The 576,716-nt window shown below is 36.9% G+C and overlaps 2 protein-coding genes and 1 pseudogene across 13 annotated transcripts in view; 1 reads left to right on the top strand and 2 right to left on the bottom strand.

Moving 5' to 3' along the window:
• The first annotated feature begins 130,566 nt into the window (after positions 1-130,566).
• MAPK10 (mitogen-activated protein kinase 10) lies at positions 130,567-481,321 on the top strand. 6 transcript variants are annotated; one of them, XM_073805431.1, is made up of 14 exons: positions 130,567-130,787; positions 133,771-133,885; positions 313,335-313,406; positions 338,452-338,621; positions 391,026-391,155; positions 395,265-395,323; positions 396,168-396,306; positions 397,004-397,169; positions 409,510-409,581; positions 430,502-430,684; positions 436,506-436,630; positions 466,548-466,611; positions 468,314-468,391; positions 480,429-481,321. In XM_073805431.1, exons 3-14 carry the CDS (start codon positions 313,341-313,343, stop codon positions 480,569-480,571), a joined length of 1,395 nt encoding a protein of 464 aa, XP_073661532.1. In that variant the 5' UTR covers positions 130,567-130,787; positions 133,771-133,885; positions 313,335-313,340; the 3' UTR covers positions 480,572-481,321. The 6 variants fall into 6 exon arrangements, with proteins under 6 accessions (XP_073661532.1, XP_073661531.1, XP_073661533.1 ...); XM_073805430.1 differs by lacking the exon at positions 409,510-409,581 and adding an exon at positions 399,628-399,699; XM_073805432.1 differs by lacking the exon at positions 409,510-409,581 and adding an exon at positions 399,628-399,699 and having other exon boundaries at positions 480,424-481,321.
• On the bottom strand, positions 183,101-183,799 carry LOC117312429 (protein FAM204A pseudogene; annotated as a pseudogene).
• A 14,933-nt stretch (positions 481,322-496,254) lies between the features above and the next one.
• ARHGAP24 (Rho GTPase activating protein 24) overlaps positions 496,255-576,716 on the bottom strand; it is a 775,519-nt gene continuing 695,057 nt past the window's right edge. For all 7 annotated transcript variants that reach the window (XM_073805426.1, XM_073805427.1, XM_073805428.1 and 4 more), the window contains 7 exons: positions 565,143-565,265; positions 546,915-547,122; positions 519,092-519,224; positions 518,402-518,475; positions 514,572-514,693; positions 501,605-502,679; positions 496,255-496,779 (listed from right to left, as the gene is read on the bottom strand). In XM_073805426.1, the coding sequence (XP_073661527.1) occupies positions 496,536-496,779; positions 501,605-502,679; positions 514,572-514,693; positions 518,402-518,475; positions 519,092-519,224; positions 546,915-547,122; positions 565,143-565,265 (1,979 nt within the window). In that variant the 3' untranslated portion in view covers positions 496,255-496,535. The remainder of the gene's footprint in view (positions 496,780-501,604; positions 502,680-514,571; positions 514,694-518,401; positions 518,476-519,091; positions 519,225-546,914; positions 547,123-565,142; positions 565,266-576,716) is intronic.

The raw sequence follows: 576,716 nt of genomic DNA, 5'->3' as shown, positions 1-576,716 counted from the left end.
GCGTGCAACAACGAAGACCCAAGGCAACCAAAAAAAAAAAAAAAAAGGTGGTTGAAATGATGTTGTGGTGCTTCTGTGCTTAGGCAACAGGATGCCATGAGTTTTTGTTCTTATCTTCTTGAAACTCCTTTACTTCCATGTGAAGAAGGCTTCTTGAGAATGAGAGACCAGGTAGAGAGAGGCCCTATAGCCCATACCAATCACCAGATATAGGAGGAAGGCCATGCTAGCCCAACCAGCCCAGTTGCTATAGACCAAATTTTGTGTCCCTCCTGCCCAATTCATATGTTAAATCCCAATACCCAATATAGTATAATGGTATTTGGAGGTGGGTCTTTAGGAGGTGATTAGGTTGTGAGGTTGGAACCTTAATGAATGGGATTGGTGCCCTGGTTCCAAAGAGATCCCTTGTCTCTTCTGCTGTGTGAGGACACAGAAGACAGCCCATCCATGAATCAGGAAGAAAGTTCTCACCAGATACCATATCTGCAGGTGTCCTGATCTTGGACTTCCAGACTCCAGAACTGTGAGAAATGTATGTTGTTCAAGTCACCCAGCCTATGATGTTTTGTTATAGCAGCTCAAATAAATTAAGACTCCAGTCAAACCTGTTTATTCCTGTAGCTGTAGAGTAATTCCATGTGAGACCAGTGAAGAATCACCCAGCTGAACCCAGCACAAACTGTTGATCCACAGAAACATAAACAAAAAAAAGGTGTGTGTTATTTTAAGCTACTCTGATTTGGAATAGTTTATGACACAGGTTAGATAAATGATAGATTTGTCATGAGTGTTCAATAAATGGACAGAAACCCTCGCCTCTTGAGGGAAGGGTAAATTTAATTTTGAAGTACAATTTCAAAGGTAATCCTTTTAAAGTACTGAGATTTATTTCTTAGGATTAGGTGGACAACATTTTAGAAAGTTATTTGGCTTATTATTGTTCTCTCTTTGTGTTTATCTCATTTCCAGATCACTATACATATATACCCAAAACAAAACTATTTAAGACAAAATTGAGTTTGTTGAAAGTTTGTAAATCAGGCGGAATCTTTGCCCTTGATTAATGAGGGTCCCTTACATAGAACTACATGTTGGATAAGTGAGACACAAATATCATAGCTAGTACTTGGGGGTAGGTCTGTATTGTACAGTGCAAAGGACCTGTGGATGAGCAATTTTAAAATTTCTCTTTATGAGAAAGAATAAGATAGATAATTTCTTTCTTTGAGCCTGATAGGGGATTATGACTCTAATTTGTCATAATGGAGCAAACTAAATTTTGCAAGTGCATATTGTTTTTTCAAAAGGTTTGCAGAGTATGAGTAATAGTTAACACTTATTGAACATTTAATGTGTCAGGCATGTTCTAAGCATTTTTAAAAGGATTTTATAATTACACCTCAGTTTCCTTCTCTGTAACAAAGGGTCAATAGTAGTAGATATGGGTGAGGAAGCTGAGGTGCAGTGACTTGGTTTGGGCTCCCTAGGAGCAGAACCTAAGGTGGGGATTCTTATGCAAGTGATTTATTATGGGAACACTCTCAGGAGAAAGGGGGTGATGGAATCAGGATAGGAGAAGGGAAAAAAGCTAAGCCAGAATATGCTCTCAGCTGAAGTCTAGCTTCAACCTGATCCTATGGGGAGTTCTAGAGTTATTAGTTGCACCAAAAGGTTAGTCCTACCTTGAGGAAAGGAGTCCAGCCTTTTGTATTCCTATATTAGGCAGTTATTAGCTGTGGATTGGCTGCAGCTGGGGTTTCTGGAGTACCTAACATCCTGTGGGGGAGGAGCTCCTGTTGCTAAAGGGCAATTCTCATGGGAAAGGGGCAAATGTGAGCCAGTAAGAGCAATTACAACAGCTGAGGGCTGGGGGCACCAATGGAGTAAAGGGATCTGGGTGGGCATCAACAGTGTCTGATACAGTCCTCTCCTTGCAGTGATGAAATCCACTTGCTTCTCACATTAAGCTCACTCTGTGCAAGTGTTGCTTCCCCGGGATTCTGGTTGGTCACAATTTCTGGAAAACCTAAGAGGAGAATTAGTAGGAAAAACGACAGCCCCTGTTGCTACAGTAGATCCTGAGATCATAACTTTCACTCATTATCTTCTGCTTTTACCTTCCATCCATCTTCTCTCCCTGCTGGTTAGCACTTCTCCAGTTCTAATAACCTGCGTGCTAGAGTGATCAAGACTCTCAGTCCTGGAAAGTCTAGGCCCCTGATTACCACATCTTTATCAGACCAAAGTTCCTGAATTTACCCATTTAGAGTTGAAACTGGCACAGGAATACTAAGAGATATCAATTATGATTGGTATCTGAGTATCAATCATAATTCTACTGCCCCCACTATGTAGCAATAGTCCTTTATCCTCCTGATGTTATTATCTCTGCCAGTATATTAACTTCCTTTTGCTAGTCTACTAGAACAAGGCATACAAAGTGACCAGACAGCCACTATAGCTTTAAGTTCAGTGGGACTCAATGTACCCCCTGGTGGGAGTGAGTACTTACTGAGAGTCAGGATATCTAGACCCACGGGTCCGAAAGATTCAAGGATAGGAAGCAAAAATTCCTCAAGTGTGTTACTGGAATGATCATGAGCAGGAAAACTCCTACTTCTACTCCTTTGTTCCCATATATTCTACCTTTTGGAGACAGAGCACCAAATAAAGGGTATTGGTTTAATGAGTATATTACATCCTAAAGGATAGTGTTCTGTCCTCACAGGGTGTCATCTCCAAACTGGCCCTTAGCTGTATCTTCAAGAAGCCATTTCACGGTTCTATCAGCTCAGCAGCTTTGGATGGTGAGGTGTGTGTTAGACCAGTGGATTTTATTATCATGGGCTTACTACTAAACCTCCTTTGCTAAAAATTGTGTCCCTTGATCTGTTATCAAACAACGTTATGAGGGATCTCAACCTATATTGGGAATATTTGTCAATCTTGATCAAAATAAATCATTGCGCTTTTATCAATGTCACATCAATAGGCTTGTTGGTGTCTGTGAGGGATGGTTCTGTATTGGAGGCTTCGATTTGTCTCTGCTGCTAACATACTGCACAGTCCACAGTGATAGCAGCTAGATCAGCTTTGGTTAGAGGGAGGCTCTGATCAACAGCTAAGCAATTTGCCTCACACAGACTATGTGTATTCTTACACTGGTCACTCCTCTCTCCATGCAAAACGGATGGCCAGATGTACTGCCTAGAGCTCTACCTACTGGGGGTGTTTCCTCTCACTGCTGTCTTTTAGAATCAACTTGAGTAGCACTGTAAGTTAGCAACTGTCTCTTATCAGCTTTCACCAACATACTGAGCTGACCCATCTGTGAATTAAGTTTAGTTTTTGTTCTTCACTAGCTGGTCACGGGGAAAACTACCCCCACTCAAGCCCCAGTTAGGTCCTAGGTGTGAGCTGAGGGAGAGACCTTGGAACAACAGTGGTGAATGACATGGGGATCTGGGCCACATGTTTGTGCAGCTTTCTTGTGCCCTCGGAACCTGATAGATACATCACTTCCATTTTATAAGTATTTTCAGAATTGGTTCTCTGGAAGCAGACTCTAGGAAAAATTTGGGGTGCAAGATGTTTTTAAAGAATCTGCATTTGGGACTTCCCTGGTGGTCTAGTGGCTAAGATTCTGCGCTCCCAGTGCAGGGGGCCTGGGTTTGATCCCTGGTCAGGGAACTAGATCTCACACGCCGCAACTAAGAGTTCACGTGCTGCAACTAAAAGATCCCTCACACTGCTACTAAAGGTCTCACGAGCTGCAGTGAAGATCCTGCATGCCACAACTAAGACCCGGCACAGCCAAATAAATAAATAGTTAAAAAAAAAAAAAAAGAATTGTGTTTGTGAAACGAAGTGGAAGGAAGCAAGACTGGGCAGAGGAGGAAGTCAGACTTCCACCCTGTCCACCAAGGCCTGGGCTGACCTGGTTGGGAGCTCTGCAGCAAATGGTGTCTGTTGGGGTATCCTGCAACAGGCTGCAAGAGCCAGGCCTTGGCTCCCTTGTCTCTCTCAGTCACTAGGTGTGGGCACTGGGAATGGTATAACCTTGGGTTGAGTGTCTCTCTGCTGCTGAGGCAGACCCTGAAGGAGCAGACAGTTGGAAGTTGTCTGTACTTCCTACTGTTGGTTGGCAAGTCTTCCTTTGAGGGGCTCCATATCTATCCCAGCCAGCCTAACCTAATGACCCAGTGGGATAGGTCTGACCGTATCCAGCTCATCATCTGCAGTTATGACTTCATGTCCCATGATCAGATGCTCAGACTCCACCAGAGCTCAGGAACATGCCAGAAATTGTTTGTAAATAGTGCCTAATTCTATGCTACAGACAATATACTCTTACCCTAGAAGCCCAAGGCTCTGTGCTGCAATTCCCCTATGGGGGGCTTGCCACAAATTCTGCTTGGTGTCTTTCTTTACCAAAGATACCTCTACTGCCACAAGATTTGCTAGGTTATCTGGCCCAAACTGAAGAATGGCTTATACCACAGCTTGGACCTTCAATAAAAACCTTTTTATTTTTTAATCTGGGATCAACTCTAATCTAGCAGTCTCTCTTATCACCCAATAAATGGGTTGGTGCTATATTCCAAACAAAATATGCTACATTAAAATTCTAAATTGGCCTACCTCGTGTTGTGATTCTTCTTTCTACTAAGATATACAAGGTGAATAACTTGCTCTTTAATTTGAAGAGGATGGTTGAGCATGACCCAGATCAGTGAGGCCCTTGAATCTTTGTAAGGTTTATCTCCTACCCTCTGGAGCACATTAATTTCACTATGGCACTCAGAATACTAGCTACTTCTTCTTAATCAGGTCTGATTTACATGATATCATCAATATAGTGAATTAATGTGATGCTCTATAGAATGTCCAGATGGTCCAAGTGCCTTCATTATAACAGGGAGCAGGAGGTTTATAGCGCTACATCAAGACCATGAATTAATGTTTTTGTCTGTCCATGTGAATGAAAACCATGAGACAGATTTGGTCAGAACTCCGTTTATTATCTCATTTCCATAATGACACCAAGTATCAGCATCAACTCAGACCCTGTGTACCACAGCCCTCAGAAGATCTGGGTATCCTCTTTTTCCAGTGTATCATGAACTGAGTGAATTGCTATGGTCCCCTGGGGGAAAGATTGGGGAATTACTACATACATTTTCCATGGTCTTTTACAGTCCTCCCTAATGTAATCCCAGCCGCTACTTAAGTGAGTGGGTTCTGGGTCTGAGAATGCCTCAGGTCTGGAGATTGGGCAAAGGATCATGACTTTCCTGTTGGAGGTCTGACTTCAGCCTTCTGTTCATCCAGTTATGATCTCCTTGACTATATAAATTAAGGATTATCCTAATTGGCTGTCCATTTGTTTCCCCCTAGGAACCCTATGTTTTATTTCCTATCTCCATTGATCCCTGTGGGTCAAGCCATTCTGTCCTTGCATCTGAGGGTTAAGTGCCACCCTCAGACATTAGCTCTTCTGGGATCCTATCATCTCACTGCAAGAGTGAGTGCAGTTCTGTAGCAGCACCTCCTGTTATCAGCTGTAGCTCTTGGAAGACGACCAGTTCCCAGTAAGCTTCCTAAGAGAGTTTGCTCTCTGAGGACTCAGCCAGCCTGCAACACTGGGTTAAGGCAAATTAAATGTAATTTCTTTACTGAAGGGTTTTTAAATGTCTTTTATGTGAGAGTGGAATGTGAATTTCCACGAACAGTATATAACATTTTGAGTAAAAACCCTGTTTAGCAATTTTGTCATGCGACACTTCTTAAACTCCCAAACTGACATTCAATGTTACTGATGTTACTCAATGTTCCTAATATTATAGATGAAAAAAATCTCAAAATATTATTTTAACTTTTAATTCTCTAATTATGAGGATGTTTTCATATCATTTTTATAATACTTGTATTTTCTTTTTTATAAACTGTCCGTTGTTCATTTTAAAAATTGAGTTGTTAGTCTTTTATTGATTTGTAGAAGTTCTGTATATGTGGTGGGAATTAGTTTTTTGCTTAATATGATAGAAAATATTTTTTCTTTATTATTACTTGACATTTGAAGTTAAGAGTTTACTTTTTTCTTTTCTCTCTCTTTCCTTTCGCCTCTCCTCTCACACTCCCTCCTTTTATTCCTCCTTTCTTTCTTTATTTCCTATCATCTTTTCTATCCTAAGCCACTGCAATAACCTTCTAACAATAATAGCCTAGCTTTCGTTCCTGTCCCTGTCAGTTTTTTCTTCATACAACAGCCAGAATGATTTTTTTTTAAAAAGCACACTTGTGAATATTTCACACCTACTACTTCAAATACGTCAGCGGTTTCTCATTGCTCTTAAAATAGGGTACTAAGCTGGTTACAAGTATTCTCTAATCTGGGCCCTCACCTACTCCTGTAGCCCCATCTCTAGCCACTTCCTTTCTTTTCCTCTAGCGTGTCAGGCCTCGTTCCCCTCAGAGCCTTCATACTGTCAGCTGCCCCTCTTCATGTCCCTGCAACTTTGCATGGATAATTTCTTGTTCTTCAGACCTTAGCTTAAATGGCATTTCTGTAGGAACAATTTTTCTACCCCTCAGATTAGGTCTCTATCATAAGCCCTTGTGGCATCCAGTAATAACCTTTGTAGTCCCTGACCCAACTACACAGTATATACAATTAACCATTTGTTTAGTTAACTTTTTGTATCTCCTGCTAGAGTCTTATCTCTGTGCTGTCAGGAATTCTCTCTCTCTCCCCCTCGTCCTCTTTTTGTATTCCCAACGCTTAACAAAGAGCCTGGCACAGAGTACATGCTCAGTAAATAACTATTTAAAAATTATTGAAGGCAAGAATGATTGAGGTTTGAGAATTAGGCAGTAGGGAAAATGATGAAGATTTTAGTACTGTGCTGATAAAGTTATAGTTTATGCTATGGAAAATGAAGAGTCATTGAAACATTTAATAACAGATCAGTTTTATGTTTGTTCTGTTCTTCCCTCTCTTCTTACAGAATGTTAACTTTTCAATCAATAATTATTTCTTGGGTTTTTTTTTTTAATATGACCAGGAATCTGCATGGGTAGATAGTAGGACATCTGTAATTCCTTAATTAAAATGGAATGTATTTTTTCTCCATTGGTTTAGGGAATGGATTTTAAAGTTATTGCAATATCTATATATATTTGACTTTTAAATTTTATTTTATTTTAAGCAAGTAATTTTTAAAAGAGACTTGTTATTTCTTCTCAATGCTCTCCCAACCAAAAAAAAAAAAAAAAAAAATTGCAGTGTTCCAAGCCATATAACAATGTTTTATGAAGCAGGTCAACATCACTGTACTAAGGAATCACTGATTTACGTGGTAATAGCATGTTCAATGCTACTTTTGTGAAAGAAGGAAAATACCTATGTGAGTGTCAGGTCATAAAGAAAAAAGGTCTATTTGTTGTCTTATATTTTTAAATCCAGAAATTATTAGATAATGATCTAATAATACACATGACAATAATAATAAGCAGAAAATATATGTCTGTGCTTTTTACAGAATGGCTCAGTAATTTCTGTTTTAATATTAGTACTTTCATTTATGTAATGCTTTTCATGTTCAAATTACTTATCCAAAATTAAGTAATTAATCCTAATACTAAACCATGCAAGGCAGATAAGAATTATCTTCATTTTACAGATTAAGTCAAATGTACCGTATTCCAAGTGATTACTGTTTTAAAATCTCCAATACCAAATGGTCTGTGTTCCTCTGGAAGCATGTGGAAATCCAAATTTACATAGCAATTATGTGTTCAATTGTGCTGAGGAAGCAAGTGGCAGGCCCAGATAATCTTCCAAAAAAAAAAAAAAAAGAATACTGGTAATATACAAAACAGAGGAAAGCAGTTTTTCTTTCTTGTTGAATGATAATATTATTATTCACATATAGTGTTTTTCTCCTCAGAAGTTCTCTAAAGCTAAAAAAAAAACAAAACCACAAAATGATGTTCAATGTACAGAATCAATGCAATAAGTTGGTTGAACTTGCATCTTGACAAATGAAAAAGAAGCCACAGTCTCTTTGGAGATAACAATAATGCACAGCCATTTCCTTATCATTTGGTACATACATAGTAGTATTGGGCTGCATTCTGGCTACTATTAATATACCTTCTTCATGAAGACATTTTTTGTGAGGAGAATTTGTGTTAAAAAATAAATTATAAAATATTGTTAGGAAGTAACTCCTTAGCCCTACCTTGTGGAAGGACTCATAAATATGCCATCTCTATTTTTGAAAAATCACAGCACTTTTTTCTCTTTTTTCATGGCAGAGAGACAAGTCATAATTGTTACTGAAAAAGTGAGAAAAGTTTATCTATCGATCTATCTATTATCTCCTCAATACTGTGTTCCACTGTGTTCAGAAGAAAAGCCATCCCCATTCAAAAATAAAAAAAGGAGGGTGCCTGGTTGATGGTATTTTAGTTCAGTGAGAACAGTTCCTTCTACACTGTCTGATACTGTGCAAAAGTGCCAGAAATACCACTATTTATAGATTCAGGAACTTCTTTTTCTGATAATATGGTGTACCAGATATCTGGAGTAACTCTTCTTGTAAAGAACATCTATAAGTCCAGTATAAAATTTTTTAAAATTAATGATTAGATGATCCATTAGGAAAATAAGGGAAATTATTGGAGAAATGACAAGAAGGCATGAGTCAGAAGGCAAGAGAGAGTCAGAGACACTTTAATGAGCTATGAAAGGGCTATGGGAGACCAATCTTGGGACTTATGCAAAGTGAAAGATTGGGCCATAAAGCTAGATCTGCCATATCCTCAGTGGATAGACCAGAAAAATTTCTGTCTCCTGGCGGGTATGTAGGGATTCTTGCCTATCTCTTCAATGGCTCTTGGAAAAGCAGGAGAAAACATGTCTCCTGAGAAGTCTCCGTGAGGCCTGCCCTAACATAGGTTTTTTTTTTTTGTTTTTTTTTTTTTTGTTTTTTTTTTTTTGCGGGGGCTGCCCAAATCCATATTATTGAGGATTTGAAGAAACTTTGGCTGAAAACTTAAGTGCTCTCAGGCTTTGGGTATTCCTACGCCCTAAGCAAAATCAAAGGCAAATCTCTCTGGAGGAATTCATTGTAAACTCAAGCTTCAGTGCTGTCCTTCAGATAAAATTCCTATGCATATAAGCAGGCAATAAAAATCATAAAATGTACGTGGAACCATGAGCAAAGACCAGTAAAAATATCAAGCTACAGAATCAGACCAGCAAAGACTGGGTATTGGAAGTTATCAGATACTAAATGCAAGTATGGATATTTAATATTTTTAAAGAAGATGCAGGATACTATCATAAATACCATAGAAAACAATAGTCTACCAAAACTAACCATTTAGATTTAGAAAAAAAACAAGAAGGGCTTCTGGAAATGAAGTATATATAAAAGTTTGTGTGAAACCCAAAAGACTGTTTACACAGCAGATTTGATGTGATAAGGAAAGGAATAATGAAGTGTAACATGTCTTGAAGAATAGACCTGTAAAGTTAGAAACTATGAAAAAGAGGTACATGATATGTAAGATAGAGTAAGATGGCATAATATATATCTAATTGGAGTACCAGAGAGAGACTAGAGAAAATGAGGAAGAGACAATATTTTAAAGAGATAATAGAGAGGATTATACAAAATGTTGAAGGGTTTGAAACTCAAATTCTAGAATGAACCCCTAGAAGAATCTTTAAAGATGAATCCACACTGAGATCTATCCTACTGCAAATGTAGAACCTCAAAGACAAGTGAAGATCTTAAAAGCTGAATGATAATTACTTACAGTTAATTTCTACACAGCAACAATAGGAGCCAGAAGACATTGTAATACAACTTTTAAGGAGCTGAGATAAAATTCTTATTAATCTAGAATTCTATGCCATGTAAAACTCTCTCAATAACAATTGTATACTAAATGCTCATTAGAGGAAATTCTAGAAGATTTACTTCAAGAAGAAGCAAAATAATTTCAGAAGGAAGAGCTGAGAAGAAAACGTGAGCAAAGAAACGGTAAACATGTACATAAATTTAAATAACCATTGAGCATGTTAGACATCAAGAACGATACCTAATTTGTGGCGTAAAAAAGAAGAAGGTAAGTTAAAATACTGGAAAGCAGTAGCTTTCAAGATGAAAAGGTATAGCTTGAGTTAAAGTGTTCATAGTCCTTATAATAATTGAGAGGAAGGGAAGAGTGTTATATCATCTGATATTAAGATAAACATCCATTTTATATTTTAGGGTAATCACTAAAATAACGAATTAGAGTATAAAATTTTCAACATATTCAAGGGAGAAATATAAAATGAAAGCTATATTTATGTGAATTAGTTCAACTTATTTAAGCTGTCAATATATGCTAGAGAACTTTGTGCAATCTGTTTTTCACATATTAAGGCAAAATATTTTAACCCTCTTTCTTTTCTCCTTTTTCTCTCTCCTTTTCTTTTTTCTCTCCTTAATTATTCCTTGGATATCTTATATGTAATAGGACTTAGGTAGGTGCTGTGGATTCAGAGATAAATAAGACAAAGCCTTTGTTTTTAGCAGTTCAAAGACCACCTACTCTCTGAAGGAAGGAATATCCTGATGAAACAAAGAAGTAATTTTGATCCATGGGAATATGAGTGTAGCTACAAGGAGGGCAACTATGAGAAACAAGAGATCAGGAGGGTACAAGACCCTGAGCTACCAACACAACTCTGAGTTGCAGAGTTACGAGGGTGACATAGACAGTGTTTATTGACTTGGAAACCACATTTGATCATTTAATGTAACTTTAATATTTTCCTTGACAAAAGTGATCAAGTTGAAAAAATGAAAAAAACTAGGTACCAACTTTCTGCAGATTTTTCCCCTCCTTAGCCTTTTTAGGATACTTATTATGTGCCAAGTACTTTATATACATTGAACTATTTCATGCTCTCAAATGATATATGAAATAGGTACTATTACTATCTCTATTTCCAAGATGGGGAAATCCAGGCTGAACTGAGCAAAGTGACTTGCACAAGAACTGATTCTAGAACCTAGATTGTAAGTGAACAGAAAGGGATCCATGCTCAAACAAGTTTGGGATATACAGGTTTAAGAAAGCTAAGCATGCAACTTTCCTGATACGTTTTTCAGATACTTTATGTGTCCCTAAAGGGGAGCTGTAGTATGCAACATTTCCCAGACTTGTGGAGCTGGTATGTTTGACCAGCACAATCTGTGGGATGCAATACAAATGCAAATTTATTTTTGTCTCCCACTATCTCTCTACAATTTTTTCAGTGGGGAATGTGATTCCCTAGCTCCTGGATGAAAACTGGACAGAGCTAGATTTTCTGGTTACTCAGTAGTAAAGTAATTTATTTACTTTAAGTTGGAAACAGCACCTTAGGTCAGTTATTAAAATCTTTTTCCCTCCCCTAGCTCGGGCTAGCTGTGGGGAAGTATCTCTCTCTCTCTCTCTCTCTCTCTCTAGCTACCTGCTTTTACAAGATCTTCAGTTGGAGTAGGAGGAGGGAAGGAGGGAAGGAAAGGGGGACTGAAAATTCTTAATTTACCTTGCCATAGCATGGCTTTATGCTTTCTAGGTTTGGCAGAGGTCTGATGCTGGGTCTTTCTCCCCTGAGTGATTTGGAAGTTTCCTTGCATCTTTTCTGACACAGGCAGTGAGGCTCTATTTTTCCTGTTTCAGTTTCCCTCTCAGCCTTGGTTTTCTGCTGATCTGCTTTATATATACTCACTCTGTTGAGCCCTATGACTCTTCCAGCTGGTCCTCCTGCCAAGTTTAATTGGCTGCAGGCCACTTTTTTTTTCAGGTGGCCCACTTCCGAGATTCATCTATACCTTGGAGTGTATCAACATATCTCTTGGCCTGACAAGCTCAAGGTCTTGAGGCCAAGCCAAGGTAGCCACTTTTCCCTCTTTCCTGCCACAGCAGCCAAGCATAGTTTCATGCTTATTGGCTCTTCAAGTGGGAATCACCCTCCAGTTCACTTTGTGTGCCCAACTGCAGTAGTTACATGCACTCTGACTAGTACTATTAAAACCCCTTTCATAGATATGAAATGAAGGACAAGCATCTCTCCATCCTTCTCAGTTCTCTTTGGTGATGATGCTACCCCATCATCTGGGGTAGCAGATGGGGCTGGACTGGGACTGGACTTACAGTACTCTTAAGATCTCTCTAAATAAATCCCTCCCACAAATCTTCTTTATTCTATTTCATTGAATCTAAGAGACTATCTCTATTAATTATCTATTGCTGCATAACAAATTATTCCCCAAATTAGCAGACATTTATTAATATACACAGTGTCTAAGGGTCAGGAAACCTGGAGCAACATAAGGTGGTTCTCATTCAGGGTCTGTCATGAGGTGGTGGTCAAGGTGTCAGCCATGCAGCGGTTACTTTCTTTTTACCTGATACTTTCACCAGGGCTGGAAGATCTGCTTCCAAGATGGCTTACTCATTAGGTTGTTGGCAAGAGGCTTCAGCTCCTTGCTGGCTGTTAACAAAAGGTCTCAGTTCCTTGCCATGTGAACTCTCCAAGGCAGTGTTCATGACATAGCAGCGGACTTCCTCAAAGTGCAAAGTGACTGATGAGAGGAGATACCAAGACAAAAGCAGCAGTGTCTTTTATAACTTAATCTTGGAAATGACATACTATCACTTCTACCGTATTCTATTGGTTACATCGATCGCCCTGGTACGGTGTTGGAGGTGTCTACCTGAGGTTGTGAATGCCAGGAGGTAGGGGTCACTGGGAGCCATTTTGGATGCTGGCTACCATACTATCTATTGTAAATGTCCCATTTATTTTATGCACCACTAGGAAAGAAAAAAAAAAAAAAACGTTGAGGATTATGATTGAAGTCAAGTGTAAGACATATCTAATTTCAGAAATGTTGAAAGGTAAAAGAAATGAGTCCTAGAATTGATGACCTGCAGAAAAATCTCCTTTGTGGGTAAGAATATTTTGAAATCACAAAATTGATTCCTGATTATTTTCATTGAAACTGCATCCTGGTCCATCCATCCTCCATCTTTTTTCTTGGACCATTCTCATGCACTAATTTTCTGCTGAATGCTTTTTGGTAATGTTGTTCTAGTTTGAGAACTAATTGGTTCTCTCTGCTTGTTTCTGTGGTTTAAATTCCTTTATTAGTAAATATTAACAGAATGCCAACATTGAGCAGAATATCATGCAGATTACAGTAGGACATAGTCTTTAAGTGACTTTGTAATCTCATTTCATAGAGAGGATAAGTTACAGCAAACATAATGAAAATATCTGCTTAACTGGATGGTAGAGCAAATTTTTTGTTTTAAATAAACAATTTGAAAAATTAGTTCAAATATTTAAAATGCATCTATTTTTGTTTGTTTTTTTTCGGTACATGAGCCTCCCACTGCTGTGCCCCCCACGCCACACACACACACTGCTGCGGAGCACAGGCTCCGGACGCGCAGGCTCAGCGGCCATGGCTCACGGGCCCAGCTGCTCCGCGGCACGCGGGATCCTCCCGGACCGGGGCACGAACCCACGTCCCCTGCATCGGCAGGCAGACTCCCAACCACTGCGCCACCAGGGAAGCCCTGAACTATACAATTTTTAATGCAGCTTTTAAAAAATGTTTACTTAGGTGAATTCAGGTTAATAATCGTTGCCATTTTAGTATCATCCACCAATATAATTTGGTTCTTAAAACTACAACAGAGTTCAAACACATTTACATTGGATATTTATAACTGTTTTTCAAATTTTAGGATGATTTTCAGGGGAGGGCATGTATATACTTGAAAGCATGCACTCTGAAATCAGGCAAAGCTAGGTTGAATATATATTCCAATATAGATTCCCAACTATAGTGATATAATTGGGCTCGCGTTAACATCTTTGAGCTTCAGCTACCTTTTCTGCATAAGGATGATGTTACCCACTCTATTAAGAAGTAGTGAGGATTAAATAAAACAGTGTATGTAAAGCTTTTGCCTATTGCCTGGCACATAGTGACCTCCAACAAATGGTAATTATTCTTGTTATTTACCATGAGACAGTGTCAAATTTGATGTGTTCTGGCTTTGTGTCTGTCTAATGTTTTAAGAGCATTTAAAGAGAAAGTCAGAATTTGGGTGTTGGGCAAAGTTCATACTGTCCCTGCACTTTTATTTTGAAAAAGACTTAAAAATCCAGTCTATAGTGGTTGACCAATTATTCTGAATACGAAGTCCTTTAATCATAATAAAAATAAACATTTAAAGACAAGGGAGGGGACTTCCCCGGTGGCGCAGTGGTTAAGAATCCGCCTGCCGATGCAGGGGACATGGGTTCGAGCCCCGGTCTGGGAAGATCCCACATGCCACTGAGCAACTGGACCCGTGAGCCATGGCTGCTGAGCCTGTGCTCCGCAACGGGAGAGGCCACAACAGTGAGAGGCCCGTGTACTGCAAAAAAAAAAAAAAAAAAAAAAAAAAAAAGAGTAGCCCCCACTCACTGCAACTAGACAGAGCCCACGTGCAGCAACAAAGACCCAACACAGCCAAAAATAAAATAATATAAATAAATTTAAAAAAAAAATAAAGAAAAGGGAGGGAATTCCCTGGCTGTCCAATGGTGACCATCCAGTGGTTAAGACTCCATGCTTCCACTGCAGGGGGTGTGGGTTTGATCCGTGGTTCGGGAACTAAGATCCCACATGCAGCGTGGCCAAAATAAATAAAAAATAAAAAAAAAGAAGAGAATGTAAGTATATTGCATTTAGAGAAAAGGGAAACTTTAGGATTATATTTGATAAATAGTATAGAAGGCAAACTTGACAGTAATATACCATAAATAAGAATAACTAAAATTGATTTATTCTTTTAGATTAAACCACAAGAGACTAAAATACTGAAAAGGAAAGATATACAAAGACTTTTTGAAAGAAATATTTGAAATGCAGGAATTTTTAGCATGGCTTAGTTTAGACTGAGTCTAGGAAAAAATCTTTATTTGTGACATATATTTAGCATATAGCTCTCTGTGACATTGCTGTGGAAGAAATGAGTTCAAGAAGAGAAGGGAAGCCATAGGTTAGGCAGGGTGCTTAAGTCATAAAACTGGGTCGTTTGCAGAAAGATCTTAGAAACACTGAAATCTCCAACAGACAAAAGAGACATATTTTTAGTAGTTTAGTGAAAACACTAAAGTGTAAATTTCTTTTTATTTGGAAAATAGAAAAATACTTGGAGTCATTTTGTGTGTATATATATATATATATATATATATATATATATATATATATAAGCTTTTAAAAATGAGCTAAACTAACACATATCGCTTCCAGTAGAGACACATTTCAATATTAGAAGTGATGTTGGAACTGATAGTCATTTTATTTTAAGATTACTACTTGTATTATCTACTGTTAACACAACAAGCAATGTTTTAGGAAATTAAACTCTATTAGGAAAAAAAGGGATTCTATCAGTCCTTCTTATTGGCCTCTTTGCGGTTTTCAGTGCCTCTAAGTGTTGATTCTTCCTTTTCTTGGCTTTCACTACCTAAATGCTTCTTGTCTTTGTCAATCCTGTGTCTTCTTGCTGGTTATGCTTCTTCCTCCTTGCCCTGAATGTGGGCTTAGTCCTTGACACTTTGCCATTTCCTCACAAGAGTCTTTCCTCAGGAGGCTCACTGAGATGCTCCTCAATCTTCTACCCTGGCTGTGACACGTTTCCCTGAGATTTATTTCTTCCCCTCAGTCTGCCAGCTGGACATATTTCTTATGGCCAGTTATGCTGAGTCACTGAAGTCAGCTTTAGTTTTTCTCTCTCCATTTCTCCAAATCAAATTAGTCACAATTTCTTTTTTCGGATTCATCTTCTCTGGATTCAGGCAGGTTTTTTAAACAGAAGGATAAGATGGACTGGTGCAGGTAGGTAGCTTCCAGTGGTGAGACCCAAAGTGAGAGCAGGCAGCCAACCTGACGAGGACTCCTTCACAAAGATGCTAGATAGAGTGTGAGGCTCTAAAGTAGAGACAAAGCAGTGGAAACAGGGGACGTAAGACCTGAAGAAATGGTTCTAAAGTGGAGGGTGGGAAGTGAAGTTTGGTGGAATTCCACAAGCTGTCAGAATATCACCATAGGTAATTTTAAAATTTTTAATTAGTTAATTAATTTATTTTTGGGCACATTGGGTCTTTGTTGCTGTGCGCGGGCTTTCTCTAGTTGCGGTGAGGGAGGGCTACTCTTCATTGCGGTGCATGTGTTTCTCCTTGTGGGTGGCTTCTCTCATTGTGGAGCACGGGCTCTAGGCATGTGGGCTTCAGGCTTCAGTAGTTGTGGCACAAGGTCTTAGTTACTCCGCAACATGTGGCATCTTCCCGGACCAGGGCTTGAACCCGTGTCCCCTGCATTGGCAGGTGAATTCTTAACCACTGGACCACCAGGGAAGTCCCACCATAGGTATTTTTATAAGGCATCTTCAGCCTCATAAAGGGAAAGTAGTCTTAGATGCACTTCCTTTATATGAAATTACAACAGTCTCCTAATTTGTTTGTGGATCTCTCAAGTCTTCACCTTTTCAATACATCTTGTATACTACATTTAGGTTACTTTCCTTAAAATGATCTCTTTACCCATGCCTCTCCCCTGTGCAAAATTTTGTTGACTCTCTTTTCCCCATGGGATAGAATGCTTTGCCTGGCAATGGAAGTCTCCCGCACTTTTACCCACTTCTTATATGGGTCTGCCTTCCAGGAAAACCAGGCTACTTAATACTTATACTCCACAACAGGTGAAGCCCCACACCATTCTCACTCTCCCTGTATGATTCTCTTCACACAAAATAACATCTGCAATTTTTTTCTTGAATAGAAGCCTCCAGATTTTCCTTTTTTAAACTAGAGGCACAAACACTTGTATTATTGAATAAGTGTTAAACCAGAATGTGATGTGAATCACAAGCAATATGCTAAGACATTGCAAAACAGAAAAAAAAATTTCTCCTTTCTATGTAGCCAAGCAAATATAACCCATTACATACAAGTTATCAAGATAAACGATGACTAGTCCTCAAGGGGACTTGATAGTACCAATTGTCACACATAGTTCATCCTAACTTCACCTGGTAATTAGGGTGACTATCTGTTAGCTTATGGGTTCCATCCAGAGGAATAACAAACTCCTCATATCTTTATGACAGGAGTGAGTGTTGCAAATTGGAACAAGATGCCCACTGAGGTTAGACTCCTACTGGCCCGTGGGAACTGTTAGGGGGAGGAGCTATTTCCTTGATGTGTACATTTGAAAAAGATGGCTTCCAGGTACTTGAGAAATACATTCCTGGGTCATAAAACTGGAAAAAAAAAAAGACAAAAAAGAAGAAAAAAAAAAGGTCAGCTGAATAAAGGCCTAGCTAGTCTTTAGTGAGATACATTTTATTTTTTTTATATTTTATTTTTTAACACTTTTATTGGAGTATAACTAGTATAACTGCTTGACAATGTTGTGTTGGTTTCTGCTGTATAACAAAATGAATCAGCTATACGTATACATATATCCCCATATCCCCTCTCTCTTGTGCCTCTCTCCCACCCTCCCTATCCCACCCCTCTAGGTGGACACAAAGCACCGAGCTGATCTCCCTGTGCTATGCGGCTGCTTCCCACTAGCTATCTATTTTACATTTGGTAGTGTATATATGTCCATGCCACTCTCTCACTTCGTCCCAACTTACCCTCCCCCCTCCCCGTGTCCTCAAGTCCATTCTCTATGTCTGCATCTTTATTCTTGTCCTCCCCCTAGGTTCATAAGTACCTTTTATTTTTTTTTAGATTCCATATGTATGTGTTAGCATATGGTATTTGTTTTTCTCTTTCTGACTTCACTCTGTGTGACAGACTCTAGGTCCATTCACCTCACTACAAATAACTCAATGTCATTTCTTTTCATGGCTGAGTAATATTCTATTGTATATATGTGTCACATCTTCTTTATCCATTCATCTGTCCATGGATACTTAGGTTGCTTCCATGTCCTGACTATTGTAAGTAGTGCTGCAATGAACATTGTGGTATATGTCTGTTTTTGAATTATGGTTTTCTCAGGGTATATGCCGAGTAGTGGGATTGCTGGTTCCTATGGTAGTTCTATTTTTAGTTTTTTAAGGAACTTCCATACTGTTCTCCATAGTGGTTGTATCAATTTACATTCCCACCAACAGTGCAAGAGGGTTCCCTTTTCTCCACACCCTCTCCAGCATTTATTGTTTGTAGGTTTTTTAATGATGGCCATTCTGACTGGTATGAGGTAATACCTCATTGTAGTTTTGATTTGCATTTCTCTAATGATTAGTGATGTTGAGCATTCTTTCATATGTTTGTTGGCAATCTGTATATCTTCTTTGGAGAAATGTCTATTTAGGTCTTCCACCCATTTTTGGATTGGGTTGTTATTATTATTATTATTATTATTATTTTGATATTGACCTGCATGAGCTGCTTGTATATTTTGGAGATGAATCCTTTGTCAGTTGCTTCATTTGCAAATATTTTCTCCCATTCTGAGGGTTGTAATTTCATCTTGTTTATGGTTTGCTTTGCTGTTCAAAAGCTTTTAAATTTCATTAGGTCCCATTTCTTTATTTTTGATTTTATTTCCATTTCTCTACGAGGTGGGTCAAAAAGGAACTTGCTGTCATTTATGTCACAGAGTGTTCTGCCTATGTTTTCCTCTAAGAGTTTTATAGTGTCTGGCCTTCCATTTGGATCTTTAATCCATTTTGTGTTTATTTTTCTGTATGGTGTTAGGAAGTGATCTAATTTCATTCTTTTACATGTAGCTGTCCAGTTTTCCCAGCACCACTTATTGAAGAGGCTGTCTTTTCTCCATTGTATATTCTTGCCTCCTTTAGCAAAGATAAGGTGACCATATGTGCTTGGGTTTATCTCTGGACTTTCTATCCTGTTCCATTGATCTATCTTTCTGTTTTTGTGTCAGTACCATACTGTCTTGATTACTGTAGCTTTGTAGTATAGTCTGAAGCCAGGGAACCTGATTCCTCCAGCTCCGTTTTTCTCTCTCAAGATTGCTTTGGTTCTTCAGGGTCTTTTCTGTTTCCATACAAATTGTGAAATTTTTTGTTCCAGTTCTGTGAAAAATGCCATATGTAGTTTGATAGGGATTGCATTGAATCTGTAGATTGCTTTGGATAGTATAGTCATTTTCACAGTGTTCATTCTTCCAATCCAAGAACATGGTATATCTCTCCATCTGTCTGTATCATCTTTAATTTCTTTCATCAGTGTCATAGTTTTCGGCATACAGATCTTTTGTCTCCTTAGGTAGTTTTTTTCCTAGGTATTTTATTCTTTTTTGTTGCAAGGGTAAATGGGAGTGTTTCCTTAATTTCTCTTTCAGATTTTTCATCATCAGTGTATAGGAATGCAAGAGATTTCTGTGCATTAATGTTGTATCCTGCAACTTTACCAAATTCATTGATTAACTCTAGTAGTTTTCTGGTAGCATCTTTAGGATTCTCTATGTATAGTATCAAGTCATCTGCAAACAGTGACAGTTTACTTCTTTTCTGATTTGGATTCCTTTTATTTCTTTTTCTTCTCTGATTACCATGGCTAAAACTTCCAAAACTATGTTGAATAATATTGGTGAGAGTGGACAACCTTGTCTTGTTCCTGATCTTAGTGGAAATGCTTTCAGTTTTTCACCATTGAGGACGATGTTGGCTGTGGGTTTGTCATATATGGCCTTTATTATGTTGAGGAAAGTTCCGTCTATGCCTACTTTCTGGAGGGTTTTTATCATAAATGGCTCTTAAATTTTGTTGAAAGCTTTCTCTGCATCTATTGAGATGACCATATGGTTTTTCTCCTTCAATTTGTTAATATGGTGTATCACATTGATTGATTTGCGTATATTGAAGAATCCTTGCATTCCTGGTTTAAACCCCACTTGATCATGGTGTATGATCCTTTTAATATGCTGTTGGATTCTGTTTGCTAGTATTTTGTTGAGGATATTTGCATCTATGTTCATTAGTGATATTGACCTGTAGTTTTGTTTTTTTGTGACATCTTTATCTGGTTTTAGTATCAGGGTGATGGTGGCCTTGTAGAATGAGTTTGGGAGTGTTCCTCCCTCTGCTATATTTTGGAAGAGTTTGAGAAGGATACGTGTTAACTCTTCTCTAAATGTTTGATAGAATTCACCTGTGAAGCCATCTGGTCCTGGACTTTTGTTTGTTGGAAGATTTTTAATCACAGTTTCAATTTTAGTGCCTGTGATTGTCTGTTCATATTTTCTATTTCTTCCAGGTTCAATCTTGGAAAGTTGTGCTTTTCTAAGAATTTGTCCATTTCTACCAGGTTGTCCATTTTATTGGCATATAGTTACTTATATTAATCTCTCATGATCCTTTGAATTTCTGTAGTGTCAGTTGTTACTTCTCCTTTTTCATTTCTAATTCTGTTAGTTTGAGCCTTCTTCCTTTTATTCTTGATGAGTCTGGCTAGTGGTTTATCAATTTTGTTATCTTCTCAAAGAACCAGCTTTTAGTTCTACTGATCTTTGCTATTTTTTCCTTCATTTCTTTTTCATTTCTTTTTCTTTTTCATTTCTTTTTGATCTCATCTTTATGATTTCTTTCCTTCTGCTAACTTTGGGTTTATTGTTTTTTTTTGTTTGTTTGTTTGTTTTTTTTTTTTTTTTGTGGTACGCGGGCCTCTCACTGTTGTGGCCTCTCCCGTTGCGGAGCACAGGCTCCGGACATGCAGGCCCAGCAGCCATGGCTCACGGGCCCAGCCGCTCCGCGGCATGTGGGATCCTCCCGGACTGGGGCACGAACCCGTGTCCCTTGCATTGGCAGGCGGACTCCCAACCACTGCGCCCCCAGGGAAGCCCAGGGTTTATTGTTTTTGTTCTTCTTTCTCTAATTGCTTTAGGTGTAAGGTTAGGTTGTTTATTTGAGATTTTTCTTGTTTCTTGAGGTAGGATTGTATTGCTATAAACGTCCTTCTTAGAATGGGTTTTGCTGCATCCCATAGGTTTTGGGTTGTCATGTTTTCATTGTCATTTTTTTTCTAGGTATTTTTTGATTTCCTCTTTGATTTCTTCAGTGATCTCTTGGTTATTTAGTAGTGTATTGTTTAACTCCATGTGTTTGTATTTTTTACAGTTTTTTTTTTCCTGTAATTGATATCTAGTCTCATAGTATTGTGGTCAGAAATACACTTGATATGATTTCAATTTTCTTAAATTTACCGAGGCTTGATTTGTGACCCGAGATATGATCTATCCTAGAGAATGTTCCATGAGCACATAAGAAGAAAGTTTATTGTGTTGTTTTTGAAAGGAATGTCCTATAAATATCAATTAAGTCCATCCTGTTTAATGTGCCATTTAAAGCTTGTGTTTCCATATTTATTTTCATTTTGGATGATCTGTCCATTGGTGAAAGTGGTGTGTTAATGTCCCCTACTATGATTGTGTCACTGTTGATTTCCCCTTTTATGGTTGTTAGCATTTGCATTATATATTGTAGTGCTCCTATGTTTGTTGCATAAATTTTTCCAACTGTTATTTCTTCTTCTTGGATTGATCCCTTGATCATTATGTAGTGTCCTTCTTTGTCTCTTGTATAGTCTTTATTTTAAAGTCTATTTTGTCTGTTATGAGAATTGCTACTCCAGCTTTCTTTTGATTTCCATTTGCACAGAATATCTTCTTCCAACCTTTCACTTTCAGTCTGTGTGTGTTCCTAGGTCTGAAGTGGGTCTCTTGCAGGCAGCATATATATGGGCCTTGTTTTTGTACCCATTCAGCAAGTAGTATGTCTTTTGGTTGGAGCATTTAATCCATTTACGTTTAAGGTAATTATTGATATGTATGTTCCTATTACCATTTTCTTAACTGTTTTGGAATTGTTTTTTAGGTCTTTTCCTTCTCTTGTGTTTCCTGCCTAGAGAAGTTCCTTTAGCATTTGTTGTAAAGCTGGATTCGTGGTGCTGAATTCTCTTAAGTTTTGCTTGTCGGTAAAGATTTAAATTTCTCTGTTGAATCTGAGTGAGATCCTTGCTGGGTTGAGTAATCTTGCTGGTAGGTTTTTCCCTTTCATCACTTTAAATATGTCCTGCCAGTTACTCCTGGCTTGTAGAGTTTCTGCTGAAAAATCAGCTGTTAACCTTATGGGGATTCCCTTGTATGTTATTTGTTGTTTTTCCCTTGCTGCTTTTAATATTTTTTCTTTGTATTTAATTTTTGATAGTTTGATTAATATGTGTCTTGGCGTGTTTCTCCTTGGATTTATCCTGTATGGGACTCTCTGTGCTTCCTGGACTTGATTGTCTATTTCCTTTCCCACGTTAGGGAAGTTTTCAACTATAATCTCTTCAAATATTTTCTCAGACCCTTCCTTTTTCTCTTCTTATATTTTGGGCCCTATAATTTGAATGTTGGTGCATTTAACATTTTCCTAGAGGTCTCTGAGACTGTCCTCACTTCTTTTCAATCTTTTTTTCTTTATTCTGCTCTGTTGCAGTTATTTCCACTACTTTATCTTCCAGGTCACTTATCCATTCTTCTGCCTCAGTTATTCTGCTTGATTCTTTCTAGAGAATTTTAAATTTCGTTTATTGTGTTGTTCATCATTGTTTGTTTGCTCTTTAGTTCTTCTAGGTCCTTGTTAAACGTTTCTTGTATTTCCTCCATTCTATTTCCAAGATTTTGGATCATCTTTACTATCGTTATTCTGAATTCTTTTCTGGGTAGACTGGTTATTTCCTCTTCATTTGTTTGGTCTGATGGGTTTTTTACCTTATTCCTTCATCTGCCGTGTGTTTTTCTGTCCTCTCATTTTGCTTGACTTACTGTGTTTGGGGGGGGTCTCCTTTTTTCAGGCTGCAGGTTCGTAGTTCCCATTGTTTTTGGTGTATACCCTTAGTGGGTGACGTTGTTTCAGTGGGTTGTGTAGGCTTCCTGGTGGAGGGGACTAGTGCCTGTGTTCTGGTGGATAAGCCTGGATTTTGTCTTTCTGGTGGGCAGGACCACGTCCAGTGGTGTGTTTTGGGTGTCTGTGACCTTATTATGATTTTAGGCAGCCTTTCTGTTTATGGGTGGGGTTTTGTTCCTGTCTTGCTAATTGTTTGGCATGGAGTGTCCAGCACTGGAGCTTGCTGGCCATTGGGTGGAGCTGGGTCTCAGTGTTGAGACGGAGATCTCTGGGAGAGCTCTTGCTGATTGATATTATGTGGGGGTGGGAGGTTTTTGGTGGACCAATGTCCTGGACTTGGCTCCCCCACCTTGGAGACTCAGGCCTGATACCCTGCCAGAGCACCAAGACTCTGTCTGCCACATGGCTCAGATGAAAAGGAAGTAAAAAAAGGAAGAAAAGAAATTTAAAAATATAGAAAAAAAAGTAATAAAAAAATAGAGAGCAACCAAACCAATAAACAAATCCCCCAATCATAACAAGCACTAAAAACTAAACTAAGATAAACATAAAAATCAGATACAAATCAGTCGCAGACAGCAAACCCCAAGTCTACAGTTGCTCGCCAAATCCACTACCTCAATTTTGGGATGATTTGTTGTCTCTTCAGGTATTCCACAGATGCAGAACTCATCAAGTTGATTGTGAGGAATTAATCCAGTGCTCCTGAGGCTGCACGGAGAAATTTCCCTTTCTCTTCTTTGTTCCCACAACTCCTGGGTTTTAGCTTCGGTTTAGGCCCCACCTGCGCATGTAGGTTGCCCTCAGGAATCTGTTCCCTGCCCAGACAGGAGGAGGTTAAAGCAGCGGCTGATAAGGCCTCTCTTGCTCTCTTAGGCCGGCTAGAGGGAGGGGTATGGTAGTCATAACTGGAATGCGGGGCAAGCCTGTGGTGGCAGAGACTTGCGTGACATTGCAACAGCCTGAGTTGCAGCATGTGTTCTCCCAGGGAAGTTGTCCCTGGATCTTGGGACCCTGGAAGTGTCATGCTGCACAGGCTCTCGGTGGGGTGTGTGGGTAGTGACCTGTGCTTGCACACAGGATTCTTGGTGACAGTGGCAGCAGTGTTAGCATTTCATGCCCATCTCTGGGGTCCGAGCAGATAACTGCAGCTCGTGCCCATCTCTGGAGCTTGTTTAGGTGGTGCTCTGAATACCCTCTCCTCACGCACCCTGAAACCATGGTCTCTTGCCTCTTCAGCAGGTCCAGACATTTTTCCTGACTCTCTCCTGGCTAGTTGTTGGGCACTAGCCCCCTTCAGGCTGCCTTCATGCAGCCAACCCCAGTCCTTTCCCTGGGGTCTGACCTCTGAAGCCAAAGCCTCAGTTCCCAGCCCCCACTCGCCCCGGTGGGTGAGCAGACAAGCCTCTCAAGCTGGTGAGTGTTGGTCAGCACTGATCCTCTGTGTGGGAATCTCTCCGCTTTGCCCACTGCTCCCCTGTTGCTGCACTCTCCTCCGTGACTCCGAAGCTTGCCCCCTCGCCACCCCCCATCTCCCCCAGTGAAGGGGCTTCCTAGTGTGTGGAAACTTTTCCTCCTTCACAGCTGCCTCCCCGAGGTGCAGATCCCATCCCTATTCTTTTGTCTGTGTTTTTTCTTTTGCCCTACCCAGGTATGTGGGGGTTTTCATGCCTTTTGGGAAGTCTGAGGTCCTCTGCCAGCGCTCAGTAGGTGTTCTGTAGGGGATCATGAGAATCTACTCATGTAGATTCTTTTTTAAAAATAAATTTGTTTATTTATTTATTTATTTTTGGCTGAGTTGGGTCTTTGTTGCTGACCATGGCTTTTTCTAGTTGTGGTGAGTAGGGGCTACTCTTCGTTGTGGTGAGTGGGCTTCTCATTGTGGTGGCTTCTCCTGTTGTGGAGCATGGGCTCTAGGCATGCGGGCTCAGTAATTGTGTCTTGAGGGATCTACAGTGCAGGCTCAGTAGTTGTGGCACACGGGCTTAGATGCTCTGCGGCATGTGGGATCTTCCTGGACCAGGGCTTGAACTCGTGTCCCCTGCATTGGCAGGCAGATTCTTAACCACTGCGCCACCACGGAAGCCCTGTACATGTATTTTTGATGTATTTGTGGGGAGGAAGGTGATCTCCACGTCTTACTCCTCCACCATCTTGAAGGTTCCTCTCTAGTGGGATACATTTTAAAGAGATGAGAAAGCATTTAGAGGTCTTCTAAGGCATATATTCTGATAAAACAGAGGGAGAGATCTGTTTCCTCATTTTCAACAGGGAGAATGAAGCCTCTTTTTAAGAAATTTGTATTCGACTCACCTGGAAACTCACTGTGTGACTGAGTTTTCATAGCACACAGCCATACAGCCTAAAAACATATTTCAGGGTGCCTGATGATGACACTCCAGCAAGGGGACACACACATGTGTACACCTGGGGAACCTTGTGTGACATGTGTGTGATACTGACACATTTCAGCACAGCCTGGGGACACCTCACATACACCCTGGGAACCTAGTGTGACAGGTGTGGGATGCTGTCATTATGTCAGATGTGACAGATGTGAGGACTTCAGATTTTCTAGGCAATGTTACAAACTATCTACACCTTCTGTAACCTACCACCTAACTGCCTTAAATGTTAGCAGTGACATCCACTACCCCTAAAAGAGCCACTGCCAACATTTGTTGATTTTTATTATATGCTAAATATTTTATATAGATTAATTGGTTTAATTCTTATTTAATCCTTGTTTATTATTACTTACTAACATTTTATTAATAGGGGGTAAGTAACATATCCAAGCTAATCCCACTAGCAAAACCAATGTCTTCTTGTCCTCACTCTTTCCTTTTATGCCTCAATTCCTTTATCATCTAAATTTTGTGGTTGATTTGTTGTTGATTGCAGGCACATGTATGTTCTGTGTACCTACCTGGATATTTTCCTCATCATATAGCAAGGCCCTTGCCTAAAATTCTTTGTATCCTCAGAGCCTAAAGATAGTGTCATATGATAGTGTCAAAGATGTTTAGTCATTATTCATTGCTGTTTATGTTGGTGCTCCAGAATGAAAAAACAATCAAAGCTTGGCTATTTAAATTATTTTGTTCCACCTGAATTTTTTTAATAGAAAGATCTATATGATAATAATGAAGAAAATTCTTAGAACACAACTATCCCAGAATGCTTTTCTCTTTACAATTGCTTCTGTAGGTAATATACATTTTACCCTAAGCTATTTTGATTTCATTGTGATACTAATGAATATGTAAGTACTAAAAGGGGAAATATATACCATATTTATTTTAGATCTATTTATTTCTGAAGCGAGGGTCCAGGAAAAGAGTTGATATCTGCCTGTGGAAAAGAATGAAGCTAACAAGAAAATAAACTTTAGTTTCAACCTTCACAAAGTACATTAGCAAATAACAACAAAGGCTGGGGAGAGAATTTAAAAAAAGTCATTACAAAAAGTCTCTTATGCTTTCCTTAATGTGTTTCTCTTCCTAATATAATTCCTGTTTGCTAATATTTTCCAATTTTCATTATCTTAACAGGCTGTTCTCATTTTTATAACACTTCCAGTTGTTTCATATAACCTGCTGTGTGTCGTATACCCTTAAAAACTTCTCACCTTTTTGTTTATATGCCTGCGAGTCTCTTTTGAATTTACTTTAGTGAGTGTTAAAAAAAATCCTACCTTAAAGTACACTAAAGATAACTATGTCCTTATTAGTTTACCAAGAGTGCCAATGAAATTAATATATGTAATGTTTAAAAATGTGTAATATTTACTTTGCAAAAGAGAAATAAGCTATTCTGATTTTCTATTCTATTCTCTTAGGTACACTAGGAAACAGATAGGTAGTCATTATTTTCAATATTTAGGCCCTTGATTAGTATAATGGAGTGAAGGGACAAGAAAGGTATCACTACCCTAAAGCAAATAAAAAATTAGCTAATAATGTATATAAGGTACTTGGCATATAATATAATTCAACAGATGGTGACAGTGATTGTAGTAGCTGTTGTGAGTGTCCTTAATAATGGCTATGGCAGCTAAGTGGTTGGCAGAATTGAATATATCGTCAGGTAAAGATAGAAGTATTTAGAAGAGTCTCTTTCCCACATACGCCTTCAAATTTAACATTAGAGTGTTATTCCCATATGTTAGACATTGCCTTCTGTTTTCATCTTCTTTAAAAATGCAAGGACTCTTGGGGTGTAGTACACTCAGTATAGTACCTTGTCAACCAAAACATAAGGTAGGAGGCTGCAAATAAGAAAAGAGTTTATTTGGGGTCTTAAGAATTGCAATTTGAGAGGCACAGATTCAGGTAACCTTGAGAGTGTTCAGGGGAAGAAAAAGAGTCAGGGGTTCATAAACACAAAAAGCCACACGGTTGTTAAAAGTTGCCTGGCGAGAACTGTGGTTGACTCTGATGCGAGTAAGAACATATTTGTCCTTAAGAAATCATGAGTTGTTTTAGGGTAGGGTCTGATAAGTGGATAGACTATCATGAGTTATTTTAGGGTCTGATAAGTATCTTGAGTTTCTGGCAGATGTTCTGGATGCCTTTGTTAAGACAGTAAGTGATCAAAGGTCAGATTCCATCCAGGGTGAGATGTGCATAAGCCACACTTCCTCAGTGTCCTCCCCGCTCCATCTTCCAGAGCCCTCTTAGCAATGCCGACTCTGTTTTGATTTTTCTTTCACACCTAACACTTCATTCATTCAGTTATAATTCATAAAACATCTGTATGTTGCAGGTCACTTTGCTGGCAAGAGCAATATATCAATTCCTGAGAACATGACAGTTAAGGCTCTTACCTTTGATGGTTGACATTCTAATGTCAGAGCCAGATGACCAATAAATACACAACATATATACTCAAAATAGTTAACTGATGGGACGAAGCTATAAGGGACCTAGGCAAGGTGCTGGGATAGATAATTCAGTGGAGCTGGGTGTGGGGAGGACTACTTTAGGCAGGAAAGTTCCTCTCTGAGGAGTTGGGAAGTCATGTGAAAGCTTGAAGTTGGCCATAGAGGAGAGAGTGAGGCTGGAGCACAGTGAGCACGGGGTTGGAGACAGGGGCAAAGCTGATCCCGTGGGGCTTTGTAGGTCATGGTAAGGACTTCAGGCTTTATTCTAAGAGTAATGGGAGGCCACTGACAAGATTTTGTCAGAGGACTGGCACAATATCATTTGTTTTTGAAAGCTCCCTCTAGCTGTGGTGTAGGGAATATTTGCAGCTAGTTAGCGGTGGGCTGAGGTCTGTCCCCAGGCCTTCTACTCCAGCACTGAGGCCCTTCCTTCCTGAGCTGTACTCCACTTCCTTGCCTTGGTGTTTTGTATTCCCTTTGCCTGGAGCAGCCTCCTTCTTCCCTGAACCACCCATTCTCCAGCTGGCAAATTCCCATTTGCTTTTTAATTTTTATTATTTTTAATTTTTTAGGCCATGTCGCATGGCATGTAGGATCTTAGTTCCCCGACCAGGGATCAAACCTGTGCCCCCTGCATTGCAAGTGCAGATTCTTAATCACTGGACCACCAGGGAAGTCCGTGCTTTTTAAAATGTAAGCTCAAATGCAACCTCCTCTATGAATAGGATGACCATACAATTATCATCCTCATGAGACTTTTTGAGGGGCACTATTAAAAATGATCCTAGGAAAACATGAGTAAAATAAACTGTCCCAACCAAACAGGAATGTATGGCCATCTCTGCTCCCTTGTTGGTTTTACCTGCATCTTCATGACATTCTATAGTATTATTCTTCCTCTTGGATGCAGTATACCCAATGGTTAAGGCCACGGGCCCTGAAGTCAGGCCACCAGAATTCACATCTCAGCTTGTCCTCTACTCATGTTGAACTGTGTGACTTTGGTCGAGTCACACAAACTCTCTAGGCTTCTGTGTCTTCATCTGTTTAATGCAAGTAATGATGGTGTTTCCTTAATGACTATTTTATTGCGAAGAAAAAAATTAAGTACTATATGCCGAATACTTAGCACAGAACCTGGCACATACTTAAGATTCATTAAATATTAACTATTATTGTCTTTTTCAAATAGAACTACAATTATGTTCATAGTTCTCTCTCCCCTAATAGACTCTGAACCCTTTAGGGTGGAGACCATGTATTATTTATTCACCTTTGTATTCTTAATTTACAGCCCAGTGCCTAGGGTACAAAGAATTTTTAAAAAATGACTAAAAATGCAGAAAAGATGAAAGGTGACTTAGAGATTTAAAAAAGTTTCCCCACTCCACTTTTTACATATGAAAGGAGAAAGTTTTAAGTGTATTTCTTGAGTCACAGAGAGAGAGAATCAGAATCTAGTTCTCTTGGTTATCTGGCTATTTATGCAAAGGTGTCCAATTTGATCATGGTGAGAATAAATAGATATCTATATACTATTAGGTGAATATTGAAGTAATTAGAAGAATCTGTTTCTCAAAATCTGAAACAAGTGCAAACCTTTATTCAGTTACTACTTAGGAGCACTAATATTTTTAGATAAAATTAAATAGCAACTTTTTTTTTTTTTGGCTTAGCGCTCTTTTGCTTATAAACTTACAATCATACAAAGAGCTAAAAATTAAAATAAAACTTAATATCCCCAGAATTGTTCAAAATATAATGAAGGTTAGAATAGGCCAAGATAAAAAAGTCAGAGAGGCTTATCTTGTTACACATTTTTCTTTAAACTTGAGCAATTTAAAATATTTTCAAGAGAATTAATAATTTATTGCTCTTAAACATAAGAAAACAAATGTAATTAGAGTCACAGTACTGCCTAATCCAGAACAAAATGAATCAGTTGCTCAATACTATTATTAGTCAGTGTACCAAGAAGCAAAAAAGGGCAATAGAACTTGGTGAAATGACCCAGAAGTTGGGAAATCCTATTGCATATTTAAATTAAACAGATGCACACACATGCATGCACACGTGTACACGCTAGTTTACTTCATCCAAAAGTAGACTTTGTATACTTAAAAACTGGATTTTGGGCTTGCCTGGTGGCACAGTGGTTGAGAGTCCGCCTGCCGATGAAGGGGACGCGGGTTCATGCCCCGATCCGGGAAGATCCCACATGCCGCGGAGCGGCTAGGCCTGTGAGCCATGGCCGCTGAGCCTGCGCATCTGGAGCCTGTGCTCTGCAATGGGAGAGGCCACAACAGTGAGGGCCCGCATACCCCAAAAACAAAAAACAAACAAAAAAAACTGGATTTTTTTTTGGCAGTTATCTTAATTAAGTTTTTCATGAGTCCTTTAGGGAACCATCACTCCCTGGATTTGTGGATTAATGATGGGGCCATCAGCAGAAGTGCTTGTAGTTAATATAAAAGTTTTAACAACAGGAGAACTAGTTCCTCAATAATCAAAAACAAATGTTTAGTTTTACATTTGGCTCATTTCTGAGTAAGCTGTTATTTTATATTGTGTTCCAACACATAGAAAAATGGAATTAGAGTTGGCCTTACAAGCAGGTGAAACAGGTGACAGCACTGCACAGATATTTGTTGCCCTACCTGACTCATTCCCTCTCAAGTGAACTGCAGTCCCTTGCCAAACATTTATGGTAAATTTATTGTAATTCCCTTTATGACCCATATCCCTTGGTAGACTCTCACCTCCTTAGGAGAAGGAACCAGGTCTTATTCGTTGTTTAACCCAGTGGTTGGTGCAGAACTGGGCACATATTTGCTGGCATTCAGAAAATCTGTGATGGAAAGAGTGAGGGAGTGAAATTCCATTGAGAGCATCATGTTGTTAGGAGCTACAGGAGCTACAGTGATGACTAAGATACAGTAAGAACTTCTTCCTTGGGTCCTTACATCTTTATTTTCAAGACTTTCTGTAAAAATTCAATGCTAATTTCTTATCATGGATATTAGTTTGATGCCACTGAGCAAGACAGATTTCTAAGATGCGGTACAAGAGGAAATAAACCAGAAAATGGAACACAAGCGATTCAAAGTTTTATGGGTTATTCTCAAATTTCAATGAGTATTCTCTTATGAAATATTATTTAATTTTCATTAAAAAATTACTCATCAAAATCAATGAATTTGAAATTCAAACAGGTATATTAAAAAAATACTAAGTGATTATTAAAGCAGTTCAGTTTTACTACTTAATGGCTACATAAATTTTATGGAAATGAATTGGTTTAAAATGTGGTCTCCAATCTGATGGTACAGTTTATTTGATTTGAGTCCTATGGAGTACTTAGATAAGATCATGTTGTATGATAAATTGGTATATATGTAATTTTTGTGTTCATTAATGTATATGCTATAGAGATCAGTTATTAAATATGTATGCATACTAGTATTTTTCATATTGTATTTAATTTGCAGAATTGATGTTTCAATTATTTTACCTCTGTCAAAGGGAGAAGGAGAGCAAAATCAGTAAAACTGATAAAAACACATAGATATTACGATGAAGAATAATTTTTCATTTAGAGAAAGACACATTTTATAGTCAGGGCTATTCTTCAAAGCCAGTAAAAAAGATATGTTTTTAAATTTGTGAAAACTTCTTAGATGTAGATCCATGCAGATATTCTGCCATTGCTGTTTTGTGATAAATAGGATTAAATGATCTAGCCTTAGAAAAGATTGTTAAACGAAAGGAGTATTTTATACTAAAATGTTTTGAGTAGTCTGCGTTTGCTAATTTAATTTATAATTTATTAAGTCTTCTTGATGAATTTCAAGTTACTGCTTTAATGCATTTCACAACAAATGATTTTGCCATAAGTCTATAATAATCTGTTATTTTAATTATAATCTCTAACTGATGTGTGAAAGTAGAACATTTGCTATGACTGGATAAAAGTACACAGTTTTTTAAAATGTAGGGTTTGAAGTGAAAACACATTTTAGATGGTGATTTAGAAATGGCAAACACCACCCACTGATAAAACAACTCCAGATTAAAAAAAATAACTCATTTTTTCTTAGCTAAACACTCTCAATTTGCTGTTAAATCAAGTTATTCAACAAGTATTTATTGACTACTGTGTGCCTTTAATGTTCATACTATTAATCATAATCTCCAATAACATTTATTGAGTGTGTACTGTGTGTAGACTACTGTACTAAAGGGAGCTAGTAGTTTGAAATGATTAATAGTTTGTTTATTTGCCGTAAAGCCAGGCTCTGCTCTGTGTTGTTTGGGGCTTGATGGTTCACTGAGGGAAGCTGTAGTATGTTCAGAGAAAAAGGTTGCTTCAAGGTCATCTGAAGCAAGGAAATAGCTTTGGAATGAAGAAAAATTTCTACATTTTAAGCCAAATTTTGGGGAAGATATCTTATGCATTTTTCTCTAGAATTCTTCATTCTACCTCACATATGCCTACTGTGTACCATATATACATATGCAATGTATTATATGAGTAAAAAAATCAATAAAACATAGCATCCACATACAAAATGCATTTATTACTTATCTTCCATTGGGATAATTCATACCTTACAGTATGAATGGTTTTACCATTTCTTCAGGAAAGTTAGAACTTTGTAGGATAAGACCCAAACAAGGAAAGTCTTGAAAGGAGAGAAGTGGATTTGGGAAAGATGGGAGAGTAGAGATTGTCTGGATGGGGCAGCAGGAACAGCCTTGGGCATGCTGGAAATCCAGGAAGATCTCACAGGGATAGGAGGCTCTCAAGGAGGATCTCCAGATTAATTAAAACAATCTCAGAAATCATCTGTAAGTGGATATTAAACATAATACCTTAAACCATCCTTATTCAACTCCATCAAAATTCAGTTTCTGTCATTAAGTGACTCATGCTGAAATAACTAGACCTGGGACTATAGCTTTAAACATATTGTTCAAGGATAATTTTGAATTACAAGCAGAAAAGCTGAAGAAGAGATACATTTAGGAAATGGTTTATTTAAGAATTTAAGAATCTGGGACTTCCCTGGTGGCACAGTGGTTAAGAATTCGCCTGTCAGTGCAGGGGGCATGGGTTCGAGCCCTGGTCGAGAAGATCCCACATGTCGCAGAGCAACTAAGCCCTATGTGCCATAACTACTGAGCCCATGTGCCACAGTTACTGAAGCTCGTGCTCCACAACAAGAGAATCCACCTCAATGAGAAGCCCACGCACCGCAACAAAGAGTAGCCCCTGCTTGCCGCAACTAGAGAAAGCCAGTGTGCAGCAACCAAGATGCAACACAGCCAAAAATAAATAAAGAAAAAGAAAAAAGAATTTAAGAACCTAAGTTTAAAAAACTGAATCTACACACAGAAACTTCCATGGAGAATCAAAACAACTTTTTTGGGATAATTAAATGCAAATAAACGGCAATATTAAAAAACTTCCACTACAATTCCTTAGTTAGTCAAATGATCAACATCAAAGAGTTTTCTTTTTTCAGGAGAATATGATTTTTTTAAAAATAAAAGCTGTAGGATTTGAAAATTCTACTTTTAAAAATAATGCAGATAGCACACATTTGTCATACAAAATTAACAGATATAAATGTACAGAAAAGAAGAAAAAATTAAAAAGAAGCTTTAATAATTCTTTAAGTGCTGGGAAGCCATTGTTAATATTTTGATGTGTTTATGTACTTATTTCTATGTGTGCATATAGACATAAGTAGACGATGCAGGTTTTCCTTCAGTCAGAGAAATGAAGAGGAGAGAAGTGGTTGGGCAATGTAGAGGTGGACAGTTTAGCCCACATATAACCCACCCATAAGAGCAATTCCACTAGAAGGTTCTTAAGAGAGAGATCCTTAATACAGTGGGGGGAAAAAAGCAACGACTCCACCCTTGGTTTCAACCTTCCATTCTTCCCATGGTTCCAGGGCTGGATATTTCTAGCTGTCAGATATTTGTTTCTTCAGAAGAATGTGACTGATGGTGGATTAATATAGGGGACACCCTCTGGATCATGGTTTTATGCTGCTGGACCCTCATATTTGTTGCATGTGTTGGAAAATGAGGAATCTGAAAAAGGAAGATGTGCATGGAATAGCTTCTTGTTGTGGACCAGTTTACCTCTTGTAAAAGTTGCCCAACTCAGCCTTTAACATCAAAAGCAGGGGCTTAATCTGCCCTGGCTAATTTCCCAAGGAATTTTGGGACAGATGATGAGGGATGTAGAAAGTATCCTTCCACCCTTTTCCACATGGTCTCTGTTTATGAATTAATAAAAATGACAGGAACAAACATTCATGAGCCTTTCCATGTTCTAGGCACTATACTCATTAACTCACTTTGTTCTCACAAGAGACGATGAGGGTGGCTGTATTTGTTTGTTAGGGTTGCTGTAACAAAATACCACAGATCAAGTGACTTGAAAAACAGAAATTTATTTCTCACACTTTTGGAACCAAGATCAAGGTGTCAGCAGGGCTGGTTTCTCCTGAGACCTCTCTCCTTGACTCGGAGATGGCCGGCTTCTCACTGTGTTCCCACATGACCTTTTATCTGAATGTTCATCCCCTGGGATTGCTTCTTCTTCTTCTCTTTTTAAAATTGAAGTATAGCTGACTTACAAAGTTATATTAGTCTCAGGTGTACAAAATAGCGATTCAATATTTTTATAGATTATACTTCATTTAAAGTTATTACAAAATAATGGATACTGTACTGTACAATTTATCTATGTTACTTATCTATTTTATACATAGTAGTTTGTATCTCTTAATCTCATAATCCTATCTTGCCTCTCCCCATTTCCCTCTCCCCACTGGTGACCATAAATTTGTTCTCTATATCTGTGACTCTGTTTCTGTTTTATTATATACATTCATTTGTTTTATTTTTAGATTCCACATATAAGAGATAACAGAGTATTTGTCTTTCTCTGTCTGACTTATATCACTAAGCATAGTACCCTCTAGGTCCATCCATGTTCACGCAAATGGCAGAATTTCATTCTTTTTTATGATTGAGTAATATTCCATTGTATATATACCATATCTTCTTTATCCGTTCATCTGTTGATGGACACTTAGGTTGCTTCTACATCTTGGCTATTGTAAATAATGCTGCTATGAACGTTGGGGTGCATGTATCTTTTTTTTTAATTAAAAAATTTTTTATTTACTTCTTGGCTGCATGCGGGGATCTTAGTTCCCTGACCAGGGTTCAAATCCGTGCCCTCTGCAGTGGAAGCATGGGACCTTAACCACTGGACCACTAGGGAATTCCCAACAAACATTTATTATTTCAGTTTTTTTTTTAACATCTTTATTGGGGTATAATTGCTTTACAATGGTGTGTTAGTTTCTGCTTTATAACAAAGTGAATCAGTTATACATATACATATGTTCCCATATCTCTTCCCTCTTGCATCTCCCTCCCTCCCACCCTCCCAATCCCACCCTCCAGGTGGTCACAAAGCACCGAGCTGATCTCCCTGTGCCATGCGGCTGCTTCCCACTAGCTATCTACCTTACGTTTGTTAGTGTATATATGTCCATGACTCTCTCTCACCCTGTCACAGCTCACCCTTCCCCCTCCCCATATCCTCAAGTCCATTCTCCAGTAGATCTGTGTCTTTATTCCTGTCTTACCCCTAGGTTCTTCATGACATTTTTTTTCTTAAATTCCATATATATGTGTTACCATACTGCATTTGTCTTTCTCTTTCTGACTTACTTCACTCTGTATGACAGACTCTACGTCCATCCACCTCATTACAAATATCTCAATTTCATTTCTTTTTATGGCTGAGTAATATTCCATTGTATATATTTGCCACATCTTCTTTATCCATTCATCCGATGATGGACACTTAGGCTGTTTCCATCTCCTGGCTATTGTAAATAGAGCTGCAATGAACATTTTGGTACATGACTCTTTTTGAATTTTGGTTTTCTCAGGGTATATGCCCAGTAGTAGGATTGCTGGGTCATATGATAGTTCTATTTGTAGTTTTTTAAGGAACCTCCATACTGTTCTCCATAGTGGCTGAACCAATTCACATTCCCACCAGCAGTGCAAGAGTATTCCCTTTTCTCCACACCCTCTCCAGCATTTATTGTTTCTAGATTTTTTGATGATGGCCATTCTGACTGGTGTGAGATGATATCTCATTGTAGTTTTTTTTTTTTTTTTTGTGGTACATGGGCCTCTCACTGTTGTGGCCTCTCCCATTGCTGAGCACAGGCTCCGGACGCGCAGGCTCAGCGGCCATGGCTCATGGGCCCAGCCGCTCCGCGGCATGTGGGATCTTCCCGGACCGGGGCACGAACCTGAGTCCCCTGCATCGGCAGGTGGACTCTCAATCACTGCGCCACCAGGGAAGCCCTCATTGTAGTTTTGATTTGCATTTCTCTAATGATTAATGATGTTGAGCATTCTTTCATGTGTTTGTTGGCAGTCTGTATATCTTCTTTGGAGAAATGTCTATTTAGGTCTTCTACCCATTTTTGGATTGGGTTGTTTGTTTTTTTGTTATTGAGCTGCATGAGCTGCTTGTAAATTTTGGAGATTAATCCTTTGTCAGTTGCTTCATTTGCAAATATTTTCTCCCATTCTGAGGGTTGTCTTTTGGTCTTGTTTATGGTTTCCTTTGCTGTGCAAAAGCTTTGAAGTTTCATTAGGTCCCATTTGTTTATTTTTGTTTTTATTTACATTTCTCTAGGAGGTGGGTCAGAAAGGATCTTGCTGTGATTTACGTCATAGAGTATTCTGCCTATGTATTCCTCTAAGAGTTTGATAGTTTCTGGCCTTACATTTAGGTCTTTAATCCATTTTGAGCTTATTTTTGTGTATGGTGTTAGGGAGTGATCTAATCTCATACTTTTACATGTATCTGTCCAGATTTCCCAGCACCACTTATTGAAGAGGCTGTCCTTCGTCCACTGTACATTCCTACCACCTTTATCAAAGATAAGGTGTCCATATGTGCGTGGGTTTATCTCTGGGCTTTCTATCCTGTTCCATTGATCTATCTTTCTGCTTTTGTGCCAGTTCCGTACTGTCTTGATTACTGTAGCTTTTAGTATAGTCCGAAGTCAGGGAGCCCGATTCCGCCAGCTCCGTTTTTCGTTCTCAAAATTGCTTTGGCTATTCGGGGTCTTTTGTGTTTCCATACAAATTGTGAAATTTTTTGTTCTAGTTCTGTGAAAAATGCCAGTGGTAGTTTTATAGGGATTGCATTGAATCTATAGATTGCTTTGGGTAGTAGAGTCATTTTCACAATGTTGATTCTTCCAATCCAAGAACATGGTATATGTCTCCATCTATTTGTATCATCTTTAATTTCTTTCATCAGTGTCTTATAATTTTCTGCATACAGGTCTTTTGTCTCCTTAGGTAGGTTTATTCCTAGATATTTTATTCTTTTTGTTGCAATGGTAAATTGGAGTGTTTTCTTGATTTCACTTTCATATTTTTCATCATTAGTATATAGGAATGCCAGAGATTTCTGTGCATTAACTTTGTATCCTGCTACTTTAGCAAATTCATTGATTAGCTCTAGTAGTTTTCTGGTAGCATATTTAGGATTCTCTATGTATAGTATCAAGTCATCTGCAAACAGTGACAGCTTTACTTCTTCTTTTCTGATTTGGATTCCTTTTATTTCCTTTTCTTCTCTGATTCCTGTGGCTAAAACTTCTGAAACTATGGTGAATAATATTGGTGAGAGTGGGCAACTTTGTCTTCTTCCTGATCTTAGTGGAAATGCTTTCAGTTTTTCACCATTGAGGATGATGTTGGCTGTGGGCTTGTCATATATGGCCTTTATTATGTTGAGGAAAGTTCCCTCTATGCCTACTTTCTGCAGGGTTTTTATCATAAATGGGTGTTGAATTTTGTCAAAAGCTTTCTCTGCATCTATTGAGATGATCATCTGGTTTTTCTCCTTCAATTTGTTAATATGGTGTATCACGTTGATTGATTTGTGTATATTGAAGAATCCTTGCATTCCTGGAATAAACCCCACTTGATCATGGTGTATGATCCTTTTAATGTGCTGTTGGATTCTGTTTGCTAGTATTTTGTTGAGGATTTTTGCATCTATGTTCATCAGTGATATTGGCCTGTAGTTTTCTTTCTTTGTGACATCCTTGTCTGGTTTTGGTATCAAGGTGATGGTGGCCTCGTAGAAGGAATTTGGGAGTGTTCCTCCCTCTGCTATATTTTGGAAGAGTTTGAGAAGGATAGGCATTAGCTCTTCTCTAAATGTTTGATAGAATTTGCCTGTGAAGCCATCTGGTCCTGGGCTTTTGTTTGTTGGAAGATTTTTTAATCACAGTTTCAATTTCAGTGCTTGTGATTGGTCTGCTCAGATTTTCTATTTCTTCCTGGTTCAGTCTCAGAAGGTTGTGCATTTCTAAGAATTTGTCCATTTCTTCCAGATTGTCCATTTTATTGGCATAGAGTTGCTTGTAGTAATCTCTCATGATCTTTTGTATTTCTGCAGTGTCAGTTGTTACTTCTCCTTTTTCATTTCTAATTCTATTGATTTGAGTCTTCTCCCTTTTTTTCTTGATGGGTCTGGCTAATGGTTTATCTATTTTGTTTATCTTCTCAAAGAACCAGCTTTTAGTTTTATTGATCTTTGCTATTGTTTCCTTCATTTCTTTTTCATTTATTTCTGATCTGATTTTTATGATTTCTTTCCTTCTGCTAGCTTTGCGGTTTTTTTGTTCTTCTTTCTCTAATTGCTTGAGGTGCAAGGTTAGGTTGTTTATTTGAGATGTTTCCTGCTTCTTAAGGTGGGCTTGTATTACTATAAACTTCCCCCTTAGAACTGCTTTTGCTGCATCCCATGGTTTTGGGTCGTTGTGTCTCCATTGTCATTTGTTTCTAGGTATTTTTTGATTTCCTCTTTGATTTCTTCAGTGATCACTTCATTATTAAGTAGTGTATTGTTTAGCCTCCATGTGTTTGTATTTTTTACAGATCTTTTCCTGTAATTGATATCTAGTCTCATGGCATTGTGGTCAGAAAAGATACTTGATAGAATTTCAATTTTCTTAAATTTACCAAGGCTTGATTTGTGACCCAAGATATGATCTATCCTGGAGAACGTTCCATGAGCACTTGAGGAAAATGTGTATTCTGTTGTTTTTGGATGGAATGTCCTATAAATATCAATTAAGTCCATCTTGTTTAATGTATCATTTAAAGCTTGTGTTTCCTTATTTATTTTCATTTTGGATGATCTGTCCATGGGTGAAAGTGGGGTGTTAAAGTCCCCTACTATGAATGTGTTACTGTCCATTTCCCCTTTTATGGCTGTTAGTATTTGCCTTATGTATTGAGATACTTCTATGTTGGGTGCATAAATATTTACAATTGTTATATCTTCTTCTTGGATCGATCCCTTGATCATTATGTAATGTCCTTCTTTGTCTCTTCTAATAGTCTTTATTTTAAAGTATATTTTGTCTGATATGAGAATTGCTACTTCAGCTTTCTTTTGGTTTCCATTTGCATAGAATATCTTTTTCCATCCCCTTACTTTCAGTCTGTATGTGTCTCTAGGTCTGAAGTGGGTCTCTTGTAGACAGCATATGTAAGGGGCCTGTTTTTGTATCCATTCAGCCAATCTGTGTCTTTTGGTTTGAGCATTTATTCCATTTACATTTAAGGTAATTATCAATATGTATGTTCCTATTCCCATTTTCTAAATTGTGTTGGGTTCATTATTTTAGGTCTTTTCCTTCTCTTGTGTGTCTTGTCTAGAGAAGTTCGTTTAGCATTTGTTGTAAAGCTGGTTTGGTGGTGCTGTACTCTCTCAGTTTTTGCTTGTCTGTAAAGATTTTAATTTCTCCAGGAAATCTGAATGAGATCCTTGCTGAGTAGGGTAATCTTCGTTGCAGGTTTTTCTCCTTCATCACTTTCACTATGTCCTGCCACTCCCTTCTGGCTTGCAGGGGTTCTGCTGAGAGATCAGCTGTTAACCTTATGGGGATTCCCTTGTGTGTTATTTGTTGTTTTTCCCTTGCTGCTTTTAATATGCTTTCTTTGTATTTAATTTTTGATAGTTTGATTAATATGTGTCTTGGTGTATTTCTTCTTGGATTTATCCTGTATGGGACTCTCTGTGCTTCCTGGACTTGATTAACTATTTCCTTTCCCATATTAGGGAAGTTTTCAACTATAATCTCTTCAAATATTTTCTCAGTCCCTTTCTTTTTCTCTTCTTCTTCTGGAACCCCTATAATTCGAATGTTGGTGCGTTTAATGTTGTCCCAGAGGTCTCTGAGACTGTCCTCAGTTCTTTTCATTCTTTTTTCTTTATTCTGCTCTGCAGTAGTGATTTCCACTATTTTATATTCCAGGTCACTTATCCATTCTTCTGCCTCAGTTATTCTGCTATTGATCCCATCTAGAGTAGTTTTAATTTCATTTATTGTGCTGTTCATCATTGCTTTTTCATCTTTATTTCTTCTAGGTCCTTGTTAAATGTTTCTTGCATTTTGTCCATTCTATTTCCAAGATTTTGGATCATCCTTACTGTCATTATTCTGAATCCTTTTTCAGGTAGACTGCCTATTTCCTCTTCATTTGTTAGGTCTGGTGCATTTTTATCTTGCTCCTTTATCTGCTGTGTGTTTTTCTGTCTTCTCATTTTGCTTATCTTACTGTGTTTGGGGTCTCCTTTTTGCAGGCTGCAGGTTCATAGTTCCTGTTGTTTTTGATGTCTGTCTCCAGTGGCTTAGGTTGGTTCAGTGTGTTGTGTAGGCTTCCTGGTGGAGGGGACTAGTGCCTGTGTTGTGGTGGATGAGGCTGGATCTTGTCTCTCTAGTGGGCAGGTCCACATCTTGTGGTGTGTTTTGGGATGTCTGTGGCCTTATTATGGTTTTAGGCAGTCTCTCTGCTAATGGGTGGGGTTGTGTTCCTGTTTTGCTAGTTGTTTGGCATAGGTTGTCCAACACTGTAGCTTGCTGGTCATTGAGTGTAGCTGGGTGCTGGTGTTAAGATGGAGGTCTCTGGGAGATTTTCGCCGTTTGATATTATGTGGAGCTAGGAGGTCTCTTGTTGACCAGTGTCCTGAAATTGGCTCTCCCACCTCAGAGGCAGAGCCCTGACTCCTGGCTGGAGCACCAAGAACCTTTCATCCACACGTCTCAGAATAAAAGGGAGAAAAAGTAGAAAGAATTAGTAGAAGTATGAAGAAAGAAAGAAAGAAAGAAATGAGGGAAGGATGGAAGGAAGGAAGGAAGGAAGAAAGAAAGAAAGAAAGAAAGAAAGCAGAGAAGAAGGAAAGAAGGCAAGAAGGAAAGAAAGGAGGGAGGGAGGAAGGAAGGAAGGAAGGAGGGAAGGAAGGAAAAAAGACAGAAAGAAAGAAGGTACAGTAATATAAAATAAAGTATAATAAAGTTATTGAATTAAAAAATACTTAGAAAAAAAAAGGGACGGATAGAAACTTAGGACAAATGTTGGAAGCAAAGCTATACAGACAAAGTCTTACACAGAAGCATACACATACACCCTCACAAAAAGAGGTAAAGGGGAAAAAAATCATAAATCTTGCTCTGAGTCCATCTCCTCAATTTGGGATGATTCGTTGTCTAAAGGAGGGAAGCAAGGAAAGAAAGAAAGAAAGAAAGAAGGAAAGAAAGAAAGAAAGAAAGAAAGAAAGAAAGAAAGAAAGAAAGGTATAATAAAGTTATTAAAATTAATTTTTAAGAAAAAAAATTAAAAAAAAGACAATGGACCGATAGAACCCTAGGACAAATGGTGGAAGTAAAGCTATACAGACAAGATCTCAAACAGAAGCATACACATACACATTCACAAAAAGAGGAAAAGGGGAAAAAAATCATAGACCTTTCTCTCTTAGTCCACCTTCTCAATTTGGGATGTTTCGTTGTCTATTCATGTATTCCACAGTTGCAGGTACATCAAGTTGATTGTGGAGCTTTAATCCGCTGTTTCTGACGCTGCTGGGAGAGATTTCCCTTTCTCTTCTTTGTTCTCACAGCTCACAGGGGCTCAGCTTTGGATTTGGCCCTGCCTCTGCGTGTAGGTCGCTGGAGGGCGTCTGTTTTTTGCTCAGACAGGACGGGGTTAAAGGAGCCGCTGATTCGGGGGCTCTGGCGCACTCAGGCCGGGGGGAGGAAGGGGCACGGCGTGTGGGGCGGGCCTGCGGCGGCAGAGGCCGGCATGATGTTGCACCAGCCTGAGGCCCACCGTATGTTCTCCCGGGGAAGTTGTCCCTGGATCCCGGGAACCTGGCAGTGGCGGGCTGCACAGGCTCCCCGGAAGAGGGGTGTGGATAGTGACCTGTGCTTGCACACAGGTCCCTTGGTGGCGGCAGAAGCAGCCTTAGCGTCTCCCGCCCGTCCCTGGGGTCCGCGCTTTTAGCCGCGGCTCGCACCCGTCTCTGGGGTTTGCGCCTTTAGCCGCGGATCGCGCCCATCTCTGGAGTTCCTTTAAGCAGCGCTCTTAAACCCCTCTCCTCGCGCACCAGGAAACAAAGAGGGAAGAAAAAATCTCTTGCCTCTTCGGCAGGTGCAGACTTTTCCCCGGACTCCCTCCCGGCTAGCCGTGGTGCACTAACCCCTTCAGGCTATGTTCAAGCCGCCAACCCCAGTCCTCTACCTGCACTCCGACCGAAACCCGAGCCTCAGCTCGCAGCCCCGCCCGCCCCGGCGGGTGAGCAGACAAGCCTCTCGGGTTGGTGAGTGCCGGTTGGCACCGATCCTCTGTGCGGGAATCTCCCCGCTTTGCCCTCCACATCCCTGTTGCTGTGCTCTCCTCCGCGGCTGCGAAGCTCCCCGCTCCGCCTCCCGCAGTCTCCGCCCGCGAAGGGGCTTCCTAGTGTGTAGAAACTTTTCCTCTTTCACAGCTCCCTCCCACTGGTGCAGGTGCCGTCCCTATTCTTTTGTCTCTGTTTTTTCTTTTTTTCTTTTGCCCTACCCAGGTACGTGGGGAGTTTCTTGCCTTTTGGGAGGTCTGAGGTCTTCTGCCAGCATTCAGTAGGTGTTCTGTAGGAGTTGTTCCATGTGTAGCTGTATTTCTGGTGTATCTGTGGGGAGGAAGGTGATCTCCGCATCTTACTTTTCCGCCATCTTCCCAGCACCCCCTGCATGTATCTTTTTGAATTAGTGTTTTCATTTTCTTCGGATGTATATACCCAGTTGTGGAATTTCTGGATCATATGGTAGTTTTATTTTCAGTTTTAGCCTATTTTTACTGTTTTCCATAGTGGCCACATCAATTTACAATCACACCAACAGTGTTCTAGTGTTCCCTTTTCTCCATGTCCTTGACAACATTTGTTATTTGTAAACTTTTTGATGATAGCCATTTTGACAGGTGTGAGGTGATATCTCATTGTGGTTTTAATATACATTTCTCTGATGGTTAGCGATGGTTAGCATTTTTTCATGTGCCTATTGGCCATTTGTATATCTTTGGAAAAACTTCTATTCAGGTTGTCTGCCTATTTTAAAATTAGGTTGTTTGTTTTTTGATGTTGAGTTGTTTATATATTTTGGATATTATATCAGCCATATCATTTGCAAATATTTTCTCCCATTCAGTGGGTTTTCTTTTTGTTTTGTTGATGGTTTCCTTTGCTTTGCAAAAGCTTTTAAGTTTAATTAGGTCCCATTTGTTTACTTTTGCTTTTGTTTCTTTTGCCTTAGAAGACAGATCCAAAAAAATATTGTACAATTTATGTCAAAGAGCATTCTGCCTATGCTCTCTTCTCAGATTTTACATTTAGGTCTTTAATCCGTTTTGAATTTATTTTTATATATTGTGTGAGGGAATGTTCTAATCTCATTCTTTTACATGTAGCTGTCCAGTTTTCCCAGCACTGCTTATTGAAGAGACTCTTTTTTCCATTGTATATTCTTGCCTCCTTTGTCACAAGTGCATGGTTTTGTTTCTGGGCTCTCTATTCTGTTCCATCGATCTATGTGTTTGTTTTTATGCCAGTGCCATGCTGTTTTGATTACTATAGCTTTGTAGTATAGTCTGAAGTCAGGAGGGTGATACCTCCAACTTCGTTCTTTTTTCTCAAGATTGCTTTGGCAGTTTGGGGTCTTTTGTGGTTCCATATAAATTTTAGGGTTATTTGTTTTAGTTTTGTGAAAAATGTTGAGGGTATTTTGATAGGGATTACATTAAATCTGTAGATTATTTTGCATAGTGTGGACATTTTAACAATATTAATTCTTCCAGTCCAAGAGCATGGTATACCTTTCCATTTCTTTGTATCATTTTCAAATACCTTCAACAGTGTGTTATATTTTTCAGCATATAGGTCTTTCATCTACTATTTTCTTGCTTTCTCTTTCTGATAGTTCATTGTTAATGTAGAGAAAAACAACAGATTTCTGTATATTAATCTTGCATCCTGCAATTTTACTGATTTTATTTATTAGTTCTAATAGATTTTTGGTAGAGATTTTAAGGTTTTCTGTATATAGTATTATCATGTCATCTGCAAATAGTGACAGTTTTACTTCTTCCCTTCCAATTTGGGTGCCTTTTATTTCTTTTTCTTGTCAGATTGCCAGAACTTCCAATACTAGGTTAAATAGAAGTGGCAAGAATGGGCATTCTTGTCTTGCTCCTGATTTTAGAGGAAAGGCTTTCAGCTTTTCACTGTTGTGTGTGATGTTGGTTGTGGGTTTGTCATAAATGGCCTTTATTATGTTGAAATATGTTCCTTCTATACCAAGTTTGATCCATCATAAAAGGATGTTGAATTTTGTCAAATGCTTTTTTATGCTTCTATTGGGTTATCATGTAATTTTTATTCTTCCTTTTGTTGATGTGGTGTATTACACTGACTGATTTGTAAATATTGAACCATTCTTGCATCTCTGAGATAAATACCACTTGATCAGGGTGAATGATCCTTTTTTTAAAAAAATTCATCCTTTTTTATATACTATTGAATTTGACTTGCAAATATTTTGTTGATGATTTTTGCATCTATGTTCATCAGACTGCATGTACTTTTCTTTTTTTTCTGCAGTATCTTTGCTGGTTTTGGTATCTGGGTAATGGTGGCCTCATAGAATGAATTTGGGAGTGTTCCATCCTCTTCAGTTTTTTAAGAATAGCTTAAGAAGGATAGGTATTAGCTCTGTTTTATATGTTGTGTAGAAGTCCCCTATGATGCTATCTGGTCCTGGACTTTTGTTTGCTCGGAGTTTTTTTTTAAATTACTAATTCAATTTGATTACTAATGATCTCTTTGTTCAGTCTGTCCGTTTTCTCCTGATTCAGTCTTGGAAGGTTGTATATTTCTAGAAATTTGTCCATTTCTTCTAAGTTGTCCAATTTGTTGGCATGTAACTGTTCACAGTATTCTCTTATGATTTTTTTGTATCTCTGTGATATCAGTTGTTATTTCTCCTCTTCCATTTCTTATTTTGTTTATTTGGCTCCTTTCTCTTTTCTTCTTGTTGAGCTTGGCAAAAGGTTTATCATTTTTGTTTATCTTTTCAAAAAACCAGCTCTTGGATTTATTGATCTTGTCTATTTTATGTCTCTATTTATTTCCTCTCTGATCTTTAGTATTTCCTTCATTCTGCTGAATTTAGGTTTTGTTTGTTCTTTTTCTAATTCCTTTAGACAGTAGGTTAGGTGGCATGTTTGAGATTTCCCTTTTTTTTTTTGCGGAAGGCCTGTAATAGATTTTGGAAAGTTATGTTTCTGTTTTCATTTGTCTCAAAGTATTTTATGATTTTCTCTTTTATTTATTCATTGACATATTGTTTTTTTAGCAGCATGTTATTTAGTTTCCATGTGTTTGTGCTTTTACCATTTTTCTTCCTGTAATTGATTCCTGGTTTCTTACTGTTGTGGTGGGAAAAAAGGCTTAATATAATTTCTATCCTCTTAAATTTGTTGAGATTTGTTTTGTGACCTAGTATGTGATCTATCCTGGAGAATGTTCCACGTGCACTTGAAAAGAATGTGTATTCTGCTGTTTTTGGGTGGAATGTCCTGCAGATATCTATTAAGTCCAACTAGTCTCTTTTATCATTTAAGGCCAGTGCTTTCTTATTGATTTTCTGTCTGGATGGTCTGTCCATTGATGTAAGTGGGATGTTAAAATCCCCTACTATTATTGTATTATTGTCAGCTTCTCTCTTTATACCTATTAATGTTTGCTTTATATATTTCATTGCTCCTGTATTAAGTGCATATATGTTAATAAGTGCAATATCCTCTTTTTGTATTGTTCCTTATGAATCTCTTCTTCTTATAAGGACACCAGTCCTATTGGATGAGGTTGCCACCTGTATGACCTCATTTAACCTTAATTACTTCTTTAAAGACACTGTCTTCAAGTACAGTCACATTGGGGTTATGGCTTCAACCTATGATTTTTTTTGGGGGGGGTCACAATTCAGTCCCCAATAGTGATAATATTGTTCCCATTTTATAGAAAAGAAAATTTTATAGATTTTCATTTACCAGGTTCAACTAGCTGGGTAATGATGAAATTCAATCCACCTTTGTGTGATCTGGAGTGCGTATTTTTGACCACTATGTGAAACTGCCATGAGATGCAATTTAGGTACATTTTCCTCTGTGTAGTTCCATTCTACACTCTACATAATTTAAGATTCTGGCACTAGGCTTTCAGTTTTAGTTTTCAAGGTTGTTTTAAATTTTATCTCTCTTTTCTGTCTCCTGAGCATTTTCACGAGAAGATGAGAGAAATTGCATTAGTGACTAGTAAATGATTTGGAGCCATTTGGACTAGCTAACTCCTGATCTCAACTATATTTTGTATGGTTAGAAATAATTGACTCTGGAATGGTATCAAATCTATAGCTTTTGTTATCAGATTATAGTTAGGTATATTCTATCCCAAATAAAATACCTGCTTATTAACTGTTTCCTATTGATTATAGATAGAAAGATTAAGAAAACAAGGCATCAGAGATTCAGTTGTCAGAAAGGGTAGAAGGTTTCAGATTTGGGCACTAGTTTGGAGGTGGACAAGCAACAGTGACTCGTCCTGGGTCTTAAGAGGTTGGGGTTAAGGTAGTGAAATTTCCACTGTTTAATATCAAGTTTTCTAGAGTTCATAGAAGGTCTAAGGCATTAGGTAACATACATATGGTTCTAATTGTTGAAAGACAAAGGATGCAGAAAATGGAATCTATTAAGTGTTCTGTTAAAATCAGTTGGGAAATGTTAGCTTGCATCAAAGGAAAAAAACAGCACAGACTGGCCAAAATAATAGGAAACATTAAAAATTGAGAAACTAAGCAGTAATAACGGACTTCAAGTAAAGTTTGATCAGGACAGTTGTAATGCAGTTATTTTGTTTCTATTCTCCTTTGTGTATCTGCTTCTTCCTCAGGTTGCTTCTTTCATGATAGTAAAGCAGCAACAACAATTCCAGTTATTGTACCTGTACATCACATACTTCCGAGAAATAGAGATTATCTGTATACCAGAATTTTCAGCATAAGATCTGAGATTTTCTCTGATTGTATTAGCCTGGATCACATGCTTGTGAATGAGGCAATAATAGTGCTCAGAGTGTGGAATGCAATGATTAGCTTACACTAGATTTTGTACTCCATTCATGGGGCTGAAGGTAAATCCAGCTTTTCTAGAACTACATGGATGTAACATCATGGATGAGGGGTAGAATGGTTGTTAGGATGATAACCAAATGTCTATTATATTCACAAACATTCTTTTTAGTGGACCCAAACCAAAATGTAAAAACGAAAGGGATTCCTTTAGAATAAATTACGTTTACCATCATTTATTTATTCATTTATTCACAATTTTCAAAAAAATTATTTGAGTGCCTATTATGTACTGGAACCTGGCTGGGATTCAGAGATTAAAGAGCTCCCCCATCTAATGAGGGGTGGCAGACAAATAACAAGACAATATTAATTCAATATGGTAAGAGTAATTAAAAGTAAAATGGAAATGGGGCTGGAAGAAGTTGCTGCCACAGGCAGCTGACATTAGAAAGACCAGGTTATTATTTGTCAGGAGATGAAAGAGAAAGGAGACACTGGAATTCCTGTAACGACCAGGCATGTGGCTGACAGGGCCTTGGTGCTCTGGCCAGGTGTCAGGCCTGAGCCTCTGAGGTAGGAGAGCCGAGTTCAGGACATTGGAACACTAGAGACCTCCCAGCCCCATGTAATATCAATCAGTGAAAGCTCTCCCAGAGATCTCTGTCTCAACACCAAGGCCCAGTTCCACTCAATGACCAGAAAGCTCCAGTGCTGGACACCCCATGCCAAACAACTAGCAAGACAGGAACACAACCCCAGCCATAAGCAGAGGGGCTGCCTAAAATCATAATAAGTTCACAGACACTGCAAAACACACCACTGGACGTGGTCCTGCCCACCAGAAAGACAAGATCCAGCCACATCCACAAGAACACAGGCACCAGTCCCCTCCACCAGGAAGCCTACACAACCCACTGAACAAACCTTGCCCACTGGGGGCAGACTCCAAAAACAATGGGAACTGCGGACCTGCAGCCTGTGAAAAGGAGACCCCAAACACAGTAAGTTAAGCAAAATGAGAAGACAGAGAAATACACAACAGATGAAAGAGCAAGGTAAAAACCCACCAGACCAAACAAATGAAGAGGAAATAGGCAGTCTACATGAAAAAGAATTCAGAGTAACGATAGTAAAGATGATACAAAATCTTGGAAATAGAATGGAGGAAATACAAGAAACGTTTAACAAGGACCTAGAAGAACTAAAGAGCAAACAATGATGAACAACACAATAAATAAAATTTTAAATTCTCTAGAAGGAATCAATAGCAGAATAACTGAGGCAGAAGAAAGGATAAGTGACCTGGAAGATAAAATAGTGCAAATACCTGCCACAGAGCAGAATAAAGAAAAAAAGAATAAAAAGAATTGAGGACAGTCTCAGAGATCTCTGGGACAACATTAAATGCACCACATTCGAATTATAGGGGTCCCATAAGAAGAAGAGAAAAGGAAAAGGACTGAGAGAATATTTGAAAAGATTACAGTTGAATACTTCCCTAATATGGGAAAGGAAATAGTCAAGTTGAGGAAGTGCAGAGTTCCATGCAGGATAAATCCAGGGAGAAACACACCAAGACACATATTAATCAAACTATCAAAAATTAAATACAAAGAAAAAATATTAAAAGTAGCAAGGGAAAAGCAACAAATAATATAAAAGGGAAATACCACAAGGTTAACAGATGATCTTTCAGCAGAAACTCTACAATCCAGAAGGGAGGTGGCAGGACATATTTAAAGTGATGAAAGGGAAAAACCTACAACCAAGATTACCCAGCAAAGATCGCATTCAGATTCGACGGAGAAATTAAAAACTTTACAGACAAGCAAAAGCTAAGAGAATTCCGCACCACCAAGCCAGCTTTACAACAAATGCTAAAGGAACTTCTCTAGGCAGAAAACACAAGAGAAGAAAAAGACCTACAAAAAGAAACCCAAAACAATTAAGAGAATGGTAATAGGAACATATGTACCAATAATTACCTTAAATGTAAATGGATTAAATGCTCAAACCAAAAGACATAGATTGGCTGAATGGATACAAAAACAAGACCCACATATATGCTGTCAACAAGAGACCCACTTCAGACCTAGGGACACATACAGACTGAAAGTGAGGGAATGGAAAAAGATATTCTATGCAAATGGAAATCAAAAGAAAGCTGGAGTAGCCATTCTTATATCAGACAAAATAGAGTTTAAAATAAAGACTATTACAAGAGATAAAGAAGGACAGTACATAATGATCAAGGGATCAATTCAAGAAGAAGATATAACAATTGTAAATATTTATGCACCCAACATAGGAGCACCTCAATACATAAGGCAAATGCTAACAGCCGTAAGAGGGGAAATTTACAGTAACACAATAGTAGTAGGGGACTTTAACATCCTTCTATCACCAATAGAGAGATCAACCAAAATGAAAATAAATAAGGAAACACAAGATTTAAATGACACATTAAACAAGATGGACTTAATTGAAATTTATAGGACATTCCAACCAAAAACATCAGAATACACTTTCTTCTCAAACACTCATGGAACATTCTCCAGGATAGATCATATCTTGGGTCACAAATCAAACCTTGGTAAATTTAAGAAAATTGAAATTGTATCAAGTATTTTTTCTGACTACAATGCTATGAGACTAGATATCAATTACAGGAAAAAAAAACTGTAAAAGATACAAACACATAGAGGCTAAACAATACACTACTAAATAACCTAGAGATCACTGAAGAAATCAAAGAGAAAATCAAAAACTACCTAGAAACAAATGACAATGAAACACGACCACCCATAACCTATGGGATGCAGCAAAAGCAGTTCTAAGAGGGAAGTTTATAGCAATAATACAATCCTACCTCAAGAAACAAGAAAAATCTCAAAAAAAACCCTTAAACTTACACCTAAAGCAATTAGAGAAAGAAGAACAAAAAAACCCCAAGGTTAGCAGAAGGAAAGAAATCATAAAAACTCAGATCAGAAATAAATGAAAAAGAAATGAAGGAAAAGATAGCAAAGATCCATAAAGTAAAAGTTGTTCTTTCAGACGATAAACAAAATTGATAAACCATTAGCCAGACTCATCAAGAAAAAAAGGGAGAAGTCTCAAATCAGTAGAATTAGAAATGAAAAAGGAGAAGTAAAAACTGACCATGCAGAAATACAAAAGATCATGAGATATTACTACAAGCAACTATATGCCAATAAAATGGACATCCTGGAAGAAATGGACAAATTCTTAGAAAAGCACAACCTTCTGAGACTGAACCAGGAAGAAATACAAAATATAAACAGACCAATCACAAGCACTGAATTGAAACTGTGATAAAAATCTTCCAACAAAAAAATGCCGGGACCAGATGGCTTCACAGGCAAATTCTATCAAATATTTAGAGAAGAGCCAACACCTATCCTTCTCAAACTCTCCAAAAACATAGCAGAGGGAGGAACAGCCCCAAACTCATTCTACGAGGCCACCATCACCCTGATACCAAAACCAGATACAGATGTCACAAAAAAAGAAAACTACAGGCCAATAACACTGATGAATATAGATACAATAGTCTTCAACAAAATACTAGCAAACAGAATCCAATAGCACATTAAAAGGATCATACACCATGATCAAGTGGAGTTTATCCCAGGAATGCAAGGATTCTTCAATATATGCAAATCAATCAATGTGATACACCATATTAATAAACTGAAGGATAAAAACCATATGGTCATCTCAATAGATGCAGAAAAACCTTTCTACAAAATTCAACACCCACTTTTGATAAAAACTCTCCAGAAAGTAGGCATAAAGGGAACATACCGCAACATAATAAAGGCCATATATGACCAGCCAACATCGTTCTCAATGGTAAAAACTGAAACCATTTCCACTAAGATCAGGAAGAAGACAAGGTTCCCCACTCTCACTACTACTATTCAACATAGTTTTGGAAGTTTTAGCCACAGCAATCAGAGAAGAAAAGGAAGTAAAATGAATCCAAATCAGAAAAGAAGAAGTAAAGCTGTCACTGTTTGCTGATGACATGATACTCTACATAGAGAATCCTAAATATGCTACCAGAAAACTACTAAAGCTAATCAATGTGTTTGCTATAGTAGCAGGAAACAAAATTAATGTACAGAAATCTCTTGCATTCCTATACACTAATGATGGAAGGCCTGAAAGAGAAATTAAGGAACACTCCCATTTACCATTGCAACAAAAAGAATAAAATATGTAAGAACAAACCTAGCTAAGGTGACAAAAGACATGTATGCAGAAGACTATAAGACACTGATGAAAGAAATTAAAGATGATACAAACTGTTGGAGAGATATGTCATGTTCTTGGATTGGAAGAATCAACATTGTGGAAATGACTATAGTACCCAATGCAATCTGCAGTTCAATGCAATACCTATCAAACTACCAATGGCAATTTTCACAGAACTAGAACAAAAAAATTTCATAATTTGTATGGAAATACAAAAGACCCCGAATAGGAAAAGCAATCTTGAGAAAGAAAAATGGAGCTGGAGGTATAAGGCTCCTGGACTTCACGCTCTTCTACAAAGCTATATTAATCAAGACAGTATGGTACTGGCACAAAAACAGAAATATAGATCAATGGAACAGGACAGAAAGCCCAGAGAGAAACCCATGCTCATATGGTCATCTTATCTTTTATAAAGGAGGAAAGAGTACACAGGTGCTAGGACAACCGGGCAGCTACATGTAAAAATGAAATTAGAACACTCCCTAACACCATACACAAAAATAAACTCAAAATGGATTAAAGACCTAAGTGTAAGTCTAGACACAATAAAACTCTTAGAGGAAAACATAGGCAGAACACTGTATGACATCAATCACAGCAAGTTCCTTTTTGACCCACCTGCTAAAGAAATGGAAACAAAACCAAAAATAAACAAATAGAACCTAATGAAACTTAAAAGCTTTTGCACAGCAAAGCAAACCATAAACAAGATGAAAAGACAACCCTCAGAATGGGAGAAAATATTTGCAAATGAAGCAACTGACAAAGGATTAATCTCCAAAATATACAAGTAGCTCATGCAGCTCAATAGCAAAAAAACAAACACCACAATCCAAAAATGGGCAGAAGACCTAAATAGACATTCTTCCAAAGAAGATATACAGATTGCTAACAAACACATGAAAGGATGCTCAACACCACTAATCATTAGAGAATTATAAATCAAAACTACAATGAGGTATCACCTCACATCTGTCAGAATGGCCATCATCAAAATATCTACAGTCATTAAATTCTGGAGAGGGTGTGGAGAAAAGGGAACCCTCTTGCACTGTTGGTGGGAATGTAAATTGATACAGCCACTATGGAGAGCAGTATGGAAGCTCCTTAAAAAACTAAAAATAGAACTACCATACGACCCAGCAATCACACTACTGAGCATATATCGTGACGAAACCATATTTCAAAAAGAGTCATGTACCACAATGTTCATTGCAGCTCTATTTACAATAGCCAGGACATGGAAGCAACCTAAGTGTCCATCGACAGATGAATGGATAAAGAAGATGTGGCACATATGTACAATGGAATGTTACTCGGCCATTAAAAGAAACAAAATTGAGTATTTGTAATGAGGTGGATGGACTTGGAATCTGTCATACAAAGTGAAGTAACCAGAAGGAAAAAACAAATACCATAACCTAACACATATATATGGAATCTAAAAAGAAAAAAAAAAGGTTCTGAAAAACATAGAGGCAGTTCAGGAATAAAGACGCAGATGTAGAGAATGGACTTGAGGACACGGGGCAGGGGAAGGGTAAGCTGGGACGAAGTGAGAGAGTGGCTTTGACATATATACACAACCAAATGTAAAATAGATATCTAGTGGAAGCAGCCACGTAGCACAGGGAGATTAGCTTGGTGCTTTGTGACCACCTAGGGGGGTGGGATAGGGAGGGTGGGAGGGAGACACAAAAGGGAGGGGATATGGGGATATATGTATATGTATAGCTGATTCACTTTGTTATACAGCAGAAACTAACACAACAATGTAAAGCAATTATTCTCCAATAAAGATGTTTAAAAAAAAAGGAAAATGGAATGGTTAGCATCATGGACTCTGCTGCCGTACTGACTGGGCTCCAGTCATTGCTTTTTACTCAGTAGATGATATTTGTAGACAAAATCTATGAACCTATCCATTCCGCATGCATCTTTTCTCCTTCTATGACTATAGGGAGGTCTACCTCCTCCCACAAAAAAGCAAAACCCTCCATATGTAGTCTTGATCACATTTTCCTGCCCATCTTTTCAGGAATATTTACTTTATAAACCTTAGTTTCCTTTCAACAAAGTAGGGAGAATAGTGCTACTTTTCTTATAAGGGATGTCCTAAGTATTAAATATAATAATGTATGTAAAGGGTTTAAAATAACTCCAGCCAAATAAGAAATGCTAAACAAATATTAACTATAACTATTTATGGTAGAACTCTGTTCAGTGTTCTATGGAAGTACAGAGATCTGGACTCTAAGCCAGTCCTTTATTCATCCTTTAGCTGAATGATTCACATAAATATTTGAAGGTTTATCTCATACTTACCTCCTATTCTGGATTGGAGTAAGTTATCCCCCTGGTTCGCCGCAGTAGTTCCCTGGGAATAACACCATTGTACAGAGTACTTATCACAGAGGGTTGTATCTTCCTGTTTAATTCTCTGTTTTTCTGAGTTTTTTGTAAGCTAGTGGTTCTCAGACTTTAGCTTGCAGGAGAATGACTGAATTTAATCTCAGAGTTTCAGGGATAAAGCCTGAGAGCTTGTATTTTTTTACAAATTGCAGGTAAAGGTGAGGTTGCTGGTCCAGAGACCACATTTTGAGAGTTGCTACTATAAGCTTCTGCAGGCCTTCTCCAACCAGGCTTAGCACAGTGAAAGGCCAAGGGGCTCTACTTGCTTCTTTGTCGGCAGCAAAATCATTTTGCATATATAGTTCTCCCCTTCACTTTTATTCTTCTGAAAGGTCTAGTACTCATATGCTCTCTTGCTCCTCTTAAAGGATAGTCTTATATTAATGACTTGCACCTTTATGAAATTATATAAGGCAGTGCTGCCAGAGAGAAAACCCATCTCCTAAAATGCTCTCTAGCTTAAAAAAAAAAAAAAAGACAAACATTTAAGTATCTTTTGGTTTCTTAATTTGCCTAAATTCTTTCCAGCCATAGGCACTGATTATTTTGCTTAGGTGATTGCAGGTTTGTTTTTTTCACCTCACTATTTCTTCTATTTTGTCAGTTAAAAGGTATTATATAGATATGAGTTACTGAGGTGTTTGGAAGAAGACGAAGAAGATGATTATGATGAATGCTAACATTTGTCCTTCCAGGTACTGGGCTAAGGACCATTAACTTGTTCAATTCTCACAACACGTATATGAATAGAGATTCTATTATTTGCTTGTTACTGATGAGGAAACCAACACTTGCCTAAAGTCACATGGCTGGTAACCCAGAAATCTACCAAGGATTTTATTACTAGGACTAAGTAAATGAGCATGATTAGATCTGTAAATAAAATCATATGTCCACATATTCTGTGGTTCTAAAAGTTGTTAGGAGGGTAAATACCTATAATATATTATAAAAATTATCTTTAATTTGCTGAAATAATTGTGTATTGGTTTCCTATATTGAATATTGGGGACAATTATATGTGTGCTGTGTCAGTATGCAAATTTTCCTTTTGTTCCTTTAAGGCTTTGAATTTTCAAAGTCAAATTATGTTGGCACCTCTTTGGACTAAAGTCCAATATTCAGTTAAAAGAATAAGATGTAAATATTAATGTTCAAAAGAACATAGCCAATTTTTGCCTTTAAGTGTTATTTGAAGTGTATAGCCAATTGTTACGTCAGTCTATCATTATATATATTGAACAGTCAGTTCTTTTAACACCATATAATAGCCCACGGCTATATAAAACTATATGAAATATGAGAAATGGTCTTATCTATCATGATTATTGAACTCATAATTGGTTAGGCCACACTCAGACACCAGGAACACCAGCCAGATTGATTCAGATTGATTCAGATTGGTTCACCAGCTGGATTGACTCAGAGGAGAACAATCCAGTCAGAATGTTGTGCTCAGCGTTTGGACACCATGGTAGCAGGTAATAAAAGACTGAGTACAGCTGCTACTAGTGCAAACATTTATTGAGTGCCAGGCACTTTTTAAAGTTCTAAGCACTTTGAAATATTAAACCATTCAATTGTCATACAAATTATGCCTGTTATCACCCCCATTTTACAAATGAAGAAACTGAATCTCAAAAATGTTAAATAATTTGTTTATGGCCACACAGTAACTGGTGACACTGGCAATTGACTCCAGATAGGTTGGCTTCAGAATAAGCATGTGGAAGGTTCATAATGAAATAGTGTGTAGCTGGTATATCATGCAGTGAATCCTAAAGTCAGTAAGGTGTGAGGAAAATAAAGAAATCCTGATGAGCCTTGGGGAACATAGGTTTTTAGTTAACTGTTGAAGTTCAGAAGCAGGCTCCAATTTTGGGGAGAATTGGTAAGGCTAAGCCAAAGCCCCAGATTCAGGTTTCCTAAGATTTCTAATTCTCCATCTTCTTTAGGTAAGTGCTATGGTAGGGAGTGACACTGCTGATTTTTCCAGTATTTATTCCAGAATTTATTTATATAGTGACATTAAGACCCATAATATGGAGTGTGGTTCTCTCTAAGAGGGAATATATTAAAAGTTTTTCCTGAAAGTAGTATCCAGTTCTTCATTGCTCTGAGAAAATTCCTGATTTCAAATTATATCAGGGAGTTAGCTGAAGAAATTTAGAAACTTACTAAGACAAAATGGCAACAGATGAGACAAGATTAGGGCCAGAAAAACATGTAGGGGGAATTCCCTGGTGGTCCAGTGGTTAGGACTCTGCACTTTCACTGCTGGAGCCCGGGTTTGATACCTGCTCGGGGAATTAAGATCCCACAAGGCTAGTGGCGTGGCCAAAAATAAAACAAACAAAAAAACCATGTAAGCGTTCAGGATTCATGGCCATCCTTGCATATAAAGCACTTTGTGCAAATTAGAAAAAGTTACTCCTTCTTCCCAGAGGTAGCCTGATGAGTACACTATAGGAGGGATTCACTCCACCTGCTCCACTGGCGGGGGCCCCAGGCCCATGGGGTCCTTTAATTAACTTTGCATTGAAAACTGTTTCTTTGTGGGGCTTCCCTGATGGCGCAGTGGTTGAGAGTCTGCCTGCTGATGCAGGGGACATGGGTTCGTGCCCCAGTCTGGGAAGATCCCACATGCCATGGAGCGGCTGGGCCCGTGAGCCATGGCTGCTGAGCCTGCGCGTCCAGAGCCTGTGCTCCGCAATGGGAGAGACCACAACAGTGAGAGGCCCGCATACCGGAAAAAAAAAAATTGTTTCTTTGTATAGATTTAATGTAGTCCCTATAAAATTAAAAATTTTAATGCATTTTCCACAGAAATACCAAAAAAAAATTCTAAAATTTGTATGGAGTCACAAAAGACCCAAAATAACCAAAGCAATCCTGAGAAAGAAATAGCTGGAGATATCATACTTACTGATTTGAAACTATACTACAAAAGTAATCAAAAAAGTATGGTACTGGCATAAAAATAGACACACAGACCAATGAAACAGAATCAAGAGCCCAGAAATAAACCCCTGAATATAGGTCAACTAATATTTGACAAACGAGCCAAGAATATTCAATAGGGAAAGGATAGTGTCTTCAATAAAAGGTGCTGAGAAAACTGAAACTGGATAATCACATGCAGAAGAATGAAACTGGACCCCTATCTTACACTACTCACAACAATGAACTCAAAGTGTTTAAAGACTTAAATATGAGACCTGAAACTGTAAAACTCCTGGAAGAAAACCTAGGGAAAAACCTCCTTGACATTGGTCTTGGTAATGATTTTTTTTTTATATGACACGAAAAACACAGTAACAAAAGCAAAAATCAACAAACATAGCTATATCAAACTAAAAACCTTCTGCCCAGCAAATGAAACAATCAACAAAATGAAAAGGTAATCCATGAAATGGGAGAAAATATTTTCAAGTCACATATCTGATATGGGATTAATATGAAAATATATAAGGAACTCATACAACTCAATAGCAAAACCATGAACAATCCTATTAAAAAATGGGCAGAGCAGATGACATGATACTATACATAGACAATCCTAAAGATGCTACCAGAAAACTACTAGAGCTAATCAATGAATTTGCTAAAGTAGCAGGATACAAAATTAATGCACAGAAATCTCTGGCATTCCTATATACTAATGATGAAAAATCTGAAAGTGAAATCAAGAAAACACTCCCATTTACCATTGCAACAAAAAGAATAAAATATCTAGGAATAAACCTACCTAAGGAGACAAAAGACCTGTATGCAGAAAATTATAAGACACTGATGAAAGAAATTAAAGATGATACAAATAGATGGAGACATATACCATGTTCTTGGATGGGAAGAATCAACATTGTGAAAATGACTCTACTACCCAAAGCAATCAATAGATTCAATGCAATCCCTATCAAACTACCACTGGCATTTTTCACAGAACTAGAACAAAAAATTTCACAATTTGTATGGAAACACAAAAGACCCCGAATAGCCAAAGCAATCTTGAGAACGAAAAACGGAGCTGGAGGAATCAGGCTCCCTGACTTCAGACTATACTACAAAGCTACAGTAATCAAGACAGTATGATACTGGCACAAAAACAGAAAGATAGCTCAATGGAACAGGATAGAAAGCCCAGAGATAAACCCACGCACATATGGACACCTTATCTTTAATAAAGGTGGTAGGAATGTACAGTGGAGAAAGGACAGCCTCTTCAATAAGTGGGGCTGGGAAAACTGGACAGATACATGTAAAAGTATGAGATTAGATCACTCCCTAACACCATACACAAAAATAAGCTCAAAATGGATTAAAGACCTAAATGTAAGGCCAGAAACTGTCAAACTCTTAGAGGAAAAAATAGGCAGAACACTCTATGACATAAATCACAGCAAGATCCTTTCTGACCCACCTCATAGAGTAATGGAAATAAAAACAAAAATAAACAAATGGGACCTAATGAAACTTCAAAGCTTTTGTACAGCAAAGGAAACCATAAACAAGACCAAAAGACAACCCTCAGAATGGGAGAAAATATTTGCAAATGAAGCAACTGACAAAGGATTAATCTCCAAAATTTACAAGCAGCTCATGCAGCTCAATACCAAAAATCAAACAACCCAATCCAAAAATGGGCAGAAGACCTAAATAGACATTTCTCCAAAGAAGATATACAGAGTGCCAACAAACACATGAAAGAATGCTCAACATCATTAATCATTAGAGAAATGCAAATCAAAACTACAATGAGATATCATCTCACACCAATCAGAATGGCCATCATCAAAAAATCTAGAAACAATAAATGCTGGAGAGGGTGTGGAGAAAAGGGAATACTCTTGCACTGCTGGTGGGAATGTGAATTGGGTCAGCCACTATGGAGAACAGTATGGAGGTTCCTTAAAAATCTACAAATAGAACTACCATATGACCCAGCAATCCCACTACTGGGCATATACCCTGAGAAAACCATAATTCAAAAAGAGTCATGTACCAAAATGTTCATTGCAGCTCTATTTACAATAGCCTGGAGATGGAAACAACCTAAGTGCCCATTATTAGATGAATGGATAAAGAAGATGTGGCACATATATACAATGGAGTATTACTCAGCCATAAAAAGAAATGAAATTGAGCTATTTGTAATGAGGTGGATAGACCTAGAGTCTGTCATACAGAGTGAAGTAAGTCAGAAAGTAAAAGACAAATACTGTATGATAACACATATATATGGAATTTAAGAAGAAAAAAAAATGTCATGAAGAACCTAGGGGTAAGACAGGAATAAAGACACAGACCTACTGGAGAACGGACTTGAGGATATGGGGAGGGGGAAAGGTGAGCTGTGACAGGGCGAGAGAGAGTCATGGACATAAACACACTAACAAACGTAAGGTAGATAGCTAGTGGGAAGCAGCCGCATGGCACAGGGAGATCAGCTCGGTGCTTTGTGACCGCCTGGAGGGCTGGGATAGGGAGGGTGGGAGTGACCGCCTGGAGGGCTGGGATAGAGAGGGTGGGAGGGAGGGAGACGCAAGAGGGAAGAGATATGGGAACATATGTATATGTATAACTGATTCACTTTGTTATAAAGCAGAAACTAACACACCATTGTAAAGCAATTATACCCCAATAAAGATGTTAAAAAAAAAATGGGCAGAGGAATGGAATAGATAGTTTTCCAAAGAAGACATGAATGAGTAATAGGCACATGAAAAGGATTTCAACATCACTAATCATCAGGGAAATTCAGGTCAAAAACACAATGAGAGATCACCTGACACCTGTTAGAATGACTATTATCTAGAGAAAACAAATGTTGATGAGGGTGTGGAGAAAAGGGATCCTTTGTGTACTGTTAGTGGGAATGTAAATTTGTGCAGCCACTATGGAAAACAGTATGGAGATTCCTTAAGAAATTAAAAATACAACTACCATATGACCCAGAAATCCCACTTCTGGCCATGTTTTCAAAGGGATTAAAATCAGGATTTTGTAGAGATATCTGTCCTCCCATGTTAATTGCAGCATTTTTCACAATAGCCAAGATATGACAACAACCTAAGTGTCTGTCAATGGATGAATGGATAAAGAAAATGTGATATATATATATATATATATATATATATATATATATAGAATAAATACTATTTAGCCACGAGAAAGAAAGAAATCCTGCCATTTGTGACAACTTGGATAAAACTTGAGGGCATTATGCTAAGTGAAATAAGTCAGACAGACAGAGACAAATACTGTACATAGCACTTATATGTGGAATTTAAAAAAGCTGAACTAAGCAAAATAAAGAGAAGAGTGGTGATTATCAGGGGCTAGGGCTGGGCAAAATGGAGAGAGATTGGTTAAAGGGTACAAACTTCCAGTTATAAGATGAATAATTTCTGGGGATCTAATGTATAACATTGTGATTATAGCTAATAATACTGAATTATATACTTGAAAGTTGCTACGAGTGTAGATCTTACATGTTCTCACCACAAAAAAGAAATGGTAGGTATGTGATGGGATGGAGATGCTAGCTAATGCTATGGTGGTAATCATTTATAATATATAAATGTATCAAACCCACACATTGTGCACCTTCAACTTACACAATTTTATGTCAATTATATCTCAATAAGGCTGGAAAAAAACAAAGTGCAAAAGAGCAAAAAAAATGTTTCCTTCTCATCAACTTTTCCCAGTAAGAGAAGTCTGAGTATTTCCAGCCTAATCAGGAACAAAAGAAAAGAAAAGAAAAGACATTAAACTGCCTACCTCTCTTCAGGCTCAAATTTCCACAGTATTTCTTCTGCTTCTCATGGTTTTCCTGGCCTTTTGGCAGTAGGGGGAAGAAAAGGAAAACTCCTTTTTCATGATATAGTTAGCTCATCCCCTGGCACTGTTTCCTAAATTTCTGCAAGTTCATCCATCATGGGGTATCTGTTAGATCCTTGCTTCTGCACCTAAAGGAGCCCCTTATTAACCAGGTCTAATTGATAGATGACAATGCATGGTTGGATTAGATCTTCAAAAATGACTTAATATGGAGACTATAATTTTATAATCTCCCAAATCAGCAAATATGACAACTACACGTGTTCTCATTGGGACAATAATAGCTACCTTCCATTAAATTCTGTAGGTCACATACTATGCAGTGCTTTATAAGAAAACAACAACAAATGAGCATCGAATAAAATGTGCTAGGATTATGCCAAATTCCTGAATAGGATTTTCTTATTTAATTCACATAAACCATTCTAGGAAGTAGGTAATATCACTATCTCTGTTTTCTTGTTCAAGATCATAAGGTTAGCAATCTATTCATGGGGATTTGAACTCAGCCTGTCTCCAGAGCAGGAACCCTTAACCACTGTAGTACTCTTACTGTCTGGATACTAAGAGAGAATTTGAAAGCAGGACTTTCAACATCTGGCATATATTTTGTAGCTTCAAGATTCCTTCCAATGCTGTGAAATAAGATTTCTATGGATTTGCCCTTCTCTGCTTACAGATTATCTTCCTTTGAAATGTTTTTGCTCCTTTTATTTTTAAATGGGGCTTAAAATGGCAGGATCAAACTGCCATAACTCAACTTTAAAACTGAATTTAAAGGGATCATAATAAAAGTTTTAAGCAGTGATAAAATGCTTTCTCCCTGATAAATAACAATAAGAAAGCATCACACCCAATGGATAATATGGCAACAGTAGGCATTGATGAATGCATTAACATAAAAAGAGTCAATGAATCAAGAATCAAGAGTAATGGAAGTCTGGAGTTCAAGGAAGCAGTCCTAGAATCTGTGCACTCAGGTTTAGGGTGCAATTTTCACAGGGACAGTTAATTACAAGAGGAGATTTGAGAGCATTCATTGATTTCATAGCTTTCCTGCCTTAAATGTTGCACTGATCTCTCCCATATCCATCAGATAGTATAGTTATTAAGTACACCCTGTGTGAAGATCATTTCACAAGAACAGAACAGGATAATGTTCAGGCTCTGGACTTAGATTCCTAAACCTTGGCTGGGAACTCAGGGGAGTTATAAAAGAAATAGCTACTGTGTGCTCCACTTTGGGGATTTAACAATAGAAGATTATACCTGAGAGTTACAAGTTTGGACCTGATATCATGACAACATGATTATTACCTTGGCTTTTGTTATTATACATGTCATAGAGACTCTTTTTACCTTGCAAAGGTAAACAGACACAATTAAAGGTATTGGCATGGGAGAAGGTTGCATCCAAAAAGTTAGACAAATGCTGTAAGTCTCATAACCAATTGAGCCATATAGCCCAGAGCCAAGAATCCATATAAAGCCATCAATATTCCTTATTTCTGAATTATAAGAAAAAAATTAACTTAGTTTCTGCCATTCTTTTTTTTTTTTTTTTTTTCAGTACGCGGGCCTCTCACTGTCGTGGCCTCTCCCGTTGCGGAGCACAGGTGCACAGGCTCCAGACGCACAGGCTCAGCGGCCATGGCTCATGGGCCCAGCCGCTCCGCGGCAGGTGGGATCTTCCCGGATCGGGACGCGAACCCGTGTCCCCTGCATCGGCAGGCGGACTCTCAACCACTGTGCCACCAGGGAAGCCCAGTTTCTGCCATTCTTCCTCTAATTCAATGTTTTTCACTTGACACCATATTTAACTGCTTCCTTAGCCTTAGTTGTATCATCTGTGCCATAGATCTCACTGTAGGTGTCAGCCATAAGTATGTGCCTCACAGACCTCTAACCATGGGAGTGTAATTGACCAAGTGCCTTGGCCACTCACTTTGAAATCCACTGAGCCCAGGCCATGCTTTCCATGATTGCTTGTAGTCAATGACTAACTGTGGCAGGGATACTAAAGCAAGCCTGTTCCTGGGAGACTGGCCAGCTTTGGGCTTGAGGTCTCCCCAGCAGTCTTGCCAAACCTTCTAAACTGCACTGCCATCTACAATGGCATCCAACTTTCCTCCCTTTCTTTTTCAATCAGGGTCAGACTTACATCACAGACAAATGACTAACTTTTTCCAGCTCCCTCCCAGTTTTCTCCCACACAGGAGTTTATCTTAATGAAATCCTTGAACTTTTAAATCCCATCTTGGCATCTACTTTTCAGAAAATCTGGGTTAACATACTGCAGTTTATAGAGAATTTTCCCTTTCACAATCTCCAGCTTTTTGCTCATAGGTTTGGAAGTTGATTTTTAAAATATCCTGGCCAGTGAGTTTGTTTATATTTTCTGTACTGATTGGACATATTTTAGTACAGCATTATAGGATGATCAAGTAGGTTTCCCTTGCTCTGTGAATTTGCCTGAATTAAAATTGTGAATTAGAGAGACAATGATGATAACTCATAAGATGCTATGTTTGGGGGTGCAGATGGCTTTAGACATGGTTGGATCAAGGGACTCAAACTTTGTGGTCAGAACACCATCTCTATCTCGCTCAATTCTGCTTTCCTTTGCATTGGTTTGATTTTATTCTAAGGTATACTCTCCCTATAAAGTGAGAAAAATGTCCTCTTAGCAGCTCTAGACTTGGATCATCTCACTGTGGACAATTTCAGTGAAATGAGAATACCAGTTTCCCTATGCTTCATCAAATCTCAGGTATGACTTTATTCCAGTTTGGGTCATGTGCCCATCTGGACCTAATGACTATGGCCAGGGACACGGTATGCTTTTTAGCCAGATCTGAGTCATGTGTCCCCTTCTGGAGCTGGGCAGTGAGGGAGGAGGAGGAATAGTTTTCCAAAAGACTCCAAAACCGTAGCAGATACCCGATATCGAGTTTACAGACCTAATGCAAATTTCAGTGCTGCTCTCTTTGGCAATACAGTAAGCCATAATATTTGTAAAATGACCCTTAAATACTGTTATAAATAATCTATTTTGAGTTTTACAACATCTTGTATTACCTTTATTTTAAAAATGTGAAAATTATAATTTAGAGATTAAAGGATTTGTTCAGGGTCTTACTGGTTTATATGATTATTTATACTTCTTTTTTTTTTTTTTTTTTTTTTTTTTGCGGTACGCGGGCCTCTCACTGTTGTGGCCTCTCCCGTTGCGGAGCACAGGCTCCGGATGCGCAGGCTCAGCGGCCATGGCTCACGGGCCCAGCCACTCCATGGCATGTGGGATTTTCCTGGACCGGGACACGAACCCATGTCCCCTGCATCGGCAGGCGGACTCTCAACCACTGCGCCACCAGGGAAGCCCTATACTCCATTTTTAAGACATATAGTTTTAAATTTAAAAAAATTTTAAAAATATAAATGAGTAAAATTAAAAAGTGAGGCAAAAAATTGTTATACTAGAAGGTATAGAGTACAACATGGTGAATGTAATCCTCTAGGTAATGAATTTGAGTCACACACTTAGGTGTTAGCTTCCAGGTAGCCAAAGTGAAAGGAGGAATATGATTAATAAGACTAAAACATATCAACTCCTAATGGGAGTAAAGCTTTTCTAGCTAATAAATATAAAAGACATTTATCATGTGGCACTTTATATAGGATGCTCTAGTGGGTAACAATTTCACAAGCACCTCTCTAGCTATTGCAATTTTTAATGCTGTTTCTTATCTTGCCTTTCAATGGAAGCCAACGATCTAGTGCCAAAGTGCAAATCAGTAAAAGCTATTGTTAAAGGATAGGATAATGCATACTTACATACCACATTGTATATTACAGACATAAAGGATGTACAAAACATGCATTGCATTCTGCTCTAATGTATAGGAGGCTAATGTTCACTTTCTTTGTTCACTTCAGTATTTCGTATTCATCTTTTTTTTTTTAAACATCTTTATTGGAGTATAATTGCTTTACAATGGTATGTTAGTTTCAGCTTCACAACAAAATGAATCAGTTATATATATACATATGTTCCCATATCTCTTCCCGCTTGCGTCTCCCTCCCTCCCACCCTCCCTATCCCACCCCTCCAGGCGGTCACAGAGCACCGAGCTGATCTCCCTGTGCTATGCGGCTGCTTCCCACTAGTTATCTACCTTACGTTTGGTAGTGTATATATGTCCATGCCTCTTTCTCACTTTGTCACCGTTTACCCTTCCCCCTCCCCATAGCCTCAAGTCCATTCTCTAGTAAGTCTGTGTCTTTATTCCTGTTTCACCCCTAGGTTTTTCATGACATTTTTATTTCTTAAATTCCATATATATGTGTTAGCATACGGTATTTGTCTCTCTCTTTCTGACTTACTTCACTCTGTATGACAGACTCTAGGTCTATCCACCTCATTACAAATAGCTCAATTTCGTTTCTTTTTATGGCTGAGTAATATTCCATTGTATATATGTGCCACATCTTCTTTATCCATTCATCCGATGATGGACACTTAGGTTGTTTCCATCTCTGGGCTATTGTAAATAGAGCTGCAATGAACATTTTGGTACATGACTCTTTTTGAATTATGGTTTTCTCAGGGTATATGCCCAGTAGTGGGATTGCTGGGTCATATGGTAGTTCTATTTGTAGCTTTTTAAGGAACCTCCATACTGTTCTCCACAGTGGCTGTATCAATTTACATTCCCACCAACAGTGTAAGAGGGTTCACTTTTCTCCACACCCTCTCCAGCATTTATTGTTTCTAGATTTTTTGATGATGGCCATTCTGACTGGTGTGAGATGGGCCTAATGAAACTTAAAAGCTTTTGCGCAGCAAAGGAAACCATAAAGAAGACCAAAAGACAACCCTCAGAATGGGAGAAAATATTTGTAAATGAAGCAGCTGACAAAGGATTAATCTCCAAAATTTATAAGCAGCTCATGCAGCTTAATAACAAAAAAACAAACAACCCAATCCAAAAATGGGCAGAAGACCTAAATAGACATTTCTCCAAAGAAGATATACAGAGTGCCAACAAACACATGAAAGAATGCTCAACATCACTAATCATTAGAGAAATGCAAATCAAAACTACAATGAGATATCATCTCACGTATTCATCTTTGACTTGAACTTTAGTGCCTTTCCTGCAGTATATCACTTTAAATATATTTTTAATCCTGTTAAAGAAATAGAGGCAAATCAAATAAAAATTCCGTTAATAAAGCATGAAGCCAGATATACTAAGTCCATTAATTTATAATTCTGTAAATTATAACTTATTAACTCTGAGGGAATTGACCTAGTGACCCACATTTGATTTTGTAATCTATGTTCACTATCCATGTATATGTAAGCACATAATCAAATCTTCTTATATTTACTGGATCTGACAAAACTCTTTAAAAAATAAAGTAATAATGGCTAATTCTAACTTATGGAGGAATTATTTTATAAGTACATTTACGGTGAAGCCTCTGAACTTTTTGCCTCTAAAATGTCATTGAATTAGAAGTAAATGGCTTCCAAAGAAACTGTAAGGGAACAAATCTCACCGCTAAACTCTTCTTTCAGAGAGTAGCATCTGTTACATGTTGAGTAACATCTTATACAATTAGAAAGCTTATTGTAATTTTTTTCATGAAAAATGTGAATTGATTCAACCAAATTTATTAAAGAAATTAAGTCAACTGTTAACAATATCCTGGTACATTAATATGGGCTTTGGCACTAAAAGGTATTTCCTGTTGTGCTGTCATATCTTTGTGGTAACTTGCTATTCCCAGTAAGTTAAGTCTCTCTACTACTTGAAAGAAAGAAAGAAAGGAAGAAAGAAAAAAAGAAAGGAAGGAAGGAAGGAGAGAAAGAGAAAGAAAGAGGGAGGGAGGGAGGGAGGAAATCACTAATATCCCTTGCTTGTTTTCCCTATGCATTTACTGTAGTAATGTTCTCAGGACTTGAAAGGTGTCTGTTCCCTCTTAATATGACATTTTGTCATAAGCAACTGTGCTAAACATTGATGTGGGAAAGAAATACATTAGTAGAAGGGCAATATAAATAACACTCAATAAGTAAGAGAAAAAAATCAGTAAATAATGTCAGAGAAGAGGTGAGCTTTTGTCAGAAACTTATCTAACCCTATGGCACATCATTAAAATGTCTAACACAGTGGCAAAATAATGATAGTTCAGCAGGAACTTTGTACATGATGTGATGGTAAGATGTGAAAAATATATATCTGTATAAGAGTGTATTATTTATATATTATGTATTAGCAGTATATGCCACAAAAGAATTCTTTAGCTGCATCAAGTTTTTCAGTGGTATAGTTTCTGATGTTTATTTACATCTCATCTAAGTGATTTTTTGGGTAGAATCTATAACATTTATAAGTACTATGGACCTTTTAAAATAAATATCTTTTTAATTTATTATCAAGTGTTCATTGTTTTCTAATATTGCTAAGCAGAATTAATTGTTTTCCTTCTCTGTATCCTCACTGCACTAGGTTCATACCGCTCGGACAGCATTTGTTAAAATATATTATAACTAAGGAACCACCTCAGACTGTGAGAACATTAAGGACAGAGACTGTCTTGCTCATTTTACACTCCCAGCACCTATTAGAGCACCTAATACATATTAGGTGCTCAGTATTGGATTTGTTGAATGACTGAATTGGTAAAGCCATATTAGGTGCAGGTTGAAGCTGCAAGTGATTCTTGCCCTCAGACTACTCATAATATAAAAGTGGAGATTGTATATTACTTATTAATAATAAGGGACATTAATATTGGGAGAAAAACTCTGTGCTCAGTAAGAATCTTGACTTACATTTGAATTCATCTTTAAGAGAGGAAGAACTGTGCAGTGACTGGGAGCATGGATTCTACAGACATTATTTGAGTTCAGTCTCAGCTCTACTATTTGCTAACAGCCTGATTGTTGGCAAGTGAATTAACTTTCTGAGCTTCAGTCTCCTCATCTTAAAGGGAGGTGTTGATAATAATACTACCCACCGCACAGAGTTGTTATGAATTTAAATGAGTTAGTCCTCCTAGAGTGGAAAACAGCATCTGGCATATAATAAATAGTCATAGTTAGCCACAAGATCTTCGGGCTTTTTAAAAAAGGCTTCACAAGTAATATACTATGGGCATTTTTCTTTCAAATTGAATTTCAGTGTTTCTTCATTACTTGAAGAGCACAGTTTTTGTTGATTTACTTGTCTATCTATCTAACTACTATCTATCTGTCTGTCTGTCTATCTATCTACCTACCTACCTACCTACCTACCATCTATCTCTCCGGAACTGAATTGAAGACTAGTGTTAGGGGTGATGCTAATTGGGGATATGGAAAAGAGTGGAAAGTAGATAATTGTTTATGCCCACTTCTTGAAAAACAATCATTTTCTCTACATGGTGGTTAATTGAAACAGGAAAAGTCTGAAAATATATTTATTTTGGCATAGCAGATTCAGAGCTTATGTAACTATATGTGAAATCCATTTGGAAAACTGAAGTCACAGATTATTTCCATCTTTTCTTCCCTTATCTTTAGCTATCAGAATAAATTTAAACAGATTGCAACTGAATGCAAGGGATAAGTGTCAAATGAATGGCCATTGATAATACAGATCTCTAAGAAAAGAAATGAGAGTATTACACAGGGAGGGTGATTGTAGGTGTAGCTGATCCACGGGGCAAAGAAGTTATCTCATACCTGGGAGTCCAGGAGAGAAAGACAACCACTCCTGGAAATTCTTAATGTCTTGAGAAGGGGTGAAGATGCCAAAGACCCTACTCTCTTCTAAAATGTTTGGAGATCTTTAAAATAGGAAAGTTAACCATCTGTCTTGAGTAATGATTTATTCACTTTCCCTGAAAACATAGATGATGTAGTTGGCTTTCTATAGCTTGGAAAATCTACATGAAGTATACAGTTGTAATGTAGCCTAGTCTTCTATTTTTTTTTAAACATCTTTATTGGAGTATAATTACTTTACAATGGTGTGTTAGTTTCTGTTATATAACAAAGTGAATCAGCTATACATATACATACATCCTCATATCTCCTCCCTCTTGTAACTCCCTCCCACCCTCCTTATCCCACCACTCTAGCTAGTCACGAAGCACCGAGCTAATCTCCCTGTGCTATGTGGCTGATTCCCACTAGCTATTTTACATTTGGTAGTGTATATATGTCCATGCCACTCTCTTACTTCGTCCCAGCTTACCCTTCCCCCTCCCTGTGTCCTCAAGTCCATTCTCTACATCTGCATCTTTATTCCTGTCCTGCTCCTAGGTTCTTCATAACCTTTTTTTTTTCTTAGATTCCACATATATGTGTTAGCATACAGTATTTGTTTTTCTCTTTCTGACTTACTTCACTCTGTATGACAGACTCTAGGTCCATCCACCTCACTACAAATGACTCAATCTTGTTTCTTTTTATGGCTGAGTAATATTCCATTGTATATATGTACCACAACTTCTTTATCTATTCATCTGTCAATGGACACTTGGGTTGCTTCCATGTCCTGGCTATTGTAAATAGAGCTGCAACGAATATTGTGGTACATGACTCTTTTCAAATTATGGTTTTCTCAGGGTATATGCCCAGTAGTGGGATTGTTGGATTGTATGGTAGTTCTATTTTTAGTTTTTTAAGGAACCTCCATACTGTCCTCCCTAGTGGCTGTATCAACTTACATTCCCAACAACAGTGCAATAGGGTTCCCTTTCCTCCACACTCTCCAGAATTTATTATTTGTAGATTTTTTGATGATGGTCATTCTGACTGGTGTGAGGTAATACCTCATTGTACTATTGATTTGCATTTCTCTAATGATTAGTGATGTTGAGCATTCTTTCATGTGTTTGTTGGCTGTCTGTATATCTTCTTTGGAGAAATGTCTATTTAGGTCTTCTGCCCATTTTTGGATTGGGTTGTTCGTTTTTCTGACATTGAGCTGCATGAGCTGCTTGTAAATTTTGGAGATTAATCCTTTGTCAGTTGCTTCATTTGCAAATACTTTCTCCCATTCTGAGGGTTGTCTTTTGGTGTTGTTTATGGTTTCCTTTGCTGTGCAAAAACTTTTAAGTTTCATTAGATCCCATTTGTTTATTTTTTAAATTTCCATTTCTCTAGGAGGTGGGTCAAAAAGGATCTTGCTGTGATTTATGTCATAGAGTGTTCTGCCTATGTTTTCCCCTAAGAATTTTATAGTGTCTGGCCTTACATTTAGGTCTTTAATCCATTTTGAGTTTATTTTTGTGTATGGGGTTAAGAAGTGTTCTAATTTCATTCTTTTACATGTAGCTGTCCAGTTTTTCCAGCACCACTTATTGAAGAGGCTGTCTTTTCTCCATTGTATATTCTTGCCTCCTTTATCAAGAATAAGGTGACCATATGTGCGTGGGTTTCTCTCTGGGCTTTCTATCCTGTTCCATTGATCTATATTTCTGTTTTTGTGGCAGTACCATACTGCCTTGATTACTGTAGTTTTGTAGTATAGTCTGAAGTCAGAGAGCGTGATTCCACCAGCTCTGCTTTTCTTTCTCAACATTGTTTTGGCTCTTTGGGGTCTTTTGTATTTCCATACAAATTGTGAAATTTTTGGTTCTAATTCTGTGAAAAATGCCATTGGTAGTTTGATAGGGATTGCATTGAACTGCAGATTGCTTTGGGTACTATAATCATTTTCACAATGTTAATTTTTCCAATCCAAGAGCATGGTATGTCTCTCCATCTGTTTGTGTCATCTTTAATTTCTTTCATCAGTATCTTATAGTTTTCTGCATACAGGTCTTTTTTCTCCCTCTGTAGGTTTGTTCCTAGGTATTTTATTCTTTTTGTTGCAATGGTAAATGGGAGTGTTTCCATAATTTCTCTTTCAGATTTTTCATCATTAGTGTATAGGAATGCAAGAGATTTCTGTGCATTAATTTTGTTTCCTGCTACTTTATCAAAATCATTGATCAGCTCTAGTAGTTTTCTGGTAGTGTCTTTAGGAATCTCTATGTATAGTAGCATGTCATCAGCAAACAGTGACACCTTTACTTCTTCTTTTCCTATTTGGAATCTTTATATTTCTTTTCTTCTCTTATTGCTGTGGCTAAAACTTCCAAAACCATGTTAAATAATAGCGGTGAGGGTGGGCAAACTTGTCTTGTTCCTGATCTTAGTGGAAATGGTTTCAGTTTTTCACCATTAAGAAAGATGTTGGCTGTGGGTTTGTCATGTATGGCCTTTATTATGTTGAGGTAAGTTCCCTCTATGCCTACCTTCTGGAGGGTTTTATCATAAATGGGTGTTGAATTTTGTCAAAACCTTTTCTGCATCTACTGAGATGATCATATGGTTTTTATTCCTTAATTTGTTAATATGGTGTATCACATTGATTAATTTGCATATATTGAAGAACGCTTGCATCCCTGGCATAAATCCCACTTGATCATGGTGAATGATCCTTTTAATTTGCCATTGGATTCTGTTTTCTAGTATTTTGTTGAGGGTTTTTGCATCTGTATTCATCAGTGATATTGGTCTGTAATTTTCTTTTTTTGGATTATCTTTGTCTGGTTCTGGTATCAAGGTGATTGATGATAGCCTTGAAGAATGAGTTTGGGAGTGTTCCTTCCTCTGCAATTTTTTGGAAGAGTTTGAGAAGGATGGGTGTTAGCTCTTCTCTAAATGTTTGATATAATTCACCTGTGAAGCCATCTGGCCCTGGGTTTTTGTTTGTTGGAAGGTTTTTAATCACATTCTTAATTTTTGTGCTTGTGATTCGTCTGTTCATATTTTCTAGTTCTTCCTGGTTCAGTGTTGGAAGGTTATACCTTTCTAAGAATTTGTCCATTTCTTCCAGGTTGTCCATTTTAATGTCATAGGGTTGCTTGTAGTAGTCTCTTATGATGCTCTGTATTTTTGCAGTGTCCGTTATAACTTCTCCTTTTTCATTTCTAACGTTATAGATTTGAGTCCTCTCTCTCTTTTTCTTGATGAGTCTGGCTAATGGTTTATCAATTTTGCTTATCTTCTCAAAGAACCAGCTTTTAGTCTTATTAATCTTTGCTATTGTTTTCCTTGTTTCTATTTCATTTATTTCTGCTCTGATCTTTATGATTTCTTTCCTTCTACTACCTTTGGGTTTTTTTTGTTTTTCTTTCTCTGCTTCCCTTAGGTGTAAGGTTATATTGTTTATTTGAGATTTTTCTTGTTTCTTTAGGTTGGATTGTGTTGCTATAAACTTCCCTCTTAGAACTGCTTTTGCTGCATCCCATAGGTTTTGGGTCATTGTGTTTTCATTGTCATTTGTTTCTATGTATTTTTTGATTTCCTCTTTGATTTCTTTGGTGATCTCTTGGTTATTAAGAAGCATATTGTTTAGCCTCCATGTATTTGTATTTTTTACAGATTTTTTCCTGTAATTGATATCTAGTCTCATAACATTGTGGTCAGAAAAGATACTTGATATGATCTTAATTTTCTTAAATTTACCAAGGTTTGATTTGTGACCCAAGATATGATCTGTCCTGGAGATTGTTCCATGAGCACTTGAGATGAAAATGTGTTCTGTCATATAGGTTGGAATGTCCATTAAGCTCATCTTGTTTAATGTGTCATTTAAATCTTGTGTTTCCTTACTTATTTTCATTTTAGATGGTCTGTCCTTTGGTGAAAGTGGGGTGTTAAAGTCCCCTACTATGAATGTGTTACTGTCGATTTCCCCTTTTCTGGTTGTTAGCATTTGCCTTATGTATTGAGGTGCTCCTGTGTTGGGTGCATAAATATTTACAATTGTTATATAATTCTTCTTGGAATGATTCCTTGTTCATTATGTAGTGTCCTTCCTTGTCTCCTGTAATAGGCTTTATTTTAAAGTCTATTTTGTCTGATATGAGAATTGCTACTTCAGCTTTCTTTTGGTTTCCATTTGCATGGAATATCTTTTTCCATCCCCTCAGTTTCAGTCTGTATGTGTCTCTAGGTCTGAAGTGGGTCTCTTGCAGACAGCATATATATGGGTCTTCTTTTTGTATCCATTCAGCCATACTATGTCTTTTGGTTTGAGCATTTAATCCATTTACATTTAAGGTAGTTATCGAAATGTATCTTCCTATTACCATTTTCTTAATTGTTTTGGGTTTGTTATTGTAGGTCTTTTCCTTCTCTTGTGTTTCCTGCCTAGAGAAGTTCCTTTGTTGTAGAGCTGGTTTGGTGGTGCTGAATTGTCTTAGATTTTGCTTGTCTGTAAAGGTTTTAATTTCTCTGCCGAATCTAAATGAGATCCTTGCTAGGTAGAGTAATCTTGGTGTAGGTTCCCCCCTTTCATCACTTTAAATATGTCCTGCCACTCACTTCTGGCTTGCAGAGTTTCTGTTGAAAGATCAGCTGTTAACCTTATGGGGATTCCTTTGTATGTTATTTGCTGTTTTTCCCTTGCTGCTTTTAATATTTTTTCTTTGTATTTAATTTTTGATAGTTTGATTAATATGTGTCTTGGCATGTTTCTCCTTGGATTTATCCTGTATGGGACTCTCTGTGCTTCCTGGACTTGATTAACTATTTCCTTTCCCATGTTATGGAAGTTTTCAACTATAATCTCTTCAAATATTTTCTCAGTCCCTTTCTTTTACTCTTCTTCTTATGGGACCCCTATAATTCGAATGTTGGTGCATTTAATGTTGTCCCAGAGGTCTCTGAGACTGTCCTCAATTCTTTTCATTCTTTTTTTTTCTTTATTCTGCTCTGTGGCAGTTATTTCCACTATTTTATCTTCTAGGTCACTTATCCATTCTTCTGCCTCAGTTATTCTGCTATTGATTCCTTCTAGAGAATTTAGAATTTCATTTATTGTGTTGTTCATCATTGTTTGTTTGCTCTTTAGTTCTTCTAGGTCCTTGTTAAAAGTTTCTTGTATTTCCTCCATTCTATTTCCAAGATTTTGGATCATCTTTAGCATCATTACTCTGAATTCTTTTACAGGTACACTGCCTATTTCCTCTTCATTTGTTTGGTCTGATGGGTGTTTACCTTGCTCCTTCACCTGCGGTGTGTTTTTCTGTCTTCTCATTTTGCTTAACTTACTGTGTTTGGGGTCTCCTTTTCGCAGGCTGCAGGTTTGTAGTTCCCGTTGTTTGTTTGTTTGTTTTGCAGTATGTGGGCCTCTCACTGTTGTGGCCTCTCCCGTTGCAGAGCACAGGCTCCGGACACACAGGCTTAGCGGCCATGGCTCATGAGCCCAGCAGCTCCGTGGCATGTGGGATCTTCCCGGACTGCAGCATGAACCCATGTCCCCTGCATCAGCAGGTGGACTCTCAACCACTGCACCACCAGGGAAGCCCAGTTCCCATTGTTTTTGATGTGTGCCCCCAGTGGCTAAGGTTTGTTCAGTTGGTTGTGTAGGCTTCCGGGTGGAGGAGACTGGTGCCTCTGTTGTGGTGGATGAGGCTGGATCTCATCTTTCTGGTGGACAGGACTGCATTTGGTGGTGTGTTTTGGGGTGTCTGTGATCTTATTATGATTTTAGGCTGCCTGTCTGCTACTGGGTGGTGTTGCGTTCCTGTCTTGCTAGTGGTTTGGCATAGGGTGTCCAGCACTGTAGCTTGGCGGTTGCTGAGTGGAGCTGAGTCTTAGCCTTGAGGTGGAGGTCTCTGGGACAGCTTTTGCTGTTTAATATTACATGGAGCTGGGAGGTCTCTGGTGGACCAATGTCCTGAAGTCGACTTTACCACCTCAGAGGTTCAGGTCTTACACCTGGCTGGAGCACCAAGACCCTGTCAGCTACACGGCTCAGAAGAAAATGGAGAAAAAAAGAAAGAAAGAAGGAAAAAAGCTAGTAAAATATAGTTATTAAAATAAAAAATGGAAAATAATTATTAAAAATAAAAAAGTAAAATGGAAGAAGAGAGCAACCAAACCAAAAAACAAATCCACAAGTGCTAAAAGCTATACTAAAAAAAAAAAAAAAAAAAAAAAAGGACAGACAGAACCCAGGAGAAATGGTAAAAGCAAAGCTATACAGGCAAAATCACACTAAGAAGCATACGCATACATCCTCACAAAAAGAGAAAAAGAAAAAATATATATATATCGTTGCCCCCAAAGTCCACTGCCTCAATTTGGGATGATTCGTTGCCTATTCAGGTATTCCAGAGATGCAGGGTACATCAAGTTGACTGTGGAGATTTAATCCGCTGCTCCTGAGGCAGGGGAGAGACAGATTTTCCTTTCTCTTTGCACAGCTCCTGGGGTTCAGCTTTGGATTTGGCCCTGCCTCTGCGTGTAGGTCACGTGAGGGCATCTGTTCTTCACTCAGACAGGACGGCGTTAAAGTAGCAGCTGATTAGGGGACTCTGGCTCACTCAGGCCGGGGGGAGGGAGGGGTACGGAATGTGGGGCGAGCCTGCAGTGGCAGAAGCCAGCATGACGTTGCAACATCCTGAGGCGCGATGTGTGTTCTCTAGGGGAAGTTGTCCCTGGATCACGGAACCCTGGCAGTGGCGGGCTGCACAGGCTTCCGGGAGGGGAAGTGTGGATAGTGACCTGTGCTCGCATACAGGCTTCTTGGTGGCGGTAGCAGCAGCCTTAACGTTTCATGCCCATCTCTGGTGTCCGCACTGATAGCCGCGGCTCACACCTGTCTCTGGAGCTCGTTTAGGCGGTGCTCTGAATCCCCTCTCCTCGCGCACCCTGAAACAATGGTCTCTTGCCTCTTTGGCAGGTCCAGACTTTTCCCCAGACTCCCTCCCGGCCAGCCGTGGTGAACTAGCCCCCTTCAGGCTGTGTTCACGCCGCCAGTCTTCTTCCTTTGCTCCGACCGAAGCCCGAGCCTCAGCTCCTAGCCCCGCCCGCCCCGGCGGGTGAGCAGACAAGCCTCCTGGGCTGGTGAGTGCTGGTCGGCACTGATCCTCCATGCGGGAATCTCTCTGCTTTGCCCTCCACACCCCTGTTGCTGCGCTCTCCTCCGCGGCTTCGAAGCTCCCCCGCTCTGACACCTGCAGTCTCCGCCCACGAAGGGGCTTCCTAGTGTGTGGAAACCTTTCCTCCTTCACAGGTCCCTCCCACTGGTGCAGGTCCCGTCCCTATTCTTTTGTCTGTTTTTTCTTTTTTCTTTTGCCCTACCCAGGTACGTGGGGAGTTTCTTGCCTTTTGGGAAGTCTGAGGTCTTCTGCCACCGTTCAGTAGATGTTCTGTAGGAGTTGTTCCACACGTAGATGTATTTGTGGGGAGGAAGGCAATCTGCACGTCTCACTCCTCCGCCATTTTGAAGGTCTCCAAGTCTAGCCTTTTTTCCCCTTCTCTTTTCCTTTGTGATTAGTCTGGTGTCACTTGCTCAAAGGGTGCCTCAAGCAGAGGCCTCTCACCTGGCACTTCAGACAGAGTTCCCGTGGCCAGGGGCTGTGCCTGACATCTCAGCTCGGTGGGCCACGTGCAGACCGTGCACTATGTATCTATCTACCTATCTATCATCTATCATCTAAATGTCTATCACAATACTTAAAGGAGGAATTTATAAAAGTGACAACAAAAGATTTCATTTAGAATGACTAAATCCACATTACAGACGGAGAACCACACACAGTTAAGTTAGGCCAACCAGAGTGGGCATCCTAATTTATAATTCCTTCTTGCTGAGGAATTATTAGAAACTCTTTAGGTGTGTTTATTGGAAGTGTCTCTTTCTCGATCTATTCCAGAGCATCTTCTTTTTCTATTTGTGTGCTCATTTCATCTTTTTCTTCTCTTACATAGTTTATGCTCTAGACCAGCACTGTCCAATACAAGTATAATATGAGCCACATCTGTAATTTTAAATTTTCTTGAAGCCATGTTAAAAAATAAAGAGGTAAAATTACTTTTAATAGTATAATTTATTTAACTCAGTATATCCAAAATATTTTAATTTCAGTATGTAATCAATATAAAAATTACTGTTGAGATCCTTGATATTTTGGGGCACTAGGTCTTTAAAATACAATGCATATTGTACACTTACATAGTTAATCACAATTTGGTCTAACCACATTTCAGCCTACCGTATTGGGATGAGGAGCTCCAGGCCTTCCATGTTGGAAGGATTGCTTACTTAGGTTTGCCCTAAAAATGCTTGCAATGTAGAGATATAAAGAATATAATGCATACAGTGAAACATTAACTCCACTCTGAGGCAACTTCATCTCTCTCCAGCTATACCTCCTCCAACCTCTACAACTACCATTTTCTGGGGGTTTAATGTCTAACCATCTTCTTCTTCATCTTGTATTCTTTTGTTCCTCCTCCTGGCATTTTTGATATTAACACTTCTTACTTCTTGGTTGCTACATGAGAGTAGGCTCTTAGAAAATGTTGACACATGTGAGCTAATAATTACATTATTCAAAATGGCTAACTAAAAAATGGAAATGATAAGGAGAAATCATCTGCTTTATAGCTAGAGATTAATTTTGGTTAATTGTCCAAATATAAGATAGTTGAATTTTAAATGCTTTGGATATTAACAAAAAGATATGGATTTAGACTTTGGCTGTAATATTGAGTGCTTCTTTTTTGGTATGATTATAAAATGAAGGTAACAGCCCTTGTTTTTAGCTTGTATAGAATGCTTAGTGTTGCAATAATGTAGTGGATTTTTACTGACTCATTATTGTGAATGGGTGCACTTTGAGCTGTTTTCCAGAAGTTGTGGAAGATTTACATGCCATTTCATTTTGGAGAGCAGAGTTTCCCCACAGATCACACAACAGTGGACACAGATGTGTGGAGATATTAATCCCATCAGCCACTAGAGCAGCTGGGTTGTGCCTGAGGTAGCCCAGAGCCTTTGGCTTCATCTCAGTTTGGAGCAACCTCATCCATTATCCCAGAGTACTATGTAAATATTGTTTTCTATGTGAGCCAAGATTTGGTAAAGTTTGGGAAGCTCTGTCATAGTAGATCCAAATTTCACTTCCCTTTTTAAAATACATGAGATTCTACTCAAGGTAGAAAATGTGTTAGAATGTCAAAAAATTATAGTATTTTCCCCCAATATCCCTTTCCATAGGTAATTGTGTTTCCTGAGTTTGCAAGTTTCCAAGTAAAGTTTGTTTTATCTTGTGATTCTCCTTAAACCTACTAAGCTTGTTTTCCCAACTTGTAAAAATCATACACTGTTAATAATTACAAATCTTTTAAAATATTATTTGAGATAAAAAACATTTTAAATGTAAAAAAATCAGTCAAAACAAAGGGTAAATAGTTATTTATTTTCAAAATATACATGTTTTCCAATTTTGATATATTCCTTTGGGATATATCCTCTCTAAAAAAATAAATCACTAAAAAATATTTTAGTTTTGAAATATTGATAAAGCAAGTAGAACAAATGGCATATTATTATTTGCTCAAAGAGAAATACTCCAAATATCATCAATTCCTACTTCTTCTTAGTTATCTGATGTTCTCATTTTTCACTCACATGTTTTTAAGTGTTATGCTCTTAATGTTGAAATAATAGAGTGGATCTTTAATACTCTTAAAGAGGTCCTTCACCTATGTGACTTAGTGAGACCTAAAGAGGGTAAAAAGACATTTAAGGTCACATAGAGAGTTACTATGGAACTTAGAGTCATGTTTCTATTGTTGTCTTTGGTGTCATGGAGCACCTTCAAATTTGTTTTCATTTTCCATCATTCTGCTTAAAGTCTTTGAGTATGACCAGACCCACAGATTTAATGATAGTGTCTCACAGAGATTAAATAAAGGATGCTCCTATTAGCATCACAACATAGATAGGTTCTTTTTAAAGAAACTAAAAATATTTCTTGATTCCTTCAGAAAAAAGTTTTTACTTAATGGAACAAAAGCTATAATGGCAGTATTTAAAATACTCAGCTTGTTAATGTTTGCCTGGTAGTAGTTCTATTAGAAACATTACTTTCTTTATTTTTGATCATAAAAATTATTTAGTTATAATCATGAATATTTTTCTCAATTACAAAAATTGTAGCACTGTTAAAGTCAATTTACATAATAATACAATTTCTTGATTCTCTAATTTACCTCTTTTTCTTATTTGCAAAGGTTAGTAAATTATTCCTTTAAGAAAAGAAGCAAATTTGATGTAAAAGAGGAACCTATAAGAAATGAACTTAGATGGCCAAAAATTTGAGTTGAATTTATTGAAGTAAATAACCATAGGCTTATTGGGTAAACATTTCGAATTATCTTGTTAAATGATCTTAACTTTCCAGTCAAAGTTGTTCTTGAAGGGGAAAAAGTTTCTTTTATTTTTTTCTCTTGATGAAAGATCAAAATACATTTTTCTCACTACATTTGAATTTGATTTCTACTTAAAGAATTTGAATACATATGGGTAATCCTCACTAAACCTGGCGTGTGTGCTGTCTTGAAGTCAGCCTCTGCAAGAACTCACGGTCAAAGACATAAGTCTAACTCCAAAAGCCTTGAACAATGGACTACAGAAACTTAGGTTATATTTTCTTTGTATAGGAATCTTATATGTAGCCTATCATACAGCATAACTTCCTAAAAGTTCTCTTTATACCTCCCTCCATGTCCCCAATTTTCAGACTCATGTTAGCTGAAAACTGGGTTTGCTTCTTGGTGGGTGTTGAGCCAAATGATACAACCAAGTCAAAGAGCAGGAGAAGGAAGGATTTTATTACTTGCAACAAGAAAGGAGAACATGAGCGATATTTCCCAAAGCAATGTCTCTCCGAAAAACAAAATTAGGGAAGTTTTAAGCTAAGGGTGCCTTCATATTCATGAAGGGGCTTGTGCAAAGGAGAATTCAGCATAGAATTGGGGCAAAATTCATCACAGGTTGACAAAGCCCAGGTCCTAGTTGATTGGAATGACGAGGACCAGTAAGGGTCAGCATTATCAATTTTCTGGCTCCAGGTAGTTTGGTGGTTGAGTGCTTAAGAGGGTTTGAATCCTGCAAAACAGCTCAAGTATGTGCATTAGACTAATCTTGACCTTTGAAACAGTTAAGACTCGAAGACTTAACTGATTTTCTGTCTCCGATATGGTTATTTCCCTAGTCTGGTAATAACTGTTCTTACATTCTATTGTTCTCTTAAAATCATTAATTACTGAGACTGCCCACTCTAAAATATCACCAATGTGACCAAGAGATGGACTGTGCTGCTTGGCTCAGCCCACGGCTGTTTTGTTCCCGGACCCCGGAAGTAGAGTTAGTTTTAGTTGAAGCAAATTGGGCTGAGAATGTGAAAGGGATGGTTGCCCTGGAAGGAAATGACTATGAATACATTCAGGGTATTCAAAAGACAACGGTCCATGCCACAGCTCTTATTGCTTTCCCCTGGAGGACCCAATCTCCCCTCCCCATGTTAATAAACAGTGCCATCTATCTTGTTCCATATGAATTTTAAGTTTCATCCAGTCCGATTTCACATCCAATTCAGGAATTTCTTCTATATCCCTAAGAAATTCAAACCTTCATTTGAGGATCACCAAAGAGAGAGTTCATTGCCTAGAGAGTTGGCCTGATTCTCTAAGCTATAGAATTGGGCCTCTGCTCATTTTCTACTCCATACTTGGCTTGATGTGGAGTTACAAAAAAAAGTTGTGAATGCTTAGAGTATTCTTCAATCATAATATACTTGAAAAACTTGCATGTAGACATATGCATGGTATTACTAAAGGTTGAACTACTCTGGCTAATATAACCAGAAGATAAAAATCTAAATTGTTTCCATTTGCTCTTATTTGAAAGGATAACTATTCAAGCAGAGCTTTTTATTATAATCAGAGTGGTGATCTATGATAATATTTATAGAGCCTTGCATTCTGATGACATGCAAGTTTGAGAAATTTAAATATAATTTTATGTACTAAAATTGTGCTTCAGGATGAAGCCACTAAATATACAAATAGTCATGAATGTAAATTATACATGTCTAGTTTCATCTTCCTCAATTTCATATCTGATTTGTATATAGGCTTTCATGTCTGAGAATGAAGCCAAAAGTGGAAAAAAGGGGTCTTTCCTAAACAATATTGTAATAGTTTCAAAAAGGTTGCACTGGTAACGCAAATAGATAAAGTAATGAAACTTCTCAGATAGCAATTGTGTGGCACATGCTCTGAGAGTCAGTGTCTCAAAGAGTCACAGTGACAGAGATTGGTAACTTGATTTTCTGGCCCTACGTGTTTTGGAAGGCACTAAATGTTGGACTGCTTGGGAGGAGTTAGAAGGGCCTTAACACACATACAGCACCTGCTATTCATGTACATCAAACAATGCTGAGTTGCCAGTGCTTTTGGATAACAAAGCTAAAGTAGTACAATCACTAGTTCCAGATGGAACTAAGAGATTAAATGATTTCCCTAGGGTTATACTGAAGTCAGAGTTGGAATTAGAGGACTAGGCCCAGGGGTAACTCTGCAAGAAGCACTGTTTTAACCCTTGCCTTCATACTGCAGGAAATTTATGTAAGGGCAGAGATTAGGTTTTATCTGTTCACCCATAATGAAGCTTCTTGAAAAATAGCTCACAGTAGCTGATTGTCAGAGAGAGGAAGCCTGTTAAGAGACATATATCTACTTGCCTTATAATGTGCTGCTAAGGTTATGCTGCAATATATATTTCTGTTTCTATTTCAAGTCAAACCATTCATCCCTTGAACTTGGTTTTTCTGAATTGCATAAAACAGGTACACAAAGGGGTATGTTTTTTCTCTTCTAACAGTGAGTACCGCTCTTTATAAATATGCTTTCAGCTTTAAGCACCTGTCTAGGCATTTCATCTACATGATGAAAGCTAATATTGGAAATCGGGCCAAGAAAAATATTAATATCTGAAAATCAATAGCACAGACATTATTAACTCAGATAGTTAGCATTTTTGGTCACATTAGATTGTAGAGGAATGTTATAAAAGAATCATTTTATATATATATTTTAAAGTTGCTTTTTCTCATCAACCTAATGAGCACCCTCTATCCTTTGGAAACCAAGTGTTTAAACAAAGTTTAAGTAAGATGTCAGGTATAAGCTAAGTGAGAGGAAAATTATCTTGATTTAGCTGAAAACTGGTGGTAGCATTTAGTCACAGTTAACTATGTAAAGTTGTTCTCTGGGTCAAGACGTTTTCTTCCTTTACTCTCCTCAAAGGATTTTATACTTCCTTTTTCTCACATCAGGATGTAAGAGATGTAACATTTAAGTTTTGTTCTAGGCTTCATGAGACAACAGATTAGTGATTTTTTTTTTTTTTTTCGGTACGCGGGCCTCTCACTGTTGTGACCTCTCCCATTGCAGAGCACAGGCTCGGGACGCGCAGGCTCAGCGGCCATGGTTCACGGGCCTAACCGCTCCGCGGCATGTGGAATCTTCCCGGACCGGGGCAGGAACCCGTGTCCCCTGCATCGGCAGGCGGACTCTCAACCACTGTGCCACCAGGGAAGCCCAGATTAGTGATTTTTAATGGAAGAAGATATGCCACCCTTCCCCAGGAGAAGTTATGGAGGTTTTGGATTTTTTTGTCTTTGTTGGTTGTTACAATGATTGGGGGTCCAATTGGCCTTTAATTCTCTGGGAAGAAGAGGGCTAGGTGTTTGGCAGTGTGGGAGACAGCCCTACACCATGAAGAATTGTCCCATATTCTGTGAGACTTTCCAATTTCTCACAAGGGACAAACGTTTATATTTTGTCATAATTTTCATATATACTGAATTTTCTAGGAATGCAATTACTGTGTAAGCAGAGGAAAGATTTTATACAATCTTCTTATGTTTTCAGAGTTCCTAAGAGTTGGTAAGGAATTCAAAATATGTTACTGAAGGCCATGTCACGTGTGGAATTCGAATTGTTAAAACGGATCATTCTGCATTTATAGCTGTTGAACCCATGTTGAAAGAACATTTCTCATCTATCCAACTCTGAATATATTTATTTATCCCGTATTTTAAAATGACAAATACAGGAAGAAATGTTGACAATATTCAATTGAACATTGCCTTTCCTTAAATCTGAGTTTATTCATTAAAGTGAGGGCAAACATTTGGCTTCTTCCTTTTCTTTTCTAGTGGAGCCATGCCTGAACATTTAAATACTGAAATGTGTATTATTTTAGTATTTGTATACATAAAAGATTATTTCTTTTTTATTTCACAGTTGATACATTGTATTGATTCTTTGAAATTATATATGTAGGTAGGTTGTGTTATTTATAAATTTTACTCCATGGTAATAAAGGAGGGAGATAAAAAGATTTGTTATTAAAAGTGTGTATTGGGTTGGATAGGATTGAAAACTTCTGCAATAGATCTGCCTATCAAAGTGATAAGCCAAAATATGCAGAATTTTCAAAGAAAAAAAGATTTGCAATACTTTTTGACAACTTTATTGTTGCAAGTATTTGAAAGGAATCAGAATGTGGAGAGAGGAGAGCAAATTTATTTTAAAAAAAGATGTCTTTGAAGAGAACTATAGCCTTTAGGTCCCCACTCCCCAATCCCTTTCCCTGGGTGACTTGGGTAGGACACTACCTCCACTTTGGGTCCAGGGTAGGAAGCTTCCATGAGACCACTTATAGTGCTTGAAACATGTTCCCTACAGTTGGAGACATGTATCCTTCCTTAGGTCTGAGAACATTTGAGGAATTGGAGACTGGCAGCAGGACAGAAGTGCCTGTGTTTTGATTGACTTGCATTCTCATGGTTGGTGAGGTTAATGGATACATGCACAGATATGGGCACACAGGGAGAGAGAGCCAACATAGCATCATTTCATGTCCTACCTCAGCCTAGAGGATCACCAAGGAGGACATCAGGATTCCAGCAGGTGAGGGTCTGTGTGGAGTGGATCGTGAATGGTGTCTAAGGGCTAGGGGGAGGGTGGGGAATTGTGAGCCAAAAGCAATGGATTTGTCCCTGTCAAAGAAGCTCCATGTAGCCCACAACTGTGCCCAAGAGAGAGAGTCAGCCTTAAAGAACTGGCAAGCCCAGGGTTTGGGCCGCCAATCAGCAGGTAATGTCCTAACTCCTGTATTTATCTCCCTCCTCTATTCTAATGTGGGGCTTGAGAGTGAGGAAGGAAGGAAGTGGGCACAGAGGACAGAAGCCAACCCATACTTCTTCCCTTAGATAGTCAACCACAGGCCTGTGCTGGGGGAGGATGAAGAGAACTGTCTTTTTGGAGTGAAGACTCAAGCATGGATGATTATACCGGGTTGGACCTTCTAATTCTGAATCGAGATTTTCTTTACTGAAAAGTACTATACTGACCATTGATTATGTAGGAGTGAGTCAATAAGCAATGAGAGCTAATTGAGATGTAGATTTCACCTAGGTGCAAAGAAGAAACTTCTCCCACTGAACACATTTTAAGGGGAGTCTCAGGGCACAAATGCTTGGTAACTTGCCACAAGTTGTGTAATAAGTTAGGTAAAATCATGCTTGAGACGCAAGAGGGAAGAGATATGGGAACATATGTATATGTATAACTGATTCACTTTGTTATAAGGCAGAAACTAACACACCATTGTAAAGAAATTATACTCCAATAAAGATGTTAAAAAAATATATACATAAAAATATCATGCTTGAGGTATAGTTCTTCCCTTTACCCTTATTCTTCTGAAAGGGCTCATACGTGCTGTCTCTATCTCCTCTCAGATGATGTCCTTGTATTTGTCATTTACACTGTACTTGTGTGAAACTGTGTCAGCTTTTTTGTGTTTCCAGTCTCTGTAACTATAGAAGAAAAAACCTGCCTCATGTTAAAGGATTTTTAGTCTCCTTTTCAGAAAGTAGAAGAGCTGTTTGAAAATGGACTTATTCCATCAATATACAAGCAAGGCTTTAATGATGAATTCTACTGCAAAGAAATAACACCCTGCTGTGTGTCCCCTCTACTCTCAATGCTCTGCCACATCACTACTTCACTTCTGATACCAGACGTGTGGGTTTTCCACACATCAAGCAATTCTGCGACACTAGCTGGGTGTTCTACAATTTAAGTCAACCTGACACTTTCTGGAGATAGCATCAGATCCCACAGGGTAAGGGCTCAGTCCCACAACACTGCCCCCCATTCCCCCCAAACACATTTTGGACATCACTCCAAATACAGGTTGTTACCCCTGCTTCCAACCCACTAACTATAAGTTGGAGGTTCCCATGACCCCTTTCTGGGTTCGATTGATTTGTTAAAGCAGCTCATGGAACTCAGGAAGATAGTTTACTTACTAGATTACTATTTATTATAAAATGATATAATTAAGGAACAGCCAGATGGAAGAGATGGATAGAGCAAGGTGTGGGGGAAGGAACACGGAGCCTGCACGCCCTCCCTGGGCGCACCACTCTCCCTGAACCTCCACATATTCATCAGTCTGGAAGCTCTCAGAGCTCTGTTATTATTATCATTATTTTTTAAATGGAGGCTTCATTACTTAGGTGTGGTTGATTAAATCATTAGCCATTGATGATTTAGCTCTACCTCCAACCCCTCTCCCCTCGTAGGAGGTTGGGGAGCTTGGGGATGGGGCTGAAAGTTCCATCGCTCAAATCAAGGTTGTTTCCCCTGGCAACTTTCCACAGGAAGAACTTGTTTACTTGGTTAAGCCTAGGAAATCTAGGCTTATATTTTCAGAGTGCTTTCTTGTCTCTTCTTATAATACTTTCAATATTTCTTGTTTGTTTCACTGTTGTTCCATATCTCTTAGAACCTTAAATGCTTCTATGCAACCACTGTCTTCTTAGACGATTAAAAGATAAAACAAAAAGAAATCACGCTGATTCACCCTCAAACTGAAAACCACATCTCTATCAACAAAATGTTGTCTTTACGGTTCATGAACAACAGTGATGAAGATCTGGACAATTCTTGACGGTTTCTTCTGCAGCTTTGGCTGAGGGAGGACTGAAAGGGAGGTATAAAAATTATAGTTCCCATGCTTCTAGCAAAAGACTAGCTCTTTTTTTAGACATGGTAACAAGTAACCACCAGAACTGGTTTTAAACCTGTTTAATCAATCAATGACAACTCACCTGGGTGAATATACTTCTATGGACCAACCAACCAGTGACAGCTCCTTACTTCTGAAAGTCAGCCAGACTCACTCCAATGAACATGCTTTTGAAGATCAAACTATCAGCAACAGTGTAACCCAAGTAGCCATGCTTCCACAATTGTCAACCCACTTCCACTGCTGTAAATTTGCAAGTCTGTGAACTCCACGCTTTCTGAAAATCTGTGCAGTATCAGCAGTCTATTCTGCTTGGGGAGCTTGTATGAAGGCAGCATAGCTCTCCTTAAGCAATAAATTTAGCTTTGAGGTTTTGTTTCAGATTCTTCATAGTGGTATCATCCTTTGTCTCTCACTATCATATCACCGGAATCTCATCTGCCACTGAGATGCAGAATAGCATAACAGTTATGAACCTGAATTTGAGGCTGATTCTGCTGCATTCTGGCTGTGTGATCTTGAGCAATTTGCCCTGATTTTTTCATTTGTAAAATCAGGAGAATTAATAGCATCTACCTGACAGTGTTAAATTAAATATGAGTCACTTTAAGTGCTTTATAAACATTAGCTAGTGGGCTTCCCTGGTGGCACAGTGGTTGAGTCCGCCTGCCGATGCAGGTGACACGGGTTCATGCCCTGGTCCGGGAAGATCCCACATGCCGCGGAGCGGCTGGACCCGTGAGCTATGGCCGCTGAGCCTGTGTGTCCGGAGCCTGTGCTCCACAGCGGGAGAGGCCACAACAGTGAGAGGCCTGCATACCGCAAAAACAAACAAACAAACACAAAACATTCGCTAATGTTACTATTTCTTGCTTTTAGAAATACCTAGCATAAGTTCAAAGTTAAAAGGAAGTAAAGGGTTTCACTATACCTTTACAATTCAAAGCTTTGCTTGTACTTTTCCAACATTAATATTTTAAAAGTATGACCTTAATACTTCTAAAACTTGGAGGAATTGTGCTTGTGTGTGTGTGTATGCTATATGTGTACATACAGACATACATATGTCTCTGTCAATTTTGAAACTATTCTCATTGTTTGAAGAATAGCCCATCTTCAGACTGCATTCATAGGAGAACAAATATCTATTTAATATAGTGCATACTAACAACAATGTAGTATTATTAATAAATAGTTGGATGTTTGTTGCTAAGGGCTAGCATATTGAGTTCTATATTTTAATTTTTGCACTAAGAATATTACATATATTTTATCATTTAAGAAAAATATATTACGTGTCTACTTTGTGCCAGACAGTGTTCTTGGGGCTAGAAGTAAAATGGTGAGCCATTGTACTGAATACACTTCATTCATCTATGTTTCCTTTTGAAAACAGAAATGTCATGGGTATAATTTGTATTATTTATTACTATTTATCTGTGTTTATGTTTGTACTTACATTAAGGCTACATAATGAAAAATCATTTGAATGTTTTGTTACATTGATTTTGTTGCCATCATTTGATTGACTTATTAAACAATAACATTGGAAATGCAAAGAAAACTAGGCAAGTTTTTGTGACATCAAGTCAGTGGTCAGGATTTCCGTGGGGCAGTAAGTCACCAACACTATGTTTCTTTTTTTTTTAAGTTTTTAATTTAATTTACTTTTTTTTGTACAACAGGTTCTTATTAGTTATGCATTTTATACATATTAGTGTATATATGTCAATCCCAATCTCCCGATTCATCACACCACCACCATCCCCCTACTACTTTCCCCCTTGGTGTCCATACATTTGTTCTCTACATCTGTGTCTCTATTTCTGCCCTGCAAACCAGTTCATCTATACCATTTTTCTAGGTTCCACATATATGCATTAAAATACAATATTTGTTTTTCTCTTTCTGACTTACTTCACTCTGTATGACAATCTCAACATCCATCCACGTCTCTACAAATGACCCAGTTTCTTTCCTTTTCATGGCTGAGTAATATTCCATTGTATATATGTACCACACTTCTTTATCCATTCGTCTGTCGATGGGCATTTGGGTGGCTTACATGACCTGGCTATTGTAACTAGTGCTGCAATGAACATTGGGGTGCATGTGTCTTTTTGAATTATGGTATATGCCCAGTCGTGGGATTGCTGGGTCATATGGTAATTTTATTTTTAGTTTTTTAAGGAACCTCCATACTGTTCTCCAAAGTGGCCGTATCAATTTACATTCCCACCAACAGTGCAAGAGGGTTCCTTTTTCTCCACACCCTCTCCAGCATTTGTTGCTTGTAGATTTTCTGATGATGACCATTCTAACTGGTTGAGGTGATACCTCATTGTAGTTTTGATTTACATTTCTCTAATGATTAGTGATGTTGAGCAGTTTTTCATGTGCTTCTTAGCCATCTGTATGTCTTCTTTGGAGAAATGTCTATTTAGATCTTCTGCCTATTTTTGGATTGGGTTGTTTGTTTTTTTAATATTGAGCTGCATGAACTGTTTATCTATTTTTGTGATTAATTCTTTGTTGATTCGTTTGCAAATATTTTCTTCCATTCTGAGGGTTGTCTTTTCATCTTGTTTATGGTTTCCTTGCTGTGCAAAAACTTTTAAGTTTCATTAGGTCCCATTTGTTTATTTTTGTTTTTATTTCCATTACTCTAGGAGGTGTATCAAAAAAGATCCTGCTGTGATTTATGTCAAAGAGTGTTCTTCCTATGTTTTCCTCTAAGAGTTTTATAGTGTCCGGTCTTACATTTAGGTCTCTAATCCATTTTGAGTTTATTTATGTGTATGGTGTTACGGAGTCTTCTAATTTCATTCTTTTACATGTAGTTGTCCATTTTTTCCAGCACCACTTATTGCCTTTTCTCCATTGAATACCCTTGCCTCCTTTGTCATAGATTAGTTGACCATAGGTGTGTGGGCTTATCTCTGGGCTTTCTATCCTGTTCCATTGATCTATATTTCTGTTTTTGTGTCAGTACCATATTGTCCTGATTACTGTAGCTTTGTAGTATAGTCTGAAATCAGGGAGTCTGATTCCTCCAGCTCCATTTTTCTCCCTCAAGACCACTTTAGCTATTCGGGGTCTTTTGTGTCTCCATATAAATTTTAAGATTTTTTGTTCTACTTCTGTAAAAAATGCCATTGGTAATTTGATAGGGATGGCATTGAATCTGCAGATTGCTTTGGGTAGTATAGTCATTTTCACAATATTGATTCTTCCATTCCAACACCATGGTATATCTCTCCATCTGTTGGTATCATCTTTAATTTCTTTCATCAGTGTCTTATGGTTTCTGCATAGAGGTCTTTTGTCTCCTTAGGTAGGTTTATTCCTAGGTATTTTATTTTTTTGTTACAATGGTAAATGGGAGTGTTTCCTTAATTTCTTTTTCAGATTTTTCATCATTAGTGTATAGGAATGCAAGAGATTTCCGTGCATTCATTTTGTCTCCTGCAACTTTAGCAAATTCATTGATTAGCTCTAGTAGTTTTCTGGTGGCATCTTTAGGCTTCTCTATGTATAGTATCATGTCATCTACCGACAGTGACTTCTTTTACTTCTTCTTTTCCAATTTGTATTCCTTTTTTCTTCTCTGATTGCCATGGCTAGGACTTCCAAAGCTATGTTCAAAAATAGTGGTGGGAGTGAACATCCTTGTCTTGTTCCTGATCTTAGAAGAAATGCTTTCAGTTTTCACCATTGAGAATGATGTTTGCTGTGTGTTTGTTATATATGGCCTTTATTATGTTGAGGTAGGTTCCCTCTATGCTCACTTTCTGGAAAGTTTTTATCATAAATGGGTGTTGAATTTTGTCAAAAGTTTTTCTGCATCTATTGAGATGATCATATGGTTTTTATTCTTCAATATGTTAATATGGTGTATCACATTCATTGATTTGCGTATATTGAAGAATCCGTGCATCCCTGAGATAAACACCACTTGATCATGGTGTATGATCCTTTTAATGTGCTGTTGGATTCTGTTTGCTAGTATTTGGTTGAGGATTTTTGCATCTATATTCATCAGTGATATTGGTCTGTAATTTTCTTTTTTTGTAGTATCTTTGGTTTTGGTATCAGGGTGATGGTGGCCTCATAGAATGAGTTTGGGATTGTCCCTTCATCTGCAATTTTTTGGAAGAGTTTGAGAAGGATAGGTGTTAGCTCTTCTCTTAATGTTTGGTAGAATTCACCTGTGAATCCATCTGGTCCTGGACTTTTGTTTATTGGAAGTTTTTTTTTTTTCAGTACACAGGCCTCTCACTGTTGTGGCCTCTCCCGTTGTGGAGCACAGGCTCCGGACGCCCAGGCTCAGCAGTCATGGCTCATTGGCCCAGCCGCTCCGTGGCATGTGGGATCTTCCTGGACCAGGGCATGAACCCGTGTCCCCTGCATCGGCAGGCGGACTCTCAACCACTGCGCCACCAGGGAAGCCCTATTGGAAGATTTTTAATCACAGTTTCAATTTCATTATTTGTGTTTGCTCTGTTTATATTTTCTGTTTCTTCCTGGTTCAGTCTTGGAAGGTTATACCTTTTAAAAATTTGTCCATTTCTTCCAGGCTGACCATTTTATTGGCATATAGTTGCTTGTTGTAGTCTCTTAGGATGCTTTGTATTTCTGTGGTGTCTGTTGTAACTTCTCATTTTTCATTTCTAATTTTATTTATTTATTTTTTCTATTACATTTTTTTTTTTTTTTTTTTGTGGTACGCAGGCCTCTCACTGTTGTGGCCTCTCCCGTTGCAGAGCACAGGCTCCAGATGCACAGGCTCAGTGGCCATGGCTCATGGGCCTAGCCACTCCGTGGCATGTGGGATCTTCCTGGACCGGGGCACGACCCCATGTCCCCTGCATTGGCAGGTGGACTGTCAACCACTGCACCACCAGGGAAGCCCCATTTCTAATTTTATGATTTGAGTCCTCTCCCTCTTTTTCTTGATGAGTCTGGCTAATGGTTTATCAATTTTGTTTATTTGCTCAAAGAACCAGGTTTTAGTTTTATTGATCTTTGCTATTGTTTTCTTTGTTTCTATTTCATTTATTTCTGCTCTGAACTTTATTATTTCTTTCCTTCAACTAACTTTGGGTTTTGTTTGTTCTTCTTCCTCTAGTTCCTTTAGGTGTAATGTTAGATTATTTAATTGAGATTTTTCCTTTTTCTTGAGGTAGGCTTGTATTGCTATAAACTTCCCTCTTAGAACTGCTTTTGCTGCATCTCATAGGTTTTAGATCATCGTGTTTTCATTGTAATTTGTCTCTAGGTAATTTTTGATTTCCTCTTTGATTTCTTCAGTGATCTCTTAGTTATTTAGTAACGTATTGTTTAACCTCCATGTGTTCATGTTTTTTACATTTTTTTCCTGTAATTGATTTCTAATCTCATAGCATTGTGTTCTGAAAAGATGCTTGATATGACTTCAATTTTCTTAAATTTACTGAGGCTTGATTTGTGACCCAAGATGTGATCTATCCTGGAGAATTTTCCATGCACACTTGAGAAAAAAGCATAATCTGCTGTTTTTGGATGGAATGTCCTATAAATATCAATTAAATGTATCTGGTCTATTGAGTCATTTAAAGCTTGCATTTCCTTATTAATTTTCTGTTTGGATGATCTGTCCATTGATGTAAGTGAGGTGTTAAAGTCTCCCACTCTTATTGTGTCACTGTTGATTTCCTCTTTTATAGCTGTTAGCAGTTGCCTTATGTATGGAGGTGCTCCTATGTTGGGTGCATATATATTTATAATTGTTATCTCTTCTTCTTGGATTGATCCCTTGATCATTATGTAGTGTCCTTCCTTGTCTCTTGTAACATTATTTTAAAGTCTATTTTATCTGATATGAGTATAGCTACTCCAGCTTTCTTTTGATTTCCATTTGCATGGAATATCTTTTTCCATCCCCTCACTTTCAGTCTGTATGTTTCCCTAGGTCTGAAGTGGGTCTCTTGTAGACAGCGTATATATGGGTCTTGTTTTTGTATCCATTCAGCAAGCCTGTGTTTTTTGGTTGGAGCATTTAATCTATTCACGTTTAAGGGAATTATCGCTATGTATGTTCCTATGACCATTTTCTTAATTGTTTTCAGTTTGTTTTTGTAGGTTCTTTTCTTCTCTTGTGTTTCCCACTTAGAGAAGTTCCTTTTGCATTTGTTGTAGAGGTGGTTTGGTGGTGTTGAATTCTCTTAGCTTTTGCTTGTCTGTAAAGCTTTTGATTTCTCCATCGAATCTGAATGAGATCCTTGTCGGGTAATCTTGGTTGTAGGTTCTTCCCTTTGTTCACTTTAATTATATCATGCCACTCCCTTCTGGCTTGTAGAGTTTCTGCTGAGAAATCAGCTGTTAACCTTATGGGAGTTCCCTTGTATGTTATTTGACATTTTTCCTTTGCTGCTTTCAATAATCTTTCTTTGTCTTTAATTTTTGTCAATTTGATTACTGTGCATCTCAACATGTTTCTCCTTGGGTTTATGCTGTATGGGACTCACTGTGCTTCCTGGAATTGGGTGGCTATTTCCTTTTCCATGTTAGGGAAGTTTTTGACTATAATCTCTTCAAATATTTTCTCTGGTCCTTTCTCTCTCTCTTTTCCTTCTGGGACCCCTATAATGTGAATGTTGTTGTATTTAATGCTGTCCCAGAGATCTCTTAGACTGTCTTCATTTCTTTTTATTCTTTTTTCTTTATTTTGTTCTGCAGCCGTGAATTCCACCATTCTGTCTTCCAGGTCTCTTATCCGTTCTTCTTCCTCAGTTATTCTGCTATTGATTCCTTCTAGTGTATTTTTCATTTCAGTTATTGTATTGTTCATCTCTGTTTGTTTGTTCTTTAATTCTTCTAGGTCTTTGTTAAACATTTCTTGCACCTTCTCGATCTTTGCCTCCATTCTTTTTCCGAGGTCCTGGATCATCTTCACTATCATTATTCTGAATTCTTTTTCTGGAAGGTTGCCTATCTCCACTTCATTTAGTTATTTTTCTCGGGTTTTATCTTGTTCCTTCATCTGGTACATCGCCTTTGCCTTTTCATCTTGTCTATATTTCTGCGAATGTGGTTTTTGTTCCACAGGCTGCAGGATTGTAGTTCTTCTTGCTTCTGCTCTCTGCCCTCTGCTGGATGAGTCTATCTAAGAGGCTTGTCCAGACACTATGTTTATTGCTCTTTTAATCCAAATTCCCATAAAGACCAATAAATAAAAGTTACCTCATCTATCATTTGGCAGATAACTGAATTGACTCTGTCATAATCTGCTTGATTCTTCTTGTGTTCACTTTTTTATTTGTAGTATTTGATGTTAATATTTGTTAGTTATTAATTTTAGAGTTATATGGAAAACTGATACTGATACACATTTTTATATCCTTGGTCGGAGTTATAATATGTATACACATTAACAGACAAAAATAAGTAGTGTACAGTGCCATATGGTAGCTGTGGCATGTTTTATATAAATCATGTGTGTATTCTACAAACACATTTCTTTTCTGAACTACTTGAGGTAAATTACAAGTTACAGTATACATTATGGCTCTTTAAATAGTGTGAGTTTTCTAACATGATTACAGTATAGTTATCAGTGTCACAAATTTACATTGGTAACCTACCATTTGTTTAATAGTTTTATTATTTTTTAATTTTAAACTTTTTTGCATATTTGTATGTGTGTATATTAAAAATAATTTTTAAAGAAAAGACTTTCTCACTATGTTAAGTAACTGCCTTAAACATTAGTTATACTCAAGTAGTACATTGTATGTCATATAGATAAGAACCAGCTAGATCTACTTAAAAACTAAACAACTGATATTAGGAGAATCTAAAAAATAACTTAGAAAAACACTAAGTGGAGAAGAAAGTCAGTTCAGTCTAGTCTTTTCATGTCAACATGAACTATGTAGCTGCCTTTTTTCTTTTCTTTCACCATATTCTCCTCATATAAAATAATAGCTTCCAAACAAGGTGACCAAGGCTTTTTCTTTACTTTCATTGAACAATGTGCAGAGATTGACTAGAACACTGTGGCAGAGGCAGTGTCAGCTGTCTGGAGATAAGTGCTCAGAGCCTTGCTCCGGTCCAAACCTGAACCTCCAGAACAAATATCAGGAAAGGCTTTTTAATAAGTTAAGATTCTGGGTGAATTGATTAAATTAGATATTGTGAGATTTGGTAAAGGCTTGCACCTAAGTAGATGTTCATTGTGAAATGAAGTCCTAATTTATTGTTTTGAGTTTAATACGTGGTTGTTTTAAGGAGTGTATTTTGGTAATGATATGCCAAAGCAGAAAATTATTGGCAAAATTAAGTTGAATCAGGCTGGAAATGATCTTTTCTTGTTCAAGTAAAATTCAGTTTAGTTCTTTGTTTAAGCTTGAGAGACATCTTCCCTGTCTCAGACCATTACTGCTACCCTCCCAAAAATCAGCCAAACAAGTACAACTGAACCAACTCCTTCCTTGTCCCTCCCTACCTCAGCTCCAGTCATAGAATTTATAATAAATAAAATACACTTCAGCTATATGCAAGTCTGATCAGACTATTTCTCCAGAACTTGTCCTCTCCATAAGCCTTTATTCTTATCCATTCTCTTCCACATCCCTGGTTTTTATCCTATTGGCCTCATGCCTAGATTTTTTATTTCTATAACTCCTTTTAACTGAATAGTCTTTTTAGACAGCCCACTTTTTCCATCTATTGAAGTCCTGAGTCAAGCGATGTTCCATATCCAAACCAGTCTCCTAGCCTAATAGGATCTCCTAGGAGATATGTCAGTTGCTATCTCCCTGTACCCCAATAGGGTATCCTAGCCTAACCTAGATCTCAGGGCTTCAGACCATTCTGTTATCTTATCTGAAAAGTGGGCTTTCAATAGCCGATACTTAAGCCTTCAAGTTTCAACCTGTAGTATACTAATTCTTCCTGTTGACAGAGAACTTAAATTGCAGAATCAACCTTTTTTGGTAATTTCTACAGTCAAATATTTGTCAATCAACAAATATTTGCTAAGCAACTACAGTAAATCAGATATTGTGCTATGTGTAGGGATTCAAGAGGACCAGTAAATAAGAGCTTTTTCCTCCCTGTCTGGATTATGAATAATTTAAGAAAAAAAATACCAAGGCAGATGGAAGCAAAGTATCACCTCTGTTGCTCATAGAACAAGATTGAGGATGTAGATTCGTGAGAGAACCAAGTGGGCTGATGAACTGAATCTCAGATTTAGAAATACCTACCCACATGGTCCCTGCAGTGCTAGACCAGGATAGACCTTTCCTGCACAGGGACTTAGGTCCTAGAGGTGAAGTGAAAAACATCCTCTTGCAGACAGGCAGCTCCCAAGAGACAGAACAGTGCAACTGAGAATGCCCAATTGTTCTTCCCAATTTTTCATTTCTCTTACATGAGGAGTGTGTAAAGGGACAAAGAGATGCTGTAATTATGTTTGGGGAAATATATTCCATGTCAACCAGGAATGGGGTAATGGAATTCCCTTCTGACTGAATGCAGAAGTCTTTTTGATGGGCACAGTGGTGCACAGACATGGTCCCTCCCCTCAGGGGGTTTATAATCCAGCAGGGGAAGGCAGATATTAAACATTGCAATTACAAATGATAAAGTGGGATGCAATTCTTTTGTGCATTGTACTTTCAGGGGGCAGAACTTGAGTGATGAATAGCAGATTTTTTTGTTTTTTTTCGGTGCGCAGGCCTCTCACTGCTGTGGCCCCTCCCGCTGCGGAGCATAGGCTCTGGACGCGCAGGCCCAGCGGCCATGGCTCACGGGCCCAGCCGCTCCGCGGTATGTGGGATCTTCCCGGACCGGGGCACGAACCCGCGTCCCCTGCATCGGCAGGCAGACTCTCAACCACTGCGCCACCAGGGAAGCCCGAATTGCAGATTTTAAAACTATTTTTTCTTTACCAATCCTTTTGTCTCTCTTCACCTGGTTAAGGCTGGATAAATGCTATGACCCTAAGGCTTTCTTTTTGTGTGCTTTCGTCTAAATATCCTGTTTCTACCCATAGTCTTTCCTTACATTAGACATAATATAATTGATTGTCTCATTTTACTAAGTTATAACCACTTTTCAGTCTGACATCGTGGAGATTACACCCTGGTAATGCTCATGGAGTGTTGGGTGTTCCAAACTTTTCAGTTTCATATTTACAATCTCTTAACTTACTCCTCTTGGGAGCTCATAATATTTATTGTGTGTGGATTTTTACAAGTGTAAATCTCAGATTTGTTTTTGTTATTTTAAAATTTGTGAGCAACAATTCATGGAAACCAAATTGATTTTCAGAAATAACTATCCTCTATCAGTTCATATTAAGATATATGATTAATTCGTAAAGGACCAATGATTATATAGTTCACCCTATAAAGAAAAGGCAAAGCATATAGGAAGTGTTATCAAAGTAGTGAGATCAAGGAAATAACACTGCTGAAGTCAAACACAGAATTTTTTGTTTTGTTTTGAAATTTCACTAACTGTGAGGACATCCTTTGGAAAGCTTGTGCCATTTCTAATGCTGACTCTTGCTTCATTAGATTTTAAAATGGTAGATAAACAACGGTTGTTAGAATGGTAAAAATAATCAACAGTGATTGGTAGATTAAAATGGTTGAATAATAAATAGGAATTTGCCAATTGTTTCCACAGTAGCTAATCAGCAGCTTGGCGATATTTCTATTCATTAATTATAGAAATGTTTATGTTACATTGAAACATTGTTTACCTAAAATTTAGAAAGATAAGTTGTAAATGAAAAGTGATTGAAAATCAAAGTATGAACAATTTTGTTTTTATGTACGTTAAAATTCCAAATAAATCCTGCCATGCTAATGCTATGCCAAGAACATTACATGTATAAGAAAACAATTCAGATGGAATTATTTAGAAATCTGTTTTTCCTTCTCTTTAGCTTAGGTGGAAGGTGTTAAAATTTTAGTGTTTTCTTTTAGTACATGACTTTTAAGTGTGCATGACAATTTCTTGCTCTACTAAAACTTTGCAAGATGAGCTGTCAGCATTTTTATGAAACATTCGTAAATAAAAAGTACGCATTTATTGTTATCCCGTGCATCCATTCCTACAATCAGCAAATCTGCTGTCTCCACATTCAAAATATATCTGAATCCAACCACTTCTCTTCTTATCTGCCCCTGTTATCCTCATCCAACTCACTGTCATCTCTTGTCTCAACTAATAACAACCTAATTTGTTTCTTTGTCTCTGCTTTTGCATCTACACTGTGGTCTCCATATACTTCCTGCTGCCAGAGTGGTCCGTAGGTGTGAACCAGGGCCTGCAACATCCTGGCTCCAGTTCTCCATGGCTTCGCATTACACACAATTCAAAGTCCCTACCACGTCTCCTGGCTACCCCTCTTCCTGGCTACCCCTCTGGCCTCATTTCCTACTGTTCTCCCTTTCCTTCCCGGCCTCCTTGCTGTTTTTTGAATATACCAAGCTCTGTCCAATCTTAGGATTCTTGCACTTGTTATTCTTTCCGCCTTGAATATGTGAAGTTCTCTTCTTAAAGGCCTGTCCGTTCTGTTCCTGCAATTATAATGTCGCCTTTATGTAGCAGGAACTCCTTGCTATTTCCCAGCTCCTGGTATATAGCACCTGGCACATAGGAGGCACTCAATAGAAATTGCTAAATGAATAAACAGGCTGATGACAAAATCAAAGGTAACATTCTATATTTTAAAGATGGCCCAGATAAAAGACAGTAATGGTGATGTGTCAGGAGAGCTTTCATGTTTCTCCAATGCTTGTAATATTTAAGTGTACTGTAGAAACTAGTGAGCACTAAATAGTCCATGAAACTTTGGGATACAATGATGAAAGAAATGATGCCTTTTTAGATTGTTGAAAAATGAGAGCGAAGAGATGTGAAGATTAAAAATTAATCAAAGAAGATAAACAAGGCCATTTAAGTCTTTACAACTGTTATACACTTTTGTCATATATATTTGCTCTTTTGCCTTTCAACTATGGGTAAACTACATTATGTCATCTCTATTTATGATTGTCTAAGTTTTCTTTTTTTATTATTTATATTTTTGGTACTTCACCTAATTCTTTGTAATGACATTTAAAGTTTTTGCAAAGTAAATTTCCTGCATCTTCTTCCTGTATTAAATCTGTGTTCAAAGGATAAAATATAACTGAAGAAAGGAATACTTTTAATTTTATTCTCTATTGAAAGCAAGCAAAATTTAATGGTTTTGATGTCATATCTAGGTGTTGTAGTTTATTTATTTGTGGTTAATATTTCATCTGGAATTGACATAGAAGTACAGTGTTTATTTTATCTTACTGGATCACACTTAGGTCATATTCTTCATGAAATTAATAACTGTTGCCTTTCCAACATTAAGATGCTCCATGGAAAAATATAAAAATAGAAACCAGGAAGTAAGTTGAGTTTATAAATCATTTAGCTACCTGCCCAGCTTATGCTGAGTGGAAAAGGAGGGCTTGAAGGGTTAATAAAAGAATAGGTGGTTAGGTTCTACCCTTGCCTGGGGAAAGCTTGCTCAGACAGCAGGGAGTTCCTGACAGCCATTGTTGCCTAGGTCACACAGCACAGAGGCACCATTGGAAGGCTAATGGATTTGCCACTTGCTGGCTGCTTGGCCTAGGGTAAATACTCAGTACCTCTTAAGGGAGCAGTTTATTGGAAGAAGCTTGCATTCTTCCAGTCTTGTACCCAAAGGGAAGGAAAATAAAAGAACAGGCCTTTGTGGAAAGGAAGCCTGTTGTATGTCTGAGACTACATTTATTTTATTTAAGTCAGTATATGAGTATCTTCTAAGTACTTAAAAATTCTTAACTGAATATAATTCTATAACAATTTTATGAAATATGTAGTATCATTGTCCTTATTTTACTGATGAGAAAACTAAAGCACAGAGACATTAAGCAGTTTGCTCAAGGTCACACAGCAAGTAAGAAGTATAAGATTCAGGGATTTGAACCCAGGCAATCTGTCTCTGGATTCATGCCCTTAACACTACTCTCTGTTGCTTCCCACACTGACCTAAGAGTGTGGTTCTTGGACATTAGAGAGCAGCAGAATCACCATGACAGGAATTAGATTGGTCATAGTCTCAGATGAAATGTATGCCTGTCTTGGTAATGATAATCCATTTGTACTGCTGTAGTTACTGCTTATTTTTATTTTAGTATTTTGAATGATATTATTTATTTATATATTTACTTACTTTTTGCCTTTTTAAACATTTATTTTTGTCATAAAATACACATAACATAAAATGCACTATTTAAACCATTTAAAGTTCAATAGTGTTAAGTATATTTACAATTCTGTGCAATCAATCTCCAGAACTTTTTCATCTTGCAAAACTGAAACTCTATACCCATTAAACAACTCCCTTCCTCTAGGCCCTTGCAACCACCATTGTACTTTATGTCTCTATGAATGTGATTAATTTAGGTACCTCACATAAATGGAATCATATAGAATTTGCCCTTTTGTGACTGGCTTATTTCACTTAGCATAATGTCCTCAGGGTTCATCCATATTGTAACATGTGTCAGAATTTTCCTCCCTTGTAAGGCTGAATAATATTCATTCTATGTATATGCATAGGTACAACATTTTGTTGATCCATTAATTTGTTCCTTCCATCTTTTGGCTATTGTGAATAATTCTGCTATAATTGTGGGTATACAAGTAATCTTATTTATTTTAAACGCTATTTTAATTTTATTAACTAGATTAGTATGCCCAATAATTACTTTTTATTTCTACCTTTTAAATTTTTCTCTGTTTAAAATTTTTCCATAGTTCAAATTACATTTGTTACAGAAACTTCTGCATTTTTTTGGTGAATTCTTTTATTACTATTAGTGTGCCTGGTTTGCCTGTTTCATTTGTTTAACTTAGTTTCATATATAAAATAAGGAAGTTCTACCAGATAAGAGATTTTCATAATATTTTTCATGAATATGAGGTAAGGGTTGTGCGAATATTTGAGTCAGATTTTATTTCTTGACTGTATTTTAAATATATTTTGTTTGTTTAACAACAAGAACACTCAAATGTGATCCAAAACAAACTTTACATAACAAAAATCACCAGCACATTAACATATGCTGTCAAGTTAGCACACTCATTCAAAATTCAGTTATTCATCATATGTTTATTGATCTCCAACTTTATACTGCCACTGTGCTAGGTGGTAGTTGAATTAGCAGTCATGGTCCATATCCTTAAAAGGTTTTCAGTCCATAGGTGAGGCAGATATTAAAAATAAACAGACACATAAAATCCATAATTGCAAACTGTGATAAGTTCTGAGAGTAAAAAACAGGGAATAGTTAGAATAATGAGTGAGAGCTTTATTTAGCAAGTGGTGGGGCTGGCTAGGAAAGGGCTTTCTGAGTAGGTGCTGTGTAAGCCTGGAGTGAAGAATGAGTGGGGGGGTCAATGGCAGGTCAGGTCGATGTAGAGCAAAGAGTTGTGCTGAATATCTTTTGTTTGCCCCTCCAGATCTACTCTCCTCCTTTCTCTACCTTTCACTTTGCTCTGGGAGGCTGACCTGAATGGACTACAACAGGTAGTTGAACTTCAGTGGTTCTCAACTGGGGAGTAATTTTGATCCCCAGGGGACATGTGACAGTGTCTGGAGATATTTTCAGTTCTCACAGTATCTAATGGAATGCCACTAAAGACCCTACAATGCACAAGACAGCCTTGCCTCACCACACAGAATTACTGGCCTGAAATGATGTCAATAGTGCCACGGTAGAGAAACCCGGTGGAGGGAGGAAAGCAATGTCAGGGATTTTATCCCTCTGGCTCTTTACCTGTAGAGTTACCTTCAGGTGGCTGTATCTCTTGCCTGAAGGTGCCTGCTCCTTATGAAATGCAGACTCTGCTTGATTCTCTTCTTATCACTGAGTCTAGGAGTGCTAAGCACTATCCCCTGTGATTCCTCTATACCTACATCTTTGTAAATAATCCCTTTGTAAGTAAATACACTTCGAATTATCCTTTTCAAATGTGCCATCTATTTCCTGTTGGAACCCCAAGACTATTCCCGATAGAAGAGATAACCTGTGTGAGGACTTCATGAGACAGAGCCATGGGAGAGAGATTCTTCTGTTAGAGATGCTGCATGAGGCAGAAAGGAGGGACACAAATACACGGGCTTTTCCTTTTATTCCACCACCCAGTCTCCTGTAGTGTCTCCCATTGGCTGAACCCAATCAGAAGACAGCTAACACGTGTGTTTGGGAAATGCAGACTACAGGAGTCACTGAAGGACAAGGAATGGATCCAAGGGCAAATACAAATAGGCTTGCACAGAGACAGTATCCCTAGAACAAGAACATTAGGTTACTGCTATGGCCCATGAGGAGCCTGATGGTGGCCTGGATTGGGGTGATGAACTAGATTGATGGAGTAGAGACAGAGAGAAGGGAATACAACTTCACCCACTATCTTTGGACATGCTCAGGGAACACAAACTTAAATGCTATAGGACCCAGGTGGGGATTGAGTGTGTGTGTGTGTGTGTGTGTGTGTTTGTGTGTAAGCCCACCTGGAAAGAGCAAACCATCTAAAGTAGTCATAGGTAGGAATATGACCCCAGTATTTGCAGATCCTCAGAGATTTCAAAAGAAACCAAAAATCCAGATTTTTAAGTAAAATCTTTCAATTTTTAGACAATGGCAATTCATTAAAAAACACATGCTATGAACTAAACTGGACTCTGGAGTCTAGAATGATGAGTTTACAACCTCCAACCTACATAAGCTAATTGTAAAAGAGATATAGGATAAAGTTTCTAGCTCTGCTTTGATCTCTATTCTCTATTTCTATTTTTTTTTAAACTCAGGATCTATGAGTCAGTTCCATCAAAGAAATGTATTTTCCAACAAAAAAAATTATAGAACCAAATTTCATGCTGATATTGACAGGTCTGCCACTGTCTTTCCATAGGTCAGGACTGAAAATATTTGGTTCATCAAAAAAGCCACGTTGTGCTTATTGATCACTGTTACTATAAACAAATGGTACAAATTTAAATCTGCATAATGTAGTTATAATGAATTAAACATTGCTTTACAGATTTTATACAGTGAGCTCTGTGTGAGATTTTTCTGAGGAAAAGAAAAAAGGGTTTCATTAAAAAAATTGAAAACAAGTAGACTAGATAAATGCACTAAGGTTTGTGATTGGAAAACTGATAAGCAAAAGGCCTGAAGCTCAGGACTAAAATAGAAAAATCAATCTGTCAGTGGCAGTCCTTAAGTATGATTGGCCTGTTCTCTTTGTTAATACTGGGGCTAATGCATAGTTTAGAGCTAAATTACTCCAAGCAAAGTCAACATATAGGACATATAAACACTAATATGTATAAAATGGATAACTAATAAGAACCTGCTGTATAAAAAAATAAATAAAATAAAATTCAAAAAACAACAACAAAAGAAGTCAACAAATAATTGTGACATGCTGTCTCCAGAGATGTGTTGATGCCAGGGAAATCAGACCTACATAGAGGAGTGGGAAATATAAAATTGGAGACTCTAAGCCAACATGTAATAGAACTTGACCAAACCACACTTTAATAGAAAAATTAAAAGAAATCAAACAACAACAACCCAAAAGCTCCCATCCCTAACCAATCAAATTGTTTTCATGTTTTGGGGTTCCTTTTTAGCTGTTATTGCAAAATGTTTTTTACAATATGGTAATGCTGGTAGCAGAGTTGTGATACATGTTGTTAGATTTAGTTTTCATCCCTTTCAGACTTTAAAGTAGTAATGTGTCCATTAGGCTGGGTCTTAGGAAAATACTTTGGGCCCTAGGATAAACTCTCAATTCCTTAAATAAGCTATCTGTCTCCTGCTTTTCCACCGAACCTCAATTCTCACCATGCAAACATTGCGCTTTTGTGCCCCTGAGTTCTTGTGCTCCAACAGTACTTAAGTACTTTCTGTTGTCTGATACCACCAGCCTGTACCATGCTACCCTGGGCATGTTTATGTTGCCTTTTTTTTTAAACATCTTTATTGGAGTATAATTGCTTTACAATGGTGTGTTAGTTTCCACTTTATAACAAAGTGAATCAGCTACACATATACATATATCCCCATATACCCTCGCCTTTGAGTCTGCCTTCTACCCTCCCTATCCCACCCCTCTGGTTGGTCACAAAGCACTGAGCTGATCTCCCAGTGTGATGCAGCTGTTTCCCACTAGCTATCTATTTTACATTTGGTAGTGTATATATGTCAATGCTACTCTCTCACTTCGTCCCAGCTTACCCTTCCCCCGCCCCGTGTCCGCAAGTCCATTCTCTATGTCTGTGTCTTTATTCCTGTCCTGCCCCTAGGTTCATCAGAACCATTTTTTTTTCTTTCTTAGATTCCATATATATGTGTTAGCATATGGTATTTGATTTTCTCTTTCTGAATTACTTCACACTGTATGACAGACTCTAGGTCCATCCACCTCACTACAAATAACTCAATTTCGTTTTTTTTATGGCTGAGTAATATTCCATTGTATACATGTGCCACATCTTCTTTATCCATTCATCTGTTGATGGACGCTTAGGTTGCTTCCATGTCCTGGCTATTGTAAATAGAGCTGCAATGAACATTGCAGTACATGACTCTTTTTAAATTATGGTTTTCTCAAGGTATATACCCAGTAGTAGGATTGCTGGGTCATATGGTAGTTCTAGTTTTAGATTTTTAAGGAACCTCCATACTGTTCTCCATAGTGGCTGTATCAATTTACATTCCCACCAACAGCGAAAGAGGGTTCCCTTTTCTCCACACCCTTTCCAGCATTTATTGTTTGTGGATTTTTTGATGATGGCCATTCTGACTGGTGTGAGGTGATACCTCATTGTAGTTCTGAGTTGCATTTCTCTAATGATTAGCGATGTTGAGCATCCTTTCACGTGTCTGCTGGCAATCTGTATATCTTCTTCGGAGAAATGTCTGTTTAGGCCTTCTGTCCATTTTTGGATTGGGCTGTTTGTTTTTTTGATATTGAGGTGCATGAGCTGCTTGTATATTTTGGAGATTAATCCTTTGTCAGTTGCTTCATTTGCAAATATTTTCTCCCATTTTGAGGGTTGCCTTTTGTCTTGTTTATGGTCTCCTTTGCTGTGCAAAAGCTTTAAAGTTTCATTAGGTCCCATTTGTTTATTTTTGTTTTTATTTCCATTACTCTAGGAGGTGTGTCAAAAAGGATCTTGCTGTGATTTATGTCATAGAGTGTTCTGCCTATGTTTTCCTCTAAGAATTTGATAGTTTCTGGCCTTACATTTAGGTCTTTAATCCATTTTGAGTTTATTTTTGTGTATGGTGCTAGGAAGTGTTCTAATTTCAGTCTTTCACATGTAGCTGCCCAGTTTTGCAGCACCAATTATTGAAGAGGCTGTCTTTTCTCCATTGTGTATTCTTGCCTCTTTTATCAAAAATAAGGTGATCATATGTGCGTGGGTTTCTCTCTGGGTTTTCTATCCTGTTCCATTGATCTATCTTTCTGTGTTTGTGCCAGTACCATACTGTCTTGATTACTGTAGCTTTGTAGTATAATCTGAAGTCAGGGAGCCTGATTCCTCCAGCTCCATTTTTCTTTCTCAAGATTGCTTTGGCTATTTGGGGTCTTTTCTGTTACCATACAAATTGTGAAATTTTTGATTCTAGTTCTGTGAAAAATGCCATTGGTAGCTTGATTGGGGTGCATTGAATCTGTAGCTTGCTTTGGGTAGTATAGTCATTTTCACAATGTTGATTCTTCCAATACAAGAACATGGAATATCTCTCTATCTGTTTGTATCATCTTTAATTTCTTTCATCAGTGTCATAGTTTTCTGCGTACAGGTCTTTTGTCTCCTTAGGTTAGTTTATTCCTAGGTATTTTATCCTTTTTGTTGCAGTGGTAAATGGGAGTGTTTCCTTAATTTCCTTAATTTCATCGTTAGTGTATAGGAATGCAAGAGATTTCTGTGTAGTAGTTTTGTATCCTGCTAATTTACCTACTTCATTGATTAACTCTAGTAGTTTTCTGGTAGCATCTTTAGAATTCTCTATGTATAGTATCATGTCATCTGCAAACACTGACAATTTTACTTCTTTTCTGATTTGGATTTTTTTTTTTTTTTTTTTTTTTTGCGGTACACGGGCCTCTCACTGTTGTGGCCTCTCCCGTTGCGGAGCACAGGCTCTGGATGTGCAGGCGCAGCAGCCATGGCTCACGGGCCTAGCCGCTCTGCGGCATGTGGGATCTTCCTGGACCGGGGCACGAACCCGTGTCCCCTGCATCAGCAAGCGGACTCTCAACCACTGCGCCACCAGGGAAGCCCCTGGTTTGGATTCCTTTTATTTCCTTTTCTTCTCTGATTGCTGTGGCTAAAACTTCCAAAACTATGTTGAATACTAGTGGTGAGAGTGTTCATCCTTGTCTTGTTCCTGATTTTAGAGAAAATGGTTTCAGTTTTTCACCACTGAGAATGATGTTGGCTGTGGGTTTGTCATATGTGGCCTTTATTATGTTGATGTAGCTTCCCTCTATGCCTACTTTATGTAGAGTATTTTTTCATAAATAGGTGTTGAATTTTGTCAAAAGCTTTTTCTGCATCTATTGAGGTGATCATATGTTTTTTTTTAAATATCTTTTTTGGAGTATAATTGCTTTACAATGGTGTGTTAGTTTCTGCTTTATAACAAAGTGAATCACTTATACATGTACGTATGTCCCCATATCTCTTCCTTCTTGCAATCATACGGTTTTTATCCTTCAGTTTGTTAATATGGCATATCACATTGATTGATTTGCAAATATTGAAGAATCCTTGCATTCCTGGGATAAACCCCATTTGATCATGGTGTATGATCCTTTTAATATGCTGTTGGATTCTGTTTGCTAGTATTTTGTTGAGGATTTTTGCATCTATGTTCATCAGTGAAGTTGGCCTGTAGTTTTCTTTTTTTGTGACATCTTTGTCCAGTTTTGGTATCAGGGTGGTGGTGGCTTTGTAGAATGAGTTTGGGAGTGTTCCTCCCTCTGCTATATTTTGTAGGAGTTGAGAAGGATAGTGTTAGCTCTTCTCTAAATGTTTGATAGAATTTGACTGTGAAGCCATCTGGTCTGGGCTTTTGTTTGTTGGAAGATTTTTAATCACATTATCAATTTCTGTGCTTGTGATTGGCCTGTTTACAATTTCTGTTTCTTCCTGGTTCAGTTTTGGAACGTTGTCCTTTTCTAAGAATTTGTCCATTTCTTTCAGGTTGTCCATTTTATTGGCATATAGTTGCTTGTAGTAATTACTCATGATCCTTTGTATTTCTGTGGGGTCAGTTGTTACTTCTTCTTTCTCATTTCTAATTCTGTTGGTTTAAGTCTTCTCCCTTTTTTTCTTGATGAGTCTGGCTAGTGGCTTATCAATTTTGTTTATCTTCTCAAAGAACCAGCTTTTAGTTTTCTTGATCTTTACTATTGTTTGCTTCATTTTTTTTCATTTATTTGTGATCTGATCTTTATGATTTCTTTCCTTCTGCTAACTTTGGCATTTTTTTGTTCTTCTCTTTTAGGTGTAAGTTTAGGTTGTTTAGTTGAGATTTTTCTTGTTTCTTGTGGTAGTATTTTATTTGCTATAAACTTCTCTCTTAGAACTGCTTTTGCTGCATCCCAAAGGTTTTGTGTTGCTGTGTTTTCACTGTCATTTGTTTCTAGGTATTTTTTGATTTCCTCTTTGATTTCTGCAGTGATCTCTTGGTTATTTAGCAGTGTACTGTTTAGCCTCCATGTGTTTGTAGTTTGTACAGATTTTTTCCTGTAATTGATATCTAGTCTCAGAGTGTTGTTGTTGGAAAAGATACTTGATACGATTTCAGTTTTCTTAAATTTACCAAGGCTTGATTTGTAACTCACGATATGATTTATCCTGGAGAATGTTCCATGAGCACTTGAGCAGAAAGTGTATTCTGTTGTTTTTGAATGGAATGTCCTATAAATATCAATTAAGTCCATCTTGTTTAATGTATCATTTAAATCTTGTGTTTCCTTATTTATTTTCATTTTGGATGATCTGTGCATTGGTGAAAGTGGTTGTTAAAGTCCTATACTATGAATGTGTTACTGTTGATTTCCCCTATTATGGCTGTTAGCATTTGCCTTATGTGTTGAGTTGCTCCTGTGTTTGGTGCATAAACATTTACAATTGTTATATCTTTGTCTTGGGTTGATCCTTTGATCATTATGTACTGTCCTTCTTTGTCTCTTCTAATAGTCTTTATTATAAAGCCTATTTTGTCTGATATGAGAATAGCTACTCCAGTTTTCTTTTGATTTCCATTTACATGGACTATCTTTTTCCATCCCCTCACTTTCAGTCTGTATGTGTTCCTAGGTCTGAAGTGGGTCTCTTGTAGACAGCATATATATAGTTCTTGTTTTTGTATCCATTCAGCTAGTCTATGTCTTTTGGTTGTAGAATTTAATCCATTTATGTTTAAGGTAATTATTGGTATGTATGTTCCTATTACCATTTTCTTAATTTCTTTGGATTTGTTTTTGTAGGTGTTTTCCTTCTCTTGTATTTCCTGCCTAGAGAAGTTCCTCTAGCATTTGTTGTAAAGCTGGCTTGGTGGTGCTGAATTGTCTTAGCTTTTGGTTGTCTGTAAAGGTTTTAATTTCTCTGTCAAATTTGAATGAGATATATGCTGGGTAGAGTAATCTTGGTTGTAAATTTTTCCCTTTCATCACTTTAAATATGTCCTGCCACCTCCCTTCTCCTTTTAGAGTTTCTGCTGAAAGCTCAGCTGTTTACCTTTCTGGGATTCCCTTGTATGTTATTTGTTGCTTTTCCCTTGCTGCTTTTAAAATTTCTTCTTTGTATTTAATTTTTGATAGTTTGATTAATATGTGTCTTGACATGGTCCTCCTTGGATTTATCCTGTATGGGACTCTCTGCACTTCCTTGACTTGACTGACTACTTCCTTTCCCACGTTAGGGAAGTTTTCAAATATAATCTCTTCAAATATTTTCTCAGTCCCTTTCTTTTTCTCTTCTTATGAGACCCCTATATTTCAAATGTTGTGCATTTAATGTTGTCCCAGAGGTCTCTGAGACTGTCCTCAATTCTTTTCATTCTTTTTTCTTTATTCTGCTCTGTGGTAGTTATTTCCACTATTTTATCTTCCAGGTCACTTGTCTGTTCTTCTGCCTCAGTTATTCTGCTATTGATTCCTTCTAGAGAATTTTAAATTCCCTTTATTTTGTTGTTCATCATTGTTTGTTTGCTCTTTAGTTCTTCTAGGTCCTTTTAAAACGTTTCTTGTATTATCTCCATTCTATTTCCAAGATTTTGGATCATCTTCACTATCATTACTCTGAATTCTTTCAGGTTGACTGCCTATTTCCTCCTCATTAGTTTGGTCTGGTGGATTTTTACCTTGCTCCTTCATCTGCTGCATATTTCTCTGTCCTCTCATTTTGCTTAACTTACTGTGTTTGGGGTCTCATTTTCATAGGCTGTATGTTCATAGTTCCTGTTATTTTTGGTGTCTGTCCCCGTTTCAGTGAGTTGTGTAGGCTTCCTGGTGAAGGGAACTGGTGCCTGTGTTCTGGTGGGTGGGGCTGGATCTTGTCTTTCTGGTGGTTAGGGCTGCATCAGTGGTGTGTTTTGGGGTGTCTGTGGACTTATTATGAGTTTAGGCAGCCTCTCTGCTAATGGGTGGGTTTGTGTTCCTGTCTTGCTAGTTGTTTGTCATGGGGTGTCCAGCCATGGAGCTTGCTGGCCATTGGGTGGAGCTCAGTTTTAGTGTTGAGAAAGAAGTCTCTGCGAGAGCTCTCGCTGATTGATATTACATGGTTCCAGGAGGACTCTGGTGGTCCTATGTCCTGAACTCGGCTCTCCCACTTCAGTGGCTCAGGACTGACATCATGCCAGCACACCAAGACCCTGTCAGCCATACAGCTCAGAAGAAAAGGCAGAGAAAAGAAAGAAAAAACAATAATTAAAAAAAATAATTAAAATAAAAAAATAAGAAAGTAATAAAAAAAAGAAAAAGAAGAGAGCAACCAAACCAATAAACGAATTCATCAATGATAACAAGCGCTAAAATCTATAGTAAGATAAACATAAAAATCAGAAATAAGTCAGTTGCAGGCAGCAAACCCCAAGTCTACAGTTGCTCCCAAAGTCCACTGCCTCAATTTTGGGTTGATTTGTTATGTGTTCAGGTATTCCACAGATGCAGGGTACCTCAAGTTGATTGTGGAGATTTAATCCACTCTTCCTGAGGCAGCACGAAGAAATTTCCCTTTCTCTTCTTTGTTCGCACAGCTCCTGGGGTTCAGCTTTGGTTTTGGCCCCTCCTCTGTGTGTAGGTTACCCTCAGGCTTCCAGGTACATGGGGATTTTCTGGGCTTTTGGGAAGTCTGAGGTCTTCTGCCAGTGTTCAGTAGGTGTTCTGTAGGAGTTGTTCCACATGTAGATGTATTTTTGATGTTTTTTGATGTATTTGTGGGGAGGAAGGTGATCTCCACATCTTACTCTTCTGCCATCTTGAAGGTCTACTTCTGTTGCCTCTTTTTTATGGAAAGTTCTTTTAAGCCTACATTTACTTGTTACTTACTCTATGAAGACTTTCTTACCTGTAAGGTAGAACTGACTGTTTTCTCCTTTTAATTCATGGAATATGGTTACATTCTTCTCATGCTTAAAAGCTTCTTGAGGGCTGGGTCCATGACAGATTTATATGTATCTCTCTTGTGCCTATTCCAGTCCCTGGTACAAAAGAAGTGCCAAATAGATGTTTAGTGACTGAATGGTATCTGCTTTTTGTAACATTTTCAAGGATGTCAGAGCAAATGTGTAAGATTGTTGCACTCAGCAATTCACCAAATATTTACCTAGTGTACCTACTATGTGTCAGGCATTGTTCTGGATGCTGAGGCTATACCAGTAAACAAAACATTGTCCACATCCTCATACATTTTAGAGAGGAAGACAGAAAATGAACACATAAACATTTACTATATCAGGAAGGGGTAACTGCTGTAGAGAAAAACACAGCCACCAGATAAAGGATAGAGGTGATGTGGGTGGCTATTTTAGAGAGGCTTGCCAAAAAGTCCTCCTAGAAGCCCTTCCCATGAGTTCTGAATGAATTGAGGTACAGATAACGCACACATTAAGGAAGAGAGTTTTAGAGAGGAGCAACAAGTGCGAAAGCCATGAGGAGGAAGCATTCTTGACTTTTTTGAAAAACAGCAAAGAGGCCAGTGCTGGCTGGAGGGAGAAAGGAGCTAAGGAGAGAAGGGCAGAGAATAAAGTCAGTGAGGCATCCAGTAGTCAGAGCCTGATAGGCCACTATAAAGAATTTGCATTTTATTCTCAGTGTGGTGGAAGCAATTGTGTGTTTTGCCTGGGGAAGAGACATGGTATAATTGATCACTGTGGTTGCTCCGGGGAGAATAGACTATGGGAGCAGGAAGAGAAGCTGGAAGATTGTTTAGTTTTGCTAGGGCTGCTGTAGCAAAACACCACAAATTGAGTGGTTTAAGCAATAGAAATTTATTGTCTCATGGTTTTGGAGCTAGAAGTCCAAAATCAAGGTGCTGGCAGGACTGGTTCCTTCTGAGGTTGTGAGGAAAGAGTCTATTCCAGGCCTCTCTCCTTGGCTTGTAGATAGCCATATTTTCCCAGAGCCATTTCACATCATCTTCCTTCTAAAACTGAGCAGAACCCTGAGCACGCCCCCCACCCCAAGTACAAAGACCCTTCCATGTCTCTTGCTTCTTGTTTACAGAAAAGCTGTAGTCTCCCAGGCCTCCGTGAGTCACAAAAAAGCAGGCTCAAGCAGCTAATGATTAGGACAATAATGTCTGATGTATATTCCTGAGTTGTTTTATAGATACTGTAACTGCCACCAGAGGGAGAAAGCTAACTGCATGATGAACAGACTGCAGCCATGACATAAACTGCTCCTTCTTGAGCAATACTCAGTCTATGGCTGGCATAGTTCCAGAAACTGACCTTAAGAGAATGGGATTAACACTATTGCTTAGAGTAATCTATGTCTTTGTGGGCATCAAAATAATTGTAGCTTGTTCTGCCTATATATGTAAATGGGCAAGTACAACTGTCAGCAAAGAGATGCTACAGACACAAGTTGATATCTTCAACTCTGAGAATACAGCGCCCTATGTTAGCATGAAGAAGTTACAGAAGACGGACCTTTGCCCATGATCCCAAAGAAATGGAATGATGTTCTGACAAGTGGGGATTTATGAGCAGCATTTGGCAGGAAGAAAATCTTTGCAGGAAAGAGTTCTCTGCAGGAGGCACCCTTTTGTCTTGTCACTAACCTTAAACCAGTCACCCCCAAGCTCTATACATCTCCGGCCTTAGCACACCTTTCAAATCTTGTAATCACACAATACCTTGCCTAACTTTTCAGTTCTTTCTGTAGATCAATGAAGTAGAAATGAAGAATAAGTAATTAACAGATGACCAGATCTCTTCCCTTCAGTAATCTCATGAACAAACTGTGTGACCAACCTGTGAATAACACCTAGAGGAAGATCACAAGAAGTCGAGGAGCCTGCACACAGTGGCAGATGGTGATGGCTCTGGCCCCCCATCTCAGTGATGAACTGAGATGACTTCCCTTCTTCTCTTTAAAACTTTCATTGCCAAGCAGAATATTCGGAGGTGATTTTGGGGGACACTGAGTCCACCATCTCCCCAGATTGCCGGCATTCTGATTAAAAGCACCTTTCCTTTTTACCAACATTTGTCTCTCTATGGAATATTGACTTGTTGAGTGGACCTGATTTGGTAACATGTCAATGCATGTCTTTCTGTGTACAAATTTCTCCTTTTTGTAAGGACACCTTGTTCTTAATGGATTAAGGGCCCACACTGTATTGGATTTGAAGGTCATTCTACTCCTGTATGACCTCATCTTAACTAATTACATCTGCAAATCATTTGGACTCTATTTCCAAATAACATCACATTCTAAGGTACTGAGAGGTTAGGACTTCAACATATCTTTTTTTTTTTTTTTTTTTTTTTTTTTTTTTTTTTTTTACGGTGCGCAGGTGTCTCACTGCTGTGGCCTCTCCCGTTGCGGAGCACAGGCTCCAGACACGCAGGCTTAACGGCCATGGCTCATGGGCCCAGCCGCTCCGCGGCATGTGAGATCTTCCCGGACCGGGGCATGAACCCACGTCCCCTGCATTGGCAGGCAGACTCTCAACCACTGCGCCACCAGGGAAGCCCTTCAACATATCTTTTTGAGGGGACACAATTCAATCCATGACAGAAACTGCGAAACACTTGCTCCTTATATTGTTCATACTTGATTGTCTTATTGATTCACTGATTCATTATTTTTCATTCCTTTAACAAAGGTACATTAAGTGTTTTCCAGGAACTTTTGGTATGGTGGATATAGCCATAAGTAGACAGAAAACATTCCTGCCCTTATGAAACGTACACTCTGAGATAAACACTCCTTCCTCCTCCCAGTAAGATTTTAGATCATCTAGCCTTTCAGTCTCTGTTCCTCTTTAACCAAGGTCTGAAACTCAATTGCAAACTCCTGACAGCAGAAGCTCATTAGGAGGCTCTGTTGGTGGCTGTAGTTGATCACCATGCTCATTGCTATAGGTCAGCTTCTCTGCAGGATGTAGTGGAGTAATAGAGCTCTCCTGGAAGCTGTTGCAGCTATGAACATCTGTCTTCAGAGATCTGTGCAAGAGTTGCCTTAAATCAAGGAGAACATGGATGGCCTTCACTATCACAGTGCTAGTGCTAACCTGATGGGAAGACAGTTCTTAGGAAGTGGAGAAGCTTCATCAAAGTCCTCCTCAATCTCTTAAAGATAGCTACCTCACAGGGAATGACTGGCTGCTGTAGAATTTTTGATGAGTCCAAGGTCTTTAGTTATCCATGACATGCTGGACATTCAGCCTTGGAAATGGGTGCCTGCTTATAAAGCCATCATGTTTCTCATTGCCTTTGATGGGCTACTCTGGAGCAGAAACCCCCGGCAAGGGTCAGGAGGAATCTAAGAGAAGGATTTCCCACAGGATGTTTGTCTCTTGTGGTTGCAAGCTGTAGAATGGAGTGATCTTCACTCTAGTGGTTCAATTATGTTGAACTTAAATGATTTTCTCTGTTTTCAAAAGACATGGCAGAATGTGATCCTCTGCAAAATACTTGTTCGAGAGATTCTGAATTAGCCTTGGGTTAGTGAATGGTTGGGTCTTAGAATATCAAATGCTAGGAACTTTAGGCAACTATCTTAAAAAGGATATGATTGATTATTTATGTCCTTACATAAGTATGATTTCTTCCTATTTCTTTTTTACCAAGCACTATATTAGCTGTTGTGGATGATGGGATGTCTGAGACAAGCTCTCAGTCTAGTTGAGGATGTAATCTTAACAGCCAACTTACACATGTGCTTTAGACAAAAATTTTGAACTGTCATAGTTCCTTTCTCATGAAGTCTGAATATGGTGAATTGGAATCCTCATATTTTAGGAAACTTTTTGTTGGGTTTTACAAGTGTTTACTTAGCTTTAGACCTCAATTTCATGATGCCTCCATTTCCAAGTGGAAAAATCAGGATACTCTTATGTTATTCACTTAGATAAAATAATGTCTTATTTAGGGGTGCTATGTGTGTGTTTTTTGATATTATGGAATATATTTTGACCAGATTTTGAGTTGGGAGTAAAAAAGATAAATATATTCCATAATACTATCTGACTAGACCCAAAGATAAGTCTTGAGACTATCTAAGGAGGAAAAAAAGGGAATAATTCCCTTTATTTTGGAATCTTTTCCTTTATTTTAAATGATTACTGGAGTTCGAGTTGGCAAATCTCAATTCTTTCTACCAAATGAGTGTGATTAGTTTCATTAGTAGAATGGGATAATGCCCAGAATAGAATAAGTGTGAAAGGCCATAGCACAATGCTTGGCACACTGAAGATATTACTTTGTGTTAAACTGTTGTGAGTCTGAGGCAATTAATTTGTACTTCTATCCACTGTGTTAGATTGACAATAAGTTCACAGAAGTCATTACAGAAAATTGTGAGAGGTTCACACAGAAGGTAAGGGGATACTTAACACGATGGATTGAGAAAGTATTTTCTACTGGACTGTTACATTTCTTGCAAATTGAATCTAGTTTCCTCTGAATTTTTATATGTTTTGTAACTCAGGCTTCATTTGTGATTCATCTCTCCCAAATTCATCACTAGAAGCTGTTGCAGTCTCTTGGTGTTATTTGTGACAATGAGTCACCTGGCCCATTTCTGTGTTTAAAGTATTCCTATTTGTGTTACATATATCTTTAGTCAGTAGTCTCTTCATTACTATAAGCTAGTTCCTTCTCTACATTCCTAGGAGTTTCCCACAAATTATATTACTGACTATGGTATGTGTGTGTGTTGTGTTGTATGTGTGTGTATGTGTGTTTTGTGTATGTGTGTGTGCATGTTGTATGTGTGTGCATACACGTGTGTATGTTGTATGTGTTGTGTGTATGTTGTGTATATGCATGTATGTGTTGTGTGTATATGTGTGTTGTGTGTATGTGTGTGTGTGCATGCATGTGTGTATGTGTTGTGTGTATGTGTGTGTAAAGGAAAACTTACTTCTATTTTTCTCTACTCATACTCATAACACTTTATGAGTCACTGGTGTAACTCTGTGACCCTGACCAGTGTGGCACTGGTGTCACTTCTGATAACGTGTGGATTTTTCCCTCAGACAAGCAATTCTCTGACACCAGCCTGCAATTCAGTTTGATTCTGACACTAACTGGAGTTAGTGCAGAGCCCACTGATTAGGGCTAAGTCCCACAAGACTTCCCTCCACTTCAGCTACCAATCACAAGTAGTAGGTCCCCAGGTTACCCACAACGTCTGTCCAACTTGGCTACAAATCAGAGGTTTCCAAGAACCTCTCCTTGTATTCAGTCATTTGCTAGAACAACTCACAGAATTCAAGGGAAACATTTATGTTTATCAGTAAGTGGAAGCTCTCTGAATTCCATACTTCTGGGATTTTTTATGGAGCTTCATCACATAGGCATGACTGATCATTAGCTTAATATCCAGCTCCTCTCCCCTTCCTGGGGTATGGGGGGATGGTGCTGAAAGTTCCAAACTTCTAATTATGGCTCAATCTTTCTGGTGACCAGCCCACATCCCCAAACTATCCAGGAGCTCACTAAGAGTTTCCTCATTAGAACAAAAGATGCTCTCTCCTAATACCCAGGAATTACAAGGACTTTAGGAGCCCTGTGTCAGGAACCAGGTTCAAAGACCAAATATTAGAACAAAAGATGCTCCCAGTGTTCTGATCACTTAGGAAATTATAAGAATTTTAGAAACTCATGCCAGGAACAGGGTGGGAGATGGGGGAGAGGCAGAGAACAATATATATATTTTCTGTTATTTCAGTGTGCATTTCTAAGGCTTCCCTGATCACCCCAGCTAAAAACTCTCCTTTTTCCAAACTTATATTGGTTTATTCCCACTGCTCTAATGATTTAGCAATTAAAAAACCTTGCTGTATGATTATTCAAATCCATGCCTGGTAAAACACTGACCTCCTTGAAAGAGCAGAAGCAATATCTGAACAAGTTTTGTCTTTACCATGTATAGTAGATGTTCAGTGACTGTTTACTGATTGAATGAATACTTGTTTGTCTTTGTGTATACATGCATTCATAACACCATGGCATTTCATTTCTATAAATGACGTCTTCAATCAAAGTATACAGCTGTGTTTGAGAGACTTCTGCCAGTATGTTTTCTACACTGTATATAGGAAATGGGTTTTCAGTTTAGGAACTGTAGCTATTTGAAGAGATTGAAATTTTGTCTCTTAGATTCGCACTGCGCCTAAAATCTTTGCTGAAAAAAGAGCAGTCATGTTCCTTACAGAGGAACACCAGGTGTTCTATTAGCTGCTGCTGTTTCTCAGTAGTTCACAGTCATATCATATTTTTAAAAAGCTGTGTTACACTGTTACACTACATCCTTGAAAGGCTTCTTCTGCCTTCCTTCTTGGGGATTTCTCTGCTTCTGCTCACAGGTTGTATTGCCCTGAGTGCCAGTTTTCCATATGTACCACACAAGGCAACAATAACAAAAGGACATGATTAGTGCTCCCATTTTGAATGTGTAGTATCCTCATTGGAGGATACTACTTTTATAATTTAAGCTCACTAGCATTTTCCCCCTTAATTTCTCAATGTAGGAACTTCAGTCAGATATGCATGTATTTAAATTCTGGTGCATCTAGTTATTAGCTGTGTGATCCTGGACAAATTGACTTAAACTCTAAGTCTTAGTTTTCTTATCTATAATGTAGGGGTAATAATCCTACCTACCTGATGGGACAGTAGTGAGGACTGTGGTCATGTAGCACGGGCCCAAGCACACAGTGGATGATCAATAAATATTAGTGAAATATTGATCAAGAAATGCTGTGAGTTTGGAGCTGATGTCTGTAAATCTAGCCTAGTGCCTGGGACAGAGTGTGTTCTCAAAAGATAGTAGCTAGTATTACAGTAAAGATGTTTGTGATGATATTGGTGATAACAGTGATAAAAATGATAGCAACTATGACTTTATCATTGTCAAGTAATATTTATTAAATGACTCAAAAAAGCCAGAACTGACTTCAGCCATGTATCCTGTTCTCTCTGCCTTACATTTTCATTTATAATATAAATGTGTGGTTTGCATCTTTTGCCCCATAGACAATCTGGTTGAAGATTTTCCATTTCTCCTGCTACTTTCCTGCTCCCTTCAACTAGGGAAGTATTATCTCTTTACTCTCATCCAAACATGATATGTTTTCCCTCACTTTTAAATTCATTCTCCTTAAATCTGCAACTGTCCAAATTCTATTCAGTGCTCAAGAATCATCTTAAGGCTCTCTCTTCCATTATGTTACAGAACTATAATTATCATGTAATCTAGACCCAATATTTTACAGTTGAAGAAACTGAAATCTAGAGAACACCTGCCTGCCCAACATCTTCTGGGTTGTCAGTCATAGTGGAACTAGAACTTAGATCTCCATTTTTATTGGACCGTGCTTCTTCTCAACATATACAGGATTTAAGGTCCATGTTTTCAGCATGGATGCCCATGTTGAGGTCTTCCCTCTCTGTGCTAGAGACTTCATTTTTTTATCCTATGCTTAAGGACTTATTAGAGATTTTTTTCTCTAGTGGGCCAGTCTTGACTCTGCAATAAGATCATGAGCTTCTTTTTAATGTCACCATGTCTTGGCCTTCTTTTTCAAATCTCCAGCACAGTGTTTTGTACTTATACGCTACTCAGTGATTTGCTAACTGAATTGATTTTAATTAAATTGTAAGAATGTCACGCAATTCCAACAGCTGTACTATTTTTTTTTTTTTTTTTGCTTAGTTTTCTTGATCTGGTTCTCTATTTCTTTATATATTTGAAAGAGTATATCTCTGAATATCTGCTGACCAAGTAGCTGAATTTTCTCCAGGAAATTTTCAGGGAGGCTTGCTGATGTCCTGAATACTTTCTCAAGTGTAGACTGGCAGGTTGGCTCAAATTCCTTCAAGTTTATTATTAGTTCCATAGTGCTGCTTCAACACTGCAGAGTAGCATACGATCAATTGCACCTCCTCATGTGTATCTACTTTAAGAACATTATCAAGCAATAGAAGATGAATGCTTCTGGGGCACTGCACAATGTTCATAGCTTACAAAGTCATAACAGGAAATTTAAATTTAAGTGTGTGTTACATCTTTCTTACTGCAGATGGATTCAGTTGAATATTGATTGACTGTCATGTGCCAAGTGTTGTGCCAGGCACTGTCATATATGTCATTTAATTTGATTCTCACAAAAATTCTGTGAAGCCAAAGTTATTACACCCATTATGTCGATGTTTAAATTAAGAAAGGGAGAGGCGGGCTTCCCTGGTGGCGCAGCGGTTGGGAGTCCATCTGCTGATGCAGGGGACACGGGTTCGTGCTCTGGTACGGGAGGATCCCACATGCCACGGAGTGGCTGGGCCCGTGAGCCCTGGCCGCTGAGCCTGCGGGTCCGGAGCCTGTGCTCTGCAACGGGAGAGACCACAGCACTGACAGGCCCGCGTACCACAAAATAAATAAATAAATAAAGCAGATTTAAAAAAAAAAAAAAAGAAATGGAGAGGCTATGTGGTCTGTACAAGTCACACAGACAGGAAACAGGATAGCTATTTGAACAATAGATTTAAACAGAATCTGTTGCTGAGTCCAATACTCTTTCCACTATCCAGTATTCCAAATAAGCTTTAAAAGTATTTATACTTTGTTTTATAATTTTAAAAATTTCCTGTACATACACAAGACTTTCATTGAATGTATACTATCATCATTGCTATATCTTTGTAAATTAAGATAATTTTATTTTTTTTTTTTTTTTTTTTTTTCTCATTTAAATGCATGGCCTTTATTTTATTTTATTTTTTTTTAACATCTTTATTGGGGTATAATTACTTTACAATGGTGTGTTAGTTTCTGCTTTATAACAAAGTGAATCAGCTATACATATACATATGTTCCCATATCTCTTCCCTCCTGCGTCTCCCCCCCCCCCACCCTCCCCATCCCACCCCTCCAGGCTGTCACAGAGCACCGAGCCAATATCCCTGTGCCATGCGGCTGCTTCCCACTAGCTATCTACCTTACTACGTTTGTTAGTGTGTATATGTCCATGACTCTCTCTCGCCCCGTCACAGCTCACCCTTCCCCCTCCCCATAACCTCAAGTCCGTTCTCTAGGAGGTCTGCGTCTTTATTCCTGCCTTACCCCTAGGTTCTTCATGACATTTTTTTTTTCTTAAATTCCATATATATGTGTTAGCATACTGTATTTGTCTTTTTCTTTCTGACTTACTTCACTGTGTATGACAGACTCTAGGTCTATCCACCTCATTACAAATAGCTCAATTTCGTTTCTTTTTATGGCTGAGTAATATTCCATTGTGTATATGTGCCACATCTTCTTTATCCATTCATCCGATGATGGGCACTTAGGTTGTTTCCATCTCCGGGCTATTGTAAATAGAGCTGCGATGAACATTTTGGTACATGACTCTTTTTGAATTTCGGTTTTCTCAGGGTATATGCCCAGTAGTGGGATTGCTGGGTCATATGGTAGTTCTATTTGTAGTTTTTTAAGGAACCTCCATACTGTTCTCCATAGTGGCTGAACCAATTCACATTCCCACCAGCAGTGCAAGAGGGTTCCCTTTTCTCCACACCCTCTCCAGCATTTATTGTTTCTAGATTTATTGATGATGGCCATTCTGACTGGTGTGAGATGATATCTCATTGTAGTTTTGATTTGCATTTCTCTAATGATTAATGATGTTGAGCATTCTTTCATGTGTTTGTTGGCAGTCTGTATATCTTCTTTGGAGAAATGTCTATTTAGGTCTTCTGCCCATTTTTGGATTGGGTTGTTTGTTTTTTTGTTGTTGAGCTGCATGAGCTGCTTGTAAATTTTGGAGATTAATCCTTTGTCAGTTGCTTCATTTGCAAATATTTTCTCCCATTCTGAGGGTTGTCTTTTGGTCTTGTTTATGGTTTCCTTTGCTGTGCAAAAGCTTTGAAGTTTCATTAGGTCCCATTTGTTTATTTTTGTTTTTATTTCCATTACTCTAGGGGGTGGGTCAGAAAGAATCTTGCTGTGATTTATGTCATAGAGTGTTCTGCCTATTTTTTCCTCTAATAGTTTGATAGTTTCTGGCCTTATATTTAGGTCTTTAATCCATTTTGAGCTTATTTTTGTGTATGGTGTTAGGGAGTGTTCTAATTTCATTCTTTTACATGTACCTGTCCAGTTTTCCCAGCACCATTTATTGAAGAGGCTGTCCTTTTTCCACTGTACATTCCTGCCACCTTTATCAAAGATAAGGTGTCCATATGTGCATGGGTTTATCTCTGGGCTTTCTATCCTGTTCCATTGATCTATCTTTCTGTTTTTGTGCCAGTACCATACTGTCTTGATAACTGTAGCTTTGTAGTATAGTCTGAAGTCAGGGAGCCTGATTCCTCCAGTTCCTTTTTTTGTTCTCAAGATTGCTTTGGCTATTCGGGGTCTTTTGTGTTTCCATACAAATTGTGAAATTTTTTGTTCTAGTTCTGTGAAAAATGCCAGTGGTAGTTTGATAGGGATTGCATTGAATCTATAGATTGCTTTGGGTAGTAGAGTCATTTTCACAATGTTGATTCTTCCAATCCAAGAACATGGTATATGTCTCCATCTATTTGTATCATCTTTAATTTCTTTCATCAGTGTCTTATAGTTTTCTTCATACAGGTCTTTTGTCTCCTTAGATAGGTTTATTCCTAGATATTTTATTCTTTTTGTTGCAATGGTAAATGGGAGTGTTTTCTTGATTTCACTTTCAGATTTTTCATCATTAGTATATAGGAATGCCAGAGATTTCTGTGCATTAATTTTGTATCCTGCTACTTTACCAAATTCATTGATTAGCTCTAGTAGTTTTCTGGTAGCATCTTTAGGATTCTCTATGTAGAGTATCATGTCATCTGCAAACAGTGACAGCTTTACTTCTTCTTTTCCGATTTGGATTCCTTTTATTTCCTTCTCTTCTCTGATTGCTGTGGCTAAAACTTCCAAAACTATGTTGAATAAGAGGGGTGAGAGTGGGCACCCTTGTCTTGTTCCTGATCTTAGTGGAAATGCTTTCAGTTTTTCACCATTGAGGATGATGTTTGCTGTGGGCTTGTCGTATATGGCCTTTATTATGTTGAGGAAAGTTCCCTCTATGCCTACTTTCTGCAGGGTTTTTATCATAAATGGGTGTTGAATTTTGTCAAAAGCTTTCTCTGCATCTATTGAGATGATCATATGGTTTTTCTCCTTCAGTTTGTTAATATGGTTTATCACATTGATAGATTTGCGTATATTGAAGAATCCTTGCATTCCTGGAACAAACCCCACCTGATCATGGTGTATGATCCTTTTAATGTGCTGTTGGATTCTGTTTGCTAGTATTTTGTTGAGGATTTTTGCATCTATGTTAAGATAATTTTCAAAATTGGATTCCTATTTCCCTGTCTCCCTCTTGAGTATAACATTCCAATAAAGGTTAAATGGCATGGTTAGTATACACAGAAGTTTTTGGTTAATAATTTGAAAGTCTTGCAGACGTAAGCTGTATATACAAGTTAATGCTGATGATTTTTTGGTTTAAAAATATAAGACCAAATATATCAAATCCTGTATTATATTATTAACTCTGATTACCGTTCTTTTGATTGTTAAGATACTATCACTATGCACTACTATTATGTAGCCTATTGTTCTATTGCACAGACCCAGAATTCACTAACTAATTTGGTGATTAAAAAAATCTTCTCACATCAGTGTTTAAAAATAGGCTCTCTAATATTCGGAAATTTCATTTAGTGGTGAAGAGGATCTATATCTATAAAAAGGATATTATTAACCTTTTATCTTAAATTTAATTACAAAAATTTGGGCTTGTATTTTGTCTCTTGGTCTGCCTCAGTGGCTGTTTACCTTCTGAGCACTGTGGTGGCAAGTCAGAGTCAGTGGAGAACAGCCCTTTTAGAAATCCTGCCATGTACAACAACACAGATGGACCTTGAGGGCATTATGCTAAGTGAAGTAAGCCAGGCAGAGAAAGACAAATACTGCATGATATCACCTATATGTGGAGCTTGAAAAAAATTGAACTTATAGAAACAGTGTAGAAAAGTGGTTTCCAGGGGCCGGGGGTGGGTGGAGAAAATAGGGAGAGGTTGGTCAAAGGATACGTACTTTCAGTAATAAGATGAGTAAGTTCTGAGGACCTAATGTATAACATGCTGACTGTAGTGTATAACACTGTATTGTATAGTTGAAATTTGCTGAGAGTAGATCTTAAATGTTCTCACTAAAAAAAAAAAAAAAGGTAAATATGGTATGTGAGCTGATGGATAGTTTTAATTCAATGGGGAGAATCCTTTCACAATGTATGCATACATCAAGTCATCACGTTGTACACCTTAAATATCTTATAATTTTATTTGTCAACTATACCTCAATAAAGCTGAAAAAAAAGAATAGTCCTTTTAATGAAGATACGAATTGCTGCAAAGTTGTAAGAAGTTGAATTTCTAGGCCAGATTCAAATATGATCTATGGTATCTCCATGCTTCTGTCATGCCTCTGGGCACTGCAGCAAAGCCAAGGATAAGGAAAATTGAAATTGTTGCAGATGTACATGGATTGAAGTGTGGATAAACCTGAGGATGTATGGCAAGAATAACTGTTTATCTCACACACCAGCTTCTGCTGGGATCTAAGAAAAGGCAATTTTCTATTAGCATGATTGTTCAAAAGACAAATACTCTAATTAGATTTTTTTTTTTTTTTTTTTTTGCGGTACACGGGCCTCTCACTGTTGTGGCCTCTCCCGTTGCGGAGCACAGGCTCTGGACGCACAGGCTCAGCGGCCATGGCTCACGGGCGCAGCCGCTCCAGGGCATGTGGGATGTTCCCAGACTGGGACACAAACCCACATCCCCTGCATCGGCAGGCGGACTCTCAACCACTGCGCCACCAGGGAAGGGAAACCCTCTAATTAGATTTTTTAAACTGTTGCTACCTGAGGAAGTTTAAGATACTTTGATATTATTTTTAAATAGAATTCCATCCCCCCATAATCATTGTAAACTAAATCCAGACTTTCAAAAAAGTCTACCAGGCTACTGAAAAGCTACCGTTTTCCAAGCAGCAGATATTCTGCATTTATAATCAAAGTATGTTTAACCAAAAAGGGATATAATTTAGCTAGTTATGGGTGTTGCCAGTGAAAAAAAATCAATGCTTTTATAAGCTTAATAAAAGTAATAAAAGTTGGTTCAAAATACGTTTTCTGCCACTGAATTCTAACAATAGTGCTCTGTCCACTAGGAAAAACTTTCAGTGGACCAATTTTATCTACTTTCTTTTGATGTGAACACAGTTGTTTCCCGAATGTAAAATTGACTCCTAAGCAAGAAGAAAATTATAAGTGAGTGCAACATGACATTATACATTTGTCAAAACCTGTAGAACTGTGCAAGACAGTGAACCCCAATATAAACTATGGGTTTTGTTAATGATAATGTATTAATATTGGTTCATCAATTGTAACAAATTTACCACACTGATGCAAGATGTTAATAATAGGGGAAACTGTGGGGAGGGAAGCTGGGTATATGGGAATTCTCTGTTCAATCTTCTTGTATACCTAAAACTACTCTAAAAAAATAAAGTCTGTTAATTAAAAAGGAAAGGGAGTGCAGAAGTAGATTCCTTCTCTTTCTGTGACATTGAAAGGCCACAAAATTTATTCTTTTTAAAACCATTAGATTTAATTTAATTTTATTTTTTATTGAGTATAACTTACAACATTACATTAATTTTGGGTGTACAACAATGATTTGACACTTGAATATATTGTGAAATGATCACAATAAATGCAGCAAGCATCTGTCACCATACATAGTTACAGAATTTTTTTTCTTGTGATGATCACTTTTAAGATTTACTCTCTCAGCAACTCTCAAATATGCAATATGGTATTATTAACTATAGTTTCTAGGCAGTATATTACATCCCCCATGACTTATTTATTTTATAACTAGAAGCTTGTATGTTTTGATCTCCTTCACCCATTTCACCCATCCCCCCTGCCTTTGGCAACCACCAATCTAGTCTCTGTTATCTATGAGCTTTTTTATTTGCTTGTTTTAGATTCCACATATAAGTGAGATCATATGTATTTTCTCTGTCTAACTCATTTCACTTAGCATAATGCCTTCAAGGTCCATCCGTGTTGTCACAAATGGCAAGATTTCATTCTTTTTATGGCTGAATAATATTCCACTGTGTATATATATATCATGCCTTCTTTATCCATTCACATATCAGTGGACACTTAGGTTGCTTCCATATCTTGGCTATCATAAATAATGCTGCAACGAACATGGGAATGCATATATCTTTTCAAGTTAGTGTTTTTGTTTTCTTCAATTAAATACCCAGAAATGAAATCAGATTATATGAGGAACCATTGATATTTTAAGTTCACTACACTGAAGATTATTATGACCATGGTAAACTGTTAGTTATGTGTTTCTTATCCAAGTAGAATGATACAAGATATTAATTAAAAATTGCATTGTGGAAGTTATTTTGAGATATAAATTTTGATTTAATTTTAAGAAATTTAAATAGTTTTTTTTAACCTCAAGGTTTCTCAGTGCTTTTAATTTAGTAATGTGCAATATGACTTTCCAAAAGGGAGATACTGTTTCTGAAAGTTTTAAATTGTGGAATTGTTTTGCAAAGGACAAGTGTTTCCCAGGTGGAAACATCATGAAAGATACATGGCTGACTTTCTGAGAGAAGACATTATTATATATGTTGAAATGATAGTGAATCTGAGTCAATACTGACTCTCTGAATTCCCCTCAAATTCATTCACTCCTCAGTTCATTTATAATTTTGCTTGTGTTTATCAAATCATTTGCATCCTCTTACCAGCATCCTAATTTATAACCTAAATATCTAATTGTTAAAAGAGTAGCTAGGTGACACTCCTCTTCAGCAGCGTCACTGTTATAATGAACTCTTTGACTTCTTTTGTAAATTTATTTGCAGGTGGAACCTTTAACTCTCATCTGAGGGTTCAAGTCCATTCTAGGCTCTGGGCTAGGGTGGTCAGCCTTCCTGGTTTGCCTGAGACTGAGGGGTTTCCTGGGATGTGGGACTTGCTAAAACCTGGGAAGTCCTTGGCAAATGAAGACTAGTTGGTCTCTCTACTCTGGGTCCGATTTTGATAAGAGACCTTAGTACTGTAGTTGGTTTTAATGCTAGCCCCCCATGAAAGAACTTGAGACTTAGATTCAGAAATTGAATTCTTACTTGGCAGTCCAATCTCACTGACTTGATTCTTTTATGCTCCCTTATTCCCGAGTCCTTTGCCATTTACTGTTTGTAAAGCCAGGTCTTCAGCACCTTCATTTCCTTCAGTCTTGAGTCCTGCCATTGAATTATAGTCCTTACAGAGGAACCTGGGAATCTAGTTCTTGCCAGGCTTCTCTGAAAAAATCTCTTTTTTAATGTCTGAATTCTCATTTCTTGTTTGTTAGGTAAACCTCCATCAATTGTCTGCCTCACTTCAGTGGGGTTGCTGTATCTCTTAAGATCCTGGTGACCCTGAGTCTAGCCCTTCCTATTGCTGGGTCTGCTTGGGTTTGAAAAATCAAGACTCAAGGTATAGGACCAGATTTGCAAGTTTAGAAACTCTAACTTATTGTTCACTCAGCAATTTCTTCTTGGGAATTGACTTAATTTTTTAAAAACAGCTATTTAATTTATACAGAGTGAATACACTGGTCTTAAGAGCTAGACTTTGAAGAGTTTTGACAAATGCTTACATTTATGTAATAACTCACACCTCTGTCAAGATGTCAAACATTTTCATCACTATAGAATTTCCCTCAACTGTGTGGCTCCCCCAGACAATCATAGTTCTGATTTCTATCACCATAGAATAGTTCTGTTCTAGAACTTTATATAAATGGATTTATATAGTAAATACTCTCTTTTGTCTCATTTTCTTCACATAGCTTGTTTTTGAGATTCATGTATGTTGTTGCATATTTCCATAGTTCATTCTGAAAATGTAATATCCTCTCATTGAGGACTTTAAATGGTTTTATCCAGTAAGGAGTAGGATCTATTTAGGTGTCATTTTTTTTTTAACTAACATATTAAATGATCTAATTTTAGGAAATTATTTTTTCTGTGGTGTATAAAATAGATTTAAAAGAACATTTTAATCATCTAAATATTACTGAAATGAGTAGGCTGAGAATTAAAGCCCTAAATAGTAAAATACACCCCAGTACAATGTTGGCATCTATCACTCTGTCACTTGTGCCTTCAAGAATTAACACCTAATAGAAGAAAAGTAAATGGTTTTAGCCTATTCATAGTTGTCATTCTTTTTTCATTGCTGAATAGTATTCTATTATATGAATATACCATAGTTTGCTTATCCAGTCTTCTGTTGCTATATTTTGAGTTGTTTCCAGTTTTTACCAATTATCAATAAAGCTGGCATAAACATTGATGTATAACTTTTTTTTTGGTGGACAAATGTTTCTATTCTCTTAGGTGACTATCTTGTTGTCATACTGTAGGTGTATGTTTACCATTAAAAATCATCAAACCATTTCCCAAAGTAGTTTTACCATTTTATGCTCCCACTAGTAATGTAGGAGAGTTCTGGTTTCTCCGTATCCTACTCAATACTTAGTGTTGTTAGTCTTTCCAATTTTAGCCATTTTTTGTGGGTGTGAAATGGCATTTACTGCAGTTTTAATTTGCATTTCCCTGATGACCAATTCCATTGAATACTTTTTAATGTACTTATTGACCATTTATATATCTTCCTTTGTCAAGTCCTGCTCAAGACTTTTGCCCATTAAACAAAATTGTTTTTATCATTGAGTTGTAGGATATTTTTATATAATCTAGAGTTTGTGAATATCAAGAATATTTTCAGATATGTTTATCAAGAGTATTTCCTTCTAGTCCGTGGCTGTCTATTCATTTTCTTAATGGTTACCTTGGAAGCTTTTAATTTTGATCAAGTCTATTTTTTTTTCTATTACAGTGAGTGCTTTCTGTGTCCTAAGAAATCTTTGCCTACTCCAAGAACAGAAAGCTATTTTTTCTTCTAAAAGATACATTTTATTCTAATAGCTTTATAGATTTTGGCTTTCATGTTTCAGTGAAAATTTATCTTGAATTAATTTTTGTGTTTGCAACATGAGGAGTTGAAGTTAATTTTTTCCTCACTGATATCCAGTTATTGGGAATTGACTTCTGATATCAAAACTTAGAATAAAGTAAATTAAAAGCTGGAATGCCAATTACATTGTGCTATATAAAGTTATTTGGCTAATCAATACATATTTTTGCTTGAGACATAGTCTTGTAGGTAGGCCCATTGCCAAGACTAAAAGTTAATACTCACCTGCTTCTTGTTGAACTTGAAATTAGAACAAAGCAACCTCCAAAAACTTATCCACTGGATGAAAAAGAAAACTCATGCAAGACTTTTTTTTCTAGATTCCCTCCTGAATGAAATTATGGCAGCAGCAACAACACAAAACCTGATGTGGTGCTGCATGGTTTTATGATGTGTTTCAGTGTCTACAATCACTGCTTGGTTTATATTTTTTGCATGTTGTATCCTTTCTGTTAACATGTGGTAGAAGCTCCTTATTCATGTAAGTATGCTAGTTCAAAAACACAGTGTAGAGTGGTATAAAACTCAGTCTTACTTGGTTGCAATTGACAGACAACCTACCGCAAAGTTGTTTAAGCAAAAAAGGAATTTGATTCAATTATGTAACTTGAGAAGCCCAAGGGTTGAGGCTGGTTAGGCCATATATGTATTGAAAATTTCCCTTAAGTAGAAAAATATTTTTAAACAGTTAAAAAATTTTGGTAATTAAAAAAGAATAGTGGAAGTAGTCCACTGTTCTGAGCTCTCATTCTAGAAAACTAATATTTATAGATTAACATTCTATATTTAAGAACCTATGACATATATATATATATATATATATATATATATATATATATTTTTTTTTTTTTTTTTTTTTGTGGTATGCGGGCCTCTTACTGTTGTGGCCTCTCCCGTTGCAGAGCACAGGCTCCGGACGCGCAGGCTCAGTGGCCATGGCTCATGGGCCCAGCCGCTCCGTGGCATGTGGGATCTTCCCGGACCGGGACGTGAATTCGTGTCCCCTGCATCGGCAGGCGGACTCTCAACCACTGCGCCACCAGGGAAGCCCTATGACATCTATATTTAAACATCTATATTTAACATTTAGCAAACTATATGGAGACTTAAAAATATACTCTAACAGTCAAAGACAGGACAGATTACTTAAATAAAATTGAGATATCTGTCCCAAATAGTACTCTAGCAATTTGCATCCATTCCCTAAAGAATTATCCCAATTTTAAAAAAACGAACCCTCATTTGTTAACTCAAATTATTGGTATTTTCTTTCCACATTCAAATTACAATCTAAGAATCAGTTTGCTGAGTTTGGTTTAGTGGGTATTTATTCAGGATTTTTATGAAAGATAAGGAAACAGAGAAGAGGAATTGTGCCGTTCAAATGACCTCTGCAGTCCAGGTGGGACCCAAATGCTTACTTCGCTTCTGAGGTTATTACATTCTTGTTTGCTTTGACATTTAGAGATACTCCATATCTCTCTTTGTGCTGTTTGCAAAAAGCTGAGCTAGTTGAAAAGCACAGATTGACTATATTTCCAATGGTGTTTTGGTCTGCAAGCATTTGTTTCTCAGCCCTGCTGTGTGCTGAGCCAGGGCTGCATGGAGTGGGGTTGTTTCTCCCGGTTGTGCAGCTCCCGGGTGTGCAGACTGGCTGCCTGATGTCGTAGCTGCTAATAATAGCTGCCAACGAACCCTGTCCCTTTCCACTTTACCTGGTCCTCTTTTCATTGGAAAACACTAGCTGTAGCCGCACATAGACTTTTTCCTCTTTTCCTTTCTCCCTCTTACCCCTCCCTAGACCTCTCTGGGCTTTGACGTCACGTGTGCTCCTTTTGGTTGCCATAGCAACCCCATTCCCCAAGCCCTCTGTCTGTCTCCTCTGGTAGGTTCCACAATGGTACAGGCAGCATCACGCTGCACAATGGTTTCCAGACAGTGAAAGAGGGTGATTCAGCAAGCCACTCTTCTTCTTCTTCTTCTTCTTCTCCTTTTTTTAAAACCTCCCCTTCTCTTTTTATTTTTATGGGGGTGGTTGGTGCTTGTTATATGCTTACCTTTTTCCTTTCCTTTTTCATTTTTACACTATTCCTTTTTTCTCCTCAACCCTCAATTCCTAGTGGCTTGAGTGACTTTAGGATTGGCTTTTCTTGGAAATCACCTGTCCATCATTAATTTTAAACAATTTCCCCACCTCCAAAGAATCTATTCCTTATTACAGTTTGGAATGTGGTTAATGAAAAACAAGTAGGGAGGATTTCTGGGGCAAACACTGCTGGATCAGGATCGTAGTTCTCAAGCACGGAATGGTAGGTGGCTCTTTGCTCATTCTGGGTTCTAACCTGTTTTATTTGGAGGGTGGGGGTGATGTCTATTGATTGTTTCTGGTGGGGTGGGAGAGTGAGCATGGAAGAGGGAGGCAGAGATGGGGTGGATAGGAGGTTAATGAAGTGAACTACCTCTGAGGCAAGAAGCCACCAGCCTTTCCTTCTCTGCGGAGCATCTCTCCCCAGACTTGGGCATGTTGAAACCTTTCTGTTTGGAGTGAGGTTTGGCAGAGGGTGGGAGGGAGCATTTTTATTGTGACCAGGGATTTTTAGACTAATGCAGAGCTACAGAAGGGAAGAGAAAACCAGAGAGACAGAGAGAGAGAGAGAAAGAGAGAGAGAGAGAGAGAATGAGAAACAGCTGTACTTGTTAGAAGTGCTGACCTCAGTCCCAGATCTAAGAAATGCCATGGGTTCCGTAACACATTAAAAAATCACATCTTTAAGATATGTAGAGTTTAAGTTATTCAAGTTTACTTCCTGAGAGATGTAGCTTAAATAAGTATTTTGGGGCATATTTACATATTTTAGTTCAGGAGTGGTATTTTTAGTTGGAAAACTAATGGCATTACTCTTGCAGAGACGCTCTAGGCTAAATTTGGGCTGGGAAGAGGAACACAGAATGGGGGTCAGGTTAGAGATAAAACATTGGCACTGCAGTTGCATAGGTAAGGGGTCCCTTTAAGAAAGTGATCTAGTCACAGCAGGCAGCATTTGTTTTTTTTTTTTTTCTTCATGGCATGGTTCCCAGGTACTCTGTACTAGGATACTGTGTCCCCTAGAAATGTCAGAGCTCATTTGGGAGAAAAAGATATATCATCAAAAATGAGCATGGCAATGTATTTAGCAGAATTTATGTATTTGTGCCTGCAGCAAAATAAATGTGATTTATTGGAAAATCTTCAAGTAAATCAAGACTAGAGCTATTTAAAGAAAATTACATATATATATTTCTTTTTTCCCTCTCCCTTTAAGTCTAGAGACTGAGTCTCTGTTTTTACCCCCTTAAAGGCATAATTTCCTAGGGTCCTGTAATTTAACCACAGAAAAAGAATGGCTTATCCCATGGCAGTTGGCTCTGAAGCAATCACAAGGTTGTTTACATGGACTGTCTTTGCTGCAGAGCCTGACAGTGTCTTTACAGCAGCCCTGCCTGCTTTGGTGTGTTGACAATAACTTTTATGAACAAACTGGATAGAGTCAGACTAAGTCCTATGGGACAGGCCACAGTTCAGACTGAAGGAAATTGGGTCTAAGTGCACCAGGCATTGCCAACCCAATATCCAATTTCTCCCTCTGTCCCTAGTCTGCTAGTTGTCAGACCCTGAAAGACCTCACAGAATGCTGATCCATGTATTAAAATGGTTGCAGGAAAGGCCTGCATTTCTCTCAGAGAGGCTTCTGTAAATTTTCTGCCTTGGGTGAATTTTTGTGTTATAAATATAGACAGTGATGCTCATGCCCATGAATGAGCTCGCAAGCTTCCGACTCCACTTTGGAGCCATTGGATTATTGGGGCCGGACAGTTTGGATGTAGCAGTTTTGCTGTCTCTGGTATGTATTTCCTCTACCTTGATCTCACTCTTAAAATTGATATAAAGTCCTAGATTATCTTATTTTATCACAGAAAGCAAACTGGATTTTCTCTCCTTCACAACAGCACTGGAAAATCCAATGACAAAGGTGGTATGACCTTAGGTATTAAAGAGGCTTCATGCTTCCTCATTTGTACATCACTCTCTCTTGTTATTGCAAGGAATCTTTAATTTGACAATCTCCTGGTGTTATAAAATCTTCACAGTTTTGGTAAAAAGATTCTTGATGATGGGCAGTAAGAAATGATATGCAGAGTGGGAAAAATCAGCTGCTTCCGGCTTCCTGCTTGCCTGCCCCAGAACAGCATCTGCTGTGGGGAGGAGTGTGTTTGCCACGCTGGAAGCTGGGGCTCATGAACAGATCCCAGAGGGACCAAGTGTGTTTTTGCTGTCATTGTCTGGTACGTCTGCAGCTATTAGTATTTAATGGTTTCAGAATACACGGTCAATAATTTTCAAGGTTAAAATGAACTGAGAATTGATGGCGGATGCCATAAAATATATGTAGATTTTAAAATTACAGGAAAATTCATAGGATTTCCCTTGTTAGTGTATCCTATAGGAATATCATGAGCAAAAGGAATCTGCCTAATTTAAGTAATGTGAAAAAGCCTCCCATATTTAAAGGGAAAGCCTCCCATATTTAAAGGGAAAGCCTCCCATATTTAAAGGTTTTTTTGTGCATGTGTGTGTGACTTTATGTAAATGAATCTTAGTGGAAAAGTCTTTTAATACTGATGATGGATAAAGACGAATTGGGTTTTTCTTGTTAAACATGAGGGCAGATGCTCTCCCTTCCTGCTCTACTTCTGGCTGCAGGTCACATTTGTAACTATAAGACTTTACATGGAATTGGTGTGTTCAAATTGAATGATTGCCTAGGTGCTAATGAGAATAATGGACTCCTTCAATTAGAATAAGAAGTAACAAATTGACATTTTAAATTCTTTCTCTGTTGCCCCTACTATTTCCTCTTGCTATCTCTTTTAAGCTTTTGGTTGGACACTGCAACACTTATGCAAAAAAGAGGCACAAATTGTCCAGGAATGACAAGAAAGGAGTACAATGCTGTATTTGTTGTAGGCTGAGTGCTTCCTTCCTACCATACCACGCTTGCATCTCTTACACCTTCTTCTGAGGACCAAGGATTCGTGGAAAAAGTTGGGCCTATAGACTACTGGGGGAGATGCTTATTGATAAAGAACAAAATCCATTTTTTTTTAGCATATTAGAGATATTTGTTGCATTACATAAGTCTGAGATGAGACACTGCTGCTGATTCAGATAAAAGATCTTGCTGCATATTGATTGAAAGAGAAATTGTAATTTAGAATTGGAGCTTGGATTTTCAGAAATTTACCTATCTGTACATATTCTCATAACCAAGTTATGAGAAAATCTCTATGTTTCAGGTTCTGTTTCTCCCCCCTCTGTTTAATGGAAGAGAACTCCATTTCTAATTGTGAATCTTGGTAGAAACTCTAAATGGAGACTTCAGGTGATATTGAAAATCCTTAAATTGAAAGAAACATTTTTAGTTTGAAAAGTGGACTGCAAGTTTATGATTATTTTTGATAAAGGATTTTCTAGTTGAATTGACATTTTAGATTCATAACAAGCCACTATGGCCTTTCTCACTGATCTTATCCCTGGTGACTATGAGATGTAAAACCCATAGGCTTATAGAACTAATGCTCCTAGGAATGGAAATTAAAGTTTTGAATGGAAAAAGAAAGGACTGAAGTTTCCTTAGAAATGTTTTTAACCCATAGTTACTCCAAAACCCCATATGCACCATAATAAACAGGATTTTTTCTACATTTTGTGTGTGTGTGTGTAATTGCTTATTCCTGGGCTTCCTGTATTCACTACTAAATTATAATCTCTGTCAGGGACTGACTGTGTCCGCCTGGTGCATAGTAGGGGCACAATCAATATTCCTTGAATGAATGTCTCCCATGCACATAGTTCTCTAAATACTATGGGTGAAAGAGTTTGGGAAACTGTAACACAGTTTCTGCCATTTGGGAGCTTATAGTCATTTAGGGTGATGAGGTTAAATAACAAAGTGGTATATGATCAAGTGTCCATACTCAATACATATAATAGGAATTCAGAGGAGAAAGACATTTACCTCCTCTGAAATGGTGGTAGGCCACACTGGGATTGTTGCGGAGAGGGCAGGAAGATGTGGTGTGGGAGGATTTCCAGCAGCAGCAATCGTAAACACTTGGCCTGGAAAGGGACTCTTATTTGGGGCAGAGAGGACGTTTATTTGGGGCATGGTGACCATACTTTTCCAAACTAGAAATCAAAAGCTGTGGGTTGATAATGGGTAGAACATTGGAAACTGGAACAGTCTTGGAGAATCGGTCCGGTATAATGTCGAAAAGTAACAGTAACAGACCGAAGTTACAAACTACTTTTGTAACTAGATCAGATTATGGAAAAACATACATAACAGGTCTCTTTCTAGCTTCAGACCAACTTCAGTGTAGTTTTATTTTACTTCACATACTTCAGAGATTTCCAAACTTCTCCTCCTTTAGCCATAACTCTGTAACCCACTGTTCCAAATGAACCCATTGTTTTTAAATGAGAAGCAGACTGTGCAAACATGTAACAGGGAGCTGTCTCAGTTGAAGCTGAATAGGGTGCCTCCTATCACAAAACCAATCCATATCAACCAAGGTAACAATTACTAATTGGGCTTATATTCAGATTGTAAAATTCTAACTATTCTGGTGTTGGTAACAACCAAGTTCTTGTGTTTGTGATAAATTTGAACAGAGTCAACTACCTTGAGATGTTTTATTCCCTCCCCCTGTGTCCCATCACCCATCACCCATTGTCTTTGGCAGTCTTTTGATTTTCTAAATGCAGGTGAAATTCTTATTGAAATGTTAAAATCAAACTTGGCTGTGTTTTTGCTTTGATTTTAGGCTAGCTTGAGAAACACCAACAGCAGGACCATCTCAGATCTTTGTTATGGCAACTCAGGCAAGAAGCTGTTGAATTAGACCCATTTCCTGTAGATGAGAAACCATACAAGCAGTGGTGAGTTGCAAATTTAAAAATGTTCCTTAGCAGGAAACATGTGATCTATATCACCAATTTAAATAGTGCATGTGATTTACTGTATAGATCGGAAAGAAATACTGCTCCAAATAATGTCAACTAAAGAAGTGAAAGTCAACAGGACAGAAAGCTTAACTGATGGTGTGGTGCTATTAATACCACATGTAGGAGCTACAGGTCTTTAGGTGCATAAGTGCATCGTATAACACCATGATGCTACCACTCTGGATGATACCAGCCTAAGTAAGGTGACTACAATGAATAATTTCATGAGGCTGCATAACAGTTGGGTAACAGTATTTTTCAGTGGCTTTTATTATTTGCAGCATAATTCTATATTTTACTGATTCATCCTCTCTAGGAGAAGAATTGGTTCTGAGCTAAATTATAATGCTTAATTCCTTTTAGGAATATATATATGTATATATAGGGTATATGTAATATATATTAACATAACATTTAGATCTTTAGACATAAGGGAAGAGAAATCAACATCACAGTTTTATAAAGCTCAATTTGTGGACATTTTAGCCTACAAATTCTTTGCTTAATAAAAACAGTATTAAAAATAGATCCAGTTGCTTTGCTAGTTGGAATAATTTTAAAATCTTCTTATTTTATAAAATATCAGCACACACAGGCAGAGTATATTTTTTAATCAAATACTTGATGATAGTCACCAATGTCAATAATAAATAGATTCCAGCAGAGATGAACTAGTTATAATCCGTCAAACAACATCTTTGAGAAATAAGAGTATGACAGTGGTGCTTGTAAGATTCCAAAAGAAGCTGTTTTGAACTAGTGATCAATATCTCTCTTTCATTTGTTTAGTGGCTTATATAACTCTAAGTATATAGGCTGCCCTATGAATCAATGCATAGCGCATAACTGCAGAGCACTGATGAAATTAACCTTATATGAAATTAACCCTATACTTTCTTCACATCATGATTCTCATTACAGTCTGCTTATAATTATATTGAGAAAGCAGATATAATAGTCATCACTATGCTGTGCGTAATCAATATGTATTAGATGTGTTTGTTATGACTGAGAATCATATGTAATTACCAGTAATCAACAATTTCAATTTAAAAGAAGGGTGATTTTTTATGGCTGAACTTAATATTTTGAGTTATGTGTGCATCCCAGTGATGTAGAAAACATATATTGCCCCATCTTAAACATATATTCATTAAGCAAACATTTATTGAGAATCCATGGTGTAGATATCATCCTTAGCTCTTGGGACAGCTGAAAAAGACAGTACCTGCCTTAAAGGAGCTATGTTTAAAGAATGTGGCACTTATGATAAAGTATGCCATTAGAAAAGGGAGTTATTTCTAAAGAGTGTGGTACTTATCCACTGCTATTAAATGGGTAGGCATTGGGTGATAAAGGAAGTGCAGCAGAGGAGAGTCTAAGACAGATCGGATGGGGATTTGTTAAGGAAGGCTTCCCAGGGGGAGTGATATTTTAGCTGAATGTTAAGGGCAATAAGAGGTTAGCTAGAAGAAGGGGAGCAGTGAGAACATTTTTCATGGGCCCAGCAACTTGAGAGAGTCTGGGTGTTTGGGGGCACTAGATGCTATTTACTATGCTGGGGCATAAATGAGGGTGGTAGAGATAAAGCTGAAGAGGGGTACAGGAGATATATCATGAAGGATCTTTTAAACAGAGCTAAGGAGTTTGTATTTTATTCCAAAATGAAGAAGCTTTGAAAGATTTTAAATAGAATGACATGATGAAATTTATTTTTTAGTAAATATCATGTACCTAGAAGAGTGTATAAAACAAATGCAGTTTAAGGAATAATTATAAAGCAAACCTCACATAACCACCATTCATATTAAGGAGCAGACTCCCAGAAAGCCCTTTGTGCTCCTTTAAGATCACATGCTTTTCCTTTCCCGCTAGAGGTAACCATTACCCTGCCTTTTGTCACGCTTATTCTCTTACTTTTCTTTGTAGGTTTTCAATCTTGTAATCATAGTAGTATATAGTGATATATTCTTAATCACCTGATTTTGTGAAACACTGTAAGATTCTTCCATGTTGATGTATGTAGTTTATTCATGTAACTTATGTAGTATTTTACTCTATGAATATATCCAAATTTACTTAGCCATTATTATGATAGACATTTGGATTATTTCTATATTACTTATGTGTGTGTGTGTGTGTGTGTGTGTGTGTATATATATATATATATATATATATATATATATAAAATAACCTGAGTTATTTATGTACTAAGTAAATGTTAAATAAATACATTTACATATAATAATATTAAATATACATATGATACTTTTTATGCACATATATTATTGCTCTAGTATACATGTATAAGAGCTTCTCTAGTATACACATCAAGGAAAGGAACTCCTGAGTTTGGGGGTATGTGCACATTCAGTTTTTCTAAATAATGCCAAATGTTTTCCTCAATTGGTTGCCTCAATTTATATTTCCATCAGCAATATATAAGAAGCTCTATATACTCACCAATACTTGGTTTTTAAGTTCTTAAAATTTGCTGATCAGGTGGGTACCTAATTGTACTCATGGAAGTATTAATTTGCATTGTGCTGACTACTAATAGAAAGCACATCTTTTCATTTTTTATTGGCTATTTGATCTTCCTCTTTTGTAAAGTGCCTGCTCAAGCCTTTATGAGACTTGTCTTTCAAAATAATAACTAGCATTTATTGAGTTCTTACTGTGTATTAAGCACTGTGCTAAGCACTTTACAAACATTTAATCTTCATATCAACCTTATGATTCATAGATAAGGAAACTCAGGTTTAGAGAGGTTAAATAGCTTGCTAACAATCACACAACTATGAAACAGTGTATTTAGCATTTAAGCCCAGGTCTTTCTGACTCCAGAGTTCTTCAATTTCTTGGATAGTGTCTGGAAAGAGATTAGATTAGAGCCAGAGAGAACTTGTAAGGTGCTATTGCAGGAATTCAGCTAAAAAATAATAAGGGCACAAACCAAAGAATCATCAGTAGGACATAAGTACAAAGCAGCTAGACTCAGTAATGAACGTCATGGGTGAAGAAGGGGGAGGATTTTAGAAGTCTCAAGTTTTAAGACCTTTTGGCTAGGTAGATTCAATATTAGTCATACAATGTATATTTATATTCCAGGTGTTGTGGTAGTTTTAAGAATATGTTTTATGATTCCATGATTCAATGAGAGATGAAGTTAATTCACAGTATTATAAAGTTTAGGGTTTAAAGAGACCACAGTGTTTTTTGGGGTCAACTCTTTACTGTTTTAAAATGTGGAACTTGGTGTGAAAAGAGGTTAAGTGTCTTGTTCAAGATCATATGTTACTGTTAGGTTAAGAATAGACACTAAGCTGGCAACGAATGCAAAGAAATAGCAACTTGCTTGATTTTTTACATTAATAAGTTAAAATAAAATCAACCTACTTTATCTCTTAAACATTTCTCACATCAGTTTCCTTTGAAATAAATCTGTTGCTACAGCCAAAATTAGGCCTCATTATCATTGTTAGCAGGTTTACTTAAAGTAGTCTAGCATATTATCTTCTTGCTCATGATTCTACCAGCTCTTATTTGCAGTTGTTACCATGTGACTGCCCTGCTTACTTTGATATGCTCTACGGCCTATGTAATAAATTCCCTTCTACTTAAAATATACCATACTCCCATCCACCTCCAGTTTAGGAATTGATGATTTCTCGAATTGCCTGGGGACACCAGTGTGCTTCAGTCTTATCATGCACTCAAGTGTTTCTTACCTCTGTGATTTACTTCATACTACCTATTCCGCCTGTACTCACCCCACCCCTCCTTTACTTAGTCATTATTCATCGTTTAAGACCTTTGCGATTCAAAGAGTGATCTGGGGACCAGCAGCACGGACATTATCTGGGAACTTGATTAGAACTGCAGCATCTCAAGTCCCACCTACATCTACTGACTCAGAATCTTTCAAACAAGATTCTCAAGTGATTTAGTGTTTGGAGGTGCTGCTTAGACTCACTTTAGACTTCATCAGATGTTATCTCCTTCCAGAAACTTTTCCTGACTCCTTCCATTAGGCATTCCTTCCTGGTGTTCCCACCGTAGCCTATGCATGTCTACCTCACTGCATTACCAGTGTGTTTTATTAACTGTTTATGTGTCTGTCTCTCCACCTTAGCCTGTGAGTAATTTGAGCCAAATCTAATTGTCTTTGACTTTTCCATGCCTAGCACAGTGCCTGATACTTGGTAGTACTGCATGAATATGTGTTGAATGGTTGACAAAAGAAAGAAGAAAGAGCGAGATATATCTATCTATCTAGATAGATAGATAGACAGACAGATAGATAGATAGAAACAGAGGCAGGAAAACAAAAATTACAAGGAGAAAAAACATAGCCAAAGGGACTTTGTAGAGAAATAACTAGACTACAAAATAATGCACCAAATATTGTACCTCTGGATATAATCTGGAAAGCAGCCTGACAGCCTGACGGAGAGTCTACAATTTTTTTAAATAGATCGGGTGATAAATGTGAATATTGTTGCCAAATCCCTCAGAAGCAAGAATTACCTTAATTTCTTAATTTTACCAAAATTTCTTAATTTTGTTATTGTTGTTGAGTAAATTTTGCCAAAATTTGTTTTACTTTTCTAAACAAAATGTCTTACTGTCCTTTTAACTCGTCACAGACTGTTCGGAATATTTTGTGAAAGAAGATAGAGGATGCAGGTTTATTTTGAAGTGGTACTGGAGACAGAAGTTACAGACTTGTGAGTGGAGAGTAGGCACTTTATATAAAGGAAATTTCTGAATATTAGGATTGTTTTTCAGTCTGTGCTTTTTGAAAAGTAGCAAACTTTCCAGCACTGCAAATATTTAACTGTCTTCATGGTTGACCAAATGTACTACTTTATGTGGGAGATTGAACAAAGTGACCTCTGGGGTTTAAGGTCCTTATGAATTATGAGTCTATATATGTTCAGAGAGGTGTGGAAAGAATGAGAGTTATAATAAAGATTATAATAGTGGATAACATTTATTGAGTGATTATTTTGTGCCACACACTGTTCAAGGCACTTTCCATGCACTGATTCATTTAATCTTCATAGAAATCCCACTGAGCATTTCTATTTTACAAATCATGAAACTGAAACATAGGAGGCTTAGTAACTTGCCCTAGGTCATGCAGCTAGTGGTGGTAGCCCGAGGGAATCCAACTCTGGAGCACTTCCTTTTTTATTCCTATGTCGTATCCTTTTCAGAATTAAAGGTAAAAGTTGGACCTAAATGGAGCCTTAAACATTGATATGGTTTCCAGTTAAGGGTAAGAACAGGGATTCCAAGAAATGATAGCAGCATAATCAAAGTAAAAAGTGATAGAAGTGAGCATAACAGGTTTGTGGAACCAAATATCTTATACATGGGATGAATAAGAGAATATTCAGAAATACGTCATTATAGTGCTGCTTTGTCTTGCTTCTCCATGGCTGCAAGTTACCAAGGTGGGAAACTAAATCCTTAGGGCTATTTAACTTTAGTAAGACCAACGTAAGTAGACCTTTTAAAGGCCACTGATTGGTGGTACCTCAAGCTATATCTCTTAGGAAGATAGATTTGAGAGGTCCCAAGAATTTGATGTCAGATCAGGAAAATCATACTGTTTTCCTGGAACTTAGCTGAAGAATGAGTCAGCATAAATTTTAGGATATTTCAGATTCTTCATAAAGAATTCTCCATATTCTGATAAATAGTATCAGAGGAACTACTATTAAAATAAAAGTATGAGATATTAATGAAGATGTGGTTAACATAAGAAACCTTCTCATATTAGGGCTTACTGGAAAATTTAGTCTACAATTTAACAGTATTCATTACATGTATTATTTATGGTGTAGATGCCAGAATTTATATATGCCAGATACTTCAAAGTTTTCTTTCTAGTTGTACTTTTGGAAGCTCTAGTTGGTTTTTTGGTGCTTTTAATCCTTGAGGCCCACTTTCAAATGCCTTTAAACTTGAGAATGGATAACCTTGACAGTATTGTTTTTAGAAAGTCATTTATAAATCTTAAGAATCCACATAATTCTGCTTTGGAATTTAGTTTATTAAGATTTAAAGATATTACACTCCCCCCTTCCCCTTCCCCCCGCAAAAGATTGAATAAATTGTATCAGGCAAAAACTATGTGAAATAGTGGGTAGGAAACACTTAATTTAAGCTGTTTTTCAGTTTTTATGAGTTTCAGCCAAATGTATCATGTCATGTGTCTGTTGACTATGCTCTTGCCCATCAGTGTTCAGGTCAGCAATGTGGAACATCACAGGCAATCAAATCTCATATGCTGACCTTCTTTTCTAGTCTTGGTCCTAAGTATAGATATCTGACGCTGTGTCGTGTTTTAAGGAGACAAAATGCTCTCTGGTTCTCAACTTTCTCTGTTTCTGAACCAGATATGATGTGTGAAATTTCCACTTACTCCTTTGGTTGAAGACTGTTCCTATTAAAGTGGAAATGTTATGGGAATTCCCTATTGGTCCAGTGGTTAGGACTTGGCGCTTTCACTGCTGGGTCCCGGGTTCAATACCTGGTCAGGGAACTAAGATCCTGAAAGCCATGCAACGGCAAAAAAAAAAAAAAAAAGAAAAAAAAAAAGAAATATTATGAGGTAAAGTGGTTGGCTAGCTAACCTGATAAACTAACTTGAGTTAAGGTGTGAATTGGTGTTGATGGATTTTGAATCTAGATAACATCCACACTTGGATAAATGTTTTAATGCATTAACATAGGAGACTAAGGAAATGGAATATATAGGAAAGGTTTTTACATGGGGAAGGAATCAAGAGTGGTCTGAAAGAGAGTGCTTTCTTAGGGGTTTAGCAGATTATTTAAAATTTTCATTATATTGTTTCTGGAAAAGGAAGAGAACTTGATATTAGAGTCTCATTGCAGCTTTGTCATGAATTAATATTCCTTTGGGCAAGTCTTAACCTAGCTGAATTTCAACTGTGTATGAGGGAGTTGTGATAGATGATGTTTAAATTTCTTTTTAACTGTACAAATTATATGAATTAAATTGTATAGATTGAATTAAAGCATGGAATAATACCCAAAAAGCCAGGCCAAGTGGAGTACCTTGGTGAGGGCAGCCTTGATCAGTGAAGGAACTTCATAGGGATGAAAAGCTGTTTCATGGACAGCTAAAAGGAAAGAATAGGCCAGATGGCGGCTTAGAAGGATCTTGAACACAGGCTTGCCTATGCCCAATTTTTGCTTTGACCCTCCCCCTTTTATTATCTTTGCCTTAATTCTACCTATTCTCACTCTAAATCTAGAGATAATATATTTTAGTTATAGGAAGTAACTTCTAATTATTGAGACTTTATTATCCATAAGGAAGACAATTTATGCATAAGCAACCAAATTGACTGCATCTATTTCCCTAATTTGTATCTTTCTTTATCCTAAAATTATCCTCTGATAGTGAAGGACTAGTGTGCATAAAGGTTTGTTTATTGATTTATTTATGAGAGGATTCTTTAAAAATTTGTCTTTAAAATCATGGTTTCTAAGCTGTATTGGGATTTACCAACACATCAGATGAAACTATTGGTGTCTTAATCACCTTAGATATTATATCAATACAACACATTTACATGAAGGTTAATAGATATTTTCAGTGGGCAAATTACTGTGGTAGAATCTTTGAAGAATGAAAAAGACACAATTCTTCCCTTTTTCCCTCCCTCCCTCCCTCCTTTTTTCCTTCCTTTTTCCCTTCCTCTCTCCCTGCCATGCTCTCTCCTTCCTTTCCCTCCTTCCTTCTTTCCTTTCTCCCTCAGTTATTTACTGGCTTCCACCTAGCACTGCAGCATCAGAGATAAATTCATCTCATACATAGGATAGATAGTTGCTTTAACAGAGGTGAGTTCAGGGAACAGTGCAGTTACAAACGATTCACCTATCGCCCAGACATTCTCAACTGGGGTTCCACAGAAAGACATGTGTCCCAGTGCAGCAATTCTCAGACTTTGTGGTCTCATGATTCCTTTACACACTTGACAATTATTATATCCTTTGGTATTTACCATGTCAGAAATTAAGATATCAATTTGAAATATTTAGGTAATTAAGAATTAACAGCAGTAAACTGTTACATATGTTAAATAAAATATCTAGAATGTATCTTTTAATGAAAACTGCTTTTTACTAACCAAAAATAATTTAGTGACAAGCATGGTATTACATTTTTGCAAATCTGTTTAATGACTGGTTTAATAGAAGACAGCTGAATTCTCTTATCTACTTATGCCTTCAATCTGCTGTTATATCACACATCACGCAGCCTCTGGAGGATTCTACTGTACATATGAGAGAAAATGAGAGTGAAAATGGCAAACTGTGTCGTAATATTATTTGGAGTTAGTTTTGAGCTCAGGAGCACCTCTGAAAAAGTCTTGGGGACCTTCAGGTTATCTGTGTACAATGCTTGGAGAACCACTTCTAAAAAGCATTTACTCTATGTAATGAATTAACATCTCTTTTATGATATAGAATGGTAACATTCCTGGAAAAACAGAGAAATAGTGTGTTTGGTCATTCAGAGGAGGAACTCTAGATGAGAGAGTCTATAAGATTATAACCTCTGTGTAGGCAGAGATCTGTTTCTCTTTTTTACCTACTAGCTGTCACAGGGCCTGACACACTGTTGACTCTCTGTGAATGTCAGGGATAGAACATTCTAATAAGACAGATGTACTTTCATAAGTCACAATAGCCCTAGGTAGAATATGGGGAGTGCAATGGATAAAGGTTAAATGGGTATTGTGGACTTTGAGGGAGCAGCCATTTTCAACTGAGGTATTAGAAGGAATTCATGGAGGAGATAGCATCAGAGTGGAATTGTGAAGATAATTTTAGTAGTCAGTGTTGGATTCGGAAAGGTTACTTCTAGAAGAGGGAACAGAGTGAGAAAAGAGAAGAGTGAGCTTTGGGGTTCAGAAAGTTAGGCTTGTGTGACCTAGGCACAGAGGAGATGGCATTCAGGGAAATCACTGGGAAAAAGATTGGGGCCTGATTAAGGGAGGCTGTGAAATTCCTTCTATGAAGGAATGTGGGTCTGTTTCCATAGACAATGAAGAGCTACTGCTGTTTTCTGAGCAGGCTGAAGAAAATGAATCTGGGAGCAATATTGAGACTGGTTTGGGGAGGAGAGAGGATGGATGCAGCCTGATCTATTAGAGTGAGGGAGGCAATGAGAATACATCTTGAAGAAGAGGTAGTAAGAATCGATGCGGAAGGCTCCAGTAGATAGAGAAGGCCCCCACTTTCACGTAATTCAGAGTAAGAAGTTGTAAAAGAGATAGCGCTTCAGTCAGTAAGGAAGGGGAATGCTTGGTTCCTTATGATTTCATTGTAGACCCAGCCACAGTATTACTAAGCAATTATACAAAGGTCCTTGGACTTTGGTTTCTCCATATGTAAAATGTAGAAATGGATTGCTTGCCTATTTGTGTCACAAGAGTCCGTGTAAGGATTAATGAGCTTTTTGACAGAAAGGTACTCTATTAATCTAAGCCATCAATAATAAAAATGAGAATGTTTGCCGGGTGCTTTTGCTCCTATGTGGAAGGCTGCTATGCAAATATGAACTACTGCCTGTAACTATTGTCATTGTTAATAATAGTAAAGTCATTACCATGAAATGCCTACACAGCAAACTTATTCTCTGTCAATTCCAAAGTGAGATGATGAAGCCAGGAATGGAAGTCCATTCTATTTTGTTCATTATGAATCTTGCTCACTGTAAACTATTTTAAGAGTATTTGTTTTTAAGAGTATTTGTATTTCATTGTATCTCATTATTTCCATCACTCTATTCTGGTCAGGTTTCTCATTGCTATCAGAGGCCTCCTTATCCTGACTTTTCTCTATGCAGCTAGAGGTGGTACAACATTTGATGTGTCTGGTACTTGCATCTGTGTTCTTATTAATTGTGGCTACTTCCATTAATTTAACACTTAGCTGTATAGCATGGTGCTCAAGCATGTACACTCCAAAGTTAAACCATCTGGATTTAAACCCCAATTCTATTAGCTTGTAGGAGATCCTGGGTGAGTCACATGATCTCTTAAGCTTCAGTTTCCTTATCTGTAAAATGGTACTAATAAAAATGCTGATGTCATAAGGTTATTGTAAGGGTAATGCATGTAAAACACATAGCATAAAGTGCACAGTAACTACCAGGTTTTGTTTTGATTTGGGTCAAATTTATTACCATTATTGTCAACATGTTTTCTTTCCTAATCAGGTTCCTGTTCCATACTTTGTTAATTCATTATTTGTTTACTGAGTTAATCTGTGACCACATGATTTATCATCAACCTTTTCTTTACCTAGAATAACATTCTTGAAGAATCCCCAAAATCTTCATTTTTTTCATTGCTATATATATATATATATATATATATATATATATATATATATTCCTACTGGGTTTTCTCTTGCCTAGCAAATCAGGTATTTAATTGTGCTGTGAATATAAGGGATCTAATAACTTGTTCTAACCATCCAACTGGTATTATTTCCCATGGCACATTGTTATTTTCCCACACAATCTTCCTATAAAGAAAATTTTCTGGCCATCTTCTTTCTTGATTCTTGTATTTTATTCAATCTGTTCCCAAGATCTGTAACAGTATGTTTCTGGCCTTGCTATCCATCATGTCTTTCCGGACTTCTAAAGGCACCTTCCCATATGAGCTCAGATCCATTGGGACCCATTTGAAACATACACCAAGCCCTTGGTACATAGTGTTGAGGCTCAGTGAGTGGTTTGGGCTACAACGAAACCTGTACCCTGCTCACCAAACCAAAGTTTATTTTTATAATTTGCATAAATACTTGGACTACCGTGGTCCTGCTCAGTACCCAATCAGTTGTTATCCATTACTATTGATATGTGATGCTTATAAAGTCCTGTGAGTTTGGCCCCGTATATCATTGGCAGATTCTCCTCTTGTCACAGCTGCATGGACTGAATATTCATCCACTGTCTCGCTCTACGTTGCCTCTAACTTCTATGAGACAGGAAGCACATGAAGGTAATGGTCTTGCTTCCTATGAAAAGTTGATCCTTATTTGCTAATAGTGAATCTATTCAAATTGTAGAGGACAGAATGAAAATGACTACTGAAAATAGCTGCTGTTAGAGGTGGGAAGATGATTGAGTAGTAAGGCAAATCAGAATAAATTAGCATTTAATCAGTTCCTTCTTTTGTAATTCCAGTGTTGAATATCTGTCTTAATCATTCTGACTCAGAAATTGTTTAGATGGATATACTAGGAGGGAGTTTCCTTTTTGAAAATTGTGATGCTCAACCTGATACTGGGTCACTGAGATTTAAATTTAGCACCTCAGCTTTACCCACCTTTCAGTATGAGGTACACTTACTTTAGCCATCTGCTAATTGTGTGATCTTGGCCTGGTTTCTTGGTTTTCTCATTTGCATTTATAGGAACAATAAATGCATCTGTCTCGTAAGGTAGTTTTGAGAATTTCACTTAATTTTCACAAGAGATGTAAAATATAAGAGATCTTAAGTTATTAGAACAATGCCTGGCACAGAGCAAAACTTCAATACCTACTAGCAAGTATTATTACCCATCTGAAATAGCATGGTGGTGCAGAGCTTGATTTTGGAATCAGACTGGGCTTGAGTCCTAACTCTATCGCTTGCTGCCTGCGTAATTTTGGACTCCTCTATAACCTCTCTGAGTTCGTGTTTCATTTATAATTGGGACAGTGTGTATCTACTTCACAGAGTTTATGTGAGGAATAAATGGAAGTCACAGAGTGTAATTTTCATTGAATATTAGATATTATTTTTGTAATCCTTATGACACATGCATTATATAGTAATTATAATAGTAAATGCTCACAGAACACTTACTCTTAGTCAGGCAATATCCCAAGTACGTTACATGTATTATCTCATTTATTCTTCACAATACCTTACAGTGAGGTAGGTACTAATACTATGCTCCTTTTGCAGATGAGTAAATTGTGGCACAGAAAGGTTAAGCAACATGTTCAAGATTCCAGAGTTAGTGAGTGGTGGAGCAGAATCTGAACACTATGCATTACACTTTATTGCCTCTTTACTTATGACAATAAAGAAACAAGTTGACTACAGTGTCTGGAGAGTGAAATTAGACCGTTAGGCTAATGATTGAGGCTCTCACTGTGTCCTACCCTCTTTCAAACCCTAAATCTATTCATATGGTCAGATAAACCTAGTGAAAATGAAGATTAATAAGGAGCACTAAGGAAGAAGAGAAGGTAAGGCAGTTCGTAAAAGGGGGACCTGAAGTCTCTGTGGTTGAGTAAGGAAGGGAAGCCTCCAGGCCTTCTTGCCGCAGGTAAGCTCTTCCTGTCCTGGGGTGAGGTGAGAGGGCAGGTTCACACAAAGACTTCTTGTCTTGTTTAGCTCCAGCTTCTCCCCTTTTCCTGCTTCTGCCCTAGTCACTGCACAACTGTCTGAAGCCCCAGGCAATCACATGTATTTACTATTTATTTATAATTAAAATAAGTGTTATTTTATTGTGCTGTAGCCTCTATGTCCCTGGCAATAGTTGAGATGACTTTGTCCTGTATTGCAGCCCTGCTCTTACACTCTGTATAACAGAATAGTGCCTGACTGCAGAGTATGGGGCCAAGGGGCTTTGGCTTTCAAGTCATACAGATCAGATCCAAATTCCCAATCTGACACTGGGCAGTTACTTAACAATTTTAAGACTTCCGTTCCTTATATATGAAATGGTTATGTTTTACATATCCCATAGTTTTTGAGAGAATTGAATGTGAAACATTTTAATATGGCTTTTGGCTAGAGCAGGGAATTACATTTTGTTATTGTTACTATAACACTAAAACTTTGAAAAATATTGGTTTGCTTTGGTTCATTACCAAGCAGTTTCATATTGAAATAACTAAAGAAACTCAGTTGTTATCATGACATATGTCTGGGGTACTTTCAATAAAATAAAATAATTTCATTTTCATCCTCATTAGCATGTATACTCTGGAGTGACCCCTACTAGGTCTGGGAAAAGCAAGCTGTGGAAAGGGTATAGGGCTGGGAAGTGCAAGAAAAAAAATGGGTCTGTAAAATAGTACTCTGCTGTTTATTTATGTAAGTGAGATGATGTATGTGGAAGTGCTTTGCAGATTCTCAAATTCTTTGCAAATATAAGATTAAAGAATAATTTCCATAGGAATTCTAACAAGAGGAGAAGTGTGGAATTAGCCAAGGAAGGTAGAGAGAAGAGGAGATCTTGCATTATATGTTAAGGAAAGTATGATAGGATTGAAGGAAACTGGAATTTGAGCAACTGGACTCTTAGAAAAAGGCAAATATGTAGATATTGGGAAAGCACATATGATAAGGATAAAATAACCAGTCTGATAGTATTTGAATATTTTGGCAAATTAATGGGGGCTGGAGTGTCAGGTAGAGAATTCTAAATGATATTCGGTCAACCTCAAACCATTCCCAGCATCAGTGCTTGGTCGCACATACTGATTCACATGGTGATCCAGGGAAGTAGAGGACAACTTTTTCTTTCATTATACATGGAGTGGCAATTGCAGATATATTGGGAGCTCTGCTCCAGCTCTTGATCGATGTGCTGATGTAATGACTCTTCTTGGGTTGCAAGCTTGCTGAATTATACAATCATGTTTGGTGCAGATGTCCACCATCTTACGGACCCAGAATGCTTATCACTTTTCATTTCCCCATTCTCTCTCGGGTGTGAGGCAGTTTCTTTTTCATGACTCTCGAACACAAAGGGACTTACAACCCACCTTGTTCTGTACATCCACTCATGCAAGCGTAGACAGAGACCTTGAGAAGTGCCTGAAGTATCTATCTGAAGTGACTCAGGTATGACTTGCCTTTCTTGGGTGATCAAAATGATTATCAACCTCTATTACAAGTGCAGAAAACTGTTTCTAAATTTAATCTATGGAAAGACTTCTTGCTACATTAAACTTAACATATAGAGGTAAAGGTAATCTGGATGCACTGTAAGTTACCATATGATTTCAAGGATAGAATTAATTACATTTGTTCATTCAACAAATATTTATTGAACACTACTACTATGTGCCTGTTCTAGCTGTGGGGATACAATTATGAATGCAGTGGACTAAAAAAATCATTTCTGACTTCATGAGCTTAAGTTATGGTTGAAGGAGACGGACAATAAACCAAAAGAACAAGTAAAATGTGTTGTATATTAGATTGTGGAAATGGTCAAGGAGAATATTAAGGCAGGAAAATGGATTGAAGAGTGTGTTGGAGGGTTACGGTTTTGGATAGGGTGACCAGGGAAGGGCTTCCTGGAGTGTTATTGAACAAAGACTTCTTTTGATATGTCTTCATGAGCATGTGTTTCCCCTCTCTGCATGATTCTATGTTTGTCCCTTTCAAAGCCCTATACTTGATAAAGTGGAAGCACTTCCTGGATAAGTTCTCTAAGTCTTATCTTCCTGGATTATACCCTCTATTCAAGGGTCTGTGGGTGGCCCTAATTGCTTGATAGAACCTCCAAACAAGTTGCTAAGAATCACTTATAGGAGAAAGTAGTGTTGGCAAGTTTAAGTTAAAACATTCAATTCTGCTTAAGACCAGGTCTCAAACAGCTAAGACCAAGTTCTAGAGTTAGTCACAGTGGTTTAGCTTTCCCAAAATACACATATCACTAATATAAAAGAAAACAATTTAAAGCTTTTAAAGTTATCTCTCTTCCATGAAACTGATTCTGCCCTTACTTAGAAATTATCTGACATTAATTTATAGAAGTAATTTCATATTCTAGTTGTTTTCTAAAGGTTATTGTATGGCATTTCTTTGTTTGTTCATTTATTATTTGATCTTACACTGATTTCAACATGAGTTATGCTTGTCTTTTTATGTTGGAAAATCTTTTGTTTCTAGTTTGATTTCTTCTGACCAATTTACAACTCAGAGGTCATCTCTGACGTTATACAAGTTGTGTAATGTATTATCCATTGCAGAGAGATAGAGATATAGACAGAGATAGAGAAGAAAAAGAGGAAGGAGGAGAGAGTAAGAGAAAAACAGAGCAAGAAGATAAAAAGCAAAATGATTTTAAAAAAAAAACAACTTCTTTTTAGCCTGTCATTTCTATCTGTCGGAACATTATCTGGTTGTTGCTTGTTACCTTATACTCTAAGGCAGGATCATTATGGGCAGGTGTAAATTTTAAAAATCATTTTCACATAGTGTTTATATACCAATGTCTTTAACATGTTTGATACAAATGACATTTATCTTTAGCTTCTAAGAGTTTTGTGATCTTTTATTTATTTTTTTATAAATTTATTTATTTATTTATTTTTGGCTGTGTTGGGTCTTTGTTGCTACGCATGGGCTCTCTCTAGTTGCGGCAAGTGGGGGCTGCTCTTCGTTGCAGTGCACGGGCTTCTCATGGCGGTGGCTTCTCTTGTTGCGGGGCACAGGCTCTAGGTGCGTGGGCTTCAGTAGTTGTGGCACGTGGGCTCAGTAGTGGTGGCTCACCCGCTCTAGTGTGCAGGCTCAGTAGTTGTGGCGCACGGGCTTAGTTGCTCTGCGGCATGTGGGATCTTCCTGGACCAGGGCTAGAACTCGTGTCCCCTGCATTGGCAGGCGGATTCTTAACCACTGTGCCACCAGGGAAGTCCTGTGATCTTTTAATTTGAATAGACTTCTATGCCTAGCACAGTCTAACACATACACCAAATTGTTAATATTTGTTGACCAAATCAAAGCATATATCAGGGGTATCCCAGGCATTTTATGAGTTACCTTTCACTGCCTCAAAGCTATTGAGATGACATTGGAGGTGCAGGGTTGATGTGCGGAGATGGGCATTGACAGTAAAGTCCTGTAGAGAATCTTAGCAGGTGAGTGCAGGTAGAAAATTAGGCTATCTTCCTTCCTCTTCCCTCCTACATCTTCCTGTTAGTATTGATGATATCAATCTTATCATCATATATGTGTATAAATACATATATATATATATATTTGAATGTCTATTATTCTAGGCATTGAGCTCACAAAATGTCACGTCCTTGTAAGATCATAGTCTGGTGAGGGACATTGTTCCCTTCATAGCATGTATCACATTTTGTAACTATATAATTCATTTGTATGTTTACTTTAAACAGTTAAATAAATATGAGAACTATTCCTGTGGGAAGGGCTCCAGTATTTTCAGTGCGCATATTACCAGGATACTGAGTGTAGTTTAGGTCAGAGAAAGTCTCCTTGAGTAAAGTTGGTTGGGTAGGAATTATCCAGACAAAGGAAAGATGTTGGTGGAATGGGAGAAAGTCTCAGGCTGAGGAAACAGCACCTGTGAGAGTCCAGAGGTGACCAAGATTTGAAGAGCTGCACATTGTGCAAGAGAGAGAATAACAAATGAGGCTTAAGAAATATGCAGGGTCCAGATTCCATCATGACGGGCCTTGCATGCCATGTTCATTATGACGTAGGAGGGTTGTAAGCAAAGCGTTGGAGGCATGATAAGATCTGAGTGTTAGAAGAAGGCTGCCTCGGCTGTATGGAAAATGTTTAGAGAAGGAGAGGGCCAATGGTAAAGAGACAAGGAGGCTGTTGCAGTGGTCCAGAGAGACATAGTAGTGGCCTGGACTTGCTGCTGCAGAGGTAGAAGAGAAGAGGCTGATTGCATTCAAGGGATATTTAAAAGGGAGATAGAATCTGTAGGACTTGTTTGCATTTGGAAGATGAGGGAATGACAGAGTCAGACATGATTCCTGGTTTCTGGCTTGAATGGTTATGTAGGTGGTGGTTGCAGTTTTAGAGAAAGGGAGCACTGGAGGAGGAACAGGCTTGGGAGAAAGATGAATTTGGCTGTGGACGTGTTGGATTTGAGATATCCAGTAGGCAGTTGCATACGTATATTTAAAGTTTAGGAAATAGGTATGGGTTGGAGATTATGTTTAGGCTTCATCAGCAAGTAGAAGGACCCTGTAGCTGGTGGAGGGGCGGGTGGGGGAGAGAGAATCTAGGAACAAACCCTGATAAACACAAACAAAGAAGGAGAAACCCAAGAAGTAGGAGGGAAATTATAATAAAAAACAATAAAAGCTAAAATGTGTATGACAATGACAATGACTATGGCCAGGCACTATTTTATATGCTTTTACATATATTAAATCAATTTAATCATTTAGAAAGTTTGGTGGTACTGTTATCTCTGATTTTACAGATGAAAAATATGTGAGTCCAAAAGAGGTTAAATGACTTAAAGACTGTCAGACAGCCTGTACATGTAGAGCTGATTTAAATGTGGGCGTTCTGGCTTCAGAGTTTGTGGACTCTTTCTCTATGGTCTTCTGAAAGTCATGAGGTTGTGCTATACAGAAACTCTGGAAAGAGAGGGAGTCTAGAGCCGTGTCACTTCCTAGAGGCCAAGGAACATCAGGGCTGAAAGTTGCCATTAGGTTTAATGACATTTACCACTAACAAGAACTTGTTTGCTGTTGTGGTGGCTCAAGAAGACAGATCACAGGAGGCTGAGGATCTACTGAGAGATGAGGAAATAAAGACAGCATGTATGGATGGTGTTGTCTAGCAGTTTGACAGAGAAGGTGAGGAGAGAGGAGTTGGGAAATTCTAGATGACAGACTTGGGATAGGAAAAATGTCATGGAAACGACTTGATGTGGGGGTAGAGCAGAGAGGATTTTTTTTTTTTTGGCTGAGTTGGGTCTTCATTGCTGTGCGGGCTTTCTCTAGTTGCTGCGAGCGGGGGCTACTCTTTTTTGCAGTGTGCAGGCCTCTCATTGTGGTGGCTTCTCTTGTTGCGGAGCATGGGCTCTAGGCACACAGTCTTCAGCAATTGCGGCACGTGGGCTGAGTAGTTGTGGCTCGCGGGCTCTAGAGTGCAGGCTCTGTAGTTGTGGCGCACGGGCTTAGTTGTTCTGCGGCATTTGGGATCTTCCCAGACCAGGGATCAAACCCATGTCCCCTGCATTGGCAGACAGATTCTTAACCACTGTGCCACCAGGGAAGTCCCAGAGAGGGGTTCCGTATGACAGGAATAAATCTGAGAAACATTGCTTTTTCTAGAAAAGAAGGCAGGTATGGCCTAAAATAATCATAAGACAATCCTTGATTATAAATTAGAGTTTGTTGTTTTTAAAAAATCTTTACAGCTGTACAGTAATTAGTTGATTGCCATTACCCATCAGTCAGCAGCATTAAATTTGGATGCAGAACCTATGGCCAGAAACCTACTGATTTGTGATTTCTCTCTTGAGAACCTTGGGAACAAATACATTATAAATTTTACCCAGACATAAATAGAGTGCTCTCACCTAGGACAAGTGACAATTATATTTTAGTGCATTTCACTCCATTTGCTCACTTCCTTCCATTTATTACAGATGGCAAGAATTGCCTTGGGGAAGTTTCCCTAAAAATTGCTTTTCCTTATAGCTTCAAATCAGGTTTAATTTTGACCCTAGGCTTTTGTCTTAGAAGGTCGGTTGGACCGTCATCCCTGCTATAACCTCCAGATTATTAAGAACCTCTTGCAAAAGATTTTGTGAAAGTTACAGGATGAACTGGCCTATTTCTCTGTGGGAAGGTAAGGCACAGGGAAATGTCACAAATGCCAAAATGGTACAATGATGCATCAAACCACAGTCAGTGCCTTCATAACAAAGGCGGACTGGAACATGTTCTTTAATATTCTATGGAATTTGACAGGTGGCATTCTGTCCTTTTTCCATGATAGAGAGCTAAATTAATAAGAATATATATATATTTTTTGTTTGTTTGTTTTTTACTGAATCCCTAAGATGTATTAATTCCACAAGTTTTTTGTTTTCCCTATCTTAAATCCACAGCATAAGTCTGATGACTTTGTGAAACTTTAGAATAATTTAAAAAACCAAAAACTTCCTGATGGGGGAGAATGATTTATAAAATGATGAACTTAAGTGTAAAGTTGTATTTAATGTAAAGTTTTATTTAAAATAAAGTTTATTTAAAGTTTTATTAAATTTATTTAAATGTAAAATGTATTCAAGTGTGCTTTTATTATTTTAACACCTTTATTTTGTTGTATTAGTTTGTAATTTTTTAAACATCCATAGTACATTTGCACATTATTTGAAGAAAAATGTAGTGTGCCATAAAGAGCTTTGCTACATGGGCTTAATATACCTTTTTAGGAAAAAATTATCAGTTAGTAAGGTTATCAGTTAGTCATTTTCAAGTCCCCATTTGGGGCTAAAATGGGTCCCAAAGGAAAAGGAAAGTAAGATTAATGACAGAAAGACATAGTTAGCCATTAAGTGAATTTCAGTTACAAACCCTATAAAAACATAGGCAAAACCAGTTAAAGAATCATTTTTCTTTAGTAGTACGTTTTTTTTTTTTCTTCCAAACAGGCCTTGTAGATAATTATACTTGCTGAATCATTTGTCATATTGTGCATTTCCTCACATTAACTATAAAACATATTTCATGCGGTCCATTTCATGATTGATTTGTTGCTCTTAATAAAAAGTGCTTGAGCCTTCCCCTGTTAAAAGGCTTCAGTGACTATTTGCTTGAGGAAATTCTCAGCATATAGTCTTTGTTGAATGAAAAACAGGCAATGAAGCCAGCTGAGAACATTTTTCTTTTCAGTTCAGTGAAATCATGAGTGAAGGAACACCTGTGCTCTCAGGGTGTGCCTCTTAGTATTCTTTTCTGAGAGTCAGAAACAGAGATGGCTTTTTTTTTTTTTTTTTCCTGTTTGGCTTGTTCTGATGAGACTCTACTCTTGAGTTTACAGGCTGATATAAGGATGTGGAGGGGACTCTGTAATCACATTCAAACTTGAACATGGCTATACATCATGTTTGAGAAATTTCCTATATTCAGAGGAAGTCATGGAGTCTGCATTGTGTTCTGTGTCTTGCCTGTGTGCCATTAAGTGAGAGGATGGATGTTCCTTCCCTGCTTCTGTTGCTGTCTGCCTTGCATGGAATTATTTACACCTTTGGAAAGCCCATTTTTCCGACTCGTGCTTTGGTGAGAGCTTGAGAAAGGCTATAGAATGATTGTAAGAACTTTCCTGGTGGATTAAGTCAACCTTGAGAGAGGAAGGCATTGTTCCTACTGTCTTCACACCTCACTTTTTAGCTTCCCTGTAAAGATTAGTCATTAGCTCAGGTGTTTAAATATATAGTGGCCTGCACTCTCTGAGTTTATAGATTTATTGTAGGTCATTCACAACATTGATAAACTGCTTGTCAATATTTATGTTTTCTCATTGGTAATTTTTTTCAAACTTTTTTTATTCAACAAACATTTATTGAGTATCTAGACATTGTGCTATAATTCTAGGATGAAAATGAATATTATACAATTTCTACACATGATCTATTGGTACCCAGAGGGAACAGTGACAAGTATATTTAATATATTTAATTAGCTTAATATTTTGACAAAAATTCAGAATCCTAACCCATCATTATGACTATGTCCAGTTAACATATAGAAATGGAAGCAACCCCCTTAGTAGTGATCCCTATAGCTTAGTTTCTACCAGAGCTTCCCTCAGGTGTGGAAGAGCAGATAGGGAAACGTAATGACAAAGATGAAGTTTATCTTGAAAGCCTGATGCTTGCATCTGTTTTTGATTCACTCATGGGTACTTACAAATCCCATTAGGTTGATGAGTTAAGCTGGCAGGTACCTGAGGTTCTCATGAACTTTTATTTGAACACAAAGAAACTGAAAATAAGTGCCATATTATTATTGTATCAATTCCCATAGAAAGATACTGATTATTCTGAACAACACAATACACATTTATGTGAATTCTCATACATGTAGATACTCATTTTAAGGGATAAGGACACCTATGTACACATACTCACACACAGCAGGGTACACATATGTTCCTCTGTGTTCTCTCTGGTGACCCCTCATAACTGAACTTTCCTGAGTTAGGGATGTAAAATTCTACTAAATTAAAAGTCTAGAAAATAGTTGCATCTGTCAGTCCTAATCCAAGTAAGCTTTGTTTTAACCCCTTCATTGCTTATGAGATTTATCACTTTGGGCATAGCTGCATTTGAAAACAATAGAAGGCATTCTTAAAATATGTTTTCCCCAAAATGTTCATCCTTCCTCCCTCCCTTCCCCTTCCTTCCTTCCTTCCTTCCTTCCTTTCTTCATTCATTCATTTTGGGAAGGTAGAAATGAGGTGACCTCTAGTAAAAACTAGAGAATAAAATTATTCAGCAAAACTAGGGGAAGAAAAGGCAAATTCGTGACTGAGGATCTTTGCATAGGGGTATGGCAGGAGGCGCAGTGGAGAACAAGGTGATAAGAAGAGGTGTGGAGGGGAGGAGAAGTCACACTGTTGTGAGCCCCAAACGGGGATCTCTTTTTGCTGACCTTGTCCTTGACCATGGCAACAGGTTGTGGATAGTAAAATGCATCTTCCTCTTTATTACACAGTGCTGGTTTCCTACTTAAATAAAACTGTAATATAACAACGCAGTTTAGTGTCTAGATTAATTGTGTTCTTAAAATCTCTGTAATAGGAATAATGTGAAAAAGGGTGGAACTAAGAGATCAGTGAATTATGTATAAACTTATATACATATAAGTTATATGTAAAAACTTATATACATTTATCCAGCTGATTAAGATATGTTTAAATATGTTTATATTTGTGGAGAGTGTTTGATTACAAATAGAGTTTATAACATTTAATAAACTCTAAATAAATATTGAGATTTTAGGAAAAATAGTATTTAAAAATACAGTATTATGCTACTTAATGAAGCATTACGTAGAACGTTGAGATCATGTTGTCCTTCAAAGGACTGTATTCAATGCAAGAGTGAAACTTGTAAATGTTTAAACATTTGCAAAAGAAAGTAGTGCTATAAGTAATTCAGGGAAAAGTGTCAAACATTATAAGGTAGAATTCCTTAAGGTTTTATTGGTTAAAGAAGCATGTTGGCCCTGACTGAAGAAAAAAAATTCATGTTTTTTAAACCTCAGGGTGAGATAATTTTTTAAACCCTGGGGTAAGATAATCTGTGGTAGAAGTCAAAAACAAAAATCAAGGTATTGTGCATTTGGTAAACTTCTTTTGGAATACCCAAGGTTTCCAAGATTTGTAAAATTTAATAAAGTATTTGACTTTAAACTGCATGGATTACATACCATGTGAAATAGAAAGAGGATGAGTCCTTGTATATTACATCTACTCCACTACACAGTTATGAAAAGGTTCTTAAAAGAGCTTTAAGAATGCTGAAAGTAATATAACAAGGAACAAGGTGGTTGAATACTTACACAGTGTAGGTTTTAAATCAAGTAAGTGTATATATTTCCTGTGCTACTAGGCATATTTATATAATTGTTATCATGAACAGTTTACTCCATATTTCATTAGCTATTTTATCTCCATACTGAATGTGGTCTACTTTTAGTTCTGTTATTTCTTATTGCTTAATTTCTTTTCCAATGGTGAAAAGAGCTATAGACTTGTACTTGGTAGATTTGCAGCTATTTCATCTTAAAAGTCTCATGTAAACTGACTCCAGATGACTCCAGAGGTGTACTACTCTAAAAGGAGTTTAGGCTGTTATCCAATGGGCCTCCTTTTTCAACACTTAGGGGGAGTTGCCAGAGGAAGGGAGAAGCTATGCCACGCCACCTCACCATTAAATCTCCTCTCAAGTGCTACTGCCCAGCTCAGCCCTTACCACTTCTTGGCCAAACCACGGCAGTTACCTCCCTCCTGGTCTCTGCCTCAGCTCTCTCCACACTTGAGTGCATCAGCCACGATGATGTCAGAATGAACTTTTGAAAATAGCCTGGACATACCTCCTCCCTGCTGACATGTATCCACCGGTTCTCAAAGTCCAACTTTCTTACCGCAGTAACCAAGTCTCTTTACATTCTTGCCAGCCTCATTTCCTGGCCTTTGTGAATCTGAGACTCTGGTTTTTCCCTGAACATGCCATGTCCTTTCATGCATTTCCTTCTGACAGGAGTATTCTGTGCCTGCTAATTTCAGGCTCTGACTGGGTAAGTCATTTATTTTGCAGTGTCTCTGACTCTGTGAAGGCCTTTCCAGGCATTTTCACACCCAGCAAAAATAATGCTCCCTTTTCTTGTTCCTCATACCTCTTTTGACTGAGACGTCCTCAAAGATAGGGTTATTTTCTTCTTACCAGTCCTCTGCCACGCTGTATGAACATGCTAGGTGCTCAATTAATATTGGTTGACAAACGAATAAATTCTTCTTAGAGTTTTTGCTTTATAAGTTCTTCATGTATTCTTTTCTCTGTGATAATTTACCCATTTGATACTGGTTAAGTATGTATTAGTAATCTAAATCAAATTATTGTTTAAACTAAGGAAACAAGGTGAAATGAATTAAGGTGTAGCATTCTACAATAAATTATTTTTTACTTAAAAGCTTCTTTACATTGCAACCATAATAAAAATAACAGTGTTCTAATTTTATTTTTTGCAACTTTCAAATAAGCATTACAATATTATTGACAGTAGTTATTATGCTATATGTTATATCCCCTTATCTATTCTATAACTGGAAATTTGTATCTCTTGACGTCCTTCACCCATTGCGCACCCTACCCCCACCCCACACCCCTCTTCCTGCTAGCAACCACCATTCTGTTCTCTGTATCTGTGAATTTTGTTTTCTACATTCCATACATAGGTGAGATCATATGGTATTTTTCTCTCTTTGACTTATTTCACTTAGCATAGTTCCCCAAGATCTAGCCATGTTATTGCAAATGGCAAGATTTCTTTCTCTTTTATGGCTAGTAGTATTCCATTGTGTGTATATGTATGTATGTGTTTGATGTGTGTGTGTATCACATCTTTATTTATTCATCCATCCATAGACACTTAGGTTGATTTCATACCTTGGCTGTTGTAAATAATGCTGCAATGAACATAAGGGTGTGTATATCTTTTCAAATTAGTGTTTCCACTTTCTTCAGATTAATATCCAGAAGTGGAATTGCTGGATCATATGGTAGTTCTCATTTTAATTTTCTGAGGAACCACCATACTATTTTCCATAGTGGCTGCACCAATTTACATTCTCACCAACAGTGAACAAGGGTTCCTTTTTCTCCACATGCTTGCCAAAACTTACCTTTCTGATGATAGCCATTCCAACAAGTGTGAGGTGATATCTCATTATGGTTTTCATCTGCATTTCCCTGATGATTAGCTATGTTGAGCATCTTTTCATGTGCCTGTTGACCATCTGTATATTTTCTTTGGAAAAATGTCTTTCAGATCCTCTGCCAATTTTTATTTATTTATTTATTTATTATTTTTTTTATTTTTTTCTGTATGCGGGCCTCTGACTGTTGTGGCCTCTCCCGTTGCGGAGCACAGGCTCCAGACGCGCAGGCTCAGTGGCCATGGCTCACGAGCCCAGCCGCTCCGTGGCATGTGAGATCTTCCTGGACCGGGGCACAAACCCGTGTCCCCTGCATCGGCAGGCGGACTCTCAACCGCTGCACCACCAGGGAAGCCCCTCTGCCAATTTTTAAATCAGATTGCTTGTGTTTTTTTGCTATTGAGTTGTATGGGTTCTTCATATATTTTGGATATTAACCTCTTATCTGTTATATGATTTGCCAATATATTTTCCCATTCAGTAGGTTGCCTTTTCATTTTGTTGATGGTTTCCTTTGCAATGCAGAAGCTTTTTAGCTTGATGAAGTCCCACTTGTTTATTTTTGCTTTTTTTGCCTTTGCTTTTGGAGTCAGATCCAAAAAATTATCACCAAGACTAATGTCAAAGAGCTTACAACCGATGTTTTCTCCTAGGAAACATGGTTTTAGTTTTTAATCCATTTCGAGTTAATTTTTGTGTATGGTGTAAGATAGTAGTCTAGTTTCATTCTTTTGCATGTGACTGTCCCGTTTTCCCAATATCATTTATTAAAGAGATTGTCCTTTCCCCATTTTATATTCTTGCCTCTTTTGTCACAAATTACTTGACCACTTATGCATGGGTTTATTTCTGGGCTCTCTCTTCTGTTCCATTGATCTATGTGGCTGTTTTAATGGCAACACTATACTGTTTTGATTACTATAGCTTTGTAATATAGCTTGAAATCAGAGAGTGTGATGCCTCCTGCTTTGTTCTTCTTTCTCAAGATTGCTTTGGCTATTTGAGGTCTTTTGTGGTTCCATACAATTTTAAGAATTCTTGTTCCAATTCTGTGAAAAATGCCACTGGAATTTTGATAGAGATTGCATTGAATATGTAGATTGCTTTGGGTAATATGAGCCTTTCAACAACATTAATTCTTCCAATCCATGAGCACAGAGTATCTTTAAATTTGTTTGTGTCTTCTTCAATTTCTTTCACCAGTGTCTTATAATTTCCCATGTACAGGTCTTTCACAACCTTGGTTAAATTTTTTCTTGAGTATTTTTTTAATGCAATTGTAAATGGGATTGTTTTCTTAATTTCTCTATCTGGTAGTTTTCTGGTAGTGTACAGAAACACAGAAGATTTTTGTACATCGATTTTATATCCTGCAACTTTACTAAATTAGTTTATTAGTTCTAAGAGTTTTTTGGTGGAGTCTAGAGTTTTCTATATATTAAATCATGTTGTCTGCAAATAGTGACAGATTTACTTCTTCCTTTCCAATTTGGGTGCCTTTTATTTCTCTTTTTTGTCTAATTGCTATGGCTGGGACTTCCAATACTATGCTGAATAAAAGTGGCAAGTGTGGGCATCCTTGCCTTGTTCCTGATCTTAGAGAAAAGATTTCAGCTTTTCACTGTTGAGTATGATGTTATCTGTGGCCTTGCCATATATGGTCTTTATTACGTTGAGGTATGTTCTTTCTATACCTACTTTGTTGACAGTTTTCATCATGAATGGATATTGAATTTTTTCAAATGCTTTTCCTGCATCTATTGAGAGGTTCATATGATTTTTATCCTTCATTTTTTTTTTTTTCTTTTTTTTGCGGTACGCAGGCCTCTCACTGTTGTGGCCTCTCCCGTTGCGGAGCACAGGCTCCAGACGCGCAGGCTCAGCAGTCATGGCTCACGGGCCCAGCCGCTCCATGGCATGTGGGATCTTCCCATACCGGGGCACGAACCCGTGTCCCCTGCATCGGCAGGCGGACTCTCAACCACTGCGCCACCAGGGAAGCCCTATCCTTCATTTTTAATATGGCATATCATGTAGATTGATATGCATATGTCGAACCATTTTGTGGTGTCTTTGTCTGGTTTTGGTGTCAGCATAATGCTGGCCTCGTAAAATAAGTTTGAATACATTTATTCCTCTATAATTTTGTTTGGAAATGTTTGAGAAGTGTAGGTATTAAGTCTTCTTTAAATATTTGGTGAAGCTGTCTAGAAATGGGCTTTTGCTAGTTGGGAGGTTTTTGATTAATGATTCAATATTTTTTCTAGTGATTGGTTTATTCAGATTTTCTATTTCTTCATGATTCAGTCTTTGGAAGATTGTATGTTTTTAGGAATTTATCCATTTCTTCTAGGTTGTCCAATTTGTTGATGTGTAATTGTTCATAGTAGTCTCTTATTATCCTTTGTATTTCTGTGGTATCTGTTGTGATCTCTTTAATTTCTGATTTTATTTATTTGAGACCTATGTCTTTTTTTTCTTGATAAGTCTAGCTAAAGGTTTGTCAATTTTTAAAAAATCTTTTCAAAGAACTATTAGTTTCGTTGATCTTTTCTATTGTCTTTTAGTCTCTAGTTAATTTATTTCCATTCTGATCTTTGTCATTTCCTTCCTTCTACTAACTTTGGTCTTTGTTCTTTTTTTTCTAGTCCCTTTATGTGAAAAGTTACATTGTTTGAGTTTTTTCTTATTTCTTGAGGTAGACCTGTATCTATGTGACCTTTTCTCTTAGAACTGCTTTCACTACATCCTATAGATTTTGGTAAGTTGTACTTCCATGTTCATTTGCCTCAATATATATTTTGATTTCTCCTTTGATTTCTTTGTTGACCCATTGGTTGTTTAGTAACATGTTGCTTAATCTTCAAAAAATTGTGATATTTTTCTGTTTTCTTCTTGTAGTTTATTTCAATTCATACCATTGTGGTTGGAAAAGATGCTTGCTATGATTTTAGTCTTTTAAAATTTATTGATACTGGGCTTCCTTGGTGGCACAGTTGTTGGGAGTCCGCCTGCCGATGCGGGGGACACAGGTTCGTGCCCCTGTCTGGGAGGATCCCACATGCCGTGGAGGGGCTGGGCCCATGAGCCATGGCTGCTGAGCCTGCGCGTCTGGAGCCTGTGCTCTGCAACGGGAGAGGCCATAACAGTGAGAGGCCCACGTACCACAAAAAAAAAAAAAAATTATTGATACTTGTTTTGTGGCCTAACATATGCTCTATCCTAGAGAATGCCCCATGTGCACTTGAGAAGAATGTGTATTCTGCTGCTTTTGTGTGGAATGTTTTATACATATATGAAGTCTACCTATTCTAACATGTCATTTAATGCCAAAGTTTCCTTATTGATTTTCTCTGTAGATAATCTATCCATTGATATAGTTGGGGTATTAAAATCACCTACTTTTATTGTAGTGCTATCAATTTCTCTCTTTTATGTCTGTTAATATTTGCTATATATATTTAGGTGCTTCTATATTGGGTACACAAATATTTACAAATGTTATATCCTTTTGTTAGATTGACCGCTTTATCATTACATAATGCCCTTCTTTGTTGGTTATTATAGTCTTTGTTTTAATATATATTTTGTTTGATATAGGTATAGCTATACCTATACCTATATCAGTATACCCTAGCTTTTTATGGTTTCCTTTTGTGTGCAATATTTTTTTCCATCCCTTCACTTTCAGTCTGTCTTGTTCTTATGTCTGCGTCTGAAGTGAGTCTTGTACGCAGCAAAGATGGGTCTTGTTTTTTGTTTTTAGTTTTAATCCATTCAGCCAGTCTATGTCTTTGGATTGGAGGATTTAGTCAATGCACATTTAAAGTAATTATTGATAGGCAACAGTTACTGCCATTTTGTTAATTGTTTTCTTGCTGTTTTGTAGTTCCTCTCTGTTCCTTTCTTCCACTCTTGCTCTCTTTCCTTGTCATTTGATGACTTTTATAGTGTTATTAGAGTCCTTTCTTATTATCTTTTGTATATCTACTATAGGTGTTGGCTTTGTGTTTACCACGAGGCTTACATATAAGTCTATTTTAAGTTGATAGCAACTTAAGTATAAACTCATTCTAAAACTTTGTAGTTTTACTCCTCGCTCACCTTTTATGTTTTTGAAGTCACATTTTACCTCTTTTTATTTTCTGTATCACTTAACTGATTATTTTAGTTATAGTTATTTTTAGTATTTTTTTTCTGTTAACCTTCATATTAGCTTTATAAGTGATTAATTCATTACCTTTACTATATATATTTACCTTTACCAATGAGATTTATACTTTCATGTGCTTTCTTGTTACCAATTAATTAATGCTCTTTCTTTTCAGTTTAAAGAAGTCCCTTTAACATTTCTTGTAAAGCTGGTTTAGCGGTGACAAACTCCTTTAGCTTCTGCTTGTCTGGAAAACACTTTATCTTTCTTTCAATTCTGAATGATAACCTTGCTAGATAGAATATTTTTGGTTAGAATTTTTTTCTGTTCAGTGCTTTGAAAATATTGTGCCACTCCCTTTTGGCCTGCAAAGGTTCTGCTGAAAAATCTGCTGATAGTCTTATGGGGCTTCCCTTGAAGGGAACAAGTTATTTTTCTCTTGCGGCTTTTAAGATTCTCTCTTTATCTTTAACTTTTGACATTTTAATTGTAATGTGTCTTTGTGTGAATCTTTTTGGATTCATCTTATTTAGACATTTCTAGGTTTCCTGGAATTGGATGTTTGTTTTGTTCCCCAGGTTAAAGAAGTTTTCAGCCATTATTTCTTCAAATAAGTTTTCTGCACCCTTCTCTTTCTTTTCACTTTCTGGAACCCCTATAATGCAAATGTTATTCTTCTTGATATTGTTCCATATGTCCCTTAAGCTATCTCCATTTTTTAAAACTCTTTTTTTCTTTTTTCTCCTCTGTTTGGGTGAGTTCCACTGCTCTGTCTTCTAGATCGTTAATCCTTTCTTCTGCTTCATCTAGTATAATCTACTGTTGAACCCCTCTAGTGTATTTCTCAGTTCAGTTAGAGTATTCTTCAGCTCTGTGACTTCTGTTTGGTACTTACTTATATTTTCTATTTCCCTATTGAATTTCTCACTATGTTCATCTATTCTCCTGATTTCAGTGAGCACCTTTATGACTATTACTCTGAACTCTCTTTATCAGGTAAATTACTTACCTCTGATTCATTAAGGTTGTTTTCCCTAAGGTTTTTTTTTCTTTATTTGGAATATATTCCTCTGTTTCTTTATTTTGCTTGACTTTCTGTGTTTGTTTCTATGTGTTAGGTGAAAGAGCTGCCTCTCCCAGTCTTGACAGAGTGGCTGTGTATAGGAGATGAACCTTATATTTCAACCTTGCACTAGCTCTTGGTTGTCTCTAGAAATTTTGTGATTGTCTAGCAGCCTGATTTATTCTTGAGAGGTCTCAGCTTTTGAGAGTGGTGTGCCAAGACCTGTCAGTATTCCAAAGGTAGGGATCACAGCACCTAGTTTCAGGCTGTTTGGAAGCCTGACTCTCAGGCAGCTGCTTTTAAAGTGTGCAAATATATACAGTCCCATGGGATCATGGTTGTAAACCCTGTTGCCTCCAGACCAGATGATCTGGAGGTAACCCCTGGGCAACAGTTGCAGAACTTTGGATTTCAGATGAGTATATCAACTCCTTTCTGAGAGGTACTGGCGAGTTCTAGTGAAGCTGAGGGAGAGGACAAATATGGTATTCTCTGGCCTACATTCCCTGAGAGCCCTTCTGTACCCTCTACATGTGTGGCATACCTGAAGTCTGCCCTGTAAGCTGAAGCTCCAAGACAAGTAGATAGACTTTTTTCACAGAAAGACTGGGGGTGTGTTTCAGTCTGCTGTTTGTGTAGTGCCCTGGGAGTGGTAGCCTGCCAAGAACTGTCTCTCCAATTATTACAGTCCCGTGGGACCCAGAAGCAGAAGCTCCCCAGTCACCAGGGTCAGATGATCAAGGAGCCTCCCCTATGTGGACTGTGTGTGCCTACCAGCTTTAGCAAGGCATCAGGAGAGCACAGGACCAGGACACACCTCCAGGATGTTGTGGGGCGATGGGAGAGTACAGGGCCAGGGAGTGACCACTGGTTCTTGCCAGGCCATGGGAAGGTACAGGGCTGAGATATACCTGCCAGCAATATCAACATAGAGGGAGAGTGCAAAAATGGTCTGTTCAAGTGCCTCTGTCCCTGGAGAAGGTCCCAGCAGGCCCCCAGGCCTCTGGCAGACATAAAGATCAGCAAATAAATCTCCTTCACATATAGTCTACATGCTTTTCAAACTTCTGCTTCTGCACGGGTCCCTGGAGTGAGTGAGTCTATGTGTAAGCCCTTTAAGAGAAGCAGCTCAGTTCCCTCCATCCCTTTGGGTCTACTGGACATGAGCCTCGTTGGTCTTCAAAGCCAGAGGTTTTGAGGGCTTGTCTCTCTGTTGCAGGTCTCCAGGATTAGCGTTCTTGATGTGGAGCACAAACCCCTTGCTCTTCAGAGAGAACTCTGGATTTGTGAGATCCCTTCCGATCCTGAGTCACTGTGCTGGAGGTGGGGTTTTTGGTGAGAGACCATGTCTCTACCTCCCCTACTCATCTCAGTGTGGCCCTTTTACTAATTGTGAAGAAACTGTTCAGTTATTTTTCATGTCTTTTTCAGAGGAAAGTTTTCCATATGTAGCTGTAAGTTCGATGTGTCCGTGAGCAGTTAAGTTCAGGATCTTCCTATGTCAACAGATTGAACCTCCCCCCAAATTTTATTTAAAAATTCGGATACAGTCAAATCTTTTTAAAATCTATTTGAATTCCTAGATCTAAGCACATGCATTTTTAAAAATAATAAACACTCATAAGCAATTAGGGCTGTGTCTTGACAAAATTTAAGAAGTTTCTAACACCACACTCATATCTAAGATTGTTTAGTAGTACTATTTGTTGATAATGTTAATTCAGTAAATGAAATGTGAAAGGCAGCATAGTGTAGTGGTTAAGCAAACTGATTTTAGAGCCAAACTGTCAAAATATTGGCTCCACTAATTACTACTTGAATAACTTTGAGAAGTTACTGTACCTCAATTTCTTTTTATTTTAAATGGAACAATCGTGGTAACCTTCCTTATAAGATGGTTTTATGAGTTATTTCATTTAAAAGTGCCTAAGCTTCCAGTACAGTCCATAGGTATTAGTGGTTATCATTGTTAATATTCCTAAATTACATCACCACCTGCTCTTCCTCTGTGCTCTGTGAAACCCCACTTATTTGATTATTGGTGTAGGGTGTATTTAGGAGTATTTTCCAGTTCAAATTGCAGCATTAGTTGGAAGCTCACAGGTACAGAAGGATGAATTAAAAGGACAATGAAGGGAAAGCTGGAAATTAGAAACAAAGTCGAACTCCTCATTTCCTTTGTGTAAAAGTCCTTGTCCAAAACAATATGCAATTTAGAAGACAATATGCACAACACAGAGAGTGCAATGGCTAAAGTATGAGAGCTTATGCAGGCTATAAACTAAAAAAGAATTTTAAAAAGCACAGTTTTTGCTATGAAGAGCAAATTTTATAGAGACAACAGTGTGTGTGTGTGTGTGTGTGTGTGTGTGTGTGTGTGTGTGAATAAAGATATGTGTTTTACAGGGTGCTCAGATTTACAAGTAGGTGGAAGAAATTCATAGATGAGAATTCCTGAAAAAGGGGAGTGACTAAGAAATGGGGGGAAAACAGGCTCATTAATGACACTCTTTATGATAGAATTTTTGCAGTCGATTTTATGGATAATGTGAGTTTCTTATGTTTATGGAGATAGAATATGTCCTTCTATCCATAACAATTTATTTGGTTATTACATGCACAAAATGAACAGAAGATAATTCCTCAGAGGAAGAAGGAGGGATAAACCCAAATAAATGGCAATCTTAATATTTTTCCAGCTCTAATTATACCTCTGCCTAAACATCATCTTCTTCAGTGAGCACCTCTTTTTAGTAACTATCAGAAGTTGAGTCCAAATATTAAATATTATGAAGGCAATATGGTGTAAGGAACCTGAAAACAAACTGCTGCTTGTGTTCAAATCTTGATTCTGCCTTTTACAAGTTTTGTGATTTGGGTATTGTTTGACCACATTAAACCTCCATTTCCTCTATGAAATGGAGATAATAATAGTACATAAGAGGTAGAGTTGTTGTATGGCCTGAGATAATGAATGTATCGTTCTAGTATCTGGCATACAATAAGTGATCAATAAATATTGGTTATTATCTCTATATCTTGTCAGTTCTGCCATTAAATTATGTCCTCTAATGCATAATATGGCCCTTCTCTTAGGCTCAGATGTTGATATTGCTTCTCCAAAGCCTTTGCCATGAACTTTCCAATCAAACAGAGAAGCTGTACAACATTTTCAATTTTACTGTTTAGAATTGGTTGATAACAGATGAAGTAATAGTTCAGTCCTGCAATCTAGTTACTTCAAAGAAATACCCCTGTAACATCACTTGAATTTCTTAGAAAGGAGATCATTTCTCTTAAGATAGGTATTATTTTCATGCAGATGTTTTTCAGTATATATTGTCTTTGGTGGTTTGACTCTCTTGATTATCCCCAAATCAACTTACATGTTCTATACATAATAAATAATATAGTACTATTGAATGTAATAGTAAAATAATTTTTGATAATTCTATTGTATAGAATCTTCTGACCAGGCTCTGATGCCACAGAGACATGACAGGAAACTTTGATGTCATTAGTAGAATTCCTTTCTATTAAGATTATCTTCTCCCCCGAATTTTCAGTTTTTGTTTAGTCTGTTATAGGAGAGATTATGATTGTAAAATCTGATAGATCTGGTTTAGACTTTGATTCTGACACTTGCTTATTGTATAATCTTGGACAAATTAGTTTTCCAAGGTACTCAGGATGATTTGATGAGGTTTATATGTGATTACATACATAAAACACTTAGTTTAATGTCTGGCACAGAGTTGTCAAACACTATTTCTAATTTATTTCGGACTTGTGCCTTGTCTGGCCTGCCCTGAATTTCTAATAAAAATGAAATGTGAGACCACATCGAGAGATTCAGAGATTACACAGATTTGCTCCTGAGGGACCATTAAGAAGAGAGCAGAGAGAAAGTTTACCTTTCATTACGAGCATTTCCTTTCCAACATGTGTGTGGTGAATTTCTGGTATATCTCCTGCTATAATAAATGTTATTTTTCAAAATGAACTGATTTTTTCTCTGAAATCTGAAAAGTAATACCTCCCTCATTCCTGACCTGAATATTTCAAATTTTGAATGACTTTGGTGAGCATCTAAACCATAATTATTGACCTCAGGAAAGAGAACGGGGCTTCTCTGGGTCCAAGGGCAGGTCCGTAAATAAGGTGCTGTGGTAGCATAGAGGGTAATTCTTGTCTGATACGAGCCTTCTGTAACAAGCAACAAACCTCTGCTAGAGCTGCTGATATCTCAGAACAAGGTAGTCAGTCACGAAGTGTGGACTTGAGTTCTGCCATAGGAGGGCCTCCCAGTTACTGACTCTTCTTCCCCTTTAAGCTCTACAAGGAGGTCACACTTAAGTAGAAGGCTCTTAGACTTCTGTATAGGCATTATTCAGGTTTAATTTATGTTAGAATTCATAACTTCACATGTTTTTTGGCCCTGCCTTGTTCTCTGAGTTCCATAAATAGAAGCTCTGCAGAATGTGTGGTAGCTGTCCAGATTATGTTCTAAAATCTTTCGCATATAAGGGATGTATTCTCCTGAGAAGTGAGAAACTGATGCAGAAAGGAAATTTCAAGGACAACCAAATGCAAATTTTTCTGCTATTTTTCTGATCAGTAAACAAAATTGTCAGAAACTGTTCCCTAAATAGTTTCTCATGACACAAAAAATGCTATAGTGCTGTTTAAATATGTGCATTAATTCGGGACTATATTTTAGTTATTATAGATCAAGACAGATAATTTTATGGAATTATGAACAGTTGATTTACAGTGGCATTTAAAATTTATCTGATAATTCTTTACAGAGCTTCATTTGAAAAGGAGATATATTACAAATTAGACAGTACATACTTGTCTTAGAATTACAGAATAAGTTTACAATTAGGATGTTTAGTAAATAAACCCATATAGGTTCTTTATTATCCCAAACTCTATGGCACTGAGTTCTTATTCTTTCTGGCAATAAATGTAGATATTCTATTTGATTTGGTACTAGACCATTTGGGAACTTGGAAGGGAAATAAACATTAGTCCAGAAAATGTGAATCAATTTAAATCACTGTGGGTTCTCATTAAAGTCTTGAAATATAATAGACTGTGGAGGAATTACATTTCAACAAACAAGGTATAGAGGATCTTACCTGTTTGGTCTCATTATTTCTGAACTATGGATTGATAGATACATTTTCAAATTAAAGACTATATTAATTGGAATATCATAAGATGTCTAGTTTGACACTCGCATGAAAACCACAGATTGGACAGGTTAACTGACTTGTTCAAGGTCATACAGCCACTTGGTAACAGAGCTAGACTCCATGCCTCTTCTAACCACTGTTGTTCTTTAGATTTTGCTACTGAAAATTTAGACTTGACTACTGAAAAATTACTTTCAAGAATTTTCTTGAAAGAGACAAATTTCCAAAAACTCTGAGTCTGCAGCAGAGATTGAAAAGGACTTGGGTGTAAGTAGTATATTTCAGAGATCATTGCAGAGGGCAGGAGTGAGGGAGAGGGAGAGGGGAATGGGAGAAGAAGTCTCTACTGTGGGCAGTAGGGACTCAATTAGGTCAAGACTTCCTGAGAGGCAAACATTAGGTATCCCAGGTTATCTCCTTAAGGACTTGAGACAAAAGCACTTGGGAGCAGTGGCTGCAGTCCCCTATTGGTTGAAGGTTGCCCCTGGGGGCAATAACCCCTCCAGCATTTCAGGCTGTGCTTCCTTGGGGATGCTAAGCAGTCTTTATTGGAATTGGAGAAGGCTTGGCCCATAAAGTATTATAGAAAGAGGTATGGTACCTGCTGGAGTTAGGATACTGCCAAAGTAAGTCAAGTCTGAGCTTATTTGGAACTGTTCACTGCAGCTGTGATGAAAAATCAGAGATGAGTGGAGGGAGAGGTACAGGGCACAAGCAGGGCCTCCTACATCTGCGTCCAGGTTTCTCATAGTAGTGTGTCATTGCATTGCTTCGCATCTTTCCCATGGGATGATTCAGGACCGTCTATCCTTTAGTCAAGAGTATTTATTCTGTTATTTTGCATGAATTTCCTAAAATGGAGGACTCATCTATGTGTGAGGAATGCATTGTCTCTGAAACCCTAAAACTGTTTTTCAATATCTTCTCTGTATAATTCCCATTCTTTTCTTTTTCATTTCTGCCCCTTTCCCTGCTTCTCCCTTTTACCCTTTTCAGCTAATTTGCCATGGCTACTTCCCACTTACCTCCACCCCCAATGCCCCATAGCTTACACTTACTTTCGTCTGCCTCTCTGTTTCATTGTTCTCTCCCAGGTCTATCTCACCTGCCTTCCTCTAACAATACATTTCCCATTTTCTAACCGAAGATTTTCTTGCCTTCAATACATCAATTGAAGTGATGTTATGAAATACATCTAGTATGCTATTCTTTTGAAACTTTGAACGAAAGACTGAGTGTTGACGGTCTCTTCCTCTATTTAACTTCTGAAACACTCTCTAATGCACATGTTCAATAAATGTAGACATTCCCTCTTTCCACTTAGAATTGGAAGGAACTTTAGAGGTAATCTAGGCTGTCCCATTTCACTTTTCAAGTGAAGAAGTGATATATAGAGAGGGTAAGCAACCTGCTCAGGTCCTACAACTAAAAATGACAGAGCTGTGGGATCCCAACACTCAGGGATCTTGTCTGTCTATCAGAGGGCAAGCCTAATGTTAGTTGTTAATTAATGTGAATATTGCAAATTGCAAGCTTCTGATGGTTGGGGGATAGATCTGTTTACTTGATTTATGTAATGCTTAACAATGGGCACAGTAATAGATAACTTAATAACTACAGTTGGAGATCAAGGAAGCCCCTCAAGTAATGCAAGGAAATGAGAGAGGAGGCCATTGTATCATTGATTCCTCCTCCCCATTTATTCTGCCTGATTATTTAGCTTCTTATGGATTATTGAAGCATTAAAATCTACTGATAATTTGAGATACATGAGGCAAGACAGCTTAAAATCAGCCAAATTTTTATAATTATGCATTTTCTCTGATTTTTCAGTTGTAATATTAGTGGTGTCTCCATATACCCAGCATTAAATATAATCTTTGAAAACAATGTAAGGAATATGTACATTCATTTGATTTATTTTAGAATCTTATTTATTCTGTAGTGATTACTGATATTTCAGAATCTTCATAAAATCAATCCTGAATAGATTAGATGCTGTATTAGGTTGAATAGTGTCACCTTGGAATCTGTGGATGTAACTTTGTTAGCGTCTTTGCAGATGTAATTGAATTAAGATGAGGTCATCCTGGTTTTGGGTGGGGCTTAAATCCATTATAATTGGTGTCCTTTAAAGAAGAGGGCGATTTGGACACAGAGAACAGACACACAGGAGAGCAGGCCATGGAAAGACAGAGGCAGAGGTTGGAATGATGCATCTGTAAGGCAAGGAAAGCTAAGGATTGCTGGCAACCATTGGAAGCTAGAAGAGGCAAGGACGGATCCTTCCTTAGTGCCTTCAGAGACAGCATGTTCTGGCCCCAACTTGATTTCTGACGTGTAGCCTCCAGTACTCTGATAGAATACATTTCTCTTGTTTTAAGCCGAGCTTGTGGTACTTCATAGCTCCTCTGGGCATTTGAACTTGCAGCCCCTGAACCAAATGATATCTGCCTGCTCCTCCTGCTTTCTAAGTGAATGGCTATTTTCTTGACTGTGATGGAAATCACATCACCTAATAATTTTTTTGTGCCTGTGTGTGAGAGAGGGAGATGGAGACAGACAGAAACAGAGAGGAAGACACACACAGATTGTATCTTACTGAATTTACTGTGAGATTTCACGGAAAAAGATAATTCTTATGTAGACATGTACATATTGACCATATGATAAATTCAGATTTATATTTATATGTCAACTTTCTTTCTATCTGTCCTTGATAAAAAGTTGGTTTTAAGGTATTTGGTTAAGTTTAATTTGAAATAGACAAAAATATATAAATGCCAGGTTTCACCTGACTGCAATTTTTTTTTTAGATTTAAATGTTATTCTTGGTGCATGTGGTAGTCAAGCCATCTATTTATGTGTGTATTGCTAAGGGTCAGCTATGCCAATGTGCTTCCTCTTGTAAGCTCCCTGTTTTTCTTTGTTGGACAGTGTGGTGTTGGTTTTATATGATTTGTGTTGCTACCTAAAGCCTCAGTGTAAAGTCAACTTTAGATAAGGAGAAGCACCAGTCTTTGGTTACAGAAGTGTTTCTTTTTCTTTTTTTCCCCTAGTTTTATTGAGATACAGAAGCACTTCTTAAGAAGATATCACTCCAGCAATGGAGTCTTTTTAAGGAAAATTTATAAACAAATCTCATTTAAGAATAGGTGCAGACAGAAATTAACACAACATTGTAAATCAACTATACTTCAATAAAAAAAAGAAAAGAATAGATGTAGAGATTTACCTGCACAGAAGTCTTAAGTGTGCAATTTTTATTGCTTTGGGGAAGAAACTGATATTTAATTTTGTTTTTCTGTATATACCAGAAGTTATTAAAATTGTTTTTTCAAAAGTCTAGGTGAAGAAATTTTTTTTTAAAGATTTTTTGGATGCGGACCACTTTTTTTTAAAGTCTTTATTGAATTTGTTACAATATTGCTTCTGTTTTATGTTTTGGTTGTTTGGCTGCAAGGCATGTGGGATCTTAGTTCCCTGACCAGTGATCGAACCTGCACCCCCTGCATTGGAAGGCAAAGTTTTAACCACTGGACCACTAGGGAAGTCCCTAGGTGAAGAAATTTTAATGCAAATATGCATTTGAGGCTGAGTGATCTCTGTACACTTAATTTTGCTTGTTCGATATATCTGTCTCAGCATCGAAAATGTATAACTTTACCAAAGTTAGACACTTCCACTTACTTACCTTAGAAAGCAACTTTATACATACATATAAGTAAAATTAACAGGCAGAAACTTTTCTAGTACAACATTCTTGGAAGGTAATTTGACAGTGCAGTATTTAGCAAGGGAACAGCAAAATGTTTACACTGTTGGGTTTAGAAATTCCACTTCTAGAATGTGTGTGTGTAATCAAAAATTATATAAGGATATTTATTCAGTGTAATTTATAACAGCAAAAGTTATGAGCAGCCTATCTAGGAAGTAAAGAGCCTCAGTGTGTCTACTGTTATGTGTGTGGCAGAAACTCTAAACTATATGGTCTCTCTGCAAAGGGGGAGAATAGAAGTTGGCATCATTAGTCACAGTCTTTTAAAGTCTCATTTTCTCTTGGCAAGTTAAAAAAGTTTTTCTTAGGGGCAATGTTGGGGATGGAGGTCCTCAAACTCCATGCAGGAGTTATCTCAAGGGTGTCCCATAATGTAAGGTCAGTGTCATTTAAAAAATGTGTGCAGCCATGATCATAGAAAAGATAGAGATTCACCTGGGATTATCTACAAAAGCTAATGAAAATTAAGAGCCTAAGATTTCCATTTTATAACTTTTTTCTGTGTAATATTATTTTATCCTTAAGCTTCATTATTAATGTTTAGCCATTTTTTTTGTTGTTAACACATTTATACTATTCAGGGAATATAAATGTGTTATTTTTATTATGTTCTCAGAGATGTTGTTTTTGAGGACAAATATGTGCAATGCTCACAATTGTGTGTGTGTGTGTGTGTGTGTGTGTGTGTGTGTGTGTAACTTAAAACTATATCATCTAAACTATATGATATAGCACTTGGGAATTTGGCTTCCTCCTACTTTGTATCTCTGAGCCTGCTCCTGACTTGGGCTCTCACAAGAAACCTACATAACAACCCATCTTAAAAGTAATGTGACCTGTGCCACAGTAGGAGGTATGGAGTAAATAATTCACGGCTGCTTTCATGAAAAGCATTCCATAGCAGGAAAGGAATAAAGAATCTTCCTTGAGAAGAAAAACCACTAAATCACACAGTGAGAAATTAGGAAAAAAAATAACAACGGAGAGTAAGCCATCATAAATAGTGCCTCAAGGAAGTGAACGATATTTTAAAAACAGGACTCAAGCTTAGAAAGGCGAAAACATTTCAATGAATTTTCAGCTTGCCAGCAATTTTAGAATCAACTTCTCCTTTGACATTCTATTGGTATCATATTTATGTTGCTTGTAAGGAAATTACTAATAGAGGAGCCAAACTATACATTTTTATCAGAAACCTTCACACTTTATCAAGTCTCTTAGCCATATATTACTTGGTATATAAAGGGAGACCCTTTTTTTTTTTTTTTTTTTTTGCGGTATGCGGGCGTCTCACTGTTGTGGCCTCTCCCGTTGCGGAGCACAGGCCCTGGACGCGCAGGCTCAGCGGCCATGGATCACGGGCCCAGCCGCTCCGCGGCATGTGGGAACTTCCCGGACCGGGGCACGAACCCGCGTCCCCTGCATCAGCAGGGGGACTCTCAGCCACTGCGCCACCAAGGGAGCCCCTAGATTTTCTTTAATAAATACAGTACTATAGTATCTGTGTTTGAATCCATAGATGCAGAACCGTGGGTATGGAGGGCCGACTGTGAAGTTATAAGTGGATTTTCCCCACTGTGTGGAGGGTGACCGACTCTAACCCTGTGTTGTTCAAGGGTCAACTATATTTTAAATTGTGATATTAGGCATGAAAATTGATTTCATTTACTTGATTGTTTAAAAGTAATGAGTATTAGTAGAGACTCCTGTTTGTCTTAAAAAGAAATGACAGTGTCAGTTTTGATTTTAATTTTTATTGAAATGTGAAATAATCAACAATGAAATCATGTATCTGTTCTCCTGCTTTACCATCATGTTTCAGAATTACCTTTTCTTTGATTCTTAATCATTTTAATTTTAGTATATGAGTAACTATCATTTAGTTACTGAAAATGATTTTTATATTCTTACATAATGGAAACATAATCTTTCTCAAGGGAGTAATCTTAAAAACAATCCAGTGACAGTTGCTTGAGTTCTAGAATCTACATGGCTTTTTCCTAGGGTAACATTTATGGATGGAAATAGGGAGAGAAATGGAGACATTTTTAAAGGTTAGAAAACAAACAGGAAAAAAATAAATATTGTATTAAGAAGAAATACTCCAAAACAAGCCATATATGTAGGAATTGCAGATTTGAATAAATTCAGAATTAGGAGTGAGGAAACAGAAAACATCTTTTAGCTTGATACTTTAAGGATCAAAATCCTTCAATGGCTTCCCACTGTTTTGGGGCAAAGTCTAAACTCTTTAGCATAGCATATGAGATCCTCCACAATTTGACCCTTAGCCCACAATTCCAGTGTAATCTTAACCTCTTTCCACGACCGCATTGACGTCTTTATCCTCCCAATGCCTCATCTTCAGTCATATCCAAGTACTTACTTTTCTATATCTCTTTGTTTTTAACATATTTACCCCCAAATTTGGAATGCCTCCACTGTCAGAAAAAATTGTAAAAGACTTGGAAATGGGCTTACTGGATTTTATCTAGAGGATCCTCTGGAGATTTTTGATTCTATAAGGGTGTGCAGGGTTGATTGATTTTTCTATTGACTAGACTATTTTACACTTCTTTAGTGGTAGAAGTTAAGTGTAGAAAACTGATAGCAGTGCAAATGATTCTTGTTCATAGCAATACAAACAATTCCTGTTCATGGCAATGAAAATGAATTTTATCTAGCAGAGGATATAAATCTCTGTAAGTCAAAAAATATTTGACACGTGCTCATTTTATATATGAACGAGAGTAATGTTTTTAACTTTTTGAAAAGTATATTTTAGTATCTGCCTCTTCAACTACCATGTATAAACTCCTATTTATTCTTTAAAATATGATGAAAATACCACCTTCTCAGTGAGACCTTTTCTATTTTTGGTAGCAAAATTAGCTTTTTTGCCTCATAATGCTCCCATTGCACTTTTAATCTATTACTTCTACTGTAGCTCTTAGCAAATTGTAGCAGATGTATCTATATTTCTGCTTTTCCCACTAGACTAGCTCTTCAAAAGCAGAAAACATGTTTTATTCGTCTTTGTATCATCTACTCTTTTGCCAAGCATATACAACATGATATACAGACATTTGCTTGGTAAATGTTTATTGATGAAAGTAGAAATCACAGAAGAGGGTGATGGGCATGTTTTAGCATTTGGTGATGAGGGGGAGTAGGCTTCTCACAGAAAAACCCCAGAATAACTCTTATACTTGTAGACTTTATGGGAAAATATAATTTAGCATGAAATTGAAAAATAGTTGAAAGAAGACACTTAATGAAGCCAGAATGACCTAGAAGAGATACGGATTAAGAGAGCTGAGACTTAGAGGCTTGCATTACGGCTTTTTCCCTGAATTGCTGTAGTCAGGACATTTTTCTTCTGTCATACTTTATATATCTGTAAACTAGGGATAATAATTATTGTAATTATCAAGAGAGAGGAATTCCCATAAGGGGATGTTTGAGTTAAAAGTGGGCAGGAGGCCCATCCACCTCACTACAAATAACTCAGCTCGGTGCTTTGTGACCACCTAGAGGGGTGGGATAGGGAGGGTGAGAGGGAGACACAAGAGGGAGGAGATATGGGGATATATGTATACATATAGCTGATTCATTTGTTATAAAGCAGAAACTAACATACCATTGTTTACCATGTAAAGCAATTATACTCCAATAAAGATGTTAAAAAAAAAAAGTGGGCAGGAGACAGTGTTACTTAGCTCATTTGGCTATAAGTGAGAATGAGAGATTTAAAATAAATACAGCTTTTTTACAATTTGAAATATACAACTATGGCTTGAATAAAATTAAAAAGTGACTTGACTCCTTATCCTGAATTTGGAAAAGTCGTTAGGATTATCCTCACATCTTTACCATTTAAATTTTTATTTTATTTGTGTATTTTTAGGAACTAGTTTTTGGCAAAATAAGCAACCATTAGAATGAAGAGATAGACTTTTTTTTGTCAGATATTCTGCACAATTAAATTTAATTTTGTTTGGAAACCTTAAGTTTCAGATTTTCTTATGAATGTTTGGGTATTTCCTCTGAAGCAAAGAGTGATTTCTAGTATTTACTTCATAAATAGGTCACTTACAAATGGTAGACTTAAAAATCAGCAGTAAATTCTGAATTTACATCCTGGTAGGTGAGAGAACCCAAACTATTTACTAACACAGCTCACTGCTGTTTCCATGGCAACAGAGGCCAGTTACTGTCAGCCTGGTCTCTTTGACGGTTGACTTCCACAGTGAACTCTGTGTGATGCTGCCAAATGCCTGGCTTCTGTGCTTCCTGTTCCAAGCAGTTGCTTCTTATTCTGAATACCAATGACTAGTCTATAAAGGCTGTGTCGTTCAATTCCCCTGAAGACGGGCCTGGGAGTCATATATGGAAAAGCAGTGAGCTTTTTGCCTGTAATGAATTAAAAACTATATGTAATTGGATTGTATTTTCCCTAACTAGCTATGCCAGTAATTTATTAATAATGTTACCTTGCTATTATTAGGCAGCTGGGCCTAAATAAGAAATGACAGCACATCGGTCATCAACTGTGTCAAATGCATTTTCAGGAAGGCTCACTGACTGGCTAGCCAGCATCGTCATGTAAATCCAAGTGATCGTGCACATGGTTGCCAGCAGAAAAATACATTTGCAACTGAAGTGCTTTTTAGCTATTTAAAATGTTCATATATTGATTGCTCTGAAATGGAGAAAAAGCAGCTGCCTGAAATGCCAGTGAAATGGCTGAGAAATTTAAAATGAGAGGAGAAAAAAAAATAAGAGCATTTGAATAGAGAAACAAGCTAAGCAGTTTTTGCTCTTTAGTAATGAAGAGTACTATGATTTTGAAGTTTTAGTTATGTGGTGGTTATCAGTGTAGAGAACTGGGATCCTCTCTGACTGGGTCACACCCTATACCAGGAATTTGAAGACCAGATTTGTTGTAATTATATTTCTCTCTAGAGCGTAAGTTCCTTGAGGGTAGACTGTTTTCATGACTGCATTCCTGATAGCCAGCACAGGGCCTGACACACACTGAGTGCTCAATAAATATTTAATGAATTAAATGAAACTCAGTGAATCGCCTGCAAGAAGTTTTTGGTATTTAGGCCCATCAAGTTTCCTGGAAGAAGCTATTAGACTCTTCCTTTCATTAAAGAGCATATAGCTGACTACCATGACCCTCACTGCTAGGTATCTGCTGTGGAGCTTCTACAGGCAGGTACTTATGGTAGGAGACGCCACTCAAAGGCAGCTATTACCATCAGCATTTTTTCCCCAGCTAGTGGATACAATTAATCATAGCTTTTGGTGGCATCATTTGCCATTTCTGACTCTTTGATTGGCCATTCCCTCTACATTGTCACAGTCAAAGCTCCCAAGGGTTGTTTTATGTAGGCACTTGCGATGATGCTCTTCTTCTTGTGCCAGATTCTGTCCCTGGAGACTATTTTGTCTGCCTCATTTCCCCTAGCTGCCCCCCCCCCCCACTGCCCTTTGTACATTTGGCAATATCTGCAGTCATTTTTGATTGTCACAAGCTGGCAGGGGGGTGGGGTGGGATGGGGAGTGCTCCCAGCATTTAGTAAGTGAAGGCCAAGGATACTGCTAAACATCCTACAATGCACAGGATAGTCCTCACGACAAAGACCTTTTTGGCACAAAACGTCAACAGTGCCAAGGTTGAGGAAACCTGCTCTGGGGCTTCACGCTCTTTCACGGAACTTCTTCAGAACCTTTCTGAATTACACTCTATGCCTTCCTCATTTCCACTCTCCTCCCCTGCTTTTTTCCCCTTAGGTTTGGCTTATTTTCTTACACTTTTAAAATTTGCTATCTTTACCTCAAGATGTTGCCACAGAGAGAGAGCCTGTCACTCGAGACTCTCACTTGTTTCTACCAGAGTCTGAACTCAGATACATAGTTATCTTGCCAGTAGCCTCAAATTCCAGAGGGTCGAAAGGCAAATATGCAAAATGAGTGCCAGGAATAATCAATCCTAAATATCCCATTGCTTTTAAGAGAGACATAAAAAAAACCTGTACAAATATACCACATGGAGTTTTGAAGCTGCTCTATAAATAATAAATATTTTGTATTGTTCTAAATCTTTTCTCATTGTAGAGAAATTTTAAATTGGGTATTTGTGTATTACATCAAATTCTGGAAAGTGAATGTGGTTCAGTAATCTCAATAATATCATTCTTAGGATGGGTATTTTTTGTCTTTGAAAACTCCAGATTGATCTGAATAATATTATAGGTATTTTTTAAAAAAGAACTGAACATTTTTATTCATGGATATGGGGCTCAAATTTTGGTTCTAACATGGAAAACTTAGATTATTGCACAGCAAACTTTAAGAAGGGAGTATTGATTGTCACTTGTTTAGTGATTTCAGTGACATTTGAAAGGAGGGAGGGAAACATTTCATCTTAAAATTCTTTACATATATTAACTAATTAAGCCTCATAACCTTCTTATAATAAGAAATGTATAGTATCTCTTTTGAAAGATTTGAACAGTGTTTACCATATAATATCCCAGTTTAGCAAATTCATGAACAGTGATTAAGGGTAGTGTTTCTGCTCTCAAATACTATAATTAAATCCTCTTCCCAGGTCCTTTCTTTGTAAGTAGTATAACAGTAATTTTTAGTTTTTGCCTTTAACCAGCTAGTCTTGATAGTTTAAGAGAAAGGAAATCTGGATAATAAATTTACAAAGTACTTAGATAAATTAATATTATACTACCATATCTATATGCTGCCAAAATCAAGTCTGTAATCTCTTTTCCTTTCAGTTTTTATTTAAAATACTTTTAAAAATTCCCTTTCATGAATATTCACATATTTAAAGTTGCAAAATGAGTAAGGTATTATTATTACTACTTTTATTCTGAAAAACTAATTTACTTATTTTAGGCTAGTTCCTATTTATTGCACTAACAAATTGCTTCAAATTGTAGACACATAACAAGGAGGTCATATCTCACAAGTAATCAAATAATTGGTAGGCCCTTCAGGTTTCTTTTTTTATAAGTAGAAATTTAGAGGTTACATTAGCACTGACTGTTAATATTGGCTTGATGGGGGGTGGAGGAAAGATGAAAATGTCTTTCTAGTTTTCCTATCCTCATTTCTCCAAATTTCTCATCTTTCCTACCTCTTCTCTCCATAACGAAAAACAAAGAACTAAATCAAAACCACTCTGCCCATCATCTGTCTTAAGTTTTTGGAAGTTGAGTACAAAGGAAGAAGAAAACAAAAACAGAAGGGAAGGTGATGGGGAGTAAAAGTATATTTGGGTGAGTCACTGAGAGTTCAGGAACCAATATCCAGTTGGCTGTCTGAATTAAATTTGACCGTGCACTAATGGCCAGAAATAAGGCTTGTCAGTAACCATAATTAGGTTACAATAGGCAACCAATGTTTACTAAGCATCTACCATGTGCTTGGCACTGAAATGCAGTGGAATACAGTTGCTACCCTCATGGAGCTCCCAGGGCAGGGGACAGTGGAGCAGTTCTTAGTTCAAGCACTTGGGTATTTAGTGTCTTCAAGGAGTGAAGGCATCATCGGGGAAGGGCTTCAGGTATTTACTTAGCACTCCAATCTTCCTCGTGGCTAGAGGAGGGTCTCAGTGGTGGTTAATGTGACAGCGGCTCGATTTATTTAAAAATTATAGAAAATTCATGGGACTTCCCTGGTGGTGCATTGGTTAAGACTCCACATTTCCACTGCAGGAGGTGTGGTTTCAATCCCTGGTCCGGGAACTGAGATCCCGCATGCCGTGCAGTACAGCCAAAAAAAAAAAAAAAAAAAAAAAAAAATTATAGAAAATTCAGACCTATTTATTCTATCATTGAGTTTTATTCTTATATTTTAAAAAGTTTGCTTAGTGTATGTATGACAAGATTTTGGGAGGAATTCAATAATGTTAATATTGATACAGCTCCTGCTCTAGAAATGTCCACAAACTCTTGGGGAACACAAACAAGAAAACAGAACATAATAACTGAGTGTGATGAATATTGTTATGGATAATCTAGAGTGCTGTGGAGGGGATCAGCAAAAACTTAGAGAGGAATTGACATCCAGGCTGAGTCTTACGAACAACATGGAGTTAAGCAAGTCCAGTGAGATTATGGGACTAGCATTCTTGGCAGATGGAACAGCTCAAACAAAGGCTTTGTACAAAAGAGAACAAACATAGTGAATCACTAGTGGTCCAAGTGACTACGGGTGGAGGTGAGGAGATGTCAGCCATGAGTCTGGAGAGATAAGAAGGAGCCAGGTCATGAAGGATGTTCTATGTCATTTTAGGGAACTTAGAATTTATCCAGACAAAAAGAGGGAGCCATTGCAAAGTGTATCAGAGGAAGGGGTCATTATAAGATTTATATTTTATACCTATCATGCTGGCTGCGTATTCCTGCAATGTAGGGAAAGGAATAGAGGCAAGATTAGAGATAGGAAAGATGGCTAAGACAATGATAACATTGGATAATGACTATGAAACTAATTACAGGGACAATATTCTCATCAGTAAATTCTCATCAGTAAACATTTTTTTAAATAAAATTATTTAAATATGTACACACATAAAACACTATATAACGTCTCTGTGTTTATAGTTTTTATATAATTATAAAGCCAACAGATTTACAAATTAAATACCAATCAAATTAAAATAATAAAGTTCAAATGAACATTAAATTAACGTGGTAGGTGGTGTGGTTCTGCTGAAAATAAATCCCTGGTATTAAGTTTTAGGGTAGAAAGGGTTTTTAAATTTTTGTTTCACTTGTTTACTTGATTCTTTGCGTATGATGCACCATCATTTGAGTCATCAATATAGTTACTGGTTTCTTTTTTCTCTTTTAGAAACAAATTAGTTTCAAATGACAGTCTCTTTTTTTGATAACGCCCAAATGTAATTGTGTATCACATAGTATAATATTAAAAAATTAAAAATATTATTTAATAAAATATTATTCTTTACTGCATGTTGTTACTGTTAACCAGCTACTGCATACAAATATGGCATCTGTGCAAAAACCTTAGCTTATGACAAGTATATGGTGATGATCCAGCCCAGGTTTTTTTGTTTTCAACATTTGCTATATTGCTGTATATGATGCGATGCCTCAAGTATTTGCACCCTCCCTTCCTTTTTTGTTTCTGAACTACTGTGAAACTTGGGTTGGTACTGCAAACAGTGATGTCATTTAGTCTTTCGTTGACTTGGTTAATGATTTATATATCAGTTCAACTTTCCCATTAGCTCAGGATAATTAAAGAAAGTATTTTAACACCTACTTTTTTATGGCATAAAATAAAAGTCTCAACTTATTAAATAACACAGAAAACTAAGCCTTATTCTATAAATATCTTTTTCATTTACAAAGTATGTTCATGATGTAGAAGTTCTATCTTTATAACTGGTAAAAAATTCAATATGGATGTAATGATATCTGATTGTTTTTGTATGATTTTGGAAACAAGCCTATCTCATTCATTCAAGAAATACTTACTGAGAGCCCACCCTGTGCCAGCAACTAAGGATACAAGTTGTATAAGAGAGACAAAGCAGCTAATTGAAGCCAAAGATGCTTATAACGCTTTAAAAATTAAATACCATACTTCAGTCAGTGGTTCTTAAAGTGTGGTACCTGGACCAGCAGCACTGGTATCACCTAGGAGTTTGTTAGAAATGCAAATGCTCAGGTCTCAACTCAAGCCTATGAATCAGAACCTCTGAGAGTGGGGCCCACCTTCAGTCTGTTTTACAAGCCCTCTGGGGGATTACCACTGCTTTGGCAGGTTGAGATTGATCTCTTCCAACACCAAGGATATAAGAAGACAATTTTTCTAGAGGCAGAGGTCCTAGGAATAGAATTTACAAAAAAGTGTTCTAAGGAATAATCAGAATTGCACATTCAGGGTCATCAAATGACTAAGATATAAGAAGTTCTTGTTATTGAAGAAGAAATGATAGTAGGAATTATTAAAAATTCTAACTTTAATGAGAATTTGACTGTGCTTTTCTTCTTTGAGTGGATTAGGTCCCTTGTCTTATCCAAGCCTTTGGCATGAGATTCCTTGTGCCATTAAATAGCTTATAGGCAAAGAAAATTATGTTTGCATTCCAGTTCTATGCTCACCAGTCAGTACTGCTCTTTAATTTTTCTCGTTTAAAAAAAAAATCTCATCTATTAGGGAAATTCCTACGTGGTTCTGTTCGGTTCCATTTTATCAGAAGCGTGAAGCTTTTCTTCATGTCCTACCTCACAAAAAGGGTCCATTTCTCCGTTTAGGGCAAAGTGTTCAGTGTAGGGCCACCCAGGGTTGGCTCCTTTTAGCTTCTTGGTGTTCCTTCAGATAGTCCTGTTCTTCCCTCCTACTTCTGAGGCCTCAGCCCTTCCTTCTTTTTTAGTTAGTCACTACTGAACTTTCTTCTCTGCTTCCCACAAATATGGCCTTAACTAATCTTTAGGAGCAGGAAGAAAAAAAGTGTGCATTGCAACCGAATTTTCTGTTTTGCATTTCCGTTAATACTTTTTTTTTTTGATAATCAACTTCCAAATTTTATGCTTATCTTTTTCTATTTCCATCAGTTTCCCGACATAGTTAACATGAACAGGAAAATCTTTTCAGTAAATTAAGCAACTGAAGACTCAAGTGAAATCTCAAAGGTCTTGAAGAACTCTGGCAAGTCACATATATCCCATGTTGCTTTTGGTTTCTCACCTCTTCTTTGCTTCAAACCCCCAGGCAAGTTTCTTCTTTTTTTCAGCAGCCCATGAATTTTCAGCATCCTTTTTGGCTTTTACAAAGTTGTGGCAGGCAATCACTTTGGCAATTTTTGCACCAAGCTCTCGAGTAGCTACCTGATTGCTGAGTTCCTCAGCCTTCTCAATGTTCCACTCTTCCACAGCCTGGTCTATGCTCTTTTCAAGGCCCGACTTTGCAATTTTTTTCCTTTTAACAGGGGAGTCAAACCTATCGCTGACTCCAAAATACTGAGTAAGCTCCTTCCACTGGGTTTCACTTGAGGACTGTTCACTTTGAGATTCTTCATTCTTCAATTTACCTTTTCTGGAGCGTTTTCTTTTTTTCTTTCTGGATCTTGAAGTTGAGGTTTTCTGTTCAGAATGTTTTGTATGCAGTTCTTGAAATTTATTCCACATATTTAAGGGAATTCCAGAGAGACACTCTTCATATGCATTTACATTTGCTTCTGCTTCAGTTTTTGGTCCATCTGTAGGGATATCTGAGACCTCTGTGTTTGTAATGGTCCCATCTTCTTTACCTTCTTGTAAGTTAAGTTCAGAGCTCTCTACTGTGGCTTCATCATCAGAATTCAACTCAACATCACTTTAATTTAGGCCAGGAGGTAGCAGCCCACTCCACATCTTTTCTGCGGTCCATAGCTGGCCGTCCAGCAGCCATCTTAAGACCCCTGTTAATACTTTGAGTCTTTGTTTTGGTTTCTGTGTTGATCAGGGGAGGGCAAAAATAGTCTTTGGGTTATTAGTAAGAGAGAAAAGGAGGAAGGAAATGCTGAGAACATACAACTAGTAATATGAAGATATATATTGATGCCAGAAGGTATAATACGAAGAGATACATTATATCATATCTTTTCTATTTCTTTTGTGTCATAATAGACAAATAATATACATTGGAGCCAGAGTTATTTTTCTAAACTATTCATTTGACAAATATTCTTTGAGCACTTACTATGTGCCAGAAACTGCAGTAGATGTTAGGGAGACAGTGGTGAACACAGGGAAAAATATCTTTGCCCTCATGAAGGTTATAGTGTAGTGAGCAAAACTGACCAAATACCTCCCCCCAAAACACATACATTAAAAGTAGAGCAAGTTAGATGGTGAAAAATTTTATGGTGAAATATAAAGCAGGGAAGGAGATTATGTCGGTCGGAGAATATGGGTTTACATGGGATAACCAGGGAGGCCCTCCGTGAGAAGGGGACGTTTGAGCACAGACTTGAGGGAGTGAGGGAGAAAGTGAGACAGAATCTGGACAGTGTTCTCCAGGCAGAGGGAGCAGTCAGCACAAAGTCTCTGAGGCCTGGGGCAAGAGGGTAAAGTAGTAGGTGAAATCCCATGGACCTCACAGGTTAGTGAAGTTTTCGACTTTTTTTTTTTTAATTTAATTTATTTTTTATACAGCAGGTTCTTATTAGTCATACACTTTATACACATCAGTGTATACATGTCAATCTCAATCTTCCAATTCATCACACCACCACCACCACCCCCTGCCGCTTTCCCTGCTTGGTGTCCATACGTTTGTTCTCTACATCTGTGTCTCAATTTCTGCCCTGCAAACCGGTTCATCTGTACCATTTTTCTAGATTCCACATATATGTGTTAATATACGATATTTGTTTTTCTCTTTATGACTTACTTCACTGTGTATGATAGTCTCTAGATCCATCCACGTCTCTACAAATGACCCAATTTTTTCCTTTTTATGGCTGAGTAATATTCCATTATATATATGTACCACATCTTTATCCATTCATCTGTCAATAGAGTTTTTGACATTCATTCTTTGAAATTTCTCATTTCAAAGGTTCAATTTTTCATAATCAGGAGTTTCATTCATATATTTTTTAAAGGCTAGGGACATGTGTTCACTTTATTTGTTTATTTATTTATTTAAATTGGCTGCACTGCTTGCAGGATCTTAGCTCCCCAACCAGGGATCAAACGCAGGCCCCGGGCAGTGGAATCACAGAGTCCTAACCACTGGACTGCCAGGGAACTCCCCAGGTTGTTTTCTTTTTCTTTTTCTTTTTTTAAACATCTTTATTGAAGCATAATTGCTTTACATTGCTGTGTTAGTTGCTGCTGTATAACAAAGTGAATCAGCATTACATATACATATATCCCCATATCCCCTCCCACTTGCATCTCCCTCCCACCCTCCCTATCCCACCCCTCTAGGTGGTCACAAAGCACCGAGCTGATCTCGCTGTGCTATGTGGCTCCTTCCCACTAGCTATCTATTTTACATTTGATAGTGTATATATGTCCATGCCACTCTCTCACTTCATCCCAGCTTACCCTTCCCCTCCCCGTGTCCTCAAGTCCGTTCCCTACGTCTATGTCCTTATACCTGAACTGCCCCTATGTTTTTTAGAACCTTTTTTTTTAGATTCCATATATATTTGTTAACATACGGTATTTGTTTTTCTCTTTCTGACTTACTTCACTCTGTATGACAGACTCCAAGTCCATCTACCTCATTACAAATACTCAATTTTGTAAATTTTTATGGCTGAGTAGTATTCCATTGTATATATGTGCCACATCTTCTTTATCCATTCATCTGTCAATGGACACGTAGGTTGCTTCCCTGTCCTGGCTATTATAAATAGTGCTACAATGAACATTGTGGTACATGACTCTTTTGGAATTACGGTTTTTTCAGGGTATACGCCCAGTAGTGGGATTGCTGGATTGTATGGTAGTTCTATTTGTAGTTTTTTAAGGAACCTCCATACTGTTTTCAATAGTGGCTGTATCAATTTACATTCCCACCAACAGTGCAAGAGGGTTCCCTTTCCTCCACACTCTCTCCAGCATTTATTGTTGGTAGATATTTTGATGATGGACATTCTGACCAGTGTGACGTGATAACTCATTGTAGTTTTGATTTGCATTTCTCTAATGATTAGTGATGTTGAGCATCCTTTCAGTCTGTATATCTTCTTTGGAGAAATGTCTATTTAGATCTTGTGCCCATTTTTGGATTGGGTTGTTCCTTATTTTGAGCTGCATGAGCTGCTTGTAAATTTTGGAGATTAATCTTTTGTCAGTTGCTTCATTTGCAAATATTTTCTTCCATTCTGAGGGTTGTCTTTTCCTCTTGTTCATTGTCTCCTTTGCTGTGCAAAAGCTTTTAAGTTTCATTAGGTCCTATTTGTTTATTATTGTTTTTATTTCCATTTCTCTAGGAGGTGGGTCAAAAAGGATCTTGCTGTGATTTATGTCATAGAGTGTTCTGCCTATGTTTTCCTCTAAGAGTTTGATAGTTTCTGGCCTTACATTTAGGTCTTTAATCCATTTTGAGCTTATTTTTGTGTATGTTGTTAGGGAGTGTTCTAATTTCATTCTTTTACACATAGCTGCCCAGTTTTCCCAGAAAAGAGGCTGTCTTTTCTCCATTGTATATTCTTGCCTCCTTTATCAAAAATAAGGGGACCATATGTGCATGGATTTCTCTTTGGGCTTTCTATCCTGTTCCATTGATCTATATGTCTGTTTTTGTGACAGTACCAGACTGTCTTGATTACTATAGCTTTGTAGTATAGTCTGAGTCAGGGAGCCTGATTCCTCCAGCTCAGTTTTTCTTTCCCAAAGATTGCTTTGGCTATTCAGGGTCTTACGTGTTACCATACACAATGTGAAATTTTTTGTTCTACTTCTGTGAAAAATGCCATCGGTAATATGATAGGGATTGCATTGAATCTGTAGATTGCTCTGGGTAGTATAGTCATTTTAACAATGTTGATTCTTCCAATCCAAGAACATGGCATATCTCTCCATCTGTTTGTATCATCTTTAATTTCTTTCATCAGTGTCTTATAGTTTTCTGCATACAGGTCTTTTGTGTCCTTAGGTAGGTTTATTCCTAGGTATTTTATTCTTTCTGTTGCAGTGGTAAATGGGAGTGTTTCTTTAATTCCTCTTTCAGATTTTTCATCATTAGTGTATAGGAATGCAAGAGATTTCTGTGCAGTAATTTTGTTTCCTGCTACTTTACCAAATTCATTGATTAGCTCTAGTAGTTTTCTGGTAGCGTCTTTAGGATTCTCTATGTATAGTATCATGTCATCTGCAAACAGTGACAGCTTTACTTCTTCTTTTCCGATTTGGATTCTCTACATTTCTTACTCTTCTCTGATTGCTGTGGATAAAACTTCCAAAACTATGTTGAATAATAGCAGTGAGAGTGGGCAACCTTGTCTTTTTCCTGATCTTAGTGGAAATGGTTTCAGTTTTTCACCATTGAGAATGATGTTTGCTGTGTGTTTGTGATATATGGCCTTATTGTGCTGAGGTAAGTTCCCTTATGCCTACATTCTGGAGCGTTTTTATCATAAATGGGTGTTGAATTTTGTCGAAAGCTTTTTCTGCATCTATTGAGATGATCATATGGTTTTTATCCTTCACTTTGTTAATATGGTGTATCACATTGATTGATTTGCATATTTTGAAGAATCCTTGCATCCCTGGGATAAACCCCAATTAATCATGGTGTATGATCCTTTTAATGGGCTGCTTGATTCTGTTTGCTAGTATTATGTTGAGGATTTTTGCATCTATGATTATCAGTGTTATTGGCCTGTAGTTTTGTTTTTTTGTGACATCTTTGTCTGGTTTTGGTATCAGGGTGATGGTGACCTCATAGAATGAGTTTGGGAGTGTTCCTCTCTCTTCTATATTTTGGAAGAGTCTGAGAAGGATAGCTGTTGGCTTTTCTCTAAGTGTTTGATAGAATTTGCCTGTGAAGCCATCTGGTCCCAGGCTTTTGTTTGTTGGAAGATTTTTAATCACAGTTTCAATTTCAGTGCTTGTGATTAGTCTGTTTATATATTCTATTTCTTCCTGGTTCAGTCTCAGAAGGTTGTGCTTTTCTAAGATATTGTTCATTTCTTCCAGATTGTCCGTTTTATTGGCATATAATTGCTTGTAGTTATCCATCCTGATTCTCTGTATTTCTGCAGTGTTAGTTGTTACTTCTCTGTTTTCATTTCTAATTGTATTGATTTGAGTCTTTTTCCTTTTTTTCTTGATGAGTCTGGAAATGGTTTATCAATTTTGCTTATCTTCTCAAAGAACCAGCTTTTAGTTTTATTGATCTTTGCCATTGTTTCCTTCATTTCTTTTCTTTTTCCTTTTTTTTTTTTTTTTGTTTGCATTTCACGGGCCTCTCACTGTTGTGGCCTCTCCCACTGCGGAGCACAGGTTCCAGTCGCGCAGGCTCAGAGGCCATGGCTCACGGGCCCAGCCGCTCTGTGGCATGTGGGATCTTCCCAGACCAGGGCATGAACCCGTGTCCCCCGCAACAGCAGGTGGACTCTCAACCACTGCGCCACCAGGGAAGCCCCCTTCATTTCCTTTTCATTTATTTCTGATCTGGTATTTATGATTTCTTTCCTTCTGCTAACTTTAGGGGTTTTTTTGTTCTTCTTTCTCCAGTTGCTTTAGGTGTAAGTTTAGGTTGTTTATTTGAGATTTTTCTTGTTTCTTGAGGCAGGAATGTATTTGTTATAAACTTCCCTCTTAGAACTGCTTTTTCTGCATCCCATAGGTTTTGGGTTGTCGTGTTTACATTGTTATTTCTTTCTAGGTATTTTTTGATTTCTTCTTTGATTTCTTCAGTGATCTCTTGGATATTTAGTAGCATATTGTTTAGCCTCCATGTGTTTTTATTTTTTACAGATTTTTTCTGTAATTTATATCTAGTCTCATAGCATTGTGGTCGGAAAAGATACTTGATACGATTTTAATTTTGTTAAATTTACCATGGCTTGATTTGTAACTCAAGGTATTATCTATCCTGGAGAATGTTCCATGAGCACTTGAGAAGAAAGTGTATTCTGTTGTTTTTGGATGGAATATCTTATAAATAACAATTAAGTCTATCTTGTTTAATGTATCATTTAAAACTTGTGTTTCCTTATTTGTTTTCATTTTGGTTGATCTGTCCATCGGTGAAAGTGGGTTTAAAGTCCCCTACTATTATTGTGTTACTGTCAATTTCCCCTTTTATGGCTTTTAGCATTTGCCTTATGTATTGAGGTGCTCCTATGTTGGGTGCATAAATATTTAGAATTGTTATATCTCCTCTTGGGTTGATCTCTTGATCATTATGTAGTGTCCTTCTTTATCTCTTGTAATAGTGTTTATTTTAAATTCTATTTTGTCTGATATGAGTATTGCTACTCCAGTTTTCTTTTGATTTCCATTTGCGTGGAATATCTTTTTCCATCCCCTCACTTTCAGTCTGTATGTGTCCCTAGGTCTGAAGTGGGTCTCTTGTAGACAGCATATATATGGGTCTTGTTTTTGTATCCATTCAGCCAGTCTATGTCTTTTGGCTGGAGCATTTAATCTGTTTACATTTAAGGTAATTATTGATATGTATGTTCCTATTACCATTTTCTTAATTGTTTTGGGTTTGTTATTGTAGGTCATTTCCTTCTGTTGTGTTTCCTGTGTAGAGAAGTTCCTTTAGCATTTGTTGTAAAGCTGGTTTGGTGGTGCTAATTCTCTTAGCTTTTGCTTGTCTGTGAACATTTTAATTTACCTGTCAAATCTGAATGAGATCCTTGCTGGGTTGAGTAATCTTGGTTGTAGGTTTTCCCCTGTCATCACTTTAAGTATGTCTTACCACTCCCTCTGACTTGTAGAGTTTGTGCTGAAAGATCAGCTGTTAACCATTTGGTGATTCCCTTTAGTGTTATTTGTTGCTTTTCCCTTGCTGCTTTTAATATTTTTTTTGTATTTAATTTTTGATAGTTTGATTGATATGTGTCTTAGTGTGTTTCTCCTTGGATTTATACTGTATGGGACTCTCTGTGATTTCTTGACTTGATTGACTATTTCCTTTCCCATAGTAGGGAACTTTTCAACTGTAATCTCTTCAAATATTTTCTCATTCCCTTTCTTTTTCTCTTCTTCTTCTGGGGTCCCTATAATTCAAATGTTGGTGTGTTTAATGTTGTCCCAGAGGTCGCTGAGACTGTCTTCAATTCTGTTCATCCTTTTTTCTTTATTCTGCTCTGCAGTTGTTATTTCCACTATTTTATCTCCTAGGTCACTTCTCCGTTCTTCTGCCTCAGGTATTCTGCTATTGTTTCCTTCTAGAGAATTTTTAGTTTCATTTATTGTGTTGTTCATATTTGTTTGTTTGCTCTTTAGTTCTTCTAGTTCCTTGTTAAACATTTCTTGTACTTCCCTCATTCTATTTCGAAGATTTTGGATCAACCGTACTATCATTACTCTGAATTCTTTTCAGGTGGACTGCCTATTTTCTCTTCATTTGTTTGGTCTGGTGGGTTTTTACCTTGTTCCTTCATCTGCTGCATTTTTCTCTGTCTTCTCATTTTGCTTAACTTACTTTTTTGGAGGGTCTCCTTTTTGCAGACTGCAGGTTCATAGTTCCCATTGTTTTTGGTGTCTGCCCCCAGTGGGTGACATTGTTTCATTGGGTTGTGTAGGCTTCCTTATGGAGGGGACTGGTGCCTGTGTTCTGGTGGATGAGGCTGAATCTTGTCTTTTTGGTGGGCGGGACAGTGTCCAGTAGTGTGTTTTGGGCTGTTTGTGAAGTTAGTATGATTTTAAGCAGCCTCTCTGCTAATGGGTGGGGTTGTGTTCCTGTCTTAGTAGTTGTTTGGCATAAGGTGTCCAGCACTGGAGTTTGATGGTCCACTGCCTCAATTTGGGATGATTCGTTGTTTATTCAGGTATTCCATAGATGCAGGGTACATCAAGTTGATTGTGGAGATTTTATCCGCTGCTCTGAGGCTACATGGAGAAATTTCCCTTTCTATTCTTTGTTTGCACAGCTCCTGGGGTTCAGCTTTCGATCTGGCCCAGCCTCTGGTTAAGGTCACCTGACAACGTCTGTTCTTTGCTCAGACAGGACGGGGTTAAAGGAGCAGCTGATTAGGGGGTTCTGGCTCACTCAAGTTGAGGGGTGGGAGTGGTACGAAATGTAGGGTGAGCCTGCAGAGGCAGAGACCGGCGTGAGGTGCGCTGTGTGTTCTCCTGGGGAAGTTGTCCCTGGCTCACGGGACCCTGGCAGTGGCGGGCTGCACAGGCTCCCAGGAGGGGAAGTGTGGATAGTGACCTGTGCTTGCACACAGGCTTTTTGGTGGCTGCAGAAGCAGCCTTAGCATTTCAGGCCCGTCTCTGGTGTCCGCGCTGGTAGCTGTGGCTTGCGCCAGTCTCTGGAGCTTATTAGGTGGTGCTCTGAAACCCCTCTTCTCGCGCACCCCGAAACAATGATCCCTTGTCTCTTAGGCAGTTCCACACTTTTTCCTGGAGTCCCCTCAGGCTAGCTGTGGTGCACCTGCCCCCTTCAGGCTATGTTCACGCAGCCAACTCCAGTCATCTCCCTGGGATCTGACCTCCGAAGCTGGAGCCTCAGGTCCCAGCCCCCACCCGCCCCGGCGGATGAGCAGACAAGCCTCTCGGGCTGGTGAATGCTGGTCGGCACCAATCCTCTGTGCAGGAATCTCTCCACTTTGCCCTCTGCACCCCTGCTGATGTGCTCTCCTCTGTGGCTCCGAAGCTTCCCCCCACCCCCCATGTCCACCAGTGAAGGGGCTTCCTAGTGTATGGAAAATTTTCCTCCTTCACAGCTCCCTCCCAGAGGGGCAGGTCCCGTCCCTATTCTTTTGTCTCTGTTTTTTCTTTTGCCCCACCCAGGTACGTGGGGAGTTTCTTGCCTTTTGGGAAGTCTGAGGTCTTCTGCCAGCGTTCAGTAGGTGTTCTATAGGAGCTGTTCAACATGTAGATGTATTTGTGGGGAGGAAGGTGATCTCCATGTCTTACTCTGCCGCCATCTTGAAGATCCTCCCCCAAGGTCTTTTTATATCTTCCATTTCTCTCGCCATTATGTACATACCTTTTCTATGTACTGGAGCACATTTATAAAATTCATAAAATCTGCCTTAAGGTCTTTGCCTACTAATTCCACCTTTTCTGCCATTCCTTGCCTGTTTCTATTGATTGATTTTTCTTCTCCTGCTTAGGAGTCATAGTTTTCTGCTCTGCATATCTGGTAATTCTTATTGGATACAGAATATTTTGAACATTGTGTTGTTTTATTCTTTGTTAATGTAGACATGAAAGCCAGGGAGATAGAAGTGTTGGGCCTGGTTTTAGCACGTGATTAGGCTACTTTGGATCATACTGACACTTTCAAATATTGCTTTTGTGCTTTATTTTGGTGGGTCCACAGCAGCCTTTAATTTAGGGATAATTTAACTGACTACACAGGTGATACCCTTCTGAGGATTCTATCCAAGTTCCATGGATTATCAACATTTTCCTCTCTGGCCCATGAAAAGACAAACTATTCCCAGCCTGGCTTGAGTTCTAATAATTTCTTCAGGTGGGTCTTTCCACAGTTGTGTGGAGTGTTAACCCAGATGTGTGGTGATCAGCACCTGGCGAAGCCTCAAAGGGCTTTCTCTTCAGATTCCAGAGCTCTTTATCTGCAGCTCCCCCTTCCTGCTACCCTGTCCCAGGAATTCTAGCTGCCTCAGCCTCCCTGAACTCTCATCTCCTGCCCTGCAACAGACTGTGAGACCCTGAGCTTCCTTAGATTTTTCCTTCCCTGTGGCTCTAAAGCTGCCTCCAATAATTTGGCAATAATTTGGAGAAAATAAAAAGATCACTTCATTTGTTTTTCTTCTCTCATCGGTCACAGTCTTGCTCTGGCTGTTGTCCAATGTCAGAAAATACTTATTTTCACATATAGATCTTTTTTTTTTTCTTTTAAGCAGGAGAGCAGTATTCTTGGCTGTTAATCCCTCATGGGGAGAAACAGAAGTCCTAGTATAACTTCTGACTGCCAAACACATGGGCTAATTAAAAGCTTCTCAGACTCTAACCTGTTTATATTTATATGTGAACTCTGGCCCACACTTAAAAACCTATATACAGTGGAAGTATAAATTCTGCCATGGGTTTTGGGTTGGGTTATCGCAGAGTAAACCCAGAGACAGTGATTTAGGTGCAGAGTAATTCATTTGTCAGGTGATCCCAAGGAACACAAATGGAGGAGAGGGGGAAGGGAAAGACAACGCTAAACGGTGTGTTATCAATTCACTCACCAGATATAACAAAGGGCTCAGTCCTGCAGAGGAACTCGGGGAGATAGAATAGATTTAGCATATCTCAGAGCTATCACAACCGGGGAGTAAGGAAGCTGGGTATATATCTCTCAGCTCCTCATCCATCATTTGTTGGGAGGTGCTTCTTTGAGTGTTGATTCTCTGCACTCCTGGTTTGTTCTCCATGCATATTGAGCACATTCCCTGTAGCCAGAGAAAAGCCCTCAGGCCTTCAGGTGTTCACAAGCTTCATGATGTGAAGGTGAAAGCTAAGGGGATGTAAGTGGGTACCAGTAATGTTACTAGCACCAGAAAAAGATGTAAATTAAACTCATAAAGCAGAAGTGTTCTTCTTTCAACCCAGCAAACTAAAAAGAGCTGACCTAATAGATGCAGGCTTCTGTCAATCGTCTCTTCCTTTTGTAATAATAGAGAATATTCTCTAAGTTTTTATTTCTCAAAAGTGCAGGAAACTCACAAGGAATGAATAACCCTGCATATTTGATATTTCCATATACTTGAAAATTTGACCTTCTAAGTAATGACATTTTGATATATTAATTTTTTATAGAAATACATCCATACTTTATAAATAGAGGACATGAAATAGATTTGAGATTTTGTTGGGGACTCTGATTTTATTTAATATTGTGTACTGAAACCATAAACACAGTTGCCTTTGTAGATGTGGAGGGAAGGAAATTTAGGATAGATCGGTACCTTGGTAGTAGCTTTCTTGACAAAACATCTCATGCCACCTTAGTTTTATGCATTTGTACCTTTCTCATAACAGGAGGAATGTAGTGTGACAGCCTGGGCAGGGAAACAATACTAGTGAGTTACGCAAAAAATAGTCATGAGATCACAGATACCACAGCCCTCTCTGAAGTGGTTTCACTGCCCCTCTCACCCCCAAGTTATCTCCTTTGCTAAAGCTGTCCCCACCCTCTGACTTGTCAGTGCTGTTCACAATACAACTATTATTACTGCTGTACCACAAACACACTTGATCCCAAGAATCACTTCATTCATTTACTCAAATACTTTTTCCTCCAATATTTTGTTGACAGAATTAAATGAGGATTATGCTTTGACATTTTAAGAATGGTGCTAGAGATTCAGAGGGAAGGATTATATTTTCTTAATAGTCATGGAAGTCAATATCATATTACCCTTTTTTGGACCTCACGCAGTTGCACACATTTCTGTATAGTCCTCTAAAGTTTTTATTAGAAATAGAATACTGGAAACAATTTAAAAAAGAGAATTCTAACTTTAATCACAAGATATTGAAAACTTTGCAAGATTCCTGATGAATTGGTCAAATTTCTTATAAGTATTCTTCAGAATCAGCAACCCTGTTAAATCTGAGAAGTAAGTTTTTCTCTCCATGGGCTCCATTAGTGAAAGGACATTGTGGCTTAGGAAGATTTGAAAAAAGGTCTGATGTAATGGTGGTCTTCCCTGAAGGAAGCATGATTGCCTGGAGTTTTTTTTTTCACTGTAAGCATAAAAATTTATAAAATCATTAAGAAAAAAAGTATATGGCTATCCATATATTTATTTACATTTGACTCCCAATTATTTTATTTTATAAGAATTTGTAGCATTAACCCTTGAAAATTAATTTGTTTTTCCTTCTCCTGCTTTAATCCAAGGGCATTTGGTTCCTTGGAATCCTTTCAGTTTGGAAGCTGGCAAGTACCAGTGCAATGGAATGTCATAGAGAAGAGAGCCAGTACTTAGAAATGAATTATCTGAAAAACTAAAAATTTACACTGAAATGCTATAATTTACAAGTTTTTCATCCCAACATCTAGCCTTCCCATGCCACGTCTCAGTTTGAAATGTCAAAGCTAAATGCATTTCTTAAAAAAAAAAATGTGTAAAGCTCAGTCGACTGCCTTTACTCACATAAAAACTTGTACTTTTTCTGTAACTATTGGGCCAATGATGAGGTATGCTTCGACATTTTAACTAAGAACCATTCATCAAAACATCGCATTCTGCTTCTTCAGTATAGGCCAGTGAGATGTGTAATGCGGCTACCTAGAATTGGCTGACTAAGGACTTTTAAAGCATTTCGACAGCTGCTTTTTTGAAGTACTGCTTTTACACAGATAGATCATAACCCTTGCTAGATTGAACTCTGTAAGGGAAGTGACTGTGTTTTTTTTTGCTTGTTATATCCCCAGGACCCAATATGGTGCTGAGATGTCAATAAATATTCAGTGAACAGATGATTTAAGTCCCAGATTCCTCCTGTTTTATTTTGAATTTAATTTTATTTATTTTTTTATACAGCAGGTTCTTATTAGTCATCGATTTTATACACATCAGTGTATACATGTCAATCCCAATCTCCCAATTCATCCCACAACCACCAACCCACTGCCCACCACTTTCCCCCCTTAGTGTCCATACGTTTATCTCTACATTTGTGTCTCAATTTCTGTCGTGCAAACCGGTTCATCTGTACCATTTTTCAAGGTTCCACATATATGCATGAATATATGATGTTTGTTTTTCTCTTTTGGACTTACTTCACTCTGTATGACAGTCTCTAGATCCATCCACAACTCTACAAATTACCCAATTTTATTCATTTTTATGGCTGAGTAATATTCCATTGTATATATATACCACATCTTCTTTATCCATTTGTCTGTTGATGGGCATTTAGGTTGCTTCCATGACCTGGCTAATGTAAATAATGCTGCAGTGAACATTGGGGTGCATGTGTCTTTTTGAATTATGGTTTTCTCTGGGTATATGCCCAGTAGTGGGATTGCTGGGTCATATGGTAATTCTATTTTTGTTTTTTAAGGAAACTCCATACTGTTCTCCATAGTGGCTGTATCAATTTACATTCCCACCAACAGTGCAAGAGGGTTCCCTTTTCTCCACACCCTCTCCAGCATTTGTTGCTTGTAGATTTTCTGATGATGCCCATTCTAACTGGTGTGAGGTGATACCTCATTGTAGTTTTGATTTGCATTTCTCTAATAATTACTGGTGTTGAGCAGCTTTTCATGTGCTTCTTGGCCATCTGTATATCTTCTTTGGAGAAGTGTCTATTTAGGTCTTCTGAGCATTTTTGGATTGGGTGGTTTGTTTCTTTAATATTGAGCTGCATGAGCTGTTTATATATTTTGGAGATTAACCCTTTGTCTGTTGATTTGTTTGCAAATATTTTCTCCCATTTTGAGGTTGTCTTTTCATCTTGTTTATGGTTTCCTTTGCTGTGCAAAGCATTGAAGTTTCATTAGGTCCCATTTGTTTATTTTTCTTTTTATTTCCATTACTCTAGGAGGTGGATCAAAAAGATCTTGCTGTGATTTATGTCAAAGAGTGTTCTTCCTGTGTTTTCCTCTAAGAGATTTATAGTGTCCAGTCTTACATTTAGGTCTCTAATCCATTTTGAGTTTATTTTTGTTAGGTGTTATTTTATGGTGTTAGGGAGTGTTCTAATTTCATTCTTTTACATGTAGCTGTCCAGTTTTCCCAGCACCACTTATTGAAGAGACAGTCTTTTCTCCATTTTTATCCTTGCCCCCTTTGTCATAGATAAGTTGACCATAGGTGCGTGGGTTTATCTCTGGGCTTTCTATCTTGTTGCATTGATCTTTGTTTCTGTTTTTGTGCCAATACTATATTGTCTTGATTACTATAGCTTTGTAGTATAGTCTGAAGTCAGGGAGTCTGATTCCTCCAGCTCCGTTTTTTTCCCTCAAGACTGTTTTGGCTATTTGGGGTCTTTTGTGTCTCCATACAAATTTTAAGATTTTTTGTTCTAGTTCCATAAAAAATGCCATTGGTAATTTGATAGGGATTGCATTGAGTCTGTAGACTGCTTTGGGTAGTATAGTCATTTTCACAATATTGATTCTTCCAATCCAAGAACATGGTATATCTCTCCATTTGTTTGTATCATCTTTACTTTCTTTCATCACTGTCTTATAGTTTCTGCATACAGGTCTTTTGTCTCCGTAGGTAGGTTTATTCCTAGGTATTTTATTCTTTTTGTTGCAATGGTAAATGGGAGTCTTTCCTTAATTTCTCTTTCAGATTTTCGTCAGTAGTGTATAGGAATGCAAGAGATTTCTGTGCATTAATTTTTTATCTTGCAACTTTTTGAAATTCATTGATTAGCTCTAGTAGTTTTCTGGTGGCATCTTTAGGATTCTCTATGTATAGCCTCATGTCATCTGCAAACAGTGACAGCTTTACTTCTTCTTTTCCAGTCTGTATTCCTTTTATTTCTTTTTCTTCTCTGATTGCCATGGCTAGGACTTCCAAAGCTATGTTGAATAATAGTGGTGAGACTGGACATCCTTGTCTTTTTCCTAATCTTAGAGGAAATGCTTTCAGTTTTTCACCATTGAGAATGATGTTTGCTGTGTGTTTGTTGTATATGGGCTTTATTATGTTGAGTTAGGTTCCCTCTTTGCCCACTTTCTGGAGAGTTTTTATCATAAATGGGTGTTGAATTTTGTCAAAAGCTTTTTCTGCATCTATTGGGATGATCATATGGTTTTTATTCTTCAATTTGTTAATATGGTGTATTGCATTGATTGATTTGTGTATATTGAAGAATCCTTGCATCCCTGGGATAAATCCCAGTTGATCATGGTGTATGATCCTTTTAATGTGTTGTTGGGTTCTGTTGGCTAGTATTTTGTTGAGAATGTTTGCATTCATATTCATCAGTGATTTTGGTCTGTAGTTTTCCTTTTTTGTAGTATCTTTGTATGGTTTTTATATCAGGGTGATGGTGGCCTCATAGAATGAGTTTGGTAGTGTTCCTTCCTCTGCAATTTTTTGGAAGAGTTTGAGAAGAATGGGTGTTACCTATTCTCTAAATGTTTGGTAGAATTCCTGTGAAGCCACCTGGTCCTGGACTTTTGTTTGTTGGAAGATTTTTAATCACAGTTTGAATTTCATTACTTGTGATTGGTCTGTTCATATTTTTTATTTCTTCCTGGTTCAGTCTTGGGAGGTTATACCTTTCTAGGAATTTGTCCATTTCTTCCAGGTTGTCCATTTTATTGACATAGAGTTGCTTGTAGTAGTCTCTTGGGGTGCTTTGTCTTTCATGGTGTCTGTTGTAACTTCTCCTTTTTCATTTCTAATTTTATTGATTTGAGTTCTCTCCCTCTTTTTCTTGATGAGTCTGGCTAATGGTTTATCAATTTTGTTTATCTTATCAAAGAACCAGCTTTTAGGTTTATTGATTTTGCTATTGTTTTCTTTGTTTCTATTTCATTTTTGATTTTTATGATTTTTATGATTTCTGATATTTAAGATTTATTTCCTTCTGCTAACTTTGGGTTTTGTTTGTTTCTTTCTCTAGTTCCTTTAGGTGTAAGGTTAGATTGTATATTTGAGATTTTTCTTGTTTCTTGAGGTAGGCTTGTATAGCTATAAACTTACCTCTTAGAACTGCTTTTGCTGCATCCCATAGGTTTTGGATCATTGTGTTTTCATTGACATTTGTTTCTAGGTATTTTTAAATTTCCTCTTTGATTTCTTCAGTGAACACTTGGTTATTAAGTAGTGTATTATTTAGCCTCCATGTGTTTGGTTTTTTTAATGTTTTTTTCCCTGTAATTGATTTCTTTTTTTTTTTTTTTTTTTTTGTGGGACGTGGGCCTCTCACTGTTGTGGCCTCTCCCGTTGTAGATCAAAGGCTCTGGATGCGCAGGCTCAATGGCCATGGCTCACGGGCCCAGCCGCTCCGCGGCATGTGGGGTCCTCCTGGACCGGGGCACGAACCCATATCCCCTGCATTGGCAGGCGGACTCTCAACCACTGTGCCACCAAGGAAGCCCCCTGTAATTGATTTCTAATCTCATACTGTGGTGGTCAGAAAAGATGCTTGATATGATTTCAATTTTCTTAAATTTACTGAAGCTTGATTTGTGACCCAAAATGTGATCTATCCTGGAGAATTTTCCATGCACACTTGAGAAGAAAGTGTAATCTGCTGTTTTTGGATGGAATGTTCTAGAGATATCAATTAAATCTATCTGGTCTATTGAGTCATTTAAAGCTTGTTTTTCCTTATTAATTTTCTCTTTGAATGATCTGTCCATTGGTGTAAATGAGGTGTTAAAGTCCCCCACTATTTTTGTGTCACTGTTGATTTCCTCTTTTATAGCTGTACCAGTTGCCTTATGTATTGAGGTGTTCCTATGTTGGGTGCATATATATTTATAATTGTTATATCTTCTTCTTGGATTGATCTCTTGATCATTATGTAGTGTCCTTCCTTGTCTCTTGTAACGTTCTTTATTTTAAAGTCTATTTTGTCTGATATGAGAATTGCTACTCCAGCTTTCTTTTGGTTTCCATTTGAATGGAATATCTTTTTCCATCCCCTCACTTTCAGTCTGTATGTGTCCCTAGGTCTGAAGTGGGTCTCTTGTAGACAGCATATATATGGGTCTTGTTTTTGTATCCATTCAGCAAGCCTGTGTCTTTTGGTTGGAGCATTTAATCCATTCATGTTTTAGGTAATTATTGAAAAATTATGGTCCTATCACCAGTTTATTCATCGTTTTAGGTTTGTTTTTGTAGGTCATTTTCTTCACTTGTGTTTCCCACTTAGAGAATTTCCTTTAGTCTTTTTTGTAGAGATGGTTTGGTGGTGCTGAATTCTCTTAGCTTTTGCTTATCTGTAAAGCTTTTGATTTCTCCATTGAATCTGAATGAGATCCTTGCTGAGTAGAGTAATCTTGGTTGTAGCTCTTCCCTTTCATCACTTTAAGTATGTCATGCCACTCCCTTCTGGCTTGTACAGCTTCTGCTGAGAAATCAGCTGTTAACCTTATGGGAGTTCCCTTGTATGTTATTTGTTGTTTTTCCCTTGCTGCTTTCAATAATTTTTCTTTGTCTTTAATTTTTTCCAATTTGATTACCATGTGTCTTGACATGTTTCTCCTTGGGTTTATCCTGTATGGGACTCTCTGTGCTTCCTGGACTTGGGTGGCTATTTCCTTTCCCATGTTAGGGAAGTTTTTGACTCTAATCTCTTCAAATATTTTCTCATGTCCTTCCTGTCTCTCTTCTCCTTCTGGGACCCCTATAATGAGAAAGTTGTTGCGTTTAATGTTGTCCCAGAGGTCTCTTAGGCTGTCTTCATTTCTTTTCATTCTTTTCTCTTTATTCTGTTCTGCAGCAGTGAGTTCCACCATTCTGTCTTCCAGGTCACTTATCCATTCTTCTGCCTAAGTTATTCTGCTATTGATTCCCTCTAGTGTATTTTTCATTTGAATTATTGTATTGTTCATCTCTGCTTGTTTGTTCTTTAATTCTTCTAGGCCTTTGTTAAACTTTTCTTGCATTTTCTTGATCTTTGCCTCCATTCTTTTTCTGAGGTCCTGGATCATCTTCACTATCGTTATTCTGAATTCTTTTCTGGAATGTTGCCTGTTTCCACTTCATTTACTTGTTTTTCTGGGGTGTTATCTTGTTCCTTCATCTGGTACATAGCCTTCCTCCTTTTCATCTTGTCTATCTTTCTATGAATGTGGTTTTTGTTCCACAGGCTGCAAGACTGTAGTTCTTCTTGCTTCTGCTGTCTGCCCTGTGGTGGATGAGGCTATTTTAGAAGCTTGTGCAAGTGTCCTGATGGGAGCAAATGGTGATGGGTAGAGCAGGCTGTTGCTCTGGTGGGCAGAGCTCAGTTAAACTTTAATCTGCTTACCTGCTGATGGGTGGGGCTGAGTCCCCTCCCTGTTGGTTGTTTGGCCTGAGGTGACCCAACACTGGAGCCTACCTGGGCTCTTTGGTGGGGCTAATTGAGGACTCTGAGAGGGCTTACGCCAAGGAATACTTCACAGAAGTTCTGCTGCCAGTGTCCTTGTCCTCATGGTGAGAAAGAGCCCCCCCTCCCACCTTGCAGGAGACACCTAACACCAGCAGGTAGGTCTGGTTCAGTCTCCAGTGGGTTCACTGCTCCTTCCCCTGGGTCCCAATGCGCACACTACTTTGTGTGTGTCCTCCAAGAGTGGAGTCTCTGTGTCCCGCAGTCCTGTCAAAGTTCTGCAATCAAATCCCACCAGCCTTCAAAGTCTGATTCTCTAGGAATTGCTCCTCCCATTGCCGGCCCCCCAGGTTTGGAAGCCTGATGTGGGTCTCAGAACCTTCACTCCAGTGGGTGGACTTCTGTGGTATGTGTTCTCCAGTTTGTGGGTCACCCACCCAGCCATTATGGAATTTGATTTTATTGTGATTGCACTCCTTGTGCCATCTCATTGTGGCTTCTCCTTTGTCTTTGGATGTGGGGTATCTTTTTTGGTGAGTTCCAGTGTCTTCCTGTCAATGATTGTTCAGAAGTTAGTTGTGATTCCAGTGTTCTTGCAAGAGGGAGTGAGAGCATGTCCTTCTACTCCACCATCTTGAACCAATCTCTCAAGTCCCAGACTTTTTCTGATGTTGTGTTCCCCATCATGCACAGGTGAAGTCTGACCCAATTCTCCAGCTGTCTGGGACCCCACTTTGTTTTGATTAGGCCTCTATTGGTTTTAACCTATGGTTGTACTTACTGCAATATTGTTCATAGTTTTCCTGTTTACAAGTCTTCATTCACCACCAGACTGAATGTTCCTGGAAAGTGCCCACCCTGCCTTATATATCCTTGCATCATCGAAGTCTACACAATGGTTTACATAATATCTGATAAACTCTTAGCAAACTTGTCTTTCAACATTTTCAAGAAATATGCAAGTATCTCTTCCTTTTATATATTTGCTTTTCACTAAAAGAAGATAGGTCTATGCCCAAAGGTAAGCTTTGATTTAAAAAGAAAGAAAAAAGGCCAACTTTGTAGAGCTCCTACAAAGGATTGATGGATTTTTTCATTCAATCAGTATTTATTAAGTGCTGAGTGCCAACTGGGTGCCAGACACTGTTCTATGTGCTAAGGAAACAGCAATGAATAAAACAGACCCAAATCCCTATCTTTATGGATGTATTCTTGTTGAAAGAGAAACTGAGGCATTTAAAAATTTTTAAGTGTTTATTTAAGCAAAAATCAATTCTATTTGGGCAGCATCCAATCTAGCAGATAGACAGGAGCTCCGAGGAGCTGTACAAAATGAAAGACTTTTATAGGCAGAAGGGAATGGGAACAAGGCAAAAAAGTGGGTTGGTTATTGCAAGGTTACTTTCCTTTAGGAGATGGCAGGGGTTTACCCAGCAGATTACCTCACTAGTGCTGATCAGGCTGTTCCTGATTGACTGGTTTGAGATTTTATTTCTGGGAGAGCTGAAACTGTAATTAAGTCAAGTCTCACTTTGGTGACTTGGGGCTTGGCATAAGTGTCTTTATTTGGGGTTTGTTGCTTGTTTTTTAAAATTCTAATGAAGGAAATAGACCACAAGTAAAACATCTAGTCTATTGCATAGTGATAAAGTGCTAAGGAAAATAAATAAAGCTGGGAAAGGGGATACAAGTAACTGGGAGAATGGGTTGACATTTTTGATAGGGTGGGCATTGCCAGCATCATCAAGAAGGTAACTTTTGGGTAAAGGCCTGAAGAGATTGCCAGCGATGTGGACATCTAGAATAGCATTCCAGGAAGAAGGAACAGCATGTTAAATCCAACAGGCAGTTCTTTAGTTCTCATGTGACTTCTCCTCCTTAGCAGCTCTCGATGCAGTAGATCACTCTGCTACCACGATGCTGCTCTCCAGGTTTCCTCTTCTCTTAACTGATGCCTCCTTTGTTCGTTCTTCTCATGATTTTTAAATGTTGGAGTACTTCGTAGCTCAATCATCATAATTCTTTTCTTCTCTCTCCATTTCCTGTATCACCTCATCCACCCTGTGGCCTAAATACACCTAAATTTGTATTTCCAACCCTGACTTCTCTGACCACTTTATCGAGACCTGTATATCTCGTTGCTTACTTGACAACTCATCTACATTCATCCCAAGTTTAGTATGTCCAAAATCAATCTTTTGATTTTCAGCCCCACTTCCAAAAGCTTCTTCACCTTTTCTTTGCCATCTCAGTAAATGGTATCATTATTCATATAGTTTGTTCAAGCTAAAACTTAGGAGTCTTCCACAAACCCTTTTTCCTCTCACCTCTCACAGAAAATCAGTGGGCAGGTCCTGTTGTATCTAACTCTGTATTAAAATATATTTGAATTAATGATACTCTTGGAATGTAAGAACGCTTTATTTATATTATTATAAACTAATATATTATGGTATATATGTGATTTATATAACTATTATAAATATGGAAATATTATTTATGTCATTATATATAATATAACCCGATATAATGATATAAGTACACATACATGTATATTAATAACACAAATATAAAAATTATCTTCTAATTTTTTCTCTCTGCTTCAACTCTTGTTCTCTGCCTCTGCCTCTTCCTATTTGATTCTCCATACAGCATGTAGAATCATCCTTTAAAACTAAAAATGTGATTGTGTCATTCCTCGGCTCAAAAATCTTTAGTGATTTTACATCTTCCAGAAGCAAATCCAGCCTCCTTATCATATCCAGCAGGCCCTACATAATCTAGTCCTTAGCTGCATTTCATCTCTATAACCTTCCCTGTCACTTTCCACTCCCGCACCAAGCAGGGCCCTGCCTCGGGATCTTTTCTGTGGATGTTCCCTTTGCTGGAACACTCACTTGAATATCCTCAGTGCGCCTTCACTTCATTCATGTCTGTCTAAATGTCATGTCAACACAGAGGTTATCCCTAAGTACTCTATCTAAAAATGGAATCCTCCACCAGTCTATATTCCCATGTCTTATTTTATTTTTCTTAATAGCCTTCATCACCACGTGGCAATATAGTACATATTTATTTGAATTTTGGCTTCCATAGCCCCCTATATACAGCCCCATCATAGCAGTTAATAAAGTATATCTTAATTGGAAGTAATTTTTCTCATTCATTGGACTGTATGCCCCTGGAAGGAAACGACATTAACATTCATTTCGATTTGCCAATGTTCAGAAAAGGACTGCGCACATAGGGGTGCTTCATAGAAGTGTATTGAGTGAATTAATTATTACTTGGTATCATTGTTTCCTCAAGAAGCAATTCTGAGAATCTCTGGTGTTTCCCCAAAGCATTAGGCCAGTAACATTCTTATGATCAACTGTCTTCCACTGGGTAAAATGCAGCCAATTTCTGGTTTAGAAAATGGATAAATGATGTTCTGAAATCATATGAAATTTTAGATTATAATTTTTAAAAGTATGCAGTTTTTCACATGACCAAATGCAGAGTTTGACAATATTAAGACAGCAAATGCAGAGATTAGAATCTTAGATTTTGTAGAATTTGACATTCGTGATCATCTACTCCAGTGCCTTGTTTTATACATGATGAAGCTGCGGGCCAGACTCGGGAGGTGACAAAACTAAAGCTAAAGGAAGAGTTGGGATATCTGGATCACAGTCCAGTTTTTTTCCTCACTGTGCCATTCTTCCATCCTTACTCAATTTCCTTGATCTTGATGATCACATCTCCAATGGTAAACTCAGAAGCCTGTATATATCCAACCTCTTCATTCTATTGTGTTTTATCATATTAGATTTTCATTTGCTTATATAGGAGTACCAGTGATCCAATTCAGTGAGTCATACTTTTCATCAAGAGTACGATGCAGAAAAATGCAGACACAGATCTGATTTTTAGATAAATTCTAAGCTGTAGCTTGAGTCTACAAATCATCAATATTATGGAAGACCATTCTTTTTTAAAAAAATTAATTAATTTTTGGCTGCATTTGCTTCTTTGTTGCTGTGTGCAGCTTTCCCTCATTGCGGCAAGTGGGGGCTACTCTTCTTTGCAGTGTGTGGGCTACTCATTGCAGTGGCTTCTCTTGTTGCGGAGCACAGGTTTTAGACATGCAGGCTTCAGTAGTTGTGCTCACGGGCTCAGTAGTTGTGGCTCGTGGGCTCTAGAGCGCAGGCTCAGTAGTTGTGGCACATGGACTTAGTTGCTCCACAGCATGCGGGATCTTCCCAGACCAGGGCATGAACCTGTGTCCTCTGCATTGGCAGGTGGATTCTTAACCACTGCACCACCAGTGAAGCCCCTTGAAGAGGATTCTTTTTTTAAAATTTAATTTAATGTATTTTTTATACAGCAGGTTCTTATTAATTATCCATTTTATACATATTAGTGTATATATGTCAATCCCAATCTCCCAATTCATCACACTACCACCCCCACCCACCACTTTCCCCCCTTGGTGTCCACACGTTTGTACTCTACATCTGTGTCTCTATTTCTGCCCTGCAAACCGGTTCATCTGTACCATTTTTCTAGGTTCCACATATATGCATTAATATACGATATTTTTTTTCTCTTTCTGACTTACTTCACTCTGTATGACAGTCTCTAGATTCATCCATGTCTCTATAAATGACCCAATTTCATTCCTTTTTATGGCTGAGTAATATTCCATTGTATATATATACCACATCTTCTTTATCCATTTGTCTGTTGATGAGCATTTAGGTTGCTTCCATGACCAGGCTATTGTAAATAGTGCTGCAATGAACATTGGGGTGCATGTGTCTTTTTGAATTATGGTTTTCTCTGGGTATATGCCCAATAGTGAGATTGCTGAGTCATATGGTAATTCTATTTTTCGTTTTTTAAGGAACCTCCATACTGTTCTCCATAGTGGCTGTATCAATTTACTTTCCCACCAACAGTGCAAGAGGTTTCCCTTTTCTCCACACCCTCTCCAGCATTTGTTGCTTGTAGATTTTCTGATGATGCCCATTCTAACTGGTGTGAGGTGATACCTCACTGTAGTTTTGATTTCCATTTCTCTAATAATTAGTGATGTTGAGCAGATTTTCATGTGCTTCTTGGCCATCTGTATGTCTTTTTTGGAGAAATGTCTATTTAGGTCTTCTGCGCATTTTTGGATTAGGTTGTTTGTTTCTTTAGTATTGAGCTGCATGAGCTGTTTATATATTTTGGAGATTAATCCTTTGTTGATTCATTTGCAAATATTTTCTCCCATTTTGAGGTTGTCTTTTCATCTTGTTTATGGTTTCCTTTGCTGTGCAAAAGCATTGAAGTTTCATTAGGTCCCATTTGTTTGTTTTTGTTTTTATTTCCATTACTCTAGGAGGTGGATCAAAAAAGATCTTGCTGTGGTTTATGTCAAAGAGTGTTCTTCCAATGTTTTCCTCTAAGATTTTTATAAGGTCTGGTCTTATATTTAGGTCTCTAATCCATTTTGAGTTTATTTTTGTGTATGGAGTTAGGGAGTGTTCTAATTTCATTCTTTTACATGGAGCTGTCCAGTTTTCCCAGCACCACTTATTGAAGAGACTGTCTTTTCTCCTTTGTTATCCTTGCCTCCTTTGTCATAGATTAGTTGACCATAGGTGCGTGGGTTTATTTCTGGGCTTTCTATCTTGTTCCATTGATCTATGTTTCTGTTTTTGTTCCAGTACCATATTGTCTTGATTACTGTAGCTTTGTAGTATAGTCTGAAATCAGGGAGTCTGATTCCTCCAGCATCATTTTTTTCTCCTCAAGACTGCTTTGGCTATTCGGGGTCTTTTTTGTCTCCATACAAATTTTAAGATTTTTTGTTCTAGTTCCATGAAAAATGCCATTGATAATTTGATAGGAATTGCATTGAATCTGTAGATTGCTTTGGGTAGTATAGTCATTTTCACAATATTGATTCTTCCATTCCAAGACCATGGGATATGTCTCCATCTGTTAGTATCAACTTTAATTTCTTTCATCACTGTCTTATAATTTTCTTCATACAGGTCTTTTTTCTCCCTAGGTAGGTTTATACCTAGGTATTTTATTCTTTTTGTTGCAATGCTAAATGGGAGTGTTTCCTTAATTTCTCTTTCAGATTTTTCGTCATTAGTGTATAGGAATGCAAGAGATTTCTGTGCATTCATTTTGTCTCCTACAACTTTACCAAATTCATTGATTAGCTCTAGTAGTTTTGTGGTAGCATCTTTTGGATGTTTTACTTACAGTTTTATTTCTTCTTTTCCAATTTGTATTCCTTTCATTTCTTTTTCTTCTCTGATTGCCATGGCTAGGACTTCAAAAGCTATGTTGAATAATAGTGGTGAGAGTGGCCATCCTTTTCTTTTGCCTGATCTTAGAGGAAATGTTTTCAGTTTTTCACCAATGAGAATGATGTTTGCTGTGTGTTTGTTATATATGGCCTTTATTATATTGAGGTAGGTTCCCTCTATGCTCACTTTCTGGAGAGTTTTTTTCATAAGTTGGTGTTGAAGCTTGTGAAAAGTTTTTCTGCCTCTATTGAGATGATCATATGGTTTTTATTCTTCAATTTGTTAATATGGTATATCACATTGATTGACTTGCGTATATTGAAGAATACTTGCATCCCTGGGATAAATCCCACTTGATCATGTGTGTGATCTTTTTAATGTGTTGTTGGATTCTGTTTGCTAGTATTTTGTTGAGGATGTTTGCATCTATATTCATCAGTGATATTGATCTGTAATTTTCTTATTTTTTTTGTATTTTTGTCTGGTTTTGGTATCAGGGTGATGCTGACCTCATAGAATGAGTTTGAGATTGTCCCTTCCTCTGCAATTTTTCGAAGAGTTTGAGAAGGATGAGTATTAGCTCTTCTCTAAATGTTTAATAGAATTCACTGGTGAAGCATCTGGTCCTGGACTTTTGTTTTTTGGAATATTTTAATCACAGTTTCAATTTCATTACTTGTGATTGATCTGTTTATATTTTCTATTTCTTCCTGGTTCAGTTTTGGTAGGTTATACCTTTCTAAGGATTTGCTCATTTCTTCCAGGTTGTCCGTTTTATTGGCATAGCATTGCTTGTAGTAGTCTCTTAGGATGCTTTGTATTTCAGTGGTGTCTGTTGTAACTTCTCCTTTTTCATTTCTAATTTTATTGGTTTGAGTCCTCCCCCTCTTTATCTTGGTGAGTCTGGCTAATGGTTTATTAATTTTGTTTATCTTCTCAAAGAACCAGCTTTTAGTTTTATTGAGCTTTGTTATTGTTTTCTTTGTTTCTATTTCATTTATTTCTGCTCTGATCTTTATGATTTCTTTCCTTCTGCTAACTTTGGGTTTTGTTTTTTCTTCTTTCTCTAGTTCCTCTAGATATAAGGTTAGATTGTTTATTTGAGGTTTTTCTTGTTTCTTGAGGTAGGCTTGTATTGCTATAAACTTCTCTTTTAGAACTGCTTTTGCTGCATCCCATAGGTTTTGGATTATCATGTTTTCATTGTCATTTGTTTGTACATATTTTTTGATTTCCTCTTTGATATTTACAGGGTTCTCTTGGTTATTCACTAGCGTATTGTTTAGCCTCCATGTGTTTGTGTTTTTTACATTGTTTTCCCTGTAATTGATTTCTTATCTCATAGTGTTGTTGTCAGATAAGATGCTTGATATGATTTCAATTTTCTTAAGTTTACTGAGGCTTGATTTGTGACCCAGGACATGATCTATCCTGGAGAATGTTCTGTGCACACTTGAGAAGAAAGTGTAATCTGCTGTTTTGGGATGGAATGTCCTATAAATATCAATTAAATCTATCAGGTCAATTGTATCATTTAAAGCTTGTGTTTCCTTATTAAATTTCTATCTGGATGATCTGTCCATTGGTGTAAGTGAGGTGTTAAATTACCCCACTATTTTTGTGTTACTGTCGATTTCCTCTTTTATAGCTGTACCAGTTGCCTTATGTATTGAGGTGTTCCTATGTTGGGTGCATATATATTTATAATTGTTATATCTTCTTCTTGGATTGATCTCTTGATCATTATGTAGTGTCCTTCCTTGTCTCTTGTAACGTTCTTTATTTTAAAGTCTATTTTATCTGATATGAGTATTGCTACTCCAGCTTTCTTTTGATTTCCATTTGCATGGAATATCTTTTTCCATCCCCTCACTTTCAGTCTGTATGTGTCCCTAGGTCTGAAGTGGGTCTCTTGTAGACAGCATATATATGGGTCTTGTTTTTGTATCTATTGGTTGGAGCATTTAATCCATTCACGTTTAAGGTAATTATCTATATGTATGTTCCTATTACCATTTTCTTAATTGTTTTGGGTTTGTTTTTGTATGTCCTTTTCTTCTCTTGTGTTTCGCACTTAGAGAAGTTCCTTTAACATTTGTTGTAGAACTGGTTTGGTGGTGCTGAATTCTCTTACCTCTTGCTTGTCTGTAAAGCTTTTGATTTCTCCATCGAATCTGAATGAGATCCTTGCCAGGTAGCGTAATCTTGGTTGTAGCTCTTCCCTTTCATCACTTTAAGTATGTCATGCCACTCCCTTCTGGCTTGCACAGTTTCTGCTGAGAAATCAGCTGTTAACCTTATGGGAGTTCCCTTGTATGTTATTTGTTGTTTTTCCCTTGCTGCTTTCAATAAATTTTCTTTGTCTTTAATTTTTTCGAATTTGATTACTATGTGTCTCGACGTGTTTCTCCTTGGGTTTATCCTGTATGGGACTCTCTGTGCTTCCTGGACTTGGGTGGCTATTTCCTTTCCCATGTTAGGGAAGTTTTTGACTCTAATCTCTTCAAATATTTTCTCGGGTCCTTCCTCTCTCTCTTCTCCTTCTGGGACCTCTGTAATGCGAATGCTGTTGCGTTTAATGTTGTCCCAGAGCTCCCTTAGGCTGCCTTCATTTGTTTGCATTCTTTTTTTATTATTCTGTTCTAGAGCAGTGAAATCCACCATTCTGTCTTTCAGGTCACTTATCTGTTCTTCTGTCTCAGTTATTCTGCTATTGATTCCTTCTAGTGTACTTTTCATTTCAGTTATTGTATTGTTCATCTCTGTTTGTTCTTTCATTCTTCTAGGTCTTTGTTAATCATTTCTTGCATCTTTTCGATCTTTGCCTCCATTCTTTTTCTGAGGTCCTGGATCATCTTCACTATCATTATTCTGAATTCTTTTTTGGATGGTTGCCTATCTCCACTTCATTTAGTTGTTTTTCTTTGGGTTTTATCTTCTTCCTTCATGTGGTACATAGCCCTCTGCCTTTTCATCTTGTCTATCTTCCTGTGAATGTGACCATTCTTAACTTTATTTCTGGTAGTGATTGATTCTTTTTTCTTTTAAAATGGAGTTAGGTAGATTTATTTAGTAGTGTGCAATTTATGGATTAATGGTGCATAATTTTAATGTAAGCATTTAAATAATGAAAATTGCATTATGCCTAGAACATTTAGGGGCAATAAAAATAAGTTGACTCTCTAGAAATTTGTAGAAGACCTAATGTTTAGAAATGTAGAATAAACCGTTACTCATGACTCTTTTCTGAAAGGTTGGCAGCTGTGTTTCCTATTTGGTGATGAATATTTTTAAGATTACCATATGGAAAAGGGCAAGAATGTATTTAGACAGGATGTAGAGTTCATATAGCCCATTTGTGATAAGAAAAAAAAACCCAAAACCCCAAACGCACAAAACAACAGAAAGCAAAAACCAATAAGGTTTTGGATAAGACATTTTGATAGAAATAGGTAATAATTAATAGATGCTTTGAAAACTGTAAACTAGAATCACTCTAATACAATTTTCAGTGTTTCTGTTTAACTATGATAAGCATATACAACATTTAAAAATGTTTTTGTTGATTGATTATAAAGGGGAAATACTGGATTTACTGGTCTATGATCCTAGAAAATGGATTTGACTATTTCGAGTTTTCCTTGATTATCCTTTTTCCTCACCCAGCTGGGTAAGTGCTTGTCCTTTGTCCTTCTACAAAGCCTGGAGCAAATCATACTACTTTCCTCATTGAATGAAGTGGTGTGTTTATTCTCTGGTCTTTCATGACTGCAACTGAAGGCCCCTGAAGGCAGATATGATTCTCTATTTCTATTAACAGTGAATTCTGTCAAACAGGCTCTAACTCGCTCTCCATCCATCAGTTTACAAATCCTGTTGGTTCAGCTTTTAAATTTCTTTCCCATCAGTCTTCTCTGACATTGAAAATTATCAACAAACCAACAGAGTTACTCTGCCTAAGGCTACTCTTAGGTGGGTAGCTGGAAGGTGGAGCAGGCTCTAGAGATAACAACCTTCCTCCCCACCCCATCTCTTATGTACCTAAGGATTTCCACACCACCCTCATTCAGCACAGCCTTGAGATCAAAAGCAAGAACTCTGGAGCCAGGCCGCCTGGATATGAATCTCTGCTGTGTCGTTTACTATCTCTGCCACTTATCAGCTGTGTGACTTTGGGCAAATTTCTTTCTCTCCACCTCAGTTTCCTCATCTGTAAAATGAGGATAATAATAGATCCTAACTCATATGATTGCTATGAGAATGAAATTAAATGAGTTAATATACATACATATATATATATATATATATATATATATATATATATATATATATATATATATATGAAATGTTTAGAACAGTGTCTGGTACAGAGTAAGCACTACAAGTGTTAGCTGTTGTAATTTTTATTAGTTATTACTTTTCAGTAATATTGCCTCTCTAGGTAGTGATGGGAGAGTGCAATAACAGAATCTCTGTGAAAATGAGGTGGTAAGACCATGTGGCTGAAGCCCTTTGAGAGACACTGCTCTAGGCTGGAAGGCCAATGCTGTCCAGGCACTGAGCAAGTCAGCTTCATATCTAAAGAGTTGGGAGCAATCCAGTTGCCATCTACTACTATATGGGTCAAGGGATGCACACTAATAGTTATTTGATTCGGTGGCCCACACAGTTCTTTAAAAGTTCATGTAACTATACAAATATTAGGTTTCTCTAAAATTCATGAAGGGAGCAACACTGAACTTATATAACCACTCTCTTCAAATATGAAAATTTCCTTGAGTTTTAAGTAAAAAACTGGAAAGAAATCTCAGTGTTTTTAGAAGATGCAAATTTTGTTGAAAAATATCTTTTAAGAGCAAAGTTCCATGATTTTGGTTAAAAATAATGTCTCACTGGCTTTCTCTAATGCATTCATTTCCATCTTCTAACTTAAATGTCTATAACAACAGAGGAAAACATGAGAAGTCACAACAGGAAAGAACATATGGATTGACAGTTTACTTTTTCTGTATTCCAAGCGACTTTCTACTCATTGCAAGGCCATAGAAACTAGACTGAAAAAAGCAGTGGTTAGTCTCCATTGCAAGAGAGGAAAAAGCTTGCTCTTCTGAAAGTAGGTAGGAAGACCCTTTGTTTCTCAGTCATTTCATACCTAAGCAGTCACCTAAATGGTGTTATCAATCTGTTATCCATATGTTATTCTCTGTACCCACACAGAAGCTGACTCTGTGTCTGAATCAATGGGGAAAACAGTAACAATAATATAGGTGATGATGGTGACCATCATCGTTGGTATTCACCAAGCTCTTGCTGTGCAGGTTGCTGTTCAAAAGACTTCACTTCAGGTCTTTGTTTACACCTCACAATAACTTATGAGGCAGGTAGTATTATTCATGTTCTCTAGATGAGGAAATGGAGGCACCGAGTGTTGTGGAAGACAAACATGAGAAGCACTGTCAAAATGCAGAGGGAAGGGACAATGAAATGATGACAGTGCAGCTGACAGACATGGAAACCAGGGAACGTAAGTCCAACCAACCATGGAATGGAAGTCATTCAGAGGAGTAAATGAGAACAGTTGACGTGAAAGCAGTAACCTTCCCCTGTAATAAATGCACTGAGCATGCACAGCTCTCTGCTAAGGAAGGAGAGGCAGCTGAGCAAAGTCACTAGGGGCAGGCTTTCTACATTCAAGTTCTTCCTCTGCCACAAGCTGGGTGACCTTGGGCCAGTTACTTAACCCTTCTAAGCTTCAGTTTCTTCATTTGTAAAATGGAGATGGTAATGATAGCATGTTCTTCATATGGTCTTTTGAGGATTAGGTGAGTCAGTGTAAAGTAGCACACAAAACTGTGACACATAATAAGTGATAATCATTATTATTATTGAATGGGTGAAAATAAAAGGGAGGAGAATTCATGGTCAAATGATTCTGGGAGTTCTCATTAATTGGGTTTGTTTACTGCATGTCTGTCTCCTCATAGCATTTAATATGTTTACCTAGATTGGAAAACTTCAAGAGGGGGATTTTCAGATTTATTTGACCACAGAAGGAAGCTCTTCCTCTTTCCCATTTCTTTTTTTAACATCTTTATTGGGGTATAATTGCTTTACAATGGTGTGTTAGTTTCTGCTTTATAACAAAGTGAATCATTTATACATATACATATGTTCCCATATGTCTTCCCTCTTGCGACTCCCTCCCCCCCACCCTCCCTATCTCACCCCTCCAGGCTGTCACAAAGCACCGAGCCAATATCCCTGTGTCATGCGGCTGCTTCCCACTAGCTATCTACCTTACTACGTTTGTTAGTGTGTATATGTCCATGACTTTCTATCGCCCTTTCACAGCTCACCCTTCCCCCTCCCCATATCCTCAAGTACGTTCTCCAGTAGGTCTGCATCTTTATTCCTGTCTTACACCTAGGTTCTTCATGACATTTTTTTTCTTAAATTCCATATATATGTGTTAGCATATGGTATTTGTCTTTTTCTTTCTGACTTACTTCACTCTGTATGACAGACTCTAGGTCTATCCACCTCACTACAAATAGCTCAATTTCATTTCTTTTTAAGGCTGAGTAATATTCCATTGTATATATGTACCACATCTTCTTTATCCATTCATCCGATGATGGGCACTTAGGTTGTTTCCATCTTCGGGCTATTGTAAATAGAGCTGCAATGAACATCTTGGTACATGACTCTTTTTGAATTTTGATTTTCTCAAGGTATATGCCCAGTAGTGGGATTGCTGGGTCATATGGTAGTTCTATTTGTAGTTTTTTAAGGAACCTCCATACTGTTCTCCATAGTGGCTGAACCAATTCACATTCCCACCAGCAGTGCAAGAGTGTTCCCTTTTCTCCACACCCTCTCCAACATTTATTGTTTCTAGATTTTTTGATGATGGCCATTCTGACTGGTGTGAGATGATATCTCATTGTAGTTTTGATTTGCATTTCTCTAATGATTAATGATGTTGAGCATTCTTTCATGTGTTTGTTGGCAGTCTGTATATCTTCTTTGGAGAAATGTCTATTTAGGTCTTCTGCCCATTTTTGGATTGGGTTGTTTGTTTTTTTGTTATTGAGCTGCATGAGCTGCTTGTAAATTTTGGAGATTAATCCTTTGTCGGTTGCTTCATTTGCAAATATTTTCTCCCATTCTGAGGGTTGTCTTTTGGTCTTGTTTATGGTTTCCTTTGCTGTGCAAAAGCTTTGAAGTTTCATTAGGTCCCATTTGTTTATTTTTGTTTTTATTTCCATTACTCTAGGAGGTGGGTCAGAAAGGATCTTGCTGTGATTTATGTCATAGAGTGTTCTGCCTATGTTTTCCTCTAAGAATTTGATAGTTTCTGGCCTTACATTTAGGTCTTTAATCCATTTTGAGCTTATTTTTGTGTATGGTGTTAGGGAGTGATCTAATCTCATACTTCTACATGTACCTGTCCAGTTTTCCCAGCACCACTTATTGAAGAGGCTGTCCTTTCTCCACTGTACATTCCTGCCTCCTTTATCAAAGATAAGGTGTCCATATGTGCGTGGGTTTATCTCTGGGCTTTCTATCCTGTTCCATTGATCTATCTTTCTGTTTTTGTGCCAGTACCATACTCTCTTGATTACTGTAGCTTTGTAGTATAGTCTGAAGTCAGGGAGCCTGATTCCTCCAGCTCCTTTTCTCGTTCTCAAGATTGCTTTTGCTATTCAGGGTCTTTTGTGTTTCCATACAAATTGTGAAATATTTTGTTCTAGTTCTGTGAAAAATGCCAGTGGTAGTTTGATAGGGATTGCATTGAATCTATTGATTGCTTTGGGTAGTAGAGTCATTTTCACAATGCTGATTCTTCCAATCCAAGAACATGGTATATCTCTCCATCTATTTGTATCATCTTTAATTTCTTTCATCAGTGTCTTATAGTTTTCTGCATACAGGTCTTTTGTCTCCTTAGGTAGGTTTATTCCTAGATATTTTATTCTTTTTGTTGCAATGGTAAATGGGAGTGTTTTCTTGATTTCACCTTCAGATTTTTCATCATTAGTGTATAGGAATGCCAGAGATTTCTGTGCATTAATTTTGTTTCCTGCTACTTTACCAAATTCATTGATTAGCTCTAGCAGTTTTCTGGTAGCATCTTTAGGATTCTCTATGTAGAGTATCATGTCATCTGCAAACAGTGACAGCTTTACTTCTGCTTTTCCGATTTGGATTCCTTTTATTTCCTTTTCTTCTCTTCTTGCTGTGGCTATAACTTCCAAAACTATGTTGAATAAGAGTGGTGAGAGTGGGCAACCTTGTCTTGTTCCTGATCTTAGTGGAAATGCTTTCAGTTTTTCACCATTGAGGATGATGTTTGCTCTGGGCTTGTCATATATGGCCTTTATTATGTTGAGGAAACTTCCCTCTATGCCTACTTTCTGCAGGGTTTTTATCATAAATGGGTGTTGAATTTTGTCAAAAGCTTTCTCTGCATCTATTGAGATGATCATATGGTTTTTCGCCTTCAATTTGTTAATATGGTTTATCACATTGATAGATTTGCGTATATTGAAGAATCCTTGCATTCCTGGAACAAACCCCACTTGATCATGGTGTATGATCCTTTTAATGTGCTGTTGGATTCTGTTTGCTAGTATTTTGTTGAGGATTTTTGCAGCTATGTTCTTCAGTGATATTGGCCTGTAGTTTTCTTTCTTTGTGACATCCTTGTCTGGTTTTGGTATCAAGGTGATGGTGGCCTCGTAGAAGGAATTTGGGAGTGTTCCTCCCTCTGCTGTATTTTGGAAGAGTTTGAGAAGGATAGGTGTTAGCTCTTCTCTAAATATTTGATAGAATTCGCCTGTGAAGCCATCTGGTCCTGGGCTTTTGTTTGTTGGAAGATTTTTAATCACAGTCTCAATTTCAGTGCTTGTGATTGGTCTGTTCATATTTTCTATTTCTTCCTGATTCAGTCTTGGCAGGTTGTGCATTTCTAAGAATTTGTCCATTTCTTCCAGATTGTCCATTTTATTGGCATAGAGTTGCTTGTAGTAATCTCTCATGATCTTTTGTATTTCTGCAGTGTCAGTTGTTACCGCTCCCTTTTCATTTCTAATTCTATTGATGTGAGTCTTCTCCCTTTTTTTCTTGATGAGTCTGGCTAGTGGTTTATCTATTTTGTTTATCTTCTCAAAGAACCAGCCTTAGTTTTATTGATCTTTGCTATTGTTTCCTTTATTTCTTTTTCATTTATTTCTGATCTGATTTTTATGATTTCTTTCCTTCTGCTAGCTTCGGGGTTTTTTTGTTCTTTCTCTAATTGCTTGAGGTGCAAGGTTAGGTTGTTTATTCGAGATGTTTCCTGCTTCTTAAGGTGGGCTTGTATTGCTATAAACTTCCCCCTTAGAACTGCTTTTGCTGCATCCCATAGGTTTTGGGTCGTTGTGTCTCCATTGTCATTTGTTTCTAGGTATTTTTTTATTTCCTCTTTGATTTCTTCAGTGATCACTTCATTATTAAGTAGTGTATTGTTTAGCCTCCATGTGTTTGTATTTTTTACAGATCTTTTCCTGTAATTGATATCTAGTCTCATGGCGTTGTGGTCAGAAAAGGTACTTGATACAATTTCAATTTTCTTAAATTTACCGAGGCTTGATTTGTGACCCAAGATATGATCTATCCTGGAGAATGTTCCATGACCACTTGAGAAAAATGTGTATTCTGTTGTTTTTGGATGGAATGTCCTATAAATATCAATTAAGTCCATCTTGTTTAATGTATCATTTAAAGCTTGTGTTTCCTTATTTATTTTCATTTTGGATGATCTGTCCATGGGTGAAAGTGGGGTGTTAAAGTCCCCTACTATGAATGTGTTACTGTCGATTTCCCCTTTTATGGCTGTTAGTATTTGCCTTACGTATTGAGGTGCTCCTATGTTGGGTGCATAAATATTTACAATTTTTATATTTTCTTCTTGGATCAATCCCTTGATCATTATGTAGTGTCCTTCTTTGTCTCTTCTAATAGTCCTTATTTTAAAGTCTATTTTGTCTGATATGAGAACTGCTACTCCAGCTTTCTTTGGTTTCCATTTGCATGGAATATCTTCTTCCATCCCCTTACTTTCAGTCTGTATGTGTCTCTAGGTCTGAAGTGGGTCTCTTGTAGACAGCATATATAAGGGTCTTGTTTTTGTAACCATTCAGCCAATCTGTGTCTTTTGGTGGGAGCATTTAGTCCATTTACATTTAAGGTAATTATCGATATGTGTGTTCCTATTCCCATTTTCTAAATTGTTTTGGGTTCATTATTATAGGTCTTTTTCTTCTCTTGTGTTTCTTTTCTAGAGAAGTTCCTTTAGCATTTGTTGTAAAGCTGGTTTGGTGGTGCTGAACTCTCTCAGCTTTTGCTTGTCTGTAAAGGTTTTAATTTCTCCATCAAATCTGAATGAGAGCCTTGCTGGGTAGAGTAGTCTTGGTTGCAGGTTTTTCTCCTTCATCACTTTCAGTATGTCCTGCCACTCCCTTCTGGTTGTAGGGTTTCTGCTGAGAGATCAGCTGTTAACCTAATGGGGATTCCCTTGTGTGTTATTTGTTGTTTTTCCCTTGCTGCTTTTAATATGTTTTCTTTATATTTAATTTTTGACAGTTTGATTAATATGTGTCTTGGTGTATTTCTCCTTGGATTTATCCTGTATGGGACTCTCTGTGCTTCCTGGACTTGATTAACTATTTCCTTTCCCATATTAGGGAAGTTTTCAACTATAATCTCTTCAAATATTTTCTCAGTCCCTTTCTTTTTCTCTTCTTCTTCTGGAACCCCTATAATTCGAATGTTGGTGCGTTTAATGTTGTCCCAGAGGTCTCTGAGACTGTCCTCAGTTCTTTTCATTCTTTTTTCTTTATTCTGCTCTGCAGTAGTTATTTCCACTATTTTATCTTCCAGGTCACTTATCCGTTCTTCTACCTCGGTTATTCTGCTGTTGATCCCATCTAGAGTACTTTTAATTTCATTTATTGTGTTGTTCATCATTGCTTGTTTCATCTTTTTTTCTTCTAGGTCCTTGTTAACTGTTTCTTGCATTTTGTCCATTCTATTTCCAAGATTTCAGATCATCCTTACTATCATTATTCTGAATTCTTTTTCAGGTACACTGCCTATTTCCTCTTCATTTGTTAGGTCTGGTGCATTTTTATCTTACTCCTTTATCTGCTGTGTGTTTTTCTGTCTTCTCATTTTGCTTATCTTACTGTGTTTGGGGTCTTCTTTTTGCAGGCTGCAGGTTCGTAGTTCCCGCTGTTTTTGATGTCTGTCTCCAGTGGCTAAGGTTGGTTCAGTAGGTTGTGTAGGCTTCCTGGTGGAGGGGACTAGTGCCTGTGTTGTGGTGGATGAGGCTGGATCTTGTCTCTCTAGTGGGCAGGTTCACGTCTGGTGGTGTGTTTTGGGGTGTCTGTGGCCTTATTATGATTTTAGGCAGCCTCTCTGCTAACGGGTGGGGTTGTGTTCCTGTTTTGCTAGTTGTTTGGCATAGGTTGTCCAGCACTGTGGCTTGCTGGTCGTTGAGTGAAGCTGGGTGCTGGTGTTAAGATGGAGGTCTCTGGGAAATTTTCGCAGTTTGATATTATGTGGAGCTGGGAGGTCTCTTGTTGACCAGTGTCCTGAAGTTGGCTCTCCTACCTCAGAGGCAGAGCCCTGACTCCTGGCTGGAGCACCAAGAGCCTTTCATCCACACGTCTCAGAATAAAAGGGAGAAAAAGTAGAGAGAATTAGTAGAAGTATGAGGAAAGAAAGAAGGAAAGGAGGTAAGGAAGGAAGGAAAGAAGAAAGAAAGAAAGAAAGATGCAAAGAAGGAAAGAAGGCAAGATGGAAAGAAAGGAGAGAGGGAGGGAGGAAGGAAGAAAGGAGGGAAAGAAGGAAAAAAGACAGAAAGAAAGAAGATACAGTAAAAATAAAATAAAGTATAATAAAGTTATTGAATTAAAAATACTTATTTAGAAAAAAAAAGGGACGGATAGAACCTTAGGACAAATGTTGGAAGCAAAGCTATACAGACAAAATCTTACACAGAAGCATACACATACACCCTCACAAAAAGAGGTAAAGGGGGAAAAATCATAAATCTTGCTCTCAGAGACCACCTCTTCAATTTGGGGTGATTCGTTGTCTAAAGGAGGGAAGGAAGGAAGGAAAGAAAGAAAGAAAGAAAGAAAGAACGAAGGTAAAGTATAATAAAGTTATTAAAATTAATTATTAAGAAAAAAAATTAAAAAAAAATGGACGGATAGAACCCTAGGACAAATGGTGGAAGCAAGACTATACAGACAAGATCTCACACAGAAGCATACACATACACATTCACAAAAAGAGGAAAAGGGGAAAAAAATCATAGATCTTGCTCTCGAAGTCCACCTCCTCAGTTTGGGATCATTCCTTGTCTATTCAGGTATTCCACAGATGCAGGGTACATCAGGTTGATTGTGGAGCTTTAATCCGCTGCTTCTGCGAGAGATTTCCCTTTCTCTTCTTTGTTCTCACAGCTCACAGGGGCTCAGCTTTGGATTTGGCCCTGCCTCTGCGTGTAGGTCGCTGGAGGGCGTCTGTTTTTTGCTCAGACAGGACGGGGTTAAAGGAGCCGCTGATTCGGGGGCTCTGGCGCACTCAAGCCGGGGCGGGGGGGAGGGAGGAGCATTGTGTGCGGGGCGGGCCTGCGGTGGCAGAGGCTGGCATGCCGTCGCACCAGCCTGAGGCCCGCCGTGCGTTCTCCCGGGGAAGTTGTCCCTGGATCCCGGGAACCTGTCAGTGGCGGGCTGCACAGCCTCCGCGGAAGAGGGGTGTGGAGAGTGACCTGTGCTCGCACACAGGTCCCTTGGTGGCAGCAGCAGCAGCCTTAGCGTCTCCCGCCTGTCTCTGGGGTTCGCGCTTTTAGCTGCGGCTCGCGCCCGTCTCTGGAGTTCCTTTAAGCAGCGCTCTTAAACCCCTCTCCTCGCGCACCAGGAAACAAAGAGGGAAGAAAAAGTCTCCAGCCTCTTCGGCAGGTGCAGACTTTTTCCCGGACTCCCTCCCGGCTAGCCGTGGTGCACCAACCCCTTCAGGCTATGTTCATGCCGCCAACCCCAGCCCTCTCCCTGTGCTCCGTCCGAAACCGAAACCCGAGCCTCAGCTCGCAGCCCCGCCCGCCCCGGCGGGTGAGCAGACAAGCCTCTCGGGCTGGTGAGTGCCGGTTGGCACCGATCCTCTGTGCGGGAATCTCCCCGCTTTGCCCTCCGCACCCGTTGCTGTGCTCTCCTCCGCGGCCCCGAAGCTCCCCGCTCCGCCTCCCGCAGTCTCCGCCCGCGATGGGGCTTCCTAGTGTGTGGAAACTTTTCCTCCTTCACAGCTCCCTCCCACTGGTGCAGGTGCCGTCCCTATTCTTTTGTCTCTGTTTTTTCTTTTTTTCTTTTGCCCTACCCAGGTACGTGGGGAGTTTCTTGCCTTTTGGGAGGTCTGAGGTCTTCCGCCAGCCTTCAGTAGGTGTTCTGTAGGAGTTGTTCCACGTGTAGGTGTATTTCTGGTGTATCTGTGGGGAGGAAGGTGATCTCCGCGTCTTACTCTTCCGCCATCTTCAAGGTCCCCCCTTCCCATTTTTTCTCATGCAGTATAAATAATGTGTTGTGGGACACTGGTGTTATACAGACCACAGTCTAGGAAATTTTCTTTGTTTCATACATATTGTACAGAAGAATAGAAAAGCAGGTGGGAGAATGTCTTTCATTGATCACCTGCTCTAGAAACAACTAGCCATCAAAGGCCCTTTTAGCTTTACAAAACACCATGAATAGGGCTTCCCTGGTGGTGCAGTGGTTGAGAGTCCGCCTGCCGATGCAGAGGACATGCCGTTCCCCGATCCGGGAAGAGCCTACATGCCGCGGAGCGGCTAGGCCCGTGAGCCATGGCCGCTGAGCCTGCGCGTCCGGAGCCTGTGCTCCGCAACGGGAGAGGCCACAACAGTGAGAGGCCCGCGTACTGCAAAAAAAACCAAAAAACCAAACAAACAAAAAAACCAAAAAACCACACAACAAAAAAAACCCCCCAAAACACCATGAATAGCCTACTTTCTCCAGTGTGCAAAACCAGGTATCTAGGCAGTCAAACCTTGTGATCACTCACCCTTGTCAACGTCACCCTTCACGTTGAAAGTTTTCTCGGCACATTTCCAGAATGTCGTAAAAACAGAGTTAAAATTGTCATGGCTCCAGCCATCTTCATTCTGGAGATTTATTCTACCATATTATAATTTCCTCAAAGTGTTTGTGGTTCATTGTCTATTATCATGTCATAAGGACCCTATTACCTTGTAAGATGGAATTACATTTCTCTAGTGCACTCTATTTTCGTATTAATATAAAAAAACACGTTATTCAAAAGTTTTTTTTATTTTTTTTCCCCCAGAACTGCTGGTAGCTTATATCGATCAGTTTGTATTTTATTTAATGTTTCTGTATCTGATGGCCTATCCTTACCTGGCTTTCCAGAACTGGACATGAGTTTAAGAGAGAAGTTAACTAGCTTCTATAGGAATTATTCCCACTGTACCCCATTACTACTAATCTGGGTGGGGAAATATAATTAGAAATGAAATCTCCTAACATTCCAGTGAATCTTCTCTATGTAGAAAAGTTTTATTATTGAATAAACATTAAATCGGGCTGAGATGCAAATCACAGGCAATCTGCTAAGGAGATTGCAAAGGGAGAAACAAATCTCACCCTGTTATATAGCTAGGCAGATACAATCCATTATGTACATGTTAATTGTCTTTATCAAAAATAAAACCCAAAACTTCATGTATGTTTATGAAAAGCAGTAAGTAACATCATGAAGCCAAGTACCTAGGCTTAAATTCCCACAGAGACAGGGAGACAAGTGCCATCCATCCTCTTAGAAGTTCACTTTTCAAAGAAATGACTCTGAGCCCTCCAAGAAATACATTCCTGGATTGCAGAACTGAAATGAGGCTTATCAAGCTTTTAAAAAGATTTATGTACATCTCAAGAAGACAGAGAAACGTTTCCAATTTCAAGTTTTCTAAGGAAAATGCTAAAGGGAGAGGGACTAGTACTCTTCCTTTTGGGCACTAGGGAAAATTTAAAATAAAGTGTTTTTTAGATCTGTATTTACCATTGCAAGTTCCCATTTTTGTTACTATTTTATAGTTGCAGTACAGTTTTTAAATTGTCTCCATTACTGTTGCTACTTTTCCCGAGCATTTTGCAGTTGTATAAATATCCGTGTCTATAGTAAAATACCAAACCACGCAATTATCAGAATTACAATAGGATGAATTCAAAAAATTAATACAATATTCACCTTGAGGGAATATCTTTAAATATGTCATACTAATGGTATGATTCTTGATTAGACTTCTTGATTCTTGATTAGCAATGTGTAACATTCTTGTTATACATTAATTCACAAACCGTTGTGGAGACTTTCACTTGTACTTTCAAATGATTAACTGAGTGTTATTTTGTAGTCTTGAGAAATCTTACCCAATCTGAGCCTAAGGAGTAGTTTATAATTTGATAATCTAACTTTTTAATTGAGTTTTTTGTGAGTTTAATAAATTTCTTCTGAGCTCTTATCAATCACTTAAGTAACATTGCTAATGTTATATGCTAATCCAGGCCCTTCAGTAATTCAGTTATATGTTATATGCTAATGTTATATGCTAATCCAGGCCCTTCAGTAATTATTCCATCTTCTCAAATAATTTTTCTCACATGCAAAACACAAAGATACCCATGGCCATTCTCTAGTATCAAAGTCCTCTTATGAGGCACCCACTGAAGGGTACAGATTGAATTTTAGTGTTTAATGTACAATGAATTGTCTAGAGAACAAACCCAAATTATGGGACATTTTTTCCATTGGTTCAATCAATAGTTGTATTCTTATTACAGTCAATTAAATCCCCATGAATAACAGGCATCCACTTTTGTTTACTATCTGTACTGGGACTGGAGAGAACTTGCATGATAGGCAATTGAGACATGGCTGAAAGACTGTACCTTTCCTCAGGGAGCCTACATTCCAATGAGATTTCCTTTCCCTCTAATTTATTGTCTCAAACACCAACTCAATAAACTTCATTTCCTTTCACTCAAAGTGTGATTTGTGGAATTCACAAAGTATCCACAGAAGCAAGACTTTGGGGCACCTCTCTTCCCAGACTTTAGGAATTGGGTCATTGGATAACAGTATCAGGGCACACACACAGCATCTTTGTGCTTGGCTGCAAATAATAGAAAACAACATTTATCAACTTGAGCAGCAGAGGGAAGGGTATATGATGGCTCACAGAGTGGCAGAGCATTGGAGATCCAGAGTGAGAAGATGATCAAGAAACAAAAAAGGTAGTCAGTCGAGAGAGCGTAGCCTGATTTCCATCTGGGGGGGTGGGGTTTGGTTAGAATGCCAGGCTGGGGAACTTTCTGTGCTTTGACATGTTATCCTTTCTGGAGTCAAAATTCCAGTCAGAAGTATTTGATTAGGTGAGTCAACTTCTAGTAATGTCAGCTGCATTACAGGAAAGGAGTAAAGGGAGGGAAAGAGTTATTCCATTTTGCTTTTGTTGGGGAGAAGGAATTTTCCTCTACCCTTCAAGGGTTCTTTTGGCTGGTCTAATAATCAAATTGACATGAAACAGATTAACAGGAGAAAAACAAATTTAATTTTGTATGTACAGAAACCCCACATGTATGAGGAATTCAAAGACAGGGTAAAATGAAGTATATATGCCATCCTGAGCTAAGAAATGAGAAAGGGGACTGGGGCTTCAACTAAAAGGAGGGTAATTCACAGGACAATAAGAAAAAGAGCAGATGTTTAGTAATTAGATTTTTGCTTTGCCATGCAGATTGGTCCCTCAGATAAGATTTATCTCCTGTAATAATTTTCATTCTGGGATAGAACCCCCCCCCCAGGTTTAAATTCTTCTAGGTAGTTAAGCGAGGGACAGAAGTTTCTCTTGAACCCACAGTGTCTGGATTGCCTTTAGCTCAAAGTAATCTACATGCCAAGGTGGTGCGTTTTGAGGAGGCTCATTCTGAACCCCTTTACTTCCTAGAGTGTGAGACATCACTCTGCTCCCAAACTATTTTGATATTTCTGTCAAATGGTGCTGACTTTTGCACACACTGTTCTAAGTGCTTTGCACATAATAATTCATTTATTCTCAAACAACTCTATCTGGCAGATATTATTCTTCCTATGTGTACAACAAAGGAACTGGGCACAGGAAGTTAATTTATTTTCCCCAAATCACACAGTAAATGGTGGAGATGATAGAATCTGAAGCTGAGTACTCAGGTTCCAGAATGTATGCCCTTCTCCATGTTGGTCAGTCTCTTGGTCAGACATTTGGTATTAAAAAGAAAGAGAGAAAAAAAGAAAGAAAGGAAGGAAGGAAGGGAAAGAGACAAATCAACAATCAAATGTTTCTTTTGTTTGTTGATAAAATATGTGATTTTTATTTTTCTCTTTATTTCGTATATTGTAAATCCAGGTATCCTTTTAAACTTGTAATGTTGATGTTATGCTAGATTTTACAGAAGATTTTCAAAGATAGTACAGACAGTTCCCATATATAGTCTTTACTTAGCTTCTCTAAGGTTAACACTTCACATAACCATGGTACAATGTGCAAAGCAAAGAGATTAACATTGACACATCACTATTAACAAATTATAGACTTTGTGGGGGATAAATTAGGAGTTTGGGATTAACAAATACACACTACTATATATAAAATAGATGACAAGGACCTACTGTATAGCATGGGAATTATATTCAATATCTTGTAATAACCTATAATGGAAAAGAATCTGAAAAAGAATATATATATGTATAACTGAAACTAACACAATATTGTAAATTAACTATACTTCAATTTTAAAAAATGGTTTAAAAAACTACAGACTTTAATTCTATTTCCTCAGTTTTTTCACTAATGTTGCTTCTCTGTTCCAAGAGCCAATCCAGCATCCTATCAATACATGGCATTTACTTACCATGTTTCTTTAATCACCTCCAATCTGTACCAGTTCCTTTGTCTTTTTTTTTTTTTTTGTCTCTTTTTAGACTTTGGTACTTTAGATGAATAATGGTCAAGTGTTTTGTAGAACATGATTCAGTTGGAGCTTGTGTGATCTTTCTTTTGAGTAAATTGAGGTTATGAATTTGGAGAAAGAATGACCTTATTAGTGCATTCTATCAGGGAGTATGTAGTATCAAATGTGTCATATTACTAATGATGCTAATATTGATCACTTGATCAAGGTGGCTATATTTAATTTTTTAATCATATTTTTTTCCTTTTAATTAACTGCTAAATTAACTTCTTTGTTTGAAACTTTGGTTAGATTAACATTTCCAATATTTAGTAAATTTTATTTATTTATTTTTTACCAGGTTTTGTTATATTGCAAAACTTCTAACTCATATGGATTCCTGGATCAATAACTCATTCTTCCCTTCTGTGTCTAAGTTTCTGTGATTTAAAACATAATCTGTTTCTTAAGCCACACATAACTAAATGTTCCTTCTGATGTATAATAAGCTGTGTGAAAGATGAGCAGTCCACTATGTCCATATTTTGGAGTAGATGCTACAGCCAAAGGCAATCATTATTCTGAGACAAAATGTAGAACCACACTAAGGAGTTAGTGAATTATAGTCAATTCTGTCCATGTAGTGAGTGTCCAGGCCATTTCTTTTGCTGTTCTTGAAAGCTGCATTTGTTAGTAAGGCCTTCAGGTCAAGTTGGCTATTAGCTTATGATACTATGTATAGCTCATTTAAAACAATCCTCCATATGTAAAATTGTACGTCTGTCTTTTGATATGAGTAAAACATGTGCCAAATAGTGTAGAAAAATTATTCTTAAAGAAAATTATCCCTGTGTGAGCCCATGATATTTTGTAATTTATATGTTTTGCTTATTGACATATATACACTACCGAATGTAAAATAGTTAGCTAGTGGGAAGCAGCAGCATATCACAGGGAGATCAGCTCGGTGCTTTGTGACCACCTAGAGGGGTGGGATAGGGATGGGGGGAGGGGGGCTCAAGTGAGAGGGGATATGCGGACGTGTATGCATATGGCTGATTCACTTTTGTGTCAACAGAAACTAACATAATATTGTCAAGAAATTATACTCCAATAAAGATTTATTAAAAAATTAAAACATCATAATTTTATATTTATGCTTTGTGTTTAATATATATAATAAATTTATATGTATATATACACACATATATATATACATATATATATAAATTTTTCTTACGTTAGAGAACCAGTCTGTAAGCTCTCAACTTTTTGCAACCTTAGGAGCAGTATTATGTGTTGTTTGTGTGTGTTTGTTTCCTTTTCGAAATAAATGGTAACGTCTGCTCCAGGTCTCCAACAGAGAGAAAATTTTTAATGTTTGGCAAAGTATTTGTTACAAAATTAAATTTAGATGAGTGATAGTGAAGGTGTGGCTAAGGGTAGAGAAAATAAAATTATATACCCATTATAAGCCAGTATTTGTTATGCTACCATTCTAGCAATGCTCTTGTGTTTACCAACTCGGAACATAGTAATATTGGTTATTTAGCATCCCATTCTGGTGTACTTTGCTTTTGTAAAACAAATTAGAAATTTTAAAAGTTACACTCTGCTTAGCCATCTAGTAACATAATCATTAGCTTTTATCTCAATGCTTAAGTACTTTTAAAAGCATGTTAGTAATAGCCAGGAGATGGAAGCAATCTAAGTGTCCATCATCGGATGAATGGATAAAGAAGTTGTGGCACATATATACAATGGAATATTACTCAGCCATAAAAAGAAATGAAATTGAGTTATTTGTAGTGAGGTGGATGGACCTAGAGACTGTCATACAGAGTGAAGTAAGTCAGAAAGAGAAAAACAAATACCATATGCTAACACATAAATACCGTATGCTAACACATATATATGGAATCTAAGAAAAAAAAAACGGTCATGAAGAACCTAGGGGTAAGATGGGAATAAAGACACAGACCCACTAGAGAATGGACTTGAGGCTATGGGGAGGGGGAAGGGTAAGCTGTGACAAAGTGAGAGAGTGGCATGGACATATATACACTACCAAACGTAAAATAGGTAGCTAGTGGGAAGCAGCCGATAGCACAGGGAGATCAGCTCGGTGTTTTATGACCACCTAGAGGGGTGGGATAGGGAGGGTGGGAGGGAGCGAGACGCAAGAGGGAAGAGATATGGGAACATATGTATATGTATAACTGATTCACTTTGTTATAAAGCAGAAACTAACACACGATTGTAAAGCAATTATACTCCAATAAAGATGTTAAAAAAAACTTAGTATTAAATTTAAGTTTGTCATATAATTCCTTTTAAGTAATTTTATTATTTTGTTACTGCCAAGAGTTAGTATAGAATCCTGGAAATTTGGCTTTTAATCTTGACATTAATATATAAGAAATTCTAAAAATTAAAAAAATAACTCATTTTACTTCCCAGGATATTCCACAAATGATATATCTAAAAACCATTATTTTTTCTTTTTCTTTTTCTTTTTCTCCTTCTTTTTCTTTTCTGTTTTCAGGTGGGTGATGGGGAAGTAGGAAAAGCCATTTGGCCTCAGGGAGCTGGATACAAGATTAAATGTCCCTATAGATCATTTTTGGTTTCTGGTCAGATCGAAGAGCCCTCACTCAGAGAGACCGTGCAGTACTGGTGTGCTGGAGCCGGCTTGTACCAGCTTTAGGAACCAATTGTTAAATTCTAAGGAGTTTTTTTATCGTCCAGTTATTTAACACAGCCTTTATTAAAAATTAAATTGTATATACTCACAAAAAAGTACTATTATAAAGGAAGATAAATAAAAACTCAAGACATCATTTCCTGGTTTTTACAGTTACACTTTACTATTGCTGTGTTATTTACGTTCTTGGGGTTATTTGTCTGCTGAAATAGTCTGTAATGGTGTGCCACTGCACATCTCTTCCCAACTCTATGTACAGGGAGTTTACGTTGGTAGCTTGATAAGCTTATGACTAACAATATTAGTATGTACTTTCTTAAAGAAAATAAAATTAAATTTACTGGAAGACTATGTGATTTAAAATCACTATTCTCCTATTATTACTGACTTTTTTCTACCAAACATGCTACACTCATATCTTTCTCAGGGTATTTGAGTTTGCTGTTGTATTCTTTCTGCCTGGAATACTTTTGCCTCCAATATACACTTGGCTAACTTTTTTCGCATCTGAATTTATGTGTCATCCCTTCAGAAAGACCTTGTCTGATTATCCTATCTAAAATAGCCCACCCTGTCCTGCCCACCCCTTGACGTGGCACATTTGTCATTTCATCACCTGTCCCTATTTTTGTTATAACACTTACTACTCTCTGAAACTGCTTAGTTTATTTGTTTATTTACTGTCTTCCTCCCTTACTATAATATCAGCTACCTAAGGGGAGGAATCTTCTATGATCTTTTTATTTCTGGTTTTCAATGCCTCAAAAAGGACTGAACACACAGTAGATGACCAGCATACTTTTGTTTTAAAAAAATAATTTAAGATTTGAATTGACTGTATCAGTAAAAGGCGTCGACATTAAGATAGGGATTGGGAGAGAAGTAATATTTGAATACAAGATAAAATAAAGTTAGTCAAAGTAGTCCCACTTGAAAAAAAAGAGACCCTAAAGTGATGAGATAAGCTATTCTAAACAAAACACAGTTGTTTTTTGAGTATCTTTTATATAAATTAAAAACATTTAACTTTTGTTAAGTTTCTTTGGGGATAGAATTTAGGGATAGATTATGTTAAAATTTTAGTTAGAGATGGGATTTGTACACTGCATTAATTATGCTGTACTTATCCATGGAAATAATGCTTCCAAAGCAACACTAATTACATGAATGAGAGAGGGTTTTATTTTAAGGAACAGCAGCATATTCAGATTTTTTGTGGCATTTCTCCAGCTACAGAAGCTAGCTCTCAAGAACTATTTTCTTTCCCAGAAGAGTTTCGTAAGGTGGAAGCTGAGGCTGCAATTCTATTACAAGCCGAACTTTGTATAATTTGAGCAAATAAAATGCAAAAGAGCATTTTCAGTGACTTTGATGACGGTAGCTATTTCTAATATTTAAGAGCTTAGTCAAGTTTATTGCTAACTTTTAAAAAGTGTGATCTGGGGATGAATAGCCTATCTGTAATCCATAAACTCCTGGAATGTATGGTTCATAAACTGAGGAGTAAAGGGTAATGAGGCAGTTGCTAAAAGGAGTAGTGTGAGAATTGGCAAACATTTGGGGAAAGACCTTTATTTGTTATTTCATTCATTTATACAACAAATAGTTTTTAAGCACTGATTATGAGTTAGGCATTGTTTTAAGTGCTAGGAACACAATGAAAGAAACACTTTCTATCCTCAAACACTCTAATGGGAGAACAAAGTAAACAGACCATTGCAATACAGTGTGATAAGTTCTAGGGTGATGAAGTTCAAGGCCTTCTAAGAGCACATAAAAGAACCAACTAGCCCAGATTTATGAAGTTTGAGAAGTTGATCACATGATCATGATTAGCCCTGCGGATTACAAAGTCTTTGACTGGTATGTGAATGTAGACTGGAGACAGTGGTGTGCTAACAAATGCTTAAAAACTGGCTCTTCAGAGGAACAAAGCCCCCTGATTTGTGGTGTTTGCTCACTTCTGTAGTGTAAATATTTCCACTATGCTGATTTGAAAGCTACCAATATGATGTTGCTGAATGTGAAGGTAAGAAGGGGTGGACATAGTTTGCTCTGTGAGCTGATATGAACAGTTTCTCTAGTGATATGATATGAGCACATCTCTAGTTGGAGAAGACAGAGTTGAGGCTAAGAGACTAGTCAGAGGCCACTCTGTTAAACCAGGGAAGAGATGATGTGGTTCAGACTATGTTGGTGAGATCTGAGCAATTTGTAGAGGTTTTTAAGTGATAAGGGAGCAGTTTAGAGTAATGGCTCAGAGTTAAGAGCATAGACTAAGAACCAGACTTTCAGTCCAAGTCCTGCTGCTTGCCCCTTAACTAACAGTGTGACGCTGAGCCATCCTAGCCTCTCTGGGTTTCAGTGTCTCAGTTAAAAATTGGTGATAATGATAGTACCAGACACTTCGGGTTATTAAGGGGAATAACACAGTCAGCACACATGAAGTGCTTCAACCAGTAAACGTTACCTTCAATCAATAAATTACCTTTAGCAACAGAGGAGATATTGGTGAGTAATGACTAGCATGGTGGTGGGTGTGCGAAAGAAGAGTCAAGGTTGACTTGTGGTTTTCTAGCCCATCCAAATAGGTACATAGAGATGTAATTTTCATAATTTTCTGAGTGGACTAGTAAAGATGGAAACAGAATTGGGTGTGTAAATAGGAGGTGAGCAAGTACAGATGAAGAGCATACTAGGGGTTTCCAAACTGGGTGCACTTAAGATCATCTAGGGGCTTTAAAAATATGGATTCTATGCCATGCTAGGTTTACTGAATTGACTTCCTCTAAGATAAGAACCAGGTATCTGAATTTTTAGTGTTCCCAAGGTGATTCTGATGAAGTCAGTTCACAGAACAGTGTGTCCCTCCACTTTAGAGGAATATTTCAAGAATTTAAGTTTATGAAGGGAGTTATAGAAGAAAATAGCTCAAGGAAATTGAAGAATGAAAACAGAAGAGATATAAACATGTAATTCTGATGGGAAGGAGCCAGCAGACACAGCATTTGAAGTTGCAGAAGAGAATAAATGATAGAGGAAGGCTCTTGGAAAATGAAATAAGATAGATTCAAGACAAAAGGAGGATGGTTAGATTCTCCACTAACCAAAGGTCATCAGAAGGAATGGGTGTGGATCCAGGTACATTTTTGTGTGTGTGTGGTTTATGGTTAGGGTTAAAGTTATGATTTGTGGAGCTAATTTGAAAAATTCCTATCTGTTGGTTTCATGGATGTTAAATTGCCTCTGGTATTAATTTACCTTTTATTTTTATTAGCAATAGAATCCCACTGAATTTTAGCTAGGCACATAGCCACCCTTGCAGCTAAGTGTGGTTCTGTGATCATATTTGGGCCAATGGGATGTGAATGGAATGATGTGTGCATCTTCTGGGAAAGATAAAGTGACTTGCCCCAGTCGCTCTTTCTACCGACCTGGCTGAAATGGAAGTCAGTCTTGGACACTGATGAAAACCACATTTTCATCGTGTGAGGGCATGAGCCAATGTTGGGGGTCCTGGCTGTCGTCCTGAGCAGAACCTAGACTGCTTGCTTATTTACCTTTGCATGTTATGTCAAAAACAAATAAGCAGTTGTCGTATTGAAATACTGGGTTTTAGGGCTCCTTTGTTATAGAAGTTTATACTGTTACACAGATAAATTCTATATTCTCTATGAATGAGGAGATGACATTATTTTCTAAGAATTAAGAGTTGGTGGGAAAGGACATAAGGTTTGTAAAGAATGAAATTAGTTTGAAATAACTGGTGGGTGGGAAATAGAATAATAGAGACAGGTACTAGGAAAATATAGAAACATTGCCTGGTAATCTTGAGGAACTAGAAGACCACTGATTATGGAAAAATATGAATTAATTAAATAAACTCAACAAAAGAGTGGAAAAACAATTACAAAGGTAGGACACAAAATTTCTTTCATAATGTTCACACTTCTCAGACTTCCATCTAAAAAATATTTCATGAAAATAAGTATCAAAAGTATATTTTCAGTGTTAACAATACTCATTGAACAAACCTATACACATATAGCTGATAGGTTTGCTTGACATTGAAGAAGTCAAACAGACCTTGAGTACCAGCTACATTTAAATGCCAAATCAAATATGAATAAAATACTAGGAAAGTTGAAATTAAGTAAGATGGAAAATGCTTTTACCTTATCACGGGAAGTTTCCTGAAGGGGATGGCTTTTTAGTTAAAACTCAAAATTCATATATCTTTACATCTTGGAAACTAGAGCACATGTTATGAATTCTACACTTCTACTCTCATACATCTTTTCCAGAGGTAGTAAAAGCAATCATATTTGGCTTCAGGATCTTTTAGGCCTGGGCAGATGTAGCACTATGGGGGCCTTTCATAAGATGGTGAGACTTTCTCTGGTGTTTAGTGTCCTTTGGGTCTTCCACATCTGATAAAACGTGATTTTAAGTGTGATGTTCCCAGTATGGACCATGTAGAATTAAGTATATGGAGTCACTCATTAGATGTAGACTATATCATTTCCTTGTCATAGATTTCACATTTATCTTACCTGAAAAATTACATAGATTATTTTAAGCTGTGACTTTCTTTATATTCTAGCAAGGGAACACCTAGCAGCCCTCTGTTTTACACAAAATTAGCTAGACTCTTTTTCTCTAAGTAGGTATGGAGATAAGGGTTTTTATATTTTTGCTTATTTGTCAGGCAGTGTAGTTGGAAGTGATTTCTTTAAGAATCCATCATGATCAGAATGTTATATTTATTTTGTGAAAAAACTGGTGTATGTTCACCTATTGACTACAGAAAGTGATTGCCATTAGTTTAATTTTCTTTGTTTTAATCAAGATCCTTTGTTTCAGAAAAGTGGAGAAAGTTTATAATGCCAGTAAAAGCAGTTTTGAAGATGAGTAAGATGTGTCTGTACATGAAAAGCCTTAGAGAAACTTGGTGTACACTGGGAAAATGTTTTAATTTGGGAGACAGAGCCCTAAGCCAAATTCCTTATTATCTTCAATTTAATTGAGAAAATTGCTTAACCTTAGTCTTTCTGTCAAGTCTGATTGACAGATAACTCCTAGCTGGAGGTGCACTGGAATGCTGAGTACCTTAAAATACCTTGAGACCTCTTGAAGAGAGGTTATGTGTATGTAACTGGGACAGAAAATATTAATGTGTGATGAGACATGTTTTTTCTCTGTTCCCCTGCCTAACCAATTTACTATGCAGATTGGCATAATCTCTAGAGGCTGAACAGTAGAATTAGGGGTGAGTATTTGCATGAAGATATTGTCTTAAGAAAAAAAGAGAATAGCAAGAGATAACAAGGAAGTGGGGAAAGGAAAGGGAAAGTCCCATCAAGAGTCAGAAAGATAGGGAAGGAGGTTTAGGGAAAAGATGGAAAGTGAGAGTGGGGAGAGTTAAGGAGTGGGAAGAATACAAAATCAATAGGAATGAGAAAAAAAGAGAAGATTTTAAAGAAATGGGTTATAAATTGGATCTGCTTTAACATTTTCCAAGAGGTACAACTAGAATTGGAATTACTTTTAATTACTTTTGGTTGCTGTCTTTTCTGTCTTTGAATATGACACTTTGTACCAGCTATTTGAGTTTTGTGTAAAAATCACAGAAATTATAAGTTAGGTCCCTATTTTGAAATACTTTAGATTAGTGCTGTATCAAAATCAAATATGGTGAAGGCAAAAAATTTTATACAATATTAATATCTGATTGCTCAGAGAGTCAGATTTGGTGACTCTTGGCAATAAGTCAAATTCTCTGGATGTCACAGATACCACTACAAAATTGTGTTAGTTTCTCCTAAAATACTTTATCGACTTCATGATCTTGAACCAGTGAATATCTATCCTCTAAAAATACAAGTGAAACATGTTAACTCTTTTCCATTGGTTGACTTTATTAATGGGATTTTAGAAAATCATGAAATGTGAACTGTTATTTTGAGAACTTTTTGGGCTTTGCTATTATGTGCAGCTTATATCTTGGCTTTGTTAACTCCTCAGAACAACTGTCTTACTTTTGTTTGGCCTTGGTCAAGCTAATTTTGTGCTCATACAGCTGTTACTTTCTTTTTACAGTGGAGCTGTGGTTGTCTTAAGGTGAGAATGCTGGTGTGTACCTTATAGTAAATAGCAATGGCAGATTTTAAAATATTTTAGTAAAATAATGAGATTCCATAATTAGATATGTTGAAGTGTTAGGTTTTACTTGGTTATTTCATTTTGTAGAATTTTTACAAACCTTGCAAGATAGCATTGTGTTATCTTTATTAAAAATAGATCTGGCAGTTGCCATAGACCCACTACCAGGAGGCAACTGTGTGTTTTGGCGGGTAAAGTAGATTTCTGGGTTAGAAGGTCAAATCATTTGTCAATGCCAGTGCATTTCATAAGAGCAGAGGATGATGCAATTTGCTCAATATGCATGTTGACCCCAGGATATATGAGACCTCTTAAGAAACCTCCTAAGCTTGAGCCATACAGCAAATATCCTCAGAAAAGGTGGAATTTGGCCAGAAGCAAATGACAAAATTGGTTTGCCCTCCCTAGACCTGTGAACCATCTTAGCCCACTTCTGTTTGGACTATTCTTGTATAGCCATGAGCTACATTAAAAGCAACAACAATAATAAAAAGAAGGCTGGCAAAATGTAAAAGGGAAAAAAATGTAAGTGCTGACATTAGGTATATTGTGTTTTTATGTTTCTCAACAAAAATTGTAACTTAAAATTTAATAATGAGTATAAATGTATGAAAAAAATCTCAAGCTCTATTTCACATCATACAGAAATTAACTTGAGATGGATTATGGACTTAAAATATAATCTGAAGCCATAAAATTTCTGGAAAAAATTTTCAAAATATACTTTACATTTGTGGTAGGCAAAACTTCTTAGATAGGTACCAAAAAGCATTAATTATAAGAGGAAAAATATGGTAAAAATAAGAGGATAAATTCTGCTTGCCCATAGACAATTGCCAGGAAAATGAAAAGGTAAGTAAGCCACATGCTGGGAGGAAATATTTGCAATACAAAATCTGACAAAGGACTTGTTCCCACAATATATTTTTAAAAATTCCTGTGAATCAATAATAAAATGACAAACAGGTCAGTTGAAGAAGTTGGGGAAGGATTTGAACAGACATTTCACAAAAGAAGATAAGGCAGAGCCAAAAAAGTGCTTCAAAAGATGTCAACATTGTTAGTTATCAGGGAAATGCAAATTAAAATCATAATGAAGTACCATATTATGCCTGCTGGAATGTCTACCACTGAAAAGCTGACTATACCAATTGGTGGTATGAGGAACTAATGGGAGGACAAAATGGGACAACCTCTTTGAAAAGCAGTTTGGCAGTTTCTTAAAAAGTTAACACATACCTACCTATTAACCAGTAATTCTGCTCCTGGATATTTATTTAACTAAGAGACATGGAAGCATTTTTCCACAAAAAGACTTATACTAGAATGTTCAAGGCAGCTTTATTCATAATTGCTCCAAACTGGAAACAACTCAGGAATTTCAGAAACAGCTGAATGAATCAACAAATTGTGTTATATTAATTCAGAAGAATATTATCCATTAATAAAAAAGAATCAACTCTTGATGCATATCACAACATGCATGAATCTCAAAATCATAATTCTGAGAAATATCAGTTAGGCACAAAAGATTATACACTACCTGTTTCTATTTTATGAAATGCATGAACAGACAAAACTAATCTATGGTGATAGAATTCAAGATAGTGGTTGCTGATCAGGTGTGGGGACAGTCTAGAAGTGACATGAAGGAACTTTATGAAATGATAGAGATGTTCTATATTTTTATTGGAAAGTAGTTGCAGGGTGTAAATATGTATCAGAAATCATCAAATTATGCACTTAAGGTTTATGCATCTCACTGTCAATTTTATCTCAATTAAGATTTTAATTCTTAATTATTACACTGTTTCCTAAATGGTACAGGAAAATGGGTCAAAGAAGTAAGTATGAATAACATCTTGGTCTTAAAGTCAAAGGTACATAAAAAGCATTTGATTTACTTTCTATTGTTTTATCAGTATGAGTCAAGGATTTAAGCCTTTGGGACTTCTTAGGACCTAGCTTTTCCCCCTTAATTTCCTGTATTTTACAACTATCTGGATTCCAGAAATTTTTGATTAGCATTTCCATATTCTTCTGCACACAACTTTCTAGTTACCTGAATTTTAATTGCAACTGCAAATTTTACAATGGCATGCTCCACATTTCACAATAGTGCTCTCTCATTTTTGTTCATCTCTCACTTTCCTTCATTCTTTCTTGTTTTAGGCAAAAAGTAAATAAAAATTATCTCCTAAGAAATATACTAAAACGTTGAGTATCCGAAGTCAAAGTAATCTCTTCATTTTATGTGTCAGAATACTGAGCAACCTTTGAACAGTAAGATCCCAAATTTCTAGTTGGAATTAGAACATATTAAAAGTTTGCATTCCATTTCTGAGCCTAAATGGATTCTATAATAAATTGGTCCATGTAATGCTTTAAAAATATTTTTATTTTCTCTAAAAATTTAAGGTATTTTATGATAATATCTGCATTTTTCTTATTGAAATTTGTAAACTTTCTCTTATAATTTGATAACATAATATCTTCGTTAATACTTTTCATGATCTTTGAATTACAGTATGCAATTATTCATAAAACAGCCTCAGAGTAACATATTTTAATTTAAAATTTAGTCTAGCTCACTGTAGAAATATCTTTTAATTATAATTTTCTTATTAAATATTTGTCCTACTATTGTATGGGAACCTTGTTCTTATATGACCTTAAGGACACCAAATATTGAATTTTGTGTCATAGCAGCTTGTATTAGAATGAGGCTTAATTGTTTTATTATAATCTTTATTTTGTTATCTAAGATTTTATTATGAATCAGACTGAGGCTGGGTTTGGCTTAGCAAGTGGTAGTAAGGGTTGTAGTATTTGAAGTGGAAGTGCTCTCTGAATAGGAATAGACACATGGAGGAAAAAGAATATGAATTAATAAATGGGCTGCATAGAGGCAAGAGAGTAGGAACAGAGATACAGGGCCTTGAGTGCTGAGACAAGATGTACAGACTCAGTGTGCTCGTAGGCACTCAAGCACTTTCTGAGTTGAATTATTAAGACCTAGGAAGTGAGAGGAAGAGCTTGAGGAGTGCGGTGAGGTAGTCATGGTGATAAAAAGGGAAGATTTTAGAAGACGGAATTTGAATTAACTGGAAGAAGAGATTTGAAGCATTGAGGCTAGCAAAGAGAATGTTGAATTTTTCAAAATGACAGGAACCAAAAGCATTAAGGAGTTCAGGCATACGTCATAATGACAAGGCGATGTATTCACTACACAGCCTAATAGCTCACTTTAATAGACTAGTGGGTTCAAATAATTTATGTAGTTTATATATAGGAAGTGTGCAGAGAAATGCAGAGACTGTCACATTGCATTGCAAAAATTTGTTTACTTATCTTTTTATTTCATAGTATAGGTATTTTATTACTTTCATGTTCATATAGCCTCCATATTTGGAACAGGGAAAGGTGCATTTTAGCCATTTAATAAATGTTGGGAGACATTATGAAGTCAGTAATTAAATCATCACTGTATGTATAATACCATGTAGCACGCACCATTGTAGACACTGTAAACATAATGAAGAACAACACAGAAGTGGTCACGTCCCTCAAAGTGTTTATATTCTACTGGGGATAAGAGAGTAGAGGAGATAATTATATGTAATTCATTCATTCACATACTGATAAGTTCTATGAATCATTAAAAAATTGGGTAATGTATAGAAAATGGGACGGATGTGTCAGTAACTCTGGCTAGAGATGGCAGGGAAGGCCTGTGGGAGGGTGTAATATTTTATTTAAGACCTGAACAGTGAGGTGGGAGCAGCCATAGTGAAGACCTAAAGAAAGAGTATCTCAGGGAGAAGAAACATCGAAAGCAAATAAACAAAGGTGAAGTTGAGCTTTGCATATTCGAGAGAGGGAAACAAAGACAGCATGACTGGAGTGTAGTGAGTAGTAGAGGATGGAGGGACATGAGACCCGAGAGGCAACCAAAGCATTAGTGCAAAGCCTGTGGGCTGTGCTAAGGACTTTAGAGTTTATTCCAGCTGTAATGGGAAGCCAGAGAGGTGGGGAAGGGATGTGCGCTGACTATGCTTCAGAACTAACACTTTGGCTGCTGTTTGGACATCAAGATTGGGTCAGAAAGCTGTTGCAATAGTTCAGGTGGAAGTTCCTAAAGGCTTAGGATGGAATTGTGTCAGTAAAGATGGTGAGCAAATGGCTTGATGTGGGATCAGTTTTGTAGTAGAGTGCGCATGACTTCCTGAAAAATTATATGTGGGGTATGAGGGGAAGACAGGATCAAAGATGACAACATAGGCTTTTCACTTGAACAACTGGGGGGGGATAGTGGAGCTATTTAGAGAGACAGCAAAAATTTGGTGAAGGGAGTAGTGTGTGTGTGTGTGTGTGTGTGTGAATGGTTCTATTTTGGCTATGTTGCTGTTTCAATAAATTACTTTCAATAAATATTGTCTGAGCACGTGACATGTTACATCCACTAGATGCGGGGAAAACAGCCAGAAATAAAATAGACTCACCTCCATAGAACTTACATTGTTAGATGTTGATAAATATGGATAAATATAAAAACAGAAGGGGGATGAGAGTGCTGAAGGTGGAATTAGCCTTGTAGTTTTTTAGTGTGGTCATGGAAGGCCATTTTAATAAGGTGACATTTGAGCAGCGGTTTTAAGAAAGTGAGGGCACCAGCCATGAGGATATGCAGGGAAAAGAGTTTCAGGCAGAGGGAACAGAAAATACAAAGGCCATGAAACAGGTGTGTGTTTGGCATATTAGAGAAACAGCAAGGAGGTCAGTGTGGAATGAACTGGTGATGGAAGAATAGTAGCAGCTGTTGCTGGGAGCGGCAGGGTGCCCCATGATGTGGGGGATTGTGGACCATTGTAAGGAATTTGCCTTATAATCTGAGTGAGAAGCCAATGGTGGATTTGGAGCAGAGAAATGCATATTTTTTTAAAACACCTCTTTAGCTGTGTTGTATGTAGCGTCTGGGGAGGCAAGAATTGAGGTAGTTAGGAGGTTACTTTGATCATTTAGGCCTAAAATATTCGCGTTTAGGATTAGGATGGTAGTAGTGAGGGTGATGAAAGATGATTGAATTATGGAAAGCAGAGCAGACAGTATTTGCTGACAGACTGGATTTGAGATATTGAAGACAAAGAGAAGAATAATTGATAACTGCAAGGTTTTGGAAGGATGGAATTGATAGTTACTGAAATGGGGGAAGACCTCAAGATGGGTAGGTTTTTAAAAGAAAAACAAATATTCAGTTTTGGGCATTTTAATTTTGAAACATCTATTAGACATATAAGTGGTGATGTGGAGTGTGTGCGTACAAACATGCATACACACCTCCCCACGCCCATGCACACACATACACTAGATTTCAATGGGGAAATCCCAACTATAACGATGGATATAAACTTGGGAGTGGTCAGTATTAGATGATATTTAAAGAAGAGACAAAATGAGACACACTAGGGAAGGAAAGGAGGAGAGGAAAGATCTGAGCACTGAGGTCTGGGCACTTCAACATTTGCAAGTCAGGAAATGAGGAGACTGAGGAGAGACCAGTTAGGCAGAGAACTAAGAAGCCAAGTGAAGAAATTCTTTCAAGAAATAGAGAATAGTCAACTGTGTCAAATGATGCTGATAGGTCAGGCATATTTGGGGTCTTACATTTGACCATTAGATTTGGCAGCATAGAGTCATTAAAATTTGACAAGATCTGTTTCAGTGGGTGGTAAGGGCAAAAGCCTAACTGGTATGGGTTCAAGAGAAAAGGAGAAAAGGGATTTGAATTAAACAAATGTAGACTTTCAAAGAGTTTTTTTTGTGAAAGCACACAGAGAAATGGGATGGTAGCTGGAAGAGGACATGAGTTCAACAGAAGCTATTGTGTTATTCTATTTTTAAGTTGTGTAATAACACACATTTGTTTGCTGGTAAAAGGATTCAGCAGAGCATGAGAACTCGCTATAAGTCCTTTGAGAAAATGAGAGCATATTAGAGCAAGCACTGGAGCACAGAGGAAGGGTTGGCAGAAATCTGAGCAGCAACACTACTTGCAGTATATCAGAAGGAAAGGCAGAGAGAATGAGGAAGAATATATATATATTCTTACATCTTTACTGGAGTATAATTGCTTTACAATGGTGTGTTAGTTTCTGCTTTATAACAAAGTGAATCAGTTATACATATACATATGTTCCCATATCTCTTCCCTCTTGAGTCTCCCTCCCTCCCACCCTCCCTATCCCACCCCTCTAGGTGGTCACAAAGCACCAAGCTGATCTCCCTGTGCTATGCAGCTGCTTCCCACTAGCTATCTATTTTACATTTGGTAGTGTATATATGTCCATGCCACTCTCTCACTTTGTCACAGCTTAAACTTACCCCTCCCCATATCCTCAAGTCCATTCTATAGTAGGTCTGTGTCTTTATTCCTGTCTTACACCAAGGTTCTTCATGACATTTTTTTTCTTAGATTCCATATATATGTGTTAGCATACGGTATTTGTCTTTCTCTTTCTGACTTACTTCATTCTGTATGACAGACTCTAGGTCCATCCACCTCACTACAAATAACTCAATTTCGTTTCTTTATATGGCTGAGTAATATTCCATTGTATATATGTGCTACATCTTCTTTATCCATTCAACTTATGATGGACACTTAGGCTGTTTCCATCTTCTGGCTATTGTAAATAGAGCTGCAATGAACATTTTGGTACATGAATCTTTTTGAATTATGGTTTTCTCAGGGTTTACGCCCAGTAGTGGGATTGCTGGGTCATATGGTAGTTCTATTTGTAGTTTTTTAAAGAACCTCCTACTGTTCTCCATAGTGGCTGAACCAATTCACATTCCCACCAACAGTGCAAGAGTGTTCCCTTTTCTCCACACCCTCTCCAGCATTTATTGTTTCTAGATTTTTTTGATGATGGCCATTCTGACCAGTGTGAGAAGATATCTCAGTGTAGTTTTGATTTGCATTTCTCTAATGATTAATGATGTTGAGCATTCGTTCATGTGTTTGTTGGAAATCTGTATATCTTCTTTGCAAAAATGTCTATTTAGAGCTTCTGCCCATTTTTGGATTGGGTTGTTTGTTTTTTTGTTATTGAGCTGCATGAGCTGCTTGTAAATTTTGGAGATTAATCCTCTGTCAGTTGTTTCATTTGCAAATATTTTCTCCCATTCTGAGCGTTGTCTTTTGGTCTTGTTTATGGTTTCCTTTGCTATGCAAAAGCTTTTAAGTTTCACTAGGTCCCATTTGTTTATTTTTGTTTTTATTTCCATTTCTCTAAGAGGTGGGTCAAAAAGGATTTGCTGTGATTTATGTCATAGAGTGTTCTGCCTATGTTTTCCTCTAAGAGTTTGATAGTTTCTGGCCTTACATGTAAGTCTTTAATCCATTTTGAGCTTATTTTTGTGTATGGTGTTAGGGAGTGATCTAATCTCATACTTTTACATGTACCTGTCCAGTTTTCCCATCACCACTTATTGAAGAGGCTGCTCTTTCTCCACTGTACATTCCTGCCTCCTTTATCAAAGATAAGGTGATCATATGTGCATGGGTTTATTTCTGGGCTGTCTATCCTGTTCCAGACATATTTCTGTTTTTGTGCCAGTACCATACTGTTTTGATTACTGTAGCTTTGTAGTATAGTCTGAAGTCAGGGAGCCTGATTCCTCCAGCTCCGTTTTTCATTCTCAAGATTGCTTTGGCTATTCGGGGTCTTTTGTGTTTCCATACAAATTGTAAAATTTTTTGTTCTAGTTCTGTGAAAAATGCCAGTGGTAGTTTCATAGGGATTGCATTGAATCTGTAGATTGCATTGGGTAGTAGAGTCATTTTCACAATGTTGATTCTTCCAAGCCAAGAACATGGTATATCTCTCCATCTATTTGTATCATCTTTAATTTCTTTCATCAGTGTCTTATAATTTTCTGCATACAGGTCTTTTGTCTCCTTAGGTAGGTTTATTCCTAGCTATTTTATTGTTTTTGTTGCAATGGTAAATGGGAGTGTTTTCTTGATTTCACTTTCAGATTTTTCATCATTAGTATATAGGAATGCCAGAGATTTCTGTGCATTAATTTTGTATTCTGCTACTTTAGCAAGTTCATTGAGTAGCTCTAGGAGTTTTCTGGTAGCATCTTTGGGATTTTCTATGTATAGTATCATGTCATCTGCAAACAGTGACAGATTCACTTCTTCTTTTCCGATTTGGATTCCTTTTATTTCCTTTTCTTCACTGATTGCTGTGGCTAATATTTCCAAAACTATGTTGAATAAGAGTGGTGAGAGTTGGCAACCTTGTCTTGTTCCTGATCTTAGTGGAAATGCTTTCAGTTTTTCACCATTGAGGACGATGTTGGCTGTGGGTTTGTCATATATGGCCTTTATTATGTTGAGGAAACTTCCCTCTATGCCTACTTTCTTGAGGGTTCTTTCATAAATGGGTGTTGAATTTTGTCAAAAGCTTTCTCTGCATCTATTGAGATGATCATATGGTTTTTCTCCTTCAGTTTGTTAATATGGTTTATCACATTGATTGATTTGAGTATATTGAAGAATCCTTTCATTCCTGGAACAACCCCACCTGATCATAGTGTATGAGCCTCTTAATGTGCTGTTAGATTGTTTGCTAGTATTTTGTTGAGGATTTTTGCAGCTATGTTCATCAGTGATATTGGTCTCTAGTTTTCTTTCTTTGTGACATCTTTGTCTGGTTTTGGTATCAGGGTGATGGTGGCCTCGTAGAATGAGTTTGGGAGTGTTCCTCTCTCTGCTATATTTTGTAAGAGTTTGAGAAGGATAGGTGTTAGCTCTTCTCTAAATGTGTCTTAGAATTCGCCTGTGAAGCCATCTGGTCCTGGGCTTTTGTTTGTTGGAAGATTTTTAATCACAGCTTCAATTTTAGTTCTTGTGTTTGGTCTGTTCATATTTTGTATTTCTTTCTGATTCATTCTTGGCAGTTGTGCATTTCTAAGAATTTGTCCATTTCTTCCAGGTTGTCCATTTTATTGGCATAGAGTTGCTTGCAGTAATCTCTCATGATCTTTTGTATTTCTGCAGTGTCAGTTGTTACTTCTCCTTTTTCGTTTCTAATTGTATTGATTTGAGTCTTCTCCCTTTTTTTCTTGATGAGTCTGGCTAATGGTTTATCAATTTTGTTTACTCTCAGAGAACCAGCTTTTAGTTTTATTGATCTTTGCTATCATTTCCTTCATTTCTTTTTCATTTATTTCTGATCTGATCTTTATGATTTCTTTCCTTCTGCTAACTTTGGGGTTTTTTGTTCTTCTTTCTCTAATTTCTTTAGGTGCAAGGTTAGGTTGTTTATTGGAGATGTTTCCTGTTTCTTAAGGTAGGATTGTATTGCTATAAACTTCTCTCTTAGAACTACTTTTGCTGCATCCCATAGGTGTTGGTCATCGTGTCTCCATTGTCATTTGTTTCTAGGTATTTTTTGATTTCCTCCTTGAATTCTTCAGTGATCACTTCGTTATTAAGTAGTGTATTTTTTAGCCCCCATGTGTTTTTATTTTGTACAGATCTTTTCATGTAATTGATATCTAGTCTCATAGCATTGTGGTCGGAAAAGAAACTTGATACAATTTCAATTTTTTAAAATATACCAAGGCTTGATTTGTGACCCAAGATATGATCTATCCTGGAGAATGTTCCATAAGCACTTGAGAAGAATGTGTATTCTGTTGTTTTTGGATGGAATGTCCTATAAATATCAATTAAGTCCACCTTGTTTAATGTATCATTTAAAGCTTGTGTTTCCTTATTTATTTTTATTTTGGATGATCTGTCCATTGGTTAAAGAGGGGTGTTAACGTCCCCTACTATGAATGTGTTACTGTTGATCTCCCATTTTATGGCTGTTAGTATTTGCCTTACGTAATGAGGTGCTCCTATGTCGGGTGCATAAATATTTACAATTGTTATGTATTCTCCTTGGATCGATCCCTTGATCATTATGTAGTGTCCTTCTTTGTCTCTTCTAATAGTCTTTATTTTAAAGTCTATTTTGTCTGATATGAGAATTGCTACTCCAGCTTTCTTTTGGTTTCCATTTGAATGGAATATCTTTTTCCATCCCCTCACTTTCAGTCTGTATGTGTCTCTAGGTCTGAAGTGGGTCTCTTGTAGACAGCATATATATGGGTCTTGTTTTTGTATCCATTCAGCCAGTCTGTGTCCTTGATGGGAGCACTTAATCCCTTTACATTTAAGGTAATTATCGATATATATGTTCCTATTCCCATTTTCCTAATTGTTTTGGGCTTGTTATTGTAGGTCTTTTCCTTCTCTTGTGTTTCTTTTTTTTTTTTGCAGTACGCAGACCTCTCACTGTCACCACCTCTCCCATTGTGGAGCACAGGCTCCGGATGCGCAGGCTCAGCAGCCATGGCTCACGAGCCTAGCCACTCCACGGCATGTGGGATCTTCCCGGACCGGGGCACGAACCTGTGTCCCCTGTGTCGGCAGGTGGACTCCCAACCACTGTGCCACTAGGGAAGCCCTTCTCTTGTGTTTCTTGCCTAGAAAAGGTCCTTTTGCATTTGTTGTAAAGCTGGTTTGGTGGTTCTGAACTCTCTCAGCTTTTGCTTGTCTGTAAAGGTTTTAATTTCTCCATCAAATCTGAATGAGATCCTTGCTGGGTAGAGTAATCTTGGTTGTAGGTTTTTCTCCTTCATCACTTTAAATATGTCCTGCCAGTCCCTTCTGGCTTGCAGAGTTTCTGCTGAAAGATCAGCTGTTAACCTTATGGGGATTCCCTTGTGTGTTATTTGTTGTTTTTCCCTTGCTGCTTTTAATATGTTTTCTTTGTATATAATTTTTGACAGTTTGATTAATATGTGTCTTGGTGTGTTTCTCCTTGGATTTACCCTGTATGGGACTCTCTGTACTTCCTGGATTTGATTAACTATTTCCTTTCCCATACTAAGGAAGTTTTCAACTATAATCTCTTCAAATATTTTCTCAGTCCCTTTCTTTTTCTCTTCTTCTTCTGGAACCCCTAATATTCGAATGTTGGTGCATTTAATATTGTTCCAGATGTCTCTGAGACTGTCTTCAGTTCTTTTCATTCTTTTTTCTTTATTCTGCTCTGCAGTAGTGATTTCCACTATTTTACCTTTCAGGTCACTTATCCGTTCTTCTGCCTCAGTTATTCTGCTATTGATCTAGAGTATTTTTAATTTCCTTTATTGTGTTGTTCATCATTGCTTGTTTCATCTTTAGTTCTTCTAGGTCCTTGTTAAATGTTTCTTGCATTTTGTCTATTCTATTTCCAAGATTTTGGATCATCTTTCCTATCACTATTCTGAATTCTTCTTCAGGTAGACTGCCTATTTCCTCTTCATTTGTTAGGTCTGGTGGGTTTTTATCTTGCTCCTCCATCTGCTGTGTGTTTTTCTGTCTTCTCATTTTGCTTAACTTACTGTGTTTGGGGTCTCCTTTTTGCAGGCTGCAGGTTTGTAGTTCCCATTGTTTTTGGTGTCTGTCCCCAGTGGCTAAGGTTGGTTCAGTGGGTTGTGTAGGCTTCCTGGTGGAGGGGACTAGTGCCTGTGTTCTGGTGGGTGAGGCTGGATCTTGTCTTTCTGGTGGGCAGGGCCATGTCTGGTGGTGTGTTTTGGGGTGTCTGTGGACTTATTATGAGTTTAGGCAGCCTCTCTGCTAATGGGTGGGGTTGTGTTCCTGTCTTGCTAGTTGTTTGGCATAGGGTGTCCAGCTCTGTAGCCTGCTGGTCATTGAGTGAAGCTGGGTTTTGGTGTTGAGATGGAGATCCCTGGGAGATTTTCACCATTTGATATTACGTGGAGCTGGGAGGTCTCTTGCGGGCCAGTGTCCTGAAGTTGCTGTCCCACCTCAGAGGCAGAGCCCTGACTCCTGGCTGGAGCACCAAGAGCCTTTGATCCACACGGCTCAGAATAAAAGGGAGAAAAAATAGAAAGAAAGAAAGAAAGAGGAAAAAAGAAAATAAAATAAGTAAGATATAAAAGTAAGATAAAATAAGATATTTAAAATAAAAATTATTAAAAAAAATTTTTTTAAAGTAAAAGAAAACGAAAAAAAAAAAACCCAAAAGAGACAGAACCCTAGGACAATTGGTAAAAGCAAAGCTATACAGAGAAAATCACACACAGAAGCATAGACATACACACTCACAAAAAGAGAAAAAGGGAAAATATATCTATAACTTTGCTCCCAAAGTTCAACTCCTCAATTTGGGGTGATTCGTTGTCTATTCAGGTATTCCACAGATGCAGGGTACATCAAGTTGACTGTGGAGATTTAATCCGCTGCTCCTGAGGCTGCTGGGAGAAATTTCCCTTTCTCTTCTTTGTTCGTACAGCTCCCAGGGCTCAGCTTTGGATTTGGCCCCGCCTCTGCGTGTAGGTTGCCGGAGGGCATCTGTTCTTCGCTCAGATAGGATGGGGTTAAAAGAGCCGCTGATTCGGGGGCTCTGGCTCACTCAGGCCAGGGGGAGGGAGGGGCATGATGCGGGGCGAGCCTGTGGCGGCAGAGGCCGGAGTGACGTTGCACCAGCCTGAGGCGCACCGTGCGTTCTCCCGGGGAAGTTGTCCCTGGATCCCGGGACCCTGGCAGTGGCGGACTGCACAGGCTCCCAGGAGGGGGAGGTGTGGGTAGTGACCTGTGCTCGCACACAGGCTTCTTGGTGGCGGCAGCAGCAGCCTTAGCGTCTAAGGCCTGTCTCTGGGGTCCGCGCTGTTAGCCGTGGCTCTCGCCTGTTTCTGGAGCTCCTTTAAGAGGCGCTGTTAATCCCCTCTCCTCGCGCACCAGGAAACAAAGAGGGAAGAAAAAGTCTCTTGCCTCTTCGGCAGGTCCAGACTTTTCCCCGACTCCCTCCCGGCTAGTCGTGGTGCACTAACCCCCTTCAGGCTGTGTTCATACCGTCAACCCCAGTCCTCTCCCTGGGATCCGACCGAAGCCGGAGCCTCAGCTCCCAGCCCCGCCCGCCCTGGCGGGTAAGCAGACAAGCCTCTCGGGCTGGTGAGTGCCGGTCGGCACCGATCCTCTGTGTGGGAATCTGTCCTCTTTGGCCTCCGCACCCCTGTTGCTGTGCTCTCCTCCGCGGCTCCAAAGGTCCCCCCTCTGCCACCCGCAGACTCCGCCCACGAACGGGCTTCCTAGTGTTTGGAAACCTTTCCTCCTTCACAGCTCCCTCCCACTGGTGCAGGTCCCGTCCCTATCCTTTTGTCTTTGTTTATTCTTTTTTCTTTTGCCCTGCCCAGGTATGTGGGGAGTTTCTTGCCTTTTGGGAGGTCTGAGGTCTTCTGCCAGCGTTCAGTAGGTGTTCTGTAGGAGTTGTTCCACATGTAGATGTATTTCTGATGTATTTGTGGGGAGGAAGGTGATTTCCGCGTCTTACTCTTCTGCCTTCTTCCCCGCCGTCTCATCGAGGAAGAATTTTTGATGGAAAGATAAGGTAGGTCTTGAATACATCTGTTTTCTTGAATTATGACATAAGCTTATCAAGTGAGAGTGAAGCAGAAGGGGTTTTTGAAGATTTCAGAAGAATAAGAAAAAGGAATGAAGGTCATCTGAGAGAATGGGAATTGAATTTTTCAGGGAAGAATCATGGATTATTTCTGGCAATGCTGAGATGTGGACTCAAATTTGAAGTGAGACTAATCAATATGGTCAGGATTTTCTCCAAAAATGTTCATTTGCTCAGGTTCTGGCAAGAATAATTGGATAGTTGTCTTTAACAAGAGACAGGGTTTCTCCATGCAGATACAATAAAGGAAGAGTCTTCCCAATTGCAGTAAACAGCAACTCCATCCTTCCCTAACCTTGGAGCCATTTTTGACTCTACTCTCTTTCTTCTCCACTTCAAATGCAATATGTCAGCATATCCTATTAGAGAGTGATTATAGTGCTGGACCATGGATGAGATGCTGAATAAAGAGAAGAGGGAACCAAGATTATTGGGGGGCGTGGTGTTGGAAATGAAATGTGGTAAGAGTAATGGATTGGAGATCCTGAGTGAGGATGGTAAATACTGATATGGATTACTAGATGAGTGGTTTGGATTCAAAGGCAGCATTTTGAAATTGAGATTTGGAAGTTCTACAATTAGTGATAATGGTTAATCCTTGAGAGTAGAACCATGTCAGATTGGTGGAGAAAATGTCATTGGACCTAAGGTAGTCAAGGAACTGAGAGGCCAAAGTATTTGTTGGTGGATGTTGAAGTCACTGAGAATGATGATAAAACAGTGGAAGAGAGAAAGACAATGAGTTAAATGTTAAGGTCATCAATAAATATAAGGGGGCGACTGAGAGTTGGATTCATGATATCAAAAAGGAATGAATGGGGCTTCCCTGGTGGCGCAGTGGTTGAGAGTCTGCCTGCCGATGCAGGGGACACGGGTTTGTGGCCCGGTCCGGGAAGATCCCACATGCCACGGAGCGGCTGGGTCCGTGAGCCATGGCCGATGAGCCTGCGCGTCCGGAGCCTGTGCTCCGCAACGGGAGAGGCCACAGCAGTGAGAGGCCTGTGTACCGCAAAAAAAAAAAAAAAAAAAAAAAAAAGGAATGAATGGTAAAGCCTAATGAAACAGGCTTCAAATGTTAAGATTTTGAAAGATAAAGGGCAAAAATATTTGGAAAAATCACTGGAGAGGAAGGAGCACACTAACTTCAGTTAAAATCTTTGAGAAACAGGGTGTGAATCAAACTGTAGCTACCACTAGACAGCACTGTAAGGGAAAGCCAGAAGTCAGTCATAGCGGGAAGGTGAAAAATCATGGGGACACAGGAGGGGAAGTTTGCTGATGAAAGACTGAATTCCAGAGGGCAAAGTGGAAGGATGTAGGAGAGTGGGAACAGATTAGGGCATGTCCAGAGTAGTATGGGAATCAACCTTCCTGAGAGAATGGTACATTGGCAGGCTGGGACTTCCAGTGGTGACTGAGGGGGATGGGAAGGTAGAGGCATGATGAGATTAGTCTTGTAAGCCTCAAAGCAAGTGGTATTTGAAGGCCTCCAAGAGGCTGACCTCTTCCTTGAGGGAAAGAAGTAGCTCATAGGAATACTCAGAGAATTAAGATCTTAGGATATCTTGAGACATTGGCAAGAAGGAAAAGGATACAATGGGAGTAATTACATTTATGTGGCTTTTGATTCAGGTGCTTTGTTAGAATTTTTCTTTTGTCTACCAATCAAAAATTGAAGGAGGGCAATTTTATCTTTGCACAAGCAAATTACAGCATTTGAGGGAAAAATCTATACTAAAATAGTAACTTCTATGCGCATTTTCATTCAGGACAGCATTTATCTTGTAGCTATGAATCCATTTCTAACTGACTGAATCCATTTACATTTGAATTACACACCTGTTAATTTGTTTCATCTAATACTCAACATAGAAGCCTGGGTTGGAGACTAAACTCATCCAAACAACTTGGTTGCTCACATAAATCTGAACTCTGATATAAAGAAAATACAGTACGTAAGTACATACCCATACCATCAAAGATGGATTTGATCAGGGTTGAAATGAAAACTTTTATCCTTTTGGGGGAACATACTACTTTTTACATTGCTGTGTTTTTAATATTTTGCATTATCTAGGTCTGTTTGTATAGATGTAAACTTAGAAATCAATTAAAAACTCAAGAGGATTAAGTGAATTTCAGAGTTGCAAACAGAATGAAGCTTCTCAAAATCCTTATGATTCACCAAGATGTTATTAATACACACTAGTCAATCAGGCATAAAATAATAAGCCTCTTTTGTTATTTTTTACATGATTTGAATGGATATTTACATGATGTGTGCCAATTGCTACTCTAATTGATTTAGGATGGTAGAGAAAGTAGGAAAATGTCTATTGGGCTTAGAGGATGCTACTTAACCTCTGTTTCCAGATGTCTCTAATATCACCAGCCTGTGAGTACAAATGGGACCAAATTCAAATGTTTGTCATTATTGCTGTTACTATTCTAACCATCTGCGTGTATGAACCCTTGAAATCTCACAGCAGTACTGTGAGGTAGGGACTATTATGATGTCCATTTTACAGATGAGGAAACTAAAGCACAGATTGTTAAATAATTTGCCCAAGGCCATACAGCTATAAGCGCTAGGCCAGCATTTGAACCCAGGGACTGACTCCAGAGCTCAAGATCTTATTACAGTGCTATATTATTTCACACATCATGGCAGCTCTCAGCTCGGTACCTGCTGAAATTGGACCTCATCTTCCATTTACCAAACATCTCTCCTCTTTTCCTCAGGTATTTTGAACACCTAGCCAGTGTTAAAGGAAATTCCAAAAAGCTCCTCACATGTTCTCTTGAGCTAATCTGCCAACCCTTTTATAGCATTTCTGCCAACTGTTCTTTTTTTTAATTTCCACTTTCCTTTTATCCATCTTTCTACTTATGAAGCAGCCCTGTTGTCAGATGTGAAAATGTTGAGTTAAAAGTGCTGTTCCTTGCTGCTCAGGAAACTGTCAGTCCTTAAGGTCAGAGCAAGCCTGGCATTCATGCTGAAGGGGTAATGAACCTTGCCCTAAATCTGAGTGGCATGCTGTCCTCTTGAGACTGAAACAGCACTGCTCGTGGACAGCATTAAAAAAAAACCTCTTGAAAATAGTTTCTGCAGCTTCTGCCTCTAATGCATCTCTCAGTTTGCATTCCAAATATCCTAAGGGGTTGAATGAGAACTCAAGCATTCTCCTAATCTATTTATATCTATTCTTCTTCAGTGCCCGTGCACCAGAAACAAAACAAAACAAAATGAAATAATAATACATACGTGTTCCTTTCTCTGTCACCAAAGCCAATGCATTTTTCAAGTTGTATCAGTGGGTACTCAAGTGGGTGGCCCACCAGTTCCATAGCCTGGCAGGCCACCTTTGGGCTTAGTAGGGGCTTTGAATTCACAGACTTCATAACAGCATTTTTTTAGGCTGTTGGGCAAATGAATGCTTCTGAACAGGTTCAGAATTTCTATATAAATTCCGTGGCCATCAGAAACTAAGAGAAGGGGACATATTTTAGAAGAAAGGAGCTTATTAAGGAATTCTATTCAACTCTTGAAGAGCTGGGTGCAGGGCCATCCTCAGGCACAAATGTGAATTAGATGATGTCTCTCTTTAGTGTTCCCAGCCTCCTTCTCTCAACCACTCAGTCACTTCCATGCTGTAACTCTTTATCAGAATCAGGAAAAATAAAAGCAAATATAGCTATCCATTTAAGTTTAAGTTTAATAACTTTTTGCATTTTAAATTTATTTCTAGTTATGAGCAAATAGACTTCTTTATTACCAAAGGAGTTTCAGACATCATTGAAGAGGATTAGAAAGAAGGACAGAGGATTTAAAAAATCCTTCTGGCAGCCTTAAAATTACAATTCACAACCTACCAGCTAGTCTGACTTTAAGGCTAATTCAGTTAGTGGGGCTTTTTAAAGATTTTTCTAATGCGTACCAAGAAGCTAAACAGAAGTATCTTGTCTCTTCATGTTCTTGTATGGTGTGAAACTCATTTGGCGTGGAAAATTTTTTACGCTTTGAATGTTTGCATTTTGAAAGACCATATTCTTAATTTACACTGGCAACTATGTCAACTATCTTGGCAACTTTACAGAAAAAATAGCTTTAATGTTAAAGAAAAATAATACGCTATGAAGGCTGTCATAATATGTTGCACTGACAGGGGAAAATGGATTAATATGGCATTTCTTGTTAACTTCAAACTTCAAATTTAAAACACATGTTATTATAAGCAAGAAATAGAAGTCCTGAACACATAACTTTTCTGCTCTTTATGTCTGGAGCAACTAGAAACAATAGAATACTTATCTCTAAGCAACAATCATAATTAGTAATTATGATCATTTGATATTGTGAGTTTATATGAGAGAAATAGGCAGTGAAAGATTTCTGCAGCTAAACAGAATTTTAAAAACTCTCTATATAGTTGAATGGACCTTTGGAAATGATCCCTTTTTTAGAATGTGCTTTATAATAGGTCTTGCGTTATAATTATGTTGTCAATAATAATAAAATCTACCACGTTTTTTCAGTGCATATTAAATTCCAACATCAATGTACATAATCTTCGGTGTTTATTAAAACCTTGTAGGACAGGTCTTGTTCTCTCTGATTTCCAGATAGTTTTGTTGAGTTGCTCAGGCACCAGTGAAGTGCTACAATTAAAATTCAAACTTTCATTTATCTAGACCTAAAGCCTTTGCTCTTTCAACTATATCCAGCTATGTCTCCAAAGCAAAAATTATTCCCTATTTGTCATGCCAGTATATAAGTGGCAGTGGCTATAAGGGCATGAGCAGTTAGTTTGGATCAAGAAAAATATAGCAAGGTCTTGGAGGATTGGGTAAGTAAACATCAAGGCTCAGGAGTGATTACAGCTAGATTAGACCAAGTTTGGAAAAATAGAAGCACTCATTGTAGATCATGGCTGGTGGCTGAATCAGCTGGACACAGTAGGAGCAGGAAAATTATTTTAAGAGATCTGAAGAATAGAAGAAGCAACAGTGTTTTAGTCAGAGTCCTGCAAGACAGCATACTCACATTTGGTAATTTGAGGAGTATTTAATGACGGGATTAACTTAAACATGTGGACAGTGTGTAGAGAAATAATAGGGGATAGTGTGATCTGAGGAAAATAACAACAGGAAGCTAAGCCTAAAGGGTTTAGGGAATAGTGGTTCCTGAAACCTGCAGATGTGACCTTTACAGTAGCAGCTTCATAGTAGTTGTGACCTTTACAGCCACCCTATGATGGCTGTGATGATGGCTTCCTTATGACGCACTCCATAAGGAGGGAGTAGGAGAAACAAATACCCCAACCTCCTGTTTTACCCTCCCTCAATCTCTATGGTGCTCCTTAGTGGCTTGATAGGAAGCTACAGGACAAGGCGGTGAATGAAGTGCATGTTAGTCAGCCTCTTGGACACAGAGCAGATTGGAGAAAGTTGGAGAGGAGATATAGAGGTGCAGGTAGAAGTTACCTAGCACAAGATATCAGGCAGAGGATCAATAACTTGATTCAAAATCAGGGAGAGAGTAGAGCTGGGACAACTGGAAAGCCGGGTACTAATGGGACTTGAGAGCTGAGGCTCTAGTTTCTTTCATTCAATGCATTAGTGAGAATCATTAACTCATTCACTCATTCATTTATTCAACAAAACATTCTTTAGTTTCTATTTTATGCCAGGCATATTGTTATTGTATTAGGTGCCGTACACAGCATGAGACCAGTCATGAGGTGTGTTAAAAAGGGCAATCATAAACATCCTCCTGGTGTGTTTATTAATTATTTATTTATTGTTCTGTTATCTATTATTACTCTAAACTCTGAAGGCAAGGCCAGGGGTTTTTTTAGGTTCCGTTAGAGAATCAGATTCACAAGATGACCATAAGTCACATATGGCATCAAATTCACTTAGCAGGACATGGGACAGAACCCCAACTGGCCAGCAGGGCAACATCAGGTATTGCTCTTGCATGAGACTAGCCCTTGCAGTAGTTTCTGAAGTCGGTACGGCAGTCCAAGAACTGTAGTCTTTGGTTTCCCAGGTGACGTCTGAGGTTTGAAAGAATGATTCTCAGATGGAGCAGGTATAAAAGTTCCCCTGGCTTAAAAACCCTCTATTCCATAGGAGCCAATATCTCTTGTAATAACTCTCTAAGCAGGGCTTCTATGGTCTTTATAAAAGACATGGTCAGTTACAAGAGTCTAAAACTATGATATCCCTGTCAGGTATTTATCATTCATTTATAGTTTCTCTCACTCCAGATGCAATTAACCAAGCAAAGATTATTTTTACCATAAGCAATGCTGCCTAGTAACTTAGTTGACATACCTCCTCCATCAGGTTGCTAAGGGAACAGATCTAGAAAGTGAATTGAATGTCAAATTCTAAGGGAGAAAGGGAAAAGATTTTGTTCAGCCTTTGCCCACACATATTATGCTTCTAATTAGTATTTGCTGGGTCAAATAGAACCAGAGAAAGACATGAAAAGGGCATGAGACAAAGTTGCTAACTGAGCTAGGGTTTGAAACATCGGAAGACCAATTCCATTTCTGTCACCAAAAAGAAAGCCCACATTCCGTTTTGCATCAGCAAATGATTTTAAATAGTCAGTGAGCTAACAGAATCTTCCAAAGAGATGCTCTGTACTAAAGTGATGAATTGTTGTTTAAACTATTATTATTTGAAGAATGGTGAGCTACAACTAATTCTGTATTCAGGCAGCCCTTGGAATTAGCTGATATCTTAATATTTAGCTTGCAAGGCAAAAAAACTTTTAAAAAGATGATGTGTTTTTCTGTGTCATAAAAAATGTATTAGCATGGCCTTTCATATATGTGTCACATGAGACATATCTCATTGCGTCTCCCATGTCCTCCTAGAGCATACTATACTCCTCTTACCATGTTGTATTATAATTTTTTTGTGGAAAAAATTCTCCCCACTGGACAATAAACCCTGTGAGGACAATACCCTTATCTGTCTCATCATTGCATCTGCAGCATCTAATGCAGTGGCCTGCATGGTAAATACTCAATAAAGTTTCTGGAATGGATGAATAAATAAATGAAAGAATGTAACTACAATGCACACTATAGTGGATTCAAACTTTGGACAAAATTTTTCTTATGGTTAAGTGCCTTTGTTAAGTGGCATTAAAACTTGACTTCCCTAGAATTGTATTTTTAATAGCCAATCACATAGGTTTCCTTTTAAGGATGACAGATGGAAATTTACCTATTAATTGGTGAAGAATGCATGTAAGTTTTGAGTTGTAGTATATTTTTTCTACAGTGAACTACTTATTACAAAAGTATTTGCCAGGATTCCTAAGAGCTCGCTCCTGAATTTCAGTGGACTTTTAATGTTATCTTCAAGGTCCTTGCAGAATAATTCTGAAGACTCAACAATGAAATTCAAATCAGAGAATCCACTACACCAAAGAAATAGCCTCTCAAATCCATTTGGGGAGTGATGCAGTACCAATCCTAACTAAAGAAAGAAACCACTTCTTGGAGTTTATTAATTTACTAGACTAATAGCTTTATATCTTACATTTGACAGTTCTTTAAAATCCTTAAAAAGATATTTTCACATGTTATCTTAATTAAGACCCTATTTTAGATATGAAACCCCAATTTTATAAACAGCAAATCCTCAAAATACAATGTGGGCTCTGGACTTAAACAACCTGGGTTTAAAACATGGCTGCCAGCTACAAACTGTGATCTTGGATAAATTACTTCTACATTCCTCAGGTTCTTCATCTAGAAACTGAGGAACATGAAGGTGACTGTTTTATAGGATTATCATGAAAATTGCAAAATGCAAAACTATTAGAAAAGTAAATGGCAGATATTGTAGTAAGTGCTCAATATGTGTTGTTCACTATTATTAACTTGCTTGAAGCCAAACAATTAAGTAGAAGTAAAATTTGAACGCAGGTCATTGTTTTTCAACTTCAGTGTTCTTTCCACCAGTCCACATTTTATGTGTATTATTTATTTAAAATTTATTTAGAACGGGGTATGTTTTGCCCATGTCACACTTTCTCTGGTGTTTGGAGATTGTACTACATAGTTATAATTATATGTTTTGCCTCTGAAATGTGATCATCTTGGTTAAATTTATTAGATAATGGTTGCTTGTTGATGGCTTTCGTTTGTAGATGCAAATGGCTCGGAGGATAATGTTTTTTAAAAATTTTATCTCTATATACTTAAAACAGAAAATTCAGTATACTAAGTTATTAATTACCTGATTATCAAAATTATAAATAAAATTGAGGGCTGAAAGCAAAAGCTTCCTTGATCTACCCATAAATATTTCACTTGTATACAATTAGAACTCTAAATCTCTAGATGTGGTTTGAATGCTTCCTGGTTACATAAAACGTAGATTCAATTTCACATCCACAGTATCATTCACCTCCACCATGAGGTTTTAGGTAAAATATTATACTTAACTTAGAAATGGTACTTTACAGAAGACATATAAATTCACATCTAGTGAATGGCTCTAGTAGGTTGGAGTTTGGATATGTTGAGTTTGAGTTCCCTGTGGGACATATAAGTGTAGATGTTTAGGAAGAACTTAGATGTATGGGTCTGGAATTTAGGAGAAAGATTTGGACTGGAAATATAGATATTTGGTATCTAACATAAAGGAGGTAGTTCAAACCATAATAGTGGTTGATATCTCTTAGGGAGAATATGAAGAAAGAGTCTATGGAGGGAAACTTGGGGAAGACTAAAGGTTAAGGGATGTATAGAGGAAGTTGCAAAGGAGACAGAGAAAGAAAAATCCAAGATTCACAAGAAAAGCTGAGAGAGACTTTTGTCCTGGAAACCAAGAGACCCGTTCTTCTTCTTCTTTTTTTTTTTTTAAGAGACCCATTCTTTTGACAAATATTTTCTGAGCTATTACTTTGTCTGAGGTGTTGAGATAAATCAGTGAACTCAGCAGATAAACTTATTTGCTGCTGGGGAGAGATAGACAAAAATATAATAATAAGTAAATTCTATATTTTGTTAAAAGATGAAAATACAACAAAATATAATAAAGCAATGCAAGGGAGACTGAGAGTGCAGGGGTCAGTGCTGTAGTTTAAAATCGGATTACCTGGGTAGGTAGAAAAGAAAGTGGCATCTGAGTAAAGACTTGAAGGAAATTAAGGGAGAGAGATATAATTTCAAAAAGAATTCAGTAGTTCATGTTTCAGAAGGGTTAGGTAAGATAGTAATTGAATAGTTTCCATTTGATTTTTTGAGATTTGGAGTCAATGTTGACCTGGACAAAAGGAAATTTGGAAGCATGGGGAGAAGGTAGAAGGTAGATTGCATTGGTCGAATAAATATAAGGTGCAGAAGGAAAGAACGTGGACCTCTCTTTCTACCAGTATAATTATGAAGGGAAAAGAAAAAACAATGTCGTATCCAGAGACATAGATTAAAAAAGATTTTGTTTAGCTGGTGTCTGGAAGGACAGGACCGCTGTATGACTAGTGGTTCCCCCAGAGCGTGAGAGCACAAGAGAGGGAAAAGATTACAAACAATTTATTTTGGTTATTGAATTAACCCAAAAGGAAATGTAGATTAAATCAATGTTTAATTCAGAAGAAGTCATCAGTTTCTGTTAGAAAGCCATGATGAAATTTCAAAGAGTAGAGAGGGTGTTTATGGGGGCAGGATCTTGGAACTTCAGAGCTATACTACTGCCTTCTTTAGTGGTAAGCATGGATTGCTGTGGTTTGACATGGCAAATGATTTTTTTTAAAAAAAGAATACCAAATAAAAACGTATGCAGCTACTATTTACCTGTATTAACAAGCTTCATATAAAAGCGTAAATAGGGCTTCCCTGGTGGCGCAGTGGTTGGGAGTCTGCCTGCCGATGCAGGGGACGTGGGTTCGTGCCCCGGTCCGGGAGGATCCCGCATGCTGTGGAGTGGCTGGGCCCGTGGGCCATGGCCGCTGAGCCTGCGCGTCCGGAGCCTGTGCCCCGCGACGGGAGGGGCTACAGCAGTGAGAGGCCTGCGTACCGCAAAAAAAAAAAAAAAAAAAAAAAAGCGTAAATATATTTTATGGTGATAATGAGGGATGAGGGAGACACCTCTACACTATCCCACCTGAGGTCAGTTCACCCCCTTCCTTTCAAGGAAAAATTTAAAGAGTGGACCATTAAGGTAGAAAACTTTTCTATATAAGATTCATAGCATTTCTCCACGTATATGGAAAGGATAAGAGAGGTACCAGTTGGAACCAAATCAGCTTGCTAGAGGATTTGCAAATAGACTTAGGCATTTGATCACAACAAAACTCTATGTCTATTGATGCGAGATGCAGAAGGTCCTTGTGAACCAATTGCATCAGATGGAGAACCAGAATTCCCTGTGGAATAATCCATCAGACAAAGAACCAGAATTCATAGGAAAATGGTCACATCAGTGAGATGTGTTCCTTTCTATGTGTTCCTTCCTCTTCTCCTGAGAAGAGTTCCTTTCTATGTAGGGAATCATGGATTCTTCTTTTTAACCCTGGGCTTCACCTCCTTTCCCCAAAGCAGATGGACTTCTACTTCGCAAAAGAACTGAGGCCACCACGTGGGAATTCTCTTAACATCTACTCCTTGTACTTTAATCTCACCTATTGCAACCGCCACCCCCCCACCCCCCGCCACAGAGCTGCCGCAGCCCCTGCCCAGAGCTAACCCCACAGGCACCTTTCCCCCTTCCCCCTTCCCCCCGGGACTGCGCTTCATCAGTTAACTGCAGCCCTGCCCACCCTCTCCTCCCCAGCCCTCGTCGTTTCTTGCCACTGACACCTTCCTACCTGGGCTCCTGTCCTCTGGTCAATCTGTGACTTGCGGTGCCTTCTTAATGTTCAACTTCACCTCTCTGCTTAAAAGAAGTTTCTTGGCTTCCCAAATTATAAATGGGTTATATTCAGATGGTTACTAGACTTATCATGGTGATCATTTCATAATGTATTTAAAAGTCAATTCACTATGTTGTTTACTTGAAACTAACATGATACTGTATGTCAACTTTTTTTCAGTTAAAAAAAAGTGAAAGTTAAAATCAAAAAACCAAGTGGGTGAATCTAATAATTTGATTTTCACCAGCAGTATCTGAGAGTTCATGCTGTTCCACATTCTTGTCAGGACTTGCCATTATCAGGCTTAAAATTTTTTGGCTTATCAGGTGGAGGTGAAGGTGTATCTTGCAGGGGGTTTGTACTCACATTACTCAAGAGGTTGAGCAACTTTTCATTCTACTCGTGCCTTGTGGTTCCTCTTTATGAAGTGCCTGTTCAAGAGTTTCGCCACCCTTCTCCACTCCTGGATTTTTGCTTCAGTTGGTTGCCTATCCTCCTTATTGATTCACAGGCATTCTTTACATATTCTTCTTTGTGAATTTATGAGTGTTTTAAATATTTTATCTTTTCACTCTCTATATAGCCTTTTGATAAAGTTCATAATTTTAATGTAGCCAAAGTTATCAATTGTTTCCTATGTGACTTATGCTTTTTATTTCTTGAGTAAGAAATTATTCCCAACCTCATGTTAATAGAGGTATTTTTAAATATCAAAAAAATAAATAAACAGATCATACTCCCCCCAAAAAAGATTTTGTTTTATTTTATTATTGGTTAAGAAAGATATGAACATAATTATAGACAAAGAGAGGATGAAGCCAGCATAGAAGAGGTTAAAAATCCAGCTGGGCAAGAGGATGTGAATTTATAGGAAGAGGTACCTGAGGACATGGAAAATGAGGGAGAGAGAATGGGATCTACAAGGAGAAAGAGCTTTTCCACTGGGACAAAAATGAATAAGGAAATGTTGAGCTGCTTTTAAATATTTAGTGTTGAAAGGAGGCAAATGATGACTTTCATTTTTTCTGTGAAGTAAGGAATTGATGCTATTCATTAAAAATGATAAAGTAGGTAATGAGGATAGAGGCTTGGGATGATTTCACATAGCTACTGTGGGACAAAGAATAAGATGACTAGGACTGCAGAACAATTTTGAGGGTACAGCTGAAGCTGGAATCCATGAATTTTTCATACCATTCATCTTCCTGATTGTGCATTCTGCCTTTTCTCTAGTATGCCTTATCAGTCTAGGCATAGAAGAGGAATGAATAGGCAGCTGAATTGATCCAGGCCTGATGTGTTGCCTGGTATGTGTGATGAATTGATTGGGAGAATGGTAGTTAAGGGGTTTGGTGAGATTGTATTTAAAATGATACTTAGGTTAGTCATAGAAAAGAGAGAGAATAAGCAGGAGTGGGCTGATGAATTAGGACCAAATAGAGATATTTAAGGGCAGAGAAGATGGAGTGGGTATGAGAGAACTGGAGATATAAGAGGATGTGGTTCAATGAATTTGACATTGGTGTTTAAGATTTCAAAAATGTGGCAGTTCTGGCTGATATAAATCCTAAGATGAAGATGCTTGAAGTGAAGTGGAGGTGGGTAATAAATGGAACTGAGGACAAAGAACCATGAGGCAAGACTATTGGGCTGGGTGGTGAGGATCGAATTCACCCGGCATCATGGCAGGGATTAAGAGGGAGGCCGTGAACTGGTATGAAGTTACTGCTGAATCAGTGGAAGATTGCAAAGAGGAAGAAAAGAAGGAGGCGTTATATGGACCACATGAGCCCCATAGGACGACTTCATGATATTTAAGACATTCTGTGAGACCCAAGAAAACTGCCTAGGAAATTCACTCTCAGTGGGTATGGTATACAGATTCAGTATCTGTCCTTTTTTAATAGCAAATTAAGCTTCAGTTTATCATAACTGAAACCAACCTATAATGATTTCTTAATTAACTGGGCTTTGCTTCTTCCACCTTTTTGGATGAGAGCAAATCACAAGAAAATAAATTATTATTAGGGGTTAATAAAAATACCAATTTATTGGTCATGTATAGTTGAGAAGATATTCATGCTTGTATCCTATATTTTCTGTAATTCTTTAAAATAGTACGGTGAGAAATGACATTTGGAATAAAGGCAGAGGAATTGAGAGCATGGCCAGTCACCTGTTATAAAGACCTGGTGCAAACATTAAAAATGGAATGTAATACATAAAGCTTCAGATACTCAATGATACATATTTTAAAAGAATGCAGTTATTTGCTCAGAAAAAAAATAGGTACTTATTAAATAAATTGAAATATTTGTTCATTTTGCAATATATATCCTATTTCTATGAAAGTCTAAAATGGAAAACTTTCTCTAGTTGTAATGGAAATCTCAGTTCTCAGAATAAGTAAAACAGAAACATAATTTTGTAATTTTGGTCAGTTTCAAAACAGGTGCATTTAAGGAATGGAAACTTTTATAACATGACTTTTCAGCTATAATTTTCTCATTGTAACTAACTTCCTAAGTTTTTGACTGTGGGCAATTAAAATAAATAGGCAGATTTTAGTTAAAGGTGTATTTCCACTCTCTTCTGGAGAGGATGTGCAAGCCATGGACACCTTCATGCCCTGGTGAAGGCACCAGTTTAGTGTGTCTCTAGACATAGGGAAATTGGTTTATTGTAGAGATGAAAGCCATTGATAATGTTGTTAAACAAAAAAAATAAAACATGACTTGTGGGGGGCTTCCCTGGTGGTGCAGTGGTTGAGAGTCCGCCTGCCGATGCAGGGGACACGGGTTCGTGCCCCGGTCCGGGAAGATCCCACATACCGCGGAGCGGCTGGGCCTGCGCGTCCAGAGCCTATGCTCCGCAACGGGAGAGGGAAAAAAAAAGACTTGTGGGGAAGAATGAGGAAAATATCTTTGCTCTTGTGTGCTTGCTATACATGAGGTTTCTAAATATAGAAACTTTTGTCCAGTACCTATAAATGTATAAGTCAGCTATACTATGCCTGTCTGATGCCTGCCCTCCTTCCTTTCCATATGCCTTCTCCATTCTCTTTCTTTGCATCCTCTGGCAACTTTTTCATTGAATAATTATATATTAAACACTAAGTACATGCCAAGTAGTGCTGGTATTGTGGATACATAGGGGAAGTATGTCCTCCATCCGTAACCTAAGTTCCACTGGGGAGAAAATGAAGGCCAAGAGATATCTGAAATGACACAAACACAATTTCTAAATCTCAAGGCAATGCTGAGTTACTCACGAAGCAGATTTTCGTTTAAGTTTAGGGACTTAGCAAAGCAGAGAAAACCTCCACATCCTTTCCCCCAGAAAAAGAAAAGTCAATTCTGATAAAGTTTTCTAAAATTTTGTAATCAGAAAAAAAGTAGAGAGAATCATGATTTCTAAAATATTCAATATGGCTGTAAAAGCTGTCATTCAAGACAAGATTATAGCTTTAATTAGATCTATAGGGCAGGTCTCCAATGTCCCTTACCTGCTACACACAAGAGCAGGTGGAATGGAAAACGTATCATCAGGACAGCATATATACATTGAGAAAGGAATGAAGCTCTTCCACTTGAGAATGTCTCCCTCTGCCATGGCATCCTGTCTAAAAATGTCACATGCCTTGAGGAAGAAATCAGCAAGAGTGAGACATGTTATAGACTGAAAATCTCCATAACACATTCCATTCATGTTCTTCATTCATTGAGACCAGGAAATGCATTTTTAAAAACAGCTATACATTAAAAAAGCAGGTGCATTTATTTTGGAACCTGCAGTGAGTCACTACCTAGTTGTAAACTGTAGAGTAGCGATAGTCCCAGGCAAAACCAAACCAGAAGGGTGTCTCCAGTTCCTAACTCGCACCCACTCCACCCTCCATCCTACTCAGGCCTCCATTTTAGTCCTTTCCTTTTTTTTTTAAAATGAGAGTCTCTTTACCACTTTTTTTTTTTTTTTCAGAAAATAGGGTTTCAAGAATATGTTACTCTGGTTAAGCAGATTGGTCACCTCAGTGATATTTCTCATGTGTTGCGTCTTTGCAAAGGAACTGCATTTGGATGTTAGTTTATCTTCTTTCTAAAAATAAGCATTATCTTAACAAGCGTTTTGATACTTTTGGAGAATATTTAGGGGAACACACTGTGTTTATTTTAAGGCTTTTTAAAAGGTATTTACTTTAACATTGAGAACTGTAGATTGCTATCTTTGCTCAAGAATTTGAAAAACCAGGATCTTTTTTAGACTTCTAATGTGGGAGCAATTATCTATTGTGATGGGTAATTCCTTCACTTCTAAGGGTTGCTCCCTGAAGTTTTATTTCAGTGAGAAAGTTATTGGCCAGTTGGTTCAAAACAACACTTTGACTGCATGATTGAGTTTACTTCTTCCCAGCTATGATTTCAACAGTTATAGCATTGGTCACAGAAGGAAAATAATAGTTTTCTCCAACAGTCAATCTGTCATGTCCCCTGGCTGTGTTGTGGCTCATGACCACTGGTGAAATTAATCAGCTTGGCTCTTTGAGAACATGTTTTCTGGACACTAGTACATCGTTAAGGCCCAGGAAGCTTGTCCATGACTTGTTTACAGCAATGACTACGTTTCCAGAAATTGCATAATTTATTTTCTTTGTTCTTTCGTTGCTACTTTCTCTATTCCATAATAAAGAAATTTAAAGAGAGGGAATATCAGATGACTCCTCTTGAAAATTTAGACTTAATCTAATTAAAAATTTAAGAAATAACTTGATTCTTTACAGACACCTGCCAAGTGGGTTGATGGTTTCATGCAGCCTGGTTCAAAATTGGGTAAATTTTGCCTGTTTGTAATGTTTTTCACTCTAAAAGTCTCTAGGCTTTCAGTCAATATTAATAGCAGAAACATAGTTCAACAGGAATAACAGCTATTTTTATGATACACTTATCTTGAGGCTGTATAATCTCCTTCTGTTAATGTTGTTTAAAATAGAACAGAGCTTGTCTGTCTGAGATGTTTTAAAACCTCTGATGTGGGTACTTAAGAAGACAGCAAATACAGTACAAGGATCACTATGAAATTAGCAGCTTGCCTCTGTGGTTACTGGACAGAAAAGTTTATTTCAAAACTCTGTAGGCTAGACAAAGATATTTAATCAATGATCACAGCTCCATGGGTTTGATAAACTCTTTGCAAAAGTTTGTAAAGATCATCATTCCTGTGAGTCTAGCTGGAGAGTTTACTATGGAAAGACCTTAAAAGGTCATTTAGTCAATCTTCCTGCTTTCAGACAAAGACAAATTATAAGAAATAGCCAAAGATACTAGTTTTAGCTGCCTTATTTTTGTGTACTTCTTCCAACCTCACTTCATGTGATTTCCCCCCTTTCAGACATGAGGCTTTTTGTAGTACAGTCACTTAACATCTTTATTTAACATTCCCATTATGGTTCAGCCATGTGTAGGCTATACAGTTAGGGGTGAGCTTTTTAAGACTTCATTGTATAATCATGAAGTTTTTCCAGTTTAATCCTTCAGGTATAAGCTTCTTGGCTGAAGTTGTCATTAGGGTGCCCACCTGGTCAAGAAATCTCTCTTTAAAATATTTGAAAAGACTGTTTAATATGGGATTCAATGCCAAAGATTTGTTGGCATTGGTCAAACCCACTATATGGACCAAAAACCATATCCCATTGTAGACATCAGTTTCTGCAGCCTGCATTTGCAGGCTGATCTTGTTCTGACTGACCTCAAGTTGTTTCCAACCCCTCTTCTTTCTTCTTTCACTATAGAGGCTGGAAAAGGATTTTTAAAAATTCTCTTTCCAGTCTCTTCTGCTAAAAGTGGTGACCACTGGCACATAGTTCTGCCCAAGTGGAAGTCTGCTGAGACAGTGTCTCAGAAAATTTCACTTTGTAAGGTAACAGGGACTAATTTGGTGGGCACTGGTCCACCCCTACTTGTTTTAGCAGCTAAGGAGGATGAGCCTAGAGTTATAGCAACCATCTTGTGATGCTGAAAGACCGTGCATGGGGGAATCACAGAAACACTGGCATTACATAACTGAGCCACTAGATCAATGCCAGCAACCACCCACGTCCAGATGTCTTTTTAAGTGACAAAAATAAATTTCTATTTAATTTCACCACTAAGTTTCATCATATGTACCTGAAAGCATATGGTGTATGTGCATGTATATATATATATATATATATATATATATATATATATATATACACATACATATACATATAATATATATAATGTATAAATATAACAAAGTTCTGGTTTTAGCTATCAGTTTATCCTTACTAGGGATTAGATAAGAAGCTGGAGGTTGAAATGAAGAGATTTTTCTTGGATCTAGTCAGATTTCTTCTCTTTTGTTATTTTGGTTTGCTGACTCAAATTAGTTTTACAATTTCTTGTGCTAAATTCTACCTTTTAAAACAATTTCAGAGCCTTCTAAGTCTTTCTGAATTAGTTCAAAATTTAGATTTCCAATAGTATCTTTATTATATCTTTATATATAGTATCTTTATAGTGCTTCTGTCTTCTCACCGTCACAATACTGAAATTTATGCTTTGTTCTTTGAAATATGTAATAAGATTGACAATTCAGCTGCGCTTTAGTCTAGAAATAATGGCATTGCTTCTCTTTGAGGGGTCGCTAGTCTGCTTCCCTATTGCCTCTCACTACGAGAGCAAATCTTTCTGGTTGGCCCTGTATTACGATAGAAGGATATCTTGTGTCCCAATTCACAATCTAGGTGGGAAAGAAGAGTTGGATGGAGTCATGAGCTCTATGAAATTTCCTCTGTGGTACCATCAAAAATATTTTCTGGCTACAGCCATTTGAGATTTTATTTAATCATCTCCTGTGGACTTAGTTCTAGGCTACATTTTCATAAAAATCCCCAGTGTTTATCATGCATATATTAGGTGCTCAGTAAAGGTATATCATTTAAATGTTAAGTGATAAATTGAGATTAAAAGAAACTTTATTGAGTTCTCTTGTTCAGTTCTCTTGACTTGGTTAGAATATAGTCTATCTAAGTTAAGGTTGTGACTTGGATTTACAGGAAGAAGTTAGTAAATTATCTTAACACTGTAATTTAAATAACCAGAAAATTTCAAAGAATACTTCAAAACTAATTGAAGAAAAGCTTAGCAAAATTAGTAAAGCAACAATGAAGCACTGACAAATTATGATTGTCAAGAAAGTAAAGAGAGGGTCTCACAAATACCATAATGGTAATTAAATACATCTCTTGAGCTTTTCGCCTCTGGTTTTAGATGGAGAACTAGAAAAGCCAGAGAAACACAGCCTTGACCCTTTATTTAGCTCTGTTAACTCAACAGAGGATAATGGTGGTTGAGGTGAAGAAAAGTGTAAAGCTACTTGAAGTATGAGAACAAAAAACCAGAAAGACTTTTGAGACTAGGCAGGCCTGGAGTCCTAGAACTTGTCCCTTTTCTTACTTTTTGGAAGCACATTGTCACTTGGAACTTTTTGCCACTCTCAAACATTCCCAACACTTTTGTAGTTATATGCTGCTGATGAGGTTTATCCCACTGCCTACAAAGCCTTTTCTCTACTGTAAAACTTTTAGTCAAGGAATAAAATGTTAACTCTTCTGTGAAACGTTCATAAAGTACTTCAAAATATCTTAGAGTTTCTATTCTCTGTGCTCTCAGAGCACCTGCACAGCACACACACACACACACACACACACGAGTTTATATATTCTAACACCATCGCATATTATGGTAATTTGCTGATTTATATGTCTTTCTCCTTTCCTAGACATTAATTCTGTGAGGGTAGGGGCTGTGACTCATTTATCTCCCTAAACCAGGACCTCACAATGTCTGAGGCAGAGTAAATACTCAATAAATCCTTGTCAAGTAAATGATTGTCCTAGAAAGGGAATGACTCAGCAGTAAGATTCAGTGGAGGTCACATAAATGTATTACAACAGGTCTCAGGATCAGGGCAGAGGGAAAACACAAGTCAGATTAAACAATGATTGTTAACAAGTTAGAATTTGTGTACAAGGTACTTAATTATGCCAATAGTTATCAGATGCCTTTGGGTATAAGAAAGACACCTAGATTCAAGTTGGCTTAAACAATAAGGGAAATTTGTTGTCCAAACAAAAGACAGTGCAGAGGCAGAACATAATGAAATGGGGGCTCCAGCTTCACAGCTTCATGACTCTTTTGGCTCCTCCCCCTTCCTTTATGTGGGCTGTGACCTCAGACTGGCTTCCTTCATGATTGGCAGGTGGCTGCCAGCAGCATCGGCTGTAACACACATCTTTGTTCTGGGGTAGACCTCCCTTCCTACCACAGAGTAAACGTTCTTCCCTTTAGTCTGGTCCAACTTAGGTTGTGCACTAGCCCGGACTGTCAAGGTTGTCAAGGAATGCCATTTAATGATTGGTAAGATAGTTGGGATGACTGTGATTTGCTTACTAGACAGGAGACCCTCTTGAAGTTGTAGGGAATTAACTACCCCCAACCAAGCAGGCTGAGAGTGGTAAGGGTGTAATGGTTAAGAGCACAGACAGCCTCACTGCCTGCGCTCAAATCCCACCTCTTCAGTTTACCTGCTCTGTGAATTAGAGCAATCTAACTCAGCCTCTTCATTTTTTAGTAGGCGTGGTAATAGTACTTACTTCATAAAGTTACCGTGAGGTTTAGTGAGTTATTAGATGTAAATTATTAAGAAGCAGCGGAGGCACTCTTGAAGTGTTCGTTATCACTTTTTGATTATTTAACAAAAGTTGGTGTTATATTAAAAAGGTAAAAGCAAACATGCAATTGTAAAGCAGTTATACTCCAATAAAAATGTTAAAAATAAAAAGGTAAAAGCAGAGAATAGATTCTATGTAGGCAAGCAACAATGTTCATTACATAAATTTTTGTTTTCTTTAACAATTTGACTTTAGGATTATCCAGTTTATTTTTGAATGTTTATCACTATGTAATGATAAGTTTCAAATTTAAATGGAAAGATAATCATATGGAAAAGTATATGCTTAACTGTCTCTTAATCATGTCTGCAAAGTAAAAGAGAATATTGCCCGTTTAATCTTAGAGTATACATTCTGCCAATCTTGTGGCCATGTAAACCAACTAGAGACAAAATACCTAAAAATAATTTAGGCTAATGTATTCATAGGGCTTAATCAGATTCTTAAACATCATCTACTTTACCCTTTCATTTTGCAAATAAAATTTAGACCTCAAGGAATCAAGTGAACTTGCCCAAGATTATACAGTTTGTGGCAGGACTGATCAAAGGCTTTAAACTTCACTCACATATTGTTTTACTGGTCCATATAACATGCCTCTTGAATGCTAGACCCACATGCCTAAGTAATTAAACTTAGAAATATGGTCCTTTTATTAAGAATTAGCCCTTGTGCCAGTGTGTGTTCTGTAATTTGTAGTATAGAACTATGTATACAGTAGGACTCAGCAAATCAGTGTCTTCAAAGAAACTTGAATATAAGCTGTATAAAGAGCTCTTACAGTTAGTGTTATGGCATATACACAGGATTAAAAGAGACAGGTTATGCAGGCTATTGGATATGATTTATTTAAGTCATATTTTTCAGGAAATTGGTTGCAAATACTAGCTTGAAAATTTAGATTATGGGATGACTTAGAATGTCAAGTAGATATCCTGGAGAGAACTATATTCATGTTTATAAAGAGGAAAAATGCACATCGAGACACATATTGGGTAAAATTCCTAAATATCAGATATTGGAAAATGTTATATAGAAAATATTGTGTCAGTGTTCAAGGATTAGGGAGTAATCTAGAGCTTTCCAAATTTCACAGTATAAGTTTAAAAAGAAAATTTCTCAGACTTAAAGAGATCACATGTGCAATTCAAAATAGAAAAGGCAGGGACACTTAGGAAGCTCAGCCCTTTGATTCTTCCTCTTAAAGCTGCCTTTTAAATTGGTTGCTGACATTTTACTGCCTTTCCAACACGTCTTTCAGGAATCACAATATGCACATACACACTCTGTATGGTACTTTATAGTCCCTCCCTGATGTTCACTGGAAGCATCATAAGCCACTTTACAATTCCTACAGGACACTGTTTTTATTAGAGTTGCTTCTCAGCTGGCACTTCACTTATTCGTGCTGAAAGATGCTATTAAGAACTATGGTGAATTGAAACACTCGAACTGGCTTTTCGTTTGATGCATAATTAAATAGAGACCATAGATCAAGTAAGTGTTAATGAGCAGTGATATATTTAAAAATCTATTTTGGAAATTGCAGTTATCTCAAATGCAAGAAACTTTACCTTTCGCATAATCCTTGTTGCATAGGTTTTGCACCATTCAGTGTCTTCTCTGATTTCATGTTATTATTTATTAATGATTTTGTATGAATGAGTTATAATTTCACAAATTTTAAGAAGCACAAATGGTTGGCATTGTTTTTCTAAGCATTTTTTAAAGTACCTAAACACTTTGCTTCTCTTTTTCATACAGACTTTCTCTCCTAGTTTTATGCTTCTTTAGTTGGAAACTAAGAGTTACAAAAACATCCAGAAAAGTGTGTATCTGTAGCACTGTGGATATGCTTGTATCAGCCTCCACTTAAGTGACTCTTAAATCAGTGCTTCCATTTGGTCTTCTTTCCAGCACTCCAGCATTAATCATGAAACAAATATTTATCAAGTTGTCAGGTCGTGTTCTCAGTATTCCATATGCAGCAGTGACTCAAAAGTCATGCCTGCCATTGTGAAACTTACTACATTCTAGTGGGTCTGGGAGGAGGTTGGGGATGTAGAGGAGGGAGGAAAGAAAATAAACAAGCAAATATACTGTAAGTTTACAGAGAATAGTGCTATGGGCTGAGTAAAGCAAGAAACAGGGATTCAGAGTAATGAGATTGGCAGTGGGGTAGCAATTTTAACTAGGTGGTCAGGGAAGATGTCACTGAGGATGCGATGTTTGAATAAAGACCTGAAGAACGCCAGGGCAGGAGATATGTGGGTATCTGGGAGAAGAGAGTTTCAGGTGGAGGGAAGAGCGTGTGCAAAGACCCTGAGGTGGGAGTGTGCCTAAGGTATCTACCATGCCAGTGTGTCTGGAGTGGAATGGGTGGGTGAGGCAAGGAAGAGTAAAGAACAAGTTTAGAGAGATTGAGGGTTTGCCTCAATTGAGAGATTGAGAGATTGCCTAACCTAGTAGACTATTGTGAGGATTTGGGATTTTACTTTGAATGAGATTGCAGTTGTTTGGGGTTTTGACAAGCAAAGAGATATGCTTTAACATTTTAGCAAGGTTCCTCTGGTGGTTGTGTGTAGAATAGACCAGATGTATGATCAGCAACTTAATATTCTCACAATTAAGTCTTCTAGGCACCTGGAATTCAACATGTCCGAAACTGAACCTCTTGTCTTTACCCACTAGTCTCTTCCTTTTTCTGGAGTCCCAATTTTGGTTAATGGCACCATCATTCACTATTCCCCTTCTTTCTCACTTTCTTTTACACCCATATCTCTTCAAATTCTATTAATTTTACTTCCTAAATATCTCTTCAACCTGCGTTTGTTTTTCCATCTCCCCACGACCCGTTGTAGTTCAGACCTCTGCTTGAACCATCACAATAGCCCCTTTGCCTTCTTTCTTTTAGTTTTTTTCTGAATCCCTCTAATTCTAGGTTATGCATATCTGTTAAAATATTTTTAAAATACATATCAGATTGCATCACTCTTCTGCTTGAAATTCTTCTGTGTTTCATTTTGGGATATGAATTTTCTAGCTTGGCATTATTAATCATTTTATAATCTGACCTTCATTTCTATCCAGCCTTATGAAAGTACAGGACTAAATGTCTGAATCCCACTTCCAGTCATATGCTCTTACCTCTTGTCCAAATGGCTAACATCTACTCATCTTTCAGGACATGTGGTAGACTGAATAATATCCCCCAACCCCAAATATCCACATCCTAATTCCCAGAACCTGTGACTATGGTACCTTACATGGGAAAACAGACTTTACAGATTAATTAAATTAAGAATCTTGTGATGAGGCTATTATCCTGTATTGTTCAGGTGGGCCCAATATAATCACAAGGGTCCTTATAAGAGGGAGGGAGGAGGGTCAGAGTCAGCAGAAAGTGATGTGATAACTGAAGCAGAGGTCAGAGAGAGAGAGATTTGAAGGCCCTACATTGCTATTGACTTTGAAGATGGAGAAAGGCGGCCATGAATGCAGGAGGCCCTAGAATCTGGAGGAGGTAAGGAAACAGATTCCCCCTTGGAGCCTCCAGGAGGAGCCATCTGTGCCAACACCTTAACTTTAGCCTGGTGAGACTGACTGTGGACTTCTAACCCCCAGGAACTGTAAGCTAATAAATATATGTTGTTTTAAGGTACTATGCTCGTGATAATTTGTTATAGCAGCAATGGGAAATTAACAGAGGACACAAATCAAGCATCTCCTCTTTCTGAAACTTTTCCTCAGCGCACTTTTCACCTGCACCCCTCTGCCTCAGGTGCTGGGGCCCCGCAGCAACTTTTCTATTCAGCTGTCAGTACCTTGTTCAAAGCATTGCAACTATTTACTTGTCTGTCTCTCCATAGATTGTGAGATGCTTGAGGGCAGAGATTTTTACCTCATTTATGTTTATATTTTCAGTACAAATCACTGGACTTTGTAAATAGAGGATATTCAATAAAAGATAAATGGCTTTTCACTACTAAGTGATATATGTCAATTACCACTGAACAGAAAGTAGGAACTCATCTTACTACATTTTAATGCAATATAACATGTATACAGAGAAGTATACAGATCCTAAGTGTGCAGTTTGATGGATTTTCATGAGGTGAACACAGTCGTATAACCAGCAGCTAGATCAGGAAGCTAAACATTGTGGGCACCCAGGAGCCCTCCCTGTCCTAACCTCTAACACCAGGGAGTCTGTGCAAACAAAGCATACTTTTGATAAGAATTAGGAATACTGAATTTCCAAATGAATATCCCTTTTGATCAGGCGAGAGTGATTGACAGGAATGTGTGAGACTCAGATAAAACTCCTTCCTTCTAAGGCAGTGGTCCCCAACGTTTTTGGCACAAAGAGCCGGTTTTGTGGAAGACAATTTTTCCACGGAATGGGGGGGCAGTTGGTTCAGGCGGCAATGCGAGTAATGTGGGGGATGGGATGGTTCAGGTGATCATGTGAGCGACAGGGAACGGCAGATGAAGCTTTGCTTGCCCGCCGCTCGCCTCCTGCTGTGCGGCCCGGCTCCTAACAGGCCGCGATCCCATAGCAGTCCATGGCCCGGGGGTTGGGGACCTCTGTTCTAAGGCCTCTATTTCTTTATCTAGAAAGTGAGGAGGTGCCCTGTAATCTCAGTTCATCTTAATGTGTGAGTCTAAGACCTGGTTCTTTGATATATGGGTGAATTTGTGCAGGAAACATGGATTTGGTGATTGAAGGCTTGTATAGCATTAATTTAAATTATAGGAATAATATGATTTAATCCAGATTATTTTCCCGGAAAATGAATGTAGCACCAGAGTAGAGGAGCGGTGACCTGGTATGATTTTTTTAGTCTTGATTCTTCTCTTTCCTCCTAATTTGTTGCAGCATGGCTTTCAGGAAATGTGTGAGAATAACTGCCCACTTTATGACGTAAATAAGATGGATGAAAATTTTCTTACAAAGAGTTGGATTTCCTAAAAAGGTCTTAGAGATTGTTGATTTAACTCTAATATTGTAATTTCTCCCTTAATTTACAAGGCAGTGTTTCTAGAGTATTATAAGTTTTGAGAACTAGAGGATTAACTCTGGGATCAGTAAATAAAAATTCATATAAATAAGAAAACTGACAATGGTGATTTTATTTATTTATAATTTTTATTTTTATTTACTTATTTTTTTGACATCTGTATTGGAGTATAATTGCTTTACAATGTTGTGTTTCTGCTATATAACAAAGTGAATTAGCTATATGTATACATATATCCCCATATACCCTCCCTCTTGCATCTCCCTCCCACCTTCCCTATCCCACCCCTCTAGGTGGTCACAAAGCAACAATGGTGATTTTAAATGGAAAAGTTGATTTATTGTTCAATTGCTTGAAAAAGAAAACAAATTATCTTGTTAATACATTTATCAGAGGATCAACGATTTGTTTTAATATAGGGTTTATTATTGAAGAATTTGGGCTAGATATTCATGGTTTAGATAAAAGCACTCAAGATATTATATTAAAGGAAATGAAAGTGAAAACCAAATATCTAATACGGACATAAAACAGAAATGGTTCATATTTTGTAAGTAACATTATAATATACATCAAATTCAATTGAGAATTTTGAATATAATCTATTTTGAATTTTGGAATATGTTTTGGTAAGAATATTATTGTTTATTACTCAAAAGATGATAGTGAAAATACTACTTATTGAGCAAATAATATGTATCAAAATCTTTATATTAATTTCTTATCTTTATGACTCCATATATCAACTCTGAAATGGAGATACTATTTTTCCCATTTTACATATAAAGTAATGAAAGCACTGAAAGATCAAGTTCAAGGATGCATAGTTAATACATTGTGAACCCTGCATTTGAGTGCAGGTACTCTGAAGTTTCATTTTTTTTTATCATACCAAGCAGCTTCACTCTGATACATATTATGATTGAGAGGACAGACATTTTACATATTCTTCTTGGTTATAAAGGAAAAGACCTCGCCAATTATGTTTTATTCCTCCTTTCATTTCCCCCCATCATATCTAAAATCAGCATCACCTAGAATGCATAACTCAGAAGGAAGGCACACACCTTGCGAGGCACAATACCATATCCTGGGTTTCCAAGCATCTCTTTTTTGGTTCTTGCAATGACTGCCACAAAGGTAGGTTAGGAAAACCAGGTCAAAGTGAAATGGTCAGAAAAATCTGTTGTTGCTCTAGAAGGTGCCTAGTGCAGATACATGCTAAACCAGATGGGTAAGAAATAGTTCTTCCCAGTTTGCAGTACAAGGTGGCATCTTTCCACTTCTTTTCAGACTTGGGGGTAAGGATTACCTTGAAAACCCACCACCAAAATGTGGATCAGAAGAAATCGAGCCTGCTTGAAAAACATCGTGCTCTTTTTTTCCCATTAATAGGCAAGGGATAAATTGTGGTTTGTTTACTCAGTGAAATATTATACAATAGTAAAAATGATGAATTGAGTTGCATGCAACAGCGTGGATGAATTTTACAAGTATAATGTGGAGTGAAAGGAAAATTTTAAAGATTGTATATAATATGATTCTAAACATTGCCAAGCACTTGTTTGTCACTATTGTGTCAACTTTCAGAGAATGCTCTCTGGGGAGGGAGATTCATGCCTGGAAGAAACAAAATAGCTGAGACATACCTATTCAGCCAAATCTTTGTGGCAGTTATTCAGAAAATTTATTTTTCACTAGAATGTTTTTAAACGAGTTCTTCCCCATACCATAACTTTCAATTATTCCTGTAGACCTTATATAACCATCAATTATTCCGACTTCACTGAGTACTTAGGTTATATATGGATTTCTGAGTAACCCAAATTAGTTAAATGTATGGTTTTTTTCCTTGGGTCTTTGTGTTCGCTTCTTTGTCCATATTTGACTATTGGCTACTCAGAAACAAGGGCTGTGGCTCTACTTTCTGCATTTTCTGTGATACCAAGAGCTCAGAAGATTGGAATGTAAACCTGGCCTTTCTATTTCTGACATATGATACTTGGAAGACATTTAACCTCTTTGGGTCTCAGTTTCCTTATCTTTAAGATGGGAATAATAACTGTTTCACCTATCTACTATTAAAGGGCCTGCATTATGTGAAAACCCTTGGACTCCCAAGGAGGTCTTTGAGACTTGTAGACATGAACAGTCTCATCTTCAGCCCTGCATGGCCTGTTACACAGCCCTCACCCCAGTAAGGACAGACCAAGAGAGTCACATCTTTATGCCTTTCTTTATGTTCTTTCCTTTGACTTTTTTTTTTAACCAACAAAAAAGCATATGAAAGTAAATAAAAATTAAAAAGGGGAGGAAGATAAAAGGAACATTTATTATATTTCTCATTATGCATTCCCTGATATATATTTTTAGAGGACCTGGAAGACTGGGGCAGAAGTTTGATTAAACTAAATGGTTGAATTTAGTGTAAAGATACATACGTTAAAAGAAATAAATTCTGTTATATACTTTTGCAAAAATGTTTTAATGTCCTGGGGAAATGAGTATAATCCAAGTTTCTACCTTAGGGGTTATATTTGTGTAGAATCTAAACAAATCTAACTGGTAATTTTGCTCATGTTTGTAGTATAGTCCAGGGGTCAGCAAACTATGGACCGTGGGTCTCATTTGGTCCACCAGCTTCTTTGTAAAAAAAGTTTTTTTGGAACACAGCCCATGCTCATTTGTTTATGTATAGCAGAGTTAACAGTTGTAACAGAAACTGTATGGTCCTCAAAACCTAAAATATTTACTATATGGCCCTTTATAGACAAAGTTTGGTGACCCCTGGTATAGACCAGTTCCAGTAAAAAATGAACCCATTTATGTTTCTCTGTCATGTAAGAGCACTTGATTCATACATAACCTAATGTCTGGGATTCTAAACTTCTAAGAACGGGACTGGTTTCATGGGCACTTGGCTTAATGCTCTACTACTGCCATCTTGAAATAATAATTGTTGAAAAGGGGTCCTGTGTTTGCATTTTCCTTTTTTAAAATATCTTTATTGGAGTATAATTGCTTTACAATGTTGTGTTAGTTTCTGCTGTACAACAAAGTGAATCAGCTATATGTATATCCCCATATCTCCTCCCTCTTGCGTCTCCCTCCCACCCTCCCTATCCCACACCTCTAGGTGGTCACAAAGCACCAAGCTGATCTCCCTGTGCTATGCAGCTGCTTCCCACTAGCTATCTATTTTACATTTGGTAGTGTATATATGTCAATGCTACTATCTCACTTTAACCCAGCTTCCCCTCCCCCTCCCCGCCTCGTTTCTCAAGTCCCTTCTCTATGTCTGCGTCTTTATTCCTGCCCTGCCACTAGGTTCAACAGTCCTGTGTTTGCATTTTGCATGACACCCCCCCCCCCACACGCATATTATGTAGCTAGTCCTGTCTAAGAACATGAATTTCTATAGCAGTTAGAGTCAAGAGTTTCTTCAACTTAAATGTGAGGGAAAATGATTAGTATCCCTTTAATTATGCTTCAACATAAGTTACAAGATTTAGCAAATAAAAATACAGATGTCCAGTTAAATGAGAATTTCAAATAAACAACAAATAACTTTTTAGTGTAAGTGTGTCTTAAATATTGCAGGTATTTTGTCTGGCAGTTCTACTTCGACACAACGGTAACAAGCTCTTTAGGGATGATAATAAATATGTATCTTAAATATCTCCAGTGCAATTACAGGACATACTATAGAAATCATTTCAATCACCAGGATAATACATTAGGCTATTAAAAATCCTCTCTTGCATTTTGACTTTCTGTCAGCATTGGTCTTGGTTGAAGATTCTAAAGCTTATCAATTCATCTTTTCTGATAAAATGCTCATATGGAACTAAAATTGTGATATTCCTTCAGCATGTCTTTTCTAGTCATGTTAGCTTTAGATTTTTGGACCACTTTTCCCAGGGCTGTTAAATTGCCATTCATATTTGAGTAGATAGAAAAGGTCATTAATAAAACAGAAAGTAGAATGAGCAAGTATTTAAAAGTGCAGAGACTTTATAATTGCCAATAAAACTAGAGGTGAAAAATGTTGACTAGATGTTATACAATATTTTAGGATGAAAATCCCTGAAGTAGTAACGTTTTGCTGAAATTTAAATTGTGTAAAAATAAAGGTGATAAATGAAGGGTGGTTTTAAAGAAATAATTTATAAATTAGTTTTATAGTTAGGAATTAGTAAGGTGAACTTGTACAAGTACAATTTCCTTAGTACAGAGGTAATGTATTAACTTTGATCTATTTAAGTATTAGGTTGGAGAGTGATATAAATCAATAATTTCAATAATCCTCATGGTTCCTCACTTGCATAGCAAGCAGAATATTCACAAAAATAATCCTGAGATAAAATTAGTAGAGATAGTCTATTCTAAAAATGAGCAGCAAACAGTAGGTTATCAGGATAGGCATAGGTACCTCACATTCTTTACGAATATTTTCTTAGAGATGAATAAACCAAACTCTTAATATGTTATATGATATTTTCTTTAAGTGGTACAATTAAAATCATATGGTAACTCATACACTGATATTTCACATGCTTAATCTCCCATTTTAAAAAGAAATGAATAACCTTCAAAAAGAAATACAGTCCTCAATGGGAAATGCATTTTGTAATCAACCATACTGTATGAATTTAGTCTTTTTTATGATCCCTTAAAGATAAAAACTGAGAAATACTTTTTCCCGAACTATGACTGATTATTTTCAGTTCTGACAATTCAGAATTATTCTATGAGCATATCATTTTAATTTTAGTCTGAAAATTATGCATGTGGTTTTTCATAAAATAAAATCCAAAAGAGTTGCATTTATCTTCTTACAAAGTACAAAATAAGAGTACAAAATAAGAAAGTTCCTATATATTTCATGTTTTTAATGTGGTACACAATGAAAAGGCAGTTGTTTCCTTGCATTTTTAGTGAACATCCCAATGTGAATAATTTCCTTCATAAAAATATATCAGCTTCTCTTACTATAAAATGGATAGTGGGGCTTCCCTGGTGGTGCAGTGGTTGAGAGTCTGCCTGCCGATGCAGGGGACACGGGTTCGTGCCCCGGTCTGGGAAGATTCCACATGCCGCTGCGCGGCTGAGCCCGTGAGCCTTGGCCACTGAGCCTGCGCGAATGGAGCGTGTGCTCTGCAGAGGCCACAACAGTGAGACGGGCCCCCGTACCACAAAAAAAAAAAAAAAAAAAAAAAAAATGGATAGTGTTTACCTACAAAGACAGGTGCTGGAGAAAAGAGAGCCTAGATTCTAACAGAGTTTTATAAGTTATTTCAGTGCGATTAAAGCTTGATAAACATTGGCTAATGTAATAGGGCTTTCCATTTCAGGTGTGGGCATAATGTAGATTCATCTTGATGGCCCTGCACGCATATTACTGCCATGTGGTTTTTTCACAATGATTACTTTATTATTTTATTATAACCAAATTTTACCTCATTGAAAATATTTTAATGATGCATAAATGATGTATCTGGTAGTGTGGGCAGTAGATACAAAGAAATTAGACTTCACATGGGTCCTGGAATGTGACTTTGCTCTTCCCATTAGGATTTAATTGGGATCTTTATGTTTAAACTTAACAAAAGTTCAGTGGGGTGATGGTGGGCAACCTTTAGGTGCACTACAAACTCATAATGGAGGTTGAAATTTTCAATATATGGAGAATTTAGTTAAATTTTCGAGTTTTGCTTCTCTCAAAAAGCAAATTTAGAGATCTTGTAGAGCTATAATAGAATGTTACTATGTTTAGAATTATGTATAGTCTTGTTTCTTAATAAAATGAGTATCGTTGAAACATGGACTTAGCCTGTACTACGTAGTCATTGTTATTCATGAAGGACTCAAATTAAGACATAAAGCTAGGTTGACTGAAACAATACCTTATCTGGGAGTCGGTATTCATTCAGCAGATATCTATTGTATGCCTACCATTGTGGCTGGTACTGTGTAAGTGCTGGGGATATAAACATGAGTAAGAAGTATTCCCTTCTTCAAGAACTCCATTGTTACAGTGGGTTACAGATATTTGTAATTGTAAGGTAAAGAGAGTGGCAGAAATATGCCTATGGTATCTTGGGAGCATACTGGAGCTGCAGTTTTCCTAGTCTGGATCTGGCAGGAGTGGTCTGATGAGGCTTCTAAGATGAATTTATATCTTAAGTGAAACAAAGTATTAATATAAAAATAGGTTAAAAAGTAGAAGTATCTGGGAAAAGGACTTTAGGTAGAAGAAATTGCACGAGGAAAGAAGAAGGGAGAGAGAACATGGTATTGTGGGATATCATAAGCAATTTAGGTTGTTAAAACAAAATGTGAGGTAAGGATGGGAAGGCAGTAAGGCTAGAGAGGCAGACAGCGGTCAGATGAGGGTCAGAGACGCTTGCTCTTAGGTAACGTGGGAAGATCCATATCAATATTGTTTTATGCTTCTTTTTTTTCCCCTCCTGTGTGAGAATAACATTCTTTGAGAATCTCTGAAGACTCTTAGTCTAGCCATACACAATCTCCAAGGCTGGCCTAAATGTCTTTTAGGGCAAACCTTACCTTGTAATTAATTTTGCTGACAGATGGGAAAATTATCTTAAAGACATGAGAATAATACTATCTATATAACTTTTTCAAAAAGTTTTTAATATTCTGAAAAGAAGATATTTACATTTTGCCACCCCCAGGAGAACTAATATGTGAGGAACAGTGTGATAAAACCTCCTTCTCATTTCTGGTTCATCGTGGGTTTTATGTTATCACAACTGATAAGACAAATTGTGACATTCACAATGTGTTACTATTGGACATAAAATGCTTTTTGCAAAAATCAGGGAAAGTAATCCATCAAATCCATCGAAAACATGCTACCAAGTAAAGCCAGGTAAATTGGATTTACAATGCCTTGCCTTGGGAGTGTATATTTCTCACATGCAGGACCTATAATCATTTGACACGATATTGGTAAATGTCCAGGGACAGCCATATCAGACTCTTAAGGAATTCATTCTCACTATGGAAATGGTCTTCAGTTATACTCATAATATAGAATACAGAATTCTTCAGTATGCTTTCCTAACATGGAATAGAAAATTAAACTCCTGACACATCTGTCATTTCTTATTTTCTGGAACTATCTTTGAAATTCTTGAGGAGAAATTAAAGTGATGGCTTCCTCCTGGATTCTTATAAGGCAGATCATTTAGAAACTGACTGAAATAATGTGCAATTCCCAGTGTTGAATTAAAATCTTACAAGGGAAATGTGTTCAAGATTTGATGCTCTTTACTAAATTGTGTCCTATAAAGAAATTTCAAAACATCTTGAAATTCTGGCATAATGTAATATAATGATAGGCACTGAAACAGAAAACTACTAGAGCTAATCAATGAATTTGCTAAAATAGCAGGATACAAAATTAATGCACAGAAATCTCTGGCATTCCTATACACTAATGATGAAAAATCTGAAATTAAGAAAACACTCCCATTTACCATTGCAACAAAAATAATAAAATATCTAGGAATAAACCTACCTAAGGAGACAAAAGACCTGTATGCAGAAAATTATAAGACACTGATGAAAGAAAATAAAGATGATACAAATAGATGGAGAGATATACCATGTTCTTGGATTAGAAGAATCAACATTGTGAAAATGACTCTACTACCCAAAGCAATCTATAGATTCAATGCAATCCCTATCAAACTACCACTGACATTTTTCACAGAACTAGAACCAAAAATTTCACAATTTGTATGGAAACACAAAAGACCCCAAATAGCCAAAGCAATCTTGAGAACGAAAAATGGAGCTGGAGGAATCAGGCTCCCTGACTTCAGACTATACTACAAAGCTACAGTAATCAAGACAGTATGGTACTGGCACAAAAACAGAAATATAGATCAATGGAACAGGATAGAAAACCCAGAGATACTCCATGCACATATGGTCACCTTATCTTTGATAAAGGAGGCAAGAATATACAGTGGAGAAAAGATAGCCTCTTCAATAAGTGGTGCTGGGAAAACTGGACAGGTACATGTAAAAGTATGAGATTAGAACACTCCCTAACACCATACACAAAAATAAGCTCAAAATGGATTAAAGATCTAAATGTAAAACCAGAAACTATCAAACTCTTAGAGGAAAACATAGAACACTCTATGACATAAAACACTGCAAGATCCTTTTTGACCCACCTCCTAGAGAAATGGAAATAAAAACAAAAATAAACAAATGGGACCTAATGAAACTTCAAAGCTTTTGCACAGCAAAGGAAACAATAAACAAGACCAAAAGACAACCCTCAGAATGGGAGAAAGTATTCACAAATGAAGCAACGGACAAAGGATTAATCTCCAAAATTTACAAGCAGCTCATGCAGCTCAATAAGAAAAAAACAAACAACCCAATACAAAAATGGGCAGAAGACCTAAATAGACCTTTCTCCAAAGAAGATATACAGATTGCCAAGAAACACATGAAAGAATGCTCAACATCATTAATCATTAGAGAAATGCAAATCAAAACTACAATGAGATATCATCTCACACTGGTCAGAATGGCCATCATTAAAAAATCTAGAAACAATAAATGCTGGAGAGGGTGTGGAGAAAAGGGAACACTCTTGCACTGCTGGTGGGAATGTAAATTGTTACAGCCACTATGGAAAACAGTATGGAGGTTCCTTAAAAATCTACAAATAGAACTACCATATGACCCAGCAATCCCACTACTGGGCATATACCCTGAGAAAACCATAATTCAAAAAGAGTCATGTACCAAAATATTCATTGCAACTCTATTTACAATAGCCAGGACATGGAAGCAACCTAAGTGTCCATCAGCAGATGAATGGATAAAGAAGATGTGGCACATATATACAATGGAATATTACTCAGCCATAAAAAGAAACGGATCTGAGTTATTTGTAGTGAGGTGGATGCACCTAGAGTCTGTCATACAGAGTGAAGTAAGTCAGAAAGAGAAAAACAAATACCACACGCTAACACATATATATGGAATCTAAGGGAAAAAAAAAAGTCATGAAGAACCTAGGGGTAAGATGGGAATAAAGACACAGACCTACTAGAGAATGGACTTGAGGATATGGGGAGGGGGAAGGTTAAGCTGTGACAAAGTGAGAGAGTGGCATGGACATATATACACTACCAAACATAAAGTACATAGCTAGTGGGAAGCAGCCACATGGCACAGGGTGATCAGCTTGGTGCTTTGTGACCACATAGAGGGGTGGGATAGGGAGGGTGGGAGGGAGAGAGATGCAAGAGGGAAGAGATATGGGAACATATGTATATGTATAACTGATTCACTTTGTTATAAAGCAGAAACTAACACACCATTGTAAAGCAATTATACTCCAATAAAATGTTAAAAAAAATCTTAAAATTCTGGCATAATGTATTACAATGATAGGCACTGAAACAATAATCTTTTTTTTTAAATTTATTTATTTATTTATTTATTTTTGACTTTTGGGTCTTTGTTTCTGTGCGAGGGCTTTCTCTAGTTGTGGCAAGCGGGAGCCACTCTTCATCGCAGTGCATGGGCCTCTCACTATCGTGGCCTCTCTTGTTGCGGAGCACAGGCTCCAGACGCGCCTGCTCAGTAGTTGTGGCTTATGGGCCTAGCTGTTCCGCGGCATGTGGGATCCTCCCAGACCAGGGCTCGAACCTGTGTCCCCTGCATTGGCAGGCAGACTCTCAACCACTGCATCACCAGGGAAGCCCATGAAACAATAATCTTTTAACCCGTTGCTAATAATATGCTGTTTTTCTTCTATTTTAAGATTTAATTACATTTCTCCCCATTATATTTGGCACCATCTAAGGATTCTAAAATGCACTATGATCTTGAAATATAACTGCTCACTCAAGTCTGGTAGAGTCTGGCTTTAGATGGAGAGTAAACATTGAATAAGATACGCAAGTGATAATTTCAGAAACTTGCCTGCTAGGTATCATGTGAGCCCTTACAGACTTAGATTCTTTTTTCATTAAACCATGCCTGCCAAGCTCATCTCAATGAGAATCAAATGTGTGAGCACATGCTGGAAGCCAGAAGGCCCTATGTAATGAAAAATATTTTTGTTTTAAAAAATAAAATTCCATATTTAATTAGTGTGTACAAGGACCACTTGCATTATGCTATCATAATCAAAAAGTTTTTCTTGATCTACTGTCAGAGAAATCTGCTGTTAGAACTCTGTCTCTATTCCTTCTCTTTTGAAATGTATATGCATATGTATGTCTATGTCCCATCTAGATTTATATTTGTGTGTGTGTGTGTGTATATATATATATATATATATATATATAAAAAACAGGGTGTATATACTTGGAAAAATTTATAGAGAATATATAGGAGAAAAACTTAGCAATGAAGCTTGAATCACTGAGCACCAGGAATACAGTATCTTATAGAAACATTCCTTAATTACTTTTAAATATGACTAGGCAAATGATATGTGTTAATATTTTTTAATAATTATTAAGTATAAGAATTTAAAAATAGGAATAAATTATATAATCATTCTTTCCTATTGTTTTACTGATAAAATATGAAAAGCATGTCAGGGTCACCAAGACTATACCCAGGTTTTGATATTGACTAGGAAGACTCACAGGACTCAGAATACAGTCATACTCACAGCTAAGATTTATTACAGTGAAAGGATGCAAAGCACAGTCAGCAAAGGAAAAGGCACATGGGGTGAAGTCTGAAGGGAATCAGACCCAAGCTTCTGGGAGTCCTCTCCCAGTGAAGTCTCAGAGGACATGCCTAATTCCTCCAGCAGCAAATTGTGACAACATGGCTACTGGGGAAGCTTGCTGGAGACTCATTGCCCAAGATTTTTTTTGGAGTCTCGTCATATAGTGATGTCTGCCTGGCATGTACCAAAATTTGAGAGTCTCAGAAGGAAAGCAGGTGTTCAGCATAAACCACATTGTTTGTGCAAACAGTTCTGGGGCTATTATCAATTTTGGCAATGGTGGAACGTGCCTCAAATCCAAGTATCCATACTCCAGCCAATGGCCAAACTTTCAAGCAGGGCTTTTTAAGGATAGCAGTCTCAGGCCTGCTATTGACTCTTTTCTGCACAGAAACCAAATATATTAAACTATTCAGATTCTTGTGTGGGTATTGAAACCTTTTTTCCCCTTCTAGGGTATTAATATACTTTAGCAGTTGAATTTCCAAACTAATTGGGAACAGTCAAGTTCAAGGTTTCTTTAGGCCAACTAAACATCTGCTGTCTATAAATTTTCGATTACTGCAAAATAAATGAGGTTTAATTTTCATTGCAGTAGAGAATTGTACTTAAGATATTATTTCTATAAATGGTGAATCTCATTAATTTTGAGTAATTTTTTTTAACTTCCATTTCAGAAGATGAGGTTCTCTGAACTTATTTCCTAAACTTGGGAGAAAACACAAACTGAGGTATATACAGTCCCATGAAGTGACTATGTCCTCCTAAATTTGGAGGGTAAAGAAAGGGAAGAAATACATATGTTCATAATTTTAATCAATAGTCCTGATATTTGGTTATTGACACTTGATCTTCGACTACTCAACCTTCTTCAATTCATACTGACCCAGAGCGATCATTTTAAAACATAAATCTGCTAATGTCATGCTTACCCTGAAACCCTTTGATGGTATTGATTACTCTGACTTTTCAGTCCCTCACATTTCTCTTGCTCCCTCTGTCCTATGTTAGTCCTTCCTGGAATTTTCTTCGCTTCCCTTTCTATCGAGTTCACTTCTACTCATTCTTCAGCTTTCAGCTCAGGTATCAATTCCTTAATCTTCCTCACTGTCTAGGATGTGTCTAGGTCCACACAATATAATAGACTTTTCTTCCCTGGAACTTGTCACAGTTGAAAATTGGCACTTCCTGAAATGGTTTTGATAAATATCTGTCTTTCCCAAGGTCCACTGTGTCCTTGGTGTGTAGCAGAATTCCAGACTTATAGTATGTATTCAGTAAATGTTTGTTACATGAACACTTTGGAAAAGTGTCATATGTGTATGTTCTCAGATCATCAGAACTGAGGTAGGGCTCTAACTCCTGCATATGGAATTTTGGGTATTCAAAATGGTAACTAAGGCATAATTCAAAAAAGATTTAAAATAAAAACTGTGGCGTGTTTAATTCATTAATGTAGAGGGGTGTTGTGCTTAGCTTGCAGAGGGAAGATGGACACCCACCCCAAATGTGGTTTGTATGTTGAGACTTATGGTGCCACTCACGCACCAAGAGAGTATGAAAAGGCATATTGCTCATATAATGGAGTTTTCTGGGGGAGAGCAGGACATGTTCCTAAGCAGGTCCAAAATTGTCATGAGAAAGCAGGGAAGAGAGACTGGCTTAGGCTTTTATTATGGTTAGGGGTAGGGCTGGGGTGAGAGTTTCTATCTGCATGGTCCAGAGCTTGTGTGATTTGAATGTCCTGCTGGTGCCAAATCAGAGAGCATCTGGGGCTTTCTTATCAGCTTACCTAGAAGCAGGGAAGAAGTGGAAATGGGGTGAGGTTGAAATAGGGGAGGCCACTTCTTCCTGCAGGTAGGATTTGCCAGGGGCCCGGGTTTGGCTCTGCCCTGTAGCAAGGAGGCCTCAGTGGCCCTGCTGATTTTGCAGGGTGTGTTTACATGACCCAAGGCAGCTGAGTGTGGAGGATCTTGGACTCAGGTCCTGTGAGAGCTTATCTTTTCAGGAGAGCACAGAATACATCCAGAAAATGCCATTCTGATGGAATGTAACTGAGGAGGGCAGTTTCTTGCATCACAGTCCATGGGTAATTTATGTCCATTATGAGTGGTCCAGAGATTCCAGGAAACATGAGAGAAAGTTTCTGAAGTCTTTACAGTGAAGAAGTCTCAGGAAAGCAGGGGGCACTAGTAGAAGTGCCTTTTGTATTGCATTTTGGACAGATTCTAGAGCTTTCTGTTATAGGAGTTTCCATTTATGATGGGCTGAATTATAAGTAACAGCATAAATGGGCTTTAGTAAAATTTGTGAGGAATATGGTACCTCCTGCATCCAGAAAGACATAAAATACGCTAGGCTTATTTTAACACTGAGTGATGAGGGTTAACAAATGTTTCTTGGCAGTGTCAGGGATGGAGTGACTCTTGGCTTACCAAATAATTTTCAGGAATTTAACTGAGGTGGTGGGGTCTTGTACTATGTGTGGGGCAATGCCCATCCCATTTTTGTGAACTCATTTGTGAATGTTTGTATGTCTTGACTAAGAGTGTAAACTGAATCTCCTTGGAGGATGTCAGTGTGATGTAATACTTGCTCCTAGAGAAAGTTGGATGAAGTTTAGATCTTGCTGCAAAGATTGTGTGTCATGGCAGGGCTGTTGAATTACTCAACCATGGGTAGCCAGGTAAGGGTATATAGTGTCCCTTCAAAGGTGAAGGCAAACTGTAAACTGTGACTGAGAGGCTGTTGAAATAGGCACTGAAGAGAACATATTGACCAAATCTATAAAAGCAAAATATACACCAATGGCTGATTAGATGAAATCAATAATTTTAATAATATTGGGTGTGGGGACCTTAATGGGTGAGACTACAATGTTAAGGTTACAGTAATCCACTGTGAAGTGCCATTCATTCTTCTAGGTTTAGAAAAAGGCCAAATTTGGCTGTTGATGGAGGAACAATGGCCATTATCACCCTTTTTCTAAATTGGTCTTATAACAGTCCTTGAAGGGGAAGGAGTCTATGGAGTCCCTTTCTATCAAGCCAATTGCAAGTGCCAAAGACTTAATTTAATTTTAATTTATTACTCTTTGGGTCAGAGTATCCATGACCACTATAAGGTATTATGGGCAATGGACATCATGGCTATGGGAAATTTAGGCAAGGCAATAGTTCTGGTGGTTAAGGTGAGGCATAGATATTTACCTCTATTTTATATTTTGTAACTTTCCTATGACTATAGAAAGTACTTTGTTTAAATTTAGTAGTATCCCCTAGTTTAACTGTCATTTGAGTCCTCAAATTGACTGAGGCCATGAGAGTCTGGCAATTGGTGCATTTCGATATATGTTAAAGTTGATTCAGAACCTACATTGTAGAGGCATAAAAACCAATCAGTTCTCTTTAATTTTTTTGTTGTATAAATTCTTTTAGTAAAATGTGAATTTCTAATTAGTCAAAGTGTGTACCTCTGTTTCAGTTTTTTTTGTTTCCATCTCCTGTATCAGTTTTCAGTTTGTTTTTGTTGCCCTTGGGTAAACCTCAGTGGGAAGGAGGTCTTCTGTGTGCTGCTCATATTTATGTTTCTTCTTTCAGAAGCCTCAGGTCAGTATCTTAAAGATTAGGGTTCTCCTCCATGTCAATGGTTGCTTTATAGAGTTTAAGGAACCCAGGTTTATGTTGGCTTTGGATTAACCCCTTGGCTGTGTCATGGGGGGGCCATGGATGTTTTTCTCTATAATCCTAAGGGTAAAGAGCTTGTTGTTGACAGAGGTATAGGCAGCAGCATTAGCAAAGGCAGTTGATAGTGTCCTAGTTTCAGCCATCTACTTTTAGGAGTGTGACCTCAGCATGCCACATAGTAACTGCTTTTTCTCCACACAAGAGATCACCCAGTGGGCCTGCCTGTTGTCCAGGATATTGGTCTTTCTCCTGAGCACTCTATAGAAAGGGCCAATTCCTCATTGAAACACACACCCTGAGCTTAGTGTCAGTGGCTGTATATGCTAGAATCAAGACACATGATTCACAGCTATGCCCAGGTCAAGACACATGATCCACAGCCACTTTAAGGAAGGCCCCAATTCCATACTCCTGTCCTAAACGCCAAATAGTGAAACTTCTGATGTAGGTCAGTTGAATCCATAGCAGAAGCTTGAGAGAGGACCCAGCAAATGCAGCCCAAAAAGTACCACAACTCAAAGTACAAGCTAGTCAGCAGGCAGCAGAGCTGGTTAGCAAGCCAAAGCAAGAGAAGAAAGACCCCTCCCCCCACCCCCACCAGTGGTACTGTTTATCATCTAGACATGCTTGCTGTGTCAATTGTTATGGTCACCCTGAAAAGGAGAGATGGATACCCCACCCAAAATTTACTTCAGATGTCAAGATGGTACCATACTTCCTCCAAAAAGGTATGAAAAGGCTTATCACTCAAATAAAGTGGCTATCTGGGGGGAGCAGATAGGTTCCTAAGCAGGTCCAAAAATGGGTTGAGAGAGCAGGGAAAGGAGACTGGGTTGGGGTTTTATTGTGGTTAGGAGTCAGGCTGGGATGAGAGATCCTGTGTGCATGGGTCAGGGCTTGAGTGTTTTGAACTTCCTGACGTCACCCAAGAGAGGGAGCATCTGAGGTTCCTTATCAGTTTTCCCAGATTTGGGGCAGGAGGGGAGGGGGAAAGGGGAAAACTGGAAAAGTGTCAGAAATCAAGCATGATAAATGGAATCAGACCCTGTATTACAATGGTGGGAAAGAGCTACATGTATAGAGTGGCCTATTTTGGTATTTGAGGTATATCTGTTTATAAGGAAATGTTGGATGTCTCATTTTTATGTAAATGCTACTTTTACTTGTGTTAAAAACCATGCAGAGATAACCTTTCTTGCTCTTTTTTAATCCTCAAATTTTGTATTATCTGATATAGAAATTTAATAATACTGATTTAATAGGTCTATTATTAGTATTGCAGACTTTAATTACTATTCTATAAGTCCAGTTTAAAATCATGAATTCCATCTGAATATTATTATGTTCTCATACAGAATTCATCTGGGAAATCAGTCAACTAGAATGGGCATAAGCAAATAAGCTTCTCATTTTGGATAATCATTATAATTTATGACTTATCTATGACCACAATATGTAAATAGTTCTTAAAAAGTTCAAATGTAAAACTCAACCAGTGGGCCCATTTAGTGAGAGTTCTCATAAGAGTGTTTTCTTTTGTGATTATGTGGATGAACTTGGTCAGCTCTGGCCTTGCAGTTTGAAGCTGTGGTTTGGCATCATTCTCCTAGAAGCTGCCTATTGGCATGGGTCTTGTACTATACCACATTTAATTTATTTTTTTATATTGTACAAATAGAATGTAAATTCAATGAAGGCAGGAATTCTTTTTTTTTTTTTTTTGGTTCATTGCTATATCCTCAGTGCCTAGAGCAGTGCAATAATAGCTACTGAAAAAAATATTTGTAATTGAGTCCCTTGGCAAGTACTTTTTACCTCTTTGATAATTAAAAACAATTGTAATTTTGATAATTATAAACCTAATTTGAAGTTCAAAATCATGGTGTCCCTGAAACAAAGAGTACCGTGGTGACTTTTTTAAAACAAAAACTTATGGAAAGTACTTTTTTTCTTTCGTGATTCTTTAAATTTGAATATATTAAGACAGGTTAGAAGGAATCATAGGTAAAGCAATTTGTTAAGCATATAGAAGTGCACATATTAATTATGTTTATTTGGCACATTTGGTTTTAAGAATATGGAAATTTTATATGAGCCCAAGGGTAGGATGTATACTGTAGTCAGTCTTCAGGGGAACTAGATATATAAGATTCTTACTTTAGATTCTCTTTCTTTTTCAGGAAAGGACATGATCTTCTTTTCTTATGGTTTCTTAGTTTCCATTTTCTCATATCACTGGAAGTATTGTACTGTGGTTAAGAATAAGGAATATGGATTCAGATTGTCAGGGGTTGAATTCTGGATTTACACAAATATTTGACTTTGGACAAGTTACTTACCTTCTCTGTGACTCAGTTTCCTAATCTGTAAAATGTGGCTAAAAAGAGTCTCTGTCTCATAGGGTTATTATAAAGATTAAATGAGATCAGGCATGTAAAGTATTTAGCATAGTTTTGGGCACATAGCATAAGCACTCAATAAATCTGATCAATTACTAAATTTTAATGATAACTGAAATGTATTGTTATAGTAGCATGTGCTTTCTTTTTACACTTCCATAGCCTCATTGTAAAACACAACTTATTCCTTCATTTAACTTACACAGTCTCTTAATTTTCCAATTCCAAATTTTCAAGAAAAAATGTGGTTGACCCAGATTACAATTTTGAGCCACAACACAAGAGATTTTATGTGGCTCTCTGTCCTAGGTCAGCCCAGTCCAATCAGCTGTGATGGTGGGGAGTGGCTCACAAAGTACAAAATATAGCTGCTTAGACAGTAAGGGCTATGGACCTAAGGACCAACATCTGTAGTTTAGTAATATGCAATTATACAGATCTACAAATACTCGTGTATATATACTGCTTGTTTATAAATAATTGCCTGGATCTACAATCAAATACTACATAATATCAACTAAACCATTCTGTTAACGAAAACTATCTTATGATCAGTCAATGATGTAAAATCTATTTATATAATTGGTTTACTTAAAGAATTATATTTTTCCCACATTTGAGAATACTTAATCCATTTGATTTTTGACGTATTTCAAAATTGAGATAATATTTATACTAGTAGAGGTTATTTGAAACTTAATTGGAAATATTTTTATTTTACAGAACTATTTCATTGACATCCAGATTTTAACAAATAAAAAGCAAAATTGAAAAGGGATTAAATGTGCTTTAAGAAAAAAAGGCTGTGAATATATTAGATTTGCTTTGCCAAGTCAGGCTAATATTGTCTTTAACTCTTGGGTCTGTGATGAAATGCATTTCTAGGGCAGTTTTATTCTCTTTGCAGCTGAATATTTCCATGTATTTGTAGCTTAGTCTAACAGTCCTGAGTACCAGGACTATCTACTTTATATTGAATTAAAATTTTCTCAGGGCAAGTAAAGAATATCTTCTCTTGTACTTTTCTAGTTTTATTCATCTGGACAACAAATTATTGATTTTAATTATCCAATCCAGATATCTATATGTGAAAAAAAATCTAGAAGTCTTCTTTAACTGAGGATGTTATGAAAATGATGACAAAATTTGTCAAGAGCGTCAAACTAATTTTCCTAATGAGATCAACATACAATTGAATATGGAAGTAATGTGTTCCATAAGTAATCTCCAGTTCCTCCCCATTAAGGAGGAAGTTAGTGATAATCTTTAACCATTGACTGAAGAAAGCCTTTGTATTGCATCTAATTGCACCTTTCCTGGGCACCATGTAGTTTTTGTTCTGTAAAGTCTCTCCTCTGCAAAGATCTCTCTTTCTTGCTCTTGTTAGGTTAGGCAGAAAGGAATTTAGTAAAAGGTCATTAGGTGGTTCATAAATCTTCTGGATGATTGGAGGACCAAGGGTGATGAGCATAGGCAAAAACCCAAAGAAAGAAATGATTCTGGACTCTGGTGTTTCTGGACACCTGCTACCACTGCCCATTCCCGTTATCCAATGCTGCTAAGCAATATTCTCCGTCTGACCTACAGCTTTGAATTACTTCCTCAAGATGAAGAAATTTGGGGTAGTCACTTCTGACTGTGCTTAGGTCATTGACCACATTCTGTACTAAAGGAGGCAGGGAAAAGAAATATTTTTCCTCTTTCCATTTCAGTAGGAAAAGGCTGGACCCTGATTCCCACCTATTTTGGGATTCCTCACAAAGTGAAGGGTTTTTCTTACTGGTCTACCAAAGCTACAAATGTGAGCTGTACCATATTATGAAGCCTTAGCGTTTGCTTAGGCAACAGGCAAAGGCAGATACTTTGCTTGATTAAAGCATGGGATTTTTGTTTGTTTGTTTTTTAACATCTTTATTGGAGTATAATTGCTTTACAGTGGTGTGTTACTTTCTGCTGTATAGCAAAGTGAATCAGCTATACATATACATACATCCCCATATCTCCTCCCTCTTGCATCTCCCTCCCTCCCACCCTCCCTATCCCACCTCTCTAGGTGGTCACAAAGCACCAAGCTGATCTCCCTGTGCTATGTAGCTGCTTCCCACTAGCTATCTGTTTTACATTTGGTAGTGTATATAAGTTCATGCCACTCTCTCACTTCGTCCTAGCTTACCCTTCCCCCTCCCCGTGTCCATGCGGACGTCTGCATCTTTATTCCTGTCCTGTCTCTAGGTTCTTCATAACCATTTTTTTTTTTTTTTTAGATTCCATATATATGTGTTAGCATACGGTATTTGTTTTTCTCTTTCTGACTTACTTCACTCTGTATGTCTTGTCAGGTCACTTTTGAAGGAAATTCTTTGTAACTGATTAACAGGGTGACACTACGTCAGCTTCACTGGCTATTTTGGTTATTAAGACCCCTGATCCTAACGGATAATATTAGGGAGGCATATTAGTTTAGAATCCCAGTTCTGAAAAGTGTAAATCTTATGCTAGTTTGTAGATAAGCATAAGTGAACAGAGTATCAGGCTTTTACTTGTAATACCCAATTTTTCTGTATGGGTGTGGTTAAGGCAAGCCTTGAAGTATGTCCCATTGAGTTATTTACAAGGACAGACTCATAGTTGGATTTGGACTGGTATATTATGTGGTAAGAAACTTGGCAAGTCAATTTGGCTAAATTCCTCTACTAATTTTTTCTACCCTGTCTTGGCTCATGGGATAGTTCAGATAAAGTGACTATCTACAAATTCTTTAAATTTATCTGAAATAAATGCAAATCCTTTGTGAGAAACAATAGTGTCTCATTATCCACATGTAAGAATGGACTGTCATCAATGTTCTAGACTTTTCCTTGGAGTTTGAACCCTGACTCTTGCAGCCAGTTGGCATTTCCTAATCCCCTTTTTCTCAGTGATCTCTATTGCAGCTGAGCTAGCCAAAGTCTGTTTTTAAAACAGGGAAAGGGAGAACTTCCCCGAACGTGTTCATTGGAGAGGAAAGTGATACAAAAAATAAAAGTGCTAATCCTCAGGCATACTCAAGTTGTTCCTTTAAAAGTCCCTTAGGGCTTCCCTGGTGGCGCAGTGGTTGAGAGTCCGCCTGCCGATGCAGGGGGCACGGGTTCGTGCCCCGGTCCGGGAGGATCCCACGTGCCGCGGAGCGGCTGGGCCGGTGAGCCATGGCCGCTGGGCCTGCGCGTCCGGAGCCTGTGCTCCGCAGCGGGAGAGGCCACAGCAGTGAGAGGCCCGCGTACCGCAAAAAAAAAAAAAAAAAAAAAGTCCCTTATGTTGTGAGACAATTAAGACACAACTGAATCTACTGAACATATTTAAAGGTTATAGAGAGCCTAGAGATTGAGACAGAAATAAATTAGGTAAAGTAAACAAAAAGAGAGATGTTTGCCCTGATCCAAACATTAAAATGCTAGATAGAAAGGCCATAACAAATACAGTATAATACGATACTCCTTTGTACTGAAAATGTTACTAGAAGAAACATAAAATATTGTTTATTATTAAGAAATAGTTGTACATTTTTGAACTTGCTTTTCTACCTCTAAACACAGATGGAGTTCAACATATACACATACATTTTCTTCTAACTACCAGCTAGTTAATTATATGATTGATGTATGTAGGGGAAGAAAAGAAAATATTCCTCTGTCACTTTTCATATATTAATACTGAATGGAAGTTAAGGAAGACTCGTGACATCACTGCTTCTTCTTTCCTACCTCCACTAAGTCCACTTATCAAAATGTAAAAGCTTTGTTATTATTTTCTAAAAGAGAGTGGACATGGGCTTCCCTGGTGGCGCAGCGGTTGAGAGTCCGCCTGCCAATGCAGGGGACAGGGGTTCGTGCCCCGATCTGGGAAGATCCCACATGTCGTAGAGCGGCTGGGCCCGTGAGCCATGGCCGCTGAGCCTGCGCTTCCGAAGCCTGTGCTCTGTAACGGGAGAGGCCACGACAGTGAGAGGCCTGCATACCGCAAAAAAAAAAAGAGTGGATATGATTCATGATTCTTATATTCTTTTGAAATCATATTACTCCTATAATGACCTTATATTTTTCCACATTATCCATTATTCAATTAAAAAACATAGAGGTTCAAAATGTTAGTATATTGTCGACCTTGGCTTTTTGTTCATGTTCTTTTTTTTTTTTTTTTTAATGGTGAATGAAGCATTTGGCATGAGTAGCTCTTATAAGTGATGGCTAAATACAGGTCAGCTTTCTAATGGCTTTTTTTGAACTTTATTTTTTGTTGTTGTGACATTTCAACTAATCATGAAATATTATAGATGAAATTAAACCAAACTAAATTTATATGGCATAAAATTTTATTTTGTCATGAGTCATATTAAAATGGCTTTTGATTTGATTAGACATTTTTAAGTAATTTTGTTGACATTTATGTAGCACACATTTGAAAACAGTTTTTTTAATGCCACTTAGTATATCATAATTTACTCAGATTGGATGTGGATACAATTTCTAAACATAAGCTTTGCAAAAGTGTGTGCAGTTTTATGTTGTAGGATTAGGTGATATATTGTTATTCATATATATATATTTCTGAAAAAATATTAAAGCAATTAATTTATTATAAAAAGCACTTAACAAAGATCCTTGTCTACAGATAACTTTCAATATATGTTTGTTCCCTTCTCTTTACTTCATTTCATAATCTTTAATTTGCTTTGGTTTACACTAGCAGGTAATTAATACAGTTTGAATGCAAGAGTATTAATATTCTACTTGAAGAATATAAAGGATTTTTTCTATAAAATAATTATCTAAAGAAAAAACCTTCAGATTGTCTATTAATTTAGTTATTATTAAAGAAAAGACCTTCCTCTAAAAGGTTAAGGTTGCTAACCAAGGTAATCTTGGTTAAACTTGCTGCAATCTTTTTAATAACCACAAAATAATAATACTGTATATTTCTATATTTCCTAAAATAATAGACATATTCTTATAAGAAATATTCTTTTGAAATATCCACTGCAACTAGGCTAAAGAATAAATTGAGGGAACATTTGACCTTATGTGAATTTATGGTTTATTCTGCTGGAAGCATTGGATTGTGATATGAGTTTGTGTTGGCAGTATCCCAAATATCCTCCTTTTCTTTCCTCACTCTATGAAGTGTTGATTATACAAAGAAACCTTAACATCGCTAAATGAAATGAGTACCTGTTTACATTTTTGATTCCTTAAGTTTGTGCTTTACATTAGAATTTTAAAAGATTTGGCTGTGCAAGATAGGATGTGTGCTAATTATGCATGCAGTAAGGGGCTAGTCAGAGAAATCTGTCTTGCAGAGAAGCTGTGAAGAAGACAATGAGAATGGCTCTGTTTTTGCATGTGTTCTTATGAAATACTACAGCAGGAAGATGAAAGTGGAAGGGACAGAGTTGCATGGATAAAAAGAAAGGGTGGTAAAGCTTGTATCTGGGCCTTTGGATGGTGATAAATATGTTCCTACAAGAAGAGTTGGCTTGAAGCCTTGGAAAAACTGCTTCCATTTCCGTCCTCCTTTGTACTTATCTCTACTTCAGAGTTTATGGTTAATTATTTTTACAAATCATTTCCCTCTTGCCCTCTTCACTCCAATTCAGTTGCTAAGTGACTGGAAGATAAAGTGACCTCTGAATTTATTCTTCTCATTATATTGTTAGATTTTTCCACATCACTTAAGGGATGGATTTGTTTGTTGTAAGTTCAACACCTCTCCAGCATTCAAGTTGACATTTCACCTAATTAATAGCCTCTATTGGCCTAGTTATTCTGGGGATGCATAATTAAGGCAATAATGCTACTTGTTCAGTGGAATTAATATTTCATTTTGCCTTTTAAATTAATTGCCAAAGGTTTATTGCTTTTTCTGGCTATAGGCATATTATTATGTCTATTTGTGTTAAAATAAGCATATTTTTAAAGTCCACCCTTAGAAAAACTAAAAAGTTACTGTAATAGAAAATTTTGAGGATTTAAAAATAAACCCATATATATGTACAGTATTTTAATTTACTTAAAATTAAAATGGAATTCCTTAAAGGCACTAATTTTGACCTTTTATCTTTGAATTGTTCACTTTTGTACTTGGAGTCCCCTCTATAGCACCTGACGCAGAATGGATACTGGATATATACATACATTTTTCACTGACTTCATGTGATGGGAATTTGAATTTTCTTTTTAAAATGAAGTTAATATAAAAATGGTTATACATAAGTAATTCTGAGTAAAAATCAATATAAACACTATTTCTATTTTTACTCTTTGGCACTTGTGGTCTGAATGTTTTTATTTTCTGTGATGTGAAATGTTAATGACTTATCTATCAAATTGTATACATGAAAACACACAGCACTTACTATATAAAAGGCACTATATACTCCATGCTTTACAAATATTATTAATGTGGAATCACTAAGGGAAAAAATAACATACTTTCCCTCAGGTAACTATTTAGAAAAAAAGACCACGTGTAATTCACATGTGTACACACACAAACCTAGAAATGCTCGCAGGTGTGGAGCACGCAGATGTTAGGTTCTGAGTGTTCTGTGTATAGAATGATGGCTGTGGTGGTGGGAGATACATAGGGTTTCCTGCAGTAACTGAGGAGCTGAGTTTTATACCTCTTGATATTTAGATGGAAAAATGTCATGACAAATGTTGAAGAAAAAGATATAACCAGGCAAAAAAATAGTGGTTTAGATCCGTCACCTGGGCAAAATACCTTTTGCGATAGATAATGAGATTTGAACTGGTGGTGTCTGTTAAATCCACTAGAACCAATTCAAGAAATATTTTATTTGTTTTATAAACTATAAGGATGATTAAAAAATCCTGTTTCTCTATGTTAATGTAATTGTATACAGGCTATTTTAGAAAAATAAGTAAAACACGTGTGTCTAGGTGCAGGCCCCATATACATGAAATTTAGGAGAAATTAGAAGAGAAAAAAAATCAGTTCCTGGGAGGCCGCTGATAATATATTTAACATGTTTGCTGGCCAAGATTTTGAGAAATCTAATCTGTGTTAACCGCATAGCATTTGGGACATTTGGGACATTTGGATTATAGTCCTATTGCCTCGCTGATGAGATATGTGAATTTGGAATATTTCCTAACTATTTACCATTAGGCCTCAAGTTTCTCATCTGTGAAATGAAGTTGCTTAGATGCTTGCTATGTTTTCTTTCAGTTCAAAAGCTTTACATCTGTTATTTTACCATATGCTGTAATAACATTTTTCCTTATTAAAAGATATAGTCTTCATTGTAAAACCTAGAAGATATGTAAAAGCACAAAGCGATAAATATGGGCACACTTCTATCTCTGTAAAACTATATTCATATCTATTCAGTTTTTAAAAGATTGGGGACATATTGTGGTATTTTAAAAGTTTTTCCACTTTACAGTATATTGTGAATGTTTATCCATCTTATCATTTACAAATGCTTAAATGGAATTGTTATATGCTTTTATGATAATTATTTTATTAATCCATTTTTATGGAGCATTTAGTTTTCCAATTATTTTACTATAAATAATGCTGTGGTGAACATTTTTATAGATTAATCTTTGTACAGATACTTGATTATATATCCTTAGCATAAGTTCTTAGATATGGAATTATTTGTCTTAAATGCATTTTTAAGCCATTGAATACATTGTTGTCAAGCTACCCCCAATACTGAATGGATATTTATTTGCAACATCTATTGATTCATTCAATAAATATTTATTTAGTGCTTATTTTACATTGTGTAAACATGAATGAAGTATTGAGAGAAATGGATGTCTGGGAGGAGGAGAACAGGTAGGTCTGTTTCTCTGCATTGGATATATTAATTATCCAAAAACTTCCACAATTTGATGAGTAAAATACTGTCTTATTTTTTATTTCTTTGCTCTTAAGATAAAACCCTTTAAAAAAATACTTTGATAGCCATTTTGTATTGGGACTATTTTGTTGTACTGACTACCTTGCTTGGTGTCTGTGTCTCTCTTTGGTGAAGGAGGAAGGTGACCTCTAATGTTAATTAGTTCTCTTTCAACTGGTTGCCAATCATACTATGTTTTTGTCATGAAAATTAGAATTTTTCTTATCAAAATTAGAGCACTTTACTTCCCATTATATGTTGGTGATAAACTGACCTTTTTTTGTTTGTATGTTTCATTGTTCTCATTATATTGATTCTATACTGTGTTTTAAATTGACTTATTTCTAAAGCACCGTTTTTTCTACCTTAATACTTTATTGTATGCCCATCAGTCTTCCTTCAGTCCAATTGCTCTTTTCTGAGGATTGTGACTCCTATCTCTAGTTGTTTTTAAGATTTTATCACTGTTTGGCTCTTCTACAGTTACTTGTAATATTTCTAGGCATGGATTTATTCTTATCTATCCTGCTAAGGACTTCATTATGTTTTTCAGCTTTTTAGGAGAATTAACGGTCATTATTACTTCAGATATTGCTCCTTGTCCTTTCTATTTATTTGCTTTGTTTCTTCTGGAACTCCAATTATATTTATTTTGGACCTTGTTAATGTATTGTATATGTCTCTCAATCTTTCATATTTTCCATCTCTTTATTATTCTATCATAAATTCCTGTGAATTCCCTTCCAGTTCATTAGCTCAACTGTTTCTATTTAACCTGTTTAACCTATTAGGCTTTTAATTTAAAAGCTACTTTTTCCACAACTTCTATTTAATTCATTTTCAAATCTATCCATTTTTCCTCTAATCATAGTGATAGCTTATTTCTTATGGCATTTATTCTTTAATTATTTTATTCATTCCTACGTATGGTCTTCCCAATTGTTTTTCGTCATGTCTAAAGTTCTTGTGGTGGTAATACTTCTTTTATAGTATCTGACGATGCTCACTTGTGGTGTTTGCTTTCCTTGTGATATTTATGGAAAATATGTGATTCATTTTTCAGTGTTTTTTTTTTTTCTTCATTTCTTGTACCTGGTAACTTCCAGTGGTGTGCTAGTAAATGTTTAATTATTAGTTCTCTGAGAAAAAGTGCTCGGGTTTGTAGCATATCCCCAGCACAGCCAATTTTAAACTACTGAAGTGGTGTCATCAAGCATGGAGGTGGGAAGTGATGTGCACACTCAGGTTTTGTAAGCTGGTTGTAGGAGCCAACTTCAGAACACCACTGGCAATTTTCCTTTTATAATATAAATTCAGCTGTGTTAATTTTTGTTATAGTTTACCCAGTGCATGTAGAGTTTTGTGATATGAGTTTCCATTAGCTAACTCTTCCAGGACCAGAAGCAATGCTATATGTTCAAAATTAAGAAAGCTTAAAATGTTTGTATGTGATAATTCTTATATTGGTGAATTTCACCATTTCTACATCTTTTATATGTCCTATCTCTTAATACTCCACACTTTTTCTTATGCATTTGCCTCATTCCCCCATCTCTTACATTCTGGTCTCTATTGCTTTACTCCTGCTAAATAAGCTTATCAAAGGATTTCTGTGGAAGGAATCATCTTGTTACATAAACAATATTTTAAGAGATACTTAGCTTTTAGAGGTAGACAAGCACAGACTCCTTAGAAAGAGATAGCATATCTCCTGAAGCTAATGATGTACTCCTAGATATTTGTGGGTAGAGTGTGCTAAATCAGAGGCAACCTTTTTCTGTAAATGGTGAGATAGTAAATATTTTAGACTTTGCAGGCCATACAGTCCCTCTCCCAACTACTCAACTCTGCCTTTATAGTGTGAAAGCAGCCATAGATAATATGTAAACTAATAGATGGCTGTGTTCCAATAAAACTTTATTTATAAGAAGGTAATGAGTTGAATTTGGTGTGTGGGCTACAGCTTACTGAGCCCTGCTCTAAATGGTAGTCCATTATTATTAAGATTTAATTATATATATATATATATATATATATATTTTATTTATTTATTTTTTTTGCGGTACGCAGGCCTCTCACTGCTGTGGTCTCTCCCATTGCGGAGCACAGGCTCTGAACGCACACGCTCAGCAGCCATGGCGCACGGGCCCAGCCGCTCCATGGCATGTGGGATCTTCCTGGACCGGGGCACGAACCCACGTCCCCTGAATCGGCAGGCGGACTCTCAACCACTGCACCACTAGGGAAGCCCAGATTTAATAATATTTTAAAGTGAGCATATGCACAGTTGTTAATAGAAAATTAAATTTAATTTCACTTTCTATATCAGCACTTGAAAAGATAATTACTAGTTTTTAGATATAATTACTTTTTTGTTTTGCACATGGTTAGGAGAACCATTTTGGGCATAGAAGAGACAGTGTTTTTTGTAATTAACAGTGACTTTGTATTTTAATATTGTATATGTGCTTGCAGGCTATTAAGAGAGTCATTTATACTAAATCTGATATGCGTTAAATACAAAAATTATTTATAGACAATGAGTTTGTGGTATACGAAATCAACTTCACAACTGCTGGACCTTAGACTGTTTTTTGGAATCAGTAGTTCATTTGGTTTGCTCGTGTGTATATTGCATTTCAGTGACAAACTGTGGGAGCCTGGAGCTGCCCAGAACAATTTGATTTTTTCATCTGTGAAGATTCTCAAACCTCCTGTGGTTTAGTTGGCACGTCTCACATGCAAAAGAATTGAAGTATTGATCTAAGCTATTAAAACACATCATAGTTACATTCTTTTATAGCAACTGCTGTGCACCAGTTCAACCTAATGAATTCTCAAGTGTATCTCATTTTTACAACATGGCCTACTGCTTTGCTCAGAGTAGCCATTAACTCCTATCGGCATGTAATGAGGAGAAACTCAGTAGAGTACATAGCAGGAAATGAACATATGAGGGTTTTCCCAAAAGACCAACCAGTAACTGAAAGCACTAAGCTCCCCAAATTATCATCCCCTCCTTTTTCAAGCTACTTATAGGTCCCATATTGTACCAAAATGTTGTCACTAATTTCACCTTAGACTAATATCACGATAGTGCCCTGGCCATTTGTGTTATTCCTATGCAATGGTGCCAAATGTTCTCTGCCAGGCTACTAGGAAATATAATCACCAAACTAGTTTTCTGTAATTCACTAGGATTATGATACTGAACATTCTCTTTCCTTTAATGTCCCTTTGAGGAACAAGAAGATTCTGCCTTGACATAGTAACTTAGTCATAGAGCTACATTTGGAATCTTTATAATGCAAACCAGGAAAGGTCAAGATGCTTGCTTTTCATAGCAAGATTATTCATTCATTAAAAATTAAAATACATTTTTCATTTCAGGTGGGGGGCTGGATGTTATTATTTCCCACATGCCCAGTTCAGCAGTACAGAACGAAAACTGCCCTGCATGGTAACATTTTTGTAGGTATCTTTGCTGGACTCTTTCATACTTTCATTACTGCAAACGTCTCATTCCTAATTTGTTCTCATCAAGTTTATTGAAAATTCATAGGTCTCAATATGAAAAGATAATGAAAATAGTTAGATTTGTGGTAGAGAAGGAAAGAAGCTTTTTTCCTTTGATTTACTTTTTATTCAATAAACATTTACTCAACATTAGCTCTACACTAAGAATAGCACTGGGCCCTGGGGTTGTGAACATCAATAAAACATAATCACTTTCCCCAAGAAGTCAGTTTCCCCATACTACATTCCATAATGTAGTATGGAAGAGACATATGAACAAACAGTTACAATATTATAAGATACTCATAATAAAAATACGAACAAAATGCTGTGAGAAGACTAAGGAAAGTCTGAAGAGTGGCTGGGAGAACATTTCTCCATTTAACACGTGCTACAACATAGTGAAAAAGCAATGGAACCACGTATTTTAAATGCTGGAAATGAGAATTTGGAAAATGGAAATAAAATAAAAATGCCATTTATAATAGCATGAAAACATAAATGCTTAAGAATAAACTTAAATGTATGAAAGGACTGTACACATAAAATATATGATTAAATATAAAATAATTTTCTTTGTAAATTCTTAATTTCTTAAAATAGAATGGCTTATGCAAAGAAAAAATCATGGCAATGTGTTGTAGAGTTTATAAAATATGTATAATTAAAATATATGACAACAATAGCTCAAAGGAAAATTGAAGCATACTATTGTAAGTTGCTTAAACTATATGTGTGAAGTAGGATAATATTATTTGAACCTAGTTTACTAAAAATAAATGCATATTGCAAACTCTAGAACAACCATTAAAAAAAGAAAAAGAAATATAACAATTTATTGCATAAAATAAAATAGGAAAAAAAAGATACACAGTTCTTCCAAAGAAAGCTCAGAAGGAAGAAAAATGGAATAAAGAATATAGGGATAGAGGAGCTTCAAGATGGCGGAAGAGTAAGACGCGGAGATCACCTTCCTCCCCACAAATACATCAGAAATACATCTACATGTGGAACAACTCCTACAGAACACCTACTGAACGCTGGCAGAAGACCTCAGACCTCACAAAAGGCAAGAAACTCCCAACGTACCTGGGTAGGGCAAAAGAAAAAAGAAAAAACAGAGACAAAATAGGGATGGGACCTGCACCAGTGGGAGGGAGCTGTGAAGGAGGAAAGGTTTCCACACACTAGAAGCCCCTTCATGGGCAGACACTGCAGGTGGAGGAAGGGGGAAGCTTCGGAGCCACAGAGGAGACTGCAGCAACAGGGGTGTGGAGGGCAAAGCAGAGAGATTCCCGCACAGAGGATTGGTGCCGACCAGCACTCACCAGCCCGAGAGGCTTTTCTGCTCACCTGCCGGGACAGATGGGCGCTGGGAGCTGAGGCTCAGGCTTCGGTCGGATCGGATCGCAGGGAGAGGACTGGCGGCATGAACACAGCCTGCAGAGGGTTAGTGCGCCACGGCTAGCTGGGAGGGAGTCCGGGTAAAAGTCTGGAGCTGCCGAAGAGGCTTTTTCTTGCCTCTTTGTTTCCTGGTGTGGGAGGAGACGGGATTAAGAGTGCCGCTTAAAGGAGCTCCAGAGACGGGCGTGAGCCACAGCTATCAGCACGGAGTCCAGAGACGGGCATGATATGCTAAGGCTGCTGCTGCAGCCACCAAGAAGCCTGTGTGCAAGCACAGGTCACTCTCCACACCTCCCCTCCTGGGAGGCTGTGCAGCCCGCCACTGCCAGGGTCCCGTGATCCAGGGACAACTTACCTGGGAGAATGCATGGCATGCCTCAGGCTGCTGCAACGTCATGCTGGCCTCTGCCGCTGCAGGCTTGCCCCGAACTCCATACCCCTCCCTCCCCCCGGCCTGAGTGAGCCAGAGCCCCCGAATTAAATGCTTCTTTAACCCCATCCTGTCTGAGCAAAGAACAGACACCCTCAGGCGACCTACACAAAGAGGCGGGTCCAAATCCAAAGCTGAACCCTGGAAGCTGTGCAAATGAAGAAGAGAAAGGGAAATTTCTCCCAGCAGCCCCAGGAGCAGCAGATTAAATTTCCACGATCAACTTGAAGTACCTGCATCCCTGCATCTGTGGAATACCTGAATAGACAACGAATCATACCAAATTGAGGAGGTGGACTTTGGGAGCAATGATACATTTTTTTCCCCCCTTTTTCTCTTTTTCTGAGTGTGTATGTGTAAGCTTCTGTATGATTTTGTCTGTATAGCTTTGATTTTACCATTTGTCCTAGGGTTCTGTCTGTCCATTTTGTTGTGTTTTGGTTTTTTATTACTTAAAAATTTTTTTTCTTAATAATAATTTTTTTTATATAAATTTATTTTATTTATTTATTTGACTGCATTGGGTCTTCATTTCTGTGTGAGGGCTTTCTCTAGTTGTGGCGAGCGAGGGCCACTCTTCATTGCGGTGCACAGGCCTCTCACTGTCGCGGCCCCTCCCGTTGCGGAGCACAGGCTCCAGATGCGAAGGCTCAGTAGTTGTGGCTCACAGGCCCAGTTGCTCCGCGGCATGTGGGATCCTCCCAGACCAGGGCCCGAACCCGTGTCCCCTGCATTGGCAGGCAGATTCTCAACCACTGCGCCACCAGGGAAGCCCCAATAATTATTTTTTATTTTAATAACTTTATTTTATTTTATCTTCTTCTTTCTTTCTTTCTTTCTTTTCTCCATTTTATTCTGAGCCGTGTGGAGGACAGGCTCTTGGTGCTCCAGCCAGGCATCAGGGCTATGCCACTGAGATGGGAGAGCCAAGTTCAGGACACTGGTCCACAAGAGACCTCCCAGCTCCACGTAATATCAAACGGTGAAAATCTCCCAGAGATCTCCATCTCAATGCCAAGACCCAGCTAAACTCAATGACCAGCAAACTACAGTGCACAACACCCTATGCCAAACAACTAGCAAGACAGGAACACAACTCCATCCATTAGCACAGAGGTTGCCCAAAATCATATGAAGGCCACAGACACCCCAAAACACACCATCAGATGTGGACCTGGTGGATTGGCAACTATATGCCAATAAAATGGACAACCTGGAAGAAATGGACAAATTCTTAGAAATGCACAACCTTCTGAGACTGAACCAGGAAGAAATAGAAAATCTGAACAGACCAATCACACACACTGAAATTGAAACTGTGATTAAAAATCTTCCAACAAACAAAAGCCCAGGACCAGAGGGCTTCACAGGTGAATTCTATCAAACATTTAGAGAAGAGCTAACACCTATCCTTCTCAAACTCTTACAAAATGTAGCAGAGGGGGGGGCACTCCCAAACTCATTCTACGAGGCCACCATCACTCTGATATCAAAACCAGACAAAGATGTCACAAAGAAAGAAAAGTGCAGGTCAGTATCACTGATGAACATAGATGTAAAAATCCTTAACAAAATACTAGCAAACAGAATCCAACAGCACATTAAAAGGATCATACACCATGATCAAGTGGGGTTTATTCCAGGAATGCAAGGATTCTTCAATATACACAAATCAATCAACATGATACACCATATTAACAAATTGAAGGAGAAAAACCATATGATCATCTCAATAGATGCAGAAAAAGCTTTCGACAAAATTCAATACCCATTTATTACAAAAACCCTCCAGAAAGTAGACATAGAGAGAACTTTCCTCAACATAATAAAGGCTATATGTGACAAACCCACAGCCAACATCATCCTCAATGGTGAAAAACTGAAAGCATTTCCACTAAGATCAGGAATAAGACATGGTTGCCCACTCTCACCACTCTTATTCAACATAGTTTTGGAAGTTTTAGCCACAGCAATCAGAGAAGAACAAGAAATAAAAGGAATCCAATTTGGAAAAGAAGAAGTAAAGCTGTCGCTCTTTGCAGATGACATGATACTATACATAAAGTATCCTAAAGATGTTACCAGAAAATTACTAGAGCTAATCAATGAATCTGGTAAGGTATCAGGATACAAAATTAATGCACAGAAATCTCTTGCAATCCTATATACTAATGATGAAAACTCTGAAAGTGAAATTAAGAAAATACTCGCATTTACCATTGCAATAAAAAGAATAAAATATCTAGGTATAAATCTACCTAAGGAGACAAAAGACTTGTATGCAGAAAATTATAAGACACTGATGAAAGAAATTAAAGATGATACAAATAGATGGAGAGATATACCATGTTCTTGGATTAGAAGAATCAACATTGTGAAAATGACTCTACTACCCAAAGCAATCTATAGATTCAATGCAATCCCTATCAAACTACCACTGGCATTTCTCACAGAACTAGAACAAAAAATTTCACAATTTGTATGGAAACACAAAAGACCCTGAATAGCCATAGCAATCTTGAGAAAGAAAAATGGAGCTGGAGGAATCAGGCTCTCTGACTTCAGACTGTACTACAAAGCTACAGTAATCAAGACAGTATGGTACTGGCACAGTAACAGAAATATAGATCAATGGAACAGGATAGAAAGCCCAGAGTTAACTCCACGCATATATGGTCACCTTATCTTTAATAAAGGAGACAAGAATATACAGTGGAGAAAAGACAGCCTCTTCAATAAGTGGTGCTGGGAAAACTGGACAGGTACATGTAAAAGAATGAAATTAGAACACTCCCTAACACCATACACAAAAATAAACTCAAAATGGATTAAAGACCTAAATGTAAGTCCAGACACCATCAAACTCTTAGAGGAAAGCACAGGCAGAACACTCTATGACATAAATCACTGCAAGATCCTTTTTGACCCACCTCCTAGAGAAATGGAAATAAAAACAAAAATAAACATATGGGACCTAATGAAACTTCAAAGCTTTTGCACCACAAAGGAATTCATAAACAAGACGAAAAGACAACCCTCAGAATGGGAGAAAATATTTGTAAATGAAACAACTGATAAAGGATTAATCTCCAAAACATACAAGCAGCTCATGCAGCTCAATATCAAAAAACAAACAACCCAATCCAAAAATGGGCAGAAGACCTAAATAGACATTTCTCCAAAGAAGATATACAGATTGCCAAGAAACACATGAAAGAATGCTCAACATCATTAATCATTAGAGAAATGCAAATCAAAACTACAATGAGATATCATCTCACACCAGTCAGAATGGCCATCATCAAAAAACCTACAAACAATAAATGCTGGAAAGGGTGTGGAAAAAATGGAACCCTCTTGCACTGTTGGGGGAATGTAAATTGATACAGCCACTATGGAGAACAGTATGGAGATTCCTTAAAAATCTAAAAATAGAACTACCATACAACCCAGCAATCCCACTACTGGGCATATACTCTGAGAAAACCATAATTTAAAAATAATCATGTGCCAAAATGTTCCTTGCAGCTCTATTTACAATAGCCAGGACATGGAAGCAACCTAAGTGTCCATCAACAGATGAATGGATAAAGAAGATGTGGCACATATATACAATGGAATATTACTCAGCCATAAAAAGAATGAAACTGAGTTTTTTGTAGTGAGATGGGTGGACCTAGAGACTCATACAGAGTGAAGTAAGTCAGAAAGAGAAAAACACATACCATATGCTAACACACGTATATGGAATCTAAAAAATAAAAAAAGAAAGAAAAAAGAAAATGATCAGAAGAACCTAGGGGCAAGATGGGAATAAATATACAGACCTACTAGAGAATGGAGTTGAGGATACAGGGAGGGGGAATGATAAGCTGGGACAAAGTGATTGATAGAGTGGCATGGACATATATACACTACCAAACGTAAAATAGATAGCTAGTGGGAAGCAGCTGCATAACACAGGGAGATCAGCTTCGTGCTTTGTGACCACCTAGAGGGGTAGGATAGGGATGGTGGGAGGGAGGGAGATGCAAGAGGGAAGAGATATGGGGACATATGTGTATGTATAACTGATTCACTTTGTTATAAAGCAGAAACTGACACACCATTGTAAAGCAATTATACTCTAATAAAGATGTTTAAAAAAAAAGAAATTGAAAATATAACTACCATATGATCCAGAAATCCCATTTCTGGATATATATCCAAAGAAAATAAACCATTATCTCAGAGAGATATCTGTACTCCCATGTTCACTGCAGCATTATTCACAATAGCCAAGGTATAAAAATCAGAGAGTAGATAAGTGATTGCCACTGGCTTGGTGGGGGAGGAGAAATAGTGTAGGGAGACGTTGGTAATAGGGCACAGACTATCATTATAAGTTGAGTAAGATCCACAAGAGGATCTAACGTATAACATGGTGACTATAGTTCATAGCACTGTATTATATAATCAAAACTTCCTAGAGAGTAGAACTTAAATGTCTCACCAATAAAGGGGGCAGGGAATATGTGAGGTGATGGATGTGTGAATTAACTAGATTGGGGAAGTTCTTTCACAACGTATGCATACAAGTCATCATATTAAACTTTTTTTTAATTTTTTTTTTTTTTTTTTTTGCGGTACACAGACCTCTCACTGTTGTGGCCTTTCCTGTTGCGGAGCACAGGCTCCGGATGCGCAGGCTCCGCGGCCATGGCTCACGGGCCCAGCTGCTCCGCGGCATGTGGGATCTTCCCGGACCGGGGCACAAACCCGTGTCCCCTGCATCGGCAGGCGGACTCTCAACCACTGCGCCACCAGGGAAGCCCCCATATTGAACACTTTAAATGTCTTAAGCAATTTATTTGTCAGTTATACTTCAATAAAGCTAAAAACAAGAAAAAAAAAGAATATAGGGATAAAATACAAAACTAATTGTATGATGGTAGACTTAAACTCAATAACATCCATAGTTACTTTAGATGAAAATGGATCAGTGTACCTGTTAAAAGGCAGAGATTATCAACAAGTCATCACTTCTCTTCAATATTGTACTGGAGGCAGGACAATTAGGCAAGAAAAGTCAGATCGGAAAGGAAAAGCGAAAACTGTCTTCACTTGCAGATGACATTTCTGTGTATAAAGAAAATCCTAAACCATCAACAAAATATTTACTAGATTTAAGTGAATTTAATAGGGTTCTAGATACAACATCACTTACAAAAATCAACTTTATTTTTAGAAATAAGCATTTAGGAAATGGAAATGAAAACATGCCATTTACAATAGCATCAAAAAATATAAATGCTAAAGAATAAACTTAAAAAAAAATAAGGTCTATCTATATACTGTAAACTACAAAAGATTCCTGTGATAAATTAAAGAGAACTGAAGTAAATGAACAAATATACTATGATTGTGGATAAAACACCCAATATTAAGATATCTATTCTTTCCCAGGTGAGCTATAGTTCTGATGCAATCCCAATCAAAATTCTAGAACGCTTTTTTAAAATTTTGAAATGTTAGGCTGATTTTAAAATTAATGTGGAAATGCAGAGGCCTAGAATAGTCCCAAAAATAAAAGAGAAGAAAAATTTGGGGACTTACCTAATTTTAAGACTATTATAAAGCTACACTTATCAAGACAGGATAGTATTAGGGTGAAGACAGACAACAGATAAATGGAATAGAATAGAATCCTGAAATAGACTTGCATTGGTACAATCAACTGATTTTTTAACCAAGGCAGCAAGGCAACTCAATATGGAAAGGCAAATCTTTTCACTAAGAATGCTTGAACAACTGCGTATCATTAAGGAATAAAAGTGAACCTCAGCATATACATCACACCACGAATTAAAGTTAATTGGAGAGGTATCATAGACCTAAAAGTAAAATCAACAATGTAAAGCTTCATGAAGAAAATGTGGAAGAATATCCTCATGAACTTGGATTGGGAAAGATCCCTTGAGAAAATGAAGAAAGCACTAATAATAAAAGAAAAATAAATCATAAAATAAATTTCATAAAAATTAAATATTACTCACTAAAAGAAAGCATCAATAAGCTGAGTATGCAAGCTACAGACTGAAAGAAAATATTCATAATACATGTAACTGACAGTAAACTTTAATCTGAAATAGAGAATTTCTGCAATTTGTATAAAAAGACAAACAACTCACTTCCGCCACCCACAGTCCCACCAAATGGGCAAAGTATTATACTTGAAAAGTCACTCTACCGAGTAAGATAAATAAATGGCCAATAAACTCATGAGAAACATTCTCAACACTATTAGTCATCAGGGAAATAAAAAATAAAACCATAATGAAATACTACTAAACACTCACTAGAATGATTAAAATTTAGAAAACTGATAACAACACCAAAATGTTGACAAGGATGTGAAGCAACCGAATTTTTATGCATTGCTACAGGGGGTAGAAAATGTGTCTGACAATTTTTAATAAGTTAAATATATTCCTATCCCACGATCCAACAATTCCTTCTTTAGGTATTTTTCCCAAAAGAAATGAAAACATATTTGTGCAAAAATACATGTGTATAAATGTTCGTGCAGCATTATTGATATCCAAAAAATAGAAACACCTAAAATGTCTAAAAGCAGAATAGAGAATAGATAAACTGATACATTTTACTCAGCAGAAAAAAAGAACAACTACTGATACTTTTGCCAACATGGATGAATTCTAAAAGAAGCCCAATGAAAAAGAGTATATACTGTATTATTTCATTTATATAAGTTCTAGGACAAGAAAAACTAATCTATAGAGAGAAAGAAGTTAGAACATTGTTGCATGGGGGGTGGGGACTATTGTCAAGAAAAGGGTACGGGGATTTTCAGACTTTACCTTTATCACAATGTGAGTTACATGGATATATGCATTTGTCAAAACTCATCAATCTGCACACTTTAGAACTGTTCATTTTGCTGTGTATAAATTATACCTGGGCAAACTAAATTTTTAAAAAATTAAAAATAAGAAGTGGAGGTAACTATCTGGCAAAAATTATGCATGAATCTCATGGAAATGCAATAAAACAATCTCACAGATTGAAATTTGAGGAGTAAATTTTTTCTTTTGTTGTTTTGTTTTACTTTTTATTTATTTTATGACTGTATTTTAGTAACATTTTTTTCCTGTAGCAGATTTAGTTTCTCATATAACAAAAAGTCTAGAATTAGAAAAATCCAGAATTTCTTAATTCAGTAGTTTAATGGTATCATCAAGCACAGAGTTCTTTCTATTGTTCTGCTTTACACTGCTCAGCATTTCTTAAGATCATTTCCTATTAGTGGCTTTACAAGCGTTTTTGTTCCAGACATCCATGAAGAGACAACAATGCCTAGCAAGAGAATGAAGGACCTTGTTCCTTGTGTCACATGAACCTTTTTCTATTATAAAATATCACAGACATATCAAATAGCCTATATTTTATACCTGTAGGGTTTAAAGAATAATAGTGAAATAATGTTGCATGACATCACTACTCAGCTCAAAGTAGTCATAACGAATACCATTGAAAACCCCTGCATGCCCCTATCTAGGGGTGTTCTTCCCCTCCCTAGGAGATAGCCAATCTCTTGAATTTTGCATTTTTTATTCTTTTGCTTTTCTTTATAGTTTTATCATAGTAAAAAGACATTCTTAAATAATATATTGTTTAGTTGTGTATATTTTGTAACTTTCGTAAGTAAAGTTACCCATGACTTCTTTTCATTCATTTACCATGTTTATATTTGGCACGTTGATATTTGTTTCTTTATACAACCATTTCATTACCATATGGTATTCCACTAAATGAATGTACCATAGTTTATTTATTCATTGGTCTTTCTGTGATTATCTTTTTCCAGTATTAATTTTTATTATTTATTTTACTATTACAAAAGTATTCTAATGAACTGCCTTTTATATATATCTTGGTAGTAAAACACAAGAGTTTCTCTGGAAATATGTGTAGAAGTAGAATTGGTGGGTGTTAGGCTATGCAGAAGTTTACTGTGTAATGCTATTTTCCCCCTAAATTTGGTTGTTCCAACTGTCAAAATTATCAGCAGTGTATAAATATTCCCATCTGATCAACCGCTTTGCAAAAACTGAATATTATCATACTTTTCAGCTTTTATTAATATGATAGGTACAAAACAGTATCTCAATGTGGCTTTAAATTACACATATATTTATGAGCCTTTTTATATTTCTTTTTTTAATAAAATGTATTCCATATTGTTTGCCCATTCTTCTGTTGGGTTCTTTATCTTTTTCCTCTTATATTTTAGGAGCTATTTATAGATTCTGGATAAATCTTCCTCTGGTTATATGTGTTTCAAATATTTTTTCTAAATTTATGGACTACTTCTTTATCACATTTTTTCATAAACAGAAATGATTCATTTTAAATAGTCTATTTTATCAGTAGTTTCCTTTTTAACTTAGCATATTTACATATTATTTATGATGTATTCCTCAGACATTCAACTACATTTCCTTCTATATTATTTAAAGTTTGGCCTTTCCTGAAAATTTTAATATGTCTGGAATTGTGTTTTGTATGCAATATGAGGTAGGGGTTGTCAAGAACTTTGAAGAGCTTTAGCTGTTACCCTACTTGCAAGCTAACAAGGTAGCTTGCCACAGTTTCATGAATGCTGGCAGAAGATAAGCGATTCCTGGGTCAGATCAAAGTTCTTTACTACTCACGTTAATAACAGGAGCTAGAGTGTCAGAATTCATGCCAGTTTCTCAGGCTCATTTCCCACAGAACAACTCAAAGAAGGTCAGGTGACTACTGCACATACAGTGAGTGGTGCTATTGAAGAGGAACCCCAAGCTTAGGGAACCCAAATCTCTTATGGTGGATGGTTAGCATGCCTGACCTTTGCCCCAGAGGGCCACCTTACCTATATTATACTGGAGAGCAATCAAACCTGCCTTATGCTCCAGAAGGAGATATGTTTGCTCTATAACCATGCTTGAGAAGATAGTCTGGAATAACGGCAGCCAGTGCCTCTGCCTGTAAGACATGCAGAAATATGAGAAGCCGATAGACAATTGTCTCTAACAAGGACAATTCCTCCCTCCCCTTGCCCCAATATTTATGACCAATTGTCTCAGCTTGGTTTAATGCATAGTCTCTCCTTTCCCCAGATATCTTTAATATAGTCAGGTTTAAATGTCTATATTAACATAATTTAGCATAATCAGTTTCCATATATGTATGTGTCTGTTTCTGGGCTCTCTGTTCTATTAATCAGTAGTCTACCTCTGTATCCACCCTGCGTACCTTACTTACTACAACTTTATAATAAATCCTGATCTCTGGTAGAGCAACTCCCTCCCCAACCTCCACAAATACCCACCTTATTCTTCTTCAGAAATGTCTCACATAGTCTAGTCCTTTCATTCTTCCTTGTATTTAAAAAATCTACACAGGTTCCAATGTAAAATAATTTTTCTTGCAATTCAGACCTTCCTTCTGGGATTGTTTTGCTTGCTCCAGAATTTTGTTTGAAACTTTCTATAGTAAACTTTATGCAGGTGTCTCTGTTGTAACTTCCCACCATAGATAGCTTCCAAGCTTTGGTTCCTGTACTCTGCATGCTGCCCTTTAAAAGCTAAATTTCTGATCTTCAGACATCAGCAGATGGTCTGAGGACGAGTGACAGTTTCAGCTCATTTATTTCTCTGCATGGATCCTTTCACATTGTTTTCAGCCTTTCAGAATTTTTCTTGCCTTTTTTTGGGCAGCTCAGCTATTCATTTTAAAAGGCATTTTGTCTATTTCACCTAACCTTTCTAGAAGTTTTGCACTGAAAGTGGTTTTCAAGATATCTAATCATTCATATTGCCAGAAACAGAAGTCTTGTGTCAATAGTGGTTTTAAAATTGTTTAATCTCACAGAATTGTATCTTGCACACAATACATATTCAACAAAGTGTGTTTAATTGAACTGAATAAGATTTTGGTTGGGTTTTTCTGATGCTGCCTCATCATTCCCAAATAACCCAGTACCTAATTTGGCATTTCCACTGTTAGATTATTATCCTCTCCTTAAAACTTTACAACATTAAAAAATATTTTAAACATACAGAAAGCAATATACTTGAAATCTTTGTACTTACCACCAAGATTAAATACATGTTAACGTAGTGTCCTATTTTCTTTAATCTATGGTTATATGGGTAGATAACAAAGCAATGTATATTATTTTGTGTACTTTAAAATTTTACATTAATAATACAGTGATATTCATACTTTTTTGAAAGCTTATTTTTTTCCCCACTCAACATCATGTTTGAAATATTTTCCATGGTGATACCCTAAGCTTTGATTCAAATATTCCAAGTCCTGTCTGTAATTTTATTATAAATTAAATTTTATTTAATAGTCCCTTTATTCTACAACAAATATTCTTATTATATATATATCCTCTTGAGCATGTATTTGAGAATTTTTAAAAATTAGTTGCCTAGAACTGAAAGTGTTCTATAATAGGATGTACTTAACTTTAACACATTAGGTATATCCAGTTTCTTATATCTGGTCTTTATGATTGTGATGACATTGATCATTATAGAAGATAGGACATTTTTAAACCTTATTTTATTATTTAATATTTACAATTTGTGAAAAGCACCTAGTACTGGTCTGGACAAGGATTATGCTGAATATATGTAGTGCCTGAAACCTTGTGTATAATTCAAATTATGCTGAAGTTTATACTATTCAATAATGAATAATTAGGTGATTTGGAAATTCATGCCCCCATTTTTTTCTATAGGTATTTATGAGCCTCCATTTATTGTACTACTGCAGTGAACCAACCTTGGATGTGAAAATTGCCTTTTGTCAGGTGTGTGTTCCTTACAGGTAAAACAAGGTACAGTATATTCACTTGTATTTCCATTTTGCCATCCCATCTTGCAAATGTTCCACACTAAAGTTAATGTTTATGTAATGTTAAAAGTAGCTTAGGAAGTAGAAGCTGGTACCTAGATGCTTTCCCCCCCCCCCAGTTCATTTATGTTAGAATAGGAATGAAGATAATTCTTTTTAATGTTTATAAATATAGTACTTGATCACTGCATAAAGTGATTTCTTACTAGATTTAACATCATTAATATGTCTTTTTCAAATCCTTAAAATGTGGTTTTATTCATCAAACTAGCTAAAGTCTATGATATTATTTTTCATCCAAGAACTGATGAGCCCCAAGTAGAGTACCTCTAGTACTGAAATATAATAATATGTAGGTAGTGCTCAGTTTGTTTTCTGATGTTCAGTTCTAACCAGTAGTTGATAACAAAGATAAAACAACAATAATGACTAATAAAGGTATCTTTAACCTACAGTGAACACTAGTGAGAATATGTTGTGCATGGACCAGATAAGAGTCTGCACTCCTGTGTTCATACAAGTGATATTCTTAAAAAAGAGCCCAGCTGGGGTACCTGTACCTACTCTAAGTATGTTTAGGTAGTTCTAACTTAAGCCTGTTGTCATGGCATAATTAATAGTGCTCATTTTTACTCTCAGGAATTTTTATTTGGCCAGTAAATTTCATGGTAACTCTATTCATACCCCAAGCAGAGAGCACTTCTGTTTTTTCTGTAATGATTTTCATTGCATGTTATCATCACGATGGGCTGAAAACAGAGAATGACATGCATCCCTTGAAACAGGTTTAAAGAAAAACTCTGCAGCTTCTATTATTTTAATACAATATTTTCTGATTCTAGAAGTAACATGTACTGATTATAGAAAATATATAAAAATACAAAGGGAAACAAAACATTGGTAAATCTATTCTCCCTGAGCGTAGTTAGAATTTCTATGGAAAAGTAAAATGTGTTACGTGCTATGAATGGGATTTACTGTCTGTTTCATCTCCCTGACCTGTAAATTCTTGCAGTGCCAAAAGCCTCAGACTTTCAGATAACTTCTCTTCTCTAACTAGAACTCTGGACATCTTGGTTTAGAAATTCCAAATCTGCCACTGATTAGCCATTTACTTGTGAGCTTGGGCAAGTTAGTTAACCTTGCTGTGCTTCAGTTTATTTGTAAAAAGGGAAAAAAGTAATAGTACCTACCTTCTAGGTTTATGAGAATTAAGTGAGCTAATACTTGCATAGAACTGAGTACAGTGCTGGAATATATTTTTGTTAAATAGCTAACTAAATCTTAAATATATTTACATTCACTCTTCTGGTGCTCCCATTGAGTCCTAGTGTTTTAAATATTATCAGTATCTTGAATACTCCCCAGTTATATCTCCAACACAAACCTCTCCCCGAAACCAGACTCATAAACCCAATTGCTTGTTCTATATCTCAGCTCAGATGGCTAATAGGCATAGCAAATGATACATATACCAAACCAAACCCTTGATCTTTCCTCTAAAATTGCTCTGCTCTAATTCAGTAAATGCTAAATCCATCTTTCCAGTTGCTTAGAGCAAAATCTTCAGAATCATCTTTTGGACAATAATTTACATCCAATCTGTCAGCAAATTCTGTTGGCGCTACTTTAAAAATATATCTGGAATCTCACTACTTCTCACCATTTTCTCCAGCACCATTCTGATCCAAACCTGGATTATTGTAAGAGCTTCCACTTTTGCTCACCCCCAAATGGTTTACTCTCAAAACATCAGCAAGAGTGATATTTGAAAAATATAAGTGAGATCATGTCACTCCTTGGTTAAAAACAAAAAAAAGCAAAGCAAAAAAACCTTCCAGTCAAGTGAGATGTCTTCCCATCTCACTTATGGTAAAAATTCTTAAAATAAATACACAAGCCTTTGCCATGTAGCCACCCGGACACCCCTCCTTCAAATGCTCTTCCTTTATTATCCACTTGGCTCACGCCTTCACCACCTTCAGGACTTGGCTCAAATGTCATTTTTAAGGGAGTCTTTCCTGCCTATCCTATTTAAAGTTGCCCCTTCCTAATCTATACTGCCTATCCCACACCGACTACCCAACTTCCCTGTCTTTCTATTTTTTTCCCTCCATAACACTTTTTGGTATCTGATACACTATATATGTAACTAGCACGTTGCTTCTCTCTCTCTGCTAGAATGCATTTTTCAGTTGGGCAGGGATTGTTTTTCAGTGGTGTGCTGTGAGCTCACATAGGCTCACAAGAGTTGATTGTGCACATCCCTTCTCAGCTTTAAGTTCAATGATGTCAAGTTGGTAGATTGAACTTTGTCATGATAGGAATATGTACATTGTGTAAATAAACAATTACTGCCGATAAGTTCTCTCCTCTCTCTCACCCCCAGCCATTTGTTGAACAATTAGCAGCACATGGTTGGGATTTTGTCTCTTTTGCACACTGCTGTACTGTAGCACTAAGAATAGTATCTGGCATAGTGTGGGCTCGCACCAAATATTTGCTTAATGAATGAATGATATATGTTTGGTTAATGCAATCAATTGCAACTGTGGTAGTGCCCTGGTGAAAAATGAGCAGACCTGAATTTCTGGTTAAAATATCTGGGCCTACCATTTGCAAGCTGTATGACTGTGAGCCATTTCCTTAGTGTCCATGATCCTAGCCATTTACCATGGGCATTAGTACTTAAGAAACAAACCACAAACAAACAAAAAAGTTTATTTTTTACATATTTCAAGATTAAGTCTGAATTTCAAAAATTATCAATAAAAAAGCCTTAAAACTTCAGCTATTACTTTTAATCCAAAAAGTTTTTTTGTAGGTTGAAGTTATTTTTAAATCAGCTCCCAAAATTTGGGTACAGATGCAGAATGTCTATTTCTAGGAAGAGTTCTTTTAAAGCAAAGGAATAAAGAGAAGTGAAGCATGAACTTTCTTAATGACTCTGATTTTTTTGCTTACTATGAGCTTTTGATATCTAGAAAATATACATGCATATTCTGTAACTTAAAAATATCATAGCAAGCAGAATATTTCTAGTTGTGACTCAGAGTGCTTTATTTACTTTCCGGGTAGAATTTTTTTTTTTTTTCGGTACGCGGACCTCTCACTGTTGTGGCCTCTCCCGTTGCGGAGCACAGGCTCCGGACGCGCAGGCTCAGCGGCCATGGCTCACGGGCCCAGCCAATCCGTGGGATCTTCCCGGACCGGGCCATGAACCCGTGTCCTCTGCATCGGCAGGCGGACTCCCAACCACTGCCTCACCAGGGAAGCTCAGGGTAGAATTTTTATTTGATGATAATGTTTATTTTTTTTCTTTCCTGTAGCTCTGAGCCTCATTTAGTATTCTAGTAATTTAAATAAAATACTGTATTTTTAGAGGCAGAATTATCTACTTGGGTTTACTTTCAAACTATGTGCTTTGGAAGCTTCTCATTTCATGAGATATCTCATGGATCCTTGGTATGCAGTGGTGTTTAACACCATCTCCAGCAGAGTTAGGTTGCTCCCAACTTCTTGCCACACAGACAATACACAAAGACCTTTAAGTAACTTGTCAACAATTAGTGATCAAGTGTATCCAGAATTCAGGTCTCTTGAGTCTTAATCTGTGGCTTTAAAAAATTATATCATATTTATAATTTTTTCACTGTTATCAGTAAGAAATCACAGAAAATATAGAAAATAAAATTGCCTAGGTAGTTATTTATCAACAGTAAATATGTACATTATCTGTAGTAGTATTAACCTTTTTTTCTTAGTTGAATTATTTGAAGAACATGGGATTCATTGAGCTACTCCTATTAATTTCGTTGCTTTTTTCTTTAAAAAAGATCAAGCAGCTTTTGCAGGCAAGACGTTTCTTGTAATATTCTGGAGAGAAATTTGTCTTAGACGATGAAAAAATAATCTTTAGTTTGCACTTGTATGAATCCTTTACAAAAATATAGACTGACAGGGAATTGAAAGTGCAAAAGCTCTTGATCCTCCTGAGAAATAGGTAAGCCTTCGTCGCCTGCTTTTCTCAATTAAATAAAGAAGGGCAGAACTATTAAATTTCACTCTATGAATTTTTAAAAAAATCTGTGAAAAGTGCTATTTTTGGAACTCTGCTGTACTGAATAGTACAGGGCTTTATACACATGAAATATAAGAAATATATACACAGAGAGATAATGTGTGTTGGGAAACCTAATGCACACCCACTGGTGTCTACAGCATTTACCACATCCTGATTTGTGTTACCATTGGTTGTACAGGTTTGTGTTTTCCCCACTCAATGGTGACTGCCTCTGGGGCAGGGCCAGGGCATCTTCATCCTTATCTTCCAAGCCTGGAATTCTAGCTTAATTCAGTAAATGTTCAATAAATGCTTTTGGGTAAAAGAGGGTAAATAAAAACTCAGAAAAACACTGTGTCCTGAGTGGAAATTTGCTTGCCTTTCAAAATCAAGTCAACTTCTCAACATCTTACCATCTTGTATTATATTAATATATTTAATTGCATTTTGGTTAATTTGCTAATCATAAATCAGTGTTAGTCTAATATTTCTCTAGAAACGTATTAACTTATTGTCCTCTCTAAATGTTTACTGATGCATGAGTTGGTTATGAATCATTTAAAATGATTTCTTGATTTTCAGAAAGCCTGAGAGATAGAAGGTTCAAATCAGTGAATCAACAATTATGAGTCCAAGTAACACTAGAAATAAAGGGACTGAGCTCAGTGGGCTTCTTTCTGTTAGGACATAGAAACTCTTCATGCCTTCTTACATTGTCTATGCAATGAGACATCTACACATCGACTGATTATTTATTGATTCCATCATTCATTTATTCAACACATCTTTACTCAGTGCCTATAACATGTATCTGTAACTTGTAGAAATTAGGGGTACAGGGTGAGTATCGTTACTCTCCTCAAAGAACACACTGTCTAGTCTAAAGCACAGTAGAGAGTGGCTAGGCTTATAAACATAAGGAAAACCTATTCCACTTTGAGTTAAAAACCTCAGTGGTAACTATGGGCTAAACAATAACGAGTGAGAAAAGAAAACACCCCAATACTTACCAAATGCTTACTATGTATGATGACTTCACTAAGATTTTATTTCATTTAATCTTTAGAGTGCCATTAATTACCAAGACAGAATTCAATTATGTTTTATTCTGGGATTGGAAATCTCAGCCATTATACTAGAAGGTCTTTCTCTAGTCCCATTATGAACTTTTTGAAATCTTCTATCAGTTATACAGTGTTTTGACTGAAGTGAGTAGCAACTAAATATAACTAAGAAAAAAATACTATGATTAAATGCAAAGAAGCTTAAGATTCTATTGGTCACCAGTAGGAAAAAAAGAAGACTTTTATATATATTCCAAAGGACAGTTGTGATATATAAGGTCTAAAATATTACTGGGGATATGACAGAAATAGCAGTCTCTTTGTAGAGCTCTTACTAACAAAATTGTTCTTCAGTGTTTTTTGAGGTCTTAGTGTTTTTTGGTATAGCACCTTGTTAGATATGATAGCCAAGACTGAGCATGTTGAATTTTTTCTAGTTAAAGCAATGCTTTTCTTATAATAGATATAAAATATTACTAGATGAGTTGACTTGTTAACTAAATTTTATTTTGCTACTCTAATGTCTGGATAACAAAAGCAATATGTGTGTATATGTAATAATTTTCCTAGCCACAGATGATGGCTGTTCTAAATAAATAAAAACTTAACTCTTCAGCAAATTTCAAAAGAGTAAATTTAGTGTTACATTTGTGTATTCTACCTGGGGCAGTTTTCTTCTTAAGATTTATTAAGTTATTCCAGTTAATAAATAGATTCAGTTATGTTACTAAATCTTATCTAACAAAAAATGTACAGGTCCTACTTAAGATTCGGTTCTGTAATGATGAACTTCTCTGTATTAGTTTATGAGTATGTGTTTGGTTTGCTTGAAGCACATAAAGTTCGGACTTGACTTCTTCTTGAATGATCTTGACCTGAATGTAAATGTAGCTTAATACTATGAGTTTAATTATGGTTGAGGTAGTAATCAGTTAAGTGAAGTTATCGCTTATATCTGTCAAAATTGTTATGCTCAAAAATATCCCAGAATTATCTGTGGTTTTTCAGTGCATAGTTAATAATGCTGTGTCAGAAAAGCACCAAATTGTGGATTTCATTTTAATCTATATAAGTGTTCCTAAGAAATCAACTAATTCCTTAAATACACTGTTTTAATTTATTACACTTTGAATGTTAAGACTTTAGAAAATATATTAAATGATGATTTTTCTTTTCTGCAGAGGCATTTTCTGAGGTTGTGGTGTGTGATAAGCAAAGGCTGAATTTTTCAGTAGGTTAAGAAAAATAATGTCCACTTTTGTTCTGAGTTCTAAAACCAATACTAATCAGGAATGTGTCATTCAACTCTTCTATTGTTCACCTTCTCTAAAGGTGAATATTTATTTGGCTGTTTACTCGATACATCTCTAACTCATTCTAAAAAAAGGCAAGGTAGTTACAAAATACATATTTAAGAGAAGAAAACCAATATGTTGAAGAATGTGTAATTACTAAAATTAGGTATAAATTAGATCTTTTTATAATTGTACAATGAGAGAATGATAATAATATCATATAGGATTTAAGAATAATATTCTTTATGGTATAAATGAAAATAAGACTTTAGTGTTCCATATTTTTTTAAAATAATGTATATTTTAGTTCCACTTTGATTCAGAAATTTTTTTTTAACGTCTTTACTGGAGTATAATTGCTTTACAATGTTGTGTTCGTTTCTGCTGTATAACAAAGTGAATCAGCTATATGTATACATATATCCCCATATCCGCCCCCTCTTGTGCCTCCCTCCCACCTTCCCATCCCACTCCTCTAGGTGGTCACAAAGCACCAAGCTGATCTCCCTGTGCTGTGCAGCTGCTTCCCACTAGGTATCTATTTAACATTTGGTAGTGTATATATGATAATGCTACTCTTCACCTTGTCCCAGCTTACCCTTCCTCTACCCTGTGTCCACAAGTTCATTCTCTACGTCTGTGTCTATTCCTGCCCTGCCCGTAGGTTCATCAGAACTTTTTTTTTTTTTTTTTAGATTCCATATATGTGTGTTAGCATATGGTATTTGTTTTTCTCTTTCTGACTTACTTCACTCTGTATGACAGTCTCTAGGTCCATCCACCTCACTACAAATAACTCAGTTTCATTCCTTTTTATGACTGAATAATATTCCATTGTATATATGTGCCACATCTTCTTTATCCATCATCTGTGATGGACACGTAGGTTGCTTCCATGTCCTGTATATGGTAAATAGAGGTTCAGTGAACATTTTGGTACATGACTCTTTTCGAATTATGGTTTTCTCAGGGTATATGCCCAGCAGTGGGATTGCTGGGTCATATGGTAGTTCTATTTGTAGTTTTTTAAGGAATCTCCATACTGTTCTCCATAGTGGCTTTATCAATTTACATTCCCACCAGCAATGCAAGAGGGTTCCCTTTTCTCCACATCCTCTCCAGCATTTATTATTTGTAGATTTTTTGATGATGGCCATTCAGAGTGGTGTGAGGTGAAACCACACTGTGGTTTTGATTTGCATTTCTCTAATGATTAGTGATGCTGAGCATCTTTTCATGTGTTTGTTGGCAATCTGTATATCTTCTTTGGAAAAATGTCTGTTGAGGTCTTCCACCCATTTTTGGATTGGGTTGTTTGTTTTTTTGATATTGAGCTGCATGTAAATTTTGGAGATTAATCCTATGTTAGTTGCTTCATTTGCAAATATTTTCTCCCATACTGAGGGCTGTCTTTTCGTTTTGTTTATGGTTTCCTTTGCTGTGCAAAAGCTTTTAAGTTTCATTAGGTCCCATTTGTTTATTTTTGTTTTTATTTCCATTTCTTAAGAGGTGGGTCAAAAAGGATTTTGCTGTGATTTATGTCATAGAGTGTTCTGCCTATGTTTTCCTCTAAGAGTTTGATAGTGTCTGGGCTTACATTGATGTCTTTAATCCATTTTGTGTTTATTTTTGTCTATGGAGTTAGGGAGTGTTCTAATTTCATTCTTTTATATGTAGCTGTCCAGTTTTCCCAGGATCAGTTATTGAAGAGGCTGTCTTTTCCCCATTGTATATTCTTGCCTCCTTTTTCAAAAATAAGGTGACCATATGTGCATGGGTTTTCTCTGGGATTTCTTTCCTGTTCCATTGATCTATATTTCTGGTTTTGTGCCAGTACCATACTGTCTTGATTACTGTAGCTTTGTAGTATACTCTGGAGTCAGGGAGCATGATTCCTCCAGCTCCGTTTTCCTTTCTCAAGATTGCTTTGGCTATTTGGGGTCTTTTGTGTTTCCGTACAAATTGTGAAAGTTTTTGTTCTAGTTCTGTGAAAAATGCCAGTGGGAGTTTGATAGGGATTGCACTGAATCTGTAGATTGCTTTGGGTAGTAGAGTATTTTCACAACGTGGATTCTTCCAGTCAAAGATTGTGGTATATCTCTCCATCTGTTTGTATCATCTTTAATTTCTTTCATCAGTGTCTTATAGTTTTCTGCATACAGGTCTTTTGTCTCCTTAGGTAGGTTTATTCCTAGATATTTTATTCTTTTTGTTGCAATGATAAATGAGAGTGTTCCCTTAATTTCACTTTCAGATATTTCATCGTTCATGTATAGGAATGCAAGGGATTTCTGTGCATTAATTTTGTATCCTGCTACTTTACCAAATTCATTGATTAGCTCTAGTAGTTTTATGGTGACATCTTTAGGATTCTCTATAAATAGTGTCATATCATCTGCAAACAGTGACAGCTTCACTTCTTTTCTGATTTGGATTCCTTTTATTTCTTTTTCTTCTCTGATTGCTGTGGCTAAAACTTCCAAAACTATGTTGAATAATAGTGGTGAGAGTGGACAACCTTTCTTTCTTCGTGATCTTAGTGGAAATATTTTCAGTTTTTCACCATTGAGGATGATGTTGGCTGTGGGTTTGTCATGTATGGCCTTTATTATGTTGAGGTAAGTTCCCTCTTTGCCTACTTTCTGGAGGGTTTTTATCATAAATGGGTGTTGATTTTTGTCAGAAGCTTTTTCTGCATCGATTGAAATGATCATGTGGTTTTTATTCTTCAATTTGTTAATATGGTGTATCACATTGATTGATTTGAGTATTTTGAAGAATCCTTGCATCCCTGGGATAAACCCCACGTGATCATGGTGTGTGATCCTTTTAATGTGCTGTTGGATTCTGTTTGCTAGTATTTTGTTGAGGATTTTTGCATCTATGTTCATCAGTGATATTGGCCTGTAGTTTTCTTTCTTTGTGACATCTTTGTCTGGTTTTGGTATCAGGGTGATGGTGGCCTCATAGATTGAATTTAGGAGTGTTCTTCCCTCTGCTATATTTTGTAAGAGTTTGAGAAGGACAGGTGTTAGCTCTTCTCTAAATGTTTGATAGAATTTGCCTGTGAAGCCAGCTGGTCCTGGGCTTTCTTTTGTTGGAAGGTTTTTAAGCACAGTTTCAATTTCAGTGCTTGTTATTGGCCTGTTTATATTTTCTATTTCTTCCTGGTTTCTGTCTCAGAAGGTTTTGCTTTTCTATGAATTTGTCCATTTCTTTTAGGTTGTCCATTTTATTGGCATATAGTTGCTTGTAGTAATCTCTCATGATCCTTTGTATTTCTGCAGTGTCAGTTGTTTCTTCTCCTTTTTCATGTCTAATCTATTGATTTGACACTTCTCCCTTTTTTTCTTGATGAGTCTGGCTAATGGTTTATCAATTTTGTTTATCTTCTCAATGAACCAGCTTTTAGTTTTATTGATCTTTGCTACTATTTCCTTCATTTCTTTTTCATTTATTTCTGATCTGATTTTTATGATTTCTTTCCTTCTGCTAGCTTTGGGTTTTTTTTTTTTCTTCTTTCTCTAATTGTTTTAGGTGTAAAGTTAGGTTGTTTATTTGAAATTTTTCTTGTTTCTTGAGGTAAGATTGTATTGCTGTAAACTTCCCTCTTAGAGCTGCTTTTGCTGCATCCCATCGGTTTTGGCTTGTCGTGTTTTCATTGTCATTTGTTTCTAGGCATTTTTTGATTTCCTCTTTGATTTCTTCAGTGATATTTTGGTTATTTAGTAGCGTATTGTTTAGCCTCCATGTTTTTGTGTTTTTTACAGATTTTTTCCTGTAATTGATATCTAGTCTCATAGCTTTGTGGTCAGAAAAGGTATTTGATACGATTTCAGTTTTCTTAAATTTTGCAAGTTTTTATTTATGACCCAAGACATGATCTATCCTGGAGAATGTTCCACGAGCACTTGAGAAGAAAGTGTATTCTGTTGTTTTTGGATGGAATGTCCTATAAATATCGATTAAGTCTATCTGTTTTAATGTGTCTTTTAAAGCTTGTGTTTCCTTATTTATTTTCATTTTGGATGATCTGTCTTTGGTGATAGTGGGGTGTTAAAGTCCTTTACTGTGATTGTGTTACTGTCGAGTTCCTCTTTTATGGCTGTTAGCATTTGCCTTGTATATTGAGGTGCTCCTATGTTGGGTGCATAAATATTTACAATTGTTATATCTTTATCTTGGATTGATCTCTTGATCATTATGTAGTGTCCTTCTTTTTCTCTTGTAATAGTCTTTATTTTAAAGTGTATTTTATCTGATTTGAGAATTGCTACTCCAGCTTACTTTTGATTTCCATTTGCATGGAATATCTTTTTCCATCCCCTCACTTTCAGTCTGTGTGTGTCCCTAGGTATGAAGTGGGTTTCTTGTAGACTGCATATATATGGGTCTTATTTTTGTATCCATTCAGCCAGTCTGTGTCTTTTGGTGGGAGCATTTAATCCATTTACATTTAAGGTAATTATCAATATGTATGTTCCTGTTTCCATTTTCTTAATTGTTTTGGGTTTGTTATTGTAGTTCTTTTCCTTCACTTGTGTTTCCTGCCTAGAGAAATACCTTTAGGATTTGTTGTAATGGTGGTTTGGTGGTGCTGAATTCTCTTAAGTTCTTTGTTTGTAAAGGTTTTAATTTCTCTGTCAAATCTAAATGAGATCCTTTCTGGTTAGGGTAATCTTGGTCATAGGTTTTTCTCTTTCATCACTTTAAATATGTCCTGCCACTCCCTTCTGGCCTGTAGTGTTTCTGCAGAAAGATCAGCTGTTAACCTTATGGGGATTCCCTTGTATAGTATTTGTTGCTCTTCCCTTGATACTTTTAATATTTTTTCTTTGTATTTAAGTTTTGATAGTTTGATTAATATGTTTCTTGGCGTGTTTCTCCTTGAATTTATCCTTTATGGGACTCTCTGAGCTTCCTGCACTTGATTGACTTTTTTCTATGTTAGGGAAATTTTCAACTATAATTTCTTCAAATATTTTGTCAGACCCTTTCTTTTTCTCTTCACCTTCTGGGACCCCTATACTTCAAATGTTGGTGTGTTTAATGTTGCCCCAGAGGTCTCTGAGACTATCCTCAATTCTTTTCATTATTTTTACTTTATTCTGCTCTGTGACAGTTATTTCCACTATTTTATCTTCCTGGTCACTTATCCATTCTTCTGCCAAGTTATTCTGCTATTGATCCCTTCTAAAGTATTTTTAATTTCATTTATTGTGTTGTTCATCATTGTTTGTTTGCTCTTTAGTTCTTCTAGATTCTTGTAAAATGTTTCTTGTATTTTCTCCATTCTATTTCCAAGATTCTGGATCATCTTTGCTATCATTACTCTGAATTATTTTTCATGTAGACTGCCTATTTCCTCTTCATTTGTTAGGTCTGGTGGGTTTTTACCTTGCTCCTCCTCTGCTGCATATTTCTCTGTTTTCTCATTCTGTTTAACTTGCTGTGTTTGGGGGCTCCATTTCACAGGCTGCAGGTTCATACTTCCCATTGTTTTTGGTGTCTGACCCCAGTGGATGATGTTGGTTCAGTGGGTTATGTAGGCTTCCTGGTGGAGGGGACTGGTGCCTGTGTTCTGGTGGGTGGGGTGTATCTTGTCCTTCTTGTGGTCAGGGCTGCAACTGCTGGTGTGTTTTGCAGTGTCTGTGAACTTAGTATGACTTTAGGCAGCCTCTCTGCTAACAGGTGGGGTTGTGTTCCTGTCTTACTAGTTGTTTGACATGAGGCGTTGAGCACTGGAGCTTGCTGGCCATTGGATGGAGCTGGGTCTTAGTGTTGAGAAGAAGATCTCTGGGAGAGCTCTTGCAGATTGATATTATGTGGGGCCGGGAAGTTTCTTGTGGTTCAGTGTCCTGGGCTTGGCCTTCCCACCTCAAAGACTCAGGCCTGACCCCCAGCTCGAGCACCAAGATCCTGCCAGCCACACGGCTCAGAAGAAAAGCAAGAGAGAATAACAAAAAAACAAAAACAAAACCAACAGGACCCTAGTATAAATGGTAAAAGCAAACCTGTACAGACAAAATCACACAAAGAAGCATATACATACACACTAAGAAAAAAAGGAAAATATATATATATTAAAAAAAAGGAAGAGAGCAATGAAACCAATAAGCAAATCCATCAATGATAAACACTAAATACTATACTAAGATAAAAATAAAACCAGAAACAAATTAGACACAGAAGGCAAACCCCAAGTCTGCAGTTGCTCCCAAAGTCCACTGCCTCAATTTTGCAAACATTCATTGTCTATTCAGGTATTCTTCAGATTCAGGGTCTATCAAGTTGACTGTGGGTATTTAGTGTGCTGCTCCTGAGGGTTCTGGGAGAAATATCCCTTTCTCTTCTTTGTTCACACAGCTCCTGGGGTTCAGCTTTGGTTTTGGCCCCACCTCTGCAAGTAGGTCTCCCTCAGGTGTCTGTTCCCTGCCCAGACAGGAGGGTGTTAAAGCAGCAACTGATTAGGGCTCTCTTGCTCACTCAGGCTGGGGGTAGGGAGGAGTATGGTAGTCATAATTGGAATGTGAGGTGAGCCTGTGGCAGCAGAGGCCGGCATGACGTTGCAACAGCCTGAGGTGCACCGTGTGTTCTCCCGGGGAAGTTGTCCCTGGATCTTGTGACCCTGGCAGTGGTGTGCTGCATATGCTCTGGGGTGGTGTTGTTAGTGACCTGCTCTGGCACACAGGACTCTTGGTGGCAGCAACCACAGAGTTAGCAGTTCATGTCAGTCTCTGGGGTCTGAACTGATAGCTGCGGCTCACGCCTGTCTCTGGAGCTTGCTTAGGCAGTGCTCTGCTTTCTGTGGGCACACTGAGAAGGAATCCCCTCTCCTCACACACACCAAAACAAAGGTCTCTTGCCTCTCCGGCAGGTCCAGACATTTTCCTGGACTCTTTCCCGGCTAGCTGAGGAGCACTAGCTTCCTTCACTCTGTCTTCATACAGACAACCCCAGTCCTCTCCCTGGGGTCTGATCTCCAAAGCCTGAGTCTCAGCTCCCAGCCCCAACCTGGCCCGGTGGGTGAGCAGACAAGCATCTCAGGCTGGTGAGTGCTGGTCGCCACCGATCTTCTGTGTGGGAATCTCTCTGCTTTGTCCTCTGCACCCCTGTTGCTGTGCTCTCCTCCATGGCTCCGAAACTTCCCCCCCCCCACACCCACCATCTCCGCCAGTGAAGGGGCTTCCTAATGTATGGAAACTTTTCCTCCTTCACAGCTCCCACCCAGAGGTATGGGTCCCATCCCTATTCTTTTGTCTCTGTTTTTTCTTTTGCCCTACCCAGGTACGTGGAGATTTTCTTGCCTTTGGGGAAGTCTGAGATCTTCTGCCAGCATTCAGTAGGTGTTCTGTAGGAGTTGTTCCACATGTAGATGTATTTTTGATGTATTCGTAGGGAGGAAGGTGATATCCACGTCTTACTCCGCCACCATCTTGAAAGTCCGATGTTCCATATTCTTAAATGTAGCATTTCAATTTTCCCTTCCAAAAAAACAAAAGCATGTTTTACAGATAAGTCAGTGAAATCCAGATAACTCACTTTAAACATTTTGATTCTTAAATGAATTTTTCTTCTCCTTATGATGAAACAACCTTTTCCTCCTACCCTGAGAAAGTATTTTTTAAAAATTAACCGTTATTTAATTAACCTTGAAATTTTGTCCCATCTTGATTATATAATACCTCTTATTATTGCCTATTTTATGCTTCTTTTTTCTTTATTAAAGACAAATTGCAGATATGCAGATCAGAAGTGTACATAGAATTCAAAGTGATTAGCTTAGTAGTTAGATCATTGTGATAATGAAGCCGGCATTCTAACTTTGATCCTGTAAGGGACAATTTAATATTAAGCTCCATGAGGACAGGAGCTTTATGTTCTCAGTGCTTACAACATTACTTGGCACATTGTAAGGCCAAAAAAAAAAAATTATTGAATGAAAAACATACTGCAATAGTGGATAGACCTCAAATCTCAGTAACTTATTAGAACAAAAGTTTATTTCCTGTTATACAAAGTCTAGAACAGGTTGGTAAGGACTCTCCTCTATCTGGTGACTTAGGAATTTTGTCTTCTGTCATCTTGTGACTCAGGAACTGCCATCTTGTGATGTCCAGTTAAGGCATCACAGTGTGGAAAGAGGTGGATTGTAGAGGCACACCTCTTAAATGCCTCTGCATTTAGATGATACCTGCCACTTCTTCATGTAGTCCACTGGCCAGATACAGCAACTTGGCCCCAACAGAACTGCAAGGGAGCTGGGAAATGTAGTAGAGCATGTGGGTACCCACAGAACAACTGTCTTCACCACAAATGAAAACACAGAAAAGTATTTTATTACCTGACCATTCTGAACCCTGTTGGTTATACATTGATTTTATAGCAGTATCATAGTGTCTTAGGATGGCACTATGGCCCAGGCCAACTTCTGGCTAAAAACATTCTAAAACTACTAATTAGCTATGTCTTTAAATGTTATCTAACTTCTCAATAATAATGATAACTATAGTACTAGTAATAGTAATAATAATAACAACAAACAACTTTTTAAAAAAATAAATTAATTTTATTTATTTATTTTTGGCTGCATTGGGTCTTCATTGTTGTGCACGGGCTTTCTCTAGTTGAGGTGAACAGGGGCTACTCTTTGTTGTGGTGCGTGGGCTTCTCATTGCTGTGGCTTCTCTTGTTGGGGATCACGGGATCTAGGCACACGAGCTTCAGTAGTTGTGGCTCATGGGCTGTAGAGTGCAGGCTCAGTAGTTGTGGCACACGGGCTTAGTTGCTCCACGGCATGTGGGATCTTCCCGGATCAGGGCTCGAACCCATGTCCCCTGCACTGCTAGGCAAATTCTTAACCACTGTGCCACCAGGGAAGCCCAACAACAAACAACTTTGTTGAGAGTTTCCTGTAAGCTTATACCATGCTGAGAGCTTTACATAGATTAGCACGTTTAACTTTCCCACTAATCAAAAGAAGTAGATTACAGGCATACCTTGTTGCATTGTGCTTCACTTTATAGTACTTCACAGGTACTATTATTTTTACAAATTGAAGTTTTGTGGCCACCCTGCATTGAGCATCTGTATTAGTGCCATTTTTCTAACAGCATTTGCTCACTTCGTGTCTCTGTGTCACATTTTGGTAATTCCCACAGTATTTCAAACTTCTAACTTATTATTATATTTTTTATTATATTCTGTGATTGGTGATATTTGATATTACTATTGTAATTATTTTGAGGGGTACAATGAACGGGGCCCATTTAAAATGAGGACCTTAATTGATAAATGTTGTGTGTTCTGACTGCTCCACCAACAGGCTGTTCCCCTGTCTCTCTCCCTCTCCTTGTGCCTCCCTATTCTCTGAGACACAAAAATATTGAAATTAGGCCAATTAATAATCTTACAATGCCTTATAAGTATTCAAGTGAAAGAAAGTGTTGTATGTCTCTCACTTTGAATTGAAAGCTAGAAATGATTAAGCTTAGTGAGGAAGGCATTGAAAGCTGATATAGGCCAAAAGCTAAGCCTCTTGTGCCAAATATTTAGCCAAGTTTTGAATACAAAGGAAAAGTTCTTGAAGGAAATTAAAATCACTACTCCAGTGAACACACAAATGATAAGAGAATGAAACATCCTTATTGCTGATATGGAGAAAGTTTTAGTGGTCTAGATAGAAGATCAAACCAGTTACAACATTCCCTTAAGCTAAAACCCAATCCAGAGAAAGGCCCTAACTCCCTTCAATTCTATGAAGGCTGAGAGAAATGAGGAAGCTACAGGAGAAAAGTTTGAAGCTAGCAGAGGTTGGTTCATGAGGTTTACGAAAAGAAGCTATCTTCTTAACATTAAAGTGCAAGATGAAGCAGCAAGTGCTGATGTAGAAGCTGCAGCAAGTTATCCAGAAGATCTAGCTAAGATAATTAATGAAGGTGGTGATACTGAACAACAGATTGTCAACATAGACGAAACAGCTGTCTGTTAGAAGAGGATGTCATTTAGGACTTTCATAGCTATAGAGGAGAAGTCAACGCCTGACTTCAAATCTTCAAAGGACAGGCTGATTCTCTTGTTAGGGGTTAATATACCTGGTAACTTTAAGTTGAAGCTAATGCTCATTTGCCACTGCAAAAGTTCTAGGGCCCTTAAGAATGATGCTAAATCTACACTACTTGTGCTCTAAAATGGAACAAGGCCTAGATGACAGCACATCTGTTTACACTATGGTTTACTGAATAATTTAATCCCACTGTTGAGACCTACTGTTCAGAAAAAAGATTCCTTTTGAAATATTACTGCTCATTGACAATGCACCCGGTCACCCAAGAGCTCTGATGGAGATGAAATTAATGTTGTTTTCGTGCCTGCTAACACAACATCCATTCTGTAGTCCATGGATCAAGAAATAATATCCAGTTTCAAGTCTTATTATTTAAGACATTTTGTAAGGACATAGCTGCCATAGACAGTGATTCCTCTGATGGATCTGGGCAAAGTAGATTGAAAACCTTCTGGAAAGGATTCACCATTCTAGATGTCATTAAGAAAATTTGTGATTCAAGGGAAGAGGTCAAAATATCAATTTAACAGGAGTTTGGAAGAAGTTGATTTTAACCCTCATGGATAACTTTGAAGGGTTCAAGACTTCAGTTGAGGAAGTAACTGCAGATATGGTGGAAACAGCAAGAGAACTAGAATTAGAAGTGGAGCTTGAAGATGTGATTGAATTGCTGCACTCTCATGATAAAACTTTAACAGATGAGGAGCTGCTTCTTACGGATGAACAAAGTAAGTAGTTTCTTGAGAAGGAAACTACTCCTGGTGATTATGCTGTGAAGATTGTTGAAATGGCAACAAAGGATTTAGAATATAACATAAACTTAGTTGATAAAGCAGCAGCAAGATTTGAGAGGATTGACTCCAACTTTGAAAGAAGTTTTACTGTGGGTAAAATGCCATCAAACTGCTTTGCATGCTACAGAAAAATCATTCGTAAAAGGAAGTCAATCGATGTGGCAAACTTTACTGTTATCTTAGTTTGAGAAGTTTCCACAGCCTCACCAACCTTCAGCAACCACCACCCTATCAGTCAGCAGCATCAACATTGAGGCAAGAGCTTCCACCAGCTAAAAGATTATGACTCGCTGAAGGCTCATTATGGTTAACATTTTTCAACAATAAAATATTTTAAAGTTAAGGTATGTATTTTTTTTATACTTAGCAGACTACAGTGTAGTGTAAGCCTAACTTTTATTTGCACTGGGAAATGAAAAAAATTGTGTGACTCACTTTATTGTGGTGATCTGGAACAAAACTCACAATTTCTCCAAGATATGCATTGTACTGCCCTCATTCCATAAATAAGGACACTAGGGCTAAGATTGTAAAAAGCTTGCCCAAGGCCTCACAGTAAGGATTCTTAGATAAAAGCTGAATTTTTACCCTTTGCTGAAATCCTCACTCTAGGATTTCTCAAGTGCAAAATGAGAATACTAAGTCTTACATGAAATGATTTATTAGACACCCAGCACAGCATCTGGTCCTAATACTAGCTTGGTGCTTAGTAGGTATTCAAACAGTACTAGCTGTCTTCCTTTATATAAAAAGAACAGGCAGGCAGAAGCCATGCCTGCCTGCTCTACTATTGATTACTCTTATGTGCTTTTTCACATAATTGAAAATTGTGATTAAACATAATGTAAGTCTTAGAGTTTTTACTGCATTACTGATTTATAATAAGCCATTGATTCCACAGAGTAACCATCTCTGGGCCAACCAACATAAAAGTGATTTAGATTCCACACTGTAATCCTCCTTGAAGAGTAACACTTCAAGAAGTTGAATGGGGAAAATATACTCAGGACAAAACAAAATCTAATCCTTAATGTTGTTAAGGATTATCTCAGATATCCCTCTTTAAAACTAATATGTAGATAATTTGATTCGGATTTTAAATGGATTGAACGCATGCCTTTCTGCCATAACAAACAGAGTAGCAGGCATTGTTTCTGCTGACTTTATATAACAATCTTGGAGGGGCAAGAGCAACTCAACATGCTGGCCATAACTGTAAGACTGAAGAGCTCAATATCATTTGTGTCAAAAGCAGAATCACCACTTTTGGCAGATACTTTTCAGTATCCAAACGACAAAATAATATCCAACAGATTGACCAGTTCATTTTCTGGAGATGCATTTTGTAGCGAATTCATCTTAGCTATCCTGTTGAGCTAGATCAATGTTACATCCATAGCATCTTCAATAGTGCCTGGCATATAGTAGGTGCTCTATAAACATTTAACAAATTCTAGGCAGCTCTGAAAATCCAGCTTTCCATCAACAACACAAGATTGTCTACTTCAGCCCTGAATTGTTTAGTGTTATGTTCAAACTCCAGTCTGAGACAATTGATAAATGAAAGAGAAGGATGTGTTATTCACTCATCTCTCTCAAGCTCTATTCCTACAGCTCACCTTATCATAAGAAAACTACATCACTGTTCTAAGTTATTTTAGCTGAACTAGTGAATGGTTTAGTAAAAGAAGAACACATGTTTTGGAGTTGGACAAACTTTAATTCATATTAATTGATAGCACTAATCAATAGTTCCAAGACTTTGAGCCAATTAACAGCTCTGTATGCCACTTTCCTCATCTGCTGTTAGTGTTAAATATAGTATTTAACAGAATACAAAGTTCACCTTTACTAGGTAAGTGACTAATGCTGGTTCATCTTTCTTTCTCCCCTTGTCTTATTGAGAGGTGATATCATATGAAGCATATTTCTATGTCTTTGATGAAAAAGTACTGTATCTACTGCCTGTTGTTTGATTCCAGGGTTATTATGTAAAGAACTACTGAATATTTTTTCCTGGGGTTGAGTGCTAGAGAAATTTTACCTTTCCTATGAACTACTGTATGGTATACTTTATGAAATTAATGACTCAAAACTTGCCACTCACTGTGGTCTTCTTGTTGTCATGTTTTTCCTTTGGCTTGCTGGAAGCATGACACTAACTTTTGTGCTCAAGACAGTAGATGTTCAAAACTTAAGTCTTCTGGTAAAACAGTCATCTCTTAGCCTGCTTTATTTGACATTTATTCTTAAAACTGGATTTAATGGTTTTATTGTTTCTATATCTTTTATGGTGAGCTGCACAAATCCTTTTTGAAACCATACAGAATATAAATAATAAATGAATGAAGGAATAAAATGACTTGGTTTCATAGGTGTTAAGTGCAGAACTAATCCAGACTTGGTGCTCTTTTCAGCTGAAACTGAAAGTTTTATTCAAGAGAAACTAAGGAAGTGTAACATCTAAAAATTCTTAAACCTTAATGTTTCCTGTTCAGGATCTGACTAGCAGTAACACAGGCCAGTCATGCACAAGTGAAAATGGGGAGGGAGTGAAATACAGGTTATTAAGTCTGAGAAAAATGCAATCAAAGCTTTGGACACCTGCAGGATAAGATCAGTAATGTGGGACATTTTTCTTTTCAAACTCCATAGCTATGGGCTAGCACCTGAACTGATGATAGGAATCATGACACAAGCCCTTTCTTATAGGTCTGTGTAATATGCTGTCTTTTCACAGAACAGATTATATTCAAATTTCCTCTCTTCCTATCAAACTGCCAGCAGCAATAAAGTCTTCTTTGAATTTAGCTTAAAATTTTTTTGGCAGATAGGGGGCAAGGAGGAAATGAGTTTGCTTTGAATTTTTTCAAAGAAAATTTTATTATATCAATATAAGATAAATCATTGAGTCATTTAAATATAAGATTAATATTCAGTGGGGGAATAAGTTACTTTTAAAATTAATTTGAATCAATGGTAGAATAGACTATTCTAAACCTGTAGTTATTTTGAGCCGTATTGATCTCCAAAAGTCACCACTGTGATGTTTTTCATTTTTAATATAACATTTCTGATTTATAATTAATTTAATAAACATCTTAATTTTTCTCTGGAAAAACACTTTTCATTTTGACAAGCATTTATGAATACCTGTGAGTTTCATACATTCTTCTCAAATGTTTTAGTATAAATTTAATATAAATAGATGATGGAATGTTTATTTTCATGAGATAATTGAGAGAAAATTGACTGGACACTCTATTGTAATTGTGAGATAGGAAAACACATCCCGGGAAAATGACAGCTGGGCCTGCTTATAGAGGTGCTGATACCAAGGAAAGTCATCATGGCATTATTTTTAACTTCCACATCCTTTGTTTACTTGGTTTGACCTGCATTTCCTCCAGTTTTTGCCACTCCAACTAGCCTTTTTTGAATGGTGACATCTCTTACTCTTCTCTAAAATAGTGGTTCTCCAAGTGTGGAACTTGTTAGAAATACAAACTCTTGGCCTTATCTTAGTCCCACTGAATCAGAAACTTTTCAGTGGGACTCAAAAATCTATGTTTTACAAGCTCCTCAGGTAGTTCTGATCCATATTAAAACTTCAGAATCCCTGACTTAAACTATTGGCCAGTCATGCCTTCCCAGTACGAATTTCTGATTCTTCCTGTCTTGGGTTCAAATCATCAGTTCTGTGATCTGAATAGGAATATACTAAAACATATAACGGGTGAAAAATCTCTTCAGCATTGATAATATTTTTCCATAGTGTGTTTAATGACATATTTTCATAGGCTTATTTTTATTTATTTATTAAATTTATTTATTTAAAATTTTTTTTTTTTGCGATACGTGGGCCTCTCACTGTTGTGGCCTCTCCCGTTGCGGAGCACAGGCTCCGGACGCGCAGACTCAGCGGCCATGGCTCACGGGCCCAGACGCTCCGCGGCATGTGGGATCTTCCCGGACCGGGGCACGAACCCGTGTCCCCTGCATCGGCAGGCGGACTCTCAACCACTGCGCCACCAGGGAAGCCCCATAGACTTATTTTTAGAGAAAAGTTTATATTTGAACTTTATAGTCATGATAAGACTGCATAGAAATTGAGGAAGGAAATTGTGTGTGTGTGTGTGTGTGTGTGAATTCACAGATTTTACAATGATGATTTTTAATCTTATTGTGAGAAATTATATGCTTTCAAATGGATAAAAAAATCACTGAGTAGCTTTTATTTTAGAAAATGTGTCAGGGCATTAGGTATTTAATTTGAATAGATTTATTTGTTTCTTTTTGACTGGGAATACTTTTGTAGCTAAAATTTTGCTCTTAGTCTAAGCTCTATGATTGTTTTAACCATTTTACCAAACTACCACCAAGTCTGTATGTAACTTCCCCATTACATGAAAAGGTATGCACTGGGAAAAATTACAGGGTACTTCTCAGGCGTGTGAACAATTGCTGTGATGAAATGATATACTCCATTATAGCACTTGGCCAGCTGGTGACTTGTCCTGAGTACCACGACTTCGTTAGTTCTTGAGTCTGGAGCAGCGGGTGTCTTTCAAATACTTGAATCTGAGATGTAGGGTAATCCTTGTCCTAACTAGGACTCTGGTTCCAGTTTGTGTTTGCCATGAACAATGGAATTTGGCAATACGTAAAGACACCAAGTGTATGTTCCCTGATGCAGAAGCAGAAATATTATTTCTGCTTCATAATAAGTGTTTTAGTTTCCAAATATCTCAGGCAGAGCTGTGTGATCTGTTTCACAGCCTTCAGGCAGTCCTTCCACTCCAGTGTGTGATTCTCAATATGCATCAGAATACTTAGAAGCCTTATTAAAACAGAATGTTGGGCCCCAGAGTTCCTGATTTAATAGGTGTGGGGTGGGAGTGAGCAGCCTCATTTCTAACAAGTCTACAGGTGATGCTGATACTGATGCTTCAGGGAGCACACTGTGAGAATGATTTTCTAATGCTGCCTTTCTCAAAGTCAGATCCTCAAATCAGAATCACCTGGACTGCCTAGTAATCTCCAAATCCTCAGGACCTATGCTGAAGACCTGAATCCAAATCTCCAAGGTTTTATGTCAGTAATTTGTATTTTATCAAGCTCCCCAGGTAGTCCAAATCCGCACTCACATCTGAGAACCAGTTAGAGGGGAGGACTGGGCATATAGTTAGCCAGAGAAAACACAAATCAAGTCTCTTTCCAACATTACCAATTTTATACCATGACTTGGCATTCATGGTTGTTTTATACATAGTAGTTGGATGAATTAATGATAATGAATGAATGCAGGCAATTAGTTGCTACTCCCTGTTTGTTCCTAGCATCTTTTCTTTATTCTGCTATAAAATATATTTTCCATATTTTAACTACTTGCTTATTTTACTGCCTCCATCTAGATGGGGAACTTATCTTTTTTTTGTATCTCCAGTGCCAGAAGTCTAGAACATAAAGGTTATTACATATGATTACTACATACATGCAATGCAGTTGGAATAGCGACGTTTCAGAGGTGAAGAGAATATGTGGGGAAAGGGAAATAGATTACTTAGGTTTGATGAGACTAGTGTGTGCTAAGAGTTTTGTGGGTGGTCAGGAGCTAGAGTAGTACAGGATGTGAAGGGTCAGAACATGACAAATGGCAAGTCGGGCACTTTGTACCAAATTAACCTTGACAGATGAAATTCATTTGTTAGTCTAGCTCCAGTTGCTTTTTTACCTTTCCTTACCAAGGGAAAAAAAATAACTTTAGCAGGGTTAGTTTACTGATACATTAAAAAGTCTAGCGTAGAAATGGACTATGGTGTAGAGAACAGTTCCTGATACTGTAGTTGAAATAAAGGATCGTTATAATGTTCTTGTTTCTGCTATTGTCCACACCCATTGTCTAAATTCTAAACCCTGTTTAGTCTCCATGAATGGGCTCACAATGCCCTGATTCTTAATAGTGTTGTTTAATTTCCTATTCTGTACTTCATAGACTGCCTCCTGGATTTCAGACCTCTCATGATTTTATTTGTGAATTACCTGAATTTTCAGTCTCCATCCAAACAACCTAGATTCCTAATTTATAGTCCACTCTGTTCTTTGAGGTCTGTGTGCATTTGTACTGGATTGTTGCTAGCGTATGTCTCCCAGTCATAGGCTGGTGCCTGTCACGACTGTTCTGCTCTCAAGCCCATCTGGGGTCTTAAGGTTCTTGTACTAGATTCGTAGGTTTTGCCACCCTTGTCCACAAAGTCCCCATTGTATTCTCCTCATTACTAATGCTGTCTGTCTCTCATCCAAGAGCATACAGGGCAAATTAGTTTGTACTCCTATTTCAATTTTTTAATTAGAAATGAAATGCCAAAAATGTCTAAGGAAATGGCTTTATTACCAACTACAGGTCCAGAGCCTAAGGAGGTTTAAATCTTCTTTCAGATTATGTGAGAATTAGATTTTCGGAGGTCAGTATATATTAAAACCGTACAAAGATCTTTAGTTTAGATTCTGGGCTCAGAACATTAAAGCCAGTTTTGTTTTGTTTTTTACTAATTAAAGCTTGGACATACTCAAAAGATGTAAGTATGTAATTATTCATTGTGTGGGAATGTCCCACTCATTGCAGGACAACCAGCATTGGTCGATAAGCCACATCTTCTATTATTGTGGCACACCAAAACATGCCCACAGATCTCCCAAATGCCTGCTAAGGGTTAGTGTCACCTCTAAAGAAAACTACTGGTTTAGAGTATTCAATTTTCAAGTGCTGGAACTGGGAAGGAACCCACAGAGCATGTGAGTGCTCAAAACCTGAACAAAATCAGCAAGAAAGAGACGAGTGACTATTGGGTAAACATCCGCCAGTGTGTGCCACAAGGAAAAGGCTAGCTAGTATTCTGTAAGGTTCCTTCTCACTACAGAATCCAAACTATTTAATGTCATAAAAAGCAATGTAAGATCATTTATGGGTAAATAATAATCATGGATAATGGATATTTACATTATATATATTCCTAAATCATGATTCAAAATAGCAATTTCTTCAATTGCTAAATATAATTAATAGAACTCTTAATGATAAACAAAAGATATAGCAATTGAGATACTTAAAATCTAAGCTGGCAATAAATAAAAAAGCTGTCATGTGGCAGTTTAGAACAGTGTTAGTGACTAAAATTTTTCAATGTTTAATGCAGTAGCATTTTTGGTATTATTGAGAGCAAATGAAATCAACACTATTTAATTCAAATTTGCCTAATTAAAACTATGCATTATTTTATATCTCAGTTCTTTCTGAGAAAAGGATGTAGATACATTCTTTCATTCTTCCTCATATGGCTGTTATAACAGATGATCAGGGATCACCTCTGAAGTACCTAACATAGTCTCTGGGGCCAGTATATGTTCAGTAGGTGTTTGCTGCATAAATAAATGGTTTTAATGAAACATTTCAGAAAAGACGATGCAGATCTAAGAATATTTTATCATAAATAGTTTTAATATTGAAAACAAATTTTTCTTTGCATTTTTTCTAAGATATTTTACTCCAGGTTATCTTACATGGACTAATATATATATTTTTTTCTGTGTTAAATGCAGGTCTATATAATTATTACAGATGACAAAGTATTAGTAATCATTGAAAGAACAGGCTTTTCTGTATCTCATTGTCATTCTGGTTTTTCTCTTGTCTCAAGTTTTTGTTGTTCTTTTTCACAGGGATTCGATAAACAAGTGGATGTGTCATATATTGCCAAACATTACAACATGAGCAAAAGCAAAGTTGACAACCAGTTCTACAGCGTGGAAGTGGGAGACTCAACCTTCACAGTTCTCAAGCGCTACCAGAATCTAAAGCCTATTGGCTCTGGGGCTCAGGGAATAGTTTGGTAAGTGGGATGGATTTAACTTCTATTTTTCGAAGGAACGTGCTGTATGTGTTGACTACATACACAACACAAACACACAAACACAAATAAATAGCATGACTTGAGGGGGGAAAATCCATTCTACCAAAGAAAAATAAATTTATGAGCATTATTAGTAATTTACTACCCATTGGCTAACAATATGTACATCTTTGCTTGTGACTAGTTTTTCTAGTCACAAAAAAATCCATTATGCAACAACCATGGAGAAACCAAGTAAACCAGAGGTTTTCTAGCTGTTGCTAAAGCATTTAAAAAATTTTATTTGGATGTTTTCACAGCAAGAAATGAGAGAATATGTGTTCAGATAACCAGCAAGTAAAATTCCCTAGTCTGAAGAAGTATAAATGAGATCTCAAATGTTCCAGTGACTTTTAAAGTTCAATGTTTAAAATTCAGTTGCCTATTAGAAAAAGTGGCATTTAAAAAAAATGTTTGTTGAATATTTCCAAAATGGAAAGATCCTGGGCTCCTTAGTAACTACTCTTTTATGACATTTTGAGTGGCAAATTGAAATGATGACAAATCAGGATTTGACTTACCTGTTATAAAACTCTTGCAAAAGTGATGATAGATTGATAAGGATTTTTTTTTAGGTAGTTTTAACTTGCAGTTTAGCAACCAAATGTATTTAGTATGAACTTATTAGTATAATAATTTTCAGTTTGGTGGCTCACAACTATAAGTAAAAATTTAGGGCATGAACTATAAATATACACATATTTATTTATAAAGGATATTTACTTATAACAATATATTTGTTATGTGAATTACTGCTAAATTAATAATATCCATTTAAAAACAAAAACATCCCTTTTAAGAGATGAGATGAAGTTGAAATAAACATTATTTTAAAAAAAATTTTGTTTTAAAACTCCCTTTTTCCACTCATTTGATTTTTCTTTTTTTTTTTGGTGAAAGAAATCTAATACGGTACAATTATTTTTCAAACCTTCATTTTATATTTCATAAGATGATTCTAAAATCTGGTTCACTTCATTTTTAAACTTTTTTTGTTTTTTTAAGACTATATTTTAGAGCAGTTTTAGGTTCACAGCAAATGGATAGGAAGGTACAGATATTTCCCATATATCCCCTGCCCACCCACATACATAGTCTCCCCCAGTATCAACATCCCCCACAAGAATGGTACATTTATTACAACTGATGAACCTACACTCACACATCATAATCAACAGAACCCATAGTTTACATTAGGGTTCACTCTTGGTGTTTTACATTCTGTGTGTTTGGACAAATGTAAAGTGACATGCATCCATTATTATGGTATCATACGGAGTATTTCCACTGCCCTAAAAATCCTATATACTCCACCTATTCATCCTTCTCCCTACCCCTAACCCCTGGCAACCATTGATCTTTTTACTGTTTCCATAGTTTGCCTTTTTCAGAATGCTGTATAGTTTGAATCAAACAGAATATAGTCTTTTCAGATTGGCTTCTTTCACTTAGTAATATGCATTTAAGTTCCCTTCATGTCTTTTCATGGATTAAAAGTTCGCTGAATAGTATTCCATTTTCTGGGTGTACCTTAGTTTATTTAACCATTCATCTACTTAGGACATCTTGGTTGCTTCTGAGTTTTGACAATTGTAAGTAAAGCTGCTTTAAACATTTGTGTGCAGATTTCGTGTGGACATAAATTTTAACGATTCACTTCATATTGACAACTCATTTTAAGTTCACTCTCAGTGCTTAGTCAATGCAAATGGCAGAAGTGCCTGGTTGGTGCACTACTAAATCATTTACTAACACTTAAACCTCATTTATCAAATATACCAATGCTTTTATTGAAATTCACCTAGTAAATTTCAATCTCTCCTAATGTCAATCAGGAGACAAAAATCAATTGTTTTTGCAATTTGAAGATGGAACATTTTAATATTTTAAAGTAATGGGCCAAGCCTTTTATTTTGTAGGTAAACAGCTAAGTAAATTTTTATTTTCAATGTTTATTTGTTTACTTATTATGGTGCAAGGATGCAGGTGAACCTCTTTGTGACACAAAATAATTTCAAGGTGTGGTAGGCAGAATAATGGTCCCTCAAAGATGCCCAGACCATAATCTCCAGAATTCTTGATATGTTATCTTATATGACAAAACTTTTGACATATAACTTTAAAATTAAAGGCCTTAAAATGGGGCAATTATCCTGGAATATCCAGGTGGGACCTATCTAATCATATGAGTTTTTAAAAGTGGAAAGAAAGAAGAATGGGTCAGAGAGATGCAATGAGAGAGAAGGGATAAGAGATTCAAAATATGAGAGGGACTTGCCTTATTGTTGCTGGTTTTGAAGATAGAGGAAAAGTGTCAGGAGACAAGGAATGGGGTGGCTTCTAGAAGCTGGGAATGGCCCTCAGCTGCCAATTAGCAAGAAAATGGAGACCACAGTCATACAACAATGAGGAATTGAAATTTGCCAGCAAATCCAAATGAGCAAGGAAACATATTGTCCTCTAGCACCTCCAGAAAGGAACTCAGCCTGCTGATATCTGGACTTTAGCCCCGTGAGACTCATGTAGGACTTCTGACCTAAAGAACTGCAAGGTAATAAATTTATGTTGTTTGAGCAGCTAAGCTTGTGGTGATTTGTTGTGGCGTTAATACTAATACACATAGTATAGTAAAGATTCTACTATTAAGATGATTGCTATTCTTCAAAAAGCTGGCACACTGAACTATAGTGTTGTCAAAGGAAGGAGTTCAGGGTGCCTCTGTCAATCCTCCCCAAACTGTGGAATTCCCTTTTTCCTTCCAAGATGCATATCTTTTACCTTAGGTTACATGTGACCAATGCTAGGAGGATAAAGTGTGTTTGGGAGAGATCAATAATAATTATTAGTAAGGTTTAATTTATTTTCTAGATTACAAGATATGTTTATATTTTCTTCTGCATTCTACTGAATGGCTTGGATACCACTTGGAGAGTGGGAACCCTGTTTAAGAGGTCACTGCATTCATGAAGAACTTTCAAAGAGAAATAGAAAATAAAACAAAACCAAAAATTCTTATGAAGGAGGAGAGATAGGAGATGGAGAAAACAGTGATTCCTAGCTACTTTTTTTAAATGGAAAATTGTAGAACATGAGAAAGTTTTTCTAAGATCCTCAGTTTGGATGCTCAAATATTCATTGGAATTGTTTCATTTTCTTTCAGATAAAACTGCCACGAAAATGAGAACTACTAATAAAAGGAAGTTTTATTTAATGATTCAAAAATAGGCCCAAAGCAACATTTTGCTTAAGAAGTTAACAGATTGTCCCAGAAAGATTTGAAAATCTACTAGTACTAATAATTTTGTATGTTTTATAGGGCATATTGGGCTTCTGTTTCTCCTTGTATAGGATGGATATCTCATACAAGGTCTTAGGTATAGTAACTGAAATAAACTCCAGTAAATAAAATGTCCTTGATCAAAATTTTTACTCCAGGCTTACAATAAATTTATCAGCAAATTTGTCAGTAAAAGGACAACTGAATTCCAAAATGTTAGTCTTGGAGTTTCCTGGGATTATTATTAGTCTTTTAGTCAGTAGCTGAGGGAAATAAAACTAGCAAAGATGAAGTTGAAGGGGCAGAAATGGGATGGCATGTTTCTCTACCTCATCTTCAGTCTTCCACTCTACCATGGGCACAGATGCCACAATTCCAGCACATTCCTCTCTGGACATGAATATAGTTGTCTCTTCCTCAACCTAACTTTGAGTTATCTTTGTTTACTTATCATAACCTGGGTTTGTAATGTACTATTTTTCTCGAAGATTTATTTTTGTAGTAATTTGTCTTATCAACCTGCCTTATATTTAATTTCCTTCCTATTGCCTTTTGTCAATGGTGCGTTCATCCACTTCTCTCACACTGAACACGCATCCATCCCCCAGTATGCTTGTAAAATCCACACCTTTCCTCTATTCGTGAAAACTCAGATTTGCATATTTTGAACGTCCCACACAATCCTGAGTATAGTAATTGGGAGAAATGGAAACTCAGTATCTGGGGCCCAGAAGGAGGTGGAGGGCAGACAATGTGAAACAGATGATTTATTTATTTTACTTTACTTTCTTTAGAGCAGGAATAAGACATGGAGGAACCAAATCCAAAAGAGATGCTCATTAGCAATTCTTTTATTTTGGCATATATTACTATAAAATTCTCTGTGTGTGTATTAGAAGGATTTTTAGTTTTCAGGTATAATTGTTGATATATTGGTACTTATGTCACAGAATCCCTATCCTCCTAACTTGTTTGAAATGGATTCTCATTTCTCCTGCTCCAGTTACCTTAAACTTGTTATTGGTTTCTTACACTTTGTTTCCTCTCTTTGGATGGCTTCACTGCTTATTTTTTATCAGGAAAACAAATAGGCAATACTAAAATATCTTCAAAAAGAATTCACCATTATCATGCTATTTTTTCATTCACCATGGATGATAGACCAACTATATCAGTATTAAGAATCATTAAATAAAATCTAATATGAAATCTTTTGGAATAAGTAAAAAATTTATTTCTACCATGGAGGAAAAAATGAATATTATCCATTGAAACAAAAAGAAACAATGATTATTCTCCTTCTCCAAGTGAACAAAGAAGTTCTCTATAGTTTCCTAGGTGGGGAATTGTAAAGTGATCTATAAAATGTGTTTTCTTTTTGTTTGTGTTTGTTGTTGTTGTTGTTGTTGTTATACTTTAAGACTTTATTAAAGAATACATAAGAGAGAAATTTCAGAAATGTATTCAACATTTTGAACTAATACCCTTAATCAGGTACACTTAATATTTGACCAAACCCGTTTGTATTTTATTTCATTTAGAAAAGTTTATATTTTATTAAAACTTATTTGAGTTGCAGAATGCCTTTCATCAATAATGTAGTCTTTTATCAGCCTTTAGAAACAATTTTTTTTACATCTTTATTGGAATATAATTGGTTTACAATGGTGTGTTAGTTTCTGCTTTATAACAAAGTGAATCAGTTATACATATACATATGTTCCCATATCTCTTCCCTCTTGTGTCTCCCTCCCTCCCACCCTCACTATCCCACCCCTCTAGGTGGTCACAAAGCACCGAGTTGATCTCCCTAAGCTGTGCGGCTGCTTTCCACTAGCTATCTATTTTACGTTTGGTAGTGTATATATGTCCATGCCACTCTCTCACTTTGTCCCAGCTTACCCTTCCCCCTCCCCATATCCTCAAGTCCATTCTCTAGTAGGTCTGTGTCTTTACTCCTGTCTTACCCCAAGGTTCTTCATGACATGTTTTTCTTTTAGATTCCATATATATGTGTTAGCATACGGTATTTGTCTTTCTCTTTCTGACTTACTTCACTCTGTATGACAGACTCTAGGTCCATCCACCTCACTACAAATAACTCAATTTCGTTTCTTTTTATGGCTGAGTAATATTCCATTGTATATATGGGCCACATCTTCTTTATCTATTCATCTGATGTTGGACACTTAGGCTGTTTCCATCTTCTGGCTATTGTAAATACAGCTGCAATGAACATTTTGGTACATGACTATTTTTGAATCATGGTTTTCTCAGGGTATATGCCCAGTAGTGGGATTGCTGGGTCATATGGTAGTTCTATTTGTAGTTTTTTAAGGAACCTCCTACTGTTCTCCATAGTGGCTGTACCAATTCACATTCCCACCAGCAGTGCAAGAGTGTTCCCTTTTCTCCACACCCTCTCCAGCATTTATTGTTTCTAGATTTTTTGATGATGGCCATTCTGACCAGTGTGAGATGATATCTCATTGTAGTTTTGATTTGCATTTCTCTAATGATTAATGATGTTGAGCATTCATTCATGTGTTTGTTGGCACTCTGTATATCTTTGGAGAAATGTCTATTTAGGTCTTCTGCCCATTTTTGGATTGGGTTTTTTTTTTGTTATTGAGCTAAATGAGCTGCTTATAAATTTTGGAGATTAATCCTTTATCAGTTGTTTCATTTGCAAATATTTTCTCCCATTCCGAGGGTTGTCTTTTGGTCTTGTTTATGGTTTCCTTTGCTGTGCAAAAGCTTTGAAGTTTCATTAGGTCCCATTTGTTTATTTTTATTTGTATTTCCATTTATCTAGGATGTGGGTCAAAAAAGATCTTGCTGTGATTTATGTCATAGAGTGTTCTGCCTATGTTTTCCTCTAAGAGTTTGATAGTTTCTGGCCTTACATAAAATGTGTTTTTAACAACAGTAGTCAGGAGCCAGATGAACAAATCATTTCAGAGCATTTTTCTCATCATCAGAAGAGGATCTCATTAGCATTGTTTCTACTACAAGCTCCAGAATAAAAAGAATGTAGGAAGAAATCAACAGCAGGGAGTTCATTATCTTCTCTTACTTCTGTCCTGCTGCTGCTTGCCAAGCCAAGAAACATTTCTGTTTTCTCAATTCTTTCTCCAAAGATGATTTAAACTGACCGTGAAAGTGGCGGCAAAATTCAACGACCAAGTTTAGCAGAGAAAACTTGCAAAGTTTGGTCTCCCCCTTAACTGAAAAGAGCTGATTGCGCAGTTTTAAACGACGGGACGTAAAACCATATTCTTTCTTTCTTGGGCTTGTTCTCTTTGTCATCTACATGTAATTAACTTGTAAGCAGTCCCAATCCAATTTTGCAAGGTGATCTTTTACAAGATATTTATGTCAAAGATGTAAGCTAAATACTGAAAAAGCATAGATTTATAGTGGCTTATTGTAAAAAAATCTGTACCTGGAAAATTAAATATTTAGAAACAAATGTTATATACTCTATATTAACTAAATTTTCCTAAAATTCCAGTTAGAGCAGGATGATATAGAAGTAGAAATAATTGTAGTCATAAGATGCCCTGGAAATAATGCAGTGGATTAATCTATCTTAAATTATATATATATTCATATATGTATATACAGAATGAATGTATAACAAATACATAATTTATAATATATTACATATGTATATATAATTTATATACATACTAACCCAATGGATTAGTTTATCTTAATTGAATTTATATGCTATATATTTTACACACATGTATTTTATGTATATAGGATATAAATTATTTTGTTTTTCACAAAAATTTAAAAAATCATTTCTGGTGAATGTCCTTCAACCAGCGGTCTGTAGCAACAAGCTCCTATGCAGATAAACAATCTAAGATTTAAATTGCCAGTCATGTTCAGCAGAACCTTGGGTGTTCACATATTCTTATTCCATCACCCTCCTTTGATAAGTGGATATTGGTGAGTATGGTGAGCCTGCCTAGCAATGTCCTATCAGCCCAGTCGAGTTAAGTGTTAGATAGACTGAAGAGAAGTCTTGAGTTCCTGTACCTGTGGCTTTTTTTTTTTTTTCTATTTAATATGGGTGTGATCTACCTTGAAGGAGGACAGGGATAGAAAACATTCTATAAGAAACATTGTGATCCAGGAAACTTAGTCACAGCATTGTATCTAGTGGGCCCTTCCTTGGCTCAGCATCTGAAACTGCAGCTATATTATCTTTGTACCTATGTATACATATGTGTTTGAATCTTGTTTACTCCCAAATAGGATTTAAAGTTATGGAAAAAGATAAATGTGACTTAGTATCCACCTAACATAAGGGATTTGAGGGAAGATGGTAACCCTATCCCTTGGAGTAGAGTCTCCTTAAGGGTAATGATATGTGATAAGGCTAAGCTGTTGACTGAAGGAGTAGAAAGAAAGGGGTTTTCTTTGTGGTTTGTTTTGCTTTTGTTTTTTAAAATGTGGAACATAGTTTGAATCTTTGCCTTCCTATTTCCACATAGTACTAGTAAGTAGAAATACTCTGGGTAAGCCAGAGCACTCATCAAAAACCAAACCAAACACGACAATCCAACAGAATCAAGAGCCAACCCCCCAAAATCTCTGAATTTGTTCAAATGCTCAAAATAATTACTGATAATAGTGCCAAGTCAAGACACATTAGTAGAACAATCACCATTTGAAGAAGTGGAATCTTCTTCAAATAATAATAGCTTCTATATGCTTTAAAAAATGGTTTATGGAAAGTCCCCCCTTTTTAATGTGCTCATTTTCATTAAAAAAAAAAAGACATTATTGACTCATTGATGCTTTTAGCCCCTTTTCTTATCTTGGTGATGAATTGGAGCTATTCTATCTAGACTCTGATTTAATCACCCTTGAAATAATGGCACACATTTACAAAATGACTGGCAAAGGTTAGGAGATATCTGTAGATATACACCAAAACAAAAGAGTTTGAACCTTGGCCATGTTAGGGTATATGATGGAAAGATAGTCAATATCTATTTATTGCTGATTAAGATTGGGAGGGAAATTAATTAAGTAAATTATCTGAATTCTGTAAAATATTTACACATTTAAATATTGATTCAATTACAGATATTTTAAGATACCTTATATTATCGTGTTCAGTCATTATAGTTATAGATATACTTACACCTTAGAATAATTGAATTTCCCATTGTGCTTTATCAATGATAGTATTTAACATTCAGTCTTTCAGAACCTTGGTTTACTCATCTGTAAAATGGAGATATCAGGGGCTTCCCTGGTGGTGCGGTGGTTGGGAGTCCGCCTGCCGATGCAGGGGACACGGGTTCGTGACCCCGTCTGGGAAGATCCCACATGCCGCGGAGCGGCTGGGCCCGTGAGCCATGGCCACTGAGCCTGCGCATCCGGAGCCTGTGCTCCGCAAGGGGAGAGGCCACAGCAGTGAGAGGCCCGCATACCGCAAAAAAAAAAAAAAAAAAAAAAAAATGGAGATATCAGTATCTTGCAGTACTCAAAAAGTATAAAACAAACTAGATATATGAAATTGCCTTATAAATCTGGTATTGTCATGAATTTTAGTAGATTCAAGGAAGGTAGACTTAATGTTACTCTTTTATATCAATGGAAAATTGCAAAAGGTCAACATGTGTAACCCAAGAAGATGGCTGATTGTAACAGTTGCTTAATCTTCAGACTGTGCATATTGTTTGCATATTGTAGTTGAGAATATGAGTTTTAAAAAATGACTTAACTAATGCTCCATGATTGAGTCAAGAAAAGAAGCATCTGAACATTTTCATTCCTATCTTTCAATCTGAGTTTCAGTTAACCTAGTATATTTATAATATTTATACAAGTTTTAAATATTAGTTTTTAAATTTGCAACATGGCTACACACACGCAGCTAACCATCTTTAAGCACAGAATTTGGATAGAAGAATTTTATGGTAATGAGGTTGATGGTACAAAGAGAGATGGTGAAATCATCCAGAGGGTGATCAGACTTCCTAAATAACACAAGAGACCTGATCAGTGGGTCCTGAATGATGATTTTGTTTCTGAAACTTCCATGATCCTGTGGTGCATTTCTCTTCTTAGAGTTCCAAACGAGCCATTACGCTAAATGATGCAGCTTTACTAACACGTTTCCATTTAGCCTCTGACCAGGGGCCATGATTACCATCTGATCCACATCTGGAATATCAGCACATCTTGTATCCTTGTTATTTTCCATTAATTTTATAATTTAGACCCTTTATTTCAAACTTATTTTTTAATTAAAAAATTTTCAATTATGGTTTACTACAGGATATTGAATATAGTTCCCTGTGTGTATATGTTTTTAATTGCAACCTTCTTGATATAAGGAGCGTTGAGCTTTAAATATTGCCTTTTGTATTGGTAGGGGAGTTGAGGCTGTAATGGTCCAGTGTAGTAGGACAGAATAAGACACTGTATTCTCCTTCCATATTTCACTGTTAATTCTTGGCCCTGTTGCATAGCACAAGCCCCAAATATTTACTTACTGTATTGCTTGATTGGTGATTAAGACTTGTAAGTATCACCTTTTATCCTTCACAGAGAAAATGTGGCTCTGAGTAACCATGGGCAAGGTTTAGTAGCAGTATGTTTACAGGGAAAAAAATTATAAATTCCATACTTCTGTTTGTTAACCATAAAGTATGTATGTGTTCATCAGTGCAATAACTGATGCTGAAGGGGTTGGTCGTATATAATATTAAAAACTATATTTGGTTTTACAGTGTATTATGGACATGTATTCTGAATTCTGTCTTTCTTTCATAAATTTGTAATCAATTTATATCATTGTAGTTAAAATTGATAGCAAGAGTTTGTAGCCCAGAAGCATTTTTGTTGGTAGAAGGGAAAAATAGTCATTTAAATTCCATAGATAATTATTCACTTATAGATGACTGAGTCTTCTCTATAAATCAGTTATTGATATAAATGCTAATGTCCTTATCAGCAGAAATAATTAGTAAATCAATTCTATTTTTTCAGTTTCTACTTCAATCCCAAAGATAAAAAGTTTGTGACACTAATTCTTATTTCTTGTAGGACCTGTCTTCTAGGGCAGCGGTCTCCAACATTTTTGGCACCAGGGACCGGTTTCCTGGAAGACAGTTTTTCCACAGACGGGGTCAGGGTGGGGTCATCGAGGGAGAGGGCGTGGTTCCGGAATTAATGCCAGCGTTGGGGAGCAGCAGATGACACTTCACTCGCTCGCCGGCTGCTCACCTCTTGCTGTGCAGCCCAGTTCCTAACAGGCTTCGGACTGGTACTGGGACCCCTGTTCAAGGGCATCAATAGGTATTTTTATTGCAAAAATAAAATTAGTTTATGCTTCATGAACTCTTTTGCCAGATGCATACATTCTGATTGTTAGGATTAAAGTGCATTCATGGTTATAATTTTTTAAAGAAACCTGAAACCCAAATATAAATACCTAAAGGCTTAATCCTGCACTATCCTGCATTTTGGGAAAGACAGCATTCCTCACAGAAAGGAAGCAATGTCTTCAGTTAAATGAAATTATGCTAAATAACAGATGGCAATTGCTGCTCCTCGGATTCCAGAAATCATTCTCATTTACTACTCTGAGACCTGTCCATTCTATCTGTAGATTAAGATAATTTAAAAAAAAGAAACAAAAGGAGAGCAGGTAGGTGTTATAAATAATGTAACTAAAAATACTGAGGCTTCGAGGAGCTTTTTATAAGGCTCAGAGGAAAGGTACTTGGCCCCTCTCTTCTATGGAGTCATGCTTCTGGCCTGTTACAGCATCATGTTCTGTTTATAGAGTCTGAGCTCTCTTGCTAATCATGGATTTGAACACAGAAGCTGAGGACAAAGGAAGACATCTTTTAGAAGTTCGAGTGACAGCCCTATCATCCTCTGGTTCTGCTCTCTATTCCTGGATTTGTTAAATTTATTTAAAATATTTGACCTTGTCAAGTGAATTTCACTTTACACGTCCAGTGTTCTGAATCCAGCGTTGAACCATTGCATTTAAGCTTTTTTGTATGATGGGGTTGTCAATCACCAACAGAGAGGGAATTTAGCCACTTCGTTTAACATGGGGTTTCTTTTCTTTAAAGACATGTACTTAAGAGACCTCTTAGCTGTGCTTTTCTTCATCTATATTCACCTTTATTTTTTATCGTTAAAAATGTTTTCCACAGAAGATTTTAATATATCTATTCATAAAGTCAAGATTTTACTTCCAATCCAGGGACATACAATGCCAAATATATTTTAAAATTTTTTCTTTGGGCTCATCTAGAACCGGAAAATATGGCTGGGGAAGGTGTGCCCTGCACCAGGACACATGGATGGGGGAGTGTGTAGGGGCTGATACCCAGGCTGCCCTTCACCTGCACAGCAGCGTGCCCGGGTCGGGGTGTTCCCTTTATCCTGAGGAGCTACGTTTTCCTAATTCACACATCACACCTGAACTGCTATTGAATGAATGAACTTTAGATTTCAGGTGACTGAGGAGAGACACTCAATTTATCTAGCAAAAATACTAGTTGGAGAGTAACTAGTATGCAGTGGAAATCTAGTAAGTTTAGGATGTTAAATAATTCACTGGCACGGGAATGTAAGAAATTGGAAGGGAATAGGGAGCAGAGGAAAATTTAAAGCCAAATTGTCACACGTTAACGCTGTTCCTTCTCTCACCTCCTTTCTGTCCCTGTATCTCCTTAAAGACGTCAGTCTTTCAAGGCATCCCTGTTCTCTGAGTCTGTCATTCTCCTGCTGGATTAACATATTTCCTATTTAGCCTGAAACCATGAAAATAATTTCACAGTTTCAGAGGCTCTCTATTTTCTTACCACTCTATCTTCTGTAGCTCTCTGTTTTTTCCAAACCCTCATCCAGGGCAGCCCAACTGGCTGTTTTCTCTGCTCCTGCTGGAGCCTGAGCCCAGCTGGAGAAATCACCTAATTATGCTGACTTCCTCCATTATGAGTTTATGAGCTTCATCCTCAGCCGGGCCCTTGTTGCTGCTTAGCAATCCTTTTACTTATGTGTCTCATCAGCCCCCTACCTCATTTCCCATGATAGCTGTTACAATCCTTTTATAACCTTAATTGCAAGCACCCAGTTCCACTTCACCCACCCTATTCTTTGTGGAAGGCTTGCTTCCTACTTCCTGGAGAAAACAGGTGGCCTCAGTCAGGCATGTGAGCTCTCAATTTCCCCTTCCACCTCCTAACTCTGCAGTCTTCCCTGCCCAGTTAGCTCCTCCATGAGGGGCTTTGGAGGCGGGCACCCACCAGTGTTCTTAATTCCATCCCCTGCCCCTGGGGTCTGTCACTGGTTCTCTGTCTCACTTCAACTGTCTCTTCTCCAGTAGCTTCTTCTGCCCTGATGGTAGAAGATCTTCCACCCAATTCTTATGTAAAAAAAGTTATTTTGCATGTGCTTGCCCCTCAAGTTTTGCCCCTCTTTGACTCTCTTTCCTTCATCATCAAACTTCTGGATAAAGTAGTCTGAATTTAGTGCTTCTGCATACTATTTAAATTCTCATTTCACAGACAGTCCCAGTTCTATTACCATCATCCCTCTGATGGAGTAGGTTGCTATGGAGAAGGCTATCATTAACCCCTAAATGGCTAATAATTGACTGACTTCTTTTTCAGCCACCACTTATTTACTTCTCTGTAACGTTTGGGAATATTAAGTATTCATTGACTTCTTCTCGAATGTCATCTTCCTTTGATTTTCAAGCTAGGAATTTTCAAAATCTGCCCTTTGTTTGGAATTGGATGAACTGGCCAGCACATGAAGGGCAGCATAACATAGTGGTTAAGAATGCAGACTCTGGAGCCAGACTGCCAGGTTGGGATCTTGGCTTACTCTTACCTGTGAGTGTCCTCAGTTACTTCATCTGAAGATGGGGCTAATAGAAATATGTATGTATAGAATTGTTGTTAAAACAAACTAAATTAGTTAATACAGTGCTTGGCTTTAGTAAGCAGCCAATACATGTTAGTTTTCATTAGTGTTAGCTGGCGTGGGTCATGGCCATTTTCTGAGATTGGCTAGATAGAGAACAGTCTTTGATAGTTCAATACTCAGCAAGATAATAAAAGAATTCAAAGCTCCTGAAGGCAAGATTGGAATCAGGAGCCAGAGCAAAAATGAGCTAGAAAGGTGAGTACTAATTCTAACTCCTAACGAGAGGGAGATTCTAAATGAGAGATGGAGGCAAACGCCAAGAACCAGTAGAGAACTAGATCAAAGTGGGAGAAATTTGGGAACAATGGAATGAAACTAGGACAAGTGTCATGAATATTATTGGCTGGTGGGTGAGTGGTAGTGATGTTAAACTGGGTTGAAGCCAGCTGTTTCCTGATTCCTTCCTACTTCTATAACCAAGAATTATCTGTCTCTTTTATTGGTCATCTTTCTCTACTCTTCAAATATTTGTATGCTTTAAATGTTCTTCCGCCTTTGGCTTTTCATTTCCCTTCACAGTTCAATGTCTAATGTCTTCCACGTTTATATCATTCTGGCTACACCTTATCTCTTTTTTTTTATTGACATAATGGATATTTCAATGATCCACTTCAAATATACATTTTTATTAAGGTATAATTGCCATATAGCAGTATATTAGTTTCAGGTATACAGCATAGTGATTCTATATTTGTGTATATTGTGAAATGATCATCACAGTAAGTCTAGTTAACATCTGTCACCATACACAGTTACAAAAAATTTTTTTCTCGCGAGGTGAACTTTAAGATTTACTCTCTTAACAACTTTCAAATATGCAATACAGGATTATTAACTATGGTTAAAAATGTAGGTCATCTATACAGCGATCTGAGGAGCCAGGCTGATGAAGGCTCTGCCATATTCACCTTGCAGCATCTAAGGTCTCCAAACAGCGGAGGGGGGTAAAAGCATGGAGGAACTCTTATTGGACAGACCCAGAAGTGGTGTGCTTTCCTCTGTTTACAGTCCACTGGCCAGAGCTGTTACACGGCCACCCCTAACTGTTGAAGAGCCTGGAAATGTCATCTAGCCAAGTGCCCAAGAAGAGGAAGGGGCTAGGATTTGTAGTTCCTATTTTAAATGTCTATCATCACCCCTCTGAATCCAATGTCAGTACCTCTCTGATATGCTTCCACATCACCCTGTATTTGCTTTATCAATCATCATTATGCTATTTTTTATATTGTTTCTTTATAGTATCTCATTTCCCACTAGACTGTAAGCTCTTACAGGCAGAGACTGTCAAGCTTGCTCCCAATTGTGTCTCTAAAGCTTAGCACAGTGCTGGCTTAGAGCAGGCACTTAATAAGTATTTTCTGCTGTTAAACTTCCTGTTTTCTCTTCTTCATCTCCTTTTCACTCCCCAGCTCACTGGAGTCCGCTTCTGTTTACCCTGCTCTGGGGGAACTGCTTTCACTAAGTTCCCAGTAACCAATTCCAAAGACAGCAAGCACTCTTGGATCTCTGTCCTCTTCGGTTTGGCACTTGCCACTTCATTTTGGTACTCTCCTCTTGAAAGTTTACCTCTGAGATTTTCAACTCTACCTTCTCAAATCTTATGTGGACTCCTTTTCCCTAAAATTGGCTTGCATGGGGGGCTCTTAAGTGTTAAGGGCCTGCGACCTTACAAATAAAGGAAAGAGTACATTTTTAAAATCAGGAAAATCCGTGTACCCCATCAGAGAGGAAATGCTGGATGCTGGAGGTTGGGTGTGCGGAGAGGAAGAGTGAGAGAGAGAGAGAGGTCTAGAGAAGCAAGAGAAGAGGATAGAGACAGAGATGTAGAAACAGAAATAGTGGGGGAGAAATGGGTGACAGATGCACAACAGGAAGAGGAAGAGTGGAGACGGAGAGACATAGGGACACAAAGAGGCCGTTGAGAGACACCCAGAGAAGGACAGAGACAGAGAGACTGAAGATACCAGAAAGTGAAAACATATTTGTTAGAGAACAATTTCTGAGGAAGCAGGAAGATACTAATGGGATTAGCTTTAAACAGAGACAGTAATTCTTCATGAAAGAGCAAAACTGAGAAAAATCCTTTTTCTTTCTTTTGTTTACAGAGAACTGTGTTTGATATATTGTGTAACATTTCTTCACTAATGTTGCTTTACTCTCAAATAGAGGTAGAGATTTGAATAGACAAAGAAGTCTTTTGACCATGCAGCTACATAAGAAAAGGCAATTGAAAGGAAAAGTAGGACAAAAGAGAATACCATTAGTCACAGAGCAATTCTTATAAAATTGACACTTCACTGTTTCTTTGCACTTTGAGGAGGATGAAACTTATTGGTTGAAGTGTCTTATTATTAATACCTTCTCTTTTGGTAAATATGGTAATAGGTAGGGAATAGAAACATAGACGCAGCTACCATGTCCATAGCAGACAACTTATCTAATGGTGTTCATAGATCTCTGCTTCTTTTATAGCTCATTATAAGTTTTTAACATCTATATTACTTGTTTTGTCCTGAAAGCAAACATGAAGTTTCTAGATCAGAGGTAGAATATTATTACTTTCAACAACAACTGCATCAGTTACCTATGTCCCCTTCTCCCCTTTCAGGGCTATACTATAAAAGCCAAATGTTATCCTGTACATGCAAAGGGGTTTTTATACTACCGAGAAGAAGAAATTATGAACCTCAGAGTTTGTATAGGAAATGCTACACAGCTGCAGTCTCCTCCTTCTGAGAGGGAGGGAGGGAAGGAGGGGGAGAGAGAGAGAGATCTAATATCCCCAGTAGCAACAAATCTTCTCCAGGAACAGAAAGGAAAGGTCCCTATTTTACAGTCCATTGGAATGTAAAAGGATGGCTCTGGGTTTCACTTACTTTGAAATATAAACACATTTTCTCTGGAAGTCTCTGTTTATTCACTCTTTAATTTCCAGGATTTGTGCTTTAACCAGGTTCCAGTTTTCTTTGCTCAGAAAGCCCTAATAATGCAGAAACATTAAAATACCTCTATGAAGTACGTACTATTATTTACATTGATAATATGAAAGTCCAGCTTTATAAAGAAATAACGTTTCTGGAATCAAATAACTTTGTAAAATGGCTATTTAAAAATAAGTGTTTTGCCGTTAAAAAGATGTTTGTTTTTAACAATCCTCATTTAACTAAAATGCAAGATATTTTACTACTTTAAACTAATTTATAAGTGCACATGATGTGGCTATATATATAAACTTATTGTTTTGTGTGCATAAATAAAAATAACCCCTTTAAACATACCGGAAGAAAAGAGACCAGTGACTTGGTCCCTCTTTACAGGTATATTGCTAACTCCTGTCATATGAACTCAAAAATATTTATTAGTTAATTTAGTTTGGAACACAATAATAGCACAAACAATGTGGTTGAGATTCAAAGTTATTTTCATCCAATTTAACATGCTTAGCACCTGATAACTATTTTTCTTGGTTATCAAAAAGCATGTCAGAGGAGCTTAAACTTTTGCCAATATAAGAATTTTTAAAATATGAAATATACCTTTGGGAATTGGAAGAATGTGCATTAATAAGATTGAAAGGGTAAGCAATTCTTTACTTTTGTTTCCATGTCTGTTTCCTCGTAGTGCGATGATTTGCCTCAACGTCAGGACCCTCATGTATTTCATTGAATTCACTTATTTATTTATCACCTATTATGTTCCAGGCACCATGCTAGATGCTGGACCTACTGTCATAAGGAAAAGTGGATATTTCCAAATTGTTGTCTAGTACATAGGATCCAGTTCTATATATCTGTGTTAGATAGGATATACCTAAAGATACTCTAACAAAGATATACAAAGTATAGTGGCTTAAACATTGCTTTCTTCCATAAAATTCTGAGCTGCTAAATGGTTCCAGGGGGTAGGGCAATTCTGTTTCACAAGGTGATCCTGAGATCATGATGAATCTTAACAATGTTGTTCTTGCCCACATGGCCAAAGCCACTAGGATCACATTCCAGTTTGTGGGAAGAGATGAAAAGCAAGTGGAAAGCAAGTGAAATTATGTTTCACTCTGTTCCCATCCATCATCCTAATCACAAGTTACATCTGGCTGCAAGGGAAGCTGGAAAGTATATTTTTGCTGAATACCATGTGCTTATCTAAAGTAGGGAGGTTCTTATAACTATGAGAGGAAGAGGATGGATTTTAGAACATTACTCTCTGAAATAGTCAGTCTTCAGTTTCCGGATCTGATGACTGATATCCAATTCCTCTTCTTGTTCATCTGACTTTGACTTGTGGGCCCTGCTTCAAATCAGTGTGGGTTTTAGTTCTTGATCCCTCTAAGCTATGTTCTAGCTAGCTGTATTATATGGATTAGGGCCAACTGATTCTCAAGAATGCCACAGTGTAACATAAATTACATGATAAACAAATGGATTAGTATCCTGCTAGTCTGATTCAATCACCCTGTCTCCTTCACCCTGTTTTCCTAAAATCTTCCACACTGTTTGGAACACAAGAGGGACTGAATGAATAATGAACAAATAAATGGCATGTAGTATAGTAGTGGCTCAACTTATGGTCCTATTTTTTCTTATTTTATTTTTGTTCAACTCTGTGAATCACATTACTGGGGACAGGAAGAGAACCAGGCATAGGGCTTTGAACGTTTAGGGTAAGAGTTATTGCTTGCATTTTTTTATCTTCTGTTCTATATTAAGTATCCAAGATATTTGAGGACAATCATATACTTAAAACATGTGAAATTATAGAAAAGAAACATATCATCTAACTGCCTATTTTACAGATAGAAAACTGGGGCCTAGATAGAGAAATGTTTGCCACTTGTCATATGTTATTCATATTAGGGCCTTTTGACTTTCAATTCCTTGCTCTTTTTAATATCACATCGATCCATTGATTCTGAGCTTTTAAGTGCCTGATAACTGGCAGGCACACAAAGGCTCATACTCTGAGTCTCATACTCAAATCAGCTGCCTCTAAACCAAGTGCACCTTCTTTGTCCTTAGTAGTTCTCAAAGTGTGGTCCCTTGGCCTGCAATATCAGCATCCAACCTCCTGGGAACTTGTTTGAAATGCAAATTCTTGTGTTTTACCCCAGACCCAGGAACTCAGAAACTCTAAGGCCCCAGCCCAGCAAAGTGAGTTTTAACAAGCCCTTCAGGTGTTTCTGATGCTCACTCAAGTTTCAGAGCCACTATCCTGCTTTGACAGGACAGCACACAGCATATATTAAGACATTATATGGTATAGACAACCAACACCAAAGCTACCAATTATTGAGTGCCTATGATATGCCGTTCTCTGTATAGATACTCTATGTATCTACTCTCATTTAATCGTCACAATAGACTGGCAAAATTGTTAATATCATCAGTATTTCATAACTGAGGAACGAAGGCTTAGTGAGGTTAAGTTGCCCCCTAACTCACACACCCAAAATCAGACAGTGGAAGGGACAAGGTTTTGGGGGTTTTTTTCCACATAATTTTATTTTTTTGGACAATTTTTTTTCTTTTTTTAAAAATTATTTATTTATTTATTTTTGGCTGCTTTGGGTCTTTGTTGCTGCACATTGGCTTTCTCTAGTTGTGGTGAGCTCTTATTGTCTAACTCCAATGACCATGTGTCTTCTAAAGCACTGTTTTAAAATATATATATATATATATATATGAATAACTTACTCATTGAGTGTTATGGAAAATAAGAATATTTGAAACACAAAGTTTTCAGGACCATGAACTGCTTTCAAGTTTCCTCTAGTTATAATGTGTTCTCTAAGATGATGCTTCGAATTTTAACAACCTTCTTTTGGTATTGCTGGTATATGCAAAATAATATTTTGACACAAAAACTTGTCAGCTTAAGTAATTTGTCTCCTCTGTTTTTACTGTTTGTAGAACTTGGTGAGTGGTCTGGTAGAGACAGGTGTGGAACCTTCACAGTTGATGTTTCTCCCAGAAGGCACTGCTTGAGAATTGCCTCATGACCCTTAAGAAATGGGCTTCATCCTGAGTATGTCCGAGAGTCTACATGGCCAGAAATATCCTAGTTTCTGCAAATGAAGGGAGACTTGACTCTGAAATAAATTAAATACTCTTTATCCTGTAGTTCATCATTCCCAAATGACTGGGGGACAAGTTGACCTGTCTCTTCTCAAACAGTTATTGATACCCAGAGATACCTGAGTGTGTAGAGTATAGATGGTGAAACCTTAATACACTTTCTTACTTGACCTTTTACTTTTGTAGAGAGTGAGTCCTGAATAAACATCGCCCCTTAATAATTTGCCTAAAGTGAGTGGCTCTGGTTAGTGCTAAGAGGAAACTCTGGAGACTGTTTTTGTAGAGAAGTAAGATTTTCCCAGAGAAGCAGGATATATGTATATCTGCTATACCTATATATGCATGTGTGTATATATATATATTAGAGTGTGTCTGAAATTTTGTAACTAATTCAATTCTTTTAACATTGTGTAGGCAAAAACCTATATTTTGGGGCTGGTTATATTCATTACATGTTTACTTTGCATTTTTTATAAACTTTTGGTGATGAACATTTAAAAAAATCATTCCCCTCAGTATTACATATTTCTTTAGCATCACAATTTGAGTTAATTTTATCACCCACCTGAAGTTCCCTTCTTTTTGAATGGCAGTTTGTAGATTAAAAAAACAAACTTAAAAAAACAAACACCAGGGCTTCCCTGGTGGTGTAGTGGTTGAGAGTCTGCCTGCCGATGCAGGGGACACGGGTTCATGCCCCGGTCCGGGAAGATCCCACATGCCGCGGAGCGGCTGGGCCCGTGAGCCATGGCCGCTGAGCCTGCGCATCTGGAGCCTGTGCTCCGCAACGGGAAAGGCCACAGCAATGAGAGGCCCGCGTACCGCAAAAAAAAAAACAAACAAAAAAAATACCAAAGGGATCTGGATTTAAAATCTGTTTGGGTTTGCACAATGCCATTACCATGTATACTACCTGAGTGACATAGGTAGGTTACTTACAATCTCTGATCCTCATTTTCAATGTCAGTAAGGGAGCATAAAAAATGCCCAGCACAGTCTTTGGATGTATAGTAGATATTTAATTCCTGTAATTCCCTCCTTCACTATGGCAAAAAATTATGACAAACAAAATGGATTTCCTCCAAAAAACCAAAGGAACTAGCAATATTTTCATTTTTTTCTCCCAGAAAAATAAAAATCCTACAGATAGTTTTGAGGAAACAATGCTATTCAATGAAATAACTATAAAAATAATAACACATATATCATTTATTATGTTAATTGATCTTTGTGGTTGGAATCTTTAACATTTTTATTAACTGAAATGGAAGGAGAAAAAAAACTTCCAGTAGTATATTTTAGGATTGACCTATCCTTGGGCTCCAAAAGAGCAGGATTGGATACAGAGTCTCTGGAAGCAACTGAATTGCTAAATTTGGGCAGTTTGTGTTGATATTTGGGTCCATCTATTGATGCTTCAAAATAGTGACTTAATTGGGAGTCCTAAAACAAAGGAGCAAAGGAGATAATCTAGCTAAATTATCTGAGTCATCAAAAGGATGAAATTCCTATTACTTTCTTGGTAGTTTGCTTGTAATCCCTTCATAATTGTTTTGTTCTTTCCCATGGGACAATTAAAATCGAGATGGTTAGCTTCCCTTTGTCCTTGTTCCGTGTGACGAATTCTAACTGATTTAGACTGAAGTAAAAACTCGTTGACGAGCAAGGAGACCTGGATGACTAAATTCACTGCTAAAACTTTCTGACTGGGATTCCCTGGTGGCGCAGTGGTTGAGAGTCCGCCTGCAGATGCAGGGGACACGGGTTCGTGCCCTGGTCCAGAAGGATCTCACATGCCGCGGAGCAGCTGGGCCCGTGAGCCATGGCCGCTGAGCCTGCGCGTCCGGAGCCTGTGCTCCGCAACGGGAGAGGCCACAGCAGGGAGAGGCCGTGTACCGCAAAAAACAAACAAAAAAAGTTTTGACTTGAGTCTGTCTTGTTCAACTGAGGCTGCTGTAACAAAATACCATAAGCTGAGTGGCTTATAAACAACAGAAATTTATTTCTCATAGTTCTGGAGGCTAGAAGTCCAAGATCAGGTTGTCTGAATTGGTCAGGGTTCAGTGTCTTGTGAAAGCCTGTTTCCTAGTTCATAGATGGCTGTCTCCTCACCGTGTTATCACATAGTGAGAGAGGAAGCAAGCTCCCTCAGGACTCTTGTAAGGACACTAACCCCATTTATGAGGGCTCTATCCTCGTGATCTCATCTAATCCTCATTATCCCAAAGATCCCACTCCTTAATACCATCATGTTAGGGGGTAGGGTTTCAACATTAATTTGGGAGAGGGTACATAAACATTCAGTCCATAGCAGGTCTGTGGTGGATACACACTGAGGTAACCCCCAATGAGTCAAACCCTTGTATAGCCCTCTCCTTTTGGGTGCAGATGGAACCTGTGTCTTACTTCTAGTCAGTAAGTATGGAACAGGTGATTGGAAGGATAATCGCTTCCTTGACTAGGTTATAAGACTCCATCTTATGAGACTGAGTGAGAGATTCTGCTGCTAGCTTTGAAGGAGTGAGCCCATGTGGTAAGTGGGCCATGAGCTGATGACCTGTATGTGGCCTTCAAAAGCTGATAGGAGCCTAACATACCATTGTAAAGCAATTATACTCCAATAAAGATGTTAAAAAAAAAAAAAAAGCTGATAGGAGCCTCAGGCTGATGGCTAGCAAGAAAATACAGCCCTCCATCTTACAACCACAAGGGACTGAATTCTTCTAACAACTATGTAAACTCAGAAGAGAATCTTGAGCTCCAGAAAGTTTCTTTAGCTTGCAGACACCTTGACTGCACCTTGATTGTGAGACTCTGAGCTAAGGATCCAGCGAGGCTATGCATGCATTGACTCCGGACCCACAACAACCCTGAGATAATAAATGTTTGTTATTTTAAACCGTTAAGTTTGGGATAATTTGTTATTCAGCCTGGAAAACTAATGCAAGGTCATCTCATTTGCCCTCTCAGGCTTCTTCAGTTAATCCTCATAAGTAGATGAGATTCTTGGAAGGATGGTGCCTTGGAAATGTGTCAAACATACCTACATTCCCGTGTCTGGAGGATTTTAGACAAGTTTATGTCTAATGGCTATTGAGTCATTAACTTGTTAGCACTAGAAGTAGGTTTTGCATTGTTAAACTTTGCTGAAATCAAGGAATTCAACACCTATTTTACTTAAATATACACCTTATGAGTTAAGGGGGGGTGGTGGTCACTCCTTAACACAGAGCATGATGAAACACAAATAAGCCTTCTCAGACAGAGTTTTCCAAAGAATATTGTGTACCTGGTTTTGTCCTTCCTCTAACTACCAGGAGGTTCTGCTCAGTGAAGATATTGAGGTAACAGTATCTGTACAGTTTGTTGGGGAGTACTCTGATGATTGTATAGAATTAAATGAGAATGACTGAATCCATGCTGTGAAAAAATAAAAAGATAAATACTTCAGAATATAATTAAGTGACAAATCATAATGAATGCATAGTGAGGTTTTGACCAAACATCCTGTTTCTCCTCATCAATGGAATTATCATAGACTTTAACATTCAACATACATAGATTTCAGCCTAGCCTCTGCCATTTATTAGCGATATGACCTAAAGCCCCCAGAGCTTTTCTCCTTATTTGCAAGATGAGTATAATAATACCTACATCATAGGATTATGTGAGGTTTTGTAAGGATTAAATTTTATAATATAAGTAAAATACAACATGCAGTGTGTGACACATATTAGATGCTCAACAAATTCTGGTTCCGTCTCTTCCTCCCTAGGCCCCAAACAACACACACACATGCACACACACTCACAAATATGTGTGCATACCCACACCCACAAACACCTAAAAGAACTGGTGAAAATTCTTTGGTCTGGACTAAAGATTATTTTCTATTCTGGTCTGGTCTTGATATTTCTTTTTGTCTTACTAAATGTGAGTTATGCTTGTCTTTTTTATTGTGTCAATATTATATCAAAAGATTATTTTCTTTAGGGTTATCCTATTACATTGCTCAAAGTGCATTTTAAAAAGTCTAATCTGTATTGGTAAATTCTACAGAGCTTTGTTTTGTTTATATTGAACACAGGATCCTCCCTCCCCCTTACCCCCAACGAAGATATGGACCTCATGATGTAATTTCCTCAGTTCAGGGATTGATTTCTCCTTTGTCACTACATCTGAGGTGTTTACTGTACCTTTTAGTATCTTGTTCACTGGTCCAGTATCTCATATTCACCATGGAATTATAATTTTTTGTAAGATACTCGTATCATTTTTTTTAAACAATATCCATTTTGTAAGATAGTTTCATGATTCCTTCACATAAACCTCGGTCATTAACCATGCTGAGCTTGACTTGTATGTTATAGTACAGCTGAACTCTAGAACATAGGACAGTCTTGTAGAACCTGGGTCTCAAATAAGCTATATGGCTTTGGGTAAGTCAGTAGTCTTCCTTAGGCCTCAATTTCCTCTTGTATAACCAAAATTAGCGTATTGGTTAAATGATTAGAAGTCTTTCTAGCTAAAAATTCAGAGTCTTGATATGTAGCTCATTTGCTATTTATGGAAATGCACAATATGCTTTTTCTTCTCTTTTGAAAATTACTGCTGACAAGCACAGTGCTTTCAGCACTTAACAAAGTATTTATTGCGCATCTGTTAGGAAGCATGGCTTGGGAGCCTGGGAAGTAATTACCAAGTCTCAAGTCTCTGCAGCTAATAGTTTGTGTGTCTGTGTGGGTTTGTATGTGAGTGTATACCTGTCTGCACACAAGCATACCCACATGTATGTTTAAATTGCAGCCAGTTGCAAACTGAATTTATACATACATTTTTTTCCATTTGAATGATGAGGAGAATATATAATGTGTACTGCCAAAGGTAATACTTTTTCCATTTTCCTGGCTTCTGTTTCTTTGGAAAATCTGAAACACCTGAATATTATTATCAGTTTACAGATCAAATAGAAGTAATAGACTGGAAAAAGTGTGTGTGTGTGTGGTGGCAGTGGGATAGAGGGAATGGAGTGGACTGATGTTTTGCAAGATTGAATTATTAATTACTGTTAACTAAGGTTTAAGTTGAGTTACCTCAAACTTTAAAATTTATCTGACAATAGACCTTTTCCTTTCAGTGACATGAATATATGACTCTGTATCTAGATAAATTAGTGGTCTATGAATTCACAATTATACTTGACAATATACATAGGAAGAGGATGGTTATTGAATCTAGAACTAGAGACACTTAATTTGGAGAGAGCTTGACTTTTCAGGGAGATGGAAGATATCTTCAAATATCTGAAGACACCTGTGTCGATAAATGAGTAAACTTACTTAATTTGGCTCCAGAGGACATACATAGGATTAATAGGAGTTGGATTTGGTTTGATTTAAGAGAGAACTTTATCAGAGTCAGAGCTATTCATCAACGAGTTGTCTTCCCTGTGAAGCTGTGAGCAATTGATTACTGAAAGTTTTTAAGCAAAAGCTGGCAGGATGAATCTCTCTCTTTTTATTGAAGTATAGTTGATTTATAATATTATATTAGTTTCAGGTGTACAACATAGTGATTCAATATTTTTATAGGTTATACTTCATTTAAAGTTATTATAAAATAATGGGTATATTTCCCTGTGATGTACAATACATCCTTGTAGCTTATTTATTTTATACATAGTAGTTTGTGTCTCTTAATCCCATACCACTGTCCCACTCCTCTCCGCCTCCCCTTTCCCTACTGGTAACCACTGGTTTGTTCTCCATATCTGTAAATCTGCTTCTTTTTTGTTACATTCACTAGTTTGTTGTATTTTTTAGATTCCACATATAAAATACTATCATACAGTATTTGTCTTTCTCTGACTTATTTCACTAAGCATAATATTCTCTAGGTCTGTCCCTGTTGTTGCAAATGACAAAATTTCATTATTTTAAAGCTGAGTAGTATTCCATTGTATATATGTACCACATCTTCTTTATCCATTCATCTGTTGATGGGCACTTAGGTTGATTCCATATCTTGGCTATTGTAAATAACGCTGCCATGTGCATTGGGGTGCATGTTTCTTCTGAGTTACTGTTTTCACTTTCTTCGGATATATACCCAGCAGTGGAATTGCTGGATCATATGATAGTTCTATTTTTAGTTTTTTGAGAAACCTCCATTCTGTTTTTCATAGTGGCTATACCAGTTTACATTCCCACCAACAATGTACTAGGGTTCCCTTTTCTCCACATCCTCACCAACACTTGTTTCTTTTTTTTTTTTTATAATAGCCATTCTGACAAGTGAGGGGTGATAGCTCATTTTGATTTTGATTTGCATTTCTCTGATGAATAATTATGTTGAACATTTTTTCATGTGCCTGTTGGCCATCTGTATGTCTTTTTTGGAAAATTGTATATTCAGGTCTTCTGCCCATTTTTAATTGGGTTGTTTGTTTCTTTGATATTGAGTTATATAAGATGTTTATATATTTCAGGTATTAACCCCTTATAGGTCAAATCATTTGCAAATATTTTATCCTATTCAGTAGTTTGTCTTTTTGTTTTGTCAATGGTGTCCTTTGCTGTGCAAAAGTTTTTAAGTTTAATTAGGTCCCATTTGCTTATTTTTGCCTTTATTTCTTTTGCCTTAGGAGACAGATTAAAAAAATTGCTACGACTATGTCAAAGAGTGCTCTGCCTATGTTCTCTTCTAGGAGTTTTATGGTTTCAGGCTTACAGTTGGTCTTTAATCCATTTTGAATTTATTTTTGTATATGGTATGAAGAAATGTTCTAATCTTATTCTTTTACATGTAGTTGTCCAATTTTCCCAGCACCACTTTTTGAAGAGATTGTCTTTTCTCCATTGTATATTCTTGCCTCCTTTGTTGTAGATTAATTGACCATAAGTGCCCGGTTTCATTTCAGGGCTCTCTATTCTGTTCTTGATCTATGTGTCTGTTTTTGTGCCAGTACCATGCCGTTTGTATGAATATCTCTTAATAATATTATATTCTACATAGAATTTCTTCTTTTAGTGGAATATTGGATTAAATGAACTAGTTGGATTACATGGATTAGTTTTCTCCCCATTCTAAGTTTTTTGTTACCATAGAGACATTATTTGTAAGTTATCAGTGCTTTTAAGCAGAGAATCTACTGCTAGAAGGTGGTTAACGTTGTGTTATGTTTAGATTTGGAATGGAGTATCAACATTACATTGTTGGTAATGTCTAAATGTTAGATTGAGTCACAATGATGTCTGACTCTACACCCAAAGTCTGAACCTAAAATTCTGTCTAGTTATGGTAGATTCATATGTTTAACATCCACAAAAAGGGTTTTTTAAAATTCAGACTTTTCTGTAAACACAAAACTATAGACACATGTTTTAATCTGTTCTAGCTGGTATAACAAAATACCATAAACTCGATGGCTTATAAACAACAGAAATTTATTTCTCACAGTTCTAGGAAGTTCAAAATTAAGGTGTCAGAAGATTTGGTGTCTGGTGAGGGTCTGTTTTCTGGTTTATAAAATAGTGGCTTCTAGCTACAACCTCACATGGCAGAAAGGCAAAGGGATCTCTCTGAGGCCACCAATCCAATGTATGATGCTCCACCTTCAGGACCTAATCACCTCCCAAAGGCCATCCAAATATCATCACATTGGGCATTAGGATCTCAACATATGAATTTTGAGGGGACATAAACATTCAGATCATAGGAACACATTTATTTGAGAAAGGTGAAATAGTTTGTTCTAGCTATTGGTTGTACTGTAGACTATTTTAGCTATGGGTATGTGAAATTTTATATTATAAACAAGGCACACCTAGGATTTGCTGGGCCTTAAGCTTATAAAATTTTGAGGGGACCTTCTCTAAGAAAAACCACAAACATAAAATTAAGAATGAAAGCAAATTATTTATTTAGAATAAAAATAAAAGGATGAATAGATGGAGCACAGAAGATTTTTAGGACAGTGCAACTGTTCTGTATGGTACCACATGATAGATACATGTCATCATACATTTGTCCAAACCCATAGAATGTACAAACAATGGAATGTAATATAAACTATGAATTTTAGGAGAAAATAATATGTCAATATAGTATCAATTGTAACAAATATACCACTGTAGTGGAGGATGTTGATAATGAGGGAGGCTATGTATGTGTGGGGGCAGGGTGTATATGAGAAATCTCTATTCCTGCCCCTCAATTTAGCTGTGAACCTAAAGCTTCTCTAAGAAGGTAAAGTTTTAAGAAAAAATAAATAAGTCAGTTTTTAAAAAAATACAAAAAATTGCAAATTGGAAAAAAAACTGACAAATACCACAGAATCATAAATTAGAAAAGTAATATTTTTATTAACTGATATAATACACCTTTAATATATTTTTGGAGGCATAATCTTTGTACATGTCTTCATATGATAATAATTTTTAAAATATTATTACCTATAGAGAAAATAGAAAGAAAATTCAGTTTCTCTCCTATCATGGTTGGTCAAAACTTATCTTTATTTCCCCCAAGGTTCTAATTTTAATTAATTAATTAATTAAATTTTAATTGAAGTATAATTGACTAACAATATTATATTAGTTTCAGGTGTACAACGTAGTGATTAGATATTCTTATACACTACAAAATAATCATCAAGTCCAGTAGTTACCCTCTGTCACCATACAAAGTTATTACAATATTATTGACTATATGTCCTATGCTTTACATATATCCCTGGGACTTATTTATTTTATAAGTTAAAGTTTGTACCTCTTAATCTCTGTCACCTATTTCACTCATCCCCCAATCTCCCTCCCCTCTGGCAACCATTAGTTTTTTTCTCTGTATCTATGAGTCTGTTTCTGTTTTCTTATGTTTGTTTGTTTGTTTGTTTAAGATTTCACATATAAGTGAAATCATATGGTATTTGTCTTTCTCTGTCTGACTTATTTCACTTAGCATAATACCCTCTAGTTCTATCCATGTTGTCACAAAAGGCAATATTTAAATATTTTTTTATGACTGAGTAATCTTCCGTTGTACATATATAACACATCACCTTTATTCAGTCATCTATCGAGGTACACTTAGGTTGCTTCCATATCTTGGCTACTGTGAATAATGCCCTGATGAACATAGGGGTGCATATATCTTTTCTAACTAGTGTTCTTTTGTTTTCTTTGGAAAAATATCCAGAAGTGGAATTGCTAGATCCTATGGTAGTTCTATTTTTAGTTTTTTGAGGAACATCCATACTGTTTTCCATACTTGCTGCACCAATTTACATTCTCACCAGCAGTGCACGACTGTTCCCTTTTCTCCACATCCTCACCAGCACTTGTTATTTGTTGTTCTTTTTGTAATAGTTATTATGATAGGTGTGAGTTGATATCTCATTGTGGTTGTTTTTTCTTTGATTTTTTTAAAAAACATCTTTACTGGAGTATAATTGCTTTACAATGGTGTGTCAGTTTCTGCTTTAAAACAAAGTGAATCAGTTATACATATACATAAGTTCCCATATCTCTTCCCTCTTGCATCTCCCTCCCTCCCACGCTCCCTATCCCACCCCTCTAGGTGGTCACAAAGCACCGAGCTGATCTCCCTCTGTAATGCGGCTGCTTCTCACTAGCTATCTATTTTACATTTGGTAGTGTATATATGTCCATGCCACTCTCTCACTTTGTCCCAGCTTACCCTTCCCCCTCCCCATATCCTCAAGTCCATTCTCTAGTAGGTCTGTGTCTTTATTCACATCTTGCCCCTAAGTTCTTCATGACCATATTGTTTTCTTAGATTCCATATATATGTGTTAGCATACAGTATTTGTTTTTCTCTTTCTGACTTACTTCATTCTGTATGACAGACTCTAGGTCCATCCACCAAGCTACAAATAACTCAGTTTCGTTTCGTTTTATGGCTGAGTAATATTCCATTGTATATATGGGCCACATCTTCTTTACCCATTCATCTCTTGATGGACACTTAGGTTGCTTCCATGTCCTGGCTATTGTAAATAGAGCTGCAATGAACATTTTGGTACATGACTCTTTTTGAATTATGGTTTCCTCAGGGCATATGCCCAGTAGTGGGATTGCTGGGTTGTATGGTAGTTTTATTTTTAGTATTTTTAGGAAACTCCATACTGTTCTCCATAGTGGCTGTATCAATTTACATTCCCACCAACAGTGCAAGACACTTCCCTTTTCTCCACACCCTTTCCAGCATTTATTGATTGCAGATTTTGTGATGATGGCCATTCTGACTGGTGTGAGATGAAATCTCATTGTAGTTTTGATTTGTATTTCTCTAATGATTAATGATGTTGAGCATTCATTCATGTGTTTCTTGTCAATCTGTATATCTTCTGTGGAGAAATGTCTATTTAGGTATTCTGCCCATTTTTGGATTGGGCTGTTTGTTTTCTTGATATTGAGCTGCATGAGCTAATTGTAAATTTTGGAGATTAATCCTTTGTCAGTTGCTTCATTTACAAATATTATCTCCCATTCTGAGGGTTGTCCTTTCGTCTTTTTTATGGCTTCCTTTGCTGTGCAAAAGCTTTTAAGTTTCATTAGGTCCCATTTGTTTATTTTTGTTTTTATTTCCATTTCTCTAGGAGGTGGGTTAAAAAGGATCTTGCTGTGATTTATGTCATAGAGAGTTCTGCCTATGTTTTCCTCTAAGAGTTTGATAGTGTCTGGCCTTACATTGAGGTCTTTAATCCATTTTGAGTTTATTTTTGTGTATGGTGTTACGAGTGTTCTAATTTTATACTTTTACATGTACCTGTCCAGCTTTCCAAGCACCACTTATTGAAGAGGCTGTCTTTTCTCCACTGTATATTCTTGCCTCCTTTATCAAAGATAAGGTGACCATATGTGTGTGGGGTTATCTCTGGGCTTTCTATTGTGTTCCATTGATCTATATTTCTTTTTTTGTGCCAGTACCATACTGTCTTGATTACTGTAGATTTGTAGTATAGTCTGAAGTCAGGGAGCCTGATTCCTCCAGCTCCATTTTCCTTTCTCAAGGTTGCTTTGGTGATTCAGGGTCTTTTGTGTTTCCATACAAATTGTGAAAGTTTTTGTTCTAGTTCTGTGAAAATGTCAGTGGTAGTTTGACAGGGATTGCACTGAATCTGTAGATTGCTTTGGGTAATAGAGTCATTTTCACAATGTTGATTCTTCCAATCCAAGAACATGGTATATCTCTCCATCTATTTGTATCATCTTTAATTTCTTTCATCAGTGTCTTATAGTTTTCTGCATACAGGTCTTTTGTCTCGCTAGGTAGGTTTATTTCTAGGTATTTTATTCTTTTTGTTGCAATGGTAAATGGGAGTGTTTTATTAATTTCACTTTCAGATTTTTCATCATTAGTGTATTGGAATGCTAGAGATTTCTGTGCATTTATTTTGTATCCTGCTAGTTTACCAAATTCATTGATTAGCTCTTGTAGTTTTATGGTAGGATCTTTAGGATTCTCTATGTATAGTATCATGTCATCTGCAAACAGTGACAGCTTCACTTCTTCTTTTTCAATTTTGATTCCTTTTATTTCTTGTTCTTCTCTGATTGCTGTTGCTAAAACTCCCAAAACTATGTTGAATAAGAGTGGTGAGAGTGGGCGACCTTGTCTTGTTCCTGATCTTAGTGGAAATGGTTTCAGTTTTTCACCATTGAGGACAATGTTGGCTGCGGGTTTGTCATATATGGCCTTTATTATGTTGGGATAAGTTCCCTCTGTGCCTACTTTCTGGAAGGTTTTTATCATAAATGGGTGTTGATTTTTGTCAAAAGATTTTTCTGCATCGATTGAAATGATCATATGGTTTTTATTCTTCAATTTGTTAATATGGTGTATCATGTTGATTGATTTGAGTATTTTGAAGAATCCTTGCACCCCTGGGATAAACCCCACGTGATCATGGTGTATGATCCTTTTAATGTGCTGTTGGATTCTGTTTGCTAGTATTTTGTTGAGGATTTTTGCGTCTATTCTCATCAGTGATATTGGCCTGCAGTTTTCTTTCTTTGTGACATCTTTGTCTCGTTTTGGTATCAGGGTGATGGTGGACTCATAGATTGAATTTGGGAGTGTCCTTCCCTCTGCTATATTTTGTAAAGGTTTGAGAAGGATAGGTGTTAGCTCTTCTCTAAATGTTTGATAGAATTTGCTTGTGAAGCCAGCTGGTCCTGGACTTTTGTTTCTTGGAAGATTTTTAATCACAGTTTCAATTTCAGTGCTTGTGATTGGTCTGTTCAGATATTCTATTTCTTCCTGGTTCAGTCTCAGAAGGTTGTGCATTTTTAAGAATTTGTCCATTTCTTCCAGGTTGTCCATTTTATTTTCAGAGAGTTCCTTGTAGTAATCTCTCATGATCCTTTGTATTTCTGCAGTGTCCATTGTTACTTCTCCTTTTTCATTTCTAATTCTATTGATTTGAGTCTTCTCCGTTTTTTCTTGAAGTGTCTGGTGAATGGTTTATCAATTTTGTTTATCTTCTCAAAGAACCAGCTTTTATTTTTTTTAATTTTTTGTGGTACGCGGGCCTCTCACTGTTGTGGCCTCCCCCATTGCGGAGCACTGGCTCCAGACGCACAGGCTCAGCAGCCATGGCTCACAGGCCTAGCTGCTACGCGGCATGTGGGATCTTCCCATACTAGGGCACGAACCCGTGTCCCCTGCATCGGTAGGTGGACTCTCAACCACTGGGCCACCAGGGAAGCCGAAGAACCAGCTTTTAGTTTTATTCTTCTTTGCTCTCGTTTCCTTCATTTCTTTTTCATTTATTTCTGATCTGATCTTTATGATTTCTTTCCTTCTGCTAACTTTGGGTTTTTTTTGTTCTTCTTTCTCTAATTGCTTTAGGTGTAATGTTATGTTGTTTATTTGAGATGTTTCTTGTTTCTGAAGGTAGGATTGTATTGCTATAAACTTCCTTCTTAGAACTGCTTTCGCTGCATCCCATAGGTTTTGGCTCGTCATGTCTCCATTGTCCTTTGTTTTTAGGTATTTTTTGATTTCCTCTTTGATTTCTTCAGTGATCTCTTGGTTATTAAATAGTGTATTGTTTAGCCTCCATGTTTGTGTTTTTTACAGATTTTTTCCTGTAATTGGTATGTAATCTCATAGCATTGTGGTCGGAAAAGATACTTGATATGATTTCAATTATCGTAAATTTACCAAGGCTTGATTTGTGACCCAAGATATGATCTATCCAGGAGAATGTTTCATGAGCACTTGAGAAAAATGTGTATTCTGTTGTTTTTGGATGGAATGTCCTATAAATATCAATTAAGTCCATCTTGTTTAATGTATCATTTTAAGTTTGTGTTTCCTTATTTATTTTCATTTTGGATGACCTGTCCATTGGTGAAAGTGGGGTGTTAAAGTCCCCTAATATGATTGTGTTACTGTCAATTTCCCCTTTTATGGCTGTTAGTATTTGCCTTATGTATTGAGGTACTCCTATGTTGGGTGCATAATTATTTACAATTTTTATATCTTCTTCTTGGATTTATCCCTTGATTGTTATGTAGTGTCCTTCTTTGTCTCTTGTAATAGTCTTTGTTTTAAAGTCTATTTTGTCTGCTACTTCAGCTTTCTTTTGATTTCCATTTGCATGGAATATCTTTTTCCATCCCCTTACTTTCAGTCTGTATGTGTCCCTAGGTCTGAAGTGGTCTCTTTTTGGTAGCATATATATGGGTATTGTTTTTGTATCCATGCAGCCAGTCTATGTCTTTGGGTAGGAGCATTTAATCCATTTACATTTAAGGTAATTATCGATATGTATGTCCCTATTACCATTTTCTTAATTGTTTTGGGTTTGTTATTGTAGGTCATTTCCTTCTGTTGTGTTTCCTGTGTAGAGAAGTTCCTTTAGGATTTGTTGTAAAGCTGGTTTGGTGGTGCTGAATTATCTTTGCTTTTGCTTGTCTGTAAGGTTTTAATTTCTCCATCAAATCTGAATGAGATCCTTGCTGGGTAGAGTAATCTTGGTTGCAGGTTTTTCTCCTTCATCACTTTAAATATGTCCTGCCACTCCCTTCTTGATGAAGAAACAGTGTTTCTGTTGAAATATCAGCTGTTAACATTATGGGAATTCCCTTGTGTGTTATTTGTCCTTTTTCCCTTGCTGCTTTTAATATTTGTTCTTTGTATTTAATTTTGATAGTTTGATTAATATGTGTCTTGGCATGTTTCTCCTTGGATTTATCCTGTATGGAACTCTTTGTGCTTCCTGGTCTTGATAAACTGTTTCCTTTCCCATAGTAGGGAAGTTTTCAACTATAATTTCCTCAAATATTTTCTCAGTCCCTTTTTATTCTCTTCTTCTTCTGGGACCCCTATAATTCAAATGTTGTTGCATTAAATGTTGTCCCAGAGGTCTCTGAAACTGTCTTCAGTTCTTTTCTTTTTTTTTTTCTTTGTTCTGCGCTGCAGTAGTTTTTTCCACTATTTTATCTTCCAGGTCACTTATCCGTTCTTCTGCCTCAGTTATTCTGCTATTGATTCCTTCTAGAGAATTTTTAATTTCATTTATTGTGTTGTTCATTATTTGTTTGCTCTTCAGTTCTTCTAGGTCCTTGTTAAACGTTTCTTGTATTTATTCTATTTCCAAAATTTTGCATCATCTTTACAATCATTATTCTGAATTCTTTTTCAGGTAGACTGCCTATTTCCTCTTCATTTGTTAGGTCTGGTGGGTTTTTATCTTGCTCCTTCATCTGTGGTGTGTTTTTCTGTCTTCTCATTTTGCTTAACTTACTGTGTTTGGGGTCTCCTTGTTGCAGGCTGCAGCTTCGTAGTTCCTGTTGTTTTTGATGTCTGTCTCCAGTGGCTAAGGTTGGTTCAGTGGGTTGTGTAGGCTTCCTTGTGGAGGGGACTAGTGCCTGTGTTCTGGTGGGTGAGGCTGGATCTTGTCTTTCTGGTGGGCAGATCTACGTCTGGTGGTGTGTTTTGGGGTGTCTGTGGCCTTATTATGATTTTAGGCAACCTCTCTGCTAATGGGTGGGATTGTGTTCCTGTTTTGCTAGTTGTCTGGCATAGCCTGTGCAGCACTGTAGCTTGCTGGTCGTTGAGTGAAGCTGGGTCTTGGCACTGAGATGGAGATCTCTGGGAGATTTTCGCTGTTCGATATTACGTGGAGCTGGGAGGTCTCTGGTGAACCAGTGCCCTGAACTTGGCTTTCCCACCTCAGAGGCACAGTCCTGATACCTGGCTCGAGTACCAAGAGCCTTTCATCCACATGGCTCAGAATAAAAGGGAGAAAAAAATGGAAAGGAAGAAAGAAAGAAGATAAAATAAAAGTTATTAAAATTAAAAAAAATAATTATGAAGAAAAAAATTTTTTAAGTAAAAAAAAAAAAAAAGGATAGACAGAACACTAGGACAAATGGTAAAAGCAAAGCTATACAGAGAAAATCACACAGAGAAGCATACACATACACACTCACAAAAAGAGAAAAAGGGAAAAATATATCTAATATCTTTGCTCCCAAAGTCCAGCTCCTCAATTTGGGATGATTTGTTGTCTATTCAGGGATTCCACAGATGCAGGGTACATCAAATCGACTGTGGAGATTTAATCCGCTGCTCCTGAGGCTGCTGGGCAAAATTTCCCTTTCTCTTCTTTGTTCACACAGCTCCCAGGGTTCAGCTTTGGATTTGGACCCACCTATGTGTGTAGGTCACCTGAGGACATCTGTTCTTCGCTCAGACAGGACGGGGTTAAAGGAGCAGCTGATTCGGGAGCTCTGGCTCATTCAGGCCGGGGGGAGGGAGGGGTACGGATGCAGGTTGAGCCTGTGGTGGCAGAGGCCAGTGTGACGTTGCACCAGCCTGAGGCGCACCGCGTGTTCTCCCCGTGAAGTTGTCACTGGATCACGGGACCCTGGCAGTGGCGGACTGCACAGGGTCCCCGGAAGGGGGATGTGGATAGTGACGTGTGCTTGCACACAAGCTTCTTGGTGGCTGCAGCAGCAGCCTTAGTGTCCCATGCCCGTCTCTAGGGTCTGTGCTGATAGCCGCAGCTCGCACCCGTCTCTGGAGCTCCTTTAAGCAGCGCTCTTAATCCCCTCTCCTCGCGCATCAGGTAACAAAGAGGGAAGAAAAAGTCTTTTGCCTCTTAGGCCGCTCCAGACGTTTTCCTGGACTCCCTCTCAGCCAGCTGTGGTGCACTAGCTCCCTTCAGGCTGTGTTCATACCACCAGTCCTCTCCCTGCACTCCAACCAAAGCCCAAGCCTCAGCTCCCAGCCCCCGCCCGCCCCGGCGGGTGAGCAGACAAGCCTCTCGGGCTGGTGTGTGCTAGTCGGCACCGATCCTCTGTGCGAGAATCTCTCCGCTTTGCCCTCCGCACCCCTGTTGCTGCGCTCTCCCCTGCGGCTCCAAAGCTTTCCCCCTCCGCCACCCGCAGTCTCCGCCTGCAAAGGGGCTTCCAGTGTGGAAACCTTTCCTCCTTCACAGCTTCCTCCCACTGGTGCAGTTCCCGTCCCCGTTCTTTTGTCTCTGTTTTTCCTTTTTTCTTTTGCCCTATCCACGTACGTGGGGAAGTTTCTTGCCTTTTGGGAGGTCTGAGGTCTTCTGCCAGCATTCAGTAGGTGTTCTGTAGGAGTTGTTCCACGTGTAGATGTATTTCTGATGCATTTGTGGGGAGGAAGGTGATCTCTGCATCTTACCCTTCTGCCATCTTGAAGCTCCTCCTCCTCATTGTAGTTTTGATTTGCATTTCCCTGATGATTAGTGATGTTGAACATCTTCCATGTGTCTGTTTCCCATCTGTATGCCTTCTTTGGAAAAATGTCTGTTTAGGTTCTCTGCCCACTTTTTAATCAAGTTGTTTGTGGTACTTCTTGGTTTCGGTTTTGTTTGTTTTTTTGTTTTTGATGTTGAGTTGTATGGATTCTTTGTATAGTTTGAATATGAACCTTTTATCAGATATATCATTTCCAAATTTCTTCAAAACTTACCTTTTAATATTGAGAGTTTAGAAAGTATTTTTCAGCTTCACAATTCATATACATGTTTAGAATTGTTGTCAAGTTTCAGAAAACCTCTAGTTTCTTTTATATATGGGCTGTAATGTTTGAAAAATTTGTTTACAGACTATCTTCTGGCTTCATATATTTCAAATATTATTTCTCCACCACCATCTACATACCTGCATACTTCCAGTGTCAGGCAGTATTCACGTTGTGATATAATTTCTGGTCCTGCCACTTCCTGTTACAACACTGGGCACCAGGTGAATGTGCCCAGAGGTTGCAGTATTCTTAGCATGCATGTCTAATCCCTGAAAATTGCAATAATTTAAATATATAAATGACTGTGAAGCCTATAGTAACCCACTGAACCAAAATAAATTTATTCTTAACTTAATTTCCCCTTAGTCAGGTCCTGAAATGTCTGCAGCCACTCTGATTCTACCTTTTACAAGGGGAAGTTGATGGAACAGAAGGTGGAGAAAAAAGAGATAGTGGTCTTAACTCTTCAAAATTTAAGTATAAAATGCATGTGACTTGCTCTTTTAAAACATAATATTTGTAAATTAAAGGAACTGGAGTTGAGATTGAGATTAGAAATATTAGAAGCAAATTTTTGTTGAAGTATATGACAAAATTTATCAGGTTGACTTCATAGTCTTGAACATGTCTTTTTTCTGACTATCACAGTCAATCTATAGTTTCAAAAGTCATGTTAGCTGTTAATCTTCAATAAGATAAATATGTTTGCCTAGATGCACTTCCCAATACAAAAAATGTGTTCTGTTTGAGTTTTCTTTTCAACGGTCAACAAAGCGCAATATAAAATCATTGCAAGAATAACTTCTATACTATTCAATACTTTAACTCAACATGCAATGGCAATAAAATTACAGAAGAACTGTATCCAAGTTTTATCCAAGTATGAAGGATTACATAAATTGCTTATTAACTCATTATTGAGACCTTTATGGACTAGAATAGTATCTTATCATCTGACTAAAGGCAGAACAAAAATGAGGTGACCACTGGAATTAAGTTCTAGGTTGGTATTTCATTGAGTTCATATTTGGTAAACCCTTTCTAATCTGGTACACTTCAGTTTATTTCACTACTCTTATTAAATATTGTCGGCTGTGTTTTCCAAGTCAGTATTTCAAATTCTTATTTTACAATTTAAATATGATATTTTGATAGTCAGTGTCAGCATTCATGTAAAATGCTATTTGCATTGTTTCATAAATAACAATTTAAAAATATTTCGTGGCAAACAGAACGTTTTTGAACATTAACATTTTACAGCAGTTACTGACTTATAAACAGGATTTATGCTGAAACAATTGACTAATTGCATTTCTGGCACAACATGCTGCCAGTAATCTGATCATAAACTCGTGGGACCTCTCTTTTATTTTTTTTTTCCTTTCTTATTTTCTACCTTGAAACTGCAATAAAGCTATAGTTTATGATATAAACTGGGGGGAAATTATAGTTCTTGTTTTAAAAATATAACAATTAATACAAATGCTAAGATAAGTCCCTAGCTAAGTACGTATTTCCCTAACTGTCCTTTTCAAAACTGATATATTAGTTTTGACATGCAATTTGGGTTTTATTAAATCCTCAAATTCAATGCCACATTCTGCAGTGATAATTCTCCATGTTTACTGTTTTCTATATTTCTACTTGACTTTTAAACTTTCTGTATGCCTGTTAGCTAGATAATAAAAACATAACAAGCAAAACTACCCACAAGATCTAGTTTTATATGTTTTCAATGATCAAACTGAAGCTAAATTAACTACCTCAACTGAAAATTTTGTTTCTAGAATGAGCAATACATTTGATACTAGCACCCTCTTTCCAATTCCACAAGGACCTACAATCTACAATCTTCTATCATTTCTCTGTTCCTGACCACCCTCATGTACTCATTTTCCTCCTTACACAGCCTAGATATTGTATCTCTTATTATAATCTATCCCATACATAAACTCTCAGTTATCTTCTCCTCTCTTTCTGCCTGGCAAAACTCAAATGCTGGTTTAATCTAACTCCTCTCCACTAAGACAGATGAACGTGGCTGGAGAAAATCATTTAGTCATGTTGACTGTGTGCTCCTAAATTCAAGACCAAAAGATTAAGTGGGCCTTTATTACTGCCCAGAAACTCTAGTCCCTTACATTTCTACCATCCTTGGTGACAATTTTATCCCTTCACTCTGCCCTCAAAATTCTAAAAACCTTTCCCCCATCCTTCTCTCAGCTGATGATCTTGCTTCCCATTTCACTGCAAAACTAAAAGCCAACAGAAATGAACAAGTTCTTCACCACCACCACATCTCTACCTATGTACTGGCATCTGAACCCATTTAGGCTACTTTTCTGGCTGATGCTGTGCAGTGTTTTATCCTGTATAAAATGATGCCTACACTTGCAACTATATCCCACACTATTTTATCACTTCTAGCAATTATCCTCTTTGCCATCCTCAATATTTCCTTAAAACTAGAATTTTCCATTAGTGACTAGTATTTCCTTTCTCATTTTTGAGCTAATATTTTCAGTTCATATTTTATTCCTGTATTAGGTAGTCTCCCAGTATGTCACAGGTCTTTGAGTATAAGAAACTAAACTTGTTCTTTTTTGTATATATCACAATACATATTAGCAAGTTTTTGCTTAATTATGTGACATGATCTAGTAAAATTTAACCTTCTTCTATGAAGTTTTTTACTTTATCCAAATAAATATATCCAGTAAGTAAAAATAGAGACATGATAGAAGACCAGTGAATTTTTGTTTAGTGAAAAAAGAGATAGCCATGAAACAGTCTTAAATGAACTTGATTTTCAAAACTGAGTATTAGTTCAAATTAAAAAGAAATGTTACAATGGAATTCCATTTCCTTATAGTGTTTAGCCAAAGGACAAAGACAGGGATTATTTTTATTACCCTAGAGGACATAGAATTTGTGTTCATATGCTTTCATCTATATATTAATTATGGTGCCCCAGAATAGATGATTAATAAAAATACATATGCATGTGTGCATGTGTGCATACACACATATGCACACATGCATACATACATACACAATGCTTTAATCTTTACCAGTGACACAGAAAGAACTTTTGTGAGAAGAGAATTTTTGTTATTATTGTTATTTTGTTTTGTTATTGAGTTTTGTACATTCTGACCTTTCTCTAAACTCAGAATGCATCACAGAAGAGTACATAAATAAATCTCTTTTCCATTTTGGTGCTTATGAGTGTTGGGTGCCTTGGGTTCCTAAATTGAGCACACATAAAACCACAAAAGCAGGATGCAGTAGGAGGGCTGTTAATACCAGCTTGTCAGGAAACCCATTTGGGGGTCAGTAAACAGGTTGTTAACAATACAAACCAACAGGAAAAAGATGGAGAGCACAAAAGGCAGGCATGCATTTAGGAGTAAAATCAATAATTGTATTTGATAGGTGTGGTTCTTTTTACATAGTTGTGCAAAGAAATTCCAATGTATAGTCTCAAAGTGCCAATTTTCTATCACTGTTTAAAATTCTTAGGAAGACAGCTTTTGTGAGAAGGATACTATATAGACTAAACTTTTGCTGAACAATCATCATGTTAGTTTAAAACAAACAAAAAACAACTAACACCTGCAGAATTTACCAGCCATTTATCTGGTTTTACCATGTTTCTCAAAGAAATTATCTAACAAAAAAATTTTGTGATTTTTTTTTAATGCTTTAATGTATTTCCTGGAAGCTCAAATTTTGTTTCTTTTATAAATGTAAGGAGTAAAACTATAACCAGTGAGCATTCTATCTCCAGATCACTCATGTACTAATTGTCTCATGAGCAAGTTATTTAACCACTCTGTGCCTCAGTTTTCATTAGCTCTACTAGTTCGCCAATTTTCTGTAAAAATACAGCAAGTTAGCTAATATCTGTCCAGACAATAAGTGCAAAATTTAGTTATTATCATGAAATAATTTTTCTATTATCAATTCTTTCAATTTTGTAAATAAATATTATTTAACTATTTGTTGAATGTATAAGTGAATGAAGAAGAATTAACTGTGAAATAAGAATCAGAAAGGCTGCCATCTTAGTGGAATGGCTTGCAAATATTTTGTAGTTTTGGATTTAATAATAGGGATAATAAAGAAAATGTAAACAATTCTAATAATAAAAACTGGAGGAAAATTAGGAGATTTCACACTGTCCCAGTCATATGATATCAGTTACATTTTAATTTTTCAGATGTGTGCTATACTCCTATATATTTATAATAAAGATGTCAAACTTTTATTTTGAAATAATTTTAAACTTGTGGAAAAGTTGCAAGAATAGTAAAAATAACTATAACAAGATCATAATAATACTTATTTCATATGATTTTAATGAGGATCAAATGAGTTAGTATATGGAAACTATTAAGAACTTTAGAAGCAAATGAATTCAGAGGAAAAAACTTTTGGAGCTAATAAATACTGGTCGTTATTATTAAGCTTCAGTTTTTTGGGGTATTTTTAACATCTTTATTGGAGTATAATTGTTCTAGAATGGTGTGTTAGCCTCTGCTTTATAACAAAGTGAATCAGTTATACATATACATATATCCCCATATCCCGTCCCTCTTGTGTCTCCCTCCCACCCTCCCTATCCCGCCCCTCTAGGTGGTCACAAACCACTGAGCTGATCTCCCTGTGCTATGCGGCTGCTTCCCACTAGCTATCTATTCTACGTTTGGTAGTGTATATATGTCCATGCCACTCTCTCACTTTGTCACATATGCTTCAGTTTTGTCACCTGAACAATGGCGTTACTAAGAGTGCCTATCTTATAAGATTATTTCATGTATAAAACTTAGCAACCCGGGGATTTTCCTGCCTAAGTTAATGACAACCTGTGCTATACAAATCATAAAACTTCTTGTTGGAAGAAACCCAATCCCAGTTTCTATGATTACTTGAATAATACCACAATAAAATAAAAATTGCCTATGCATAATCTTTTTTTGACTTAGAGTTAACAATTATATCAAATCTTCACATTTTGGGTTTACCTAGGCTTCACATCAGTAGCTATCAATATGAGGATGAATCTAGTTGATCTTTCCTAAAGCGAATCTGTTAAATTATTTGCTATTAGGAAAATATTTACTGGTGGATGAAGCTACAGTCATATTATTGTTGTCTAGAAATGCTAATAAAATTTTGGTGAAAAGAAAACAGCCTATTTGTTAATCTCCCACTTTTCAAACTGGAGCTTTTGTGCTTCAGGGTAAGGGCTGGACAGGGAAGAGTGCTGGTGCAGCATGCCAGGGACACTCAAAGCCCCATGATAAATATGGCAGGTGTGCCTGGAACTCAAATTTCATGTGAAGACTAAAGTATTGATGGGGAAATGAAATTTTATATTAAAACAAATATAGATATATATGGGATTAAAATTTTACATGAATTTTAAAGATGAAGCATATGACTTCAACAATATGCGATTTGACTTATGTTTGTACAAATCTTAGACCTATAATTCACTTTGCTCTACCATTAGGAGTATTATGATCACTGATTAGTTTACTTGTTTAAAAAATACTTATTTAGGGCCAACTATATGCCAGACACTGTACTACACTCTCAATGTAAGTAAAGGTGAGTGAGTCTCATTGCAACATTATTTACAATAGCTAAGACATGAAGACAATCTCAGTGCCTATCGATTTTATAAAATATTCCATTTTATATAATGGAATATTATTCAGCCCTAAAAAAGAAGGGATTCCTGCCATTTGTGTCAACATATATGGACCTTGAGGGCATTATGCTAAGTGAAATAAGTCAGAGAAAGACAAATACTGTATAATCACACTTATATGTGGAATCTAAAAAAAAATTAAACTCATAAATACAGAAACAAATTGGTGGTTACCAGAGATGGGGCTAGGAGTGGGAGGAGGGATAGGTGAAGATGGTCAAAAGGTATAAACTTCCAGTTATAAGATAAATAAGTCCTGGGGATGTGATGTACAGCATGGTGACTATAGATAACAATACTGTGTTGTATATTTGAAAGTTGCTAAAAGAAGTTCTCATTATAAGAAAAATTTGTAACTAAGTGAGGTGATGAAATGAATGTTAGCTAAACTTGTTGTGGTAATGATTTTGCAATATATACATATATCACATAATTTTGTTGTGCACTTCAGACTAATACAATGTTATATGTCAGTTATATCTCAGTAAAACTGGGGGAACTATGTTGATCAGGACTCAGGTGGCTTCTGCCCTCATTGAACTTACAATCAAGCAGTGTGGCAGGTTTTTTTAAGTTAAGCTAACTTAATTTTTGTAACAATTTACGAGGTTCTATTAGTTATTTTATTAATTCCGTGTTACTTCAAGACATTTTCTTGATAGATGCTAAAAATGAGCAGCAACCTCAGACACAAAATAATGCGCCAAGGATAGCCCAGTTTAGATATAATTAGACTCTATGAGGGTGCTGAGGTGCAGATTGTCGAGAAGCAAGAGTTAATGTTAGGACACCATTTAAGGAAGTCTCTGCAGTACATGTAGCTCCTGGTAGTGGAAATGGAGTTAGAGTTAAGTGGATTAATTTGAAAATTTACATTGGAAGTAAATGCAGACCTTCACGAATTGGATATGGGGAGGAGATGAGAAGAGAAGATCAAGATGACTTCTATACCTGAGCAAATGATGTTTAAGAGAGAAACAGGTTGAGAGAGAAATCAGAGGTTTATTCAGTTATGGACATATTAATTTTCAGATAATTCTGAGACAGCCAGTTAGGGGTGGTCAGTATATAGCTGTATATGTGAGTCAGGAGCTTTGAGAAAGACATTTTAGCCAGATAATATCTTGGCATCTCGAGTAACACAGCATTAAGTTAAAATATGCTGCTTCGTTTATTTGAATTTTGTCCTTAACTGATATAATGCCATTTTCCTAACATATTTAAAGCTCTGGACATAAACATCTAGCAATAGCAAATATAATTCCATGCAACAAACATGTAGGGGATACAGAGCTAAATCCTTCAGAATTTTGACCATTAAGGATCACAACAACTTTGAGGATAGCAAAAAAGGTAATAAAAGACAATATATAATAAGTATACCATAATGATCATACAAATAAACTATTGCAGGTATAGAATTCAATTTCAAAAATATCAGCCCAAATATCAGAGTAAGGGAAGTGAATTAAAAAAAAAGATAAATAGTAGACAAAGAGGAACATAGCAGTAACAAAGGAAAGAAGCCCAGGGGCTGTAAATAATAGCTAATACACATTTTCAGAGGCAAGAGACGTTGGGGGTCATCCATTGTTAGCAGTGCTTCCCCAGTTGTCAGACTAAGGGAGGGCAATCGTAAATCCAGAAATGCTGTGCTGGGGCGGGCGCGGAGGAAGAGAGAGCAGGCCCGTGGGCTGGGCAATGAAGCTTATTCCTGTCATAATTATATGTCCTGTGTGCAGGAACCATTTGAGATTCCTATGCATCACTTAATGGATCTCATTAATTCTGCAGGTGTCAAGAAGCAGTACCAACCTCTGAGCCAAAGGAACATCTTCCTGTCTTTAGTTCCGTTAATTTTTGACATAGCACATTTTTACTACATGGCCAATTTGAGAGTTGTCATTTCAGAGTAGAGTTACTTGTACAAACAAAGATGATGTGCTCAATAAACTTCCACTCCTTAGCTAAGTCTGACATCATCCAGGTTCTGATACGCACCTAACCTATATGCAGATTTATTAGGAAAATCGTAGTAAGATAAAACTATTAAATAGAAATCAGACTTTGAATTTTTTGCCAGGAAATGACCAAAGGTAAGAATGTAGCAATAACCCTGGAAGAGCAGTTCCTTGCTTCTGCCTCTTCCATCTTGTGGAAACAATGTGCAAAAACCTCTTGAACAAGAAAAGCACAGTGACCATCAGTAGCAGGGGATCATATCATTTATCTCTAAGTTGGGAAAATTTGACAGTGAAAAGGCACACTAAAATACATTGGTGGGTGTCAAAATAGTGCTATTGAAATTTGTTTAAATTAATTAAAAGAATACAAATACAAGTAAAATTTTTAAACGTATTTATATAGATTACCTAAATATTAAAAATATAACATGAGACAAATGACTATTCTTCATATATCTTTATGTATTTTAATCAACTGAAACTTCCTAGTCCTATCTGTTTGTAATACAGTTTCACTGGTATTTTTCTGAAGAAGACTTTTTTCAATGTGATTTTATTGTTTGATTTGTTCAGTTCCTTTCTTGCTTCAGTTCCTTCCACCACATTTCAGTGTGCTTTTATTTGCAAGTATTATTTGTTTATAATAATAGCTATTCCCTAAAATTTCAACAGTTGAAATATTGGGATGCTCCATTTACTAAATACTGTGGTTAAAGATTTCTAAGTGATTTTGGGGGAAAAAAATCATCTGAAATTTAGGACTTATTTATAAAAAGTTATTCCTCAATCAGAATTATAAGGGGTGCCAAGAAGTGCTAACTGCCTTGCTGAAGCATATTTATTTTTTGATTCAGCATAAGCTCTGTCTCCAAAATTTTGTGACAAAGTTATTCCAACCATGTATATATTCTATTTGAAAATCTTGGCACATACACATTCTATTTTGATTTGTAGAATATTGCAGTTTGCTTGGTCTCAATGTGAATTATTTTTGCATCACAACCACTATACTATAGAAAATCAAACTATACTATAGTTTAGTATAGTTTCTACTATACTATAGAAAATCAAACTGTTACTGAAAAGTTCTGATTTTATATTTGAAGCATTTGATATAAAGAAGGTAAAATGATTTGGTAAAATGATATAAAGCAGACATAATTTAAATGCTTTCAAAATTATTTTTCTGCTAATGGAGGCAACACATTAACAAGCTGTTGCTTAACTTTTTGTGCATATCCAAAAAAATACCCCTTGGGATAGAAAATAAGCAAAATTAATTTAGAAGAACAGTCATTTGATCTAAATGAAAAGTCATGGTTTAAATGCATTTTTTGTAGGTGCATGTGTTAAGTTATCATCCTTGGAAACAGTCTTCTTAAAATAATTACTAATTTTGAAATAGATACTGATGTTCCTTTAGGAGAATTATTTTCTGGTTTTCATTAGTCATGCCCAAGAAAACATGAGAAATAGTATAGCATACTATTACTATTATATATATATATATACTATATATACCATATTACTATAGTATACTATACTATATATAATATATATACTATATATACACTATATTACTATATATATACTATATCTTTATAGCATATAGTATTTTAATTAAATATGCAGTCTCAATTTTATTTATTTTTGTCAAAAGGGTTTATTGCAAAGTTAAAAAAGTGTTACTAAACACTAAAAAGTAAATAATTTAGATTTTTGCCACATAAATGGCAAAATCAGTGTAGCAAGAATATTCTGATTCTTCTCTATATCCTCAGTATATGCTTTATAGCAGGCTGACCAGCCTCTGTACCCTCACATATTTCATATCAAGCTAAACTCTAATTTCCCAAGTCTACTACTTAGTCTATCAAATAGCAGCCTGGCAGCTTTGTGGATTTTGTAGTTTAAATCATGAGCTGGATCATACATGGGTGGTGCACTGAATGGTCACTAAGGGCAGCAGGGTGACCGTGAGACAACTTGTCACAAAGATACAAGAAGATCAAGAGAGGCAGCACTTGCATGCACCCTATCACTCCATCTCACTGAGATGAAGAAGTACGTCTTTGGGAGCCTTCAATTCTTCACTAGTGCCATCAACCTGATTTCCAAGAATATGGTTGCCGTATGCTTAGGGTAACCATCTTCTTTACTTTCATCTGTTTTCTGTGGTGATGAGTTTGTTTAGCTAGTCCCACATTCATTATCCATGTGGTAAATCTTTGTGTGATCTCCCCCATCACTAGTTTGCTGAAGGGCTGTAAAGTACTAATTCAATTTCTAGTGTTTGGAAGAGCTGCTGCTTTTGGTGCTGTCTTTCAGGGCTTGGCTTCTGAGCCCCTTGCTACCCCTGCTTCAACTCTGTTGTCCATAATGTGCGAAGTGGTGTTGATTAGAATCTATATAACTAGGCTTGGTCATCTAGTTTAGTTTGTTGCATAGGTGAAATGGCTTTCTTGGTGTTGAGCTCTGAGCCCAGCCACCTTCATCCACAATGGGATCCTACCTTTTGCTTAGAAAAAGATTCAGGCGAACTCCACAGCTTATTGCTGTATTTGGTCATGAGTTACAGCTTGGCAAATATTGCATTCCCCAGAAAATACACTTTGGGATGGTATCGTATGCAGGAGATTTATTAAGGAGTGTTTTGGGGGTTTACAGCTGTGGAAAGGAAGGGAAGGAAGCAAAGTCAGAAGTTCAGCTGCAATGAAATCTCAGTGGACGCCTCAGCTGACCCTTTTGGGAATTTTTAAGAGAGAATGAGCCTTCCTAGCTGTCCTGAGTTGAGGTGAGGTGGCCAGGCTTTCATAATCCCAGATTTATTAGTCGCTGATTGAAGGCTGCCCAAGAAGAGAGTGTAACTTCAGTTAGGCAGCTCTTTTCAGCTGAGGTTATAACCAGAGGGGACGAAGAGCTGAGAGGCTGTGTGCCAGCAGCATTCCCAGCAGCTGGGATAAAAAGTCCTTTATTCCTGAAGGGGAATCTTAGCAGTACATCACAGCACCTACACTTCCCTTTGATGCACTAATGGATTTCTGTTATTGGCTGTTTTTTCAACATGCTTAGAAACAATCTGCAGAAAATCGGAAGCCAAAAGTGCCTAGGGCCCATGAGAGTTATAATGTATTCCTGAAACTGGGATATGCCTACTTCTAGACTTTCCATTGTATGATATAATGAAGATCTTTAATAGTTAAGCCACTATTAGTCATAATTCTATTACTTGTAATCAAAAGTATCTCTAACAAAATGTAACCAAATTGATATAGCCAAGCAATTCAATGACAGATTAGTCCAAAAAATCAACTGTTGACTTTTGATATGGGGATTAGGGAAGGCCTCTACTGAGGAGATGATTTAGGCTGAAACCTGAATTACAAGATGGAGTCAGGCAAGTGAGGATGTGGGAAGAGCATTCCTGGCAGAAGGAACAATGCAAAAGCCTTGAGGCAGAGGTGATTTTGCAGGTTGGCCAACATGTTTCTCTGTGGTGGAATCAGTGTCTTGATAGCATGTCTAGGGACTATAATGTTTGGGCATGAAAGTGAGATATTTGAGGGCATGAGGTAGAGATTAAGATGTTTAAGGTGCTCCAATGATAAGGTTTTTTAATTTTTATTTTTTAAGACATAAAGTTCTTCTCACAATTCCTAGAGATTTTTTAGTTAATTTTTTAATTTTTTGCCAACAAGCATGTTAATATTGATCAAGAACATTTTAAATGTGATAGGGAAGGGGAATAAGAGAAATTATCAAATAAATAATTATGACTTAGGAAGAAGAAAACTTTGCAACGGGTTGTCTGCAATTTCCAGAAGGAAAAAAAATCAAAACAACTGATTTTATGTTGAGAGTAAGACTTGCCTACAGGGATGTGTGTGTGTGTGTGTGTTTATATAAATACATTCAGGGAGGTAAACATAGCTTTATTGCATCATAAAACTGGATTAAATGACAGGAGCATAACAAAAGAAGGCTGTATCTTTCTTTCATGAATAAACCTGATAGACATGGAAGTGAGTATGTTAAGAAATTGCTAGAAAATTTTCAGCAGAATTGCTGGAAAGTTGCTAGAAGTGGCTGAAAAACCTTCATAAAGATTTATCTCTTTTTTTACTGGCATGAAGGAAAAAAAAGAAAAGCCACTGAAAGAAATAAAATAAAATTCTATAGTCCAAGATTCAAAGAAAGAAGGACTTCAGAGTAACAAAAAACTTTCAGACATTAATTTGTGACTATGCAGCAACCAGTGATTCCAATTTGCAGATGTATTTGCTAAACTGCTGCCAGTAATCACTGAGGAATTACAGAAAATGGGAAAGATTATAGTGTCAGCCAGGGTTCATGGCAGGAGGCAGAAACATTATAAGTAGGCAAAGATTTAATACAGTAAATTGGGTGCTTGCAAATCATTGGAAGGCCTGGAGAAGTGAACTCTAGTCTGGGCTTCCTGGAAGGACTCCCAGACATAAGAGAGATGAATCACCATGGGAGCCCCAACCTCTGAGAGTATCCTAAAAAAACTGAACTTCTGGAATACATGATTGTAACCGAGATTTGAAAATCACAGAGCTGGAACTGTACACTCATTATTACCATCATCACTACTCCGTCATGCTGGTGACTGGGCTCTGGAGACCACTGTTGCCTCTGCTTCAAACCATCTTCTCTCCCAGGATTCTGGAAAAGGACATGAATCACTGCTTCAGAAGAAAATTTCACATCTTCCTGAGACTGTGCTTGATAACTAAGAAATGTTAGAAGATGACCACCCTCACTTTTGCCTTGCAAATCTCCCACGGTTGCATCTGCCTGGCAGGACCATATTGGAACCCAGAATACTAGCTGCAAAAGCATCTAGGAATTGTATGTGTGTCTCTCAAGTCTCTTCAGTACAGGAAGGCATGATACAAGGGAGTAAATGGGCCAAACCACCATATTCCATACAACTGTAGATAGGCGAACGTTATTTTTTTAGAAGGAAGAAGGAGGTTATAAGAGACACCTACTGAACTTGATATTGGTCCTAGTATTGGTTAGAAATGATACCCTGTGAGTCATTAAGAAAGCATGTAGTGGTGACTGGGAATAGGGGTTTCATTAAAAACAAATCACACCAAACAGCTTATTAAAGTGGTAGGTAATAGAACTGCATGGCTATATGTGTCTGGATTTTAACAAGGCTTTTGTCCCAGAATTTTATAACATAGGACAAACTTGTGAAATGTGCTCAGGATAGTGGTATAGTTGAATGGATCTGTAATTAGTAGAAAGATTAAAAACTGCTGATTAGTAGATACATGTCCAATTACAGCAGATAAATATCAAATATATATATATATATATACATATATATATATATATATATATATATATATGTATATATATATATATATATATTATCCTGCCCTGCATTACACAATGACTCCAGCAAGGACATTGACTTTAAAAATAGTAATAGTCATTATTTATTGAGTGCACACTCTAGGCAAGGGGCTGTAGATGCATTACTACCTCATTTACTCCTTATAACAATCTTGTCAGGTTGTTATTACCTCCATTTTTAAGCATGTGGAAACTGATGCCAGAAAGTGTAAGTGGCTTGCTCATAGCTTCACGTCTAGTAAGCAGTAGTGCTGAGATTCAGACCTACAATTTCTTCAAGAAAGAGGTACCAGAGGGAGAGAGAACATCACATTTCTAGGAGAGATTGGCCAGAACCTGCCAAGATCCCCAGAGGGCAGCATTTTCTCAGTCATCCCACATGGGCCTACTGTCTCCAGGATCTGTTCAGTATCTCAGGAACTCAAACTCACATCGACAAGACTCACTAAAAGCTCACACACAAAACCAGATTCCGATTTATTAAATTACAAGACAATGCAGTAGTCAAGCTAACCAAATATGGACATAATACTTACATGCAGAATTCTGAAGGAGAGCCTCATGAGTAGAATTTTGACTGCAGAGGATAGAATCAGACTAAAGAGACACAGATCAGATTGCTAACTGGCTGTAGTCTCTGACAGTCACAGTAGGGATTTCAACCTGGCTGACTGGATCCCTGGACCTACCTGAGAGCACACTTTCTTATTTCACCAGGCAGTACCAGAATTTACCTCTCTGTCTCCTTCCTAGGCCCACATGACTAATTGCTATTCTTTCTTTAGATATTTTAATGACTTCACCTAAGTTGTTTTGGCTTAAAATTTAGTCTTTCTCTTTAAGGTGACTGTTCTGATCACTTTCCTGTTGACACAATTTCTTAGCTTCAGAAAGCAAGTTTAATTCCTGTATTTCCAAATTAACTGTTGTCCTTGTACACTACCTATAAGATGTATGCCCATTTGACTCTTGTGCTGACATTGATAGGTTAACAAGAACAGAACAAACACAAGAATAGAAGTACCAGTGCTAAAATACAGAGTTGAATAGCAGCACAAGTTTTTAAAAAGACAGTATTTCTAATTAGCATAGGTTCACTGTGAATCAATAGTGCGTGATGCATTTATCAAGGAAACCAGGACAGACTTAGCTGTATTAACTGTGTCAACAGAATGAATGAGCAAGTGAATGAATGAAAGAGTTGGTAGCCTTTCCCTAGTCTTCACTGACACTCCATGCTTAGAGTAACAATGGCATTTTCAGAGGACATCAACAGACTGTAATATATTCAGAGGAAGCTGACCAGATGGTACTAGGACTTGAAATCACACTCTGACAAATGGTGGTAGGACCATTTAGCTTAAGAAAGAAAAGACCTAGGTGGGGGAATAAGAAAAGCAAAGAGTTATTGAGTGCTTACTGAGTGCTTATAGAGTAGGCCAGACATTGTGCAAGGTCCTTTAATAGATTTCAAACATTATGGGCTTGTCATGATGTAAAGGGAATACTTTATTTTGAGTTGCCCTGGAAGGCAGGGCTGACAGTAGTTAGTAGAAATCACAGAGAGACAACTCTGTTTATTAGAATGATGACATTTCTAACTCTAAGAGCTTTCCAACAACAGAATGAGCTGGCTTTATGTAAAGGGGTCCATGTTTTTGAAGATGATCAAGCAGAAACTGGTCAAAATTTGATGGAGGTGTTTTGGAGAGGAATAAGTATTAAATGGAGGCATGGACCAGATGAACTCTAAGACTTTGTCCAAACTTCTCTTGTGAGTCTATTTGCAATACACCAAACCTCTTATTTATCTTTTAGTTTAGTGTCATGAGCCCTAAATGGTTAATGTCACTTCCAATTCAATAGATCAATAGGATATTGATTGCTCCCTTCTTTCCTAGCAACGAAGACAAAGTCCAGGACAACCCAAATTTGCAGAGATGGAAAAAACTTTGTGAGCGGGTTCATTAGGTATAATATTTAGCAAAAAGTGATTCACTTCCTCATTTGATCCCTAAACCCATGTATTCTGAGTATGGCAGAAACATAAAGCATGGTAACTTCTTCTCAAATGGCTTGAAAGCTTCAAATGTCAGTAGCATTCATTTCTGTCTTTGTATTTAAACGTAATGATTTATGCTTCTGAAACCCTGTCTGACTGCATTCCTTATTTCAAGCTTTGTTATTGTTAATGAGTGCACTTTGAGCATCAGCCCACCTGTGCATTCATGGCAATTAGTGTCACACCTTAAGAACTGGTCCTGTGGGGCTTCCCTGGTGGCGCAGTGGTTGAGAGTCTGTCTGCTGATGCAGGGGACACGGGTTTGTGCCCCGGTCCGGGAAGATCCCACATGCCGCGGAGCGGCTAGGCCCGTGAGCCATGGCCGCTGAGCCTGTGCGTCCGGAGCCTGTGCTCCGCAACGGGAGAGGCCACAACAGTGAGAGGCCTGCATACCGCAAAAAAAAAAAAAAAAAAAAAAACTAGTCCTGTGAGTGGGGAAAGAATGAATGTCCACTGAAAACGATCAAAGAACAATAAAGTTTTACAGCTAAATATCACATATTAGTGGATGAGAAATTCAAGCCCAGAGAGATTAAATGACTTGCCACAGTCACATGGCCAGTGGGAAAGTTGAGCACTTTCTTTCTTTTGTCCCTGACTCACTGATGCAATTACATGCTGTTTTCTTGGCTAGATACTCTTTTTCTTTTCCTAGCAAGTAGAATGTTTCTATACTAGTCACTCTTATGTCTTTATTTACAGCCTGATTAACATGTGGCTTGAGAAGCAGGTATTTGAGTAGGATTCCAAACTAGTATTTTCCTTATCTGTATCTTTAGTTTGGTAGGCAGGAATTCTAAGGGCTCCTTTGTTCTTAATTCTGGATTGCTCTTGGGTCTCTGCAGTGCTGCGTATGATGCTGCTCTTGACAGAAATGTGGCCATTAAGAAGCTCAGCAGACCCTTTCAGAACCAAACGCATGCCAAGAGAGCTTACCGGGAGCTGGTCCTCATGAAGTGTGTGAACCATAAAAATGTGAGTTCTTATTTTAAAGCTCTGGTGGTAGGAGGTGGTGAGATTGGGGAAAGAAGATCAGTATGCCAACTTGAGTGGGAAAAACTTTCTTTACTTTGCAATTTTTGCCCCTTAAGATTGTTTATCCTGCCCATATGCTACATTTGCTTTCATTGTGCTCATGGTAGCTTTCTTCTCAAAAATCATCTGAAAATCATATGGCATGGAGGGGATGAATCTGATAGATATTTCCCTGTTAAGAAATTAACCGTATTTGGTTATCTTGCTCCAAATTAACCAGAGAACTTCATGCATTTCCAAAATAAATTTAAAAAAAATACCCAAACAAACCAAAACCAAACCAAAAATATCTTAAAGAACAATATGCTATGTTTCTTTATAAAAATTTAAATTTAATTATTAACAGGTGAAGATTTTTATCTCCTTTTACTTTTAGCTATAGTCTGGCAGTGTCCTCCAACTGTTCAGTGTACACACTGTGCTTTGGCACCTTGCTTTTCGTAGGGTTGGGCAAACGTGCAGGGACATATCTGCAGTGTACTTCAGAACAGCCTTCTCAAGAACATTTCACGGAACTCAGTAGGGAACGCCATTACAGGGCTTTCTTCACTTCAGAATATAATCTTCTTCAAACACTGGCAAAGGCCTCTAGAATTCTTTCTGTGCTCCTGTTCTTCTTAGTAAGGATAAATGGGAGATAATTCTTATTTTAATAAAGACAATTAATAAATAAATTATAATAAATATTTTATATATAATTTATTACATACAAACATATAATAAAAATAAATTATTATAAAACTATAATAACTCCTTATAAAGTTTTTCTTGAGTATGAAAATCACAGAATACATGAAATTATCAGTGAAGTTTTATAAACAGGTGAAGTTGTCATAAGGTACTAAGTAGAAGCAAATGTATGAGTGTTTAGTTGAAAGATATTTAAAATAAAAATATGTGGATTTAGGCCCAATGACAGTGTTTCTTTTTCCTCCTATTACTCTACTCCAGTGACTTTTTAGTTCAGTCATTTGACAGTTAAATGAATACAGTGTTCCAGGTATAGATCTAGATGCTCTAGGTGCTAAACATACAGCAGTGAAGATAAGAGAGACAAATCCCTGCCCATGCGATGCTCATGTTCTACTGGGAAGAGAAAGGCAGTCTACAAAATAGGTAGGTCAATGTTTAGAATGTCAGATAGTAATAAGTGCTACCAAGGAAAACAAAACGAAGAAGAAAGATAAAATATACTGGTCAGTGCAGAGTGGGTAGGGTTACTTTTTTAAATAGGTTTAGCAGGAAAGGCCTCACTCAGAAAGAGAAATTTTATGAAGTATGTACCCATCTCTGATTTGGCCAGGCAAGGAACATGATACTTCTAGAAAGGAATATAGAAATGTTAGAAATGATGATTCCTAAGAAAGATCATTCTGCTAAAGCACTTTGTTCTTTCAGTACGTGAAATAAAGGCAGGAGCAAGATTAACCACATGACCAATGCAATCTATTTTTATGATAGCAAAGAGGATGAGAAATACCATAGGCAATGGAAGATGGATGGACACAAGCAATGAAACAACTGCATGGGAAGTTTTAATAGTTTTTTGTTTTCATATATTGAATATTTATATTTCCCTTATCCTCCCTCCAGTCCCTAAAATACAATAAATACATTGTGGAGAAATTCCCACTTACTTTGCCAATTTGAGGGAATCCTACTCCCCATTCTTGACTGGAATATGGGGGTTCACATTTATGTTACCTAAAAAGGATTTCCAAATTGAAATAATATTTTGTAAATGGCATCCTACCTGCTATGTGTGTATGTGCATATGTTTGTATATGTACATATGTTTGTATGCATGTATGTATATAAATCTAGGGAAATAAATTTCTGGAACTTGTTAACAGAAAGGAAATTCACTGACAGCCAAATGCAAATTCCACGTTGTTGCTTGTAATACTAACTACAAGCAGTCAATGAAGAACGCTGGAAATGCTGTGGAAAGTAATGTAAAATAGTGAAGCAACCCCAATTAAGTTTTTAATAATAAAGAAGACAATCCATTTAGAAAATGAACACAATTCTAGGAAGTGATAGCTGTTATGATTGTGGGGCCATGACAGATGTTGATTCACATCTGTGCGTTTTAATGGGTTGGAATAAAAAAAAGGAACTGCATCAGATTCCTGCCTGAAAATGTTTGAACTAAAATGGAAATACCTGTGATGGTCTGTTTCTAAAGATAAGATTTTTGATTGGTTATTAATAGGAGTTAGGATTTATAAGGGATCAAAGAAAGAACAGAGGAGAAATACTCAGAGGAAAATCAAAGACAATGAAGGTGTTAAAACAAGGTCATAGAAAAGGGGAATACAAGAATATATAGTGGGGAATTTACTTTTTAAAATAATAAACCTTGACTTATTTAACATTGTAATGCTATTTTCTAGATTAATTTAGATTACCTAGATTATTTATTCACCAGATAATATGGATTAGCATTTTTCCATCTTTAAGGGTTGTTTGTACGTGTTGTGTGTGTGTGTCCCACACACAGTCTCTGATGTTTTTGTTTGAACAAATATCAAAATGAATTACTTTCTACGAATAAGTATTATAAAAACAGGCTCACAGTTCCAATGAGAACTGTAGACATTTTTCAATACACACCATAACTAAGTATACAGAATAGCAAAGCACTTTAATCACAAGTTTTAAAAATATTTTGAGGGATTTCCCTGGTGGTCCAGTGGTTAAGACTCCATGCTCCCCGAGTAGGGGGCCTGGGTTTGATCCCTGGTCAGGGAACTGGATCCCACGTGCTGCAACTAAGACCTGGCACAGCCAAATAAGTAAATATTTTATAAAAATATTTTGAAACAGTTTTATTTCCATATGCATATTCCATGCTGCAAGGTTGCTTCAGAAGAGATAATCTTGTGTTTTTTGATATGTTATAACAATTACCCTGTATATATATATATATATATATATATATATATATATATATGAAAGTATTGGATAGTGTTGTGATTGTTTTTCTCAGTAATTCCTCAATAATTGGAAACTACTGAAGGCCTAAAGCATTCCTTAGATTGACTGCATTTCTCCGATGTTGAAAATCATTTTGTTTTGTTTACTACTTCGTGTTTCTATACCACTTATGAACTTTATTGAAATTCATTAGTTCATGTTTTAAAGAGGTACACATCTTAAATTTGTTTTTGTGAATGGTTGCATCCATCCAATGAGTAGAGGTCTGTTATCTATATTTTTTATTTTTATTTCCCACTGGCACTTTAGTACAGAATATTTAGCTGAAAGACAATTTTGAGTTATTTATGTATGTAATCTATTTGCATAAAACAAAGGTTTTTTCCTTTTAACATTTACTTATGCTAGAAGGTAAACTTCTTTACTACCTAATATATAAAATAACTAAAGCAGGAAACAAAAAAGTTAAAAAATCATTTTTATAACTTAAAATACATTTGCCATTAAATTCATCATTGATATCATCCAAGATATACCTTTCCCCACACATACCATTGGAGCATTAGTTTAAATAATATTTGAGTGTGAAATAGAAGAAAAAAAACTAAAGTAACAACACAAAAAAATCTTGACTTAGAATACCTCCTTAACATAGAACATCTCCTTGACTTAAACACCACCTTTTCATTTAGAGGAAGACATAGCCTTGCTAAGTCTTGCTGGTTATTTCACTGCTGCCTTACTTTTCTTACATGGCTTTTCCTCTTTTTTGTTTAGTTACATTACAACCCTATATTTACTAAGGAGAATCACACTCTAAAGCAATATCACAATCATATATCTTTTGTGACTCTTTTCTCTGCCTAAGAATTTGAGCTTTTTAATTGCATTTTAACCTGAAGACAGATTACATGTCCTTTCTGAATACGTTTTTGAATGTTCTATGAGACAGTTCTAGAAAATTTTTCCGACTTTTCTATATCCACCATAGCACTAATATGTGACTTTGAGTTGGAATAAGTGCTTGTTTAAATATGCTTTTTAAATAATTAATTTTCTCCCCTTTTCTTTCTCTCCTTCTTCTGTCCCTTCCACTGTCTCTTCTCCAGATTATTAGTTTATTAAATGTCTTCACACCCCAGAAAACGCTGGAGGAGTTCCAAGATGTGTAAGTAACAAAACTCATGAAGGAAGGGGGAGCATAACATTCAAATAACTCAAGTGATATTAACAAAAATCAGATGAATGAAATCCCTTGTAGAGATCAAAGGGAGGTAAGAACTGGCGGCAAATGAAAGGGATCCAGTGACAGGAGAGAAGTTTCTGTTTCTGCCGCTTCTTCCTGGAAAGACACTTCTGCTACTTTCTGGCCTTATGGCTCTTTGTGCTTTGTTGCCCCATGTTCTTTAGTTCAGTCAGAATCAGGGAAGACTTACTAGTTATTCTATATTTTTACTTATTTTTAATTTATTCTGTGAACTTTCTAGAATGAGTCAATTCACTTTGAGAAATATTAATGACGGACACAATAAAAAATCATCCTTAATCTTTCTTTCTATTTTTGTGGTACCTTTGATTTTGTGCAAAAAAACCTTCCAGAAGTATAATGACAATAAGCAGAGGAGAGGAAGTGACTCCTAGCACGTTGTCTTATTTAACACAGATACCTTGCGTTTAATGGAAGATGCTATTCTGAATTTTTTTTCTTATTTGTAATCATAATACACGGGAAAGAGTTCAGGGAATTCAGGGAAAAATGAGAACAAGATGAAGGTACAAAATATATGGATAGGAACCACACACTAATAAATGCTACTTCTATTAGCATCTTTGTGGCAGAGTTACCATGGCTAACATGCATGCAATACTTGGAGGTTTTTCATATACTTAATTCAGTCAAAAGTTGAGCTGGGAAGTTCGGAAACTTATAGATTTAGGAGAGGATCCTGACTTGTTTGAGGGACTTCACATGTCTTGTGATTTGGAACTTACAATGTGGATTTACCTTGCAGTTACTTAGTAATGGAACTGATGGATGCCAACTTGTGTCAGGTGATTCAGATGGAGTTAGACCACGAGCGAATGTCTTACCTGCTATACCAAATGTTGTGTGGCATCAAGCACCTTCACTCTGCTGGAATTATTCATAGGGTAAGAATACTTAGTCCAGAATTATAATGAAGATGCTTGTGGAGAAGAGAAAGAGCAACTGTAGGTTATTTTCTTTATGTAGGGGAGCTTGGTTAAATATAATGTACTTCATTTATTTTACTATAGAATTAGCACATAGTTCACTAATGTGTAGGAGGAGACTTTAGCACACTGTAGTTGGTTTTGTTTAACATTTTGTTTCAGCTCATTGAGAGTCAGCTTCCAAGGCTTCTCAGAAATTCTGACTGGCAGAGTCATATGTGCAGCTGAAACAAGGCAGTTCATTTCCAATGTTTCTGGTCACATAAAGACAGCAGCCCTGATCTGCTCTTCTGTCTGGCCTAGAAATGAAGTATAAACTAAAAGGTTTATGTTGCCATAAGGAGAAACCTAACATGACAATAAATGATGTTTTTTTTCTAAAAACCTCTTTCCAAGATGAGACTAAATTGTAAAAATGATACAATTCTCTTCTGGGTTTAAAAAAGTTTCTGAGGATGTTAAAACAAAGAAATCCCAAAACTAATTGTAAACTTCTTTTGGGAAGTACTCTTTTGCTTTACATAGGGCTCTACAGTCAATGGCAGGCGGGCACCCATCAGTGCTATTGCAAGACTGCCATGTTGATTGAGTAGATGGAAATCACATGTTCCATTTGATGCTAGCTTTTAATATCTTCTCTTGTTCCTATTGTCAGGACTTGAAACCAAGTAACATTGTAGTCAAGTCTGATTGTACATTGAAAATCCTAGACTTTGGACTGGCCAGGACAGCAGGCACAAGCTTCATGATGACTCCTTATGTGGTGACACGTTATTACAGGGCCCCCGAGGTTATTCTGGGAATGGGCTACAAGGAGAACGGTAAGGATGCTTCTGAGTACCAGCCAAAGAAACTGTGAAGAAAATGAGTACGTGTTTTAGATAGCCAAGAGTAATGTTCTCTCTCATGTATATGAACTTTTTAAAAAATAAGGCTGCCAGCTTTCATATTCAGAGGTTTTTTAAAAAATATTACTACGAAGAACCACTCATTAAACATGTAAAGGATGTTTCTGAGAAGTAAGCTTGGTTAGAAGAACACTGAAATGTCATAGCTAAAAAGAATTGTAAATGGAGTCTGATTAAACAGTCAAGTGGATACTGATTAACATACATGCTATAGATATTGAGAAAAATTGCTATTTAGGTGGCAGCTCAGCTCAAAGTGAGTATAAACAGGAAGAAATCTATCTACTGCATTTAGCCATTTGGCTTTATGTCACTTCTTAGATTGATGGCTCTAGTCTTAGGAAAAGACAAATAAAAAGATACCACAAATCCTTGGAGCAAGAATATTCACAAATGCTCAATGCACAGTCAATTTAGAATAATCCAAATTGTTCAAGTTGGATAAGAATTTCTTTAATACTTTAAAGTGTCCCATAAGTAATAGTTAAGGTAGCAATTGCCTAGTAAGTTTTTATAAATCCTAAAACCATAGAGAGAGAAAAGTATTAAATTTTACGCTATTGATTTTATGAAGAAAATCTAGTATTCATGAACACTTTAAAAGAAAAGGTAGAATCTTCAAAATGTAGTCCAATTTGATTTTATTAAAATGAAGGATTTATAAAAATACTTATTAGAAAGCATTGCAATATATTATTTTGAAAAGAATATCTCTAATAAGTAATGAAGTGTATTAAAAAACACATCCACTATATTTAGGAATTAAACTTGTCTTAAATTAGAATTGTATACATGCACTCAGGGTACCTTTCATACTAATTTTGATATTCTATTCTATTTAGTTCCTGGCAATCTATAAGTTTTATAGAAATAATTATCATTGTATTTTTATGTATAGGTGCTACAGAGTACTTTTATGAAAATTCCCTGGCCACCAAAGTTTTAAAAAATTTCTTTGTGCCCTTCCAGATTAGAAGAGAGCCAATACTTTTGTGCATTTGTGCAGAGGAAGGGAAAGGGTTCTTAGGAAGGTCAGGTTTACTTTGTTGGACAATGGCAGAATTCTAATCCATTTTGACTTGGAAGAGGAAAATCTAGTCCTCTTCCCAAGGCAATACCACACCTAACTTATTTGGAAAAGAAGATAGTTGTATACATTCTTCATAAGTTATTTTTAAAAAATCAAAGTGGGAACAAATTAAAAAATTCAAGAAATCAAGAATCTACAAGAATCTGGGGGGGAGGGTGTTCTGAATTTGCTCATGGATTTTCAGACCTTTGCTGTACAGATGGCATGTGATCTCATCCCTTGTTCTTCCCTCACTAGAAAGGATTGCAAGTTCCTGCCTTAGTTTTTTGGCTTCTCCTGATCCATGCAGAAAGCACACCTAGCACCCTTGTGCTGCTCTCACCTCTATACCGGATAAAGGTTATCATGCAGAGGAACCTGCTTGCTCTGACAACAGGCATGCCCAGCTACCCTGTGCACCGAACCCTGCCTTCCTTCCCCAAGGAGCATTTTAGCCTAATGTTTCTGCCCCAGAGTTCCCTTTGTCCTTACTAAAAAGCGAGTTGGAAGAGGGTAAAGATGAGTAAGAGAAGGTGAAGCCTGTTTTGTTAACAAGTATGACAATTGAGGAACATATGTGTGTAACAACTTTTTAACACTTTAATAATACTTTATTTATGTCATGACTCCTTTATACATGTGCAAATTATTTATGCATCTTTTTCTTGAAATATTTCAAGAAATATTTCTTGAAATATTTCAAACAGAAACAAAAACTGGTATTTATTTACAAGAATAACTTCTGAAGGAAAAACTAAGTCTTGAATACCAGGGATTCCAATATTTCTGCCTAAACCATGGTTCCAGCCATTTCCTAGTTTCTTGGATTTGGTTGCATGTACCTTATTTTGGACCAAGAAAAAGGGAGTCTCTAGTTGCCCTATTCTGTGTAACTGAATAGAATAGAAAATGGAAACAGCCATCCCTAAGGGTCTATTAAGATTATTTTCTCTGCATCCAGCAAATGACATCGAAAACCCTTTGGTGGCTTTTAGCTGTCACCTGGCATGGAGATACTTTTGATTAAGCTGCTGCTTTTCCATGCTACCATTTTATGGCACTAAAGGGCAACCTAAGGCACTCATAAAGTAACTTTAAAAATTAATTTGAGTTCTTATACTAGATGTTGTTTATGTGATATTATATTTCTGGTTTTAACTCACCTTTTTGGCCAACTTTTGGTGGGAGACAAAATTTGTACCTTCTAATCAAATGCTTCTTTTTCCTTCTCCTTCAGAGATCAATTATCTTAGTTAACTTTACTTTCCTCCCTTTTCTTCACTTCCCTCTCTCTTATTCTAGTGGATATATGGTCTGTGGGATGCATTATGGGAGAAATGGTTCGCCACAAAATCCTCTTTCCAGGAAGGGACTGTATCCTTGTACCTTTTTGCTGCAGCCTTACCTGTTTTGTTCTCTCTCCCTTTAAACACATAATGATTTTGCCAGGAGAGTAAAGATAGAAGCAAAAAGTTGGGTAAGTGGTATAACTGTGACTAAAAAAAAGTGATTATTTCTCTAATCTGACCAGTACTGAAGACTACATACCTCAATGGTTTGTTTTAATTAAATTTTCAATGGGTTTTTTCTTCTTAAACTTTCTTATCTGTAACTCAAAATAGCAGTAACTATTTGCAAGTATTATCCATCTCCCTTCTAAAACCATTTTATGCTGCAACAAATTTAGGCATAATTATTTCTCTACTTGCTGACATCTTAAGCTTCTGTCCACGCCTTTATTGATTTGAATTACTCTTGACACTATATCCAGTCTTAAATAGTTTAATATAGGACATCTTCCTTCAAACAAGAACTTCCACATTTAAAAATCATAATTATTATTCAAATTGCAGGAGGTCAGGTGGGTTTAAAATAGGCTTGCCTCATCTGACTTAGAGATGTGACTTAGACATGCTTTTCCAATGAAATTTAGAATTAAAGAAATGAAATATACAATGTGAGAAGTATAGTCAATTAAAAAAAAAAGCAAGTTGATTTGTGTTCTACCACTTAGTCTTCTACTAGATTCCATCAGAAATTTCTTGAACAGGTATCTCTGATTTGGAATTATTAAAAGAGCTGGTATATTTCTGAAAGGATCAAAAGTTCACTCTTTAACAAAGGCACATATATGTGTTTATAATATATCAATAAGAAAGCTTACATATTAAAGAAAAAATATTTTTATAAATACAGAAATACCCTGTTAAACACAATTGTGCAAATCTAAGTACAACAGCTGAGAACTTTAACAATGATAATGCAAGAGTGAGTTCAATATATTTATTACATTGGAAGGTTTTTAGAAATTGGCAGTAAACATGTGATCCATAACTATTAAGTATTGTATTTGACTAATAAGAAAGCTCTATTAAGAACTCTTATAATGTAAGAAAGATTATTATTGTTATTTAGTAGGAATAGAAGAAAAGGCCAATGATAAAAAAAATCTGACAATAAAAAGTTGATGCCACAATGACCATGCATTTAATGTAGGCATTTGTTTATTCTGCTGTATATGAATAAGATATTCTCTAAATTCCAATAGTAATATAATAGTAATGACATCTTCTACAACTATACTATCCAATAGGTAGCCACTAGCCACATTAGCTCTTGAAATATGGTTAGTCTGAATTCAGAGGTGTTATATGTGCAAAATGCCTACTGGATTTTGAAGATATAAAAAGAAAACATGTAAAATATCTCAATTTTTATATTGATTATGTATTTAAATGATAATATTTCATTTTACTTTAAATTAGTTATTGAATTTATTTTGAGGATCAATTACATACAAATCAACTACATACAAAGTTCGTTTGAACAATATTGTAATTCACATTCGTATGTATTGATTTCATACAAAAGTAGAAATTTGTGTGTGTGTGCATGTGTGTGTGCTTTTGTCTTTGGGGTACAGTACATTTCAGATTGAAAAAACCCAGAACTTCTCAATCAATTCCCAAAGACAAAATGTTACAAAATATCTCATTCCCGTGTGACATTGTTGTTACAGTCACTTGATTCCCATGTAGCATGGTTCTCTGAGATCTAATTTAGCTATTCAGGCATTTATCAGGGTTCTTTTTCTCTTATTTTAGCAGTATTAAATTTAAAAGCCAATAAAATTAGGAAAAATTAAAACACTTTTGAACCCAAAATACCCTTCAGATAAACAAGCAAAGATAATAGCACCATATTGATAATTCTACATTCTTCCAGAAATTGTTCTCTTGGAGGTCAGTTTTTCCTTTTATCCTAGTTTATTTTTTAGAAAAATGTTTAGAACTTTTAAGTAAATTGTGCAAATTTCAATACATAAAATATATATCCTTGATAAATATGGTTCTAGAAATTAAATAAACCCCAATACACAAAATGTAGATTGTGATAAGGGTTTGTATTCTGTATTCCTTTATCTCCTGTGATGATTATGTAAACTACTGGTATCCGATAGCCTAGTGCCATATATTGCTGGCCTATAAGTCAGTGGGGAAGTTACATAAAGTCATTATAGTGGAAAATATCTTGCTTAAGTTAAATTTTACTTAAATATGGGTAAATAACTTTCAGATGAGATGCATTGGAATTCATTTTGCCTATAATTAAAATTATAATTTAATGTCTTAGTCATGACTATATTTAAAAATTAAACTAAACCATAGAAATCCCTATTAAACAATGGATTACATGTACTATATGTTTTTGAGTGGAATTGTTTCATTAATTTTTATATGAAGTTATTATCATTTTGTGATTAGAGCTTACTACCAATAATAAAGGGATCAGAGCATTGAAGCAACTTCACTAGGCCATGATGATCAGACACAAGTTTGGGGGCTGATGGAGCTTATTTATAGGGAGAAGAATCATACCAATATTTTAACATATTGAAATGATTCCAGCATTTACTGGAAGTAATATCAGATTTTAGTATATGCTAGTTTATACCTTGACTACTTCCAAAATTCTTCAGAGACTTAAAAAAACAATCTAATTGAATAATTCACTTAGAATTATTCAGAGTAATTTCTGTTGAATTTCTCTGAAGCTGAAAAATGATGTTATAATACTCTATCATCATAATCAACATTATTCCTCTCTCTGAACAGAACTTTTTAATGCTCTTTTTTTAAAATCTGGACCCTAAGTAAAAGTAGTAAAACACCTTGAAAAATTGGGAAAATCTTATGAAATTATCATTGACGACCAAAGTTTTAGCTATTTTCCTCTGTTAAAATTGTATTTAACATTTTGGATTTTGAGAAACATTGTGTGGGTTTCTTGACTATTGATACGATCCAGATGGTATCACAAGGTAGTTTCTTGATGACTAAAAGTGTTGGAACCTACATACATACATATTTACTTTTCGATTTATTAGTTTGCTAGCTTTTTTAATATCCAAAGGAACCTTTATAAAGTGTTTGTTTTTCTTGTGTAAAGAGTTTCTTAATTATATAAACATATACTATTATACACTCAATTTTCATTATGGTTTTATGATTAAAACCTATTTCATAGCATATATGCTGACAAAATATATAGTATCATTAATAATTCTTGGGCCCATGATGAATTTCAAGCCAGAGAACAATGAATATGCCAGGTCCATTATTTTATTTACATAGTCCAATGATCATATAAGAGGCATCAGTGACTTTATATTTCATTAAGATTTTGGTTTTTTAAATAATAACTTACAGTAAAGCAGTTTTATGATACTTCCTTAGAAGTTTTTTTTTGTTTTTTGTTTTTTTAAAGGACTATCTAGTTCCTGACTCCTTCCATCCACCCCACAACCCAACCAGGGCATGCTGTTTTCTTGATTACTGAAGTCTCATATAAAACCAGTATAGTTTTCATATAATACCAGTTCTTTCCTTAAGCCTGCTTCTTTCAAATATATTTTTCTACCTTATGTTTTCCATTCTACTTCAAATGGTAGCACCTTTTTTGAGCAAGGTCTGTGATATTCCTTTATTTTGAGTTCTGGCCAAAGTTCTCTGGACCTGGGAAATGTTAAAAATAGGCACACCATATTCATTTGAAACTTCTGGACCTCAAGCATATTATCTCCAATTAAAGCTGACAGATTGCTAAAACACGGCCTCTTGCCTTTCCCTCTGAGAACATGAGAAATTTCAGTTAGAAAGAAAAGGATGTACATATAATCTTTCCAAGAAGCCAGGTTATTAAGGAACAGAGAATGATTTACCAAAAATATATTTGAAGAAATGAAGAAAACATCCTCAGATTAACTGACTATCATATCTTTTCTAAACCTGAACAAATGAAAATTGGGAATAATCAAAGTAAGGTGAACAAAAATTGGAGGTTGTGGATTATTATATCCATCTAGTACAGATAGATATTCTTAATCCTTCTTCCCTCTTTGAAATAACTCTGCTTACTTCCTAGTAAACTTTTGCAACTAATACATTGCTATATTCTGCATCTTCTATCTAATATTACGGTAGTACAATGTTATCTCAAATAATATATAATTTATGACTTTAAATAAAATTGGGATGTAAAAATTAGTCATTCTTTCATGCCCATAAACAAATTGCCAATAATCACAAACATTTGAAAAAATAAGAAAAATTTTTTCTTTGTATTTGCTAAAAAGAATATATTTTCACCATGAATTTGTGAATACTCTTCTCTATTATTATTACTTTGAGAAAATCAGAGTAAGGTGAGAATCACTAGAATGGGAGCTGGAGATTCTGAGGTGATCTGAACAGATGCGAGGAGGACAGAGTTATAAGAGCAAAATCCCTCTCCCAAGAAATTTAGAGTAGGCCAGAATGTAACAAAGGGCAGGATAAGGCATGAAGGTGTTAAAAGAAATTGAGAGAGATACACAGAAAGGGGGCAGAAAGTAAGGGAAGACACAGAGAACAGGCTTTGGGGGTGGAACAGAAGGAAGAAATTGAGGAGATGGACCTTGACTCCTTGATGCCTTGGAGAGGAGCTATTAAGTGACCATGGACAAAGCTCCACTAGGACTGCTGCGTCCCCCAGGAGTCCCCTATCTCCCGGAAATGGATATAGAAAGGTTTAAAAGCATATTATTTTTCCTTATCCCTCTACAGTTCTGTAGGCAGAGTACTGAAAGATCTTCAAAAATAAAGTGAACTACTTGAGGGGGTAAAACTGCAAACAACAAAACACATTCCTTAGTCACTACTTGTTCTATTCCATTCAAACTGCCCTTGGCCCGATTGGCCCTTAGGACAAAGTTTGTGAACAGTGATACCTATTATGGACTCTTTCTCCCTTCAGCAGTCAAATGAGTCTCCAGCGCATAAGGGCTACAAGAACTTACTCTGTTCCTCTTAGCTTTAGTCATGTGACATCTCCTACCAACTTCAATTTACTTTATAAAATACCTCCTTTGCCTGCCTTACAGGATTGCTGTGATGATATCATTTGATATATATAAAACATTAGATGTTTACAAACATGCACATACCTGTAAATACCTTTAAAAGATAAGGAACTTCAGTTTTTATGGTATGAAGTTAGTTTGGGGGCACTCCGGCCCAAATAACCTTCAAATTGAATTAGGTAAACTAAAAAAAATAGAAATAAACAAAAGACCACCTAGAATAAAAAAATTTCTCAAGTGATGAGAAACCAAAATTATCTGTGAATTAGTAAAAGGAAAGAAAATGAATAGTTTGTCACTTACTAAAGCACTTCTTCAAGTTGATATGCAGAATGAAGTGAGGATAATTACCCGAATCTTCAGGGAGCTTGTAATTAATTTGGTGATAATGTGAGACATTCAGAGCCAGCATTTACTATTTATTCATCAGAACATGAAAAGTTTAAAGAAAAAAAAAATTTTTTTCAACATCAGGATTTCTTTAAATTCCTTATTTGTGTACACTGCAGAATTACACGATTTTAAAGATGACAATTTAAAATATTTTGTTGCAGTAAAAAATTGTCTTTTTATGAAAGAATATTTTGAAAATTCATTAGTCTACAGTTTTATTTATAATTTAACATAAAGTTAAAGATATTCTCCTCTGTTGTAAGTTTAAATGATTTTCTTCTGTTTTGTTAAAAAAGCAAATCAGTGATATAACATTTATAAAATAAAGGTTAGCCATTAATATGATGCCATAGAAATCATAAAGAAAGAAAAGCAAGTTAAACAGGTAGTCTCAAGGAGAAAATCTTCCTCTGTTTCCTGGAATTAGAATATTTAGCATTGTTTTCTGTGAATTTTTTTTTTTTTTTTTTTACTGAGATTCACAAGTACAAAGTAGGTACATTCACATTTTATTTATACATATCAGTAGCCTTTTATAATTCCATGTTTGCGCTGAAGTTTAAAACAATGTGCTTTTGTAAAATATCTAATTAACTTTTAAAACAAACTTTTCAAAGAAATGATGTTCAGATTTTAGAAAACCATATTAAATCTTCTTCCTATTGTACTTTGAAGTATTCATTGAAAGAAAATTTATCAAATCCCATTGTCTGAATCCTATGCTAAATAAAGATATAATTAGGTTAAGGAGAAAAACAGTGTAGTCTCACAATTGCGTTACCAGAGCCGCATAATCTCCTAGATAGGAAACATCTGCCAGGTTGCTGGTTAGAAGCTCACATAGTCCAAAAAATATTCCATCATAGATCACAGTCCAAGCCACTGGGGTGTGGAAGTAGCAATAAAGTGCTTTCTTTGTTTAGATTTAAACTGCCACGACCGATATTATATCATTTCTGTCACTTGGCTAGAGTAGAAAAAAGATAATTTAGTATAATCTAATGCCTGACAAATAATACACTTGAGATTTTCTCACCTAGAAAACTTATAACCATATTTTAGTAACACCAAAACTTACTTAACATTCCTTCTAAGGAAAGTGACTCAGTTTCTGCCTGTCACAGTTGCAAATGAATCTGCTCTCTGCCTCTGGGAATACTGATGATGAGAGGGGAAATGTAATGAATCAGAACCATAAAAGCAACCAGAATTCTACCTCGGCAGCATTAGTGTACAAAACTCTTATGGAGACCCAAATACCATATCAGACTGTCTCAGAACGCATCAAAATCCAGTTTCCAACTGTGATTGAATTTGCCAATTTCTTCTAAGGTCTATTCACAGTCAGTATTCATTGGAATATCTTGAAATTTTCATAGAATAATCCAGTTTCACCCTGATAAGCAGATATGCATATTAGATGAGGGAAGGCTTACTATTACCCCTGGTCCCAACAAGATTTAGTATCAAATTCTTTTATTGCCTAGTTCCTGTTTTAGTTGTGATGACTAATTAATAAAATTTGGTGCAATGGCTTTCTCTTGAGAAATCATCCTGTCTTGAGTAATAAAAATCTATATAAATTCATGTGCATATACTCTACTTTTGTAATTTATAATAATAGAGCTTATCATTTCCAGGCACAAGGCTTAGCATTTCCATGGCATAAGCATGGATAGTCTGTAGGAATAGTGAATCCTGAGGGAAGTTAAATGGAATTTGGAAATTGGAGAGATTTCCAGGGCATTATTACTCAGAAAAGATACATTAAATAAAGAAAACGGAATTCAGTATATTCATCAGTAGTTCAGATTTTGAGTTTATATCTCTCTGCATTATTTTTATGTGAAAGCTTTGTGATCTATTGTCTATTTTAGCTTCTGACATGAAGATAAACTTCCAAAACTGTTCTCCTTTTACTTTGAAATATCTGTATCCAGCAGAGCCACACAAATGAGAACCGGGAGATATAGCAGTTATTAAACCAACAACAGTCTAGAACCAACTGATATTGAAGCAATACCAGGACAAAGGTTCCATGTAGGTCATCTGTTGTTATTGTTGTTGCTGTTGTTTAAAGGCATAGCTGAGGGAGAGTGAAAATCAAAGGATTTTAATCTGAAAGATGAAAATTTTCCAGTTTTAGAATAGTGGTTGGAGATCATAGATTATATTCACATATTTTAAGATTATTATTTGGATTAGGGAACAGGGTAATTCCTGTTTAGATAATGGAGAGAAGTTCCATAGAGTCAGCTGTGATGTGGAATGCCTTTCTAAGTGGTTTCAGCAGTGAAAAGTATTGCCCAGTGAGTAAGCTTCCCTCATTGGAAAAATTTTCTTAATTATATATATAAATACAAGATACAATATAATATTATATAAATATAAAATAAATGAGCCTTTGCTATATATATTTAATTCCAACATATAATTTATATATGTATATATGTATATAATTTATATATGTATATATTTATACACATACTTATATATGTATATGAATATGTTATATATATATAATACATGATGATACATAACTAACATTTATTGAGAACTTACTATGTACCAGGCAATGTGGAAGGCTCTTTACCAGGCATAATCCTTTTACATCTTAAAAAATTTTTATATGATAAATACTGTCTATCATCCACATTTTAGAGGATGAAAAGAGAGATGAAGTAACTTGAAGTAACTTAGAAAGCAATGGAGTTGGTTCTGCAGGAGAAAAAAATGAGTTTCTGCCAGAAATAACATAGAAGAGATTTTTTTTGCATTAAATAAAAAATAGAAATAGAAGTTTTCTAACTAGCAGATAGGTTTGTGGCAGAAATAGCCTTTTCCAAATGTTTGAATGGATGCAGGCAAAAGAAAACTTGCTTACTGAGTTTATAGCTGTATATTTTTTACTTATCTCTCCCACAATATCTATAAAAAATAGATACATGGTAAATAACAACTTAGACTGGTCACTTTGGACAGTATGGTAAGAATATTTGCAATTCAAAAGCAAATACCATTTCAGAGATTTTTTTTCTCCTTTAATCAAGTTAAAATACCAACCTCTTGTGAGACAGATATTATCTGGAATTACAAATGCATTAATAACAAAGGGATGCACAACTGTTTGCTCTATCTTTCCCTGATATTTTTGCATGTCACTTGCTTTCCTAAAATGGAAGCAAAACTAATTTGCTTCTCTGGGTATGCTTATCACCTTCAAAGGTATAACCATTTCTTTGAAGTGATCACTCTGTTTAGATGTTAAGTCAAACTTTGGAAACTTTGAGTTTAACCTGAGATTTTCACACTGGAAAGAATCTTATGAGGAATTCTGTAAGGTTACTGTCAAATTACAAGATGTAATTTGAAGACTAACTGGAGAAAAATTATAGTGTGCTGCTGCTATCCTAATGCCTTTCCCTATTTGTTCCCCCTCAACTTCCCTTATTCTTCTAGGTTATTTTCCCCCATAAGAATGACCTATCTTTCTTTCTGGGTTTTAATAGGAACGCGTGAGTAACCGAGTATAGTTAAAGATTTCACTTTCTTGCTTCCCCATTTTGCCCCTCCCTGAGTATCCTCTACCCTAGCTTCCTGGTTTTAAGTTCTGGATGATAACTGGCAATAGCAGAAAGACCACTGTAATTTCACCTTGAATTCCAGGTTTCTTTTGACTCACAGTCTCAGAAGAAGTGTCACTTCTTTAAGTCATGTTGTTCATTTCATGTCAAACCACCTTGTTTTGAAAGCCAGCATTTCTTACCATTATAAAGCAACCGTGCTTATGAGGATAAGACAAGGCTTCCAGTTTAGAAGCATGCTCCTTTGATGGGAGTCAATGAAACTGAACCAGCATATTCCAAACACTCATTCTTGGACTGGCATTTCACTTCTGGAAATTTATTCATATTTATAAATAAGAGTAAGTGTGTTTTATAAAAGAAACCCTTTCTTCTGAGGTTGCTGGCAGCTCAGCTTTTCTTTCTTTTTTTTCTCCTAGTATACAAAAGAATGAAAGAAAAGCCAATTTGCATATTCCCCATATTAACACAATCTAAAATAATTTACAATACAAATCAGTAGGATTCTAGCAGATGAATGCAAATTACACCTTTTAAATCAGAAACTAAATTAATCATTGAATTATAATTGCAAAATAATATTATCATACATTAGGTGGCATTGAGTGGCATTGTTACATAGCAGAAAGGGTCCTGACATTCTTGTGTTCTTCCCATCCACTGTTTTAAAGCACTGTAAGACTGGCCTCTTATCCAGTCAGCAAAAGGTCAGACTGTTGCTCCATGGCATGGGTAGGCAAGTGTTTTCGTTTATTTGCTGTTCTATTCCTGTCTTCTTGTTTATCTTCATTTCATTTTTGTTTTCAGTTGACATGTGGTCAGTAGGGTGCATCATGGGAGAAATGATAAAAGGTGCAGTGCTGTTTCCTGGCACTGATCGTATCCTTCTTAGCAGCCAGTGGTCTCTATGGGTATCATTCTCAATCAATTCCTTTTGGTGTCCAATACAATACTGATAATGGTATATTCTCACTGCCATTAGAGGGATTCTGGAGACTCCAACGTCAAATGTTTACCAGCTGGCATTATGGTAGGGTAACCTTGTCACCTAGCAAGATCTTATGTGGATAATACAGTATCAAATATGGAACATTCAACATGCTATCAAAAGGTCTGCCTTAATTTAGTCCTATGAAATTAATGACAGTGATATACTCTTTACTGTCTTTTGTTGTAGATGTTTTAAAATTAAGTTATATTCATAGCTAGATAATAAATGACAAAATCTTTTAGTTTAAGACTAAATATTTGTGCTTTTATATCATAAAAATATTCACTTGGCATGGAAATCTTTTATCAGTTAGATTTATGTGTACTCACAAATGTAATAGGTTTATTATTAACACATAATCAGAGAGCAATTCATATGAATTTCATTTTTAAATTGATATTCTAAAATTATTTTTCTCATTTACTTAATTTCTAGGAATAATAGCTCCATTCCTGCTCTTATTTTCTCCACATTATTAGCAAGTACAATAATTAAAACCTCATTAATAATAATGATTATATGAAATATCTGAAGAGACCAAATTTACATCACTTGAATTAGTAAAAGTGATCCTCTCTTAAGCAGCTAATAATTAGCAATTAAAGATTCTAGAGGCTCTGCAGTATTAAAAAGATATGGATAATGTGATTTAGTGTACGGGTTTATAATAACTTATTTTCTTTAGTTAAATATCCTCTTATATGTAGTCATTTATGAAAATATTATATCCTCACCATACTAAAGATAAAATGATCATTACTTAAATGATAATTCAAAATCAAGCCTATAGTAATGGTATTTTAAAGTATAATTAAAGTAAATCTAATTACTAATATTATAGCCTAATCATATTATAATTAGCCATTTGCTCTGAGGATTAATATATCACATATATATAGTTGCATACGTATATTCTCTGTATGTATTAAAGGACCAATTTACAAAATGACTGAGTTAGGCACTCAGGTTTGTAGAATAAAGATCTTAACCTGAAATGTTTTGTTTAGTTAAAAATAAAGCTGCACTACTTTTAATTCTATTCTTACTAAAAACTTTTGTCTAGTTTCATATATGGCACACATTTATTTCTAAAAAAATTATGTCTATATTGCAGTATTGTCTCCTACATATACATTTTACTAAGTAGCATCTATAAATTTGCCACATTCATGTTTATGCTCTTTAAAAGTATGTTGGTGTGGCAAAAACTAAATTCCTCCAGATCTTAAACAAACAGGATTTCTTTGATTCCCAACGAATTATAAACTTGAGTTTGGCCTTTGAATATGAACATGAAACAGTTCTTAAGTTTTGGCTAATTTTAGACATTTGATAAAAATAGACTCAATCTGTTAACTCTGTAATCTGATTTTTCAGAAGTTCATTATGCTTGAATAATTGATGACTGAAATGAATTATTTGCCACCTGTAAATTAAAATGATTGATTTTCATTACTTTTCCTTCATTTTCTGTTAAAGAAAATCAAATCAGATTTCCACAACTGAGTTATTAAGTACGGATTACATTTCTTAGAATCTATTTTTTGGAAGAAGTTGCTTGGTTATCATTTCTTAACTTGGGTGTCAAAATCCCTTATAAGTAAGCCTTTGGGTTGCTGCTAATGTTAAAAAGTCTCATATTAGATGTCTTTTCAATACTTGAGCTTGGTATTTTTATATTGGGTCATTTCTGGAGCATTTGTGTAAGGATACATTTGTAAATTTTTTGAAGGGCAAATGGGAATTATTTTCTAAAGCGTCTTCTCTCATTGTAAGATGTGGTCTTTTCACGATTTCAAACATGTAGGTAAGTTTAAATCAGTACTTTTCAAGCAAGCAAATTATGAACACTGAGTATCATAATATTAAGCTCTTAAAATGCAAGACATTACTTATTTTTAAAAAATTCCCTATTATTAAATATGACTTTTCTAAAAGTGGCAATAAAATCATATCTAAATCTATTAGATATATAATATGTATAGTATACATCTGTACAATATATCATAGGGAGTCATATTATTTTTAATAAACATATCCTTATTTATATGAAGACATTCTCAAAATAAATGATTGATAAAAGTCCTTGCAATATGAGCTATACATATATTCTTAATATATAAAATAACAGCAAAACTTGAAATATTAATAAGGTCTTATACCCTTTATCTTTTATGCCTAAACAAATTCAACCCAGTATTTTTAGCATTGAGAAATTGATACCCCAAAACAGTTCATTTATATACTACTTTATTAATAAATGTATTTTAAGATACATACTAATTGAATTTTATTCAAATTAAATGTGTTTAACTTTCTGCAGAAGAGTCAGAATTCAACTATTGAGATACTTTTCTATTGGAATATCTCCTAATGAATTTCACCCTGGCAGACAATTTTACTTTAAAAATTACAAAATATTTTATATTACACAAGTGAATTAATATTAAATTCACAGCTTTTGAAGAAGATCAATAAAATGAATGAACATATACTACCACTCAGGTTAAAAAGTAGAACATTACCAATACCTTTGAATTATTTTGTGTGCTCCTCCTCAATTATATCCTTTCTCTTCCTCAAAGGACACCACAGTCCTAAAGACATGTTTTTACAATGTCCTTGACTTTCCTTACATTTTTACCACATGCATACTTAACCCTAAGCAACATATTATTTAGTTTTATCTGTTTTACATATTGTACTATCATTATTTTGTGACTTGCTTTTTTTTAAGTTAATATTATACTTTTAAGATTTATCCATGTTGATGCATCAGAAATAGTTCATTCATTTTCATTACTGTATCGTATTCCAGTCTATGAATATTCTACAATAAATCCATTCTCCTATAAATAGACTTTGGAATATATTGAGTTTTTGTTTTTGCTTTCATAAACAATGAATATATGTCTCCTGGAGCACATGGACAATGTTCTTTATGATAAATGCATGGCCTCATAGGTGTGCACATATTAAACTTGACTATGTAACATCAGATTGATTTCCAGAGTAAAAGTATATAAACGTAACTGTCTACTCAACATCCTTACCAACTCTTGATATTTGTCAGATTTGTTTTTAAATTTGTTAGCAATCTCTTGGGTATAAAATTCTATTTCATTGGAGCTTTTATTTACATTTTCTTTACAAGCATCTTTCCCTATTTATTGGCCATAAGTATTTCTCCCTTGGTAATATGTTTAAAAGTTTTTTTAAAACAATTTTTTTCTATTGTATTTTAAAAAACAGATTAGTAGGAGTTCTTTATTTATTCCAGTACCTAATCTTTGTCCATTTTATGTGTTGCAAATATCTTCTCCCTCTATTTAGATTATTTTCCCATTTTATTGTATAGTGATTTTGGAATTTGGCAATCTGTTTTAATTTTATTTTTTTATAGTTCATGTATTTTTATGTCTTGTTAAAGAATCCTTTGATGCCTTTATATTCTCTTGTAATTTTGCTGTGGATGTTTTAAAGTTTAATCTCTTATATTTAAGCCTTTAGTTCACTTGGAAATGATTTTTCTGTATGATGTGAAAGAGGGATTTCAGTTCCATTTACTGACTAAATTATTTCTTCATTGACCTATAAGTTTTCACATTTTGGGAGAAGGGGTATTAGATTCTGGGCTCTATATTCTGTTCCACTAACTTGTTTGTCTATCTCTATACCACTACTACCCTTCCTTTTTTTTTTTTTTAACATCTTTATTGGAGTATAATTGCTTTACAGTAGTGTGTTAGTTTCTGCTTTATAACAAAGTGAATCAGTTATACATATACATATGTCCCCATATCTCTTCCCTCTTGAGTATCCCTCCCTCCCACCCACCTTATCCCAACCCTCTAGATGATCACAAAGCACCGAGCTGATCTCCCTGTGCTATGGGGCTGCTTCCCACTAGCTATCTATTTTACATTTGGTAGTGTAGATATGTCCATGCTGCTCTCTCACTTTGTCCCAGCTTAACATTCCCCCTACCCATATCCTCAAGTCCATTCTCTAGTAGGTCTGTGTCTTTATTCCAGTCTTGCCCCTAGGTTCTTCATGACCATTTTTTTAGATTCCATATATGTGTGTTAGCCTATGGTATTTATTTTTCTCTTTCTGACTTACTTCACTCTGTATGACAGTCTCCAGGTCCAACCACCTCACTACAAATAACTCAATTTTGTTTCTTTTTATGGCTGAGTAATATTCCATTGTATATATGGGCCACATCTTTATCCATTCATCTCTTGATGGACACTTAGGTTGCTTCCATGTCCTGGATACTGGAAATAGAGCTGCAATGAACATTTTGGTACATGACTATTTTTGAATTATGGTTTTCTCAGGGTATATATGCCCACTAGTGGGATTGCTGGGTCGTATGGTAGTTCTATTTTTAGTTTTTTAAGGAACCTCCATACTGTTCTCCATAGCGGCTATAACAATTTACATTCCCACCAACAGTGCAAGAGGGTTCCCTTTTCTCCACACCCTCTCCAGCATTTATTGTTTGTGGATTTTTTGATGATGGCCATTCTGACTGGTGTGAGATGATATCTCATTGTAGTTTTGATTTGCATTTCTCTAATGATTAATGATGTTGAGCATTCTTTCATGTGTTTGTTGGCAATCTGTATATCCTCTTTGGAGAAATGTCTATTTAGGTCTTCTGCCCATTTTTGGATTGGGTTGTTTGTTTTTTTGTTATTGAGCTAAATGAGCTGCTTATAAATTTTGGAGATTAATCCTTTGTCAGTTGCTTCATTTGCAAATATTTTCTCCCATTTTGAGGGTTGTCTTTTCATCTTGTTTATGGTTTCCTTTGCTGTGCAAAAGCTTTGAAGTTTCAGTAGGTTCCATTTGTTTATTTTTGTTTTTAATTTCCATTTCTCTAGGAGGTGGGTCAAAAAGTATCTTTCTGTGATTTATGTCATAGAGTGTTCTACCAATGTTTTCATCTAACAGTTTCATAGTGTCTGGCCTTACATTTAGGTCTTTAATCTATATTGAGTTTATTTTTGTCTATGATGTGAGGGAGTGTTCTAATTTCATTCTTTTACATGTAGCTATCCAGTTTTCCCAGCACCATTTGTTGAAGAGGCTGTCCTTTCTCCACTGCATATTCTTGCCTCCTTTATCAAAGATAAGGTGACCATGTGTGCATGGGTTTCTCTCTGGGCTTTCTGTCCTGTTCCATTGATCTATATTTCTGTTATTGTGCCAGTACCATACTGTCTTGATTACTGTAGCTTTGTAGTATATTCTGAAGTCAGGGAGCCTGATTCCTCCCACTCCGTTTTTCTATCTCAAGATTGCTTTGACTATTCGGGGACTTTTGTGTTTCCATACAAATTGTGAAATTTTTGTTCTAGTTCTATGAAAACTTCCAGTGGTAGTTTGATAGGGATTGCATTGAACCTGTAGATTGCTGTGTGTAGTACAGTCATTTTCACAATGTTGATTCTTCCAATCCAAGAACATGGTATATCTCTCCATCTATTTGTATCATCTTTAATTTCTTTCATAAGTGTCTTATACTTTTCTGCATACAGGTCTTTTGTCTCCTTAGATAGGTTTATTCCTAGATATTTTAATCCTTTAGTTGCAGTGGTAAATGGGAGTGTTTCCTTAAATCTCTTTCAAATTTTTCACTGTTAGTGTATAGGAATGCAAGATATTTCTGTGCATTAATTTTGTATCCTGCTACTTTACCAAATTCATTGATTAGCTCTAGTAGTTTGCTGTTAGCATCTTTAGAATTCTCTATGTAGAGTATCATGTCATCTGCAAAGAGTGACAGCTTTACTTCTTCTTTTCCGATTTGGATTCATTTTATTTTTTCTTCTTCTCTGATTGCTGTGGCTAAATCTTCCAAATCTATGTTGAATAATAGTGGTGAGAGTGGGCAACCTTGTCTTGTTCTTGATCTTCGTGGAAAGGGTTTCAGTTTTTCGCCACTGAGGACGATGTTGGCTGTGGGTTTGTTATATGTGGCCTTTATTATGTTGAGGAAAGTTCCCTCTATGCCTACTTTCTGGAGGTTTTTTATCATAAATGGGTGTTGAATTTTGTCGAAAGCTTTCTCAGCATCTACTGAGAGGATCATATGGTTTTTCTCCTTCAATTTGTTAATATGGTGTATCACATTGATTGATTTGCATATGTTGAAGAATCCTTGCATTCCTGGGTTAAACAACACTTGATCATGGTTTATGATCCTTTTAATGTGCTGTTGGTTTCTGTTTGCTAGTATTTTGCTGAGGATTTTTGCATCTATGTTCATCAGTGATATTGGCCTGTAGATTTCTTTTTTGTGGCATCTTTGTCTGGTTTTTGTATCAGGGTGATGGTGGCCACATAGAATGAGTTTGGGAGTGTTCCTCCCTCTGCTATATTTTGTAAGAGTTTGAGAAGGATAGGTGTTAGCTCTTCTCTAAATGTTTGATAGAATTTGCCTGTGAACCCATCTGGTCCTGGGCTTTTGTTTGTTGGAAGATTTTTTTTTTTTTACATCTTTATTGGAGTATAATTGCTTTACAATGGTGTATTAGTTTCTGCTTTATAACAAAGTGAATCAATTATACATATACATATGTTCCCATATGTCTTCCCTCTTGCATCTCCCTCCCTCCCACCCTCCCTATCCCACCCCTCTAGGTAGTCACAAAGCACTGACCTGATTTCCCTGTGCTATGTGGCTGCTTCCCGCTAGCTCTCTATTTTACATTTGGTAGTGTAGATATGTCCATGCCACTCTCTCACTTTGTCACAGCTTACACTTACCCCTCCCCATAGCCTCAAGTCCATTCTCTAGTAGGTCTGTGTCTTTATTCCTGTCTTACCCCTAGGTTCTTCATGACATTTTTTTTCTTAAATTCCATATTTATGTGTTAGCATATGGTATTTGTCTTTCTCTTTCTGACTTACTTCACTCTGTATGACAGATACTAGGTCCAACCACCTCATTACAAATAGCTCAATTTTGTTTCTTTTTATGGCTGTGTAATATTCCATTGTATATATGTGCCACTTCTTCTTTATCCATTCATCTGATGATGGACACTTAGGTTGTTTCCATCTCCTGGCTATTGTACATAAAGCTGCAATGAACATTTTGGTACATGACCCTTTTAGAATTATGTTTTTCTCAGGGTATATGCCCAGTTGGGATTGCTGGGTCATATGGTATTTCTATTTGTAGTATTTTAAGGAACATTCATACTGTTCCCCATAGTGGCTGTACCAATTCACATTCCCACCAGCAGTGCAAGAGTGTTCCCTTTTCTCCACACCCTCTCCAGCATTTATTGTTTCTAGATTTTTTTATGATGGCCATTCTGACCGGTGTGAGATGATACCTCATTATAGTTTTGATTTGCATTTCTCTAATGATGTTGAACATTCTTTCAGGTGTTTGTTGGAACTCTGTATATCTTCTTTGGAGAAATGTCTATTTAGGTCTTCTGCCCATTTTTGGATGGAGTTGTTTGTTTTTTTGTTATTGAGCTGCATGAGCTGCTTGTAAATTTTGGAGATTAATCCTTTGTCAGTTGCTTCATTTGCAAATATTTTCTTCCATTTTGAAGGTTGTCTTTTCATCTTGTTTATGGTTTCCTTTGCTGTGCAAAAGCTTTGAAGTTTCATTAGGTCCCATTTGTTTATTTTGTTTTTATTTCCATTTCTCTAGGAGGTGGGTCCAAAAGGATCTTGATGTGATTTATGTCATAGAGAGTTCTGCCTATGTTTTCCTCTAAGTTTGATAGTTTCTGGCCTTACATCTAGGTCTTTAATCCATTTTGAGCTTATTTTTGTGTATGGTGTTAGGGAGTGATCTAATCTCATCCTTTTACATGTACCTGTCCAGTTTTCGCAGCACCACTTATTGAAGAGGCTGTCCTTTCTCCACTGTACATTCCTGCCTCCTTTATCAAAGATAAGGTGACCACATGTGCGTGGGTTTATCTCTGGGCTTTCTATCTTGTTCCATTGATCTATCTTTCTGTTTTTGTGCCAGTACCATACTGTCTTGATTACTGTAGCTTTGTAGTATAGTCTGAAGTCATGGAGCCTGATTCCTCCAGCTCCGTTTTTTTGTTCTCAAGATTGCTTTGGCTATTCGGGGTCTTTTGTATTTCCATACAAATTGTGATTTTTTTTGATCTAGTTCTGTGAAAAATGGCAGTGGTAGTTTGATAGGGATTGCATTGAATCTGTAGATTGCTTTGGGGAGTAGAGTCATATTCACAGTGTTTTTTCTTCCAATCCAAGAACATGGTATATCTCTCCATCTATTTGTATCATCTTTAATTTCATCAGTGTCTTATAATTTTCTGCATACAGGTCTTTTTTCTCCTTAGGTAGGTTTATTCCTAGCTATTTTATTCTTTATTTTGCAATGGTGAATGGGAGTGTTTTCTTGATTTCACTTTCAGATTTTTCATCATTAGTGTACAGGAATGCCAGAGATTTCTGTTCATTAATTTTGTATCCTGCTACTTTACCAAATTCATTGATTAGCTCTAGTAGTTTTCTGGTAGCATCTTTAGGACTCTATGTATAGTATCATGTCATCTGCAAACAGTGACAGCTTTACTTCTTCTTTTCCAATTTGGATTCCTTTTATCTCCTTTACTTCTCTGATTGCTGTGGCTAAAACTTCCAAAAGTATGTTGAATAAGAATGGTGAGAGTGGGCAACCTTGTCTTTTTCCTGATCTTAGTGGAAATGCTTTCAATTTTTCACCGTTGAGGACGATGTCCGCTGTGGGTTTGTCATATATGGCCTTTATTATGTTGAGGAAAGTTTCCTCTATGCCTACTTTCTGGAGGCTTTTTATCATAAATGGGTGTTGAATTTTGTGAAAAGCTTTCTCTGCATCTATTGAGATGATCATATGGTTTTTCTCCTTCAATTTGTTAATATGGTGTATCACATTGATTGACTTGCATATAATGAAGAATCCTTGCATTCCTGGAATAAACCCCACTGGATCATAGTGTGTGATCATTTTAATGTGCTGTTGGATTCTGTTTGCTACTATTTTGTTGAGGATTTTTCCAGCTATGTTCATCAGTGATATTGGCCTATAGTTGTCTTTCTTTGTGACATCCTTGTCTGGTTTTGGTATCAGGGTGATGGTGGCCTCGTAGAATGAGTTTGGGAGTGTTCCTCCCTCTGCTATATTTTGGATGAGTTTGAGAAGGATAGGTGTTAGCTCTTCTGTAAATGTTTGATAGAATTCGCATGTGAACCCATCTGGTCCTGGGCTTTTGTTTGTTGGAAGATTTTTAATCACAGTTTCAATTTCAGTGCTTGTGATTGGTCTGTTCAGATATTCTATTTCTTCCTGGTTCAGTCTCGGCAGGTTGTGCATTTCTAAGAATTTGTCCAGTTCTTCCAGGTTTTCCATTTTTTTGGCATAGAGTTGCTTGTAGTAATCTCTCATGATCTTTTGTATTTCTGCGGTGTCAGTTATTACTTCTCCTTTTTCATTTCTAATTCTATTGATTTGTGTCTTCTCCCTTTTTTCTTGATGAGTCTGGCTAATGGTTTATCAATTTTGTTTATCTTCTCAAAGAACCAGCTTTTAGTTTTATTGATCTTTGCTATCGTTTCCTCCATTTCCTTTTCCTTTATTTTTGATCTGATCTTTATACTTTCTTTCCTTCTGCTAACTTTGGGTTTTTTTTGTTCTTTCTCTAATTGCTTTAGGTGTAAGTTTACATTGTATATTTGAGAGGTTTCTTGTTTCTTAAGGTAGGATTGTATTGCTATAAACTTCCCCCTTAGAACTGCTTTAGCTGCATCCCGTAGGTTTTGGGTCATCATGTTTTCATTGTCCTTTTTTTCTAGGAATTCTTTTATTTCCTTTTGATTTCTTCAGTGATCTCTTGGTTATAAAGTAGTGTATTGTTTAGCCTCCATGTGTTTGTAATTTTTTACAGAAATTTTCCTGTAATTGATATCTAGTCTCATAGCATAGTGGTCGAAAAACATACTTGATATGAATTCAATTTTCTTAAATTTGCCAAAGCTTTATTTATGACCCAAGATATGATCTATCCTGGAGAATGTTCCTTGAGAAGAATGTGTATTCTGTTGTTTTTTTCTGTTGTTTTGTCCTATAAATATCAATTAAGTCCTTTTTGTTTAATGTATCATTTAAAGTTTGTATTTCCTTATTTTTTTTCATTTTGGATGACCTGTCCATTGTTGAAAGTGAGGTGTTAATGTCCCCTACTATTATTGTGTTACTGTCTATTTCCCCTTTTATGGCTGTTAGTATTTGCCGTATGTATTGAGGTGCTCCTCTGTTGGGTGTATAAATATTTACAATATTTATATTGTATGTTAAATATATATAATTAATTATTATTATAAAAATTAATTATAATTAATTATATTGTATATTAAATATGTATATATTAATATATATGTTATATATTCTTCTTGGATTGATGCCTTGATCATTATGTAGTGTACTTCTTTGTCTCTTGTAATAATCTTTGTTTTAAAGTCTATTTTGTCTCATATGAGAATTGCTACGCCAGCTTTCTTTTGACATCCATTTGCATAGAATATCTTTTTCCACCCCCTCACTTTCAGTCTGTATGTGTCCCTAGATCTGAAGTGGGTCTCTTGTAGACAACATATATACAGGTCTTGTTTTTATATCCATTCAGCCAGTCTATGTCTTTTGGTGGGAGCATTTAATCCATTTACATTTAAGGTAGTTATTGATATGTACGTTCCTATTACCATTTTCTTAATTGTTTTGGGTTTGTTATTGTAGTTCTTTTCCTTCTCTTGTGTTTCCTGCCTAGAGAAGTTCCTTTAGCATTTGTTGTAAAGCTGGTTTGGTGGTGCTGAATTCTCTCAGCTTTTGCTTGTCTTTAAAGGTTTTAATTTCTCCATCAAATCTGAATGAGATCCTTGCTGGGTAGAGTAATCTTGTTTGTAGGTTTTTCTCCTCCATCACTTTAAATATGTCCTGCCACTCCTTTCTGACTTGAAGAATTTCTGTTGAAAAATCATCTGTTAACCTTATGGGGATTCCCTTGTGTGTTATTTGTTGTTTTTACCTTGCTGCTTTTAATATTTGTTCTTTGTATTTAAGTTTTGATAGTTTGATTAATATGTGTCTTGGTGTGTTTCTACTTGGATTTAACCTGTATGGGACTCTCTGTGCTTCCTGGTCTTGATTAACTATTTCCCATAGTAGGGAAGTTTTCAACTATAATCTCTTCAAATATTTTCTCAGTCCCTTTCTTTTTCTCTTCTTCTTCTGGGACCCTTATAATTCGAATGTTGGTGCATTTAATGTTGTCCCAGAGGTCTCTAAGTCTGTCCTCAATTCTTTTCATTCTTTTTTCTTTATTCTGCTCTGCAGTAGTTATTTGTACTATTTTATCTTCCAGGTCACTTATCCGTTCTTCTGCTATTGATTCCTTCTAGAGAATTTTAAATTTCAATTATTGTGTTGTTCATCACTGCTTGTTTGCTCTTTAGTTCTTCTAGGTCCTTGTTAAATGTTTCTTGTATTTTTTCCATTCTATTTCCAAGATTTTGGATATCTTAATATTATTAGTCTGTATTCTTTTTCAGGTAGACTGCCTATTTCCTCTTCCTTTGTTAGGTCTGGTCTGTTTTTGCCTTGCTCCTTCATTTGCTGTGTGTTTTTTTGTCTTCTCATTTTGCTTAACTTACTGTGTTTGGGGTCTCCTTTTTGCAGGTTGCACGTTCGTAGTTCCCGTTGTTTTTGGTGTCTGTTCCCAGTGGCTAAGGTTGGTTCAGTGTGTTGTGTAGGCTTTCTGGTGGAGGCGGCTGGTGCCTGTTTTCTGGTGGATGAGGCTGGATCTTGTCTCTCTGGTGGGCAGGTCCATGTCTGGTGGTGTGTTTTGGGGTGTCTGTGGCCTTCATATGATTTTAGGCAACCTCTGTGCTAATGGATGGGGTTGTGTTCCTGTCTTGCTAGTTATTTGGCATAGGGTGTCCTGCACTGTAGCTTGCTGGTCGTTGAATGGAGCTGGGTCTTTGCATTGAGATGGAGATCTCTGGGAGATTTTCGCTGTTTGATATTACATGGAGCTGGGAGGTCTCTTTTGGACCAGTATCCTGAACTTGGCTTTCCCACCTCAGAGGTACAGCCCTGACACCTGGCTGGTGCACCAAGAGCCTGTCATCTATGCGGCTCAGAATAAAAGGGAGAAAAAGAAGAAAGAAGGAAATATGAAGATAAAATAAAATATTTATTAAAATAAAAGAATTATTTAAAAAATAATTTTTAAGTAGTTAAAAAAAAGAAGAAAGAAAGTAAGAAGAGAGCAACCAAACCAAAAAACAAATCCACCCATGATAACAAGTGCTAAAAATTATACTAAAAAAAAAAAAAAAAAAAACTGACGACAGAACCCTAGGACAAATGGTAAAAGCAAAGCTATGCAGACAAAAATCACACACAGAAGCATACACATACACAATCACAAAAAGAGAAAAAGGGAAAAATATATATATATCATTGCTCCCAAAGTCCACCTCCTCAATTTGGGATGATTCGTTTTCTCTTCAGATATTCCACAGATGCAGGGTACATAAAGTTGATTGTGGAGATTTAATCCGCTGCTCCTGAGGCTGCTGGGAGAAATTTCCCTTTCTCTTCTTTGTTCACACAGCTCCTGGGGTTCAGCTTTGGATTTGGCCCCGCCTCTGCATGTAGGTCGTCTGAGGGCGTCTGTTCTTTGCTCAGACAGGACAGGGTTAAAGGAGCAGCTGATCTGCGGGCTCTGGCTCACTCAGGCCCTGTGGGAGGGAGGGGTACGGATGCGGGGCGAGCCTGTAGCGGCAGAGTCTGGGGTGACATTACACCAGCCTGAGGCACGCCGTGTGTTCTCCCGGGGAAGTTGTCCCTGGATCACAGGACCCTGGCAGTGGCGGGCTGCACAGGCTCCCGGGAGAGGAGGTGTGGTTGGTGACGTGTGTTTGCACACAGGCTTCTTGGTGGCGGTAGCAGCAGCCTTAGCATCTCATGCCCATCTCTGGGGTCTGCGCTGATAGCTGCGGCTCACGCCCGTCTCTGGACCTCCTTTAAGCAGTGCTCTTAATCCCTTCTCTTCACGCACCAGGAAACAAAGAGGCAATAAAAAGTCTCTTGCCTCTTTGGCAGTTCCAGACCTTTTCCTGGACTCCCTCCTGGCTAGCTGTGGCGCACTTGCCCCCTTCAGGCTGTGTTCACGCCACCAACCCCCGTCCTCTCCCTGGAATCCAACCTCCGAAGCCCGAGCCTCAGCTCCCAGCCCCCGCCTGCCCTGGCAGATGAGCAGACAAGCCTCTCGGGCTGGTGAGTGCTGGTCGGCACCGATCCTCTGCGGGAATCTCTCCACTTTGCCTTCCGCACCCCTGTTGCTGCGCTCTCCTCCGTGGCTCCGAAGCTATCCCCGTACTCCACCCACAGCCTCCGCCCGCGAAGGGGCTTCTAGCGTGTGGAAACCTTTCCTCCTTCACAGCTCGCTCCCACTGGTGCGGGTCCTGTCCCTATTCTTTTGTCTCTGTTTATTCTTTTTTCTTTTGCCCTACCCAGGTACGTGGGGAGTTTCTTGCCTTTGGGGAAGTATGAGGTCTTCTGTCAGCATTCAGTAGGTGTTCTGTAGGAGCTGTTCCACATGTAGATGTATTTCTGATGTATTTGTGGAGAGGAAGGTGACCTCCGCGTCTTACTCTTCCACCATCTTGAAGCTCCTCCTACCCTTTCTTAATGAATACAGTTGTACACTATACACATATCAGGTAGGGTAAATATCTGACTTCTTTGTCATCTTCAGAAGTAGCTTAGTGTTTAATGAACTGTTGCTCTTCCTCAGATATTTTAGATTGGCTTGCTAACTTCTGTAAAATGATCCCTATTGGTATTTATATTGGAATTGTATTGAATCTGTATTTCAATTTGTGGAGAATTGCTGTTTTAATTCAGACAATTTTTACCCTTCTGCTGAACGCACAAGAATCTTAGCATATGTTCATAATTTAGATCATTACTATACCAATTTACATATGCTCTCTATGCCCAGTATTTTAATTCTCTTCTTTTAGCCTCATAAATTGACAATATTATCATTGGATTGCATACAGGTAGAGTTTGTTTAGATTCATCCTTCTGATTATCATTTTCTTGGTTTATCACTATTTCTTGCAATTTGGCCCTTTACTTTGAGATTATTTTCTTTCCTTCCGAAGTACATCCTTTAATGGGAGTCTTTGACAATAAAACTCTGTTTTTTGATTGGTGTTCCCTTACTTGAAAGAGAGCTTTGTTGGATATAGAATTTTAGATTGACAGCTATTTCTTCCAATATTTTAGAAGTGTTATTCCACTGGCTTTTTGTTTTCAATATTACTGGTGAATAATTAGCTGTCAGTGTGATAGTCATCTTTGGGCATAGTCTGTCCTTTTTCTTGGTCTTTGGTTATCTACTGTTTCTCTCCTATGTGACTAGGTTTGGATTTCTTTTTATTTATCTCATGGGATTCACTGTGTTGTCTGAATTCCAGCCTATCTCCAATTCCTGGAATTTCTCAGCTTTTGTTGCTTTGAATACCTTCTCTCCACTATTCTTCACATTATCTCCATGAAAAAACTGTAATTGGACATAAAGTAGACATTCAATTATTCAGCAAATATTTTGAGCACTTACTATGTGCTTATATCTACAGATATGTAAGTAAACAAACTGATGAAAATCCTTGTCATCATGAAATTTAAAATAGAAGGCACAATATATTAGAAGGTGATAACAGCTAAAGGATAAGAAGGATCAAAGTGCTAGGATGGGGAGGGTTGTCTCCTTCCTTTTTGAGTTGAAACATAAAAAGTTTCAAGTATGCCTCATATAGCATTTTCTTTTTACCTCCTATAAACTTCATTGTCCCTTCTTAACCTTTTTCTTATATAGTGTTATACCCAGAAACGGATGTAATCTTTCAGGGAGGGTCTCACAGAGCAGAGTACAGAGTCACCAAAACTCCTGTTAAATAGCATTCTGTAATTCTTTTAGTGTTTGGAGCTGTTTGTATGAGCTCCTTTGTTTAAAGTCATTTTAATTACCAATTTTAAAAGACCTTGACATTTTTCATCTACATAATACAGAGGTCAATTTAAATGATCTCCAAGACCTCTTCCAGTTTCAAAATACAGGTAGAGTCAGATCTGGCTTTTGTGAGGCCAGAATATCATGCAGTTGGAGGCGGGTTTTATGTAAAAAATATTAATATTACAAATACAAAACTAGGCACAGAGTTTTGCAAGGGACCTGTACAAATGAGTGGCCCCAAAGATTAACCTTCAATAGCTTAATGAAAATTCTACATTGTGACACATATTAATGTATATTAGATTTGCTTATATGTGAAATATCTCTCCATTTTTTGCTTTTAAGTAAACATAGATTACAATAATAAATAGATTTATAAGATGAAATAGTTTATACTGAGATGCATATACATCATGCTTCAAATATCAGCCTTTGGATATTTCATGTCCCACAGTATTCCATGAGCAATCTGCTGCCAGTGACCAAATAGCCTTTAATTCAAATTGTCAGCTTTGAGTTTTTCAATGTGTTTTGGCTTGTAATATTTCCTCTTCTTGTGCTCATTTATAATGAAAACAGACAGTTACAATTTTGCATTAAGTCACTTATTCATATTTCATATTACTAGAATTTGAGGGGGACTTTTGAGAGGAAAATGACATTTTCAAATAAAAAAGTAAAAATATTTTTAAAGTAACAAAACAACTCAAGACATAACCATGAAATTCTGAATCCAGACCTATGTCTTATGAATATATATATATATTTCTATCCTGATTTTTACAATGTCCTCGGAACTGAGAGTTCTTTTGAGAACAAAGTTTATTATAGAGCAATATGGAGTAATTACTGGAAAATAAATTGGCAAATATTTTGAACTTTATATTGAATAGCTTTTATACTTCACATGAGTAGCACCCCATATAATATGATATTGTATCACCCCATATACATCTATGATAGCAACATATAATTTTGATTTTTCCCTAGATGTGGATGGGTAGAACCCCTCTTTCTCTGCATGGAGCCTACTTGTCATAATTTCCCATGGTCTTTTCAGGAAAGTGACATGGGGAAAAGGAACATATATTAGGATTTTTCTTTCCCTGAAATATTTCCAAGTTGACAACCCCTAAGTTTTCCATAGCAAATAGGTATGGAATAATATTTTGGTGAAATTGACCCTATTCTAATTTGTGTCATAAAACTGAAACAGGTTAGTACTTTATTCTTAAATCTGGGCTTAGTAATTCACAAGAGATTGTTAGTATTTCTCAAATAGAGTCCAGGGGCCATCTGGATTGCAATTACTATTGGTGTTTCTTAATGATATCATCTCAGGCGTATGCACTCAGAATCTTGTAGATCAGTGAGTAGAGGGGAGTGACCTGTATTTTTATAAGTTCCCTATGTCATGAATATTCAGTTTGGGAACCACAGTTTTATATCATGATGCCTAACACATGACATGCATACCTCCACTTCCTTATTGCAGACATGAATACAAGGCTAACATAAAGCCACACAGTAATACACAATGCAGTGCCAACCAGGCAGCAAGTTGGCTTGCAAGATTAAGTAGCCTCTCCTGGAAATTTTCTATACAGACAGTGCTCTTAAACAATATTATCTTTAAAAACATAGTTAAGAATTTGGGGACAAACACTGATATTCTTTAAGTTGCAAATAGATGTCAGAAAAATTTTGCATAGAATATTGAATATAAGGCTTAGGGCAGAGTAGAAAACAAGTTTGAATTCTTGATGGTGTCAACTCTGGAAACCATATTCATCATAACAAAAAGTAATCAATGAAGAAAAAAACATGAAAAGAAGATACAGTAATTCAAAGGGCATAGTAGAATGAGGTCATTAAACAACGCTTTATGATTCCATTTAGTAGCTTCTGAAAGTTTAAATGTGCATAGTGTAAATTATGACCCTAAATATCTAGAAAATAATAAGAAAATAATGTATGAGTAATTTCATACATTAGGTTCAAGGCAGTTTGTTACATATTTTAGAAATTTCCTCAACCAAGGAAGTTAACCTAAAATGAGGGCATTAAATGTAAATTCTTGGCTAACTGACAAGAATTAGCTGGAATAATTTTTATTAAATTTTATTTATTTTTTAATTTATTTTACTTTTGGCTGCGTTGGGTCTTCGTTGCTGTGCACGGGCCCTTCTCTGGCTGCGGTGAGCAGGGCCCACTCCCCACTGCAGTGTGTGGGCCTCCACTGAGGTGGCCTCTCCCATTGCGGAGCACGGGCCCCAGTAGTTGTGACATGCAGGCTCAGCAGCTGCGGCTGGCGAGCTCCAGAGCACAGGCTCAGCAGCTGTGGCACATGGGTCCAGTTTCTCCGTGGCATGTGGGATCTTCCCGGACCAGGGCTCAAACTCATGTCCCTTGCACTGGCAGGCAGACTCCCAACCACTGAACCACCAGGGAAGCCCTGGAATAATTTTTAATCTTAGGATTTCAGATAATCATTTTTACAATCCATACTTATTTTGCCTCATTCTTCTATTACAATACTATTTATTGAAGACATTAGTAGTGGTCAATATTTGCACATTATCTTATCATTATACTCTATAAAATCAAACTTTTTGTAATATGACTATTTTTTATGTAGTGAATTTAGAACTAGAGGATATTGTCAAATGATTCCTATTAAATGACATTTTTCAATTTTTATTAAATACCTTTGATAATTAAGTTGTATGATAATTTTTGAACTAGTAGATCAAAATATTTAAAAATATATTAAAGTATATTAAAATATATATTTATTGCTTTTTTGATAACTGCACAGGCTGGAATCTGTAAGGAATCACATCCTTACTCATATAATAGAAAAATGATGACTTATTAGTGTTCTAAAACAAAGAAATCCTTTTGCAAAAATAATTTTGGCCATTCTTTTAAAAAAAATTTACTATGCTAACATTAGCACATAATCATAAAAATCTAGTTAATATTTTATGTATTTTTAAAAATAAAATCATTGTGGAAATCTGATGATTAAAAAATTTCTTTGAAAAATGCATCACCTTATTTTCTATTTAAATATTAATAAAATTAATTGTTTTATGTGGATATGTTGACCTAATAGACTAGGTAAGCAGTTTCAGAGGCATTCTTTAAGAGGAATTGCCTGTGACAAACATATCATCAATTTTATGGCCAAATTAAAGCAATTTTTAACACATCAGTTCCAAACTTGCTCTTTTTCTTACTGGAATCCTTGGAACAAGCACTGGATTTGGAGCCAGGAGACATTACTTCCAGTCATGGCTTATATTTGGTTAATTATGATTATAAAGAAAAATCAATGTGGTTAACTAAGGATAGTGGACGAAGTTGTTTGCAATCCTGTGAACATCTGGAAAACAAATACTTACTACTTAAACATACTAGTCATGTTTGTGTGAAGAAAGAACCTGAAATGGATTGGTTAAAATAGAGGCACACAATTTTAAAGATGACTATACCACATATTTGCAGTTAGAACATTCAATTATTTCATTGTCAAGAATAAAGATTCTCCCCTCCCTTCTTTTTTGTAAACCATTACATCAAGGACCACAATAGTGTTTCATCTAAAAAGCAATTTAAGGAAGGAAAATGTGCTGAGTGCTTCTATAGACTTTAATTATAACTTGTAATAAGAAACATTTTAATAGCCCTTGTTTAATTAATTCCAAAATATTTGAGTCTCCTTAAACTTTACTGTAAAAATAACATGTAATTGTTTTGGGAATGTTACTTTAAAAGCAATCACTTTTTAACTAAATAACTGTGTACTGCTAGTTAAATGTCACTATAGTAGTGTGTTGGGAGTATTTTGCCACCTTTGTTAAAAGACTCCTTTACAGAAAATCTGACAGCTTCTTTGCCCTTATTTTTAGTTTGACATCAAATCTTCAGAATCCTAAAGAAGCTTGACCGATGATTAAATGATGGCTTGTTAGGACGTGATAACTTAACTGTATTAAAGAGTAGATCTCTTTTCATAGTTTACAACGTAAGCACTGAGATTTATTTAACTGTATTAATGTTTTCTATTTAAATATATCTAAGTCATTCTAGCTTACCTATATCCATAGTACTAACATAAGTTTTTGTCTAAGAGTAACTTTTAACTCTAATCTTTTGAAATTTTTTAAGTTTATTTCTAATGATTTTCACTTTCTCAGGCACATGGTAATTTAGATTAATCTTTATTGAAATATGTTCTTTTTAAATTATTCCTATCATTTTGTAAAGGAATATTCTTCAGTTTTTCCCACTTTTACTTCATTTCTTGGTATTACACAATCATGTATTTTTTTCATCCCCATACTTGAGAGGCTATGTAATAATTTAAACTTTATTCAGCTAGATTATAAGGGAAATAGAAGAGAATTTGCAAATTAGCTTGATTTTATCTTTGTTCAATCACCTATCTACATTGTTTGCATTATATATTTATTTTGGCTGAATATAGTTAATTTTGTCTTCTGTCAGGACTGCTCGTCTTTTTTAGTCCAACCCTATGGAATAGCTGGGGTAAAGATTTTATGAATCTCAATTAAGTAATATTATGGTAAAGTTACCTGAACTGTCACAAATTACATTAGCAGAAATGAATTAACTAACTTTACACTAAAGATAGAGTAGTAGAATAAACAACATAGGAGAGTACACTGCCTGTGGTATTGGATTTAAGAATTTCTAAGGTCTCCATCATTCATTGACACATGGCAAGGAAATCTGTTAGAAATCAACTTCTTCCAGTTGGCTCTTCAGAGTTTTCACAGGTATTTATCATTATCAAGGCTCTGACATATCAAATATCAATGATAGATGATAAAGAAAATCTCAATCAGTGGATATGTCTGTGAGAGACCCCCCCAGTTTTGTAAAGTATTAACTTTCATAGAGAGGTAATATTTATTTTTCTTGTAGAATTCCCTATGCTTAACGTACTTTTGAAACACATGCACTTGGTTGAAATCTGTTTTAAATTGAACATCCTATGTTTACCCTCATATCCCCAATATTCAGGGATACAGGGCACTATTATCAGAAGTAAGTAAATAGGTATGAAACTGCAACTACTTTGATAAAAAGAATTTTTTTTTTAAGTCTTTGGTAAAGAATTAGTGAGTTACTATCAAAAATTAGATTGACCCTATTTGTAATGCATATGAGTGGAAAACATTAACAGATAATGAAATTTCCCATTTGATAGAGAACAGAAGAAAAAAACCTTAAAAAGAATTTAAGAAAAATATAAACAAATCTTATAAAATATTTGTGTATTTGTCATTTTTAGAAAATAAATGATGGAAGTAATTTCATGATAATATTATTATATGTCTTTATATTTTTTTCTCTTCCAAATCACATGGTTATACAGAAGTTTAGCTCAAGAGGAGAAATTCTTCTTGTGTTATTTAAATACCTTTTCATCTTTACAACCCAAAGACTATTTCATGATATCCTATTTTAAGTAATGCTAATTCCCCAAAAGTGTATATGTTCCAAAAGTGAATTTAAAATTCCAAGAGGATTCACTGCCTGACAATCTGATTTTATATTTCTGTCCTTTGTTGTTTATTAAAACTCCATTTGTGTTGATGACTGCTCGGGATTCTGAGAAGCAGTTAGTCTCCCAACTAGTGAAAGGCAAGTGCTAGTGGCCTACACTTGTTTTTGCCCTTAACTATTCAATTCTCAGATATTGACCAGTGGAACAAGGTAATTGAGCAACTAGGAACACCATGCCCAGAATTCATGAAGAAATTGCAACCCACAGTAAGAAACTATGTGGAGAATCGGCCCAAGTATGCAGGACTCACCTTCCCCAAGCTCTTTCCAGATTCCCTCTTCCCAGCGGACTCTGAGCACAATAAACTCAAAGGTAAGCCTTTCAGGGACAACTTCAGAACCACTATGTGGGTGATGGGCAAGCTATAGAGACATCTTTCTTTAACTTGAAATACCTCAATTTAAAGAGAGGTATTGTTAAAAGATCTTCTTTACAAAGAGGGAGAAGCCAAGGATTTTAAAATTGCCTGGATATTCAGAGAGAAGGTTACTAATAAAGTGTGTAATAGTGGTGCGGGTTAAACTATTCCATGGGGCTTATTTAGAATCTTAAAATTATTTTGCAGTGCTAACTCTAAAAGACCAATGTAATATACATTGAAATAATTGTTTCAGTTCTTTTTATTACCTGGAAAATACTTTCAACACAAGTTTTTAGTTGTCAAATCTTAGAGCTATAGATGTTTGAGTTTTCTTTGCATTTTATGGAATGCTTAACCACCATTTTTTCATTTTAGAGTGATAAATGATATTTTTTACCTACACATTTTGTATTCAGTGTAAACATTTTCATTAATAAGTAATTTTTCTACTACTATGTCTGCAGTTATGAACTTTAGTAACAAATCTTAATTTCTTCACCAACAAAACTGGGATTATAATGCTTGGTTATAGGACTGAATAAACTTGGTAACGTATAAAGTGTAATATAAATAATATTCTAATTCTTATTTTAACTTAGGACATTTTAGAGAATGTGATTTTGAAGCAAATTTGATTTTTTCCACTGCCGGAGCTGAAATCCTACCCCTTAAAATCTGTGTGAACTTAGGCCAGTTATCTCATCTTTCTGTACCTCCTTTAACAAATGAAAGTAGAAAGTTTATACTTGGGAAGATTAGCTGACTAATTTGTCAAGCACTTAGAACAGTGCCTGGCTCACAGTAAGTGCTCAGTAACTATTAGATATAAAAATACTAATAAATATTTATTAATAATAAAATAATTATTATTTTAGGTGGATCTATACATTATCCCAGAAAAGGACACATGCTTGTGAAATTTTATACCAAATGTTCAGTGGACAATTAACTACAGATTTAACTTCCAGACTTAATTTATAGCTAATATAGACAAAAATGAGATGGAGAAACTTATTTCCTCCAAACTTTTATCTGATGGATTTTAAATGCACAGCATTGTTTCTGTGTTTGTGACACTTTTGTTGCACAGTTGGGTTTCTTCTTTTAACTACCACTACCGGCTCTCTGAATGACAACAGACTAAATTATTACTAAATCTACTGCATTTTTTTTAACATTTTTATTGGAGTATAATTGCTTTACAATGGTGTGCTAGTTTCTGCTTTATAACAAAGTGAATCAGTTATATATATACATATGTCCCCATATCTCTTCCCTCTTGCATCTCCCTCCCTCCCACCCTCCCTATCCCACCACTCTAGGTGGTCACAAAACACCGAGCTGATCTCCCTGTGCTATGCAGCTGCTTCCCACTAGCTATCTATTTTACCACTAGCTATTTATTTTATGTTTGGTAGTGTATATATGTCCATGCCACTCTATCACTTTGTTACAGCTCACCCTTCCCCCTCCCCATATCCTCAAGTCCATTCTCTAGTAGGTCTGTGTCTTTATTCCTGTCTTACCCCTAAGTTCTTCATGACATTTTTTTTATCTTAAATTCCATATATATATGTTAGCATATGGTATTTGCCTTTCTCTTTCTGACTTACTTCACTCTGTATGACAGACTCTAGGTCTATCCACCTCATTACAAATAGCTCAATGTCGTTTCTTTTTATGGCTGAGTAATATTCCATTATTATGGAATATTGGAGTAATATTCCAGTATATATGTGCCACATCTTCTTTATCCATTCATCCGTTGATGGACACTTAGGTTGCTTCCATGTCCTGGCTATTGTAAATAGAGCTGCAACGAACATTTTGGTATATGACTCTTTTTGAATTATGGTTTTCTCAGGTTATATGCCCATTAGTGGGATGCCTGGGTCATATGGTAGTTCTATTTGTAGTTTTTTAAGGAACCTCCGTACTGTTCTCCATAGTGGCTGTATCAATTAACATTCCCACCAAGAGGGCAAGAGTGTTCCCTTTTCTCTACACCCTCTCCAGCATTTATTGCTTCTAGATTTTTTGATGATGGCCATTCTGACCAGTGTGAGATGATATCTCATTGTAGTTTTGATTTGCATTTCTCTAATGATTAATGATGTTGAGCATTCTTTCATGTGTTTGTTGGCCATCTGTATGTCTTCTTTGGAGAAATGTCTATTTAGGTCTTCTGCTCATTTTTGGATTGGGTTGTTTGTTTTTTTGTTATTGAGCTGCATGAGCTGCTTATAAATTTTGGAGATTAATCCTTTGTCAGTTGCTTCATTTGCAACTATTTTCTCCCATTCTGAGGGTTGTCTTTTCATCTTGTTTATGGTTTCCTTTGCTGTGCAAAAGCTTTTAAGTTTCATTAGGTCTCATTTGTTTATTTTTGTTTTTATTTCCATTTCTCTAGGAGGTGAGTCAAAAAGGATCTTACTGTGATTTATGTCATAGAGCGTTCTGCCTATGTTTTCCTCTAAGAGTTTGATAGTTTCTGGCTTTACATTTAGGTCTTTAATCCATTTTGAGTTTATCTTTGTGTATGGTGTTAGGGAGTGTTCTAATTTCATACTTTTACATGTAGCTGTCCAGTTTTCCCAGCACCACTTATTAAAGAGGCTGTCTTTTCTCCACTGTATATTCTTGCTCCTTTATCAAAGATAAGGTAACCATATGTGTGTGGGTTTATCTCTGGGCTTTCTATTGTGTTCCATTGATCTATATTTCTGTTTTTGTGCCAGTACCATACTGTCTTGATAAATCTACTGCTTTTAAGAGCAACATCAACTGTATGCAAAATGAGAAAGTGCTAATACCCCAGGTGGAGATTTTGAAGAATGTATGTCTTTATGATGCTAATTGACATGTCAGGCAAAGTAATCCCTTCCTATTAAGTCACTTATAGTATAACAATACAGAGGCCACAATCCTTGATTAAATTATTTGATATAATGCAAACACTTGTAGAGAAACTACTCAGTAAAATGCCATGCTTCATTATATAATTCCAACCTTCTTGGGTTTATTTTTTGGCTTTTTAATTCAGTTTGAACCTGTACCATTATATTACTTTTGCAAATAATAAAGTAGAAGATGTGCTACACACACACACACACACACACACACACACACACACACACACACACACACACACACACACACACACACAATGGAATACTACTCAGCCATAAAAAAGAATGAAATTTTGCCATTTGCAGCAACATGGATGGACTTGGAGAACATTATGCTAAGTGAAATAAGTCAGACAGAGAAAGGCAAATACTGTATGATATCACTTAAAAGTGGAATCTAAAAAATACAACAAACTAGTGAATATAACAAAAAAGAAGCAGACTTACAGCTATAGAGAAGAAACTAGTGGTTACCAGTGGTGGGGGTGGGGACAGTGGAAATATAGGGGAAGGAAGTGGGAGGTACAAACTATTGGGTGTAAGATAGGCTCAAGGATGTATTGTACAACACGGGGAATATAGCCAATATTTTGTAATAACTATAAATGGAAAGTAACCTTTAAAAATTGTAAAAAAATTTTTTTAATTAAAAAAAAACTAGGTTGTGTATTTACAATTATTAAATTATAATTGTAATATAAAATCAGCAAATTATAAAGAATTACACAAAGAATCAAAGGGATGAATTTATTCTACTGTTATTAAAGAGTGTAAGACATTTACTTGCAAATGAAAGATGAAGAATTAAAACCTTTTCTTCTTCCTCATTTTGTTCCCTACAAGCAGTATTGATCCTTGTTTCTTAGTAAGATGATTTGGTGTTACTGTCGTTCATGTCCCTATTGATGAGGAGACCACCCCAACCCCCCTGACTCTTTCTAAGAGCAGAAACATAGCTGGATTTGACGGGAGAACCTGTGGGACTGTGTGAGTCTGGGTATAAAATCAGTTACAAATCAAAGAGATCTTTGAACCAATGACATAAACCAGTACAGCCCCGTTAGATCATGACAGGGTTATTAACAATGAGAAAGGTTAATTATTGAAAATTAATGTATATTTCTGTACTTTTGTTACTCTTGTGAACTTCACAGTATCAGTTTGGAATTAGCAGAAATTAAATTTCTAGAATTGAGATCCCCAGAAAAATGACTAATAAAGAAATCTTCCAGTCTAATTTAACTAGCAATTTTTATAAATATATAATTAGTATAAATAAATATATAAAAAGTATTTTATTAAAATGTAACAACACCAGAGATTATAATGTCATAAATTGCTACATTTTAACTGTAGTACAATCAAAATTATGAAAAAACACATAAAACTAGAAGAGAATATATTAACAATGAGAGTGATTGCCTGTGGGGAAGGTGGGTTTTTCTGGATTTTATGTTTTATGTGATTTCCAAATTTTTTATAATTAACCCATATTTCCTTAATAATCAGAAAAAATTGATAATTAAAAGTTGATACATATTCATGGATTCAAACACATTGCCTTTTTCCTAATTTAGCAAAACAATTTAGATTTTGCTTTCTTTAATTTGAAGTTTTACCATATGTTTGGAATAAACTGAATATTTTCACCATAAAAACTTGCAAACCAGTTTGTATCTGTATTTTCTTGAAAATTTTATGTATTTTTAGAAATTTTTAGAGTGTCCTTTAGCAATGTTATTAAATAAATACACTTAATGATTATCACCGTGTAATTTTTTTATATCCCTAGCATCTCACACTGTACCTGGCACACAGTAGACAATATGTATTTTATAAACTAAACATCTCCCACATCAATGTGGTTACTAAGTCTTGTGGATTCTTTCTCTCAAATCTGTCCCCTCCTCTCAATTCTTGAAGCTTCTGCTCCCATTAAAGTCCTCATCATTTCTCCCATCTTCAAAAAGTCACCCCTGACCTCCTTGCCTCCCTCTAGACACTGCTTTATCCTTTTCCGCAGCTCAGAAAAGTTTTAAAATGAGCAGTGTACACTCACTTTGTTTCCATTTTTAAAACTTCATTCTTTTAAATTTATTTTTAACTATGCAAGCAATACATGTACATATTTTCTTCTCCTCAGAGGTAACTATGATTTTCAGTTTGTTGATTATTCCTGCAGACCTTTCTATGCATTTATATACATAAATAGAGAGACAGGGAAATGTTTGTTGTGTTATTGGGAAGGGACAGATTTATACAATGGCATCAGGATCTATGGTTCAGCCTGCAAATTTTTTTTTCACTTAAGACCATGTCCATGTGAGTCCATATAGATCTACCTTATTCTTTTAAACTGCCAAATATAATTGATACAGTTGTACCATAGCTCATTTAGTTGCTCTATAGGTGGACATTTAGATTGTTTAAAATGTTTTAATCCTTGACCAGTGCTGCAGTGAACACCCTTTCTAAATGCTTTTCATGAACATGTTTATTGTTTCTCTAGACTGTATACCTAAAAGCGGAACTGTTGGGCTATAAGGTATTCACATTTAAAATTTTAATAGATACTGCCAAAATTGCCCTCTAAAAAATATTTATCAATTTACACTGCCACCAACATGAATGAAATGACCTGGAGTTAGTGGATATTATGCCATCTCTTATTTTTGCAAATTTGATGGATAAAAAAATATTTTCATTGTTTTATTTTGCATTTCCCTAATCACTTGGTGAAGTTACCTGACATTTGGATGGAAGGTGCTAATTGATCTTTGTTTTTTAAATTTTTTTCTCCCTCCAAAAAATTTCCTTGCCAAAATCAAAACATTACTATTTTTTTTCTCATTCATCGTTTCAGCCAGCCAAGCCAGGGACTTGTTGTCAAAGATGCTAGTGATTGACCCAGCAAAAAGGATATCAGTGGACGATGCCTTACAGCATCCGTACATCAATGTGTGGTATGATCCTGCCGAAGTGGAGGCGGTAAGTCTTCGGCTTATTTTATTTTCCTTCCACAAACAAATCATAGTAACTGGGTGTTCCATGGTGTGAACTGAAGGAGAATTAGAATCCAAAAGAATACTCAAAGGACCTTCATAAAATTCCTAAGTCACAAAGCTATTACCTTCCCTAGTAAAAGTTATTTTCTTCAGCCTGTGTTTTGAGTTGTGTTTCTTTTTCAGGATTTCCTATGAGAGATGGTGATTTAGTCCAACAAACCTTGGCTGTCCATGAAACACTTCCATTAGTTTTTGTTAAATTGTTAACACCACCGGTGTCTCCTCCTTTATGTTTAATTATCAGCCTCTCCTGTTGCAAACTAAGTAACAGAAAACGTAAATAAGTCTCTTTGCCTCTATTCCGATAAGATGCCTGTCTTTAGTAAAGTGTGGTACTAACAACATTTAGATTATAAAGCTTTTACTAGGCCGTTGGTGCCTTTGTGAAGCCTTGCATAAATCAGATGAGAAAAATCGGGTATTCCAATAAGGACACTATTTCAGATTTGTTCTAAATTTCAGGTTGGTTCTTACTAGAGTCAGATATATCTCCATATTTTCCAACCAGATATAGTTTAAGAATCTTCTCAGAAGCATAACTCTTTTCAATTTTTAAATTATTTTTCAATCATTTGCTGTCTTCTCTTCAATCACTTTCTTATCTCTCTGCCTTTCTCCTTTTCTCTGTATGGAGCCAGGGCTGCTCAGGGCACAGGGCTATTGTTTTGCCCATGTGTGTCCTGTAGGCCTCCCAATAGGAATGTCCTCTTGTCCCTCTTTTTGTTTGTTTGTTTTCTTGTGAACTTCTTTATACTCCAAGATATTCTTGGCCCGGACAATTTTTGCATTGTTTTGACTTCTTTTCCTCTGCTTCATTGTGTGCTTGCCCATGTTAGAGATGCTAAATTCAAGGGTGACATTAATTCTCATCCCTTCACCCTCCACTGGAGAAGTGAGAGCTGACAGATGGGAGTGAGGATCAGGTAGAATCAAACTTTATAGACATAATATTCAAAAAGCGACTTTTCATAGTAACCCAGCTCTTAAACATTCAAAGGTTTCAGAGAAGACACTTCAGTGATAAATGACTCTTCCTGTGTGGAAACTGAGGTATAACAGTCTCTCATAACATTTTCTTAAGATCTGCTCTCTTAAGCAGTTTTACAACAATGCTGAAATTTTAATTTGATTTAAATTAATTTTTAGTCACTTGATTTTATTGTTACAAAATAAAATCTCCCAAATTAATTATTTATGAGTTTACTTCTAATGCACTTAAAATTAAAAATACTAATGTTCTTACAGCTAAAAACGAGAATCTCTTCCAGTCTCTCATTCTTGGGAAATACTTCAAAGAGGTTCCTGGGGTAGAATGAAATAATGAAATAAGTAAGAGAAAGTATGATGTATATGTATGTAAAAATTAAGCATAAGAATTTTTTCTCTGATTATTTTTGAGGTTATGCTGATAAAAATTTTAGACAAACATAAATTATTTGAAATTATTGCTCTTCACTTATTTTGATATTTCAAATCATGTGGCCTATGTATTTTTCCATATATCTAATGTAATGTGTATAATCTGTTTTTAATGGATTGTGACCTAGAGTTTAATTGGAGTCATAAAGTCTGCATTTGTAATTCACTTGTAATCATATTGCCTGTAAAAAAACAATTGCTTAGAATCTGTAACAATATATTAATGAGTAGTATCAATGGGTTTTTGGTTTGTTTTTTGTGTTATTTTTTTGTGGTACGCGGGCCTCTCACTGCTGTGGCCTCTCCCGTTGCGGAGCACAGGCTCCGAACGCGCAGGCCCAGCAGCCATGGCTCACGGGCCCAGCCGCTCCGCGGCATGTGGGATCCTCCCGGACCAGGGCACGAACCCGCGTCCCCTGCATCGGCAGGTGGACTCCCAACCACCGCGCCACCAGGGAAGCCCTATCAATGGATTTTAACTTAATTTTAACTTTTTATGAAAAATTCCTTTGAAGGATATTAAGATAAAATTTAGGGTACCTTACATGGCTAGAACCTTTTTCTCAGCCATTTCAATATTGTCAAAATAAGTTTCTTTGGAAGAAAATAGAGTCAAGTAGAGAGTGATAAAGGAAAAACTGCAAGAGAATGTGATATCTTCAGGAAAAATAAAGAATAGAGAAATACTATGTGTACTAATCTGTTAACCATACTATAAGCTATCTTATCACGTTTCCAAAAGTTCCAAAGTACCAAAATGAAAAGAGGAGAGCATATGAATGCTGTCATAACTGTAAGAGAGAAAATTATTCATGGAAAAATGAAGTTGAAAATGTCAAAAGTTGAATGTCAAGGTTAATATTCATCTATTTGTGTAATATTACATCAATTTTGAAGTTAGAACTGCTCAAATTATTAGCAAGTTCTTATTCAGATAATGTTCAGAGCAACAGAAGTATGTACCCTGAACACGAAGGCCACATTTCCTGTCAATGCTTTTTCATAAAACAATTGGGAGGTATTCTAATTCTGTTTCAGTATTCATCAAGGGGAGTATAATAGCATACACAAATGCAATTTATTGAGCTGTATGCAATGCTGCAGATATGGAAAGATGGGTTAGGTTAAAATTTCTGTTCTGCCACTTACTAGCTGACCTAGGTCAAGTTTCTTAACCTTTCCTCACTCAGTTTTCTTAACTAAGAATAGGAAACAATCATACATAGTGCATAGTGTTCTAAGAATTTAAAGAGGTAATGTACATAAAGTACTTCATACAGTAGAAGTACTTCATACAGCCAGTAGAAATCATAAATTACTATTCTCATAATCATTACTATTACTGTTATGACTTTTACATGCAAGCCTTTACTACTCTTTGATGTTAGGAAAGATATATTTGGTGAAAAAAGACCAGCTGGCCAAGAAACTATAGAAATACTCTATATTTTTAAAAATCACTAAAATTTATGTAGTTTCTGCAAGATTTTAAGATGTTCGTTCTTTTTTGGCTGATGTATACCCACTACTACCTTGCCAAGTATAAAAGAATCCAGTGCCATTAATTTAAACCAAAATAAAGACAAATTACATTGTTCACAAATCCTCATTATAATTTATCTTTAATAAACTAGGGTATAGTCAGGGCTATTTGAGAGAATAAACTTGAACATATTCTCTGTGCTCTGTTGGAGGGAAATACAGAAACACTGAAGATCAGTTGCCTTGTTTCTTACCAGATTCTTGAGTTTAGAGACCCTGCTAGGATACAGGGTGGCTCTCACCCTGCAAACCCTGAGAGTAGGGGTATGAACACACTTTAGGAGGACTTTTGTGAACTGCAAGCTAAGGAGGAGTTGATTAACTACGTCTCAAGGAATATAAAACAGGAACTTAAGGAGAATATGAAATGTGACCACTTTTTAAAACATAGTTTTATGTTTTTCAAAAACTCCTGAGCACTCTATGAAAGCTCCTGAGTACAGAAGCCTTACTAAGAGCTTCTGTAGTTGTTCTGCATTGCTAGGGGTGGGAGAGGGCTATGGGGAGGGAGGGAGAGAGGAGGGGAACGAGATGTGCTCAGTCACCAAACCAAAGATATCAAAACTCAAAGTAATCATCATAAGGAAGCCAACTGAAAACCTACGGGGTTAGAGAAGGACATATCTTTATTTCTCAATTCATGATAAGAAGGAAGGCTCCAGACCTGACACTGGAACCATTGTCTAAGGTGGGACTGGTGCTGGGGTCCTGGCTCACAGCCAGTAGTGATCAGGTCCACTGTTGGAAGGCTCTGTCTCAGAGAGGCCCAGATCCAGTCCTAAATGATCAAAACATTACTCTGAGAATCTGGACAAAGGGGCAGGCTGAACCAGTCAGGCAGCTGGTATCTGAGAATTCTGTCCTCCAGTTGGCAAGCCCCAGGTATAATACTTGAGAGTGCAGAGGAGGGATGGCAGGCAACTTAGGACCTTCTGTATGGTGACTGAGTCAAAGTCACAGGAAGAATGCTAGAAGAGAGGCTTGGAACATGGGCCACAGCTGAGGATGAACTGGAGCGAGAGGCTGGGAATGTTCTGTTAGGAATACAAGTACACATGCCATCCACATAGAGACCAAGGGGAAATGGTATGACTAACCCAGTCAGTGTGGGTGGAGTGCGATTAAGGAAGCAAGGCCAGTGCTGAGTTTGTTTATTATTTCTTAACCAATTCAAGATTAATTTGGGAATTGGGACAAGGCTGGGTGGGAATTTAATCTACCCATATAGACCTCGAGTTAAACAATCTGGTCTTTAGCTCTGCAGTGAGAGAATAACCTGGGAAACAGAATAACACTTACATGTATTAGTGCTAAAGTTCGATTAAAATAAGCACTTAGAAAATGTAAGCCGAGAATAGTCAGTACTGTTACACATTTATTGTCTGTTTACAACATAAGGTAATTAATAGAGCCTTAAATGTTTTATTGTTATTAATATATACTATTTCATTGCTTTAGGGATTATGTTATTTTTTGCTGACAGTGAAATAATTTATGGGAACAAGCTAAACTATATAAGCTCTTTTATTGCAAGGCCATCATAGATTTCATGCCCTTTGAGCAGAGTTACACTCTGACATTATTTTAGTTATCTTTTTGTCTGCCTTTGTATCTTATTGGTCATTACCAAAGTGAGCACATGGAAGGGGTGACCAACCATCCAGGAAATATGCACTATTTTCAATTTTCTTGTGACATAGATATGTATATTTTACTGTTGTGTATGTCTGGAAATATGTTCAAGGTAAATCTTAAATGAGAGCTTAAAGATCATTGTAGAATGGTTTCATGCTGCAGTTCAGCCAATATCAACATTCAGAATATAAGCTTTACAACTGTGAACAGTGACAGGGACACAGGTTCATAAGCCATGATGAGGAGAGTAGAATAGGGCTAGGCGTGGGATCAGAAAACATTGAGAAGAGAATCAGAAGCCTGTGGTCAAAGTAGCAAAGGTTCCAGAGCTTGGTCTGAGCAATCCTGAGTGAGGGCTGGCTCTGTGAGATGTGGACAAATTACACAGGGCAGGCAGATAAGACCAGTTCAGGAGAGACATGTAGTCTAAAGTCTGAGGTCTGAGCAGATACCACCCTAGAAGGCATTTAAAGAGTGGCAAAGCTAAGAATATTTTCTGATTGCAATGCAAAAGTCAAGAGCAAATTCTCTTGGAACAACCCAGAGATTAGCGACAGTAGGAAGCCTAGAGAGAGAAGATGGTTTGTTGGAGCCCAGGGGTGGGTAGTGATGGCCTGTCCAGTGGGAGCTGGGTAATAGACACAGAGGAGATGCAGGTGTGTCTGGCAAGAGAAATGGGGAGAAATGGCCTGGCTTCTCCCCACTGCCCCCATCTTCTAGTGGTGTCTCCCTTCTCTTGGCTGAGACCAGCCCTAAACCAGCCGATAGGTGAGCCTTGGAAATGCAGCCTGCAGGCGCCAGCCTCTGAGATACAGAGCAAATAAAGGAAAGTTGAGGACTGTATCTGTGGGGAAAGAGGCCCAAGGCAGGCACTCATCTATTCATTCTTTCCTCATTTGCAGCTCTAAAACCCCTAAGTAAAATTAAAGTAACCGATGGTTAGGCTCACTTAATCTGGAGAGGAGAAGACTGGAGGTTGGAAGAGGTAGGTGCTCAGGGGCCACACTGGGTAATAGTGAAGTAAACATTATCCCCTTAGAAACTCCTAATATTTCATTTCCTCAAGTATCTTGTAGAAATCACAAGTACTATGCCAACCCGATAGTCTGGTCATGAGAGCATTTCTCATTGGGTTTGCAATCAATGTGTGTAGTTCTCCTTTTGTATGTTGGTGTCACTTTTTCAGTTGCTTGTTATGCTGTTGATGACGGCCTGTGGAGCCAATGCTGGACAACATGTGCATGGGGGAATGAGGGATTCAGCGATATGTTTTCCTTTAGGTGGATTTCATTCCACTCTTCTGCTGCCAAGTAGGTAAAACACACGAAAAAAGACCTCTGTCATTCTTTCTTCTTACTCACCTCTTTGTTATTTCTTCCTTCTTTGTCTTTCCTTCTCTCCTTAGCCCTTTTTCTTTATCCAGCTCCTACAGAGCTAGTCACATATGTTTCGATTATTTATTAGCAGTTTGGTATTTTTCACTCTGTAAATATTTTATTAAACCCAAACTGTGTGTCCCACACTGACCTAGGTGCTGGTGATTCAGCAGTGAATTTAAAACAAAAAACAAGGTTCCTGCTTTTACTGATCTTCTAATTCTCTTGAATATATTTATTCAGTTAATAGCCAATGGAAATTTTTATTGATTAGGAATTTTATCACTTATTATCTCTGGACATAAATTCCTCCAAATGTGGGTTATCTATCTTACTTGACAATTTAACCTGTTTAGTATATAGCATTCTGAACGTAAGAGGAATCTGTAAAAATTGTCCCTCAATGTTAATCAGTTATAAATTGCAATGACTGTTTCCTAATCCTTAACCAGATTGCATCAATAGCTTTGAATTATATTTAACAAACTATGATAATCTATCTCTAGCTATGATATTTTAAAAAACTTGTCAGCTTTGAATATAAATCATTGTCCTGACCACGTTTTAGTAACTGAAATACATAGATTATTATTGAATAATCAAAGAATCCTGAAGTTGGCATACTAAGACTTCATATGTAGTCTAAAGATTCATCTATAAGTGTTGACTATCTGGGGCCTTCAAACAAAATTCAAGTGATTGAGGGTGATGGTGGGAAATTATTCTCATTTCCTACTTCTAATTCTCCTGAATATATTTTTTATAGTGAAAGCTAATATTATTTGATTATGATTATCATTTGTTAACTTGCTCTGTTACCTACTTCATGAGTTAGTTATTGTTTGTATTATCTTTATCTTCACTAACTATGGTTTAACCAATTATCTTCTACTGAATTCTCTTAAATCCATAAGTTCCTAAAACAATGTGGTAAAGAATAGGCTTATAAATATATTAAATTATAAATGTATTAAGTACATTCTGCTATACTCAGAATGAATATAAATTTAAGAATGAGAAAAAATACGAGCCTTCATGAATATGAACTTGATGCGTCTAATGCTCAATCAGTCCCTCAGTAGTTTTATGTTTTTGTGATAAACCACTGAATAAAAGGTATATGTACTTGCTTCAAATATTTTATAATCTCTTTATTAAGTCAGTGAGTCTAACACCATTAAACATGAAGTATCTAGAAGAAATAATTTAAATGAGTTATAAAAGAAAACAACTCTCTGTATAGGCTATATCTCTCCCATTGAGAGGAAAGGGAATTAAAGTCTTTGTAATTGACATTTCCCTTTGGTGAGTAATATCAAAAGGTTAGGCCATGTCCTCAAGATAGCTTCTGAATAAGTAATCAATCTGAAATTCAGAAACTTCTGTTTTTGTTTCCTGATTTCCCCCAGGGGATTTAGACACATGCTTAAAGGGCTAATAGATGTTATTTTTATTTGCCTTTAGTGAGCCTGAGAAGCAAGCCAGTTTGGAAATGAAGTTTATTATATAAAACTTAATAGAAATTCTCAAACTGTAAAAAAAAGACCTTTTAAATATTATTAAAAACATAACCTGCAACATTTACATTATTTAAGAATTTTTTTTTAGCGTAATCTAAAAGTTTTATTGGGGAAGAAAAAGTCTATCTCACCTAAATAATAAGAAAACTAGTTTCTCTTAAATTTAATGGGTAAAAAGCCTCCATTGCTTTTCATTAAAGCCAAAAAGACTGCATGGTACTATGTCTCTGAGTATGACCTGGGATTTTACTAGGGATCGTATTACTAGTTTGGTACTAGTAATAGGATGCTTCTTGATGTTAAGTACACTCACTTTTAGTAAGAAAAAAAAAACTCCATTTACTTTTCTTTAGATCATTTCAATCATGCTTTTTTCCCTTGGATTAAAATTTGGAAAACTTATAAAGAGTTTTTTCTTTTCATATTTACAGCTAGATATATCACTATATGTGATAAAGCACATAAATTGAGTTTTCCCGAAAGTCCTATATGGAGCTTGTATAAAGGAAATTGTTCTCAAAAAACATTTCTCAGATTATGTCTAGCATTTTAAGAGTATCAAAAATTATAAGTAAGTTCTCTTAAATATTTTCACAAATAGGACAAACTATCCCATTTCAGAGCAAGGAAAAGAATAATTAACAGCGGTACCTCAAATATTTAATATCATGGATTTCATTTCCACAGTATGTTATAGTATTCATTAAGTGTTTTAAATTTGACAATCAGTCTAAATGTTTTCCAAGTGTTCATCACTAGCCTGGTCTATAATTGGGGTCCTGGTCACTGGTGACCTTTTGCTGTTAGGAGTTGGAAAGACTAAGAGGTTACTGAGTGATGTTTTAAGGTGAAACATTATTCTTCTCTCTCCATTCTAAAATTGCCATCATTTAAATTCCTTTTTCAGACTAAGTGTTCCTCTGAATTCTTTCAAATATGATTTATTCTACTCACAGAGAGTTAATAAATTGGCTGAATCCCTCTCTCAGCTGTTCTCTCCATCTGTTCTGACACACGGACTACCTCTTTGAGTCTTATGATTTCTTATTATTGCAGCATACATCATGCTGAGAAAAAGCTAGTGCGACACCCTGGCAGGCTTAATTTGAGAAATAGTTTAGTGCCATCTATCTGTCACAGAAGACCCTTTTAGTGCAGAGTTGAACTCTAAGTAGGTTTATTATACTCAGAATGTATATAAATTTAGAAATAAGTAGAAAGAAACATGAACTACAATGGATATGAATAAGTAGAAAGAAACATGAACTACAATTTGATGCACTCCAATTATGTGTTTAATTATAGAAAGAGAAATTTGTATTTTTTGATTCTCATTTGCTTGCTTAAAGTTAAATCGATGTCTCTAATTCCTAATATCTGCCATTTGTGGAATTCTAAATTTCCATCTGTTTGTACTGATGTATCCTTTTCAGCAGCAAAATGTGAACAGTTTACAAACTGCCTTCTAAGGAAAAATATAACTTACATTACAGTTCATATGCCCAGTACCTCAACTGTTAAAGTGAAAATATCTTCTGAATCACATTGGGATTGTTTTGATGCCATGTTGTTGGGAGCTTGTCAAAATGTTTGTTGTAGATAGATTTAGCCACCTGCTTTTAGTGGCTCCTCTCCCTACATGACTTACAAGAAGAACAAAACTTTGCTCAAATATTAATTCATTTGTCTTTAATTTTAGCAAATTGTTCTACTGAAGAAAAACCTCCTTGATTTCAAATCATTGGGATATTCAGATTTCACAGAACACCTATGGTTCTCAAGTGTCAAAACTGGAGTAGTTGAATAGTTCATTCTCAGGAGATACCTGTTTTGCTGACTGGTAGAGCCTATGATCAGGTTTTTCTTTTCATATATTACCTTGAGCCCTTTAGGAAGTGAATACTGTTAATCTCTTGAATAGAGCACTGAAGGAGAATTCTTTTAAAAATGTGGGAAGGGAACAGAAATTGGTTTTTTAGAACATTCCACAGCTGGTGATCTCTGAAAGCAAGAGTTATAATGTCCTGTCAGGTTCTCCCAAATCTATGATTTTTTTTTCTTTTTTCCTAGATGACTTCTAGTTATTATGAGATCCACCCGCTTAACTCAAGGGAGCAGGTATTTGTGAGAGCGTGTTTTATTTTCTTAATATTTTCATCCTGGAAAGAAAGAGATTACTCATTGTGGCATCTGTCTAAGGTGCCACAAAGTAGTATAATCCACGAACTGTGAGAGGAAAAAAAAAGAAAACAAGTAATGCTTTCCCCTGTCAGAGCCACTCCTAAGAGATAAGCAAAGAAGTCAATATCGGAACTTGTAAGGTTTTCTGTCAATGAAAACTTACCAAATTTTATAGTAAGAGGAAGACTAAAGAGGAGGAAAGAAAGGTCGGTCAGAAGAGAGAATCTCTGTTGGACAGCTTTGCCTTGAGATAAGTAGAAGTCATAAAAATGGTTAATCTCTAGGAAACATAACTTACTTGGTAATTTGCATTCCTGCCTTGTTTGTCTACCTGCAATGTTGCTAAAATAATCAAACTAGACTGTTCCCTCTCCACAATTTTTTTTCTGTCCTAAAAAATCTCCTCTAAAGTACTGTGTATATAAGTTCAAGTGTAGCTCTAAGGCATTCCTGCCCACCCTTGTATCATTATGAGTGTTTTCAATATAGAACCTTTATTGATAAAGAAACTGATACTGCTCTGCAGAGGTGGTGATATTTTCTGAAAGGCCCATATGTTATTATATATAAATACTGTAATTTAAAGGCCACCTCTGTTCTATTCCCAGCAGTAATGCTTATTTGGTGGGTAGCCCTGTTCAAGTTTCTAAATCTGCTCTGGTTTTCTACTTAAAATGTTTTTCTGTCCCATCTTTACCAGATTCAATGAGGTTTAACTGTGTGATGAACTTTTAAAAAGTACATTCTCCTTTTAAAAAATCCCCCAATACACACATGCCCATCATGCACAGTTCAACATAACAAATTCTTATTTTTTTTGTGTGCTATGTTGAGCACTGTTCCAGAGTTAAAGATGCACAAATGAGGGAAACACTTCCCTACCCTGCTGAGCTCATGATCTAGCACTAAGCTTTCTTATTCTGTCATTCATTTACCCTAGAGGTTCCTTGGATGAGACTCTGAGGGCTGGTAAAAAACATACTGAAATTATATGCCTATAATTATGTGTGTATATATTCCTAGGGATATAGTTCATGGGCTTTATGAGATTTTTAGAGCTTTTACCTCCAAATTTAATTCTTAATATTTAAAAAATGCTAGCCTGTTACAGAAAGTTTTGGATGAGGGAGCTACCAAAATATGTGTAATTGACTGTTAGAGTTGGCTATCAGTCATAGACATAGCCAAAAGACTTAATGCACTTCTTAGAAAATCTCAGGTTATTTCCTAGAGGTAATTTTTTATTTGTATAGAAAGACCCTTTCATTTATAAAAGTTCTTCTTTTTTTAGGTAGGGGATGTAAGGAGAAGGGACAGGTAAATATCAAGCATTATGCTTCCAATTTTCATTACGATTTTTAAAATTTATTGAAAATATGAAAAAGATTTCTGTGATTCTAGGCAAGTTAAAATGACATTTCTTCAAGAAACAGAAATTAATACCAGTGTCTACTTTTCAAGTAGCTAGCTCTTTTCTTGTGCTATGAAACTTTCAAGGCTTCAGTTGACAGGCGGCTCTATAGCTTTATGATGGCATTGTTTTGCATGAAGATCAGACTTCATGAGAATGACAGGTCCCACTTTCCTCATATCTTGCTTCCATTTTGTTTCTCCTAGTTAAGGACTTACTTCCTTTGCACTACCCATTTTTCTCTGAGGTATTTGTCTCCAAAGACTTTTGTTTCTTTATCTGTTGTTTATTGCAACATAAAAGTGAAACAAACAAATGAACAGCAAAAACACATAAAAAGGCCTAATTTCTTCGCTATGCAGGGGGTGATCATAGGGTCAAGTTAATCAACCATCTTGTTTCAGAAGTCATGCTTAGAGTTGGTTATGCTATCAAGGTTAGGAGGTAAATTGAGAAATTTCACATTCTAGGATAGAAGGGAAATAATAAGAAATTACAATCCTTAATGATGCTGAAAATGAATGTGTGGTCATGTGAAAACAAACGGTTATTAAACCTGAAAGATGTTTATTTTGACTTTTAAATTAAAACTATAGAGATGAAATCAGCATGTCATCAGAACTGTCCTTAGATCAAAAATTTATGGACTGGACGTTTGAGGAGCTGCAGAATCAGAAAAAAGAGAAGCCAGGAAGTGTTCTTGAGTGCTAAATCGTGGTAACCTTCAGATTCAGGGAAAAGGCTTGATGTGAACATTTTCTTCCCAAGTGTGGAACCATTGCTTAGGCCCTGGGGCATCCATTACATGTGAGGAGAGGGCAGAATGGATTCATGCAACGATGAGACAGAATATTGAAAAGGTTACACTCCCTTTTTATAAGTCTATTAAAAGTTTATGGTCTTTCACAGAGTATATGCTGTAATAAAATTATTATGTCTCTTTTGAATGGCAAGACAGTCGTAAGAATGATAAAAACCACTTCTATAGCTTGCTACAGGTTTAATTTGGGACTCACAGGGTCATTTGTGGAATATTGGCCCACAATATCTTGTGAAAGAATGGAATTTTTTGCTTATGAAAAATGCTTTTAATTGATAACCCAAAGAAATTCCCCACAGTTTCTAATTCCAGGGAGGATCTGATTTCCATCTTTATGTGCTTTTTGAAAACTGAATTCTTTTCATGTTCCTCTGAAAGAAGAGAGGGATAAAATAGCTATGCTTCAGGCACTTTTAATGAAAATGTCTTATCTAAGATGTTTGTTATTTTGGACTAAGTCCAGCAGAAAACATTTTTGGTGACTTCGTTTCATGACATATACACCAGAATGCTGTCATCATGGTACAGCAATCTGTCACCACTTCTTTTTCTGAAGTAGGCTTGCTCATGTTCCCTGTTCCATCGCCTTGTGAATCCTATTTAATCACAAAGAAAAGTTTATTCCTAGCCAGAATTCTTGCACATACACTCACAGAGAAGTTCTTAAGTAATGAGTAGCTCCCCCATGAATAAAAGGCTTAGCAACAAAGCAAAAATTTGACTTGCAATGAGTTAATTTATAATATTGTGGCAAACACCCTAGCTTCATCAGACCAAGGGGTTCTAGGCAATGGGCGAAGACAAAGAGCTACAGAGTGTGGAGACCAAAATCGTCATATAGGGGTACAGTAGAGCACAATGGAAACCACTCAGGATCCACAATTAGACAGGGACTCAAGGCCTCATCCTACCTTGGATGGGTTCACTTCTTTCATTCCCTAAATTTTTATTGAGCTTCAATTATATATGGCCATTGAGAATTCATTAATTATAATAATAAAAAGACCTAGTTCCTATTATTTAGTTGCTTATAATGTAGTAAGTTTGATAGACAAGTAAATGAGAAGTTTTAACCACTCTGGTAAATTCTATGAAAAGGAGGCACAAGGTACTAGAGACGCCAAAAGAATAATGCATTACCCAACTTTTAGTAGACAAATGAGACTTTCAGGAGGAAGAAAAGTCTTAAATGGGATGAAAAGGATGGGCAAGAGTTAGCCAAATGAAATGGGGGTTGCAGAGTAGGATCTTCTGAGCAAAGGAGGCAATGTGTTCAAAGGCCAGGAGAGAAGAGACATCTTCTTGCAGTTAATATGAGGAACTGTGTGAGGTAATTCATCATGACCAAGGAAGATACCAGGTCAGGAAGCACAGAAGGAGTGACCGTAGGAATATTAATCCGAGATGTCTGTTTTAGGTAGACCATTCTTTCTGACTGGTTGGGGTGATGACTATTAGAAGAAAGACCAGTTAAGAAGCTGGTGAAGTAGTTGAGATAAAAGATGATAAAATAAGGCTTCCCTGGTGGCGCAGTGGTTGAGAGTCCACCTGCCGATGCAGGGGACATGGGTTCGTGCCCTGGTCCAGAAGGATCTCACATGCCACGGAGTGGCTGGGCCGGTGAGCCATGACCGCTGAGCCTGCGCGTCCAGAGCCTGTGCTCCGCAACGGGAGAGGCCACAACAGCGAGAGGCCCGCGTACCACAAAAAAAAAAAAAAAGATGATAAAAAATGAATTTCAATGACAGTGAAGATGAAAAAAAGAATGACAGATTCCAAGATGTTTTTGGTGGTATAATTGTCACAAGTAATTTGCATCTATGAAATGCCCTAACAGGGTTTTAAGAGATAGGATATTATATGTGAAAATGCTCAAATAAACTTTAAAAAAACATCATGTTACTAAAGAGAGACTTTTTAGTTTGTGAGTATAATTGAAATAGTTTCAACCTAATTGTTGTAATCTATATGACATGAGATTCTCTTTCTTTTTTTTCATTTAATTTTCATTTTATATTATAGTTGATTTACAATGTTGTGTTAGTTTCAGGTGTACAACAAAGTGATTCAGTTATATATATACATATATCCATTCTTTTTCAGATTCTTTTCCCATATAGGTTATTACAGAATATTGAGTAGAGTTCCCTGTGCTGTGCATTAGATCCTTGTTGATTATCTATTTTACATATAGTAGTGAGTATATGTTAATCCCAAACTCCTAATTTATCCCTCCCCCCACTTTTCCCCTTTGGTAACCATAATTTTGTTTTTGAAGTTTGCAAGTCTGTTTCATAAGAGATGATTCTTAATGGGATGTGTGGGATATGTTAGAATCTTGTGAGCAAATTATTAATTAGAAATAACCTTTCATCCTCAGGTGATTCTGTTCCTTACCCAATCACTGCCCCACCCCCTCAGCACTCTGTCCCCACCACAGATACCTTAGAAATTATTACTCTAAGAACAACTTGAGGACAAGGGTTTTGTCTCATTCATCTGCATCATCTGTGTAACTACTTGTTCCTAGCACACTGCAGATTTTCAAAAGAATTAATTGAATTAAGGAAATGTTTTAATCACCTTTGTATTGACTATTTTATTTAACCTTCCCATCCATGTTCCTATTCTGTATTACCCCAGCCAAAAGAACCCCTACCACTACTTCGGGGTACTGTTATTCCTATTGTTCAAATTTTTAAAATGACTTTTACACCGTCCACAGCCAAAATCCTTGGTTCTAAGCCAGTGCTCATTGAACTATGTCTCAGTATCCTTTAAAAAGTTCTATTATTCTTTACAAAGGGGGTCTTTTAATAATTTATGTAATCATGAAATTTAGAATAGAAATGGATTTACAATAATATTTGCTACTTTTTTTTTCTGTTAACATCTTGTGTATAAAAGTGGTACATGGGGCTTCCCTGGTGACGCAGTGGCTGAGAGTCCGCCTGCCGATGCAGGGGACACGGGTTTGTGCTTTGGTCCGGGAAGATCCCACATGCCGCGGAGCGGCTGGGCCCATGAGCCATGGCTGCTGAGCCCGCGCATCCAGAGCCTGTGCTCTGCAACGGGAGAGGCCACAACAGTGAGAGGCCCACGTACGGCAAAAAAAAAAAAGTGGTACATGAACATTTACTTATATAATGTGCTAAGCGTATGGAATCTAGGTAGGTAGAAGGGGCAGTAATTACTAGATTAGCAGAGCACTTTATACCTAATTGAAAAATTGCATTGATCCAAAATCTTTATGTCATGTTCTAAGATTTTCAGAGAGATCAGTGCTAGGAGAGAAAAGAAGTAGAAACTCGTAATTTAAAAAGTGTATATTTTTACACTAATGATGAAAAATCTGAAAGAGAAATTAAGGAAACACTCCCATTTACCATTGCAACAAAAATACCTAGGAATAAACCTACCTAGGGAGATGAAAGAACTGTATGCAGAAAACTGTAAGACACTGATGAAAGAAATTAAAGATGATACAAACAGATGGAGAGATATACCATGTTCTTGGATTGGAAGAATAAACATTGTGAAAATGACTATACTACCCAAAGCAATCTACAAATTCAATGCAATCCCTGTCAAATTTTTTACAGAACTAGAACAAAAAAATCTTAAAATTTGTATGGAGACACAAAAGACCCCAAAGAACCATTCCCTCTTTCACTTGTGGTGGGAATGTAAAATGATACAGCCATTATGGAGAACAGTATGGAGGTTCCCTAAAAAACTAAAAATAGAATTACCATATGACCCAGCAGTCCTACTACTGGGCATATACCCAGAGAAAACCATAATTCAAAAAGACACATGCACCCCAATGTTCATCGCAGCACTATTTACAATAGCCAGGACATGGAAGCAACCTAAATGCCCATCGACAGACGAATGGATAAAGATGTGGTACATATATACAATGGAATATTACTCAGCCATAAAAAGGAAGGAAATTGGGCTTCCCTGGTGGCGCAGTGGTTGAGAGTCCGCTGGCTGATGCAGGGGACACGGGTTCGTGCTCTGGTCTGGGAAGATCCCACATGCCGCGGAGCAGCTAGGCCCGTGAGCCATGGCTGCTGAGTCTGCGCATCCGGAGCCTGTGCTCCACAATGGGAGAGGCCACAGCAGTGAGAGGCCCGTGTACTGCAAAAAAAAAAAAAACAGGAAGGGAATTGGGTCATTTGTAGAGACATGGATGGATCTACAGACTGTCATACAGAGTGAAGTAAGTCAGAAAGAGAAAAACAAATATCGTATATTAACGCATATATGTGGAGCCTAGAAAAATGATACATGAACTGGTTTGTAGGGCAGAAATAGAGACAGAGAGAACAAACGTATGGACACCAAGGGGGGAAAGTGGTGGGGGTGTGTGTGTGTGAGTGTGATGAATTGGGAGATTGGGATTGACATGTATATGCTAATATGTATAAAATGGATGACTAGGGCTTCCCTGGTGGTGCAGTGGTTGGGAGTCTGCCTGCCGATGCGGTGGACACGGGTTCGTGCCCCGGTCTGGGAGGGTCCCGCGTGCCGCGGAGCGGCTGGGCCCGTGGGCCGTGGCCACTGGGCCTGCGTGTCCAGAGCCTGTGCTCCGGGGCGGGAGGGGCCACGGCAGTGAGAGGCCCGCGTACGGCAAAACAAACAAACAAACAAAAAAAACGATGGATGACTAATAAGAACCTGCTGTATACAAAAATAAAATAAAATTCAAAAACAAAAGTGTATATTTTTAAATAAAATATTTTGGAATAGAAAAAATACTAAATTTTATGTTAAAATGCAATAGTATTCCTATAATGGCAGTAAAGAATAGGCAAATCAGTTTTCCTTGGTAGAGTTTCTAATTCTGTAACTATGTTTCTTTATTCATTGTGGATTCTTATCCTGGGGCTACTCTACTCATTTACATTAACTAGAGGAGTATGATCTCCTCTGGTTAATGTCTAGTGTGAATTGTTATTGAGTCATGTGACTGATATAGGAGTGCTGAAGGTCTTTTTATTCCCTTGCTCCTTTTGCTTCAGCTTTGTGACTGTAGGGCAGAGGTGCAAATGGCACATGGTCTTAACAGGCTGACTCAGCAATATTTGTGTTCGCTGTGCTGACTTTTCGCCCAGAACGTTTTTCTAGCTCTTTTTTAGCTTATTCTTGTCCTATAATGTATGATTGAGGCTAATATGGCCTTTTGCCATGGAAAGTCTTGCAATAAAATCTGTTGCTTCTCAGAGTTTTAGGTTAACATTTTTTTCTTTAGAACCTTCCACATGCCATCATCATATCACATATTATGCTGAAATAATCCATTTTTAGGTCTATCTCCCTGACTCCACTGCTCTAATATTCCTTGAGAGCAGAAATTCTGCTTTACCTACTGAGTGCATCTGTTTGGTATCTTTGTCGTAAGCTAAATTGGTCGCAAGTCACCTTTGCCGCAAAAGATAAAATAAGTGGTTGACAGTTTGGTTGAGAATTTGGTTTCAGTGCCAGTAACAGATAATATAAAAGAGGTGGCTAGTAATTCACAACAGTCTTAGAGAGCATTAATTACTGATTCTTTAAGTAATTCAAATAAAACAACTTGTTCGCTAACGCTATCTTTACCAAATTTATTGCACAATATTTGAAGTTGGAAGCAAAAGAAGAATCAAGATCCTTCCATCTCCCTCCAACCCAAAATGGTTACCTGATTCATGATGATTATGTTTCCTAAAAATGGTGAAATTTTGTTGTTGTTTGATAGTGGAGAATGAGATGTAGACAGAATTTTGGTATTTGGCACAGAATCTGACTTAGATGATTTGGTGAAATATAAGGACTGGGTATGTAACGGAACATTTAAATGTAGTCCAGATGTGTACTACCAGTTATACACATATTGATAAGAAATAGTGGCATCCCTTGTCTGTTTGTTTTATTTCCAGGGAAATCTGAAGAGACTTACAGCAGATTTTTTTTTTAAATCATAAAGATATAAATCCACATGGCTCCCTCCATTATTTCATTTAAGTCTTTGCTCAGATGTTATCTTCGCAAAGAAGGCTTGTTGAATATTTATTGTATGCTATGTAGAGTGTTAGGCTCTGGTGAATGAAGATACAATCTTTGTCCTCAAGACTTTGTCCCCACAATCTTGTGAGAAGTAAAACCAGTAAATGTTCAGTGATAAGTAGTCCAAATTTTAAGCTTATTGAAGCACATAGAAAAAACTCAACTCAGTAATGTGAATTAGAGCAGGCTCCTTGAAGGGATTAATATCTAAAAAGAAACATGAAAGATACAGCAGGAATTATCCAAATGAAGGAAAAAAAAGCAGAAGAAAGTGTTGTGCAAAAAACTCAGAGTTGGGCTTCCCTGGTGGCGCAGTGGTTAAGAATCCACCTGCCAATGCAGGGGACACAGGTTCGAGCCCTGGTCCGGGAGATCCCACATGCCACAGAACAACTAAGCCCATGCACCACAACTACTGAGCCTGCGCTCTAGAGCCTGCGAGCCACAACTCCTGAAGCCCGGGTGCCTAGAGCCCGTGCTCTGCAACAAGAGAAGCCACTGCAATGAGAAGCCCGCAACGAAGAGTAGCCCCTGCTCACCGCAACTAGAGAAAGCCCACGTGCAACAACAAAGACCCAACACAACCAAAAATAAATAAATTAAAAAAAAGAGAGAGAGAGCTAAAAAACTCAGAGTCAAGAGAAGGTTGGGAGAGCTGCAGATCTTTGGGGGTTACTCAATGGAGAAGGGTAAGGAGAAATTGGGGCTGGCAAACAGGGACCAGGTAAGGAAGGAAAACATGATGGAGCATGCACTCTATCTATCCTAAGGGTGAAGGGAAGCCATTCAAAACTACTATATATACAGTAAATAATATAAGGATATATTGTACAGCACAGGGAATATAGCCAATATTTTATAGTAACTCTAAATGAAGTATAATCTATAAAAATTATGAATCACTATGTTGTACACCTGAAACTAATATCATATTGTAAATCAACTATACTTCAATTAAAAATAAAAAAAACCTAGCAAGCAGAACAACAGCATTATCTGATTTGAACTTCTGAAAGATCACTCTATATGCAAAGTGAGACTGGAGTAGAGAAAAGGAAGATGGAAGGCAGGGGGATAAATCTGTAGTAACATAGGTTAGAATTGATGGTGGCCTGAGAATAGACATGGGCAAAAGATTTAAGAGACTTTTAGAAGCTAGCAATCAACATGACTTATAAATGATTAGATTTAAGGTGTAGGGTGGTAGGATTCAAGGATTACATAGCATATAGTAGTTGGTTAATAAATATATGTTAAATGAATGAATAAAAAAAGATTTATGACCTGGACACTGGGTGACTGATGGTGCAATTACTCAGCCTTTTCAATTAAAGAACCATAGAAAAATTTAACTTCCAAAGAACAGTAAAGAGAATTTCCATTTTCAAGTAATGATTAAACTTTTAATGGTATAAAGCTAATAAATTTGTGACCTAATATCTGAGAAAGCTGTAGAATAGAAGAGAAAAATAGAGAAAACTGAATTTAACTTCCTTGCTAAGCTATTGGAACATTATTAAATTAAGTTTTTAAATTACATTCAGTTTACATTATAGTTACAATTTGCATCACTAGCTTTAAAAATTTCCTCTGGTCACTTAGTGCTGTGGTGTCTCCAAACAACATTAGTGCTTTCCAAATGTAACAAAGTATAGTACAATGTTTTGCACATTGCAAGTTCTCAAGAGAGGTGTGTTGAATTACCTGTTATACATTTGAAATTAGTTTCCTCTGGAATAAAGCAGCATGTGAAACTTTTTCCAGATAATTAAGACTCATTGCAAATTAAGTGACTTGCCCAAGGTCACTTGTCTTCCTAGTATCAGAGTCAAGGGTGCTCTGAGTTCCATGCTCTTTCCATTGTTCCTGTGAGGAGTTCTGTGACTTATTCAAGAAACTCAGAGTTCTCCTCTCTCTCTTTTGACAAAGGCTGAATCTGATTAAGAGATACAAATCTGGTGTCCACTTTGATTATAATCCACAAATCTCTCTGTTCCTGTTCTTCAAAGCCATAGCACATGATGATTTCTGTTTACAAAACATTTTTTTTCTCCCAAGAAGTAGATATCATTGAAGACTGAGAGGAAATCATTTACTTTCTCTTGAATATTTTCTCTTTTATCTATACACATGAAGCATATTTAGGCAAATGACAAAACTTGCTTTGATTACTGTATAGGAGTTAGAACAGGGGTCGTAATCTTGGCTGCACATTAGAATTACCTGGGGAGTTTTAAAATATCCTGATGCCCAGATCTCACTCCAGGCCAAGTAAATAAAAATCTCTGGGGCTGGGATTCAGGCATCAGCATTTTTAAAACTTCCAGATGATTTCAACATGCAACCAAAGTGGAGAACCCATGGGTGAGAGTAATTTGATTAAAGTGATGAACTCATACTTAATGTTTGTCTTTTTTTCAACCACAAGGTGGCAGCATCACAATACAGTGCACACACTGGCCTTCCTATTGAGTGGACTTTGAAATTTATATCCGTAATACTAATTAATAGCATTGTGAGGGTTCCTCCAGCTAGAGACAGCATTGACTTTTTTCCCTGTTGTTCTCTGTTGCTTTGGTTGGTTAAGAAGACTTTTAAATGTACTTATTTCAACAGGTTAAATTACCATGAACTATATTATAAGCTATAGTTGAGTGGAAAATGCAAAAAACATGGATTTTACATTCAGATAGATTTGGGTTTAAATGCTGTCTGTGCCACTTACTGATAGGTTGTGTCATTTCTTTGTACTTCAGTTGTATGCCTAGAAGAGGAGGGTTGTTATATGGACTAAATGAGATAATATATGAAAATCAACTTTGTATGTATGGTACTAAGATTCTGAAGATGTCGAGGATGAAAGTGATAAAGCTGTAATAGAATCAGTTACACAAAGTCCAGAAAAACCCAGTATACAGTTGTTTTTTACATATGGTCTTTCTTTTCTGCGTGTGGGTCTCTTCTTTTCCTGTGTGTGTCCTATCTTTCGGTTTCCACTGGTGATTATACAGATAAACATGCTCTAGCTGCCTTCATTTTAAAGAAGAATCAAAGTTGTTATTTTTTTTTTTTTACTACACTATTAGCAATGGAAGTACCTTCCACCTTTATAGCCAGGTTTCTGTAAAGAATTAGACTTTGTTTACTCACAATTACTCTAGTTCATTTCTCAAGCCTTGAAATTGCTTTCTCTAAGATCACCAGTGCCCTCCTAAGGCCCAAGTCCAAAGAATATTGGTATCTTGTGCATCTTTGCCATTTGAATAGGCTGAAAATGTCCTCCTTTCTGATACATTCCCCACTGATTACTGTGGTGACAGAATTCCTGTTCTCCAGTCAGCAGTGCTGAGTTGTTTTCTCCTCCCTTAGAATTGGGGATCCCAGGAGTCCTCTCCTATAGCCCTATTTTCTTTTTTCCATGGGAATTTTTGGTATCTTTGACCAACCCTTAATTTTAATTACTACAAATGACTTTCAAATCTATGCATTGTTACATATGGCCGTCCTGAGTTCCAGATCCATAAATCTAACAATAACTAGCATTTAGATTGGTATCTCAAAATTAACATGTTGAATTTTGAACTGGACTCATATCCCCTGTCACCCAAAACCGACTCCTTCTCCCCGCCACATCACACCTTTCAAACCATGGCGTTACTTTCCACCCAGGTGATTGAACCAAATCCCTAGGAGTCATTCTACACGCCTCCCTCAGTCCCCTTCAAATCCAAATTGCCAAAGCTTCTCAGTTCTTCACCACCCCCTGCAAAATACTTCTCAGTGGTGTTACCCAGTCTCATAAGTAGTCCTAAGTCGCATAAGTTGTCATTAAGTCATATTTCTTACCTCACACTTCCTCTTTCACACAAATCAGTCTGACTTCTGCACCAAAACAGTTCTCGTTAAGGTCATTAATTGTAGTGTCATTCATGTTTCCCTGTCCGTCCTCCTTCCCTCCCTTACAGGATGCCCCCAAGAACACTTCTTCGAATGATCACCTGCACATGAATCCCCTTCTTGGGCCCTCCTTGGGGACCCAATGCAAGATAACTTAAAAAAAGAAGAAGAATTAATCAGATTAGTTTCCAGAGACAGATTTTATTAACCTTTTATCCCCCTATTGTGGAGTACTTTCAACTCATCAGACTTTTAAAGGGCATTTGCTTCATCTGTAGTATTAGATAGTTTAATTTCTATTCAAGAGCACAGACATACTTCATAAAACCTGTGTAAACAATTTTTAAAAATCAACTGATGTGTATTACAAGTTTCTCTTTGTCTACTTTTAGAGGCAATTAAATTTTTGGTGATTGGAAACCAAGTCATTGTTTACTGCATAGTAAGGTCACAAAATAGAGAAACATTGTAACACTGAAAAATAACTATTTTTAGTCAATTATTTTGATGATTGTATGTATTGCTATTATACTTTTATTAACTTGGCAGATTGTTGGTAAGACTGTTAAGTGAACATTGAACCTCATTGTGGATAATGAACTGTTCTTGGTACTACAGAGAATATAAAGTTTTAGAAAAAAGTAGAACGTACTAAATGGTGTCATTAGCCAAATAAAGAGAGAAAGAAAGAAAGAAAGAAAGAAAGAGGGAAACAAACATATTTAGTGTTATATAAAAAATTATTCTATATAAATGTTTATTTTCCAATCAGGAGGTTAAAATTTTAAGATGTTCTATTCATCAGAAATTTTAAATACTTTTGGAGAACTTATTCTATATATGTAGGGTCAGGGAAATTTAAAATTGAATTTTGCACGTTTCCTTAAACAGATTTTGTGATTTAACTTTGTACTAAAATTCAGTCTTCTTGGTTGAAGCCTTGGTTGAATCACACATCTTTTGGCAATCCTCAAATTGCAAAGGTTAATAAGAAAAAACAAAGCGTGTTTCAATAGGACATAATATCATTTTCTTTGATCTAGCTGCTGAATTAATAGAGAATGCACAAACAGAAAGACAATGCTATTTAAAGCTTTCATTGGCATTTTCAACAAGACTGCAAACACACACAGAGAAAAAGTAGAACAAAACCATATTGTATGCTTAATTAGGATAAAAGAAACAGAAAACAAACACCAACATCTTGATGATTATCATATGGTCAGAACATGACTGATATGGAAAAAATGTTAATTCAGGGCTCAAAGATGAATAAAAGGAACAACTATGTACAATTTAGACTTTTCATATCTGGTTCTCATCTCTTTCATATGTGTAGAGGTCCTGATGTTGTCCAAAATATTTTAACAAAAAGCATTTCAGAATATGTGTTGACTGCTTGGGTGATAATTGCCAAGTCTAGCTACATGTGTAGACTGACAGAAAATTGGAGCAGAAATCAGAGTGGTAGGCTCAAATTTGTCATTAATGAAAATCTTTTGTGAGTGTTGAATTATTCAGTTTAGCACGTCTTTAACCCTAAGATTCCTTCATTCCATCTTTTCTTATAAGAAATCATACATTTTATCCCTAAGTCTGCCACTAATTAACTCTATGACCATGGACAAATCACTTAATGATCTGAGTTTTCATATTCTCATTTGCAGATTGAACAAGGGTGGCACTAGATAATCTCTCAGATCTCTTCCACCACTAACATCCTATGATGCTGTTGAAACAGGATTATCTTGAAGATTAAGGAAAGAATAAATTCATACATTTTACTTAGTAAAGAAGTATCACTTAAATATATGATATAAAATGAAGTCGCAAGAGAGAGCAACTTCCACCTTGGGAGAATCAATTAGGAATTTGAATAGGTACTGATTAAAAAGATCTTTTCATCAAGAAATCCAGTCCAGCAGTAAGAACTCAAGAGAATGCCCCCAAAAATCCATATTCCTCAATCCTAATTTTCTTATGTAGAACTATACTCTTTTATGTATTTTTTTGGCAAGAGCCATATTTTTTATCTGAGTTTTACATTCCTAAAAGTGGAGAAAATGGAAGTAAATGCTAACATGATGTCCTAGAGCAGGAAAGGATACAGCTGCAATTGTTGAGACGTCAGTGGTAGAAAAGTGCTGTAATTCAGTTGTTTTCTCCATCCTCCCATTGCCATATAACTTAGATCCCTAATATGCATGTTTCAACATTGCCATATAGGATGCTCACATAATTATCATCCCAACACTTATAAGAGTGAAGGAGCTGAGAGCTATTAATAACTGCAAGGACAGCAAGTACAAACTGGAACTGTTTTGGGCAAATTTAGACATACAGTCACCCTATTTGCTTATTTTTCTATTTCTTGTTTTATAAAGATTTTGATTTAAATATTGTTTAGATACTGTTTCATTATCCCTTACTTTAGATTCAACTCAATTACTATTTGCTCTGAATTATTCTTTAAATTCTTTAAATTAAATTAAACTTTTAGTCAAATTTCTATCATTAATTAGCTATGTGACTTCAAGATATTTTTTTTTTAACATCTTTATTGGGGTACAATTGCTTCATAATGGTGTGTTAGTTTCTGCTCCATAACAAAGTGAATCAGTCATACATAAACATATGTTCCCATATGTCTTCCCTCTTGCATCTCCCTCCCTCCCACCCTCCCTATCCCACCCCTCCAGGCTGTCACAAAGCACCGAGCCCATATCCCTGTGCCATGCGGCTGCTTCCCACTAGCTATCTACCTTACTACGTTTGTTAGTGTGTATATGCCCATGACTCTCTCTCGCCCTGTGTGACTTCAAGATATTTTTTAAAAATTTCTTTGAATCTTAGTTTCCTGACCTGAGGTTTGTAAGAGTATATATAAAGAGCCTAGCATATAGTATCTTCTCTAAAAAAGAAAGTGGCCTCCCTTAATTGGAGAAGAGTGTTCTTCATTTATCAAGCCCTCAAAGATAGTTGGGAGAGCAGATCTAAGAGCATATAACTACCTTTTTTTTTTTTCAGTGTCACAATCTGTTCTGCAGTTCCTTTTTGTTTATTTTTTTATTCATATCCCATATCCATGTTAGCATTGAAGATATTTCTTCTATATTGTTCCAGTGTTTTAGGTGCTAGCTCATATTGATGTACCCCACCAAAAGCCGACCTGGATCTTTCTGGGTGTGGTGGCAATTCTGAGGTTTGGAAACCTTTGTGGATTTCAGAAGCATGTTTTCTATCATGCCTTTCTGGTGCCTTGAAAGCCAAAAGCTTTATTTGTTTCATTTCCAAGAAACTTCCAATTCCTATTTTTGAAACTCTGATCACTTCTATAACATTGTAATATTCTCATTCTCCATGATTTCTGTAAATGTTCCTTTCTCCTCCCCCTCATCCTCCTTCTTTGACTTATCTTCCTCTGGTCAACCTTTAAACTCTGGTGTCTGTTAGGGGTCCACTTCGGCCCTATACTCTTCCTACCTGCATACTCTCCATGGGTGACCTCATCCACTGCCATGATTTCAGCAAACACCTCTTGCTGATAGTCTCAAATCTATACATCTCTAGTCAACAGCATTCCTGTGAACATCAGATCATATATTTGATTATCAAATAGACATCTCTGCCAACATAGCACTTAGGCTCATTTCCCTTTTTCCATTCTATATTTTTAGTTGGCTCCACTAGTATTGCCATTGTCCAGCTATTCAGCTTAGAAATCTGGGAGTCATTCTTCTTTCCCATCATCACATTCAATCAAAAACAAAATTCTACCAATTTTATTTATTAATATTTATTAAGTATTCTTGAATCCATATTTTCTACCCATTTTTATCTTCCCTACCCCAGTCAGACCTTTTAATTTTTTTCTAGATCATCCAGCAGCTCCCTGACTCTTCTCTCTGAATTCAGTTTGTGTTTTTCTTCAATCCGGCTGTAAATTTGACCATACCATTCTATTGCATTCTTCAGTGGTTTCTCCCCCATTATGAAGAAGTCTTCATTCCAATCATGGTAACCAAATCCATCTTTGATCCAGCCTTTCCCTGACCCATCTACTTTTCTATTCACGGCTCTTATCTCTTGTCACTTCTGACCACATAAGTTATAATTCATAATAACAGAACTGGTTCCAGTTCTCTTTGCATGTGTGTGCACTGGAGCAGAGAAGCACACCTCCCACCAATACCATCACCAACCTCACCACCACCACAACTACAACCACCACCACCATTCTATTCTCTAGCTTCTGTGGCCTAGAGTCATCTTTTTCTCTCTCCCTTTTTATCTTGTCAATATCCAAGACATCTTTTGCTCACTGAACTAGTACAGGTGTCACCTACTCCAAAAAGAAAAAGGTTTTGCTACAGTTCTGTTACAGTTTCTTCACTCTGCTCCCATATACCACCTACATATTTCTTTTATTTATCATGTTGTGTATTAATTATCTGTTTTGCATAAGTCTTACCCCACTAAATTGTGAGCTCCTTGAGGTCAGCAGTAACATTATTCAGTTTTGAAATCTCAATTTCTAATATAGCTTAGCATATACTAGGTGCCCCAAACCTTAATTGAATGAATGAATTTAATAAATTAATTAATTAATTCTAATATTTACTAAATCATAGTGACTCGTATTTGGCCATGTGTTTATCTTATTTAATTGAAACAAATAGTGTATGTATATATAGTGCCATCATAAAGCACATCTAATCCATTATTGTTTATGCAATCCATATAAATTCCTCTAAGAATTTAAATCAGGGAAGTAGAGCCCAAATCTCCCAAAATAGTAGAAGGGGAATCTCCAGTCTCGAAGAATATTCAAAAGCATGCAAATCATAGGCTCTAATAACTCTCCATAAATTATTCTTAATTTCTTCTCACCCTTAATTTTCTCACATCTCAAATTTTTCTAATCTACTAAACTCTCCTAAAATACTCTCTGGGGCCCTTCTCATGATACCCACTCCTCATTTCTTTTTTATTTAGACTGTTACCTAGCAAGAGAGAATCCTTTCTGTTTAATAAAGTGGGGAAAAGGAACAACAGACCAGTAGACCACTAGCTTCTCTTTAGCAGGGAGGGGCAGAGAGTATTATAGACCACTGCATGTGACAATTGCTGACTGAGCACATATATATATGTGTTTGAATATGACATTACTCTCTTTGGATTATTGGTCAATTACTATTTTATATTCTTATGTAGAAGACATCTTTATGTGAAGTACTCTTCCACTGCAGGTGATTGAATCCTCTCTTTAAAAAAAAACAAAACCCAAACAAACCCTGAACATGTACCCCTTTCAACCATAACTATAATGCAAGTGTGTTTAAAGCAGCCCATTGGTTTATTGAAAGGAGAAATCTTGGACTCAGTACTTTGCTTTCTTTCTTTGTAGCTTGTGGTTAGAGTCTATTACTTCGTGCTTTCTACATCAGCAACAGCTGTATGCTGAAGCTCCAAGGAAAACCTCTCTCAAATAGTTCTGTTGCAAAGAGAAAATAACATTTACGAACTTTGACAGAAACTATACCCTTGAGCCATGTTTAATTTTGAAACTTGAATGGAAAAGTCCACTGCAAGGAGAAGTCAGCCACACAGGATCCTGAGCTGAGTCTATTGTTAGAAGAGGCGCCAACAATGCACAGAGCTCTGGGTGGGGTGTGAGCTCTGAGAGCTGTGCACACTGGTCTGCGGGGCACCTGGACAAGGCCCACTTAGATGAGGACCTCACCACAGCTTTATACAAGATCAGGAAGAGGCAAAGCAGAAAATCTACCACTTGGTGAAGCATCTTTACATAACCAGAGTTTGGCTTTGCATTAGCTTACTTAGATGACAGTTTCACAGATTTTCAAAAATAACTTTGTTTTACTCATTCACTCATTAAATCATCATATTCCTATAATTGGGAAGTTCTTCATAGTTTGGGGTAGAAGGTCCTCCCTCAGTCAGGTCCTGGGGGCAGTGCTCGATCATCCCAGTGCCCTTAACTTTACATAATCAGTGTTTCTGTGTCCTCACTAGTGTCATGGGGTAGGGTGGGGTCTTGTTCTGTTTAGCTCTTTCAGTAAAGGCTACTCAGTCAGCCACATCTGAATCCCAGTAGCTGGTTTAAAGCCTTCTGTCCCAGTAGCAATTACAGGTTTTAAAGGAATGTCTGGCCTCATCAGTAGATGTTTCTCAGTAATTCAGTATTGTGTTAAATTGCCCTACCACGACTAATCAAAGTCTTATATTTTTATATCCAACTACTTCTGTAGTATGTGAGGCTGCCCCAGCATATTAGGGCTAGGATGAGTATTCATGTCTGTTGTGATTCAGGCTACCAGAGATTCTGCATGCGGTAAAGAAGAACCATTGTGGTATTAGGGTACTGCTCCCAGGCCAAAGAACCTCCCACAGAAGTCAGAAGCTGTCTCTGAAGATATTGTCCGATGTGTTCCTACAACAGCCATTTTTGAGGGATGCTGTCCTAATAGACCTGAGTCACTTTATTGAGTAACTGTTAGTTTCTTACAAAAAAATGGCTGCCTTTGGAGTGTTGGACAGCATGAATTCTGGGACCCTGTCTCATGACACCAGACATTTCGTAGCTCTTCTTTGCCCTGAAGCCATTATTAGCCAATATACCTCCTCAACTTATCCTCTCTCACCTCTATTTTTCCAAGAGATTTTTTTCTTTCCGTGTTACTTGAGCTGAGTTGGAGCTACTCTATGTCACCGTGATAGATTTCCCTAGGTCCAAACATTGGTAGGAAGAGGTTAGGGAATCTATCTGAGACCTTCCTTCCTGGAAGGCACCTAGATTCGTGAAAATTTCTCTTTTTCCACGTCCAAATTCCTCATAGCAAGAGGAATGCTGATTCAATGTTAGACTAAAGGTCCTGTCACATCATTTCTCCTAGAGAGGGTTAACTCAGGGGCCACTCAGGGGTTCAAGGTGACCCATCTCTCTAGACAACTGGCAGCTGCTTCTGCCTGAGGGGGGAAAATATCTTAAATCATTTAAATATAGAGCACACAGCTATGTATAAAGATGTTTTATGATGCTTTGCACACACAAAAAATTGATTAGATCTAAATATTTCTTTACACTGGGAACTAGTAGTACGATCTGTTGAGAGGTATTAAAGAGTCTTTGACAAATACCGTATGCTAACACATATATATGGAATTTAAGAAAAAAAATGTCATGAAGAACCTGGGGTAAGACAGGAATAAAGACACAGACCTACTAGAGAATGGACTTGGGGTAAGGGGAAGCTGTGACAAAGTGAAAGAGAGGCATGGACATATATACACTACCAAACGTAAGGTAGATAGCTAGTGGGAAGCAGCCGCATAGCACAGGGAGATCAGGTCCGTGCTTTGTGACTGTCTGGAGGGGTGGGATAGGGAGGGTGGGAGGGAGGGAGATGCAAGAGGGAAGAGATATGGGAACATATGTATATGTATAACTGATTCACTTTGTTATAAAGCAGAAATTAACATGCCATTGTAAAGTAATTATACTCTAATAAAGATGTAAAAATAATAATAATAATAAAAAACAAAGAGTCTTTTTCACAGGTGTCTAAAATGGAACAAAATCTTATCAGTCTGGGATAGTTTTAGTAGGGTTCTATTATAGGGCTAGTGAATGGAGGAAATAGCCTCTGGGTCCTTGTAATCAAGTGTCTCGTTTGATTTTTAAAGACTGAATATTAATTGCTTACACCTGAGTTCTGAATCAGACGGTTTTGGGAAGTGAGCTCTCAGGATTTGGATTCTGCTGGCTTATTTGGCATATAAATGAATCCTTCATAAGTTTGTGGGGAAATTTTAACTTATGTACCACTGTAATTACTCCACAATTTATATGAGATTATGATCACCACTAAAATCAATGAATAGCAAAATATTCTCATGCATTGTAAGAGTTTAGTTATTTTTAGTTTATTACAGAAGGTTTATTGTCTGTTTTTATTCTGCAGCCCCCACCCCAGATATACGACAAACAGCTGGATGAAAGAGAACACACCATTGAAGAATGGAAAGGTGACCCTACTGCTTAAATAAGTGTACCTTTTGCGTTATTGAAACTCAGAAAACATCTTTAAGGCTTTTCCTTTTAAAACAATTTAGTAACAGATGATTTTCTAAGTGCTATCCTCTTAGACCATTTTCAAAGCTCCTAAAACTTCATCTGTCTTTTCATACTAATAACAGTATTGCATTTACTCAAGAATGAAAGGAATTAATTACTGACACTTTATAAAAAATAGTACTGATTGTCAAAATATTTGTCATGGTGGAGGGCAAACTTTAATTTAAAATTTCAGAATTAAACATTCCATGTTTATACATAAAATTATCACATAAAATGGATAAAATTATGCCTGAGATGGTTTTAGTCATCATAGAATAAAAGATAGTGAATATATGAATTCATTCACTTGATTTATAGGACTCGAGAATTTAAATGAAAATTCATGTATCTGAGTGGCTTATTCTCCTTTAAAGTAAGAAAAGAGTAAATGAATACATTAATTAACTTTTTTTTCAAGAAAACTTTTTCAAACACATACTGCATGATCAAGGTCATAGTCAGGGTAAGACAAGGTAGAGAAGAATTGTTCCACTAACATAAATAACCACAGAGTAGAATAAATATGATAAAGCCAAATGCAGATTATAACACATGATTAGGTCATTATGAGGAGGAACATAAAGGGGAGATCTGAAGGGAAGAAACATTTGAGCAACCTTGAAAGAATTAACAATTATAAGTTTGGAAAAGAAAAAAAAAAATTGAGGAAAATACCAGAATGAAGATATAAGAGGAAACCAACCGGTAAGAATGAGCAAAAAGTGTTATAAAGTTAGTAAAGAGAATCCCCTGTTCAAGAGGTCATGTTGGAGAGTATGGAAGAATAAGCACGTATAAACAGTAGATCAAGTAAAAAAAAAGATGAGGATGATAGACAGAAAAAGATTTGATCTAAATAAAGACCAGAAGGCACTCAGGTGTTCATGATTAGGTAAGTGATAGGGTATAAATATCACTCGAGGAGGATGGACATAGACTAAATTCTGAAAAACTGAAGAAATACCTGTAAAGGATGATGATTATATAAATTGTAAGCCATTGCAAAGCATGAATGAATGGCACAGAATAATTTGTAGCTAAAAGCTATAAAGTAAAAAGTAATGAAGATATACATATTTTTAATTCTAGTAATGAAAAAGCCAGAAATGGATGCAAGTTTGGGAATAAATATAATAATTTTTTAATATTGGATTTTATGCAAGTTTAGTTTTACAAATCCAAGATTTGAATCTAGCAAAAAGATGAATAAGAGTTGGAAAACTGATAGAAAGTAACAATATAAAGCCACAAGAAGAATATGTGTATCTCTTAGGAAGTGAACATAAAAGAAAAATGGAGGTTCAAAACTGAGCCATTAAAATCCATAAGAGATAAAATTAGAATGCATCAGAAATCTCCCAAAGAATTCAGAAAACAAGTAACGTGTACTCTTCATACATTTTCTTGGTCAAATGCTTTATTGAGCACCTACTTTTGCCAGGCTCTGTGTTATTTCAAGAAAATGTAGAAATAGAAGAGCAAAGAAATTCCACTTGGTTTGTAATTTACTCAGCCCCACCAACATGTTATTACTTGTCGGTAACTAATGAATCTCCTCTTTGGGTTAAGGAGAAAATTGACTTTTATAACACTGATAACTGTTTCTTACAGAACTTATTTACAAGGAAGTCATGAATTCAGAAGAAAAGACTAAGAATGGTGTTGTGAAAGGACAGCCTTCTCCTTCAGGTACTCACTCTCAGTGAATAACCAATAAACCGATACTTGTGTATTTTTCTTGGCCTTAAGGAGAGATTGCGGTCAATAACATTGCCAATAGAGCACATGAACTAATATCACATGACTGTTTTTCCCTCAAATGATTTTAGTTTTATTCTTTTGATATTTAGTGTGGCATTCATTCTGATTATTCTGATTATAATGACCTAGCACAAGAGTTCTTTCAGAACTTATTTTAAGAAAATAAGGAATCTTAAAGAAATGTTAACATGGGCTGGTTAAAGGGTAACTGTGCCTCATCAAAATTCAGAACGATAATGCCCTCTTGACCACCGAGTCAATGTAGAGTTCAGGAATCCATCCAGCCAAAACCTTTTCCTTCATTCACTCTAATGTTTGCACTCTTAGCAAGGTTGATGTAACCATAGTTGAAGCCTTAACCAAGATGAGATCCACTTAAAGTCAGCATAGAAAATATTTCAATTTGCAATCTACAGAATCTAACACACATTTGTACATATACATATTTTACTGATCTTACTAATGTGCTTTAGAATTATTTGAGGTAATTTACTTATACTTATTAATGCTAGTATATTTTTCCTAAGACTTACACTTTGAATAGAAAGAGAATATCTTTAGATTTAAACAACACTTAGATCATGCTGGCAAAAATGTAGGCTGCAGATTATTAGTTTAGAGGAAAGTAGACCTGGTGTCCTACCTTTGATGTATAATTTTTTCCCATGCACTTTATTTTTTCATTTCCATCTTTATTTTTTTATACTTTTTATTGGAGTATAGTTGATTTACAATGTTGTGTTAGTTTCAGGTGTATAGCAAACTGAATCAGTTATACATATACATATATCCACCCTTTTTTAGATTCTTTTCCCATATTGGTTATTATAGAGGTTTAAGTAGAGTTCCCTGTGCTATACAGTAGGTCCTTGTTAGTTATTCATTTTATGTATAGTAGTGTGTGTATATATCAATCCCAATCTCCCAATTTATCCCTCCCCTCCCTTTCCCTCCTGGTAACCATAAGTTTGTTTTCTACATTTGTGACTCTATTTCTATTTTGTAAATAAGTTCATTTGCACCATTTTTTTTAGATTCCACATATAAGTGATATCATGTGATATTTGTCTTTCTCTGCCTGACTTACTTCACTCAGTATAACAATCTCTAGGTTCATGTTGCTGCAGATGGCATTATTTTGTTACTTTTTATGGCTGAGTAATATTCCATTGTATATATGTACTACATCTTTGTTATCCATTCATCTGTCAATGGGCATTTAGCTTGCTTCCCTGTCCTGGCTATTGTGAATAGTGCTGCAATGAACATTGGGGTGCATGTGCCTTTTTGAATTATGGTTTTCTCAGGGTCTATGCCCAGCAGTGGGATTGCTGGGTCATATGGTAGTTCCATATTTAGTTTTTTAGGGAACTTCCATAGTCTTCTCCATAGTGGTATGGAGGTTACCATGCACTTTAACTTGCTTCGGGAAACAGGTAGAATGAATTAATCAATTCTTCACACTGATAACTGCTCTTTAGTTTGTACCCACAGCCACTCTGATGCCCAAACAGATGCAATTCTTGTATGACCTGCGTTTCTCACCTCTAGATTTGAGGCAATGTCCAATTCTATCTCAAGTCTTCCCTTTCCTCAAAGAGGGTTAAGGGAATCATTGGGGTTGGTAGTCTACCCACCCTATTTATTCAGCCTAGCATCCATATCAATACAGGTCTGTAGAAGCTGCTTCTAACTTACCTGCATGTTCTATCTGCTGCTGATTAAAGAACTCAAAGACTGAATCCTACAGCCTCAAGGTACCATCTGCTAAGGCAGAAAGACTCCTTACCTTAAGAATTCCCATAATGGCCAGAACATATTTTCTTATAATCATTAAGAAGACAAAATACCAGGATCCAGTGAAGGGTGACCTAGCATCTCAGGCTGGGACTGGACAAGTTTAGCAGAGTGTCATCTTTATTTGAAATTATCATGAATTCGTCTTTTTTCCTTTTTACAAAGAGCTCAGAATCATGCCACCCACTCCAGAACGCCCTATCTTCTGCTCATCTCCTCCTCCACTTTCCCCTTGGCCCCAACCAGGTCTCCACAGCAACTAATCTGTGATGACATAAAAATTCATAATTCTCTTTTCAATACTTTCACAACACTTCTACAAAAGTCTTCTTATTCCCATGATTCATTTTATGTAAACTGTACAGCTCAGAGTGGGAAAAATGGGATTAGAAATGGTACAAGTGAGATCAATTAATCATTAATTAATGAATGATCTGCTGTATGAAGAAAGGTTTAAGTATTTGGTAAAGGAACAAAGTTTGTATGTTATTAAGGCCTAATTCTTTAATCATTAAAACCATAATTCTTATGCAAAAATAAAGTGATTGCATGAAGAAGTTTCTTTTAACTCATTAATGAGGGAAATGGCAGAATAGCAGTTCCATGAAGATATGAGAAATTAGGATTTACATAGTCTGTGGAAAAAAGAACACTGAAATAAGATTACTAAATTAAATCAAAACTTGTAAATGTCCTACAGGGCAACCAGACCTATCTTTGTGGTTATGTTTTATACCAGGCAGAAAAAAAAAAAAAAAACAGAGTTTCACTTTATCAGCTTTCTACGAGTTTACAGTGTTGTAAAACGTCTGGACCCTAATCAATTGAGAATATTAAGTCCAAAAAGTTATGTTCCACAAAACAGTCAGATGACCCTTAGGAGGGCTTGTTAAAAATTGCTCAAGTATTGGGCTTCCCTGGTGGCGCAGTGGTTGAGAGTCCGCCTGCCGATGCAGGGGACGCGGGTTCGTGCCCCGGTCCGGGAAGATCCCACATGCCGCGGAGCGGCTGGGCCCGTGAGCCATGGCCGCCGGGCCTGCGCATCCAGAGCCTGTGCTCCGCGGCGGGAGAGGCCACAACAGTGAGAGGCCCGCGTACTTCAAAAAAAAAAAAAAAAAAAAAAAAAGCTCAAGTATGATATTAAAAAGTTACATGCTCATTTTTTGCACTAATCCCAAGTGTTGGATAATTTTCCCGAACAGTGTCTAAGGCTATTGACATAAATAATTTCTACATGCTCTGAATAGATGAACCTGAGTCCTGACCGAGTAAATCCTTTTTAAGTTTGCAAGAAATACATTTAAGGTGAATAAAGCCGAAGACTAGTTTACAGAGCAGTTTGTTATTTCTGGAATGACTGGAAAATAAACGAATTCCACTACAATATTTAATGATGAATATAACTAGTCATAGAGAAATTAAAATATTGGCCAGAATGCATGAGATTGCTGCCAATTCAGATTCAATTTGTTTAAAATCAAACACATCCTCTCTATTTAGACTCACCCACTCAGCAGTAAATTTTTTCTCAACTTTCCCATTTCTATTAATGGCAGCTCTATTTTCTTAGCCTCCCAGCCTGAAACCCCTGATTGATCTTTTACTCCATACTCACCTTATGACTGAGTCATTTTCTACATCCTAAAAATTTTGTTTGCTGGATGTCTTACATCTAATTACCATGCCTTTCCTTTAACAGTGTTATGATTGAAGTTTTCCTGAAATAATTTTCCAGACTTCAGTCTCTACCTAAGTTGATATTTCAAAACTATAGGTTTGAGCAATAATTCCACTGATCAATGCCTCCAATGGCTTTGCATCACTTATAATTTAAGCCTAGTAACCTCTCCCTGACATGGATAGCCCTCTGTAATCCACGTTTTTCTACCTTTCATACTACACCAATTCTAGGGTCCTGTATTGCCATTGTCTTACTTGACTGGATCCCCACCTTTTGGAATGCTGCCCATTCATAAGTATTCTCTTATTGAATATCACCTTCTTCCAAAATATTTTTTATATCTGTTCCAAAATACTTTTCATATCTTCCCAAAGAATAGAATTTTTTCTTCATATGGGTCCTACTAGTACCTGTATTTTAAACATAGTCTTATTACCCTTATTGATTGAAATTCACTGAGAAGAAAGATGGTATGTATTCACTTTTGTGTATCATGCAGTGCCTGAGTGTTGTGCCTTGCATATAATAGTAGCTTGATAAATATTTGAAAATTGCTGCTCAGGTCCTCCCTCAGCATGTTTCTTGGTGCTATTCCAAAGACAGAATTCAGGACAGGATTATAACTTTAATATAGTAGGCGATTCAGTATGTTCTTATGCCAATAAATATTTATTCACCCTATTAATCACCATGAAGATAAATTAACCAAGTATCAGTACATAAATTGTTGCTTTTGGCATTTGCTCATGCTTCAGATATAAAGGTTTGCTGCTTTCAGGTGGTTGTTTGATTTATTCATTTTTAGAAATGCATATTCCTCAATTTCTTTTGCATGCCTGTTTAGTTTAATATGTTAATGATTAATTATAAAATATGCCATGTAGGCTCTATGTGTATGTGAAAAGACCAAACTATTTTTTAACCATTCCAACTACCTGTAACAATACTAAATTATCTACCTTCTACGTATGCTCTAAACTATAGTTGACTGGCTTAAACAATTTATAGTTAAAATGATTATAGATTCAGTCTTTCACAACATGATTTTAAAGGAAAATATTCCTGGCTTAATTTTGAGAAATCATATGTATAATATATATTATATGACATATTTGTGTCTGATGTATTTGTGTGCATCATGTGGAGACATAGAATAGCCATGTGCTGGAGTTGACTCTTGCAGCTCATGAGAGCCACTTGTATACATCCAACTATGAGTTTTTTGACCTCATATTGTAGCTTGAAATCTACCATGTAAGATTTAAGACATAGAAATTGGCTGACTCTACAAATCAAGGCATTCCTCCCCCCAGAGAGCCAATTGTTAAATTTTTATTAGAACACTACTGTGTGTGTGTGTGTGTATGTGTGTGTGTGCATATATATACAGTAACCTATGCTGGAAAGAAAAAGCAATTACCAAGAAAACTTTTGAAAAGTCAGCTTTTTTTGCATTCTTCATTATATTCACCTTTTCTCATTAATGTTGCATATCACATTTTATTTTGTAAATAGCTAGGATGAAGTAATATTACAACATAGACGCCCTTAATATTCAGTCACAACAATGCTGGGAGCCCTGCAGCAAGGGAATAAGTTAATGCGGTTTCTCAGTGACAAAATTGTTCTAATATCCAAACTCATGTTTTAGTGATGCTTTTTAAAATGTAAATAGGAAGTTAAATGTACATTTGCCTAATAATACACAGGTTTGAAATTTATTGATGGACTTGTATATCAATAAGTAATAAATCTAAACCTCAGATACATTTCTAAGTAAATAATTGTACTCCCTTCTGCTATCTGATTTCACTTGAATAGTGATTTATTTTCAATAGTATGGCTGCTTGCTTTCTGAATTGATTTGCAAAGATTGCTGAGGGAATAGCAGTCAGTGAATATAAATAAATTTTCATCTAAAAGTATTTGTTATAGAACGGTAGAGCTAGAACAGACTAGGAAGTCATCTAGCTCTCAGTCTGTTCACCGCCTCATTGTGCCTGAGAAGGAAACCTCCCACAAGTAACAATGACTCAGCAAGATAGGGATGCTTAACATCAGGATGGGTAGAGATTTTTTAGAAACTCTACATGGAAGATAAAGCTCTTCAGGTGATTTTAACATATAGCCCTTCCCCCTCCATATTCTGCACCCCATGGGAGTGTGTCCCTCCCAATTAGTCATAGATCTAGTCCAATAATTTTTTTACTTAAAAACCTCAGCCCCAAACAAATTGAAGCTGAAGATCACAAAGACAGAGAAGGAATATACTCAGTGATTTTTTAAAAATTATAGTAGTTCTTCTAATTCTTTATGTCTACTTTTTTTTAATGTTTGGATAGGTCAGGAAAATAATTTCCTTTAAAAAGCAGCACAACCTTTTCCCCTGAAATAATGAATACCTTTGGCTAGATAACTTCTAGCTGATAAATTTTTGTTATTGTAAGTTACTTCTTTCCATAAAACCTAATTTTTTCCGGGTAAAGTTGAAAGTAGCTAGTATTTTTTGTTTGCAACTCTGTTCATATTTTCAGTTAATTTTAATGACATTTTTATTGACAAAAATTTGTAATGCTTTACTGATGATAAAACATTTTAAAAAATGTGTATCTTTACTGATTTCTCTGAAAACAATATAGGAAGAAGGGATATTTATCACACTGCTAGTATATCCTGGGCAAGTGGACATTATAATCAAGTTGAATTCAGTTCAGTTCTATTTAAAAGATTGTCACAAACTGTTTGGCAGTAAACTAATAACTTGAAACCAAAATCTATGCCTGGACCCTTCTATTATTTGTGTTTGGTTTTATGGTTTAAATGTTCATTTATTGCCTACACAAAAAACAGACTTGAGAGGATCATCCTGTAAAGCCAGAGGTGCCTACAGTCAAGAGGCATATATTATGGTGCAATAGAAAAAGTAATACAAAAGTAAAATTTTTTTTATATTATAGTGGGGGACAAATTTTAACAACCATCTCTTTTAAATAAATGACTGATTATAGCATTTACTAATTTCTATGCTGTAAATATTCTCACTGTGATCAACTTCAAGCTACTGATGTGACATCAGTGAGGGCAGAGTTGGAAAGAAATGCTAATAACTGACTCTCAAAAGCAACTAAAAGCTACTCCAGCACACCACTAGATAATACACATGATTCTCCCATCATAGCACTGTATAAAGAGGAACTCTTCTCATACAACCCTTCTCATGGGAATGAAATGGAGATTTTATAGAGGAAGCATTAGAAGAGAGGTTGAGAACCTCTTTTAATACATTTGTGCTATAAGAAATCAGGAACAATAATCTACGGAACCCTAGAAATACAGCTGATAAAGATTCTGAACTTTGAGTAACTGAATACCAACTATAATTTGCATTCAACTTTGATAAAATAGATGGCAGAACCATTCCAACATAGAAGATAGAAATTACAGAAAGCCAGCTGATGAACAAAAGGAGAAGAAAGACAACTACAACAAAGTGATTTCCCTTAGCCAAAACTAGGTCAGCAGTTTCATCCATTTCATAGCAGGGAGAAATTTGCTTTCCCTCACAGAACCTCTCTAGAAGAGTACACACAAAAGATACTCAGCGTTTTGTTAAACTGAGTACTTATTCTGTGCTCAAGAGTTGGGATAGAGGAAGATAGAAGAAATTAAGAAATATAATGAAAGAAATCAAAAGAAGCAAGGGAAACATAAACATGAAGTAATCATGTGACAAAACTATATATAATGGGCTAACCCATATGTCATAACATTTAGAATGGTAAGTACATTGAAAATATGCTGATTATAAAATAGGTGCAGTAGGAATGTGATCCTCTGTATATGAAGAATTTATTAAAAGCTGCCCTGACTTTTGTTGCCTTCATTCAGAATTATTTATAGGTAAAAATTTGTTTTTTACTGGGGAAATTTCCTCAATATTTTTTGTATAATTTCTCTAGCTGCCATTGTTGTGGGTTTGTGTTTATTTGTAAACATCAATCTTATAAGGGAGCCTAATCTCAGCTGAGTCTTATCTCACCCTGCTTGAATCAGTACTCAGCTTTCACTGTGACGATTGGAACATGTCCACATAATCAATTTCAACCAGGAAAGGAGAAAAAGCTTATCTCAAAAGGATACCAGGTGTATTTTGTTGAGATACTTTAAAATACTTTTTGGTTTGCATTAAGCCAAGGGACACAGAATAGCTAAAACAATCTTGAAAAAGAACACAGTTGGAGGATTCACACTTCCTTATTTCAAAACTTATCATAAACCTGTAATAGTCAAGACAGTGTGGTATTTGCATGAATATACACATACAGATCATTGAAATGAAATTCAGAGTGCAGAAATAAAGCCTTATATTTATGGTCAATTGATTTTTAACAAGGATTTCAAGACAATTCCATGGGCAAAGAATAGTCTTTTCAGTAATTGGAGCTGGGATAACTAGATCTCCACATGCAAAAGAATGAAGGTGAATCTCAACTTCATCATATGCAAAAATGAAACACAAAATGGATCATAGACTTAAATGTAAGGGGTAAAATTATAAAACATAGGAGTAAATCTTCATGATCTTTGGTTAGGAAATGGTTTCTTAGATATGACACTAAAAGCACAAATGACAAAAAACATAGTTAAATCCAACTTAATATTTAAAAAGTGTGCTTCAAAAGACACCATCAAGAAAGTGAAAAAAGGGCTTCCCTGGTGGCACAGTGGTTGAGAGTCCACCTGCTGATGCAGGGGACACGGGTTCGTGCCCCGATCCAGGAAGATCCCACATGCCATGGAGCGGCTGGGCTCTTGAGCCATGGCCGCTGAGCCTGCGCATCTGGAGCCTGTGCTCCGCAATGGGAGAGGCCACAACAGTGAGAGGCCCGCGTACCGAAAAAAAAAAAAAAGAAAAGAAAGTGAAAAGACAATCCATAGAATAGGAGGAAAACATCAGCAAATCTTACGTGATAAGGGACTTGTATCCATAATATATAAAGAACACTTACAATCTACTAATAAAAAGAACATAACACAATTTAAAAAATGGCCAAAGTATCTGAACAGACATTTCTCCAAAGAAGATATACAAATGTTTAACAAGCACATGAAAAGATGCTCAACATAATTAGCCATCAGGAAAATGCAAATAAATCACAATGAGATACCATTTCACATACCTTAGGATGGCTATCATCAAAAAAGATAGATAATAAGTGTTGGAGAGGATAGGGGAAAATTGGAGCCCTCATACACTGCTGGTAGGAATGTAAACTGATGAAGCCACTTTGAAAAACAGTTTGGCTGTTCCTCAAATATTAAACATAGAGCTATTCTATGACCCAGCAATTCTCCTCTTAAGTATTTACCCAAGAGAAATAAAACCTTGTACATTAATGCTCATAACAACATTATTCATAATAGCCAAAAAGTAGAAACAACCTAAATGTCCATCAAATGACCAGTGACTAATAAATAGTTAAATAAAAGTGATGTATTCATACAGTAGAATGTTATTCAGCCATAAAAAGGAATGAAGTAGTGATTTAAATGAACCTTGAAAATATTATGCTGTGTGAAAGAAACCAGTCACAAAAGGTCACATATTGTATGATTCCATTTAACTGATATGTCCAGAATAGACAATTTTATAGAGACAGAAAGTAAGTTAGTCATTGCCTCGGGTTGGTAAGAAACAGAGTATAAGGTTTCCTTTTGGGGTGATGAAAACACTACAAATTGATTCTTGTGATGGTTGCACAACTTTGTGACTATCCTAAAACAACATTGAATTGTACAAATTAGATTTGTGAATTTTGTCTCAATGAAACTGTTAAAAAAATTTACATGGGCAATATTTTATATTTCAAGTCAAAACTAAATCTAAACTCTAGTACTGTGATTTGAAAGCCATCTGTAGTATAGGGATATATCATCTAGGAGATAAATGGACAGTAATCTCACTCTGTTGGCCCACAACTGATCAAGTCTTTATTAGAATCCTATATCTAGTTTTAATCGCTACCCTTTAATAATGATGTGGAAAAATTGAATATGATTCTGAGAAGCCTATCACAGTGATGCTCAATTATTACAGGCCAAAGCTGATGAAAGAACATGAGGATGTTGGTATAATTTAATCTAGAATCAAGGAGAAAAGCAGAGCTGGGTATTTGGGCTATGTAATCAAGGGTTGTCTGCTGATATAGGAAATCTACTAGCATATGTCATGAGAGGAAATGAACTAGCTCTGCACCATATCTGTAAAGGATATAATTAAGTAAAGTTGGAATAAATTGAAACCAGATAACTTCACATTATATATTTTTTCTGATAATGAGAGTAAAATTATTTACAGGAAGATGTTAACAAGACAGATTTAAAAATCTAGAGATACTTAAGATTAGGAAGTACAGATACTTTTAAGAGTACAGATACTTTTAAGAGTTTAAGATTAGGAAGTACAGATACTTTTAAGAACATGAAAAATGCATAAGCCTTTTGTGTATGAAAATACAGGATACAAATGGATATACATTAAATGATTACAGTTAAAGAAACTTCCTAGCAAAAAGACTAGAAAGAAATATAACAGAAGTTTAACCGTTCTTATCATTAATTTGAGGATGAGTGCATATTGTTACCTTTTTTCCTGTATTTTTTATATTTCTCATAATTTACATAAATATATTTATAATCAACAAACAAAAATTTAAAAAGCATATAGGGTACATATAATCTGTTTTAGTTTATGTGTGTGTGTCCTCTCCAGATACTGTCACATTTTTTAAAAAAATATTTGTTATTTATTTATTTACTTACTTACTTATTGCTGCATTGGGTCTCTGTTGCTGTACACGGGCTTTCTCTAGTTGCGGTGAGCGGGGGCTACTCTTCGTTGCGGTGTGCGGGCTTCTCATTGCGGTGCCTTCTCTTGTTGCGGAGCATGGGCTCTAGGCGCATGGGCTTCAGTAGTCGTGGCATGCGGGCTCAGTAGTTGTGGCTCATGGGCTCTGGAGTGAAGGCTGAGTAGTTGTGGTGCACGAGCTCAGTTGCTCTGTGCATGTGGAATCTTCCTCGATCAGGGCTCGAACCCGTGTCCCCTGCATTGGCAGGCGGATTCTTAACCACTGCGCCACCAGGGAAGTCCAAATGTCACATTTTAATCACATTTTTTCCGCAGGCAACAAATGTCTACGCCAGGAACAAAGAGATTGTGTTAACCTCTCCACTTCATTAGATTTTTTTTCTGAATTATTAGATCTATCTGATAACACTATCTTATTTGGGATTTATGATTTTCACCAAATAAATCTTACACACTATATTTGCTCAAATAAAATACAATGTAGTGAGAATTCCTCATCTCTTATTTTAGATGCTTATACTTTAGATATTTTTAATAGCGAACTATTTCACAAAACATACATTTTACCACCCATATTGCTTGAGTATAAAGAATCTATAAAGAGAAAAAGTAATTGGACTCTTTCCAGGGTGCTCTGGTTTAATCCGATTTTACAATGCCACTGGCTCATCTTTCCTTTGTGGTTCTCAAAGCTGTTGTAGCTCAGCAAGTATTTACTGAGTGATTACCATGAGCAAGTTTCTTCTCAGAGTTTCAAAGTCTTTATATTCCCACATAGCAGATAAATTTTTAAAATTTTGCAAATTAATCTAAATTAGTAATTCAGAGTTCTTATTTGGAGATTCCCAGGTAAGCAAGTCTGCTGGAAAGTAAACACACAATCAAGAGGTGTGCTCCGGCTTCTATTCTTTTTTTGGTCTATGGTAACTTTCATCCACAGTCCTAGTTGGCTTTTCCATACGGACTTTTAAGTTTGATGTCAAATTAATGACTATGTAATAATATTTACTTAATATACGTTCATTTCTCTAGAGCTGTAGCCTCCAAGTAATTCTGATTTCTGGGCTTCCCCTCAGCCCATATTTCTGGGGTAGGCATCTTATGTGTGTTTGTTTTAGCTCACTGAATTTGAAAGCATCCAGGCTCAGATGATTACATTAAAGGGTTTTGCTCATTTGCCTTCTCCATAGAACAGTGGTCTTCAGCCCTTGACACCACAGTCTCTGGGGAGCTTTTAAAACATGCAAATGCCTTGACTTCACCCAAGGCCAACTGTATTACAATATTGGAGTTACAAGGGGTGATTGGGGTTTTTAGTGGTGTTTTATTGTTTATTTTTTTGTTTTCCTTTAAGAGCATTACAGGTGATCTCTAAGGTAGAGTGAAATTTGACAATTACTGCATTAGCCTGTGAATAACTTGTGACCAGGGATGCTGTGTTGTTATCTTGATTTTCACCATCTAATACAGTGCTCTGTATTCGTTGTTCTATGAAAGTTTGTTGAATGAGTGATGGACCAGACATCCCCATCGTATGTGCCCGTGCCTGCAACCTGAGTGACATTCAGCTGAGTCCAGTTCCAGGTTTAGTCATGTTGGTCTTCATTTTCTTAGCACAGGTGCAGCAGTGAACACCAGTGAGAGTCTCCCTCCATCCTCGTCTGTCAACGATATCTCCTCCATGTCCACCGACCAGACCCTGGCATCTGACACTGACAGCAGCCTGGAAGCCTCGGCAGGACCCCTGGGTTGTTGCAGGTGACTAGCCGCCTGCCTGCGAAACCCAACGTTCTTCAGGAGATGATGTGATGGAACACACACACACAGACACTCACGCACACACACAAACACAGATATGCAACGACAAGAAAACAGCAAGGGAGAGAATCCAAGCCTAAAATTGAAACAAATCTTTCAGCCTGCTTCTTCTCCAGAGTTCTGTATTGCAGCTAAGCCAAATGTATATTTAACTTCTAGTTGCTCTTGCTTTGGTCTTCTTCTAACGATGCTTACTACAGAAAGCAAATCAAACACAATTAGAGAAGCCTTTTCCATAAAGTGTAATTTTAATGGCTGCAGAACCAGCGACCTATAACTGCCCTTTCAAATGGCATGACAAGGTGTGCAGTGGTCCCATCCAGCATGTGTGTGTCTCTATCTTGCATCTACCTGCTCCTTTTGGCCTAGTCAGATGGATGTAGATACAGATCCGCATGTGTCTGTATTCATACAGCATACTTACTTAGAGATGCTACTGTCCGTGTCCTCAGGGCTCTACCAAGACATCACGCACTGGGGTACCACATGGTCCATTTCATGTGATCTATTACTCTGACATAAACCCATCTGTAATATATTGCCAGTATATAAGCTATTTAGTTTGTTAATTGATTAAGCTGTATGTATTACAAGAAAACATGTAAAGGGGGGAACATGGGGGGAGTGAGCTCTCTTGGACCCTTGAAGATGTAGCTTCCAAATTTGAACTGATTAAATGGCACCTGTATACCAATTTCTAGAAAGAACATATGTGATGCTTATGTACAGTGTGGGGTGGGAGGGGGTAACAGTTTCCAGGTGCTAAATGTGTTCTGACCTTTAGAAGGAAGGCAGGAATAAAGACTGAGGGTCTTTTCTCTGATAGAGAGTGGTGGGGCAGTGCGGAGGAAGGCCTGAAGGAGATTATTAGCCAGATACTAGGAGACACCGACATTCATATTTTAGAAAGGAGACCCCATTTGCTGTTTACAAATTATGTGTCACAACTGTCAGGTGAAGAGGCAGGGTTAGTGTGTACATATCTGATGGTAAGAACCCTTCCCTGAAACAGTGGAATTGCTTCCGTACGGTATCCCTAACAGAAAATGAGCCTACATAGGCTATTTTTAGATTGTAGGTTGTGTTTTCCATGAGTGTGCTACTTTCCAGGTTTATACCTTGCCAAGGTCTTATTTAGAGAAGAAATATTACTGCCCTCTTCTAGAATTAAAAAAAGAAATTACTTAAAAAATACCCAAAGCCCAGGGTGATCCTCAGGTTAGCCTTTGAAAACATTTCCACAGACATTCCTCAGGGGTTTCCGCGACTCCTTAATATGGCTGATGTTTCATGTTTATTTGTTTATTTCATACATTTCAACAATCCAAGAAGGGCTGATCATCTGAGTTTTGTACCGCAGGTGACATGACAGCAATAACTCTGCCCATAAGTTACTGCTGCTAAGTAGCTTTAGCAATAGAGTGTCTTAAAAGCCATGAAGCATTTATGTCAATGTTTAGCAAAATCTCCTGAATTTAGCTCAAATTAAATGAAAGTGCTTTCCTGGGCACTTAAGGAGGCACTGTGAAACATCCTGATTCTATACAAGGCGATACCAGGGTGACTTCTCAGCAATAATAGGGACCAGGTCGAGGCTTCTCTTCTTATTCACTTTGGTGAAGTATTCATCACAGCTCTTTGCACTCTGACCATTTTGGTGCTCACCAGTGCGGTGGTATTTCACCTGAAGAAGAAGTGAAACGCATGGGATGGGTGGTTGATATGTGTGAGATGACTGGCAAATGGAATCCCTTTGAAAACAGAGCAGACAAGAATGCCAGTGCTCTGAAAACTGCCTTAAACACAACAGTAGGAAAGCTGTGTCTCTTTTCAAGCAATAGAGTCAACCCTGACCATCGCCATGGGAGCAATGCTGCCATTTATGGTATTGCTTCACACAGTAGGATTCATGACAAGAGGTCATTTGTTTCAAATGGAGAGAAAAAACGTTAGACTGTGCCGCTTGTCTCCTGGAATAGCAGGGGCCCAGTTTCTCTATCTTGCTGCCAGAGTTTTTGATTAATATTGCAGACAACCTGATTTTAAAAATGCTTCCCCAATCACATGAGCTTTCTCACTTTTCTTTCTGTCACACTCCCCCAACCCCCTTCCCCCCTTTTTAAAGCTTCTCTTCTCTGTATTCCCTTTTCTTTGCTTATCTTCTTTCTCCATGCTCTTCTCTTGCTATACCTGTGGCCTTTCCACTCCCGGCTCTTTAACCACACAGGATTGAGTGCAGAGAGCAGGCAGCTGTTGAAAGAGAGTCACAAGGGAAATTTCATCAGCCACAAAATGACATCAGAAAACAGAAGAAAATCTCCAGCCAGCATCTTAGAACTGCTTGAGAGTTAGACTCTCTCATGTCTGCGGAAGTGATTTTTTTTTTCAATCAGATGAAACAAGGCAAGAACTAGCCAATGCCCCTCCCCTGCTATTGCCACCTTCCCTAAACTCTACTAGTCTGATCTCTCCTGTTGTATGGCTCTTGGGGGCTGATTCCCTTTAGCCAGAACTCCCTATGGACAAGAAAAAATGAAACAAATCTTTCATAGTGAAATATCATGTACAAATTGAGCTAAGGGTTAGCTTCTTGACTGCTTATAGAGTTAATTTTCCTAGGTTGTCAAAGCAAGACAGGTGATGGGCCAACAAAGAGAATAATCATTTCAAAAGCCCGCTGGTCCTTCACAATCTTGGGTCCATTTTATTATAGTATCTTCAGGAGGTGATTATGTTATTACCAAATTCAGAGAATATACTATGTTCTGCACTGAGTCTTCTTTTCTTAAAAAAAAACCAAATGTTTCCTGTATAGTCACCTATTACTTCCAAAGGACTCTCTTGCTTTTCAGGCAGGGAAGTGTCAAGTCACCTGGTCTACATTCTTGGAAAAAGTGAAGGTCCTGCCTGTAGTTGGGGGCTTCCTTTCAGAATGTGAAATTGGCACACTGAGAGGCCTAACCTGTCACTTCCTATAGGGCAAGTAGTTTCACAGCAATCCTTAAAGAAGTGTTTTATAGTATTTTGTAGGAGGGATAGCTGTATGCCTATGCGCAGGAGGAACTAGATTGTTGGGAGATCTTGGCAAAACCACCACTACCAGTTTGATTTTTTTATATGTATTTTGTGGGCCAATGTGTTAAAAAGAGATACATTGGCCTTACAACAAAATTTCTTCTTGTGGAATAAAAACTGATAATAATCTTGCATCTTCAAGAATCTGATGACTGAGCTTTGAGGGAATGTACCCCACAGGTGGACCAGAGTCTGGTCAGTTCCCTCCAATTGGAGTAAACTATTTAATTGAGGGCCAAGGAGCTGGATAGTTTTTTTCTCAATCTTTTATCATTATCAGAAAATTATTACCTGTGGATACTGATAGCAGCTGACTGATAAATCCGAAAATAGGCCTTGACAAATGGAATAAATAGAATAGGTGAGATTACATAAAGCCTTTTATGACCTGCCAGGGAAAAAAGAAAACAATAAGCAAAACAGACTTTTAAATTTTAACTAGTCACTGCAAAATCTAAATTCTGCAAAGTCTATTTCTATTTGATTCTCTTAACATATGACAATCTAAATCTTAAAAGCATTATGCTCTGCACAGAACACGATCATCAGCTTTGCTGAAAAAGTTATCTTCTATAGCTCAGAGAAAGGGATCAAGCTGCCCCAGGAATCTTTGAGCCCACCCACTTTGGGTCTGAGGAGGAATCCCACCCCCGCCCTACTCACAATACCCCACACGCGTTTTAATTGTGAAAGACAGACATTTTCCACAGATACCATTGAACCAAGAATGGAAACTCTTTTCTCTAAGAACAACAATCAAGTTATAATGTAAATAGTTATATTAATTATTTTCCATGTGATTAAAATATAAGATTTTATTTCTTTTAGCACTTGGGCAGTTTTTTCGCTGTCTGAAATGGCTCACATTGACACATTTCCTTGGTCAGCAGGCTGAAATGGAAGGCCTCTGTATATGGACTCCTGTATATCTAACTTTTGATTACGTGGGACCAATGGCCAGTATATTCTAATGGACACAAATCTCCCACCCCTAGTTAGCATTAAACTGTTCACCTTGCCATGTCTATCTTGCAACAAGACCTGACTTGAACCTGCCTGTTATTCTGCATGATTGGACTCCAAAGACTACTACAAATGATGAGAATTGTCCTGTGTCCGTGTTCATAAAACGGACTTAAAACCCACACCCATATTCGTACACATCTCACCTCTACAGTTCTAGATCAATCCTGGAAGGCAAAACTACGTAAATCCAGTTTCTCTGCAAGGTCTTAGTGGTAAGAACTGAAAGTCAGCCTGATGGATCAAATGCACTTCAGTGATGTTTAATAAGGATTTGAAATTATTTAAATCATTTCTGTGTTCTTTCTCTCTTTTTTAATTTTTTTCCTTTGTTTTCAAAATGTTGGTGGAACAAGAGGGCGAACGAGGGGAAAACTTTGGCTTTTTTGAACTCTTTGTAGGTGGATACTATGTTGATATATTATGATTTCTGTTTCTTATGAACTATTAAAAACTAGAGCAAATATGCTTCCAGTAACATAAAACCAAATCCAAATCCAGACTTTGTTGGAGTTTGCCTTGTTGCCAGTGGCTGTTGTCCTGCTCACTGTCTTGGGTTTCATGTCCTGACAGTAACTCTGAAGCATCTCACATTTCATCATGTGGTCTGATTGTGCCAGGGAATAAATAAGAAATGAGGAATGACCTACTTTTTCACAGTGGGTAATGAGTGTGTAATATGTATGTGACCATGTAGAAGGCTGTGCTTTCATTTGAGATTGGTTTCTTCTAAAAATGACCTTCTTTTCTATCTAGGGATATTGGTTGTACATCTGCAATTCAGTAAGTTTCCTTTAAAGTATAAGATTGATGGAAAGGAAAAAATAATTTTCTGGAAGTATTAGGTGACTAAAACAGGGTTAAATATCTTAGGTTAATTTATTAGAATTTCTAATCAGTTTAATTATTACTCGAGAGAGGGTAAAAGATTTTTTTTTTGTCTACATGGTAGCCAACCTTAATATCTCAAACTCCTTGGTGAATTTTTTAAAATATGATTTTGTGTCTTGATAAGGTCACCAAACCCATGTTAATTAAGCTGGAAGTGTCTGACAGTGTTGAGGAATGGCCCTTCTATTTCTGTAAATAAAACATTTTGATTAACCAGTTAACTATTAGAAAAAATCTGGAAGATAAACATACCTATTCTTTTGCATTAACACAATTTACCCTTTTATTTATAAGAAAAATAGAAACCCAAAGCCTTTTGTTATCTCTGGCATAGATTTTACTCTAATTTAAACCACAGATCTTTACTCTCTTAGTAAAATAAGTTTAAAAGTGGCCAAATATAGGTACCTGAAAATACCCACAATATTAAGATGGGAAATTAAATTCCACAAGATTGCTTATGGAGAGAAAGGGTCAGAAGGAATTATTGGTGCATACCAGGTACCATAAAATGTTACCAAGTATTTGAGTAAGTTTGACCCAGTTTGCAGTAAGAAGAAAGGTGTCTTGAAAACTACCTTATGCAGCAACCAGTCTAGAAGGAGGATTCTGTTTGTTCAGTAGTTGAACTGGGTTTTACCCAAGATAGAGATTTTTTGACCTTACCGATTTATCAGAATGATATTTTTTACTTGTTGTGTGCCCTTCCTCCCAGCTTTTTGAAAGGCATGCCTGGAAGACATTTGCAACTAGTGAAACACACTGAAAATCCCACTGTCTCAGATCAGTTCATGTCAGGGACCAATGAACATGGCAAGTCATGTCCCTCAGGTCCAGACTGAATTCCATCTGCTCATTCTTTTAGATCAGTGTGTTCTGTTTTAGTTACTGAAACAAGTTGTAGAAATCCACAGTTCTTGAGCACATGAAATGTGATGGCACATACACAAATAAGAGTCAAATGCCCCTTTGAAATTTCCCATCCTCTCTATGTCACATATTTCTTGCTTTAAAGATATGCTTATCCTAGTATAAAACCCAATGTAAAATGTCTGAAATGCAATTTAGAGGATTTAAGCTTTACTCCATGGAGTGAGTGACTTCACTTCCTTGTCACTGAACTTCTGATACTGTCCTTCCCTGAATTCTTGTCTGGAATCCTTCTGTTTACCCAGCAGTCCACATTGTCTGCAACTCAAAAGCAGGTGCAAAATGTTATTCATCTTAAAAACTCTTCCACACTCTGCCTAGAAAAGTGTATCACTCATAGTTTGCCTTCCATTAACACTTTTATATTCACATTTGTGAAAATATTGTCTGTGAACAGTTATACACAAAATCAATTTTTATAACCCAAATAATATTTTACATGAACTAAGGAAACTAGTAATATTAAAGGACTTCTTTTATGAAAGGAAGACTTTCAAAAAGCAATTGCTTCTTCCTTAATGTTAACATTTTGCAAACTTGGATTTGGTGCAAATCAAGCTCTAAGAAGATTGCTCTAAATTTCTAGTTTAATTTCTGAGGTACGTTCTTAAGTGGTACATTCATTCACTCCAAAAATATTTATTGAACATCTATTTATGTGTCCTAGGTAGGAGACAAATACAGTATAGTCCTTATCCTCACAACTTCAGACTAACTTAATCTTTCAGTTTAAAAATAAGTGGTTAAAGCAAAAAAACATTTAACTCATTTGTTTACTTTCTTTTAAAATAATAATGTATTCAAATTAGTGGTGTGACTTGAATGATTCCATTTTTATTATTCTCTTAAAGCAATGAAACAAGAAATCTGCTTTTTTCAATATTATTATTTTGTCTAATTGCATGTAAGCACACTTAATGAATTAGCATAAGAAAACTTTTGGATATTTTCCATGACATTATAGGAGATGAAAACATTTTTTACAATTTATTTAAAAAATAGCATAGAGATGAAAGATACAAGTAGGCCTGCACTAACTCAATGAGGAAATATATGTATCTTTACTCTCACTCTTTTTTTGTTGTTGTTTTTTGCAGTACGCGGGCCTCTCACTGTTGTGGCCTCTCCCATTACGGAGCACAGGCTCTGGACACGCAGGCTCAGCGGCCATGGCTCATGGGCCCAGCCGCTCCGTGGCATGTGGGATCTTCCCAGACCGGGGCATGAACCCCTGTCCCCTTCATCAGCAGGTGGACTCTCAACCACTGCGCCACCAGGGAAGCCCTATTCTCACTCTTTTAATCAAAAGATTTACTGCTATCTTTTGGTAGGTCTTAAACAAATTGTCAGTCACCAGATAAAGGGAGAAATATGATGACATTTTGAGATGTTGTCAATAACTTATGATATTTGTATCCTGGAAAAAATAGATTAAAATTTCAGAGGCTAAAAAACAACAACAAAATAGAATGGATGCTTTTTTTCTACATTATATAAAGTTATTTTGATACACGTTTCCTCTGAGAGCTATTAAGCCTGGATGCTGAGCTTGAGGCTCATATTTCTGGCATCAAAATCTCCAGATCAGCAAATGATATCACAACGTGTACTGGAGTCTCTCTGCAGTGATGCTCTCATACGAAGCCAAATCTCTGAAATTTGTTTAGTCTGTAAGTGATGAATGGAGCCCTAAAATAACTTACGGTAGAATTTAGTCATTTAATATTTTTTATTAGAAACTCCAACTCAGAACATCCCTGAATATATAAACCAGAAATTTGGCATTGAACTCTCAATATTCACTCATTGACTCATGCCACAAATATTGCTTGAGCACTTCAGTTTTCTGAGGACTATTCTATGCAAACATAGTTGTGATCAATTCAGGCAACCTTTCTGCCTTCATGTAGTCTACATTCTAATGGAGAAGTAAGGTCGTGGATAGCACTAAGAAGACAGACAAAGCAGGATAAAAGAATAAGGCATGAAAAAGGGTGCCATTTAGTGGAGGTGGTCAGGGCAGGCCTCTCAGAGAGGTGATATTTGAGCAGAGACCTGAATAAAGTGAGGAATGAGCCATATCAGTATCTGAGGGAAAAGCAAGTGTAAAGGCCCTGGAGTAAGAACTTGCTTGTATATATAAGGAATGGCAAAGAGTCTTGTGGATGAAGCATAATGGACAAGATTAGTGTGATAATAAATGAAATTGGAGAGGTAAGCAGGGTTAGAGCATAGCAAGATCTTGGGATTTTATTCTAAACATGGGAAGATGATGGATAGATCTAAGCATGGAAATAGTATAATCTAATTTTTCTTTTTGAAAGGATCCCTCTGGCTGAGTAGAGAGAGGAGGTTAAGAAGAAAGAGAAGAAAGATAAGAATGGAAATGAAGAGTCCATTGTAGGGTGTAACAGTAGTCCAGAAAGACATGATGGGGCTTGAACTAGAAAGTGTTGATGCTGAGAAGGGGCTGGATTCAGGATCTAATTAAGGATACATTGTGAAGGCAGAGTTGACAAGATTTGCTGGTGGATTGATATGTGATATGAAAGAAAGAGATCAAGGAATGACTCTGGATTTTTAAGAAATCTAAACCACAAGGTAAATGATAGTGCAGTTGACTGTGAATGATGGGTTAGGAGCATATTTGGGAAGAAAATCATATTTGTTGTTGGAAATAGTTGATGATTAGATATTCAAGTGAAGTAGCTGGAGTATCTACGAGGCTGGAGTTAAGGGAAGAAATTGAGCTGAAACATAAATCTGAGAGTAGTCAGCTTATAAGTATTCATTGAAACCAGATTATATGAGACCATTAAGAAACTGAGTATAGATAAAGAAGAAGAAGAAGAAGAGTCTAAAGATGGACGCACCTCTTGTTCCAACCTATAGAAATCAGGAACAGGAGAGTATTCTAAGGAATGTCCAGTGAAGTAGAGGGAAAACCAGGAGCTGGCGCTGTCCTGGAAGCCAAATAAAGATGTTTCAAAAATGAGGGAGTGGGCACCAGGGACAATGCCACTGAGTGGCTAAGATGGGGACTGAAGATTGACAATTGGACTTGATTTTGTGAAGGCCATGGCTGACCTTGTCTACAATGGTTTCTCTGCAATTTTGAGCAAGAAAGCATGACTCCAGTGAATTTAAGAGAACATGGGAGGTGAGAAGTTAAGAACAAGTATAGAAAATTGAAGAATTGTTTTTCTAAAAAGTGAAGCAGAAGAATGATATTGAAATTAGTCATACATCGGATATGAGGAGAGGATTTTTAAAAAGTTATTACAGCATGGGTATATGTTGGTGGGACTAACATTTAAGAGCAAAATGTGTAATGCAAGAGAGAAAGAGTATTTATCTGAAGGAGCAATGCTCTTGAAAAGGCCAAAGGAGTGGGTGCTTTAAGAGGAACAGTTGGCCTGGTTAGAGCAGACAACACAGTCATTAGAGCAGGAGCTAAAGTGATGTATACAGGACAGGTGTAGGTTGTTTGCTAGATATGATGATGAAACATAAAAACATAGTCTTCTGATTTCTTTTCTCAGTAAAAACAGGAAATCAGTAAGTAAGCTTATATAAGTAAGGTTGTCAGCTGAAAATTAGGATGGGAAGAGTTCATGGAGGCTTAAGAAGTATAAGATAGACCTTAGAAAGTATGAAGATAAGTTACTGAACAATGATGAGGTCCATGTGAGCCATATTTATATAAATATAAGATAGACAAGTCAATTGGTGGTCTTCTGCTCTTCAGTCATGTTTAGTTTCTTAGGTGCAGGTTAGTAGGAAGCAGAAATTGGATTTAGCCAAATTTGGGTTGTTTTTTTTTTTTTGTTTTGTTTTGTTTTGTTTTTTTTTTCTTCTCAGATGAGTGGAGTGGTGGAAGAGAAGATGAAGGGATTTGAGAATGGAGACAAGAGAATAAATATGATGAGGAACCAAAGAAGCTAAGTTGGTCAAGGAGGGAAGCAATGACATGAGGGGATGATGGTCCGTGAAAATTTAAGGAAGTCCATGGCTCAGAGATACTCTGGGAGTAGGCAAGCATTTTTGGAGTGATGGTGCCAAAGGCAATGACCTAGAAAGAGAAGAGGTAGAGTAGAGGCTTGGAACGGATATTTTGGTGATGGTGCAGTTGTTGGTAACAACACAGTGTGAGGTCAACCTTGTGCACAGGTGGCTGATGTTCAGGCAAAGGGAGAACAAGATTTTTCAGAAGTGAGCAGGTCAAGGAGCTGTATGGCCAGGTTGGTGGATGGCACATGAGTACGGGTGGGGGAAAAACAGTTGATTAAGTGCTGAAATATTCTTTCATGTGACATGTGCTTCCAAGGAGGTTCTGAGGGAGGACAGAGGATCAAAGCTCTGAAAGTAGCAGCAAAGAGCCAAGCAAGACCTACCTTTGCTTCAGCCTAATGATACGCTGGTTGTAGGAAGGAAAAATAGCCGTCCTTGAGAGGGCTACTGGGGAGCTGTGTCTTCAGGAGGTAGCTATTCTTCAGAGATGTAAGGGAGGTTGCCGGTAGCTTTTAGATGTAGAAGGTGTAATGGAAAGTTTGGGGAAGGGGAGGAGGGATCAGAGTTTGAAGCAAATGGGGGAATGTGCTGAGCAATGTGGTGATGAGCTCACAGCGGGAGGCAAGTGACATGGAGTGTGAACTACTTTGGTGAAAAATAATGGAGGGTGAGGTGTGATGGCCCAACCCTGGGATGACTTTTGTGTGGGATACATAGTCAATTCTAATGAATCATAAGGAGGCGGGGAACATGTGTGTTGGGAGGAGAGGGCTGGGATGGACATGGTGTTTTCACCAGTTCTTAAAGGGCTTCCCTCAGAGCTAAGAGACAACTTTGCTCAAAGCAGACAGTCCAATCTGACTCATCATTCAAACAATTCAGTAATATCCTGTTACCTGTACTGTCTATTTAAGAAAGGGACCCCTACCTGTGTGGGCTGGTCCCACCTGGGCTTGGCCCTGGAGGGGCCATAATGGTAGCAGCTACACGTAGTCCAGAAATAAGAGTGTTGTTCAGCCCTGGACCTGATTCACAAGCTGTGAGTTAAAAAACACACTTTTCATCAGCTAAACTTTCTATTTGAAGCTCTACAGTAAGTCCAGTAAATCTCAGCTGCCTGGGGAACTGTTAGTGTTCCAAGTCACTTTGCAAAAGAGGCCTTTGAGCTGGGCAGTGCTAACGTTCAACTCATTCCCCACTGGTGCTGTTAAGAAGACTATAAAGAGAATAATGAAATAGACCTTTGGGAGCCACAAATCCAGCACTCTTTCCCTGTAGTTTATGAATTCAAACAAGGTAAAATGTGTCCAGCTCTGGCTGCTTTCTTGGAATAAAAGAGTGGAAGGCGCCTGGGTCCTAAGTGTGTTTTCAGGTCTCACGGGGTGCGGGTAGGTTGTTACACACAAGACCACCTTGACGGCACAGGCTGAGTAGGTCTTTTTATATCATTAAAAAGACTCCCTAGACTCTGTACCACAGGCACCTTTGCATGTGCTGTTCCATGCATGCTCCAGGGAGGTCTCTGCCCCAAACCGCCTCCCTGTCTGCTAACTTACAACTCATCCTTCAGGACTTACATCATAGTCATGGCTCATGCCCAGCCTCACCTCTGTGACCCCTTAGGTCCACAGTACATCATCTCATGTGGTAATCATTGTGAACTAGGTATCCCAGGGCACCTAGCACAGTGCTGACCTGGCTTATGGAGGCCTTCAATAAATACTCGCTAACAGTGATGCTGATGTAAGTGTAGTTATGTTCACTCGCCCATATTCTTAGGCACTTTCATTGTATTTTACCCAATACCTTTAATGCCCAATGTCTTCCTCAGTGTCCACATAGACAGAGTTGATGCAAAACAGTTACAGGTGGTTCTTTAGACATTATTCCCAGATCACAGCTGTAATTGTATTAACTCAGAATAGAAAGGATGCTTTGGGTTGCCTCTTCATTGTCATCGTCTCCGGCAGATTATCTGAGAAAAGATGAAATTAGAGTACTTGGGAAGGGGACACAATTATATCCTCTGCTGCTGTGCATGCTAGTGTTTCATTGCCGGCCTGTTTCCTGAGGCCAGAATCTTGTTATGTTCTCTAGAAGCTGTGGCACCCTTTCAATAGAAGTAATCTGAGGGCTGACAACTACTATTTATTGAGCACTTACTATACTCCAGGTACTGTGCTAATCATTTCACTTAATCATTTCTCGAAAAAATTCAGTGAGGAAGAGGCACTATTAGTATCCCTATTTGATGGAAAGGCAAATTTAGGCTTATAAACATTATGTAATTTTTCTTAAGTTTGTGCATCTAATAAATGGCAGAGTTGGGATTTTGATCCAGGTCTCTGAATTCAAAAGTTCACACATATTCTTTTCTAGGATGCTACTCTAAGCAGAACACAGATCTGCAATGTAAGGAACAGTGGGGTTTGTGGTTGGCTTCCCAGTCTTTAATCCTCTCCTGAATTTCCAAGGGGAGATAATTATATATCAGTGATTTAAACTATCCTACCTGGGAATAACTTACTTTTTTTAAAAGGAGCCCTCCTCACCTTGTGAATAAATAGGAACGACATTATTTAAATTCCACTTGGAGTTTTTCGTCAGTTCATAATAAAGTTACATGTAAAATCTACATTTCAGTTGGCTTCATGTCCTAGGCACTTCTATTTTAAATGTTCTCTAAAGGATATCCAGCCATATAGTTTGGTGAGTAAAACCAATACTATAGACTCAACACTTGGAAGCAAATCTTTTCTCCTGAGCTCATAATTTAAGAATCATTGCAGTTGCCTAAAGAGTTTTAAAGAAGTGTATACAGGATGTGGCAAATGAACCTTTGATACTACCTACTTATTTCTAATTTATTCTTATGTCAATTTGCAGTTGATTTTTTTCTAGGCTTTCAGGAGAGTTAATATAAGAACCAATAGAAACCCAGATGGACAAGCTGTTCATAGTATCCATTGATTGGAAATCATCATCACTGAGATTTATAGTTAAAATTAATCACAATATCCCTCATAAATCAACGGCCAAATTTACTGCTAACTCTCCGTGCTGGCACTCTGTGGCATAATAATGCTGTAGGTGGAGAGATTTAAGATCAATGAGATATTATTCTCATGCCTTAAGAGATATTATTCTCATGCCTCCATTTATCAATACAGCTATCAATGGAGCTAAGTGGCAGGCACTGAGATAAGCACAGTACATATCACCTTTAAGTATTACAACATCCTTGCTTTGTAGGAGTTACCTCCACTTTACAGATGAAAAAACTGAGGTCCAGGGAGGTTAAGTGACTTGTCATTGCCTTGTATATCTTGCCTAAGGCATGTTGAGATGCATATCTTAGTCTGTCTGGCTCTCAGTTTCCTGCAATTATCGTTCATTCCCCCTTGGTGCTTCTTAACTTGGTGAAGAAAATAATCAGACATGGGAAAGGCTAAAAGAGATATACCCAAATTGGGAGCACAAAAGGTAACTCACTCTGCATTGAGATCCTAGGAAGTGCCATAGAGGAGCTGACATTTGATTTGGCAAAAAAAAAAAAAAAAACAAAAAACATAGGAGTGCGCTAGATAGAAGGAAGGCAGTCAAGATGGGCACAATAATGGAGGTGGAAAGTTCCAGAGGCATGAAATAGCATGGCAGGAGTGAGGGGAAGTGGCAGGAGATGAGAATGAAACTCAGGTTAGAGTCGTATACACTGTGTGAAGGGCATTTGAATGTTATTAGCAAGGCTACAATATGATCAGAAGAGTGACTTAGAAAGGGCAGTCTGCAAATGAAAGTAGAGGAGAGATATTGGAACACAAGTGGCTGGGTGCGATGCTTTCTTTGAGAGATGGGGAGAAACTGATCAAAGAGAGCAGATGAAAAAGGTGAGGATGGGTGGACTAAACAGTACTTGGTGAGTGAATTTAAAAGTGAAGAAGAGGGCAGAGTAGAGAAAAATCAGAGTTAACATTTATGGAGTCCATCCTGTATACTAGGTGCCGTTCTCAGCCTAATACAAGCTACCTCATTGAAACCACTTAACAAATCTGTGAGAGGAGTACTTTTATTATTCCCATTCTACAGATGTAAAAAAGGATGCATAGAAAATTCAGCAACAGCTGGCAAATTGGAGAAAATGTGAACACAGGCAGTTTGACTGCATAGCCTTTGATTTTTACTATTGTATCATACAGCTCCCTGGATGAGTCTGAGGTTTTTGTCAACAAAGACAGGGACTGGGAAAAGATGAAAAGGTAGAGAGAGCTATTGAGATCATTTTTACACATTTTGAGCTTGAATTTCCTTTAGGATATCCAGGTGGGAGTATCTTGTTAAAGAATTGGAAAGAGAGAGAAAAGGGAACTAAAGATAAAGAAGGTATTGCTACATAGACAGTGGTTGATACAAAAGGACCACGTAAGCTTGCTCTGTGTAAGGATATAAACAAAAGCAGCACAGTGACAAAAATGAACTCTGTAAAGTCTACTGTCCCCTTGAAAATAAATACAAACATAGAACCTTCAAACAACATGAATCCCATAAACTCCAGTAGTATTTATTTCCAATTTTACCTTTTGTGACTTTCTGTTCTAGCGTGACAAAGATTTATTTCGATCACTGCCTCATCGAACTGTGAATTTTTCTCAGTCTCTGGCAGATTATCTGAGAAAAGATGAAATTAGAAGCCCTGGGCTTCTCCAGAAAGTTATCATTACTGATGTTCACAAATTTATCAAAACTGGACCTCTGAAGATTCACATTTTAAATTTATGGTGAATAAATGTTTTTGACAGGGGAGAATACTGTACAAATTAGAAGCAAAATAGTTTCTTCCAATCTTGTCTCCTCCTCCTTCTGGCCCCCTTCCCCTGCATCAGCTCCCTCTTGCTGCAAACTGCCTTTACCCTCTGTTGTGCTGAAAGAATCCTAGATGACAACAGAGCAGCCGGACTGAGTGAAAGCAGAATATATGGCACACACTCTAGCAGTTTAACTGAGAGAGACACGGTAATACTATTTCACTGTTTGCGTTGTGGGTGGGGAGGTGGGGGGCTTGGGTTGGAGTAGAGGATACGTGCTCAATGTAGGCACTGGTTAGCCAGCATTGTTCTTCAACTTCCCAATGGCAGGAAGAATCTCCCTCATAACCATCCAGTAGAAGGACAGAGTAATTCAAGGCATGACTGCTTAAATGCTCTTTTTTAAAAAAAACATGCTTTCCATCTAAGGTGCATCCTGCATAGGAGACATACATCTGTGGAATGGGCAAGGCAGACCAGGGGGCTTGAGAAGGGGACTTTTTTACATGGTCCAAAATCTCCTGTGTCAAAGCATCTCACCAAGAAAACTGAGCAGTGTCAAGGGCAGAATTTACAGAGCAATTCAAAGGTTCCTGGTGATTCTACTGTAATTTATAAAATTATTTACATTTCTCTTTTTGGTCATGGCAAGGTCCATTGGCAGAAACAGCACAGCCACAAAGTATTCTTTTTGATTTTAATAACTCATCTTATATATACTTATATATCTGCTTATTTTCATTTCCTCAGCAAAAGGGGAAATAAAAATATTGATCTATAAAATAAGCTGATGATAACACAATGCCAAAAATAGCTTAAGTGCAAGGGGTGAAGCTTGAAAGCAAGCTAAACTGCAATGACATACTGATTTAACATTTTAAATACAAGACTTGCGATAAAATAATTATTGAGATATGTTTCTCATTTTTAGTTTACTTTTTAAAAACTACTCTATATACACATATCCAGTTGTAACACTTGACAGTAGCATTATGGGGCATGATACAACTTTGGTACACATTGCAGATATGAATGGGCAATGTCTGTAAATGATATGTCTTCCCCAGTTAGAACTCTGTACAGCCAGGTGACCAGCCACCTGATCCTATATAATAATCCCACCAGAACCCCCAGAGTCTTCCCCAGAGCCACTGGAGACAGTGGGAGAAATCAGCCTCACTGGATCCATATCGTGTTTCCTCTCTCGGTTCTCCTGGGTTCCAATGTCAGCTCCCCAAATGTGGAAAAAAACTGCTCCATTTCTTTCTGAAGCATGTCATTTCTCTTCTCTGCATCTTCTTTTGCTCGCTCGGCATTTCGCATTTTGATTTCTATCATTGTGAACTTTTTCCTTTCTTGATCCAGTTCATCGTGGAGGCTCATCATTTCTGTTTCCAAAGACAAGTTTCGCTGTTCTAAGCTACAAAGGGTGGGGGAAGGAATAAGACATAAAGCAATTTTATTAATTTGAAATTCAAAAGGGCTAAAAAATATTTCCTAAACTGTCTCTGCAATGTTTAGGAAATTGGATTGAGCCTTTCAAATCAATGAAGCAAGGTCCACAGATTAAAAGGTGTATATATATTCTTTTTTTTACTGCTTCCTAACATGATTTACCGTCATTTTGTTGAGACCCCAAGACCTCTCTTGAATGCACTTCATTGTCATTTGATAGCGAATTAATGAATTTTGGCAAAAAGAAGTCAGAGACCAATGTCATGGAGCACAGAATGGCAGAAGTAGGAGGCAACCTAAACCACAAAGTTTCCTGAATCATTATGTAAATCTGGCTTTACTAAAAGAAAGGAGGGGGGAGTCTGATAAAGTTGGAAGAAAAAAAGGACAATTATTTTTGCTTTCTATCAAAGGAAAAAGAATGATAGTGAAAATGTCTTTGTTAGAAAGGTTAAGTCAACAGCTAAGAATGGGCTTCTCTGGGACATATAGAGTCCCATCATATAAAAGTGGTATTAACAGCAGTCACCGTATAGTAAGTAACAAGAGAGGTAGAGATTACATGTATTGAATAAGTAATTCATCTGACATTCTGTGACAATGGAGTCCACCTAAGTAGCCTACTATCTAAAATTCTCACTGCCTTCCAAGTTAATATATCTTAAGATCTCTAGAGTTATATTTTTATAGGTTGATAGCTACATTCTTTTGGATAACTGTATAATTTTAGATAATTTCCTATAAACAGAGTTTTCCCAATAATCACTAAGTTCCAAAACATAATTTATTATTGCTGTTGTTCAAGGAGGAATAGTAAGCACTTGATTACTAGATGATGTGTTTTGGTAATGGCTGACATTTTAATTTCTCCTATTCTGAGCTAAAGTCCCAGGAGTATGTTTGAATTTGACATACTATTGAAATATGAAAGGCTAATGCACAGGTAGCTCTCAGAAATCTGATTATTTTAATAATTTTCAAATTAAAATCTCAATTATTTTTCTGTTTTGAAATAATGAGTCCCATATGTTGATATTTCATCCAGATAATCATAAGAACACTTAAAGATGAATCTGCTCTCCCTTTGTAAGAAACTAGAATTTTTTAAAAAGTCACATTCTATAATCAGTTTAGAAGGCCATTTTGACCACATGATCACATTTTTTACATGAAAACCTGGTAGTGTGCTGGTTGTCACCTAGAATTATTTTACAATACATTCTCTTTTCTTTCTAAAGCTATTTATTTTAGAACTAAAAAAGCTGGAAGAAACTCAATCTTAAATACCAAGGAAGACACCTTTTAAAAAATATACCAATGCATTTTACATAACAGGCACTCATATGAAACTTCCAAGAATCTAGACTGGGTTGAAAACAGAAGAAACCCCTCCCACTGTAAGCACAGATCAATGCTGGAAAAATATATAAGAAAAATATTTTTTAAATACATAGCAAGGTTAAAAGAAATAAAAGAGCATCTTGAGGTTATCAGAACCAAGGAAGAAACTCAAATTTAGAACAGTAAATGGAAGCACATGAGGGGTATTGTTCCTGGATAGAAGCCCTGGAAGCTGTGACTAGGTTTTTATTTTGCTCATGGGGAGGAGGAGATCTCCAGTATAAAAGAGGCAGAAGGCTGAAAGTGATTCAACTGAGAGCTTGGAACATCAATTTTCTTTATGACAAAGAGAATACAAAAACTCTACTCATGGGCTGAGTGGTGACAGAATTAATCAGAAGAGAAAATAAATAAATGAGAAAACAGCTCTGAGGAAAAATTACCCAGAATTCCTCACATAATGAAAAAAGATGAAAATGTAATATAAGAAAGAGAAGCTAACAGAGATGGAGAATGGATTAAGAAGGTCCAACATACTTTAATAAGGGTTGGAGAGACAGAAAATTGAGAAAATGGGGAGATGAAATAAACAAAAATGGTGATGGATAAAAATACTCCAGAATTGAAAAAAATATGTCTTCAAATAATGAAACATAAAGTTCGAAAGTTAATGGAAATATATAGCAGAACGTTATTAATCAAAATAAAAATTATATAGCCATATTAATATGAGAAGAAATATTTTTGGGCAAAAAGCATTATTACCATTACTTTATGATAAAAGGATCAATTCATCAGGGAGATATAAACAATTCTGAACTTTTATTCACCTAGCTGTATAGTTTCAAGTTATTCAATATAAAATATAACAAAATTATAAAGATAGATAAATCCACAAAAATTAGGAAATTTTAAGATAACTTTCTTAGAAATTATAGCTCTATCTGATGAAAATTAGGAGAAATGTAAAAGATTTGAACAGCTTGATTAACAGATTTGATCTATTGGTCCTTTATACAATCCCAAACCAATAATAAGTTAATAAATACTTCTTACAAGACCAAATAATTGATATCATACAAATGAACTTTTCTGACCACAATATGATAAAGGGAGAAGGTGATGGGGGAGGGAATAACATCAAACTCACATGTTTAAAAACTAAAAATCATACATATCAATGATAGATAAAGTATAGTATCTATTTCTCTATCATCTTTCTATCTATCTAGGGATGTATGTATGTATGTGTGTATATATGTACGTATCTATTATCTATCTATCTCTATCTATCTATCTATCTATCTATCTATCTATCATCTATCTATCCTTAATACTTGTAGGGTAGAGTTAAAAAGGAATTGAAAGACAAATGTATAATTCTAAACAGGAATGATCAAGAATTAACTAGAACAGTTACTTCTTATATTTCTGTGGCTTGGTCATGTGGCAGCTCCTCTGCCCTACTTTATCATGGACCTCTCCCTTTGCCTGTCACATGGGTAAAAATGCTACAGTGAAAGAGGCCAATGAATGACGTTCTGTTGGAAGCTTCTATTATTTTATCAATGTCTCTAAAATGCACCATAGACTCAGAACATAAATGTAGCACCAATGTTCTCATAAATGAACCTGTACATCTGCAACCATTCAGAATAATGTATTCCTATCCTAAGGTAAGTTTCAAGTGTTAGCTCTTGCTTCTCAGTGCTAAGTGCTAATTTATCATCATGCCTTGGCAGTAATTCAGAGATTTGGTAGCCAGTGGTTCCAAAAACTACATTCAGAATGAAGAGTAGCCTTATAAGATGATGACTCCATTTTTCTTCTTATTTAAACCTCCTGTCACTTAGCATTATATAGGAAAATTCAAACCAAGTTTCTGTTTCCAAGAAAGTAATTTTTTCAATCTAACATATAAGAAGCATTTTTTTAATATTTACTTTACCATAGCTCTTAAAAATACATATCTTTTTGCTTGATAATTGATAAATGGATGGGAAACATTAAAATACATTAAGGTCAACTTTATATATAAAAATGAAACCACATGGGGTTTGGAGCCATGGAAGCATTTGAAGCAGGACAAAGACTGAGGTTCACAAACTATGAGGACCCTAAACAAGAAGGGGTCTACTAAGGCACAGTCTGGGACTGGGACTGAGGCCACTAGAGGGGCTACTTCAGGCTAAACTGAGCCTCAGGCCTTCTCTTGAGAGTGCAGTGTCCTTCCCTTATACTACACTGAAAGGAGAACATAAAAACAATCAGTTTTGTAATTCTGTGACCTTGGTGAAATCACGGGGTGTGCTGATGTTCAGGTTTCCAGCACAAGGTTGTATTTGTGAATCCTGGGCTCCATTCTCTGTATTCCTGCCTTTCAAGATGATGGAGCATCTGGCAGTCAGGGGTACTGTCAACACAGGATGCTCAGCCAATAGCCCATGTCTTGCCCAGGTTGCTTCTCTGAAGTTGCTAAGCCATCACCACCTCGGTCAATTTATGAGAAGACGTCAACTGCTATCAATTAGGTTTCAGCACAACTGCTTCCTTATAATTCACATGTTTTGCTCCCCACTTAGGCTACAATTTCCATTGTCCATATGAATACACTTCATGCCATCACTTTTCTCAGAAACCTCCCTGGATTCCAATCCCAGAGTAAAAGCCAAAGACTTAAGATGATCCTGAAAGCTCTAAGGTACCTCTCTGAGCTCCTCACTTATTCCATCTCACGGCATTTCCACTCCTCCCAGGCATCTGCGTAGCTGCCTCTTTAACCTCCTATAAGGCCCTACACTTAGAATTACCCCTCACCAACACTTCTTACCCCTCTTCCCTGCTTTAGTCTTCTACTTAGCATGAGATCTATTTTACTTATTTATCTGTCTCCTCCAGTGGAATGGAAGCATGCTCCACGAGGGCTGAGTTTTTGTCTGTTTTATCCACTGCTGAATCCTTGGGGTCTGGGTCTGAGCTTGGGAGAGAACAGACACTCTCCCAGCATTCAGCAAAGGAAAAAATGAACAATAAAGATCTGTTTATTTCTCCAACTTCTCTTTATCCTCATTTCATCCTCTTCCTATGAGAACAGACTCCTTGTTCTGAATTCATCCCCTTCCGCTCCTCTCCCCAGCCCTCGAACACAAATCCACACATTTATTGACAAGAGATAGTATTACTGAGCAACTGCTCTGTGCCAGGGACAATGTGCAATGATTTCTTACATGCTTTTGTGGTAGATACTGCTAGAATTTAAAATGTTCACATTAGGGAGCTGAGATTCACAGAGATGAAGTGAGCTTTCCCAAAGTCCCACAGCTTACAAATGGTGAAGCTACCCAGTCTCTGACTTTGGAGTCAGCATATTTACCCTCTGGGTGAGCCTGTCTCATATTAGGAGGCTATCACACCCTCTCTGGCAGTTTGGGGCTCCAGATTTTCCTCACCTCTTTATCCTGGACTCATACTCTATCTTCTGTTTGGTCATTTCCTGCTTCAGGCTGGACACTAAACTATGCAGTGCACTGTGATTGCTGGTGTGGCCAACAAAGGTCTCACTGTTGTCGCTGCTGCTGGTGGCACGACTACTTCGACCACCCACACTCCTCCGGTCACTTTTGTTTTCATAGTCCCCGGGGTGGGAAAGGTCGTCCTGTGGGGGCCCATCCAAAACGGGGTCCTCAAAGTTCCCACCGTAAAAGTCTTGTTCCGGGCAGGTGGTGGTGGAGGAGCGGCAGGAGTTGGAGTTCTCAGGGAGGGAGATTTCACAGGAGGAAGTGGACCAGGTGGCACTGTCGATGCTCTGCTTGTCGTCAAGGCTCATCACGGAGAACTGTTGGTGGACGTTGTCATAGGTGGAGAGTCTGTTGTGCTGGCCCGACTCTCCAGCTTGCTCTTTCTGCTTGTTATCCCTCAGGGTCACATAGCCATTGGGCAGCCAGCTCATGCTGCGACCATTCACGGGGTTCCCGAGGGTATCTGTGTTCAAAATGCCCATCCGCACCGTTCCGTTCTGTACACTGTGGGTGCCCATTTTGGTACCAGACCCCTTCAGGGAAGAGGTCCTTCTGGACTGTAAGCTCCCATTGGGAGTGGTTTGGGCTTTCTCAAGTCCTTCTGCATTACTGCTGCTGAAGGACCCATTGGTGACTATCCCACTGCCCTTATTGAAGGCGGGATTCTTTTTGACCATGAGAGGGGGGCTCCTAGAGACATCCAGTTTGTGAACGCTATTCCTTGGGCTGTTGGTTTTGCTGCCTGATAGAGCTGTGGGGGATCCGTTATCCATGTTGCTTCTCTGGGGAGACTCAGACTTGTCCCAAGAGCACCGTCTTCCAGGACTGTCCTTGGTATTATTGTTCTCTGTGTTTTGTAGCTGACCCATGGTGGCTTTCTTCTGAAGGTCATTGTTGTTGTTGCTCACTCCATCCTGGGGCTTGCTTTGCAACTCTGCATCTTTGGGGAAGAGGCGATCGTGTTTGCTAATCATCATTGACATCAACTGTTGGACCACCACAGTGCCTGGAATTGCACAGAAAACAAAATAGTATGAGTGAAACAGTTTTATTTCTTATTTTGAATGTGACTCTTAAAGAGTTATTAAAGAGTTCAGGTGAACATTCAGCATTATTATTAGCAGTGCCAAACTATATTCTTAATGATGATAATAGCAATATTATCTATAGCAATATTAACTACTAAAATTTCTTGAGCATTTAACATGAACTATACCAAGCACTTTACTTTTGTTAGTGTAGTTGGATTTAAAAAAAAAAATCTATGAATAGATACTGTTCTATCTATCACTGTCTTATGAAAGTTAAATAACTTGATCAGCATCCCAAAGCTATTAAGGAGAAAATGCAGGGCTTGAACCCAGAATTAATTAGTTCCAAAGACCAGCCTCTTCATTGTCACACATTTCTTGGAAGTTTGACATTTAATTAGGAAAAACCTTTCTTTGAGGAAGTCACTGTTATCTCTCAACAGACAATTGCCTCAAACTATCAAGACATTTGTATTGGCATCTCAAAGTGGAACCCTATAAAATCTCTAGTGGATATATGGTCTGTCTTTATAATATAGCAAGACAATGAAGTTCCATACAACTTTTGCTCAGCATTCAAAACCTTCAGGGCATTTTAAGTGACATTAGCCAAAATGGTATAATAAAGACCTACAAGAATCCTCTCCTCCATAAAAGCAACTGACAAAAATATTCTGAATCATCATTTGCAGAACTTTGGAAATTAAAGGCTTGTTGTAATCTGGAGAGTGTTTATTTAAAAAAAAAATCATTGAATCTTGGTACAGAACAGCAAGCACTGTGGTATTTTAACTCATCCTATTCCTATCCTCCTCTCTGCAGTGGCCTTGAAAACCAACAGCCCACAATCACAGTGGGAACCAGCAGTCTGGCAGCCACTGGAATGGGAAAAGCAGGGATGGAAATCCTTCAAAGTCCCATTCCCAAAGAATTGTCATTATTTTACTTGTTTGGTGGTTCCCTGGAAGACGCCACTCAAGAGGCTTGTCTTCATTTTATCTAAATAAGAATTTGACCAGGGTGAGCAACACTTTCTCAAGGCCATTTGTCAAAAACAATTAGGGGCTCTTTCATTTAAAATCATGTTTGCCTAAAGCAAGTGGATAACAGTTGAAGACAAACAATAGGCTAAACAAAAAGCTTAGAAGGAAAATCTGAGGAAAGAGACTTCCAAAGGAGGTGTTGAAAAGCTCTGCTTTATTCCTGAGAATTTAGAAGATTACATGCATGCTTAGGGTTCTGTGCATGCCTAGGGCTATATGCATGCTCAGGAAAGAACTGAGAAGTCCCCAAGCTCTCACCTCTGACTGATCTTGAGGCTCTGCACAAAAAGGATCTGAATGCTAAAGCAGAGTTGTAACCTTCCTGGCTGAGTGTTGAAAGTTTGCCCCAACATGAACACAGAGTGTCTTGGTAAAGACTGGGAAACTTATTAGCTCTAGTCTTTTAATCTTTGTTCAATCCTTAGCTGACAACTAAGTAAGCCAAGCAGAGACTTCAGTGGCCACGGATGACGAATAATATAGACTTTAGAGAATTATTTCAGAAAACTCACTAAAAAACCAAACAACAAACAGCAAAAACAACAAAGGGAGGGTAAGAGTCTGATATCCAGAGTTCCCATATTATTATATTATTTAAAAAACATGCAGTTTTCAAAAAAATAATGCTACATGCAAAAAATAAACAAAGCATGGCCCATATACAAGGAAAAAAAAGAAAAAAAAAAACAGACTCTGAGGAAACCCAGACACTGTACTCACTGGTCAAAGACTTTAAATTTGCTATTTTAAATGTTTTCTAATAAATGAAGGAACCAAAGGAAAGTGAGAATAATGTTTCGCCAAATATCAATAAAGAGCTTGAAAGTGTAGAAAAGAATCAAATAGATATTCTGGAGTTGAAAGGTACAATAACTGAAATGAAAAGAATCAGTAGAGGGGATCAACAGCAGACTTGAGCAGGCAGAAGAAAGAATCAGCATACCTGAAGACAACTGTGGTTACCCAGTCTGAGGAACAGAAGGAAGAGGAATAAAGACAAATGAGCAGAGCTTCAGAGATCTGTGGGACACCATCAAGCATACCAGCATAGGCGTAATGATATCCCAGGAGGAGAGTAGAAAGAGAAATGAGCAGAAAGAATATTTGAAGAAAGAGTTGCTGGAATTTGAAGAAATTTGATGAAAAATATGAGTCTACACATTCAAGAAGCTCATCAAATTCCAAGCAAGCTAAATGCAAAAGGATCCAGACGTAGATCCATCATAGTCAAACTGTCTTAAAGAGAACCTTGAGAACAGCAAGAGATAACCAACTCATGTATAATGGATTCTCAATAAGATTATCAGCTGATTTTTCATCATTCTCATTGCCAGAATTATATTATCCAGCAAACCTATGTTTCAAAAATGAGGGACAAATAAAACATTCCTAGCTAAACAAAAACAGAGAATTTGCCAATAGCAAATCTGCTCTAAAGAAATATCAACACTTCAGGGCATTTTAAACAAAGAGAAGACCTTCAAGAAAGAAAATAATTCTCTTACACAAATGAAAATGCTAAGGTTCTCATTTGATCCTTATATTTATATTATTCACTGTAAAGTATGATTAGAAATCAATACCTTACAAGTTTCAGATAGTAAAAATAACTCAGACAACAGTGGATAGAAAGGCTAATCTATCATAAAAAGCAGTAATATTCTTTCTAAAAATTGGTGGATTTATCAGGTTTTATGGCATATTAGCTGAAATCTCAAAATATATTTTCACATATTCCTCACTGACTTACATGCTGGGCTGCTCCCACCCCTTAAAATAGGCCACCACCACTAACTAGGCTTCTAAATTAGTTTCACAACTTTAGGTGTCCCAACCCCCTAAGAATCTTTTTAAGAATTTTATTCATATACCCACAATAAAGCAGTGTAGGCTCATGAAAGCATTAATCATCTTTGCTTTGGCTTGAACTATATTAATGTGGTGTGTTAACTGTGTTTCTTTTACCGTGTTGATAAAAGCTCCTAAGAGTAGTCTCTGATAAATAAATACAGGGAAACAAATTTTAGTTAGTAAAGGTAATATTATTTAAAATACTTAAATAAATTTGGTGAAGAAAATGATAAGTGCTTTTGACAATGAAGATATCTACTGAAATAGCTTCTAGTAGCTGTCAGAGAGTAGAAGTTTGACTTGGGATGAGGCCACTCATTAGCTTAAAGCAACACCTGGGCAAGATTTGGTTCTGAATATAATTTATAGTCAAATTCTGAATAGGAAAATATGTGTTATATTCATCTATATCCTTCACACTTCTGTAATGATTCAAAACTTCTAACATATTTAGATTAGGAATCTGCAGTTTGTTAGGTCTGATGCTGGCCAGTGCTGCTCAAACATTAATGTTCATACAAATTATCTGGAGATTCTGTTAAAATGTAAATACTGAGTGGGGCATGAGATTTTACATTTCTAACCAGCCCCCAGATGACACCAACGATAACAAAATAGTAGCAATAGCAGAGCATAGAGGACCCACCACAGACAGACCTTCTGAATCAGAATTTCAGCAATATTCCCAGATTATTCCTGTGTGTGTTAGAGTTTGTGAAACTGTGTTAGGTGGAAATGTTTCACTTACATCTTCTAAATTTTCTCAGAAGGCTGTGAGATAGGACTTAACATTTTTCAGATGAGAAAATTGAGGTTCAGAGAGGTTACAGTTCTGCCCAGGGACACACAGATGATAAGTGACCAGGCTGAAATATGATGCTTCTTCATCTTCTCACTGCAAATCATGTACTTGTCCAACTATATTTCAGCTGCTGGACTTATTTACTTATTTATTATTGGAGTAAAATTGCTTTACAATGTTGTTAGTTTCTGCTGTACAATGAAGTGAATCAGCTATACGTATACCCTCCCTCTTGGACCTCCCCCCCACCCCCACCATCCCACCCATCTAGGTCATCATGGAGCACTGAACTGAGCTCCCTGTGTTATACAGCAGGTTCCCGCTAGCTATCTATTTTACGTAGTGTATTTATCTCAAACCTAAACTCCCAATTCGTCGCACCCTCCCTTCCCCCCGCCCTGTGTCCATATGTCCATTCTCTATGTCTGCGTCTCTATTCCTGCCCTACAAATAGGTTCATCTGTACCATTTTTCTAGATTCCACATATATACGTTAACATACAATATTTGTTTTTCTCTTTCTGGCTTACTTCACTCTGTATGACAGACTCTAGGTCCATCCACATCTCTACAAATGACCCAATTTCGTCCCTTTTTATGGCTGAGTAATATTCCATTGTTTATATGTACCACATTTTCTTTTTCCTTTCATCTACTGTTGGACATTTAGGTTGTTTCCATGTCCTGGCTATTGTAAATAGTGCTGCAGTGAACACTGGGGTACATGTGACCTTTTGAATTATGGTTTTCTCACAGTATATGCCCAGTAGTGGGATTGATGGGTCACATGGTAGCTCTCTTTTTAGTTTTTTAAGGAACTTCCATACTGTTCTCCATAGTGGCTCTATCAATTTACATTCCCACCAACAGTGCAAAAGGGTTCCCTTTTCTCCACACCCTCTCCAGCATTTATTGTTTGTAGATTTTTGGATGATGACCATTCTGACCGGTGTGAGGTGATACCTCATGGTAGTTTTTATTTGCTGCACTAATAATTATTTGCATCATCACTAATAATTAGTGATGTTGAGCATCTTTTCATGTGCCTCTTGGCCATCTGCATGTCTTCTTTGGTGAAATGTCTATTTAGGTCTTCTGCCCCCTTTTTAATTGGGTTCTTTGTTTTTCTGATATTGAGCTCCATGAACTGTTTGTATATTTTGGAGATTAATCCTTTGTCCATCACTTCATTTGCAAATATTTTCTCCCATTCTGAGGGTTATATTTTCATCTTGTTTATGGTTTTCTTTGCTGTGCTAAAACTTTTAAGTTTAATTAGGTCCTATTTGTTTATTTTTATTTTCATTACTCTAGGAAGTGGGTCAAAAACGATCTTGCTGTGGTTTATTTCAAAGAGTTCTTTTCTTATGTTTTCCTCTAAGACTGTTATAATGTCTGGTCTTAAATTTAGGTCTGTAATCCATTTGGAGCTTATTTTTATGTATGATGTTAGATATCACAAAAACAGAAAATTACAGACCAATAACTGATGAACATAGATGCAAAAATCCTCAACAAAAAACTAGCAAACAGAATCCAACAACAAATTAAAAGGATCATACGCCATGATCAAGTGGAATTTACACCAGGAATGCAAGGATTCTTCAATATATGCAAAGCAATCAATGTGATATACCATATTAACAAATTAGGAAATAAAAACCATATGATCATTTCAATAGATGAAGAAAAATATATTGACAAAATTCAACACCCAAAGGCACAGGGAGGTCAATTTGATGTTTTGCGACCACAAAGAGGGGTGGGATAGGGAGGGTGAGAGGAAGACACAAGAGGGACAGGATATGGGGATATATGTATACATATAGCTGATTCACTTTGTTATACAGCAGAAACTAACACAACATTGTAAAGCAATTATACTCCAATAAAGATGTTTAAAAAACAGACTCTACAGAAAACGAGCATAGAGGGAACCTACCTCAACATAATAAAAGCCGTATATGACAAACCCACAGCAAATACTCAATGGTGAAAAACTGAAAGCATTTCCACTAAGATCATCAACAAGACAAGGATGTCCACTCTCACCCCTCTTATTCAACATAGATTTGGAAGTCCTGGCCATGGCAATCAGAGAAGAAAAAGAAATAAAAGGGAATTCAGCACCACCAAACCAGCTTTACAACAAATGCTAAAGGAACTTCTCTAGGCAGGAAACACAAGAGAAGGAAAAGAACTACAATAACAAACACAAAACAATTAAGAAAATGGTAATAGGAACATATATATTGATAATTACCTTAAATGTAAATGGATTAAATGCCCCAACCAAAAGACATAGACTGGCTGAATGGATACAAAAAAAGACCTGTGTATATGCTGTCTACAAGAGACCACTTCAGACCTATAGACACATACAGACTGAAAGTGAGGGGATGGAAAGAGATATTCCATGCAAATGGAAATCAAAAGAAAGCTGGAGTAGCAATTCTCATATGAGACAAGATGGACTTTAAAACAAAGATATTACAAGAGACAAAGAAGGACACTACATAATGATCAAGGGATCAATGCAAGAAGAAGATATAACAATTGTAAATATATATGCACCCAACAGAGGAGCACCTCAATACATAAGGCAAATACTAACAGCCATAAAAGAGGAAATCGACAGTAACACAATCATAGTAGGGGACATTAACACCCCACTTTAACCAATGGACAGATCATCCAAAATGAAAATAAATAAGGAAACACAAGCTTTAAATGATACATTAAACAAGATGGACTTAATGGATATTTATAGGACATTCCATCCAAAAACAACAGAATAAACTTTCTTCTCAAGTGCTCATGGAACATTCTCCAGGACAGATCATATCTTGGTTCACAAATCAAACCTTGGTAAATTTAAGAAAATTGAAATCGTATCAAGTATCTTTTCCGACCACAATTCTATGAGAGTAGATATCAATTACAGGAAAAAATCTGTAAAAAATACAAACACATGGAGGCTAAACAATACACTACTTAATAACCAAGACATCACTGAAGAAATCAAAGAGGAAATCAAAAAATACCTAGAAACAAATGACAATGGAGACACGACAACTGAAAACCTATGGGATGCAGCAAAGGCAGTTATAAGAGGGAAGTTTATAGCAATACAATCCTACCTTAAGAAACAGGAAACATCTCAAATAAACAACCTAACCTTGCACCTAAAGCAATTAGAGGAAGAAGAACAAAAAAACCCCCAAAGATAGCAGAAGGAAAGAAATCATAAAAATCAGATCAGAAATAAATGAAAAAGAAATGAAGGAGACAATAGCAAAGATCAATAAAACTAAAAGCTGGTTCTTTGAGAAGATAAACAAAATTGATTAACCATTAGCCAGACTCATCAAGAATAAATGGGAGAAGACTCAAATCAACAGAATTAGAAATGAAAGTGGAGAAGTAACAACTGACACTGCAGAAGTACAAAGGATCATGAGAGATTACTACAAGCAACTCTATACCAATAAAATGGATAACTTGGAAGAAATTGACAAATTCTTAGAAATGCACAATCTGCTGAGACTTAACCAGGAAGAAATAGAAAATCTGAACAGACCAATCACAAGCCCTGAAATTGAAACTGTGATTAAAAATCTTCCAACAAACAAAAGCCCAGGACCAGAGGGCTTCACAGGCAAATTCTATCAAACATTTAGAGAAGAGTTAACACCTATCCTTCTCAAACTCTTACAAAATATAGCAGAGGGAGGAACACTCCCAAACTCATTCTATGAGGCCACCATCACCCTGATACCAAAACCAGACAAAGATGTCACAAAGAAAGAAAACTACAGGCCAATATCACTGATGAACATAGATGCAAAAATCCTCAACAAAATACTAGCAAACAGAATCCAACAGCACATTAAAAGGATCATACACCATTATCAAGTGGGGTTTATCCCAGGAATGCAAGGATTCTTCAATATACACAAATCAATCAATGTGATATACCATATTAACAAATTGAAGGAGAAAAACCATACGATCATCTCAATCGACACAGAGAAAGCTTTCGACAAAATTCAACACCCATTTATGATAAAAAGCCTCCAGAAAGTAGGCATAGAGGAAATTTTCCTCAACATAATAAAGGCCATATATGACAAACCCACAGCCAACATCGTTGTCAATGGTAAAAAACTGAAACCATTTCCACTAAGATCAGGAACAAGACAAGGTTGTCCACTCTCACCACTATTATTCGACATAGTTTTGGAAGTTTTAACCACAACAATCAGAGAAGAAAAAGAAATAAAAGGAATCCAAATTGGAAAAGAAGAAGTAAAGCTGTCACTGTTTGCAGATGACATGATACTATACATAGAGAATCCTAAAGATGCTACCAGAAAACTGCTAGAGCTAATCAATGAATTTGGTAAAGTAGCAGGATACAAAATTAATGCACAGAAATCTCTGTCATTCCTATATACTAATGATGAAAAATCTGAAAGAGAAATTAAGGAAACACTCCCATTTACGACTGCAACAAAAAGAATAAAATAGCTAGGAATAAACCTACCTAAGGAGACAAAAGACCTGTATGCAGAAAACTATAAGACACTGATGAAAGAAATTAAAGATGATACAAACAGATGGAGAGATATGCCATGATCTTGGATTGGAAGAATCAACATTGTGAAAATGATTATACTACCTAAAGCAATCTAGAGATTCAATCCAATCCCTATCAAACTACCACTGGCCTTCTTCACAGAATTAGAACAAAAAATTTTACAATTTGTATGGAAACATAAAAGGCCCCGAATAGCCAAAGCAATCTTGAAAAAGAAAAATGGAGCTGGAGGAATCAGGCTACCTGACTTCAAACTATACTACGGTCTAGTTTGGTATCTGTATAAAAACAGAAATATAGATCAATGGTACGGGATAGAAAGCCTAGAGATAAACTCACACACACACATGGTCACCTAATTTATGACAAAGGAGCCAAGAATAAACAATGGAGAAAGAGACAACCTCTTCAATAAGTGGTGCTGGGATAACTGGACAGCTACATGTAAAAGAATGAAATTAGAACAGCTGCTGGATTTAAAACTGTAGTAATAATAAGTAAACTCGGTGTTGTTCTAATAAGAAACTAAATAAAAGACAACTATCTACTGAATCATCAATTATGATGGAGTTATGGAAGAAAAAAGACTGAATGAAATTAATGGTATTCTATATCTATCTTTTCTCTTTTAGTAACTTCTGAGCTTTCCCCATCACTGGAATATTAACATGTGAAACATCACTGCTTTTTTTTTTTTTACATATTAATAAAAACAATGTATTTATTTTTTTAAAAACAATCAAAGTAAGGAGAAGAGGTACACTGTTCACATTTTTGCAAATACTTTTAATATTTTTAAGACCGACTTATGGATGATAACTGGATTTAATATTTTTAAGACTGGCTTGTAGAAAACTGGATTGTCATATCAATTATGTAGCAATTTAGAAACATCACTGCTTTTTATCACAGTTGTGAACTGTGTGAGGCATTTAATTAATTGAAGAGAGATATCTTCAAGGTCTCCATGATGAAATATGTGAAGAACTATGCCAGTGTATACCTGCCACGATTATAGAGTGAGTGTCAGATCCCTAGAGATTTAGAAATATATTTCTATTACCTTGGAAGGCTTTGCTTTCATCTAGTTTCCAGAATAGTAAATGGCAATCATTTCTTGCAAAGTGACTTCCTTTCAATTTTTATAGCCATTTAGGACAGACTAGCCTGGTAGTAATAATGATGTATGTGTCATTATATGCACTATCTTTTTTTCCTTTTTATTCTCCCCTCTCTGTCATTCTCTTCCTTAGAATGCTAATAAGAAACATGAAGCCGAAATAAATGAGGTCAGAGTGGTTATAATCACCTGTCCATTCTGAAGAGTCCCACTGGACTACATGTTCCAACAATTCCCCAGGCTCATATAATTTTATACAGGTTGAACTTAAATACCATATTATGGGACACTTTTTTCATAAGAACTGGATAAGAATTCAATTTTCCTTTGAAGGTACCTAGGCACTTTAAAATACATATGTATGGCAACATTCTATTGAAATGTAGATTCAGGTTGTATTTTTTGCAATACATTACCTTGTACATGTCTCATTTTGCACATGTACAAGATATCTGTGAGGTATATGATAAATTTGGACAAATGACAGTCCTTTAATCACCACCTAATCATTATATAGATAATTCCCTTGTGCCCCTTTGTAGCCAATCCACTATCCATGGCAACCACTGATTTGCTTTCTGTCACTACAGTTTTTTCTTTTCTAGAATTTCATATAAATGCAATTATACAGTATGAAGTCTTTTGTGTCTAGGCATTATTCACTTAGCATAATGCTTTTGTTATTTATCCATATTGTTATCCATGTATCAGTAGTTCATTCTTTTTATTGCTGAGTAGAATTCCATTTCATGGATGTATCAAAATTTGTTCATCTATTCAGTAATTGAAGGACAATTGATCAGTCTTCAGATTGGAGATATTATGGATAAAGTTGACATAAACATTGACTATAAGTCTTAGGGGAACATATGTTTTCTTTTTTAGCACACTGCTTTAATTTGGAAAAAATATCTTTAAATTCTGTTGGACTTTTTTTGCTATACAGTTAGGGGTTTGAAGATAAGTTGGAGTTTTTTACATTTATAGGATTTATTTTGATCCATGTCCTTTTTTTTTTTTTTTTTTGCGGTACGCGGGCCTCTCACTGTTGTGGCCTCTCCTGTTGCAGAGCACAGGCTCCGGACGCGCAGGCTCAGCGGCCATGGCTCACGGGCCCAGCCACTCTGCGGCATGTGGGATCTTCCCAGACCGGGGCACGAACCCATGTCCCCTGCATCGGCAGGTGGACTCTCAACCACTGCGCCACCAGGGAAGCCCGATCCATGTCCTTTTGAATTGCATAGTTTCTAATGTGAAACCTTTAGAGCAGTTTTAGGTTTTTAACAGTTTTAGATTCCATTGATGAACCGATATTGACACATTATTATTATTATTAACTAAAGTCCACAGTTTATATTAGAAATCACTCTTTGTGAGATCTGGGTTTTGACAAATGCATAATATCATGTATCCACCATTACAGTATCATATAGAACAATGTTTCATGGCCCTAAAAATCCTTTGTGCTCCAACTATTCCTCCTTTTCTTCCCCAAATCTCTATTGAATCATTGGGATTTCTTTTAAAAACTTTATATAGAGACTGTAACTTTTAACATTATCACCAAGGTAATACCTTTCTGAGGTCTCGATACAACGTCTCAATGTCAGGGTTTTCTACTCTGGTTGTGGGAAACACAATTATTTCAAGCTTGGTGTAAGGCCCAGGAATGGCTCAGAGTACTGATTTCTGGTACTCTCTCCCAGAAAGCAGTGTAGAGTCCTCTAGTGCAAGCATAAATCAATTCTTAGGCAAAGACTTGAGGAATACCCTCTGCAGATCTCTGAACAATCTCTATGTCTAGTTCTCTCTTTTCTGCTGCTTAATGAGTTTTCCATCTTCTAACCTTACTCTTTCAGCTCAGCAAGACCTGCACATCAACAGTACTACTGATGGCCACAGGTAAGAAAAGTACTCAAGCAGTGAGGCCTGCTGGAAATAAACAGAAGTAACAGTTCATTGTGGAAAAGAATTTGAGGCATTTTGTAATATAGAAAACAAGAATTTCTTCATGTTTAACCCAAGGTAAATAAGCAGCATTATCTTACAAAGGCCCATATTTTCTGCCTCTTGAAATTCGTCAAATAAAACCAGAATTAATAAAAATACATTAACTTAAAATAGTAACTATTTGAATTTTCTGAAAATTGCATTGGACTCAAAAAGTGAATTAGATTTTTTCCCATTTTTGTGTGATATTTTGCAGATGACTTATGGAAGTTCCATTTATTCTTATAAAACTCCTAAGGAATCGTTTGGTAAGTTATGTTTAGTAAACTCCAAAAAAAATGTCTGACTCCCAAAGAGGAGTTTTTGTATTTGAAGAACTTGAGTTCATGAATGGAGTTACCATGGATTCACTTATTTCCCTAGTTTCCTCATAGGAGAATAGATTCAAGACAACAAAGAGACAGTTCTATTGATGAGGGTGTAAGATAATAATTTACTTACCCTCCATAATGGTCAAAGGATCTTCCACTTTGGGGCGCAGGATATTAGGGCCAAAGACAGTAGCCAAGTTCTGCACACTCATTTTGTTAATTCCTGAATAGGACTGTACTTCATCCAAGAACCTGTTGGGTGCAAGAGTATGAACAAAACACAATGGGATCAAACTTGTTAGTGGAAGAAAATGGGTTATCAGGAAATTTATGAAGTGGAGTACATTCAAAGATGATTATGGACACAAAATTCGTTAGGAATTCAAACATCTCTCTGTCAAATGTGCAGAATGTATATTGCAAATTATTAAGGATCAAACTCATAAGGGATCATATCAAATATCTGCTCTGGCCTGGCTTGGCTTGGTTTCCCTGTCAGTCACAGGAACAAGAGTGTTTGGATAATGCTAATGTGGACTTGAGATTCAAGAATATGAATTTCTTTCCAATCCCTAAATAAAATATTAAATTTATATATATATTTAATTCAAGAACTATAAATAAGATTGTCTGGTACAATCTCTTATTTCAGAGAGGAGGAATCAACTCTCTTTGTGGAGTAATTTGTGAGCTTCGAATTTATAGTCTATTAAAAAATGAGATCAAACATGGTTTAAAATAAAACCTCAGTTCTACTGGTATGGAAAATTGCAAGCACAAATTGTTTTAACTTGTTAGGTGCTAACGAATTAGAGGCATGAAATAGCCCTTTCCCCAAATGATTTTTTTTTAAAACATCTTTATTGGAGTATAATTGCTTTACAATGGTGTGTTAGTTTCTGCTTTATAACAAAGTGAATCAGTTACACATATACATATGTTCCCATATCTCTTCCCTGTTGCATCTCCCTCCCTCCAACCCTCCCTATCCAACCCCTCTAGGTGGTCACATAGCACTGAGCTGATCTCCCTGTGCTATGCGGCTGCTTCCCACTATCTCCAAATGATTTTAATAGCAGAGATTGTTTTTGTAATTTTTCAGCTTTTCTTCATTTCCCATCCCCTCTTTGTTTCTACAGGAACTTCTATTAATTCATGGCTTACTGTAAGGCCAACTGGCCCGAGGCAGGGGAACACAATCAGATTCACAGGTTGCATCAGACCGAAACTCTCCGGACCACCCAGTTCCAGAAACTGACCTGGAGACTTTCCGGACCACCCAGTTCCAGGAACTGACCTGGGGACTTTGCACCCGGCCCAGCCTTCCTGCCTTTCGAGGAGCGGGACTAACGGTCCCCCAGGATACCGGAAAAGACCACCAAATAAGAAATACCCTGCGCCCTCCCAGATTCACCACACCCCTTTCCCTTCTTCCCCTATAAAATCTTGCCCAACCCTCGCCCGGGTGCAACTTCTCTGGCCCCTTTCTCTCCGACCAGTGAACCTCGCCCCGGGAGCGCTCCCTAATAAAGCTCACTTGAAGCTTTCCTCTGTTTCGCGGTGCCGTTTGTTAAGATCCGACCTTACACTTACTAATTGTACTAATGAGACAAAGAAGTGATGAAAAAAGTTTTAACCTATTTTATGTGTTATTTAAAATAATATATTTTATTATGTGTCAGTCGTGCTAACTTATTAAACTCTCAGAGCATCTCTGTAAGGTAAATACCATTATCTCCATTTTACAGGTTAGACACATGAGGCACCAGAGAGGTAAGAATCTTCTCCAAGAACACAGAGTTTGCAGAGTTGAGATCTGAATCCAGGTGATCTGACGCTAGATTCTGAACTCTTGATTACTATACCATGAGTTTTTAAAAAGGTGCTGTTTGGGAATCCCCTGGTGGTCCAGTGTTAGGACTCCAGGCTTTCACTGCCGTTAAGATCCCACAAGCGTGGCCAAAAATAAAAATTAAAAAGTGCCTATTTCCACATGTTCACTACTGTTATACAGCCTAATTATAGCAAAACTGAAGGGTAAAAAGTCAAACTACTATTTCTTATTTGAAATAGCTGAAATTAAAAGTCTGCTTTAAATGTGTTAAGAGAAGTTAAGGTTTTCTATTGTGGAGATAAAGACTTGCAATACTGTTCTCCAAAAAGCCTTTTTCCCTTTTACTTAAGAGACTGTCATCCTTTTCTTATCCACTACAATAGCTTGAATTAGTTCAAAAACTTGGGATGGAACCCTTCTATGTTAATAAGTCTATCTTATCTGTGAAACTATTTCTTGCTTTTTCAAATTCTGAAACCTAAGGTCTTGTTTGTTTCCTGAATGCTAACCATCACCAGAAAAAGTATGGCAGGAGGTTCTGGAATTCCTACTCAATTACAGTTGACAATGAACTCCACAGTGTCTGGCATGAGTCTTAAACTCCATAGTTCCCAGTCAGCTGTACATTTATCTAATCATGACGCAAAAAACACATGTAAATGATGCACTGTACTGAATTAAAAATTTTAATTTTATTTAAAAATGGACTGGGAAGCTATCGTTTAAAATACTTTACAATGACCTGTAGTGCCAATCATTAATCTCTTTATTTAAATTTAATATGTTTCATGTAAATCAACTATACTCCAATAAAATTAAAAAAATAAATTTAATATGTTTCAATAGTACATACTTGATTTCTTAAATAGGGGCACAGACATGGTACATAGCATCCCTGACATTAAACATGGTCATTGAGAGAGAGCTTTATGAAGCACAATTATTATTCTAGCAGAATTGAGTTACGATGTTTTTTTAGTGAGTCTTGAGAGAAATGGAAAAAATTAATATTAGCATTCACTATATGTATAAATGTATAGGTATATAAAATTTTAAAATATACTTTAATTTTTAAAACAGCTGTGTGAAATATGTGTTTTCACTACCTTTTTACCTATTAGGATCTTTAGTCTCAAAGAGGATAAGAAAATTGCATAAAGACACGTAAGTAGTCAGTGGTAGAATCTGGACTCCTGGGCAGATCTTTCTCATGCCAGGATACACGCTCCTTCTGTTAAACAATGGTACATGGTACAATTATAAACAACCTGGATGGAAGTTCAAAGCAACATATCTTTAATATGTAGAGGCCAGAGAGACTTCAGAAACAGCAAATTACTAAATCAAACAATTTTAGTGCTCAGAGAAACTTTTGAAAACACCTTGTCAAGGGTTTCCCTGGTGGCTCAGTGGTTAAGAATCCCCCTGCCAATGCAGGGGACACGGGTTCAAGCCCTGGTCTGGGAAGATCCCACATGTCGTGGAGCAACTAAGCCCATGTGCCACAACTACTGAAGTCCGTGCACCCTAGATCCCGTGCTCCGCAACAAGAGAAGCCACCTTGATGAGAAGCCCACGCACCGCAATGAAGAGTAGCTCCCACTAGCCGCAGCTAGAGAAAGCCCACGGGCAGCAACGAAGACCCAACGCAGCCAAAAATAAATAATAAATAAATAAATTTATTTAAAAAAAAATCACCTTGTCAAACCTCAGTTTTATAGAGGCCAACACTGGAGGTCAGAGCAGTTAAGTGATTTTTATTCACTGTCAAAAGTAAATTAGTGTCAGGCTAAATACAGTCTTCTTAAATTTAGTTTTGTCTTTTTTTTAAAATTATTTTTGGCTGTGCTGGGTCCTCGTTTCTGTGCGAGGGCTTTCTCTAGTTGTGGCAAGCGGGGGCCACTCTTCATCGCGGTGCACGGGCCTCTCACTATGGCGGCCTTGTTGCGGAGCACAGGCTCCAGACTCACAGGCTCAGTAGTTGTGGCTCACGGGCCCAGTTGCTCCGCGGCATGTGGGATCCTCCCAGACCAGGGCTCGAACCCGCATCCCCTGCATTAGCAGGAGGATTCTCAACCACTGCGCCACCAGGGAAGGCCTAGTTTTGTCTTTAGGACAATTCTTACCTGCAAATATACTTGAGAAGGTTGTAATTGACCACTGGCAAGCTCTTCACCTGCTTTGCTAATCCTTTAACACCCTGAATATAAAGAAGAGAATACATGTTATCTAAGTGTTGGCCTTGGAATTAAAGCACATGGAAAATGGGCATACAGCCTTTTTTTTTTTTTTTTTTTAGTTAGTTTCACATATTACCAGTGAAGGATACTGTCTTGAAAACTTGCCACTATCACAGAAAACATTTCAGAAATATTTTCAAAAGATGTAAAAGAATTTCAAATATCTCTGTAAGCACTATTTGTGGAGAAACATGTTTAAGTGAAGCCCTTTTAACATTTTTAACATTTGTTCACAATTGACTGAAAAGGGAAGTTTGCCTTATTTGTAATAAGGTTGTTTGGGGGAAGGAGTAGCTTTAATATAGTGAGAGTCCTTCCGATTTTTAGCATTTGGGTGCAAAGTGGCAAGCAATGCTGATTTCATTTATTCATCTGTACTTTTCTTTTTGATCAGAGAGAGGATTAAAAATGGGACCTGCGTTGTGTGTGTAAAATCTAAATATGTGTGATGTCAATACTTAGAATAGTGGAAAACAATCCAAGCATGGGACAAAGGAAACTTTACAGATTAAAGACTAAGAACACTGACAAAAAACCCAAACAATAGCTTTTTAAGAAATAAATGCATGGACTTACAGCTTCCTCTTCCTTGCTGAGCAGTTTGGCACAAGACAAAAAATCCTCATACTTGGCATAAGGAATAACCGGTTCTGGAAGTTCTCGGAGATACAGTTTAAGAAGTGATGCCACTGTGTGTACATCTGTGTTGCTGTGGAGGTAGAAGTGTAAAGAGTTTCTACGGAGTGAACTTCATACCGTTTGGTTAGTTTTTTCATCAAGTATACATCTAAGAGTCAGACTTCTAAATGAGTTGACAATTGAATTAGTTGATCCAGCTTTCAAGAAGCACATGCTTGGGTAACACCTATTAGACGCTACCACAGGTGCAAAAGAGAGGGATCCAGAGAGACACTTGGAATCCTCAGTGTGGTTTGAAAATATTCAAAAATGCAAGCATTTTTCTTTTGTGTGTATTTGATGTTAAGCAAAAGTGTTATTTTTCTAAAACGAGAATATATATACCAGATTTATAATAAAATATAATACAATGCACCAAAAAACACCGAATCTACATATGTGTCTATATGTATTCAATGTCAAACTTAATTACTTATAGATCCTAATTTCATTTCTTATTCTTTAGAAGATATTGGTGATTGGTTATAGACACATGAAGTTTAGTATGTTTTAACTGTTTAAGAAAAACTCACTTTGAAGATGATTGATCTCAGAATGATTTCTTGTCTGATATTCTAAGATAGTTGGTGACCCTTACAGTCTTCTAGAAAGAGAAGGGAAGTGCTACAAAAATAAACACTGAAAACTTAACGTGTCCTTTGTGTAAAATTTATTTTTATTCTCTGCTGAATACCAGAGTGATAGGATAATTTACTGAAATATTAATTTATATTTTGTTCTCTGTATCTCTCTGTTAATCCATGAAGATGGCTGACAGTAGAGGCAGGAGGAGGTGGTTGGTTTGGGTTTGTTTTGTTTTGCTTTGCTTTGTTTTGGGGGTGAGGAACAAGAGCGTGGGAAGGAGAGTGGTGGTCAGGGAGTGAAAGGTCAATTGATTCCCAAGAAGTGGGAAGAGTGGTGGTGAGCAAGGTCAGGGATTCTGTAAGTGGTGGGAACAAACACTCCAATCCCAGACTCTGCTGCAGGAAGTGACAAGTCGCTGAGGGGTATTCCTTCAGAAGCTGGGATAGAGGCACCAGAATTTCCTGCCTCAGTGACAATTCTCTTGCCCCAAGGGTGACATAAAAGCAGAGTTGACTTCACAAATCTACATGGGCTGGGACAATGGGCATCTCAGTTCTCAATTTTGGACTCTTAGGTTGATTTCCTCAACTATCTCCTGCATAACCTCTCTGTAACAGGCATTATAGAAAACACAGTGGCTAGGACCCTAAAGCGTTATAAAAAGGAATATTCTAGCCTGCTCATAATTTATAATCTAGTGGGAGTAGGAGATAGAAAGTAAGATAATAACACAAGTATATAATTACAAATGTGGTGAGTAGTAATAAGGAAACGTTTGGGGTGCCATCTAATAACAAGAAAGGACTAATTCAGGGGTTGGAGGGCTTCTCTGAAGAAATGATGCTCAGGGTAAGATCTGAGGGGGTGTAAGAATGAACTAAATGAGAGTGAAGAATAAAAGAAGTCATTCCGATTAAAGCAAGGCACGTAAACAGCGCCCAAAGTGGGATGGAGTGTCCTGTCCTTGAGGAGCTGACAAAAGGCTAAGGGAAAAAGAGCTCAGAGAATGAGGTCTGAGCAGAGGGGAGCATCCTCATGGACCATAGGACTTCATCTACCTTGGAATCAGGGCAAGGGCTGAGGTTTTCCATTTTAACATCAGAGTCAGTCAGAGCTGGTATATTGTCAACCTTTTTTCGGATGCTAAAATGATGGAGGTGATCTGATAGGGCCTGTCTTTAATCAATTTTATTCTTTTCATAATTACAGAAATGAATTTTTTCTCTTAAATTTCTGAACCGATAGACAACATAGAGGCCATCTTAAAGGCTAGGAAAGAACACAAAAATCATGTCTCTGGGACATCTTGAAAACTATTCAAGCTCATTAATTTCTAACAATACTTTCCTAAATTTTTTTTAAAAAAGATATATAAAATAGTCTCAATGGTAAAGCAAAAAAAAGACCCTAGTTTTTTTATTTTCTGGTAAATTGCTATATTTCGTGCAATCCAAAACCCTTCTGTGTTTCTCTTGGTATGTCGTGAAGCACCTGACCCTTGAAGGCACAGTCATCAGCAGTAGCAAAACCACAACCTGGGGCAGGATATGCAATGCAATCAAATATTACAATAAATGATTTCCATCTTTTTATTCCACTCTATCCAATCCACTCTAATCAAATCCAATCCATGACTGGGTCGTTGGGTTGTGTTGCCTTCAAATTCAATGACCATTTTGTTAAAGTTATAGAAAGACACAGAAAGGAATACAAAAATAAAATAAGTATAATTTCAATATATGGTGTATGTTATGTATAATTTGTATGACTATATAAATAGAATATACAAAAATATTTATGAATTAAATGCAATAAATTAATGAAACAATAATGATAAACAAGAAATATTTATTTAGCAAGAAATCTGGTTTAGTGTCTCAACGATGGACTATTCATTACATTGCCTGTCCCCAAGCACAGTGTTTTTAACGTAACTTGCCTGATACTGTATTATTTTGCTTCTAATGAAGTTGAGCTGTAGTACTGAGGACGTTTGAGCACTAGATGGCATGATTGCAAAGTTAAACTAATTGAGATGGTGTGAAAATTGTGAAGGATGAAAGGCTGCAGAATCATTTTTCATCCACCGCAATTTTCTGAGCACCAAAGCTGCAGTAATGCTCCAAGAATAGATATATTTGCGCTATGAATCAAGGTAAGAGATGTGGACTATGATGATTATTTTCTTCCTTCTCTAAAGTGATACATTGCATTAGTTTCTAGCATTATAAGTATATACCCATACACTGTTGGTTATATAAAAATGGTAAGGAAAAAATGACTGAATACATTTTCTTTTTTATTTCAATTAACAAAGGTTATTACATTTTTGGCTTAAAGTATACAACTTAAAATTTTTTGACTGTTTCTGAGGGGCTTTACTAAACTTAGGTTATTTTGTAGAAATAGAGACTTTTCCATTTTCCTAGTGTTCTCATTTTTGGCTTTGTCCTTTCCCACCAAACGGAAGAAATCAATCATTTCCGGGAAGACTTGAACATGTTTGCCAGTTCCGGTTCACCTCAAGAGGCTCACAGTCCGTCCGCCCCAATTGCCAGCATGCTACTCACTGAAAGGGGAAATCTGATGTTTCTCTGAAAAATCTCTTTGTATCTCCATTCTACAAAATAGCAACATTCTGCATCTACCTCTACAGACTTGTATCTCTTACTGAAAACCCACTACTTTGCCTGATTAATATTTGCTTTAGTATGTACAGCCAATTAAGTAGATATCAATGTGATGTGTTAATTGCCCACAGTACCTAGTGGGATGTGCTGTCTTTGCCTCAGAGAAATACATCATGCTCTTCAGCAAAGTGAAGTGAAGTGACTATATTGTAGCAAAAGTTGATGTACAATGGAGAATTAAAATCCCTAAACTGGTTAATAATAATAATAATGACAACAACAATAGCAGCAGCACACATCTACACACATCTCTCCCTGTCTCAAGCCCTCACAGCTGTCCAGTGAGTAGGTCCCGTTATTAACTCCATTTAGGTACACGAACAGGAAACTGCACTGACAGAACATGCCTTGGGGCTAATTGCTGAGATATGAGAGGTTTTAAAGTCACACTCGGTTTGGTAGAAATTCAAAACTACTTGCTAATATAAATTCATTATCCAGACCTCAGGTCTCCTTCACCCACCTGGTGGTAGAATCTGTTTTCAGAAATAAAGATAAATAATCATGCACATCCTATCCAATGATAGAAAAGAGGCAGAGACAGGCCCAGGAATCCTGAGTAAAAGAGCTATCAGACCAGAAGATATTCTGTAGCATATATCCCTTAATTGATCAACATATGAGGTTTGTTTTCACCTTAAATTTGTACTTGGACTTTACTTCTGGATCCTGTAGTTCTTTTTAATCAAACCTGAATTCCATGAGACTTTCTATAACTGACTTAGTTTTATATTCTTGAGGGTCTTCCTTTGGTCATTCTGGGATTGTTTTATCATTCACTCACCAAATAGTTGCTGAACACCTACAGTATGTACCACCTCACGCCACATGATAGGTGAGACAGAGATGAACAACATAGATCTTTTTTGTCCCCCTTGGGCTTGTATCTCTAACCCATCACCATCAACACGTTTCCATCCCATGCCTCATTTGTTTGACTCCTTAAACATTTTCTGTATTTTTTATCTGCGAAGTCCCTGCCAGTTATGTGATCTTAAGAAACTTTTTATACTTCCCAGAAATTGCTTGCCTATTTATAATCTATGTACAATATTGGCCCCTTACTAATCCTAACAGGGATAAAGGAGTCTGACAACAATCTGTCTTGCTCATCCTCTAACCCCACCCCTGCCTTCCCTGATAAACAGACTCACACACAGAGATAAGTAGAATGCCACAGTAATTCCAAGTACAATACTACACAGACAAAAACCTTAGAACTTTTAAGCCTCAAAATTAGAAATGGGAATTTTTCACTCTGGATACTCTGCACAGGACACAACATAATCCATTGATTGAAGTGAATAGAATGAATTTCCAGGCACCCCACAGGGAGTTATTAAAGATATTGTGAAGTTCTTTGCAACACACACAATGAGATGACCTAAAATTTGCTTGGAACTAAGAAAAAATAATGTCATATCTATCAAACTCTGGGAAGAACATATATGAGATTGAAAACATTCAGCAGCATTACCAAGATGAAGCCTGCCACCAAACTGTCTTAAACAACATGGAGTTCTGTGCACCAAATTCACCAAGACATAGAAAAGCAAATCCAAAGGCAGTAGGCAGTTCCAAACTAAACTAAACATTTACAAGAAAAGTCTGGTTCTGTTGTAACTCATTTTTTATATATCTGTCAAAAATGGTACACTTTTTGGCAGTAAAATTTGAATCTGGTTAAACTGTCATGGCTCACTGTAGTTATGTAAGTGTCACTGCTGAATTATATACAACACAAAAGGGCAGTTTTATCTGTCTGGACTACACTGAATTAGTGCTTGTCTCAAAGAAGCCTCCTGGTTTAAAAGCAATGATGGCAGAGAACAGCAAGACAACCCTTACTATGGAATGAATTGTTGTCTCCTCCAAATTCATATGTTGAAGGCTCAGCCTCTGATGTGATGTGATGGTATTTGGAGATGAAACCTCTGGGAGGTAATTAGGGTTAGATGAAGTCATCAGGGTGGGGCTCTGGTTTGACGGGATTAGTGCCCTTATAATAAAAGACACCAGTAAGCTTGCTCCCTACCGCCTTGCTCCCATGCACATGCAGGAGGAAAGGCCATGTGAGCACAGGGTAAGAAGGCAGCCATCTAGAAGTCAAGAAGAGAGCCTTTACCAGAACCCAACCATGCTGGCACCCTGGTGTCAGGCTTTCAGCATCCAGAGCTGTGAGAAAAATAAATTTCTGTTGTTTAAGCCACCCAGTCTGTGGTGTTTTGTTATAGCAGATGCACCAAATCTGCATCTCGTGAGCTTACCTATAAAACCATGTCAGAGTACTAGGTAATGAGATGTCATCAGAAAGATAGAAACATGCTTTCAGATAATGTAGATTTATGGAAATATTGTCAGATTGACCAGCGTGACATAGAAGAAAGTGATTCTCAACCTTGGTTGCACACAGGAGTCACCTGGAAAGTTTTTCAAAATACTGATGATTGGGTCATGTATATTCTGATATAATTGGTCTGGGTGAAGCCTGGACATTGAGATTTTTTAAAGCTCCTCAGTTTTCGTATGTTGCCAAGGTCAAGGGATATTAATATAGAACATGTATTTGAGGTTGAAAACTTCCAAATAAGGAAGCAGTTCTAATGTGTAATGGTCACAAGTTTAAATCTGGCTACTCTATCATCCTTTGGCGCTGACTAGTTACATACTTATCTCTCCAGTGTTCATGATGGAAGAGGTGGGAGGAATGCTGGTGGGGAGATGTTGTTCATGCTTAAACCAAACTGTTACATTGACATTTTCTTTCCTACTTCTAGGATGACTTATATGTATGTAATTACTTATGTGTATATAGACTCCCCCTTTAAAACGCTAGCTAATCACATAAAAAGAGTATTTGACAGTTTTATATACAATGCAACATACCATACACACACACATACCCTTATATGCGTATAAGATACTCAAAGTAACAAATAAAATGCCCTGTTGTGTAGTTGAAGGAAGAGATTCCTGTGAGCAGTCTGAGTTTCGTGATTCTACATCATAGATCCCTCAAATAGAAAGTAACTACAGCCCCAAACTGAAAAAAAAAAATTCATGGATATTCATCCATTTGCTACTTCTGACAAATATTTCCCCTGGGTAAGTCTCTCATTTCATTGTTTTCTTGTCACCTCACTCACCTTCTCCTAGTCAGCTCCCAAGCTTTTCTTCCTCTGCTGGCTTCTAAGTATTATTCTCATTGACTCTGTGTACATACCCTGGCTAAATCCCTAAGTTCGATGATCACTTTTCTACAATGACTACAAAGTATACATCTCCAAACCAGACCTTTCCACTGAATTCTTAGACGTTCCATACACACTCTGAACTCCATATAAACAAAGCTGGACAACAACAAAAACCTTGCAATAAAATTATTCCTCCTTTACCATTTTCTCAACCATGAATGGCATCACCATTCACAGAAACAAACAAGAAACCTAGAAGTCAACCTAAATTTTTCCTTTTCTGAGATTCTAAATCTAACAGTGACTAGTGATTCTCAGACTAAGCTGCACATTGGAATCACCTGGAAAGTTTGCAAAATACCAATGACTGGATCCTATATATTCTCATGTCATACCTCATGAATCTGTTCCCTCCTCAGCAGTCTCATTGACACTGCTCAAATTCAAGTTATCACTCATCTCCATTAACATAACAGCATATTCCTTGGTCTTTCCGCTACAAGCCTGTCTTCTCACCCTAGACCCCTGAACATACACATCCAGGTGGTAATCACTTGTACCAAACAAATATAAATGACAAGTAAAATGCCTTGTATAGCTTTTGAATACTACATATGAATACAAAGGGCAACTGTTTAAGCATATACAGATAAATATACATTACAAAGAAACATATATACTTATAGTATAGATTAGCCATTAGAGGTGACATCATTTAGTTAGTTTGGATTAGTGTTTGAGAGCATATTTATAAATAGCCACACTCTAATATCTCTAAGTAAATTAAAAATTTAGGGCTTCCCTGGTGGCACAGTGGTTGAGAATCTGCCTGCTAATGCAGGGGACACGGGTTCGAGCCCTGGTCTGGGAAGATCCCACATGCTGCGGAGCAAGTAGGCCCTTGAGCCACAACTACTGAGCCCGTGCATCTGGAGCTTGTGCTGTGTAACAAGAGAGGCCGCGACAGTGAGGGGCCTGCGCACTGCGATGAAGAGTGGCCCCCCACTTGCCATAACTAGAGAAAGCCCTCGCACAGAAATGAAGACCCAACATAGCCAAAAATAATTAATTAATTTAAAAAAATTTAGACTGAAGAATAAAAATAAAATCTGACGTTTTCCATCATAGAACCAAGGTGAGTTCATCAGAGTGGAAAGGCTAGTGCAATTGAGGCATTTAAAAGGCTTGATGTAGAACATTCAGACAAGTTTCCTTGCAGTAACATTACATCAGTATAACTATTTTAACAGGCTACCTTGTACATACATAGCATTCAATTCCAACGACAACAACACAAAAAACCTAACTAAAACCTTAAGATGCAAATAGTAGATAAGTTCTGGAGATCTAACACACAGCATAGTGAATACAGTCAACAATACTGTATTATAAATGTCAAATTTGCTAAGAGACTAGATCTTAATTGTTCTCACTACAGAAAAGAAATTATAATTATGTGACCTGATAGAGGTGCTAGGCAACATGCCAATCATATTGCAACATATAAACATATTGAACCAACACACTGTACACCTTAAACTTACACAGTGTTATATGTCGATTATATCTCAAAAAATTAAATTAATTAATTACAGAAATATGTTGTCAGTTACAAAATTAATGAACATGACTATTAAAATGAGTTCACAATGGCCCTGGTGACTTGAGATCCAAGGTTCAATGTTATATCCAAATTCAACTTAGAAGTAACATTCAAACACACATGTTGCATTCTTCTACTATAAATGACATTAATACTGTCCAAGCTCTTAAGACCTATGTTACGAAAAAAATTTTTTCACATAGAAAATAAATCTGAGGTCAAGGAGCCACAAAGATTTTCTTATTAAACTAAGAACATATTCATATCAATAATGTATATAACTGCTTAGAATATGTATTGATCTAAGGAATTACTTGAAAGTCACGAATGATAAAGAGATTAGAGATAGCCTGTTTGCAAACTGGAGAGATTCTATTATAAGTGTGCTTGTATCCACATACTATATATACATGTATACACATACTACACACACACACACACACACACACACACACACAGGTACTACATACATATATATATATATATATATATATATATATATATTTTATTCTTTGTAGAATTTTTGTAAACATATCCAGTTGGTTTCATGGTATGAAGAAAATGAATCAAGGCTCTCCTTGATTGACTGTGCATGTTGGACTTTGTTCTCTCTCAGTGCCAGTAAAACTTTATTGAATTTATTCATAATTGTCTCAGGAGAAAACTCAAGCCTTTGAGCTTCCAGAGAGTATCTATAGCTGTTAATGGAAGAAGTAGTTAATTTGCTCACGATTTTTAAAAACATAGTCATTCCTAATCTAGGTTGGGAGTCACGATGGAATAATATCCATTGCATTAACACTTTCTCTGGCTGTTCTGTGAAACATAATTTCCTAAATTCACGAAGTGTAAAATATATGCCAGGAATTGCATAAATGATTTAAAAAATTAGAAGATTGTTGTCAATTCAGATGACTTATTTTCAGGTGGATATAAAGAAACTACTCATAGTAAGAGACACAAGAAAACTCATTTACAGAAAATTTTAAGTTACAATGAACAAATAGCACTTACTATTCATTGCATTATGTGACTATAGTTTGAGAGAGGTGGATTAGGACACTTCTTGCCCACCTCACATTTCCTCCAGAAATGGCTCAGAAATAAAGACAACTGGAAGGAATAATATACATTCTGTAAGTATACTGTGATTATGTAATTATCTAATGAGATGTAAATGATGATCTTCCACATTTCTTGCTTAAATGGGATATGCTGTCTTTCCTAACATTTGACTCCTGATGTACAGATGCAAAGGATTCTTTCACAGAGAAACCTCTGTGGCTCTACTAGTTTTCATGTCTTTACATTGGTAATTGTATGTACCAGAGACTTTATCACATAACCCTTGCTTGTTTCAATTGTACCCTGGACTTAAAACGTTATGGGTTGTAATTTCAGTTTCATATGATCTTCAAAATCTTGGCAAACAATGAAATTGGCTTAGCTAAAATAGAGAAGTTACAGCTGTATTGAGTTACTTTACAATTTTATGTTGTCTGCCTACATATTTTTCCCTTTACTAAACTCGGCAAATGGATTTTCAGGAGAAACAAAGGAAATGTCATCATCATAATACATTCAACAATTAATTTTCTTTCCTGAGAGATTTCAGATTATGCAACCAAGAATGTCCCAGAGAATCATTATTGATGTTCTGATGTTGATGGGGTATATTTATGGAAAAAATATATTTTTAAGTTTCCCCAACAGCATTTAAAATCCATGTATATAATTTAATATTTCCATTTTTAAATAAAAATAAAACAGAGCTAAATATCACCGGTAATTTTTCTAGTTAATGAAACCTAAATAGCAAAGTTTCCTTAATCTAACGTTTTTTTCTTATTAATGTATCTTTAAGGCTGACTCTTTTGCATGTTGCTCATTTCCTTTCGTAACCATCACAAGACTGGAAAATTTTGATTATCTGATTCTAGGATAAACAATAAAGGATGCAAACATTCTTTTCCAGAATACTTATTTTCTTCTAATAAAGTCAATAAGGTAGGAAACAAAACCTTTGTGCCTTATAAAGCAGCGGTCCCTAACTTTTTTGGCACCAGGGATCGGTTTTGCGGAAGACAGTTTTTCCACGGACGGGGGCGGGGGCGGGGGAATGGTTCAAGCGGTAATGCGAGGCGATAGGGAGCAACGGGGGTGGGGGGGGGCAGCAGATGAAGCTTCGCTCTGCCGCTGCTCACCTCCTGCTGTGCGGACCGGTTCCTAACAGGCTGCGGACCCGTACAGGTCCACGGCCCCGGAGCCCCTGTTATAAAGGAGATGAATAAAGAAATGCTTAATTTTACACTGTTGAATCTGTAACTCATGGTGCTAGAGGGAACTTAAAAGGGTTTTCTGGCATATCCAGATGAATCTACAAAATCAACACCCAAACTGTTCAAGTCCACGCAGAACATGTTCCTCCTCTGAACACTTCAACAGTCTTTTATTACAACACAAAAGCATTCTCCACATAAGAGCTAAAATGATACCATTCCAGTTTATTAATTTGTGTGTATATATACGTATTGGGGGAAAGACTAAAAAACTTTAAAAGGATCCAATTATGTATTTATTGTGAATCTCCTACTAATAAATGCTGTCATGCTCTTTGCTGGAAAGGATACTTTGCTACCACGTATACAGATATATATTATATTAGTGCTGTTATCCACTAGGACTATATTTAAGAGAGGTCAGTATAAGCGGGAAGAAGAGAGACAAACAAATTGTATTGAGCAGAAGTTAGGGTGGGTGTTTTTATTTTTCGTTGTTGTTTTGTTATAAATCAAAAGCTACTTCACTTTGGAAGTATAATGCATCCATATTCATGGAGCATTTCTGGAATACAAAACAAGTAAAGGTACTGGTTTTAATTTAGATTTGTGGCTTGTATGAAATTGTGTTCCCATTCATAAGATTATGACTCCACATTAACATCGGCAGGCATTTTGCTTGAGTTGACAAAAATGATATTTTAACAGAATTTTAGAAGTTGTTTTGAAACATGACATTTTTCAAATTTCCTGAATTCTAATCTATGAAAATAAGAGCATGAGTTGTCTACTTATTGAGATATCAGAAATATTTGCACTCTTTTACCCAACAAATATATTCAAAATATACTCCTTGTATCCATTTATTTAAGAAAGATATATTGAATGCCTACATTGTGTCAGACACTGTTCTAGATGCTAGGGATAAAAAAGGTGATCAAGAGTCAAAATTCTCTACTTTCTTTGAGTTCATATTGTAGTCATACATGTAGAATTTTACTTTATACATACAGAGTTTTAAATGAATATCCACAGTGAGATCCTCATGAGTATGCATATGCATACTCTCATGATAGCACAGATGTTTATCTCAATTCCCAGAACACTATTTTGATTCTTTAGCAATTTTCAACCATTTCCTTATAATAAATTATCAAGATAACCAGAAAAATCAAACATTTAAAAACCATATGCCTTCTAAAGTGTATACATGAATGGCTCATAAGCACATAAAAAGATACACAACATCAGTAGTCATTAAGGAAATGCAAACTCAAACAACAATGAGATACCATTTCACATTCACCAGAGTGGCTAGGATAAAAAATTGGAACACTCATACATTGTTGGTAGAAATATAAAATGTTTCAGCCACTTTGGGAAACAGTTTGGCAATTCCCCAAATGTTAAACATAGATCTAGCAATTCTACTTCTAGGTATACACCCAAGAGAAATGAAAACATGTCCACACAAAAACTTGTACATGCAGGGCTTCCCTGGTGGCGCAGTGGTTGAGAGTCTGCCTGCCGATGCAGGGGACATGGGTTCGTGCCCCGGTCTGGGAAGATCCCACATGCCGCGGAGCGGCTGTGCCCGTGAGCCATGGCCGCTGAGTCTGCGCATCTGGAGCCTGTTGCTCCGCAATGGGAGAGGCCACAACAGTGAGAGGCCCGCGTACCCCAAAAAAAAAAAAAAAAAAAAACAAACTTGTACATGCATGTTCACAGCAGCATTCTTCATAAAAGCCAAAAAACAGAAACTACTTAAATATCAACCGATGAATGAATAAACAAACTGTAGTATATCTACAATATAAAATTCTATTAACTGGGGCTTCCCTGGTGGCACAGTGGTTGAGAATCTGCCTGCTAATGCAGGGGACAGGGGTTCGAGCCCTGGTCTGGGAAGATACCACATGCCAAGGAGCAACTAGGCCCGTGAGCCACAACTATGAGCCTGTGAGTCTGGAGCCTGTGCTCCGCAACAAGAGAGGCCACGGTAGTGAGAGGCCGGCGCACCGTGATGAAGAGTGGCCACTGCTCACCGCAACTAGAGAAAGCCCTCGCACAGAAACGAAGACCCAACACTGCCAAAAATAAATAAATAAAATTAAAAAAAATTATATTCATCAATGCAAAGGAACAAACTATTGATACATACTATAACATGGACAAACCTCAAAAGCATTATGCTAAGAGAAAAAAGCTGGATGCAAGAGACCATGTATTGAATAATTCTATTTATATAAAATGTCCAGAAAAGGGAAAATCTATAGAGACAAAGTAAGTACATTAGTGGTTGCCTGGGGAGGAAGGGCTGCTGGAAATAACAGTAAATGGTATAAAAGACATTTGGGTGATGAAAATGTGCTAAAACCAATATATGGTAATGGTTGCATAACTAAGTAAATTTGTTAAAAATCATTGAATTGTATCCTTGAAATTGGCGAATTGCATGATATGTAAAATATGACTCAATAAATTTATTTTAGAAAATATATACCTTTAAGGGATGTACTTTCACCAAACTCATGCAAGAATATTTACAATCTGACTTACAAGACACACAAAAACACACTTTCAGAACATAAAACATTATAGGTATCTGATTTCTTTCAGTAGGAATTGTTTTGGAGATTTCAAAACAGAAATGAAGATATTCTGGATTAAAAACACTTAAGAGTTTATGGTTAAGCACTAGTTTCTGTATTTATGGGTTCAGGGTATTACTTTTCCTTGTCATACAAAATGTTAAAACCATCATCACCAACATCATGATACTTACAATGACAATAAATGTGCTAAGTGTCTTCTTCACTCTGTACCACTTACTCCTGGTGTTTTTGTTCCATTTTGTTTTATTTTTAAATTCATGAATACAACAGCTCTGGGGGGGTTAAGTGTTATTTCCATTTTACATATGAGGAAACTAGGAATTTGGAGAAGTTAAGTAACTAGTCTCAGATTGTTAACATAGGTAGTAAATGGTACCTGCTTCTTATCAAAGCCTGAACTCTTAATTCCTACACTGCTTCCTTACAAATAAGTACACAAATGCCAATTGATAGATATGCCAAATACTGGGAAACTTCTTGGTTAATTGGCTATTTTTCTTCATCACTCAATCAGGTTTCATTGGAAGTGAACTTAAATTTATTCAAAGCTAAATTGAAAGGAAGGTGTAATTCAGTTCCCCCACTTCACATGTACTGGCTTTTTAGATACATCACCAAGAGAGTAAGCACAATGGAACATGACAGATTTCTAGCTAACAACCTGTCTTACGTAAAATATTTAGTAAGTATCCATTCAGGTGAGTATATTCCACATATGGAATATTTTCCCTTAAAGCTCATTAATTTTTCAGACCTTGGTATGTTTACAAGGGGGTTTCATGGAACGCTTGTAAGTTACACCCATGGTTCAAATTAGATAAGAAGCCAAGCATTCAGGGAAGTTGGCCTGTCAGTGCTAGCAAAGAGCAATCTGACTGTACTTCCCAAAGCGTGGGCTATTCCAAGTCAGGTGCCACACGGACAGGACACTAAGAGACATTAAATTACATAGTAGGAACCATTAGCCCATTCTCGATTGCCTTTCAGTTCTCCTGATTATAACAAGTAGGAAGTATCAGTTGGGGATGAGAGACGTGTTCAAGTGGTCCTAGCGTGTGCCAATCTCCACTTTCGTCAAATAAACAGAGGTCCAAAGGGTCAGAGTCTTCCCAAAGCAGCTGTATTCAGATGGCATCTAATACCCTCTTTGTGGCTATTGCATTTGTGCTATATTAAACTTTTATTTATGGCAAGTGCTGATTTACAACTAAAAACTGATATCAAGTTCCTTTTACAACAAAATTGATTTAAAAAACAGTGAATAAACTTAAAGAAAAAGTTCAGTAACCAAGTACAGGTGTTATATGAATATGGCTAAAGTCAGGATGGTCCTATGTGAATTACAGACATTTGAGAAGTACTCTAAGACAATGGTTATCAATCTTGTCAAGCCATCATAATATCTAAGAACTGCATCAAAATATAGAAACATTAAGAATTACCACAGCTAAACAGCTTCCCAGGACTTTGGAGGGCTGGCCCTTTTCTGAACTTTGGAAAATCATTTCGGTTGCTGAAAACAGGTAGCTAGTTTGCTGTCTACAAGTTCAGGGCTTGCCTTAGGCAAACTCCTGGGAGTTGTTCTTTGCTTTTCCAACCCTTTACCTATCCACATGCCCTTAAGCTAGTATTTTCTTTCTTCACTTTTTTCCATCAGACCTGACCAGTAGATCTTTATTCACGCTCTATACCTGTAGTGCATTACCTAAGTCCCCAGTGTTTGAGTTTTCACATGGATCAAAGCATAGGTGCAGGGATGTACTTTTCAGGCTGTTCTAAAATTTCAGACCTATTATAGCAGATAAGAAATTTTATATTTTACACATAAACTGTACATCCCAGAAAGTAATTTATCTTTCACAGCAGGGTAAGGCCTGCTTAGCTTAGTCAGAAATAATATGTTGCTTTCATTAGTGCCATGAGGTTAAACTTTTTTCTCCATTTCATATATGAGGAAACTGAGACACATCACTTCAAATGATCAGTTTCCCTTTAACCCACACTCTTGCAGCTCATAGTCTGGCTACTATTTCACAACTTGTGGTTAGAGTACCATGTATATAAGAATTACCTAGGGTCAGAGAGCCTCATCCCCCAGAGGGCAGACAATAGAAGCAAGAAGAAATACAATCCTGCAGCCTGTGGAACGAAAACCACATTCACAGAAAGAAAAACAAAATGAAAAGGCAGGGGACTCTGTACCAGATGAAGGAAAAAGATAAAACCCCAGAAAAACAACTAAATGAAGTGGAGATAGGCAACCTTCCAGAAATAGAATTCGGAATAATGATAGTGAAGATAATCCAGGACCTCAGAAAAAGAATGGAGGCAAAGATCCAGAAGATGCAAGAAATGTTTAACAAAGACCTAGAAGAATTAAAAAACAAACACCTAGAAGAATTAAAGAACAAACAAACAGAGGTGAACAACATAATAAGTGAAATGAAAAATACACTAGAAGGAATCAAGCAGAAACTGAGGCAGAAGAACAGATAAGTGACCTGGAAGACAGAATGGTAGAATTCACTGCCATGGAACAGAATAAAGAAAAAAGAATGAAAAGAAATGAAGACAGCCTAAGAGACTTCTGGGACAACATTAAATGTACCAACATTTTAATTACAGGGGTCCCAGAAGGAGAGAGAGAATGGACCTGAGAAAATATTTGAAGAGATTATAGTCGAAAACTTCCTTAACGTGGGAAAGGAAATAGGCACACAAGTCCAGGAAGTGCAGAGAGTACCAGGCAGGATAAATCCAAGGAGAAACACACAAAGACACATCATTGAGACACATAATAATCAAATTAACAAAAATTAAAGGCAAAGAAAAATTATTAAAGGCAACAAGGGAAAAATGACAAATAACATACAAGGGAACTCCCATAAGGTTAACAGCTGATTTCTCAGCAGAAGTTCTACAAGTCAGAAGGGAGTGGCATGATATATTTAAAGTGATGAAAGGGAAGAAACTACAACCAAGATTACTCTACCCAGCAAGGATCTCATTCAGATTCAACAGAGAAATCAAAAGCTTTACAGACAAGCAAAGGCTAAGAGAATTCAGCACCACCAAACCAGCTCTACAACAAAAGGAACTTCTCTAAGTGGGAACCACAAGAGAAGAAAAGGACTTACAAAAACAAACCAATAACAATTAAGAATATGGTAATAGGAACATATATATAGATAATTACCTTAAAAATGAATGGATTAAATGCTCCAACCAAAAGACACAGGTTTGCTGAATGGTTACAAAACCAAGACCCATATATATGCTGTCTACAAGAGACCCACTTCAAACTTAGGGACACATACAGACTGAAATTGAGGAGATGGAAAAAAATATTCCATGCAAATATAAATCAAAAAAAGCTGGAGTAACAACACTCATGAGATAAAGTAGACTTTAAAATAAAGACTGTTACAAGAGACAAGGAAGGACACTACATAATGATCAAGGGATCAATCCAAGAAGAAGATATAACGTTATAAATATATATGCACCCAACATAGGAGCATCTTAGTACATAAGGCAACTGCTAACTTCTATAAAAGAGGAAATTGACAGCAACACAATAACAGTGGGGGACTTTAACATCTCACTGACACCAATGGACAGATCATCTAGACAGAAAATTAATAAGGAAACACAAGCTTCAAGTGACGCAATAGACGAGAGAGATTTAATTGATATTCATAGGACATTCCGTCTGAAAACAGCAGATTACACTTCCTTCTCAAGTGCACGTGGAATATTCTCCAGGATAGATCACATCTTGGGGCACAAATCAAGCCTCAGTAAATTTAAGAAAATGGAAATCATATCAAGCATCTTTTCCGACAGCAACGCTATGAGATTAGAAATCAATTACAGGGAAAAAAACTGTAAAAAGCACAAACACGTGGAGACTAAACAATACGTTACTAAATAACCAAAAGATCACTGAAGAAATCAATGAGGAAATCAAAAAGTACCTAGAGACAAATGACAAAAAAAACACAATCATCCAAAACCTATGGGATGCAGCAAAAGCAGTTCTACAGGGAAGTTATAGCAATACAATCCTACCTCAAGAAACAAGAAAAATCTCAAATAAACAATCTAACCTGATACCTAAAGGAACCAGAGAAAGAAGAACAAACAAAACCCAAAGGTAGTAGAGGGAAAGAGTCATAAAGATCAGAACAGAAATAAATGAAATAGAAACAAAGCAAACAAGAGCAAAGATCAATAGAATTAAAAGCTGGTTCTTTGAGAAGATAAACAAAATTGATAAACCTTTAGCCAGACTCATCAAGAAAAGGAGGGAGAGGATTCAAATCAATAAAATTAGAAAAGAAAAAGAAGTTACAATGGACACTGAAGAAATACAAAGCATCATAAGAGACTACTACAAGCAACTCTAAGTCATTAAAATGGACAACCTGGAAGAAATGGACAAATTCTTAGAAAGATATAACTTTCCAAGACTGAGACAGGAAGAAATAGAAAATATGAACAGACCAATCACGAGCACTGAAATGGAAACTGTGATTAAAATCTTCCAACAAACAAAAACCCAGGACCAGATGGCTTCACAGGTGAATTCTACCAAACATTTAGAGAAGAGCTAACACCGATCCTTCTCAATATCTTCCAAAAAATTGCAGAGGAAGGAACACTCCCAAACTCACTCTACAAGGCCACCATCACCCTGATACCAAAACCAGACAAAGATACTACAAGAAAAGAAAATTACAGACCAATATCACTGATGAATATAGGTGCAAAAATCCTCAACAAAATACTAGCAAACAGAATCCAACAACACATTAAAAGGATCATACACCATGATCAAGTGGGATTTATCCCAGGGATGCAAGGATTCTCCAATATATGCAAATCAATCAATGTGATACACCATATTAACAAATTAAGGAATAAAAACCATATGATCATCTCAGTAGATGCAGAAAAAGCTTTTGACAAAATTCAACACCACTTATGATGAAAGCTCACCAGAAAGTGGGCATAGAGGGAACTACCTCAACATAATAAAGGCCATATATGACAAACCCACAGCAAACATCATTCTCAATGGTGAAAAACTGAAAGCATTTCCTCTAAGTTCAGGACAAGACAAGGATGTCCACTCTCACCACTGTTATTCAACATAGTTCTCGAAGTCCTAGCCATGACAATCAGAGAAGAAAAAGAAATAAAAGGAATACAAATTGAAAAAGAAAAGGTAAAACTGTCCCTGTTTGCAGATGACATGATACTCTACATAGAGAATCTTAAAGATGCTACCTGAAAACTACTAGAGCTAATCAATGAATTTGGTAAAATTGCAGGATACAAAATTAATGCACAGAAATCTCTGGCATTCCTATACACTAATGATGAAAAATCTGAAGGAGAAATTAAGGAAACACTCCCATTTACAACTGCAACAAAAAGAATAAAATACCTAGGAATAAACCTACCTAAGGAGACAAAAGACCTGTACTCGGAAAACTATAAGACACTGATGAAAGAAATCAAAGATGACACAAACATATGGAGAGATAGACCATGTTCTTGGATTGGAAAAATCAACATTGTGAAAATGACTGACTATACTACCCATAGCAATCTACAGATTCAATGCAATCCCTATCAAATTACCAATGGCATTTTTTACAGAACTAGAACAAAAACTCTTAAAATCTTTATGGAGACACAAAAGACTCCAAATAGCCAAAGCATTGTTGAAGGAAAAAAACGGAGCTGGAGGAGTCAGACTCCCTGACTTCAGACTATACTACAAAGCTACAGTAATCAAGATAATATGGTACTGGCAGAAAACAGAGATATAGATCAATGGAAGAGGAAAGAAAGCCCAGAGATAAACCCACGCACCTACGGTCACTTTATTTTTGACAAAGGAGGCAAGAATATACAATGGAGAAAAGACAGCCTCTTCAATAAGTACTGCTGGGAAAACTGGACAGCTACATATAAAAGAATGAAGTTAGAACACTCCCTAACACCATACATAAAAATAAATTCAAAATGGATTAAAGACCTAAATGTAAGACCTATAAAATGTAAGACCTATAAAACTTACTTATTCCAGTAAGTTTTAAGTTTAAGACACTATAAAACTCTTAGAGGAAAACATAAGAAAAACACTCTTTGACATAAATCACAGCAAGATCTTTTCTGACCCACCTCCTAGAGTAATGAAAATAAAAACAAAAATAAACAAATGGGACCTGGTGAAACGTCAAAGCTGTTGCACAGCAAAGGAAACCATAAACAAGACGAAAAGACTACCCTCAGAATGGGAGAAAATATTTGCAAATGAATCATCGGACAAAGGATTAATCTCCAAAATATATAAACAGCTCATGCAGCTCAATATTAAGAAAACAACCCAATCAAAATATGGGCAGAAGACCTAAATAGATATTTCTCCCCAGAAGACATACAGATGGCCAAGAGGCACCTGAAAAGCTGCTCAACATCACTAATTATCAGAGAAATGCAAATCAAAACTACAATGAGGTATCACCTCACACCAGTTAGAATGGACATTATCAAAAAATCTACAAACAACAAATGTTGGAGAGGGTGTGGAGAAAAGGGAATCCTCTTGCACTGTTGGTGGGAATGTAAATTGATACAGCCACTATGGAGAACAGTATGGTCGTTCCTTAAAATACTAAAAATAGAATTACCACATGATCCAGCAATCCCACTACTGGGCATATACCCAGAGAAAACCATAATTCAAAAAGACACATGCACCCCAATGTTCATTGCAGCATTATTTACAATAGCCAGGTCATGGAAGCAACCTAAATGCCCATAGACAAACGAATGGATAAAGAAGATGTGGTACATATATACAATGGAATAGTACTCAGCCATAAAAGGGAATGAAATTGGGTCATTTGTAGAGATGTGGAATGGACCTAGAGACAGTCATACAAAGTGAAGTAAGTCAGAAAACAAATATCATATATTAACGCATACATGTGGAATCTAGAAAAATGGTGCAGAAAAATGGTGTAAGGCAGAAATAGAGACACAGGTATAAAGAACAAACGTATGGACACCAAAGGGGGAAAGTGGGGGGTTGGTAGGCGCGGCGGCGGTGGTGAAGGTGGTGGTGGTGGGATGAATTGGGAAATTGGGATTGACATATATACACTAATATGTATAAAATAGATTAATAAGAACCTGCTACATAAAAAAATAATTTAAAAAAAGAATTACCTGGGGCTTTGTTTGAAATGAAGATTCCTAGGTATCCTCAAACGTTTTAAATCAGAATGAGAGCGAGTGGGTTCTGGGCATCTGAATCTTGAGTTCTCTCTCTTGGTCATTCTTATACAAAATAATGTTTGAGAATCTCTTCTGTGTCTATAGGGCTCTCCCTTTCAAGTTCACTTTTCACAACTCAGGTCAGTAATGCTCAAAGCTATATCGCTACCCAGACGATAAAATTAAAATGTGTCTGGGTTTTCTGCCTCTAAATTTTAGGCTTTTTTTTTTTCCATCTTATCTCTGTAGACTTGCAGTTTGTTTTGTAATCCTGTCAGTCGCCAAAACAAATAAAAAAATAAACACAGGAGAAGAGGAGGGAAGAGGACAGAGTGAACTCAGCATAAGGGAGGGCAGCTGGGGTACCTCGGACAGCAGCTGTTTTATGGGATTCTTGGACAGTGTGTAGAATCACTGGCTTCTCCAGGCTTCTGTCCTTGCTCTTGAATGCTTTGTTGTAAGTGCATAGTTATTTTGTTGCTGAGCAGTTAATGCTACGATGGTGACACCCACATGACCATTTTTGACCCTACCTTCCCAGCTCTTCGAAACTGTGTCTTCTTTAACAGCTGATACCATCCGGAGAGCTTTGGAAATGAAAAAACACTTTGCTTCTAATCTGATTTTACACATTCTGCATTTCATTTTTGTCCCTTCAAAGTGGGGAAGTTTAATATAAAATGTTATATTTTAATTTTTTTCACTTCTAAACAGAAATATTGAAGAAAAGAAAGGTTAGGAACTCCAACATCTGTTGTTTTTTACAGTTGACATAAACTGATTAAATACAAATTCTTTCAGGTCAATGAGAGTGTCCTTTCTCTCAGAATTCACTTTGGTCAAGGAGTCTATGGGAATACATCATCTAACTGATAAGTCATGCGTACGTAAAAGTCTCAAACTTGAACCTCAGAACTGGGAAAATAGCATTTGATATAATTAAAGAAGAGCAGAAAGTGCATGGTTTCATAAAAACTGGCACATGCACTTGCAATCTCTCTAAATTCAAGTAGTGTATGTTTTAATTTCTTTTTTCTCAAACCATCTTTCTCTTCTCCCATAACACAAACCAATATAATGATAGGATGAATTACTATTCTGTCCCTGAAATCATGTTTGCGAAAACTACTTAGTGACATGGAAAGTTGTTTATGATGTAATGTTAACAAGAAAAGCAAGATGTAAAAACTGTGTGATTCCAGTAATTGTGTGTGTGTGTGTGTGTGTGTGTATATATATATCTGTATTTAGATATATCTCTATATTTAAGTCTCTATATCTACTTATTTATATATATAGAAAGAGCTCTCTGGGTTGTTTAATTTTGAAATAGTCATCTTTCTTTCTTATATTCTTCTATATTCTAAATTGTATAAAGAAAATGTTATAATTTAAAATATAATTTTAATAATATTTACATTAAATTTTAATAACACCATATTTTTATAATTTTAAAATGGTATTTAAAAAGTTTGTTTTAAAATTCAAATTTTAGTGCTTAATGTTAGAGTTACAATAATAATAGGTCTTAATATTAAAATTAGAGATTATCTTTGCAGAATTCCTGTGGGAATTTCTTTCCAGGTTTTAATAAATGTAAAGATGATAGCTAAATCCAGTTGACCCTTTAGTGAGATATAAGCTTTATTAGAATAAGAGAAAATACTTATTCATTGTCGTTCTTTAACATATTTCACAAAGAAAAATTTCTGTACTTTGCTTTACATACTAATATCTACTCAAAACATTATGCATGATCTGCATTTTTTAACTTACATTCTTTTTTAGATCACTTTGATGGTGAACACTGGTGAGTTTAACCTGAACTAGAAAATGTTCCCAGGCAGTTTGTCTTCACATCCCAAAAACTGAAACCTGAACTGGGACTTGGTCATGAGAAAGTTTAAACTCAGTCAAGTAACTAAAACAGCAGATGGGGCAGAATACTCTACTTGGACACATTTCCAAAAATAATATACTCTCCTTGGGAAATTATGGATTATTTATTCCCTAAGAATGTAGTTTGCAATTACATTTGGCCACAAATACATTACTCTTTTCTTTTTATTTCACTGTCCATGGATTTGGAAATCCTTTTTTGAAAATCAGCAGATCCAGTAATTTGTATTTCTGCCTCCCTACTACTGAAAGACTCAAGCTTAACAATTTATTTGTCAATACAAGCATATTCAGATTGCCAGATTGTGATACCATGATGTATTTTGGGTTTTATCCCTAGCTCCTGGTCAGAGCTCCTAAAACCCTTGTAATTTCCTAACTTATAAGAGTAATAGAAGTGTCTTTTGTTATAATATTTGTTTTTTATCCCCAGTTCCTAAAATAATTCTGGAGTGAGGAAGGTGAAAGGGAAGTCTTTGTTATTCATACCAAGCCCCTTTCAACCATGCCTGAATTTATGTTAAGGCATCCTTGAGAAAGCCCATAAGGATGATGGAGGGTGGGGTGAGTGAAGGGTGGTTGCCAGAGAAACCAATCAGGTAATTAGAAGGTTGGAGCTTTAGCCTAAGGGTTTAATCAATCATGCCTATATAATGAAGCCTTCATAAAAATACCCTCACTGAAGAGGTTTGGAAAGCTTCTAGGTTAGTGAACACGTCATAGTGCCAGGAGGGTGGTACGTCTGGCGAGGGCATGGAAGCTCTGAGCCCCTACCCCATTCCTCCCTATGCATCTCTTTCATCTGTGTTCCTGAGTTGTATCCTTTCATAATAAACCAGTAATCTAGTAACTGAACTGTTTTCCTGAGTTCTGTGAGCTATTCTAGCAAATGATTGATCTTGAGGAACCTCAGGTTTATGGCTAGTTGGTCAGAACTACAGGTGGCAACCTGGGACTTGTAATTGGTACCTGAAGTAGGAGGGGGGCAGATTTGTGGAAATGAGCCCTTAACCTGTGGGGTCTGCACTAACTCTGGGCAGTTAGTGCCAGAATTGATTAAATCGTAGGACACTCAGTGGGTGTCTACCAAGAACTGGAGAATTGCTTCTTACGGAAAACCCACACATTTGGTGTCAGAAGTGTTCTGTGGGTGGAGTAGTAGAAAATATTAGTTTTCCCTCACGGAGTGACCTTTTCTTCTTAACATGTAAATAAAATTATTCCATTTGCTTGTTAAATATCTTTCAATGGATTTCCATATCTCTTTGAATAAAAACTAAATTTCTTATTATAACCTACTGGGCTATTCAGGATCAACCTGTTTCACCTCACCTCTAAGGATGTCACTGGTAAATTTTACCCAAGACTTATGGAGGAAATAATACAAACTACATACAATTTTTCTGAAAATAGAGGTTGAGGGAACATTTTCTGGCCTACTTTTGAGGCCAGAATTTCTTTGATAACAAAACTAGTCAAATGCATTCCAAGAAAAGAAGTTGCTAGGTCAATAGCCCTGATGAATACGGGTCCAAAAATCCTCAACAAGTTATTTCCAAGTCAGATATGTCAATATATTAAAAGAGTAATACATAACAACCAAAAGTGGCTTATCTTAGGAATGCAAAGTTGGTTTAACATTTGAAATTCACCTCATTAACATAATAAAACAGACAAACCAGATAATTTCTGCAATAAATGCAGAAAAAGTGGATTTGATCAAATTCAATTGTCTGTCATTATTAAAACTGTCAGTAAACTAGAAATATAAGAACATTTTCAAACCTGATAAAGGGCATCTACACAAAACTTATAGCTACCATCATGAGTAATAGCAAAAGACTAAAAACTTCCCTCTACATATACAAAACGTATATCCACTCACTACTATTGTAGAATAGTTCTTAGCAAATACAGAAAATTAAGAAGGAGGAATGCAAAGCTTATTGAAAAGGAAGAAATAATACTCTCATATACAGTCAACAAGATCATGCATAGAGAAAATCCTAAGGGATCTAGAAGGACCCTGTAGCATTTATAAAGAAATTTGCCAAGTTTATAGGAAAAATCTCTATATAAAAAATCATATTTGTATAATCTAGCAGTAAGCAACTAGAAAATTAAACATAAAAAATAATACTATTTACAGGTGCATTTATAAACATTAAATAGTTAAGGATAAATTTAGCAAAATGGAGCAAGATCTTACAATGAAAATTACAATACAATTTTGTATTGCTGAAATACAAAAAGTCCTAATGACATGTAGAGATGGGCTATGTTCAAGGATTAGAAGATTTCATATTTTTAAGATGTCACTTTTCTAGATGGATAGATTTCTAGATTCAATGAAGTTTCTATCAAAATCCTAATAGGATTTTTTGTAGAAACTGACAAACTTATACGAAATTTTTTACAGATATGCAAATGACCTAGAATATACAAAATAATCTTGAAAAAGAACAAAGTTAGGGAATTTACTCCACTTGATTTCTAGACTTTAAAGCTATAGTGATTTTCTCCTAAAACAGTGTCTCACAAATTTTTCCTTCTCTGTATATGCTTGCCACTTCTTTCTATTAAGTTCTGGAGTTTATTTCCCTTCCCCAAAATCTAGGCTGGCCCTGTCTCGTGACTTGCTTTGAGCAATGCAATGCTTATAAGCTTCCAGCTTTACTCTCTTAGAACCCTGAGCCTTAATGTCGCTTGATCTGACTAATCTGCTAGAGATAAAAGTTGCATGAAGAGACACACTATCGGATGTGAGACTACAGAGAGAGAGAGACAGACAGATAGAGAGAGACAGAGAGAGGGACGTAAAGGACCATGCAGCCTTCAGCTACCTTAGTCACCTCAGACAATGCTACGGACATGTGAGTGAAGCCATATCTTAGATCCTTCAGACCTAACTGATCTACATGAACCAACACTATGTACTGGAGAAATGAGCACATCCTTGCCAAGGTCTGCCTAAATTGCTGATTTATAAACAAATGATTGGTTGTTATTGCTTATGCCACACAGTTTTGGGGTGGTTTAATACACCAGTGTAGAAACCTGAACCAGTGAATGACTGAGGAAACAAATGCCACTCCTTTTTCTCAAAGCATACTAGCAATGTTACCATATTGTTTCTGACGCTGAAATACTCTCTGTAACTCTCTTTTACAGATTTTCTAGTAAATGGGGAGTTTCTGTAGTTACACTTCAGAAATTATCAAAAGATAAGGAAATTTTTGTGCAGCATGAAATTAATTAAAGATCTTTCTGATTAAATTTCTGATTATAAAAGTAATGTATAGTTACTGAATTTATAGTATAAAAAAGGGAAGAAGGTCATTCATTATTCCACAAAATTAATGTTTATCTTTTGTTATATTTTCTTTAGTCTCTATGAACTGATGCATTTTTATACAAAAAAAATACATTTTTCTTAACTGGGATCACATTTTATATAAAGTTCATTGTCAGTCTATAGTTACAGAGGAATAATTTTGCTTACAGGGCACATCTTTCACAAGTATCCTTAAATATATAAAATATCCCCCTAAATTGCACATATTAGCAAAGAGCTGTTAAAAGAACCAAATTTTAAATGCCTGTGTCAAAAGAACTTTTAATAGATAAATTTTGCTATTAAGGTCATCTGCATATATTTAGGCCATACATAAATGTAAAGAAAAAGACCACTGAAATTTATCAATGTCACATGAGTTCATTGTATAGGATGTTGTTTATCCCATAATCTGATATTTTATTTTGAGGATTCCATTGACAAACTTTTTTCTAATTTTGGAACAAAAAATTACATTTCTCCTAGATAAACCATTGTTTATATCTTGCGGATAGGCCTGAACTATGGAGCTGCGGATCTTTTTTTTTTTTTTTTTCCAAAGTATAGAATAAGACATGTGGCTCCCCAACCAAAAATATATCTGCATTTTTGAAATTTGTTCTCTGACCCTAGTTTTGAATTCATTTCTTTACCACCACATTTAATTTTTCTCTCTCAGAGGGAATTTATGAATCTTCATAAACTGTGACACTTTTTGTAAAAAGGTGGCATTTTGATCAATTAATTTATCCTGTCTAATTTTTCTACTTATTATCTAATCAGCATTTTCCCAAAATTTTAATAAGTGAATAACATTTTATTATATTATATTAACCACAGTCTATTGCTAGAGATAATAGATTGGAGTTCATTCTTCACTATTATGGAAATTGTAATAAGCAACTTTGTGCTTCATTTTTTTCCACATATCTGATTTTTTTCTAGGACTGGACTTTCCTGCTTAAAGGGTCTTGAAATACATTACTAAATTTCTTTAGAAAGACTATGATGATCTGTACTCTCACCATCAGGGCACCTACCTCAACACACCTTGCCAGCATGATTGTATCACTGTTCGGGGTTTTGTTAATGTGACCAGTAAAGGGGCATCAAATGAGTTACCATGAATTTTTTGGATTGGAACAAGCCCATACTCTCAATGATGCTTCCTTTATCTCATATCATGTATTCAAGAGTCTTCTTGTCTATCTGTCCTGTAGATCTGTCTATCCACACGATAATTCTATACTTTCAAAGAGAAATACTACTTAAGCAGGCAATTTTCAAGTATCAAAACTATTCTTATCCACAAGTCCAATACTGAGAATCTCTCCTGAAAAAATATTCCAAAAATAGAAAATATTTATATCAATTGTGTACTCACTACAACATTACTTGTAATAGTAATAAAGTCACGACTTAAATGTCCAAATTTATTGAAGCAATTATGAACAATATACCTATAGAGTGAAATAGTTATTAAAAATTATGCTTACAGAGGTTGGCAATGATCAGATGTTAAGTTAGAATATGCTGGAATAAAAGGGCATTTTTCAACTCTTGATGTGAAAAAAACCCTGCTACAAATGTTGAGTTAATAATATTAGGATAAATGACTATATTTTTCTACTGAATTAAAAAAACTGAACAGGAGGAGGTAATTTACAAAATATTATCAGTGTTCAACTCAGTTAGTGGAGTTATGGATGCTTTATGCATTCTTCTCTGCAACTTCCATTATTTCCTGAATTTCACCATACTATATACTTCTCCTTGTTTCTTTGCAAATCTATTTTAGATTAAGATGGAGCTATATATTTAAAAATATAATACTTTTAATTACATTGCCAATATCCCAATCTCTGTTTATCAACACTTTTAATATCCCTTAGCTGAAAGAATTCAAAGAAACATCAAACAAGAGAAGACTCCTATTCTGAAAATTTACTTTTCCAATGTAAAAGTTTAATACAGTTTTAATTTAGGGCCAAAGGAAAAGAATAAATAATAATGTTTTAAGGTGGGGGGGGAGTATGGCAGAGAAAGACATCTAAAGTATCAAATTTTTGACTCTGTAACTTAAAAACAATCCATCTTTGTGAGGCCATATAATCCATCTTCTAAACTGTTACAACATCAATTAAGATTATGTCATCTCAGTTTACTGCAACCTTTTGGTTGAGTTTGAGTGTCTCAGTGAAGGATGGTTAGTGAAAACTTGAAATCTACCTGTCAAAGGATGGCTTCTCTCCACAGTCAAAGGCATCCTGCAGCTCCTTGACAAGGTTAGCCTGGCCCGGCAGTCGGAAGAGACCCTCTTCCTTCAGCCCCCTTTGTCGGATAAAGTCCACGCACTGCTCCACCAACATTGGAGCCAGACGGTGTCCGTATCTCTTCTCATAACGGACAGTATCTTCCAGTTTCTGTCCAAAAATGCCTGGAGAAATAAAGGATCACAATGAATTTGAGAAATTCATCTTTTCTCACTTTGTTTGCTTTCTTTTAAAACTCAATGTAAAGGAAAAACAAAGATTGGAATGCTAGCAAGCATTTCACGTCTGGTACTTAACATTATTACAGAATTAAATTCATTATGTACAATTCTTCAAATGAAAAGGGTTTACCTTGTGCTGTCCTTTCCCCCTGTATTCCATATTTAGCCCAAAACTGAAATGGAAATATGGAGTTTGAGATATCCACTTTGAAATAAGAAATATTGCAATAAACATAATTTCAGTTTTGGGTTTTTTTTTATTTTTTCCTTTTGGGAAAAAACATATCCAAAAACTTAAAAACAGAAATATTCTGTAGATAATAGTCAAATTCTACTTCTGTTACAAGTGTAAATTTATGTCCAATTTTCATTTAGTTTAAATATTATTCATGTCTCTGTTCACCCTTTTTTTTCAATCAAGAGATGATGCTATGATTATAATCAAAGGGATAAAACCATGAAAAGAAATGCAGAATTTTCATCCATATAAAATATTTCATACAGTGTTGGCTCTTTAAAATATTAAACTATTAATTTATTGGAAAGAGAAGTATTGGAAATACGAAGCAGTGCATACTAAAAGTGAGGAGACAGGGTCATGGTGCTTTGTCCTAACAGGGAGGCATATATGATTACACATTGCCTAGAATTGTCAGCACATGGGAGTAATAAAAATCAAAACAATTTTGATCAGTTTTATCAATGATTTTTAATGATTTTTAATTACCTACAAATGATGCATTTCTTGGTGCATGCATTTGGTACCCCACTGATTAAGAAACAGTGCCTCGGGGCTTCCCTGGTGGCGCAGTGGTTGAGAGTCCGTCTGCCGATGCAGGGGGCACGGGTTCGTGCCCCGGTCCGGGAAGATCCCACATGCCGCAGAGCGGCTGGGCCCGTGAGCCATGGTCGCTGAGCCTGCGCGTCCGGAGCCTGTGCTCCACAACGGGAGAGGCCACAACAGTGAGACGCCCGCGTACCCCGAAAAAAAAAAAAAAAAGAAACAATGCCTCTAAAATATATTATTATCAGTTGGTAATTTGGAAAAATGATCAACCAATGAGAAAAGAGGGAGAAAAAGAGCCAAAGCAAATGTGATTCCAATGTTTCCAGATGGGGTGGCTTTAATGATCTTATGATTTTCATAAAAGGGGAAGAAAAATGAGTGTCCCATGTTGAAACTATGTAAGACTCCAGAATGTTTGGGGAATATTTCAAAAACATCAGGTTCAGAATTTAATAGTAAGAACATATGCTTTACCTCCCTATATGTAACATAATTTATGTATGGATTCAGTAATGCAAAACCATCACATTCCAAGCAATAAACACTTGCTACCAAAGAGAATATTCTTAGCCTAAGTAGAAACAATAATACAACAACAAACCAAACTATTGTACACCTGGTATCAAATCTGGCACTAATGGTATCCATATATTCCTTCTAGGAAAAAAGATTGAGTTACCTGTTATTAATAGTCAAATGCATATAAAACAGAATTAGAAATTAGCTTAGTTTGTAGACTTTGGAACAAGCAGTTTCTCTATAACGGTGTGTTAAACACTTTCCCCTAACTCAACAGATATTCACACCCCTATTTTCTCTTGTTATTTTTATTTTCGTGGCTGGAAAATTAAATACTTCTCCTACTTCCCAAGAGTCTTCTGGAGTCTCTAGGAAGACTTGTTTATCTTGATGAAAGAGAAAGATATAGCTGGAATTGCCAATCATGACTTTTTCCATCTTGAACTTGGACATGCTACCTGTGACTAACAGTCATCTTTTGACCATTAGGCAACAGCCACGAGGGAAAGGCTGAAAGATTCACAGAGATAATGGGGCTGAAATCACTGAACCACTGACCCAATACCAGCAGCAACTCCTTGGAGATTTTTTTTCAATGTGAGAAAAATAAGCCCCTGTATAAGTCACCATTCACTGGGTTTTCGGTTATTTGCAACAATGCTCATTTCTGTATGAAGTGGTGATAATGATTTTGAAGCTCTTCTAGTATTTTAATAACAAAGCTTGAAAATTGGTTATGAATGAAGAATACCATATCTTTTCCCCTGAAGTTCTTTGATGCTTATTTGCCTGGGATGTTTGGTTCTATCCTGCCAAAATTGAGGAGATAGCCTTTCAGAGGCACTTATAAATTATATTAAAACATAATGTTGGGCTTCCCTGGTGGCGCAGTGGTTGAGAGTCCGCCTGCCGATGCAGGGGACGCAGGTTCGTGCCCCAGTCCGAGAAGATCCCGCATGCCATGGAGCGGCTGGGCCCGTGAGCCATGGTCGCTGAGCCTGCCCGTCCGGAGCCTGTGCTCAGAAACGGGAGAGGCCACAACAGTGAGAGGCCCGTGTACCACAAAAAAACCCAAAAACCAAAAAACATAATGTTAACATTTGGGAATAAATCTTACATATCTGATTTTTCACTTATTCTTTTGGACTGATACATTACATAAGGTTTCTCCCTAAATCCAGCAGAAAATCTACTAAAGATGTTCCAGTTCAACCTCTATGAGCACTACAAATGAGAACCAAACTTCCAAAATTTGGTTTTATGCAGTAATGAAAAACAAACATTCTTTTCTTAAAACTCTCAGGATTTCTTTTTTCCCCAAAACTCAAGGATGTGATAAAGGACACAGTAATTTTTGCTTTAGATGGGCAATCCGTTTTTTTTTTTTTTCTCCCCTTGTTACATATAGGCTTGCCTATATGATAAGAATTTTCTTAACAGGTATAGTAAGAAATTAAAAGCCAAAAGCCCTAACATCCTTTCATGTATTAGGTACCTAATATGCACTAAGTCCTTGACATATATTCTCTTGTTTCCATAATAAATATACAAGGTAGCTATTTTATACCTTAGGAAATTGGGCTCAGAGATATTAAATAAATCACCTAAGGTTAGTTACACAGCACCAAGTGGCAGAATGGAAGTCCATATCCAGATTTAGTCAGGCTTAAAAATCTTTGCTAGTTCCTGAATACCTGTCCTCTTCCACTTTATTTAATCCCAATTATTATGTGTCCTCATTTCCTAGTAATTTAAAATATTAATACATTCAAAAAGTGAAGAAAATAGCATATCCTTTTTGTGCTCTAAAAAATGGTAATAGTTAGGATGTATTTATGTACGCCAGGCATGGGTACTAGAAGTTTACCTGCATTTCTCTCATTTAAAACTCTCAGCATTCTATGAGGTGGGTACCACCATTTTACTGAGGACGAGATGGAAGTATAGAGTGATTAAGTAACTTGCTGAATGTCACAGGGCTGGTAAAAGATGTTGCCAGGATTTGATCAAGGCTGTTGAATTTCAGAGCCTCTGTTTGTGTATTATACAATACTGCCTAGTGGGTATAATGGCTGAAAATTGAGTTACAGAGGAAGAAACACGTCTCTTACTAGTTTTCTGACCTCAATTCCTGTCATCACACTAGAAGTGGTGATTTCTGTTGAGAAAATGGCAAATTTGGAGGGAAGTCGGGAAAAAAAAAGGAGAAGGAAAAAACTCAGCATCTTGCGCAACAAAATGATTTCCTTAATATAAAGAGCTATGCCTATTTAGCAACAAAATATGTAAAAGAGTTTAAAAAATGTAGACAGTATGTACACATACTTAGAAATTCCTGTGGGAAAAATAGTAATTTTCTGCTGTTTATCTGGTCTTGCAAAGAATTAGGTAATGATTAGATGTATACTTCCCATTCTGTAGCATTGGAAATAGAATGTCCCAAACATCTCTGACTTACAAAGGTAGATGGTGAGTTAACTTCCTGTGTGAGAATGTTTTTTTGTACAGAAAGGTAGGGGGAATTCTTTTTTAAAAGCTGCTTTAGTTAGAATTTTCTTTGAGGGAGCAGTGAAACTTCCAATTTTAAAATTAACAAAAAAGTACAAGGTCATGATCTATCCCCAGCTAGCAGCATGGGGATACTCTCTGTGCCTTGTCCCTTTATTCACTCTGCTCCTTGATTCCCAACTAAGTATAACTCTGGCTCCATTTCATCACTTTCTATCTTCTTGTCAACCTGTTACAATGTGGCCTCTGACACCGTCATTCCACTAAAAGAGCTTTTTCTATAATTACCAATAACTACCTAGTTGCCAAATCACTGACAGCCAAATTTATTTTTTGCATTACTTTATGGCTCACTCCCTTTAAATCTATCAATCTCACTCTTCTTCCTGACACTTCTCACACCTTACGTAATTCTTTCCTTCAAGAATACTCTTTTCAATCTCGATCCTCAATATTTCTTAAATGACTTTTATAGAGCTGGGTTCCCAAACCAGGCAAGGGCTGCCACAGTGATCTTAATAATATTTAAATCAGATTATGCCTCTCTTTTGCTTCATTTCTTCCCATGGTGCCCCCTGGCCAACCAAACTCTTTTTCATGAAATACAAATTCTCCACAATCTGATCTCTACCTCTTCATCCACTATTCAAAGTACAAATGTTTAGGTAGCACCCTTTCTGTGCCAGGCACTGTGCCATATCCATGCTCATTACTGCTGCTTCCTCACAAACAACATACTCCATAACTATAAGGAACTATTTGTTGTTTCCTATATGTATTATGACTTATTACATCTTCACATCTCCTTCTAGAAGGTAGGTCCTGCTGTCATGAGCCAGCCTAGGAAAACTTATCCTGCAAGATTCAACTCGCATCCTCTCCTGTGTTAAGTCCTTACTAACATTCCCTCACCCCCATCCCAGACACAAAATTTGCTATTTTCTTCTTTGCTTTCTTAACATATTGCTTTGTAATTGTTTATTTAGATGCCTACCCATACTGGACTAGTCCCTCACCAGTCAAAAGAAGATTGTACTTTCACAATTATTATAATAAAACGATTATTTTACATTTATTATTATTGTTCTAAATGATATTGGATAACAATTTATACTGTATATTTATCCTATAAACTTAAAGGAGGTTTAGGTAAATTTCCAAAAGTACTGCAGACATAAGGACTGAACTGGGAACATGAAAGACTCCAAGGCTCATACTCCATCTACCATAGTGTCACGGTCTGAATGTTTGTGTCCCTTCCAAACTCCTATGTTGAAAATCTAATGCCTATGGTAATGGTTTTAGGAGGTAGGGACTTTGAGAGGTGATTAGGTCATGAGGGCAGGGCCCTCATGAGTGGGATTAGTATCTTCATAAAAGGGACCCCAGAGAGCTCTCTCACTCCTTCCCTTTCAGCCCCTTGCGAATACAACAAGAAGTAGACAGTCTGCAACCCAGAAGAGGGCTCTCACCAGATCCCAACCATGCTGGCCTGATCTCAGTCTCAGTCAACCTCCAGAACCATGAGAAATAAATTCCTGTTGTTTAGAAGCTACCCAGTCTGTGGCATTTTGTTATAGCAGCCTGAATGGATTAAGACACATAGGTAAACTCTCTTGCTCCCTGGAACTTAACACCAAAATGGGTAAGGATTGAGTGTTCCATAAACATTTGTAGAATTAATGCATGCATTAAAATAAAATACTTCATCTCCTCAATTAGAGGAAATAAATGACTAACTCCAAGGTAAAATGAAACTTATCAAGACTTCTCAGGTTGTGGCACTGATTCCTATAAAAACGTGAAAACAAAAAAGTCTTTGATTTGTTGATGAAAAAGGCAGAAGTTAGATAACTTCTCTGTTACTACTTAAATTTTCTATTATCAGTTATTTTTCAGAGTTCCCTGTCCCTTCCATGCCATAGATTACATGCTAAGTCATATAGAGAATTTGCTTTTACTTATCCTTCTGCTTACTACAACCCTGCTAACAGAATAAGTCGCGGTGTCACCAGGATTGTAATAATATTCAATTAAAAATGAACATTTGCCCATGGTAAATGGACAAATAAAAATAAAAGACATCCAATTTAGTACAGAACTAAGAAACAAAGACAGCCAAAGCTTACTTCAGTCTGTTACTAGCACTTTCTAAGCAGCCAACAAATCTTCTATGGATAGAAAACTTAATTCAAGAAGCTCAGAATCTATAATAACCAATGAATATATGGTAAAATCTTGACTCTCCTTGTAGTCAGACTGGAGAAAAATAAAGGCTTGAAAAAAATAAGCAAGTGTAATAATGTGATAATAGTGACCCAATAGCATTGGTCTTAGACCAGCAGAGTAATTATACTCACCATTTACATCCAGGTACCAAGCCATGCAATTTACATGTATTTTCTTATTTGACACTCACAAATATTCCGCAAGGACATCTCCCTTCTACAAATAGACTCAGAGATGCTAGGTGACTTGAAGTCACATATCTAGAAAGTGGTAGATCTGGGGTATAAACACAGGTCTATATGACTCTAAAAGTCTTCCTTTTCCACTATGTTATGTTAATTCAATTCAGATATTTTTTTTTCCCATAGGGATGCTGACTACTCTTTTAGGATCATGTAAGAGAAAATGTCTTTCCATAAACTTCCAAAGACTAAATCTGATTTCATGTAGTTCAGATGAATCACTGCCTTTCCAGATAAGTCCATGGTGAGTCTTTTATTCATAAACTCCTCAGACTTCGTATATAATTTTTTGTAGTGCTTATTACAGATTAAGTAATTACTTATTTTATATGTTTCTTTATCTTCAAGGAATCTGTGAACTCATAGATTCCAGGAAACTTGTTTTGTTTGCCTTCTCACCCCCAAAATCACTTGGTAGATGCTCTGTAAAACTTTGACATGTGAATTAATGAGCTACTCATTTATAGCACCATTTAAAATTATATGGATTTGGATAGTAGCATTCTGTTGGACAAATCAATTTTGATAAATGTGACTACAACATATACAACATTAACTTTTTTATGCTTTAAGGTTAACCATCACTTAATGTATTAACATTTTCACTTATAAACATACCATCTGCATATACAGGGAAAAATAGGTTCTGAGGACAGATCAGAATACTTTAAATTACTTTAAAGAAAATGCTGGTGTTATCCACCACCTCTGTAAAGATATTCTATTTTAATTCACTACTGTCTCTGAACTAGCAGAAAAAGATAAGTAATAATACTATACTTCACCAGCCTGCAATAGATCTTGAATCCTGGATTGAATAGACCTATTGCCATTCTTAACTTTGAGAAGAAATAAACAAATACAAATATATATTTCTTATCACAAATGTGCATAAAAGCACTTGAAAATAGCTATGAAGATAAGGTGACCAGGTGGCAGCATATAAGAAATATAGGGGCTATAGAGTAAAGAGTATAACAGGTGAACAGAGAAGGCTTGATGAAGAATTGAGAGCCAACAATGACTTGAAGACAGTGTAGAGTGTGGACAGACTGCAGAGGAGAGAGAGCATCACTGCGGAGGGTGCACTGAACAGAGCAAAGAGGTATTACAGGAGATGGGTTCAGGGAGGAAGAGGGGATAGTCTGGGGAATTGGAAATAGTTGGAATTATTTAGAAGCCCTTGACAGTTGCAAGAAATGGGACATCCTCTTGGGAGCAATAGGGACTCATGAAAAATTACTAAGCCGTGGAACATTGCTTGTTAGTACTGTTTCAGGAATACCAACTGGACGACGCTTTACAAATGAACTGTGCTGCAGGAATTTGTGAACAATGTTGGGGGTGAAAAGAGGTGAGGATGGATCCTGTCTTGAAGAGCCACTTCTAAGGTCAAAGTACCTTGTGTGCATAAAGCCATAAAGGCACAGACAACTAAGGTGATGGAAATAGAAATGGAGGTGAAAGTATATAAAGAAGGAAGAAGCAATGGGGCATGACCACTAAGTTACTGTCTAGGGGGGAAAAAAAAGCACTGGGGAATTAATGATTCTTTATCTCCAAGAAGAGCACGACTCAGGAAAAAGACAAGATAAAGTTAGGGTTTAAAATTTTACTTTAGTATGTTCTGTGATCACAACAATCTTAAACCAGCCAGACCATTCTGACTAGAAATTAACACTGACATCAGGACCCAAAGTGTTCCAAGTAATCAAGAGATTGATTAGGCTCTGTATATTACATAATAGTCTTATGGAGGTAAAAAATATATAGTTTCAAAATCCAAAGGGTAAAGAACACATTGTAATCTTTATCTCACCAGAACATAAATCCAAAGCACCACTCTCCCCACCTAATAGATGGTTCACAGTGCACAGATTTTTAAAACCACTGAGAAAACATGTCCAGAGACCTTTATTAGTAGGTAAACAAAGAAACAGAGGGCAGTAAAGGACAGAAGAGGTCTGTAAGAGAAAGGAACTCAGAGCAGTGAGTTCCAACAGGCACAGCATGCAAGCTGCAATCCCACCAGGCCTCTGGAAACTTTAACTGAGCTCCCCTCTTCATTCTGAGGGCCATTCTGAAGTGCTGAGCTGCCTCTTCTGTCAGCCGACCCATAACAGTAGTAAAAAATGTTTTAAATGTGGATCAGGAAAAGCAGACGCATTACCATTTTGCACTTCTTGGTGCTTTTCCATGCTTCTTGCACCCTCCCTTTTGCTTTCATTGAAAGGACTTCAGTGGATGCTCTCCAACAGGCTTGGGAGAGGAACTCAGAAACCCCTGTCCACTTATGGAACTCCTGGAGTACCCAGGGGATTAAACAAAGCACAAAACGACACTCTCTTCTTAAGGTAGCATGGTTTGGGAACCCGGGATTGAAAGAAAAGTTCATTCTTTTCAGTGCAGGACCTTGAATAAAGATCTAACACTCTGGGCTTCACACCGCCGCTGAAAACAACGGCTAGTGTGGCACAGAAACAGCCTCGCAGCCCAGCCTCAGCCTGGCGCCTTCCTTCCCAGAACCTCACTGCCTAACTGTGGTTGAGCAGGGAGAGGGAACTTAACACAGCTGAATGCCCCCTGCACCTCCTCTCCTTTACGGTTCTGACAGTAACCAGAATGCAACTTTGTAAAATAAAAATCTGTTAATCCTTGACTCAAATGCTGAACATTCTTCAGATTACTAAGACTTTGCAGAGGCAAGGACAATAGTTTAAAAATAGCCCACAGGAGATGATAGATGGAAGCTGTTCCCCACTCTCTGGTTGCCATTTGCCAGCCCATGGGAATTTTCTTCTTCTTCTTTTTTTTTTTTTGCAGCACTGCCTTCCCTCATTGATATTTAAGGAGAGAGGGAAGAGGACATAACGAACAGCAGTGTTAGCCAGGGTTTTTGAAGACATGCTATATTCCAATATGGGAGGAGAGAAGGTGGAAAACGTAAAAAACACTTTGCTCTGCATTTTGAAGATAAATTAATTGTCCCCAGAACATTTCATGTTACAAATGAACAGTAATAACCTAGAAAAGTAGACCTTCTCTACATGTTTGGATAAACCCAATTTAGTTGCTGAGTGGTGGGAGAACCAGAAGAGGGGATGTCCTTTAAGCAATTAATCCCTAGCCTTTTTCAGTTTCTCTCATTGCCAATTTCTCTATGAATTATGCAATCTTACAGTAACCATGAAATCTCTAAAGATCTATAAAATATGAGACACATATCTCTCTTTAATTATCTTTGTGGATGAGAGAGGAATATAAAGTAACACCTGAATTCCTTGTTTATAATATATGATGATTCCTTACTTATAATATATAATAATGATCATAGCCAGATATTAACTGCTCAAAGGAAAATATTCAGAAGGAGCAAGGTTTAGTTTTAAAAAGTTCCCACTATATCTTGCTTTAAATATACGGTTTTTCTTCTCTTCTATTTTTTGTTGATTACTAGATAGAGAATGTTGATTAATAGGTGGCAAATTAAAGAAAAAAGGGAGAAAGAACAACCTTAGATGGGACTCAAGTCAGCTCCTGATTAAATTATTAGGTTACAGTACATGACTTTAAAATTATAATTACCTAGTTCCAATTTAAATAATCATTTGATTTAATTATTCCCATTTTAAAACAAAAGGCCATTTTAAAGTATGTTGATACAGAAACATTTTATAGAAATACTTCATTTTACCTATGTTGTACCCTTTAACTCCCCCTACACAAATCAATACTGAAATACTTAGTTTCTTTTTTTTTTTTTTTGCGGTACGCGGGCCTCTCACTGCTGTGGCCTCTCCCGTTGCGGAGCACAGGCTCCAGACGCGCAGGCTCAGCGGCCATGGCTCACGGGCACAGCCGCTCCGCGGCAGGTGGGATCTTCCCAGACCGGGACACGAACCCGTGTCCCCTGCATCGGCAGGTGGACTCTCAACCACTGTGCCACCAGGGAAGCCCTGAAATACTTAGTTTCTTTTATTGATCCTAAGCTTATATTTTCCCACCCCTTGTTCCTGATCCTTCATATCTTTGCCCTCTTCCAGTGCCACCTTATGATATATTTGGAAAGCCAAGGTGACTCCTATTTCTTACTAGTGTTAATCAATATGGTTCAAAGCCTCCTGAAAAGGGGTCACTACAGATAATCCGGTTATTACAATTTTCTCAGTAGGGGAGGAGAGGCAGCGCAGGCAGCCAGAACCAAACCGATGTGATGGGAGCGCTGAACGGGGACTTGAGAGGGACTCAGTTCAAGGCGGGAACAGCATGGCTGCTTGATTTGAGTCTGGGAACAGCCCAAGGTAGTCTCGGCCCCTCCCCTCGGCATGGTCCGGCCAGCTTGTTTGTTCTCCAGCAGTCAAGGTGATCCCTTTAGGACCACCGTTCTTTAAGTCCCGCCCACCTGGCCCATTCACAGGCAGTAATAAACAGATCAATAGGAACCTCGAGAAATAAGTATAGACAAGCAAAACCACACATAAACCATTCTTGTACAGTTTTAAGCTCTTGGCTTCCAAACTCCCACTTTATCTGAGCGTAAACTGACCTTAAAGCATCAGAAAGATATTTTAAAAGGACATGAACATATTATGTACCTACCTTTCCGAAAACTAAAACACCGTTTAATTCTTCTGTATGTAGTTTTAGGAATGAAAGGAGTAGACGCCAAGGCACCTGAGGGGCGCCCCCCAGTACTTCTGTCTTCAGGCATCATACAGCCCCCAAATTCTGAACCCGTTTCTGGCTCCCTTTAAAACCTGTCTCTCTGTGATATCGGGATCCCACAGCTACTCCTTCTCATGTTTATTTGTTGAAGTGCTGTTTCCTAGAACTTGAAGATTTTGATCATCCAGGTCCTGAATCAGGGATAAGTTACCACCTCTCATTTACTTCTTTTTGGCAAAAAAAGTTCCTTTTTTCTTGCCTAATCCCGGGAGTTTTTGAGGTTTTTTTAATTACTTTTTTTGTTTCTGCAGACATTCCAAAATGTCACAGCAAAAAGAACCACAGCAAGCAAGCGGCACCTCCCATTCCAACAGCAGACTTTTCTTTCTTTTTTTTTTTTTTTATTAAGAACTGTCTTCTCAGCTGGAACTGGGGGGACTGAGATTCTCTGGAAAGGTCAGCAAATAGCTGTGAGCAGGGGAAAGAGGAACAATGACCAAAAGGCCCCTGAGGGATATTTCAGTACTGTCCTTGCTGGCTCCTTTTATCTGAGCAAAAGGGGAGGCAGATAATGGCACCTTCTCCAGAAAGCATTTCGGTGCATGACAGATTCTTTTCAAAGAACTCCCCTGTTCCTTTTATAGCACCCCTCAGCCTTTGATGCTCTCTGCGGGCTTCTCCCTTCGGTCTTCAAACTCCCGGGGCTCCCGAGGGAATCGCCACGTCAGAACAGTCCAGTGCCCGTTCCGGGAGAGGCTCCTCCTCGGATCCGTGTAGGAAGCAGCTCTGCAGGGAGTTTCTCCCCCGCTAGTCCAGTTCCTGCTCCCCTTTTCTCAAAGAGAGCTGGGCGGGAGCTGGCAGGGCTGCAGCTGCCTCGTCACCACGCTGTGGCTGCGGCTGCCTTCAGTGCCCGCCGGTCACATGCAGCAGGTGCAGTCACAACAGTGTGAGGGGAGCAGGGAGAGTGCCCCGCGGCCGCCTGAACCCCTTGTTTCTTCCTTTGCCTTTGCAGTGACTCCCCTGCTGGCTCTGGTCTTGTACATACCTTTACAGCTGGCTGCCTCAGTCCCTCCAGAAACCAAACAGCCCCAAACCAGCCCCGAGGGGGTCAACTTTTTGCCCCTTCCTTTCTGCATTTATTCTCTTCCTATACAAGATTTTTTTTTCAGATACTTTGCAACTGAATCTATTTGTGAGTGCTGATGTAAATGTGCATATCGTTAAAACATATGTGTGTGAAATAGAAAACTGTTTAAATTTAGCAGCAAAGATTCTGCAGGTATAACCACAAAACAAGTTAACTCATATGTGTGTGTGTTTATATGTTTTTATACATATGTATTTGTCTGGCTATGGTTTTCGAACCAATCCTGCTTTCATCTTCTCCCCTGATCGTGCATGCACCCGCTGCACCCCAGCCCCTATGTCTACCAACACCCTTGGTCCCAATCACTGAACAATTTACTCACTGGGTTAATCATTCATCCACCTGGCTGTTCCATGAGCACATTTGGAATGCTAGTGCTTTAACCCCAACTGACCCCTAAGGCCTCTGGGTACCTTCCTAGCTATTTAGCAGGAGCATTAAAAAAAGCTGTGAAGAGTATTAAAAAGATACTCCCTTTAGAAACATCATTACTCTGACTAGCATGCCCAGATAGGTAAAATTTTGTCACTGAGGGAATCATTATTTCTGCCCCATGGTTCGACCATTGTTTTTGATTTCTGTGTCACAGCAGGCTGCTAGGAAAATAAGGAACTGTGAAGTATAACTCAGTCCCACCAAGACAGTGGCAGCGCTGGACAAGAGGCACCTTGGCCCACTGAAAACATCACTTCTCTGAGCATTGGTATGGAGGGAACACATGTGATCGCAGGACTTTGGAGTTGGAATGAACCTTAGTTAAAAGAGTTTTGTCCAATGTTATTTCACAAGTGAGGAACCTAAAGGTGAGGGGGTAATATCACTTACCACAGATCACACAGTGGTCTGTGTCAGAGGCAAGACCACACAGCTTCTTAATTAACCACTCCTTGCCCATGTGCTAATTACTCATCATGAGGATTATTCACATTCAGTATTTTTACTGCCTTGGTAAGTCTCTGACTCAACTCTTTTCATAAGGAGACAGAAATATACAGGAAGGACCTGATTTTGTTAGCAGCTAAAGTTAGGCTATGCCCTCAGATCTAATGAACAATTAATGAATTTTCACCCTCCCCAGATCCTGGGCTGGGTACTTCCATATACATTGCCTCAAAAACAATCCAACAGAAGCCCAGTGAAAAAGACAAGAATAACCCAAACAAACAAAAACAGAACCCTAAACGTTTCCAAAGTTAAATACATGTTTTGACATCCCAACTTCTGGATTGGACTTTTAAGCAGAAACCATGTGCTTCTCAGCATCATTAATAGGGAAGCATCTGTTTACAGGGGGGTTAATCAGATAAATGAAAGTTGAGGTATCTAGATTCAATACTGAACTAAGTTATCAGGCTTGGTTGTTAAGAGAGGGTGTCTACATTTTGCATTTCCCTGGTTCCCCTCCTTCATCTGAGTATTTGTAGTAACTTTGGTTTTTTTCATAAAAAGAAATATCAAAGTCCTATATTTTATGATTTCACTTAACAGTTTTTAATTTCTAAATATTGAAAAACTAAGCAAATTCCTCAGGTGTCACCTATGTTTTAATCAAATGTCTAATATTGAAATGGTAAAGAGGGAATATCTTACATGTATAAGCAACCTGAATAAGCTTCAGTGTCTCATGAAAAACTTTAACTATTTAGAAACACAGGTTGTAGAACTGCAATATAGACAATGAAATGCCCTCTCTACAATAAACACATTTAAAATGTATCCGGAGGTGGTATACAGAGCTTGACAAATCAGGATGAAAAGTCACCTTCCAAATGTCTTTACAGATGCCATTTAATCAACAACCACAACAATCTTTGAGCAGTGGGAAGGAGGTTGGAAGCCAATAGGTTTTTATTTAGGATTAACTGTCTTGGATTCTATGACTAAGATAGGAAGGGGAAATGTATTCTCTAATGAAAAGCAATTATGACAATTCAGGAGTTTTTTAGCAGCTTTACTGAGATATAATTCACATATCATAGAATTCTCCTGTTTAAAGTGTACAATTCAATAGTTTTTAATATACTCAGATATATGCAATGATCATCACAGTTAATTTTAGAACATTTTATCACCTAAAAAAAGATCTCATATGTTTTGGCTACCAACCCACTGCAAACTCCTTATTTTCCCATCCCAGTCCTAAGCAATCACAAATCTACTTTCTGTCTCTGGATTTCTCTGTTCTGTACTTTCTTATAAATAGAACTATATATATATATATATATATATATATATATATATATATATATATATATATAGTCTTTTCTGACTGGCTTCTTCCATCTAGCACAATGTTTTCAACGTTCATTCACGTTGTAGCATGCATCAATACCTCATTCTTTTTATGGCTGAACAATCCATTGTATGACTATACCACTTTCTGTGTATCTATTTGTCCATTGATGGACATTTGGGTGTTTCTACTTATTGGCATTTAGGAATAATGCTGCTATAAATATTGATGTGCAAGTTTCTGTGTGGACATACATTTTTCATTTCTCTTGGGTATATACCTAAAAGTGCAAATGTTGGGTCATATGGTAGCTGTATGTTTAATCATCTGAGGAACTGTCAGACTGTTTTCTAAAACAGCTACATTTTAAATTCCCATTACCAATATGGGGGGGGTTCAATTTCTCCACATCCTTGCCAATACTTGTTATTACGGAACTGTTTGATTCTAGCAATTCTAGTGTGTATGAAAGAAATGGTATCTCACTGTGCTTTTGATTTGTATTTCCCTGATGGCTAATAATGCTGAGCATCTTTTCATGTGCTTATTGGCCATTTGTATATTTTCCTTACAGAAATGTTTATTCAGATTCTTTGCCCATTTTTAAATTGATTCTAATTGGGTCAAAATTTTGATTTGTCTTTATTTTTGAGTTGTTAGTTCTTTACATATTATGGGTAGAAGTCCAAAATCAGACATATGATCTGGACATACTTTCCTCCCATTCAATGGGTTGTCTTTTCACTTTCTTGATGGTATTAATTCAGATATTTTTGAAGAACTCAACTATATTCATCCTACTTGTCAACTTTTAAACACTTTTGTTTTTCATATACTGAAGAATATACTATCAATAAGGCACGGACTTGTAATTGTGGGTTTTTCACTACCATAGTAGAAGTAATAGATCAGCTATTGTACAATAAAGCAGGAAGAAGCTCATAGTGAAAACACACGAGTTTTCTTCCTACTTATGTTACTCACAGTATGACACTTGGCAAGTCATTCATTCTCTCTGGGTCTTAATGACCTAATCTACAAAATGTGAGGCTGAACTAACTGAGTGGTTTTAAAATATTCTTGGGGAGGGGGAAGGGTAAGCTGGGACAAAGTGAAAGAATGGCATGGACATATATACACTACCAAATGTAAAATCAATAGCTAGTGGGAAGCAGCCGCATAGCACAGGGAGATCAGCTCAGTGCTTTGTGCCCACCTAGAGGGGTGGGATAGGGAGGGTGGGAGGGAGGGAGACGCAAGAGGGAGGAGATATGGGGATATATGTATATGTATAGCTGATTCACTTTGTTATACAGCAGAAACTAACACACCATTGTAAAGCAATGATACTCCAATAAAGATGTTAAAAAATAAATAAATAAAAATAAAGTAAAATATTCTTAATTGGTGAAAAACTTATTTTTAATGAAATACTAAGTGGAACCCCAATACATAAATAAAATGTTTCTCAGTCATATAAATTTATTATTTACAACTCAAATTTGTAACATTTCTTTAAAATTCAATCAGTAAGTATAGAGGGGCTATATTAATACAAACATTTGAAACATGAGATTATGGGTGACGTTTGCAATTTTCTATCAGGGTCAGCATTCGGTTTGGTTGTGTATTCTCTAACAACTTTAGGAAATTCCGATATCAGATGAATTACAAAAGATTTCTTGCAAATTGAATGAGTACTTTAAGAGCTTGCCTTACAATCTCATTAACACTCTTCAATTAAAGCAAAGAGGGCAGGAGAAGATTTATTCTTCAGGGTATTGTTTCTGTTGTAAGTGCTCTATGCTAAAATATATCTCTTTAAAAGTAAATTTGAATCAGCATTTGCAAAATCCCTGAAGCACATTCTGCAGGATAAAGTATACAAACCAATCAGCTACTAGAGTATTCCTTCCAGGTTCATAAATTTGAAGGTTAACACATAGATACCACTAGGATCACCTGTGATACTCCTGTGCTGATAGGACCTCCTGTGGCCACTGATTTGGTGAAGTAAACTGGATCTCATTAATTTTTCTTGAGAAAAGGACAGATGGAAGAGGAGGAATGGGAGAAAATAATCCTTGATAGAAATAATCCTTCAACAAAAGTACCACTTTCAGCAGATATTAAGAATCTTCCTGAACTCAGGAGCCTCAGAAACCTGATAATGGAGGGGAAACAGGAAATTTGAAAAGACATATCCTTAGGCTTCCCCAAAAATCCTTGACCCTGAGGGTAGCAGAAGACCTCTCGCAGCTGAGTATGTATCTCTCATGAATAGTCATGATGAAGACCCCTCTGCTAAGGCACTGGGATGGGATCTCAGCCCACCGGCCTCTTCAAACATTTTGAAGTCACTTACTAACCATTTTAGTATATGAATAGGGCGACCATACAAGTTGTCACCCAAACTAGAACACCGTGAGAGTGAGAGGTAGCACTGTCAATAATTAGCCTGGGACAACAGTAGTAAACTACACCGTTACCAGGCAAACTGGGATGAATGGTCACCCCGGTTAGGAACCTCCCCCTCCCCCAAGAGGAGATCCTGCTAAAGGACAGGCAGTTTGCAGACATGTACCACTACTCTTGTAAAATATCAACATGTCTTCCATGAATCTTTACTATTTTAAGTTTAACTTAACTTTTCAACTTTTTAAACTAAGCTTTTGAAGTTATTCTAAAATGTAAAGAGGTCAGTCAGCTTAAGAAACATCGGATATGTTAAGGGAAAAAAAATTCACTTCTGAATTCAGGGGGCTGACAATATGCAAAAGAGAATATAAAATAAATATAAAAGTTCTAATTGCTTTAATAGATATGAATTTGATTTATATCATTTATTTTAACTACATCAACATAAAATAACTAGGCTTTACATTCTTGGAAATACATGTTGGTTATAGATGAATATTTTGGGGTCCTTATCTATTTGGTTCCATTTATTGGATTTTTCTTTAAATATGTTTTCTGTTTATATCACTCTATATTACTTGATAGAAAAGATCACATCTTTTATCCTTCCTTCTTCCTTTTAGCTCTATTCATAGCACCATGTAGCTTATTCTTCACATGATATATTCTCTACACTGTATTAGCTAACAATTTTAAAAGAAACTTATTATCAAATCCACAAATACTTTCCTGATTGCAAAGTTGCAAAGCTTTTTTTTTTTTTTGTCACTCTGATTACCAGCATATTTTCATCCAATGCTTTGCCACTCCTCTTTGATACCACTGAGCATCTGGGGGCTGAAATCTCTTCCAAAACTAATAGTCAAAATGTTTTTTTTCCCTGTATCTACAGGTTATTCACTAATCTACATTTATGATATGAGGCTCATAACTATGTATTATTAGTAAAATGGAACATCCAAGATAAAAGAAAAATATTATCCCTTTTTATAATTCAAAATATTCGTGGAAGAAGGTTGGTTATTAATGATATTTGATCTAAACGGAACTTCTAGGAGTTACTTAGATATGTGACTACAAATAAATTAGTAGTTTACTATTTATTTTAACATTCATCCATTTGAAAGTAGGTGCTGATAGTGACACGGGCTGGGGGAAAGAATGAACAGTTTTGGCCTACCTTTCTGTTTTTCCATGATTTTAAAATATACTCACCTCCTCCAAATGGTCCCCATATGACTCGGCGGATGGACTTGACCCAGTCTTCCATATCATTCTGGGTGCTCGCCATAAGGAGGTAGCTCTCATGATTTGCTGTCATCCGATCTCGATCACCTCCTGTAAGAAGACAGGAACATTAACACATGAGTATATGCTCAGCCGAAGATTCCCCATCAGCAGCCTCCTAGTGAATCCCTGAAACATAAACTGTACCTAATGCAGCTAGCACTAGGTTCTACCCAATGAATCAGAAATATTTACCATGGTTTCATCATGGGAAAAAAAAAAATCTGCTTAGAAGGGAAAGGCTGTTATGTTTCCAAGAGAAAGCCAGCAAACAAATGTCATTCCCCAAACAAAGCCTAGCTTTTTGTCCTAGCAACAACCCATAGGCCTGTATTAACTCATAATCCAATCTATTCACACCGTACTGCTGAATAGGGAAAAATAGCAAAAGCAAAATGAAAGATGGAGAAATGGTCCGCAGAGCCTGAGTTTTCATTCCAAGCAAGCGCAGAACAGTCTGAGTCTGCTCAGCGCACACAGTGAGGCCACCGGGCGCATCATGGTTGAGTACGAGTCCCAGGAAAGGGAAAAGAGCCACATGTGAGAATCTGCCCTAGAGGTCCTCCTCTGTGCTCTGTCCTGGAAGGGGAGCCTCTTACCCCAAATCATACCTTCAGGGGGACACACAGAAGAAGACACAAGCCTGGCCAGTCTCAACGGCCAAATTAACACCCCAGATGGCCCTGCCACCTAAGGGTTAGCTTTAGGAAACCCCAGCAGTACCTCCTTGCTTGCTGGTTTCTCTTACCAGCCCCGCTCCCCACCCCCTCACTGGTCGAAAACAACTCATACACTTTAAAACCTTTATAATCTCTAAAATCAACTTTGAAATGCTGGAGATCTATAAAGTATTTTTATGCTTAAAGGAGCATTTCTGAAAACAAGTATCAGTGACTGCACTGCTTCATTCTCTTTGAAAAAACTAGTGTGGTTCACAGAAGGAATAATTAAGAAAATGGACCATAAGTATTATTTAACTGAATTCTGATAATATTTCAGCATTATACTGACTGCTAAGGTGCTCAAATAATCTATGAACGATTTAATTTTCACTAAGTGCTGTAAACTTGCAGCCTTGGGTTGGACTAATTCATACCGAAGTGTTTTGTTTGTTTAAGACATTGTCGTTGTTTGTTTTTAAGTGGATCAGAACAGATGCCAACTGTTCTAATTCACAGCCCTTCAGTTCTGAGAGCCAGGTACCGCATGTTGCAACTGAAGGGGCTCAAAAACAATCTCCTTTGTGAGGAGCGTGCAGCCTCCAACAGGCCCCGCACTTCCTATTCTTTCACATCCAATCTCATTCACAAAGCTCTGAAAACTCTAGGCATTTGAGTTTGTGATCTCTGAATTTTATACAAATGTCCTAGGTTGAGAAATACAACTCTTCTAGCATTGATGCAAATTAACAGAACAGGTGCAAGGTCAGAGAAGTGAAATAACTTTAAGCCAACCAGCTGAATAGCCAGCATTGGTGTTTTACATTTCAATACAACTGAATTTGGGGGTGGCATGGGTGAGGGATGCCATCAAATCAGTTCCCTAATGTTTACAGATCTCTTGAATAAACAAGATGAGCCTTCTCACTTTAAAGAGAACATATCACTATTTGGGAAACAATGACTTTCTTACACCTCTAGGTCTAGCCTAGGTCAATCATCACTTTAAGCAATTTATGTCTGAAAAAGCATAGGCTCAGGAAATCAGAGAAAACCCTTCTGAAATCGCAATTCTATATTATATTAGCTGTTTAACTTCTGGGAAAGCACATAACTTCTGGAAACTCAGTATCTTTAGTCATGCTTTAGAAATAATAATCCCTATCTAGTAAATTTTTGTGAGAATTAAATGAAATGAAGTTAATATACTAGCACTATGTTAGGCTAAAAGAGAAATTCTGTAAATATTAATTCAGTCTCATTTAACTGCCTCCCATATCTACAAATGCAAAAAGGACATATTATATTTAATTTGACCTCAGAGACATACAATTAGTGTAGTATGCTAGTGAGTGCTTGGGAACAATTAGTCAATAATACACATATACAGGAGTTTTTATAGAAGGCTGTCTTTCTTTGATATATAACAATGCACATTAAAGTTGTATACTGTGCATGTAGGAAAATTTGCCACACATTAACATGCATATGCATGGCTGTATGACATATAAGTCGCAGAAATAAACAAATGACAAAAGAAAAAGATGCTTTGCTTGGCGTGGCACAGTACTAAAATTTATTCTGTTTTCTGATCCACCTGTAAAAAATTACCATTTTGAGATCAGAATATTTTAATTATTGTCTTTGCCTGGAGGATGCTTAGCAATTCAGACAGTTATACCCTGCTGTGTCACTCCCAGCCCCAGCAGAAACAGTCCTAGTAATGAGAGTGAGTGACAGCCACTGGAGTGTGTTTCTGCCTGAAAGCAGGGAAAAAAGAGAATTATAAGCACAACTGGCCATTATCCCCTGACTTTTCATTTGATTCCCTATCTCTGCCAATGATGCTGTGTGTCTGACCCCTGAATCTCACTTCGACTGCCAATCACAGATATGAAATTCTCATCTGTGAATTTCATCCATGGATATAGATCTTGATTCCTCAGTGAATTAGCAAAAGACAGGGAGAAGATTTAGAAAAACTTTTTTCTATGAGTCTCAGTGGAAATAATACACTCATTGCTAAGAATGTGATTAAAACAATTGGAGACATTTATATAGATATGAACTAAATTCTCCGTACTAAGGTTACATGATTTCTAACTGGAGAAGCCATTTGTTCTAATTCATAATCCTTCAGTTCTGAGAGTCTGGTATTGAGCCTTGCAATTGAAGGGGCTCCAAAACAATTTATTAAATGTATAATTTGATAAATGAATAAACTCAATATTGACTTTCAGCCACATGGATCAAGTTTCACTCTGTTTGTTAATCCTTTACGGGGCTTAATGTTCGATTTACCTATTTGTGAATCTAAAATTCTTTCCAAAGGTGAAATTTTAAAAAGCAACCTTAAGATGTAATTATCACTGGAGTGAAAGTATCATAGTCATCTTCAATCCATATATATGTGTATATAAGTATGTATATATTATTACCAGTATACATTTTCCACTCTTAATTTCTGCTTGAACATAAATATCTATGCAGTGTTATTTTTATTTTTTAATACTACTCTAGATGATGGTGGATTTGCACACATTTTAAAAGACACAGTGTATCAGTAAATTGTATACACCTTCTAGATGTTAGCTCGGGTTGGTAGCAATGCTTTGGTGCTAGGGTTAACACTTCAAGCGTCTGTGATTTTAAGTTAACCAAGTAGGTCACATCATTCAATCTTATTTGTTTATATGTAATTGAAAGTATGTGTACATTTCATTGGACTCTTCTATATATTTGCATTTGATATGAATTTTTGCCTTCCCAGAAATAAATTCTCTGAAATAAAATACCTGGCATAATTAACTTTTGCAAAAATTAAAAAGTAGATTAAGAAAAGCCTAGTGAATTTAATAGATTAAGAAAAAGCTTAATGTAAAATTTAAGAATAGGTTAAAGAAATCTACATTAAAGTAGATGCACAGTTAATTCAAAAAAGAAATACAAATATTTAGCATATGAAAATTTCAACTCCTCTTATAATTACAAAATAATAATTAAAAGATAATCATATTTTTGATGAAAAGCTTTGCAAAGATTTTTAAATATTTAGGAAAAATATTGGCAATGGTATGCTAAGATATACATGCTCATTGCTTATAGGAGTATGGATAATATTCCTTATGATGCAATCACTACAATAGTATTTTGAAGAATATTTATTAATATGAGCTTTTATTATACACAAGGAAATATACAAATTTTATATATATGGTATCTCTATTTTCATACAGGTAAAAAGTCAGATAAATAAGATATTAGGTTGAAAAACACAATAATTTTAACAATGATTACTGTGCATGCTAGGATTGGAAATTATTTTGCTCTCCTTTGGTACTTTTCTGTATTTTCCAGATGTTCAACCAAGTGTTGTTTTATAATGCATGCATTATTCCAGATGTTCTAACATGTGTTAGTTTATCAGCAAAAAAAAAAAATTATTGAAAAGAACAAATGATAAGAACTGTATGGTCATGAAAGCACTAATCAATAAAAAGCCAAGGTGCGCTGGAAGACAATTATTGCTAACTCCACTCAGTGTTGCTTAAAATTGTTTGGTTTTGAATTCTCACTAATTTACCTACAACCTCTTCTCCCTCTTTCCCCAAATACATCTCTGAGTACATTCCCAAGGGAAGATTTGGGACAGGAGACCAGCGTTGCTCAAAGTACAGACTACGTCACATAACTAGGACTTTCTCAGTGAAATAGACTGCTATTTTTCTTAACGAATATATTTTTAAAAATATTTTACTGAATTTCTTGTGTGGAAATTTCTAAAAATAGTTACCTAAGTATATTTTTTTCTTTGGAAAAAAATAATTGTAAATTGTCAAAATTATGAACTAAAAAGCAAAACAATTAATCAGAAGTGAAGTATTATATGTGTATCATATAAAGATGTGTATCATATTTTAAAGCTATACAGTGAATTACTTGTTTGTGCTTAAACTTTAAAACAAGTTGCTCAAGGAAAACTGTGGTCACCAAAATTTACGTTCAGTTTCCAAGCAAAATTCATGGTACAGACCTGAGGATATTTCAGTGAACACCTCTGATACTGTTAATAATTTCAAGGGCAAAACATTTCCTTATTTCCGATTACAAATCAGGTCAAAACTAACCCTAGTGTACTACCCATTTAATTAGAGCTTACAGAAAAATATTTAAATGTTCTAAGTAGGGTTATCAATTTTTACTCATACCATTGCAAGGTCTTAATTTTTTAAGCATTATTTCCTTCAAAACAGTTTGAGTCTTCAATAATAGTAGAGCTCTAATGATAAATTGCAAGATATAAAGTAAATTCTGAAGCATATCTGTGGAAAATTACTGAGATAGAAAAACATTTTTTCCCTTTTATGGAGAACGATACTTGGAAAACAACCAGTGTTATGTGAAGTACAAGCAAAAAAAATTGTAAGTTTCTAATGGATGCTATCACCTCTTAGTAAACAACAACAATAATAAAACAGCATATAATTTACAAAATAAAGCCAGAGAACAAATTGGCCTCACATTCAACATCATATTTTTTTCATACTGTCTCATGCATTATAGAGATATTGTTCTCTGAAAATTAAGCGTTTGGGGATGCTCTGCTAATCAAATTTTTTCCAAGTATTTCTTCCTCAAAGGTTAATTTAAAAAAGATCAGAATGGCAAAATTTCAATGCATTTTGTCAACAGAAAATTTGCATTAATCTTTAATGAGATTTTGAAAATTTTAAAACCCTTAAACCAGAAAATGAGAATTAATTAAGGCCAGTGGCTGTAATCATCATTCTGTTTGTAGTTTGCCGTAGTACACAACAAACACATTACTAAACGTTGTCTTACGTTATAATAAAATTAACGTTACATTTTAATTTCATAAATACTTTATAATACTGTTTTACATACTTCCTATACGCCTTTCTAGGTTATAATCTCTTTTTAAGAAGGAATCATCCAGCAACATATAGCTACATTATGTTTAAGCTAAAAGTAATTATAAATGTACATTTGTCAACTGATTATAGATTGATTGATATTTATTAATTATGGTAGATTTCTTTTTCCTTTTTTAAAATTAATTAATTAATTAATTAATTTTTGGCTGCATTGGGTCTTTGTTGCTGTGCGTGGGCTTTCTCTAGTTGCAGTGAGCAGGGGCCACTCTTCATTGCAGTGCATGGGCTTCTCATTGTGGTGGTTTCTCTTGTTGCAGAGCATGGGCTCTAGGAACATGGGCTTCAGTAGTTGCAGCACACGGGCTCAACAGTTGTGGTGTGTGGGCTCTGGGGCATGTGGGCTCAGTAGTTGTGGCGCACAGGCTTAGCTGCTCCACAGCATGTGGGACCTTCCTGGACCAGGGATCGAACCCATGTCCCCTGCGTTGGCAGGCGGATTCTTAACCACTGTGTCACCAGGGAAGTCCCAATTATGGTAGATTTCTAATAATTAAATTTAGAAATGATTTATTGGGAGTCTGTGTACTTGACTACAGATATAGAAAGCACTGACCTAAAAATTCTATACCGTACAAATTATTTCTGATTGCCTTTCTACAAACTTCACTATAAGAAATGTCCAAATATGTGAATGTTAGAGCAACAGTGCTGTCTGGATCAAATTGCAAAAACAAATATGTGTTTATAAAGAAGTACTGAAAAATGGTTAAGAGTTAGGACAGTGAAAGCAGACTCCTCAAGTTCAAATTACTCATTGACTAGCTGGGAGATCCCTCAGCTTTAACTGAGGGTGATGAGTACCTGCTTCACAGTATTATTGTGTATTAGTCTGATGAATAATACCATAAAATATCTTGTATAGTGCTTGCGACATACAATGCTCTGCTGTCGTTGTTATTGCCATGTATAATAATTTTGATACTAAATATTTGGATAAATTAAATATTTATAACTTGAATCTTTTAAAATGCAGGAAAGTAGTTTACTTTTGGAAATATGTATATTCTGACTATATTTGTTAAGAAAAGTCCTTTCTTAGGAAAGTAACAATTTATCTTTCAAGTAAATATTGATTTTCATATTGGTCATGTTTTAAAAGTACAATTGTGATACATTTAAATGATTAATGAAAAATGTAAAACCTTAAATAGGCATAGTTTATATTTCCACTAACTTTTCACATTTCTTGGACTCATTCTATCAAAAAACCTACTATTTGTGCTGAGTACATTAACTATAAAAATGATATAATTTATTACATTTTGGGCAGTTGTCTCCCAGATTGTACTGAGCAGTCAATAGGATCTCTGTTTAAATCCAACAATATATTTTGACTTTCAATTATGTCAGAGGCTCAGAATCTAGTTACTTCCTTCTCAGCATCTAATTAAATTCTTCTGATCAAAACTTCTGAGAAATTAAAGTAGAACATTTCCTTGAAAGAGCCCGAGTATCTAGAATTAAGTCTTCTAATTTAGGTTGGCTTTTTTGGGAAACCAATGAATTCAAAATTTTATCTGATTGATATAGAAGACAGGCAGCTAGAATAAATGACATGTATATTCAGATCAATGTTACTCCAACAGTGATGACAGAGATGGAAGTCACAAATGAAAGCAAGTCTTAATGAAATAATCTACAACTTGTAGCAAATGGAATGCCATTCACAGTTAAAGAAGAAAGGCAGAGAGTTTGTTGCCTTGAATGAATCTAAAATTGAAAGTGTTTTTCAATCAGGAGATCCCTTAATAGTATAAACAATGACTTTAATATTGGGGAATATTGGAAAATTTTGGAGAAATGTTTTGGAGTTATACTGAACTTTATATTCCATGTGAACATAACAATAAACCTTTTATTGCAGTGTTTCTCAAAGTGTAATGAAACTCATCTATGTCCAAGAAGATGGGAAGCAACTGAGAACTTGTTAGAAATGCGAATGCTTGGGCCCAAGTCCAACTGAATCAGAAACTGTGATGTTGGGACCCAGTAATCTGTGCTTTAAGATGCCTGCCAGAAGATTCTAATGCACCATAAAGTTTGAGAATCAATACTCTTGTAGAAGAATTTGCTATAACAGGCTGAGGCTATAATTTTAGAATTGGTGTATTTCAACCATACTCATCCTATTAGCTTGTATCCATGTCTTATACTTTCATTGACAGCCATTCAACCAGAAAGTATTAAGCTTTAAAGCTATGAATCATATAACTTACCTAATTGCTTATTTACATTGTAAATGATTAACACTCTGCAACTAGTTTTGCAAGGACATGTCATTCAAGTTGGGATTACTGACTAGCAAATTTGTGGGCCTCATGAATTAAAGACACCATACTTTTATCAGAGTAAACATTAGAGCATTTATTTTTACACTTGAATACAGATTCTTTATACCACTTTCCTTGGTGCTCAGAGTTTGACGAATGAAACAGAACATTGAATTTGAGGAGACATGCCATTTTTGAAGATCTAGATTAGATCTAGAGGATCTAATCTAGAAGATCTTTTAATTTAATTTAATTTAATTTAATCTAGAAGATCTAGATTAAATCCTCTCATTCAAAATGATAAATCATTTTTGAATAGTGCAAAACTTCAAGATGAATAATAATATCAGTTGACAATTGCAGGGTGAATTACTTTCATGTCTCTTGATTTATTTGGTTTCTACAATAACCCTGGGAGGCAAAGCAGAACATTCATTCATTTATTCAATAAATATTGATTGAGCACCTGTATTGTTCCAGTCACTCTACCAAGTTCTGAGGATACAGCAGGGAACAGAACAAAGGTCTGGACTCATCCTTGAGCTAGATATATATTTGGAAGTCATCAGTGTGATAGTATAAAAAGATAGACCTGGATGAGGTCCCCAGGGAATACCGTAGCTAGACTAGAGCAAAAGGAGTTCAAGTGAGCACCAACTTTTAGAGACTGAGAGAAGGAAGAGGAATCAGCAAAGAAGACTGAGAAGGTAGGAAGAGAAACAAGAGAGGCTGAGTAATGAAAGTGATCAGGTGAGTCAAATGCTGTTGAGGGAGTTAAAGAAAATGAGAACTAAGTACAGACCACTAAATTAGGGGAAGCACGGGTCAGGGATTAGACAATATGGATATTACTGGTAACCTTGAAAGATCAACCAGGCCAGCACAAATAAAATCATCATTGGAATGTATTCATAAGATTATGGAAGAGATTGACATGTACAAACTGCTATTTTTAAAATAAATAACCAGGGAATTCCCTGGTTCTCCAGTGGTTAGGACTCCATGCTTTCACTGCCGAGGGCTCGGGTTCAATTCCTGGTCAGGGAATTAAGATCCCACAAGCCTCGCAGGGCAGCCAAAAATAAATAAATAAATAAAAATAAAATAGATAACCAACAAGGACCTACTGTACAGCAGCACAGGGAACTCTGCTCAATATTCTGGAATAACCTAAATGGGAAAAGAATCTGAAAAAGAATAGATACATGTATATGTATAACTAAATCACTCTGCTGTACACCTGAAACTAATAAAACATTGCTAATCAACTATACTCCAATATAAAATAAAAATAAAAAGATTATGGAAGAGAGAAAACAGAAACAGCCAGTATAAACAAGTCTTCTAGGCACTTTAATGTATTGAGGAGCAGAGAAATAGGGGCAGTGATGGGTGGGTAGGGGAGTTGTGAGGACAAAGGGATTTAAGATGAGAAACATTACAAAATGTTATATTCTTATGGGAATTATTCACTGGAGAGGGAAAAATTGATGATGTATCAGAGAAGAGGTTTAAAGACTCATCCATATTTCTTTAAAGCTGTGCTCAAAATTTCTCACTCTCCTTAGGATCTTTAATAAGGTCTGACAATTAATATAATTGATTTCCCCTCAAATTTTATTACTTTCAAAATATATAGAACATCTAGAAGAGAATCATTGAAAGAAAAAGAATTCATGTAGAGCAGCTGTTTCTTCACAGCTCTGCCTGGGGGCAACGTAAGGAGGGACTAAGGTTAAATTGATAAATCATTTTTTAAAGTTAAATTTTACTATTTTTATTTGAACACAATTTTTAGTAATTTGCTCAATAGGAAATTTCTGGCAACTTAATTTGGACAATTTTCTTTATACCGTAGTAGTTTTAACTGCCACAGATGCTAATTAGCCAATTTTACATAGCAGCAGTTACATAAAATGTGTTTTGGTATATAAAAAGAATTGATATTTTAAAATAAAATGCTATGATACATAGCTCAAAATTAAATTATTCCTCTCAACAAATGGCAACTAGTAATCATTGTGATAGTATAAAATTAAGAGTAACTCTTTGATTTAGGTTTAAATTCTGTTCTTTTAAGCAGTTAGAATTAACTTTGCAATCAGAACAGCTCAACTGTACACTATGCTTTGTCTCCCATAGTTTATGAATTTTCTGAGTTTCATGAGCTTTCATGTATATATGTTTGGGAGGGTAAGGTGTAAAATTTGTCTTAAGGATCTGGAATTTGAACATAGCCTTTCAGGTAAAGGCACACTACTTCACAGAGCACACATTTATATAATGTGTCAAAAACCTAAACTGACAAGATCATTGGTATTTCAGAACTATCATCACTTCCACTGATAAGGATACTTGGGAATATTTTCCTAACTTGCTTGATAGAAATATATTACATGTTAACTCTATGATTTCCTTAAGTGTAGCCTGTTTCCACAATGAATGTTGAAAAGAGTCTCTATGTTCAATCAGTTAATTCCCAACCCTATGTCTGGGGTTAGGAGTGTCACGTAATTGTCCCATTTTCATTACATATAATTCCAAGACCCTACAGAAAGAGTAGGCTCAGAAGGGCACATGTTGCTCCCAAATTGACTACAGACATAGAAGTTCCTATAAAGAATACTATTCCATATCTACTTCTTAATCCAAATTTAGAATGGTTAACACTGCTAGAAGGGCTACAAAACACAGATTTTCTCTTTTTAGTTCTCATATTGGTGATATGAACACATTTTAGGATGATTTCTTTTAAAATAAACACATATGAATACACATACATAACTGCACTGAGGTTGGTTATAGATCATTTGATGTATTCCTTAAAACATGACTCCTTGTAGGCAAGACTTCTTAATTCAGTCTCACACATTTCAAAAAGCTGAATTTCCTTTCAAAGTCTCTGGAATTAAAAATTTTCACTACTTATGATAGGTTAAACCATCAGTTTTCAATACCATCAATATAATGACCATACACTCAGGATTAATAAGTCAGATAGGAAATTTTATTATTAAAGGAAGGTGTAGGATCACTTCAAAGTAAATCAGTTGATGAAGAGATGGTTTAAAACCAAGTAGCATATGTGTTGGCAGAATTCAACTAATACAAGTGAATATTTGAATTTTTGAAAGAAAAATATTTATGGAATCTAAATGCTTGAAGATAATAGGTTGGCAAGTATTCATTACCTACTTGGAAAGATATTGGTAGATCTCTATGTCTGCCTTGGAAGGTGTCAGAAATACTTATGAGAATTAAATATACTGTATGGTTTAAAATGATTCAGTGATTTCAATTAGTGTATAGACAGTGTTTAAATATTTAGAGAAATCTAGTTTGTCAAATTCATGTTTATTGAGCTTTAACCAAAAACAAATAAAAGTTATATTTAAATCATAACATACAATTTACTAGATTTATATGTAAAATAAGAAAAACTGGAACTATGATTGAAGGCTCAGAAAACTCTAGGGTTCTACATCTTTAATTAATGGAATATTAATTTAAATACAAGTAGTATTGAGGAATGTTTGCCTGACAAAAGGCACCCCTCTTAAACAATTTTTTAAAAAATCCTTGATGGACACAAATTAATTTTAATGCTCAGAAATATAT

The sequence above is a fragment of the Tursiops truncatus genome, chromosome 5 (assembly GCF_011762595.2).
Source record: "Tursiops truncatus isolate mTurTru1 chromosome 5, mTurTru1.mat.Y, whole genome shotgun sequence".
NCBI classification, from domain to species: Eukaryota; Metazoa; Chordata; class Mammalia; order Artiodactyla; family Delphinidae; genus Tursiops; species Tursiops truncatus.
The sequence above is the reverse complement of the archived record's forward strand: the minus strand, read 5'-3'. Positions and strand labels throughout refer to the sequence as shown.

Bases quoted from the DNA above. Each gene is read 5' to 3' on its own strand.
- MAPK10 (XM_073805431.1), top strand. From the start codon at position 313,341: ATGAGCCTCCATTTATTGTACTACTGCAGTGAACCAACCTTGGATGTG. The intron at 395,324-396,167 runs GTAAGTAACAAA...TTTACCTTGCAG, and splicing joins CTGGAGGAGTTCCAAGATGT to TTACTTAGTAATGGAACTGA. The intron at 436,631-466,547 runs GTAAGTCTTCGG...TTTATTCTGCAG, and splicing joins ATCCTGCCGAAGTGGAGGCG to CCCCCACCCCAGATATACGA.